Below are 487,587 nucleotides of genomic sequence, written 5' to 3' on the forward strand. Positions count from 1 at the left end.
GAGGAAATCAAAAAAAATCCAGAAACAAATGAAAATGAAAACATGAAGACCCAAAACCTACAGGATGCAGCAAAAGCAGTTTTAACAGGGAAGTTCATGGCAATACAATCCTCCCTCAAGAAACAAGAAACATCTCAAATAACCTAACCTTACACCTAAAGCAATTAGAGAAAGTACAAAAATAAACCAAAATTAGCAGAAGGAAAGAAATCATAAATATCAGATCAGAACTAAATGAAAAATTAATGAAGGAAATGACAGCAAAGATCAATAAAACTAAAAGTTGGTTCTTTGAGAAGATAAACAAAATGATAAATCACTAGCCAGACTCATCAAGAAAAACAGGGAGAAGACTCAAATCACCAGCATTAAAAATGAAAAAGAAGTAAAAACTGACACTGGAGAAATACAAAGAATCATGAGGGATTAGTGCGAGCAACTATATGCCAAGTAAATGGACAACCTGGAAGAAATGGACAAATTCTTAGAAATGCACAAACTTCCAAGACTGAATCAGGAAGAAATAGAAAATATAAACAGAACAATCACAAGTAATGAAATTGAAACTGTGATTAAAAGTCTTCCAACAAACAAAAGCCCAGTACCAGATCGCTTCACAGGTGAATTCTATCAAACATATAGAGAACAGCGAACACCTATCCTTCTCAAACTCTTCCAAAATAAAGCAGAGGGAGGAACACTCCCAAACTCATTCTACGAGGCCACCATCACCCTGATACCAAAACCAAACAAAGATGTCACAAAGAAAGAAAACTACAAGCCAATATCACTGATAAACGTAGATGCAAAAATCCTCAACAAAACTCTAGCAAACAGAATTCAACAGCACATTAAAAGGATCATATACCATGATCAAGTGGGGTTTATCCCAGGAATGCAAGGATTCTTCAATACATGCAAATCAATCAATGTGATAAACCATATTAACAAACTGAAGGAGAAAAACCATATGATCATCTCAATAGATGCAGAAAAAGCTTTCGACAAAATTCAACACCCATTTATGATAAAAACTCTCCAGGAAGTAGGCATAGAGGGAACTTACCTCAACATAATAAAGGCCATATATGACAAACCCACAGCCAACTTGATCTCAACGGTGAAAAACTGAAACCATTTCCACTAAGATCAGGAACAAGATAAGGTTGCCCACTCTTACAACTATTACTCAACATAGTTTTGGAAGTTCTACCCACAGCAATCAGAGAAGAGAAAGAAACAAAAGGAACTGAAGTTGTAAGAGAAGAAGTAAAGCTGTCACTCTTTGCAGATTACATGATACTATACATAGAGAATCCTAAAGATGCTACCAGAAAACTACCAGAGCTAATCAATGAATCGGGTAAAGTAGCAGGACACAAAATTAATGCACAGAAATCTCTTGCATTCCTATACACTAATGATGAAAAATCTGAAAGAGAAATTAAGGACACACTCCCATTTACCACTGCAACAAAAAGAATAAAATATCTAGGAATAAACCTACCTAAGGAGACAAAAGACCTGTATGCAGAAAACTATAAGACACTGATGAAAGAAATTAAAGATGATACAAACAGATGGAGAGATATACCATGTTCTTGGATTGGAAGAATCAACATTGTGAAAATGACTCTACTACCCAAAGCAATCTATAGCTTCAATGAAATATCTATCAAACTACCAATGGCATTTTTCACACAACTAGAACAAAAAATTTCACAATTTGTATGGAAACACAAAAGACCCCGAATAGCCAAAGCAATCTTGAGAACGAAAAACAGAGCTGGAGGAATCAAGCTCCCTGAATTCAGACTATACTACAAAGCTACAGTAATCAAGACAGTATGGTACTGGCACAAAAACAAAATAGAGATCAATCGAACAGGACAGAAAGCCCAGGGATAAACCCATGCACATATGGTCACCTTATTTTTGATAAAGGAGGCAATAATTTACAATGGAGAAAAGACAGCCTCTTCAATAAGTGGTGCTGGGAAAACTGGACAGGTACATGTGAAAGAATGAAATTAGAACACTTCCTAACACCATACACAAAAATAAACTCAAAATGTATTAAAGACCTAAATGTAAAGCCAGACACTATAAAACTCTTAGAGGAAAACATAGGCAGAACACTCCATGACATAAATCACAGCACGATCCTTTTTGACCCACCTCCTAGAGAAATGGAAATAAAACCAAAAATAAACAAATGGGACCTAATGAAACTTAAAGCCTTTTGCACAGCAAAGGAAACCATAAACAAGACGAAAGGACAACCCTCAGAATGGGACAAAATATTTGCAAATGAAACAACTGACAAAGGATTAACCTCCAAAATATACAAGTAGCTCATGCAGCTCAATATCACAAAAACAAACAACCCAATCCAAAAATGGGCAGAAGACCTAACCAGACATTTCTCCAAAGAAGATATACAGATTGCCAACAAACACATGGAGGGGTACTCAACATCACTAATCGTTAGAGAAATGCAAATCAAAACTACAATGAGGTATCACCTCACACCAGTCAGAATGGTCATCATCAAAAAATCTACAAACAATAAACGCTAGAGAGGGTGTGGAGAAAAGGGAATCCTCTTGCACTGTTGGTGGGAATGTCAATTGATACAGCCACTATGGAGAACAGTATGGAGATTCCTTAAAAAACTAAAAGTAGAACTACCATATGACCCAGCAATCCCACTATTGGGCATATATCCTGAGAAAACCATAATTCAAAAAGATTCATGTATCCCAATGTTCATTGCAGCACTATTTAAAATAGCCAGGACATGGAAACAACTTAAGTGTCCATCGCCAGATTAATGGATAAAGAAGATATGGCACATATATACAATGGATTATTATCCATAAAAAGGAACGAAATTGAGTTATTTGTAGTGAGGAGGATGGATCTAGAGTCTGTCATACAGAGTGAAGTCAGAAAGAGAAAAACAAATACCGTATTCTAACACATATATATGGCATCTAAAAAAATAATGGTCTGATGAACCTAGGGGCAGGACAGGAATAAAGACGTAGATGTAGAGAATGGACTTGAGGACACGGGGAGGGGGAAGGGTGAGCTGGGACGAAGTGAGAGAGTGGCACTGACATATATACACTACCAAATGTGAAATAGATAGCTAGTGGGAAGCAGCTGCATCACATGGGCAGATCAGCTCAGTGCTTTGTGACCACCTAGAGGGGTGGGAAAGAGAGGGTGGGAGGGAGATGCAAGAGGGAGGGTATATGGGGATATATGTATACATATAGCTGATTCACTCTGTTATAAAACAGCAGAAACTAACACAACATTGTAAAGCAACTATATGCCAACAAAGATGTTAAAAAATAAAATAAAATGTCGATTATTATAATATTCTTTAGATCGTGTTCTTTGTCAACTATTTACATTCATTATTTAAATTTTAAAAGATATTAACTTATTGATAACATTGTGCGAGGGGTATATAACTTTTCAAAGTCTTTTTAGGGTTACACAAGCAAAAATATTTAGAAGACCATACCTCTAAATACTACGTTACACTGCTTCCTCAATAAGAATCTTGCTTATTTTGTTTAAATGTGCACAGGGGTTCAGACACAAAATAAACATATGGATTGAGCAGATGAAAATGGAGATCGCAATTACTTCCCAATTGCTGAGCTCAATGGAATTTAAGTTATGAAGATCGTGATGCTATTTGGCATAATGAAGTCGCAATTTCAGAAGAGATTCAGACTTTGATGTGATAATTCTGAATCACGCATTAGTTTCAGTGGGTGGCAGAGAGTGTAGAGTTCAAACGCTAGGATATCTGAATTACCAGGAAATTGCCACATCACTGTAGCTCAATTTCAAGAAAAACTGATTAAGCTTAAGGAGTTATGCCCACCGAAAGGACATAGGTAGTATCCAATCTTGGGAATTTTTTGGAGACAAATATGAAGCAGAACTAAGGTAATATTTTTATTAGGTGAAAAAAAAACCCAACCAGTGTATTTAGTGCCGCTTAATGTATGTTACCAAAAATAAATATATCTACACCAGACTAGATGTGGTATGTTTTGTACAATTGGATTTCCGAATACTGATATTTGTCATCCCCACAGAAAGTGTATTGTTTTTTGTTTTTTTAAAACGAAAGCATATTTGAAAATAAAGTCAGATGGAAAATTCATTTTTTAAATTCCCGTTTTGTCAGTTTCTCTGACAAAAAATGGTCACGTCACCCCTTTTCGGCCCCACTTGTTCCAGTACCCCCTTGCCCAGAGCTGGGCTAAGTAAATAGGAGTTTGGTTTTATGCCTGAGGCACTTAGACACTTCAGAAGGTGGCATAACCTGTCTCACCTGGACGGCAGGGTCTGGCTCTAGTTCACAGTGCTCTTTCTTACTGTATCCAGGTTCCCTCCCAGAGGACTCACCAGACCTGGGTCGCCCTCGGTTTCCCTCTCCTCTCCAGGTGACTAAACTCTTTTTTTTGTACCAGTTAATTTTTCCAACTACTAATAGAATAAAGGCAGTTTTCTTAAAAAAAAACAAAACAAAACATGGGGCTTCCCTGGTGGCGCAGTGGTTGAGAATCTGCCTGCTAATGCAGGGGACACGGGTTCAGGCCCTGGTCTGGGAGGATCCCACATGCCGTGGAACAACTAGGCTCATAAGCCACAACTACTGAGCCTGAGTGCCTGGAGCCTGTGCTCCGCAACAACAGAGGCCGCGATAGTGAGAGGCCCGCGCACCGCGATGAAGAGTGGCCCCCGCTTGCCACAACTAGAGAAAGCCCTCGCACAGAAATGAAGACCCAACACAGCAAAAATAAATTAATAAACAACAACAACAACAAAAAAAAACCAACTACCTGGTTCTACAAAGATGTATCTGCTATGATTAACTTGACCACCATGGGGATATAAAGTCGAATATAGAATTAAAATAGATGATGTTTTGAATTGTTCAGGATGTGAATTACTGGCATTCTTGTTGGAGTGGTCAGACTGCTTTTTGACCAAAACAGGCCTAGAGCTATGAGTTTATAGTTACATAAATTGAAAAAATCAGACTTTTGCTTTGTTGCTAAAAATTCCTGCATTTTATTGTAATCAGTAAGACCACCAATGTAAATTTCTGATTGCAAGGCACAATGCTGAACAAAACGTGAATGTCCTTGGTCTCCAGCCGCTGAAAGAAATAATATTCTGTAAGATGCACAGGGATCAACCTGTGATGTTGGGTTTCTGAGTTCTCAACCTCTAAGCCATGCAGCTAACTTGAAAAGAGAGTAAGAATGAATGAATGCAGGTGAGGAAAGGACACCTCTATATTTCAGGTTTTTTTTTTTTTTTTTTTTTTGCGGTACAGGGGCCTCTCACTGTTGTGGCCTCTCCCGTTGCGGAGCACAGGCTCTGGACGCGCAGGCTCAGCGGCCATGGCTCATGGGCCCAGCCGCTCCGCGGCATGTGGGATCTTCCCGGACTGGGGCATGAACCCGTGTCCCCTGCATCGGCAGGCAGACTCTCAACCACTGCGCCACCAGGGAAGCCCTATATTTCAGTTTTAGGAACCACTGTGCCACCGCAACCAAAGCAGTATCTGGCAGAAAATAGAAACCTAATCTCAAATGATCTATAAACAAGAAACTACTGAGCCCAAAGAGAACAGGTAGTATTTAGGCTCCACAAGAAATCTGTTTTGTTTGGCGCTGCTACTTTATGCTAGGCATGTGGCAGAGCGAAGTGAAAACAAGGCTGTGGCTCTCACGGAAAAACACTGGAAATCCAGAAGATGAGCATTTCTCATGGTTCACAGATGGAAAGAAGTTATTAGGGACATTAAATGATTTTTAAAACCTTCAAGTGTCAATTCACAGCCAAATGAAATTCAAGTACCAGACAAGTTGATCACGCAGTTTATTAAGAATTCTTCCAAGTCTTCAGCTCTGTCACCGCCCAAATAACCACAACAATAATGATAACCATGACTCACACAGTGTCTCTTCCTTCCCTCCTCTTTGGCCACTGTCCCTAACATGCCCTATGTTACAGCCCAACAGACAGGTGCTTAAAAGAACTGAGAGGGGATCTCCGGGGGAAGAGCAAAGCAGGCAGAGTAGTGGGAGCCTTAAGAGCTAAAAGGCAAGTTATCAGAGAGAAGTCAGAGAGGTGATGGGGGCCAGATAATGTAGGGCAGTTGTCCAACTCCAGGAGGTTGTTCACCTTGAATTCTGTGTGACTGATGCTCCCCTGGAGTTGTGTGATGCAATGATACTGACTGAGGGCCCTGAAGGTTGTAAGGATGATGGTTTTTATACTGAGGGAGATGGGAAAACTTGGAGAGGAGAGATGTGAACATTTAAAAGATCCCTTTTGCTTCTCTATGGAGAATAGCCTGCCGGGGCATAGGAATGCAGCAAGGTTGCTAATAAGGAGCTGGAAGGATAATCCAGGCAGGAGTTGAGGTGACTTGAGCCAGGTAGTGGCTGTGGAGGTGGTGAGCACCGACTGGATTATGTGTATGTTTTGACAGTAGAGATGGTAAGATTTCTGACAGATCAGTTATGGTATGGAGGAGAGAAAGAAGAGTAAAGGACAACCCAAGGTCTTTGGCTGGAGCAACCGGAAGAATGAAGTTGTTATTTTCTAAGATGGGGAGGGCTGGGAGAGCAACAGGTGTGGGGCAATACCAGGGTAGTAACTGTTATGCTTGACACACCTTGTAGACACTCAAGTGGAAATAACTAGAAGGTGGTGTGTGTGCATGTGTGTACCACAAGCATATGTGTGTATGCAAGTCCAGAGTTCAGAGGCTGTGCAGGCTTGAGACGCACATTGGTAGATGTCAGTGCCTGGTGGTATCTCAAGTCATGAGCCTAAATTAGGTCACCAAAAAGAGGAGAGATCCAAGGACTGAGCCCTGGGACACACCACCTTTTAGAGAGATACGAGGAGGAAACATCAAACGAGGCTGAAAGTAAGTGGCCAAAGTAGAAGGAAGACCTACCTGGAAGCCTAGAGAGTTTATCTTGGGAGGAGGGAGTGATTAAATGTGGCAAATGCTGCAGGATGTACAGCCAGGGGAAAACTGAGAACTTCCCATGGAATTCAGCAACATTCATGACGATCCCTGGCGACCTGGAAAATAGTAGCTTTGCTTGAGAGTTTGGAGCAAGGACTTCGGAATATGAGTCAGAAGCTCGGGGAAGTGGAATAAAATTGGGGATGAAATACAGATTTAAGAGTCATCAGTACTAAAAAAAAAAAAAAAAAAAGAGTCATCAGTACTTACATGGCCACAATCAAGTATGAGGTTTCCCAGAGAAAATGTATAGTATGTTGAGGAAAGAGGGTTGAGACTAGAATCCTGTGGAATACCAATATTTAAGGGGTCAGTAGAAGAAAAGGATAGACGAGAGTGTGGCCAGAGTGGTAGAAAGCTGACCAAAACAGAGCAGTGTTTTAGAAACCAAAAGAAAAGAGAGTGCTATAGATGAAGGAGAAATCATCAAGGATGAAAGCCTTCCACTGCAGGGCACAGCCAAGTTTTGTATTTCCTCCTGCACAATCCCATGTCTCTGCTCCTATAGAACATAGTATTTATGGGCTATAGTAGATCCTATCAGTTTCAAAGGCTAAAGGAAGGAAGGGCATCCCCCAGCTACCTCACCCCTCCAGTGGGGTAGTTCTGAGTCATATGTTATGCACTGTTTCCCATATTTGCCTGTGAAATTAAGCTCCAGTAACCCACAATGGTAGCTGGATTCACTTTACCTTTAGTGGCCACCATCCTTTCCCTCAACCACCATCCCACTCCTCCACTCTTCCATGCCTTTCCCAAATATAAGATTTGTGCTCAAATCCTTGTCTCAGGCTCTGCCTCTGTGCTTATCTGTCTATCTCTCCACTGACCTATGAGCACTTTAAACATATGCATGCAGTCTTCCCTTTCCAGTTCCTGGTGAACTATGTGGTCCATAGAACATGCGTCTAAATGTTTGTTGGATGGAAGCACTTACATTTGCATAATGCATTATGGCTTCCAAAATTCTTTCAAATACATTACCTCATTTACCCCATAAAACTGTTCTACCCCTTCCCCCAGGTATTATTATTCCTATTGTAAAAGTGAGGAAAGAGAAGCAAAAAGGGTTTAAGAAACTTGCTGAAGACCACACAGTTATTAAATAAAATAGCCAGGGCTTGAAAAACAAGTCTTCAGATCTAAGTTTGGTGCCCTTAAAGAAGCATCTACATATGGAAGAAAGAAAATGTTTTTATAATTTAAATTTTAAATAATTTAAAATTATACATGTTGGGAAATTTGAAGTTCTAGGAAAACCTCATTATATTTGACTGTTCATTGGAATGAAAGGTGCATGGCTAGATTTTAGTAACTCCACCATGCTATCTATAATCATCTATCTCTGGCAAAATACTGATACTAAGTACCTCAAAGAAAGAGTACTGAATAATTTTCCCGAGTGAATTCACAATTCAATAGGAGAAATTCAGAGTATATATTTTACCAAGATCTTGAGACTACAATTTTGCTGCTAATACACTGAAGTGGTTGCTCTCAGCAACCAAAGCTAGGAAAGCAAATAAGATACTAGGAAAAGGAAGAGGAAAATGAAAGAATGAATAGCTGAAGTTTCTTTCATGGCAGCAGAGATCTCTTTAGACCCACAGAAAAACTATTTCTTAACGACTTTCCATATACGATTTCAGACAAGGTAAAGGATTAGTCAGAAAGCTCAGAATGACTGATGGACCTTGACTTTTAGCTCTCTGAGTTCTCACAACTCAACTATGGAAACCTGTACAAATGTTTATTTTAAAAACCTCTGAAGAATAGTTCCCACAGCACTATCACGTTAGCACATTATTTACTTTACAGGAGCTGGCATCAATATAAGATAGAAAGGATAAGACGACTGGGTATCCTTCTGTATGAAAACAAAATATCTTTGGAGTTATGACTGATTTAAAAGATGCTATGAGAAGATGAATTGAATTTACAGAGCTGTGAGCTGGGAAAAGCAGCTGTTACAAAGTTGTGAGTTTTGGCTTGACTCAGTCTGAAAAGACATTTTGAAAACTCTTGTGAGAAGGGGGCTGTAACAGAGGGTAGCATTCAAGGATTAAGAATTGAATCCCAGGATGGTCCCAGGATGAAGACAGAGCCAGGGGGACTGATTTAAAACAACTTTGGAATTATCTTCCTGAACCTCAGTTTCCTAATTTATAAAATGAAGATGATCATACCTCAGAGATTTACTCTGGAAGCAAAGTGAGCTAACAGCTGTGAAAGCACTTTGGAAAGGAGAATGGGGTCCATAATGTAAAAGGGGGTTACTGTTTTCTTGGGGCAAATGATTTGACAAGCTGGAAGGAGAAGACTAAGATGGGAGTCAACTTTTAATCATCATTTGTTTCACGGGCTAAGTTGGCACCTGTCACCCAACACAGGTTCACAGTGCTGAATGCCTACCCCAGAACACCTCTCCGCTTCCTCTGTGCCAAGTGGGACCCTTCCTCTGTGCCAAATGGGACCCTTCCTCTTTCACACATCCAGAACTCCTTTATGTGATTGACTCTACTTCTGCTCCATTGACATTTAACCTGTGTTTCTCTATAGTTTCTGTCTGACAGCGTGTTTGGATGGAGTCACTAATGTTCTTTTTACATTGTTTCTCACATATAGGTATACCAGATTAGGTTTAACACTCCTTAAAGGTAGGAAGCATGATAGGTATTACTATTATTATTATTACTACTACTACTAGAAAGTACCTTGCAAAGCATCAAGCCCAAACCAGGGTTTCTCAAAAGCAGCACTATTGACATTTGGGACCACATAGATTTTTGCTGTGGGAAGCTGCCCTGTGCATTGCAGGATGTTTAACAGCACAGTGGGTCTCTACCTGCTAAATACCAGTAGCAACTCCTTCTGTCCCCAGAGTTGTGACAACCAAAATGTTCATAGACATTGCCAAATGTTCCCAGGTGCAGGCTGCAAAGTCATCTCTGGTTGAGAACCACCACACTAGATGGATGTAGACCAATATTATGGTCACTGTAATTAATTTTTTCAGACTACCTGGAATAATGCTCAGAACTGAGTAGGTACTCAATGAATATTTACTGAATAAATGAAAAAATGAGAAAAGGACTTCATTAGTTATATTCATAACTGGCCCTACAGCATAAACCCTTATATGATTAAGATGATATTATAATATATATATATATATATATATATTTTTTTTTTTTTTTGGCTGTGCTGTGTGGCATGTAGGATCTTAGTTCCCCGACCAGGGATCGAACCCGTGCCCCCTGCAGTGGAAGCGCAGAGTCTTAGCCACTGGACTACCAGGGAAGTCCCTAGAAATTATATTCTTATGCTTACACAAAGATCACAGCTAACAGTAGCTTTCTCCCTAGCACATGACCTATGAATACATCTATGATGGTTAGCAGCCTGCTTATCCATCAAGCATGAGACAGAAAAATTATTTCAAATTCTAGGAAAATATTGCATCAAACACCAATTATCAGACCCATTTTCAGAGAATTAATTCTACATGGGAAAATATAGTACCATCAAGAATTATAAAAAAAGACTGACAAATAGAGAATCTCAGATGAGTGTACTTAGGAAATGTCTGTTCTCTTAAAACGTAAGTTTTTTAATATAAATGTTTCATCAATCTTCCAAGATCTTTTCCAAAGTCATCAATCTTTTCCAAGATCAGAAGATTTGTACTATCTTCTGATATTTGGGGAACCTTTGTGAGGTGGCATTTCATCTGGAGCTATTAAAGAATACTGATGTTACTTTGATCTTTAAGAAGTGATACTTTTGGACCATCGTGTTAAGGAATACTGATGATGTTTTTTATTTTCAAATTTTCTCAGTGGATTCTTAAATCCTGTATCAGCAGGCAACATTTTCCAAATGAGCACTAATAAAGTGTTCTTATCAAAACAGGGGCAAATGTAGCTGAAAAAGAAAAGAATCAAGGGGCTTCTCTTTCAGATACACTCACTCATCCTTCTGGTGGCTTAGTGCTATATACAACCTTTTGGAGGGAATCGTAATTTAGCAGCAGACCTCCACTAAACAGTGTGTAAACAAGAAATTAAACAAACTTCTACTTTTGGCTAGGAGGTAGTAACCTGTGATAAGTCAGTACAAAACCCCATCAAGTAAAAGTAGAAAAGCCAGATAAAGCACAAGAAACATCTGTTCAAAGGCCTCTGATAGCTGATGCGACCATCAGGAGGTAAGTGGCTGAGATCCCAGAGAGAAGACAAGGGTAGAACAAACAGTCTACATTCTATGGATGCTTTTTCCCCTTGGATCTTGCCAATTCTTGGCATGGTGCTAGAAACTGAGAACCTGGACACAGGGCCACTTCAAAGAGGGAGAGAAGCCAGTAGAGCTTTCGGCAATCCCAGGGGGGTGGAGAGACAAAAGTCAGAGTTTTGGTGCTGCCAGAGGAGCAGGGTATCAATGGGCCAAGGACGTAGTGGGGACGGAGACACAGAGAAGTGGGCCTGTCACACGGAAGGATTTCCCCTCAAGGCATTTACGGTAAAGAGCAAGAAACTAAAGGGTAGAAAACCTCTGCAAAGCCGAGTGGAAATCCAGCAATCTTATTCTGAGAAGGAAAACATTACCACTAGGGACCGCCAAGGAGGAGCAGAATGCAGTAAACACCCTGGTTTCGCAGTAAGGCTCACTGGAGAAGTGCACCCTCAGAATGGAAACAAACCAGAGAGAGATGGAGCCTTACCAACACTCCTTATAAACAACAAGCAAAACCAGCTCAGTCTCTGACTGGATCAAAGTGGTCTGTTCCCACTCTACGTGTCTGCCCTGTTGCCCCCTGCTGTCAGCCAACAGCCTTTAGATCCTTCAAGTTTAGCCTCAACTGCAGAGAGCTGCCTCACCCAAGGGCACACCCTTCCCAGGAAGGACCACAACCAGTGGCTGATTGTGGAGATATAAAGACCCGGCTGTCTGGACCCAACGTGGAACAACTCCCTCAGGCCACATGTGCCCCAGAGCTCCCCGTGGATTTAGCCAAGCTTCAGTGTGCCTGGATCACATTTCAACTTCTACCTCTACCCAATCCTGCTTTCTCTCCCTCCTTTACAAGTGCTGATACTTAATAAATACCCTGTACAACAAACCCCATCTCAGTGGCTGCTTCTGGAAGACCCAGCTTGTGACAGCTGCAGAAGTGGTCCAAGAAAGCAGGGGATACGATGGGGTTATTAATCTGGATTACTCACTGTTGGGATGACAGCGAAGTTGCCATCATTGATGGAAGGTAGAGATAGACAGGCCCTGGTATAAGGGGGTGGTCCAATTGCTAAAACCCTTAACAGAGGTGAATTGGAATAGTCCACCTATGGAAAGGAATGCACTGAATGGGGTAATTTACCAAGTGTTTGAGAAGTAACTATAAGGACAGTGACTTGGATGGCTTTCAGCTAAGCTCAATTTCCTAGAAAAAGATAACTCAAAGCTCCAGGCAACTGTAACTCATGTGTGAAAGCCAAAGGGCCTTCCTCATAATTTAGAAAGAGGTTCTTACATACTGTTCCAGGAGAGTCTAGAAAACTGAGTATCAGAAAATCTTGATAATGTAGACCCATTAAAATTAAAACCTTCTATTCCATAACAGACATAATAAAAGAAAGGAAAGGCAAGCCACACAGACAGTACATATATCCAACAGATGACTTATATCCAGAATGCCTAAAGAACCACAAGTCGAGAATAAAAAGACAGACTACCCAATCAAAAATGGGCAAGGGCTTCCCTGGTGGCGCAGTGGTTGAGAGTCCGCCTGCCGATGCAGAGGACGCGGGTTCGTGCCCTGGTCCGGGAAGATCCCATATGCCGCGGAGCGGCTGGGCCCGTGAGCCATGGCTGCTGAGCCTGCGCGTCCGGAGCCTGTGCTCCGCAACGGGAGAGGCCACAACAGTGAGAGGCCCGCGTACCGCAAAAAAAAAAAAAGGGCAAAATATTTTGACAGGCACTTCACAGAAAAGGATATTTAAGTAACCAAAACATTTTGAAAATTCAATCCAATTCATTAGGAAAATTCCACTTAAAATGCAAAGAGATACCACAATACTATCATCAGAATTGCTAAAATGAAAAAGACTGGCAATACCAAGTGTTGGGGAGGATCTGAAGCAACTGCAACTTTCACCCGCAGCTGGGAGAAGTATAAATTGAAACAACCACTTTAAAAAACTTTTTTGCTGAACAAATACATAACCATGTTCCATCAAAGACATGTACAAGAATAGTCACAGCATCACCATTCACAGTAGCTGGAAACAACTCAAATGTCTATCAACAGTAGAACAGAAAAATATACTGTGATGGAAAATATATTAGAATACCATAAAAATGAGAATGAATGAACCACAAGAAGATGAAAATACAGTGAACCTCTCAAACATAATGTTGAGCAAATGAAGTTCAACACAAAAGGCATGCATACTGTACGATTCGATTGATATCAAGTTCAGAAGTTGGCAGAATTACCTAAGCTGATAGAAGTCTGCATAGAGGTCTCTTTTGGGAGGATCAGGTCACTGGGAGGGGGCTTGTGTTTCTGGGATGCTGTTAATATTCTATTTCTTGATCTGGGTCCTGGTTACATGGGTTTGGTCACTTTGTTAAAATTTGTTGTACTGTACACATTATTTGTATAATTCCTTTCATGGATGGTATACTTCAATAAAAAACTTTTAAAAATGCAACAAAATGCAGACACCTACATTGCTTTTCTTTTTCCTGCTGTGGTGAGAAGCAAATCCTGCTGACATTGTTGTTTTCACTTTGGTTTCTAAACTGGGAGCATTTGAGGAATTCGGGCCAGGAGGCATTCACCATCCCCAGGACTGATTCACAGCCCTCTTTTGCAGACTCACAGAAGGACCTACAGGGCAGGAGTCCATGACTAGAAGAAAAGAGAAAGGTGAAAATTAATGTTTTTACAGACTATTTCTCAAAATAATAATTAAGCTAAAGAAAAGTTGTCCACCAGTGCTGCAATATTATCTTAATTTATATTTACTACAGTCAACAACTTGAACTTCTACCTTCAACACTATAACAAGGATTTCAGCCACCCTACTGTCATGATTCTAGAGGGAATAAGCTAGTTCCATAACACATCATCTAACTGTCTCTTGTGGAAGCATTTATCCCAAATGACTTTTTTTTTTGAGATTTCTTATGCTAAAGTAAATCTGTCAACCAAGACAGAGCTCTACTTACTATCAAAAGGAGTAAATTAACATGCAAATGAATGCCCCCAAAATGGAAAGGCAGAAGTAGGTCACAAAATAGGTTAATCTCATTTCTTTATCATCCCTTTGAGAAATTCAAAGTACCTCTGAGAGGCAGCCAGAGAGAAAGCTGTTCCTTAGCCTCCACTGCCTCCCTGGAAAGGAAAATATTATACAAACAAATGGCAACTCTGAAAACTTGTACAGTTATTTATCTTTTCATTTCTATGTTATCTTCTGCAAAATAGAAAAACACGAACAACTGTCCATTAGCAGTAAAGTAATGATGCCCTGGAGTTTGTCTTTATTCATCTGACATTCAGTCAAACACTCCTGGATCTGCAGCTCTGTGTCTGGGGACAGGGATGCTGCAATGTCAAGGCCACGGACTTGTTCTCTTGCAGACCCAGGCGGCTTTTTCTACTTTGCAGCTATAGACTGCATCTCTCACCCTGGCTGGTCATCTAGCAAAGGCATCTCAAATGATTTTAAGAAAACTGGGAAAGAAAATATACATGTCAGTCAAAGCAAAGCACACACTTCACAAATGTAGGGTCAATAAGCTATTGCAGAATCACACAGTATCAGACCTGTAAGAAACCTTAAACAACACCTCATTCAAATCCTCCATTTAAGATAACTTCAGGGAGATTCTGAGACACACATAGCTTCCTAGTGGAAGAAGCGGGAAGAGAATCCAGATGTTTTAACTTTCAATCCACGCTTTATCTACTGTTGCATATCATCTATTCTCATATAAGGATCTAATAATTAGGCTTTAAGAACTTTAAAGCGTAATTATAATTCCCCATGCAAATTTCTATAGATCACAGAAACATAATGGGATGCGTCGGTCACTGAGTTAAAATAAAAGTGATTGAGTCTGTGAAAGAATCTTGAGAGTGAGATCTTGTTATATGAAAATGTGAGAAAGGGGTACTCAACAGTTACATTCAGATACAAACACTTTTGACCTTCTCAGAAACTCGCCTTAAAACTGGGTATCTTTTAGAATCCTGATATTCACATGACTACATTAATATGTAGCTAAATTTGTTAGTGAAGGTGTAGAAAGATGTTTTGCATTTGAAAGAATTCGCTTTAGAACATAAAATATGAATTAGTCCAGGCAAGTGTTTCAGTGTAAAGAAGACACCTGACTGCCATTCAGGAAATATATTAGATATTCATAGGATGGAAAGTATCACTTAAATAACATTTTTTTAAAAGATTTCCTTTCCTAGATCTTATTCCAAAGACGTTAGAGACTATATTTTCTCAAATGAAACTGGGGATCATGGTTGAGGAATGTGGAGAACACAGAATTCCTATGCAGATACTTAAACTTCGCTAGGCTCTAAGTGCTACTACACATGCATTAACTCATTTCTTTCTCACTACAGCACTATAGTACTGTACTGTACCATAGATACCATTACTATCATCCCTAATACACGCAAAAGGAAACTGAAGCACAGGAAATATAAGAGACTTGTCCAAGATCACTGAGGTAGTGAGTATCACAGCCAGCATTTGAACCCAGGCAGACTGATTCAAGGACTATTAACTACTCTATTACACGTGAGTCCTCACTTCAGGAATGTATGCTCCAAAAGCATAGCTCAAGGTTAGTTCGAAACTTGATATGTACTTTCCCGTGGACCAACCATAGACACAGTGGTTGGGTTCTCCCTTCACTCTCCAAACTCCTAGTTAACCTTCAATGAGTCAGTATTTGCCTAAAGGGCTAAGGAACACTAGGAAAGGGTGAAGGCATTTCTCTTTCTTTTCCAGGTGTGAGACAGCCCACAACAAAGCTACAAGATAAGCTAGGCTTGGCTTCAGCATTCTTCCTTGCCACCTAGTCCCTGACCTGTGTACTGACACCATCCTGTCCAACGCCACTCCAGCACCCCACCTGGTCAGCCACATCCACAAGAGCATTACTTGCTCCTCAACCTTTGCTTCCCTTCCTACAATCAAAACTACGTTCCCCAAGTGAGCTGATCACAATGAGACTTTCAAAGAAAAGAGAGGAAGATAACACAGAGTAGTACCTAATAATAGATGGACACTTAACCCTCCCAGAGGTTTTTGGCATCATTAGAAGATTGCTTGCTGGATCTGTAAATCAAAATTCATTCCTTAACACAATGCTTCTCAGAGGAGGGGTGATAATCCCACCAGCTTTGCTAAATTTCAAAAGGTAACATTTTTTTTCTCGAGACTTGTTCTGGGAATATAGAGAGACATTAAAATACCATTAGGCTTTCCATTCTAAAAATAGGGCCTAAGAAAAATGTCTAGAGTGTTTCCAAATAGCTCTCTTAAAGAGGTGTAACCAACCAAGACCCATAGGCTTTAAGCTGCTGGACGAGGACATGTGAAATAGTGATAGAGTATTAATAACCAGCAGCCCTTTTAAACACTGAGCAGAATGAAGAGCCATTTGTTCTTGCTTTGCATGAAATTCAAGTGCCTACGAGGGATTGAAGCATTTTGCTTTTCATCACGTGGAACAGTGCCGTGAGACAGACCACACTATTTTGAAATATAAGTGCTGATATCCAAGCACCAAGCAGACTGACATCTTGAAAACAGTGCTCAGCACAGTGGAGGGGCCAGACTGGGCTACCAGGGTACTATTTTAGGAAAGATGGTTACTTTAAGTGATGTGTGAAGTGCATTTGGGGTTGTGCAAAAGTCCCTACAACATTTCAACTCAAGCTTAAGCCGAAAATTCTTTCCTCACCTCTATAATTATGTGTTGAAACAAATACATAGGAACAAATATAAAGAATTCTATTATTACAGTAATAGTGAGGTTTCTAGGGGATTTTCACTAGGAAGGCTACTCAAATTATTTATCTACAAAAAAATTGTAAATTTTACCTATATAATTTTTTTTTGTAGACAGAGATGTTTATTTTAAAATTATTTTTCTTCACATCTTTATTGGAGTATAATTGCTTTACAATGGTGTGTTAGTTTCTGCTGTATAACAAAGTGAATCAGCTATAGGTATACATACATCCCTATATCTCCTCCCTCTTGCATCTCCCTCCCACCCTCCCTATCCCACCCTTCTAGGTGGTCAAAGAGCACCAAACTGATCTCCATGTGCTATGCAGCTGCTTCCCACTAGCTATCTATTTTACATTTTTACGTATACAATTTTAAGCAAATTTATCTACTAAAATTTCTATATTTATTTACAAAAAATTAGATTTTTTTCCTTATTGTACCCTTTGACCAACATCTCCCCATTCCCCTCCCCCACAAATTTATAGATTTTTATCAGCAAAACGGTTCTGAAAAAGACATAAAGTTAAAATTATTGAATAAGTTACAGCCACACAGTAGGCTTATATAATAGCTAATGGATTTTTATGTTTTATAAATCACTTTTTTCTAACTTTTTACTTTTTTATTGAAGTACAGTAGATGTATAATTTTATGTAAGTTACAGGTATACAATATAGTGATTCACACTTTTAAAGGTTATACTCCATTTATAGTTATTATAAAATATTTGCTATATTTCCCATGTTGTGCAATATATCCCTGTAGCTAATTTTATCTAACTTTTTACTTTAAACTACTTTTAGAGACTTACAGAAAAGTTATAAAGACAATACAGAAAGTTTCCATATAGCCTTTATCCAGGCTCCCCCAAAGCAAACATCTTACATAACTACAGTGTAATTATCAGAACCAGGAAATTAACACTGGTACTAAAGTAAGGATCCTATTCAAACATCACCAAGATCTCCATTTAGGATCCCACACTGCATTTAGTTGTCACTTTTTATTTCTGACAAACTAACCTTTAAGTATATCAGAGAAGCTCAGGATTTAAAACTCTTCTTCCATGGGGCGGGGTGGGGGGAAGAATTTTTGTGACAGGCAGGCTTTAAGATGGCCCCCAATGACCCCACCTCCTGCTATTCATGCCCTGTGTAACCTCCTCCCCTTGAGTGTGAGTTGGCCTAGTGACTTGCTTACAACCAACAGAAGGTAATGGGATGTCACTTCCATCACTAGGGTACATAAGACTGTGACTCCTCTCTCACTAGCAGATGCTCTCCCTTACCAGTTCTCATGAAGCAAGTTGCCATGTTGGGTAGGTCTACATGGCAAGGACTTGAGCCTGGCCTCTGGCCAACAGCCAGCTAGGAACTGAGGCCCTCCACCCTTAAGGAACTGAAATTCTTCCAACAATCACATGAGGCTGGAAGCGGATCCTTTCCTAGGCAAGCCTTCAGATAAGACTCGAGACCTGGCCAACACCACGAATGCACCCATGTGACAGACCCTGAAACAGAGGACCCAGATAAGACACTCCCAGGTTCCAGGTCCACAGAAACTGAGAAAATAGTTGGGTGCTGTTTTAAGCTGCCACATCTGTGGAAATTTGTTACGTAGCAATAGGTAACTAATACACTCTTCTTTGATATATCACTTGGTAAGAGGCATGTTACTGAGTTAGATGTATTATTTATTGATGAGACTTACATAATCTTTTGTTTCAAAGAAAGTCGTAAATTTGTCTTTGTTAGGCCAAGCTGTTCAGTGAACAGTGCTCACAAAGTCATAGTCACCGGGAACACCCAGAGCTGCAGACCTCAGTCGTGAAGAGAATGTTAACAATGGAAGGGTCTTGCAAGATAATGTACTACTGTTTCCTCCTTTTACATGCAAGGAAATTGAAACTTAAAAAGATCTCATAGCCAGATGCTATGACGCCAGCCCAGTGCTCCAGAATGTCTCCCCTAGCTGACCTCTTCTCACAAACAGGAGTCACAGATAACACAGGAGCATAAATCCACAAATCCTACAGGAGCACAAATTCGTCACCACTGCTGGAAAACACAAAAAACAACAGATGACTTGTTTCCTCTGTGATGGGCCAACGGCATCAGCTTCCTATGTCTGCGCTCTCTGGTGGCCTCAAGAGACCTCACAAGAGGTATGGCTTAGGTGGGGTACGAGAGGAGTAGGGAAGAGATTACCTTGGTTCCCAGCTTCGTTAGACACGGGGATAGAAAACTGTGCTAGTGAACACTTACATGTGTCATTGTCTCACACCAGAAGAGAAATCATGGGAGAAGTCAAGTTATTTTTTGGTCACATTGGTCTGAAACTCTTTAAAAACCAGAGTTTTTCATCATCTTCATTTGTAATAGCCATGGTTCCAGCAGGAAAGAAATGACTCACTGAAGTAGGATTACTGCAGAGTATTTAATGAAAAGGTCACTTATGAAGGTACTGGCAAGGTTTAGAAAAACCAACCAGGGGTAGTGCAGCATGCGGGGACAGGTTGCCGTTAGCATCTCAGATTCAAGGGACAAGGGAAGGAGCAGTTCTTGGGACTCAGAAAGAGCTGTATGCAGAAGGCTGCCTGATAGGAGCCAGAGCCCCCCACAGTGGGATTCAGGCAACTCCAAACTGTGTAACCTGGTAAAGAAGAAACTAGGGGATCATGACCCAACCTGCCTCCCTTCCCACACTCTGATGTCCTGTTGGTGGCTCCCATTGGCTGAGCCCCACAGGAAGCTAGAAAGTAGCCACTGTTGAAACCAACCTGTGGGGAAGAGTGGGCTGGAGGAGGGTGGGAAGTGGATAAGGAGAAGTAAAGAAGAAAGAGCCAGCACATGACTGCATGCCTTACACCAACGAGAGCTCAACAAATACTTGTCAGGGGACAAAATGCAGGGCTGTGGGAGGAGACTGTTCAACTATTATTAGCTTGAAATCTGGTAGGAGTGTTTACACCGCAGAAATCAGCAAATGCTACAAATCATAGTTTTGTTTTGTTTTTCAGGGAGCCAGTTTACCAGCATACCACTGGATGAAAGTATAAATCATGTCATCTCCTCTAGAAGGAAAGCTGTTTTTACCTCCACTGGAAGGAAAATTACGGTCATGCACTTCTTGGACCAGATGAAGACATTATGTCAATATTAACCCCCTATCTCCCACTACCACCAGCCCTCCTTCTTGGTAGTAATACCATCTACCCAAGTCCGCAAGCCTAAAAATCTTTGTTTCACCCGCAACCTCACCATTCATATGCAATTAATTACTAAGTACTGTTAATTTTACTTCCCCAAAGTCCCTCAAATCATTTATTCTCTCCCCATTTTATGTTCTCATAAAATTAAACTAGTTGTAGTTCCCCTAATATACGACAGATTTAGGCTGTCTGCTTTCTCCACCTTGCCCACATGGCAAATTTCTATATATCCTCCAAAATCAAATTCAGCTGTTACTTCTTCGCTGGGAACAGCCTTCTTAATGTTGCCAAATGGAAAGAGTCCCTCCTGCTCGGCGTTTCCCCCCATACCTTTTAAACTGATCACATTGGACAGCAGTGTAATTGTTTTCATGTCGTGTCCCCTATTATGCTGAGTCCCTTGAAGGCAGAACTGTGTGTTATTCACCAAAGCATCCCTAGCATCAGACAATGCACCTGGTACATCGTAGGTGCCAATAAATGTTTGCTAAAGGAATACAGTGATCACTTTCCTAACACCTTTGCCGAATAAACTGATGTCAGAAGCTGAAAGGGAGCTCCCAAGCTGTACACATGCCTAGCAAGACCCTCCACGCCACCATATGTCTACCCCCCAACACTCACATCCTGCCAACAGTATCTGCTTGCAGGACTGATTCCATCATGCCCCCTTTCTCACTTCCTGCAGATATCACAAGACACTCGGTATGTCCGGGTCTCTCTCACTTCCTGGATTCCCATATGTTCGTGGATCAAATGTAACCTTCCCAGTGAGATTTTCCTGAACAACATTTTGCTTAAAACTGCATCCCTTGCCACCGTACCCATACTCTCCCAAAGCTCTTCAATTCTTTTTGGAATTTTTCCATTGCACTTATCACTATCTGATATACTATTATTATTATTAAAAAAATTTTTAATCTGTTTCTTTACTGCCTATCTCCCTCCAATATAATATATGGTTCATGAAGTAAAGGATTCTTGTCTATTTTGTTTGCTGTCCTATCCTCAGTGTATACAGTAGGCACTGCATAAACATTTGTTTGAGAAATAAAAGAATCACATGCAGAGGATAATTTGGTGGCCTGCTTGGAACAAAGCTGTCAGAAGCAAAGTTGGGAGCAGAACTCTCACTACCTAACTCCCAACTTAATGGTCTGTACAAGAGCTCGCTCCATCCCTGTTCACATGATCTCCTCCCTATCAGGTCAGCAAATTCTACACTGTTGAATCTTGAAATAATTCCCATATAAAGGCAAAATCTCGGCAAAACCGCTAGGGATGAAAACCCTACAGATTAAGTGTCTCGCTTATATGCCAACAGTAAGATGTCACCCTTAAAATAGAGAAACTTGAGGAAATAACAACAAATAAACACAGCTTGAATTAAGATGAGTGTGAATAATGTAAAACTACACAACCGCCCCTGAAAGAGAATATAAAATTCCATACCCTTCTATCCAACGTGATCCTGATTCTCATTAATACTTGGCATACTTACCAGGGCTCATGGAATAGAGGATTAAAAATCACAGGAAAATTTTCAATTGTTTAATTATTTTTTGCAGCTGTTTTGATTTTTTGCACATCATGAAATGATGCCTTAAATATGGATCTTTGAAGGCACTGAATCACTAGCATTAAATATAAATTCTAGTCACATCCACCTAATACCCATGAATTATTGAGGAGAAAAGTAAACAAACTCCACTGAGCTTGATGAAACATGTGTGCTTGAGACACTGTCAGTGATTTGACAAGGCGTTTTCGGGAAATTTGAGCTCCTGTGGCCTGACTCTCCAGCTTTACGTCTTTGTAAAATAAAAGGAATGTGACTTATCTGACTGTGTATTACCCACACTTGGAGCCATTCTGGCACATAAATGAAATCTTACTTTTCATTTTATGTCTGTATAATGCCAAAAAGCAGGCTAGATCACCCATGTTAAAAAAAAATTTAAAAAATAAAAAATAAAAATAAATAGATCACCCATGTTGCCTGAGACTGAAAAGGGAACTGTGATACAATTGACCACCTAAACAGCCAGGTAGTCAGCACAGGTGTAGCCCAAAAGACTGCTGTTTACAGGTTAGCAGATAAAATCAGGGAAGTAAGTGGCAGATGACTTTCCGAATATATGGTTGCTATTAGCAACAAAGACTCTTTTTGCTTTGACTACTGATCTATATAAATTCTTAAAAAATATAGATATGAAAAAATATTAATTCTGTAATGTTTCCATTATTCTCAAATGTGACACAATTAGAGTTCTTGGGACACAGACAAAATCTTCAATAAATAAATTAGCAGTATGTAATAATTCTTCATTTAGAAAAAAATAATAAAATAACCTTATGCTGGCTTGATGTAATTTACAAATTCTTCAAAAAATTGTTTTAAATCAAGTCATATTTCTCAGTTGGCTTTTAAGATTATTTCAGGGTTGCATTTCCACAGGAGAGCAGCACATGCTATCTTATAAAATAATGTCTTTAAAAATACAGTAAGCTTTCTGAAAACTACAGGCCAATATCAATGATGAACACAGATGCAAAAATCCTCAACAAAATACTAGCAAACAGAATCCAACAGCACACTGAAAGGATCATACACCATGATCAAGTGGGGTTTATCCCAGGAACGCAAGGATTCTTCAATATATGCAAATCAATCAATGTGATACACCATATTAACAAATTGAGGAAGAAAAACCATATGATCATCTCAGTAGATGCAGGAAAAGCTTTTGACAAAATTCAACACCCATTTATGATAAAAACCCTCCAGAAAGTAGGCATAGAGGGAACCTACCTCAACAAAATAAAGGCCATATATGACAAACCCACAGCCAACGACATTCTCAATGGTGGAAAACTGAAACCATTTCCACTAAGATAAGGAACAAGACAAGGTTGCCCACTCTCACCACTATTATTCAACATAGTTTTGGAAGTTCTACCCACAGAAATCAGAGAAGAGAAAGAAAGAAAAGGAATCCAAATCAGAAAAGAAGTAGTAAAGCTGTCACTGTTTGCAGATGACATGATACTATACATAGAGAATCCTAAAGATGCTACCAGAAAACTACAAGAGCTAATCAATGAATTGCGTAAAGTAGCAGGATACAAAATTAATGCACAGAAATCTCTTGCATTCCTATACACTAATGATGAAAAATCTGAAAGAGAAATTAAGGAAACACTCCCATTTACCATTGCAACAAAAAGAATAAAATACCTAGGAATAAACCTACGTAAGGAGACAAAAGACCTGTATGCAGAAAACTGTAAGACACTGATGAAAGAAATTAAGGATGATACAAACAGATGGAGGGATATACCATGTTTTCGGATTAAAAGAATCAACACTGTGAAAATGACAACTACCCAAAGCAATCTACAGATTCAATGCAATCCCTATCAAACTACCAATGGCATTTTTCACAGAATTAGAACAAAAAAATTTCACAATTTGTATGGAAACACAAAAGACCCCAAATAGCCAAAGCAATTCTTTTTTTTTTTTTAACATCTTTATTGGAGTATAATTGCTTTACAATGCTGTGTTAGTTTCTGCTTTATAACAAAGTGAATCAGTTATACATATACATATGCTCCCATATCTCTTCCCTCTTGCATCTCCCTCCCTCCCACCCTCCCTATCCCACCCCTCTAGGTGGTCACAAACCACTGAGCTGATCTCCCTGTGCTATGCAGCTGCTTCCCACTAGCTATCTATTTTACGTTTGGTAGTGCATATATGTCCATGCCACGCTCTCACTTTCTCCCAGCTTACCTTTCCCCCTCCCCATAACCTCAAGTACATTCTCTAGTAGGTCTGTGTCTTTATTCCCATCTTGCCCCAGGTTCTTCATGACCTTTTTTTTTTTGCTTAGATTCCATATATATGTGTTAGTGTACAGTATTTGTTTTTCTTTTTCTGACTTACTTCACTCTGTATGACAGACTCTAGGTCCATCCACCTCACTACAAATAACTCAGTTTCGTTTCTTTTATGGCTGAATAATATTCCATTGTATATATGTGCCACATCTTCTTTATCAATTCTTCTGCTGATGGACACCTAGGTGGCTTCCATGTCCTGGCTATTGTAAATAGAGCTGCAATGAACATTTTGGTACATGATTCTTTTTGAATTATGGTTTTCTCAAGGTATATGCCCAGTAGTGGGATTGCTGGGTCATATGGTAGTTCTATTTTTAGTTTTTTAAGGAACCTCCATACTGTTCTCCATAGTGGCTGTATCAATTTACATTCCCACCAACAGTGCAAGAGTGTTCCCTTTTCTCCACACCCTCTCCAGCATTTATTGTTTCTAGATTTTTTGATGACAGCAAGATCCTTTTTGACCCACCTCCTAGAGAAATGGAAATAAAAACAAAAATAAACAAATGGGACCTAATGAAACTTAAAAGGTTTTGCACAGCAAAGGAAACCATAAACAAGACCAAAAGACAACCCTCAGAATGGGAGAAAATATTTGCAAATGAAGCAACTGACAAAGGATTCATCTCCAAAATTTACAAGCAGCTCATGCAGCTCAATATCAAAAAAACAAACAACCCAATCCAAAAATGGGCAGAAATCTAAATGGACATTTCTCCAAAGAAGATAGACAGATTGCCAACAAACACATGAAAGAATGCTCAACATCATTAATCATTAGAGAAATACAAAGCAAAACTACAATGAGATATCATCTCACACCGGTCAGAATGGCCATCATGAAAGCAATCTTGAGAAAGAAAAATGGAGCTGGAGGAATCAGGCTCCCTGAATTCAGACTATACTATAAAGCTACAGTAGTCAAGACAGTATGGTACTGGCACAAAAAAACAAATATAGACCAATGGAACACGATAGAAAGCACAGGGATAAACCCACGTGCCTATGGTCACAGTATTTTTGATAAAGGAGGCAATAATATACAATGGAGAAAAAACAGCCTCTTCAATAAGTGGTGCAGGGAAAACTGGACAGCTACATGTAAAAGAATGAAATTAGAACACTTCCTAACACCATACACAAATATAAACTCAAAATGGATTAAAGACCTAAATGTAAGGCCAGACACTATAAAACTCTTAGAGGAAAACACAGGCAGAATACTCCATGACATAAATCAGAGCAAGATCCTTTTTGACTGACCTCCTAGCGAAATGGAAATAAAAACAAAAATAAACAAGTAGGACCTAATGAAACTTAAAAGCTTTTGCACAGCAAAGGAAACCATAAACAAGACGAAAAGACAACCCACAGAATGAGAGAAAATATTTGCAAATGAAGCAACTGACAGAGGATTAATCTCCAAAATTTACAAGCAGCTCATGCAGCTCAATAACAAAAAAACAAACAACCCAATCCAAAAAGGGGCAGAAGACCTAAATAGACATTTCTCCAAAGAAGATAAACAGATTGACAACAAACCCATGAAAGGATGATCAACATCACTAATCATCAGAGAAATGCAAATCAAAACTACAATGAGGTATCACCTCACACCAGTAAGAATAGCCATCATCAAAAAATCTACAAACAATTAATCCTGGAGAGGGTGTGGAGAAAAGGGATCCCTCTTGCAATGTTGGTGGGAATGTAAATTGGTACAGCCACTATGGAGAACAGTATGGAGATTCCTTAAAAAACTAAAAGTAGAGCTACCATATGACCCAGCAATCCCACTACTGGGCATATACCCTGAGAAAACCATAATTCAAAGAGTCATGTACCACAATGTTCATTGCAGCTCTGTTTACAATACCCAGGACATGAAAGCAACCTAAGTGTCCATCGACAGATGGCTGGATAAAAAAGATGTGACACATATATATAATGGAATATTACTTAGCCATAAAAAGAAACGAAACTGAGTTATTTGTAGTGAGGTGGATGGACCCAGAGTCTGTCATACAGAGTGAAGTAAATCAGAAAGACAAAAACAAATACCGTATGCTAACACATATATATGGAATCTAAAAAAAGAAAAAGAAAAAGGTCCTGAAGAACCTAGGGCCAGGACAAGAATAAAGACACAGACATAGAGAATGGACTTGAGGACACCGGGAAGGGGAAGTTGGGACGTAGTGAGAGAGTAGAATGGACATACATACACTACCAAATGTAAAATAGATAGCTAGTGGGAAGCAGCCACATAGCACAGGGAGATCAGCTCAGTGCTTTGTGACCACCTAGAGGGGTGGGATAGGGAGGGTGGGAGGGAGATGCAAGGAGATATGGGGATATATGTATATGCATAGCTGATTCACTCTGTTATAAAGCAGAAACTAACACATCATTGTAAAGCAATTACACTCCAATAAAGATGTTAAAATAAAAGAATACAGTAAATTTTATAAGCAGAAAAATTTGATACTTTTTACTAAAAGATTATCAGTAAAATTCAACTCAAAAGTGGTATAGTAATATAATGGTGTGCAGTAGTAGAAATATTGAAAATAAACTGGATGGTGGGGAAGAGGTTTTGTAATTCTGGTATAGCAAATATTTTTGAAAAAATCATTCCTGTGTCAACTTTGATGCCATCTTGATTGTTCACCTAGAGGCCATCTCAGTAATCTGGCCATCTTTAGTAATAGGATGGAGTTAGAACAGGAAAACCGTATCATCTGTATATTTGAAATGACAGGCAAATTTTACTCTAACTTTAAATAATGGTAACTAGATTATGGGGTCATTTTTCTAGGGAACTCTGCTGCTTCTAAAAAGGAAGCCTAGGACCTTGATAAGAAATGAACAAACTGTGCCTTCCAGAAAAAGGAATTTTAGATACCTCTTGTTTCTGTCAACATTCTTTTTCTTCCTCTCGAGTGGCTGAAACAAAAGTATGCCTAGAACTTTTATTTACCTAACAGGATTGTAGCAAAACCAAAAGCTTAAAAGGTGAACACAAGGTGAATAGAAGATAGCAACATGGCAGAATTCCAATCTTGATTTTAGGAGCAGAACACCGATTTCAGGCTGAAAAGCAAGCTGATCTTAATACCTAGAGTCAAAAATTCTATTTTCTACCGTGAACCTTTCAACTCTGAGCAAAAGCCAAGCCACCCAAGGCACACAGGTGTTCCCAGCAGATAATCTGACATTTCCCCAAGGTGACACACTGTAAATATTTGTTTAACATTTATTTAGCTGAGAACCTGACAGTTGCAACAGAGAAAAAGAGGGCTTTGTCTGGCAGGGTCCCAATCTGCAAGCCCCACTGGGCAAAACACAAGTCCTGCAGATAACGGGGCCCATCGTTTCTGAAGGCAGTTAGGTGACTCCTTGCTGCTACTGGATCCATGGGAGTGTCAACACAACCCTCCCCAAGGCCCCCAACTGGATTCTCTATTATTACCAAAGCAAATATAAAAGTGTCCCTGAGAAAAGTTATGGTAGATTTAATTTTCTTCTATTTTCATAAGTTTTTAGAGCTCCTTTAATCAGGGCCATGGGCCATGAGTGAACCTGCCCCTTAATCTATGGGAAACTAATTGACCATAAGATGCTGGACTCCTTGTCCCATTTTCTCCACTAAGCTCTCACCAGTCAGTTTAAATATCTCTAGTGATAACAACTCACCATTTCCTGAGACAACATTTCCATATATATACAACTTTAGTATCCATAAAGTTCTCACTTTAGTTAAGTTAGAATTTACTTCTTTATGACTTTCAGTCCCTGGTTCCATTTTTGCCCTGTGGAAGCATAGAGAAAAAGTGTGCTCCCTCTTCCAGTCGTGGCCCAGGAGATTGGAGGGTGGCCACTGTGCACCCTCAGGGCCTCACATCTCCAGGTCCCCCAACTATTCTTCACATGAACAGATTCTGAACCACTATCCTGGTCATTTTTCTTTAAACATGTTTATCACTGTTTTGTTTCTGCTCTGTACATGAACCTTACATCTAAGATTTTCAACTACAGTTGACCTAAAGTCTTTTTAACTGATGCATATGAGTCAGTATTAAAACAAAAGCACTGAACCACCAAGTCAATCCTCAAGAACAATCTAGTGTTTCCTCCTCTATTAGATCCAGGATTTTGACAGAAATGAACAAGAACAAGTTAATGTACTTTAGCTGGTTGTTCTGCCAACGGATGCTCACTCAGAAGGAAGTTAAATCATCTCTGGGAATACCATCCAACTCAATTTAAAGTTGTAATTATTTAACACACATACAGAATTTGATTTATGCATGAGTTTTCAGGAACGTATCAATTATACAAAGCAATGCACAACCATTATCAATGGAGTTTGAACTCCCATTTACCTAGACATTTAGGGGAGCTCCCTAATGGAAGAGTTTATTTATTGATCCATTTATTCCAACAAATATTTATTGAGCACCTACTATGTGTTGGGCACTGCTCTGAACACTGGGTATACAACAGTGTGCAAAGTCAGTAAGTTCTCTGCCATTGTGGTGCTTATAAAGTAAGACAGACAACATACAGACAAGCAAAAAGGGACACAGCCTTGCTGCAGTGTAAGATAACAGAACTACCGAGGGTGATCAGAGAATATTTCTCCACAGAGATGTCTTTTGAACAGAGGGCATAGATCAAGGGGATAGATCCATCCTGGCAAAGGGAACAGCATGTGAAAAGGAAGCTGGGGAAAGGTGGGCATTTTTGAGAAAGGTCAGTGCAGCTGTGGCAGGGTTGATGACACCAGAGAAGCAAGGAAGGCTTCAAAAGCCATGGCAAAAAGTTCAGCTTATAATCTAAGTCTAAGAGAAAGCCCTTGAATGGGTAGAGGCAGGGGAGTGACATCATCTAATTTGTGCTTTTATTTTTTTTCCCTTTCAGTTTTATTTAGACATAACTGACATACAGCACTGTGTAAGTTTAGGATGTACAGCTAACGATGACCACAATAGGTTTAGAAAATATCCATCATCTCATACAGATACAAAATTAAAGAAATAGAAAAAAATATTTTTCCTTGTGATGAGAATTCTTAGGATCTACTCTCTTTAACAACTTTCATGTAATAACGTACGGCAGTGCTAATTGTGTTTTTATATCATAATGTTGACAGCTAAGTGGAAAATGGATTAGAAGATGAAAAGAATGAGAAAAATATGCAAATCTTGCATCTCTGAAAGAGGTGATGAAGTTTATACCCTCCCAGAAACTCACACACCATCTCTGACTACCATATCAATAATAGTACTATTTATATTTAATAATAATTTACTTACTGTTTATAACAATACTTACGGAGAAGTTACTGTGTGCTAGAGAGTGCAGAGCATATATGAGCACTGTATAAATCATTCTGTTTAATACACACAAACCAACCCTATGAAGAGGGTATTATCACTTTAATTAAACAGATGAGGAAACTGAAGGTCAGGAAGGCCAACTGAAGTGCCCAAGGTCTTATAATTGGCAACTGGCAGAGCTGTGGTTTGAATCAGGTTTCATCTGCCCCCCAAACTTTCAAGTGCATTCTCTGCATTTACCAGATTAATTTCTCTAGGCTCCAGTGAACATAATTATTTGGGGAAAAGCATAGTGCTTTTGAAGAAGTTCATTTGAAGAACCTCACTCAACCTCTTCCACAATCCTACAGGGATTGAGTACATGACAGAAAACTGCCCGGTAAATCCCAGGTTTGAGATATAATCTTTAATCTCTAGTCATTTAGCTAGATAAAGAATTTTTTTCAGATAATTTATCTATTTTCTTGACTAAAAAGTGGATAGCAGAACGTGACATATCTCATCTTTTTTTTGGACAAGTTCAATTAGGTCCTGCATGAGAAATACGGACCCCAAAATAGATGTATTAGCTAAACTTTGATCAGGACGTGATGATCCAGGTATGGTGCTAAATGCTTTAATATGAGTTATCTTAGTCAAAAATCAAAAAATATGGAACACTTCACAAATCTGCATGTCATCCTTGCATTGGGACCACACTAATCTTCACTGTATTGTTCCAATTTAGTATACATGCTCCCAAAGCAAGCACTAGATAAGAATTTTTTATTTCATGTCTACAGATGTTAAGGATATCTGCTAAGCACCTAGGGTCAAATCAACACTCCAGAGGAAAAAAACCAATAGAAAACACATCCGTTTTTAAATGTTAACGCTTTATTTCATGAGCAAAGTTTCTCTGCAAAGTATTAGAGGATGTGAGTAGGGTGATGATGATCAGCAATATCTCCTGGGTGTCTTCCAGAAGCAAAGCCAAGGCGGGACCTCTCAGGCCAGTTAACCCCGCTTCAGCTTTGATAAATTCATAGACCTATTATTTCAACCCAGAGGGAAAGGGTGATAGCTACATATCAAAAGCATGTGGCTGCAATGTTTGCTTCCTCTTCCAAACACAGAGATTTTAAGTGTATCCAAAAGTCATCCAGGGGCTTCCCTGGTGGCGCAGCGGTTGAGAGTCCGCCTGCCAATACAGGGAACACGGGTTCGTGTCCCGGTCCGGGAAGATCCCACATGCCGCAGAGCGGCTGGGCCCGTGAGCCATGGCCGCTGAGCCTGCGCGTCCAGAGCCTGTGCTCCGCAACGGGAGAGGCCACAACAGTGAGAGGCCCGCGTACCGCAAAAAAAAAAAAAAAAAAAAAAAAAGTCATCCAGAAACATCTGTTATTCTCCTGGCCTAGGAATTGTTCATCTCTCTCTACCTACATGCTGATATTTTTAAGCTATTCATTCTAGCCCACATATTTTTAGGGCTACCTGAATTGTTTATCAGTCAAATCTCTATATTTTGAGTTATATTTCATTGAATCAATATAGTTACGGATTATCCTGTATTATAAGATATCCTTTAATTATCCTGTATTATAGTCCATGATACACACACTTATTTTTTAATAAATGAAACACTTAATGAAACTGTTTAATGAAACTGTTAAAGTTCATTGTTATATAATATAGTTGAGTACAGTTGAGGTCTCAAAGGGACAGGTTAAAAACCATACTACTTATACATCCCACTCTACCTTTTTTTTTTTTTTTTTTTTTTTTTTTTGTCGGTACGCGGGCCTCTCACTGTTGCGGCCTCTCCCGTTGCGGAGCACAGGCTCCGGAAGCGCAGGCTCAGCGGCCATGGCTCACGGGCCCAGCCGCTCCGCGGCATATGGGATCCTCCCGGACCGGGGCACGAACCCACGTCCCCTGCATCGGCAGGCGGACTCTCAACCACTGCGCCACCAGGGAAGCCCCACTCTACCTTTTTAGATTAAAGTCTAAATGTTATTAAGTACCTATTTTCTCTAGGATGGAATATAAGCAATTCTCTATTATTTGAATAGTAGAGTAGTAGAGAAAATGAGTAGAACAAATGATCCAAAATAGTGAAATATAAGAAAAAAATGTTTGATATATAAAAATATAAGAATTATTTTCTACAATACATTTTACCTTTCTGAACTTATTTTACTTATTAAATTTAGCTTGCAGATCTCATGCACATGCTAAATGAAAGCAGGAAGCACTGGTCTGAAAGTACAATCATAAAATTAAATATAATAATGAATGTAATAAAATGTAGGACAAGTCCCTGAATGATACCTGAAAATTGACTATAAATTATTACCCACTGTAACAGAAAATGGAAAACTCTCCTATGAGAGCATTTCTCAGGATGAACCAGGTCAGGAGAAAAACAAATTTTATCTAAAAGTACCCTGAAGACTCTGGGCAGCTTAACTAGAATTTTACAACTGATTTAGCTGAGAGTAGAGATTGAATTATCAGAAAAAGGATGATCAAAATGAGTTAAGAGTCCCCTGGAGGCTGAATGCACTCTCTTTCATTGTCTTATATGAAATTTATATCAGTATATATAAATTTCATGGTAAAGAGAGAACTTTCATGTTAAAGAGAGAAACTCTTTTATATAAGTATATAAATTTATATAAGTATATATACACACTACTGAGTCCATAGAGAAATTAAGGCAAAGAGATGTAAGTGAAATTGTTTGAAATTAGGGAGAAATGGAATCCAACTCCAGCAGCCTTAAGTATTCTACCTAATTTTCTTTTAATCCATGTAGTATCCTACATTTTTTCTAGAATCCTTCAATATTTAGCATATGTTAGAAATACTCTGTGCTCTCAATGTCATTAGTACTGCCCCTCCTTTCCAATTCACTGATAGCTATTGCTGACATTTACTGAGCTCTTCATAAAAACCCCTGCACTGTCATTTAATCCTCACGTGAACTTTGTAAAGCACAATGATTATCTCCATTTTACAGATGAGTGGGCTGAGACACGCAGCTCCAGAGCCTGTGTATTGAATGGCGACCCCCAAAAGGCACGTCCACGTCCTAACCTCGGGAACCTGTGAATGTGACCTTATTTGGAAAAATGGTCTTTGTGGCTGTAATTAAGTTAAAGACCTTGCGATGATGAGATCATCTTGGGTTATCTGGATGGGCCCTAAATCCACTGACAAGTGTCCTCACAAGAGCAGACGCACACAGACGAGAAGGCCATGTGAAGGTAGAGGCAGAGACTGGAGTGATGTGGCCACAAGTCAAGAGTGATTGAAACCACTGGAAGGAAACTGGCAAAGAAAGGAAGTGAGCCTCTCCCCGGGACCCTGGCACAGTCCACACCAGACTTTGGACTTCTAGCTTCTAGAACTGTGAGATAATAAATTTCTGTTTAAGCCACCCAGCTTGTAGTAATTTGTTATGGCCGCCCTAGAAAATTAAGACAATCACCACGCTATAATGCCACTGTTCTAGGAACATTAAGGGCCTCTCTACTACCATGCCGTAGTTTGACTCTTCGGAAAGATCTAACAGAGTTTCTCTCTTTACCGTGAAAGTACCCTCTGCAAATGATTCTTCCAGGGGAAACATTTTCCTGAATGTGGTGTCTGTTAACAGTGCTGCTATACTTACTTCTACAATTCAGAATCTATTGTTTCTTTTCTACTCAGTTTTTATTTTACGGCAGTGTAGGTTTTTTCCAGTTAAAATAATAAAAACCTTCTCTAGGTCCATCCACCTCACTACAAATAACTCAGTTTCATTTCTTTTTATGGCTGAGTAATAGTCCATTGTATATATGTGCCACATCTTCTTTATCCAGTCATCTGTTGATGGGCATTTAGGTTGCTTCTATGTCCTGGCTATTGTAAATAGAGCTGCAATGAACATTGTGGTACATGACTCTTTTTGAATTATGGTTTTCTCAGGGTATATGCCCAGTAGTGGGATTGCTGGGTCGTATGGTAGTTCTATTTGTAATTTTTTAAGGAACCTCCATACTGTTCTCCATAGTGGCTGTATCAATTTACATTCCCACCAACAGTGCAAGAGGGTTCCCTTTTCTCCCCACCCTCTCCAGCATTTATTGTTTGTAGATTTTTTGATGATGGCCATTCTGCATTCTGACCAGTGTGAGATGATAGTGAAGTAAGTCAGAAAGAGAAAAACAAATACTGTATGCTAACACATATATATGGAATCTAAAAAAAAATGGTCATGAAGAACCTAGAGGCAAGACGGGAATAAAGATGCAGACCTACTAGAGAATGGACGTGAGGATATGGGGAGGGCAAAGGGTAAGCTGGGACAAAGTGAGAGAGTGGCATGGACATATATACACTACCAAACGTAAAATAGATAGCTAGTGGGAAGCGGCCACATAGCACAGGGAGATCAGCTTGATGCTTTGTGACCACCTAGAGGGGTGGGATAGGGAGGGTGGGAGGGAGCGAGACGCAAGAGGGAAGAGATATGGGAACATATGTATATGTATAACTGATTCACTTTGTTGTAAAGCAGAAATGAACACACCATTGTAAAGCAATTATACTCCAATAAAGATGTTAACAATAATAATAATAATAAAAACCTTTGTCTATTTAAAACTTTCTTTGTACATTAAATTAGTACAAATAACATGTAACCTATCTGTACTTAAAAATGCAATTCATTTTCTCATTACTACTCTGAAAACTTTCTAACATTTTAATTCAGAAAATAATTGATGTTATATATGATTATGTACTTAACAGTGCTTTGAAATTTTAAAAAACTGTATACTTACTAATTCAGATATTCCATAACATACTTTTATTGATTTAGTCTCACTGAAAATTATTACTTCAATATAATATAATATCGAAATTACATTATTTCAATATAATATAATATTGAAATTGTATTACTTCAAAAAGGTGGGAATGCGTTCAAAGGTACAAACTTCTAGTTATAAAATAAATAAGTCATGGAGATGTAATGTACAGCATGGTGACTATGGTTAATAATACCATATTGTTGGGCTTCCCTGGTGGTGCAGTGGTTGAGAGTCCGCCTGCCGATGCAGGGGACATGGGTTCGTGCCCCAGTCCAGGAAGATCCCGCATGCCGCGGAGTGGCTAGGCCCGTGAGCCATGGCCGCTGAGCCTGCACGTCCGGAGCCTGTGCTCCGCAACGGGAGAGGCCACAACAGTGAGACGCCCGCGTACCGCAAAAAAAAAAACAAAAACATGTTGTATATTTGAAAGTTAAGAGAGATCTCAAAAGTTCTCATCACAAGAAAAAAAATTTGTAACTGTGTGGTGATGGATGTCAACTAGACCTATTGTAGTGATCACTTCACAATATACACATACATTGTATCTTTAGGTTGTACACCTGAGACTAATATAATGTTATATGTCAATTATACCTCAGTTTAAAAAAAAAAGAAATGAGCTTACAAGACACAAGTACACCGACTCACATGTTCTCCCCCACCCTCCCAAAAAAGAAAATTCTTTCTAATCCTATTCGATATTGTGCTGGACAGTCTCTGTTTGTCACTCTGCATCTACCCTTCACCCTCCTCACCCTGCTCTGGGCTCCAGGGTAGACCGTAAGAATCACCCAGCATCTCACCCGTACCTGATTTAGATGAGATTTGGGACTTCTGAACTGATGATATTGGGATGAGATTTTGGATCTCATCTATTGCACTCATATCAATTGCTCACCCTTGCCCAATTGTTGTGGGTGAGTTCAGTCGGTAGGAGGCCCTGGCAGAGGAGAGGGCAAGAGGAGAGTGAGGTCAGGGCATCTATTCCTTCTTCTCTCTCCCTGCAGGACTGAAGGGCTGGCAGTGGCTGTGCCCCTCTGTCTCGAGTCACAGAACTTGGCTTGTCGGGAGACCCCCTGCCCACAACTACAGCTTTTTCCAGGTCTGCCTGCTCTTTGCCTCTTTCAAGTCTTGAGTAGTGGAACTGCATCGCATTATCATGAGACCCTGGTGCCTCTCATCCTTACTTGTTCTCTTAACCCTGCCCACACCCCCATAAATCGTCTCTCCAAAAAAATCTTTTCCATCGCCCTTGGAGTGTGCTGTCTTCTACCAGACCCTCAGCGAAACAGCTACTGACTACCCCAGCTGATAACCTCCATCTAATAGCCTGAATGATTTCTTCCCATAAATCAAATTATCCCGGATTTCCCAAAAATGTCTACTTCAAAAGGATTACAACTGGTGTGGGATTTTTTTTTTCCTTTAACAACAACCAAAATAAAAGTGGGTAGCTCGGGATGATTTTGTTCTTCTCAGACACTTCTGCTACCACTGACTCTTATCACTGAATGCTTTTCATTCCAAAATACCTGTCATCACCATCACCGATGCACTCGGGGAAGGCAAGGCTGCAGCCAAAAAGCATGATATGTTGATAGCAACCAAGGCGATGGAGGTACATGAAGAACTTGAGGAACTTCTCCATTTCCATGTTTTTGACAATAGAGAGGAGAGGTGTCAGCGTGGTGTGGTAGGGCAGCATCTGACACTGGCTGTGAGTGATGTTCACGCAGGCACCTGAGAAGGCAAGACAATTATGTTTAGGAAAAGACACATCAGAATTATATGTTTATAAACTCATTTGATATGATAGACTAATGTGTTCATACAATAAAATATATTCTGTAAGTCAGAATGATTATAGATATACAGTAAGGCACATACATACATAGCAGCATTATAATTGCCAAGATATGGAAGCAACCTAAGTGTCCATCAACAGATGAATGAATAAAGATGTGGGGTATATATATATATATACCACGTCTGTATTGTATAATACGGGAAATATAACCAATATTTTATAGTAACTATAAATGGAATGTAACCTTTAAAAATTGTATAAAAATAAATTTTTTAAAAAGAAAGCAAGAAAAAAGTGTGTGTGTGTGTGTGTGTGTGTGTGTATGTGTGTGTGTGGTCAGGAAATCAAGCTGCCAATACTCACAAAAGGATAGCATCTGTGTGCTGGGAAAATGTGTGGAAAAATACACTCTCACACCTAGCCAATGGGCAATCACTATTCTGGATCACAGCTGGGAAGGGCAATATGTATCAAAAAAATATTTTAAACATGCATAGCCTTTGACACTGTAATATTTCTAAAAATTTATAGGGAATTAATCATGGTTGTGCACATGGATTTATCTACAGGGATCTTCATCTCTGCACAGTTTATACTTTTTAAAAGATAGCAATCACCTAAACATTCAACAAAGGGAACTGGTTTAAAATATTATGGAACAAACAACAGAATGCTCAGCTACATGAAAGATGCCTTAGAAGACTATTAATCACATAGAATGAGACTTATAATAAATAAAAATTGCAAATCACAAAACAATATGTATACCATGATCCTGTCTTTAAAAATACACGATTATTCAAGGATTTCCAAACCTGCCCATGTTTAGGGTCAGCTCAGAGACTCTGACCTCATTTTCTTCCAAGCTGGCTCTCCCGAGCATTATCACCTCCATGGCCTTTCCTTCTCCTTCATGCCATAAATTTGCATGGTTGGCCAAAAACTTAAGGGCATGACATTTTTTTGGACCTCATCAAACTCATAATACAAAATGGGAAATAAAAGAATCAGAAAAGAAGAAAAATCCAGATTAAAATCTGTATATAGAACACAGATAGACATAAACATGAATTCAGCTTTGCATGAGGGCCGAGGTGGGGAGTTCGGGGCAAGTTTCACAAGTATGACACTCAAATCTTTTAGGAGGGAAGTTAAAATGCATTTCAGTTTGGGGAGCATTAGAGGCTGGAAGAAGGTATAGAGAGTAGACTTCAAAATGACACAATTATATGTATTGTGCTATAAGCAGAAAAGCTTGCTTAGAGGAGCTAAGAGTAAATTTATCTCCAACAAAAATATGAAACCATTCATGAAGAATTCAGTATCAAGAAAACATTTATTACAAATCAAGCTTGTGCCAGGCACCACAACAGGTATTCAGATCTCCTAGTTCAGAATTATCTCATTTTCACAACCCAGTAAAGTGATATCATATCTATATTACACATGAGGAAATTCAATATCAGAAACCCTAAGACATCGGCCCAGGAGTGCACAGCTATTATGTGGAAATTCCAGATCTTCAAACCTATGGTTTCTGAGAAATTTCCATTTGGAGCCACCCTAAGCTAATGCAAAGGGGGTTATGATGTGAAAAACAGTTCTTTAAGAAGTTAATTCCTAATGGCCCATGAAAGGAAGAGGCTAAAAAGCACATAGTGATATATCACATAGTCTGTATTTAAATGCATAGATAATATACCATGTATTCTGATCACATTATCATTCATTTTACATTGCATTATTTTCTTTAGGGGTCATCAGCTTTGGGGTTTATACACTTGATTATAAACCATATTTGGTGAGATGACCAACAGGCTCATTTACCCCACCAAGGCAAAGAAAACACAACACCGAGAGAGCATTTGGAAAATACATGATAATGAGGAAAATCATATTTTGGTTGGCTATACTATGTTCATGGCAGTGTGAGTTGCACAAGAGAGATTTCCTAATAGCAAATTCCCTTGGGAAAAGAGAAAATGATAAAATAATAGTCTGAAACCTTAAAATATGTCTCAAAATAGTTGGTATGGACAAAAATAATAATGTCTTATATTTATAAAATGGTTTTCTAAAGTTTTCCAAACCACTCTTATTAGGATTATAATCTCTCATTATAAATGAAGAAACTAAGGCTCTCATAGGTATGTAGGTAGATAGAAAGGTGATGGATGGATGGACGGGATGGGTAGACAAATAGGTAGCCAGGGAGACAGACAAAAAGTGATTTGCAGGGACTACCCTGGTGGCACAGTGGTTAAGAATCCACCTGTCAATGCAGGGGACACGGGTTCAATCCCTGGTCCAGGAGCATACCACATGCCGCAGATCAACTAAGCCCGTGCACTACAACTACTCAGCCTGTGCTCTAGAGCCCGAGAGCCACAACTATTGAGCCCACGCACTGCAACTACTGAAGCCTGTGTGCCTAGAGCCCGTGCTCTGCAACAAGAGAAGCCACCACAATAAGCCCGTGCACCACAGTGAAGAGTAGCTGTGGTGTACCCGCTTGCAGCCACTAGAGAAAGCCTGTGCAGCCAAAGATAAATTAATTAATTAATTATTTTAAAAAGTGATTTGCAGACAGACACCCAGTCAGTAATAGAAGCAGGACTGATACATGTGTCCTCCACCTCTTAGGACAACATTCCTCCCACTATACCGCAGCTGTCGGTAGCAGAGCAAATGCCAAAGGAATTCAAGAGCAAGAATTCAATGTAGAGCGAACAATCAGGGAAGATTTAATGAAGAGGAAGAACTTGATTTGCTGGTTGAAAGGTATCTATGGTCTGGACTGGCAGAAGGGTTAAAAACTGAGAGAGAAGCATTGACATATATACACTACCAAATGTAAAATAGACAGCTAGTGGGAAGCAGCCGCATAGCACAGGGAGATCAGCTCGGTGCTTTGTGTCCACCTAGAGGGGTGGGATAGGGAGGGTGGGAGGGAGACGCAAGAGGGAGGGGATATAGGGACATATGTATACATATAGCTGATTCACTTTGTAATACAGCAGAAACTAACAACATTGTAAAGCAATTATACTCCAATAAAGATGTTAAAAAAAAAAAACAAAACAGGGTACTTAACGAGTGGTAGAGAAAAATTACTACAAAGACAGAATCATAATTGCATGTAACACAGAATGACCAAAACACTTGAATCTGGGCAGAAAGGTTCAACAAACTTAGCTGAGAATTTGCTAACAGCCAACAAATATAAAAGGGAATTACTCTTTAAGACTCTTGATTTCAGGCCTTTTATATTCAAGTAACTGTGTAAATTTCCTATCATTCCTACTGTCTCAACCTGTGTGTCAAATATTCTTTTTTCCCAGAATGTTCCATTGTCTTTGAAACATGTAACTCTAGTTTTGTATTTGTGCACATTCTCACGAGGGGCAAATGAGTTTTCATAAGTCAGTTACATGCTGGGCACCAGGCAGAGTCATTTCTCTGAGGTGAAAGGGAAGGGCACTTTTGGAAATGGACTCATTTGTTGCTGCTCCCTCTAATTTGGTTTTCATAGGGTAAAGAAAAGGGTGGAATGTTTGTTTTTCTTCCCTGAGAATTTACTACTGAGTCTAATAGAAATTAGAAGTCAGGGTTGCTACATAAGAATGTATAAAAAATACAATAGATGTAATTAACCATACCGTTCCTATAGACATCATAATGTGTCTTTTAAATAACAGTTACTTCAAATTGGGGAACTTGGGGAGGAGAAGTTAGAAACAGATCTGAAGAGCAAAATTGCTTCCAGATTCAATGGATTTCTGGTGAAGCAGAAATATTTATTCTAATTAGCTCTTAAGTTCTAAAACAGCACTACTAATAAGGCACGATTTAATAACAAATTTTCAGAGTATGCACTGATTACAAGATAGGTCCCAATTTCAGAAAAAAATTAAATATGAAAAATAAAATGCTGCTTGCATTTGAGAAGATGAGTTTTTGATTTTTTGTTTTCTTAATCTAAGTAGTTTCTAGATCAAACTGGGGCTTTCTCTACTTATATCACATTGCTAATACTTCTAGATGCAGTAATTAGGAAGGAAAGATGGGTCTGTTTTAAGAGCTTTCCTTATGTTCATTTGGAAATTATGATAAATTCTGTGTTGTCTACTTCTGGAATTAGGTAATGTGGAGTTAGAAATTAGTTTCTTATATGCTTTTTTTTAATGTAAAATTAACTTAAGAAACTTCTGACTTACACAGAATCTATTTCAACAATGGGTTCTTTTAAAAATCCATTAAAATCAAATAAAAATCATTTTTAAATAAAAGCAAAATAGTATCTAAACCATAATGATTATAACAGATAATAGTGTTATTAGACAGGAAAAATCTTCTTAAATTAAAAATCATGAAATATCAACTTTCTAAAGTACTTTGCTATCTTTTGTCTAATAACCTAACAGGAAAACTTGGTAACCTTTCTGACTTCCTATTTATGATTTCACACTTAATTGAAGGACTACTGGTAAAGATTCCACTGTAACAGGAGGCAATATTTTAACAGAGCATGGTTGGTTTGCCCTAACTTAGCTAAACTGACTTATTTTAACTCATGAATTTGCTTCACAGGATTTCCTCGTGGAGGCTTCTACATTTGTCTTACTTCCACATCCTGAGAATTCGATGGAGTTGTAAAGGAGAGTTCTCTGTACACAGCCCTTTTCAGTGGTTTGGGAAGAAAGTCATGGCAGGGTTGGCCTCTTCACACGTTTTCCTTTTCATTTCTGCCATCCGGTCTGTCAAATTTTGTTGTTGTTTTCCCAGATGATATCTTTTATTCCCACCTCTACAGTTTAAATCCCAGCCTTTTATGGTCATATCTCCCACTTTTATCTGAATATTTTTGCCCTCAATATTTACTGTAAAACTGTAACACTCCTGGCATTGTTCTTGGCCCTTCCACATACATTGGCTCATTTGCCCTCCTCGCAAGTTACTCAGTTTCACAGCTGAGGAAACAAGGTTAAGTAATTTCCCACAAGATGCACACAGCTAAACCTAAGTATCCAACAACAGAGGCATGGATAAAGAGGATGTAGTATAGATACAATGGAAAATTACTCAGCCATAAAAAAAGAATGAAATAATGCCATTTGCAGCAACATGGATGGATCTAGAGATTATCATGATAAGTGAAGTAAGTCAGACAGAGGAAAATAAATATATGATATCACTTACATGTGGAATCTAAAAAAAATTGATACAAATGAACTTATTTACAAAACAGAAATAGACTCACAGACACAGAAAAAAAAGACTTATGGTTACCAAAGGGGAAAAGGTGGGGAGGGACAAATTAGGAATTTGGGATTAACATATATACACTATTATACATAAAATAAACAATAAGGACCTACTGTATGGCACAGGGAACTATATTCAATATCTTGTAATAATCTGTAATGGAAAAGAATTTGAATATATATATATATAAAACACACACACACATACATAACTGAATCACTTTGTTGTACATCTGAAACTAACACAACATTGTAAATCAACTATACTTCAATAAAAAAAATTTTTAAGTTAAAGATTCACACAGCTAATAATGTCAAAGCTGAAATTCAACTCAAGTCATCCTAACCCAAATCCAAGTCTCTTTCCATCAACAGCTGTGTCCATAATCCAAACATTATAGTTGAAGACATTGTCTCCCCTGAATTTTTCTTTTTTTTTGTTAAAGTTATTGTGACACAGTACTGCTCATTTTATTTTTACTTATTTATTTTTAAATTTATTTATTTATTTTGGCTGCGTTGGGTCTTCACTGCTGTGCATGGGCTTTCTCTAGTTGCAGTGAGCAGGGGCTACTCTTTGTTGTGGTGCACGGGCTTCTCATTGCAGTGGCTTCTCTTGTTGAGGAGCACGGGCTCTAGGCACCGGACTTCAGCAGTTGTGGCACATGGGCTCACTAGTTGTAGTTTATGGGCTCTAGAGCGCAGGCTCAGTAGTTGTGGCTCATGGGCTTAGTTGCTCTGCAGCATGTGGGATCTTCCTGGACCAGGGCTCGAACCCGTGTCTCCTGCATTGGCAGGCTGATTCTTAACTACTGTGCCACCGGGGAAGCCCCTCCCCTGAATTTCTACCACCCTCAGTGGGGCCCAATGAGATCCATGGAGGCAGGTGGGGTCTTTTTTACTACTCATTCAACAAATACTTATTGAGCGCCTACTCTGTGTCAGGCACTGCTCTAGGTGCAGAGCAAATGACATGATACAAAACAAAGTCCCTGCCCTTATGGAGCTTATAGTCTAGTCAGGCGAGACAAAAAACAAACACAAATAAATATTGTCTGGCATTGATATACATAGTCATAGTCCTAATGCTCAGCAAGAAACAAAGAAGCAGATGTGCCTCTTTAAGGAGAGAATAATATCACAATAAATCTATTCTTACTAGGACAGGACAAAGGACTATTAGTTTTGAAAGTGAACTCCTTCCTTAAGAAATGTACCAGGGCTTCCCTGGTGGCGCAGTGGTTGAGGGTCCGCCTGCCGATGCAGGGGACGCGGGTTCGTGCCCCGGTCTGGGAAGATCCCACATGCCGCCAAGCGGCTGGGCCTGTGAGCCATGGCCACTGAGCCTGTGCGTCCGGAGCCTGTGCTCCGCAGCGGGAGAGGCCACAGCAGTGAGAGGCCCGCGTACCGCAAAAAAAAAAAAAAAAAAAAGAAATGTACCAGAATTAAATATTCAAGCAGCACCAATATGTATTATAAAATTCAGATGCCAGTCTTTTGATTTCCAATAATTCATATTCATGCTCAAGCATTTTGCTTGTTGCATCCTGTCTTCATTGTTCCTATTATAATATTTAAGTTGTCATCATTTCATATTTACTACAGATTCACAGCCATCAAATAAGAACATCAAAGGGAAGCAAGTGCCTTCCCTCCACTAGATTAATCATAGCAGCTCAGTTGCGGGGGTAAGAAGCCACAGTAAAGGCCTGCTTCAGAGAACCCGCCTTCTCGGGGGACAGCAAAAGTTCCCATAAGCATCCCATTCAAAGTACTCCTGGGCCTCACTATAACATGATCCTAATTTGTTTTCATTATAACAATAGGACTGCCTGTTAAGATCTTGTCTATTTATGTGTTTATTCTCAGTATCCTTCCACATCCAAGTAGACACCTTGTCTTGTGACTAGAAACCACTGGATACCAAAGAGTATACACCCAATAGTTATTCACTGAATGAATGAGATTAAATGGAACAATGTCTTCACTACAAGATTTCTTATTGAACAAGATGGAATTAGACATGAAAAAGGCCAGTATATATGAGACCCTAGGGCACTAATGTTGATGGCTAATATTGCTACAAATATTTTTAACAATCTGTTCCCTAGAACTTACCACGGCACAGGGAACCATCCCATACTGTTCCCTCCACCAGACTGATTCCTATCTTGGACTCCACTCTGGACTATAGTGCAGTAGTTGAAAGTGAAAGAGCAGGAATTACCCTTCGATCCTGTAAAAGGCAAATGTCCCATTATCCTTAGCCATACTCAATTCTTCTAGCATGAGACCTCACCATAGTAGAGAAAAAAAAGGAAGTTGTGCTTACAAGCTGTAAAGGCTGGAGAAAGATGAATAGCTGAGCACCTTTATGCCAGAGCTGCAAAGAGCTCTGAGGAAAGTGTCGGTAAAAATGATCGCTACGGCTGCCAAGACTAGGCTCAAACACTGTAAGCTATGAGAGTTAAGTAAAAGCCAGCTACTCCAAGACTGAGACACAGAAGCCAAAATCTACCTTGAGCCTCGGTCCCACCCACCAGGCTGTGTGACCTTGGGGAAATTACTTCACGTCTTAAAACCTCCTAATCTGTAAAGTAGCAATAATGATGTGAATGAGAGGTTGTGAGGATCAAATTTGTCAACTGAGATAAAAAGCTTATCAAAGTCCTCATACTGCTGATGTTCAACTGATATTTCAACAGCATTGGTGTCTCCAGCAAGAAAAAATAATACGATTCAGAGAGAGGATAGGATGAGATGAGCTTACTTTGCAGTAAAAGCCTAAATAAACCATTAGTATCTATTCAAGTTCCCTCTTAATAAAAAACACACCTTAAATTTCATTTCCACTTATTGTTTTATAGTAAAATAAAACAATTTAAAGCTAAGGAAATAGATGAAAAAAATCCTTGAGTACTTTCTAGGCTGAATGTTTGCTAAGTATTTTATATACAGCATTTTATCTAACCCTCCCACAAGCCTATGAAAAAGCTGGTTTTATTCACATTTTACGGATATTGAGACAGATTCAATGAGGGTGAGAAAGTATTCAAGGTTACATAGATGTTAAGTTGTAGAGTTGAAATTAAAATCAAGTCATGCTGATCCCATAATCTGTTCCTGTCTACTGTATCATTCTGTCAAGATACCATTAATTTTAAACATCGTAAACTTACTTCATTCATTGTAAAATATTTAGATGAATCTCTTTGAATTCAAGCAATAGAGCTGCTTCTCCATGATTAGTAAGCACTAAACCTTCTCAAAGAAAACACTGAATCTGCTATTAAAAACAGGTTACCTGTCCTCACTGAGGGACGAATTGGATTGGGAATGCTTAGTGTCTATTCCTGGCTGTATTATGAAGTCCACCCAGGTCAGGACTACATCAGCAGAGTGAAATAATGAAGGTCATTCTCTAGTCTAGATAACTCACATGAAAAGTAACATTTTGCGAGAAGGATTTATGGGACAAACCAATTTAAAAGGATATCGTGTACATTGGAAGATCCGCAAGGGGGTTACAGTAGGATAAGAAGGAACAGAAAGTTACAGACAGGACCTCTCTATGAAGATCCTGGCTTTTTAACTAACTCTAAACATCTGTGAATCTGAACATATTAACTATTTTGTTTCTCATAAGAGAAAATCAAAGAGACAAAAGGCACACTTTCTTAATGAGTCATCTGTGACATTTGTAAAAAGTCTTTATAGACATAATCAAGGCATAGGTAAGCCAATGTCTTGCTAACTTACACTCACACAAAAAAGTTGAGTACCAAGGATAATGCTGTGTAAATTATCAGACTTAAGTAAGAACTAGCTACTCTTGCCAGGAGAAACATGAGGTTTAGGGTTTAATGTTCTCTCCACAGTTACATTTATTCCAGACCTAACATTTTTAATGCAACCTCAAGCCTCTTGGTGAAGTCTTTTGCCAATCTTCAAGCTTTCACAGTCGATATATATATATAAATATATATCTCATTCTCTCCTGTCATTCATACACACATCCATACCACCTGATTCTAAGATGTTTAAATGGTAGCTAAATGCTCATAACTTGATGGAACTCATTCATTCAACAAATTCAATGCTTTGACACAGTGAGAGGCCTATATTTTATTGTAAATTGATTATTCACATCCCATAGAACTAAGTAAGATGTAACATTTCAGCTGTCACATCTCCATCTACCAGTCATTTTTCATTAATTTTAAAAGAACTAGATTGTGTCCCCATATAATTATCTATCTTAGGATTATGAATGATTGAATAATAAAAATAATTCAAATTTATATGGTGCTTTCAAGTTTGTAAAACACCTTTCCCATACTCAGTATGATGGTTCCACAGTCTGATTCAAATTCTCCTTTATTTGTCTCTATTTATGTGGCCTTTGACAAGTTACTGAAATTCTCTGTTTATCAGTTTCCTCATCTGTAAAATGAAGATAAAAATATCTGTGTTATGGGGTTAGTGTCAGGATTAAATGGTATTTACAAATGCCTATCATTAGCACATATGATAAACTATAAAAGTGTTTGCTATTATTATTATCTCATTTGTGATTCACCGAAACTGTGAACTAGACGGGAGAGAGATTTGTATCTATGTTATGTAAGTAGGAATACTGAGACAGAGACATTAAGCTTTCATTCTGTGCTCTTCCTATATATATAGGATCAAAATTCAAGGTTTCATCAATTGGTTTGGCTTAGTTGTAAAATAAAATAATGCTGAGTATTATTTTTTAAAACACTCATTGTTTAAAAACATTAGTTATTCATTGAGAAAATATTTAAGTCTCTATTAAATAAAGGCACTGGGCTTGGTGCTGTGAAATTAAAAAATCAGAACTTGAAATTAGACCACATTTTATTTATTTAGCCAAATTGTACTTTAATACAATTTATTTTATTTTATTTATTTAGCCAAATTGTACTTTAATACATATGAAAATTATTTGTTTTTTAATACCAAGAATGGTACAAATAAATTCTATAATGATGAGAGTATAAGAAATCACTTAGTGGTACATCATGTTCATTGATGTCAGAGTTTATTGTAAAAATCATTACCTCACTTGTGGGTAGTTTTAAACTTCGCTGTTCAAAAACATAATGAGATTTCAGTGGATTTCCCAGCCCTATGTAGTTTTATTGGGAATCACACTTCAGGTTTAGTAACAGTCAAAACTTAAGTAACAGAAGAATAAATGACAGGGCAAACCTGCATACTAAGGTCTGTATTCTACCAGCTAGGTATTGTGATTCTTAATAGATTTATAAAATGCTCACTCAGATAACCCTTTTTAACCCAGAATGCACTAAATTTAAAATCTGTAACAAGTCAGCCTCAAGTTGAGCTGACATTTACCTTTTTATTCTCTGAATTTACAAAGGAAGATTTTACAGGGTATAAGATCGTAAAGGACGGTGTGTTCTACATACTCAAAAGGAAATTTTTTTTTGGCCACACCCATGGCATGTGGGATCTTAGTTCCCCAACCAGGGATAGAACCCGTGCCCCTCGCAGTGGAAGTGCAGAGTCCTAACCACTGGACCGCCAGGGAATTCCCTCAAAAGGAAATGTTTACAATAAATTTCTAGTACTAATATTTTGGAATATGACATACTATTTCTTTTTAATAAATATACCTTTTATCTTATGACAAGGCAATGTAATATTAGAAAGCAAAACATAAGCAACCACTCAACAAAAAAGAGGGAAGGAGGAGTGGAATGGTTCTTATTAGTTATATCCTCAGCATTACCTCCCCATCCTTAACTAAATAGCAGCCATGAAGTTTGGGAGGCCTTTCCCTACCCCCAGCTCCAGGTATGGGTCCTGACTGGCCAATGACAATCAGCTCATGGCATTGCCTGGCACTGTGCTTAGTTCAAGGGCAGATAGGAGAATGAAGTTGGCCCCATCACAGTAAAAACCCAGGAGTACAACAGGCTGCATAATTTAAGCATACTCCGGATAAAATAAAAATGAGGGGTCCCTTGGTCAAACATTATTTTTATATTATTTTATTTATTTATCTCATTCATAACATTTATATTTCTATTATTGCTAATAATTTCAACAAGGTGACAGCATAACATTAAACAGAGTATGGAGTCCGTCTATGCTCAGGGCTCTGTGCAATGGCACAGGTCGGCATGCTTAGGAAGCCAGCTGATCATCAGAGAAGAGTCCTCCCTCCAGGAACCTCTACAGCTCTCCACATAGGGACATTTGAGCAGCAGGCCCAGGATCTCTCTATACCTTTTGGTAAGAATTAAAGGTGATCAGTTTACGAGTGTTGGGGCCTCTGATTCTGAGGACTTCTGTTTTTGTATATGACTTGAACATGTCAGAGGCAGAGATAAGCAAACACACAAGCAACCCTGGCTTTGTCCACACATTCAAGCACTGCATAAAAGGAGTGCCTCTTCCTGGGAAACCAGATGTGTCTGCACACTGCATTTCACCTCCAACTTGCAGAGTCACACATTTCTCCAGGGAAACTGCCCACACTCGCGACTGGTGAGGGGCCCATGCTCTGTCCTTCTAAGTAGCCGCTTCTCTCCCAAGGTTAGCAAGGACGGAAATCATGGTCTAGTGCCAGTGTTCCAACTACTGTGCTGAAATATTTGCTGCCTTATACCTGCTTCTAAATTATAGTGTACAGAGCAAGGCTAATCTATCACAAATCGGTCATTTTGAGTCCTTGATACATAAAGAGTTTCTCAAAAAAAACATTAATGACTATATTGTATCTTCACTATGGATCGATTAGGGGAATTTGGTCAGATTAAAGCTGAAGACATTTGTTGGGCATTAAAGATTTTCTTCTTTATCAAGAAGATATTAACAAGAACTTTGGACTAGTTTCTTCCGAAGTGTTACCAACTATAGTAGATAATATCAATACATTTGTCAGATGATAAAAAATAGGACTGTGTGTGAAACCTGGTCTTGAAAAATATAAATTGTGAAACATCTCCACTCCCTGCCTTTTTCATGTTAGGATGGAAATGAAAATAACTGGAATAGAGGGCTCTGGGATAATTAAGCCAAAAAAGAGAAACATGGGAAGTTTAAACATGGAAATGAATGTACAGAGTTGGAATAGCAAAGAAGCAGAGTCAAAATGAGTAAGGCTGCCCCAGATTCAAATGAGGCAGATATAATGTGAACCTAGAGAGGTGGAGATCTGAAAGGTGAAATGGAAGGCAAGAAATACCTGACACAAGGGGGCAATGTTGAATCAATTCTGTTTCTGGAGACACTATAATTTTTTCCTATAATTGAGAAATTTTTTATTATGAATTTTAATAATAATGAATTAAATATTTAATATAGGGTTTAACATATTGGTCTATAAAGACTTTGCTTTCTCTAGGTGATTTTCCTAAAACCATGAAGTACAGTATTTTAATTACAAACTAGTTAATATCAAAATTCCTTTGTGCAAACAGTACAGAGAGCAGCCCAACTCTCGATTATGGGAGCAAGTTTAAACTCTACTACAAATGGCACTAGAAAAAAAACACCTTATAAAAGATCCTGAGAAAATTGATATGTTGATAAGGTGAAAGAGGGCACATGTGCATTCACTGTACCAGTCTCTCTACTTTTGTGTGTGATTAAAAATTTCTGTGTAAAATGATTTTTTTTAAAGAAAAGATTCTGAAATATTGTTAAGTAAGTAATCTGAAAGCCCACCCATTATAAACCTCCACAAATTTTTGGTAAAATAAAACAAATGTTTTTACGTAAACAGCTGAACTCTCCATAAAGAAAGGGAAATCTCAAGATTGCAGAAATGCAACAGTGAACTGAAAACAAGAGCAGTGAGTATGTGAGATGACATCACAGGAATGAAGAGCACATGGGTGAACATTTCATGAGCAGATATTGTAGTGGCCCTGTCTTGGAGGAAGTCATCAGTCTCAACAAAGAGATGAGGCTTTGAATCCATAGGAAGTACAAATAGGAACCGAGGCCCCCCCCCCCAACACACACACAAAAAGCAGGAACTCAACTAGCTCAGCCATATGATGAGGGAGCTTGTCTGACTCTGCCTAGACTCTGATTTGACAAAAATCTTTCTCTGGACGCTTCTTACTACAGCTCTGGCGCTCCCATGGGTTTGAATTTACAACTACAAATGTGATCCAAGAATCCCCCAAGCCAAAAGTTAACATAAAAATTGGCCCTGGGACAGTGATATCTTGGGGTGACTGGTCAAACCAAACACAAAATTGTCCTAAGTGACATACCCTGAATCCAAAAAAGTTTATAATCTAAAGTCATAAAATAAACAGAAAACAATTCACTAGGGGAAGGAATAATAATAATCATTAGTCACAACCAGCAGCAATAATTGAAGTCTGAGAACTTCAGACAATTGAACAATCTGACAGAGGCTATAAAAACAAGTATGAATAAAATAACTAAAGACAAAAAGGTAGTAATTAAAACCATTTGAAAAAAATGACACACTATAAATGAAGAACTAGAAGATTCAAAAAGAAACCAAATAGAACCTCTAGAAATGAAAAATATGTATGAACATAATTTAATTAGCAATAATCATGCCTTGGATAAACCTCATTGGCTATGATACTGCCACTGCACAAAGCTGAACATTATAATTTAAAACTCAGTGAATAGATTAAAATAGAATATTAGATACTGCTGAAGAGAGAACTAGAGAATTAAAAAATAAATCTGAGAAAATACACCAGAATCCAGCACAGAGATTTATAGAGGATGGATGAGAATGTCCAACATAAGAGTAATTAGAGGTCCAGAAAGAGAGAATAGAAAATCAGGAGTGAGGATATATTCATAGGATTAATAGCTGAGAACTCTCCCAAACTGAAGAAAGATCTGAATCCTCAGATTCAAGAAGCACACCTTCTAGACAAGATATATAAAAAGATATCTACAATAATAAATGCTGGAGAGAGTGTGGAGAAAGGGGAACCCTTCTATACTGTTGGTGAGAATGTAAATTGGTATAGCCACTATGGAGAACAGTATGGATGTTCCTTTAAAAACTAAAAATAGAGTTGCCGTATGATCCAGCAATCCCACTCCTGGGCATATATCCAGAGAAAACTCTAATTCAAAAAGGTACATGCACCCCAATGTTCATAGCAGCACCATTTACAATAGCCAAGACATGGACACAACCTAAGTGTTTATCAAAAGATGAACGGTACAAGAAGATGTGGTATACATATATACAATGGACTATTACTCAGCCACTGAAAAGGATGAAATAATGCCATTTGCAGCAACATAGATGGACCTAGAGATTATCATATTAAGTGAAGTAAGTCAGACAGAGAAATCCAAACATCATATATCACTTCTATGTAGAATCTTTAAAAATTGATATAAATGAACTTATTTACAAAACAGAAATAGACTCACAGACATAGAAAACTTATGGCTACCAAAGGGGATAGCAGGGGTGGGAGGGAAAGAGATAAATTAAGAGTTTGAGATTAACATATACACACCACTATATATAAAACAGTTAAACAACAAGGACTACTGTATAGCACAGGGAACTATATTTAATATCTTATAATAACCTATAATGGAAAAGAATGTGAAAAAGAGTAAATATCATATGTGTGTGTGTATATATATATATATATATAGAGAGAGAGAGAGAGAGAGAGAGAGAACTGAATCACTCTGCTGTACACCTGAAACTAACATGTTATAAATTAACTATACTTCAATTAAAAAAAAAGAAATCTACAATATATCCCTTACAGTGAAACCAGAAAGGCAAAAAATAATAATTTTTAAAGCAGCCAAAGACAAAATCCAAGTTGTCTACAAGGAAACAAAAATTAAATTTGCATTAAAATTTCTGATAGCATCATGAGTACAGAAAAGTGTGAAATAAATTCTTTAAGTGGATGAGTGAAAAAAGATTGTCAGTCTAGAATTCTGTACCTAGTTAAACAATAGTATTGAGGGTGAAATAAGGATAATTTTAGACAAATAAAAACTGGAATAGCCTCCACTGAAAGAACTTCCAAGGAGTATATTTAATTAAGGAGAGAATTTAACCCAGAAGGAAGAAGCAGGATGCAAGAAATTATGGTGATTATTATATTATGTATACTTGAAATCTTTCGTAATATTTGAAAAGAGTGTAACAGCCTTCTTTGTTTAAACACTTCATTAAATTGCCTCAAAATTTTGGATGTTGAGAACCACTGGCTACAGTATCTATTTATTCTTATAGAAACCAGAAACCTAGGGCTTACTGCCTCACTTCCTCAAAAACTTAGAGAAAAATAAGAGTATCCTCCAAATTTTGAAATTTGAAAAAAGAAAGAAAGAAAGAAAGAAACCCTACATCTTGGATGCACAAAGGAAATAAGAGAGAAAATGATATAATTTAAGTTAAATTGTATTATTGAATTATTCTGATTTCAGAATTTTAAACTACATATTTGTTGCCTACATATCCTATGTAAATCATAATTAAGATTTTATATTATTATAAGATATGCAAAACTGACTATGTAATTTAGTTATGAAATGAGGTAAGCAGAAGTGGAAATTTATGTTAAAACAATTATAATGGTGATATCATTATTCAGTCTGTACATAGTACTGTTTAGAATCTTTAATAGCTATTTATATTATTACAAGGCCATAGGTGCTTGTGAAAGGTGAAAGACGTGGGAAATACAGAGTAGTGCAAAGAAGAATATAAAAAGTTACCTATAGTACTATGACTCAGAAATAACCACTGTAAACATTTGGATATATATCATTACTGAAGTCAAACGACCTAAACACAACTTCCAGCTTCCTTACTCACTGCCTTTACAGATGATATTTAAACTCTCTCAACATTAATTTCTTTACTGTACCATGCGGGTATTAACAGTATCTACTTAATGAGGTGTTCATGTAAGGTATATAGTACAATACTTGGCACACAATAAATTTGACTTATTTCACTAGGCTTTTTTTCTTTCATACTATATATCATATATACTTAACATAACATGAATATATTTAACATTACAATGCACTGTACATATTCAATGTACATATTATTTAGTAGCCTGCTTATTCACTCACTAATACGCCTTGAATATTTCTACATATCAGTATGTATTCTTCCACAACATCATTTTTAATGGTTGTACATTTTTCCAACATATGATGGATTAAGAGGAAGAGGGGGAAGAAGAACAAAAGACTGATTAGAAACCCATAGGAAAGAGTGGCATGGGCTTATAAATACTACCAAACGTAAACTAGATAGCTAGTGGGAAGCAGCCGCATAGCACAGGGAGATCAGCTCGGTGCTTTGTGACCACCTAGAGGGGTGGGATAGGGAGAGTGGGAGGGAGACGCAAGAGGGAGGAGATATGGGGATATATGTATAGCTGATTCACTTTGTTATAAAGCAGAAACTAACACACCTTTGTACAGCAATGATACTCCAATAAAGATGTTTTTTTTAAAAAAAACAACCCATAGGAAAGAAATTATAACCCAGAAACAAAAAACACAAACCTTTAAAAATTTTATATATTATAAGAAAGCAACAAGAAAATGAGTTTAACCAAACAAGAACTCAAAGACAAAAGAAAAAACATTGGAATAAAAGAAAATGAGGCTATAACACTAAAAATATTAACAGTAAAAGTATTTAGAAATAATAAAAATTAAAGAAACTTAGGATAATCATTATGAGCACAATTAAGAAGATGTATGTATAAGGAAGACAGCAAGTTAACAGAAAAATGTTCCTCTGAATCCAAGAACCCAAAAGTGGAAGAGAAAAACCTTGAAAGATGCTATAAATTTGTTTTCCTGAAATGAAGGAATAACTGAGTCTGCATATGAAAAGGGCAACCATATTTCATTATGACCTCAGAATGACAGACATCAAGATATAAACTATTTAAGTTAATAAGTTTAATAGAATTCTTCAAGAACTGGGCATCAAATGTGTTCTCTGCTCATGGGTTGTCACTTCTTCCAGGCTTTTTTGGTGAACAGAGACAAACTGGTATGTATTTTTAAAGGAGGAAAAAATACTGAGTTTATACCGATATTACCAATTCAAAATTAAGATTATAGGGTTTTAATTTATTTGTTTTTATATTTGTACCTTTTTTCTCTTATGTTGAAAATGTTGGTTCCTGAAAACATGAATATAAATACTTATTTGCTTTCCCCTATAATGTGCAAACAATAGCTTCAAAATAACAACCCCAATATAAGTCTACTTAATGGAAGCTTGAAATTGATTAAAGATTTAAATGGAAGACCTGAAACCATAAAACCCCTAGAAGAAAACATAGGAAAAAAGCTCCTCGACACTGGTCTTAGCAAAGATTTTTTGAATAAAATGCCAAAAGTACAGGCAACAACAGCCAAACAAACAAGTGGAACTATACCAAACTAAAAAGCTTGAAAAGACAACTTACGGAATAGGAGAACATATCTGCAAATCATGTATCTGATAAGGGGTTAATCGTCAAAATATATAAGGAACTCACACAACTCAGCAGCAAAAAACCCCTAAATAATCCAATTTTAAAATAGGCAGAGGATTTGAATAAACATTTTTCCAGAGAAGATATAAAAATGGACGACAGTATATTAAGGGCCAGGACTTCAACATATGAATATTTGAGGGATACAAACATTCAATTGATAATATTCTAACCCTGGCCCCCAAAATTCATTGTCCTTCTCACATGTAAAATATATTCACTCCATCCCAACGGCTCAGAAAGTCTTAAATCATTTCAGCATCAAAGTCTAAAGTCCAAAGTCTCATCTAAATGTCATCTAAACCGTATATGGCTGAGACTCAAGGTATGGTTCACCCTGAGGCAAAATTCCCCTTCAGCTGTGAACCTGTGAAACGAGACAAATTATGTGATTCTAAAACAAAACGGGGGACAGGCATGGGAGAGACATTCCCATTCCAAAAGGGAGAAATAAGAAAGAAGGAAGGGGTGACAGGGCCCTACTTGAACACTGATGGTGCTAGATGTGTCCCCACACATTACCTGCCTTACTGCCTCTCGTGATTGGCTGGAAAATGACCACTTGGCCAACCCCCAAACTCTAGAATAAGCAAAGACTCTTGATTTAAGGTCTTCATTTCTCTCCCAAGGCAACCCTCCCATATTATTTTTTCTATTTTTTGTTGACTTTCAAGGACACATAATATGGTAACATAGTTACTATGGCTTAATAGCCATCAGATCATCATAAATCAGTCTCCTGAAATGTATATCCTAAAGGCCTTTGTCCAGTGCACATCTGTAAACACAGAACCGCAGCAGAAACAAACTCTCTGCCTTTGATTACTTAATAAACAATGGAAGAATTGGAAAGTAATTTCAAGGAGGGAATTGTAGAATTCCAGAACTCCCACTTCCTGAGGTGATAAAATTCTCATTAGTACCTATAAAAGCATGGTGGGCCTTCCCATAAAATTGAAAACAAAAGGCTCTGCTCAGCTTATCTAAGATAATTATATTATGAATAAGTTTTTAAATCTAAGAATTAAACTATAATCTGATTAAAAATGGAAACTCTAAGACAGACCTTTAAAATAAAACTTTTATAACTGTAAATAAAACTTGATGATGTTTAGAAAAATGATATATTTATTATAGACTAGAAATAGTATGAATTAGCAATCCTGTCTTTTAAAGAATTAAGAATTGAAATGAATCATGTTTCCTTCGGGCTCTGCACCTCTCTTACAGAATTTCTCAAGTCATAAATAACACATTCAGGTCTCAAGGCAGTTACTAGACAACTGACTACTTGAGGACAGGACTTCTAACTGACCCACCATTAGAGTCTACAGAGCCAAACCCCAGAGCTTGGCACCCAATAAGTAGCTGCTTAGGAGCGAATGGTGCTTCTTAGAATATTAACCTAGCCTCTCAGAAATTGAGATGTCTCACAAAACTTGGAAGAGTACATATATGTCAGAGTGAGTTTACACCAATTAATATAATCATAAACAAGTACTGTGAATCTAATCAATTCAAACACCACATGTAGGTATTAGGTTAATGATGCAGAGCAGCAAAAAAGAAGAATAAAATAAGTTAACACTAAGAGACAAGGAATAGTTTGCATCAAATGTGAACTGTTGCAAAATTTTTGGCTTGGAAAAGTCATGACCATACTCATTCCAACTACAATACTCATTCCAACTACAAGTAAGTAAAAAGACATATTCTTCAAAGACACAAGTAACAGCAAACAGATTCCCGCTGATGGGTTTCTTGCTCTCAGCACAAAATTGTACAAAGACCAAAAGCCTGCGATAGCAAATTGAAAGATTCAGGCAAAAGAATATATACAGTGCCGGTTTTCTTTCAGAACCACAGAGTAGAGTAAATTACACATTTTAAAAAAATTTTATGTGAGAATCTGGCTTTTAAAAGATCATTTTAGGAGCTTCCCTGGTGGGGCAGTGGTTAAGAATCCACCTGCCAATGCAGGGGACAGGGTTCGAGCCCTGGTCCAGGAAGATCCCACATGCCGCGGAGCAGCAAAGCCCATGCGTCATAACTACTGAGCCTGCGCTCTAGGGCCCATGAGCCACAACTACTGAAGCCCGCACGTCTAGAGCCCATGCTCCGCAACAAGAGAGGCCACCAAATGAGGAGCCTGCGCACTGCAACGAAGAGTGGCCCCTGCTCGCCACAACAGAGAAAAGCCTGCGCACAGCAACAAAGACCCAACGCAGCCAAAAATAAAAATAAAATAATTTGTTTTAAAAAAGATCATCTTTGTCCTTGAATTTGATCAGGACTGTTTCTGCAATGCTGTTATCTGCTACCGTTTTTTTTTTCTTTTTTTTCTGTACATGGATCAAGTGTATGGGGCTGTTCTTCCTCAAGAGGAACCTGTGATAATGAATCTGGAGAAGAAAGTTTTGAGCCAAAAACCTTTTTGATGTGACAATTTAACTCTGACTCTTGTTTGCTATAATAATGTATTATAGGCACATTACCTTTGGGGGAAGATGTCACCTGGGGGGTACTGCGGGATTCATTTTGGAGAAGGGGTCTGGAAGTCTTGCCCAAAAATCTTTGCAATGGGAGGAATGGGACTGAAGCTAAAGGAGAGCAAACCAGGTACTGCTCCATTATCCCTTTCAAAAGCCTAGCTCTGCAAATGATTGAGTTCGCTCTCTCTGGGAGGAACCCAATACATCCCAGGGACAGAGTCATCTACAGATGCAATGAGGAAGAAGAAAAGGAGAGTGGGGAGAAGAAAAGAGAGACTCCATACCTACATTCAAATTTCCTTTCTCCCTCTCCCAAGAATTATGCAGATCCTTATTAGAATGCTACCATGCCAACCAGATAAGAAGGCAACAATTATTTAAATGCTTCACTTGTTCTTGCTTAGATATTGATATTAGCCAGAGCCCACGTCTGAATCTCATAACTGTTCTTTAAGCCGAAAGAATATGATTTAGCATATAGAGAGGGCAACCAACTATACTTGAACCTTGGAGTCTAACACTGGTGGCCAGCAGAGCACATAAGGGATGGTGTCCAGGGTCATGACTACAGTAAATTTTGGAGTAGCAAATTCCTAATGAAGTAGTTTAGGCAGTCCTCAGACTCTCCCAGTTACCAAAAAGAAAACAAAAGAAAAAAAAAAACCCACCCATTTCCTCTAAAGCATGTGTCCTTAATTATAATCCAAAGACCTCAATGGGCTTATACATAAAATTTTTGCTGTCAATCCCACTCCTGGGCATATATCCAGAAAAGATGAACACTCTAATTCAAAAAGATATATGCACCCCAATGTTCATAGCAGCATTATCTACAATAGCCAAGATATGGAAGCAACCTGTGTCCATTTACAGATGAGTGAATAAAGAAGATGTGGTGTATATATATATGTGTATATATACATATCTATAAGTATATATGTATATACATATACATACAATGGAATATTACTCAGACATGAAAAAGAATGAAATAATGTCATTTGCAGCAACATGGATGGACCTAGAGATTATCATACTAAGTGAAGTAAGTCAGAGAAAGACAACCGTATATGATATCACTTATATCTGGAATCTAAAAAATAGTACAAATGAACTTAATTACAAAACAGACTCACAGACATAGAAAAGAAGCTTATGGTTACCAAAGGAGAAGAGGTGGGGGGGATAAATTGGGAGTATAGGATTAACAGATGCACACTACCATACATAAAATAGATAAACAACAAGAATTTACTGTATAGCACAAGGAACTATATTCAATATCTTATAATAAATTATAGTGGAAAAGAATTAAAAATAATATATATATGCATATATATATATGTATATATAACCAAATCACTTTGCTGTATACCTGAAACTAACACAATATTGTAAATCAACTATACTTCAATTAAAAGAAAATTGCTGGGTTTCCCTGGTGGCGCAGCGGTTGAGAGTCCGCCTGCCGATGCAGGGGACGCGGGTTCGTGCCCCGGTCCGGGAAGATCCCACATGCCATGGAGCGGCTGGCCCGTGAGCCATGGACGCTGAGCATGCGCGTCTGGAGCCTGTGCTCCACAACGGGAGAGACCACAACAGTGAGAGGCCCGCGTACAGCAAAAAAAAAAAAAAAAAGAAAATTGCTGTCTATGAAGAAATTAGATTGGATGGGAGAAAAATAGCATCTCTATTTCCATTAACCTCCAGTTGAAATTTAGCACACTTAAATGCTTATCAATGTAGGCAACAATCAGAAAAACTATTTAGAAATCATAGCTATTTTCTTAACAGAGTTATTACAGACATTTCAAAATATTATGTATGCTCATCCATATTATAAAATTACAGGTATTGACCTAGGCTGATATCATTATTTAATATGTTAATAAATAAATACATGTATTACTGTATCATGAATTTATATTTCCAATATTTTGATAACTAGATTTTAATAAAATTGCCTTTCTTTTTGATTCTGTGCAATGTGTTTTAAGCACCAAAACGTTATTCTGAGAAGGCGCCTATAAGCTTTACCAGTTTGTCAAAGCAGTACTTGGCACAAAAAAGCTAAGAAGCTCTGCTATAGAGCATCACTGTTTTTCCTGAGGATGTGACAAAAACAGCTAGAACTCAGGTACCCTAAAGCAGTATTTCACAAGTTGAAGAATCAATCGTACAGGCTTTTTCACAGGAAGAAATTATGCAGGTATACATAAAATTAAACACAAACCCCTTTATACCTATAGGTCTAACACACAATGAAATCAATATGTATAAATTAAACATAAATGAAACTACAAAACTGATAAGATTTAAACTAATTACATTAATGAATTAATATTAACAGTGTTCTGCTAAGACACCATGAATATGGTGCTAACTCCTGAAGCACAAGTTCTCCTGTATTTAGGAAGCTTATGCTACCATGTATCCCCGCTGAGTAAGTCTGTTTTTCTCTATTTTAACTGCCACAAAGGCGTCCTTTGTACAACATGCCAGTACATACTTTAGTTCTGCAATTGAGAAGACTACCAAATCTGCCTCTGTTCCTTTCTCGATGGCTAGCAAATGTCTAAGAAATACAGCTTAGCAGCAACTTTATCAAAAATAGAAACACAAATACAGTCACCAAAATTTTATCTCAGTACTTGTTATAAGATGGTTATCCAGGTTATCAAGAGTAGGTGTGCATTATTTTTTATTACCATTGAAATGAAAGCATACATTTAAGAAGTTCTTATAAAGAATTCTTGGGTCCCCCAGAAAAAACTGAGGTCCCTCAGCCCCCAGATGAAGAAATACTGTCCAAAAAACAACAGAGGAATGATGTCATTCACACATATAAGCACAGATTCCCCCTCCAAACCGCACAATAATCTGCAGTCAGTAATGGAGAGAGGTGGGTACATGAATCTGAGAACAGCATAACTGACTTAAGAAGAATATAATTAAGACATCCAGGATTCCACTCTGGACAGGATTAGAAAATGTCAGGGAAAAAGGAGAAGGGATTTTATCTGATTTCAGATGTTGAATTAGAGCCCCTCTCCCCATATTCCATCCTTGGATAGTTTCCTGATAAATAGTAACCCAAGTAAAACTTCAGGACTTGCTCTGATCCTCTTAGCTTCGTATTCTCGCAGAACTCACTTACAAGCTAATAGAAATACTGTGTTAAAAGCAGAAAACTAGGAAGAAAGAATAATCTTAAGGTTTCTGATTGGTATACAAGCTTTCTACAGGCAGCAAATTCGGAGTATGTGTTCAGGGCATTTTGGTACCGAGTTATCAGTGCTAATAAATCACTGCTATTTAGACAGTTTCACTGTCAATCCAAGTCATTTTATCTTCAGGGACTGTATAATTCATTGAGGAAAAAAAATAAATACAAGGTGAAGAATTGTTAGAAGAGTGGTTGAAATAAATTATGGTATAATGAGAGTATGGAAGGCTATTTAATCACTGTAATAATGAATTAGAGCTAAATCATTGTCTTAGAGATATTTACATGAAGTGTCCTTGAGTGAGAAAAACATTATGTAGAAAACTGTACGTAATAAATGTGATCTCATTTTTTGAAAAACAAAAACACCTCTATGTGTATGTCATTCTGTATACAAGTTTGTGTACATATGTTTATATATAATTTATGAGCATGGAGAAAACTGTGAAATCATACACACCAGGTTGTTAAGATGGGCTAACTGTGGGCAGAAATAAGGTAATATGATGCAAAAGGAAGAAGAATTGAAGTGATTTATGCAAAAAAAAAAAGGAGATAAAGTCTTCCGTTTTAAAATAATATATATAATATGATCATATTTATTCATTACAGAAAGAAGAAAAACCAATTCCCAATGTTGGAGGAAATGAAAAAGAAGCAGTAGAGTAGATAAGGAAGGTAAAACTGATCGAGGGGTAGGAAATACTTCCAGAATGGCACGGTAAGACCCTCCAAAACTCTGTTCCTCCATAGAAATAGTAAAAACACTGGGAAAAAAATATCAAAATCAGATTTTTCAGAACTTTGGAATTTAACCAAAGGCTTGCAGCAGAGGAACATTTGTTCAAGAAAAATGGCTGAATCACAGTGAGAACTATGAGCTTTGTAGCGTTTTTTGTTTTCATTTTTGTTTTTTATTGGCTGCGTTGGGTCTTCGTTGCTGCGCGCAGGCTTTCTCTAGTTGTGGTGAGCGGGGGCTACTCTTCGTTGCGGTGCACGGGCTTCTCATTGCTGTGGCTTCTCTTGTTGCGGAGCACAGGCTCGAGGCACGCGGGCTTCAGTAGCTGTGGCACACGGGCTCAGCAGCTGTGGCTCGCGGGCTCTAGAGCGAAGGCTCAGTAGTTGTGGCGCACGGGGCTTAGCTGCTCCACAGCATGTGGGATCTTCCTGGACCAGGGATAGAACCCGTGTTCCCTGCATTGGCAGGCAGATTCTTAACCACTGCGCCAGCAGGGAAGTCCCACTTTGTAACATTTTAACTTGCCATAGTCCCATCACCCTCTCCTCAGTTCTACAGGAGCCTTGAAAACCAATGAGCTTGCAACCATGGTATCTATAAAAACCAGCAACCTAGGGGGAAGAATGGGTCTGAAGCTCCCCAAAAAGCCACCCCCAGAGAATTATCACCATTCAACTTGTCTAGAAGCTCCCCGGAAAGGATCCATTCTCAGTACTTGTCTTTACTTGATCTCAGAGCTTTCTCTTTGATCTCAGAGCTTTTCTATCCCCAGGGTACGTGTGGAAAACACTCTTTGCAAAAAGTTCTATCCCCAGGGTACGTGTGGAAAACAATCTGTAGCGATTGTTTAACATCACAGTTACCTGAGGCAAGGATACCTGTTGTAAATAAGAGGCTGACCAAAACACTTAAGAGGAAGAACTAGGGAATGAGATGTCTGAAGAGGCCTTTGAAAAGCTCTGACATATTCCCTGGGATACTAGAAGGCCAGGGCTGTGCCTATATCCAAGAAAAATAGGAAAAGCCAGTCACAAAAGCCACACATTTATTGTATGATGCCCTTTAGATGAAATGTTCAGAACAGGCAAATCTATAGAGACTGAAAGTAGATTAGTTTTGGACACAGGCTGAGGGAGAGGGGAAATGAGGAATAATGGATACAGCATTTCTTTTTGCAGTGATGAAAATGTTCTAAAATTAGATAGTGGTGATAGTTGCACAACTCTGTGAATACATTTTAAAAATACTGAATTATATGTATTAGAGATCAAATTTAATGGTACGTGGATTACACCTCAAAAAGCTTTCTGTAAGTGAATGAGAGGTATGATGTGTTTTCATCTGATATAGAAGGTTTAGGAGCTGGTCGTCAAAGAGCACAATGAGAGAACAAAACACTTTATGCTTCAGCACATTAGCCCACTCTCATGTCACTTTAATTCCTGATTAGAGTTTCTAGGCTATTTTATTTTGTGCCATATTATTTTTAACCCAAAAGCTCTTGGTTGGTCAAAGAGTTTTTCCCTCTCCTTAAAATTCAATTTATGCTTAAATATTTATAAAATATATAAGAAGAAAAGATGAAAATAAAAATCTAAACACAGAATGCAACCTAGGAAAATCCCTTGCTGAGATACAGCATGAAAGCTAGCTATGGGCCTTTTTCCTTTCCATATTACAACTGGTTTTCAAAATGTAACTAATGAAACTCTAGATGTAACAGATGTCACATAAAGCCTATTTCACATTTACAAAGCTCTGCCACACAGTGTAACCTAGGAGGCATCTGGCTAAAACTTTACAAACTGCAGTATTCTGTGCTTTGGCATGATATTAAGGACCCCCAAAAGGAAGCGTCTTAAGGAAAGGCTATTTCCTGGTACTTTTTGCCAGGAGTTCTCCTCTTCGTTTTCTACCCAGGATATTGAGAAGGACAGAATGTCTCGCCACTGTAGTTTTGGACTAGAGTGGACTCAAAAAGCTTTTACATATGCCAGAAATTTAGAATGACACTTTAATTAGAGAATAATATTTTTTTAAAAAAGGAATAAAAGTAAATTCTCTGCTAGGTGTTAGTAGAGAAATAAGCATTAAATTATACTTTAAGTAAAATTGGTTAAATAAATATCAAGTGAGAAGTGTGATTTGGCATCACCAATAAAAAAGAGGTCAGATATTAAATTTTTGAAATGACTGTAGTTCATTTATTTATTCATTCAACAAATATTTTGTTGAGCACTGGCTATAAAGCAGTAAACAAAATACATTACTCTCCTGGAGCTTAAAATTTGCTCAGAAATGCTCCTGCTACTGAAAAGAAAGCAATGAAATTAAATAAGGAAGCATGAAATACTTGAAAGAACGCTGGTCTAGGAGTCCCAAGACCTGAATCCCAATTCCATGGCTACCAATTAGTAAATAAGTGACACCGGATACATCAACTTAATTTCCCTAAGCCTCAATTTCAAACCTTGAAAAATGGTCTGTATACCTGTCCTGCATACCTTGTCAGCTAATTATAAGGGCCACAGAGAGATAAACAACAAGGTCTTACTGTGTAGCACAGGGAACTATATTCAATATCCTGTGATAAACCATAATGGAAAAGAATATGAAAAAGAATATATATATATGTATAACTGAATCACTTTGCTGTACAGAAGAAATTAACACTGCACTGTAAATCAACTATACTTCAATAAAATTTAAAAAATAATAATAAGGACCACAAAGAAAATATTCAAACTTGCCCTGAAAACTATCAAAAGCTCTATACTCACAGACTAGCAGTATTACTTAAGTGTATGAAAAACTATCAAATCCCTAACAATAGATAATTTTAGTTATTATAGACAGTCTATTGAGGGTCTATGTGGTGAGACAGTAAAGCCCAAGGCTAACTGTCAAGTACATTAACAAGACAGAATGACACATTTTCAAAGGTTTTGACCTTTCTACATTTAATCATTCTAATTTCACCTGGGTTTCCTTTACATGTCAAATTACGTTCATATTCTCAAGCAATGTTCCACCCATAGGAAGAGAAAATGAGTCAAACAGACTCCCATCAAACTTCCAAACTGAGCAGCAAGGACCATATGTTTCTTTACTCTTCAGGGTATGTGTTTGTCACCTCTATTTGAATCTTAACAAATGACAGAACTTTCAAAATAGAGACAAATCCACCTTGTAAAAGAAAATAACAATTGCTATAATTGCAACCACATTAATTGGACTGAGTTTTTGCTTAAATTACTTCTGCCCTTTTGTTGAAAAACACTGCCCTAAGAATAATGAAGTGCTTGTTATAAAGCAGAAACTAACACACCATTGTAAAGCAATTATACTCCAATAAAGATGTAAAAAAAAGAAAGAATAATGAAGTGCTTAAGACATGACTGAAATATTAAAAACTTCAAAATTAAACTCTTGAGGAAAACAGATTTTACTTAGCATAATTTGGGTTTGTAGTATTACCGTCAGGTAATGAATATGAATCCGTATAAATCGCTGGTGAACTCTTAAGCATAAGAAACAGATAATATCTATCAGTGCTCCATGAAACAACGGAAGCCAAACATTCTGACTCTTTGGGGCTAGAGAGAGAGAATAATCCTGCGTTTCTTCAGATACTAGCAAACATACTATGATAGCTTAAGAGTAAGCCTAATCCTTCCCTTCCTGGCTCAGAATGAAAATAAATATTCTGTCCTAGACCTAAGATGTGATTTCCCTTTGGAGGTTTTCAGGAAGGAGGGAGCAACAAACAAGAAAGTGATCAGGGATGAATGGGTTTTGGGTAATTTTCAATCACATAACCTTGTCTTAGGAAGTAGAAAGTAAGACTCAAGACAACTGCAGAGAAAGCTCTTAACAGTGACTGTGCTCTGATTATGATTTATCAGCACTGACTAGGTAACTTTCCACACTAATCCACTCCCACTAGCATTCTGGAAGGTTAGTAACTTTACTAAAAAAATTGGAGGGGTATTGAGGGATAGAGTCACATTCCGGAGCATATCATCTGTTGCCATCTAACTGGACCCATCTCCACCCTTTCTGTCTTCTCTCTCTCTCTGCAAGCACTTTTTCTGGAATAACTGACAAATATCTCCATGTGTCCTCAAATAGAAGTTTTGGCCATGCCATTTTCCTCAAGGTGTGTTTATTTGTCAGTCACCAACAAGTAAAATAAATTGCATAGCCAATAAAACCAGGAAATGAGAAAGAACACACAGACACCTCAAAAGCAAATGAAGGGATAGCTCCTGTCAAATCCCTTGGCATTCGATTATAGAACTGCGTGCCTGGTCTTCTCACTTCTCGCTGTAAGCATCTCACTGCAAACATTTTCACCACATAACTAATTGACTGTAAGGCAATTTTGCAATGAAAGTAAACCACCTGGTTGACAGTTTGGTTTCAACGGGTTGAAATGTGTTATCATTTCTTCCAGTTAGAGACGTTATTGATGGCTTTATTGAGCTGACAGAAGACGATTTGCTTTGTGTTGGTTTCTTATCTTGAAACACTGCACTGGAGGAGAAAGAGGCTGAGGGCCCCAGAGGTGCAGAGCTGAACCTACATTTCCCATAGAACTTTGGAAAGTCTATCAACGGACATGTGACAGTATGCGAGGAACAAACACCAGTGGAGAAGGCTTTCAGAGCGCAATACAGAACTCAGTTACAAATATGCATCCTAGTATTTGGAAACTGATACCTCTCTTAACAAAGGAACAAATTTTAGCAAAAAAGATAAAGTGCAATGCTGAACGAGGAGACAAATCAACAAGCAAAAAAAAGTGTATAAAAATACTATAAACAGAAGACTTGAAAGACAAGGTACAACTCACAAAATAAACTCAGTTATTTGTGCAGTGTCACCATGAATCTACACACATTTTAAACATATTCAAAAATTTTGTATTTAGCAATGTCTTTTTAATTGTTATTCATTTCCCACATTTCATTATGTCTTTTTAAATGTCCCTCTTTCATTTTATATCTTTCATGGTAAAATTGCCTTACAACCAATTAATTATGAGGCAGAAATGCTTACAGCAAAGATGTCTAAGGCAAAGATGCTTACAGCGAAATTACCTCGAAGAACCACAGAATTAGGATACCTGCCACAAGGCACCAATAACAAAATAAGTAACTTAGTTTACTTATTAATTTAACCATCTCAAAATAAGTAACTTAAAACTTAAAAAACAGAACCACCGTAAAATCAACACTGTCATACTGGGGCAAGCAGCATAAAATTTTATGTCTCAGAAACACTGAATGGCATTGGTACCTTTTTATTTCTTACTCCAGTCCCTATCTGGATGGCTGAGCTGAGGGCATTTCATGTTTAGTAACAGGGCACATGCTTGCTAGATAAGGGAGCAGAGCTTTTCCTGTGTGACCAGTAAGTGACTGTGATTAAGAGCATCAGCACACTTAAAAAGCTACCTGTGGGTTCCACAGACATTAAAGGGCCCAGCTATTTAGTACCTTCAGACTTACTTGTGCTCCTGTGATTTTGGTGCCCTGGGAGAGAAGCCTCCATAGTCCAGGCTGGAATGTGTTGGGTGGGATTGGCAGTAGATGTCCCGGTGCTCTCGTTATGAGTTGTACTTGGAAGAATAACATCATACACATCGACTTCACCATCAGTGACCAAAGGTTCACTCCCGTTTGATTTAAAATAGGCTTTTTTTAATGTTCCTGAAAGACCAAACAAAGATATTTTAAAACATTACTAGAAGTATTTATTTTACTTTATTTTATTTTAATTTTACTTTTTTTTTTAATTAATAAATTTATTTATTTATTTTTGGCTGAGTTGGGTCTTCGTTTCTGTGTGAGGGCTTTCTCTGAGGCAAGCGGGGTCCACTCTTCATCGCGGTGTGCGGGCCTCTCTTGTTGCGGAGCACAGGCTCCAGACGTGCAGGCTCAGTAGTTGTGGCTCGCGGGCTCTAGAGCGCAGGCTCAGTAGTTGTGGCTCACGGGCCCAGTTGCTCCGTGGCATGTGGGATCTTCCCGGACCAGGGCTCGAACCCGTGTCCCCTGCATTGGCAGGCGGATTCTCAACCACTGCACCACCAGTGAAGCCCCTTATTTTATTTTTATTTATTATTTTTGGCTGCACTGCGTGGCTTGCAGGATCTTAGTTTCCCCAACCAGGGATCAAACCCGTAACCCCTGTAGTAAGGGTGTGGAGTCCTAACCACTGGACTGCTAGAGAATTGTCTAGAAATATTTATTTTAAAAAACGTATTAGGGAAACTCTAGAGCTGCCTTCCCAGGCAAACGCAAAGAGAAAATGATGGCCAGCAAGACCACCCACTTCTCGAGACAACCAGTAGTTTCTCTTCTGTCGTAGATCACATAACCCTGTGAGGTGGCTATTGCTTCTCAGGAGCTAAAGGTTTAGAAATTGAGTCTCCCATCCAAGTTTCCTAGTGCCCAAAGAATTTAGGGCAATTCTCCCTCACCTGGGACTCACCACAAATAAAATGTGGCAAATCTTACAGTGTTTCCTTCCTGCTTTCTCAGTGTCTCAATTTCACACATCATTTTAGGCTCCTCAGTACCCAGGACACAAGCTCTCCCTATCTTTCTACCTTCCACAAAGGACAACAGTGCCAGCTTACCTGCGGCCTTCTATTTCTCCACACTTGGCACTAAATTTCAGTGAACTACACACAACAGATAATAAAAATAATAGGGCTCAAATATTTCCCAACACTCGTAGAAACCCCCCCCCAAAAAGTAAAACTCCAATTCCAGCAAAACTAAAAGAAGAAACTATATTATCTTCATCTTCGACCAGAAGCTATAAATTTGATTATAAGAAATACGCATTAAGCTAAGACTATCAACTGGTCACTTTCTCAAGGTATTTATTCATGGACAAAATAAAGAGTCCAACCTAAGACTATTGGGAATCCCCTAGCTTTAGCTTTAGGCAGAAAATCTGAAAACTCTGAAAGAGATCATGTATTTTTAACTCAGTCAAAATAGACAACAGAGTGTTTCCAGAATATAGCACTCTGGTTGAGTATGCCACTAAAATAAATGAATGTGATATTGATCCATTATAGAAATACCCAAGGGAGACTTTTTTTTCCTAAAAGCATTTACAGTGAATGCTCTACTTGGCTCTCACTTTTCCAAACAGCCCATGGACCATTAAAAAAAAAAAAAGAAATATAAATAAAATGTTTAATATCAGTCCACAGAAAAAATTTCTCTCCATGTGCTTGACACTTGGAAAACATTAACTACAGATCAAAATAGAAAAGCAGCTGTTTTCTAGCTAACTAAGGTCAACAGGATTCTAAGTAAAAAGGTGGAGTGTAGAAGCTATATCATGACCACGTGGTGCAGGTAACACACTGCCCAAACTGTGCGAGTATGAATACATATTAAATGCAGTAGGTGAAATGAAAGATTTCATTTAACTGTTTATGATGTTCAAAATGATTTAGAATTGATCCTAGATCAAGATAAATGTATGCGATAGATTTGTTCTCTATATAATGTGTATTTTATTCATACAGAAAAATTTACTAATTAGATATAATTTTATTTTTCACTTATTAGTTGCTCTCTTCTTTGCTAATTTTGGCATAGAGATTTTGCACATAACGTGTTATTTCCACTAACATGGCTATAATGAATGTATAAGACCCATAAAATCAATTGACTTATCACACTGACCCTATAAGTCAGCATCCAGCTCTATCAACACACTTTGAGCAAATGCCAACTCCTCAGTTATATCCCTGTGTAATTCACTTAAAGGGAGTTCCTTATCGTATGAAATATTTCAACAGTTGTTCTTAACATTTTGTTTGTAATGACTAGCCTTATTAATAATCTTTCCTTTAACTTTTTCACCTAACCATAGGGGTAAAAGTGCTAATAATATTTGTTTACTCTAAAATATTCTTTAAACACCAACTTTTTCAGGAAACACTGCCTTGAAAAACAACTTCCTTAAAAAAAAAAGCAGTTTCCTTGCTCTTAAACTCTCCATATCAAAGCAAGTTGGCAGAATAGAAAGATGACACATGATATACGGTAGTTGCTGCAGCTAATGTCCCTAAACTATATTTTTGAGAGAATGACAAAGACGACAAGCCTAAAGGACCTGTCTTTAAAAGCCTAAACTGACTAGACCATTTGTTTTCAAGTATCTCTGGAAACTAACCAACTCTCAGCTCACAGTTGGTCCTCTATTACGCATTCTTTAAAAGCACAAAAGACAGAATTCAGTAAGACTAAATACTGTTAAGCTACATCACGATGAGCTACAAAAATGCTGAGAGATATCAGCCCAAAGTAGAGTGTTCATTCTTTCAGTGTTGCCCCATCCTTTTCCACATTCCTATTTTGACAGTGCTGTGGTTAAAAGTACAGACTCTACAGCCTGACCACCTGGGTTTAAATCCCATCACTACTTACTAGCCCTGAAACTTTGGGCAAACTCTCAACTGCCATAAAATAAGGAAAATCAAAGTACCTCCCCTTATTGGGCCGGCCATTAGGATCAAATTAGTCAATACATACATAAACACTTGGAACAGTTCCTGGCATACAGTAAGTTCTCAATAAATGTTAGTCATCACTACGCAGTAATAGTAATGAAAGTAAAATTGTCTTCCTTAGGGCTACTAAGGTACTTTTATATTTTATTTTTATTTTCGGCTGCACTGGGTCTTCGTTGCTGCGCATGGGCTTTCTCTAGTTGCGGTGAGCGGGAGGCTACTCTTTGTTTCAACGCGCGGGCTTCTCACTGCGGGGGCTTCTCTTGTTGCGGAGCACGGGCTCTAGAGCGCAGGCTCAGTAGTTGTGGTACACAGGCTTATTTGTTCCGCAGCATGCGGGATCTTCCCGGACCAGGGCTCGAACCCGTATCCTCTGCATCGGCAGGCAGATTCTTAACCACTGCGCCACCAGGGAAGTCCTAAGGTACTTTTAAATAAATGCCAATTTCCTTTTACTCTAAGTGCATCCCAGCATAATAAAATGGCTAAGGTAATTTTCAAAAGTGAATCACTTAACCCACTTTTGGAGTAAAATAACTGTGACTCTTTCATGCTAAGTTATTAATAGAAGGCCACATTACCTCAAGGCTGTATGGCTCAAAAGTGTTTCAGCTATAACACAGCTCTATTTAACAATGTTTAAGAAACAGTCTGCATTTCCAACAATAATAGTCAAGTATTACTGATCATCTACAATGAGTGGATTGAGCACTGTGGCAGCAAAATAATGCTCCCCCCAGAGATGTCCACATCCCGAGTCCCAGAACCTGTGAATAGGTTACTTTACATACCTTACATGGCAAAAGGGATGTTGCAGATGTAAGTTAGGGAATCTGAGATGGGGAAATTATCCTGGATTATTCAGGTGAGCCCACGGTAGTCATGGAATCCTTGTAAGCAGAAGAGGGAGGTGAGAGAGTGTGTGTCAGAGCTATGCAGTGTGAGAAAGACTCAATGGGCCATTGCTCATTTTGAAGATGGCAAGGGGCCACAAGCCAAGGAACGCAGGAAGCCTCTAGAAGCTGGAAAAGGCAGAAAACAGACTGGCCCCTAGAGCCTCCAGAAGGAATACAGTACTACCGACACCTTAATTTTAGCCCAGTGAGACCAATTTTGGACTTCTGACCTCCATAACTCTAAGGTACTATATTTGTGTTATTTTAAGCTACCAAGTTGTTACAGCAGCAATAGGAAACTAACACAGGCACCTTACTAAGTATCCTTACTATGGGCATTTATTGAGTTAGCCTTCCAACAATCCCATGAAACAGATGCTATAATTAACTCTTCTTTATGAAGTCTCAGAGGGAAGGAAACCAAAGCTTACGGAAGTTATTTAACTTTATCCAAGAATTGAGTTGGGACATGCCACATACCCATACACACACACCCACACACCCTTCTCATTTTGGACAAGGTATACAAGTTAAAAAAATCAACCGTCATCTGCATGTTAAAAAACTTTATTTTCCTATGATATGAGTTTGAAATTAATTCCTTATCTTTATATCTCTAGCCATGTGGTAACATTTACTTTGCATTTTCTATGTGCCAGGAACTATGTATTTACTCTCTGCTGAAAGTAAATTACAAAATTTAGTAAGAGTTTCTTATCATCGAGATGTTTATAGATTAGTTGGCGGAGACAGGCATGTAGCCTAAAACTACAGACCATGATACAAATGCTTTGAGAATGATAGGCATAGGACAATCCGGTGACAATAATTAGAGAAGTTGTCATTCCATTTGAGAAAGTCAGGAAAGGTATCTTAGGGAAGAAGATCCTCCATGTGAATCTTAAAAGATGATTAGGGATTTTCTAGGTTTGAGCCTAGAGAATTTGTGGGGAAGAGGGAGTGGTAGTAATAGGGAACAGAGAACTTTCTAGATAGAGCAAAGGGGAAAGTATGCAAAAGCTGACTAGCAGGTAGTTAAACATGGCTGGCACACAGGGGACTGGCAAGAGAAAAGGTTTGAAAGGAAGTAGAAACCAGACTGGGAAGGGTATTCCTGTCATAGGTTTGGAATTTATCTTGTTGTGATAGAGAAATTTTGCAGAGTCTTAAATGGGGTAGAATGTTATAATGATCACTCTGGCAACAGGGTGATGCTTGAAAGGGGCTAAGTCTAGCAGACAGTTAGAAGGCTATTGCAAGAGTCCAAGTGAGAAAAGAAGGACTAAGTCAAGGCAAAAGCAGTGAGAACAAAGGGAACATTTGGGAGAGAGCTTTCAGAGGCAAAATTGTAAGAACATAATGGAAAGAGTCAGAGGTCCCTTCAAGGTTTCCGGTTTGAATTACTGGGTAAATGAAGATATTTACCAAGACGAGGTGGTTGCGTTAGTGTTATTCATCAAATATTTTCAATTCTCTCCCATTCTACTAGGGCACATGCTGGGGTTACATTCTTCTGCCTCATTCTGTCGCTTGATATCTTTGATGTTGGTCAAAGGGTACGAACTTCCAATTATAAGATGAGTAAGTTCTGGGGATCTAATGTACGGCATTGTGATTATAATTAGTGATGCTGCATTTATATACTTTTTTTAAAAGTATAAAAAAAGTATAGAAGTTACTCCAGGGCTCTCTTTCTTTCTTTCTGGCACAATAACCACAAAGGTTCAAGATGATGGCTGGTCCATCAATTTAGTCCTTTAATGACCTGAATAAGCATAGCCCTCCCTGCCATCCTGCAGAGCACATGTTGCAAATGAGAAACTGACCTTCGTTGTTGTTAAGCCACTAATATATTAGAATTATTTGTGTTACACAGCATAGCATAGCCTGCCCTGACTGATACAATAGATAATAGAGAATGAAAAATAAAAGTTGTAGAGGCTTCCTTTTGTTACTGTAATTATTATAAATACATTGAGTAAAAAATGCTATGAAACATTCAAGGGGAAAAAAGTCTAAATCCGGGGCAATCTAAACATTTCCTCCAGAAGGCCTTGCCAGACTTCCCCACAAATGTGCATCTTCTTTGTGTTCCCAGAGCACACTCTGCATATACCACATACACACTCAAGTGAAACTGTCTGTTTTCTTGTCTGCCTCCTCGAAGGTCGGAAGGTACATTATGCATGCCTGAATCTCAAGCACCCAGCAGAATGCTTGGCACCAGTGAAGGTCTCAATAAATACTTGTTGAATGCATGAATGATGAAGGAAGTCATGGGAGAAGATGATATTGTCTAGAGACGTATGGGTGCAAAGTGAGAAGAGAGCTTAGGACAGACACCCCCAAATTTACTGGATAGGTAGAGAAAGATGAGCTTATGGAGACAGAGAAAGAGCCGCCAGAAATAGAAGGAAAATTAGAAATGATAATATCCAGGCAAAGCAGAAGAGCATTTCGAGAAGAAGGGAATAGTCAAGACTGAGCAAGATGATATCTGGGCGTCACATCTGAGTGGAAGAAAGCATTGTTGGCACCAGAAATGAGCATGCTCATTGTGACCAGATGTAAACAAACACAGAGAGAAAGCACAGGCTCTCCGTTTCAAACTCTTGTTCAAACACACATCAGTTCCAAATTCTGCACATTCAAAAGAAGGACATTGGGGGCCTCAGAACAGACTTAGTAGTAGGAAAAGAAGACGAAGAGGAAAAGGTCAGATTGCAGTGGGTTAAGGACTGGATGAAGCATAGAAATCACCTGCGGATCTCATTAGAAGGCAAATTGGCAGGTCTGGAATGGGGCCCAAGATTCCAGATTCTGCGTTTCACACAAACTCCCAAGTGATGCTGATGCTGTATCCACGGACTACACTTTGAGTGCAAGGCTTTAGACTGCTCTTTCCAAAACTTTAGACATAATGCATAACCTCAGGCCTGAGGAATTAACGAAAAAATATCTTGCAGAGCACATGTTGCAAATGAGAAACTGACCTTCGTTGTTGTGAAGCCACTAATATATTAGAATTATTTGTGTTACACAGCATAGCATAGCCTGCCCTGACTGATACAATAGATAATAGAGAATGAAAAATAAAAGTTGTAGAAGGCCTAAGGAAGGCCTCAGGCCTAAGGAATTAACGAAAAAAAACTCTATGTTTTTGCATCTGCTCAGAAGACCAGCATTATTAAAGGAATTTGGAGAATTAAATAAGGAACGTGGAGTCAGGTCATAAAAGAGCATGGAAAATCTTAAGGTTTTGGTGAAAAGAAATCAGGATCTGGGAGGTTTTCCATTTTAAAATGATATTCAAAACACAACACTATAAGTTCGGAAGTTAAGATTCTTATCATTCCAAATTCTTGTAAAAGCCACAAGCTGCTAAGAAATTCGGTAAGAGAAAAACTATATTTAAGTTCAATGATCTCCAGCTCATCTAGCATTTTTGAAGAGTAAAGTCACTTTTATAGAGGAATATTTCTCTTGAGTTCAAGAAAAACAAACTATTTTACCATATTTCCTATACTCCCCACCACTATAATTTCTTTCTTCTTCAATGCGTGACAAAAAGAAAAAATTGATAGGTCCCACACAGACTTTACATAGAATTAAGAAAACTAGGAATAGTAACCTTAGGCCATTCTTAAGCTTAAGGCTAAAACAAAATTTATTTTAGATGTGGATGAGTGGACGAGACTTTGAAACCAAGTCTTCAACAACTGGGGAAAAAAAAGTTAAGAACATTCTAATGAGATGTGGGGGGACCATACCTTTGATGAAATGAAATTGAGATGAATAACAGTTTGCAAAAATCAGTGCAGACGTCTGGAGCCTGTGCTCCGCAACAAGAGAGGCCGCGGGAGTGAGAGGCCCGCGCACCACGATGAAGAGTGGCCCCCACTCACCGCAGCTAGAGAAAGCCCTCGCACAGAAACGAAGACCCAACACAGCCAAAAATAAATAAATAAATAAATTTAAATCATATGGGCTTCTAAGAAGACCTCTGCTTAAAAAAAAAAAAAAAATCAGTGCAGACCATACTCCAAAGCACATTTATAAGATACTTGAAATAACTTTCTATTTTTTCCGCTGCCACATTCTCTACCCACGTCAACCCTTTCTCTAGACAGGTGTCAAAAAAACCTTTTAACATCCCCAACCAGCTCAATCACGCCACTCCCCCACTCCAAAATTCTCATGGTGAAGGTCATGGTTAAAGCACCACCCCCTCAGGGAAGGCTTCCCAGACCACGTTCAGACCCTGTCAGACCTTGTCTCAAAGAAACTCTCTTCCTGCATAGGAGTTACCTCTGTGGTAACTAATCAACTGTGTGGTCATTTTTAGGTGTCCCTCCTTCACTGAACTAGGAAGCCCATGAGGATAGGCTGATTCAGGGCTGTGCCCAAGTCCCATAGGATACTGCCTCAAATTTCACAGGCATTCAATAAAGGAATAAACAGTATCAAATTATATCTACTATTTTATGTCTGTTCGATGTTGCTCAACATGTCAACATAATTTTACTTTAAGTGTTGCATATATAATGTTTCTATATTATTTATAAACAATTTAAGGCAGATATCAGTCCAAGGTCTGATCAAGTATTCCATGGTACTAGCTGACTCTTGCAGTCCTGTGATGGAAGCACAACATGTGATGGAAGAATTAAACTGCTAGTTTAGCTCTTATAAGAGAGGAATGAGTCTCTGAAAGTGGCTCTCAGGCCTGAGCCTAACAGTCAAGTGAAACTTGGCATCACACTGCAAATCCAACAGTCGGTCAACTTTACTTCTTCCTAGCTACTTTATTAGCAATTAAACTATACTATGGCAATGGCTTGGTTGTAGGGTTATGGGGTTATAAATTATGGGATTACTATGATGATGGGTCATAGTTCACAGATTTTAGTTCTTACAGATAGAGTTAAAATGAGATAAGGACATTTTTGGTTAATTTTTGAGTGTAAGAGAACTATTTATTAATAAGTTATCTAATATTAGTAATAATATTCATAAGCAAAAACCAATTTTTTACTCTCATAATGAATGTTGTCACCTATAAAAACACTTTCACAATATGATACCATTATATGCAGAATCTAAAAAAAATGATACAAAAGAACTTATTTACAAAGCAGAAACAGACTCACAGACTTAGAGAACAAACTTACGGTTACCGGGGGTGAAGGGATAGATTGGGAATTTGGGATTGACATGTACACGCTGCTATATTTAAAATGGATAACCAACAGGACTTCCCTGTGGTCCAGTGGATAAGACTTCACGTTTCCACTGCAGGGAGTGCGGGTTCGATCCGTGGTCGGGAAACTAAGATCCCACGTGCCACGCGGCATAGCCAAAAAAAAAAAAAAAAAGATAACCAACAAGGACCTATGTATAGCACAGGGAATTCTGCTCAATACTCGTATTAACTTAAATGGAAAAGGAATTTGAAAAAGAATAGAATGTATATGTATAACTGAATTACTTTGCTATACACCTGAAACTAACATGTTATTAATCAACTATACTCCAATAGAAAATAAAAAATTTTTTAAAACTAAAATAAATAAATAAAAACACTTTCACAGATATTTCATTTTACTTCCATAACAATTCTCTGAAATGAATAAGAATTATATTCCCCATCTTACAGAGAAGGTAAAGCATGTGACCAAAAGTCACCCACCTAGTAAATGGAAGAGTAAGATGCTAAACCCAGACCTCCTAGCGTTGAGCTTTAAATTCTTTCTTCTAGGTCACATGGCCCTTCAGTATTAGACTATAACTGAAAAATAAAAACCCAGGTATAATACTGTACCTTTCTTACTCTTCATTTTTCTCTTCAATTTCCTTCAAATACCTGAATCTTCATTTTAGAGTCCAAACTAAACTAAATTAAACTAAACGAAACCTTTGTAGCTCCAGCTTCAGTTTAAGGGGTTGAGGAGAGAAACGATTTGCTATTGCTCCTTTCTACAGCCTGCTGCTGAAATAATTATTCAGAAAGTCCAACTCTCTTATCTTCAGAAATCTCTGCCATCTTGACTTTACGCATGCCAGAAGCCCAAAGAGACAAAATTAGAAATGCGTAGTGCATCTGTGTTTATTAGCATAAGGTTTTATTATCTCTTCCTAATCAATAAACTTCTATTATCTCTTTGCCTTTTGAAGCTAGAGCTCCTGTTATGTGGCATTCCAACATCCCTTAGCAACCCTTACAGACCCAGAAATAACTACAAAACTTTGAAAGAGCACGGATTTTAAGCGCAAACCAAACAGAACATTCTTAAAAGCAAGCAGAATCTAACGAGGTTTTTTAAACAAAGGTATAAAATGATTTTATCGCTCATTAAAACAACAAACATCTCAGTTATAAAACAGGAAATGTTTATTTGGGCAGATATTACTTAATATATCTATATCAAATCATCTGGTGCAGAACCTATGAAAAGAATGCTTTTGAAGACTGTCTGGAAAACACCCACTTTCTAAAGGTTACCTACATATAAGCCAAAATAGCACTAAGAAATGGTTACAAATTGGTTCACTTCCTAATCTCATATAAGTGATACAAGAAAAATCTACCCCTAGGTATAAGCCCAAGATAAATGAAAACATATGTCCACACAAAAACTTGAACATGAAGGTTCAGAGCAACATTATTTGTAATAGCCGAAAGATGGAAACAACTAAAATGTCCATCAATTGATAAATGGATTTTTTTAACGTGGTAAATCCATACAATGGAGTATTATTTCACCATAAGGAATGAAGTACTGATAGATACTAAAACGTGGATGAACCTTGAAAATATTATGTGGAGTGAAAGAAGCCAGTCACAAAACCCACATATGGTCATATGAAATGTCCAGAATAGGGGAATCTATAGAGACACAAAGTACATTAGTGGTTGCTTAGGGCTGGAGCACAGGGAGACAGAAAGATGGGATGGTGACAGCTAAAAGGGAATAGAGTTTCTTCTTGAGGTAATGAAAATGTTCCAAAATTGACTGTGGTGATGGTTGAAATTACCTGTGAATATATTAAAAATTACTGAATTACACATTTTAAATGGGTGAATTGTATGGTGTGTAAATTAAATTTCAATAAAGTGATAAAAATGTTTAAATGAATATATAAATAAACCCCATTAAAGCACTGTTTTAATAGCACCCTGCCTCTTCTCAGAGGCCTCTAAGCTCTGAAGCACTTAAAAATGGGTTTTAAACTTATATTAGAATTCCACCCTGAGATTAAAAGGAAATATTCTTCACAGTGTGTGAGCCATTCCACACAGTGTTCTGAGAATGAGAATGTTAAAAATGACAGGGGGGCTTCCCTGGTGGCGCAGTGGTTGCGAGTCCGCCTGCCGATGCAGGGGACGCGGGTTCGTGCCCGGGTCCAGGAAGATCCCACATGCCGCGGAGCGGCTGGGCCCGTGAGCCATGGCCGCTGAGCCTGCGCGTCCGGAGCCTGTGCTCCGCAACAGGAGAGGCCACAACAGTGAGAGGCCCGTGTACCGCAAAAAAAAAAAAAAAAAAGACGACAGGGTTATGACTGAGGGAGCGTCTACCAGACAGACCCTCCCAGACATAACAACTATAAACTCTGGACAAAACACAAAAAAGCGGGCTTCCCTGGTGGCGCAGTGGTTGAAAGTCCGCCTGCCGATGCAGGGGACACGGGTTCGTGTCCCGGTCTGGGAAGATTCCACATGCCGCGGAGCGGCTGGGCCCGTGAGCCATGGCCACTGAGCCTGCGCATCCGGAGCCTGTGCTCCGCAACGGGAGAGGCCACAACAGTGAGAGGCCCGCGAACCGCAAAAAAAAAAAAAAAAAAAAAACACAAAAAAGCAACGACCCGACGGTACTGGAAAGGAAACAAAAGCAGGCCAAGTCTGGGGGGGAGGCGAGTCCTGGAAGAAGAGAGGGGCAGAGGCGAGTTTCAGGGTTTTGTCCTGCCTTTAGCCCGAGAGCAGGCCAGAGCTGGCACCACGTGGAGCAGGGCGATTAAAACCCCAATAGAAAACATGCAGACTTCCTGGGCCGAGGCATTTTCTGTCCTCTTCTTACTTGTCACCCTGTGACCTCTGACCATCTCTCTGCCTTTGGCTTCTGTGGAACCCAGCATTTCCCGGTTCCTTTCCTTCTTCTCCAACAACACTTCCGGTATCTCTTGATGCTTCCTCTTTCCTTGTCTCCCCTAAACACCGGCATCCTCCAGGGCTATGTCCAAAGATTTTTTTTTTTTTTTTTTTTTGCCGGTACGCAGGCCTCTCACTGTTGTGGCCTCTCCCGTTGCGGAGCACAGGCTCCGGACACGCAGGCTCAGCGGCCATGGCTCACGGGCCCAGCCGCTCCGCGGCATGTGGGATCTTCCCGGACCGGGGCACGAACCCGTGTCCCCTGCATCGGCAGGCGGGCTCTCAACCACTGCGCCACCAGGGAAACCCATATGCCCCCAGCTTTTAATCAGTGCCCTTTCTCCTAACAGTTCATCTACTCGCGCTGCTTCCACTGAGACTCCCACATTCATAACTGCACTCAGGCTCCCTTCTCAGCTTCCCTTCTGGATAGTTCCAGCGGGGTGAGAGTTAAATTCTAAAGTCAGCACAGAAGCCAGAAATCACACAGACTCACCATTTCCCTTGAAATTCCCTTAGGAAGGTAAGATGTTGGACTCTTACAGTCCTCCATTTCTTGGCCCAGCTTGCACTGCTGAACTTGCTCACCATAAATGCCCTTAAACTATGATTTCACTGTATTTCGTTGTTCCACAAGTCTCTCCAACTTAACATGTCCTAACTGAACTTCCAGCCTGCCCTCCATCTACCTGCATCCCTCTCCTCCGCCTTTACTTCCTACGTTAACAGGTGGCACCAAAATCAACCTTGGTTGCCCAAGCTAGAAATCGGAGAGTCAACCTTGACTTCTCTTTCTCCCTCATGCCAAAATCCAATCTGTCTTGATTTCCGTTGATTTTAGTGCACCAAATGCTTTAATCTAAGCCCTTATCATCTTTTACTTAGATAATCGCCAGTCTCCAAATTGTCTCCCTGCCTTCATTTCTTTATGCCTCCAGCGCCCTATAGTGTATCCAGGTCTTTTGTCTTTTGAAAATGCAAATACAATCAGATTTCTCCCCGCTGGGAAAGATCCTCCAATGGTAAACCACCACCCAGAGCAGTAGAAACAGCTCTTGGGCTTCCCTGGTGGCGCAGTGGTTGAGAGTCCGCCTGCCGATGCAGGGGACATAGGTTCGCGCCCACGTCTGGGAGGATCCCGCATGCCACAGAGCGGTTGGGCCCGTGAGCCATGGCCGCTGAGCCTGCGCGTCCGGAGCCTGTGCTCCGCAATGGGAGAGGCCACAGCAGTGAGAGGCCCGCGTACCGCAAAAAAAAAAAAAAAGAAACAGCTCTTATAAATCATGCTAATTTTAATTTTAACTTCATTTATCTTTAATAATGGCATCACTTACCAACAAAGGACAGCAGGATCACCAGCAGGACAATGAGAGCACAGATACATGGAATCAGGACCAGCAATAGGAAACGAAGAATATTCACAGTCGCCAGCTTCTGAGCGCAATCATCACCCATGGTATCACCATCTGCTCCCAAGACCTAAAGTAGGAGAGGAAAATGAAACATGGTTTTAATATTACAAAGCAACTCAGTACATGGTATGACATTTTAGAGTACAGCTATCCATTTAGAGAAGCAGCATTCCTAAGAGATTTTCCTCCGTGCATTTTAGGGCATGAAATGAGGTTAGTCACCAAATCACACTAATAAATGAACAAATAACTACAAATCACATTCAGGGAAGAGCAAATCATCTATTTCTGAAATGTTTTTCAGGAGTATATGAACTTATAACGATATTCCATCTTGATTTTTTTTTTAATGTATCTGCTAATTTGGTATTATTCCAAAGGGCTGTTCTTACCATGGCAAGAACTCACCTTGACCTAGAACTCTAAGCAAAGAGTGCCTAATACAGTGATAAAATACTGGTGAGTAGTTGTGGGCAGGGCATTATCCAGATTTCATTCTTGTTTTGCTCATTAGTCCTAACCCAAATCTGCATGAATCGAGATCAAATAAGTTTTTAACCATTAATAATTCAGCAAGATTGAATATTACTGACCATGTATTTAGTGGCAAGTTGAACAGTGAAAAAGAGCCTATTCTGTTGGCCACTGACAGGATGCCCTCCACTGTCCACACTGCCCCTGCAGCCCATCCATTTGTGAGAGAATGATGAGATGCAACGGAGTTGGTTCAACGAGACAAAGTTCTTGTCTTCAAATTCTTTAAATTTTGCTTAGGTCAATCTCTTGCCAGAAACAATGTCTGGATATTCATTTATTGCAACTGGCTTAGGGGAGTAATTTTTTCAACAGAGATGGAATTAAAAGTGATTTGAGTCACTATGAGCAACTCTTCTGATCCCATTAATGAAGATGTTTCTCATGGTTCTCTCTTGGACTTCTGACTCTCCTTGCCTTTCCTTCTCTGACAGTTTCAGAGCTTGAACTACAACCTTGGTGTACCCAGCTCTCGAATCTCTTGAGTCCTGAACTTCCTTTCAAGTTAGATCATATATTTCTGATGCCTAGTACATAGCATCATCTCTTCTCAACATGTCCAAAACCAAACTAATCTCCTTCTTTATCCATTACCTTCAAACTAGTTCTCCTGACTTCCATATTTGTGCTAAAACAAACTCCACTATTCCTATAACCTCGAGACTCCGGACTTTTCCATCATCCCCCCATGCTATTCATTACCAAGTTTTGTTGGTTCTTCCTCTGTAAGAAAAATCTAATTTTTTAAATTGAATGACCTTTGAGAAAGAGCTTTATCAAAATCAAGAAGTTGTCCTAACCGATGATCCTGCATTTGATCTTTTCTGGTATATAACCAGTACCTGATAATTTCCCACAGATAAAAAGGCAACTTTGATGAGTTCTTCTGAATTGCAAAGCATATGTGATTCTCCATTTCTGCTTTATTCCTCCTACATCAAAATGAGTTCTGGTTCACTAACACATATTGCAAGCAGTATTCACTACATACACTAATGTGATGACACCCTCCGTAATTTTAAGAATTCTCCGTGGGAGACATTATTTGAAAGAACGTATGCTGTTAGCTTAAGAATGGCTTGATTTCCTAGATTAATGTCTTTACTGACCCATTCCCTTTGAACCTGGTTTAATTGACCAGCCAACGTGAGTTGATTCAGAGTTAATTTACAATTAAGTGGCAGGAGGAGGTCATGGAAAGGACGTGACCTACCAGTTGAACCATGAGCTGGAGTCAGGAAATCAGAGGCTCCTCACCCCCTCTTCTGTCCTTAGAATGTATGTTACACCCACTGTTCCCACAGCCAAAGCTATTTTCAAGGACACAGCCTTGAGAGAGCAATGCGCTGTTGAGACCATCTGGATGGTATACATGACTGCATCCCGTTATGTCTTCTATATAAACTCTTAAGATTCTGGCAGGCATGGAGCTCTAATCACCTTGCAGCTGTCCAAGACAAACCTTGCATGTTAAACTGCCTTGCTTATTAAAACCCTTGCTTATTAAAACTGCCATCTACCAATCTGGAGTCATCTGCCTCTTTCTTCAGTCTCTCCTTGCCTTCCGTATATGAGGGTCAGTTTCAGATTTCACCCAATGTGATCTAACACACTGACACAATATAATATAAGATCTGCTATAGCACATTGATTATAACACCAGCATTGGGTGGGTGGTACCCTTTGAGGCTTGGATATAACATTTACCTGTAAAAAGCCAGTGTGGGGCTTTCCTGGTGGAGCAGTGGTTAAGAATCCTCCTGCCAATGCAGGAGACAGAGGTTCGAGCCCTGGCCTGGGAAGATCCCACGTGCCGTGGAGCAACCAAGCCAGTGAGCCACAACTACTGAGCCCGAGTGCCACAACTACTGAAGCCCGTGTGCCGCAGGGAAGAGTAGGCACTGCTCGCCACAACTCGAGAAAGCCTGCGTGCAGCAACGAGGACCCAATGCAGCCAAAAGTAAATAAAATAAATAAATTTAAGGCCACACATAGATAAGGAAGCAAGGGCCACAGACCAAACCACAGGTCTAATGGCGATCCAGGATAAACCACACAGAACCTGTGTGGAGTCCAACAGAGCCCCAGATGTAGTTCAGGAACCAAGAGGTCTTTCAAGATCAAACACAGCCCTAAAAAAAGTTTCAAAAAATAAATTAAAAAAGCCAGTGTGGAACTACAGCTCAACAGAAACAGTAGCAGAACTGACTTATTTACTTCATTTACTCAACAAGTAGTTATTGAACACCTACTAATTATAATAAGCATAGTGATGGATATAATAACGATTTAAGACCAACTGTCCCTCCAAAGCCCACAGTCTTGTAGGAGAGATAAGATATGTATGTAAATAACTACATTTCGAGGTAGCAAATGATAAGCACCATGAGATTTATAGGAATTCAAAAGACAGGAATACGATTTCTTGCTGGAGGATCAGTTAAGACATTGTAGGGAACCAGCACTTGAACTAGCCATGATTCTGAGAAAAGTATCCCTGAAAAGCCCTGTTACAGCTTAAAAGAGTGGTAAAATACATCCAGAGAGGTAAAGAGTTAGGAACTTTCTTTGGCTTCCACAACAATGGAAAAGCTTTCTTGGTTAAGGTGGGTGGTCACAGGAGCATTATAGCGATAATCTTCGTGGGTGGCAGATGCACAACGGCCTCAGTGCTATGTGGAATCCTGTGTCCAAATACATCTCATTTAGCATTCATAAGAGAAGAATCAGTAGGGAACGTGCTAGAGGCTCATTTTAATATCGTATATATCAACAAGTATTTGACCTCCAGAAACCATATTCACAATTAGTGCAAATGCTTTCTCCAATAACTAGGAAATTGATTCCTTTTATGAAGGGGAGAAGAGGAAGAAATACTTACAAGAAATTCAGAACTAAGAAATACTTAGAAGAAATCTCAGCACTTTCCTCAAGTGCGTAACTTTTCTCTTGCACTCATGGCCACTTAAGACTATTGCTATAAATCCTGCATTATTCAGAGGCCCTTTGAGGTTCCTCTGAATATAATGCAACTCTCAGACTTTACTGTTGGGTGAATAATGCCAGATGAGATAAACTGCTAGGACAATTCCTAAGCTTCATTTCAGTGGACTCAACAACCCTCTCTCCAGAAGGTACCCTCTTCCAGAATCTACCCTCCACATACTAGAAACCGTAAGCTAAGCACAGGCACAAGCATTCCATGGTGCAGGCAGGGAGCAATGCATCTTGTTGACCTGCACATATTTCAAATATGTAGTTCTCATGTTTTATTAATCCTGTTGGTGAAAGCTCATTTCTTGTGTCTTAAGAACTACATTGATTTTTAAAGGTGTCGTGTTGGCTTATGTAACATATATGGATACAATCTACCTGACTGGGACATCTCCTTGAGTCATTGGTTCCATTGGGAGACCTTCTCATCTGTCTCTTGTACATTCTTTATTGTGCTTGCCTCCTGGCTTAGTGATTCAACTTTTTTTCACAACAGCCATTCTCTCTCTCATTTTTAAATATACAGTTGGTTTACAATGTTGTATTAGGTTCAGATGTACAGCACAGTGACTCAGTTATACACACACACACACATATATATACACATATATATTCTTTTTCAGATTCTTTTCCATTATAGGCTATTATAGAATATTGAGTAGAGTTCCCAGTGCTATACGGTAGCTCCTTGTTGGTTATCTATTTTATATATAGTAGTGTGTATATAGTAGTGTATAATCCCAAACTCCTAATTTATCTCTCTATTTATCTATCTCTACGTTTGTTTTCTATGTCCGTGAGTCTATTTCTGTTTCGTAAATAAGTTCATCTGTATCATTTTTTTAGATTCCACATTTGAGCAATATCATATGCTATTTGTCTTTGTCTGACTTCACTTAGCATGATAACCTCTAGGTCCATCCATGTTGCTGCAAATGGCATTATTTCATTCTTTTTTATGGCCGAGTAATATTCCATTTTGTGTTTTTGTGTGTGTGTGTGTGTGTGTGTGTGTGTGTGTGTGTGTGTGTGTGTGTATCACATCTTCTTTATCCATTCATCATGACAGCCATTCTCTGAGTCTTTCAGGATCTACTGTCCATTGATCCCTCTATCTTCTCCCACTTGATCAACTCTCTCCTTTCTTCATTTCTCTATATATCTTTTTAAAAATCTTTGGACCATTATTTCAGTGATACTCTTGCTGATGTCCTGAACCCCCTTACCCCTCTGGATTTTCTTCTCACCTATCTCATAAAAGCCAACATGAGATGAATCCAACAATCTTCTCTCTCTGTATCTACACTTGGACAGTTGAATGTGGCTGTAAAAAGTCACGCAACAGGACTACTTGATTGCTAATTTAAAGTCTTTTCTATTCTCCTCAAACTATCTTTTCCCACTCTTCTGCCCTCACTTTCAGAAGAGGATTCACCCCTATTCCCACCCTACAGAGAGAATAAAAACCATCAAATGGGAATTGCCTCACCTACCTAAATTTCAGCACACACACCTGCTCATTTATAGACCCTTCTCTCCTGTAGAGATGCTATTTAAGACTCTTCCTATTCAAGACTAATCCTTCCACATTTGCTACAGACTTCATCTCCTCCTCTCTTCTCAGGAATTTGCCATCTTAATTCTCCATTGAATCATATATCCGATCTCGATTTACCTCTCTTTCCCCCTCTCCCCTCTCTTCCCCTCCCTCTATCTCCTATATCACTGCCGTCAGCTTTTTACTATGTTAAGGTCTCTCCTGGTTATTTTTTAAATCCCTTCTCAAGCCTATATTCCACTTCAGGCACAGTCCTATCTCTCTCCTTCTTTCTCATCCAGAATGATCTCACAGTTCTGAATACTTATTGTCCAAGTTTCCTCACTTACCGCCTACTCTTGTGACCACTACAGTTTGGCATCCACTTCTGTCACTGCACCAAAAGAGCCTTTGCTACGGTCACCATTGACCTCCATGTTGCTCTACTGAAATGATATTTTTCAATCATCCTTGTAATGACATCTCAGTATCATTTGACAGATCAAATTCTCAGTTAGCCACTCCCATCTTCCTCAAGCACTTTCTTCCTTTGACTTCTCTTTCTGCTCCCTCACTGGTCACTCCTTCTCTTTCTATAAACTTTTTTCTCCCATCCGCTTTCTCCAGGCAATGCCACCCACACAAATAGCATCAATTGACTTACATCTCTAAATAGCAAGCACAGAGTTTTCCTCTGTACTCCAGACCTTTGTATCCAACTGGCCATTTGACATCTCCCCAGTGGATGCTGCAAAAGTACCTCAAACCCCACATGTCTGGCCAAATAAACAATCTCCATCCCCACATCTAGTAATCTCCCATGGTTCCCTATCTCAGGAAGAGATAATTGAGCACCCACTGTGTGTCAGGCACTGTTTGGACACCTGGATACAACCCTCTGCAAAGCAAAACTCTCCAGCCTCATAGACTCTACATCCGACTAACAACGGCCATCACGTCTCACCTGGAATCCTGCAAATGCCTCCCCCTGTCTGGTTCACCTCCATCTATTCCTGCACTCCCTGATTTGTTCTCCACACTATAGCCAGAGTGAGAAAGAGGCTGTGTATCATGGAATTACAGAAAAAGGAAACATGAAAAATGATCCCCAAACTGAACTCATTCAGGAGATTCAGAGCCTGGAACCAGAGCTGATTATGAGAACCATGTACCCAGTGGATTGGCAGAGACCTGGGGAGGGCTTTGGACACCCACAGGGGTATAGTGGGTTTCAAGTCCATTTTATGAGGATTCCAAAGGTCAAGAAGACCATAGCTAATATTTCAGGTACATTTGTCTTTATCCTGTCCTACCTTCCTGCAGCTTTTTACTTCATTAACACTTGGTACATTCTTGGGAATACTTCCACAGCTGCAAATGGCAGAAACTGCTTGTGAACAAGGAGATACCTGCCCATGGATCCCTCAGATGGAAGATTCCCTCCCAAGGCTGGGGCCAGGACTCACCAAAGAGCCAATGAACCAGAAATATCTGACTGGGGATATTAGAGATGAAAAGAGCTGCTACCAACCAGGTTAGGACAAAGCAGACGTTCAGCCCAGAAGGAACTAAGTACCTTCTTAGGGACAACAGCCTTGCTGCCCTCCACAGCCCCCCTCATTCCGAGTGGGGTAAGTGACTGGGAACTATACACGTTGCTCTCACTCTGATTGCTGGGTTATGTAAGAACTATTTTCCAATCAATCAGGTGGACCTGCCTGCATGATAAATTGTGCATTTTAAATATAGAGAGCGGGGGTCAGCAAACTACAGCCCATGGGCCAAACCCAGCCACTGCCTGTTTTATCCCTAAAGTTTTATCGGCAGACAGCTCTGTTCATTCATGCAGATATTGTTATATCTGCTCTCCTGCTACAGCAACAGCACTGAGTAATTTCAACAGAGCCATGTGGCCCACAAGGCCTAAAATATTTACTATCTGGCCCTTTCCAGAAGAAGTTTGCCAACACCTGATAGAGAGTATCACTCTATACCTGCATGCATGGATATTTTAAATTCTACAAATGTAATATGATAACCAAATCAAATTATAAATTCTCCTAAGAATGTATCACGTTATCTCTTACTAGGGCCCTTAATGAAGCCTGATATAATTGTACAGGTGGCAAACTGACAGATAAAACTGCCTAATTATTGCTGTTAACCCAATACATGGTTACTCCAAAAAGGGTCAAAGATAAAATTAATCTTCAAAATCAAAAAAATTATCCAGACTTTTAATATATTACATTAGAAGAAGAAAGGAAAGCATGAGTTTTAGGGATATTCAAACTGAAATAGGACTGCAACATGCATTATAAACTATAAGAACCAACAAACACTCATAAGATTATAAAGCTAGAAAGTACAAATTTATTCCTGCTTCTGTAAAAACATAATCATAGCATAAGTAATACTAATTCAGTTGTATCTCTCTGTATGTGTGCAAATATTACCCTTTTCTCATCAGTGTATGCCCAGCACCTAGAACACCATCAGGAATGGATTAATATCTGTGAATAAATAAATGAATTCAATCACCTAAACAAAAATTTCTCTGTACATAACTATGTAAATAACTCGTTTTTTTTTTTTTAATGACACATGCCTTACAGAGTCTATTCTTGAATTTGCTAAAAATACTTGGAGGAGAAAATGTATTTGGTAAAATAGTAAAAATATTTCCTTTCAGGGAAAATATACTAAAAATTAATAACATCAGTTTTTACTGGAACTATTAGTGCAACTCCATGCTCAAATTTCCTATTATGAACTTTGAAGTCAGTTAGAAAATATTGTGTTTCAGAAAGAAAATTGTCATGAATTTTATTACTGAAAAATTTTTTCAACACTACCTATGTTAAGAACATGAAACTATATTAACCCCATAAATGAGAGATCCCCAGACATTCTGGGTTCACAGCACCATCAGTGTCTAGGTAATTTTTTCAGTGGTCCTAGGCCAAAAGAAATGCCTAACAGTTCCATTTATTTATTAGCCTGGTCCAACAATTTTATAAGTACTTATATCCTAAAGCTTAGTAGCCATTTGAAAACATACTACACATAAGTTAAAATTTTTAAATATTGGGTTGGTCAAAAAGTTCATTCTGGTTTTTCCATAACATCTTAAGGAAAAACCAGAACAAACTTTTTGGCCAATCCAATATTTTCATGTCATTCTTAAATAACCACAATTACTTAGACTAATGGGGTATGTGCATCTGTTGGGCACTGCACAACACCTCAAACCTCAGAATCAAACTAGAAACCACCACCACTCATTGCCTGTTCCACGTGGATTTTTGCCTGGTACGACTTTCTACACAGCAACCACCAAGAACGCAGCTTTATGAAGATAGGATGACATCAAAAGGAATATAGCGCGATCTAATGTTGAAACTGTGAACTACCTCAAGCTAGTATTTCATTCGGTAACCAACAGATGTCAAGTATCACTAGATTTCCCTCAAAAATTGAAAATAACCAGCAGCCTCTGTGAGTCACTGCAGTGTCTTGGGGTACTTCAGCACAGAGTTTGGAAATCATGGTTCTAGACTATCTATTTCTTCCACATCCATCTGCTTAAAACCAAATCCTTAAAGAAGTAACTCATATTTCTTCTCATTCAGGAAGCCTTCCTTGACTACCCAGACAGAAGTAATCTCTCTGAGGCAGACTCCCAGCACCTATTCTTTCCTTTGATCTTCGAAACAGAACCCTAAATTTTAGAATAAAGACAGCACTTAGAATTAAGACAGCATTTCCCAGTCTCTTTTGGAGATGTGTGAGGCCATGTGACCACGTTCTTGACCATGGGATGAACTTGGAAATGGCAAATACGACTTCCAGGAAATATTCTCCAAGACTGGAGTATTGTCCCTCCTCCCTGCTGGCTGGAATATAGATATAATAGCTGATGATCAAGCAACTACCTTGGACCCAGAGATGAAAGCTGTAGGCAGAGGATGGCTGGGTAGCAAGAAAGAATGAACCAGGATCCCTGATGGATTTGTGAAGTTGCCCCATCAGTCCTAAACTGCTTACTTTCAGGCTACATTTATAGGGGAAAAGAATAAATTATTTCTTGTTATATCACTTTCATTCTGAATATTCTATCACTTGCAGCTGAAGCATTTTAACTGGACTATGGCATTTATCACTCTCTACTTTGGATCATGGTTATTATGTACACACTAAAATTACTAAACTATAATCTCAGGAGGTAAAGGTCCATGTTTAATTCATTCAACAAATAGCCCAGACCATTATTTTTATCCCTTTTTATTTTAGTTCCTGGTATATAGTAGGATCAGAATAGATGTATATTGTCTCAATTAAATAAATGACTCACAACGAAAGGCCAGTAAAATTTCCCAAGAAAAGTTATAGGTTTTTGATATACTTACTTTTGATGGAAGGGAGGGAAAAAACTATTAAAAGTTCTCTTTAAACACCATACATACATCTAGGCTTTTCATGCTCAGTAATGTAACCATCAAGTTTGTTTACTCACTGCAGCTACAGTGGATGATCTCCTGTTAATAAGAAGCTCGGTGCCTTTTATATGTCGTCAATCAGGATAAGTTCAGAATAAAAATTTACAGCTTCATAAATTACAAATTAGCAATTTGCAAGTACAAATCACTAGTGTGACAGCCAAAATGTTTTCAAACAGGGATTAATAGGAAGTAAACAATACAAAGTAAAGTTGGTGGAAACATGGGCAATCGCTTCCCAGTCCCCTTAGAGACCCCACATTCTCCACCTACTTCAATAATCTCCTAACTGGTTTCCCCATATCCTCACTTGTCCCCTTTCAAACTCCACACTGTAGCCCAAGTGATCTTTTCAAGATGCTCATTGGGATGTGTCACCTCCCCGCTTAAAACCTTCCAGAGACTTGAGAGACAAAGACCAACTTCCCTAACATGGTGTTGAGGACAATGCTTCTCAAATTTCAATGTGCATGTGAATCATGTGGGGAGAATCTGATCCAATAGGTGTGGGATGGGGCTTGAGATTCTGCATTCCTTACCAGCTCCCAGCTGATGCTGACGCTGATGGTGTGAGGACCATACTTTGAGTAGCAGGATCTGGAGACCCTCTAGGTGTGCCCCATCTATACCAGGCTCATTGCACACCACTCATGCCCACCCTCCTCTCTCCACACCGGCCACCTGGCTCTTCCCAGTACCCCATAATCACTCTCTGCCTAGAATGGCCTCCACCCAGCCCCCACCTGCCGGAGTCACTCAGGATTCACCCTTAAACATCAACTCATGACCCATGACTAGTTCAGTCTCTCGGCCCTTTATCCCAGTTATGATTTACATGTGTTTGTATGATCATTAGATTATGTTGGTTATTCCTGCTAGGCTGTAGGCTCCATGAGCTCAGGGACCATGTTGGGTTTTGCTTCTCATCGTAACCCCAGTATTTTAAAAGGGCCTGGCTTGTAGTAGGCACTCTAGAAAAATATTAAAATAATAAATACACTCTTCTAATCTGCCCTCCCATCGTCAGAAGAGTCTTAGAAATACAAGGAATGGAATGCTTCTGAATAATTATTACAGTCATAATAATAATAGTAACAATAACAATATGGCCAAACACCCGTTGAGCACTTCCCATGAGCCAGGCACTCCTCTAAATGCATTATATATGGAAATGCTCACAACAGCTCTACTAAGTGGTTGCTATTACCATACCCATTTACAGAAGAGGAATTTGAGGCTCTTTGTGAGTAATTTAATTAAAATAATTCAAGTTAATGAAGAAAAAAGGCAGAATCTAAAGCGATTCCCTTTTCTGAAACTCAGCAGGTGACTAGAGAGCCCATGGTTTTTAATTTGGCTTGAATTCTAGACCATAGCTTTCAGAGCTTCCTGAAACACACCATCTCTTCTCCATCTCTGTCTACAAAGATAGACTAAGCTTTCCCCCACTGAGCCATGCAGGGCTGACCCCGGATGACCCCAAACCTATGAAGGACCAGATCTCATAGCATAGTCATTGTGGGGCTTTTGATCCTCCTTCCAAGTCAGACATGGCCTAATGGAGGATGACAACTCACTGTAGCTCGACAATGGGAACTACGTCTTAGAAATGGCCTCTCTGTGGTTTTTCTTAATTTCTTTCTAGAGCTCACTTTTCAACATTATCTTAAAAACCTTCACCTAATTATCTAATAAAACCTTAATTACCTGGAATCTTTAATTACAGAAGTTTTCTACTCTATCTTTCGGGGACGTGGAAAATGATAAGAAAATAAGCAAATTATCAAGAATTTATAAAATATTGCCAGAGAATGAAATGGAATTCCAGAAAATGTGGACTCTTCGACAACTTCTATAGCTTAGAATACTTTGCCCTGAGAATGACATGCAAGTATTGGCCCTAATCATCAGTTTTCAAAGATTTGCTTAGTACACTGTAAGACAGTGTAAGAAAAGTCATTTTCAATAGTAAAGATTGAAATAGAAAGGAGGTCCAAGTTTTTATTTAATAATATCAAAAATCTAGTTAACAACAACAAAAAAAACTCCTATTCCTTGAGCATCCCAAAGTTTTGGTACACATATGCCGTTTTGGCCTACAGGAGCTCTGGAAGTTACAATATTCACCTAATGATACCATCGACAAAGAGATTAACATCAGCTTACTACTTTTAAGGTACAGCATCAGTCATAAGAGATATATTGATATTTTCATTTCAAATAGGATAGGTTTAAATTACAACCAAAGATCAGGCAGACTTTAAGTAGTATATAAACTGGTTCTGATCAACAGAGTATTTCGAAATGTGAAGGGTAATCCTACCTTTATAATGTGACGCTATACTATCGATTTTCTGAAATACCAAAATGATTATATTCTTAAATACAATTATGAAATTATGTAGACTTGGGTAATACAGGATGGTTAGGTAACACTTAAGTCTGTGACCCTCAGGTGCACAAATATTACTACTACCCAAAGGTTGTCCAAATCCATGTGTTAGTAAAATTCTATTCATTGCTTTGAAGTTTATGATATGATCAAGTCAAAATACCAAAATATTCTTAATGAGAGTGCTTTTTTGTTTTTGCGGTATGCGGGCCTCTCACTGTTGTGGTCTCTCCCGTTGCGTGGCACGGGCTCCGGACGCACAGGCTCAGCGGCCATGGCTCACGGGCCCAGCTGCTCCGCGGCATGTGGGATCTTCCCGGACTGGGACACGAACCCGTGTCCCCTGCATCGGCAGGCGGACTCAACCACTGAGCCACCAGGGAAGCCCGAGAGTGCATATTTTAATGGATGGGATTGTATGCAAAATGATGGCAAAATTCAGTGACCATCTGTCTACCACAAAAGATTTGCTTACAGTGTTAAAAACAATTAAGAAAGATCCATCCAAAATCAACATTATGTATTGGCTTGAGGCTCACTGAGCACCCTAGCTCTTTAGGCAGGAAGGCAGTGAACTGCAAATGCCTTCGCACTTTGCTGTTTCCACAATGCAACAGCCTGCCTTGAGGACAAGGTCACTCCAGCTGGTGTGGCCTGAACAGGACACTGAAGCTCCCCCTAAGCTCTGCGGAGATGTTACACTGTCATGTATTAATATCCGTACATTCCAGAAGAAAGGCAGACACTAAGACTCTACTGGCTGATAGGTAATCAGCTTGGAACATTGTCCTGCACACAACACACAACCGTCAGTCCAAAATGTGATCTGAATTGCTGTTTCAGTATTAGAGATGGAGCTTCTCCAACCCACCTCCTCTCTCTGTCCACTGAGGAAAATCGATCAAATGTTACCCCCTTATTTAAGAAGGGGAAAACCTGCCATTGTTAGATGCTTTCCTCTCTGTTCTCAATAAACTGTGAAACCATCCCTTACATGGATTGAGAGTAGATTTATTAAGAGATCAGTGATTTAGCTACTTCTCAAACCAGGCATCTGTCAGTTCTCGCTCATACTAGCTCCCACTCTACCAAGAAGCAAAATGCCTCCATCAGTAAATTATGCCAATCCCAAATGTCTTTTGTTGTGATGTTTGTTTTTAATGTCCCAAGAGGCATGAAGAACAAGCATCTGGTTTTCAGTACGTCTTTTCATCCCATTTTCCGGCATTTAATTGAAACATACAAAGTCCAAATAACTCATGCACTCTTTCAAAATGAAATTACTCAATTCACAGCAGAACACGTCTCTGCAAGCCAATCTTGCCCACATTTTCTCCTTTGAAAATTAACGTAATAACAACAGCATCAGACAGTCCTCCCTCAAAATTCCTATTCACCTATCCCAGAATTGTTGTTCAATACAGAGACTAAATACCGACAAAATATTTTTCCTGTCAAGAAGACCTGGTAATAATAGTCCAATATCCAGGCAGAATATCAATTCGGCATTGGTTTTGAGGGTAGTATTGTTTACTCGCAGTCTGAAACATGAGAGAAAAGACTGGGATGTTTCAGAAGCAGTTTCTACAATATTGTCTGCACTACTGAAAATCCAGGGGACCTTATAAAGTTATCACCCGGTCCTGACCGTATCTTCATATCTGCAAATAAGGGATAAAAAATAAACGCCTTGCTCCAACCACAAATATTCCAACGATAAAATGAAATTGGCCAAGCAGAAGTAAGAAAAATATGATCATAACAATGCTTCTTTCAACTTCAGAAAGTTGTAAGAGTCGCTATCTCTCTTGAGCACACAGCGTGGAATTTGCTCAATTCAGTCTCCCTGGAGGAAAGTTATAATCTTTGTTCAAATGAGGCGACATCTTTAAAGGCAACAGGAGAACCTTTTAAGGTAAACCCCATTTTCTTCAGAGCCAGGTGGGAGGGTCACATTCCTGTGACAGTTACTGAAGATGATCTTGGAAAGAAACAGCAGGCAACTCCCCACCTAGACAAGGTAGATAAATAAGACCCTATGTCCTTTTCTGAGATGACTTTGCCCCCAATCTCAAATATGTCAATGTTATCATTTTACAGCAGACACAAATCTTGAAGCAATAAAAGATTCCTTCTAAGCAGATACAATAACAGAACTCTTTCTGCATATATTGGAGAGTCTTAAAGGTCCTTCTTTTCAGTATGTCTTTTGGGAAACAATGGAGACTACAGGGGGAAAAAAGAAGGGTTGGGTTCTCCATCCCCCAGGAAATTAAATATTTAACATTTACTCATTAAAATGTTTTGAATTTCACATCCTGATTATAAGTCGCCTCGTTGCTAAGGAAGCTGTAGCATAATCCAGAGGAGGCTCACAGATTTCCAAAGGAAGCTAAACCTATTTTTCATGTAGCACTAAGGAAGCTGTTGGATTTGTGCACATCAGAGACCTAATTGACTCACTGATCCAGTAATGATGGAAATGTTGTGACTTTTAAAAATTGAAACAGATTGGCAGAGTAGAGAACTGAAATACTGACTTTCTACAGCTGAAAACAATCAGGGAATGCATACAAGACAAAATGGATTTTATGCTCTACAACAATTCACTTCAGGCATTTCAATGCAAAGTAAAACATAAACAGATGTTGAAAACAGTTAACCTACTGAACCTACCTGCTTAAAGGAATCCTGCAGTAAAAAAAAAAAAAAAAGGTACAAGTAAGGATTTTATGTGTTAGACGGAACAGCAATTTCTTTCCAAATACCTGGAGCAAAAGGATAGATTCCAAACTTAACATTCATCACACGTTTTGCTGTATTTAATGAATATTCTAGTTGGAAAATACAGGGACAGTCTGTTGAGGTTTCCATTACAAAACATGTCTATGTTGCATGTTAGGAATCTCAGTAATTTGGTTTATTCCACTCATGCTTACTGAGCACCTATTCTGTGCACAGCTGGGCTATAGGGATAGAAAGATGAGAAAGACAGTCCTTGCCCACGGGGAGTTAACAGCTTACTTCCACCATATACAACCTCATGGGTAACTTCAAGACCCTGTGACAGGACAGTAACACAGGTATGCAGAAAGGACTACAAGTCAACCACGGGGCAGAGGGAACCAGGGCATGCTCAATCCACGTTGTTACATTCCAAATGAAACACAAATTTTGACTTTTGCACCAAGATAAAACAATAGTTATTTCTTGTGCATTCATTCCCATGGGTCTCAAAGTATGTGTATGTTGGTTGAAGGCAGAGGGAGGCCAAGGGGAAGCAACGTCACTGACGTTTGGAGCAGGACAGTTTTTCACTGATAGGACCCTCTCACATACTGCAGGACCTTTGCTACACCTAAGGCCAGCAGTAACTGTCCCCATGCCCAGGCACTCTGACCAACAATAGGTCCTCTGTTATTTCCACATGTCCCTGAGGGTAGGACCTTTTCTTGCTGAGAAGCACCCCGGCCGTTCAGCATCTATTGAACACAGACTGCACCGTCATCTCTAAGCTCTGGATGCAAGACACATTCCTAAGTCAGCAAACTATTCCTATGTTCTATAGGTATGAACTTACATTAGGTCTTTAAGTGAAGACTGAGAGTGTATGCCTTTTCTTCACAAAAAGATGGTACATTTTTTGAGATCAAACATTATGTCTTTTAAAAACTATAATTCAAAAAGATACATGCACCCCTATGTTCATAGCAGCACTATTCACAATAGCCAAGACATGGAAACAACCTAAATGTCAGATGAATAGATAAAGAAGATGTGGTACATATAGATAATGGAATACTACTCAGCCGTAAGAAAAGAATGAAATACTGCCATTTGTAGCAACATGGATGGATCTAGAGATCATCATACTAAGTGAAGTGAGTCAAAAAGAGAAAGACAAATATGATATCACTTATATGTGGAACCTAAAATATGGCACAAATGAACTTATCAATGAAACAGAAACAGACCCACACACATAAAGAAAAGACTTGTGGTTGCCAAGGGGGAGGGGGTGGGGGATGGATGGGTGGGAGTTTGGCAAACTATTACATATAGAATAGATAAACAACAAGGTCTTACTCTGTAGCACAGGGAACTATATTCGATATCCTGGGATAAACCATAATGGGAAAGAAAGAATGTATATATGTGTATAACTGAATCACTTTGCTGAACAGCAGAAATTAACGCAACACTGTAAATCAACTATACTTCAATAAAATAAATTTTTTAAAAAACTATGTCTTTTAATTGTGACTGTCACCCTACCTGGCACGTAAAAGAACCCAGAGTTTTAACATCAATATCAATCCATCAACATCAAAGAGGCATAATTTATTAGGTCTTTCAAAACCTAACACCTACTACATTGAACCAGGAATCTTGAGGAAGAGTAAGGAGTGGTATTTGGGGAGAAAAATATATACATGGAGTGATTATTTCCTGGGCAGGCAGGACATGGGCTTTAAGCTTTTGTGGACCTGTACCAAGCGTGGCCCATGTAGATTTTTGACTTTGGGCAATCTCTGTGGCCTCTGCCCCAAACTACACATGTGTTGCTTCGCCCAGTGATTCAGGTAAGGCTGAGGTACCAAACTTTTGTAGTTCCTGGAGGTGAGCAGAACAAAATGGGCTGCCTGGTAACTACAAAAGAGCTGAGATCCATGAGCTCTCCAGGAGTAGATGTGAACTAGTTTTGATTATTTGTGCCGTCTTAGAAAAGGTATTGAAGAAAGGCTGCCCCAAATTCCATGCCCTATTATGTTGTTATAAGTTACACTCAGGCCGACGGAAAGAAATCAGCAAGTGGAGGTACCAACACCTCAGATGCATGGGGCTTGTTCACAGGTGTTGGTGGTCCTCCATCACATGGTCCCAATTCCCTCTAAATTTGTTAATTAAATAACCTCTGATGCTGGTTCTAGATTTTAGAGACCTAATTCATGGATTCGGTCAGAGAAAGGTGGTTGGTTTTGCTACAAAACAAACAAAAAAGAATGCAAGCCTTTACCTTTGTGCACTCCATCTTCTTGGGGTGAAGTAAGAACACAACTCAACAAAACTTCTGCAAATGCAAAGCTAAAAAAGCAATTCAAAAGGCCTGTGCAATTGAGTGTTCTGTCTTTACAGAAGTGGTTTAACTCAGGAAGTCAAAGGCGATGTGGAATGGTTTGAAAAACACATCAGTCTTATCTTCAGACCAACAAATTGATGAATCTGAAGAAAGAGACAGAGTTCCTTAAGAGAAAGGCTGAACTTTGAGCTGATAGGCTGAGCAGATAGTAAGGAGAAAATGTGACTCTGAAGGTCTAGACAGATATAGAAAGGCGAAGAGTCATACCCAGGTCTAATACTTTTAGACCATTAGAAAGGGGAGATGTTCTTGGCAGTTACTAGATGATAATGTATGGGGGGAACCCAAAGAAACCAAAGAGGAAGGGCAAGCTCTCAAAGAATGAATTGACTGCGCCCAAGGGGGCAAGAACCAGTGAAATTACTGAAAGCTTCTTAAAGCTGCAGAATGATAGACAGTTCATTACAAGAATAAATAGGAAACCATGCCTTCAAGACTGGACAGCTATGTTAAGCAGCTATTGAAAATCTAGATATACTGGACAGGGTAAGATCGGAAAAAGATGAACTATGTTAAAAGGGAGCTGGGCAGTAACAGATTGAATCCAAGTCTAGGTTAGATGAAGACCTGATAGAAGAACACCTTTTAGATAGAAATTAACCAACTCAGGAGGATAAGGGTAGACAGGTTATTTGAACATAGAAGGTTTTGGTAGACCCAGGATCCACTGATTTCATATTTCTGGCTATGGGAGCCCTTGCAGAGGAAGATTATATGAGTCAGTTAGAAAAAAACTGATGGCCAGAATGCAAAGAGGGACTAAAAGCAAAGCTCAGCAAGGAGTACTGGACCTGCATGGAATCCAAATGGAAAATAACCAAACTCAGAAATGGGTTGAAGCCTTTCAAACTCAGCAAGGTGTCCCTAGAGGAGGAGGGAACAAACAGAGACAGAAACAGCCTAGAAAAGAAAATATCTTTATAATTAGTAATATAGACTCTAGTATGAGGAAACAACCATTCCTAGCGAGGGAGGGACGAGGAGGGAATCAGAGTCCTCAAAAAATGTGAAAGACGGTAGGAGAGGAGAAATGATTCCATCAACCTTACCCAGTGAAGGGTTTCACAAGGTCCTGATCCAGAAACACATTGTATGTTATCTGTGGACACTGAATACCCACAGTTGAGCATGTTCTCTTTCATCAGATCCCACCAGCCTCTAATTCATCATTCTGGCCTGCTTTCCTGCCCTTAGCATCTGTGAGACAGGAAGAAAACCTAAGATAACCCCACCCCCTTTGGTTTAGCCAGTTCTAGGTTTTCTATAACTTATAACCAATAGAGTCCTATTAAATATAGAATACCTCCCAATAATTTTATACACAGTCCAGGAGATTGCAACTGCCAATACCACCCCAAGGCCAGGAAGGTAGTCTCTCTCGCTTAGGATGCTTTCTGGGTATCTACAAAGTACAAAAGTGGAGCCAGGAGTGTGGGATCCTAGTAAGTGTCACTTCCCTCCCCTCCTGACATGTTCTCTTTTCCAAATCTAACCACATGTGGTTTCTTCAACTATTGTTTAGGTCAATTTAACTATATAGCTGCATTCACAAGAGAGAGAGAAATCTTTAAAGGCAGGAAAAGGCAGGGAAGCTGAAATCCAGAGCAGGAAGTGTGAAAATTGACACTGAGAGTCCTGGCAATTGGGGGTGAGGGGAGGAACGGGTTACTGGACCCCAAAATAGGCCCAATTAGCGTGGGTCTTGGGTTTCAATGCCGAGGAAGGAACCTGAGAAAAGCTCTAGGCTGGGAGTTGGAGCTGAGAGCCTTGAATCAAGCCAGGGTGCTCAGAGGATCACATTCTCAGTGACAGGGGGATTAGAAAATGTTCCTCTTAAATAGCCCAAGAAAAGGACTAAGAAATGCATCTGTAAAAGTGAAAAAAATTAAAAGCTCTTATGAAAAATAAAAAATTCCAAGCCTGTCTCATGAGCAGGCCTGGGCACCAAATTTATACTATAGTCAAGGTGTAGAATTCTCAAGCTGTGAAGCTAATATAAAAATAAATCCCAGACTGATGATTCCACTAGGTGCCCGTCAGAAGCAAACCAAAACCACTCTGCATATCCATATAACCCTTCCCCACCCCCCAAATGAGCTCACAATAAAAAAAATTAACAACACATGAGAAAGTGATCTGCCAAGTTGTGCTAAGAGGTGAAGGTAGAGAAATGGGCAAGTAAATAGTTCCCATCCTCATGGAACACACAATTTACCAGAGAAGAAACCTACTAAATAGCTATACAAATGTTCACTCAGTTCCAATTGCGATGAGTGCTATATAGAGTAAGCACCAGGTAAAGAATTGGGAGTAATGCAAAAAATGAACATCCAAAACCCACTTCTGCCTTTTTTTGTTAAAACTTAACATGTTCTTTGCAAATGACATGACCGATAAGGGGTTACTATCCAAAATATATAAACAGCTCATATAGCTCAACATCAAAAAACCAAACAACCCGATTAAAAAATGAGAAGACCTGAATAGACAAAGTTCCAAAGAGGACATGCAGATGGCCAAGAGGCACATGAAAAGATGCTCCACATCGTTGATCATCGGGGAAATGCAAATCAAAACTACAATGAGATATCATCTCACGCCTGTCAGAATGGCTGTCATCAAAAGTAACAAATGTTGGCAAGGATGTGGAGAAAAGAGGACCCTCCTACACTATTGATGGGAATATAAACTGGTGCAGCCACTGTGGAGAACAGTATGAAGGTTTCTCCAAAAACTAGAACTGGAACTGTGGTACATATATACAATGGAATACTACTCAGCCATAAAACAGAATGAAATAATGCCATTTGCAACAACATGGATGGAACTGGAGGGTATTATGCTACGTGAAATGAGTCGGAGAGAAAGACAAACGTCCTATGTTATCACTTATATGTGGAATCTAAAAGGTACAACAAATGAGTGAATATAACAAAAAAGAAGCAAACTTACAGATATGGAGCACAAATTAGTGATTACCAGTGGGGAGAGGGAAGAGAGAAGGGGCAGTATAGGGGTAGGGAATTAAGAGGTACAAACTATTATGTATAAAACAAGCTACAAGGATATACTGTACAACACAGGGAACGTAGCAAATATTGTAATAACTATAAGTGGAGTATAAACTTTAAAATCGTGAATCACTATATGGTACACTTGTAACCTATATAATATTGTACATCAATTATACCTCAGGAAAAAAAAAAAACCCAAAAAACTCAACATGCTCAACTTAACTACAAGAGGGAGCAGTCTAACATTGAAAATATTTCAATGACAAGAGATGTTAATGAATGTTTACACATAGGCACTCAAAACTGAATTACTAGAATTATGATTTCAGCCGTAATAATTTACCTTCCCAGCTTCTTTCCACTGATGGTTCCCAATGTTTTTAATATGTTAATACATACATTATAAACTGTGCTAGAAGTTTCATAGTCATGACGAGAGTCCCAAAGATGAAGAATTACTTAACATTTCCTAAAATTGCAAGATGATGAAAAAAAAGGCTTTGAGAGTACAGATCTCATTGGTCCATCCATCATATTTTTTTAATTTTGTTTTGACATCTTTCCACAGTTAGTATTCCCAACTAATAAAGCCTTTTAAAAGTCACAATGCAGTATTTCACAAAGAATAACATCTGTCAATTCTCTTGACTTTCTTTCCAGGGCTAAAGTTGTCTGCACTTTGAAACGAAAGCAAACATATAAATGATAAATGTTTTAAAATATGTACAATATTATGGATATATCTGATTTGCCTATGAAAAGGCAAACCTCTGGTTTGAATTAAAAAGGCTAAACTAATGAAAAGGTGTCGTTAAATGTTTAATAAAGTGCCTAATCTTGATGTATTGCCTTTTATCCTTTCCCAAGAAAATGCAATGAAGAATCACAGCTGTGAATTACATGATTATAAATAATCCTGTTTTCAGTTGTAGAAGTTAGAGAATTCTCCTTTTGGAAGTATAAGAATAAATTGTGTATTAACAGTATACTAATTGTTTACTGCTTTCAAAAAAAAAAGGTTGCCAAAAGATCGGCTATTACAAATAAACTTTGTTAGTGTAGATACAAAAACATAAAAAAAAATCTCCTGAAATTATCAGCATTTACTGTTTTTCCCTTTTCTCAAAATGTGAAGCAACCACATATTTACAGAAAAGTTGGAAGCACAGGAAATACAAAGAGCTTTTTTTCTGAACCATTTGACACTAAGTTGCTAACTGGTTGCCCTATCCCTCTAGGATATGTTACTCCTACAAGCAAGGACATTCTCCTACATAACCAGAGGAAATTCCATTGATACAATGCTACCATCTGATTCTCAGAACCCATTCCAGTCTTGCCAAGTGTCAATAATACCCCTTAAACCAAAAAGGTCTAACTCAGAATCACGTATTACACCTAATTTTCATGTCTCTTTAGTCTCCTTCAGTCTTCTTCCACTTCTATGACTTTGACACTTTTGTATATTACAGGCCAGTTATTGTGTAGAATGTTCCTTAGTAGTAGTTTAGGATTAAATTACATCTTTAGCAGAAATATCACAAAAGTGATACTACACTCTTCTCATTGCACCCTATCAATTTGTCCCTTTACTGATGATAATCCCATCAACCACATGATAAACATGGTGTCTGCCACACCTCCCATGTAATCAGTAAGTATTTTGTAGTGGAATATTGAAATAATATAAATATCCCAGCCCTTCAAACTTTCAGTTTATCTTTTATTGACATATGCCTGGGCTCTTGGTTTCCTATTTTATTCAATACTTTATTACGTGTACTATCATTATTATTATTTTTTTTTTTTTTTTGGCGGTATGCGGGCCTCTCACTGTTGTGGCCTCTCCCGTTGTGGAGCACAGGCTCCGGACGCGCAGGCTCAGCGGCCATGGCTCACGGGCCCATTTTTGATGCTCAAATTGCCCTCCATTTGGCCAGTGGGAGCCAATTCAAGCTGGTTTCTGTGTCCTTTGAACTTGCCCACATCCTTCTTTGAGCACTTTCTTGCTTTCTGGAACAAGATGTTTTGGACTCATCTTGTACTTTCCTTGTCTCGCCCTTGGAATTAGCCATTTCTCCAAGGAGCCTGGTGTCTTTTTGCAGAAAATGGTATCTGAAACCAAGATCTGGAGGCCCCTTGGAACTCACAGGGCGTGCTCATGGCTCTTAGCTTGCAGCTGATCCTAGCCTCTCTCAGAAGACAGAGCTGGAGGGGAAAATGTATTTATACAGTGTGTGCCCTCACGTGTGCACACACATACATATAGACACTCACATCTATATTTATTTCTACATCTACCTTTATGTTGAAACATATACATTTATACCTGCGTCTCTAATTCCAATCCCATTAGGGTTATAAATCTAGTTTTCTGCCTTTCTATAGTTTAACTCCTTTTTCCAACAACAGAAAACCTGGCTTGTTCTCAGCTTATTTGATCAGTCTCCCAGTCTGTAAGGACTCTCCCACTATCCGGACCACATCATCTGCGGAGGTGCCACGCTCACCCTGCCCAGAGCTCCAACATTCCCCGCTGGCTGCCCCGTGTCCACGCCTTCCTCATCCTGCTCAGCTCTGACCCTCCGCCTTAAGCCGAACTCCCTCCCACCTTCCTCATCCGACCTGGGCTCCTATACGTCCCACAGGCCACATCTCCACGGCGATGCTGTCCTCAACATTTGGGTTCTAAGCCACTGCACTACCCCTCAGGGCACCTCGGAGGCACCTTGCTCTGCTCCCCGACCAGACTCCGGGCTCAGTTGCTCAGCAAAGGGGGAGGAAAAGGAGAATCCACGCAAAGGTTTGAGGTCTATAGAAAGCAATCAATGTTATTCTTTTTTCACTCTTTTCTCACTTTTAACACGTATAAAAGAGGAATAAAATGACAAGATCTAGCTCTTTCAGCCTTCTCAGCTACTTTTAATTTTTTTCTTTTTTCTTTTTTTTTTTTTTTTGCGGTACGCCGGCCTCTCACTGGTGTGGCCTCTCCCGTTGCGGAGCACAGGCTCCGGATGCGCAGGCTCAGCGGCCATGGCTCACGGGCCCAGCCGCTCCGCGGCATGTGGGATCTTCCCGGACCGGGGCACGAACCCGTGTCCCCTGCATCGGCAGGCAGACTCTCAACCACTGCGCCACCAGGGAAGCCCTCAACTACTTTAAAGTCAGTAGCCTGTGAGAATGTGTGTCGTGTGTGTTTAATGTTTTATACTAAGGCAGCCAGACCATCGCAGAAGCTCTGCACTCATTACTTCCCATCAGAGTTGACCTATTTCCCCGCCTCACAACAGAGCATGCAGAAAAGGCCAAGTTGGATAATTTGTTACATTTTCCCTTTGTCTTGGGGAAACAAGGCCTATTAAGGGGAAAAGGCCAAGTTAATTTGTTATATTTTCCCTGGTTATTGGAGAAATGTGAGTGGAGAAACAAACATTTTAAAAGAAAAAAAGAAACACTTTTACAAATTAAAAAAATAATAAATTAAACGTTTGTTTTAATTATTTAAAAAAATTAAAATAGTTATCCTATGGGTTTTGTTTACTTCCCATAGGGAGAATAAATAATTTTCTGGAGAGAAGATATGTCTCACCTGTTGGGAAAGCTTTCTTTAAGGAAGTAGGGGAGAGAGTCGTCAGCTTGTAGGAATTTCTGACACAGAATGATTGGAGAATACTGCTAGTTAGGAGCATATATTTCTTATCCAGAGAGCATTTTTGTTCCTCTCATTGACATTCAGCTGACAGAGGTAAAGTTAAAACACTACAAACAAAACTGTTGGTGTTCAATGTCATTGCAGCACTATTCACAATAGCCAAGACACGGAAGCAGCCTAAATGCCCACTGAAAGATGAATGGATAAAGACTATATGGTACATATATACAATGGAATATTACTCAGCCATAAAAAGAATGAAATAATGCCATTTGCAACAACATGGATGGACCTTGATATCATCATACTAAGTGAAGTAAGCCAGACAGAGGAAAACAAATATCATATGATATCGTATTTGGAATCTAAAAAATGATGCAAATGAACTTATTTACAAAATAGAAATAGACTCACAAACATAGAAAACAAACATGGTTACTAAAGGAGTGGGGAGGGATAATTAGGAGTTTGTGATTAACATATACACACTACTATATATAAAACAGAAAACCAACAAGGACCTACTGTATAGCACAGGGAACTATACTCAATATTTTGTAATAACCTATAAGGGAAAAGAATCTGAAAAAATATATATGTATGTATGTAAAACTGAATCACTTTGCTGTACACCTGAAACTAACACAACATTGTAAATCAATTGTACTTCAATTTAAAAAGAAAAAGAAAACAAATCAAACAAAAAACACTGTTTGTGCCATGGGCAGGGAGTTATTAGGCAAGCTGGAGTTGTCCCCAGGAACCCAGACCTCGGAAATGGGCACATATACCAGTCCGCTCCTTCCAAGATGTCACCAAGGACACCTTCAGAAAGGCTCATCTCTGCTTTAATTTCGGGAAGGTTGGGGAGCTCAGCTGTAATGTTATTCAGAAAAAGGCAGAATAAAAATCAGGATAGGCCAGGTTTAGGACTAGAGTTACCAAGTCTAGAATTTACATTAAAAAACCATAAAGGGCTTCCCTGGTGGCGCAGTGGTTGAGAGTCCACCTGCAGATGCAGGGGACACGGGTTCGTGCCCCGGTCCGGGAGGATCCCACATACCGCGGAGCGGCTGGGCCCGTGAGCCATGGCCGCTGAGCCTGCGCGTCCGGAGCCTGTGCTCCGTAACGGGAGAGGTCACAACGGTGAGAGGCCCGCGTACCGCAAAAAAAAAAAAAACCATAAAGACCAGGGGGAGCGAGGGAGCTGGTGTCTAAAGTTTGGCAGAACTCTTCTACAGAATGAAACCGGACAAACACCGCCGCTCCCGGCGTGATTCTCCCAACTCTGCCCCCGTGGCCACAATTGGCCACCCCAAGTAGGCAGCTGGGTGTGAGAGCTTTCAGGGGCCTCCCCAGAGCTTTTTTTAACCTGGTATTTTCTGCTTATAGACTTTCCACAGGGCAACCCCAGGTCCGGGGGCGAGGGGGATTCTCTTCAGCTGGGAAATCTGAGAAGTCAACTGGCCTGTGGCAAAGGAGATATTTTTAGCCGAGACTTGGGTATCTCGGGAGTGCCATCTACTTTAGACGGCAGGGTGGGAGGCACAAAACAGAGCTAAGCAAGGGGACTGGGGCGACTCTGCATTTTCTTAGCAACGACTGCGGAGCTTACCTTGGAAGAAGATTCTGTGTGTGCTCTGGTGGGGTGGGGAAAGCCGGCCGGGCGTCTTCTTAGCAATGGGGCTACACCCTCCCCGTGGAGGCGAGGCCCGGAAGTCCCGCCTTCACGCCACGTATTCGCAGGGTCTCTCCCAATACCTATCTGCTCACGTGCCCACCTGCCTGCCTGCTGCATTGGCATCACCTGAAACTCCTTAGAAATGCAAATTTGGGGCCCCATCTACTAAGTTAGAAACTCTGGCAGTGGGACCTGGCCATCTGTGTTGCATCAGGCCCTGCAGGTGATTCTCAGGCATGCTAAACCTGGAGGATTACTGGCCTAATCACATGGTCACAAACATCCCTAGATAAAGGTACAAGAACAAAACTTGATCCCTATCAAACCCACACGGCAGTACATCGTTTTAAATTAATAGACATTATTTTCAGCACATTTTTAGATTGACAACATTGAGCAGATAGTAAAGAGAGCCAAAAATTCTTGGTAAACCTTTGTTTTTCTCCTGTGTACCTTACCCTTTCTCTCCCAGCTGAGTTTTGCTATCAAAGATTGCAACTGAGTCAGAGTAAGAAACAGCCCCCAGTGCTGGGGAGGATGGCAGTCCCACACAGCAACCCTAGAAATGGGTACACCGGGCAGGCTGCAGGGAAGCCAACTGAAATTGTCTAAGATGATGTAGCCAGGGGAACGTCTCCTCCAAAGAGCCTGGGAACTAACATTAGAGTATTCCTAATGAATTAGCTTCCTATGGCTGCTGTAACAAATGCGACCCGTGGCCTCCAACAACACAAATTTATTTCTCTTACATTTCTGGAGGTCAGACGTCTGAAATCAGTTCCACCTAAAGTCAAGGTGTCATCAGGGTTGCCTCCTTCTGACCTCTTTGAGGAGAGGATCTGTTTCCTTGCCTTTTTCAGCTGTTAGTGGCTGCCTGTCTGTATTCCTTGGCTGCTGGCCCTTCCTGCATCTTCAAAGCACATCTCTCTAGTCTCTACATCCATCCTCTCATTGCCTTCTCCTCTGACTGACCCTCCTGCCTCCCTCTAATAAGGACACTGTGGTCCCAACAGTTCCTCCCAGATAATCCAGGACGATCTCCCCATCTCAGAATCTTAGCACACAATCTAATCACAGCTGCACAACCCCTTTTGCCTTATAAGGTGCCATTCACAGGTCCTGAGGATTAGGATATGGATATATTTGCGGGTCCATTATCCAACTTACCACACTCCCTATGGCCCTGTACTATCTAATACGGTAGAGACACTGGCCACATGTGCTTATGGAGCACCTGAAATGTGATTCATCTGAATTGAGATGTGCTGTAAGAGTATTGAAATTTGAAGACTTAGTATGAAAAAAATAGGTAATGTATTTCATTCATAATTTTTATATTGATTCCATGTTAGAATTGCAAAATCTTGGATATAGTGAGTTAAATAAGACCTATTATTAAAATTAAATGAATCTGTTCTTTTTGCTTTTTCAAACGTAGATAATTTAAAATTACCCACGTGGCCGACATTACATGTCTATTGGACAGCGCTGCTATAGACCACAAAGGAAGCAGGGTGATATTAAATTTCCATAGTTTTATTTATGTGTTACTCATAGTTATAAGGGAGCCTAGACATTGAAAGCAATATGTCTTCTTTCAACCTTCTCTAGGGAGAGCAACTGACTGCACAGAATGGAGATTTCAAATCAAGAGGGGTGCTATATAGGCACATACACAACTAAATTCTCCACTAGATAACAGTAACCAAAAAAAATATACTAACCTAGCAGCTTGTGTTCTTACAAAGCACTTTCTTAAAGCATAATTTTGCTGAATCCTCAATCACAATCCTGTGAGAGGAATATTGTTCCCATTCTTCAGAGAAAGAAACTGAGCCTAAGGGAAATTTACCTGCTGGAGTGGCACCCGTCTAATAAGTGATGGATAAGAATCCAAGCCACGTGTGTGTGCCACAGTGCCCAGGGCTACCTTGAGCTTATCCTGGCTTGGGTTTAGTGATTTAATCAAGCTCACTCTACTTCCTGAATTATTTTATATCTAATCTTCCTAAATTTCAGAGATCCCAGAATTCTCCCTCTTCACCTGAAAATTTTGTTCCTTTGCCGATCTGAACACATTTTTGTGATTGTTTATTTATTAGCTGTGAACGCAGAGGGGTGTGTGTCCTACCCAGCTATTTAAGGAAGAGGACTTTATCCTGTGTCGAACTCCTCAGCTAGAGGCATACCTGATACTAAAACCAGACAAAGACACCACCAAAAGAGAAAATTACAGGCCAATATCTTGGATGAATATAGATGCAAAAATTCTCAACAAAATATTAGCAAAGTGAATCCAATGACACATAAAAAAGATCATACACCACAATCAAGTTGAATTCATCGCAGGGTCACAAGGATGGTTCAACATACACGAATCAATGCGATACACCTCATCAACAAAAGAAAAGACAAAAACCACAGGATCATCTCAATAGACACAGAAAAAGCATGTGACAAAATTCAACAGCCGTTCACGATAAAAACTCTTACGAAAGTGGGCATAAAGGGAACATACCTCAAGATAGCAAAAGCTATTTATGACAAACCCACAGCCAACATAGAGGCGTGCCTGGCCCCCAGCTTGATGTGGACCATCTGTTGGAAGGCCCCCAACACGAATGACTGTCTCTCCCCACCCTTTCCACCACCCACAAGCTGCATGCCTAGGTGAAAGGCTCAGATCTGACTTAGAGCCAGAGAAGATATCCCCAGACAAACCTGGCCTCTGGTGAGCAGATTTCCTCTGCTCAGTCTTCCTTGGAGTGGAACAGGCCATGTCGGACTTTGGCAGAGGTTGCTGTGAGAAGAACTGGCAAAGCCCCACAAAGAGGGAAGCAGATGTCAAGGTCAGCTAGGATGCCCCTTACCCAGCAGCACTTCTCGACTGTCGGAAAGGGAGGAGGGAAGTAGAAAGGAAAAGGGTACGATGTGCTGCTCATTTTCTCTGCAACATGAAAATCTCAGCCTTTAGATCTAGAAAGGCCCTTGGAGAGTGTCTAGTCTAACAACCTCATTTTACGCGTGAGGAAACCAGGATCAAACAGTTAACTGACTTCTTTCTGTAAAGTCTCCCAGCAACTTAGTATCAGGTAAAGACTGGAGCTCCCTTTTCTGATTGTTTTCAACTTGGACAAAATTGCTTTAAAGGATCACAGACAAGTATTAAGTAAAATCACACAGCTTCGACTTCCAAACCACGCTGCAGAGAAGAGGCACCTTGCTTGCAGGCTGAGACTCTGAAATAGGCACTCAGAGGTGAAAGTCATGTACAGTCAAAATAATCCTTGAAAATCCTTAGGAAAATGCCACATTGGAGACCAATATAACTTCTGTCAATCAACCCCACACAGTCAGTTTTTCCAGAGATGGAACAGGCTCCACAGTTGAGTACCAGATTAATTAATTGGCTTGAGGTTAGAGGACAAAAAGGCACAGATCTTTAAACACAGGACCACACGTAAGACTGCAAGCTGGATACATATAAAAGGCACCAGAGTTCTGAAATTAACAGCAGGTCCCCTTCTTTTATCCCCTGCTCTCACTCCAGGGCACTGAGCAGAACAACAGGCAAAGTGACTCATGCTACTTAAAGAGTTCCCTCTTCCCCACGCTCCTGATTTAGTGTTTACTGCTTAATTAGAAGCTAAGCTTCACATGCGCATGAATCTCTATTTTGTTCATTTGTGAATCCCAAGTGCCCAGTACTGTGCCTGGCACATAAATGTGTGTTGAATAAATGGATAGATCTACTCCTCCTTTTGTCCAGGCTACGTAGTTGAATTCTTGTAAGTTGATGTTATTTTGTTCTAGCACGTAGCTCTTAACCTCTCGGGGTGTTATGTTGCCCTAGCCAGAAAAGTTCACATTGAACTGTTCATAGAGATTGTTCAGTACTCATGGGGTTCATGGAGCCCAAGATTAAAACTTCCTGGTGCTATCAACCTTTAAGACGCTGCTGTGACACTTTAGCAGAATGACCTTCTTGGCTTTGGAGAGACTGACATCGTTTACTTTCATAACTGCACAAGGACTTTTCTTTACAGCTCTCCCAAATACTGGAAACAAAAGGTACTCTTTAGGGCTTTTCTGGTGGCGCAGTGGTTGAGAGTCCACCTGCCGATGCAGGGGATGCGGGTTCGTGCCCGGGTCCGGGAAGATCCCACATGCCACTGAGCCTGCGCGTCCGGAGCCTGTGCTCCGCAACGGGAGAGGCCACGGCGGTGAGAGGCCCGCGTACCGCAAAAAAAAAAAAAAAAAAAAAAAAGGTACTCTTTAAATGTTCAGCCCAGAAGCTCAAAGGGGACCTGGGCTAAGCTCAAACTCGTGGCGCCAAAATGATTTTCACAACCCTCCGCTGTATTTTCTGACCTACTCCTAAGCCGGCCTGTTGACTGACTGGCCCTTCTCCACAGATGTCCTCTTGAGATGCTTGCAGGTTCCAGCACTAATACTGAATGGCCAGATGGGTCACCTACAGGACCACCCTGGATCCCCAGCTAGCTCTATCAAGCATTGACACTACACCTGTCACCACCAGCTCTGATGGTTTGGACACAGAGAAATGTACGGCAGGACAATATTCAAACAGCTGTTGTAAGGTGAGCTGATGGGGGCAACTGCCAGCAGGCTGAGAGAAAAACATAATTTACGGGTATCCTTCAGCAGAGCTCAGAGCCAAGCAAACACCGCTGCAGAACCCCCAGGGATGCGGCAGACAGACACACTGATGCTCCAGGACAACAGCGGCTCTTTCTGAGCAAAGAGAAAGAAGGAGAGACCGGAGACAGGGCTGGGGACAGTGACGGGCTCAGGAAAGGGCAGCTGACTCAGTAATCCAAAAGCGAGCCAACCCATGTACTACACACCCACATGGAAAGCACATATAATCTCCCAACCTGCACGGTGATTGTCTGCCTATAAGAATAATAAATATTATAGACTATGCTCTAAAGCAGATTTAGCAAAGTCCCAGAAACAGAATAAACTCGAGGCAGGGAAAGGACTATCTATCTATGCATCTGTACTGGCTTGAACAGTGTCCCTCAAAAATTTATGTCCACCAGAACCACAGAATGGGACCTTACCTGGAAATAGGGTCTTTGCCTTTGGAATTAGTTATGGTGACATCATACTGGATTAGGGTGAGCCTTAATCCAACAAGACTGGTGCCCTTAGAATAAAAGGGGAGAACACAGAGACACAGGGAAGAAGACCATGTGACTACAGAGACAGAGATTAGAGGGATGCAGCTACAAGCCATATGCCAAAGAGTGCCACCAATCACCAGAAGTTAGGAAGAGGGGAGGAAGAATCCTTTCCTAGAGGCTTCAAGGGCCATAGCCCTGCAGACATCTTGATTTTGGACTTGTAGCCTCCAGAACTGTTAGCGAATAAATTTTCAGCATTTTTAAGTCACCAGGTTTGTGGTAACTTGTTACAGCAGCCCTAGGAAACTAATACAGCATCTCTCTATTTTAGCTACTTTCAAATACATTTCTGTATAGTCATTCATTCACAAATAGTTAATTTGCACGAGTTCTGTCCCAGGCACTCTTCTAGCAATGAACAAAAGCAAAGAAAAAATCTCTGCCCCCATGAAGCTTATATCTCAGAGTAGGAGGAGACAGAAGATAATCAAAATAAAGAAGTAAAATACATAGTCTGTCAAATGGTGATAAGTTCAGTAAGGGGTCCTATGGCATGAGGTGGAGTATTCGTTTTCAATTTGAATAAATTAACCATTCTCAGAGGATTCTGATCCAAACACTGAACCTAAGATTCTAGTACAGACAGCCCTCGACTTACGGTTTCTCTGCTCTATGATGGTGTGAAAGCGATACGCATTCAGTAGAAACCGTGCTTAAATTTTGGATTTTGGTGTTTCCCTGGGCTAGTGGTACGTGGTAAGCTACTCTCTTGTGATGCTGGGAGGGGTAGCAAGCCGCAGCTCCCAGTCAGGCACTCGATCGGGACGGCGAACAACTGATACACTTACAACAGTCCTGTACCCAGACGACCATTCCGTTTTTCACTTTCAGTAAATTACTGAAATTTACTGATTCAGTAAATTACCTGAGATATTCAACACTTTATTATAAAGCAGGCTTTGTGTTAGATGGTTTTGCCTAACTGTAGGCTAATGTAAGTTTCCTGAGCATATTTAAAGCAGGCTAGGCTAAGCTGTGATGTTTGGTAGGTAAAGGATATTAAATGCATTTCAACTTATGATGATATTTTCAACTTATGAAGGGTTATTGGGACATAACCCCATTGTAAGTCAAAGTAGATCTGTACTGTCATTCTTGGGGGAAAATGGTACAACACGTAAAGGTACGTAGGGGAGAGAAGAGCCTCACTCTATTATATCAGAGTTTCTGCTCTAAAACCAGGAAACCCATCAGCCATAAAGCTCACTGTGAAGGGAAAAGAACAATTCATTAGCAAAAATCATCAAGGCTAAGGGTAGAATCTCTAAGGATGTTGTGACTAATACACACTTGTTGGCTGATTTATAATAAATGTTAAATATAAAATTTATTATGTGATTATATAAATTATGTAAATCGTAAATAGTCATTTACCATTCAGCAAATGCCCTGGCAGTGATTCAGCTATGCAAAACCACTCTTAAGACAAAAAGAAGCAAAGGGAGTGCTGGACAGGAAAACTTTTATCATCCAAGAGTCTCATTAAATTATCACTCAAGTAAATTGAGCTATTTGTAACGAGGTGGATAGACCTAGAGTCTGTCATACAGAGTGAAGTAAGTCAGAAAGAGAAAGACAAATACCGTATGCTAACACATATATATGGAATTTCAGAAAAAAAAATGTCTGAAGAACCTAGGGGTAAGACGGGAATAAAGACACAGACCTACCAGAGAATGGACTTGAGGATATGGGGAGGTGGAAGGGTAAGCTGTGACAAAGCAAAAGAGAGGCATGGACATATATACACTACCAAACGTAAAGTAGACAGCTAGTGGGAAGCAGCCGCATAGTACAGGGAGATCAGCTCGGTGCTTTGTGACCACCTGGAGGGGTGGGATAGGGAGGGTGGGAGGGAGGGAGACACAAGAGGGAAGAGATATGGGGACATATGTATATGTATAACTGATTCACTTTGTTATAAAGCAGAAACTAACACACCATTGTAAAACAATTATACTCCAATAAAGATGTAAAAAATAATAAAAAATAAAGACACACACACACACAAAATTATTACTCAAGCAAAAGAAAGCTCTAGAGCTAAGAGAAGATGCCTCGGTGAAGGAGATGTTCTGTCCACACTGTCTAATACAGTAACCACTGGTCACATGTGATTATTGAGCACTTGAAATGTGGCTAGTGAGACTGAAAAACTGAAGTGTTCATTTAATTTTGATTAATTTAAGTAACCGTATTAATTAAATAACCACAGGTGGCCAGTAGCTACTCTATTGGAGAGAACAGCTGTAGAATCACAGAAGGCTGGCTGTGGAGACAAACCCTGAGAGAATGTGAGATGGGACCAGCTCCACAAATAAAAACAGGTAAGGGAGCCTTCACAGAATGTATAACTGTTATGTAGAGTTTTTCTAGGACATATTAATTTCCTTAATGCTCACCAGGCCCTTATAGATATTCAGTGGTATTACCCCGTTGGCTGGAAGAGGAAATCAAGGTTCAGCAAGATTTTTTGACTTGCCCAGGGCCTTGCAGCTTTTAACGGCTGGAGCCAGAGATTTGAATTTGGCTTTGCAACCAAAATACATACCTAGCCACCAAGGCACTCCATGTATAGCACCTTTCACTCTTGTGATGTCTTCCATTCAATCTACCCTCTCTGAACAGTCTGAAACACAAAACTGTGTGTGTCTGCATGTGTGTGTGTACACATATGTGTGTCTGAGTAGATTCTGCAGAAGAGGTTAAGTCTGAGAGCTACTTGAGTTCTTAGTGCGGATCAAGTATTCCGTACAAATCAATATCCTCTAGACTACCAGCCCCATTCTCCACTTAATCAGGCAAGAACAGGATGCGTGAATGCATGCTTGTTGACTAACTTATTAAGGCCAAAGTGGCACGTTAAATAAACCCTTCTTCCTTGGACACATTCAGCAAAAATTCTATAACCCAGCTTTTCTGGTCCTCAAGGAGCTCCCATTCCCCCCAGCCATAGACAAACTCAGACCACAATCACACCTGGTTGGTGGTGGAGGCACTGATGCCTGCTGTTCTCTTATTAGTAAGATTTCTGCAGCGTTGTGAAGAAGGTTTCTAATGGGACTAATTTTGCATCTTTTTAAAAAAGTTTCACTATGCCCAGAAATATACTTGATGAGATTAATAAAGCAATTCTTATTTGTCTCTTTAACCTCCTGGAACATTTAGCTGAGTCTTTCATCACCATACTATACGCCTATCCTGCAAGGAACGGTCTGGGAAGAGTCCTTTCCCCCAAATAAAGCTTTACAGCACTTCCACGTTTTGAGATTTATGTGATCCCATACCCAACTAACTCTGAAAAGAGTTCATCCCAGTGTGACTCTCGGTGTCCTGGGAAGAAGTCTATGGAAAGCCTGACTGCTCAGCCCAGCAATCACACATGTCTCTGCAGACAGCTAGTCTAACCTCTCAAGCCGCAGGAACCTGGTTCGAGGGACTGATTTCTAGCCTGATTTCCGCACAACAAAACTACTGACACCAAATAATACAAACAAGCTGGTGAATGTTGTGCTGTGACAAAAACTGATTTTATAATGGTTATTTCCAAAATTAATGTGTTGTGACATCTTTAATTTCAACACCTTCAGCCAAAATGTGTGTCTTTGGAAAATGATCACCAGTAAGTCCTGACTTCGCTCCCTTTCTGGTAGCAGTCGGCATTCCTTTGCAGAGTTTTGATTCCATCAGTAAATTATGGAATACTTTACCAATGGGGTGGGGGGCGAGGGGAGACTACAAACTACAGATGGACAACAGAGAAGTCCTCGCGGTCTTATTGAAGAGTGAGCTCGTCTTTGCAGCGCATTGTTCTCAGAAGTCTCCCGCGGAAGGAAAGCTCTACTTTACGAATTGCCGGGACAGCTTCCCTGGGAACGCCCAGCCGGGCCGCTTCCCTGATGAGCTCGCAGCTCTGAGCGCGCAGGGCTCGGTCCCGGGAATGACAAGCAGTGCAAAAAGTGCCTACACCGCCATCCACCGGCCCCGAACGGGTGGCAGCCGGAGTGGCGAGCTCGCCACGAGAGCTGGGGAAGAATCCCGGCAGGATCCGACCCAACACCACCTTCCTCCCACAAGCGCAGCCCTGCGTCCCTGCCCCGAGAGCGGTCTCTGATCCCCGGCTCCACGCAGCTGGGACCACGCCGCAGCGAATGGATTCCGGGACCCTCCTGACACCGAAGAAGGAAGGCAGCGCTCAAAAGAGACCCGGTTCCTGGGGGCTCAGGCCAGTGAGGACCTGCCGTGGTGCTCTTCCCTACCTTTCCTCTCTCGAACCAGGGGCAACGTTGTCCCTTCCCAGAACAGGATCGGAGCCCGCCAAACCCGGAGTAGCTCGAACCCGCAGCCCCTACCCCAGCCCCGCCCCCCCATGGCGGCCGGCGGCCGGTGTGCCCGGGCGGGTACTCGCCGCAGACGAAGTTTGCGCGCAGGGTACGCAGGAGTTCCCAGCACCCTGCAAGGGGCAGCGCTCAGATGGTCCAACGATAACCGACACTGCTGGTTGCAGGGGAACCGGACGCGAGTCCGGGCTCTAAGAGGGATGAAGACCCAGGCGCGCGCGACCGGGAAGGGAGGCTTACGTCTGGGGCAAGCGAGACTGCGCGGTCCTTCCAGGTGCCGGGCGTCGGCGCAGAAAAGAAGCCGCGGACCCCCGAGGGGCTGGTTCCGACGGCTCCTTCAGCAGCCTCCTCAGGCGCACTGGCGCCGCCGAGTCCACTTGATGCGTGGAGGGCGCCCCTGGCAAGGAGAGCGTGGTCTCCGGACCGACCCGACCCGAGCGTTAAAGGAAACACTACCCATGACGCTGGGAGGGTCCCGGACGCTGGGCGACCGGGATGGAGGGCCGTGCGCCCGAGGACTGGTTACAGGGCGCTTAGCGTGGCGCTGGGACAGCCGAAGCTCACCGACGGCAGGGCAAGAAGGTGGCACCCGAGGGCAGGAGGGGGCGGGACGGGAGGGATTGACCCTAAATTCATCCGGACCGAGAGGTCATGCGACCTGTTCGGCGGCAAAGCGCGGTTCGTGTATCTTACCTGCTCCGGGGCCCCGGCCGGGCGGTAGCGCTCTTCCGGAGCGCGGGCGGGGGACTGTTTCGTGGAAAACATGTCTCGCTTTTTCCTCCGTCCGCTCTTATCCTGGTCACTTTTCTCTCCTCTGCGTGCCCCTGGGAGAGGCACTACGGATGCCTTGCCTCTCGCTCAGGAAGAGACAAGTTGAACTTCAAGGGACAGGGGCTCCACATTTTGTCTGCTCGACAGATCCCACCTCCCTTCACTCCCGTCTCTGGGTCCCACCCATAAGAACCCTTAATGACAGATCCTCTACAACCCCACCTCTTTGCATTCAAATAAGTTATTCTTCAGGGGCAGAGGGGAAGCCAAGCGGACTGCGGGTCCCCCCACCCATGCCCACCCCCAAACTTACGCCCCGTGACGGCAGCACGAAGAGGACAAGACCTGAGCGTTTGGGCTGTGGGAGACCGAGTAATTGGGAGCAAAGGAGTAACTTGTCGGCTCTCCCAAATCTCATCACATCCTAGACCATTCTCTTTTGGCCAGAGCGTAGCCAAGTAAAAATCAGAGTAACTGCAGGCACTGGCAATTAAAGGGCAAGATTTTTATCACAACAAAGATTTACGTTTCTAGGGCGAGCATTATTTGCTTTAGGCAAATGGAAACTAGCTTCTCTGTTTAGGGAAGGAACTGCTTTGCAAGAGTGCCTGAGACTTTGCTGAGGCTGCAGGGACCCGGGAGGGAACCTGAGCCTGCTTCCATAAACCTAGCAGCGATTTCCCGCGGAGAGCAATCACAGGCTGAATCCTAGGGGCCAACAACTCTGTGCCTTTCTGTCACTCACCAGCAGCCCCTCTTCCTCGGGCAGCGTCAAGGAGGCACTGCAGGTATTTACAATGGTAGACTACCATTTGAAGCCCAAGTTGTCGTATGTTTGGCAGAAAATGACTACGCTTGAGTTTCTCTTAGAAATATATATTTTTTAATCCAACTTTAGTCAAGATCTAAGGAAAATTTTTAAAAATCACTCGAGGTTATTGAATAAATCCATCTCCATTATTCTGGCAGAGGCTATGCATAGTCAACAAAATATGTATCAAGCACTTGTTCCTTGGATATTATAGCTGGGGGAGGGGTGTATAACTTGTAAAATTGGGGGGAGGGGAAATCGGTATTTTGTTTCTGAAATGAAGTGAGAAAGAAAATATTGCAAGTGCATAGTACAATAGTTGAAATAGGGAGTTGAAGTAACCAGCCTAAGTTTTAAGTTTACACAGCTAGCAAGTGCTGAGCTGGGATTCCGCAGAGATGTAATTTCAGGACTGTGTTCTTCTAAGATACTGCTTCATCACACATCATTGTCATCACCACAGGGACACCAGTCTGAAAATCAAAAGCCTAGGCGATTTGTCTGCCAACTCTACCTTGAGCAAATCCCCTAGTCTTTCTGGGCCAGTTAACTCAGTCTGTAAAACAAGGGTTGGATTCAATCCTCAAGGTTTCTACAGGCATTCTGACGCCAAGTATGAATTGCTATTCACCTCCTTTCTCTTCCACTTTCTGCCCTCTAGTGGAGGTGTTAAAGGAACTGTGAAATTTAAGTAGCTAAGTCAGTGAATTTGAGATAGCTAGGGTAAATAAGTCTTCTCTTTCACTACTATACAGTACTGTTCTTCAGAGAGCTAAAGCTGATTGCACTGGTGAAAACAGCATTCTTTAAACTTCCTTTTAGCAAGAAAACCCAACCAGTTCTAGGCACCAATGGCATCAGAGTAAATATTTGAGGTAGTCTTTGCATGAGGGCAAACAGGTGTTTTTATATTCTTTGTAACAGACTTCTATAATGTAAGGAATCATAACAAATGTTAGAAATCTCATAACATATGTGAACTAATTTGAATATGCAGAGGGCTCACAGTAATCTTCAATGACCTATTTGAATTATTCCTTTTTAAAAAATTTGCCACATTTGCTTTTCAACTTAAAGTGACAACCATCATCTAGTTTCTTACATTTCATTTTACAAAAAGAAACATTGATGGCCTTTTGAAATTTTTATTGTCCAGTATTTCAAACATATATCTAACTAATTAGATGGTTTAAAAGAAAGAACATAAACCTTAATGAGATTTATGGGAAAATTCACTTAAAGGTAGTGAGTATACTTCTGGAAAGGGTGATTTTACAGATTAACTTTTAGTCACATTTCATGTACAGACCAATTTTAGTGCTTAGGACTACAAATAATGGCACTTTGAGAAAAAGAAAGAGATATCTTAGAGAAGCAGCCAGCATCCCAGGATAAGAAGAGGAAAGCAGTGGCTAAAATAGATATGCTATCCCACGGCTTAACACTCATCTAGGATTTATTAGCTGCCAGATGAACAAAATTGAGTTTCTGCCCTCACAGAACTTCCTGGCATAATGAACACATTAAACTGGGACTTCCCTGGTGGTCCAGTGGGTAAGACTCCTCACTCCCAATGCAGCAGACCCGGGTTCAAACCCTAGTCAGGGAACTAGATCCCACATGCATGCCGTAACTAAGAAGTCCCCATGCCGCAACAAAGACCCGGTGCAGACTAAATAAATAATTTAAAGATAAATAAATACATTAAACAAACGCAAATATGTAAACTATGGAAAAATACTTACAAGTAATATAGGACTATATTTCAGGGAGTCTGAATGTGATGTTTTTAGCTGAGATCTAAAGACACAAAGCCTTTAAAATTATATATATACATATATATATATTATATTAAAGAACAGAGCAAGAAACAGGCGAATTGGACAATTACCTATTGCAGGGAAGGAGAGTTTACTTAAACTAAGAAGGGAAAACAACATGCCCATATCTGAAGTAATATATTCCAGCACACTGAAACATTCTGTATATGATAAAAGTAGGCCGTGCAGACATTCTGTTTGCTGTATATAATATTTCTGGGTCATCAATCTCTTACTCTAATATACTAGTCACTGGGAGAAGTAATAAGAACCGGCCCATAAAAAGTTCCAAAGGAATTTTATTTCTAGCACCCTCACACACCTAGTGCTAGCTCCCCCCCACCTCCAGGGCTGTCATTTGACTGCCCACATCCAGCCTAGTGTTCCTAGGGATAGTACCCCCTCAATGACAATGACCACGTGAGCAAAAACCAAGATGCCTCAGTTTACAATTTGTTTTTCTGACCTGTGAATCAATTTGTAAGAAAAGTTATGATGTTAAGTCACATTTATCTGTATTATTATAGCTAAGAATTTCTAAGCACTATGTGCCAGGCACGTCACAAAGTGACGTGTATACTTTTTCAGTTTTTAATTCTTGAAACAAACCTAGTTTCCTTTGTTGTAAAATGAGAATAATAACAGCCCCGCTGCATAGGTTGTCATGGGGGTTTAGTAAATATAAAAAGTGCTTTAAAATAGTTGTAGACACATAATAATAGCTAACACTTACTGAACACTATTATTTCTCCTTGTTTCTATTTTACAGATGAGGAGGAAAGTACGTCTTACAAAAGTTAAATCTCACAACTAGAAAAGGGCAGAACCAGAATTGGAGCCCAAGCAATCTGGAACTAGACTGACCTCTTAACCCCTACCTCCTGTACAATTATTAAGACAGTAATGGAAAATGCCCCAAAAGTTTACGGCCTAGAATGACACTGTGAATTCACTCATTCATCCATCAAATAGTTATTGAGCACTGCAGTGGGTTGAATTGTGTCCCTCCCCAAAATTAATGTCCAACCGAAACTAAATATGTAACTTTCCTTATTTGGAAAGAGGGTCTTTGCAGGTGCAATTAGGTAAAATGAGATTATACTGGAGTAGGGTAGGCCTTAACTACAATGTGTGTTCTCCTCAGAGACAGAAAAGGACACACGCAGACACGGAGAAGGCGGCCAAGTGGAAATGGAGGCAACACTGGAGTGACGTATCTATGAACCAAGAAACGCCAAGGATTGACGCCCAAAACCAGAAGCTAAGAGAGAGGCATGGAACGGTTTCCTTCTCTGAGTCTCCAGAAGGAACCAACCCTGCTGACATTATGATTTTGGACACCTGGCCTCCTGAACTGTGACAGAATAAATTTCTGTTGCTTCAAGCCACTTTCTTTGTGATAATTTGTCATGGCAGCCCATGGAAACTAATACCAGCATCTGCTATGTGGCTCAGCATGGTTCCCCACTCTGGAGTTACAGCAGTAAACAAAACTGCACCCCTGCCCTCACGGAGCTTTCCTTCTAGTGAAGGAGACAGACAATAAACAAATATACAGTGTTAGGTCCTATGTAGCGCTATGAGGAAAAAATATTGTATGAAGATAGAGAACACCAGATGAGGGTGGTAATTAGGGAATGTCTCCCTAGAGGAGTTTTAACTCGAATGAATCTGGATTGTGGAATTTTAGGCTGTATATGGGTAATTCTTCACAGCACCACTGAAATACATGCCCTTGCATTAACTGCAAATAAAACTTAGCAAGAACAGCAGATCAACAAACAACAGACCTAAACTTGCTCAACAGGCCAAGATTCTGAAACACATGAAAAGGGTTTCCCAGAAAGGACACCCGTAAGAGTTTCTGGAAAGCAGAGGGGTTCCCAGCTCCACTCGCTCCTGCCAAATTGTCATCTCTTCTAGGACGTAGTAACCAGTACTCTGCTTTTCCCTCCTTCTATGAAGCTTGCTAACCTCAGAGGTAGACCCTAAGGTCTAAGGCTTAGACAGTGGTCTAATCACTGTCACTGAATAAAGAGGCACCTTCCACAGACCAAAGAGATACAGCTACCTTACATCAGCTCTAGCTCCAGAGCTCAGACTTCTGTCTCACTTCCCAGTACCCAGGGATGGACAAACCTAGCCGCCGGAGGAGTCCCCTGGGTCATCTGAAATAACACAAAGAGCCCAAATTTTTTATAGGTCATCTATAAACACTAACACAAATACTTATCTCTTTTTAAAAATTTTAACATTCATAGCCATGAAGCTCAAGCATCAGACTTCTTTGCAAAAAGCAAACATTTTTAATGTTTTGCTTCAGTAAAGTTCCTTTGGTAATTTCAGCAAAGATTACACCAATTTATTTGAAATTATTTGATTTTAATTTAGACTTGAATAATGAAATTAACTGAAATACAAGCACTTAGGTGTTGGTCAATCCCTAAAAGTGTTTAAACTGAAAAATACTAAAAGATTTCAATATAAATATTCCACAAATTTCAAACAGTAAGCTAATAAACTTTTATGATACATAGTAAATAGGAAAATAAGGCCATTCACATTTTTGTCTATGTCATTGTGAGTGGCTATTTGGAACTCTTCCATTCCTTCTCTAATTGGCTTAGACTGAAGCAAAAAGGTCAACATGTACCGCTTTATTTCCCTCAGAACAAATTAACGTTAAGTATTTAAACAAAATTTCATTTCATTTTGACCTTAAAGAAATTATTTATTTCCTCCCCACTCCACTCATTGTGCAGCAGTTTCCACAGCATCCTCAGGCCACTCCTTCAGGGCAGTGGGGAACCGAGGGAACTGCAGGCCCGAATCACTGAGTTGAAGCACCACCAGCACCTCCACCCTGGGCTGCCTCCCGCTCATCTCCCTCCCTGCTTTCACCTTTGATTCCTTAGAGTCTTCTCTCCACACAGCAGCCAGAAGACTGTTATCTTAAAAGAACAATGACCAACAACTATTCCCCACTTAAAACCTTCCAGTGCTGCCCACTGCAACCAGAAATAAACCCCCATTCCACAGCATGGTCTATCAAGCACACTGTGAACTGGCCCTGGGCACTCTCTCCCCGTCACTCACTCAGCTCCAGCCACACCAGCCCTTCTGTCTGCTCCTCAGCTCTGCCAAGCATCTCCCAACTTAGTGACTTTGTACTCACTGATTTCTCTCCCTCACAGACTTTTCCCTCAGATCTTCAAATGTCCCCATCTCAGAGGGACTTTCCCAATCTAAACTAGCCAGTGCCTTTTCAGCCCCCTCTTTCATCACTTTCTGTAACATTTCTCTCATTTTTTAACATCACTTATCATACATGAAATCACGTTCATTTTATTGTGTATCTATTTCCTGCCCGCTCTCTTCCACTCCTTAACAGGTCTCTGAGAGGATCACCATTATCTTCAGTACCTAGAAGGTTCCTGGCACGCAGTAAAGGCATATGTTGATTGAATAAATGAATGGTTGGGCAACTTTGGGTTAATTAATTAAGCTCTGAGCTACTAGCCAAGCAAATAAAAAACAGCAAACTGCTTCATTTATCATTCACTCAATCTCCCTCTTCCGCTCACTAGATTCTTCCGCACAAATCAGAAAGAAAACTTAGCAAGAACACAAGCCCAACAAAGAGGCATGAACCAGGCCTTTATTAGGTTTGTTTATTAGGCCAAGATTTTGAAATACATGAAAAGAGCTTACCACATGGACATCTAACATTCATTTTAGAGTACAGTAAGGTAATGACTTGAGTGTAACAGCTCTAGTTAAGAGCTTCTGAAACAGCAACCCAGTAACTCTAACATTGGGAAAGGTAAAAAAAGAAATCTAAAATTAAAACAAAAATACCATAAAGAAAGGAATGACTGCCCTTCCACTTTAGATACCAGCTAATACTTGATTAAGGAACATAACATTAAAGAAATTGAGTTAAAGAAAGCAAACTTTTAAAATCCTTCTTTGTACTTTTACCACTTCTACCACTTTTTAGTACCTATCAATTACTATGTTTTACATCAAGCATTAGAGTTTTATACCTTGATAAAATTATAGGTTCCTGAATATTTTAAATAGTAAATATTCTAGATTAAAAATTTGGTATGAAAAATTTTAATGAAAACATTAATTATACAAAAATTAAATAGCAAAACCATTTAAAATGACTTACAATTCAGACAGATTTGGCTTACTGATATTTCTCTATCAGCTTGTTTTCATAAGAACTTATTACTTCCAGCTGAAAAAAATCTACTTATACGATTGTGATAAGAAGAAATGAGAATAAAGTACATAAAGCTCGTAAGCCTGTGCTCAGCATATATTGCTCATAAATATTAGTTTTTCTTTTATTATTACTTTTTATTATTACTTTGAAAAAACACATACAAGTTTTACAAAACATGTCAACTTCAGTTAAAAGTTTCTTATATAAGACATAGCCACATGTGAGGAATCTAGCCTGGCATTTTTTGAAAACAATTATATTTTCCTCTGAGTGACACACTACATAAAATTTTACTTCAATAACTGATAAAAATTCCTCACTAATAAACCAATTTATGAAGTCTAATTATATAGTTTCATGTTATAATTTATGAGGTCTTTTAGAGGATATATATATTTTCAAAAGTACAAAGTTACATGATCAGGAAAAGTACCTTTTAATAAGTAACCAAAACATTGTGAAATATTCCTCTTACTACACATACGGCTCAGTTTCATCTTAATTTCGCCAAAAAAAAAAAAGATGGCTCTAAATAGTAAATGAAACAGTTATGTTAATAGAAGGAAGCACAATGAACAACTAACATGTTACCCTGCCACTGGCTATGCCTTATGAAATATTTTACAATTTCAGTCATGCTTTTACTATTGCCACTTCTAGTATGCTAATTAAGATAAAGATTAACATTCTGTCCTTCTAACAACCGCTGGAAGAGAGAGATGAATGTGAATATATATTATGTTCTACAACATTCACTTTCTAATATTCCAAATTTAACAACTTATCGAAATCTAATCTGAGGTATATTAAGAGATCAAACATTTTTTAATCCACACCATGGGCTATGTACCATGCAAACACTAAAACCACAACTGCACACACTGGAAAGAGATAATATTTATATTTTTGCCACAGCGTTAGCTCAACTGCCACTTCATCTCTCTTCCTGTTCTTCTTCCGACGACCCTTCAGTCTGTTTTCAAAAGCCTCCAGTTCGGCCTAAATCAAAACAGTATCATTTTTATTAAATTAAATTCAATACACACATTGATTTAAAATTTTCCACTTAGATAAAAATAAATTTGGGAAATGTTTTAATAATAATGGTATATAATAAACATATTGATTTGATTTTTTAAAAAAACATCTCTCCACTACTGATTGTATTCAACAAATTCAGAACTTAGGTAAGCAGAAAGGGAACTAGGGAGTAGTGAAAGGGATTATTTCAGATTGAAGGCCTGCCTTTGATACTAAATACAGAAACATCTGATTTAAAATATAGACATTAGTTTTATACATCAACACCATTAACCTATAATTAATGGGGCTCTATAATATAGAGCTTCTAGTAAGTGCTAACAGATGACCCATTAGAATAAAGATACCTATAATTCTAGTTTTATACAATGCTGGTATAATAAACATTACTGGCTTGTATGGAAGAAATTCAAGTGAGTGAAGAGAAAAAAGCTGCCGGAAATTGATTCCTCTCTGTCAAATACATTTCAAAACACAGAGTAAAAATTCTTCAGGGGAAAAATGCTTCATGCTTTAAATCAAAATGACTCTTCTAGAAAGTAGAATTATATAAAAAAGTCGTTCTAAAAAAGGATAACTAGGCCTTCCCTGGTGGCACAGTGGTTGAGAGTCCGCCTGCCGATGCAGGGGACGCAGGTTCGTGCCCCGGTCCGGGAAGATCCCACATGCCGCGGAGCAGCTGGGCCCGTGAGCCATGGCTGCTGAGCCTGCACGTCTGGAGCCTGTGCTCCGCAGCGGGAGAGGCCACAACAGTGAGAGGCCCGCGTACCGCCCAAAAAAAAAAAAAAAGGGATAACTAGATGACACTCATTATAAAGTATAGATTTTCAGTCTACTGTTAAGAACTTACTTATTAAACTTTAATGCATGATAATATAACACAATACACTATAGTGCATTGTTATTAACTAAAACCGGATACTTATTAACTAAAATATATATGTAATATTCATGCAAGATTCTGTAAATGTGTATTTAAAAGGAAATAGAAATTTCAGTTAACATATCCATGACTTTGCTCATAAACCACACTGGAAGAAGACTTAACATATACTTAATACAAAGTGGCATTCTTCAAAGAACCAAAATGTCAGAATATTCTCAAGTAGTTGTTGATATACAGCACAAGGTCAAAATATATTAAAAGCAGTCAAACTTGAGAACTACTGACACAGTAAAATAACTAATGCTTTAATGATGACTCACAGTCATCAAGCACGGTTTAAATTATTTTCTATACACTCTGTTTAAAAGGTGAGTAAATAGAGAATATGTTTAAGATTTCTATCCACAACTGTTTATGAAAAGGGGAGGAAGGGACACCCTGAACTATTCTTAATAATTTAATCTCCCAGGATTTTAGTCGATCCATGTTTTACTGTATTAGCTCTGATAACTTATTTTTTGGTATTAGGCAAACCAACTTTATAGAACCATAAAACACCAGAGGTCATTTTATCCCACGCTTGCTACATGAGTTGTTTTTTTTTTTTTTTTTTTAAACATCTTTATTGGGGTATAATTGCTTTACAATGGTGTGTTAGTTTCTGCTTTATAACAAAGTGAATCAGTTATACATATACATATGTTCCCATATCTCTTCCCTCTTGCGTCTCCCTCCGTCCCACCCTCCCTATCCCACCCCTCCAGGCTGTCACAAAGCACCGAGCCAATATCCCTGTGCCATGCGGCTGCTTCCCACTAGCTATCTACCTTACTACGTTTGTTAGTGTGTATATGTCCATGACTCTCTCCATGAGTTGTTTTTAATGCCCTCTCTCAAGTCATGCAAATTTCAATTTCTTCATTCATAAAGGCAACAGTTTGTATACAATATACACTGCTTGATAAGTATAAAGCATCTCAAAATGCAAACTGACAAAAAATTACATGTCACTATTACAAAGTTAAGACACTCTTTGGAGTGTATGATCAATAAATACAGTATTTGAGCAAACAGGGGATATCAGGAATGTACTTGTTATCTAGGTAATAGCAAAGAACAGATAAAAATCCTGCATTCAAGAATCTAATCGGTAAATAAGGGGATGTATTATTAAAACAAATGTATTGGTTAGTAAAACAGCACTTATTTGTCACAGATAACCTACAACTCAGTAAAACAGAACTCAAATAATTTTAGATGAGCGAAGACATGCACTGCAGAGGATGACTTAAAATGGATGCTGCCATGCCCTGACCCTCACCCCTCAACCAAAAGAGGAGTTATCTCTTGAGAATGGACGAAACTGGCAAGCAAGTAAATTGGGAATACACAAAGTATCTGTGAACATACAAGGTCCCGTGCTTCTTCAGAGGTTCAGTATAGCTGGACTGAAGTAAGTGAATGGCTAATTTTTGTTTTACAGGAACTGTATTTTCAGTCCAGAACTGAGCTCACCAGATCCTAATTTGTATGTTTCCACATATCTTGTATTTGCATAAAAACTAACGATGATGCAAAGAGACAGAAGTTTGGGTATTTTTTGTTTAGTTACCTGTTGTCTTCGTTTTTCCTCTTCAAGAGCAGCTTTGGCTTCTGCTTCTTTTATCTGTTTATAGACATTTAAAAGTAAATTAACATTGTAATCATCAAATTTTACATAGAATTTTAACATCTTTCCTCCCAGGCTCCACTAACCCATAACAACTTCTGGGAGCTTTAAATTGAAAATTATTTAAAGAAACGTAAATGTTATATACCGAGAAGTGTTACCAAGGTACTATCTAACAGATAGGGGGTGAGGGGAGGTAGGTTGTTATACCTTATATAAACATTTCAGCTTAACAACTATAAGAGATATTAGATCACAGTTCAAAGAGTTACAACACTGTAAACTGAAATACTTTAAAACTGGACTTTTTCTCTTAAGTTACCATACTAAGACTCTGTAATAAATTATTGAATACCACTCTTTGCCTAGAGTTGAAATTGACCATTTTCCTAAAATGCCCTCTCTGGAAGGGAATCCTTAGTTTCAAACAAAACCAAGAGCCTACTCCTTGATTGGGTTGATGGACAGAAACAGTGATGCTAGAAGTAACCCAAACAGCAAAGAATCCCAAAACCTTATTTTTGTATTATTTTAACATAATTTTCAGGAGGCTTACACTAACATTAAGATGAATAACTATGTTCCAGAGCACATACACTAACTGGTACAGAGGATGGAAAAATCTAGTACACACCAGACCATAAAAAGCACACCTGAGGGTTCAAAATAGGCCAACAAACTAGGCTTTTATCACAAAAACAAAAAAGGATGAGATTTCGAGTTGTTCATAATAAGCACATAAATTAATGCACAAAATAAGTAGGGAAAGGCTGCTAACACATTAAAAATGACATTTAACCTGACGTTACCTCAGATGCTTTCCGCTTCATTTCCTTGCATGTTATGTCACATTCTATGGAAATCTGATTTTCACGTACTTTGTTGCACTGCAATTCCTACAAATAAAGTTTTTAAAAATTTGATTTTAAAAGATTTTCCCTCAAAGTTGTAACTGTATGCCATAAAAAAGCAAAATTTCTCTAGCAGCTTAAGATTATGCATACTATTTAAGTCGTGTTAATATTTAATAATGACATGGTTGCATGCATTAAATGTCTTAGTTCAAACAGTGATTATTTTCTACCTCTTAACTGCAAAAAAAGTGAATACCATAAAATTAAAACCATCCATTTAATAATCATTTACTAAACACTACTACCAACTTAGCTTCAATTTCATTTTTATTCTTCATTTTTCTTTATCTTTTCTTGTTATTCTTCTAAAGCTTCCAGGGAGGTACTAGAGTAGTGCCATCCAACACAGCTTTCTGAAATGATGGAAATGTTCTAAACGTGCACTACTCACAAGGGTAGCACTTACCACACATGGTGCCTGAGCACTCAAAGCGTGGCTACTGAAATTGAGGAACTGAATGTCATATATTATTTAATGCTGATTCATTAAAATTCTAATTTAAATAGCCATATGTGGCTGGTGGCTACCAACTCAGTGCAGTTCTCGAGTTTTCTGGAGAGCTAAAAATTTTTCTCTCAACCATTTTATCTTTTTAAAAAATGTTTAGATGAAAATCATTCTAAAGCTTATATCTTCACTTCACTGCCTCCTTAATGGAATAGTAAAAAACTAATCTACTCTTTTATTGATGAGGTGACATCAATACTATGATCAATTTGTGTACTATTCTGTAATAAAATAAGTGGTCCTTATTTTAAATAGTCTTAGACTTTGCTTTTGGAGATCTTTTATCTGCCTTTTATTCGTTCCATATTTTTTGCTGCCAGATGTCACTTTTGCTCTAAGTGTACCTATTTGTACCAGTTGCTCCTTTCCCACCACACCCTCAGACACTAGTTTTTTAGTTCATATCTACCAGAGTTAGGAAATGAGATCATCAAATCCTGAGCAAAGTACATATACTTTAATGAAGCACTTTATAGCACAGAATTTTGGCTGAGGTTGGTGATAAACACAGTCTTGTCATCCAAGGACAGTCCAGACAAAGGAAAAATAACATGGACAAACATTAGAGACAAAAATAAATACTGCATGTTTGTGGACATGAAGTCTATCAGCCTGGAAGAAGGATCACCATATCTTTTCTCATTCAAAAGGTACTTATAGAGTACCTGTTACATGAAAAGCACTGTATTAGGGACAGGGGATACAAAAAGGAAAAAATATGGTAAATGCTAAATTAATAATAATAATAGCTGCTACTATTATTAAATATAGCAGTCATTGTGCTAAATGCTATATAAGCATTATCTCTTTCATTCCTTTCAATAAGCCTATGTATAAACTATTTTACAGATGAGGAAACAAGGTTACACATGTCCCTGGAATCACAAAGCTCTTAGTCATGAACGTAGCACAAAGTACAAAGAAAGCCAAGAGGAAGGAGCACCTAAGTCTTCCCAAAGGAGGCAGAGGAAGGAAAGCCTTCCTAAACAAGGAAATGCTTGCCCTGAGTATTAACAGGATTCTAGTAAGCAGAGCAGTAAAGGAAAAAAACAAATATATGGCCACAGATTAAAGGGGAAATAGCAGATGTGTTAGGGCACTTAAGTAATGGATTCACAGAGATGACTGCCAGGGGATGAGACTGGACAAGCAGGCAAAGGTAATATCATAGATCCCCCTTTATGCCAAGTCTCTCTATACGTACACCTTCCTTATAAAGTGCATATTTTTTCCCAAGTGATGAAGAACCATGACGAACTTACATTGGAAGTATTACAATTAGGAAGGTGTAAGGAAATCTGTTATGAAGCTCTTTTCAAAGTCCAAGCATAATCTGCTGCCAGAGTTCTAATGGGTGGCAAACTGCACTCAGACAGTAAGATGAGATTTCAGAGAAAACTTGAGAGACATTTCAGACTAAAAGTGATTTGACTGAGTACTGATTTTCATATAAAGGTGGTCCATTTAAATATCTAACACTTAGGGATCCAACTCCAGAAAAGCTCAGGCCTATAAATTTAAATTCAGAAGTTACCTGAATCCAGGAAATTACATAGTAGGAGCTATAAAAGTAAATGAAAAGTAAAGGTCCTCAATAAAAGCTACACATTTTCAATAAATATTTGCTGAATGGATGAATAAATGAGTGAATTGAAAGAGAAAGGAGAGTAGCTTTAGGGAACAACCATAAGAATATGAAGGCAAAAAAGGCGTTACAACTATAACTGAGAAAGGGAAAATCAGAAGTCAAGAAAGAAGAATCTTCAAAGGAGTCAACAGTGTCAACAGGGAAGTCAAGGAAAAGAACTGACCTTTAAGAGTTCAGTGAGATTCTTCAATCCTAAGTTTTGCTAAATGGTATGTAGTTTGCTTCCACTGAGCTTTCCAATCATTAGCTTTTGCCCTTTTACTCCTTCATTACCAGTATTTTATCTTAAAATTAACTCTCTCCAAATTTGAACGTTATTGTATAATTTTATAAGGCTACGTGTATGTGAGGTCTTTTTAAGGCAACATGTTCACAACATAATACTGACGGTAAAAAAATGTCATAAATAAGAGCAACAAAGGTTAATTCCAGACCATTTCTTAAATCATGAAACTTACTTTTTTATTACATTGTGCATCTTGTGCAAAGACCTCAAATCTAGAACACACTGATTCTATCCAAAAAAGGGCACTGAACTCAGTTCCAATGTAAAATAATCCTCTTTTACTATTAAATTGCAGAAAATTAAATTGCCAAACAAAGCTGATTTTTAAAATAAGCACTTGCAGAAATAGATATGCCAATAATAAAAAGATTCTAAGAAATAAGACCTTAAAATTCAGTCAAAAAAATAAAGTCAAAGAACTACCAAAATACAGACTCCCCGTCCCTGCCAAAAAACCCCCCACAAAACAACAAAACCAACAAAAATGCACACAGAAAAGAATTTTCAATAACTTAAAATATATACCTTTTTAATTCTTTTACAAGGACATCTAAGTTTCACCTTTTGGTTGCAATTAAAGGGACATTCACCAGGATGGCACATTTCTTTGCATCTATGACCACAAGGAAGCTAAAATAAAACCAAAATAAAACAATTATATATTTATATTTTAGTCATACTCTACCTCCCCTTTCCCCATCAACTATTTTAAGAAAAAGTCCATTCCAATAGGGTCAATAAATCCTGGATAATTGGCTGATTTTTCAACTTTTTTCTTTTGGATATAAATTACCTTAATTCCCAGAAATGCTCAATATTCTCCCTGGTTCCACTCTAACAGCACATCTTACATCACTCTTGAGGCTAGTTAGAGCCATGTGACCAAGTTCTGGCCAACGGAATGTAAGCGTAAGTGCTTTTGTGCCTTAAAGCTTCTCAAGAGCACACATCCATGTTTTTCCCTCCCAATGTGCTGGAAATGAGGATATCTAGAGCAACAGTGGGGCCCCTGACTCAAAGAGAGCAGAGCTGCCCTGCTAACCTGGGTCCCTGGTTCTATACGTGGAGCACTGTGACACATCCACCTTCCCTTGTAAAGGCAAAGTAATGCCATTAGTCCTGAAAAGGTATTCAAACTCATGAGTAATCATGGAAATGTAAACTAAAGTCATGAGATGCCATAAGACTGGCAAACATTTTTAAATTTTGACAATACCAAGTATTGGTAAGGATACGAAAGAAAAGGAGCTATAAAATCCTGACGGTAAATTGGAAAATTTACTGGTTACATATAATTATTTTGGAAATCAGTATGACTTTAAGTTGAATTTACACATTCCCTATGACCAACCAACTGCACTACAAAGAGAAATCTATACACATAATACCAGAATGTACAAACAAGAACATTCATAGCAGTATAACAACTCTACCTATCTACCTACAGTAAAATAAATAAACTACAGTATATTCACAATGGAGTAAATGGACTACAGCCACATGTAATAAAAATGACAAGCACAATGTAGAGCAAACAAAGCAAGTCACAAAAGCTCATACTTTTGAACTTTAAATATAAAATTATGCAATCAATATTGCTTCCAGATATACCTGTAGTAAAAACTTTAATTTACAGTAAAAATTATAAATTAAAGCAAGGAAATAATTATTATAAAAGGCAAATGGTGGTAACTAGAATAGAGGGTGGGAACTACACTAAGAAAGGAACTTTGGTAGACTTCTGAGATGCAGCAATGCTAAATTTTTTGACCTAGGTGGAGTTACATGGTGTTCACTTTTTAACCATTTGTTAAACTGTACATATATGTGTTATGTACTGTTGAGTATGTAATAATTTCATTATTTTAAAAAATCAAATCACATGACCATTTCCCTGTTAGATGTGCAAGTATGTATTATCTCAAAAGCCAGGTTATACTCTGAAAGAGCAGAAAAGTAGTCCCAAAGAAAGTTGATTAGAATGTATAATATATAGTGACTGTATCTTCATTATAGATTTCACAGCAAAAAACAGAGGTTTTTCTAAAACATTCAACCTTGATATTCACTTAAAGATGAGATATCCTACCCCTTCCACTCACAGTGAGATGGTTTTCTTCTACTCTACTCAGCCCTTAATATCATTCTGCTAGCACTTTGGTTAAGTCATACCAAATGGCTTACCAATAAGCAACACGGTCTAGTTCAAAATGTTTCATTTTAATACCAATAATTTAAAAATTTTAAAAGCTCTCTTTAAAAATAATTAAGGAAAGCTTGAAAATCAATATTATTTGTGGATAAATACCCATACCATAATTACCATAGCCAGCACATCTGTAGCACTTACCATACACTAAGACCTTTACATGTTATTAACTCACTTAATATTCAGCACTCTAAAGTGAGTATTACTATTGCCCCCATTTTACACATGAGCAATCTGAGATACAGAGACATTAAATAATTTGCCCAAGTAAAAAACAGAAAAGCTTGCATAGGAGTGATAAAACCAAATTCAGAAATAATTTTTAAAAGTAGAATTGTATATGTGGGGCACAATTTAAATAAAGGTGCAGTTCTTAATATCTTTACATTTCCTTTTAGTTTAATTCAAACCTAATTGAACAGTCCAATAGACACATAGAGTGTACATCAAAGAAGTAGTGGAGCTGGAAGGACATGCCTATGCCATTCCCACAGTTCACACTTACACTCACACTCAATATACATTTACCAACTACCTAATATGTACAACCAGGGAACCAGAGACTGGATATAAAGACAAACATGACACAGTTCCTGCCCACAAGAAATCTACAGTATGGAAAGGGGAGGAGAAAGCAAACAGGAATTTATCAATGGATCAGAATTTGTCATAATCTCATACCGTAACTCTGAGTCTAAGATATCTATGGCAGATTCAAAAAGACATAGTTCTTGGTTGATCCAGAGTATGAGTTGATACCATAGCCTACTGGTTCTCAAAGTGTGGTGCCAGACCAATAGTATCACCCTTATATAACAGCATATTAGAAATGCAAATTCCTGGGCCTCCACTCCAGGCCCACAAAATCAGAAACTCTGGGGTGGGGCCCAGTAAGCTGTTTTAACAAGCCCTTGAAGTGATTCTGATGCACACTAGAGTTTGAAAAACACTGCTGTAGTCTTATCAATGTCAAGAGAACATAAACTAGAATGAGTTCTATTAACCACAGTAATACTCACCTGTCCACCCCTAGACTGTTCTAAACCATAACAGCCATTTGGATTGTTCCCAACCTAAGAATACATTTTTCAAGAAAGTCCAAGGAGACACTAGCAATACCAGGGGCTCCAGAATGGCCTAGATCCCAAAAATGATGAGCATGAGAAAAAATTTTTTAAATAAATACTGCCCACTCATCTCCAGTCCCACCAAATGGCGTAACAGGATCACAAATGAATCACAGCCAAGGCAATGCAAATTTGCAAGGCAATGCAAATTAGCAATCCCTGAATTCAATTTTATTTCTAACTGCAACCTCATACCAAGTTACTGTGTCAGGTTAAAAATAAAACATTCTCAACTACTTATTACCTGGAATTTTAATCTGGACAGAAGAAAATTTATTTTAACAAGGGAAAACTTAGAATTTGAAGAATTCAGAAAATTAAACTTGAAATATCCCATGCCTCTAGTTTCACTCATATAACAAAGACAGGATTATTAAAATAATCATTTATTGCTTGAAATGTCTCCCTTTTTGTAATCTTACATAACTTTAAAAAATCGCAGGTTCAATTTCCAAGTTGTTAAACAGTAATCCATAAAAAGTGTCCAAAGTTTTAGTTAAAAGGAAATACTGTAAACAAAAAGGCATATCATGAATTGATTTCTCTTTTTATTTAATCAAAGAGACAATACTGTATTTAAGACTTCATTGTCATCTCTTCCGATTCTAAATAGGACGAGAAATACTTAGATAAGTATACAAAGACAAAGGATTAAAATAAAAGGGGTGCTATTAGTACATCTGTAAGTCAAAAGAATTCCTTTATAAATGTCCCCCCAAACGAAATAGCCGTCACTTCCCTACCCCCGACAACAGCAAAAAAGATACAGCCTAACTGTTAAGTTGGCCAAGGAGAGATAGACTACTTTCGTTTCTCAAATCATTGCTGGGCTAAATTACCAACCAGTGAGTTTTTACCTTTTTACTCTGAACAATTTTTCTGAACCACTTTCAATAAATTAGTTTAAATACAACGCATATACAAGTACCAGAATCTCTAAAAGCAATACTTTATATATGAATGCTTTATATTAATTCAAGATAATAATGAGCTTTAACGTTTACACACGCACATACGCACACACACACACGATCTGTTTTTTCTACTGTGGATTTACTGTCCAACTGCCCATGAGCCACATGGTTCTTGATCTACTTATATTTTAAGGTGGGTAAACATTAGGTCAATATTTATTGTGTAAAATACATAAGCTATCTTTAAAACTGCTTAAAAAAATCTTCAGAGTCATTCCTGGTCCTAATATCCCCAAATTTCATAAAGAGATGTGCTTCTACCCTAACCACACGTTTCTACAAACATCAATCACATTTCCCTTTCTGTACCCGCATTTCTAGGGGTCCAGAAAAGACCTGGAATAGGATGACCAAACAATAAAAGAGAAACAATGCCTAAGAAATACAATGTAAAAGATTCTATTAAATCTTACCTCTTTAGGACACTGATTTTTGCAACAACTAAGGAGGTTCTTTTCATTTACATCAGCTGTGGTTATTTTTCTAAAAAGATGAGAGGAAGTTTTGATGACATTCAAACAAAAGTCCACTTTATAGTATGGTTTTTCTAAAAAATAACTCAATTTCAAACATATCCATAAAATTATCTTACTTATTTACTTCATTTTTTAAAGAAATATTTTAATTGTATCTCATCTGTAACATCCTCAAATTACTTAACTGCTTTGATAATTCAAACCTTCTAGCCCTGTATCTTCCACCAACAAATCAAATGCCAAAAATGGCAACTGCTGCAAAAAGGAAGTACAAAACACACACAAAATATCATCTACGCCTGGCCTTTCTTTAACAGTTCCTGCTAGTTATCTCTCCCTGTAGATCAATCATTATTCATAATTATAATTCTTTGTAAAGCTTCTACATAAAAGATTTAAAACTAATGGTTCAATATGTTACTTAAAAATTGACGGAGGGCTTCCCTGGTGGCGCAGTGGTTAAGAATCTGCCTGCCAATGCAGGGGACACGGGTTCGAGCCCTGGTTTGGGAAGATCCCACATGCCGCAGAGCAACTAAACCTGTGCGCCACAACTACTGAGCCTGCGCTCTAGAGCTTGCGAGCTACAACTACTGAGCCCACGTGCCACAACTACTGAAGGCCCCACACCTAGAGCCTGTGCTCCGCATCAAGAGAAGCCACCGCAATGAGAAGCCTGCACACCGCAACGAAGAGTAGCCCCCGCTCACCGCAACTAGACAAAGCCCACATGCAGTAACAAAGACCCAACTCAGCCATAAATAAATAAATAAACAAATAAATAAATAAATTTATTAAAAAATTGACCGAGAGAAAATGCTCACTCAGATTTACTTCTAAAGAACAGGGAAAAAAATGTTACTTCAAATTGAGTTTAGGCTATTCAGTGGGAAGTGCAGTAAGCTTATTAGAAAAACTTTTTTTCAGTTGATTTTGGATTAAGCTATCTATTAATGTTAGAAATTGATTCAGATCATTTTAGATCAATCTGTGCTTTTATGTTTTCAGTGTGTAATTCAGAAAAAGTCACAAACACCAATGAATAATACTTCCTAACAGACAGCTCAACAGTAGACACTGCATGAGTCAGTAAACAGTGACAATCTAAAAATCCCCAACACCTGTGTCTCACTTTACTCTTCCCCATTACCTCCCTTCTCCTTTCCTTTATTTTCTTTTCCTGTTCCCTTCACTAGACATAATTGCCAAAATATACCATAAGTTTAGCCTCACTAATGTCAAAACTATTATCTTAAATATTTGTATCAAATTGGCTATAAATGTACTCTAAGATACCACATGCAATTTTCCCGGCAAAGTTGCACGTAATAATAACAAAGTTTTTACTCTGGCTCTATTAAAGTTGTATATTTTCATTCTTACAGGTAAGGTGCTTACCTCTTAAGAGCTAATATCACTTTGTTCCTGTTACTCTATCATTAGGAATAAGCTTTTCAAGGCCTGCATCTTTTATATCTAATTTCTATAGAAGAAATTACATGAAGCAGAAAAGGATCAAAAAGAAAAGATGACTTATGAAATTATTCACTGAACTGAAAGTAAATGAAATTATTGGGACAAATACTGAGACTGAAGAATTCTATATAAAAACATATACTTTAAACATGCATTCAAGAAACGGAAGAAGCAACTCTGGATAGCTATGGTAATGGAAACCACCTCAATCCAAATATATCCACACATTTCCCCCCAAAATCATTCAGTTCATTAATAACAAACAAAATCACTCAAATCCTATGACCTCAGCAAAGCCAGAAGACAGAAATTTCTACAAACTTCAAATTACCTGTAAGTAGAAAAATAAACACCAATTCCTAGCAGAGCTATTTCTCAAGCTCCCATATAGCAAGTCTTTTCAGAGAGCTTGGTAGAGTTCTGGAAAAACTGAGCAGAAAAGAGAAGAGGCGCACTGAGCTAACATCACACAAGAAAGACAAAGTCCACCATAAATGTAAAAATACTGAAAAAGTCTTGGTGGATCAGAGCACCAACTAAAGAGAAGAGACTTTAAAAACTGCACAAGAATCAAGGAGCCAATATTGGAAAGGCAACACTCTGCAGAACAAGACAGTAAAAAGGGAAGGTGCCCTTTGGAGATGACACGACAAAGGGAAAAAGAAGCAAGAGAGGGAAATTTAGGACCCTGAAAGACCAAAGAAAACAACGTCTTGGGACTTCCCTCGTGTACCAATGGTTAAGACTCCCATGCTTCCACTGCAGGGGACACGGGTTCAATTCTTGGTCAGGGAACAAAGATCCCTCATGCCTAGGGGCACGGCCAAACAAAAGAAAACAAAACAAACAAAAGAAAAGAAAACTACCTCTTCTCATCAGTCATCACCCATTAAGAAAGCAAAATTGTCCTCTTAACTCTCCCTACAAAACTTATAAAACTAAAAATTATAATTTTTTAAAATTTCAACAAAATAATTTTAATATTTAAAAAGAATAAAATTTGACTTTCCAATTTAAAGCATGAGTCCAGAGTATAAGAGACAAAAACAAATTTAAGATAATATTAACAGGCATTTTTCTGCAAGTATTTACGCTCAAAAAATCAGACATAAACTCATATTCTCAAATTTAATCTGAGGGCTTCCCTGGTGGCACAGTTGTTAAGAATCTGCCTGCCAGTGCAGGGGACACGGGTTTGAGCCCTGGTCCGGGAAGATCCCCACATGCTGTGGAGCAACTAAGCCTGTGCACCACAACTACTGAGCCTGCGCTCTAGAGCCCACAAGCCACAACTACTGAAGCCCATGCTCCTAGAGACTGTGCTCCGCAACAAGAGCAGCCACTGCAGTGAGAAGCCCATGCACGGCAATGAAGAGCAGCCCCCACTCGCTGCAACTAGAGAAAGCCCATGCGTAGCAACGAAGACCCAACGCAGCCAAAAATAAATAAATTTTAAAAATTTGTATATATAAAAAAATTTAATTCTGAGTAAAATATACTTACAAAAAACCCACTTTATAGACTTAAGTGAAATGGAGCTGAACAAGTTAGGTTAATTACATATTTGATCATGATAAACAGAAAAAAAATGTAATTTTTTTCTCCCTCTGCATAATCCACAAGCAAAAAATTTCATTTTTAAGTAAGGAACATATAGAGGTCATATCCTAGTATGATAAATGCTACAACAGCAACATTTGTAATAAACAAAAGCTACCTTTTAAATCTATGATTTAAAAACTGTGCCTAAGTAACTATGTGCAAGTCAACTTTTGATCCAACAAAGCTCTGGCTGACACTGTTATCTGAAAAATCTGCTATAGGAGTGCTTCTCCTGTTTTTTTTTAAAGCAAATTTTTTTTCTAACAAAATCTTATACAGAATCCCCAAGTGGAAAAAAGCAGAACTGTCCTGGTTGAAATCAAGGTAAAGTATCTAGAAGATGAAATAGTCTACATTTCTTTCTTCCAGATCTCTACTGGAAAATCTAGGTCTCCAGCCCCTAAGGACCATACTGAAAAATATTCCTTAAAGTATTCTATAAAGGGTTCTGAATTATGAAAATATACCAGTTAAAATGATTTTAGTAAAACAAGAATATTTCTTCAGTCCACTTACCTACATTCCACATAAAGACTTGTGATCTTGCAGTGACATTTTACTCTAAGCATCTGAACACAGGGAGGACACTCTCCAGGGTGACATGGCAAAACACACGGATGAGGACAACCTGGCGGCCGTGATTTAGAGCACCCTTCCTCACATTGAAGGCATTCTGGGCCAGCCTGATAAGTACCAAGGAAATAAGTCATCTAAATACAGAAGTCTAACATTTCTATATATGTTAAAGTTATAAAATTTATATATCCCGTTAAAAGAAAGTACTTCTGTAGCTCTTAGAAATACAGTTAATAAAATGGTGCCATGCTTTCACTCTTTTAAAAATATTCAAAATGAATAATAGCAAGATCATCAATAGGACCATTATTCACAAAGATTTTGATGTCTACAAACCTCATTTGATCAAACTGCCTCACCTTTAAAATGGACCTGTGATTACATGAAGCATCCCTATTAAAATGTAAATTACTTCTTAGTCAGTGGCAGAAAAAAAAAACAGAGTAAAAACATTTTCCACCCAAGAAGCATGATCATCACCTAACTAAAAAAGCAACACACAGGCTTCCCTGGTGGCGCACTGGTTAAGAATCCGCCTGCCGATGCAGGGGACATGGGTTCAAGCCCTGGTCCGGGAAGATCCCACATGCCGCGGAGCAACTAAACCCGTGCGCCACAACTACTGAAGCCCGTGCACCTACAGCCCGTGCTCCACAACAAGAGAAGCCACCACAGTGAGAAGCCTGCACACCACAGCGAAGAGTAGACCCCGCTCGCCACAACTAGAGAAAGCCTGCGCACAGCAACAAAGATCCAGTGCAGCCAAAATAAAATTAATTAAGTAATATAAAAAAGAAAATTAATTATCTCTTTTTCATAACCAATTTTAAAAAAGTCACTTGGGAATCTTGTTAAAATGCTGAGGCGGGGCCTGAGATTTTGCATTTTTAACAAGATTCCAGGTGATGCCAATGCCACTGGTCTGCAGACAACACTCTGTGTGGCAAGGGTCTGTAGCATACATAATATAGAAGAAATGCATGTGTATATCTATGTATGTGTGATTATGTACGTATACATATGTTTTCTTTTTTATTTCTTTTTGATGACAGACTTTCCTCAAAGAGAAAATATCCTCATTCTTCTTTCAATCAGTCAAAAAGTATTTCAGCCCATGTTTGCTTGTATAATTTGTAAACAAATTAAAAGGCATATTCTTATGAACTAGCACAAAGATACAGAGAGATATACACCAAGTTGTTAAAGTTGGTTGTCTGAGGAAAGGCAAGGAAGGAGATGGGATGAGGGCAAGAAAAAGGAAAGAGAAGTTATAGCAAAATGGAAAATATTTATGGCAAAATTATTGAAAAAAATGTTTCAAGCATACTGTAAGCATGTATACATTCAACTCAAGGACATTACCTTGTTTTTGTCAGTGCAGGAATCAATTTCAGTTACTTTGTGGCACTCTTTAATACATGTATGATTCTGACAATCTAAGGTTCGTCCACAAACTCTCCTACAAGAGTAGGGTCCTACGGTGTGGCATGGTAGTGGGCTCACCTTAAAATTTAAGAAAAAAAGGAAAATCAGCAACACACACACACACACACACAACCTATTGGAAGCATGTTTCAAAAATGACTCTGTTATCATTTGAGAACAAGTTTCATCTAATACATTTTCATTAATAATTGTTATTATCAAAATCAAAGTAACCTATCCAAAAAAATCCAAAGAATGAATCCCAAGGAGCAAAACATTCTATTCCTAAAAGGGAAATTCAATGTAATGATTCTGCAGTGAATGCATATACATAGGCTAATTCTCAAATAAAAGTACTGTGTATTTTTAAAATTAGTAGACAAACTCTTGTACTCTTTAGAGCACTAAAAAGACAATACATTGACTTTGTTATTTCTAATGACCATCATATAGAAGAGGTACATAGATTACAAGCTTTACTTAAAGTTTGTGCCTGTAACTCACCTCATGCTTTCCAAGACATTCCCTGCAAGACAAAAATAAAATGAAATGAAACATTATACAGTCTTCAAAAAGAATATTTTTAAAGCAAAGATGCTAACTCTACTAGTCTTTTTTTTAAGAATAAAAAATAAGCACGTAGGTTGCAGGATACAAAGTTAATATACAAAAGCCAATTGTTTTCCTACCTACCAGCAATGAATGAATTTGAAATTAAAAACACACCACCATTTATACTAGCACACACAAAAATGAAATACTTAGATATAAATCTAACAAAATAAATTCAAGATTTATATGAAGAAAACTACAAAACACTGATGAAAGAAATCAAAGATCTAAATACATGGAGAGATATTTCATGTTCATCTATAGAAAGGTACAATGCTGTTAAAATGTCACGTCTTCCCAACTTCATCTAGATTGAACACAATTCCAATCAAAATCCCAGCAAGTTATTTTGTGGATATCAACAAACTGATTCTAAGGTCTATATGGAAAGATAAAAAACCCAGGATAGCCAACACAGTACTGAAGAACAAAGGCAGAGGATTGACACTACCCAACTTCAGGCCTTACTATAAAGCTACAGTGATCAAGACAGTACAGTACTGGTGAAAGAATAGACAAATAGATCAATGGAACAAAACAGACAGCCCAGAAATAGACCCACACAAACATAGCCAACTGATCTCTGACAAAGGAGAAAGGCGATCAAATGGAGAAAGGGTAGTCTTTTCAACAAACGGTTGGTGCTGGAACAAAGGAACATCCACATGGAAAAAAAATACAAACAGACTTTATACATTTCACAGCAGTTAATTCAAAATGGGTCACAGACCTAAATGTGAAATGCAAGACTATAAAACATAGGAGAAAATCTAGGTGACCTCGAGTTTGGCGATGACTTTTTAAATACAACACAATCCATGAAAGAAAAATGGTTAAGTTGGATTTCATTAAACCAAAAACATCTGCTCTGCCAAAAACACTTAAATAAAAACAGGTTTTCATTAACACAAGCCACAGACTGGGAGAAAATATATGGAAAACACATATCCGGTAAAGAACTTGTATCTAAACTATAAAAGAACTCTTAAAAACTCAACAATAAGAAATTAAGCAGCCAATTAAATAATGGTCAAGATTTGAGCAGAGAACAGACACCTCACCAAAGAGGATATACAAATGGCAAATAAGCATATGAAAAGATGCTCAACATCATATGCCATTAAAGAACTGCCAATTAAAACGAGATACCACTGCACACCTATTAGAACGGCTAAAATCCAAAACACTGACAACAGCATTTGCTGGCAAAGATGTAGAGAAACAGGAACTCTCATTCATTGCTGGTGATAATGCAAAATGGTACAGCCACCGTGTTAGTCTGGCAGTGTCTTATATAGGTAAACATAGGCTTACCATATGATCCAGCAATAGCACTCCTAAATATTTACCCAAATGAGTTGAAAATATATGTCCACACAATAACATGGACATATGTTCTGTGAACATGAACGTTCACAGCAGCTTTCTTCATAACTGCTAAAACTTGGAAACAACCAAACTGCCCTTCAATAGGTGAATGAATAAACAAACTGTGGTATATACATACAATAGAATATTACTCAGCAATAAAAAGAAATGAGCTATCAAGCTGTAAAAAGACATGGAGGAAACCTAAATGCATATTATCAAGTGCAATATGCTAAAAAGGCTATATACTGTGGGATTCCAACTATAGGACATTTTGAAAAAGACAGAACTATAGAGAGAGTAAAAAGACCAACAGTTTCTAGAGGCTTGAGGGCTGGGGAGGTGAGGGATGAACAGGAGGTTCTTAGGGCAGTGAAACTATTCTGTATGGTACAGTAATGGTGGATACATGAGATTATGCATTTATCAAAACTCATGGACCGTACAACCGAAAAAGTAAACCTTTACCAAGGTAAACTATAGACTTTAGTTAATAATAATGTATCAATATCAGTTCCTCAACTGTAAAAAAATTCTACTCTAAGAAAGAAATTGTATTACCTGGACAGTTCATGTGACAAATAATATTTTTCAACATATACTTCATAATAATAATTTTGTTATACATGCCACTGAAAAATCATTATATCAGAGTTAGAAGGATCTTTATACATGTTTTTGGTTTTTAAACTGAGATAAAATTCACATACCATAAAGTTTATACTTTTAAAGAGTACAATTCCACACTAATATAAGATATTAAGGGAAACTGCGTGTGTGTGGCAGGACCATACGGGAACTCTTTGTATTTTCTGTGAAATTTTCCTGCAAACCTAAAAAATCACCTAAAAAAAACAGTCTATTTAAAGAAACAAAACAAATATTTCATTTCCCTTTAAAGAGACTGGTTTAGCAATTGTTTTGTGATCCTATTCTGGCCAGTGAAATGTGAAAAGAGTTTTACTATGGGGCTTCTGGGAAAGGTTTCCTCAGTCTTTAAATAAAGAAGAAAGTGATGGTTGAAGGCTTAAACAGTGTCCATTTCTCCCTTTGGAAACTTCACTAACTGGATGGGAAGTTTATCAGAAGGGCAAGTAGCCTGAGAGCAAAAAGGACACACTAAGGATAAAATGTAAAGACAGAATCCAGGCTCTTGACGATAAATCACTGAATCAACCAGATTAACCAACCATGAAGCAGCAGTTCTACCTCCAGTCTAACTGTGCAAGGCATAAATGTTACAATGTCGCTTTTTATTTAGGGTTTTTGTTACTTGAAACAAACGGCACCCTAAATGATACAGCACATATTATATGTGTTACATGCACATGTTCAGAATTCTTTTATCACATGGCCAAATTATTATTAAATGTAACGTTATTTTTAAAACAAGAGGGCAAGAAAACAGGAACACTGTACTCTAATAAGAAATTATATTAACTGGATAGTTCATGTGACAAGTAATATTTTTTAATATATCCTTTACAATAATAATTTTGTTAGACATGTCGCTGAAAAATCGTATCAGAATTAGAAGGATCTTCATATATGTTTTTCTCCTTTTTAAAACTGAGATGAAATTCACATACCATAAAATGTATACTTCTAAAGAGTACAATTCAGAGGAGTTTAGTATATTCATGAGGTTGTGTAACCACCGCCACTACTTAATTCTAGAATATTTTCATAACCCAAAGAGAAACCCTGAAACTATTAGAAGTCACTCCCCATAGTCTCCTATCCCCAGCCCCTGCAACCACTACTCTACCTTCTGTCTCTGTGGATTTGCCTACTCTGGACAGTTCATATAAATGGAATCAAACAGCATGTGGCCTTTTGTGTCTGGCTTCTTTCATTTAGAATAATGTTTTCAAGGTTCATCCACGTAATATGTAAATGTATCGGTAATTCATGGATTTTTATAGCTGAATAATATTCCATTGTATGGCTATACCACATTTTGTTTATCCATTCATCAGTTGATAAAAAAATTGTTTTCACTTTTTGGGCTATTAATAATAATGTTGCTATGGACATTCATGTACAAGTTTTTATGAATCTATATTTTCAGTTCTCTTGGGCATAGTCCTAAGAGCAAAACTGCTGGGTCATAGAGTAACTCTATGTTTAGTCTCCTGAGAAACTACCAAACCCTTTTCCAAAGTAGCTACACCACTTTACCTTCCCAACAGCAATGTATAATGGTTCCAACTTCTCCATATCTTCACCAACACATCATATGTCTTTTTTATTTTAGCCTTCCTAGTGGATGTAAAATGGTATCCCCTGGTGGCTTTGATTTACATTTTTCTAATTAATGATATTGAGCATCTTTTCACATGTTTACTAGCCATTTGTAGAACTTCTCTGGAGAAATATCTATTCTAAGCCTTTGACCATTTTTAAATTGGACTGTCTTTTGGTCTCTCAGTCTAAGAATTCTTTATATATTATGGATAATATACAAAATATATGATTTACAAACATTTTCTACCATTCTGTGGGTTATCTTTTCAACTTTTTGATAGTGTCCTTAAAGCACAATTTCTTGATAATGTCCTCTGACTTAATTTTCATAAAGTCCAATTTATTTATGTTTTCTCTTGTTGCTTATGCTCTAGGTGTCATATCTAATAACCAATGCCTAATCCAAGGACACAAAGATTTACACCTATGTTTTCTCCTAAGAGTTTAATAGTTTTAGTTCTTACTTTTAGGCCTCTGATCAATTTTGAGTTACTACTTATATATGTTGTGAGGTAGGGGTCTGAGTTCATTTTTTTCCATGTGAATATCCAGTTGTCCCAATACCATTTGTTGAGAAAAGCATTCTTTCCCCCATTTAATTATTCTGACAGTCTTGTCAAAAATTAATTGACCATAAGTGTATGGATTTATTTCTGGACTGTCAGTTCTATTCCCTTGATCCTTATGTCTATCTGAATGCCAGTATTACAGTCTTTGGTCTTCTTTAGTTTCTTACAACAATGTTTTATAGTTCTCAGTGTACAAGTCTTGGATTTCTTTTATTAAATTTGTTAAATAAACAAAACGTTTGTTCTTCTTAATGTTATTGCAAATGGAACTGTTTCCTTTGTTCAATTTTCAGATTGTTCATTGTTAGTGTATAGAAATAAAATTGACTTTTGTATATTCATCATGTTTCCTATAAACTTACTGAACTTATTTAATATCTCTAATAACTTTTGTGAAGATTCCTTAGGATTTTCTATATACATGATCATGTCATCTGAAAATACAAATAGTTTTACTTCTTCATTTTCTAGTCTAATTGCTCTAGCTAGCACCTCTAATATAGTATTGAATAGAAGTGGCAGAATAGACATCCTAGTCTTGTTCTTGATCTTAAGGGGGAAAGCTTTAAATCTTGCACCATTAAGTGTGATGATGTTAACTGTGGGTTTTCATAGATGCTCTTCATCAGGCTGAGGAAGTTCTCTTTTATCCCAAGATGGTTGAGTGTTCAAGAAAGCATGTCAGATTTTGTCAAATGTTTTTCTGCATCTATCAACTGTCCTTTATTCTACTGATAAAGTATTAACAGTGATTGATTTGAATCAATGATTGATGAAGAATGATTGATGTTGATTCAACTTCATATTTCTGGGATATACTCAACTTGGTCATGATGTATAAATCTTTTTACATGTTGCTGGATTCAGTTTGCTAGTATCTGGTTAAGAATTTTTGCATCTATATTCAAAAGGGATACTGGTCTGCAGTTTTCCTGTGATGTCTTTTTCTGGTTTATTATCAGGGAAATAGTAGCCTCACTGAATAAGTCAGGAAATGTGCCTGCTTAGTGAAGCATTGGTGTTAATTCTTTAAATGTTTGGTAGAATTCACTAGTGAAGTCACTGGTCCTGAGGTTATTTTTGTGGTAAGTTTTCGGTTACTAATTCAGTCTTTTTACTAGGTATATTCAGATTTTCTACTTCTTCTTGATTCAGTTTCAGTAGTTTGTGTGTTTCTAAGAATTTGTCCATTTATCCATGCAAACAATAACGAAAAGAGTAGGAATAGCTATACTGACCCATCAAACTCTAGTTGGGGAAAATGACTCAAAAGGACATAGAGGAGCATTTTAAGCAGTATGCAAAATATATTTGGAAAAGAATGAAACAGAAAGAGAGACTACTTTATAGGCGAGGCCTGAAATAATGATGAATTGAAGAAAGAAAAAGGAGATACACTTTGAACTATGTCAAAAGATTTTTTTTAAAAGCTAAAATTCTAATACTTACATAGGAATAGGCACTTGACATGGAGGACAAGGCAATGCAGTCTGAATAAACGCTGGTTCAGATGGCTGTTCCCAAGGGCCTGAAGGCTGGTGCTACAAGTAAAATAAATAACAATTTTTAAGTCAGAGGGGTTAAATCATATGGCCGATTTAAGGATCTAAGAAAAAACAGTTCCACGAATCCTCTGCTCAAGCCAGCTGAAATTTTTTCAAGTACTCAACAAATTGTGCTTATTGAAATATTTTATTCCATCCTTAAATTCTATCAGATTGTTCTCCTCTAACACGTTTATATTAAAAATTGAGCCAGATTCCAGGTTTTAAACGACAGAACAAAGGCAGTATAGACTCCTTCACTTCTCATAAGCCAAAAGAATAAAACACAGAATTGTAAAATCCAAATTCCACCAACAGAATTTAATCTCCATTATTTTGTTCACTGTTGTCTCCCCAGCACCTAGAAGAATGCTTAACACATAGTAAGAATTCAATAAATATTCACTGAATATGTGAATGAATCTTTGAGGAAACCAGGAGATATTTATAACCCTAAACTATAGTATATGAAGGAAGACTGACAAACTCATCTGTATGATAATTATAACATGACTATCACACTGTACTTGCAAACATTTTATTGATTTCTCCTTTTCTATATTGTGAATTTCTTAAGACAAAAACCAAGTATCATTTACCTTATACCCCAGCTCCTATCACAGTGTTTAATACCCAATAAGTACTTCATCATTGCTTGTTGAAATGACTAAGTAAAATTAAGAAAATATGACCCACAGCAATGCATTATGTCTTAATAGTACTGTTCCCTTACCCTGCCAGTTTGCTTTATTAATGCTTGATCATGACATGGAGCAGGACACAAGTGACCACATTTCTCCAAAACCTTTCGGCAAGGTTGATGACATGGAGGACAAGAGCCAAAGTGACAGCGATGTTTTTCTTGACTTGTATGATGGCAAGTTGGTGGTCGACTAAATCATAAAGTACAATTTTTAAAATTACTTTTGATCATTGAACGATTCTATCTAAAGTGCAATTATCTATTTATATACCTTCTAATTCCATACAGAATGAGCATACTGTGAATATTAATATTTTAGAACATTAAAGCAAAATTGAAAATACTAACAAAATGAAAAATCGGTATGAATTTAAATCTGTAAGACACCAGATGTAAGTCTGTACAGAGCTTTGTACTAACCTGCACTGCTCTTTGCACTTGGGGGGTCTTGTGGTACGTTCTCGGCCACAGGGTACTGTCACCTTTGTATTACCACAATTGCACTTCACATCTACAGTTTCTGGGCAGGGATAACAGCTACCTGAAAAAAAGGTCTGAAACTTAAAGAGAAATTTCCTTAACTACCCAAATTCCCATCAATAGTAGAATCAATAAGTTTAGTATATTCACACAATGGGATACGCTAGGATGAGAATAAATGAATGAACCTCACACACATAACACTGAGCAAAAGAAATCAGACACCATCAATATACAGTACATGATTCCATTTATATAAAATAAACAGGAAAAACTAATTTATGCTGTTCAAAATCAGGATGATGATTACAAAGGACACAAAAAGTTTGAGAAATGCTGGTAATGATCTGTTTAATAATCTGAGTTCTGGTTATATAGTTATGTTCAGTTTATAAAAAATCATCAAGCTGTACACCTGCAATTTGTATACTTTTCTACATCTACACTGGTACTTCAATAAAAAGTTTTAGAATTTTCTTTAAAATTTGCTAAAAGTTCTGTCCTAAATAACAAATTTAACACATTACTCATTCAAAACTACACCAGCAAAATGGAGCTCAGTCTTTGGAAAATCTAATTTAGCAATAATTTTTTGGCTTAGTTTCATACATACATCTACTCAAGTGCATTATTTTTAGATAAATTCTCCAATAAGAGTGACTTCTCTCATAAGGTTATTAACAAGTACAGTCAATTTTCCATTACTCATGCTTTGCGAAAGACTCTAAAATCTCATTTTAGGCTATAATTCCAAATACTTCTCTTCTAAACATTTCAAAAGGAAACATTTTTAGGGTTTCAGCTTTTTACCTTCTTTTGTTATGGGTAGAAATACACAAAGACCAATTGAAAAGAAATCTTTTTAAACAGGCTATAAAGTTCTCTCCAAGGCTTTGACATCATCCTAAGGGCTTTCTTCCCACTCTAGTTTTCCGAATAGGCTACCCCATTAGAAATGAAATAATAAGAGAGGAAGGGCTTCCCTGGTGGCGCAGTGGTTGAGAGTCCGCCTGCCGATGCAGGGGACACGGGTTCGTGCCCCGGTCCGGGAAGATCCCACATGCCACGGAGCGGCTGGGCCCGTGAGCCATGGCCTCTGAGCCTGCGTGTCCGGAGCCTGTGCTCCGCAACGGGAGCGACCACAACAGTGAGAGGCCCACGTACCGCAAAAAAAAAAAAAAAAAAAAAAAAAAAAAAAAAAAAAAAAAAAAAAGAAAGGAATGAAGAGTCTTCAACTAGGAAGTAAGTATCTCAAGAAATTGCTGCCTAGGTGTCAGGTCCAAGCAAAATACTGAATAGCAATTAACCTGATAAAAAACAGATTAATGATGAAAAATAGTCTGGTTAAAAGCCTCTATTAGTTCAAAACAGTTCCCTAAAACAGAAGAGGTTAAGAATTTTGATTCAAATAATGATCGCAGAAAAAGAAATAAAGTAAAAAGCACCACAGGGAAAAAACACATGTGTATTATACAAATTACCAAATTTATACTTCAGTGTTTTGATAAGTATAATCCAGTAAAGTATTATCTTGATGGTAATGCAAGCCAAGTTATCCTGACTCACATGATCAAACTTTATTTTGGTCTTACCAAAAGAAAATTTGATGTCACACTTTTTAAAAATTTAATAGTGACATTTATGTCAGTTCTTACTCAGTACATTATATTAATTTCCATACTTAACAATGATAATTTTCATTCACCTTCAGCAATCAAAGAGAAACTTATCAAACATAACCTTTTTGCTGCCCTAAACTACAGCATCACTTTTCCTTTTTTAAAATTAAATCTTGAGAACAATAAGGGATAATTTCCCTGAACAGTTTTCCTAATGAACTCATTACAGACACCTGTACAACATGACATAAATTCATGTAACTTCAGTGATAATATTTTTTAAATGAAAAAGCATACAGAGTATAAATACAGTGACTAATCGGTCAAAAGTCCAGTAATTCTAGAACCATAACCATAGAAGGCCTTAAGCTTTAAAGAACTATAAGCCAAGCTTTCATATATTCACAGCGCAAACATGCACATAGCACCCTCCCCCTATGAGTTACAGTACAACTTGATTATGAAGGTATCTAGAATAATGGAAAATGACATAAAATAATGATTCTATGTATCTTATGTAACTGAGTATGAAACAAATGGTAAGAGTTGCACAACGGTATCTTCATACACTTTCCATTAAGGTAAATTTTTTTTAGGGGCTACTAAGTTTCTTTTTTAAAAAATAAACATTCTGCCAAAAAATAATTAATAATAATTGAACCTGGATCTGATCAAACCTCTAGTCCCACTAACAGTTTATAGAAAATAGAGGAAAATGTCAAATAATACTACGGAGATGCAATCTGCAAAATCCAGACTCTGTGAAACTAAATAAAGCAACCTAATTTCTTAAACAAGTGACAAAGGACAATATATAAAAAGATGGAAAATTATAGAAGAAGAGGGAAATTACAGATTCATAGACTTTAGAGACATCAACCAACTACAATGTCAATCTTATTAAGGTTTCTCAGTCATACAAACTGAAGTAAAAAATGAAGGCATTTATGAGACAAAAAGATATGTGAACACCAGATATTTGCTGATATTAAGAAACATTAACTATTTTCAGTTTAAGAATCCATCTTTCAGAGATGCATACTGAAGTATTTATGGGATTTGCTTCAAAATAATACAAGAGGGAGATATGCTTTCAACATTTCTCCACTAAGGATGATGTGTGCTCTGCCCTTTTTGCAGATACTCTATATCAGGTTAAGGATGCTCTCTTCCATTTCTAGTTAAGTTTTCATCATATATGGATGCTGAATTTTATCAACTGTTTTTCAGACATTTACTAAAATGATCTCATTTCTCCTTTAATCTGTTAATGTGATGGAAACATGTTATTAGATTTACTAATCTTAAACCAACCATACATTACTGCAATAAACCCAACTTGGTTATGATACATTAAGGTTTTGGATAGCTAATACTGTAGTACCAGATAGCTGGATTTGAGTGGCAAAAACTTTAATATTTTACAAACATGTTCATCAGTTAAGATTGGCCTGTAATTTTCCCTTACTTTCCTTGAAAGATGATATAATGAGCTGGAACACATTACTTTTTTACATACACTATCAAATAGTTCACAAAGAGATTAAACTTATACATACTTTAAATGTTCATTTGTTAAAAATCATATGTAAAAATCAACTAGGCCTGGTGTTTTCTTGGTGAGAAAATTCTAAACTACTGATCCAATTTCTTTAATGGTCATACAACTAGTCAGGTTTTCAACTTAAAGTGAAGGCTATGTTTTAACAGTGGTCTCCAAGGCCCTATACATATTCTCCTTTCCCCAGCAATCATTTATTGCACCATCTCTCTGACCTCATCTCCTGACATGTGTCCCCCTGAGCAACCACTTCAGTCCTTCTTCAAATGTTCCTGTCTCAAGGCCTCTGTAATCAAACTACCCCATCCCCATTTCCCCAGGGCTTGATCCCTACTTCTCTCAGGATTCCCCACACATGTCATTCTCTCAGAGTCCTACCCTGACCACACTATATAAAACAGTATATACCATCCCAACTATCACAATTTTAATTGTACTCTAATTTTCTTTCTATACTTGTCACTATCTGATATTCTATATTAATGTGATTATTTACTTGTATTCTAATTGAGGGAAAATTAAAAAATAAGCTCCATAAAAGCAGGTACGTTGTCAAAATTGTTCACTCGTAATTCCAGTGCCTGGTGCTTAGTAAACACTCAAAAATACAAATTGAACGAATGACTAACTTTAGAATGTTAATGAAATTCAAATTTAATGGGTCAGTGATATACTATGACTACAAAAGGAAATAAAATCCTTTTACATGAGAACCAAAAAACCAGTTCTAAACTTTACAATTTAAAGACACTTGGGCTTCCCTGGTGGCGCAGTAGTTGAGAGTCCACCTGCCGATGCAGGGGACATGGGTTCGTGCCCCGGTGTGGGATGATCCCACATGCCGCAGAGTGGCTGGGCCCGTGAGCCATGGCCGCTGAGCCTGCGCGTCCAGAGCCTGTGCTCCGCAATGGGAGAGGCCACGGCAGTGAGAGGCCCGCGTACCGCAAAAATAAATAAATAAAGACACTGACATTTTTGGATTGGGTTGTTTGTTTCTTTGATATTGAGCTGCATGAGCTGCTTGTATATTTTGGAGATTAATCCTTTGTCAGTTGCTTCATTTGCAAGTATTTTCTCCCATTCTGAGGTTTGTCTTTTCGTCTTGTTTATGGTTTCCTTTGCTGTGCAAAAGCTTTAAAGTGTCATTAGGTCCTGTTTACTTTTGGTTTATTTCTATTTCTCTAGGAGGTGGGTCAAAAAGAATCTTGCTGTGATTTATGTCATAGTGTTCTGCCTATGTTTTCCTCTAAGAGTTCTATAGTGTCTGGCCTTACATTTAAGGCTTTAATCCATTTTGAGTTAATTTTTGTGTATGGTATTAGGGGGTGTTCTAATTTCATTCTTTTACATGTAGCTGTCCAGTTTTCCCAGCACCACTTATTGAAGAGGCTGTCTTTTCTCCACTGTATATTCTTGCTTCCTTGATCAAAAATAAGGTGACCATATGTGCGTGGGTTTACCCCTGGGCTTTCTATCCTGTTCCAATTATCTATATTTCTCTTTTTGTTCCAGTACCATACTGTCTTGATTACTGTAGCTCTGTAATATAGTCGGTAGTCAGGGAGCCTGATTCCTCCAGCTCCGTTTTTCTTTCTCAAGATTGCTTTGGCTATTTGGGGTCTTTTGTGTTTCCATACAAATTGTGAAATTTTTTGTTCTACTTCTGTGAAAAATGCCATTGAAAGTTTGATAGGGATTGCACTGAATCTGTAGATTGCTTTGGGTAGTATAGTCATTTTCACAATGTTGATTCTTCCAATCCAAGAACATGGTATATCTCTCCGTTTGTATCATTAATTTCTTTCATCAGTGTCTTATAGTTTTCTGCATACAGGTCTTTTGTCTCCCTAGGTAGGTTTATTCCTAGGTATTTTCTTCTTTTTATTGCAGTGGTAAATGGGAGTGTTTCCTTAATTTCTCTTTCAGATTTTTCATCATTAGTGTATAGGAATGCAAGAGATTTCTGTGCATTAATTTTGTATCCTGCTACTTTACCAAATTCATTGATTAGCTCTGGTAGTTTTCTGGTAGCATCTTTAGGATTCTCTATGTATAGTATCATGTCATCTGCAAACAGTCAGTTTTACTTCTTCTTTTCCGATTTGGATTCATTTTATTTCTTTTTCTTCTCTGACTGCTGTGGCTAAAACTTCCAAAACTATGTTGAATAATAGTGGTGAGAGTGGGCAACCTTGTCTTCTTCCTGATCTTAGTGGAAACAGTTTCAGCTTTTCACCATTGAGAACGATGCTGGCTGTGGCTCTGGCACATATGGCCTAAATAGACATTTCTCCAAAAAAGATATACAGATTGACAACAAACACATGAAAGGATGCTCAACATCACTAATTATTAGAGAAATGCAAATTAAAACCAAAATGAGGTATCACCTCACACCAGTCAGAACGGTCATCATCAAAAAATCTACAAACAATAAATGCTGGAGAGGGTGTGGAGAAAAGGGAATCTTCTTGGGTGGGAACTGTGGGTGGGAATGTAAACTGATACAGCCACTATGGAGAACAGTATGGAGGTTCCTTAAAAAACTAAAAATAGAACTACCATACGACCCAGCAATCCCACTACTGGGCATATACCCTGAGAAAACCATAATTCAAAGAGTCATGTACCACAATGTTCATTGCAGCACTATTTACAAGAGCCAGGACATGGAAGCAACCTAAGTGTCCATCGACAGATGAATGGATAAAGATGATGTGGCACATATATACAATGGAATATTACTCAGCTATAAAAAGAAACTAAGTTGAGCTATTTGCAGTGAGGTGGATGGACCTAGAGACTGTCATACAGAGTGAAGTAAGAAAGAGAAAAACAAATACTGTATGCTAACACATATATATGGAATCTAAAAAAAAATGCTTCTGAAGAACTTAAGGGCAGGACAGGAATAAAGATGCAGACATAGAGAATGAACTTGAGGACACGGGGAAGGGGAAGGGGAAGCTCAGACAAAGTGAGAGAGTGGCATGGACATATATACACTACCAAATGTAAAATAGATAGCTAGTGGGAAGCAGCTGCATGGCACAGGGAGATCAGCTTAGTGCTTTGTGTCCACCTAGAGGGGTGGGATAGGGAGGGTGGGAGGGAGATGAAGGAGGGAGGAGAAATGGGAATATATGTATATGTATGGCTGATTCACTTTGTTATACAGCAGAAACTAACACACCAGTGTAAAGCAATTATACTCCAATAAAGATGTTAAAAAATATATATAAATAAAAATAAAGACACTGACAAATCAGAGAACATCCACAGGGAAATGCCTATGGGGTTAATACATCTGCCATTTTTCCTAATGGGGAGGCAATATGGTATAACGGAAATATTACTAAACTTTGGGTTCACATCCTGACCCTGCAACTAGTTCTATGACCTTGGGCCAACAGTCTCTTTGCCTGCCTCCTCCTTTTACAAAACAACACTAATACCTTCCAAGATTCCTGAAAGGATTAAGACATTAAGGGAGATATCTAGTATCCACCTAATCCCAAAGGAAGACAACAAAAAACAGTACAGTAGTTTTTCCCAGGTCACAAAGCTGTTATTGGGTTGGCCAAATTCGTTCAGGTTTTTCCACAGATATGGAAACACCCAAACAAACTTTTTGGCCAACCCAACACTATGTTCACTTTTGACTCAGGACCTCTTAATTTAAACCCATGCTCTTTCCACTACCTTATACTATCTTTCAGTAGATTCTATTTCATACCAACATACTCCAAATGAGTAAAGTTAACTCAGTTTTCAATCTCTAATAACTTAGGCACCCCTGAGACCCTTTCAGGTGGTCTGAAAGAATTTATATACATAGATGAGAATTTTCCAGAAGCTATATGACAAGGGATTATCACAACAGATTGAATGCAGAAGCAGATATGTGAATCCAGCTATCTTCTATTAAGCTAGACATTAAAGACATTTGCAAAAATGTAAAACAGTATCATTCTTCTCACTAAACTTTTTTTTAGAAAGTAGCTATTTTTCACAAAAAAGTTACTGTATTAAGATGTAATGGGTACTATGGTACTATTTTTCAATAAAATAATAAATATTATTATATTTTAATTTAATTTCAAATACAGTAAATATCAGCAGATAAAATCCACATTAACTAAAGGTCTTTGGGTCCAAAAAGAGTGTAAAAGGTCCTTGAGACCAAAAATTTTGAGAACCACTGGACAGAATATATACAATCCTTTACTAGACTTAATTTCATATCAATGTCTAAAATTCAAAATACTACTGAAAAACCTATTAATTAACTTAAAATCTATGTGGGGAAGGTTGGGTAGAAGTAAGGAAACAACATGGTATTATTGAAAGAACAGAAGTTTATATTCAAAAGGTGTGGGTTCAAATCTTGGCTATAATGCCTTACTAGATATTTCCCTAAGTAAATCACTGAATCCTCTTCAGCTTAAATTTCCTCATCCATAAAATAAAGATAGTGGCAACTGCTCTAACTTCTCAAGATTGCTAAGAGTAAGATAATAAATGTGAAAGCTCTCTATCAACGAGAAAGCACTATGTAAATATAAACATAAAATTACAGCTGTTGTTAAATTTTACCTCTATGGCAGACAGATGGACACTTATGGTTTCTACATCCTAAAGTCCGTCCACAGTTTTGATCACAAGGTGGACAGTTTCCAGGGCAACACTGAAGGGAAAGCAATACATAAAGAACAGGTAATTTGAAAACCGTACGTAATATGAATGTCATTACTAGTTATTCACAGAACTTAGGGAAATCAAAAGATAGTTCTCTTCACTATAAGAATAAAAGTATTCAAGAATATCAACATTCTTGTGTAGAATACGTTGTACTAAGAACTTATAAGTTTAAGTAGACAATGACCTAATTTAGTGAAGTCAAGCTAAATTTTCTTGCCCTTTAGTTAATTATTCTATAACTTAAAATAGTTCCATAAGATAGTTTCTCTTCTACTTATCTACACAGAAATTGACAACATTAACCACAGGAATGGATCTGGTCAAACCCTATAGTCAATTCAGGCAAATAATCTGGCTATTTTTAAAATTTAATTACAATAAAACCCATTCAATATATAGATTAGTTTGGCAGTTATTTTCAAACCAAAGAGTCAGAGACTAACTAAAGGAAAGAAGGAGAGATAGGCTAATTGCTTCTAGCGCTGTTTTGTTACTCCCTGATTTCCAATCTGTGAGAAATTTGGCTGTCTATGACCTGTCCCAATTTTCATTCATGAACACAAGGTAACTACTTAAAGTTCCATCTTGCCATTCTAACTCCTTGACAAACTTTGGAAAGGAAATACAGACTACAATTTTCTTAAAGAAACTTGGGTTTGTAACCTACTTCAGAACAAGTTTCAGTATATAAAAATAGCTCAAAACAAAGTACACGTTATTGAAAAGCAATTAAAAGTTAAAATAGTTCATTCAATTAAGCAAATATTTACCAAGTAATACTATGTGCCTATCACTTTCCCAGTGGCAGTGGGAAAAAAGGAGGTTATGTGGTCCACAACTTGAATAAGCCTTTAGATGTTTGTTTCTCACCATGATGAGTAATAATGACCAGATTTACTCTCCTGCCTTAAACAACTAGAAGATCAGACAAAATATTTGAAACAGCAGTTTTTAGACATTAGACAACTAGGCAGCACAGGACAGAAACCCCTATGAGAACAGACACAAACAAGGTGAGTCCTATGATAGCACAAGCTTAGACCTGGACACAAGGAAAAAGATCACAAGCAGAGTCCAGTGGTCTTACCAAGTTAAGGAGACAAAATTCATAGTTCAGAGAGGCAAGTGTGGTTAGAATTTGTGGAGAAGTGGTAGCACAAAGCATAAAGTTTATAATGTCTGGAAACCAATCAAAAGTCACCTAGCAGTAAAGAATAACCCAAAAGGAAAAGAAAACTCAATCAACAAAAATAGACCCAGAAATGATAGATGACAGAATTGGTAGACAAGGACATTAAAATAGGCATTTGAAGTATAACCTATTCACTTATATTCAAGAAGACAGAAGAGAGCATGAGCATGAAAAGGACAGACATGGAAGATATAGAAAAAGTCACAACTCTAAGTCTCAGAGATGAAAAAATACTGTCTGAGACGAAGAAACACAGGATGGGATAAACAATGGGATTAGACAATGCAGAAGAAAATTAGAGAACTTGAAGACAAACAATATAAGATAACATTAAATATGAAAATTAAAAGGACTAAATAATAAATGTAGCATCAGTGACCTATGGGACTTCAAGCAGCATGACACACCTGTCACTGGAGTCTCAGTAGGCAATGGGTGGGGGAAATATTTGAAGAAATAAAGATTGAAAATTTCACAAATATGATGAAAACTATAAAGACATACAAGAAGCTCAACAAAAGTTGTACTAAAGAAACATGAAGAAAGCTATACAAAGGAACATCACAAATAAATTACTGAAAACTAATGATAAAGAGAAAAATCTTTAAAAATAGCCAAAGAAAAAAGATACATTACATACAGAGGAACCAAGATAACAGAGATAGTGGAGCAACGTGTTTAAAGAATGGGAAAAAAATTGTCAAACTAAAATTCTACAGTAAAAATATTTTTCACAAACAAAGGCTAAAGACAGTTCACAAAAGTTGCAAGAATTCATGATGAGCACTACAAGAAATGTTAAAGGAAGTCCTTCAGACAAAAGAAAATGAAATCAGATAGAAACCTGAATCTATATAAAAGGATGAAAAGCACCAAAAATCATGAGTTTGATGATAAATATAAAAGACTATTTACTTTTTCACACTCTTTAAAAGATACCTGTTTAAGCAAAAATAAAAACAACATATTTGAGGTTTATAAAATACATGGGTATAAAATGTGTAAGAATCGAATAAAGGAGGTAAAATGGAATTATTGAAAGACAACACTCAAACAGAAGACACAAAAAGAGGGAAAAGAAACAAAGAACAGATGAAAAAATAGAAAATTACAGACTTAAATCCAACCATTTTATTAAAGATCACAATAAGTGTAAATGATCTACACCCAAATTAAACGATAAAGATTTAAAATAAAATAATTATCTAAATAAAACAATTATCTAATTGCTGTCTATAAGAAATCCACTTCAAATATAAAGATTTGAATAAGTTCAAAGTAAAAGAATGGAAAATATATACTGTATGAACACTAAGCAAAACAAAGTTGAAATCACTATATTTAATAGATTTAAGAACAAAGTATCTTACCAGAGATAGAGGGATAATTCATAATAAAAGGGACTCAAAAAAACTTCAAATCTACAGACTCAATAAAATTTTCCAGTTGACCTTATACTGAACCAAGATTCTATAAATAAGATCTGAACAGCAGAAGTTAAGCCTCTAACATGGCAAACAAACTACCACTAACACTGCTATGATGTTTTAAAGTCAGGGAACAGGGACTTCCCTGGTGGTGCAGTGGTTAAGAATCCACCTGCCAAAGCAGGCGACACGGGTTCAAGCCCTGGTCTGGGAAGATCCCACATGCTGCGGAGCAACTAAGCCCATGTGCCACACTACTGAGCCTGTGCTCTACGGCCCGTGAGCCACAACTACTGAGCCCGCGTGCCACAACTACAGCAGCCCGTGTGCCTAGAGCCTGTGCTCTGCTGCAATGAGAAGCCCACACACTGAGACAAAGAGTAGTCCCCGGTCGCCGCAACTAGAGAGAGCCCATGCGCAGCAACGAAGACCCAATGCAGCCAATAAATAAATAAATAAATTTATTTAAAAAAAAAAATAATAAAGTCAGGGAACAGAAACAGCCAAAGAACCAAGTAGAAGGAATTATGCATAGGACAAAAAGAGACCCTTGTTATTTAAAAACCTTGTAAGATTTCCCACTAATACAAACAATAATGTAGAATATTTATTAATATTTCATATGGAAAGCAAAGAATATGCCTAAGTATTTGAGGAACAAGTCAAGATGGCACTTATCATGGGCCCAAAGATGAAAAATCCAAGAGAATTTTAAAATCAGTTTTCCAAGCTTATTACCTTTCTCCTACACTGATGCTTCTGACAGTCCCGCAACTTAACACACTTAGTTTCACAAAGATACGGTTTATGACACGGCATTCGTTTAGTATGCTTTCCACAACGACAATGCTTCTCCACTTCCTGGAAGAATCAAATAAATGCTATTAAAATTGACTTTCGTTGACATGATTTTTTTCACACTGTAATCTCTATAATTACTAAAAAATGAAAGAGAAAATTTTAAGACTGTTTTGTATGAAAGACTTTTAAAAAACTAAAGGAGAATTTCCTAAGACATTTGTTTGTTCCAAAAAGACTTCACAGAATTTCCATTATTAAATTTAGTAAAAATTTGATATTAAATAGTAAAACAACATCACACATTAAAATCCCTTATATCTAGTTACACAATAACATCTACACATCTAGCTTCAGGAAAACAAGAAAACTGGATTATCTAGTAGTATGTGAAAACCAGAATGACATCTAGGCATTTTTTCCCCTATCATCCCTAGGCCTAATTCATCATTGCTTTGAATATCTTCTGAGGATAAACAACCCCACACTAGTCTATAAAAATGATAACATTCAAACTTTTACCAAGCAAAACAAAAAAAAGGTAATTTCAGATTTAATTGCTGGCATACTCTCCTGCTTCATCATAAATATTAGATCATGACACAGATGTTTATGAAAACAATTACAAAACAATCCCATTTGACATATTATGACAGATAACTGTTAAAAGTAATCATTATAGGACATGACTAACTTGTCTACATGTTTCACAAGGACCTCGGTGACAACGCTGTGAACATCTGTGGATTCCACATTCAAGTACTTTGTCACAACTGTCTCCACAAGTTGGTACATCTTCTGTACAAGGCAAAGAAAACTCTAGAAGCAGACAAAAAAAATCAATATTAAAAATAACATACATTATTATAAAGTATTAATAACGTGCCATGTACTTCTGGATTCCTAGAAAATGACAGGTCTTTCAGACTATGAACTTTTGCATCTACATATTTATTGGAAAGTTAACTTTAAAGAAAATAACCCCTATATTTGTAAAGCTTATGCCTTTTAAAAAGAATTCGATACATGACAAGTTACCATTCTCAAGAAGCATATATATATATATATATATATATATATACATTTTTTTTTTTTTTCCTTTCTTTGAGGTACGCGGGCCTCTCACTGCTGTGGCCTCTCCCATTGCGGAGCACAGGCTCCGGACGCACAGGCTCAGCGGCCATGGCTCACGGGCCCAGCCTCTCGGCAGCATGCGGGATCCTCCCGGCCCGGGGCACGAACCCGTGTCCCCTGCATCAGCAGGCGGACTCTCAACCACCGCGCCACCAGGGAAGCCCCAAGAAGCATATTTTTATGAGCTAACTACTTCAGAAATACTTTTCTAAAGAAATGAGTAAGCCCTTGTAAACTACTATGAAGAATTCTACAATATATAGAACAATAAAAAAAATTTGCTCTAAACAACCTCATAGGATGGAGGAAAAAAATAGATCTAGACTTAAAAACTATGAAACTGACCTTTAACATAAACATATTATAACAAGTGTTTGCAATAATCTTATAAATATGTGTGCTGGTACTGGTGCTGAGTCAAGAAAGTGAACTCGAACTGTAACCCTTCTATGCCTTTATCTCAAAGTAGCCCAAACTAAATTCACCTACAATCTAATACCCAACAATAACAATAGCTTATAATTATTAGGTTTCCTTTATGTGCTGGCCACTATACTAAATACTTTACGTGCATTTTATCATTTAATTCTCACAATTATCTTATAAAGAAGGTACTATTACTGTCCCCATTTAACTTGAGAAAACTGCAGTTCATGAAGGTGAGATTTGAACCCACATATGCCTAGTCTTTTTTTTTTTTTTTTCAAATTTTAGCAGAGATTTATTCATGGATGGAAAAAAAGAAAGGGAGAAGGGGAGAGGAACTAAAAGGAACATATCTTGGAACACTTACATTCATCATAATCTTATTTAAACAGATTTACATGTGTCCGCACACTATTCAGCATGGTGACCCTTGGATAATCGAAAATAATGAATCTCGAAAAACAGCCTATTATTTTCACTCTACTTCACAGTTTTTTTCTGGGTTTTCTTGTCTGTTTGTTTGTTTCTTTCTTTATCAGCATGCAGAGCAGTTTATTGACATTTACTTCCCCAAATGACTTTTCCTCACTGGTTGAAAGAACTGGGGAGTTGGGAGGGGGTACAGATGGAAACCAAAGGTACACCTTCAATGTGCTTTGATGGACTGAAAAGCGGTTGGTCTGAGATTGACAAGCCCCCCATTTCAGAGGCTCAGGAAGTTTGGGCCCAAAATCTGAGTTCTTAATCCACTATGCTATATTGTCCTCTCATCCAAATGTACAGAAATCTAATATCAAATTTGTATTATTATTGAAACTACATTATGAGCTCCCAGAGAAATCTAATTTAATTAGGAAAGTACTCTAATTAGCATGATAAATAATTATAATCCCATTAAAGGTTTTTTAAAAAGTCTTACTTGACTTCTGACAGGGACAGAACCTTTTCCCAGATCGAGGACATTCTCCACAAGCACCTACATGGCAAACTTGCTCACACGTATGATTACCACATGGCAGTGTTTTCCCACATACCTAAAATAAAATGCAATAAGCACTAACGACTTAAAAGTTAACAAAAGACTTTGTACATGACATAATCGTTTCTCAGTCACAAATAAGCAACTTCTTTAGATTCCTCAAATTATGATGCTTTATATCTTACATAGGTATCACATGTATATATGCATAAGCATATACATACACATTGCTTATGCGCCAGGGAGTATATTTTTAAAATGTAATAAAGGAAAAAGAACATGCAGTTTCACATGGTCATCCACCAAAGATTTCCAAATGGTACTAAAACCATGCCAATTCTAAGACAATCTACAGAATCAATACTACTTCCAATTGGATTAACTCAAGAAGAGGGAAAAGAGGAAAGTACATACGTACTAAATCCAAAATTCAACAAATAGCTGTTAATTTGAAAAAAAATTAAAATGATATTAAATTGAAAAAGTTCCCTAAAACATGAATATAATGCATCTGAGTTGCTATTCTTCCTCTCCTTTTATCCAACTAAACCTCATTAGCATTTCTAATTGTTTATGCTTCTGTATACTTTAACACCCACTCCTCAAAATGCATATACACTTACTTGATCACAGTGCCACAGTGGACTTGCACAACTTCTTTCAGCTACTTGTTTGCCACAGACACACTTTTGCCTACTAACTCTTGGACAGGGTGGGCAACTTCCTAAAATCAAAATGATAAATTAGCATGGAATATTATAAAAGCAACACAGACTGCTTTGACTTCTGCTTAAGGCCGGAACACCTAACAGGTATGACCTTTTACCTGCATGACAAGGATTTTCACATTTATGTTGTCCACAAAGCAATTTCCGTCCACATGGCAGGTGACAGGACCATTCCTTAGCACTGCACCGACGAGGGATAGGTTTTGCTTTCTTACAATAACAAGTAGTTGTGACCATCTTAGGACAAGGAGGGCATGGACCTAGAATCCAATGAAAGGGGGAAAAATAATCAGAAGTCAAAAGTAAAAATTTTCAGTTCCTACACCTATCAGTAATTTCTAAAGCTTTCCATACTGATACTTTAAAAGGCAATCCCTTCCAATATTTTCTTATGTAAACTTAAGTTCTGAGTTCAACTCTCACAATTTTTTTTACTTCAACATGAGAAGAAATAACCACCCACAATTAGAAATATAATATATAACTCACCTGGATGGCAGAGAAGTAAACACTTATGGCCACAAGGAGGTTTAAAATCTCTCTCACATACTTGGCCGCATGAATGAGGCACAAGCCACGGATCTAAAGGTGGATCTTCCACTTTGCCACAATAGCAGTAGTACCTACTAGGTGTGTCAGATCGTTTGTATTCAAACCTACATTTTGGACTATGAAGAATGAAATTGCTGAAGTTAATTTCAATTATAAAAGTGACATGAGGCAGAAATATAAATATACTTAATAACAGAGTATACACAATCAGTTTTATGTTAATGTAACCTCTGCTCCATCTTTATATTAGTAAGAAACAAGATTTTACTAAAATCAATTTCAACCATCTAGAAGAGCTCTGTCCAATAATTTCCTGAGATGATGGAAGTGTTCTATACCTGTCACGTCTAACACAGTGGCCATTAGCCACACATGGCTAGTGAGCACTTGAAATGTGGCTATTGCGTACAACTGAGGAAGAAACAATTTTCTATTTCATAATTTTTAAGAATTTAAATAACCACGTGTGGATAGTTGCTACCATATTAAACAACACATATCTAAAATACAGCTACAAAAGAAAGCAACATTAGCTTTCTACTAACAACCTGAACTTTATTCTTGAGATATTCATTCCAATTTTATAAAGTTCAATGTTTTAAAAGTTTGGTTGGGTGGTCTACAAATAAGCAAAATGTATTAGTAATAGCAAGAAGAAGAGAGACATCGGTTATAGGTAGGTAATACAGCAGCAAGAAACATGACTTAAAATCTAGAATTACGGGGAAAAATGTGTGAAAATAAACAAAGAATTTCGTATTTCTCAACATCTAATACAAAATATATATATTTCAAATGCACCTAGGTCAAAGAAAAGTTGAAATACTGTTGCACATTCTCTGCTAAAGCAGATTTTTACCTATCAAGATTAAAATAAAGCAGTTTTAGTCCTAGAAGCCAAACTAACATAATAAATATAGAAAATTTAATAAGATTGGATAATATACACCTGTAGTTTTTTGTTTATTTGTTTGTTTTCATTAAAATTAAAAAGAAAGGAAGAGAGAAAAAATGAAAACACAGTTTGGGAAACTCTGCCTATCCATGGTTATCTTTTTAAATAGATGAAATTAATTGGAATTAATTAAAATTCTCTTCTTGTTTCTTAATAATATAATATGAAGCATATTCCAAGTTTCCTGTGGGGAGCTGATTAAGATCCTTCCATGTTTGTTAATATACAGAGTAAATGCTCAGACAAATTTTAGATTATTCATACTGAGAGAGGAAAAGAAATTGAAGGGGCTAAAGAAAATGGGAGGTGGGAGTGGAAAAGTAATTTTGTATATGTAAAAGTTTAATATAGATTATTAGAGAAAAATGTTATGTTTTAGTAGTAACTTATAGTAAAAGAAAATTCCGTCACTAGTCTGGCTTTCTGTCTTTGGAAAATTGAAACTTGAGAAGAGAGTCACATGAAAGAGAAGAATAGAGAAATTTTTGATGTTTTCTTTATAAAAAGACGTTTCTGCATTTTAAAATATTTAACTCTTTTTACCTAGCAAATCTTCTAAATTATGGTAAAAGTTTGGATCATTAATTCAAGCTGGAAGGAAGGAAAGTGACTTACAACCCAGCTAAGGCTACAGACCGTGACTTTAAAGTGATACCAATTTACTTAAGTGTGTTGTTTTCTGTATGAAGAAACAGAGAAGGCAAATTATAGTGGTCCTGAAAGAATGTGAGGCTATTGATTTACACCTGCAGTTTTGAGAGATTTTGAGGATAAAATCGGAAGTCATTGATCAAAATGTTAGAGGACAGTCTTGTACAATGTGATACCAATACATACTAAAAGGAGCTCCAGAGAGAAGTACCAGAATTTTGATGGATTCTATTTCTAAAGAAATGAAAGTTCTTTAAAAAGGATTACTAAGGAGTCGTTTTGCAGGGGAAAAACAGAGTCTGAATTATTTATTAGTTAGCAAAAGGAACTAGTAGTTATATAAACTGGGGTGGCGGGGGGAGCCATTAGCAGGTCTCATATCTTCACAAACCAAATGACTAATTGAAGGCCAAGCACGGATACTGAAGCTGCCAATAAAGCAACTGAGGAGCTACAATTTTCATTTATTTTACAACTAAACATTCCAACTAAATTAGAAAAAGTTACCAAGGCCAGGGATAATCTCTCTTTCCAAAATCATCATCCGTCAAAGGAGAAGATACCAGAAACTGGCTGTCTTTAGCCCACTTCTGGATACAGGGCATGTGAAATATACAGAAACATCCTGAACAACTCCAAACCTAAGACAAAGGTATCAGAAATTAACAAGTATGCAATGATTTTTCTTTGATAATTCCACAATACTTTAAAATAAGCACCACACTAAACTATTTAAGAGCTACATAAGGATTAAGGAAAAAACTTTCCTTCCGGCATAACAGAAGAAATGTTCTTTATAAAAACTAATGTACATGTAGGACACTTTAAAGAAAAATAGTATTAATCATGCTGATTCATTCAGCTAGAAACAACTACTGCTAACGTTCTGCAGTCTCCAATTTTTTTGTATATATTTCATACTTTTAAAAAATGAGGTCATACTGTACTGATATATAACTTTATAGCCTTTTCTTTTAACACAGTATAAGCATTTACCCTTATCAAGTAGGTTCATACAATATGATATTTATAGCTGTACAGTAGATATCATGTTGATTTGTCTACCATAATTTAACCAAGTTCAGGTTGTTGGAAATTTAAGATTTTTCCAATTATAAATAACACCACAAAAAAATCCTTAAACACAAATATGTACATACAATCTCTATGTTGCCCTACAGTTATATAAAACCTATTAGTCTAGCACTTAATGCTAAATTCTAAAAATTAGGTGAGCAAAAAACTTCAGTGTGTGTATATATATATACACACACACACAACAAACACACATATACGAAATTTAACAGCTTAAGGAATAACAGAAATTAATTTTTTTAACCAGCCAATACTTTGCTATAACTGACAAAAATCAGTTCACTTTTCATCATAACATTTTGCAGTTGTTCAATAAAATCAGACATGGAATATATTGCATAAGCCGGCAGGAGCACTGAAAAAAAGCCAACTTCTTAGATTGAGTTCCCCCCAAAGCAGTGCCTAAGAAAAGAACTGGGATGCATAAGTAAAAGGCCAAGATAGGGAAGAGGAAATACCAATAAACTGTATATTGCTGAGCTGACTATCACTAAGGGCCAAAGTTCAGTCCTGCTAGGGATGCTCTGAAAAACCACGTAAAACATGCCTAGGACACCCCCAGCCCCAACCACTAACAAACAGGAGGCTAGGGCAGTCATCCCCCAGCTCCCTATGGTGGAATGCTGCCCCAACGGACATTAACTCTGCTCTGCACTACACCCATTTCCTGGCTGAGTCAGTTCTCAAGGAGAAAGCACTGAGGTTGGAAAAAAAAAAATTCACACACATAGCAAGTGTTTACAGTGAAACTGCATCCGCATGCAGAGAGCCTATTCCTCCACTGCAGCTGAAATCAGAGTAAGACAACCAGATGTGACTCAGGGCACCAAAGGCACCTGCGTCTGCTACACTATCCTACCCGATATATTTTAAATTTCTGATTCACTCTACACGACCAATCCATTTCACATCTGACCTGTCTTTCTTTCTCTAGGCAATGCTGCTATAATAGTAGTGGATTAAGCTGAGGTCTAAATGGTGAGTCTATCATATTCAGTCATCACATCCCCTTAATTGCTTTATTAATGCCCTTTAAATGTATATATACATAACTTCACCGTTAGGCCATAGCGTCTCTACGTACATGAGTTTTCTCTGAATCCATCTCTCCCCATTAACCCTAGCCACTTTCCACACAAGAGAAGCTCACTAATAAACTCTAATTGTCATTGCTAGGTTTTACTTCCTTGAAGGCAGGGAGCATATCTATGTTATTTTAAACCTGCTGAAAGTAATGAAATATAGTTTACTTAATATTTCAGTATTTATGGGAATCTCTAAAGTACTGATACTAAAAATGCTTTATCAAATTGACATATGCATTGACACTGAAAATATTTGCTTCATTTATTTTAAGAGTGCTAAAAATATTGATTGCTCATTTAGAGCTATTTTTCTTTTAATTAAAGATTCCCAAAAATTGAGTATCAATTCATAAAGAGAATTCTCAAATGAAGTATTCTTAAACAAAAATAAGCAAAAAGAATAATAAATGGTTACAAATTATAAATGCAAAATAAGACATTTGGGGGAGATAACAATAATTTAGATAAGGAGAAAAACTTACTGCTTGGTTTCTCTTCACTGAAGCAATACAAATTAAGCATGTCATAGCCCCTGCTTGAAAAGCTTCATTTACATACTGTTTTGTTCGCTCTAACTCACGAACATCTCCATCTTGAAATTTAAAAATTGAAAACTTCAGGTTAAGCAACATCTGAAAATAACACAAACTCACTAACAGCACCACATTATGTGAGAACTGTCTAGTAATACCAATTGCTCAAAATATAGCTGAAAAAATGAGAAGTTTAAGAAAAAAGCAACCAGTGAACTGCCAAGAGGTCACAAAGTCCATGCATTACATCTTATGTACTTGATTCAAAAACAGTTACCTTGACCTTCTCTCAGAGTATACTTGCTGTTACAGTCCTTAACAAATCTGGTGGGGGCAGAGTCACAGGCAACAGCAGCAAGATGTCAAGTAACAAGGGAAAGCATATCAAAAAGCAAAGTGAAAGGAACTGCAAAGTCAAAGCTCAGCAAAGCCATTGAACCTAAATATAAGCATATGCGTATGAATGTGTAAGTGTGTAAAAGTCTGTGTGTGTGTGTGTGTCTGACGCATAGCAAATTCTTAGTAAAAATCTGTTGAATGAAAAGATCCTGAGATCAATACAGTATAATAACCTTGTTTCATTAAATTATGCTATTTCTGCTAAAAAAGGAAGCATGACTTCTTAGATAAAAATTACTAGACTGTATTTCCTTTAAGCAACTATTAAGCATTTACTTGCTAGGCACTGTACTATTCTTATTTCAGTAAGATTAAATAAGCTATTTTTACTTTCATTTTACAGATGAGAAAACTGAGGCACAGAACACTTAAGTAACTTCAGTATGACTCCAAAGTGAGCCCTCTTGACGACTATGCTATGCCACAGCAAGGGTTGAACACAGGAAGGTCCAAGAAATAACAGCACGATGAAAGGCAGAAAAGCTACCCAAAAGCACACACAACAACAAAAGGACAATAATCTGAGTCACTTTAGTGTAAGAGAAATAAACCTACAGGCCTTTAGTACAATAAAGATTGTTCAATAGAGGTTAACCGAGTCTCCAAGTACACTAATAATATAAACTATCGTAAGTACAGAACTTCCCATGGCAATAAAATGGTACAAACCAAAATTTAAGTTACCAAAAAGAAAAATTAAATAAATAGGACACTTAGATAATTCTTTACTTTCTAAGATCATCCAAGTAAACACAACACTCACAAAAACTTGCTCTACCATAATATAAATGCAAGTATAATTTATGATATTATACAAAATATACATAAAATTACTCCCCAACTATAAAATATTATAAACTTATTAAAGACAATTGCTTTATTTTAAACCAATATCGAAGTTTGAAGAGATTCTTAAAGGCAGACTTAATAATCATATTCTGTGTACTTATTCTGCTTTCTGACACAGCTGGCTCTAACAAATGTATAACATTTTAAAATTTCATCTAATTTAACAGCTAACATGTAAAATAGAATATGAAAACAAGATGAACACGCTGTAATAAAATAAAGTCTAATCTTATACTCATAAAATTTATGTAAGATTTCTTTGAAAAATGTGTTAAAATTTGGCTGCAACAATAAAGTATACTGCCCAAGATGTCACGACAGATAGCATGGCATTTGAAGTCATGCATAAAAAGATCACTCTGGCAACTGAAGAAAAATGAGTGTGAAGGAGGCCAAGACTGGAAACATGAAGTACCTGAAGTTAAGAGGCAGTTAACAGCAGATAAAGCAAAAAATGACCTCGAGCAAGTTAATGCGTCTGTCCCAGTTTTCTCATCTTTAAAATAGTAACAATAGTAATAGTAATATCTACCTCACAGAGTTAATATGTGGATTTAATCCACATATTAAACAGCTGTAGGGGCCTGAATTAAGGTGATGATAGCATGTGGGGAGTGGTGGGATGAATTTAAGAAATTGAGGAAGTAAAACTCAGCAGGACTCGGTGACAATTAGATTGTGTTGCTTTGAAAAGTCGATGTTCAGAAGGAAAGAGTGCTGTGTTAGACGAGCTGTCTGACGGGCAGAGGGGAGGAGTAGTAGCGAATAAAACACACTCATGCGTGTATATGCCAACCCTGCTCCCAGATTTCTGGCTTAGGTAGGTGACTGGGAAAATTATAGTATTAATAGAGATAAAGGGAACAAGAGAAGAAATAAGTTATCTTTCAACATATGTTTGTGTTTCCATAGGCCAGCAAGACAGCGATACCCATCAGGAAGCTGACCATTCAAGTTTGAAATCTGAGATATCACAAAAGTATAAAGGCTGTGCTCAGACAGAAAGAACGAACTTCTCTGGTAAAGTTTTGGTATTCAATTCACTAATATGAGATGGGAACCATCTCATGACCCTGGCATTTATCATTCTAAAGTTAAGTGATCAGATTTCCTTACTTTGGTAGAGGCAAAGTACAGAACACAAAGGAACGAAAATCAAAATATTTATGGATTTGACATAATACCGTATAAGAAAAATTGCCTTAACACTTTAAGATGAAAGCCATGTTAAAAATTAATAAAAGTGGGACTTCCCTGGTGGTGCAGTGGTTAAGAATCTGCTTGCCAATGCAGGGGACAAGGGTTCGAGCCCTGGTCCATGAAGATCCCACATGCCGCAGAGCAACTAAGCCCATGTGCCACAACTACTGAGCCTGCGCTCTAGAGCCCGCGAGCCACAACTACTGAAGTCCGCGTGCCACAATTACTGAAGCCCTTATGCCTAGAGCCCGTGCTCTGCAACAAGAGAAGCCACCACAATGAGAAGCCCGTGCACCGCAACAAAGAGTAGCCCCTGCTCACTGCAACCAGAGAAAGCCCGCACGCAGCAACAGAGACCCAACACAGCCAATAATAAATAAATAAATTTTTAAAAAAATTAATAAAACTTACAAATGATAAAAGTTTTCTAAACACTAGACAGAAATACTGAGTTATATCACTGAATTTCCTATTTAAAAATAAAATCTGTATCTAGAGTGGTTTCAGTGAGGTCTTCTTGAAGCAGGATACTTGAGGTTACTTTCTATGAAGTTCTCTAAAAGCAAGAAACCTCCTAACCTTAAGGTTCCTCTTTATCAATTTTTACGTGGCTCAACCAGACTTCTTAGTCAAGCTTCCTAATCTTAATTCCTTGGCAGATATGGTAAATTCCTTGGAAAGCTTTTTGATGATGTGTACCTATGTTCATGATGCCGTCAATATACTCAGGCAACTAATACGGATAATGCATGCAAGAATGTTTCCAATAATGACTATAAGCATAAAATGTGGAATGTGTAAGAGACTTACATTTAAAATAATCTACTTCTACACTTAGTCCCAAATCTTCACAGTGACATCACTTTGGCCGTCTCTCTCACAAACAAATGTGGCTTTGAGAGTAACCCGGATATATACAACATATAATGTGATTAAACACTTCAGACCTGAGGAGACTTAGATTTTTTTTACATATAAAAATCAGAAGTTGTAAGATATAAAATAAAGGAATTAAGTCAAGAAATGAAATTGACTTCAAGGTACATTTAACATGATGACAAAGAGAATAATGAAGAATAGATTTAAAGGAGTATTCAAAGTCCTCAAGTGCAATCAAATCATCATTAGGAACAACCTGACCCCACTCATTGCACAGGGACCTTTGGCATCCCCCTCCCAGCATTCTAATGAAATGCCAATTAAACACAAAAGAGAACTTCTAAGGCTGTAAGAGACATTGCCATCCTATTTGCTTTATAGAAAGATTAGCGTTATACAACGTATAACTCAAATAGTAAAAGGTACAAAAATTCAACTCTACAACACAAAAATGCTCATTCTTAAGATGCAAAACCTATTCCACATAGAGTAAAGGTGTCAGAAAAAGTCAGGAATGTATTTTCATTGATGTAAAAATGTCAAAATTGAAAAGCTCATACAGTACCTGTCTGAGTAGTGTAAGTTATAAACGTATTAGCAACTATTTTTCCTCTTTTTCCTTCAAAATCCTCATCTCCTTCTTCCTCAGATGAAGAGTTAAGGTGTTCTTCAACAAGTTTTTTGGCTGCAGCTTGATTAGCCTTCTTGATTTCCTCAAATTTCTTTTGAGACATCAGCTCTGCTTAAAAGAAAAAAAAATGAGTTTCATTTCTGCAAAACAATCTCTCAAAAAGCAAGGCATGATATACCAATACATTATTAAAATACAGATTTAAAAGTCATCTTTGGCGCATTCTATTTCACTATCATCCATGAAAAAAGTATTTTCAAATTTCTTGTCACACGAGTAAAGAGAATACCACAATACAAACTTACACTTTTGTTAAATATTCCGCTAAATGCCAACTAATTGTTCTCGAATGACTAACAAATCAATTTTTAAAATTATAAAGCTATGATAAAGTATCAAAAAACTGGTGATCAACCTCAAAACAGGATATTAACAAAACTGAAGTGAGATGTTTAAAAATTGAATGGTACACAGTGATTTTTAAAACAAGGGAAGCATACCCACTGGGAGCACATCAGAATCAGCAGAGTCAGGCGCTTTCTCAAACCATCCTCTTGCACACTATAACCCAGCCTGTCTTGGCCCACCAAAGACCTTGCACAAACAGTATTCACTGTCTACCCACTATGTTTACAATCTGCTTCTTAGAAAGCTCAAGGACTTTGTGTCTTTATTAAGATGTGGTCACAAATCATACTTATTTAACATTAATCCCATACAAAATATTGCTAACATGGAAAATATGTCTCTTACAACAACTTCATTCCAAAAAGAAATGTTAAGTAAGTTTTGGATTAGTTCTTCTGCTATTCTGTTTAGCACTGTCTGTACCTGTATTTTTTTTTTTTTTTTTTTTTTTGCGGTATGCGGGCCTCTCACTGTTGTGGCCTCTCCCGTTGCAGAGCACAGGCTCCGGACGCGCAGGCTCAGCGGCCATGGTTCACGGGCCTAGCCGCTCCGCGGCATGTGGGATCTTCCCGGACCGGGGCACGAACCCGTATCCCCTGCATCGGCAGAAGAACGCCCAACCACCGCGCCACCAGGGAAGCCCTGTCTGTACTTCTTGTTACTTGCTTAATAACACAAAAAGAATTAAATTACTTCACAGCACTTTCCCAATGAGACTTCAAACTCCTCAAGAGCAAGGACCATGAAAATTCTCTGCAAGCATTAAGTGTTAATAAACTCTTCTGGACAGCAACCATAGTTCAAGAAAGGAGTCACAACATACTAAACTGATCTTAATTCATTAGTGCCCATAATTAGTGCCACTTTACGCTTGAAACTGATGAGCCACTAAAAATACAAACTTTCTTATTTTAGGTGGTGTATTTGTACTTAATGATGTTTTATCTTTTATTTTCCTCATGAAATGTTTTCCTTCTCTTACTGCAGCCAGCTTGGCTGGGGACTACTCAGTGTTTCAAGTAAAACTGGAGGAAAATGTACAGTGCCCACATCGGAATCTTTGAGTACTAGGAGAAACGTAATTGCTATAAGATATATGACTCAAAACGTTATGTACAATAAGATGATAAATGTCATTATGAGAAATGAGCACTTAAAAGACATTTTTTAAAAGGCTGAATTAGACAGATATAATAAAAACATTCATAACCTGATCAATGGACCTACATAAGATCATCTCAAAGAAAGCTGACAAAGCAACCTTACCATATATTATTTCTTACGGTCAAATCTCAATTATCCAGTTAAAGGATGCTTGGTTTTCTACTATCCACAAAATCCAAGAAAGCTTACCAAAACTGTTCACAGTCCTCCCTCTCGCACACCTCACCACCACCACTATCATAAACTCAGTAACCAAGAGAATACCACTTATCTTTAAAATTAGCTTAGGAGACATTCAGGAGCTCAATTTGCTCCTCCCCGCAAAAAATATATTTTGAAAAATACATTCTAAATACAACAATAAAATGATTTTAGGGATTATTCTCTTAGCCCCCTGAATTCTTTCATTAGTATGGACAACTTAGAATTGCGTGTGTGCTCCCAGGCTCCACTAAAACACTGCCTTGGATGAAGGATTATTGAAAGCTGGAGAAGGCCACACCAGATACATCCCAGAAAGGACATGAAATTTGTAACTAGGAACCGCAGTTGAAAAAAGTACCACAAGCTCAAGTGTTTACAGAACATAGATAATTAAAGTTACTAAACTAAGGCAATCAAATAAAAATGGAAAATGACAACTGGCCCCAGAAGTAGGAAATAGGAAACACAATGTCAAGTGGAAAGCCTAAACCCAATCTAAATAAGATTTCTGCGCCTCAGCCCAGCCGACTGTTGCCACGCACAAAAGTACCAATGCCACAATACCTTATCTTACAAGAAAAGTTGTTAACCAGATTTTTATGAGATTTTAAAAAGAAAAACCAAAAAACTGCTGGCAACCAATTCAGATTTAATGCATTGTGTTAACCAAACCAAACTATAGGCTAAATCAGCCCCCCAGGCCACTGTCTGCAACTGGGGGGATTCAGTAGGCAAAAAAGAGTGAAGGGAAGAACATTGGACGGAGAAGTAACACTGATTAATATCAATTACAGTGATGATGAAAGAGGTGTGATGGGAATCGGCCTAGAATGAGTAGCTGCCTGAAAGGTTTGAGAAGTGAGACCAATAATAAACTCCCGAAGGAGAAGGAAAGAAATGGATGCGAAGGCAGTTCTGACTAGCAAGTGCCTTAGTAGGTAGGCATCCAGGTGAGCCCGAGGACGGGAGCCATTCTCACCACTGGCCACGGAAGTCTGCGGCGCTTCAGATCCCGCGGGGCTGCGCCGGGCTGAGCTACCTGCAGCCGCAGGGGTTGCAGCTCCACCGGGAATGGGGCCAAGGCCAGCAGCGCCCACCGACCCCTTCTCTCGCCCTCCTCCGGCGCCGCGAAGATGGACTCCATTTCCTGGGGAGGGGACCGCAGTGGCCCGTCCTCGGGCTCGGCCTCGGCCACTGGCCACCTGGCGCCAGGAAGCTTCCATCCCTGTAGAGGAAAAAAAAAAGAGTGGAAGGAGCGTGAGCGCGGTGGTACCAAGGCGGGGAAAAAGGACAGCGGGGGAAGCCGGTGTGAGAGGCGGAATGAGGACGGCCTCCGCGGGGTGGGGACCGGGTTTGAAAAGGTCGCGGCCCTGTCTCTCCCAGAGGGCGAGTCCCCGCTGAGCCCGGGCTTTGGAGATGTATCGAAGAGGAAGAGGACTAGGCAGAGAAATGGACCGCGAGTCAAGGGGCATCCAGCGCCAAAGAAGGAGAACCTGGGAGGAGGAAAGCGCCTCCTCGGACTCAGTTGGAGCGCCGTTACGGGAGAACTGCAGACTGACCCAGCGGCTGCCGCCGGGAACCAACTGCAGTAGCGTACCCAGAGGAAAGAAAGCTACGTCCCCTTACTGACGGCGCCCGCTTTCAACGACTACAGTTCCCAGAAGCCCCCGCCCACCGCTCGCAGAACGCGTGGCATCACTAGCCGCTTCCTCATCCGGAACCGTGTCTGTGGGGGGGGGGGGGGGGAAGGCCTCGGAACGCATGCGCTAACTGAAGCGGGCCTTCGGAAACTACAATTCCCGGCGTGCTTTGGAGCTCGGACAGGGTGGGCACACAGAGAGGGCGCAAGGTGGGGCGGAGGTGTTCAAAACCCAGAGGATGCCGCTTTTTCCGTGCGACTACCCTAAACCCAGCTCGGTATCGGGAGGCTATCTCAGGGGTCGTAATTGACTGCCCGCCATCTTTAGCCTCGCCTTCGGGCTTTCTGGTGGTAGGAAACTTTTCTCACAGAAGGGAGGAGGCACTTATAAAGAAGACGCTTCGGTGTTGGGGAAGAGGGAGGGAAAGCTGAGGGCGTGTTGCGGAAAAGTGGCTGGAGTGGAGAAAGTGCACTTCTGAATTGTAAAAGCAATGTAGAGGATAAATCTAACGGCATTATTATCATAGTCCTTTATAGTTAACAATATACTTTTCCTGAAGCAAGCCGATTTTTACCGTCACGACAGCTCTCTAAAGTAGCCTTTATTAAGGAAAGTAGGAAGGAGCCAGGTCTGGTCCTGATTCTTCTGACTTCGCTGTTTTCAATAAGAAATAAAGAAAGAGGAGGGAGTGGGAGAAATTTCAAAAATTCGGGGTTGTATCTGGGATTGAGAAATACACTGATTGCTGTTTGGGACTACACGGTCCTTTACAAGCCTTCAACCTAATTAATTCCTCTACATTAATAATAAGTACCGGGCTTCCCTGGTGGCGCAGTGGTTGAGAGTCTGCCTGCCGATGCTGGGGACACGGGTTCGTGACCCGGTCCGGGAAGATCCCACATGCCGCGGAGCGGCTGGGCCCGTGAGCCATGGCCGCTGAGCCTGCGCGTCCGGAGCCTGTGCTCCGCAACGGGAGAGGCCACAACAGCAAGAGGCCCGCGTACCGCAAAAATAATAATAATAATAATAATAATAATAAGTACCTAATATTTATATAGCATTTATTAAGTTCCAGGCATTATTCAAAGCGTTTTACATATATATGTATATTAACAATGTGGTACTCACAATAATCCTGTTATCCCCATTTTACAGCTGAGAACACTGAAGCACAGACAGGTTAAGTAAGTTGCCCTTGTTATAGCCAGGTATTATTACCGATTCCATTTTTTAAATTAGGAAACAGAGACACAGAAAACTTTCTTATTCAGCATCCTAGCAGAGCCAGGATTGCAACTGAGCTGTGTGAATCTTGGACTATGCTCTTAAAAACGCCATACTGTATTATTACTGTGAGAAGGTATTTAATGTTTACCTAGAAATTCCAGTTACTTTTAGAGGACCTAATCAGGCAAAAAGACTCACATAATCAGTTTTTCCCCTGCCATATTATACAATGATAATTGATAATCATAATAATTACTGTGGCATCAGAAAGAATGTTATGTGCTCTCTGAATGAGCAAACATTTATTATAGTATTATAGTAAAGTTTAGTAGTGGAGAGCTGATATATATCATAATGTGGAAGCATATGTAAATTGAGAATACAGTTCAAAAGCTACCATTGCTGTAATTTTTACTTTGAAACTTCAGATAACATTTGAGGAAAACAAGAGTTCTTTCTGTTTATCAAAAGGGAACATGAAAAATATATGAAGCTGATAAATATATAGTTAAGATTATAAACATTGAGAAATATAATTGTATAGTTCTAATTAATCTTAATTCTTAAAAATACTACCCTCAAGAATAGCTAAAAACAAAAGACTGGCTAACTGTTGGCAACTGGAACTCTCATACTTACTGTTGGGAGTGGAAATTGGTTCAAACACTTTCGAAAAATGTTCAGCAGTATCTATTAAAGCTAAACAGGACTTACCACTAAAGCATGGGACCAAGCAGTTACACTTCTGAATATATACTGAAAGACATGAGTGCATAGCTCCACAAAAACTCATGTTTATAGCAGCTTTAGTCATAATAGCCAAAAACTAGGAATAACCCTCATGTCTATCAACAGGAGAATTTAAAAATTAATTGTGGTATATGCATATAATGGAATGCTATGCCAAAAAAATATATATACGTGTAGCAAGATGGGTGAATCTCAAAAGATATCATGTTGAACAAAAGAGGCCAGATGCAACAGAGTACAGTAGGTCCCCTACTTACGAACCTTCAAGTTGCGAGCTTTCAAAGATGCAAACGTCTGTTCGCATGTCCGATCACATAAGTTAGTTCACGTGTCTGGTGTACACTGTCACATGTGTGCATTGTTTACAAGTGGTTGTGCTTTTGTGTACTTTACTATACAGTACTGTATAGAGTACAGTGGTACAGTATCTTTATTTCAAGCCCAGAATGTCCAGAAGCAAGAGTAAAAGCAGTGATGATGTAGCTTGTACTGCTAAGAAGCGCCAGGAATTGGAGGCCCAGAGAAAGGACGAAGAGAGACAAGAAGAAGAAGAAGTAACTGAAGAACCAAAGAGATTCACAACGCAGGAAATGGCAAGGGGATTTTCTTTATTTGAGGAGGCACTTAGTTTTTGAGGCACAGGAGAAGAACATAGAACGGTACACGAAGGTTGCAGCAACCCTTCAGAATGCAATCCCGTGTCATCTATGAAGAGAAAAAAAGAGCTACTACCCAGACATCACTGGATCATTTTTTCAAGAGGGTAGATAGAATGAATCCAGCAAGGGACCATCACCTGTGCCATCAACGTCAGGCGTGAGTGAAATTGCAGCTCGCCCTCCGTCTCTTATTGCTGATGATCCTTCAGCCCTACCATCTCCCACCTCCTCTCCCTCCTCCAGTCAGTAACTCTTCTTACCTGTTCACTCGATGTCACCCCCTGTATGCCAGCTGTTGTACTGCACTACTGTACTTTTCAAGGTACTGTACTGTAAGATTTAAAATGTTTTATTTTTTGTATTTTTTTATGTATTATTTGTGTGAAAAGTATTATAAACCTATTGCAGTACAGTACTGTATAGCGGACTGTGTTACTTGGGTACCTAGGTTAACTTTGCTGGGCTTACGAATAAATTGGACTTTGAACATGCTTTCAGGATGGAAGTTGTTCATATGTAGGGGACTTATTATACCTACTTGTGAATCCAATTTCATGAAGTTCCTGAACAAGTAACAGAAGCCAGATTAGTGCCTATTTCTTGTAGGGGTGGGAGGATTTTAACTGGGAAGAGCAATAAGGTATCCTCCTGAGTGGTGGAAAAATTCTATCTTGATCTAGGTAGTAGTTTCACTTATGTGTACACATGTAAAAACTCAAAAAATTATACATTTATTATTTGTGCAATTTACTATATGAATGATACACATCAATTTTTTTTTTTTTTTTTTTTTTTTTTGCGGTACGTGGGCCTCTCACTGTCGTGGCCTCTCCCGTTGCGGAGCACAGGCTCCGGACGCACAGGCTCAAGTGGCCATGGCTCACGGGCCCAGCTGCTCTGTGGCATGTGGGATCTTCCTGGACCGGGGCACAAACCCGTGTCCCCTGCATTGGCAGGCAGACTGTCAACCACTGTGCCACCAGGGAAGCCCCACATCAATTTTTTAAAAGAATTATGAAATTAAAGATGATAATACAAATAGATGGAGAGATATACCATGTTCTTGGATTGGAAGAATCAACATTGTGAAAATGACTCTACTACCCAAAGCAATCTATAGATTCAATGCAATCCCTATCAAACTACCACTGGCATTTTTCACAGAACTAGAACAAAAAATTTCGCAATTTGTATGGAAACACAAAAGACCCCGAATAGCCAAAGCAATCTTGAGAACGAAAAAAGGAGCTGGAGGAATCAGGCCCCCTGACTTCAGACTATACTACAAAGCTACAGTAATCAAGACAGTATGGTACTGGCACAAAAACAGAAAGATAGATCAATGGAACAGGGTAGAAAGCCCAGAGATAAACCCACGCACATATGGACACCTTATCTTTGATAAAGGTGGCAGGAATGTACAGTGGAGAAAGGACAGCCTCTTCAATAAGTGGTGCTGGGAAAACTGGACAGATACATGTGAAAGTATGAGATTAGATCACTCCCTAACACCATACACAAAAATAAGCTCAAAATGGATTAAAGACCTAAATGTAAGGCCAGAAACTATCAAACTCTCAGAGGAAAACATAGGCAGAACACTCTATGACATAAATCACAGCAAGATCCTTTCTGACCCACCTCCTAGAGTAATGGAAATAAAAACAAAAATAAACAAAAGTGACCTAATGAAACTTCAAAGCTTTTGCACAGCAAAGGAAACCATGAACAAGACCAAAAGACAACCCTCAGAATGAGAAAAAATATTTGCAAATGAAGCAACTGACAAAGGATTAATCTCCAGAGTTTACAAGCAGCTCATGCAGCTCAATAACAAAAAAACAAACAACCCAATCCAAAAATGGGCAGAAGACCTAAACAGACATTTCTCCAAAGAAGATATACAGACTGCCAACAAACACATGAAAGAATGCTCAACATCATTAATCATTAGATAAATTCAAATCAAAACTACAATGAGATATCATCTCACACCAGTCAGAATGGCCATCATCAAAAAATCTACAAACAATAAATGCTGGAGAGGGTGTGGAGAAAAGGGAACACTCTTGCACTGCTGGTGGGAATGTGAATTGGTTCAGCCACTATGGAGAACAGTATGGAGGTTCCTTAAAAAACTACAAATAGAACTACCATATGACCCAGCAATCCCACTACTGGGCATATACCCTGAGAAAACCAAAATTAAAAAAGAGTCATGTACCAAAATGTTCATTGCAGCTCTATTTACAGTAGCCTGGAGATGGAAACAACCTAAGTGCCCATCATCGGATGAATGGATAAAGAAGATGTGGCACATATATACAATGGAATATTATTCAGCCATAAAAAGAAACGAAATTGAGCTATTTGTAATGAGGTGGATAGACCTAGAGTCTGTTATACAGAGTGAAGTAAGTCAGAAAGAAAAAGACAAATACCGTCTGCTAACACATATATATGGAATTTAAAAAGAAAAAAAATGTCATGAAGAACCTAGGGGTAAGACAGGAATAAAGACACAGACCTACTGGAGAACGGACTTGAGGATATGGGGAGGGGGAAGGGTGAGCTGTGACAGGGCGAGAGAGAGTCATGGACATATACACACTAACAAACGTAAGGTAGACAGCTAGTGGGAAGCAGCTGCATGGCACAGGGATATCGGCTGGGTGCTTTGTGACCGCCTGGAGGGGTGGGATAGGGAGGGTGGGAGGGAGGGAGACGCAAGAGGGAAGAGATATGGGAACATATGTATATGTATAACTGATTCACTTTGTTATAAAGCAGAAACTAACACACCATTGTAAAGCAATTATACCCCAATAAAGATGTTAAAAAAAAGAATTATGAAATAAAACATAGAAAAAATAAGACATCTGAATACCTTTATTGTCCAGTGATTTAAATAACTGTGGTTTAATTGTATTTATTCGTCCATTACTGACATGTCTTCCTTTTTTTTTTTATTGGAGTAAAATTGCTTTACAATATTGTGTTAGTTTCTGTTGTACAATGAAGTGAATAAGCTATATGTATACCTATATCCCCTCCCTCTTGGACCTCCCTTCTCCCCTTCCGCCTGCCCATCTAGGTCATCACTGAGCATCAAGCTGAGCTCCCTGTGTTATACAGCAGGTTCCCACTAGCTATCTATTTTACACATGGTAGTGTATTTATGTCAAACCTGATCTCCCAGTTTGTCCCACCCTCCCCTTCCCCCCAGCCGTGTCCACATGACCATTCTCTACATCTACATCTCTATTCCTGCCTTACACCTCACACTGGTCAGAATGGCCATCATCAAAAAATCTACAAACAATAAATGCTGGAGAGGGTATGGAGAAAAGGGAACCCTCTTGCACTGTTGGTGGGAATGTAAATTGATACAGCCACTATGGAGAACAGTATGGAGGTTCCTTAAAAAGCTAAAAATAGAACTACCATACGACCCAGCAATCCCACTACTGGGCATATACCCTGAGAAAACCATAATTCAAAAGGACACAAGTACCCCAATATTTATTGTAGCACTATTTACGGAAACAACCTAAATGTCCAATGATAGATGAATGGATAAAGAAGATGTGGTACATATATACAATGGAATATTACTCAGCCATAAAAAGGAACAAAATTGGCTCATTTATAGAAATGTGGATGGACGTAGAGTCTGACATGTCTTCCTGATATGGATTCTTTCTGCCAGTGTATCCATACATGCCTCCCTAAAAACATTTACCTTTGACAGATACATCTATACTTAGGTAAACATGGTGCCAGTTATCAACATATTGCCCCTCAACTCCAATTCACCCTTCAATATATGCTCTGGGACAGAGGACAGAACTCCTTTAAACATCTCCACAGACAGCACAATGTTAAGTTTTCTCAGCAGAGAGCACTGGAGAGGCATTGGAGGAGGGAAGACAATCTCCTGTTATTTCCTGCTGCTATACAGTGGAGTCAGCAACCTTGCAGCCTTTGCCTGGCCTGGAGATAAACTTCCGAGCAGCCCTCTCAACATGGAAACTGACCCCAGGCTCTTCTGCTCACACTGGTACCCTGAGTCACTGCTCACTTTGCAGCTGACACCCCCTCCCAATAACTGCCACCCTCCCAGTGCAGACCCAGACACAGCACACCTGTGCCTTGGCTCCCATTCCCTCTGCAAGCTCACCTCCACTGGTTCCTGATCACCTGTACTCCAGAGGAGACTGCAGAACAGCTGTGGCCAGGACAAACCAGCAAGCTTCTCTGCTATCCAGTGGGCTGAATTACACCTTCTCCAATAATATCTGAACCAGCCTTGGGGAGGGGGACCCTTCTAAGTTTGTCCTTCTTTGGGTATTCTCCCTGAGCCCTAGAATACCATACACAGTTTCCTTCTAGTCATTCTTTTATCAGGACTCGATAATTCTTTATATTAAACTTAACCCACTGTGTGGTTCCTATTCTTGATTGGACCCAGACTGATACAAGCACTGTATACATTTTATATCAGTTTTACTTGACATACTGGATATGACCCAATCAAACTGACAGCAAAAAAAAAGAAAAAGAAAAAAATGTTAAGAAGGAAATAAAGGGAAAAAGTGTTAAGAAGGAAATAAAGGATACAACATAAAGTGCAAAATATACCAGCTAAAATAAGAAAGATGTTCTGCCACATGTGGGGCAGAAGAGAATTAGAAAAATTAAATAAGCGGGTTGATTTTTCTAGCCAGGTTAAATGCAAGTAACTTTAGAGGGCTGATTCTTTTTTGCTTTACTTATTAATACTCAGAATTGAGTGATAAAAATAGTATTGTATAATGTCAATTTCATGAAAATAAAATAATAATTTTTTAAACTGGGCTCTCACTTACTTTTCCTAGGAAAACCGTCAGAGACAAAAACCAACCAAACATTTATTCATATTTAATGTAAACTATTTTCAAATATTCAGCTAAATAATCTATCCGTCAATCAATAATTGAGTCTGGCAGTTATCCAATACTGTCAGGCATTGCATATTTGTACTCAGAGATGGAAGCGTTCACTATAAATAAAGAACCAGGATAGGAATGAAAAGGCTCACTGAGATGCTGAGAACTGAGAAAACTATTAAGGGCAGGGTAAGATTGGATGGGATGGAAAGAAGCACTCCACGTGGTAGGGGCAGCATGAGTCAAGGTTTAGAAGTGAAAATAAACATGGCACATGTTTGAACCAGAAAGGAGAAAATTCTATTGAATCCCCAGGCAAAGGTGACAAATAGGGCTGGAGAGCACCTTGAAAACAGAAGTAAAAAATTTTGGTTTCAATGTTGACACTAAGTAGCCACTATAAGGTTCAAGAGAAGGAAGATGACAGTATAAAAGGAAGATTTTTCAGGAAAACTAATGTAGAAATAATAGGAAAATTTGAGCTGGGAAGGGCCTTGTGAGAGAACGGTTGCATAGAATTAAATCATAGTTGATATGACTCTCAGTTTACAAACTCAGATGTGCAAATTATCACATTAATCATCATCTTTCAATTACCTTAATTTGAACTCTGAGTTTTATTTCCTCAGGATTGGTTGGAAAATGCACTTACTACTTCACTCAACAGACATGTATAAAGTCCCTTTTATGCCCCAGACATTTTCTACATACTGGAAATAGAGCAATAAATGAAATAAATTACCTGTCCACATGGAACTTACATTTGAGTGGAGGAGACAGATAACAAACAAGTAAACAAATTAAGATATAATATCAAATAGTGATCTGTGCAGGGAGATAAGGTGAAGAGGGTTTCAAGCTAGATTGGGTAAACAAGGTGACATTTGAGCAGAGACCTGAATAAAGGTCCAACATCCATTGGATACTGGTGAGCTTCCCAGGAAGAGGAAAAGGAAACTACAAGGACCCAGAAAAGGGAGCATACTTGGCATGTTTAAGGACAAGCAAGGAGGCCAACTGAATGAGATTGACCAGGCAGAGGAGCCGTAGGAAATCAAATCAGAGAGGTAATCAGGGGTCATTTAATATAGGGCTATGGTGAGGATTTGGGATTCAATTGTAAGCAAGCTGAGGCAAGGAAGTGACATGATCTGACATTGCTTTTAAAAGATCAGAGTAGTTGGGCTTCCCTGGTGGCGCAGTGGTTGAGAGTCCGCCTGCCGATGCAGGAGACACGGGTTCGTGCCCCGGTCCGGGAAGGTCCCACATGCCGCGGAGCAGCTGGGCCCGTGAGCCATGGCCACTGACCCTGCGCGTCCGGAGCCTGTGCTCCGCAACGGGAGAGGCCGCAACAGTGAGAGGCCCGCGTACCAAAAAAAAAAAAAAAAAAAAAAAAAAAAATCAGAGTGGTAGCTCTGTGGAAATGGACTACTGGGGTAAGGGGAGCAACAGTGGCGTTAGAGATCAGTTAACATGATGTGTCGCAGTCCAGATGAAAGATGGTGGTTTGAATGAGCATTGGATGTGGTGACTTATAGCCAGATGCAGGATATATTTTGAAGGTTGAGCTGACAACATTCACTGGCAAATTAGATAGCAGGTGTGAAATTCAGAGTCAAGAAAAGACTCGAAGTTTTTCACCTGAGGAACGGAGTCAATGGCAGTGCCCTTTTCTGAAATAGGGAATATTAGAGAAGGAACAGATTTGAGAAACAAGTCATGAATTCTGCTTAGCGCACATCAAGTCTTCACTAGAAGTCAACTGTCCTGTTTCTCTCTATGTACAACAACACTTCTGACACCAGATGTGTGGGGTTTTCCACACAAAATAATTATTCAATTCAGTGTGGATATCAACTGAGTGTCCTACACTTAACCCAGTTCTGACACTAGCTGCCTGGAGAGTGCAGACCCCACAGGTTAAGTGCTCAGTCCCACAAGACTGCCCTCCTCACTTCACATGGCAGTCACAAGTCCTACTGTTGCCACTTGTACTTCTGACCAACCAGCTATAAACCACAGGTCCCCATTACCCCCTCTTCATGTTCAATAATTTGCCAGAATGGCTTACAGAATCCAGGGACACACTTTACTATTACTGATTTATTATAAATGATACAATTCAGGAACAGCCTAGTGGAAGAGATATATAGGACAAGGTATGTGGGAAGAGGCACAGAGCTTCCATGCCTTCTCTGGGAGCACCACTCTCCCAGAACCTCAATGTGTTCACTAACCTGGAAGCTCTCTGAACCCCTTGGGTTAGGGTTTTTTGGTTGAGGCTTCATTACATAGACCCGTTGATTAAATCATTGGAATTAGTGATTAATTCAACCTTCAGCCCATTTTTCCCTTCCCAGAAAGTCAGGAGGTAGGGCTGAAAGTTCCAACTCTCTAATCTCACAGTTGATTCCCCTGGTAACCAGCCCCTCACCCTTAGGAACTTTCCAAAAGTCACCTCATTAACATGAACCCAGGCATGGCTGAATAACAAAAGATACTCCTTTCAAGTTTTTCACTCCAGAGCTGTTTCAGGAGTCTGTGACAGAAACCAAGTACAACAAAAGATGCTCCTAAAGTTCAAATCACTTAGGAAACTACAGGGGTTTTAGGAGTTCAGCCCAGCAGCCAGGGACAAATACCAAAATATATATTTCTTATTATATCACATTCGCCAAAGAGATATCAAGTCTCTAGTTGGATATGCAAGTCTGGAGTTTAGAGGAGAGGCTGGAGATTTGGGAGTCTTCAGCATACAGATGTTATAAAGTGCGAGAGGATATATGAGCTCACTTAGGGTGTGAATTTCGTGGGACACCTCAGCGTTTAAAGATTCAGTGAGGAGGGGAACAAAAAGAGATGGAAGTTCAGTCAGAAAAGTGACTGAGGGCTTCCCTGGTGGCGCAGTGGTTGAGAGTCCTCCTGCCGATGCAGGGGACACGGGTTCATGCCCCGGTCCGGGAAGATCCCACGTGCCGCGGAGCAGCTGGGCCCGTGAGCCATGGCCGCTGAGCCTGCGCATCCGGAGCCTGTGCTCCGCAACCGGAGAGGCCGCAACAGTGACAGGCCTGCGTACCGCAAAACAAACAAACAAACAAAAAAACCTAACTAAAAATAGAGTTACCATGGGAACTAGCAATCCCACTCCTGGGCATATATCCAGAGAAAACTCTTAATTTGAAAAGATACATGCACCTCAATGTTCTTAGCAGCACTATTTACATTAGCTAAGAAGCAACCTAAATGTCCATCAACAGATGAATGGATAAAGAAGCTATGGTATATATATACAATGGAATATTACTCAGTCATAAGAAAAGAATGAAATAATGCCATTTGTAGCAACATGGCTGGGCCTAAGATTATCATACTAAGTGAAGTAAATCAGGAAGACAAAGAAAAATACCATATCACTTATATGTGGAATCTAAAATACGATACAAGTGAACTTATTTGCCAAACAGAAAGACTCACAGACAGAAACAAGATTATGGTTACCAAAGCGGAAGTGGGGGGTGGTATCAGAAAACATGGTGAATTAGTTAATGGGAAGTCTTTCCATTCTCTTAATAATCATCTAGATTTCTTTGTTTGTTTAAGCATATTTCTCTCAGCCTTTGTCTTTCTGGACTGGAGTCCCATAATCTGCTCCCCCCACCTCTGGACCATTCATTCACATGTGGCAACTCTTAACTCCCCTTTGGTCATTCTCTAGACCCCATCCACCTCTGATAAAATATATTCAGTTCACTAAACAGAAGTGCATACCGTTTTCTAAGTTCAGATGCCCCATGATTTTCCACAAAGGCAAGAATATGTTTCTTCTTAAAACTTCCTAATTAAATCCAGGCTTTTTGGATCTTTTTATAATTCCCCACTGGGAACATTACTAGCTGCAAAAGTCCTTATGTAAGCCTTTATTGCATTTGATTGCTTAGAGCCAATCATTTTTAAATTATAATTTTAATTATTTTACCCCAAATGTACTCCTGTAGAACTTAACCCTACTGAAGCTCATCCACTGGTTTTAAGATTTTGTTTAATTAAACATATTAAATGTGACCAGTCCCATCAGAGTTAATACCCAGAGAATCTATTTATCCTCACCATTTATTGTATGATATCTGTTCCAAGTCTCACATACAACTCAAAAGATAATAATGCTAATCATTGTTATAACTTTTTTAAAGTTTAAATAAGTGATATTTACTGATTTCCTTTTGTTCACAAATCTATTTACAGCTGAAATAGATTATTCAGTTATGGCTTCCCATTTGAGAGGCTCAAATAATTTAAAAAGAGTGATTTTAATTGGGTTCAGGGAGCAAATTCTCAATCCGCATTGCCGGTATCCATGGCATACTATATTTGATTGCAAATAAGTGTTTGAAATATGGTTAATGTATATTATGTATTTCTGTGTGTGTGTGTGTGTGTGTGTGTCTGTGTGATTTATTTTTGGTCACACTCTCTGAGCTGCAAAAAAGCACTGGCTTTCTGGTTTGGTGTTCAGGCCAACAGAGCAGGCTACCTATCTCAAGGTAAAAAATAGAAACGAGACTAGGTCAGTGGTGTTAAATCAAGAGGTTTATATTAAAAGATTTAGCACTAAAATCTAAATAAAGAATTTCTTAAAAAAAAAAAAGACATCCATTATTTCAGTTCATTAGAAAACAACTCTCATTTTTCTACCACTGAAGAGTCTTGTCACTTTTTAACCAATGAATTTCAAATGCCCAGTTGTTTTAGACATGAAAATAAAAGGAATATAATCAAGGTAAATTTCATGTTACCTTACTGTAGTATGCTTCTTTGGTAATTTTATATATTTTGTGCTCTTTGGGCATTTTGAAATTATATCTGAATGGAGTAATGGAAATACCCGTAATGCATATCTATTAATTGTCAGTATTTTTAGCAAACTAAGGAACTAGGGAGAGTGACCTCTTACACTCAAAAATGAGTGGAAAAAAATTACATTCCTATCCTGGAGCCCCCCTGATAATGGTAGACAAATGTTGATCCTTCGAGTGCCTTGGGTGGTTATTCTGTCACTCTTTCTGCCAAGAGTGAGCAATGAGGCCACTGGGGGATATCAGAGAACACCATGGACTTTGGTGCCACCAGGATACCTGTGCTTCTCAGCATCATGGATCTTTGTGACAAACCCAGGAAGCAGGCTCCCTGCTCTCTGAAGAACTAACTCAAGTAGCTTCTTGGACCAAGTCCAAATGGCTGAAGCTCAGCCCAGATGAAACAAAAAGGCACCTAAGTGAAAAGAGGAGAAATTGGAAATCTGATAAGAAATCCAACATCAATTCTTTTTAAGGGCCAACATTGTCAGGCTGGTGAATGATTTTGTGGTAAATTGCTCTTTTCAGAATCTCAAAGGAATGCATTTGTGAAAAATGCATTCTTTCACCTCTAACTCATCAGGAAACCAAGAGCCAGACATGAAATATAATTCTAGAAAGTATTGTCTCAAAGTTACTTAATATGCACTCTGACCGAAAGTGGGAACATACAGATAACAAGCATGTTATCGCCAAGTAGAACCCCATAAAGCACTCAACTTGGTCTGTGTAGAAAGCAATCAAGTACAACCTCATAGTGAAGTAAACACCGAACCAAGGGTCAAAAGTCCAGGCTTTGCCACTAAACTAGCTGTGTGAATTTATACTTAACTCCTCTTTTTTTCTTCATGTGAAATAGTTCAAATATACCCCAAATTAAAGAGAGAATATATATACATATTTGTACATAGATTTGTCAAATCTCAACATTTGGACTTAATCTCCTTCAGATTATTTTGAAAGATATAAAACAGCACAGACAGATGAAGTCCTATGAATTTCTCACTCTCCCTCCCATCCCATTCAATCCATCCAACACAGAAGTAACCACTTTTCTGATTTCTACTCTCATTCCCATGCTTGTTATTAAACTGTTACGTCATAGGTGCAGGTCCATAAGCACTACTTAGTACTGTGCTGTGTGTTTGTAAGTTCTGTATAGATGATATTATGTGTACATACAAGAGTCTGCACAAATGAAAGTGTTAAGAGCAGGCACCCTGGAGCCTCACTGCCTGGATTCAAATAGTGGTTGTGCCTCTTCCTTCCTGTGTGCCTCAGGCTAATTAAACTCTCTGTGCCTCCACTTCCTCATCTGTTAAACAGGAAACATAATGGACCTACCTTATATGTTGTCATGAGGATTAAACGAATTGACATCTGTAAAGTACTGGGGACAGAGCCTGGCACAGACTAAACTACGTAAGTGTTATTTTGTTACTATTCGAACATTTTCTAGAATTCTTCCAATTTATATGTCTAGTCTCCATTTGATGAACATTTAAGTTGTTTACAATTTTTTACTATTATAAACATTCTTCAACATGTCTCACTGTTGAAGAATGTGGCCAATTTTTGTAGTGACTATACATACCGAAGAATGAAATTGCTGGGTTTTAGGTTAATCCAACTTTGGGCTCTAGCAGATATTAGCATATTCCTTTCCAACATATGGTAAAAATTCCCACTCTCACTCAAAATTCCTATTACTACATCCTCATCAATTTTAGTGTTCCCTGATCATCATTTCTGTATTTGTGAAATGAGGAGGGGTGAACTAGTTGATCCCTATAGAGTCTTTGTACATTTTCTACGTTCTCTGATTCCCTTTCCTTGAATTTCCCACTTTCTCCCTTCATCTAGAGATAAACTAGTCCAGCAAATAGCAAACAATTTCTTCTCAGTCTATAAGCCTCTTGTTTGGTACTTTATATTCTGAACAGTCTATAAACTAGGATATCCAATAATACAATTGCAGTACTCATAAGGAAGAATATCTCCTAAACTGACAGCGTCCAAGCCAGGAATACTTCCAACACTTTTAAAACAGATCTGTAGTTTTCAAACATTTTAAAGCAATGGACTTTTTAAAAAATAAAAATATAAACTGGAGTTCAATATAAATGCTGCTTGTTCCTTTTTTCCCCTTTTTGCTTACCTCTAATATATATCTTATACATTAGTAAAAGCTTCTTGTAATGGAATTATTATTAGTGCCTAGATGAACTTCCTGAAAATAATACTGAAAAGCTTTCATTTATCTTGTTATTTTACCCATTAAATTTGCATTTTATACTTTATTTGATCACGTTTTCATTTTAGACTAGTATATATCCTATATTAAAATCTTGTGGAAATATCCACGTTACAAAAGAATTGCCTACTATTACCAAAGAGCTCTGATTTTACCACCTATAATTTCTAGGGGGAAAAAAAATATACTGCTTCAGGCTCTGAAGGTTAATAATTATTGGCCAACATTGCCTCCTAATGGTAAGAAGCTTATTTACATCATATGTCAAGTTAGAAATTTTGGTTTCTTTTTTAAATATGTACAAAACTTTGAAGTGATCTCTTCCTATGAGAATATTACCTTATTTTGATAACAGAGTTGGGGAGGGAGATACAGTACTTATCAGACATACTGGCAAGACTAGGTCATGGGGTTTCTGCTCTGCCTCTGATGGGCCATCTACAAGTCCCAGAATTCTCTCTCTCATTTCCTCTCAGATACAGTTACTAAAGATCTTCAAACTTCAGCCAGCCCTCACTTGTCCTTATGTCAAGCTTGTCTTAGTCTTAACATGTTAAGATGCTAGCTCCAGACAGCCAACTGGAGTGTGGGATCAGCCTGGAAAACAGATGGTCTCTGGATTGCTAAAAGGTGAACTCCTGCTTTGACATCCACGTGTACCCAGGTCAGCACACTTACCATCAGTCTCACCAAAGCTGCATGTTCCCTGTCTTTTTTTTTTTTTTTTTTAATCTCCTCATGAAGCCAAAGCCCAGTTGTGAACCTCTGCTTTGCACTTCAGGTGTCTAAAACTGGAGCCTTCACCACCACCGGTCAGAGCCTCTACCTGGAACAGTCATGAAAAAGGAATTGGCTAAATCCTCCTTAGCCCAAACCTTTGAACCAAGGATCTGCTACCTATCTGATGTAAGTTCACAGAGCTCTGGATCAGAGGTCATCAAATCAGAACTCTTGGATATGTCTCTAGCCCAGGTCAGATTCAAAATCCCCCCCCACCTGGATGCTGTGACTGGGGCCGCTTCTACTTCGGGAGCCAGCCGTGAGCCAGGTGTGTAACCCTCACTCACTCCTATCTTACTGAATCCTCCTGCTATGAAGAGCCAACCAGGCTTTTTACAGTGTCTAGAGGTTTTTATAACAGGCAAGAAAGAACACAAAGACAAGAATAAAATGCAGATGGAGGAGAAGGAATAAGAATAAGAAAGAAAAGAGAGGAAAAGGAGCACTTGTTTCAGGCAGAAACCATATTATATATTACTTACGATCCACCCACTCCAGGACTAGCCACTTCCTCTGTAGTGAAGTACTTGCCTGCCGATATAAAAGAGACAGATAAAATGTAGAAGGGAAATGTAAGGCTGCAAAGACAATGTATAATTCAATAAATATTCTACGGCTTCCCTGGTGGCGCAGTGGTTGAGAGTCTGCCTGCCGATGCAGGGAACACGGGTTCGTGCCCCAGTCCGGGAGGATCCCACATGCCGCGGAGCGGCTGGGCCCGTGAGCCATGGCCGCTGAGCCTGCGTGTCCGGAGCCTGCGCGTCCGGAGCCTGTGCTCCGCAACGGGAGAGGCCGCGGTGGTGAGAGGCCCGCGTACCGCAAAAAATAAAAATAAATAAGTAAATAAATAAATATTCTATTGGTAGAGTAGGATAAATTCTACCATTGGCATGCACCGATTGAGGTCCACACAGATATCTGAAATGTCAAATTAACAAGAAGCCACGTTAAGTCATATTATTACAGGCACGTATAGAAATCTGATATCAATTCCAGTGATCTGTGTTAAGAATTTATTGAGCCACATCTGGGTTTAGCAGTAGAGTTGTATAATCGATTAGCAATGTCTTCCATGAGCACACACTTGTCATATAGTTCCCTTTTCTTTTCTAGAACCATCCTCCCTTTAACTCCTTCCTGGTTCTCTAGCTAAGTGCTTCTCAAGCTTTAATGTATGAATTACCTAGGGGTTTGCTAAAATTCAGATTCTGATACAGCAGGTCTGGGGTAGGGCCTGATATTTTGAATTTCTAAGAAGCTCCCATGATGCCCATGCTGGACCATAGAACTTTCAGGCCTCCTTTTCTAACAACAATTTCCTTTCTTCATCACCCAGCAAGAGTATTACCTTTATCTCTTTTTCTTATTGCTGGTCAGTCAGAGAAAGAAGATAGTAGCCACTGCTGTCAGGCCTTAATAATTTATTATAAAAGATTCCTATAACAACTTATGATTTTCAATTTCATATATATATATATATATATATATATATATATATATAATTTGTCATGCTTTTATCAGTAAGAAGTTTTTCTCAACCATTCTTCCCAAGTCCTAGAGTAAAATGATTAAGGTCCCTAAAATGTCCCAGAAGCTCTAAAATATCCTAAACTCTCTACTAAATTATCAAATAAATAATATCCACTACAGCTTTAGGTTTTATTTTACTTTATTGCATTCTAATTCTTTTTCAATGGTATCCTGAACATGATGTACACGGTAATTCCCAGTTGCTCCTTAACAATATAAATTGCCTGAAAGTGAGGGATACTTGTTCACTTTTATAAAGAGTGTTACATAAAAGAAGCATATGTGAAAAAATCAGAAGATATAAATACTGAGAAGTTAATTGGTTTATATCTTTGCACGTTATCCATTGTGAAAAATTCTAAGTGTGATGATGCTTTAGCCACAGTACCTCACAAGTGAGTGTACGGCCTTGTGCCCTGCAGCGAAGCATATTTTCCTTACGGAAAAATTCCCAGCTGAATCATTCTCTTCTTTCAACTTACAGGTGCCAGAAGGATCCTTCACATCACCAGAAGGATCCTGAGGCATGTCCTTATGAATAACCAGCTTTTCAGTCCTGTGTAGAGTCTGTGGGCCCGCTTTCAGCTCCAGATCCTTCAATAGCTGAAAATTCTGTGTCAATAAGTGGTTTCAGAAATTGCTCAACCTTGGTTAGTCTTTGCTTCAGTTTCTGCTGCATTGACTCATACTCAGCCAGGATCCGGGCAAACTTGGTTTGCAGGAGGTCTACTGACCCCTCCATTCGAGTGACCTTCTCTTCGAGATCTTTAGGATCACTTCCAGCATTTGCAATGTTTATGTCCAGTAGCCCATCTTTCATCAAGATTTGCTTCCCTTTCTCTTCTAGCATACACTTGGCATCTGGGTACTCGGTTAGAGCTTCCATGAGGTCATCTTTTGAGAGACAGAACAGATCTGAGTAGCCAATACTTTTAATGTTGGCCGTTCTTCGATTGCCAGCTTTGCTGCCTTTAATGTTAAGGATGCTGATCTCACCAAAGTAGCTGCCATCGCTCAATACTACAAACTGAGTGATTCCATCATCTGCCACCACGGCGAGTTTGCCTTCCTTGATGATGTACATCTCTCGTCCAATATCCCCTTTCTTGCAAATGTAATCTCCAGGACTGTAGACTTGGGGCTGTAACTTCAAGACCAACTCCACCAACAGACCAGCTTCACAGTCGGCAAAAATGCGCACCTTTTTTAACGTGTCTAAGTGAACGTTGATGGCAATCTCCGCTCTTAGTTTATCAGGTAGATACTTCAAGACTTCTTTCTCATCCACTGTTTTCTTGTTGGTCCACAGATAGTCAAACCATTTAATAACTCTCTTTTCCATATCTTTGCTTACATTTCGAAAATGCATGTATTGCTTGATCGCATCAATTCTTGCTTGAAATTCTGCTCTGGCTGCATTCATGTTGGAAATCATAGAACCTATGTTACCAACAATGGTGGCAAAAATTAACACTCCAATCAGGAAATCAGCCACCACAAAGATATACTCAGAATCCCTCACAGGAGGTGGTGTTTCACCAATGGTGGTCAAAGTCAGTGTAGACCAGTAAAGGCTGTATACATATTTTCTAGCCAAACGGCCAAATTCAGGATCGTTAACATCAGGATAGACCCATGTATCATTTCCAAATCCAACAGCTTTGGAAATAGAGAAGTACACGCACGCATTCCAATGGATGATAATGACAATATACATAACAAGGTTAGAAATCCTGAAGATGTTTGGGTAGTTTGTCCTTGTTTCTGTTCTCTGGAAGAACTCAAACATTCGAGAGATCCTTAACAGTCTGTTTAGTCTAATTTCTGGATAGTTCCAGCCCAGATTAAAATACAGCAGATCCGTTGGTATCACTGATACAACATCAAGTTTAAACTGAAAGTTTGATTTATATTTCTCTATGAGTTTAAGCTCTTCCTTCACCAGTAGTCCTTGTTCTAGGTAACCTAAAATAGAAAAAAAAAAAAGTAAATGTTTTTTCCTTTTCATGCCACTGTAAATTTTTCTAAAGTAACTCTCAACAAACGTCATTGAGTTCCAAACAAGAGTTCATTCCAATAAATATGCTTTTAGCAATGTAATAAGATATGAGTACTGATCAACACATGGCTGTGGAAAATGTTCTTTTGCAGAAATAAAAAGTAAAACTTTGTAAGCACAGAAGTGAGAGATTATATGCAATGTATATATACAAGGTATATATACAGACCTCTCTAGATTCAGCATCCTGTCCAGGTAAAGCTATGCCTTTTATGAACAGTGTTCCTGGAAAGTTTTCTTTTTCTAGCACTGTGCTTAATTCCTCATGCCACTCTTTTGTCAGAATCCCAGCCCCACCCTTGAAGCTTGGGTGCCTGCTTGCTGTTTGACTATTGTGCATATTCTTGCCTTGCCCCTTCAATGTGAAGCATATGTCCTTTGAGGCGTCACTTTCAGGCTTTCACTTCTCTTTCTTGCCCCTCCCAGGCTTCCTTAGACATCTGGGATTTTCCTTTCTACTAAGCTGCTACCATGCACCTTGTGCGTTAAACCCAGAATTTCGGTACCGTGATATATTTCACTAGGGAAAAATTTGTTTCTCTTCCTATCCTGGTTACCAGAGCTGTGCATAGAACTGAACTGAAGCATTGCTCCAGTGCACTGATACTAGAGAATGTCTTTATTTTACATAATGATTCTTAAAAGCAATACTCTGCGTACACAGGTTACCTTTGCATGTGGTAGTATAGAAAATGAGCTTATACCTACTCAACAAGAATACTTAAAGTCGGAAGCTATCAGATCCTGCCCAGATTATTGGTCAATAATGCCTCACCACGGACCACAAAGTTGAATTAAGGATGTACATCCTGTTTCTTATAAAATTTCTAGTACAGCTCTGCTGAGTACAATGACATTTTCCCCCATGCCTCTTCAAGGTATCTCTGTTAGGTAGCAATTACCCTTTCCCCACAGAACTGGCAGAATATTTCTGTTCTCTCTATTCCTCTCTCCTGGTATAAACCCAGTGAACAGAAAAATGGAGGAAAGCCATCAATCCACATCCAGAAGGTTGCCTAGTAACATCCTTCTGAATCAGCTGGAGTGGCCTAAGCCTGTGGGTGGGTATATGGTACTCTTGCTTTCAAGAGTGCTTTTTCCTCTAAAAAAAATTTTTGTGAGTCTTTTTTTTTTTTTTTTGAAGAATACTTGAATTAAGAATTTTCAAGTTGGGCTTCCCTGGTGGCGCAGTGGTTGAGAGTCCACCTGCCGATGCAGAGGACACGGGTTCGTGCCGCGGTCCGGGAAGATCCCACATGCTGCGGAGCAGCTAGGCCCGTGAGCCATGGCCTCTGAGCCTGTGCGTCTGGAGCCTGTGCTCCGCAACGGGAGAGGCCACAACAGTGAGAGGCCCGCATACCACAAAAAAAAAAAAGAAATTTCAAGTTATACATAGAGATAAAAGCATGAAATTGCAAAATATCCAAAACTGAACATATTTACCTGTCCTTGTTCGTACAAACATATCGAGAAGATAGACTATATCTGATAAGTAATCAAGAATGATCCAATATTCTAGGTAATCAGACTGAAGTTCATCAAAACATGCTCTGTAAAAGAAAACCTTGTATAAATAAAATGAAATGGGACCAATTTAAGTAAAAGTCCTCTTTGTATAATTTTTATCACGATGAGAAGTATAACACACTAAGGCGAGGAGGGGTCCTTGGAGTCCATTTAATCAACCATGGCTTTCCCAAATCTATTCCCACATCTGAGGGTTGGATTTAGTTTTCTCACACTTCTGAATTTCAACATTCTTTCCATTATGCTAGTCAGCTTTGTGAAAACATCAAATGAGAATAAATGACTTCAAGCTAACGTCAAAGTATTTTTGGATGATACACATTGATAGCCAGGTTCATGTTGACTATTTGTACCCAAAATGCCTTTGGGAAATCATGCTTTGTCCTGGATGGCTGAGATGTTTACTGTCTAAAAGACAAGGAACCATAGATATCCCTTGGGAAACACATCTTGCTCTATAAAACCTGGATCCTTGATCTTTTTCCCGTCCTGGCAAAATTATTTTCTTGCAGGCCAAAGAAAATAAAGTTTCTCCCAAAGTTCTAATTAAATGATTGAGCAATCAAAAGTTTAAAAGTATCCCCACCCCACCCCATCCCAGTACTGGATTTCCAAGGATATTGGGAACCAAAGCAGCTACTCTTGCTCTTAGGAAAACACATTGAGAATGATGTAACCTCTCTTCACAACCTGTGGTGGAGAAAGGAGGTACGTCCTAAAGAGCTCTAGGCCAAACTGTTAAGTCAGTTAACTTGGAAACTAGAAGTGGTTTGAGATCCACAAAAATATACAGACACCTTGCAATAATCATGGTCCAGTTGTACATGACAGGTAAGGTGATGCAAAACAGCCAGTTGTAATATGTGCTTCCTGAGGGATCAATAACCATGACTTCCTTCTTCTTCTCCCTAGCAGCAATTGGAAATAAAGGGGAAGGTTACCAAGAAACAAGAATCTTTTTATTTCAAATATCAAATATGGTGATGCCCGTCACCCACAACTGATGAATTAGAAATAAGCTGAAGAAGCTCACTCCACAGTGGGAAGACTAGCTTGGCATAAGTGCATTAGTCATAAGAAACTGGTTAGGGAGGGGTGGATAGATAGTTAAATTACTAGTCTTACATTAAACCATACTTTAGACTTTTATTGAAGCCCTTGTTTTACTGTGATGCTGCAGACACTTCTATCACTCCGGCTACTGAGAGAGAACAATGGCATAGATCATGCCGAACTCTGGATATCCCACAGACCCCTTGGGTAGGCAATGGTTGGTGAGACAATGATGATTTTCCCACTCCCCCTACCAGGTAACAAAACAACTGGGGACCACATTGTGAGGGGGAACTCATGGCTTCTTTCTCATCTGTATGGAGAGAAGAATATAACACAATCTAATAAAAAGTGCTTGTTCTTAAGTGTGTATGAGGAATTGAGAGGCAATAGAGGGCAAAAAAAAAAAAAGAAAGAAGGAAGGAACTATATGATCAAATGGACATTTTTTAAAACTTTCTGGTATCAAATTTATATTTTTAAGGATTTTTTCTTTTATACAACGTCAACACATTTCTAACAGGCACAAATAAGTAAAGAGTTTTCTTTGAGTAAGTTTAGAAGACAATATTTTCTTTAATAAAAAGCAAAAAGATAGCTCTGAAAATATCACTCAGCCTTATCCTTGTGAAACTCTAACTCTCAAATGTTTTAAAAAGTTTCTTTCCAATAGCTAATGCTATTCATACTGCTCTCAAAATTAGGCATGGCTTTTGCAATGAGACTACTTTACTTCAGATTATTTGCCATACAGTATTTATGACTCAAAAATGTTAATGAAATTATTAAATTTTTATTTCGGCCAAAAATATTGATGGTAAGATCCTAGAAACGCAATTTTCTTTGGATCCTAAATCTGTCCCAGTGGTAAGTTTATCTTCACCAGTGCTTAAGGAAGGAAATTAACCATGACGCCGAAAATTCTTGATGAGAAAAGTAAGGCTACCATTGCTAATGTTAAGGAAATTTGAAAAAAATTAAATTCACATTTGATAACAATTTATTTAGTCTTTACACCGGGCCTCTTTACTATAAACTTATACTAGAAATTATCCCTGTACCCTAAACCCATCACAAATTTATTCCTAATTTCAATGCCAGTAAAAATACTTACTCTTCTTTCTTGTCTTTGCCTTTCTCCTCTTTCTTTTTCTTGTCTTTGTCCTTTTCTTTCTTCTTTTCCTTTTCTGGGTCCTTTTTATTTTTACTTTTATCATCTGGCTTGCTGAAGAAGTGAGAGATGTAGTTGGTAAAATACAAAAATGTTATGGATAGAAAAATGTGGGGTTATTCATGCCAAAGTCTTACTTACCTCTTCTTTTCTTTTTTCTTTTTCTTTTTTTCTTTTGGTTCTCTATAGAAAAAAACCAATATATCACATAATCAAATTACATTCTCACCTCCATTCTTGTTTACCTTCCTCTCCACTGGGCAAGAATTCTGGGCTTTGTGTTCAAAGACCTGCCCCTGTGCTCAGAGACCAGAAATATGATCTCCTAATGGTGGGTTCAACAAGAAATAGACATGCACCCCAACAATAAACAAATAAAATTCCTGGGAATTAGTGCATGTGGAAAATTGGAGAAAATGGAGGTGGATAAAGGCATAAACCCAGGGAGGGAAATTTAAGAAACAAGAGCCCCCAAAAGTGTACTTTCAAAGTCTCAATGTATATCCAAAAAATGGGTACTTAAAATTTAAGCTTCTTGATGTCACTTGTATTTATACTTGAATAAGAGTTTTGAGAATTTCAAGAAAATGCCATCAGTTTTCTTTAGAGGGGTAATCCTGACTGAAGCAATGTTTTATGAGCAGACAAAAAGCTCTGTGGTGACAGAGTTACTTCTTGAGTTACAATTTCTTCTTGAGTGGAGAATATGGGATTAGCGGGCTCTTTCTGCAGTTGGCTTTCTCTATCAGCAGAAGAATGGATTCTGGAGTCAGACAGAGCTAAGGTCATAGTAGGCTGTCATTGTTGGCTCAGATATCTTGGGAAAATGTATTATTCAGACATGAGTGATCAGGCATCTCGTTACCACTGGGATAGTCAGAGAGGCTGTTAAAGGGAAGTAGCTCTAAACCTAGGCCTCAGAGTATGGGTAAGAGTTGGAGAGGTTAAGAAGAAGAGAAAGGATGTTAAAGGGAGGGAGATTTTCAGGTGCAAATATACAAATGAACTTAGTCTGGGTAGGAATGGCCCAGCATAAGTGGAAAGCTGCTACTAAGGAGAAATAGGAGATAAAATTGACAAGGAGATGGGGCTTGGCACCTAAGGTTGTCATGTACAAATAGAAACAGAACATAAAGTTAGATACGGTGGAGTTTTTTGCTATGGGAGTTACATTCCTATGATACAAGATTTAACACCCTAACATAGGCCCTGGGAGATGGTGCTGGCACACTTCTTGGATGGCTCTTAGAAGCTCAGAAAAGGTGACAGCTCAAACTAAGTGAAATATAATTTATAAAATGCCATGGCACATGGCGGAGGAAGGTATCAGAAAGATTCAGAGAAGTGGTAGGCTAAAATGGATATACTAAGTAAGAAAAATAGCCCACCAACTGATTATGTTCCCTAAGAGGGCTCAGAGGATATAAAAATGACAGGGAATGTGCTGGTGAGAGGGGCACCAGCATTACTGAGAAGCTCATTGGTGCTGTCCTCTGTAGACCAGGGCTGATAGTGAGAGATGCTGAACTGGGTACAGAACTAGACTTCCCTGAGAGCAATAGGGATGGCAGGATCTAGAAATCACAGAGACCAGTGGCAGTGCTTACCCATCAGAAGAGAAACAGGTCTGATAATTTTAATTATCAGTAAGGTGAGCATAGTAGCCAGGGTCTTAACCCACAGAGCGCTATGGAAGAGGTTAACAGAATACTGTATTCCTAGATAGATGGGCATCTTGTTGACTTGTTAGGGTACTGTTTTACATTTATAATAAAAAACAAATTGGGAATGGACGCTCAGGAGGTTAAGGGCAACGTACCCCAATAAAAAGTCACAACCACTTGAATAGTTTCTAAACCTGAGCTAGCTCTCAGAAATGAAACCACCAGTCAGAGGAGAAGCCCAGTCTCCATGAAGAAGGACTCTGCAACACCATGACAAGTATATTCAGTAATGATTTTCCCAGTCTTTCCTCCAAAGAAAACCAATGATCATTTACTTAAGTAACTGTACACTGGGGGTAAAAAAGAATACCTACATACATTAAAGGCCATTTTCGCACAGGACCCAAGTTGATATTGAGACCCAGGGACTAAAGCATCATCATGCCCCACCCCCATTAAAGTGAGGGACATATGGTGGTTTGGTAGTAATTTGTGGGGCCTCCACTGGGTCTAAGGATGCCCCCTTGTGGTCATTTGTCCAGTTCCTCCATGTAAACATGGAATGCATTTATTTGGTCATTGGCAGAATGACAATCATCTCCTCATCTCCACTAGTTCCTTGGCTTGTGGAATAAGAGCTAACACAGTGGGGAGGACCAAGTGGAAGCCCTGAAGCTGCCTCCTACCTGCTGGCAAAAAGCAATATTGCAACCTGGACAGGAAAGGAAATGCAATCCTTAAAGACCCAGTGCATGCAGGGGTGGTGCTTCTTCATCACAACCCGTTTAATTCAATGTCTGGCCCCTATAAAACCAAATGGAGGGCTTCCCTGGTGGCGCAGTGGTTGAGAGTCCGCCTACCGATGCAGGGGACACGGGTTCGTGCCCCGGTCCGGGAAGATCCCACAAGCCACGGAGCGGCTGGGCCCGTAAGCCATGGCCGCTGAGCCTGCGCGTCCGGAGCCTGTGCTCCGCAACGGGAGAGGCCACAACAGTGAGAGGCCCGTGTACCGCAAAAAAAAAAAAAAGAAAAACCAAATGGATCCTGGTGGATGGCAGCAGACTACTGCAAAATCAACCAAATAGTAGTTCCAATTGTAGTCACTGTGGCAGATGTGAAAAACAATACACTCACCCAATCAGTACCATATTCCTAAGGTTCCGGGTCAATCATGGTGAATGTGTTACTTTGAACCACTATCAGGGAAGAGGGTCAGAAACAGTTCATATTCACATGGGATGGAAAACAGTATGTATTTACACTATTTTCCAGGGCTATGTTAACTCTCCCTCCCACTGTCATGACATAATCTAGAGGGACCTGGACCATCTGGACATTCCTCAGAGTATCACATTGGTCCACTGTATCTATATCAATGACATCATGTTAATTGGGTCCTGAAAGAGGATTATCTAACCATGGGACAGAAGATGACTGCTGACCATGAGCTGGATCCTGCCAGAACTAACAAGTCATAAGGTTGTATGGCAACCTATCACATGATAAAATGATGTACTTGGGACTGAGCAGGTGGCTCGGCACCCTCGCCCCATGTCGTCTACCGCTGCTGCATCAAGGCTATGCCTCCCCCCCCGACCCATGGCCATACACTGGGCTTATAGGAACAACTGATGGAGCATGATCTGTGGGTGGGTCAGCTTAGCATCTGGATGCAAGCCAAAATGAGCTGTTGCCTACAATACAGCCTTACCTAGAGGTGGCCTTAAAAGATAGTGAAGTAAATGTTACCAATAGCACAGCTTTAAGCAGTGCACAATCATCTACTTTGTGGGGAAAAGGCAGTGGCCCAAATTAAGAATATACAAGGTGGACTTCCCTGGTGGCACAGTGGTGAAGAATCCACCTGCCCATTCAGGGGACACACGTTCGAGCCCTGGTCTGGGAAGATCCCACACACCGCGGAGCAACTAAGCCCATGAGCCACAGCTACTGAGCCTGCGCTCTAGAGCCTGCAAGCCGCAGCTACTGAAGCCCGCGTGCCTAGAGCCCGTGCTCTGCCACAAGAGAAGCCACCGCAATGAGAAGACCGTGCACTGCAACAAAGAGTAGCCCCCGCTCTCTGCAACTAGAGAAAGCCCGCAAGCAGCAACGAAGACCCAACGGCAGCCAAAAATAAATAAATAAATTTATTATTTTTTTTAAAAAAAAAGAATATACAAGGATTCATGGGCAGTCACAATGCATTGGGTGGTTGGTCAGAGACCTGATGAAAAAATATTGCAAGATCGGGAAAAATAATTCTGGAGAATAGGCAGGCTGAATGGACCTTATGGGCATGAGCACAAGGTTTTAAAACCTTTGTATCCCATATTAATGCCCTTCAGACAGCAGGTGCTATGGAAAAGAAAAGAACCACCAAGTAGACAGAATAAATCAGCCTGCTGACAAAGACAACCTCTGTCACTGGCATCCCCAGTGCTGGCACAATGTGGATGTGAATGGAGCAACCATGGTGGCAGAGATGGAGACTATACATGGGCCCAACACATGAGGTCCCGTTCACCCAGGCGATTTAACTGCTGCTATTGCTGAATGTCCAGTCTTCCAGGTACAAAGACTAATGCTATGACTCTAAAAGAGCACCACTACTTGAGGAAAGCAATCAGTCACTTGATGGCAAGTTAATTACACCATGGAAAGGGCATCAAATAATCTTGACTTGAATCAATATATATTATGGATACTAATTTGCTTTTTTGCCTCAGGGCTTTGACCAGTGCCACTATCCAGTTTGGGTTGCTGCCATCTCATAGTTTCCCTCTCCCTTGACTGGCCTTGGCTGAAGGAAGCCACCGTGCTCAAAATTATGCACCCCTTCCTAGAGGCAGTCCTCATACAATGACCGTGCATGGGTACAAAGCCCAGTCCTATTGCCTAACTATGGAAGAACTCTGAAGGGCCATCCCTTCTCCAGAGCTCCCCATAGCATCACATCGCACATCAACTCTATTCTCTGAAGTTCAACTTCTCCCTCTACCCAAACCTACTCCCCTAACTCCCTTCTAGGTATCACTTCTGAGAGCGCTCCCAATAAAGCTCTGTATACAAAGCTCCTTCTCAGAGACTGTCTCCTGGGAAACTTGACCTAAGACACACTGGCTCAGAATGGGAAGGATTAATGATGTTTTATTTATTTTGTCAGCCACTCTAACCCTAACCACATGGTGGGGCAATTTCATATATGCTATAGACATGGTTTTTCTACACGTATTCAAATACATACATACGTACATACACATTACTTGTAACATGAGTAGCTACATTTTTCAGGAGGAAATAACCAAACGACAAAATAATGGAAAAACTTTGCCATTGGATTAGCTAGAGTTTGCCTAATCAATATCTGCAGTATAACACATTCACATGTATTTCTACCTTTTTACTGTCTTTCTTTAAAAACAAAGGTTTGGTTTACTATTGTCAATGTACTTACTGCTCTTTATTGCTGCTGTTGTTAACATTGAAAAGTGCAATGGCTCCAGGCAAGTACTGCTCCCTGGGAAATGAAAAAGCACAGTGAAATCATAATAGACACCATGTGTGTAATGTCCATAGTAAATAAAAAGTCTTAAAGTACAAATTCTTTTCAGGTTCTACCCATTACTAACTAATGCCTAGATAATTTTTGAAAATATAGAGTCTCCACGAAGCATGAGTTTCTGAATATCAGGACCATGAACCAAAGTAATTAATAAATGTTTATTAATCAATGCTCACAATGCATCACATTACCATCCTCCACACCCTGAGTAAGCCAGTTTGGATGCTACTAACTCCCAGAAAACGATTAAGACGTAGATTGTCCGGGAAGATAGGAAGGGAAGACAAGACAAATGAAAACAGTATGAAAGCTGAAGGTGGTCAGTGAGAAAAGAAACAGGAGGGGGAAAAAAAAGAGGGAAAAAAGCAAAGTAGAAGTAAATATGTTTGACAGGATGGGAACCCCTGATCCACACCAATACCGCACTCCTTCCACACTCTCAGGGTCACACGTTTGAAGTTTCCACAAGTGCTTTCTTCCCTAAGGATTTTTTAGCTTTTCTCGTCTCGTTACTCACCCTAGTGCTCTGCTTCCCTGAAAGGAGGATTGAATGGGAGAGAGCATTTTAGAGAATGACAGCTAAACCCTCTCACATATAATTGCTTGGAAGAAGGATCAGAAAGAAGGAGGAAATCAGAAAGGACTCAGGCATGAGGTTTCCTAAGGGACAGACATGGGTCTCAGGGAAAATGATCAGCAAGAGCTTGCACGGAGCCCCATGCACGAATTATCATCAGGCAGTGGCAGTTTCCCAAGAGAAGAAGAGGGTAAGGAACAGAAGTAGCAATTTACTCCCGAGATCCTGCAGAGTAGCTGGGTAGCAGGAGTGTTGGCCAAGCCCACTGAGTGGAAGAGTAGAACACCTTTCTTTCATCTAAATAATAGTTTAAAAACTGATGGGGAGGGATAGATGATACTGCTCACCTCTGTGATGGCTGTCCCCTTCCATGTCTACTACTTCTAAAGGAATCCGTTGCATGAGTGTTTTCACTCTCTGATTCTTCAAATATAGAGGCACTGTCATCATCATCAGAAAAGGAGCTATGGTTCAATAGGAGGCAGAGATTAATTAGATCAGTGCTTTAAACCATTGTGGGGGAACAACATGTCTCATTTCTCATCTCTTCTCTTTCTCTCTCAAACGAACACAGACAACAGTTTTTAATAAGAGTGAGATGAGAACTGTTCAGAATACACAGAATTAGATAGAGTATATGCACAATCCAGTAAAATACATGTAATTAAGAAACTACTTTCTAGGCCTTCCATATTTGTATTGTTTGATGCATTGATTAGTTAATATCAAATCGAAAGTATGATATCTATACTTCAGGTCATGTTATACAGTTTTCTGAACCTGTAATAACATTTCCTTCCACTAAAAGTAAATTCGACCACATTTATACAAATTCTATTCATTTATAGGGTGGCCACTTTAAATTATACTTTTAAAACACGTTAGCATTTCACACTTTGTATTTTTTTCACATTTCTCTATGGTAATGTTATCTCTTTAGATGTGAAATGTCCCATGAGGAAAGGTCTTGCCAGTGACTAAGGAAATATTTGGCAAAGGTGCATCTAAAGAATCATCATTTGTTAGATAAGTAAGGCTGTCCTAAAGAATAAATAAATTCACTGAATTAAATAAAGTACAAAGTTCAAGGTTTCAAATTAAAAGTTAAACTGAAATTAAGCTTAGTTAAATTGAAGAACTTTGGCTAGTATTAAAAATACATAGGGACTTCCCTGGTGGTGCAGTGGTTAAGAATCCGCCTGCCAATGAAGGGGACACGGGTTCGATCCCTGGTCCAGGAAGATCCCACATGCTGCAGAGCAACTAAGCCCGTGCGCCACAACTACTGAGCCTGTGTGCCACAACTACTGAAGCCCATGCAACTAGAGCCTGTGCTCCACACAAAGAGAAGCCACCACAATGAAAAAGCCCGTGCACCACAACGAAGAGTAGCCCCTGCTCGCTGCAACTAGAGAAAGCCTGCATGCAGCAACGAAGACCCAACACAGCCAGAAAAAAAAAAAAAAAAAAACATAGAAAAAAGATGCACTTACCTGCATGCTCCATTTTCCATCCTTCTTATTTCCTTTTCAATATCTGGTACAATCACATTGGGAATGTTTACAAAAGAGCGCCGTGTATTGATGATAATTTTCTTCATGGTTAGCTTAATAGCTGGGGAGAAAAAAAGTCTTGTTAGTAGGAAGACTTTTTACATATTTACATATGTAATCAAAAGTTTCACTCTATCATTCTTCTAAGGCTGAAATAACAATCTTATTTCCAGTTATATGTAGGAATTATATTTTAATAGAATATAGTCATGATCCAAGCACTTAATGATCACTAGTCAGGTTTTTGTGTATTGTTTTAAATTCAAGGGTTTTGTGTAGTTTTTAAAATTCAGAGGTGTAGAACTCTTTTTTTTTTTTTTAATTTGGATTTACTCCAGCTTTGAAATATTTAGGCAATGTAGGTGTGGAACAAACCTATAGGGACCTCACAGGCACATCCAACAATTAAGTAACAATGAAAAGCAGTATAATAAAATACCAAAATGGGTGTAATCAACTGTGAATTTCTACAGGCATTCAGAAAAAAAAAAGGGTCTCAAGTGGTATTCAAATTTCGGAGTGAATAAAGATACAACTGATCCACATTTCAACAAGTCCCCCTAAATTATTCTGATACACATAGTGCTAAGCTTCCCGGGCAACCACTTCAGGCATCAGGAAAACGCCAAGAACAAAGTGATCCTGAACTCCAAATCTGTCCTGGCAGCAGGTTCCAGCCCAGCTTCAGGCAACATGAATGGCACGTGGGCACACTCGCACTTGCCTTCTTTCCTGAGGCTCTGCCGGCGTCCAATGACAACGTCCCTGCACTCATGACTGGCCCCAAGTGCTTCACCTGGTCTTCAGTGTGCTGCAGTGACGTGGCCTGGAACTTGGAGAAGTTCCTGGTGGGCCCCAACAATGTGCCTGTGCACAGGTACAGCCACTGCTTTCTAACCATGGACATGGAGCCCAACGTTGGAGCCCTGTCATCCCAAGGACCCAGCTGTGCCCAGGATGCTCCTCCAACCCCTGCTGCTTGGCAGTCACAGCGCTGTCCTCTGGGGATTTCATCTCTAAGGGTGTTTCCTCCAAACTTGCATGGAGATAACACCTGATGTCCAGGAAAATGGGCCTAGATAGGTGCTAGGTATCCATCCCAGCCTCCCCTCTCCCAGACCAAGGCTCCCCACTAATAAAGTGCTAGGTGTCAGCAGAAAAACAAAAGGACACTGTGGATTTTTAAAAATGCTGCTGTTTCAGTAAACAAAGAATGTTGTCCGCTATCCAGCCATCAGCCACTGCAGACGCCAGGGTAGGTGCGCCCTTGGGGGAATTCAGGATGGAGAAAACAGGATACTGGCCCTTGATAGTTAAGATGCATATCAAAGGAATAATTTCAATGAGCCCAGACTCTTGACTCTTCCCATACATAGAAAAGCACTAAAATCATTAACTTGAGAAGTCTGTCTTTTTGTGATTAGCAGTAATCTTTTGATGTTCGACTACATGATTTTTCTTTTTTCCCAGCAAAAACTCCTATATATTCTTGTTCCTCCCTTACCTCTTTGGATCAGTCCCTCAGAGTTATCTGAGAGGTTGCCTTCCTGGACTATAGTCCTCAGTAATGTCCCCGAATAAAATATAATTCTCAACTTTTAAGTTGTGCGTTTTTTCCAGTCAACAAAACAAAAACCCAGTATCTGTTCACGGGCTCCAGGAACACCAGCGCTTGTACTGAATGTCACTTGCTATGGTCCTGCTGATGAAGACCCACAGAAGGCCAACATGCTGAGAGGATGACGGGTGCTGGGCAACTTCAGCAGGTACCAAACCTCCACCTAATCCTCTGTGGCTGGTTATCCATCCATCCCTCCCCTCCTCCACAACACACACGCCCTAACCTGCACTCCCAGGTTTTTATTATACGGATTGGGGATTTTTCCTTTGTTATTTTTCTACCATCAATCTCTGGGTTTTGGAGGGAAACTTGCCTTTGTTATGAATAAAATAGAAAAGCAAAAACCAAAAAAAGAAAAAGAAAAAAATCATTTGATGTGGAAAAATGTAAAAAGCACACTTCATTTTTTAAAACATTACATCTTCCAGTGAGGATAGCGATAAATAATGCTCTTTATTTCACCCTAGTATTCGTACAACTAACGAAAACAACTAGCAGCCAGTAGTCAATAAATAGTAAACAGAGAATTTTTGTAATGTCTGTTAATAAAAGTGTGCACATATTTTAAAATGTAATTAAAGTAACTTTTAAAGAAACAACCACTTTAAGAAGAGAATTGTTTCATTGACTCCTTTTCAGCAACAGCATGGATATTCTGGTCATATTGATAGCATGCTGGCTTCCTATTGTCATCAATCACCACTTCTGGGAGACCCCGTGCCTTATGATTACGAAAAGGAGAATATATGATTATTTCATCCATCACAACATAGAAAAAACTATGTGAGTAAACAAGATTAAACAAGGACAACTAACATTATCCAATATGTCAGAATGAACCAAACCTGCGCTTTGCTTGGACCTGAAGAAAAAAGAATCACTTCCCTTGTCCCAAAATTTCTTGTTGGCCTAAGGAAAAAACTTTTTTTTATATCACACAATCACTTTTTAATATATATTCACTCTAGGAAGAAAGAAAATAGAAAATATAAATAGAAAAATAAAGATACTCAAAATTCCACACCAGACTGTATAATTATTTATCAACACATTTTCTCCACTGCTTTTATGGTTTCCTTTTTCACATTTAGATTTTAATTTATCAAATTTATTTTGGTGTAAGGTGTGAGGTAGGGATTCACCTTTATATTTTCTAAATGACTAGTCAATAGTATAAATAGCACTAAATCAATAACCAATAGTCCATCTTTTCCCTACTGGTTTGAAATGTCATCATTCTAAATTTGCCTTGTCAACCGTAAAGATTTTGATGGAGTTTGCATTAAAATTATAAAATAGGGCTTCCCTGGTGGCGCAGTGGTTGAGAGTCCGCCTGCCGATGCAGGGGACACGGGTTCGTGCCCCGGTCCGGGAAGATCCCACATGCCGCGGAGCGGCTGGGCCCGTGAGCCATGGCCACTGAGCCTGCGCATCCGGAGCCTGTGCTCCGCAACGAGAGAGGCCGCAACAGTGAGAGGCCCGCATACCGAAAAAAAAAAATTATAAAATAAGTTGGGAAATTATTTTCCTCTATGTTTTTGAAAAAGTTTCTACATATCAATCCTACATTTTTATTAATTTCTAGATGTTTTGTATTTTTGTTTCTATTAAGATAGTTAAGATAGTTTTCCCTTGATATATTTTAACTCATTGCTTTTGCTATATCATAAAAATACTTTATTTATTTATCTTGAAACCAGCCAACTTAACTGAGCTTTACAAAAATTATTTCTAATAGTTTTTCTCTTAAATAATTTCTGTTTTCAGCAATGCAATCATAGTACTTACACAAATTATTCTTTCCTCTTTTTCATGAGGTATTTAGCTTTGATGCCTAGTTACCTTGACTAAAAATTCCAGAACAGAACAAGTAACAATCCTTTTCTTTTTTTTTTTTTTTTTTTTTTTTGCGCACGCAGCATGCAGGATCCTAGTTCCCTAACCAGGGACCAAAACCATGCCCCCTGCAGTGGAAGCACAGAGTCTTAACAACTGGACAACTGTCTTAAGAGATACCTAGTATGGTTCTTGGCTTTATGAGAATGTTTTAGAGTTTCACTCTTAAGCATATTGCTGACTGTTAGATCATGAGAGATGTTTGATTCATGTTAGAGAAATCTCCATTTATTCACATTTTACCAATTTTTAAAAATTAGAAATTGGAATAAATGTTGATTTTTATTAAGGCTCTCTTCCTTTTATAGAAATAATCCTTTTTTTCCTTTTAATTTACCCTATTAACATGACGAGCTACTTTAATAAATTATTTTAATAGTTATGGAATAAACTCTTCTTGATTATGGTAAGTTCTTTTCATATGTATTGAATTCTAGCTTCTAATATTTTATTTTTAATTTTTACATTAAAATTTTTTTCATGTATTAAAGGTAAAATTTGTAGTTTGAGAAAGGATTTTTAATAGTAATTGTTGATTCTTTTCATATACTTTTCAACTCTTTTGGTCTCACAGGATTGTTAACAAGACATCTGAAAAGAACCAAAAAATTCTTCTTTTAGAGAATTCATTGCTTTGCTGGTTTTCAAACATAAATCTTTGAATAAAAATTTGCAAATCAAAAGGAAACAACTGCTTTTAGAAAGTAAGTTTCAGATTTCATTTTTAAATGAATCATAAAACTTTCTCCCTTATGTGAGGCTGTAAAAAAAACTTCACAAAGCTAAAGCAAAGCAAATGATTGGGAAAATCTTATGAACAATTCAGGCAAAATTAACTTGGAACATAAACTATGAATGCCCAGGAAGCAGTCAGGCTCTGACTTGGGTTCAAAACCTGCCTCTGCCACTTATTTGTTGAATGAATTCAAGTGAGCGTTTTAACCTTGCTGAGCCTTAGTTTTTCTTTTCTTTTTTTTTTCTTTTTTGCGGTACATGGGCCTCCCAATGCCGTGGCCTCTCCTGTTGCGGAGCACAGGCTCCGGACACGCAGGCTCAGTGACCATGACTCACGGGCCCAGCCGCTCCACAGCATGTGGGATCTTCCCAGATCAGGGCACGAACCCGTGTCCCCTGCACCGGCAGGCGGACTCTCAACCACTGCGCCACCAGGGAAGCCCTGAGCCTTAGTTTTTATGTTTCTCATATCAAATAGCAGAAAGATATGCTGTGCACCCACACACACACAAACCCACACATACAAACATCATTAATTATGAGGCAGAGGTTTTCTAAATTTAGTATGAATGATACCTGTGAAGCTTGTTTAAAATGCAGATTCCAGGGCCCTGCTCTCAGAGTATGAATGACGAATGACATGGGCCCCAGGAATCTACAGTTTTATCAAACACCGTTAAGTAATTCTATTTCAGTTCCTGTATCACACTTAAAAAAACATTACTCTATGCTATTGGCCCTTGGTGCACGACCCCAGTCATATCTGTATTTCTGAATACAGTAGTGGGAAAGATAAAATAATGGTCAAGAAAGGCTTCAAGGCAGGAGGAGGGGGGGGAGGGGAGGGGAAGGACAAGGAGGGAAGGAGGGAAGGAAGGAAGGAAGGAAAAATGGAAGAAGGGAAGAAGGAAAGGAAGAAAGAAAGAATGAGGGTCTATATTGGAAAAAAGTGAAACTATATTTTCAGATGAAAGGATAGTATATGTAAACAACACTAAAAAATCTATAGAAAAATATTAGAACAAATAAGTGAACTTAGCAAGGTCACATGACAAAAAGTCAATGTAAAAAAGTTCATTTTATTTCTGTATGTTAGCAATGAATAATTAGAAAATTGAAATTTAAATGAAACATCTACATTCCAAGAAATGAATGTCTGTGTCCAATTCAAGAAATAAATACTATGTACAAAGTTCTCTGCCAAGTGCTGTCAGAAAGAAGCCCAAATATGATTATGGCCCTAAAGAGCTCACAACTAGTATTGGGGAACAAGACAAGAGTACCACACTGAATAAAAGGTTTGGGACCCATAAAAGAAACTAAAATAAGTGTTGATAATTGTCAGTCACCTCTTCAATTTCGAAGATTATTTTTTCTTTGTTTCAAAATTAGTGAAATATTAAAATTATTATTTGAATAGCGTTATGAGAAAAATTTGATAGCTGAGAAAAGGGAAATTTGGACACAGAGGGAAGACTGTGGGGATACACAAAGAAAACACTATGTGGAGATGGAGGACTCGAGTGTTGCATCCACAAACCAAGGAATACCTGCGGCTACCAGAAGCTAGAAGAGAGACGTGGAACAGACTCTTCCCTCGTGCCTTCGGAGGGAGCATGGCCTCACCAGTTTCCTGATGTGGTGCTTCTGGCTTCTAGAACGGAGACAATAAAGCTCTGTCGTTTTAAGCCAATACAGGGTGAAAAGGGATCTGGAGGGTCAAACAGCTGCTCTCCAGCACACAGAGATGGCAGGCCAGGGGTGCTGTGGGACTCGTACTAAATCCTCTGCAGTGAGTTTGAGAGAGAGCTTCCTGAAAAGGCCAGGCTAGAGAGATCTCGGACAAAGGGCAGGTACCTGTCCAGCATACCACAATGTGGAGCGACATTCTAGGCAGAAGCAGTAGCAAGTACAGGAAAACAAACATGTGAGAGAGTAGGGTGCCTTCAGGAAACCACAGCAGATCAAGTCATGGAGAATACGGCTCTGTGAGTAAATGACAAGAAAAGAGGTGGAGAGGAAGGCAGGGGTTGATTCACTACCTGCATTGGATGCTCTGTTACCTTAACAAGGATGAGGAGTCCCTGGAGGATTCCAAGTGGGGCCAGGTCCAGTTTTCCAATTGCGTGAGGCAACAGAAAAGAGCTGGGGTAGGAATCTGTGGAAGGATTACAGGTATCCCTGGGTCCCAACTGATGCAACAGTGCACACGGTGCTGTGATCTCTCACCATGCCTAGTAGTTCAGGTAGGAAAAAGCCCAAAAGGCAGATACCTGGAATGATCTGAGATTGGGGTCAGCAGTTGGGGTGGACGGACAAAGGGGCAGAGGAGGTAAGGAGAGACTCATCTAAATAAAAAAAACACAGACCTTAAGCTGAAGGAGGGACAGGATGATAGGAAGGAAGGATTTTTTAGGAAGTTGAATATCAAGGGGACAAATATCTCAGTAAGGTTGAAGAACAGGTTTAGTGAGAAAGAGAGTAAGAGCTGGAAACAGAGGAAGCTGTGTTCAGGAAATAAGATGCTGTACTAGAGGTCACAGTTGTGGAGGTGAAGCACCTTGGAGTCAAGGACTCAGGTGACCACGGTGGAGAGGCTGAAGTAAAGGGAAGGACAGAACTTGTGAAGCTAGGGACTCAGATGTCTCGGATGCATCACATTTCATAGCTGCGGAGGCTGCCCCGAACGACAGTGAGACTCAGTAGGAAAGGGACGTCTGAACGGTAGGTGCCATTTTATTTGATGAATGTGGAGAAGCAATTGGCAGGTCAGCAGATGCCCAAGACCAGCTCCAGTGGGGAGACAGTGGAAAAAGAAAAGGGTGTAGTGAAGGATTTAGAAAAGGCAGTTGAGAGGCTGGAAAATGTCAGCTTCTTTCTAAGTGGATCAGGTGTGCCTAGTCTGTGCATCATCCGAATCTGTCCAAATTCTAAACAGTTCTTCACACTTGAAGTGAAATATTTCTGATTGCTTCGGGGAGAACGCCTCTGGGAAGTGTACGTGAGTCCTTCCCACCTGGGTATGACAGATTTAGGCAGGATGAGAACAGGCAAGTGAGAAAGAACTTCTATGTGTTGCCCGTTCTCTGCATCAGTCCACCTCTTTCAGCCTCTGTTACTCACTTGGAGACCACAGAAACAAAGAGACAAAGGTAAGAAATGTCTACGGAGAGCCTGCTCCAGGTCAGGCATTACGTCAGGTTAGCATATTTAATCACATAAGAATCTGCAGCATGGCTTTATCTTCTCCATTTCACAGGGGAAGATATGAAGCTCAGAGAGGGTAAAGGATTTGCCCAGGGTCATGTGACCACGCTGGTATGCACAAACAGGTTGCAAAGCTCAAGCTCTTTCCTGCACTGCTCAGAAAAGGCGTGATGTAGGAACTCAGTCACCAATGGCCCCAAGTGACACTTGTTTGTCCCTGCTTCATTCCTATCAGTGCGGGCTTCACACTCCACAGAAGTGTGCTTTTTGGATTCAGTTAATTATTTACAATGCAGTGATATAAACTCAAAGAGCATGTCTTAAAACATTGACTTAAACAAAAGGGTGGCCTTGGGGGTTTTAACTTCCAGTGATATCCTTGAGGAGCCCAAGCCACCCCCAAATAATACACTTAAAAAAAAACAAAAAGAAACAGTTGATTTGGTAAATAAATATAGGTTTAAAATAAGTTCCTAGTGCCCACCAGATGGCTGCCCTAAGCCCTTACTGTGAAGAAATTCTGAATCCACTATTAGCCTTAGGAAAAATACTGGAAAGGATTTTCCTGTAATTTCACTAGACTGACCACTTTAAGAGAAGGGCTACTTTTTGTTTTGTGTTTCATTCATATATATCCTTAGCTTTAAGAACAGTGCATTGAACCTAGCAAGTACCCAATTATGTTTGTGGAAAGAATGAATGAGTAAATGATTTAGTGCAGGTCAAAGGGAGCAGGGGTGGAAATGATGAGGAAATGAATCCAAATCATCTCTGATTTGCTTCTACTCCAACCTCTTTTTTAAAGTCTCCTTCCCCACTTCCTCTGTTTATCACTTTCTCCCAACCCATAAAACCCTGGTGCAGCGAGTCAGGACTGTAAGGACACTTGAGTCTGATGACCCTGCAGCCACTGGAAAGGTGGCATGGATACGGATCTCACTTTTTCACCAATCAGTAATAAGTTCCAGACTGCCAAAGCACCAGAGTGCCCCAGCAATTTTTTCCGCTGTGTCCCTCCATTTATAGTAGTAGGATCACATATTACACAGAAATTAGTAATACGCACAGTCCCACATTCAACATCCTGCACTGCTGAGAAACAAACAGGATCGTACTTTCACCCATTTTCTTCCATAAAGTTCTACCTTCACTTCGATGCAGGTATCTCCCAATTTCACATAAGCAGCCCTGACCACCTTCCTTGGCTCCTATACTGTATTTCATTCATTAATTCACTGCAAACATTTTGAATACCTCCTATTAGCCAAGCTCCTTTCAGTTACTTTCTGAAGCAGCCACTTCAGAGCCCTGTGTCCAGTGTGTCCGAAAATGGACTTTCACTTCTCTCCCTGTCAAACCAGCTCTTCTTCCTGACTTGGCCATTTCTGGTTGTAGAATCATTGTTCTTTCATGTACTTAATTCACTGAAAACTTGGAGCTCATTATCTTTAACTTTTTCCTTCCCACCCAGTCACTCTGTCGAGTCTTAACATACCCTATTTTGCAACTGCTTCACCTACACTCCCACTTTTTCATTTAATTATCACTAAGGTTTGTTAGGTGCTTGTTACCTCTTATCTTTGACTAAGTCTGTTACCTGATTTATTCATCCCCAGCCTCACCCACCCTCCAATTCAGCCTGCAAAGTACTCCCAAATTAATCTTCTTAAGGAGCATATACTATCATATTCTTGTTCTAGAACCTTCAAGATTTCCCCATTGTCTACTGAATTATTACCCTTTCTTCTGCAACAGAGGCCCGATCTTCCTTCCTCCCTCCCTCTCACTTTCTTCCTCCACATTTATTTCTTCCAAAAAGACAGGATGAAATACTATATAGTCATTAAAAATAACAAAATATTTCTAGATGAACGGGTATTAAAAGTTCTTAAAGATACAGTATATTACCATACATAGGAAAAAATATATATATATAAATAATATATATATATATATTCATGTGTGTTTGTGTGTGCAGAGAGAGAACAAGATGCAACAAGAAAGTGGTAACAGTGATTTCCTGCCTCTGAAGAAGGCAAAACATGGATGAGACTGGGCACTAAGCGTAGAAAGGGGTATACTGTATTTTCTGAATATTGTATGATGTAAATTAATGACTTAGTGGATACGCATAGTGACCCCCATTTCAAAATGCAAAACAGTACAAAAATTATATTATCCATACTTCTACCACCAGGAATTTATGTTAACTTTTGTCTTTTGTCAAATTTGCTTCCCCACCTTAAACAATAAAACTTTATATCTAAAGTTAAAGCCCTTTTATCAAGCTGCCACTTCCCAGTTCCAGCCTTGTCTTCCCTCTACCCTCTACCCAGAAGCAACCACTACTGTAAATTTGATGTGTATCCTTCCAGCCCATTCCACCCTTTTACATACTTACATAAGCATCCATGACCAATGCATAGCTTGGGACATGCTGTTTAAGTGTGTAAAGCAGTATCTTCCCCTGTGTATAATTCTGCAACTTGCTTTTCCACTCAAAATTATGTTTTGAAAATGATCTATGCTAATATACATAGAGCCATTTCATTTTATAATATTGTTTGTTAACATTGTAACATATATGTATCATATTTTGTTCCTTTTTTCTATTCGTCCTTCCTCTTTCTATTAATGAAAGATTGGTTCTTTCCAGTTTTTTTTGCTATCATGAGCAGTGCTGCAATAAAAATCCTTTGCATGTCTCCTTAGACACTTGTACAAGAGCGGTCCTTATGTCTACAACCAGAAGTGGAACTGCTAATTCTAGTTTCACTTTCAGAGCCAGCCAAATTGCTGCCCAAGGTTGTGTATCATTTTACATTCTGTGAGCTCTATACAGGTATATTATTTCCCCCACACCTTGACCGACCCTTAATATTGTCAGATTTTAGGGGTTTTTTCCCCAGTTTGATGAGACAAATTTCTTTGCACTATGGCTTTTGATTTGCATTTACTAATGAAGTTGGACAAACTCTCATGTGTTTATTAGTTATTTGGATTTCTTCCTTGTGAATTAGAAGTTTATATTCTCAGGCTTCCCTGGTGGCGCAGTGGTTAAGAATCCGCCTGCCATTGCAGGGGACACGGGTTCAATCCCTGGCTGGGGAAGATCCCACATGCTGTGGAGCAACTAAGCCCGTGAGCCACAACTACTGAGCTTGAGCTCTAGAGCCCGTGAGCCACAACTACTGAGTCTACGTGCCACAGCTACTGAAGCCTGCTCACCTATAGCCCATGCTCGGCAACAAGAGAAGCCACGACAATGAGAAGCCTGCACACCGCAATGAAGAGTAGCCCCCGCTCACCGCTACTAGAGAAAGCCCACGTGCAGCACAACACAGCCAAAAATAAATAAATTAATTAATTAATTTTAAAAAAAGAAGTGCATATTCTTGGTCCATTTTTTTTCAGTTGAGTTTTTTCATCCATTCAACACATATTTAATGCCTGCTATGTGTCAGGCATTATTATTATCCCTAAGGGAATACGTACCCCTGGCCTTCTATTAATTGCAATTTAATTTTACCTTTCTGAATTAAGCATAAGATTCTGCGATCTACTAATGCCATTCATGTACTTTACTAACATGTAAATCCCTTAAATCACTTAGCAACAAATATTTGTTTACCAGTGTATGGCGTACAAAGCAATCTAACGTCTATATTCTCATTTAATTATCATCACAACTATGTTGTGATTCATAATGGACTGTATTATGTCACCCACGCAGTGAACTACTTCTGGATAAAACTGATAACTGAACTGAGGAATTCAGTTGGCAAGGCTGGCAGAGTTCACAGACTTTAAAGCATCATCTTTAAACAAAGACAGTTGTGTATTACACAGCTCAGAGCACCCACACCACTTAATTATTTGAAGATAGACAAAGATGATTCGACATGTATGAGGATTCCTGTGTACTGGTGCTTTCTGGAGTAGAATTCTTTGTGAACGTCCCAAAAGATTGGATAAATGATATACTTGGTATTTATACATTATTTGTTATATTGACACTAATAGGTAAATATGTACTTTTTAAAGACAAATGATGCTCTCTTCTCCATTAGTGCAAAGCTTTTTTAAAGAAGGTACTCTAATCTGCCGACGCAACCAGTAAAATTCAGGCCTCATAAAAAAGTGCAGAACAATATGCAGTAAACTGTAAATAATAGTTACCTCTGAAGGCTAGATCTCTGTATTGTTTGAATTTTATACAATGAACACAAATTAATTTTATAATAAAAGGAAAAATTTTGTTATTTTTCTTCAAAAGAACATTATTTAACAACTTCTAGAAATCTTTGTAATATACTGTTAAGCAGAAAAAGCAGATTGTTAAGCACTATTTATAGCATCATATTGTTTTATTAAAAATTGTGCATATGTGCATGGAAAGGATACACACTTTAATGTTAAACGTTAAGTTTTTAGTGATGGGAATCATCATTTTTGCATTCTTCTTTGTATTCTTCTATATTTTCTCCTAATTTATTTTTTTTTTATTTTTATTTTTTTTCGGTACGCAGGCCTCTCACTGTTGTGGCCTCTCCCTTTGCGGAGCACAGGCTCCGGATGCGCAGGCTCAGCGACCATGGCTCACGGGCCCAGCCGCTCCGCGGCATGCGGGATCTTCCCAGACCGGGCCACGAACCCGTGTCCCCTGCATCGGCAGGTGGATTCTCAACCACTGCGCCACCAGGGAAGCTCCCTCCTAATTTATTTTTTAATGAGAAAGAAAAGGTAGTATTTTAAATGGGATTTTGTTTAGTAGCAAAAATAATTAATGTCTGCATTTTTGCTTTAAAATAAAGTTTTCCAGTCCTTGCCCAATCTCAGTATCCAACTGCAGAGCTAAGGTTATTTCTTACATTTCTTACAATGCTCCCAGAGCTGTGTAACCATCCAGAACAGGCTTTGCTGGCTCTGCAACAGAGAGGCGGCCAGTGCCTGAAAACAACCATCTCCTGTTTGGCAGACACGTAGGTTCTGGCCCCAGCTCTTCAGCAAAATGCCAGCGTGACCTTGACAGAGATCTTTCTGAGCTTCAGTTTCCTCTTCCGTAAGGTGGCGATGCTAATACCTGCCCTGCCTACTATAATGATTCTCTATGGGGAGCTAACGAAAACTATACACAAAGCAATATTGAAGGCTGTGAAGATTTATACAGATGCAAGTTGATGATGTTGTTATATAACCTCCAAGCTCAGAGAGAGAGAGAGACAACCGTCAACTTTCTTATGGAGACAAAGAGAGCTAACATGCTTAAAATCAGCTTTCTTTAACCCCTCCCTCCTTGAACTATCACTTTGAGAAGTCAAATCTGTCAAAGCAACTATTTAATTATTATCATTTAATTATTATTGTTAGACGATCATAAGCAAACTGTAATTCTCATGAAGACTAAAATAGAACTGACACAATACTGTTGCTATGTGTGCCCGTAGCAAACACAAGGATGGGTCTGGGCTGTTAAGCCAATTGTTATCAACTTACAGAGAAAACACAACACTTTCTCAGAAAGAACAATTTCACTAAGGAGGTCATTATTATCATAGCCATTATCATCACCTTTACAATCTACAGAAAATTTACAAAGCAGCCATCATTAAGCAAAATCTCAGTTCATCAAAAGGCGATGAACAAAACCAGCGAATAACCAAATATATGTTCCAGACTCCTTTCTTTAGCCAAAACATTTCACAAGAAAACACGGTGATAGAACAGAGTGATTTAAATGCCAGAAAAAGTAAGCATCATAAGAGCAAAAATTGCTACTCCATTCCTAGTGACCAGAACTAGGAAAATTTTTCAAATAAATTTAAACTATTGATTATAACAATAAAATCATATATATTATAACCCTGGGGCATTGCGAGACCCTACATCATCGAAGAAAGTTTTCTCTAGAATCAATATGTTATCAAGGGTAAGAATGAAGACTTTCCACAATGGGTGGAAGCCTTAATGCATCATCCTTCCCACTTTCCCCATTGAATCAGAAGTATTCTGAATTCGAAAAATTGACCATAAAAATTAATAAATTCTGATTACCTGAAGGTTTCCTTGCCTTTTATGTTAGGGTACCTCACTCAAATATTTGTTCCATAATGGAATTTCTCAGGAAATGCATGCTGATAAGAAGTCTTTGGGGAAAGTCTAACTTGGGGTCCCATCTTGACAAAATCTATTGTGATTTTACCATCCATCATATGTACTGACCATATTTGAAATCATTCCATTAGCCATAAGCATTTACTTCCTTGTACATACATCTATGTTTGCATATGAATGTCCCACTTTCCCAATTTTTCTCTAAGCTTCCTAAGGGCAGAGAACTTTCTTTTTCTCTTTATATCCCCTGGGACAAAGCAAATACAAACTTTTGATGGAAACAGTAAAGGTGAGTAAACATATAAAAACACAAATAAATACTTAGAACCCAGCACTGGAAGTCCCCTGGACTCTAATAACACAGAAATTTTGTCAGTCACAATGAGTATTTGAAAGTTAGGATAATTTTTTTCCTGCTTTTCTTACAAATCTATATCATACCCAAAAGAACATGTTAAAAGTGCTGATATTGTTACTTGAAACAATTTGAAGATAACATAATCCAATCCTTAATTAATATTTTTATGCACCCTCATGTGGGGCTGCTCACAAGTCAGTCTATCTTATATTATTCCTTTGCTACTCTAAAAAGGAAACAAAAAGGACTGTTCCTTTACTTCCATAATTCTGATGATGTGTGAGTACGGCACTGCATGGCTCCCAATCAAATTTATTTTGTCTCTTTTTTTTTTTTTTTTTGCGGTACGCGGGCCTCTCACTGTTGTGGCCTCTCCCGTTGCGGAGCACAGGCTCCGGACGCGCAGGCCCAGCAGCCATGGCTCACGGGCCCAGCCGCTCCGCGGCATGTGGGATCTTCCCGGACCGGGGCACGAACCTGCGTCCCCTGCATCGGCAGGCGGACTCTCAACCACTGCGCCACCAGGGAAGCCCTATTTTGTCTTTTGATGAGGAAACTGGCCCTTCCATGAATGCTGCCAGCAATAAAGTGACCTGTCCTAACCTATATGTTTGGATTGAGAACTTGAAAATGTAGAGTAGCTGTTATAATTATATGGATGTCATTTCTGTGACTTTGAAGTAAGAAGTAGAATAAATTGTATTCTCCATTAAAAAAATAATATTTTTGCTTCTCAATACTTGTTGAGCATGTGCTATGTGTCATGTAGCTTGCTGCAGTGTGAAGGCGAGAAAGAAAAGAGGAAGGATGGAATGCTAAGACAGGATTCCAGCCCTAAAGAAGTTAACAAGAGAACACTGTAAGTAATAAAAATTCAATATGACAATTTTATGTGTTCAAAGCCCAACTCTGTGGAGTTGGAAGATTCATGAAAAGCTTTCCAAAGCAGGGAATATGTAACTGGGTTTTGAAGGATGAGTACTACCTTTGCTAAGGTAGTAGAGGAAATGAGCATTCTTAGCAGAAGAAACAGCATGTGAGGAAGGTAATGGATGAAGAAAAAAGCAAATATTTCTAATGGCTGGGATTAGGATGCCTGGCTGCTTGTGGATTCCCCTCAGCACTCACACAATATGGAGCACTTATCATGAGTGCACCGACCCACTATTTTATCATGATCCAATTATCAGTGTCTTTCCCACCAGACTTGAGAGCAGGAACCAATGAGCTCTGATTTTTATGTTTCCAGCCCCTTACATAATGTCTGGCTCCTAAGAAACATCCAAAAATGTTTTGCTTTATTTATTTATTTTATTGCACAAACACTACTCTCAAAAAATAAACATCTACACTCCATCATGATTTTAATGATCACATTTAAGTTACTATTGCTACAACAGTACAATGTGTACATTTATTAGTCCCAGTTGCCTTTCGAATAATTTTATCAAGTTCCCAAGAAAACAATGTGCTTTAAAAGGAGATTTCATTAGATTTATGGATTAATTTGGGGAGAATCAACATACTTAGTATATTAAAATATTTAATCATCTGACAAGTGACGTCTCCTCATTTACTGATGGCTTTCAAAGTCTACTTTGTAAGTAGACTTTGTAAGTCTTTATAATTTTCATTAAATAAGCTATGTACATTTCTAGTTAAATGTATTCGATGTATTTAAATTTTGTATTTATAAATAAGATCTTTTTTATTATATTGTCTAACTAGTTGCTATTAATTTATAGGAGAGCTATTAATTTATATATTTATTTTGTAGCCTATCACCTTATTGAACTTTAGTTTTAATAGTTTTAAATTGATCCATTTGCGTTTTCTAGGTAAACAATAATATAGCCACAGGTAATGATAATTTTATCTCTTCAAATTGTATATCTTGTTTCTTTTTCTTATCTCATTGTGTTGAGTAGAAGTTACAGAACGCTGTTAAATAATAGATATTATATCCTTCGCTTTTTTCAGTCTCTAGAATTTCTCCTATTTTGCCCACTGATTTCAGATAAATTTTCTTTATTGTGTTAAGGAAGTTTTCTTTTATTACTAATTTGCTATTTTATCAAGAATATACGTTAAACTTCACCAGTTACCTTTCATCAGCTAAAGCTAAATGAATCGTTAAAGTTAAGTTGATTCGTACTTCAGAACGTTTGTAACATTTGAGAACTATTAGGTGTAATTATAAGCACTTGTTCCACACTATAGAGTATCTCTATATTACCATAGTTCAAGATCTTGGCACGGTGGTTGTCTGCTGATGGGAAGGTACATGCTGTTTTTCCTTTAAGGGAATGTAGGAATGTACCAGCTGTTTATTAGCGCCATAGCCAAAACTTAAAATATGATAGCCTAATTCCCACACACTCTTACCTTAGGTGAAAGCCTCTGGCATTATGTGGATTTATCCCTTTGACCTATTGATGGGGACACAGTAGGAAACAAAGTTTCTGTCCAAGACAATCACCGGCACAGAGTAGGTACTAAATAAAATCTTTGTTGAATAAATTAACGAGTAAAATATATTTAAGGTACAGTGGCTTTTTTTTTTTTTTTTTTTTTTTTTGCGGTACGCGGGCCTCTCACTGTTGTGGCCTCTCCCGTTGCGGAGCACAGGCTCCGCACGTGCAGGCTCAGCGGCCATGGCTCACGGGCCCAGCTGGTCCGCGGCATGTGGGATCTTCCCGGACCAGGGCACGAACCCGTGTCCCCTGCATCGGCAGGCGGACTCTCAACCACTGCGCCACCAGGGAAGCCCTACAGTGGCTTTTTGGAGGTAGTTTTTGGACCCCCTTTTAAAATGTCCATAATTTTTAATCGATTTAATTTTTAATTTAAACTTAGACATCTGTTTATGCAGAAAATAATCTATTTCATCCAAACTTTTAAGTTTTCAGCACTATTAAACTTCATAGCTTAAAAAATTACCTCCATGAAAAAGAGAAGGATTTGCAATAGCTGCTTTGCTATTATTTTCAGCTAAAGAGTTATTTGATATTTCTCCCCCCACCATTTTTTTTTTTTATTTCTAAGGGGTCAGGTCCTTAATTTAAACTTTGCTTATTAATTTCTAACTTTATTTGACTGTGACCAGAGAACGTAGCCTGTATACTTTTTTGCCTTATTGAGATTATTTTTGTGATCAATATTTATAAATTCTCCAAGAGTAGAGTAAAGAGGGTGCATTCTCTATGGGCTATAAAGTGCAGTCAACAACTATTAGGTTTTTTATTGACAGTTAACACCCTGATGCTTTACCACCACCCCCCATTCTCTTTTGTCTGCCTGCTTCATCTAACAAAGACATGAGTGAATAACGTTTATAGAAAGAATGCTAAGTGGAAGAATGAATATAGTAGAACAAATTGATTCAGGGATATATAAACAGAAAAGGTCAAAAAGTGAAAAGCCAATTATAAGATATGTCTTTATCAGTAGGAACATTCTAAAAGCTTGATTTAATAATGTCTAACCCTCTGATATAGAATAAAATCACAAATATTTAAAATCCTGTAATCCTGCCAACAGGATTACAACAAAGATGATAAAGAGTAGTTTTTGAATGTATAAAAATAAAACTGTCAAGTAATTGATAAGTTTTTAAAAATCTAATTAAAATATACATGCTTATCATGGGGAAATGAAGGAAGGCAAGGTGATCTAAATTCCGGCTCCATCACATAATATGAATATGTTGCCTTGAGGGAGCCATTAAACCTCCTTAGACCACTTATCTCTAAAAGGGGGTGTGCAGGTTGTTATAATAATGCTTATAAAGTACCTAACACTTGAGAAGTTCTTAAGTATCTCCAATGACTTGCAGCTCATATTTTCAGGAGTTAATTTTTTGTGAAGATTTATATGAATTTGACAGTGTTCTACCTTCAAATATTTTAAAGAGAAAGAAAACCTAGCATATGATACTTCCTTTGGGGAAAGACATCTGCCAAAGGTATTGTTTTGACTTCTAAAAATGAACGTGAAGATAAACAACAAGGACCTACTGTATAGTACAGGGAACTATATTCAATATCTTGTAATAGCCCTTAATGGAAAAGAATCTGAAAAAGAATACATATACATATATATATACATATATATATATATATACACACACACACATATGTAAATCAACAAAACATTGTAAATCAACTATACTTCAGTTTTTAAAAAATGAACTTGAAACTTGCAGAAAGGTAGTATTTACTATGTTGTGATATTCAGATTAGCAGAACCATATTGCCAGGCCTTATTTATTGTTATTTTTAACTAACATAGCGTCTTTAACTAAAACTGTATTTAGTAGAATATTCATTTATCTGTCAAAAATACAGAGAAATCAATAAAAATACAACCATCAGTTGTAACTAGAAAGCATGTAACATGAAAAACAAAGCAAATGCTGATGCTTTAATAAATCAAAACAGAGGTATAAACATATGTGAAAATACAATTGTAATTACCACTGAGTTCTTACCTTTGGTTGCTTAAGCAATGTATCTGTGTCTTCTAGAAATGCAAGTCAGTGGTGTATCCTAAACAAACAGGGATATAGTGTAAATCTGAACATTGTCAAAATCGAGGTCCTAATTTTTTTAAATAATAAATATGCTGATCTTTTTCCTTTCTTTAAAGATGTACAAACGGCTAGTTTTCTTAATCATTCCCAAGGAAAGAAACAGTTCTGTGGCACTGACAAAGGAGGATTTTCATGAGTCAGTATTGGATTTGCGGATTTATATACAGATGAAAATAACAGCAAATCACTATTATCCTTGGCTACAGCCCAAGCTTATTAATATGTATGAGAGTTAGGGATAAAAGGGGTTTTCTCAGAACTACACCTCTTAGAAAATTTGCAAATAAACTTAACCAAAGGTAATGTTGACCGATGAATTTTATTGAAGTTGTATTTTCAATTCACTCAGCGTTACAATCTGGAAAGAATTATCTAGGTTTTTACAAAGTGTGGCTAAATTTTTAAATACAGTGCCATCACAATAAAAACTACTGAAATATAAATAGGGTGCACTTATTTATTCATTGGTCTGTTTATTGTGTGTTTTGTGGAAGAACTGCATGTCTGAAACATATCTGGTCAGAAATAAAATAGGATGAGTCTGAGCTTCCCTGAAAGAATAAGTCATACTTTAGATGTGCAAAAAACATTAAGATATGCCAGTCCGTGTCTAAATGTTATTCTAATGACCTAAAAGTAAATTTCCCTCAGAATTTTTAATGAAATATTTGACAGTGTATATACTCACAAAACTTTTTTTTCTGATTTATTAGCCACCGAACAACCCAGTAACGTTTACTGCCTCAGTTAAACGGCTTCAGATTCCAGTGGGGCTAGTAAGCTCTTAAAAGAGGAGATACCCAAGACGCCTGGCAAAGAAAATTAGCAGAGTACTGAGTAATTTCAGAAAATTGGCTTTTGGTTCCAGAATTTTAAAAATAATATTTTATTTCTAGTTATAAAATAAAGCATGCTTCATAAAATTTGGACAATACAGAAAGGAAGAAAATAAAACATATATTCTTACCATTCTGAGATAATCAATATTAACATTTTGGTTTATACATGTATAAATACAACTGTACCCATATAATTTTTAAATAAAATAATTTTGATTTCATTTATTATCATTTTTATATTACTAAATATCTAAAGCATCCTTTTTAAGACTGCATAATATTCTATCATATTCCATTATTCCATGATTTATTGATTGATTTTCTTGTCATTGGATATTTCCTCTGGTTCATTTCAAAATGAATGTTCTTATTCTTAAATTGTTATGTACACCTGTGATTATTTACTATTTTCTTAGAAATGAGATTACTAGGTTAAAGTGCATTATCATTCTTATGACTTTAAATTTGTATTGCCAATATAATTTCCAGAAAATCTGTGTTAACCTGTTCAACTTTATAAAGTTAAATAAGTGTAATTCACTTGTAATTTGTTGACTTCTTTCAATTTTTCACTCATCAATCAATATTTTACCAAATACACTATTTTGACTTTTTTGCAATGTTGTAGTAAACACAACCCTTTAAGCTGCTAGTGTGTGTGTTTTTGATAAATCAACTCATTGTAAACTTCCTCCAAACTAACCAATGTGGCCACTTGTGTCACAATTTACCTTTATGCTAAAATCTTATTGTGTCAGTCTCATTATATTATGCTCCTCTTTAAGCAGAGTTACATAATCTGCTTAGGTAAATAAGCCACTTGCTCTGAGTAATATTGCTGGACCTTAAACCCATCTCTGTGAAATTACTTGTAAATATTTCAAAAAGCACAAAATGGTGATAAATGTTAAAATCACAGGTGTAAAGGAAAATAAGTGATGAATAGACAGACAAAGAGAAATTCTCAAGACAGGAAGGAATTTAATTTTGCTCAATGCTAAATAAATGATTTAAACCCCAAAACTGTGATACAGTATCTGTTTCATTTTATAGAGGAGGAAATGAAGGGTGGGACATGAAGTCACTTACTGAAGGTCACAGTGGCTAGTATAGCGTCAGTTAGCTGTGGTTCACACCCAGATAGGGTTGCCAGATTTAGCAAATAAAAATACAATATAAGTGCGTCCCAAATATTGCACAAGACAAGCTTATACTAAAAACTTATTTGACGTTCGTTTGAAATTCAAATCTAACTGGGTGTTCTGGTTTTTTATCCGGCAACCCTAAACCAAGGTCTATCTAACCCCAGAGCACCACACTGCCTTAGTGATCTGGAAGCTAAGAACATGAAAAATCAGGTCAAGCCACCCATTTTGGCAACATGTCTGTAACAGCAACAGCAAAGAGCACTATACATGAGAAACACTGCTGTTTCTCACCAACTGATTCAATTTCTCATCTATAAGTTGGTCACACCTGTAAACCCTTTAGCACATTACTTGCACATAAGTGCTCAAAACTGATAGTTTTTATAATTACCTTTCATATTATGTCTTTCACATCTAAGAACTTTTCTCCTTGAAATATTTTAAATGCTCCTTAATCACCTAATTGGTATCTATCATTCATGAAAGTACTCAGACCCTCTGTGGACCTCCTTAATATACTGAGTTAGATATTACTTCCTGGAAGTAAGGGTTTTCAGGAAATTATACTTGTTATCTAAAATGAAAGGCCCTTTTGTTCTTTTTTTCTGCGGTATGCGGGCCTCTCACTGTTGTGGCCTCTCCCGTTGCGGAGCCCAGGCTCCAGACGCGCAGACTCAGTGGCCATGGCTCACGAGCCCAGGAGCTCCGTGGCACGTGGGATCTTCCCAGACCAGGGCATGAACCCGTGTCCCTTGCGTCAGCAGGCGGACTCGTCAACCACTGCGCCACCAGGAAAGCCCAACCCTTTTGTTCTTAAACTCAATGTTCACTTTACCTCTGCCTCTCTTACACCAACTATGGCCACGTACCTTTCGGTGGAGTGGTTTCTGTGACACCATGCTAGGTTTATAGGAGGACGTTTTGGAGTCACAGGCCAGGTTTGAACCTCAGCCCCATCGTTCACTAGCTCTGGGACTTGGAGCGTGGTAGTGAACCTCCTGGGCCTCAGTTTCAGTCGCCATGGAATGGACATGATAATATCTTGCAGACTGTTCTGAGGATTAAAATGAGATATAGTAATATGAAGAATTTATTACACTTCCTAAAGCATGGTAAACACTTGAGAAGTGACTATTACCATAATTTTTAAAAGACAAATAGCAGCGTTAAGCTTTATTTTACAATAATTAGTTTACTGTCATAAATTTGCATGTTTTCTTTTAAAAGTTGAAAATACATTTTCTTGGAAATTTCCTGGTGGTCCAGTGGTGAAGACTCTGTGCTTTCACTGCCGAGGGCCCGGGTTCGATCCCTGGTTGGGGAACTAAGATCCCACAAGCCACGTGGTGCAGCAAAAAAAAAAAAGAAAAAGAAAGAAAATACATTTTATGGTTAGGAAGTATACTATCGTTATTTAGAGCAATCATTTTCTAGTCTCACCTCATACACGAAAGATGTAACTAAAACAAATATACCTAAAGATAAAACAAGATGACAAGATTAGGAACTTGCTCCCACATACAGCTATGGGATATTCATTTCATCATGGATTGCTTGTTATTTGAAACTCTCTTAAATGATTCAATGAATTAAATAAAAGAGTGGAAGCAATAATTCTAATAACCTTTCTTCCTCCTGCCAACTTAACTCCTGGTGACCTCATAAAACTTCATAGAACTGGCCATTATAAACTAGTTCTTCCCCCAATGAATCACACACAACACAAACACTTCACCTCTTTGGAATGACTCATTTATCTCGAATGCACCTTCTCTTACTAGCTCTCACACTTCCTTCATGCACTTTTCCCATTCCAAAACTGTAATTAAGGATGAACTGAATATTTTTGATTGTCGGGATGACACTTATTAGTTGTGTAGTCTTGGAAAAATGATTTAACCTTTCTGAGCCTCAATTTCCTTATCTGTAAAATGGAAATATAAAACCTCCCTCAGTAGGTTTTTGGGAGGCAAAACGGAGCAAAATTATAGCATATGATACAAGAGGACACAATAATGTGCTCTCTCTTCCTTTCACTTTCCTCTAAACTGGAGCTCTTCAGCATTTTGCTTAGGTCTTACCTGTATTCAACATGTTGCAACTGAACTTTTGATAGCCAGGTACATGTGGCCATTAAATAACTAACAGGTAAAGATACAGAGCCATTATTTATACCTTGTTTCTAAACAATTTATTATATAATTCTAGCAGAGTGACCAAATGAAATAATTCATTTCTGTTTTTTTTAAATGTTAGTCTGTGTTTTCTGTGTAGAGTACTTAACAATGTGAAATAATAATCCTTCATAAAGGCATAGAACTCATTCAACGTATAATTCCCAAGCACCGCACTGTGCTGGGCGCTGTTCTAAGGTCTGTGAGCACACGCAAGCCCTTCCTTAAAGATTATACACAGGAGGGAGACAGGCAAAGGAAGAGATGCTTACAACACAGCGTGATTAAGTGCTGAGGAAGCACATACAAGGAGCCCTAAGATTTGGGGAGGAAAGGAGCTGCGCGAGAAAACTTTTGGGGAAAAATTATCTCTTTGCTGAAATTGAAGGTAAGTAGAAATGTTGTTTTATATATACAACACACATATTAGGATATTTTTCTGATTTACCCAAGTTTAAGAGGGTAAGAGTATGTTTAATTGTGTTTTGTTTTCCCCTTCAAAGTATGATTAGCTTGACCCAGTCTATCTATCAATGGATTTCTTTTCCTGGGACCTGCAGTAACCTTGACTGATAGAAAGAACATAGCCACACTGGATTATCTGGTTAGTAGGCTACTTTTAGTCTGGTTCCCAGCCTTGCTTTGTCAGCTCCCTCTAAATCTTTATAATCCTATTTAAACTGCCTCTAACTATAGATGCTCATTTGCATGATATTGATTCTTTTGTATTTTCATTTCAAAAATTGTGTGATTCAAGGGATTCTGGCTCTTGGTCCTAAATTACTAAATATTTGATTGTTTTCCAGCACACCAAGACCTGCAGTCAGAGTGGTCAATGATGTCTCCTCAGCACTTATAACCATAATAATTAAATCTCATGTAAGTCATTGTTTAATGTCTGTCTCCTCTATAAGAACTGTAAACTCCACGAGGGCAGGGACTGTGTCTGTGTTGTTCATTACTGTATCTCCAGTGTCTAGCTCAATGCCATGCATAGTCATTCATTCAACAGATATTCACTGCCAGGCTCCCATCTAAGCACTGAGAAGTCAATAGTAGATGTAACTAAGTTCCTGTCCTTGTGAAATATACATTCTAATGGGGTAGGAAAGACAATAAACAAAGCAGTAAACACAGAAGAAGCCAGATGGTGAGTAGTAATATGATAAAGCAAGGCAGGGTGATAGAGAATGGTGTGGGGATGGGGCAGGACTGTTTTAGATGGGGTAGTCAGGGAAGATCTCATCTAGCAGAGATCTCAAGGTAGGCACAGAGCTGGTCATGCCCAGTCCTGGGGGGAAGATCCTGCCTGGTAAGAAAACATGTGCCAAGACCAAAGACAGGACTGTGCTTCCAGTATTTAAAGAACATCAAGGAGGCCAGGTGGCTAAGTTAGAGGAAGCAAGGGCAGGAGGGGTAGGAGTTAAGGTCTTAGAGGACAGGTCACGTGGAGAACAGTTAGGAGGCTATCAGAGCAATTCAGTGAGAGATGGCAGTGGTGCAGACCAGGATGGCAGATGTGGAGGTGATGAGAAGGGGATATACTTTTAAGATAGAGGCAATAAGATTTGCCGATTGATTGGATGTGGGCTGTGAGTGAAAGAGTGGAGTCAAGGTTGACTTTAGAGTTTTTTAGACCTAAGCAACTAAAGAAGAGGTTGCAATTTAATGAGATAGGAAGGACACCAAGAAGAACATGATGGGGATAGAGGGACATGGGGGGTTCTGTTTGGAAAATAAGGCATTAGTGCATGTCAGTGCCTCAGTAACACTGAAATGGATGGATGAAAAACTTATGTATTTTCTTGTACCTGTACTTACTTTATTAATCGGGATTCCAGCAAGAGGAAGTGGAGGCTGTATAGTTCTGAGAGCAGCAATATTGATAAAGAGATAAACAGTAGAACTGCCTTCCACTGCCCTTTGAACGCGAAGGTTCGCAAACAAATTCCATTGGCAGAACTTGGGGGTCCAGGACCCCATGATACTGTAACATGATTTGGTATATACAGGAAAATGTGTTCTTTTCTGAGATGATCCATGATTTCCATCAATTTGCCTCCCCCAAATAGCTAATATGTGTCAATATACTAATTTAATACACATTTATTAAGTACCTGTTAACTCTTCTTTGTTTAGTAAACTCAGAGTCCAAAATATGTAAAATGTGCAAGATTGAGAAAACGTTATTGTTCTTATTCAGTTAAGAAAAAAATAATGGGTAGTGTTACATGCCAGGCAGGGGGGTCGGGAGTGTCCATAAGATCACTCACTATGAGAGTCAGTCAGGAATATCAGCTTAGGATGTTAGACACACTTTGGTTCAAATTCCAGCTCTTCCACTTGCTAGCTGTGTTACCTATATGGCAAGTTATAAAACTTCTCTATTTCTTATCATGTGATATCACTTACGGGTGGGATCTGAAAACCTGATACAAATGAATTTATTTACAAAACAGAAATAGAAAATAAACTTCTGGTTACTAGAGGGGAAGCAGGGGAGGGATTAACTAGGAATTTAGGATTAACAGACACACACTACTATGTACAAAAGAGCTAAACAACAAGAATCTACTGTATAACACGAGGAATTATATTCAATATATTATAATAACCTATAATGGAAAAGCATCTGAAAAAGAAGATATATACACACATATATATAAAACAATCGCTTTGCTGTACACCTGAAACATTGTAAATCAACTATACTTCAATTTTCAAAAATGAAAAAAAAAGAACAAAAAAACTCTATTTCTTAGTTAAAAGATCTATCTAAAAACAAGGTCCTACTCTATAGTGCAGGGAACTATATTCAATATCCTGTGATAAACCATAATGGAAGAGAATATTTAAAAAAAAGAATGTCTATATGCGTATAACTGAGTCACTTTGCTGTATAGCAGAGATTGGAGCAACATTGTAAATCAAGTGTACTTCAATAAAAAGTAAACAAAAGCTTTGAAACACACAAATATATACATGTATATTACATTTTATATATATATATATTTACATATATATAAAATATAGTAAACTGTCTTCCAGAAATGCGGTGCTCAATGTATGGCTAGATTTCTGCTAATGAGCAAACTAACTCCTTAATTATAATTTAGCTTCTCAGGTAAATTTGTTTACAGGGAGAAAACACACTAATTACAGATTATAAGCATCCAATCTGTAAAACCAGACCCACTGAATGAATAAATAAAATAGAATTTTAGAACCTACATAGCCACAGTCCTACCCCTAAGAATTGCACATACCAAGTTATCATCTTGCTATTGTAACTGAAATTACAAGACTCTTCATAAATTATTATGCAATTTAAAATAAATAAAATATGTATTATTATGTCTGAATTTAACTGACCTTAAAAACTGACAGAATTTTGATTAATTCTCTTATATATCTAGAAGAAGCTGAGTAATGGAATTTTAGCACCTGACGTTAACAGCTGCTTGGAATATTGAAAAGTTAATAGACTTTGGAGTTAAGCTAATGTAGACTTGCACCCTGGCTCTGCCAATTAGCAACAGTATTGAGGTCTTGGGCCTCTGTTTTTTTCATGGGTATAATGGTAGGGATCCTTTTTATCAGTTTATGGTAATTAGAGATAATCTACATAAAACTCTTCCCAGAGGTCTAGCACAAATCAGGACCTCAACTATGATAACTATTAAGATATTATTTACTGAGAGATAGTTCCTGGAGTTCATTATCAATTAATTAATGATTGACTGTTAGAGTATCAAATTTCTAGTTAAGCAACATAATTAAATACAGAAGGGCTCAGAGGGATTCAGAGCAGGGCAGGAATCTATCACAGAGAGGGGGTTGTGCTCTACTGACAGTAATGCCAAGTTAGATAACACTTCTTCTTTTTTTTTTTTTTTTTTTTAATATTTATTTATTTATTTTTGGCTGTGTTGGGTCTTCGTTTCTGCGCGAGGGCTTTCTCCAGTTGCGGCAAGCGGGGGCCACTCTTCATCGCGTTGCGCGGGCCTCTCACTATCGCGGCCTCTCTTGTTGCGGAGCACAGGCTCCAGATGCGCAGGCTCAGTAGTTGTGGCTCACGAGCCCAGTCCCTCCGCGGCACGTGGGATCTTCCCAGACCAGGGCTCAAACCCGCGTCCCCCGCGTTGGCAGGCAGACTCTCAACCACTGCGCCACCAGGGAAGCCCCAGATAACACTTCTTAAGTCATCATAGATTTTTTATTAATTTCTATGTGGAGAAACTTTGTACTGTTTGTTTGTCAATACAACTCACAAAATGATGCTTAGGTTCAGAAATAAATCATGAATTTTAAATATCATGTTCGAACATTGCATTAGGCTCCCACAAATCACCTGAACTGTGGACTTAGCTTTTGCTCACGAAAAAGTAGCTTGACTCCAAAATGAGCAAAATATATGAAACAATTGTCTTCAAAATATTGGGCAACAGGCAGTACAGGAGTGTGATACTTGAGAAAGGGTGAAAAAATGAGTTGAACCCTGCTCAGAGGCAATGTATGAACTGTGGCATAAGAAACCAAGCAGAGCCCTACAGTCTTGTTCAGCTGAGGAGTCAGAAATTATCTTGGAGACCAAAGTAGCTAGAATTTGCAGAGCAGAGTACTAGAGAGGAGGAAGCTGTGTAGAGAAAGAGCTCCAAAAGTCTGCGGAGGGGTCTTTTCAAGTCTTTGGTGGAATACTGCACATGCCTAGGCTGGAACCCCATAGCCTGGGCAGTGAAAAACTGCCAGGGAACTAAATGTTAAGAGTCCAGAGTTCACACAGACCGTGGATATAATCAAGTTTCTACCTGTCAGCGTGGAGAGAGTTCACTGAACACCCAAGCATTAATAGAGTACACAGGAAAGCCACACTTTAGTAGTAGTGCTAAACTAGATCTAGAGTAAAGGATATTTTCATCTACCATAACAAATCTTCAAACAAACTTGTAAAGGATCCAGCTAATCTCCAAATAACTCATCTCCCTTTCTCTCTTTTAGGGAGGCAAGAAAAATCCAAAAACTTCACAATGTAACTTTATAATGTTTGGCACTCAGTCAGAAATTACTAGACACAGAAAGAAACAGAAAAATGTGATCTATAAGAAGGAGAAAAGTCATTCAATAGTTGCAGATCTAGAAATGACAGAGATGATGGAATTAGCAAACAAGGACCTTAAAATATGTATCATAAATATGCTCAGGAATTTAAAATAAAATGTACATAATGAATAAACAAATATGAAAGACATGAAAAATAACAAAGGGAACTTTCAGAAGTTAAAATTAGACTATCTGAAATGAAAAATTCATCAGATGTCTATTCAGTGGAATAAAGAATACAGAAGATAGGCTTAGTAAACTTGAAGACATAGCAATAAAAGCTGACCAAACTGAAGCAAGAGATAAAACATCAGAGACTATATTAAATGGCTCAAGATAACTGGTGTCCTAGAAGGAAGGTGGTAAAAACAAACATTTGAAGAACTAATGGCCAACAGTTTTCCAAATTTGATGAAAAGTATAAACCTACATATTCAAGAATCTCAAAGAACCCACACAGAATAAATACAAAGAAAATCACACCAAGTCAAATAAAAGCCCAATTACTGAAAATAAGTGGTAAAAATATATATTTTTAACAGCCAGAGGGGAAAAATAGGTACATTACATACAGTGGGGAAAAAAACAAATGAATAGTCACAGCCTTCTAATAGAAACAATGTAAGCTAGAATACAATGGAACAATATCTTTGAAGTGCTGTAAGAAAAGAAATACTATCAACTTATACTTCTGTACTAAGGAAAAAGAGCTTTCAAAAACAAAGACAAAATAAAGACTTTTTTTTCCCCAGACAAACAAACATGGAGAGAAACTACTGCAAGCAAATCTATACTATAAGAAATGTTAAAGGAACTTTTTGAGTCTTTAATCCAACCACATCAATAATTATAAAATATGTAATCAGACTATAAAGGCTAATTAAAAGCAAAGATTGTCAGTTTGGTTAGAAAAGTAAAATGTAACTATATTTCATTTCAAAGAAATAAGTTTTAACTACAAAGATAAGTTAGAAGTAAAGGGGCAGAAAAAGGTGTAACATAAATTCTAATAATAAAACAGTTGGTTTTAGCTAAATTAATATCAAAGTAAATTCAAATCAAAAAGTATTACTAAAAAATAAACAGGGACGTTTAATAATGATAAAAATGTAAATTCATTAAGAAGACACAATAATCCTACTTGTATATGCACCTAATGACAAAGCTGCAAAAATTCATGAAGCAAAAACTGACAGTACGAAATTTATAGTCAAAATCAAATTACAGGTGATCTTAATACTTCTTTCTTAGCAACTGGTAGAACAAATTTCAAAATTGGTAATAAACTGGATTTTGAGCTACCAGTTTAACCTAATTGACATTTATAAAACATTATACCCAACAACTACAGAATACACATTCTTTTCAATTTCACTTGGAACATTCACCAAGATAGAGCATATGCTGGGCCATGAACCAAATCACAATAAATTTCAAAGGACTGTTATTATACAGAATATATTCTGTGTGAAAAGCAGAATTAAATTATAAATCAATAACAGAAGGATATCTGGAAAATCACCAAATATTTGGAAATCAAGTAATATATTCCTAAATAACCCATGCACCAAAGAAAAAAAATCACAAGGAAAATTTTAAAATGTTTTTAACTAAATGATAATAACAACACATCAAAATTTGAACACCCAAAGTCATCTAGGAATAGGCAGTGAAAGAAAATACATTATAAAGGTTTTCAGGGCAACATTTAAAATGGGAGGACAATGACCTTAAATAGGCTTAAATACTTTTTCTGAGTGTTTTTCTCTTTATTTGCAGAACTAAAAGAGAAGAACTACATAAAAGTTCCTCCTACCTAAGACAGACCTTAATAAGAAACTAGAATTCGATTTTTATTAAAAAAAAAACCTCAAAGGTACATTTTTAGTTTTTTTTTAAATATCCAATTAGTAAATGGGTTAAGAGCACAGACTCTGAAGCCTTAGTTAACATCCCAGCTCCACCACTCACTAGCTATGTGTCCATAGGCAAGTTACTGAATCCCTCTGTGCCTCCCTTTCCTCATCTGTAAAGTGGGGATTAATGATAATATCTGTCAGTATGATAATTTTAAAAGCAAATATTTATAAAGTGCTTAGAATAATGTTTGCCCATATAAATGTTATATATGTGCCAGTTAAATAAATAAGTAATAAATAAATACTTTGGATCACTGTCTACAATCATCACCAATCTTTGATAAAGGTAAAATTTTCAAGTCTGATGTCTAAACCAAACGTTTAAACAGAAATCTAAGCTTTAAGGTTTGTTATCCAAATTGGGCATAAATCTCCCTCCCTTCCAACTTTCACCTATTCCCCTCCCCATGCTATTCCTTCTCCACCAAGCCAATCACCTGTGAAAGTGTGTGCCTTGTATTGCTTTGTTCACTGATCTTAACTCTTCACTCAGCCTAAGAACAAGAAAAGCAAGATTGAGGCCTCTGCTGTGAAACTAACTCCTAGGTAACAAAGTTAATAGCACTGCTCATGATTATCTAGAGCAAAGGCAAGATAAGCAGACAAGAGTTATTTCCTTCAGTGCTGAAGCCCCAGAGCACAGAGGCACCCCATTCCTGTGGTGAGGGTTTTAGCAGGAATTATACCGTGTTGCATAATAACCGGCTACCAAGTCTTCCACTGAATAGTAAGTTAAATCATTTAATCTCACTCTTTTCCTCTGATCCTTCATCTGTAAACTAGGGGTTAATAGACTATGTTGTGAGATATAATGAGTTAATACATATAAAGTGCCTACATATGCACGGTAAAGCAAGAACATCATAAACATTAGCTATTATTATTTGGTAGGAATTAGTCGTTTCAGTTTCAGCATTGCCTTTCCTTTAGGGTTTATTGCAATAACTATATGACTTAGGAAAGGGGTGTATGGAAGGCGGGAGTTTGAAACCGAGGGACCGCAGGAGAAGCTGATACTAGCACAAAACGGCAAGGTCTATTGTCAAGCCCTGAGAATAAACTTTAGCATGGTAATCAGAGCAGAATCCCAGTGGCCACAACTTCCCTACAAAGCCGCAAACACACAAAGCAGGGCGCTCAGAATCCAAAGGCAGGAGACATCCCGACCCGGAGAAGCCAGAAGGGGGCCTCAGCACAGACGTTTACGCCGCTAAATTCCCAAGGAGTTGGCTCGGTGGCCTCCACGCTCCGAGAGACGCCTTTACCCTGTAAAGTGTGTCTGTGCTTCTGTACTGCTTGGCTCCCGCAGTGGTCCCGGGTGGCGGTTGGCGTTCCCACCAGCCACACCAGTACCCCAGACCGCAGCCGCAGCCAGCGCGGCGAGAAAGAGCACCCAAGCTTCGGACCTCGGGGGCGGGGCTTGCGCGGAGGCCGCACCCCGCCGTCCCCATTGGCTGAGGCTGCCCGGGGCCGGGGTCAACGCGCACCAGTCCGAGACCCCCGCAGCTCCGCCCCAACGCTGATCCATGCGGAGGAGAAGCACAGGTGGGTGAGGATCGAGCTTCTGTGCCCGGGAAGCCTCGTCGGGGGCCATGGGAGGCCAGGTGAGGCTGCCACCCGGAGAGCCCTGCCGAGAAGGTGAGTGTCTGCCCAGAGCCGGAGGATCTGGCGTTCAGGTGGCGAAGAGAGCGGGCGGGCGGTCCCGGGTACTTGTGGAGACCAGAAAGGGATACGCCGACTCTTCACGGGCTCATTCATGCATTTATTCGTTCAGTCATTCCGCCAGTCAGCCGGTCAACAAGTATTTATTGGTGCCTACAATATGCCAGACTCTGTGGGGATGCTTGAGTCGAACAAGACATACGTGGCTCCCACCCTGGTCCGGAAGAGAGATCCATGTAAAATACGGAGAGCTGAGGGTCGTGACTGGGTAATCAGGGTGCTGTAGGAAGACTCTCAAGTCTCATCTGAAAAAGACGCTTCCACTAACTCGGACTCACTTCCAGAGTCCGTGGTCGACTTCACCCAGTGGGCAGAGGGCGTGCCCGCGGACCGGACAGGAGTCCAGTCTTGCGTCCGGCGCTGGCTTGGCGAGGGTCAAACACAGTGCAGGGTCAGGCGCCCAGGACCACCCCCCGCCCCACCCCCCGGGGGAGGGCTCTGAACAAACCTGGGCTGCCCACCTCTCTCTTCCTTTGTGATGAAAACGCCTCCAACCCCAGTACCCTCGCGTCTGACTCGCTGTGGCTGCTTAAGGCGAGAGCAGGACAGAGGAAGAGACCGGGAACTGGGTGCACTCATTTAGGTTTCCCACTGCTTTCTAGTCTGGGGTTTCAGCCGCTCCCTGCGTCGTGTAAACTCTTAGGGCGCCACCCCTTGCCCTGTGCCAGGTGTTTACAACACTCGCAGGCTTTCTACAATCTCAATACCAAAGGCGCGCGTGAGTCCGGATAAAAGTAGGGGCACGGCTGCGGCGGCGGGGAGTGGGCGCGGGCGGACAGTGTGTATCATATGAAATGACAGTTTTCAATTTTTACAGAGTCCAGAGAAAAGCAGATTTCTATTTTACCCGGTAAGGATGTAAAGAGGGAGGGGCCAGTGAGAGGCGTGGCAAGAACTATCTTTCCAAAATTGCTGGCAACTTCCCCGGGTTTTCTCTTCTCTTGGCTCTCCCAGTTTATTCCTTGACGCGGAGAGTTGTTGTTGTTTTAAGGGGGGAAAAGGCAGTGAACCAGTCAAAACTGTGCCACCAAGAGAAAGAAGGGACACAAAGAAAGAGAAAAATAACTGAACAATTCACAAACTATTCAGAAGTTGAGGTTTTGGAAGTGGTTACTAAGGCAGCTGGATCTAGAATTATTTCCTAGACAATCAGTCAGTCATTCTTGTCTAAAGAATTCCTAAACTGGTAAGTCAGACTGTTACTAACACGTCCACCCTTGTTTACCCAAGGATCTGTAAGTAAGGAGGATGTGTGAATTACATCCAATTGTTTGAATTTAGGGATGATTTTCCTGCTTTGCTCATGCATTAAGTTCCAACAAGAAATATTCAAGCTCCATGCTTAATACCTGGGGTTAATTAACTGTGGTAATTAATTAGGTGGGATGCTAGTGGGAAAGACTTGAGAGAAATCAGAATCCTTCTTATCAGTAGTGGGAAGAGATTAGGCTTTGGCACCAGTCTTCTCAGCTATGACGGCCTCCTTGTCTTTCTTCATCTGTAAATTGGGGATAATTCCTACAGTTTAGAGTTTGAGGAACAGATGCAGATGGGATTACACATGAAGCACACACTTCAGAGCCTGACATGGAGTAAAGGCTCCATTTTTCATTTGTTCATTTATTCAAATGACAAGAGTCCCATGTGCCAGACATTGGCCTAAGTTCTAGAATAGAGGGATTTGCAAGACAATCTGGTCCTAGACAGTCTGGGTCTAGAGGCCCAGATAATTGGTTTTCATAATTAGCAATCCAACCAAGCACAAAATTATTTGAGCCTTTGTTTTTTTCTGTAGGTGTCCATCCCCATTCTCTGGCCTCTTGGATGCAGTGGTATACATTAATAATTCTGAGATTTTACTCGTTAAAAAAAAATCCATATTATAAACATTTCTCAAAATTCCACCAAATGCACATAACTTTTATCAGCAGGACAAGTTGCATTTTCTACGTAAACTATAGCTTCTTTTATGTTACACTAAAAAAGATTTTCTCCAGATTTTTACAGGACGATTAAAAGCAGAAGTTGCTTTTTACAGGACGATTAAAAGCAGAAGTTGTTTTTTCAGCCTTCTGTAGATTTCCTAAGTGCTTTAAGGTATTAAAGTGCTTTAAGGTATTAAAAATTCTTCACTAAAGGTTGTTCAAAAAGCAATATGTTATTACTTGCAGCAGTTTATGTAGGAAATCTGATGGTCAACAGTCCTCATAGAGTATTTGACCTCCAAAAACACTGACAGTGGGACAATCTTGTTTAGAGATACAAATTTTTAACTTTATAAAAAATCAACAGTATCTGCTCAAATTTATTTGGGTTACTTGAAATAATGTGCTTCTTGCCCAGCCCTATCAGAGTTCATATGTAGATATATCTGCTAAATATATCTGCTTGATTTCCAAATTTACTCAAACTTATTTCTCATTCTTACCTGCTCCAAATTTGCTCTAAATTATTTCTCATTCCTATTCTACTCCCCTTATTCCTGTTTTTCTGTTCATTTTCTCACTAACATTGTCAGTTTCCATGAGAACAGAGACCTGTTTACCTGTCTTGTTGATCACTGTCTCACCAGTTCTTAGAACAAGACCCTGGCACACAGGAAGTGCTCAGTAAGAATTTGTTAAGTGTTGCATGAATGTATACTTAACATGGTGCCTTGCATGGTAGGTGTTCAACAACTGATTTGTTGGGTGAATAAATAAAATTGATATATGGATATACGATGTTGTTACAAAGCCATAATTAAGCTGTAAGAGGAAGTCTGTTTGGTTGGCAGTATTAAATTGTATGATGGAAAGTGAGAAATTCCTTTAGATTGGAAAGGCAGAGAAGGCCTTTCTAAGAAAGTGAGAGCTCAGTGAAGAGGAGTTAGGCATGCCAGCCGCTACTAGCACTAGTAACAAGTAAAGGCTACTTAAAAGCTTTAAGGTGAGAAGGAATTTAGCCTATGAAAGGAAGAGGGGAAAAAATTAGGGAATGAGGTTACAGAGAACGCTGGAGGCCAGGATTCTGGAGGCCCTTGTACACTGTGGTGCGGATTTTGGATTTTTTCTGAATGAAAAGGGAAGCCATTACAGAATTTTGCAAGGAGAAATGACAAGATTGGACCTACTTATCTAAAAGCTCATTTCACCTGAGCTTGTCCCCGCTACTCTTTGACCTCATCTCATACTATCTCCCTTCTCTCACCAGCCAGCCTGGCTGGTGCAGTTCCTCCCACCCCCTCAAGCAAATTCCCAAGTCTGGGTGTTTGCATTTACGCTTAGCAGAGAGGTTTTTCCATTCAATGCTGTTTTTTAAAAAAAATACTCCTTCATGCGGCTTTTACTGCTTTCCATGGCACTCAACATATTCTGTAGTTATTAGTTCACTTGTTTATTCCCCTCCCCGTTAGAATGAATGTAATAGAGCAGGAATTTTATTTTACTCACTGTTGTAACCCCAGCTTCTAAAAAATGCCTGACAGATAATAGATACTCAATAAATATATATTGAATCAAAGAATGAAAAAGACAACCAGTGTTTTTTCAGAGAATGAGAGAGAAAGAGTAATGCAATGTAATGTCAGAGATGAGCAAGCTTTAGAGCATGTAAAGCTTTTTTTTTTAAGTCCAGGATTAGGAATCTAGACTGTTATAACTGCCATGAAAATTCATGGGGAATTAAGCAGGGGAGTGATATAATCTGATTCACACTGGCTGATACTTGGAGAACAAACTGTAGGAGACATGAGAGATTTCATTCACTCTTTCCTTTGCTAATATAAATAGGCAGGTGTATCAGTCACCTATTGCTGTATAACACACAACCCAAAACCCAAAGGCTGAAAGCAACAATCATATATTCTTGCTTATGTGTCTGTAGGCCAGCTGATGGTTGACTAATCTAGACTGGGTACACCTGGGTGTCTCTGCATCAGGCTACATACCCACCTGGGTTTGGCTCCTTAATGTGGGATAAGCTTAGGTCTGCTCCATATGTTTTCATTCTGGGATCAAGCTGAAGGGGCAGCAGCTGCTCAGGGAAGCTCTATTCCTGAAAAGTACAGAGGTGCAAGAGAGTAAAGCCAACCATAATACCAGGTGGTAGACCCAACCATGTAAGTACATTTGAACCCTCTCCTTGTATCACCTCTGCTGATGTCCCATTGGCCACCAATTCACTCCCAGCTGACATCAAGGGAAGAATACTCTGCCCTTGTCGGGAGGGGTAAGGAAGTGACTAATTGCTGAATAATAATCCAAACTAACCAGTAGAATGGATGGTGAGACAATGATTTTCTCAAATTGGAAATATCTTGCAGTGATTAAAAATGTAGTTTTATATAGTCACTGATTTCTCAGAAACCAAGATACCGATACCCTATTCCATGTAATAATTGGACTATATATATTATTATTCTCTGTAGACAAATAGAACTTGGAAAAATTAAAGCATTTCATCTTTGTATAAACAATAATAAATTTTAACTGACTCTATTTGTACTTTATGTGTTTACTTTTCTGAAATAGAAAGAATAGTAGCCTGGGAATTGCGTTACCTGGCCCTGTTTGGGCAGTTACATGACTTTGGCAAGTCACTTAATATCTTGGCCTCAGTTTCTTTAAAATGTCTTCCAGCTACAAGTGCCTATGAATTTAGAGCTGGTCCATCAGCAATATTTATGAGCTACCAGGATTATAAGTAACTAACTCTGGGAACCAAGATAGCTTATGATGAAACCACAAAATTAAGGAAGGGGTCTTTAGAATCATCAAGTCCAACTCCTTCATTTTAGAGACGAAGAAACTGAAACCAAGAGTGATGACTCAACTTGCTCAAGATTATAGATAATTTGTAATGGAGCTAAAGGTGGGAAAAGGCATATAATCCTATAGAAAATTTCACTTTGTTTTAAAATTTTTAAGTTGTGTGTGTCTGTAAGGAAACATTCACACCCGTACATAGAAGATACATATTAAGTTGAATCATATGAAACTGCTATTTATGTAGGGTCAAAAATTGTCAAATATCATCAATTTCATTTGGTTTAACATAACTGAGAACATTAGCAGCACTGTTTGTAAAAGCAAAAACACTGTAAATTATCCAATGTCCACCAACTATAAAATAGAAAAATTAATGGTGAGATAGTCATGCAGTGGAATTCTATAGAACTGTGGGGAAAAAACCAAACCTTACAGCCAGAACATCAAGATTGATAAATCTCAAAAACAAGCAAGTCACCAAAGAATACATACTATATGATTACATTTTTAGAAGGTGCAAAAAGAGGCAAACGAAACACTTTATTATTTAAAGATATAATCTTATAGGGGAAATCATTTTTTTAAAGAAAAGGAGTATTAGACAGAAAATCAGGACAGTTGAAACCACACGGCTTGCGGAATCTTAGTTCCACCATCCGTGAAAGCGCTGAGCCCTAACCACTGGACCGCAAAGGAATTCCCAAGTTGTTATTTCTTAAAATGGGTGGTTGATACATTGGTGTGTATTGAATTATTTTTTTCTTTATAACTGACATATATTTCCTAAATCTTAATTATCCAATATTTAGAACAATATATAATAACATCAAAGAAGTTACAACATCATGCTGTTTGCTGACAGGAGTGTAAATTGGTACAGACACTTGAGAGGGTTATTGACAGTGTCTATTAAAATGAAAAATAAAGGGGAATTCCCTGGTGGTCTAGTGGTTAGGACTCCGAGCTTTCAGTGACGAGGGCTCGGGTTCAATCCCTGGGCGGGGAACTAAGATCCCACAAGCCCGGGCAATGCGGCCAAAAACAATAATAATAATAAAATAAAATAAAATGAAAAATGAGTAATGTAATAAATTTTCTGTGTTGAAGAAGGTTTGGATTAAACTCTGGAGGATTACTTTGCTTACTAGAATCATAAGCCACCTCTGATTTTGAGATATCTCTAATTCCTCTGAAACCTTCCAAAGTCCCTGCCCACACGTTCTGCTTCATCCATCTCTCCCCTCCTGCCCAGCACCACTCCACACCCACCAACCTGCCAGTCACTCCCTCCTTCAGTCATACCTGCTGTGGGCTCCCTCCTTAATATGCTCCCCAAACATAAAACAATTTAAGTTCTAAGGTCAGTAACTAGACAAGATTTTTATTACTTTTTCCTGCCATAAAACTTGCAGCATTGGGACTTCCCTGGTGGTTCAGTGGTTAAGAATCCGCCTGCCAATGCAGGGGACACAGGTTCGATCCCTGGTCCAGGAAGATCCCACATGCCGTGGAGCAACTAAGCCTGTGCACCACAACTACTGGGCCTGAGCTCTAGAGCCTGCGAGCCACAACTGCTGAGCCTGAGCACCATAAATACTGAAGTCCGTGCGCCTAGAATCCGTGCTCCACAACAAGAGAAGCCACCGCAATGAGAAGCCCGCGCACCGCAATTGAGAGTAGCCCCCGCTCGCCGCAACTAGAGAAAGCCTGTGTGCAGCAACAAAGACCCAATGCAGCCAAAAAAAAATAATTAAAAAAATTTTTAAGTTAAAAAAATTTTTTTTTAAGTTTTAAAAATTTTTAAACTTTTTAAGTTAAAAAAAATACCTTGCAACATTAATGTCCGCTTACAATGAGAACTTATAAAAGGCAACAAAACTTATTTGCACTCCCTTATCACCTTCTGCCTCCACACCCCCTAAAATGTTGGAAACATTTTGCTGTGTCAACAGCTCAGAAAGAATATTGTTTGATTGGAATGAGGTCCACCCACACTGTTTCCAGAGATAAAGTTTTGGAATGGTTATGTTAACTACATAGTAAGTGACACTAATGCAGCCATGGAGTTTACTGGACAGTCGAGTCAGATGTTTTCCCAAGAATTCACGTAATCAAACTCTTACTACCAAATATTACTTTGCACTCTTAGGGGTTGGATGAGATGAACAGTGCCTGGGACAGATTGCTAGATGCTAGCTTATGTGAAAATTTGCAGCAATTCTTACTAAAACACCCAGCCTGAACAATTCCTCAGTTACCATAGAATATCCCTGAAGTAATATAATTCTCTTTGGAATATTTAGAAGTTTTGTCCCAGAATTTATCCTGTATCACAGGATCAAAGTTGGTTCATTTTCAAATTACAGAGATAAATGAAATAGTAATCACGAAAAGACTGAATTCAATTATTTTACCTTTTGCTAGCCCTGAACTTTACGGTTGTTTCTCAACTGTGTATGTGGTAAGATTCACATAACTTCATAATGCTTTGCCCAGGAGGCATAGATCCTGTTTTTAAAGTTTTGTTTCTAAGACATCATTTAGTTGTTCATGTGCCCTCTTAAGATTTTTGAGATGTAAAACTGATTTTCTTTTTTCACTTAATTCTAAAATTGTAGTTGATTAATTTTTCTTTGCCCATTTTTGTTTAAGGTAAGTCATGCTAGGGAAATATGCCTTTTAAATGGAACAAAAAAAGTTGAGAAGATGGTCAGAAAACCTAGTCACGGTGTCACCTTGTTTGCAGCTTTTTGAGTGGAGAATAGATTATAAAAAGTTTCTTAGTGTAAAATGTTTTTATTCTGTGTTTTAGTATTTAGCCTCAAAAAAAAAAAGAAAGGCCCTTAATAATGGGTCTGGTTCAGTGGATTTAAATGCTCATTTGAATCCTATTCAGGAAAAAAAAAAAAACCTCCTGATATTTAATTCATTTGTCTATTAGATTCTTTTTTTTTTTTTAAGGAGGAAGTGAGTTAGTAGACCTGCAAAATTATTCTTTTTAGGAAAGTGGTCCAGAAAACTAAACCCGCTTTTAAACATGTTTTCTGAAATGAACAATTCGTACCCCACCAAGTGGGATAGCTCAGTTTCCTGTAACATGGTGATTTCTAGACCCACAGGGTTGCTCTGCCCTTTTCCACCTTCAGTCGCCACATATGCTGCTGCTTTCCTGGAGACACACTGATGGCATGAAGGAGAGAAGTGGACATTGTAGGGCTGTGATGAACCGCTGAGCCCAAGCCGGGTCTGAACAGCTCCAGGCTGCTCCAGCAGGCTGCTGCTGGCTGGAGCAGAGAACCGAGTACTGCTAGATCTTCCATTTTATGAGAGGAATCCAGACTTTCACGTGAAGTCTCGCATATTTGCATGATAACAGCTCAACAACTTTGCAGACATTTTGAAGAACCTGTGTGAGCCCAGCTGAACCTGTGAGCCCGTGGACCACGTGCTGGAGACCGCCCATCGGGCAGTAAAAAAACAGTGTGTCAGTACCGCCCACTCAAGTTTCTCTTTCTTGGAGAAAGAAAATAAAGATTAGTGTGTCTCCCTTTCGTCGGTTGACATTTCCCTCTTTCCCTTTTCCAGGCTACGTGCTGTCTCTGATCTGTCCGAATGCCTCCCAGGCTTGGTGTGAGATCACACGTGTGTCACAGCTGCTGGCTTCTCCTGTCCTCTACAGGGACCTGAATTCCAGCATAACCAACTGCAGCATTTCTGCAAATGCAGAGAACAAATACAGTCTTTATGTGGGCCTGGTACTGGCAATAAGTTCCAGTATTTTTATTGGCTCCAGTTTCATCTTGAAAAAAAAGGGCCTCTTACAACTGGCCAACAGGGGCGTTACTAGAGCTGGTAAGAAATGGATGCAGCTAACGAATTCAAGTTTCTAATTGCAGAAATCATCCTACTGTAAGACCACGGTGCTACAGGAATAACATTTCACTGTCTCTGTCTTCACCCCTATTCCTGTTCTTAGCAACTGTCCTCAGCAGTTTCCAGGATTGAGCCAGTTGTGTCTCCTTTAGGGTGAGACTAAAATGCAAGAGGTTGGGGTGTGGGATGAGCTCTTCTTTCATAGCCTTAGTCTGAGATTCCAGGATTTAGTCAGATCAGGCGACTCCCCTGATTAAAACACATCAGTGGCTTTTCTTTGCACTCAGAGTAAAATCCAAACATCCTTGCACAGTCTCTGACCTCACCTGCTGCCTAAAATGGCCTGTGCTACCTCTCTAGCTTCATCTTCAGCCTCCTTCACTATCGTGTGCTTTTCTCTGGCTCCTGGAATGTACGGAATTCTCTCCCACCTCGAGGTCTTTTCCTTTGTCTGCAGCTCTCTTCTGCCTGACTGTCATTTAGCTGACTCATCCTTCAGACTTCAGCTAAACTATCACCCCTGCAGAAAGGCCTTCCTCGACCATCCTCTCTGGGGAGGTTTCACTCACCTCTACCCCTGCTATTCTCTATCACTGCACTAAGGGTTTCCTTCGTTGTACTTGGAATAACTTGTCATTGTACATTAATTGTCTATTTACTTGTTGTCAACAGGCTTACTTGTTTGACAGTAGATTCACAAGAGCAGGAACGTACCCTAGCATAGGGGTTGGCACCCAATAAGTATTGTCAAATCAGTAAATGGATTGCAGTAGAGTTAGGTTACTATTTGTAGTGACATTTCAGAAGCTGTGTAGCTCTGCTTGGCTATCCTTCATTAACCATGAGTTTTCTATTCATTCTTATCAAGAATAATGTCCTAAAAGAGTTAAATATCGTTCTAAGGTTCATAGGGGAAAATAAATGGCTATGAATTGTGCAAACAAGTTTATAAAAGAGTACTATTGAGGGGACATAGATAAAACAGTTTGGCATTAACAAAGATAGACAAAATAATAAAAGATAATTGAAAACTTATATAAGTACATACAGCAATTTAATATACAATTTTTAAAACTGGCATTTCAATCCACTGGAGAAAGGATTAATTATTCAATCAAAAGTACTGAGACAACTGGCAAAAACTAGAGGAGACAAATGTGAGAGCTTTACTTTATACCATTTGGTAAAATAGATTCCTCATAGTTTAGAGTTAAATTTAAAATGAAATATTTTTTTAAAAAAAAACCTAAAAGAAAGTCTTCCTAAGCATAAAGATAAAGGAAGAAACAATTCTATATAAAGGAAGAGATTATCTGGATTGACCCCCCACAAAAAAAAAAAAATCCTACATGAAAACACCTTTAACTGAAACTAAAAAGGAAATGACATGTGGAGAAAATTTTCAAACTATATGACAAAGGGTAGTTAAGTCACAATATACAAAGAGTGATTATAGTCGATAAGAAAAAGATAGGTACATAACAGAAAAAAGGCAAAACACATAAACAAGGAACTCACAGAATAAGAATTGTAAGTGGCCAATAAACATACCTAAGTAAATGTTACTTCACTAATACCCAAAGATATACCAACTATATAACATTGAACTCCTGGGTTTTACCTACTATTTTAACAATATTTGGTTTTTCTTTAAAAAATAATGCCCTATGTTGGTAAGGGAATTTGGGAAATAGATAGCCCTCTCAAACATTGGTGGAAGCAATATAAATGGGTACAAACTTTCCTGAGAGCAATTTGGGAAAGCTTAAAAATGTTAATATCTTAAAATCTAATAATTCTACCTCTAGGAATTTGTCTTAAGAAGCGAACGAAGCTACAGTACTATAATCAAAACAGTGTCGTATTGGCACAAAACAGACATATAGATCAGTGGAACAGAATAGAGAGTCCAGAAGTAAACCCACACACCTACGGTCAATTAATCTACAACAGAGGAAGCAAGAATATACAATGGAGAAAAGACAGTGTCTTCAACAAGTGGCGCTGGGAAAGCTGGACAGCTACACGTAAATCAGTGAAATTAGAATATTTCCTCATACCATATACAAAAATAAACTCAAAATGGTTGAAAGAGCTAAATATAAGATGTGACACCATAAAACTCCTAGAAGAGAACATAGACAAAACATGCTTGGACATAAATCGTGGCAATATTTTTAGATCAGTCTCCCAAAGCAAAAGAAATAAAAGCAAAAATAAACAAACAGGACCTAATCAAACTGAAAGCTTTTGCACAGCAAAGGAAACCACCAAAAAACTAAAAAGACAACCTATGTAATGGGAGAAAATATTTGCAAACAATGTAACCAATGAGGGGTTAATATCCAAAATATACAAATAGCTAGTACAACTCAATATCAAAAAAACAACCCAATCAAAAAATGGACAGAAGATCTAAATAGACATTTCTTAAAAGAAGACATACAGATGGCCAATAGGCACATGAAAAGATGCTCAGCATTGCTAATTATTAGAGAAATGCAAAGCAAAACTACAATGAGGTATCATCTCACACTGGTCAGAATGGCTATCATCAAAAAAGTCTACGAATAAGAAATGCTGGAGAGGGTGCGGAGAAAAGGGAACCCTCCTCCACTGCTGGTGGGAATGTAAATTGGTACAGCCACTGTGGAAAACAGTATAGAGTTTCCTTAAATAAAAATAGAGCTACTATATGATCCAGCAATCCCACTCCTGGGCATATTTTCAAAAAAGACGAAAACTCTAATTTGAAAAGATACATGCACCCCAATGTTCAAAGCAGCGCTATTGACAATAGCCAAGACATGGAAACAACCCAGGTGCCCATCAACAGATGACTGGATTAAAAAGATGGGGTATATAAATACAATGGAATATTACTCAGCCATAAAAGTAAATGAAATCTTAACATTTACAGCAACATGGATGAACCTAGAGAATATTATACTAAGTGAAGTAAGTCAGACAAATATATGAAATCACTTAGATGTGGAATCTATAAAATAATACAAATGAATATATATACAAAAGAGAAACAGACTCACAGACACAGAAAACAAACACATATATATTATATATACATATATATATATATATATATATATATATATGGTCTCATACAGGTTAAATTAATAATAATAATATATAATAGACCAGATTTTAGACTATTCAATCATTAAGGGCTGAGAAAGTATTTGTGATATTAAGTTTTTTAAAAACAGCATATGAAATCATATTTTAATTTTCCAATTTGGTTATTTGCAAATTTTGTAAGGAGAAAGTCATAAATAAACATGGTTAACTGCTTTGCAACATAATCCTCACAGCTAACATATCCTTTTTAGCTTAACTATAACAAAATCAGATAGGTCAAGTTCACAGCGTTAAGTATATTAAAATTGGTGAGAAAATTGCAATTTCTAAAACAATCATAACAATGACTTAAGCTCACAAATTACAGAGTGGGAAGATAACTCTCTGAATATCTTAGGAAAGGTTTTTGTCCTTTTCAGTAGACTAGACAAATTCAATTTCATGGTGCCAAGGTAGAGAATAAGTAGAATCCAGCTGGCCAATGCTGGCTATTCTCTCATTGACTATCCAAAATCTCAAAAGCTCTTATGTCAACCATCTTCATCCCTTTGAGGTCCTCCTTAGGTACCAACCTAATTTATGATTTATGGTTTTCTGTCTTTAATTTTTTAACTGTGGCTGAAACAAAGTATTTAGGGCTTATAATACTCTATGTCCATATCTGAATGGCATAAATATAGTGTGGATGAAAAATATAACCTGCCATATCAGTAAACAAAGGGTGTTGCCAACATCAGGCCATTAGCCACTGCAGCCCCTAGCAGACAGTGCATCCTGAGGCCGTTCAGGATGGAGAAAACAGGATACTGGCCCTAGATAGTTAAAGTGCATATCAAAGGAATGATTTCAATGAGCCCAGACTCTTGCATCTTCCCATACATAGAAAAGTGCTAAATTCATTTTCTTGAATTAATGGTAATCTTTTGATGTTCCAACTACCTGTTTTGTTTGTTTGTTGTTTTTGCAAAAACTCCTATATATCCTGACTCCTCCCTTACTTATTCAGGGCAGTTGCTCAGAGCTGTCTGAGAGGCTGCCTCCTGGGCTGAAGTCCTCAGCAAGTCCACCGAATAAAGCATAATTCTCAACTTTCAGGTTGTGCATTTCTTTTCAGTAGACAGTAGTAAACCTGATGACTAAATAAAATTTTCCTGCAAATGAAAAAACTGACTTTGTGTGAAATCAAAGACAATATAAAAAAAGATTTAGAAGATTTCTAAATGGAAGATTTACTGGAAATGACCAAGTAAATAAGCTAAAGATGAGATATACTGACTAGGCCTTAAGCCTTGTGTTTTCCAACCATACTCTGGTACCTTTTGTAGAAGTTAATTCCTCAAACCCTCTTCCTCCACTTTAGAACTTAATTTCTATTTGTATCATTTTCCTAGGACAAGGTGGATATTCTTACCTCAAGGAATGGCTCTGGTGGGCAGGATTACTCTCAAGTAAGTCCTTAATGCCGAGAATAGTGTTTGCTTGTAAAATGATAAAGTACATGCAATTGTTCAAATTGATTAATTTAGCTAAGTGTTAAGGATGGCATTTAAGTCTAGAAATTTTTGTGTGGGCATAATGTCTTACATATAAAATAAATCACATGTATTTAGAATTAAGTTTTACTCTTTCTCCCCGCCACCTGCACATTCTCAATACTGTTTTGGAATGCAAGTAAAAAAGTTATTGTCTGGAATCTTATATTTTATCACAAACTTCTCCTTCTCTTGTATTTTATTCCCCATAACAATTGAGGAAAATGCTTCCCTACCACATTTTCCCAGCTCCTAATTCAATATGTGACTGTTCTCGCTGCATAGAGTAGGTACACTTTCCTGGCCAGGACCAAAATATGGATAAATGAAAGTCCCCTTGGACTGCTTAGCTCTGAACAAATGGAGAGAAGATGAAGGTTGCCAGCACTCTCCTTCCTCCTAGACTTGCCCTGAGGATTAAATGAGACTCTGTATGAGGTGAAAGCACTTTCTAAACGCTAATGTGATGTCCAGTAAGAAGGCAGTGTATCGCCCTCAGGCACTTTTGCAGATTTATATCTCCCTCCTAACTCCTCTGAACTTTCTCAAATTCCAAGCCTGAAACTTCCAGGGAAAGGACTTCATAAATTGTAGTTTCACACTACTTCCAGCCATCTCTGCAGCCAAAAGCCTTAAAACTTCCATTGATTTTCTTGTACTAAGTAAGACATTTCAGTATTTTTGAGATCCTGTTACAAGAAAGAATTGGATAACTTTTCTTTAATAAATGGTGGTATCTAAAAGGCTTGTTACCTGAAAACTGGGTTTATCTCTTGATGGGTGTCAAAAGACACAACCAAGTCAGAGATTGGGAGAAGGAAGGATTTATTACTTGCAGCAAGTAAGGGGAACACTGGGGATCTTTCCCAAAGCAGTGTCTTCCCAAACAGCAAAATTAGGAAAGTTTTAAGCTAAAAGTACATGCATATTCATGAAGGGGCTTGAGCAGAGGAGAATTCAGCATAGAATTGGGGCAGAGGCTGACAAAATCCAAGCATTAACTGATGGAAGTCACGAGGGTCAGAAAAGGTCAACATCAGGACTTCCCTGTGGTGCAGTGGTTAAGAATCCGCCGGCCAATGCAGGGGACATGGGTTCGAGCCCTGGTCCAGGAAGATCCCACATGCCGTGGAGCAACTAAGCTCGTCCGCCACAACTACTGAACCTGCACTCTAGAGCCCTCAAGCCACAACTACTGAAGCCCACGCACCCTAGAGCCCGCACACCGCAACTACTGAGCCCACACGCTGCATCTACTGAAGCCCGTGGGCTCTAGGGCCCGTGTGCCGCAACTACTGAGCCCACATGCTGCAACTACTGAAGCCTGCGCACCTAGAGCCCATGCTCCGCAACAAGAGAAGCCACCAAGAAGCCCGTGCACTGCAACGAAGAGTAGCACCCGCTCGCTGCAATGAGAGAAAGCCCGCACACAGCAACGAAGACCCCACACGGCCAAAAATAAATTTTAAAAAATTTAAAAATAATAATTATAATACCTTAAAAAAAACAACTTCTAAAAAATAAGTGTTATATATGCTGGGGAAGCACCATGGTTCAATTAAGAAAAAAGAAAAAGAAAAGGTCAGCATCATCGTCCCTCGGGTTCAAGTTGATCTGGTGGTTGAGGGGACTTAAATTCTGCAAAATAGCTCAAGGAAGTACTTCAGGCTAATCTTTACCATTGACACAGAACTGGGAGTCTTTACAACTGATTTATCATCTTTGCTGCTGTTACTTCTCTCGCCTGATAACAGTTTGTTCTTTTGTTCCCTTAAGATCATTAATTACTGAGACCTGTTTGAGGGCAAGCATTGTGGCTTAGGGCAAGCAAAAAGGCTTAGTCCTAAAACGGCTTCTCTTATGTCAAAAAGCTATATCTGGTTCTTTTCTCCGGGGATCCCATACCCTATCTGCTTACAGGATGGTGAATAAAAATAATTTAAATTTGTATAGCTTTTTCAGCTTTTAAGGTGTTTTTCACATCTGTTTTCTTACTTCATTTGAGTAAATGTTGTCAGGGACTGTGCTGGGAAGATTCCAAATAAATATTTGGATCATTCTTTCTCTTTTTTTCTCTCTCTCTGTCTGTCGTACCTCTCCACCCTCTACCCACACAATAGAATGAAAGTAGAAGGAGAATATTATATGGCTATGTTTGTAATTTTAGTCTCACCATGCACAAAGTTTCTGCCAGTATTGAAGAGTGAAAAGCACAAGTCTTCAACATCAGAGATTTTATCTAGTGACAAACATACAGTACTTTAATTATGAAATCAGTATTTTCCTGGAAAGCTGTCTGTAATGATAAAAATATAAATAATGAAGTATTCAAGAAAACATGTCGATCTAAGAAAACAATGGAAAGTTTTATTCACACCGAACTGAGGATTATAAGCCGGGAACAGCCTCTCAGAAACAGAACTGCTCCGCCTGTTAGAGATCAAAGCACAGTTATAAGTTCTTGAGACAGGGGGCATTAAATGCCATCTAATGGACAGTTTACGCAATCCAGAGCTGCACTTACAAAGAGAGTAGTGGGCCCTTATGAGATTAAGAAGGAAGGTCATCTCCTAAGGAGGTCTGGTTAATGCAGACGCACAACACACACTAAAGGGGAGGGAGGAGGCCCAGATGGGCCAAAAAAGAAAATTATGTTTCCATTTTTCTCATCTTGCCATAAAGTATGAATTTCATTTCATTACTTACTATTCTGAGAAAACTACCACTGTTGCTCTGAAGAGAGCAGTCTCCTACCGTTCTGTATGTTTCTATTTGTTTTATGATATTTTAAAGCTGATTACTCCTGTAGATTTGGCAGGGGCTGGGGTCGGGCTTGGGGGGTGGAGTGGATAGCAGCCAGAGGGAAAAAGAAAATGGGTGCTGGTGTCTTTTATCTGTTCCAGGAGCTCTCTCTACAGTGCGTCTGCTTGGCACGGTTGACAGCGTGAAATGCTACATTCTGTGGGCAAGCATTCAGTTGTGACCCATGAGAATAATTTGGCCCCAATTCAAGGGCCCAACTCTTAGAAAGATGTTCCCTCACTCTAGAAGTTAATTGCATCACACTATCTTATGGAAGCCTGGAGTTCCTCAGATAAGGATTCCAGGAGCATGTTGTCAGGACTTTCAAAGAGCTGCTTGGATATCCTTGAGCTACTGAGATACTGTCACTTACTTGTAGATCGTCTGCAATCCAGAGGTGCCTGACTACACAGGCCCGTGGTAGGCATCTCTGCCTATCCCCTGCCTAGACTATACATCTCTAGAAAGCGTTCTAATTTTACAAGCTGCTTTATTGTTAATTTGCACAGCAGTAGGTATTCTTGAGCAAACAATCATTCTTACTTACTCCAAAGCTACCTCTTCTAGATTTCATCTGAGTGACCACATATGTTTCTGGTTCTAAAGTAACTAAAAACTTTATTGAAGGTCATTGAAAATAGATATTCCTCTGTCGCCACTTTTTGCATTAATTGAGTTTGTATCACCAGGTAATTACAGTTTATCCTTTTAATATCAAACCTTCCCCACCTTCCCTAAAAGAAGTTAAATTATTCCTTTTCATTAGACATATGAGTGTCTGTGGGATAAGAGACGACTGCTTTGCATGTATCAGTTGTTTTTCTCATAGGAGCAATAAGCCTGTCTTTTATATTAATGCTGCTGCTTGCTTTCCAGTGGGAGCAGGCGAGGCTGCGAATTTTGCAGCTTATGCTTTTGCACCTGCCACCTTGGTCACCCCACTGGGCGCGCTGAGTGTTCTCATAAGGTACGTAAGCAATAAGGAACTTGGCTTCTGTGGGATTTTAATACCATGATAAACTTAACCCACAAGAAACAGATGACGAAGCATACCTCAAAACAGAATTTTGAACATTACAAAACTAATGTGAGAAGACTATACAATAAAGAGCAGGAGAAACAGGAAATAGATGGTCTTCCCACAAAACACAGAGTAATTGTGCGTTTTCTTTGTGACGATGCAGTGGAGCCAAGCAGATTTTTTTTCCCTCTCACCTGAACAAATTGCTGCAGCCCTTTTAATGCTTTCTGTTGTCATAGTGGCTAATGACCGTAGTTGTCAGAGGACTTTACAAAGCATGGTGTTCGGGTTAAATTTCAACTTTCACTAAAACTCTTGCATTGTCTGCTGGATACTTGTGTTTGGAGATATCTTAGTTTCTTTTAGTACTGGAAACAGGAGTCATTTTCCTGTCAATAAAAAGTGGATCTAACATTTCTGAGTTGGTCTTTATTATGATTCCAAATGAATGTGTTCCATGAACTCTTTTATTTTGTAACTAAGCAACTGTTTTGTTTGTTGTCTTTTTCTTTTCCTTTTATCTCCATTCATTACCAACCTCTAGAAGAAAGCTTATGACTAAGGCTACCCACTTCTTTTCACCGTCTTTGTAGGATTGTTGTGAGAAGTAAGTGAGTCCATACAGAAAGCACTAGAACACTGGCTACTAGTGAATGGTAGATATCGGTAGTAGCACTTTTTGCTGAGGCTGCCGTCCTCATCAGTGGCCACGTGAGAGTGACTCGCAGAAAGCACCTGGTAATTGACCATAGTCTTGGGTGCAAATGGATACTGATAATGCCCTGGTGGGAGTGCCAGGGCATCAGGAGAAGGGGCCACAGTGGCCCTACTGGTTGAGCCGCAGGATGGCATCTGTGTCCGTGGTGGTGCCAACCTAGAACTTCCTGAGGCCATGGCAACAAGGTAGTGGGAGCAGTGAATAGGTGAAAGTATCAGAGCAATAGCAGCCGGTCAGGAAATATTTTAATATTTTGACAACCCATACGGTTGTACTTGTGTGTACCAGGTAACTATTGGCCCTGAGCAGAGTAATTCTTCTTTAGGTATATATCGTTCTTTGAAGCTTTCATGAGCACACATGTTCTAAATGTGTCATGCCAGTAAGATGTAAAAGTTCTTCCATTTTGTTTGGCTTTACCGGAGAAAATGGGGAAATTCAAAATGAATTGAGTGGGACCTCTTAGAAGGTCATGGGAAGATTACAGGTGTATAGAATGCCTGTTATAACTTTTTAACTATAAAAGCAATTAAGCAGACTTGATTACTTGTATTTTTCTAGATACAAATTTAGTAATATATAACGAACTTCACACACAGAAAGGAAGGAAGGGAGGGAGGGAGGGAGGGAGGGAAGGAAGGAAGGAAGGAAGCCAGCCAACCAGGGTTTTCAGTGTCACGTAGCATATTCCAATCAGTTGATTGGGATACAGATTGGTGCGCACTGCAGTGCGACGTCTGAGCTGCCATGGAATCCAAAGGTAACTGAACAAGAGTGATTTTTTTTTTCTTCTTCCAACAGTGCACTGTTGTCTTCCTATTTTTTAAATGAGCACTTGAACATTCATGGGAAAATAGGCTGCACATTAAGTATATTGGGGTCAACTGTGATGGTTATCCATGCCCCACAAGAAGAGGAAGTTGCTTCTCTGCATGAAATGGAAATGAAATTGAGAGACCCAGGTCTGTGATTCAACCAAAAGAAACACTTACTCAAATTCTGCTCCACTTTCTCTTCTCATCAAATGAATTGGTAATAATATTGTAATAGGCTTCCTAGAAGCCTAGTTGTGGGTTGAGATGCAGTACAGTTTGACCGAGTGATACCAGTCTTCTGAAAATGTGGCACAACTTATTTTTGTGTCCATGCTTCCCCTCCACAAAATGAAAGGAAGAGATGGGGATAGAAAAGGGAAAAGACTTATACTCCAACCCAAACTTTCACATCTTTCTCCCTCTGAAAATAAAAAGTCAATCAGACAATACCCGCTGTACCTCATAGTGTTGTCTGTGAGGTTCAAATGATATGTCTGTGAAAGTCCACTGTGAAATATTGAGACATGCAGTAAAATGTTGTTGTTCCTGTTTTTTAATTTAGTCTCATGTCTCTTTCTAAAACACCTAGGCTCCTAAACTCATGACTAACAAGATTTCAAAAAGATTTGATCCTATTAGCATTTTCTGAAGTCTAATTCTTTTCTCCTCCTAACAGGATTTATCTCCTTTGCTGTGATCATAACTGTGATCTCCTTGGTGCTGATTCTGATTGTAGCTCCCAAGAAAGGACAGACCAATATATTGGTCTACATTTCAATCTGTTCATTGATTGGAGCATTTTCAGTTTCTTCTGTCAAGGGCCTGGGAATTGCCATTAAGGAACTACTGGAATGGAAGCCCATTTATAAGCATCCCCTGGTCTTTGTTTTGCTGGCTGTACTCGTGCTTTCAGTGACAACACAGATTAACTATCTCAACAAGGCACTGGACACCTTTAACACATCTCTTGTGACTCCCATTTATTATGTGTTCTTCACTTCCATGGTAGTAACTTGCTCCGCCATCTTATTCCAAGAATGGTATGGCATGAATGCTGGAGATATCATCGGGACTTTGAGTGGGTTCTTCACCATTATCAATGGCATCTTCCTTCTGCATGCTTTTAAAAACACTGACATTACCTGGAGTGATCTGACATCCACTACTCAGAAAGAAGTCCTCTCTCTGAATGGCAATGAAGACAAATACGTCTTACTAGAGAATGTAGAATGTTCAGCCCCAGGATTTGACGATGACATTACCTTGTTTAGCAGGACTGATGATCAAAGTCCCTAGAAACCCTGAACTTTAACCGCTAAGAGACACTTGGAGAGGAGAAGGAATACCTGATTCTTGGAACAACTATTAGGAAAGCTGGCATTTTTAAAGTTCTAACTAATAATTTAGACATGAGGCCAAATAAAAATGCCTTTATTTTTGGCCATCAAATTTGAAAATCAGGGCTTCCCTGGTGGCGCAGTGGTTGAGAGTCCGCCTGCCAATGCAGGGGACACGGTTCGTGCCCCGGTCCGGGAAGATCCCACATGCCGCGGAGCGGCTGGGCCCGTGAGCCATGGCCGCTGAGCCTGCGCGTCCGGAGCCGCAACGGAAGAAGCTGCAACAGTGAGAGTCCCGCGTACCGCAAAAAAAAAAAAAAAAAAAAAAAAAAAAAAATTTGAAAATCAAAGTTTTGATCCTCCTCCAGAAGGCTTCTGCTGTTTTTCATTTCTGCAAACTTGAAATATCCCCTAAGCATGAACGAAGTCAAAGAGTTAGATAACTCTCAGAATAATAATCTCTTTCTTCTGGTCACAATATGTTTGGTTCTGCCTGGTGGCTCTTCATTTCTTTGGCCGCTATTCTTAGTCTCTCAGTAATTCACAGGTAAACACAACTGTGTGCTGATAAGCAGAATATCAGTCACCATTCTCTAATGAGTCATAGTTTCAAATTATTAAAACTGAGAAGCGAGATCACTGATGCCTCCCACCTTCTACAACTTCCTTCTTTCTAAACTAGGTAGCTAACGGGTAGAGTGTTAAAGAAAAAAATAGACATGTTGGAAATCTGCTGCTTGGTGGGCTAGAGTGTGTAACACACACATGCCCATGAAGGGCTTATAAATTGTAACTTATTGAGGAGTTTGAGGAGAATAGGAAGGCAAGTTAACTTCTTAGAAAACTCAGGGAATACTACAGGAAAATACCTTTTCCTATTAAAGCCTACATAAAATTTTCCTATCTCACTCCAGGTGCATGGCAGGAGTAACATTTTTGGTGGTCTCTACCGTTTATGGATAGATTAATCCATTAATCTTTTCTCATTGATTTAATGGAAAAGAAATTAGCTATCTTATTTCTAGACTAACTTATTTCTCTCAAAAAAAATCCTAACCAAAAAATTATGACATTAAAAACGAACAAAAACTCTTCAGGTTGACTGGATTATTCTCTTCTAATGTCAAATGTTATTAGTTTTGTTTGTTTGTAATCTACCTCAAGTCTATTCTGGGTAATAATAGTAGATTCTTTTCTTCAGAATTCTATTAAAGTGACTTTAGCATTTCCCCAGTTCGGTTGAACTGTGATTGATTTTCACGGTGATGACCTGAGATGACTGCAAAGCCCTAAAGTGCTGGCATAGTCTCTTCAGCATAGTTTAGTGTTGAGTGCAATTCAGTGCATTCTAAACTTTTGAAAATTGATAATCTGTGGAAGATTCACGGGTTGATACCTTAGGTCAAATATATGTTTACTGTGTTGATTGCTGTTTCACCTTAATTGTATATCAGATATATAAGCTATGAACACAAGTTTGTACAAAAAGTATTCTCTCAAAAAGCAGTGTCTGAAAGTTGTAGAAATTCTTTTAAGTTTCTCTTTTTCTGTTGAAAACTCTGTTGATTTCTCCAGGACACCTTCTTGGTGAGGAAATTAATAGCACCCAACCTGAGGTTGGGGTAGTCCTCCACTCGACTGTATCTTAGTGTCAGATATTTCTTCAACGTCACCTGTTGACAAAGCTTTGCCCTTGGTATATTGTGCCCAGGTTAAAGGTTCTTGTAACACAAGAACCCATGTGTACACTGGGTTGGAAAATGAACTAGTGTTGACACATACACCCAGGAGAAAGTCTGAGAAAGAGCTAATGAGCTGAAATCTGTTGAGAAACAATGAAACATTTGAAAAACTCTAAAAATCTCTGGTGGGCATATGCATTGAAAAACTAAAATGTTGCAAATCCGAAACCCAGAGTACTTTTTCCCAAATAGGAAGATGTTGTCTAAGGAGGAATAAAATGCTGGATCCCTGTATTGAGACTAACTGTGTTAGTCTTAACTGGTAGTCTCATATGTATATATTTTACTATGTATACTTTATCTCACATAGATACCTTAAGATTTATTATGTGAATATCTGTACACATGTCATTAAGGATCACAAAGCTGTCCTCACACAGCCAAATAGAAAGCTTTTCCTAATTCTATAAACATAATAGTTTCATTTTATTTTTCAACTTACAATTTTATTCTTAGGTCAGTGGTTAATGATTTTATTTCTAGTTCAGATTTCAGAATGTTCATAAAACCCTCGATTTGGCAACATGCAATTAAATTAACATTTTTGTTTTAAGAGTACGAAATCAAATACATATATGTGGAAAGCACCCGCATCATGCCTGATATTGAGGCATTTAATACAATTTAGTTCTCTTTGAATCAACATTTTAATTCTCATAGTCTCAGTACTATATAGGTAAGGACCATTAGTTGCTAGTTTTCATATATTCTTTTTCTTTTTTCAATTTGTGTTACCTTAGTTCATTTTTAATAATCCGAGTGAAAATGAATTCCATTAGTATACTATCTCAACAATGCAAAATGATTCTGACAAAAATATTTTATTTTTCCTAATAAAACCAAACTAAATGCGATCTTCACATTCCAACAAAACTTCGTGGAAAAGTACTTTATATGAATATATATGAAATATTTTCAAATGTTTCAAAAAACTATGATCATGAAATTTTCTATTTTCAAATGTTTATAAATACTGTTCATTTTAGAAAGTTTACAACTTTTAAACTAATGTTTCTGTATGTTTTTCATTTGCAATCAAATAATGTGGTTTAATTATGCTTGTTGGAGTTCAGTTTTGAGTTTCTTGAAGTTAAGCTTACGTAAAGGCAAAAATACCCCTTGAAATTAAAAAGAAAATTCTGAGGTTTAAAAAAAAATCTGCACTTGTTTAATGTTTTGTCATTTTCCTTGAAATTAAAATCTGTTTTAGAAAAAGGCTCTCCACAAAACCATCTCCTGAACAAAAGGTAGGAGACACTATCTTATCTTTTGATAATTTTATTGAACAGTCAGTGTAATGAAATCTCCCCTCAGTTCAGAAATTTAAAAGAAAAAGGAGGAGGAGGAGAAAAAAGCATTATAACAATATTTGGTAGCATTGCATTACATGAAAATTTACATTTGCAAACCCTCAGCAAATTTCCTTCTAGCCCCATTAGAACTTCAGTATTGAGCACATCACCATGACTTTATCAGTTTTCCCTGTTCTGACTTGAATTCATGTTTGAGAATAACTCCCTCAGTTGTTTCTATGGAAATGAATTGTCTAGGGTACAGAAGGCCTCTTTCTTACCTGTGTCTGTTTTGTAAATGAACAGAAATAATTTGCAATTCCCTAAATCGCACAGTTACTTAGGATCAGAATGAGGACCCAAATCCAAGTCCCTCAAACCTCCCAGACTACCCACTCCACGGAATGTAGGCACATCTAAGGAGGCCTTGGTGGAGCACATCTCAGCAGAGTTAGAATGAATGACAGCTTCCCCCAGCAAGCTGTGTTAGTGTATACCAAACATTTCAGTACCCTAGCTGCGGTGTATAGGAAGCCTCCAAGAGGTAAGCTTAGGTTACAAAGAGTCTTAACTTTTATCTATAACAATGAACAACATATGTTTCCCAATGAAAGCTTTGCTTGAAAAAAACAAACAAAAAAAGTTTTTTGAGAGAGCCGACTACCTGAGATACCTTTTCCTACTTTGGTCACAAATCACAAAAAAACCTTTCTTCCTGAGGGAAAACTGAATCTCCATTAATGCCATTAGTATGGGAGAAAGCCTTTGAGTTAGAAGCCACTTTCATTTTTATATGTAGAACTTCCCCTGTGGCTGGGGACAGAGGGGGCAGAATCTCTTCAGGCCAAGCCCTACCAGCCTCAAGCTTGTCCAGCCCTCAGGAGACAAGGCCTCACACCAGTTTTCTGCACTCGCACCCAGCCACATGTAGGCCCCAGCAACTACTTGACTGGGGGGAAGCACATGGAGGGGGTTGGTAGTGGAGATAAGAGCCATGTTCTGAGCACCATGTTCCCAGAATCCCTTCCCACCCCCTGCCTTCTGTGATCCAGCCAGTAACTCCTGACTGCCAGCATGCAACTCAATCTGGCCCCAAAGCCTGTGGCACTATTTACAATAGCCAAGACATAGAAGCAACCTAAATGTCCATCAGCAGATGAATGGATAAAGAAGATGTGGTATATGGGCTTCCCTGGTGGCACAGTGGTTGAGAATCTGCCTGCTAATGCAGGGGACACGGGTTCGAGCCCTGGTCTGGGAAGATCCCACATGCCGCGGAGCAACTAGGCCCGTGAGCCACAACTACTGAGCCTGTGCGTCTGGAGCCTGTGCTCCACAACAAGAGAGGCCACGACAGTGAGAAGCCCGCACACCATGATGAAGAGTGGCCCCCGCTTGCCACAACTAGAGAAAGCCCTCGCACAGAAATGAAGACCCAACACAGCCAAAAATAAATAAATAAATAAAAAAGAAGATGTGGTATATCTATACACAATGGAATATTACTCAGCCATAAAAAAGAATGAAATAACGCCATTTGCAGCAACATGGATGGACCCAGAGATTATCATACTGTCAGAGAAAGACAGACATCATATGATATCACTTATACAAGAAATCTAAAAAAAATAATAATAATACAAATGAACTTATTTACAAAAAAGAACTAGACTCAGACATAGAAACTTATAATTACCAAAGGGTGGTGGAGCGGATTCCTTCTGAGTAATCTTGCATGCACAGAAAAAAGGGCAAGGCTTTGAGAGTAGGGATCATAGGAGCGCAGGGTGTAAACTTAAGGAAGGCAGTGATTCAGCCTTTCAGCAAGTACTGAGACAGACAGACACTCAGCAAAGGGAGGCTGCTGGATTGAGTCCACATGGGCAAAAAAGAGGATCAACATCAGTGGCATCACAATGTGGTTTCACTGTGAGAACCAATGTGGTTTAGAATCAGGCAGACTGAAGGAATTCAGTGCAATTCAGGTTACACGCAGCAGTTCCACTTCTTATGGGGACGTGCCTGCTGATGGGAGATTAGCCCGCAGCCAGAGGAAAAATAAAAAGCGTGGAGGAACTGGTCAAACAAGATCAAGTGTTATATTACTTGTTTTGCTGCACAGTGTGGAGTAGCTGGGGCTGGATGAAGCAGGTCCCCACGACACGAGCACATGATGTACCTTTACAACATCAGGATAACTTACAGTCCAACAGACTGAAGACTGAACACTTCTACCAAACACATGTGTGTGTGTAGTGTCTCTGAAAGTCCACGACTTCAGGATCGTCAATGAGACATAAAGGCTGAGATCTAAAACATGCAGCTGAACAGAAACACGCCCAGTTTGGTTCCCAAGCAGACAAGAAAACGAGGCTTACTTTCAGAGTCAGAAGTCAATTCACCTGACTTTCATTTTCCCCAATCAACCAGCAGATTTCACAAAACAACAAACCCCCTTCCTAAAATATTTGAACTTTTGGCTCTTTCCTGAGGTTTCATGGAATTCTGCATGTAGTGTGTGCCGCTACCCACCTCTCCCCTCGTGCCCCCACGAGATATACAGAGTAGAATCCTCTATTGGCTCCTTTAATATCTTCTCCAGAGACCTGGTAGGACTGCTATCAAGTGGGGAGAAGCTGCAGACTTCCTGCCTCTGGATTTCTGGCTCCTTGTAAAAAGCCATTGTATTCCCTCTGCTCTCCTTGGCTTTGATTCCCTGGCCATGCTGGTGTCTTAAGGCAGGCTGGCTAAAGCATCCAATGCTTTCCTGTTGAATAGCTGTTAGTCATCAGGCATCAATGAGACGTCTTTCTCCCTTAGTTCAACCTTTTAAAAAACTTCACAAGAAGCCTTGACCCAGAGGAAACACATCTATACATACATAAAGTATTTTATCTCGTGCAATGATGTTTGGCCCTAACTGCACATTACTTCCACCTGAGAAGGCTTTTGTACATTCCTGTGCCTGCGCCCCACCCTGGACCAGTTAAAGAGATCATTTGAGGGTGGGGTACAGCAACACTATTTGTTAGAAGCGCTCCAGATGGTTTTTCACATGCAGCCAGGGTTGAGAACAGATTTAATCTAAGACCCCACCTATACAAGTTACATCCCAATTGCAAAGTTGTTTTTTTAAAAGTGCTGAAATATAATATATGCACATTCTGTGGTTGTGGTTATTTTCAATTTCTTAGACAGATTTCAACAATCTTTGAAGTGAGGTACATAATCTGTACCTGCGTAGAAGCGTATAGTAGCTTTCAACGGAAGAGCTCTAGATAACTGGCAACAGAAGAGTCAGTAGAGATGTATCATTTAGGAACAGGTTTGGCTTCAGGTAATTCAACGTCTAACGTCTATACTGCTGTAAAGAAATGGGGATTCATTTGTCTCATAAACAAGAAGTCTGGAAGTGGGCAGTTCAGGGTTGGCGCAACGGCTCCACAACGACAGGAGAGACTCATGCCCTTTGTATCTTTTCTGCTCTATAAATAAGGCTCCCAGATTTAACAACAACAACAAACACCACCCAGCTGAATTTGAATTTCAGACACACAACGCATCAATTCAGTCTAAGTATGTCCATACAATCTTTGGAACACACTTACTGTAACAAAGAGTCTGACTCCATTTTTGATGTTTGACTAATGAATGACAGTTTTCAAGCCCTATCAATGTCTCCTTCTCTTCTGCCCACGCCTGAGCGAGCTGATAAGAACGGCTGCTCCCTCCTTCGGTACCAGCTAGAAGGTCAAACAACGCAAGCTCAGCCCCTTCCCCTCAGCTCCAGCCCTCCTCACCACAAAACCCCAAGGTGGCTGCCCCTCCCTGCTCTCTCAAGTCATTTTTGGGTCTGCTGGGGAACCTGTCCCCTGATGTCCCCAGAAACCCTCATTATGTGAGTCGGAAATCTTTCCTACTCTCTTGGTATGTGTATGATGTCAACAGTCACAACATTGGAATCAAACTTGTGACAGGGGTTCGTCCATTTCTGGGGGTGACCACAACAGGAGAAAAGGCTACAACACTTTCACTAAAAAACTGTTTGTTGGGACTTCCCTGGCAGTCCAGTGGTTAGGACCCGGTGCTTTCACTGCTGAGGGCACAGGTATGATCCCTGGTTGGGCCGCGCGGCGGCCAAAAAAAAAAAGATTGTTGATTATCTGAAATTCAAATATAACTGGGCTGCCTATATTTTATCTGGCAACTCCATCCATGGGCCTTCGTCTTCATGCTTATTTCCTCAGAGTCCCAGATAGACATTATACCTTCAGGTCTCAAAGCCATGTTCCAAGCAGGAAGAAGCAACTTCCTTTGGGTGAGACTTGTTTTTTCCTGCAGGAAGGGAAGCTCTCATCAGGTGCTTGTGGCTGCATCTCGTTATGTGGAACTTTCTCATGTGGGTATGTTTGCCACACGACAGCCTAGAAAATTGAGTATTTCAACCTTTCATAAAAGGAAGAATCAAGGGTTATACCTGACTTTTGGAAGGTAAACCCCCAACTCCTACAAGGACGTATGGAACAGGTATACTATCTTCGAAATACCTTCACGTACCCAATACCTTCTCCTGACCAATTCAGGAGAGGCCAACCTATACCAGCCACCAACATGGTCTGCAAATGCCAGCAGAGCAACCAGGCTGATAAGGAATGTTGCTGAGCCCAGAGGTGCCAGGGGACACTGCTCCAATCCAAGCAGCCCTCCCATTCACGTCACCACCTCGAGGTCACCTTGCCAGGGCGGACAGTCGCCATCTGCATCGGGGGCGGGGGGGGGCTGGACGGATTATTGGCACCAGCATCCATTCTGATTGGTCTGTACCTGTACCAACTCAGTTGGTAAATATTTTGAATGTCACCCCCGGATAAAGCCACCCCTCTCTCTTCTATGCCCAGATGCTACCTTGGCAGAAACAGAGGGAAAGGCAAAATCTGAGAGACAACCCACTTCACCCACAGAGAATATTTTTGGTTTTGCCCTGGACTAAAGTTACAAGATTGAGCTAACTTGAGTTTTCCCAGCAAGTAGGGGCACCCGAGGAAAATAGGAAAATTACAGACAAAATAAAGTATCTGCAGGTTGCTTGTATATCTGGCAGTCGTGTGAGGAAATTTCCATCCTTGCTGCAGACATAAGGATTATCCACTTCCTCTACTAAATATTGATGTGTCTATATGGATTTATATTTCTCTGTAGATTTATTCAGGTATCTTTTTTTTTCTATTAATCTGATATCAATCCCTAACATAATGTATTTTTCTCTACGTAAATAGGGAAAGGGAGATATAGAAAATGTACATGTAAGTCAAATTGTTCTGAAAAAAATAAGATTTCTACCAAAAAGAAGAATGGATGACCACCTGAGGTTATACACTACAACCAGAAGGAAAAGTGATCCACCATTGTGTGGAAAAGCAATGGATTGGCCCAGAATCCCAAGAGGAGAGCTGCTTATAAGACTGGTCCCCCACCTCTGGAAGATGAAGCCTCTGGATAATTCTGCTGCTTTTATTTCATTGGGTCATTCCATGAGTCTTTATTTAGCTTAACTCTGTGTCAGGCCCTGTTCGAGGACCTGGGGATACAGCAGTGAACAACAGACAAAAATGCCTGAACTCACACATGTTAGAGTTTCAAGGGTAGGGAGACAGAAAATACACAGAATAAATAAGAATAAATGTATTATATTGTTATATAGTGTTAAGAGCTATAGAGAAAAATTATACAGAAAAGGGAGACAGGGAAAGTCCATGGTGGGATAATCATTTTAAATAGGGTGATTCAAGAAAGCCTCACAGGGCTTCCCTGGTGGCGCAGTGGTTGAGAGTCCGCCTGCCGATGCAGGGGACATGGGTTTGTGCCCCGGTCCGGGAGGATCCCGTATGCCGCGGAGCGGCTGGGCCCGTGAGCCATGGCCGCTGAGCCTGCGCATCCGGAGCCTGTGCTCCACAACGGGAGAGGCCCCAACAGTGAGAGGCCCGCGTACCGCAGAAAAACAAAAACACAAAAAAACAAAACAGGGGTTCTTCACATATATATGAAATCTAAGAAAACAAAACAAAACAAAAAAGTCATTAAGTACCTAGGGGTAAGACGGGAATAAAGACACAGACCTACTAGAGTATGGACTTGAGGATATGGGGAGGGGGAAGGGTAAGCTGGGACAAAGTGAGAGAGTGGCATGGACATATATACACTATCAAATGTAAAACAGATAGCTAGTGGGAAGCAGCCGCATAGCACAGGGAGATCAGCTCGGTGCTTTGTGACCACCTAGAGGGGTGGGATAGGGAGGGTGGGAGGGAGGGAGACGCAAGAGGGAAGAGATATGGGAACATATGTATAACTGATTTACTTTGTTATAAAGCAGAAACTAACACACCACTGTAAAGCAATTATACTCCAATAAAGATGTTAAAAAAAAAACAGGGGTTCTTAATTTTTTTAATGGTACGAATCACTTTGGAAGTCCAGTGAAAACTTTATGCCCCTTCTCAGCATAATGTTTTTAAATGAATAAAATAAAAATACACACAACTAATAAGGTAACCAATTATACTGAATGAAAGTTATCAAAATATTTTAAAAACATGTGTGCCTTAGTAACATGTCTTGTTTACTGAGTTAAGTGACAAGATCTAGTGGCAGTCCTAAAAGCTGAGACTTTGAAGTAGTGATGAATGCAAATTCTTTCTCAAGAAAGCTGAAACAACTCCCACATGATATGAAAATAACAGTTCTTTGCATTAAGACAAAGTCACAGACATTGCTAATATAATGTACTGGGGTTTTGGAGGTGCGGGGAGTTGGTTGTTTTGGGGTTTTGTTTTGTTTTGTTTGCCTACATTTAGAATGACAGGAAATGCTAAATTTTAGTTAAAGGCTAGTAAAAACAAAGACGTGATTTTTTTTTTTTTTTTCCTTTCAAGTTCATGGATCTCTTTAATCTCAGGTCAAGATCCTTTTGTAACTAGATCAGTGGTTCCTGAGCAAGGGTGACTTTACCCGCCCGGGAACATTCGGCAATGTTCTAGAGACATTTTTGGTTGTCACCACTAGGGGGAGTGGGGTGTGTTATTGGCATCTAGTGAGTAGAGGCCAGGGATACTGCTAAATATCCTACAATACACAGCACATCCTTCCACAGCAAAGAATTATCCAGCCCGAAATGTCAATAGCACGGAGACTGAGAAGCCCTGAACTGGAGGAAGATTTTCTAAAGGGAGTTGGAAAGTCGGCCCCTGGCCCAAACCACATACCCAGTCCTTTGGAAGCCCCAAAAGAATATAACCCTCTGCCCTCACTCTAAGTGCTGCTGGGTTTGGAAGGTGCTTCCAAGGGAACACAATTTGGGGCAGATACAAGGAAAGAGCAGAGGACAATAAAGGCAAGGGAATAGGGTGAGTTATTAAAAGAACAGCAACCAACTGGTAAAAAGGCATTTGGGCTTTGGCACTATTTACAAAAAATGAACATAAACATATGTTTTAGCTCTGAATTCCACCCCTAGGCATATACTTAACAGAAATACATACATATTTTCACCAAAAGACATGTAGAACAATGTTGATAGCAGCATTCATCTTAATAGCCAAAAATTGGAAACCCAAATATCCATCAAGAGTAAAATAGATAAATAATTTGTGACATAAACAGTAGAAGACTATATGCAAATGAGAACGAATGAATACAACTATATGCAACACGGACAGATCAAACAAACGTACTAAGTAAAAGAAGCCAGGCGCATAGAGTCAATACCATAGGATTCCATTTATAGAAAGTTCAAGAATACCTCATACTAATTCATGGTGTTAGAAATGAGGATACTGATTACTATTAGTTTAATGACTTAAATAGAAATGAGAATGGATTCTGAAATTCTAGAATGTAACCATTTCTTGATATGAGTGCGAGTTACACAGACATATTCACTGTGAAAATTAAGCCATATACATATGATGTGTGTACTTTTGTTTATGTACATGTGAGCAAAGGGTTAACAGCAGGCCTGTGCTCTTTTTCTCCCAGACCTAGACCTTCCTGGGAGGATTTTAGGTCTGTCTTCTCCCAGCATCAGTACCCTAGATATGTCCCCAAGTTAAGACAGATTTGGAATGTTGGGTACCAAGGCCAGACGTGTATTTTACGCACTGTGAAATCTCTGATCTGTGAAACAGCACATGGGCTGGGAGACCCATCAACTGTAGGCCTACGTGACGGGTGATAAACCCAGGGAGAAGCTTCTTTGTATGAAGATGAACCCCACACCCCATGGCCTCATCACCAGCAACTGTATACAAGTCTCTAGGCAAGAGAGGAGGGGCCCAAGCATCGATGCACATGGAGAATTGTTGGCTTCCACTGAGACTGAAGGGCTGTGCATGCTCCTTCCTGTCCTGAATCCTTCTAAAAAGCTAAGCAAACTAAGTGCTGGATCAAATGCTACTGCGTCTTATGAGTTTGATTGACAGTCAGACCTGTTACCAATACAATAGTGGGACAGTGTATTGTACTTCAATAAAAAGTTTACTAAAGAAAAAAATTCCTTTGGCTATTCTTGCCAACCTATTATTCACACTGATCACCTCTTCTGCTTGGCCTCCAAATTCCTTCCATTTTTCTGAGCTTCTCCTCTCTCCTCTGACCTCCTGTCTTCTCCTTTTAGGACTCTCACCCACAACCAACCCTTAAACTTCCTGTTCATTTCTAACGCAGAGCTGATTAAGTATTGCACTATCTCACCCCAAACTAGTTAAGCTACCCACAGAGAGCCCATATCAATAACTAATATTGAGATTCATTGCAAAACATAGTTCTCTTCCAGGGGAAGTCATGTGACTACTTCTTTTTTTTTTTTTTTTTTGCGGTACGCGTGCCTCTCACCGTTGTGGCCTCTCCCGTTGCGGAGCACAGGCTCCGGACGCGCAGGCTCAGCGGCCATGGCTCACGGGCCCAGCCGCTCTGCGGCATGTGGGATCTTCCCGGACTGGGGCACGAACCCGTGTCCCCTGCATCGGCAGGCGGACTCTCAACCACTGCGCCACCAGGGAAGCCCATGTGACTACTTCTTAAAGAATTTTTTTCTTTTGCTAGACAGAAAATGCTGAATCTCTGTCCATAGACATTCCGAATTCACACATTATCTGGAGTCTCAGTTACCTATGTGACAATCCAGTTGTTCCTTTCCTAATTTGGTGTCTCAAACTTTCCTGACTTGTTAAAATGAATAGAATTTGCTTGCCAACACCAATATATGCTCTTAGAAGTGCTGGCTGCTGCCACATGATCCCCAGGCATAAGTCTACTCTGTACTGCCTCCCTGTATTGCATCTATAGGGATGGCAGATGCTCTATGTTTTCAGTGTTTGGGTTTGGGTTTTTTTTTTTTTTTTTTTGGAGGGGGGAGTGGGGACTTCTAAGCTTAGCAAAGCCTGAGAAAGACATCTTCCTGCATATATTGATACTTCTTTATTTCCTATGTCATAATATTAACCTTGCCTCCCTTGGCTTTTGCTGTTAAACAGTCTCAGGTCTTCTGGAGCTAGGCTTTCACATATCTCACTTGAACTAAGGTGTCAGTAGTAGGAGCCCTCTGTCTCACCTCCCCATAGTAGGAATCATTAGGAGAAGGGAGATGATAGTTTCAGAAACAGCACAGTATCACAAAGATTTCTGAGACCACCACTTGCATGATCAAGATTGACAATTCTTGTGTCTGATGCTCACTGTTTCAATGCACACCGATTGAGTACCACTGATAGTCAAAGATGTCATTCCTGGAGTGGGGAAATATGATTTAAAGGTCACAGCTACTGACAGCCAGCATCTTAGAATCTCATGAGAATCATAAAACACGTTCCCCCAGAACCATGATGCAGGGTGGGACAATCCACAAATAATAGACTCCCATTGTTAAACCTAATGGTAATGACTCCAGCTTTCTGCAGCACCCTTTTCCCTATGTACTTCCAAAGCACTCAGGATGACAAAGATCAATTTCCAATCATTCCTACAAATGGTACATGAAAAATTAAGATTTAATTGTGATTCCTGGTTCTTTCATCTGGAATCCAATACCCTGGACTTCAGAAATAATGGAACTTGGTGTAATATTTGAATATCTTGTTTTTGCCTCCTCTTGTTCTTTTTTTAATTTTTTTAAAATTTTATCTATTTTTGGCTGTGTTGGGTCTTCGTTGCTGCGCGCGGGCTTTCTCTAGTTGCAGTGCGCGGGGGCTACTCTTCATTGCGGTGCACGGGCTTCTCATTGTGGTGGCTTCTCTTGTTGTGGAGCACGGGCTCTAGGTATGCGGGCTTCAGTAGTTGTGGCACGCAGACTTCAGTAGTTGTGGCTCACAGGCTCCAGAGCGCAGGCTCAGTAGTTGTGGTACACAGGCTTAGTTGCTCTGCGGCATGTGGGATCTTCCCGGACCAGGGCTCGAACCCGTCTGTGTCCCCTGCATTGGCAGGTGGATTGTTTTTTTGTTTTTTTTTTTTGCAGTACGCAGGCCTCTCACTGCTGTGGCCTCTCCTGCTGCGGAGCACAGGCTCCGGACGCGCAGGCCCAGCGGCCATGGCCCACGGGCCCAGCCGCTCCACGGCATGCGGGATCCTCCCAGACCGGGGCACGAACCCATGTCCCCTGCATCGGCAGGCGGACTCTCAACCACTGCGCCACCAGGGAAGCCCTTGGCAGGTGGATTCTTAACCACTGCGCCACCAGGGAAGCCCTCCTCTTGTTCTTGTGCAAAAAGAAAGTCCTCTTCTAGAAAAGGTACTGGAGGTACTTCCTATGACAAAATGAGGCTTCTTCAATCAGCCAAGTTCACATGTACAGAGTGTGAAATCTCAGAATTGAGATTCAGGTTCTGAATTGTCCTGGACAATGGATCTCACTAGAAATAGAATCATCACCAGGACCTGTTCAAAGAAGAACTTTCTCCTCTAACAGTATTCAATACTGGAACACAGGAAGCTGTCTCCAAAATAATCAGATCTGTGCAAAAATAATTTGTTAAATAACATAGGGAAGATTATGAAAGACAGTTTCCAGAATGCCCACATTCATGTGGTTTGTAGAAGTGCGTTTTTCATAAAGATCTGTACAGTTCAAAAGCATGAGACTCTGCATGGGTGGCTCCTTTATTCCAGGAGCGGGCAGAATTTATTTTCATCTTCCATGCATGGGCCACCAGAATAAAGAATGTTCCTCCTCTCCAGTCTTTTCCTCAGTGAAGAATCAGGTTTTCAGGTGTGCTCAGGGGCTCTGCTGCTCTCAGAGCAGCCACCATAATGACCACTATGGAGCACTTTTCCCTTCTTCACATATGGGACATGAAGAATAGTACAGAAAAATCAGAGTTTAGAAGTCACTCTCAAACACACATAGAAAAATTATTGTCAGAATATTCTTAAGCTTTAAAAAGTTGGAAAAGCCTGTGATCTTTGAACTGTTTCCAGGAGTCAGTGACTCTAAAGGAAGATATTCACCATCAGTGACCCCACCCAGGGCTTCCTTTTGTGACAGTCTTGCCCCATGATGCTCTGGGTTGGCATTCTCTCCAGGTCACCAGGTTTCTGCAATCTCTGTGAGAACCTGCAGCAGCTCAGCAAACGTCGGGCGGCCTTTAGGTTTCTGGAAAAGGGAAGTAGAGGTGGTCAGCTCAGCTTAAGACTCACTCAGACACCAGCTCTAGAACTTGCTGGCAGGACCCGGATCCAGGCTGGCTCATCACAAATGGAAGAGAAAGATATCTTGGCTGGTAGGCAGGACATGAATGGCAGATGAGCGAGGCATGAGTGTGAAAATGTAACGGTAGAGGGCGCTCCAAAAGTAGAATAGCTACAGCTGCAAACACTAGCCACATGTGGCTATTTAAATTTAAATTACTTAAAAGAAGATACATTTTAAAATTCAGTTCTCAGTCACACTAGCCACTTCTCAATTCTTCAATAGCCAGGTGTGGCTACCATATTGGATAGTGCAGACATAGCACATTTCCATCATCTCAGAAAGTTCCATTGGACAGTGCTGCCCTAGAGATCGATTTGGATGACTTGATACACAGGGTAAAGGAAGAGCTGGGAGAGAGGGGCCTCTAGAGCCCCAAGCCCCCAGGCTCAGCCCCAATTATTCACTACACCTGACCCCCTGTAGAAAGATGGATTTTAGTCAAAAAGCAAAAGGCACGTTTTCATGAGGGACTTTGCAGGTCTTAGAGCACAGACTGTGCTGTCTTAAGGCTCAGTCAACAAAATCTCCAACCATGAAACCCAGGATTGGAGCCTTTTTCCTACTTCACAGTGGGATGCGGTGTGACTTTGGCTCCAAGAGGAAGCTCCACGGCATCTCTGAAATCCATAGGAAATAGAACTACTCGTGGTAGCCACATGCTCACAGAGGTCCCTGGCAGCAGGGTTAGTGGGGAGACACCACCCTTTGTGGCTTGTAAACAGAAGGCATCAATAAAAGGAGAGAGCAAGAAACAACCTAAATGTCCATCGACAGACGAATGGATAAAGAGGATGTGGTCCATATATACAATGGAATACTACTCAGCCATAACAAAGATGAAATAATGTCTAGTTATTTCAGAATGAAATAATGTCTAGTTCCATGGATGGAACTAGAGATTATCATACTAAGTGAAGTAAGTCAGAAAAAGAAAGACAAATACCATATGATATCACTTATATGTGGGATCTAAAATATGACACAAATGAGCTTATTTATGAAACAGAAACAGACTCACAGGCATAGAGAACAGACTTGTGGTTGCCAACGGGGAAGGGGGCGGCAGAGGGATGGAGTGGGAGTTTGGCAGATGCAAACTATTATATACAGAATGGATAAACAACAAGGTCCTACTGTATAGCACAGGGAATTATATTCAATATCCTGTGATAAGCCATAATGGAAAAGAACACGAAAAAGAATGTATATATATGTATAACGGAATCACTTTGCTGTACAGCAGAAATTAACACAACATTGTACATCAACTATACTTCAATAAAATAAATTTTTAAAAAATAAAATAAATAAAAATTAAAGGACAGAGCAGAAGGATATGTGAGCACACATAAAGCCCTCCTTGAGACTTCAAGAATAAATAGTGGCGCTTTTTGCTGGTGCTGAGGTTGTGCAGGTAGTAAAGCCTATGAAACAAGTGTTATCACTGCTAACATAATCACATTTGAATCTAGAGGTGCATAAGCGCCTCGTTTACTTCGTCCTCTTGTCAGCATCTTACTTACTCCTTTCTCTGTCTCCTCTCCACAGATATGTAAAATCTCAAAAAGTGTTATATTGTATGTGCATGTACAAGTATATTGCTTAATATACAATATATATTCCTAAGCTATTTACATTGTTATTGCAAAGATGCTCTTAAGACATCTGTTTGCTACTAACAGCTCACTTAATATTTTTTATGTCTTTCAAGATTCCTTGCAGAACAGTTAATCATATGCAAAGTATTTTCATACACTGGGGATCTTTATAAAATTAATACTTCTCTGGAATGGAAACAACCACGTCGCTCTTGAAATATTGAATTTTTTTAGTGTTTGTGAATTGGGAGTCAAGTGATTTCTTTTTCAGCCAGGAGGAAATCCTCATCCAGCTGTAGTTTTTTCTGGGCTGAAAGAGTCAGCTAGAAAGAGAGAACTATCAAAATCACAGAGGAGTCTGATGAAGCGGAGTGGTGTGTTGAGTCAGCGCCCAGAAAAGACAGAGGTGGGATATAAACCCTCTGGCTTTATTTTCAAGCTTGGCATTTCAAGTAAAAGAGAAACTGGCCTCCCAGGAGATAATTTTCCCAGTAGAAGTTCCTGGCACACTTTCTGCCTTCATTCCTATTCTCGTTTAATCTCTCTATCAGGAGTCTTGAGTGCCATAGGAGAGATGAAACCCATTACTTTTAGCCTTGGAAAAGCAAGACAAATTAGAGTGAAGTAAATAAAAACACCATCCTTCTCTTTCAATGTGGAAATTGAACAAGCCTGATTCTACCCTTAGTTTCCACCCAAGCAGTTCTTAAAAGGAGTAAAACGTCTCATCACTGAGGCTTTAGTAACATCGAGAGTTTCTGCAGGAACCAACTTCAGCAAGGTAAGACTTGGAAAATGCACTGAATTCCTCATATGAAAGGCCATTGTTAAAAACAAAATGGATTAATGATTTTGTAGTGGAAGTACTTCTGGCTCTCAGGGGTCATTACCGAGAAATAGACACCTTTTCCTGCCATGACGAAGTGCTGGAGTAATGTGGGTGATAAACAGATCTACTCTCAGATGCTGGAACTGCCAACCTTTGCAGGAAAGTAAGGGACACTCACCTCATGCCAGCAGCTGTACATGACTTCATATATGGAAATCGGTGCCAGGTGAGGTCGGTACAGCCTGAAGCCTTTAGAAATCGCTTCCACAACTTGCAAATTTGACTTATTTTCAAAAGGCATTTTTCCTTCTGTAAAAACTTCCCACATCAAAACTCCTGCAAATAAAATGCATGAAAATAAGAGGTTAGAGAAATGGTTACTTGGAACTGAAACAGCTGTTTCAAATTACAACCCATTATTTTCCTCCTGCAGTCACTGAGTTACAATCATCCAGAATGACAGCAGTTCTATCTAGGAAGCAGACCCTGTGCATCTTACTTTTTGAAGAGGCCTATGAACTGAATATATTCCAAGTGAAAACAATGCCTTTCCTTTTCCATTGGTCATGACTGCCTCCTTATTGGAAGAAAAATGCCTGCAGCATCTTCATTTCAAAGTACTGCTCATGTCTCCACACCCTGAAATCAATGAAACTTTGCCATTCCACAGAAAATGACAGAATTGTGTGATCCCCTGCTGCCTGCTAAAGCCAAGAGTTTACCAGCCAGTAGATGGCATGCGTTCCCATCTTCCCACTGAAAGACTGCTGGGTAGAGTCCCAGAAAATCTGGCAGGGGCTCTGTTTATAAGTAGGTGTTCAAAACTCATTGATTGAGTGATGAAACTCCTTCAAGCCTCCCAATTTGAGTTCATTTAATTATTCACTTATTCTACAAATATGTATCAGGTATTGATCAGAGGCCAGGCCTGTGCTAGAGCCAGAGGATTCTTAAGACTGAAACCGGTCTATGTGCTCAAGAAGCTCACTGTACAGTGAGGAAGAAAGACAAGTGGTCAGGGAAAACTCAAGGAGCTCTAAATGTTCTACAACCACCAGGTGAGATCCTTGTGTTGCTATCCACTGGTCTCACAACTTAACTGCTCTCCCGTAGAGCTTATAATGTCACCTGCCGAGACTACCACATGTCAGTGGAGCGTTAATGAGATCAATACAAGCTTAACCTTATTGTGGGTAATAATATTCACACCTTTTGAGGGTGCAGATGTCTCTCCAAAGCCAAGAAGCCATCCAGAAAGGTACAGGTGAAAGAGAATAGATAGATTATTATACATTTGTTGCCATTTTTTGAAAGTCAACTCAAAGAACAAACTCCATGGACAGAGGTCCACAGTATCTCTTTTTCAATGAAGAACGTTACCCAATATAAACAACAATGGATAGATCCCAAGGAAGCCTATGTCTAATTTCACAAAATAAGAAGGTGATAATGTAAGTGAGACGGCATCACTCAAAGTCAGACAATGAAGTTTATTAATTACACACTCAAGATTTAACGATGGTGTAAGATCAGTTTTTCTTGCAAGTCTCTGTGGTGTGGGAAAGTTGGCTGAGTTTGTTTTCTAGATCAGTAGACTCTGTTATGGTTTTACAGCAAGTGCTCAGTGGGAAGGGAAAAGATCCAAGAGGCAAACTTCATGTAAGAAGGTGTATGACACCAGTTGCCAAAGACAACTGGTGTGTTTAGAACACCTAAGACAGAAACACAGTTATAAGAAGACCTTTAGCTACGTCATATTAAGAAATCAAAGTTAAAACAGCGATCCCTATTTTATGAGAACCTACTGTATAGCACAGGGAACTCAGTGCTCTCTGGTGACCTAAATGAGAAGGAAATCCAAAAAAGAGGGGACATATGTATACATATAGCTGATTCACTTTGCTGTACAGTATAAACTAACACAATACGGTAAAGCAAATATACTCCAATAAAAAAATTAATATTTTTTTTTAAAAAGAGCAATCTCTATTTTATTAAATCAAGCTCCAACAAATGAACATCGAATTCACTCACCAAATGACCAGACATCAGATTTGCTGCTATACTTATTGAAATGGAAAACTTCAGGAGGGGACCACTTGACTGGGAACTTGGCTCCAGAAGAACTGATATATTCATCATCCAAAACGTACCTAGGGCCATCAGATTTCAGAGCACATTGTGTTAATTACCTCTAAGTTCAGTTTACTTCAAATCCTTTTAGTTAACTCTGATTTCTAAAATACAAAGTATTTTCCACAGAAAGGTTCAGTATACCTTCTCTTCTCGCTATCAAAGTGAGAAAGTAGCCCTTATAGAGTTTCCTCCTTAAACCAAGCCTCAATTGCATTTATTGTATTTGGATCTCAGAAAACCACAGCAATTCTTCAGTCTGAAACATGCTCCACTGATTAGTTATGATAAATTCTTAATTCTGCAAAGAAGCATGCTGAATGCGCTAACAACCAAGGTTATTTTTTTAAAAAGATAAATAGATGTGAAAGAATAAACTCGAAGTTTGATGCCTTATTTTCTTTCTATATACATATAATTTTTGCAGAACAGAGAAGGGGAAAAATAAAAGTATTTGAACGTAATACATTTGGTGTGTAAAATCTCTAATGCCTTTATTCAAATGGAAATAAATCAGGAACAACTATCATCTCCTTTAAAAAAAATAACAACAACAATAAAATTAAACCCTCTCTCTTTTTTGAAAATCATACACAGTAACATCCAAGTGTGGGAATCTGGAGAAAAGAGAGGATAGCTAACGTGTGCTGTGTAGCTCCTTGAGTATGCAATATAGTATTTTTGAAATACTATATATATATATATTATACTATATATACTATATATATTAAATATAAAATTAATATATTTATTAATGCTTCCCCACACACCCACTTGTTTCGCACATACCTTACCTCACCGCACCTTTAAGTCCTTTATTGAGCCAGAGGTCATTCTACTAGAGGAAAGAATGAATAACAGAAAACAAAAGGAAAAGAGCCATTTTTTTTTATAGCTTTCGAGTTTCAAAAGTCTAGACTTTCCAGAGAAGGAGAAGGACTGAGTTATGAACAAAATATCTGGGAGAATGGCTCATGAATATGAATGATATCTCACTACCACCACCATCCATTCTGCTACAAAAATATCCCTTGTGCTGGGGGTGTGGGAGAGATTCAAAAGGAAAGGGAAGGAGTATTAGACACTAGGGGGTGGCTGAGGTAGGGTCCTGTACCCTGCACCCTATGAGGGCTGCCCTAGTCACACTGCAGCGAAAGAAGACCCCACTGCCCTACAGTCGGTTGGTGGGATTCAAGAACAAAACAGAACCTGTGTCCTCTTTCCCAGGCCAAGCCCTGGGAAACACAGAAAGATTCCAGAGGACAAATGGCTATGGGTGTGCCAAGGCAGACGGGGCCTTAGCCACGTGGAGAGCTCTAGACATGGCGAATGTCAGAAATGAAGGAATCTTACAGGCAGAAATTCAAGATGAGTCAGCGGCCACCTGTGTGGATGGCCAGCCAAAGACAAAAGAGGAGGATGGTGGCTGTAAGGAAGCCAATGTCAATGGATAACAACAGGGACCAGACAGGCCATCTCCAGTATGTGGCCCCATGAGACACACAGAATTCGGACTGTGACCCTGAAGAGTGTCAAGGAGAAACCCTGAAATCACTGGGATGAAATTTCTAGCAACCTGAAGGAAAGGAGATAAAAAATGTAAACTGCACTGAGTTGCTGAAAATCAGGTCAGATGATTCACACTCTTGTGCTGTAGGCTTAGAGTCAGCTACTACACTTGATAAGAGAAATGCATGATGAGGACAGAAAAATCAGAGCTGAGAAAATAAATTTATTCTTTCTCTATTTCAGAAACATACATATATAAGGAAAGCTTTTTTCTTAACCTTATATATATGACAAGTAGACTGAGAAATTCTTTTGAATTTTAAGACATGACATAGTTTTATTAATAACCGCCTGAAAGAAGATCAGAAGAATAGCCCACAGCCTCCGTTTCCCTCACAGCTAACACTGGTGCATGTCTTAAAGTTCAAAGTGGGTCAGCAGGCCATACAATCACATCAACACTGCCCTCAGAGAAAAAAAAAAACAAAGCCAAAAACATCTTCGATTTGTCTGTAGACTAATGTAAGATTCCCTCCTGTGAGTAAACAAACAAAAAAGAATATCACATACCTTGTCATTCCAAAGTCCGAAATTTTTACTATACTTGTAGAACTGACCAAACAATTCCTCGCAGCCTATAGGGAGAAGAAAAGAACCCACGTGTGAATACAAAGTTTCTCTTTCCAGAGTTTCTACTCTCCTTTTCCTTAGTTTCTTTGGGCCCCAGCACTACCTCTCTGTGTGAACAGCCATGTTATTTCATGGTGATACCTATCGATGCTACATATGATTTAATGTATCTGCCCTCGTGTGATGGATTTTAATGACTTTTCAAAGAAATGACAAAAAATGAAAAGAAATTTTAACATTTTTCCTTTTTAAAATGTGTAATCTTTCTCAAGAAGTATCCTTGATAAGTGCATCTTGGTATAAAAAATAGTGTGTATTTAAAACTTTCTCTTCATAAATAAAAAGAGGAAAGTCCAATATGCATGAAAAATAACAGATCGTCACTATATATCTTTGGCAGAGTCGTTATATATAATTGCTAATAAAAACAAAGAAACTGTATCTTAAAACTTACATGTCATTGAACATAACTCTTTACAATATTTTCATATTTATTAAATTACCACAGTGAGCTAAATATAGTACTATATAATTCAGAAACAATCTATTTGATGCCAAAACAATCCATTTTCAGTCAGCTTAGTCAGGAGAATCATTGACTTGGTTATTTAGCCTCATGTGGGCCAGTGGTTTGATAGAATTTTTCTCTTTTGAGCTAATTTGTGGTTCAGTTAGTTCAAAAACAAAAGCAAAAAACTTGAAATGGAGAGCCAGAAGGAGCCAGTTTGGAAGATGTTGACAAGCGCCAGCAAATGATCTCAAAGCTAAACCACAAGGCAAACCCTCGACCGAGAAAAGACTCATAGGTGGCTAATATATTTTAAGTGGCATGTAGGTGGAGAAAACAGAACTCAAAGGAAAGCAATCAAGGAAGGAACCAAGACTAGGGGGGTCTGCAGGAAGCCACCTGGAGCAAATAGAATGACCAGAACTGTCACCTGACTGAATTTTGAATTCTAATCCTTATCAGGAAGGACAAACTGCAGAGACCAGGAAAGTGAGTTAGGTGGAACTGATACCAGATCCATACATTCAAAAATGTGCTCAATGGCTACTATGGGCTGGACCCTGGGGAATGTGCCACGAGGCACGCAAAACAATGGTCGAGCATTGCTGAGCTTTTCTATGTGCCGGACACTGTTCTAAATGCTTACGCATATTAATTCATGTAATCCTCCCAACAAGTCCATATGTGGGAGGTGCTATAATTAACACCACTTTACTAGTTAACTAGCTTACTCAAGGTCACATGGCTAGTAAGAAACAAAAGCGAGATTTCAACTAGCTCTTGAGCAGGGCTCTCAATCTTGACTGCACAGTGGACTCACCAGGGAAATTTTCCAAAAATGCTGATGACTAGATTCTACCCGCAGAGATTATGATTTCATTGGTCAGGGGTATGGGCTGGGTACTGTGATGTTTTTAAACCTCCCAGGTGATTCTAATGCACAGCTGAGTTTGACAGCCATTGCTTGGCAACTTGTATTCTCATAATGCTGAACTGCAGCTCAGAAGTCTATGCCTTGATGTCAAGGAGTTTAGAGTCTAATATTTGTGTAAACAACTATTATAGGAAGTAGTAAATAATAAATGCTCTGACAGTTCTAAGTCATGTGTAGGGCAAGCAGTGGTGTTCTAGGGCCAATGAAATTATGCCTCCTTTCTCTCCCCAAAATATTCCAGCCTGAATGATAAATAATACGGTCACTCGTGATGGCTGATGGAAGTTCAGGATTACCTCTAGATGACAGTATCAGGGACCTCTCAGAAATTCTCAAATTCTCATTGGATTTAATTTGGGAACTTAGAAATGAGGCATGGAAGGACATAGAAGGAATAGTATGAACATCATGAATAAATATGGAGCAGATAGAAAATGTTTTTCAAGGGGAGGTAGCAAGGCAGGAAAGCAGAGCTATCTGCTTTTGGGGCAAGTCAAACTTCAATCTTCTTTGTTTGGAGAGCTGTTCTGAGCACTATGCAACAGAATGGTTTAGCATTTTGACTCCTTCCCAATAATGCCAGTAGTGCTGCTGTGATACTGCAAGAACCTAACTACCTCCACCTGAGGCAGTTTCACCCCTGGGTGAGACCCACTGGGGTTCTTCAGCATTGTATCCAGCACCTGGCAGAGTGCGTGGCATATATAGGCACTCAATACATATTTGATTATTGGTTGAAAGAAAGAAAGATAGGAGGAAGGAAGAAGGGGGGGGGGAAGAGGAAAGAAAAGTAAATTAGTTTTAGTTAGTTGATTAGTGTGGTGATTAATTACTTCAAGGCGTATTTAGAGTAACACCTTACTTGGCTCCAGCATCAATGAGCAATTAAAAATAAAGCTACATGTCGCAACAGGTTACACAAATAGGAAAATGTTTAAAAATTAAGTCAAAGAATGCATTATTCAAAGTATTGAAAGTCCTAACCGATCATGTCCTTCTGAATACAAGTATAATATATACATAATCAGCAAATTTGCACCGTACTTACTAAATCCCTGTGGATAAAGCAGTTTCTCTCCAGATACTCCATTCCTTCACAGATATCTTGACATGCACTCAATAGCATCTCCTTCCTAAGTTTTCCTTTCCTCTCTCTGAGATAGTTAAGCAGGCAACCATTTTCCATAAACTCCGTCACAATATAAAGGGGCTTCTGCTGTATACACACTCCATAAAGCTGAACGAGCCTTGAATGAGATAACTTCCTGGTGAAAAAAACACAGACCTGAATCGTTTTTGCATTCTGAAGTGTTTGAAATCAACTGGTGATATTTACCAGCTCCATGTAATGTTCATCATCAAACTATGATTAAAATTAACCCAACCACAGAGAAAGTAGAACAGTTTCCTTTCTACTTTATGTGCTGAGAAAGTGGGGTTGAGAGTTTACGCAGTACTTCCTAAGTCACTGTACATACAGAATAGTACATGCCCATGTTCTGCTTTTCTCTTTTCCATTTTGTAAGCCTTTTGCTTCCTCAGTACTGCTGCTCCTTGCCCAGTTCCTGTTCCCTGAGTTTCAACCTCCCCAACTGCAGCTGCTTAGACAAAAAATTCTGGACAGACAGGAGGGAGGAAAGAGTGATTGATGCGCATTAAATTCTAAAGAATAAAGGCATTTAAAGGAAATTTTTAGATTAAGTTGAAGACTGAAAAACATTTACCAACGTGAAACCCTTCTCTGTATTTAGTAATTACACACACACACACACACACACACACACACACAAGTCCTCAAATACTGCCTGTTAAAGTACACACACTAAAATAATCTTTTTTTTTTTTTTTTAATTTATTTTTGGCTATGTTGGGTCTTCGTTGCTGCGCGCGGGCTTTCTCTAGTTGTGGTGAGCAGGGGCTACTCTTCGTTGTGCTGCGTGGGCTCCTCATTGCGGTGGCTTCTCTTGTTGCAGAGCAGGGGCTCTAGGCGCCCTGGCTTCAGTAGTTGTGGCTCGCGGGCTCTAGAGCGCAGGCTCAGTAGTTGTGGCGCATGGGCTTAGATGCTCCACAGCATGTGGGATCTTCCCGGCCAGGGCTCGAACCTGTGTCCCCTGCATTGGCAGGCAGATTCTTAACCACTGAGCCACCAAGGAAGCCCCCTAAAATAATCTTTTTAGTCATTTATACTTCAAAAGTTTATTGTTTCTTCTCGACTATAGTATTCAGGTTTTAGAGAAATTAGAATTACTTATATATTTTTACTATTATAAATGTAATTAATTCACATATTTTCCTATATGCACTGCTACTTATAAGCTACATCCAGAGATACAAACCCACAGTTGATCAACTAAAATAAAGGATCCTTTAAAAGCAATGCAGTGTTATAATAATTTAAAGAAAATGTCATGCTCTCAAACAAAAGAGCTGAATTCAAGTTGTTTTATCTCCTATTGATGCATGACCAGGAGCAACTTATTTAAAATTTCTAAGCCTCAGTTTCTTCACATGTAAAATAAGGATAATAAAACCTGTCCTTCTTTCTTCCAATGAATATTAAATGAGATAATGTATGTGAATGTATTATAAAAAGTATAAACCATGGTAAAAATATAAAGATAAAATTTTTAATTTTAGTAGAAATTTATGGGCTGAAAAAAAGACTGGTTTTCTTTCATCTTCCTAAATAATCTTTTAGCAGGTACTCTGGAAACACCATGAGTACAGGCCCCCAATTTAGGCTATATTCTAAAATATGGTAATTAAGAACACAGTAGAGATTTGAAGTTACTCTGCTAGTGCACTGGAAAAACTACACGGGATGACAATTTTGGTTAACAATTATGGCCCCTACTATAAGATCTGGCATATAGTAGTTGCTCAATAAATATTTGTTGATTACTACGTTAGCTAAGACTATGGACTTTGTACCCAGACAGTTCACAGTTTTGATTACAATTAGACACTACCAACGTTTTGTTGAGGAACTGTGGGCAAATTACATAAGTTTTCAAAATTTCCTTTTTATCATGTATAAAATTGGGGTCATTTTTTTTCTTTTTTTTAATTAATTTTTTTATACAGCAGGTTCTTATTAGTCATCCATTTTATACATATTAGTGTATACATGTTAATCCCAGTCTCCCAATTCATCACACCACCACCACCACCCCCACCTGCCACTTTCCCCCCTTGGTGTCCATACGTTTGTCCTCTACATCTGTATCTCTACTTCTGCCCTGCAAACTGGTCATCTGTACCATTTTTCTAGGTTCCACATATATGTGTTAATATACAATATTTTTTTTAAAAATATTTTGTTAAAAAACAATATTTGTTTTTCTCTTCCTCACTTACTTCACTCTCTATGACAGTCTCTAGATTCATCCACATCTCTACAAATGACCCAATTTCATTCCTTTTTATGGCTGAGTAATATTCCATTGTATATATGTACCACATCTTCTTTACCATTCGTCTGTCAAAGGGCATTTAGGTTGCTTCCATGACCTGGCTATTGTAAATAGTGCTGCAATGAACATTAGGGTGTATGTGTCTTTTTGAATTACGGTTTTCTCTGGGTATATGCCAAGTAGTGGGATTGCTGGGTCATGTGGTAATTCTATTTTTAGTTTTTAAGCAACCTCCATACTGTTCTCCATAGTGCCTGTATCAATTTACATTCCCACCAACAGGGCAAGAGGGTTCCCTTTTCTCCACACCCTCTCTAGCATTTGTTGTTTGTAGATTTTCTGATGATGCCCATTCTAACTGCTGTGAGGTTATTACCTCATTGTAGTTTTGATTTGCATTTCTCTAATAATTAGTAATGTTGAGCAGCTTTTCATGTGCTTCTTGGCCATCTGTATGCCTTCTTTGGAGAAATGTCTATTTAGGTCTTCTGCCCATTTTTGGATTGGTTTGTTTGTTTTTTTAATATTGAGCTGCATGAGCTGTTTATATATTTGGGAGATTAATCCTTTGTCCGTTGATTCATTTGCAAATATTTTCTCCCATTTTAAGGGTTGTCTTTTCGTCTTGCTTGTAGTTTCCTTTGCTGTGCAAAAGCTTTAAAGTTTCATGAGGTCCATTTGTTTATTTTTGTTTTTATTTCCACTACTCTAGGAGGTGGATCAAAAAAGATCTTGCTGTGATTTATGTCAAAGAGTGTTCTTCCTATGTTTTCCTCGAAGAGTTTTACAGTGTCTGGTCCTACACTTAGGTCTCTAGCCATTTTGAGTTTATTTTTCTGTATGGTGTTAGGGAGTGTTCTAATTTCATTCTTTTACATGGAGCTGTCCAGTTTCCCAGCACCACTTATTGAAAGGACTGTCTTTTCTCCATTGTATATCCTTGCCTCCTATGTCATAGATTAGTTGACCCTAGGTGCGTGGGTTTATCTCTGGGCTTTCTATCCTATTCCATTGATCTATGTTTCTGTTTTTGTGCCAGTACCATATTGTCTTGATTACTGTAGCTTTGTAGTATAATCTGAAGCCAGGGAGTCTGATTCCTCCAGCTCTGTTTTTTTCCCTCAAGACTGCTTTGGCTATTCGGCGTCTTTTGTGTCTCCATAAAAATTTTAAGATTTTTTGTTCTAGTTCTGTAAAAAATGCCATGGGTAATTTGATAGGGATTGCATTGAATCTGTGGGTTGCTATGGATAGTATAGTCATTTTCACAATACTGATTCTTCCAATCCGAGATCATGGTATATCTCTCCATCTGTTGGTAACATCTTTAATTTCTTTCATCCGTGTCTTATAGTTTTCTGCATACAGGTCTTCTGTCTCCCTAGGTAGGTTTATTCCTTGGTATTTTCTTCTTTTTATTGCAGTGGTAAATGGGAGTGTTTCCTTAATTTCTTTCAGATTTTTCATCATTAGTGTATAGGAATGCAAGAGATTTCTGTGCATTAATTTTGTATCCTGCAACTTTACCAAATTCATTGATTAGCTCTAGTAGTTTTCTGGTGGCATCTTTAGGATTCTCTATGTATAGTATCATGTCATCTGCAAACAGTGACAGTTTCACTTCTTCTTTTCCAATTTGTATTCCCTTTATTTCTTTTTCTTCTCTGATTGCCATGGCTAGGACTTCCAAAACTGTGTTGAATAATAGTGGCAAGAGTGGACATCTTTGTCTTGTTCCTGATTTTAGAGGAAATGCTTTCAGCTTTTCACCATTGAGAATGATGTTTTCTGTGGGTTTGTCATATATAGCCTTTATTATGTTGAGGTACGTTTCCTCTATGCCCACTTTCTGGAGACTTTTTATCATAAATTGGTGTTGAATTTTGTCAAAAGCTTTTTCTGCATGTATTGAGATGATCATATGATTTTTCTTTTTCAATTTGTTAATATGGTGTATCACATGGATTGATTTGCATATATTGAAGAATCCTTGCATCCCTGGAATAAATACCACTTGATCATGGTGTATGATCCTTTTAATGTGTTGCTGGATTTGGTTTGCTAGTATTTTGTTGAGGATTTTTGCATCTATATTCAACAGTGATATTGGTCTGTAATTTTCTTTTTTGGGAGTATCTTTGTCTGGTTTTGGTATCAGGGTGATGGTGGCCTCATAGAATGAGTTTGGGAGTATTCCTTCCTGTGTAATTTTTTGGAAGAGTTTAGAAGGATGGGTGTTAGCTCTTCTCTAAACGTTTTATAGAATTACCTGTGAAGCCATCTGATCCTGGACTTTTGTTTCTTGGAAGATTTTCAATCACAGCTTCAATTTCATTACTTGTGATTGGTCTGTTCATATTTTCTATTTCTTCCTGGTTCAGTCGTGGAAGTTTAAACCTTTCTAAGAATTTGTCCATTTCTTCAAGGTTGTCCATTTTATTGGCATAGAGTTGCTTGTAGTAGTCTCTTAGGATGCTTTATATTTCTGCGGTGTCTGTTGTAACTTCTCCTTTTACATTTCTAATTTTACTGATTTGACTCCTCTATCTCTTTCTCTTGATGAGTCTGGCTAATGGTTTATCAATCTATTTATCTTCTCAAAGAACCAGCTTTTAGCTTTATTGATCTTTGCTATTGTTTTCTTTTTTTCTATTTCATTTATTTCTGCTCTGATCTTTATGACTTCTTTCCTTCTACTAACTTTGGGTTTTGTTTGTTCTTCTTCCTCTAGTTCCTTTAGGTGTAAGTTTACATTGTTTTGAGATTTTTCTTCTTTCTGAGATAGGCTTGTATTGCTATAAACTTCCCTCTTAGAACTGCTTTTGCTGCATCCCATACATTTTGGATCATTGTGTTTTCATTGTCATTTGTCTCTAAGTATTTTTTATTCCCTCTTTGATTTCTTCAGTAATTTCTTGGTTATTTAGTAAAGAATTGTTTAGCCTCCACGTGTTTGTGTTTTTTTACGTTTTTTCCCCCATAACTGATTTCTAATCTCATAGCATTGTGGTCAGAAAAGATGCTTGATATGATTTCAATTTTCTTAAATTTACTGAGGCTTGATTTGTGACCCAAGATGTGATCTATCCTGGAGAATGTTCCATGTGCACTTGAGAAGAAAGTGTAATCTGCTGGTTTTGGATGGAATGTCCTATAAATATCAATGAAATCTATCTGGTCTATAGTGTCATTTAAAGCTTGTGTTTCCTTATTAATTTTCTGTTTGGATGATCTGTCCATTGGTGAAAGTGAGGTGTTAAAGTCCCCCAATATTATTGTGTTACTGTTGATTTCTTCTTTTATAACTGTTAGCAGTTGCCTTATGTATTGAGGCACTCCTATGTTGGGTGCATATATATTTATAATTGTTATATCTTCTTCTTGGATTGATCCCTTGATCATTATGTAGTGTCCTTCCTTGTCTCTTGTAACATTCTTTATTTTAAAGTCTATTTTATCTAATACGAGGATTGCTACTCCAGCTTTCTTTTGATTTCCATTTGCATGGAATAGCTTTTTCCATCCCCTCACTTTCAGTCTGTATGTGTCCCTAGGTCTGAAGTGGGTCTCTTGTAGACAGCATATAGATGGGTCTTGTTTTTGTATCCATTCAGCAAGCCTGTCTTTTGGTTGGTGCATTTAATCCATTCACGTTTAAGGTAATTATCAATATGTATGTTCCTATAACAATATTCTTAATTGTTTTGAGTTTGTTTTTGTAGGTTCTTTTCTTCTCTTGTGTTTCCCACTTAGAGAAGTTCCTTTAGCATTTGTTGTAGACCTGGTTTGGTGGTGCTGAATTCTCTTAGCTTTTGCTTGTCTGTAAAGCTTTTGATTTCTCCGTCGAATCTGAATGAGATCCTTGCCAGGTAGAGTAATCTTGGTTGTAGGTTCTTCTCTTTCACCACTTTAAATATATCATGCCACTCCCTCTGGCTTGTAGAGTTTCTGCTGAGAAATCAGCTGTTAACCTTATGGGAGTTCCCTTGTATGTCGTCATTTTTCCCTTGTTGCTTTCAATAATTTTTCTTGCTTTCTTAATTTTTGCCAATTTGATTACTATGTGTCTCAGTCTGTTTCTCCTTGGGTTTATCCTGCCTGGGACTCCCTGCACTTCCTGGACTTGGGTGGCTATTTCCTTTCCCATGTTAGGAAAGTTGTTGACTATAATCTCTTCAAATATTTTCTCGGGTCCTTTCTCTCTCTCTTCTCCTTCTGGAACCCCTATAATGAGAATGTTGTAGTGTTTAATGTTGTCCCAGAGGTCTCTTAGGCTGTCTTCATTTCTTTTCATTCTTTTTTCTTTATTCTGTTCTGTGGCAGTGAATTCCACCATTCTGTCTTCCAGGTCACTTATCCGTTCTTCTGCCTCAGTTATTCTGCTATTGATTCCTTCTAGTGTATTTTTCATTTCAGTTATTGTATTGGTCATCTCTGTTTGTTTGTTCTTTAATTCTTCTAGGTGTTTGTTCTTTAATTCTTCTAGGTCTCTGTTAAACATTTCTTGGATCTTCTCAATCTTTGCCTCCATTCTTTTCCCGAGGTCCTTGATCATCTTCACTATCATTATTCTGAATCCTTTTTCTAGAAGGTTTCCTATCTCTACTTCATTTAGTTGTTTTTCTGGGGATTTATCTTGTTCCTTCATCTGGCACATAGCCCTCTGCCTTTTCATCTTGTCTATCTTTCTGTAAATGTGGTTTTTGTTCCACAGCCTGCAGGATTGTAGTTTTTCTTGCTTCTGCTGTCTGCCCTCTGGTGGATGAGGCTATCTAAGAGGCTTGTGCAAGTTTCCTGATGGGAGGCACTAGTGGTGGGTAGAGCTGGGTGTTGCTCTGGTGGGCAGAGCTCAGTAAAACTTTAATCTGCTTGTCTGCTGATGGGTGGGGCTGGGTTCCCTCCTTGTTGGTTGTCTGGCCTGAGGCGACCCAACACTGGAGCCTACCCAGCTCTTTTGTGGGGCTAATGGCGGACTCTGGGAAGGCTCACGCCAAGAAGTACTTCCCAGAACTTCTGCTGCCAGTGTCCTTGTCCTCATGGTGAGACACAGCCATCCCCCACCTCTGCAGGAGACCCTCCAACACTAGCAGGTAGGTCTGGTTCAGTCTCCTATGGGGTCACTGCTCCTTCCCCTGGGTTCCGATGCACACACTACTTTGTGTGTGCCCTCCAAGAGTGGAGTCTCTGTTTCCTCGAGTCCTGTCAAAGTCCTGCAATCAAATTCCTTCAAAATCTGATTCTCTAGGAATTCCTCCTCCTGTTGCCGGACCCCCAGGTTGGAAGCCTGACGTGGGGCTCAGAACCTTCTCTCCAGTGGGTGAACTTCTGTGGTATAAGTGCTCTCCAATTTGTGAGACACTCACCCAGCAGTTATGGGATTTGATTTTATTGTGATTGCGCCCTCCTACTGTCTCATTGTGGTTTCTCCTTTGCCTTTGGATGTGTGGTATCTTTTTCGGTGAGTTCCAGTGTCTTCCTGTAGACGACTGTTCAGCAGTCAGCAGTGATTCTGAGGCTCTCGCAAGAGGGAGTAAGCACACGTCCTTCTACTCCACTATCTTGGACCAATCTCTAAAATTGGGGTCTTAATAGAACCTACCTCATAGAAATGTGAGGATTCATTAACTCATTCAATAATCCACAAATATTTGTTGAACACCAACTACATGCTAGCTATTATTTTAAGCACTCACCCGGTTGTAGAAGAGAGATAAATAAGGTCCCATTATCATGGAGCTTACATTCTACTGGGGGAGAAACAAAACAAATACACGTGAAGCTTGGGAGTAGTGACAAGTGCTTTGATGGAACTAATACAAGGTGATACAACAGAAAGCATTTGGGGGTGGGACTGCCAATTAAACAGGGTAGACAGGGGAGATCTCCTGGTAGAGGTGACATTTAAGCTGTATGCTTACAAAAAGGAAGGTAATATGCCAAGCTGTATATTCTTGGCAGATAGAGCACAATGTATGTCAGCTATTTAACTTTTTAAAGATGAATGTATTTGCAAAAGGACATTAGAATGGGACTTTTCCTGCCTCGCTATCAAAAAATCAGGAAAAGGGCTTCCCTGGTGGCTCAGTGGTTGAGAGTCCGCCTGCCAATGCAGGGGACACGGGTTCGTGCCCCGGTCCGGGAAGATCCCACATGCCGCAGAGCGGCTGGGCCCGTGAGCCATGGCCGCTGAGCCTGTGCGTCTGGAGCCTGTGCTCCGCAACGGGAGACGCCACAACAGTGAGAGGCCTGCGTACTGAAAAAAAAAAAAAAAAAAATCAGGAGAAAAAAATCAACTGTGTTCAAACCCAAGAACACATTATGTCCATCTGAAATGACTTAAAAATAAGCATGTAGCCTCATTCCTGCCTCCATAAACTGCCAGGAACTATTTCTCTTCTCCACACTCCACTCAGACACTCAAGTAACCAGAGAGCAACAACCCAAACATTCAAATAAAAAGAACTGTACTTTATCAAAAGGGATCCTAACAATGTATTATGATATTTGAAGTAAAAGTGATACCTTTTCCCCAAAAGTTTAAATTGCCTTTACGAGATGCATATATTTATTTATTTGTTTGTTTATTTATTTATTTTAATTTTTGGCCGCGGCATGCGGGATCTTAGTTCCCCGACCAGGGATCAAACCTGTGCTCCCTGCCTTGGGCGTGTGGAATCTTAACCACTGGACTGCCAGGGAAGTCCCTAGATGCATATATTTAAACATCTCAGAAGGGGGATTTAAATTCTGATTCTTTCTTTTTGATAGGGATTCTAATATGACTTCAACTTTCCCTGAATCATATGTCTCCCCTTCGTTCTTTTCTTCTTGTACCTATTTAATCCAATACACAGGAATATAATTTTTGTCTATCCTTTAGATGTAGGAAAACCATGGTCTTATGCAGGCAGTATCAGGGAGCAAAGGCCAGTAGGGTAACCAAGGGGCACAAAAACATCTTTGAGAAACTGATACCACTGGTAAGTTGTGTTTATCATTAACTTCTCTCAGAATTCATTTTATTCTAAGTGGATGGAAAGAATATTTTGATAGTACTTGGAGTATGGGTTGAGAGCCCCAAGAGACACATTGCTCTGCCTTCAAATAATGGATCAAGTTAATCACCACTGGTTTTGGGGGGTTTGCTTTTGTTTTTGTCAACTGGGGTCTGCAAATTTGGAAGAGAACTAAATCGCTTTGGATAATAAAACAGAATCTAGGTAATGCCACCTGCGGTCTTCCTTTTTTACCACATTGCTCTTCCTCTAAGTAAATGTTCAATAAGTACTTAAAGAATATTGATTTGAATTGTGCCAAATTATTGGCCTATCCTGGTCCAGCCCAGGTTACTGACATAAACCATAGCCACAGGTTCGACTGAGGCAAAAGGCTGAATCTGGGAAATTCCAGAAGCTAAGAGCAGCGTCCAATGATCTGCAAAGAGCCACTTCTGTTAGACCTCATGATTCTTGAATTCTCTGAAAGCAAATAGTATATCCTTATATTACTATTTAGACAAAATCAAGATTTTTGCTTCTGGGAAAAGGAAAAAAAATGTAGTCATTAAGCACCTATTATTGAGCTGAAAAGAACACATCTACTTGTCATTTTCATACATTATCTCATTCAATTCACACACTGATCCAGTGAGTGAGGTATTGTTATCCCCATTTTACAGGTGAGGAAATTGAGGCTTAGAAAAGTGAAATAACTCACCCAGGTCACACAGAGGTCAAATAATTTGCCCAGGTCCCACAACTAGTTTGGGCAGAGTTGTGACACAAATCCAGATGTGACTGACTCCAAAATCTGTGTTCTTTCCATGACACCAGGATGTTGCACGATACTTATCTGGGTATTGTATGTACTTACATCATCACTTTAGCCTCTTCAATGAAATCCTCTTCAGACATGGAGCCTTCATTGATGGCCTTGATAGCTACCTGGACATGTGCTCGCCATTGGCCTAAATAGACCACCCCAAACTGGCCGCTTCCAATCTCCTTTACAAAAGCCAACTCAGATGGATCTATCTCCCACTTTTCTGGAAAAGTAAAACATGCACATTACAAATAAGGAAAAACATGTTAAATTTTTAGAGCTAGAAAAGATTTAGGAATTTTCTTGACCTATTCTCTTCTTTTTCAGAGAGGTTTAAAAAATTTATAAATGAGTGGAAAGGACCTGTAACCATTTTTAATACTCTTATTGTGGCTTAAAAGTATAATTCCAGAATTCAAGTATAAAAATACAAACCTCACTTACTTGGAGAGGAATTATGGATATCAAAACATGCTTTCTCTTTCCAGAGAGACCCAGGATGAAACAGTTCTGTGCCTTTCTAAACTAAACCTGCCAAAACCAGACCTGGAGCCTAAATATTTATGTCCCCAGTCTGTTTTTATCCTGGTGAGTAAACTTGTGAGATTAGATAAAATTTGGGGTCCCCCATCTCAGTTTCTATTATTGTTTCTTTGCCCACTTCCACCCCTAAAGGGCTTTCCTGCCCTTTCTCCTTTGCGAAAAGTCTAATCAATTCACCTGATAAATATTTTCAATATTAAGATTCTAACCCATATCTAAGTGTACGTTTGAAATGATGCTTGCATTACTGAATATTTCTCACTCCACAGAAGTAAATCAAGAAAAAAAGAACTGTTTTTAAAATAACCCTTTGGAAAACTGAGAATTAAATCTTAACTTTTTAGTAACCACTTTTATACAGCAACACCACCATCTGCTGGAACTTTAAAATAATGCATTTAAAAGAATTGTAATGGCCAGTGACCCCTTGTACCACCAGGCTTTGCAAGGGACTCCCCTTCCCAATAGTAGGTGTGTTTTTAAAATAACATGGGAGAATATATTCATGACCTTGGGACTGACATAGATTTATTCAACAGAATATAACTACAAAGGAGAATACTGATAGATTAAATTTCATAAAAATCCTATTTATCAAATACACCCCATTAAGAAAATGAAAAAGTAAGTCACAGACGGGGAGAAAATATTTCTTAAAACATATAACCAACAAAGAATTCCTATTCAAAGTAAGAATAAATCGATTAGGAAAAGGCAGATAATCCTATTCTCTAAGGGTTAAAAATAACTTGAATAGTATATTCTGTCACAAAAGAGAATGTCCAAATGGTCACTGAACCTATGAGAAGTTGATCAACATAATTAGTCATCAGGGAAATGCATATTTAAACCAAAATGAGATACCACTACACATGCACCAGATTGGCTAAAATGAAAACAGAAACCAAACCAAACAAAAACCACAAGAATACCAAATACTGGCAAGGGCAAAGATGTGGAACAGCTGAGACGTCCATACACTCTTCATTAAAGTATAATCTGGTATAAATTCTTTAGAAAACTGACTAAATCTGAGTATGTTCATACTCTACGACCCAGCAATGCTACTTTTAAGTATATATCCATCATTGTCGGGGCATATGTGTGTGTTAAACGTTATCAAAAGGCATACAAGAATGTTCCTAATAATATTATTTAGAAAAGCCAAAAACTGGTTAGAACCCAAAAGGCTATCTGAAGAAGGATGGGCAAATCCATTGCGGTGTAGTCATGCAACGTAGCAGTTCACCGCAATGCAGGTGGACCAACCACACCCAGCATGGTGGGTGAATTCACATGTGGAAGGATGGAAGAAAGAAGCCAGACGTGGATGCCCGGTGTCCAATTTCATTTATATAAGGTAGTCAAAACCAGACAACATTACTCAGGCTCTAGACTTACGAACTGTGCACTCTTCTGGATATTGAAAAATTGAAAAGTTTATTTTTTAATTAAAAACGACCATGTTTGGGCTTCCCTGGTGGCGCAGTGGTTGAGAGTCCGCCTGCCGATGCAGGGGACATGGGTTCGTGCCCCGGTCCGGGAAGATCCTACATGCCATGGAGCGGCTGGGCCCGTGAGCCATGGCCGCTGAGCCTGCGCGTCCGGAGCCTGTGCTCCGCAGCGGGAGGGACCACAACAGTGAGAGGCCCGCATACCACAAAAAAAACAAAAAAAAAACGACCATGTTTAACTTAGATAAATGGCTAATGATAGAATTTTTTAAACATATAGTATTTATGGGGCAGAGGAATAATCTAGGCACCCATAACACCCTGAAATCACCTTTCCAGCCCAATTCACAGCGACCCTGAGTCCTGCTTATCTGCTACACAATAATTGTGTTATCTTTTTTTTTCAGTATATTCTGAGTCCCCCTAATGAGATAAATTTAAGGAAATAAAGTATCAACAAATTAGAAAGCGGGATTCTTTGGCTCTTATTTATTCTCACAGATTTGCAACTATCACATTCACTAGAAAATAGTTCAAATCAAACTTGGTCCAAGTTCTATTCGAAAAAGGTGACAAGGACACTTTTAGCAACTCATTTTAGCAGGTTCTCTTGGGGAGAAGTCATTTCCCAGCCACCCACATAACCAGAGAGCAACAACCCAAACGTTCAAATAAAAAGAACTGGAATTTATCAAAAGGGTTCCAAATAATGTATAATGAAATTTGAAGTAAAAGTGAAACATTTTCCCCCAAAGTTTAAATGCCCTTAGGAGCTGCATATATTTAAACATCTCAGAAGGGAGATTTAAACTTTGAGGAGAAATGTAGCTAGACAGGCTCTACCTCAAAAGAGCTGAGAATTTAAAGAACACAGAGGGAACTTGGGATAGGCTCTTCACTGGATTTGATTTTTACTTGAGCACATGTGCATACTTTACCATAGCTAAAACCAGCTGTGGCCGGCAAGCAACTGCCCATCAGCCCAACTGGGTGGCGGAGACGGGACATGAGCCCTGGGGAGAAAAAAAGTCAGCATTTCAGTCCTAGTTACTAGCACAAAAGAAAAAGCCAAATATACTAGAATATAGTGCTATTCCTTAAATAGATCAGGCAAAAAAGCATTCTACAGTTAGTCTGTTTGCTTATTTTTCCCATTAGAAAAACACCTTTCGCAAAATAATATATGCTCATTGAACAGAAACTAAAGAATCCAAGAAAACACAAAGATGAAATAAAGGTCCCTTACAAAATCTTAGTATCCAGAGATACACTGTTATCACTTTGGTGAACATTTTCTCAAAAATTTCCTTATGCGTGTTTGAAACATCTGATATGTTTCACAGCAATGTAAATGTTTTGCTCCAAGATTTTTACACTCAAAATGTAATTGACATGTGTCAATGACTATAAATAGACGTTAATATTATTTCCAAGATTTCACTATTGTAAAATATGCTGTATATTTTTGAACATATATCTGTATGTACCTCTCAAATTATTGCCTCAGGCATAAATTTCTTAAAATGTGACTTCATGATCAAAGAGTGTCTAGAAAGTTTGTACTAATTCATTCAACCACCAACAGTGTCTAAGTGTACCCATTTCCCCATCCTCCTCTTGAGAGTAGTTTATTATTATTTTTTAATAGCATGGTAGAGTAATGAGACTTCTTTTGATTGGGTCCACATGTAGTATTCCATAGAGTCAATTTCAGTTTTTGTTCAACAAACATTTATTATTTATTTCTTCAACTCACATTTCTTGAAAGACTGCTTTGTGCCAAGCATTATCTACATGGTGGGAGACAGCAGTGAGTAAGACAGCGATGGTCCCTACTCTCATGAAGCTTACATTCAAGTGGGAACAGAGAAGATAAAGAAGTACATGCACACACAAGAAGAAGCAGATGATGAGTCGATGAAGCAGATGAAGTAGAGTGGATGAAATACAGCTTCTTTAGAATGAGTGCCCACAGAAGGCCTTTCTGACAAGATGACAGCTATGCTGACATTCATGGATGAGTAGCCATCCTACAAGGATCAGAAGGAACAGCATTCCAGGCAGATGGAACAGCATGTGCAAAGGCTGGAAGACAGGAACAAACTTGGTCAACATAAGAACAGAAAGCAGCATTATTAAGTGCCCAATGTGTGTAAGACACTTCTCTAAGTAGATCCCAAAGATTCCAGAGGACCAAAGATGAAGAAAATGAGGACTCTACACACAGGGGCTCCATCTCAGTGAGGGAAGACAGGCAGAGAGAGGCAATTTCAATGTAAAAGGAGTAAGTTCTGTGATGAAGATACGCAAGGTGCTCTGGGACACAGAGGAAGAGCACCTCGCACATTGTTGGATTCAAAGAAGTCTTCTGTCAGGAGATGATACCTGAGATGGATCTGACAAAAGGAGTCCACATTGTAGGCAGAGGTAGTAGCATAAGATGATATTGATACTTAGAGGTATGATGCAGGAAGAGCTATTTGAGCAAAGAGTGAGAGGTAGAAGGGGCAAGAAATTATACATGAGAGGTAGGTTATATTCTGGTTGTGGTCAAGGCCTTGTATGCTTTGCAAAGGAGCATTACATCTTCCTGCAGGTGGGAGGGAGCCATTGAAAGATCCTAAATAAGGGAGTGGTGTAGTCAGATTTACATTTTGATACATCCTTCTGGCACCAGTATAGAGGATGGATGAGGGGAAGTCAACCTTGAAGGCGACAAGACCAGTGAAGAGGCCACTGTAATTATCTAAGTGAACAATGATTAGGGCAGTACACAGGGAGAGGCAGGGACCTACATGAGACATATATAGGATATGAAATTCATCGCACTTGATAATTAATCAGAAGTGCAAGGAGAATGGATGTATCTATTCTGACTTCCATGTTTCCAGCCCCTGTAATTGGCAAGATGATGATACAATTATCTGATGATGATACACCAGGAAGAGTAAATTTGGAAGGAAAGTAGTAGTATAAGATGAAGAGTTCCATTTCCTCATTGAAGTTCAGGGCATGTGGGATTGCAGGTATCTGTGTCTACCAGGCAGGAGAATCATGCAACTGAAGTATAGTTGATGTACAATATTATGTAAGTTACAGGTGTAGTGTAGTGTTTCGTAATTTTTAAAGATTGTACTCCATTCATAGTTATTATAAAATATTGGCTATATTCTCTGTGTTGTACAATATATCCTTGTAACTTATTTTATACATAATAGTTTGTACCCCTTAGACTTCAATTTTCTTAATGAAGTAGATGGTTAGGCAATTTACTCATGGGCAGTGGATAATACTAGAAAGGGGGTCTTGAGGAGAATGGTAGAAGTTTGAACAGAAAACAGGAAAGGATGCTTACCAGTGACTCTGAAGACCTAGTTGGGGTTAGAGCCCTCATGAAGTTGGGACTCTAAACACATGATCAAAATAAAGAACATAATAGGAATTTCCTTAAGACCCTAACACCTTCCTCTAACTTCAAAGTTTTTGTTTGCCAAATGTTTTTATTCTGTGAATTACTACCAGTGGTTTAGTGATGGTTTGTCTCTCTGATAGAAAAAAAAAAGTCTGTCACTCTCTTTGCATTGTCCTTACTTCTGGTAAAGAGATGGACTGTCATGAGCTAGATTGATCAGAAGTCAAAAACTAGACGGGATAGTCATGGGTTTCAATTCACAGCCTCATCTGGATCCTCCAATGATCTAAGTTGCCTCTTTCTGGAGGAGATGACAGTCATTAAACGCAGACCCTGGAGTCAGTAGGTTCTACGGCTCCAATGGTTTCAAAGATTTCTGTGAATTCAAATCTCAGTGCAAATACTTATTAACTGTGTGCCTTGAGCACAACTCATGCCTCAGTTTCCTCTTCTGTAAGATAGAGACATCAACAGCATCTACCTCATGGATTTCTCTGAAGATTAAATAAATAAATATACATAAAATAGGGTCTGGTCCAAAGTAAGTCTTCAGTAAATATCAACTATTTCTGAGTCCCATGCCTTTCCTCTTATCATCCTTCTTTCTCTTTGTCTTATCTCTTTTCTACTTTCTTTTCTCCCTAATAAACAGCCACCGTAGTTAGAAGTTCTCAAACCCTGTTTTTCTTTCTTTTATTGTTTGATCTAGCTTTAATTTTAAAAGTTATCTGTGTGGTATTTCTCACATTATAAGAATAATTTATATACATTGTAATTTTTTAAAACCCTAGCATAATCTACAAAGCAGAAAATAAGTTTCCCTTACCCCCAGTCTCATTCCCCAGAGGTAAACATTAACAGCTTGTAGTCTGTTATGATCTTATTAGTTTAAAAATTATTACCTAAACTGTAACAGGATTTTTCTATGTATGCACGTATTTCTATATATTTACTTTTCAAAAGTAAGACTATAAATATACTGTTTTGCACCTTTTTTTCTTTACTAAGCAACTTATCGCTAACATCTTTTCAGGTCAGCACATCCTGATCTGTCTCGGTATTTTTTTTTAACGTCACCACCACCACCACTCTGTTTCTTAAATTTTTTCTTTGAAGGAAGGGGAAAGAAGAGCGTGACGAAGAAAACTCCTGATTCTAAGGGTTTCTATCTCTAGCCACAAATATGTCCTCACTGGCCCCACTCAGACATGTTGCCACTTCCTCTCTAACCAAACGCCCAGTGACCATCAGGAATACCCAGGTGGACTCACTCCATAAGAGAATAAAAACTTCCTTGGATTTATTCCTGATATTTAGAACCAGTGTAATGGAAAAGTGGCCGCTTTCCAAAAGGGATTTGTTTGGGCATCACAACTTTTCATGAGAAAAATCTAAAAAAAGTACTGCATGTCAAGAAGTCAAAAGAATATGGAAGTTACAGTGGGTTCCGAATTCTATAACACTGAGGTAAGGAGATTCCCCCCATAGGCTCAGAGTAGTCCAGTACAGGTTGGACGAGGGCTGAAGACCAGAGCTGTGGTTGTAATCGTGGTGGAACTTTCTGGAATTCTATATCTTTCCATAGATGATAGGTTTGCAAAAATAGCCATTATTGCAAATTACAGCTGGGAGGGAAAGGGGGTTAAATATGCCTCTGGTATATTCAAGTCAAATTGTAACTGTGTAAGGCTGTGTCCTGTGTAAAACATTTTCTGTTTTCCATACAAGAAAGAACAGACAATGAGACATTTAAGGGTAATTTTCTATTGCAACTTTCTAAAGTTAAGAGCAAATTTAGAGGGGTAAAGAGAAAGAAGAATGAGCCTTTAGGACATTTGAAATTTTATTACATTTAGCTCCATGTAAATTTCAAGAACAGATGCGTAATGACTAAATGGCCTTTTGCTTCCTTGTCATCTATCATTTTTCTAACCTGGCAGAAATGTAAAAAAAAATCAACCTACCTCTTGCCATCTGACTAGAAAAAACAAAAACGCATCAATGAGGAGGAGAATTGCACAGAAGACAGGTTGTATTTCGACTCTTAAACATTTCTACAGGGATATTTGGTCCTGTTAAGTGTCTGACCAGAGATACATTGCCTCTCTGGGGCCTGGCTCCCCGACTCTCCCAGCCTGAAGTTTCTGACTTACCAGCTGCGTTGTGCTGGTGATACCAGATCAACTCGGGGATTGATTGAAAGAGGTGTCTTTCAGTCACGTACCACTGTCCTGAGTCCTTCCTTTTAATCTGATAATGTTTGATGGTAGCCTCCATACTTCTACAATCAGTAAAATGTGAGTTCATAAACAAGCAAAAGACCACGATGGAACCAAGTCAATCATTAAGCAACAGGACTCCACCTCTAAAACTCATATCCTAGTAACACTACACACTGAAGAGCAGATAGGATTAAATTCAACAGGTGCAACCCCAGCCCAGGAAAATTCCTCAGCTATGGTACTGGGGTCTTAGATTCAAACATAACTTCAGCGAAAGTTGTCTAGGTGACAAGTCTAGTGTCCAAAAATGTACAGCTCGTAATGGACACTTATGAGCATTTATTGAATCAAGTATCAGTTCAATGAATGAATAAATGCACTTGAGAGATGTGAGACAAAGGAGGGAGGAAAACCAGTATCGGGCGTATTGATGAGCAGGTTTGCTATGGGCAGCTGGGGCTTAATCCCTCTAGGAAGAGATGAGAGTCTGTGGAACATACCTCAGAGTCTTCCCACTAAAGTGCAAAGGAGCTGAAGGGCTTATCCTCCACTCCTCATGGTTGGAGGGTCACCTAGGAAGCTAACTCTCAGGTATTTCCAGTCCACCCCTGGGGACCACAAGAACCCGCAGCCAGAGAACATCCTCAGGCAGAAAGAAACAGGAAGCTTTCTGAGTACAAGAGAGCTCTCTGCAGGGTAACCCAGGGGTAAACCAAGGTGAGGAGAGAATCGCACCAGCAGTGTCTTCTACAACTAATCAAATCTCCTTACTTGATGCTTGAGAAAAGGAGATGAGAGAGTTTAAGTAACTTATCCAATGTCACATGCAGAGCTCGTTAGGGGATAAAATTTGAACCAATTAGTTGTCCCAAGTTCCAGGCCAGCAATTTTCTATGTTAGGCTCTCACTTACATTCTCTATGTGATGGTATCTCCATAACAATGACTGTCCCAGGGATTGCTATTTCTAGAGAGATCAAAATCACAACTGCTTACCTCCCAGCTCTTATAAACACAGAAATGGTGTAGCATCCCAAATGTCTTGAATCTCTGACAATAAATGCACCTTCTTTAGACTGCAAAACAATTCATTCATTGTACAAGTTTATTCCTTATTAGGAAGAAAGACAAACATCTCAATAATGAAAACCAAAGCTATACTGACTTACTATAAAAGGATGATACTGTTTTTACAAGTACACACAATGTTATCTCTTAAACCCTTTATAGACTTAAATGTCATAACTATAAAATAAAATATAATTGGGACAAGAATTTGCAATGCATGAGTATTTTAAAACTTTGCTCCTGATTTTTCTAAGAATTCTGCATTTGACAGCCTTGTGCCCCACCATTTAGTTATTTTTCTTCTACTGATCAAGATAATAGATAAAAATAGCTGATGAATAAGAAGAACTCTGAGACAGACTGACAGGATTGTTCTTTAGAGGAAAAGAAACAACATGGTAAGTGGGGGTGAAGGAGGCAGAGAGGAATACATCTGGGAAGATGAGGAATGGAAAGAGAGACCAGAGCTCATGATATGGTTGGAAGGAGAATAGACTTGGGAGAGTCTGGAGAGAAGAGCGAGGACAGCCATTCTGCTTGCTCTAGGGGTACAGGAGAGGCAGAAGGAGAAATGGCAGGAGGGAAGAATATTATAGTAAGTTTGATGGTACATTATCAATTGGAGCCCCATGGACATTCTTTGGGAAACTCCACTAAAGCTGAAAATTGCTTTCAAATAAGCTTAAAGTTGACTGTTTGGTTTAGTTTGATACCGTAAAAAAAGTTTTCCCCTTATTAAGTGTGCTTACACTCATGAAGAGGAAAATATCTCAGAATCTTGGCAGACCTGTGAAAGCTTACACTTATCAAGTGCTAGTGGGTTGCTTGAGAACTGCACAATCCAAACAGCATGATGTGACTCCTCAAGATGAACATAATACATCTTCTCCTTCTCTTTCCAGACGCTTACCAAGAAACAAGCCTCATTTTCTGGTCAAATTTTTTAACCAATAGAAAAGAATAGAGAGCCCAGAAATAAACCCACGCTTATATGGTCAAATAGTCTGTGACAAAAAAAGACAAGAATATACAATGGGAAAAAGACAGCCTTTTCAATAAATTGCAATGGGAAAACTGGACAGCTACATGCAAAAGAATCAAACTGGGTTACTTTCTCACACCATATACCAGAATAAACTCAAAATGGATTAAAGACTTAAATGTAAGACCTGAAACCATAAAAGTCCTAGAAGAAAACACAGGCAGTATGCTCTCTGACATCGGTCTTAACAACATTTTTTTGGATTTGTCTCCTCGGGCAAGGGGAACAAAAGCAAAAATAAACAAATAGGACTACATTAAACTACAAAGCTTCTGCACAGTGAAGGAAACTATCAACAAAATGAAAAGGCAGCCTACTGAATGGGAGTAGATGTTTACAAAAGATATATCTGAAGAGGGGTTAGTGTCTAAAATACACAAAGAACTCATACAACTCAACATCAAAAAACAAACAATTCTATTTAAAAATGGGCAGAGGACCTGAATAGACATTTTTCCACAGAAGATATACAACAGACCCATGAAAAGATGCTCAACATCACTAATCATCAGGAAAATGCAAATCAAAACCACAATGAGATATCACCTCACACCTGTAAGAATGGCTGTCATCAAAAAGACAACAAATAACAAGTGTTGGCAAGGATGTGGAGAAAAGAGAACACTTGTGTACTATTGGCGGAATTATAAATTGGTGCAACCACTATGGAAAATAGTATGTAGATTCCTCAAAAAATTTAAAATAGAACTACCATATGATTCAGCAATTCTACTTCTGGATATTTACCTAAAGAAAACGAAAGCACTAGTTTGAAAGGATATATGCACCCCAATGTTCATAGCAGCACTATTTGCAATAGCCAAGATATGGAAGCAACCTAAGTGTCCATCAACAGACGAATGGATAAAGAAGATGTGGTACATATATATACAATGGAATATTACTTAGCCATAAAAAAAGAACGAGATCTTGCGATTTGTGACATGGGTGGACCTAGAGGGTGTTATGCTAAGTGAAATAAGCCAGACAGAGAAGGACAAATACCATATGATGTCACCTATATGTGGAATCTAAAAAGCAAAGCAAACAAGCCAACAAAAGAAAAACAGACTCAGATACAGAGAACAAAAGGGTGGTTGCCAGATGGGAGGGGGTTGGGAGGGGGCAGGAAATAGGTGAAGGGGACTGCATTACAAACCTCCAGTTATAAAATAAATAAGCCACAGGGATGTAATATACAACATAAGAAATACGGTCAATAATACTGTAATAACTTTGTAAAGGGACAGATGGTGACTTAACAGTGATCATTTCATAATGTATGCAAATATCATATCACTATGCAGTACACCTGAAACTAATACAATATTGTGTGTCAACCATATTTCAATTAAGAAAGGAAATTCAAATTCAAATGAAAAAATCTAGAAATTAATAAGGAAACACTACATATCAGGACCTCTGTTATATCGGTCAGGCAATACTCAGAAATAAATTCACAGTCTCATTATTTATATCAATAAATGAAAGGAATACAAAATAAACAGATCCAACTCAAGAAGTTAGGTTAAGAATTATAAAATAAACCCAAGTAAAGTAGAAGAAAAGATCTAGAGACTGTCATATAGAATGAAGTAAGTCAGAAAGAGAAAAACAAATATCATATATTAACGCATGTATGTGGAACCTAGAAAAATGGTACAGATGAACCAGTTTGCAGGGAAGAAGTTGAGACACAGATGTAGAGAACAAACGTATGGACACCAAGAGGGGAAAACCACAGTGGGGTGGGAGTGGTGGTGTGCTGAATTGGGCGATTGGGATTGACATGTATACACTGCTGTGTATAAAATTGATGACTGATAAGAACCTGCAATACAAAAAAAAAAAAAAAAAAACTAATACTAATCTTTCTTTGGGTTATTTGTATGGAAATATGTTAATATAAATGTTTCAGACATTACATGAAATTTCTAAAAATCTTATATGTTCTGACATAACGATATAAGTCATAATTCTAGTTATTACTTTAAAATGTATATCTCAGAAATAACTAAATTTCCTTATCAATTGCATTATTATAAAAAAAATAAAGACAAAAGCAGAAAATAATAAATTATAAAAACAAAAATATAATACAGCAAGTAATTAAATTCAAAGTCTGGTTGCCTAGGGAAAAAAAATAAAATAGATAAACTACTACTTAACCTAATCAATAAATAATGGGGTGAATCTATTAAAAAATAAGTCACAAGCATCCAGAAAAAAATTAAAGAATCTTCTTGACTCTATAAAGTACATTTGAAAACTTGAATAAAATGGGTAATTAGCTAGCAAAACATAAAATTTATCAAAATTGATTCCAGAAAAGCTAGAAATCTTACTGGACCAATTGAATTGAAACACGGATAAGGTTTTAAAAGAGCTACGACATTAAAAAGCACCATAGTTACACATTGTGATGTTACTAAATCTTAAAGAAATGATAGATCAATTAAATAATTCCAGAGCATATGAAAGAAGAAAAACTTCTAAATTATACAAAGTGGTTTAACATCCATACCAACAACACAGCAAAGATTGTGTATAAAAGGGAAAACAACTAACCAGTCCTCACTTATATCAATGCAAAACTCCTAACTAGGGGCTACCCTGGTGGCGCAGTGGTTGAGAGTCCACCTGCCAATGCAGGGGACGCAGGTTCGTGCCCCGGTCCGGGAGGATCCCACATGCCGCAGAGCGGCTGGGCCCGTGAGCCATGGCCGCTGGGCCTGCGCATCCGGAGCCTGTGCTCCACAACGGGAGAGGCCACAACAGTGAGAGGCCCACGTACCGCAAAAAAAAAAAAAAAAAATCCTAACTAAATGTTAACAAACTGAATCCAGTAGCACAATAAAAGAATAATACACCATGACCAAGAGGGATTACATACAAGAATGCACGAGTAATTTAATATTAGGGATTTTATTAATATGATTCATCATTTAATAGATCTGAGGAGAAAAATCTCATCCAACAACTCCATAGATGTTGAAGAAGCATTTGACAATTTCAACTTATATTATCAGGATTTTCTTATTTTTTATAAAATGGTAATATATGTGTACTTCTTTAACACAATAGCCCTTATTTACTTTAGTCCCAAGTCCAGCATCATGTTTTATGTAGAAATCATTCTAACTAAAACCAGGAAAAAAGAAATACTCACTGTCAGCCCTGGTACTTAATTTTGTTCTGAGATACTAGCCAGTGCAATTAAATGAGGCAGAAATTAGCAACACTGATTTAAAATTATAAAAGAGGGTTGAAATAATCACTGTTTGTTGCTGATAAGATTACATACCTGAAACCCAAGAGAACTGCCTGAAAAATTTTTTGAATTCATCTAAGTCATCAGTTACAAACTAATTCACAGAAATCAAGAGCTTTCAAAAGTAAAAAATAACAAGATAAGCCCATTTATAATAGCAACAAGAAGATAAAATACCTTAAAATAAACTTAAAAATCCATGTGCAAGGGCTAAATGAAGAAAACCTTAAAATGCTCCTGAAAAATACAAAAGTATTTGCTTTTTCTTATTAGGTCTTAACTCCATCTAAGATCTGTTTTTGCTTGATGTAGGGATCTAATTTTAATTTTTTCTATATGAGTAATTAATATATGGGTCCTGGAACAAATTGGTCCCTAAACCCCACTGATCTGTAATGCATGAACAATTTTCTCTAAATTAATCTGTAAATTTAATGCAACCAACAGGAAAGTTTTTTAAATGAGGCAAAGTAATTCTGAAGTTCATATGGACAAAATATGTGTCTCCAGAATGTTTCTAAAAAAGAAGAAAGGAGGCTAGCCACACCAGAGAAAGCTTCAGTGGTTAAAACATTATAAGGGCAGAACATGAATAGACAGGCTGATCAATGAAACCATGCAGTAAGTCCAGACACAGTTTTTTGTGTTTATGATGAAAGTGGCATCTCAAATCAATACAGACAAGAAGGACACTTGGTAAAGAAAAAAATTAACTTGGATCCAAACCTCATGATAACAGGAAAAATTATAAATGGATCAAACATGTATACATAAAAAATAAAGTCACTAAAGTAGTCAAGAAACATGGGAATTTTTTTTTATAACCTTGGAGTGGACAAGGCAATTCTAACCTGACACAAACCCTGAAGTCTTACAAAAATTTGTCTTAAAAATTCAAATACTATTCATGGCAAGAAAAAAAACACAAAGCAAAAATTGGAGAAAATATTGCCACATATCACAAAGAGCTAATTTCCTCAATATAGCTACCTAGGTCCTACAAATTGTGAGGGAAGCATCAAAAAAACCCACAGAAAATCTTGCAAAGGATATGGACAGCTACAGAAAAGGAAATACAAATATATAGACTTTAATATAGAAAAAACTACTTAACATTCCCAGAATAAGAGAAAAGCAAATTAAATCACACTGAGATGAGATGTCAGAGAGCAAAGTTCCAAATGTTTAATTAAAACGCTTGCTGAAGATGCTGTGGGAAAATAAGCACTCTCTTACATGTCTAAATGTAAGACAGATATATAAATTGATACACCTCTTATAGAGGGCATTGTGATATCTAACAAAATTGGAAATGTGCATTCTCTTTGACCCAGAATTTCCTCCTTTGGTGATTTATCCTGCAAATATTCTCACATAAATGGAAAGAAGACAAACGTGTTGGTTACCTACGGCAGGACTGTTTTAATAGTAAAGAAGTATATACTACTTAAATTTCTATGATGAAGGATCGGTTAAATAAATTGTGACAGGGACTTCCCTGGTGGCGCAGTGGTTAAGAATCCACCTGCCAATGCAGGGGACACGGGTTCGAGCCCTGGTCTGGGAAGATCGCACATGCCGCGGAGTAACTAAGCCTGAGTGCCACGACTGCTGAGCGTAGGCTCTAGAGCTCGCGAGCCACAACTGTTGAAGCCCGCACACCTAGAGCCCGTGCTCCGCAACAAGAGAAGCCACTGCAATGAGAAGCCCGCGCACCGCAACGAAGACCCAACGCAGCCAAAAAATAATTAATTAATTAATTAATTAAAAAAATAAATTGTGACACATTCATGCTAAGAAATACTATGCAGGTGTAAAATGAATGAGGACACTTTACATACTGATGTGGAAAGATTCCTAAAATATATTATTAAGTGAAAAAAAGTAACGTACAGAAAAGTATAATAATTATCTTACCATTTGCATAAAAATAACACAAGAAAATATTGATATATTGTACTTGCTTGCATATATAGTAAATATCTGTGAAAGGACACAAAACAAACTAATAATAGTAGTTTGGAGGGAAATTGATGGGTTGGAGACAAGGATGAAAGAAAATTCAAAGTCCTTCCTTTTGATTTTTGAAGTATAAAAATTTTTTGACTATTGAAATATGAAATTAATAAAATTATAAGATACTTCCATAAATAATTTATGCAATAAATTTGAAAATAAATATAAAATAGGCAATTCCTTAGGTAAATATAAATTAAATCCCCCCAAAAAACGCAAACAGGGGCTTCCCTGGTGGCGCAGTGGTTGAGGGTCCGCCTGCCGATGCAGGGGATGCGGGTTCGTGCCCCAGTCCGGGAGGATCCCATGTGCCGCAGAGCGGCTGGGCCCGTGGGCCATGGCCGCTGGGCCTGCGCGTCCGGAGCCTGTGCTCCGCAACAGGAGAGGCCACAGCGGTGAGAGACCCGCGTACCGCAAAAAAAAAACAAAAAACAAAAAACAAAAAAAAAAAAAACACAAACAGAAAAGGAAATTAAATTGTAATCAAATATCTATCTGTTTGAAAATGCAGCTTGCCAGACTATTTTACAAAAGATATATCTAACCTTCAAGAAACAAATAACTTCTATCTAATATAACAATTCCAGAGATTGGAAAAAGAGATAAAAACCCCACATGCCAACTCATTTTATGATGCTAGTATAACTTTTATGCTAAAACCAGACAAAGAGGACAGAAAATTAGAAGCCAGGCTAACTTTGAACTTGACAGGACAAATGCTAAATAAAATATTAGGAAACCCAAACAAGCAATATATTTTAAATGCCTCATAACCAAATAGGATGTAAACCAGGCATATTTTAAAAAATAAAAATTAGAAAATATGTAAATTACAAAAAATATTTTAAGATATAGAGGAAAAATATGTATATATTTAAAATATCATACACAGGACTTCCCTGGTGGCGCAGTGGTTGAGAGTCCGCCTGCCGATGCAGGGGACACGGGTTCGTGCCCCGGTCCGGGAAGATCCCACATGCCGCAGAGTGGCTGGGCCCGTGAGCCATGGCCGCTGAGCCTGCACGTGCGGAGCCTGTGCTCCGCAACGGGAGTGGCCACAACAGTGAGAGGCCCGCGCACCGAAGAAAAAAAAATAAAATAAAATATCATACACACTCTTCAGACAGATTAAAGATCTAAATGTGAAAAGCACATCTTTAAAACATTTAGGGCTTCCCTGGTGGCGCAGTGGTTGAGAGTCTGCCTGCTGATGCAGGGGACATGGGTTCGTGCCCCGGTCCGGGAAGATCCCACATGCCACGGAGCGGCTGGGCCCGTGAGCCATGGCCGCTGAGCCTGCGCGTCCGGAGCCTGTGCTCCGCAACGGGAGAGGCCACAACAGTGAGAGGCCGCGTACCGCAAAAAAAAAAAAAATTAAACACATCGACAAAATGGGAACACACCCTTCTACTGTGGTTGCCTCTGCCGAGTGAGTGAGGACCAGAAAGATGAGGGAGGGGGTGGGCTTTAACTGTATCTGTAATGTCTTATTTTGTTAAAGAATGTTATGCCCCAATGTTACTATTGATATTTACGATATCTGGGTTGTGGGTATGGGAAGGTTTGCTACCAAATTCCCCATTCTAGCCTTTGTAGGGAGGTCAGACACTTGCCCCATTCTGGTTTCCTCTCAGATGTAGGACCTCACGTAGGACCTGCCCAGCCCAGAGATTCAGGCCATATTACCTGTGACCAGCTTGCTTACTGTGGACCTACTTTTCGACTTCCCTTCTCCACTTCTGCCTGCCTGTCATCACACCTTCTTTGTCCATTCTGCACCCACTAATGTATAATGTCACCATGCCAGGCAGATATTGCATTTGCCGCCATGCTCCATTTCCTCGCGGCCAGTGAGGCCAGGCCAGACCTCCAGCCTCTGTCCCCACCACCACCTGAGGCTGGTCTGTGTCCCTCGTGCTCAGCCTGTCCCCCAGCTACTAACTGGACCATCCCCGTGTCCTAAGCCATTACTGGCACTGAGTTTTGAGATACAGACCTGATTCTCGCTCATATTTCTAGATTTCCTCAACATCCGACACCAGGTCATAATGACACAAATACTTCTCACTTACTTTCTAGTTCTGACTGTACATTTACCCACAGTTGATATTTACCGTCAGTTGGAAATTTAAACTATACACAGTTTTGTTTTGTTTTGACCTAGATGAGCAGTTTTGATCTGAGTTTGATATTTTGGCTACTCCACTCTTCCTTTTGTTCCCAAGAACGAAAGTGCAGCCCCGTGTATTTTTCTATATCTGTGTTTTTCATGAGTCTAAGCTAAGCTCAGGAGGGCAGACTATATATTGGATTGTCATTGATGCAAAGGTACACAGGCAATCCAAACAGAGACCCTTCTGGCAGAATGCACTTCAGAGTGAATGAAGGAGTTTTAGTATGTTAGAGTCGGAATCATTTCAGGAGAAAGACATTTCTGAAATTATGGTGAAAATCAATGAAAAACATGATTTGATACAAAGATATCTAGTTTACGACTTAAAAAATGTATAGTAGAGATGAAGCTGTAACAATATTTTAAAACTAAAAAAACAAAACCAGTGAGTAATACAACTCTTTAGTTGGGTAAAGTCTTTATAATGTGCCTCTCTCAGAAATTTTGAAAATATTCACAAATTTATTCACAAATAAATTGAATTACCTCTTGTCTCAAAAGACGTTCTGTCTGATTTCTGGTGATATTTCTATGGTACCACCTGTAAAAGTAATAAAAATAATTTTTAAATGTTATGTTTCATTTCTTTCCAGAAAAAAAAAAAACAAAAAACCCCAAGCTGCTCCATTTCCTTCATTTTTAAAAACTTTCTCCAGAACTGATTTTAGAAAACGGAGTGATTTTTAACTCAGATAAACAATAACGTACTGTAATGTGTCCGTTAGTTTAATACAGTTTTATTGATTGCAAGCCAAGATCTCACTTATTCTATCACATCTCCATTCAACTTTCTGACACACACTTAGTATATAATTTTGAATGATATAACCTCCTGAAAATTCCATAAAAGGTACGTGGTTAGGAAGTCATCATCTTCAATAAACACCTTACAGAGCTTTGGTTAAACAAACTAAAAAATAACCATTTCTTTCCCCTCAGGAACATCTTGTTTACACGCTTATATATGTGTTATGTTATCTTTCTGAACTTAAAACTCACACCAACTTATCTGACTCTCCTGAGTTTGTTACCTTGTGGTAAAGTCAGTGGTTTGATAGCGTAAACAACCAATATACAAATCACCCTGCCCCAATCCCTCACGGGCCTCATGGTGGTCCTCTTTTTCCCCTCGCTTACTAAGCTTGGGCCACATTGGGAATCTTTCCTGGCTCAAACTCACGAAGCCCTTTTCTGCCTCCGACCTTGCTGTTATCTCTGCATGAAGCCATCATTAAATGACTTTAAAATACCAGAGCTACACACAGTGATCGTAATTAAGTAACACTGTAATTTAAACATATGGTTTGGTATAACAACACAATCAGTAGGCAAATCACAGGAAAGAGAGAGGAAACGGTAGAACAAAGGCGAGAGACAGAAAAATGGAAAAGCTTTCATTTCAAAACAAGATTTTAAAAAGGAGTTAATCTAATTTTACCAGAAATAATATTTTTGTGGACAGTGGAAGGAAGAGTGCATATATAACCATGCAGTAAGTCAAGTGGGGGGAGCGCAAAGGTGGCTGATTGAAACTCAGACCTGCCTTGGAGGATGGAACCTATCTCATCATGTGGACTTCCCCTAACCTTCAATAGTAGAAAGTTGCCACTAAATTAGAATGGTCAGGTTCTTTAAATACTAATGCCCTCAAATTGAAAACAGTCTTTTAAAAAGATGAACCACAGAGAATAGGGGATGATTACAGATGATTCTAATCAAAGTAATATGACTATATGACTACTTACTGCTAGTGGAAACAAGAGTAACTGTGATGTTAAACTGTGCATATCATTCAGTACTTTTTAATGACTATTCATATTGTGGAAGGGAATTTCAAGATGAGTCTGAGACCTCTTGCTGTAGAAAGAAGAAATTCTTTCAAAATAAATGAGACAGAGTTAAAGACACAGGGAACCAGTTTAATGGGGCCCCCCACTGGCTAAGTTCTGAAATATGGGTGCTAAAAGGAGAATGATGACTATAGCTCACTGAAATAACTGAAGCTGTAAAAAGCCAAGACTGCATAATGTACTCGAAAGGGGAGAGATTAACATAAATTGATTTTTTTCTAAATAGTGTTTTTTACCTGCTATTGTGTTGGTGTTAATTTTGTTGCTTTGTACTTATTTATTATAGTGATAAATAAAATAAATATATTAATTTTGACTAAATATAAATTAAAAATCCATCCACGTGGAAGTCACACTTAGAATGACTTCAAAGTAGTAACAAAAGAGCCAGATAGAAGTATATGATGAATTTAAGACCCTTGAAAATAATGCAGAATTCCATCTGCATTATTATAATGATATATGTAAGGCAGGAAAAGATAGGATGAATGCAATTTAGAGGAGGTGGGAGCATGGTATTTCAGAATTTCATCTCTTTAAATCAGTTGGTAAAAGTTAGAAGAGTTTTTGTTCTGTTTTGTTTTTTTCAAATAGGTAAGGCTGTAACTCCTTTACTGAGACAACACTGATTATAAAACTAATATTGAGGGGCTTCCCTGGTGGCGCAGTGGTTAAGAATCCACCTGCCAATGCAGGGGACACGGGTTTGAGCGCTGGTCTGGGAAGATCCCACATGCTGTGGAGCAACTAAGCCCCTGTGCCACAACTACTGAGCCTGTGCTCTACAGCCTGTGAGCCACAACTGCTGAAGCCCACGCACCTAGAGCCCATGGTCCGCAACAAGAGAAAACACCGCAATGAGAGGCCTGCACACGGCAACGAAGAGCAGCCCCGGCTCGCCGCAACTAGAGAAAGCCCGCGCACAGCAACGAAGACCCAACGCAGCCAAAAATAAATAAATAAATAGTAAATAAATGTTTAAAAAATTTAAAAAAAAAACTAACATTGAATGATTTCAATAGAAGCCCCAATACACAGGATTGTGGTGGGCCTTCCACTGACATATTAAAAAAAATCCTGGCTCAAACTCACCAGGATTGGACTCACAGTACGTCCAACTGTGGTTGAGTACAACCATCTTATATATATGTAAGCCTCCCATGTGCCATTCTTAGATTTCTGATCAATAAGTAACAGTATTGTGGTCTTGAGTTTTAGCCCTAGAAACCCTATTAGGTCTGAGAAGGTTAATCTGCTTCACTGAGTGACTTTCTAACCCTGAGAAGGTTAAGCACTCAGTGTAGAGACAATTAGATAAATCAGACTCATATTTCCATAGCTCAGGGTAATCAATGTTTGCTATTTAAAATATCTATAATTTTAAGAGAATCTGGCATATCAGGTTTTTGTCTTTGATTTAAAATTAATCTTAAACTTGTTATTTGAAGTTTGAGGGAATTGAACCAATTTTTAAAATGACATTCATATGGATAAGAGAACTCGATTTACCACATATATCTGTTTAACTTATTACACTTCCAGGATCATGTAAGGACTTACAAAGGGCTATTACAATTGCAAATTTGCCGTCAGGCATGTGATGTACAATACTTAAAAAGAAAACTGAATTTATTCAGTTTATCAATGCAAGTTAGATGTTTCCAGAAATTTAATTAACTGAGCTTATAAATAGGATGGATTGTTTAAAGACATTTCGTATGTTGAGTATGAATTAAGGTGATTGTTCTTAACCTTTTTAGATTTATGCGTAGTATATCAAGACTTACAAGTTAAATCTGAAGGCTTACTGAAAACCAGGGTTTTACGTTGTAATGTTGATAATTTAATTTCAAACCAAAGTAGCCATAAATATTTCTCTGAATAAAGGTGCCCCTGAAATGTCAGAAGCCCATGTGGACACAGCATTCCTTCCCCCCTCGGCCCCTAACTCCCTCCTGCCCCCTTTAGCCCTCAAGTCACTTCCTCAGAAAGGTCTTCCCCACCCAACACGCTCATTTAAATTATATCCCCTTCCCTCTCCCTGTGCCCCATACTGTTCCTTCATAATACCACAATTTAAAATGATATATTTATTTGTGAATTTGGGGTTGTTTAATGTCTATTTTCCCATGAAGCTGTCAGTTGCACGAAGGCAGGGACTGCTTCTGTGTATTCCGTATTGTGTTTCCAAGGCCTGGAACAGCTAACATCTGGTACATCCTAAGTGCACGATAAAAAAGACTGAACAAATAAATTGACTGGAGGACTGAAGTATCTATGAATGTAGTACACCTGTAATACTAGGCAAGGTGGACCAAACTGTAAATGCCTTACCTGTTCATTTCACAGTTCAAGACGGGTTCCAGCCCTGGTCCAGGAAGGTCTCACATGCCACGGAGCAACTGGGCCCCTGCGCCACAGCTAGTGAGCCTGCTCTCTAGAGCCCGCGAGCCACAACTACTGAAGCCTGCGTGCCTAGAGCCCGTGCTCCACAACAAGAGAAGCCACCACAGTGAGAAGCCCGTGCACTGCAACGAAGAGTAGCCCCCGCTCGCCACTATTGGAGAAAGCCCGCACGCAGCAACAAAGACCCAATGCAGCCAAAAATAAATAAATTTAATATCTCAACCATAGTTTCTGATCTGCAGAATGAGGGGCAGAATGATCTGCAGAGTGACTGCTAAGATTTCCGTCTTCTAAATCTATAAGGGTAGCAAGAATGTATTTCTAAGCAGAACTTTAGTAACATACCAAATGTTCTTCCAAACTACATTAGCCTACTTCTCAACTTCATTGATTTCTAAAAGATTTCAAAACATGAGCTAAATATAGTAATGTGTCTATATATTAAGTCTAATTTCATTTATGCACAATTAATGCCATTTTTAATTTTTTTAAATGTTTTGACCACGCTGCATGGCATGAGGGATCTTAGTACCCTGACCAGGGATCGAACCCATGCCCCTTGCAGTGTAAGTGCAGAGTCTTAACCACTGGACCACCAGGGAAGTCCCCATTTTTTAAATAATAACTTTTCCATTTAGGACATGTATTAAAATAAGTGCAAGATGAGTGTTTGGTTTCACATTGTCACTGTCAAAAATTTTTTTAATTGCCCGTACAAAACAAAAGTGATTTTAAGAAAAAGAAGTTTCTGAATCAACCGTTAGAAGGATCAAAGACCTCTTAGGCTAAAGCTGCCAACCGTGTTACCTTCTTTTCCTTACTTTGGTCTTACAGACCAAAACCGCTATGTATACTTATAAGCTGCCCAAATGTACCTAATTTTCATAGATTAACCGTAGGACATATTTTGGAGGACACTTACTCGTATATTTCTAAGTTGGTTGGTTTGTTTTCAGTCACATAGTTGCTTGGAATTAAGCCTTCATTCCTACAAAGACAAAGCAAAAATCAAAACGCTTGGCACATTTGTGGCATTATTGTGGCAAAAATCCTTTTAAAAACCTCAAGGATGCAGGGGAAAATCAAATTCATTTGACTACTTAAATTGTTGAAAGAAGAAAGAAAAGTTTTTTCATTTCAACTAAAACCTCTGCATGATAAATACTAAGTTTCTGACTTATAATGTGAATAGTTTAAGACGTTTTCTGACAAAAATCTTTGCAAAGAGGAAAAGGTGTACTTACGTGATCACTGGGACATCATAGTGACTAGATTAAAAGCATACCAATTACAAAGATATTGACTTAATTCTTTTTAATTGCCACAGAGTATTCCACAGAATAGATATTCTAGTTTAGCCACACCCCTATTACAGCAAAGCTGGAAAGAAATACTTGAACATGCCTTCTTGTGTACAAGTAAAAGTACTTCTCTAAGACAGATACCAAGCAGGGAGACTGCTGGGTCACGGAGTATGTACATCTTTCAGTAGATACAGTAAATTGCTGTTGAAGGGAAATGTACCAATTTATACACTCATCAGCAGGGGAGGGGTTTCTCTTTTCCTATACCTTCGCCAATGAAATCTGAAATTTAAAATGATGGAAAGATCTCCAAGACATTTTATTGAGGAATACAAGCAAGTTGCAGAGCAATGCATAAAGTATGGTCAGACTTAGCTAAATTATATCTGCAAACAATACCATATGTTTCAATGAGTGCATTGAGAATGATCTGGACAAGTACTCACTAAATGAATAATGGTGCTTCCTTTTGGGAAAGAGACTGGGTTTGGAGGTGTGGCAAAGCAGAATTTGGGTACTATTTATCATGTTTGAATCCAAAAAAAAAAAAAACTATATTCAGTTATTAACTTTGAAGTTAAAAATTGCTGTTGTTTCTCTTTAAGTCTGAGTCATGCCAATAGGCCACCTGCAGCAGTAGCTAATTACACAGCCCTGAACCTACTAACTTACTGTGGTCACTGGGACATCATACCTCTTTTCCCACTGAAAAGTCTCCATCACATGTTGAGACTCAATCAAAAACTGGTAACACAGCCAAATCATCAGGAAAATATAAATAAAGAGGTATGTATGTACTTCTGATGCTTAGACACTTACAATCTCCAAATCCTGACAAGGATCAGAAATCAATGCCAGCATTCTTTCCCAGAAAGCTCACCTACTCCTCAGAATTCTTCTCTACCCAGGACTCCAGTCTGGCATTAGCAATCTATTGCAACGGACACAAAGAAGTCTTATTGCATCCCAGGGTCTTTTTTCTTTCCAATTTAATTCAGAAACTATTGCAATGTTTACTTCTAAAACTAGTCATTGTAGAAATATGAAAATGAATAAGATACTGTTTCTGTTTCTATCTCAGAGCTTAACAGGAAAAAAATTCAAATTGCCAAAGAAAGCATAAATTAGAATAAGAACTTGTATGGTAGGAACGATCATTCCCATTTTACAACTAAAGAAACAAAAATTCATTAAAAATAGAACTACCATATGATCCAGCAATTCTGCTTCTAGGTATTTATCTGAAGAAAATGAAAACACTAACTCAAAAAGATATATGCACCCCCATGTTCATTGCAGCGCTATTTACAATAGCCAAGACGTGGAAACAACCTAAGTATCCACTGACGGATGAGTGGATAAAGAAAATGTGGTATATATCTCTACAATGGAATATTATTCAGCCATAAAAAGAAGAACATCTTTTCCTTTACAGCAACATAGATGGACCTGGAGAGCACTATATTAAGTGAAGTAAGTCAGACAAAGACAAATACTATATGGTCTCACTTACCTGTGAAATCTTTTAAAAAATGAAAAATTGAAGAAACAAACAAACAAGCTCATAGATAGAAAGAACAGATTGGCGGTTGCCAGAAGCAGGGGTGGGTGGGGCTGAAGTGGGTGAAGGGGATCAGAAGGTATAAAACTCCCGCTACAGAATAAATATGTCTTGGGGATATAATGTATAGAATGGTAACTGCAGTTAATAGTACCGTATCACATGCTTGAAAGTTGCTAAGAGAATAAATAAAAGTTCGTAAAAGTTCCCGTCACAAGAAAAAAAACTTGTAACTATGTATGGTGATGAATGTTAACTAGACTTGTAGTGAGTATTTGACAATATATATAAATATTGAATCATTATGTTGTATACTTAAAACTAATATAATGTTATATGTCAATTATAACTGAGAAGGAAGAGAGAAAGGAAGGAAAGGAGGGAAGGAGGGAGGGAGGGAGGGAAACAGAGAGGGTAAGTGACTTGCCCAAGGACACACAACAGTACGCGGCAGCATCAGGATATAAAGCCACGTGTACCTAGTTTGGAGAGTCTGCCTGAAATCACGGTGCTATAATGCTCTTTCATACAGATGGGGAGGTGTGGGAACAGCTTCTGTTTCATTTACGAGGAAGAGTTATGAACCTGGATTAAATGAGCCACTACACGGAGTCTATGTCATGCTTCAGAAGTCTTCAGAGAATGAGAGATGAGAGATTTGGTAAAGACTAAGCCATCAGTCTTACCCCAAGCGGTCTCTTGCCTTCCACCAGTGAGGATTACACTTCTCCAAGATCAGGTATTCCTCTGCTCTCTTTAAGGCTAAGTCACAGGGCTCTCTGGGCAGGAAATCATACAGTGCTTTGACTTGGATCTTCTCTTCAGCAAACTCAGAGGGTGGGAGGGGAGGCAGCGGCTTGCGTTTTGATGGCTGCACTCGGCCCCTGTTGGACTGTAAAAACTAAAGAGTGAGTCGTTGTGCTATTGTTTTAGTGATCTGTACTAAAAAAGAATCGGGATAGAGCCTATTTGCCTGCCCCCTCACTTCTCCCAGCCAGCTGCACCAAAGCAGAAGCCCAGGTGGGATAAAGGTAGGAAATGACTAACTATAGAACAACTTCCAGATCCAGCAACACACTCATCATTTTGTAAATTCTCAAGATCACCAGTTCTCTTGCCAGCATTGCACTGAATTGTTCTCATGTCACAATTCTTAAAATTTTATTTCCTCCTTAATAGTTTCACTTCAAGGATTTTTCTCTCTTGGAAAAAGAAAAACAGCTCTTCCCTTTCGCGTGCTGTAAGCTTGTGTTTGGGTTTAACACACTTCCCAAGAAAACTGATTCTCCGCCACTGAACTGAAAATTAATCCTGGCCTCAAAATGGCAGTAGCCAGGATACATTTTTTCCCAATTTCAAGTTCTGCCAAAATATAGCAGAGTAGTCTATTTTAACTGTTTTTGTTGGTTGGTTGGTTGGTTGGTTTCTGTCTTTCACTTTCTTCTAGGACATCGATTCACTAAATGTTTACTGAGAACTCATTATGTGCCAACCATGATACTAGGTTCTGGGCATGGCAGCAAACGGTACCTCATGAGGCCCAGACCCTAAAAATGCCACCGTCCTTTACCCCTTCACCCCCATCAAAACGATACTCACTTGCTTCTTACTTGGCAATTCACTGAACCATGGTCTGCGACGCTGCGTGTATTTTTCTGAAAGTTCTTCATCTTTGCTAAGGCTTATTTGTGTCCTCACTTGTCTGACATTGAAAAATAATCATGTTACAAATGATTATTTGTACTCAAGTTATCTATGAATCTACTAGATTATCACAAACTAGTAGAAAAATCTCCTTCCTATTGTTTTTTTTTTAAGAAGACTTCCAAACTCCATTTCCTTGAACAAGGTACTACCTCTCAGAACTTCATTTTTTTTAATCTGGAAACTAGAGATGCTAAGAGCGTATAGAGTTGTTATGAAATAAAATTGAGAAAACATCTCATGTGCCCAATACAGAGTCTGGTGCATATTAAGGGTGTACAATTATAATCATGATAATGAAGATCTTACTCTGTGTCAGGCACAGTGTTTATCATTTTACATGCATCACCTGATTCGATGGTATCTATTGTTATAAGTAGACATGGTGTAGCAATAAGAACATGAGTTCAGATCCCAGGTCTACCATTTTCATAGTGTGGCCTTGGGTAAGCAATGTAACCTCTCTAAGCCTCAATTTCCTCATCTGTATAATGGAGATTGTAAAAAAAAATGGGTGGTTTTGAGAGTCACTTGAGCTAAAATATGCAAACTTCTTAGCACAGTCTGACATATAGAACACTCCCATTAAATGTTGGCTCTTATTATTATCATGATGCGCTGGATTTTACCCTTATACGTCATTTGCTGGGCACCAAAGTGTAAAACGCACTGATAGTTTGGGGGAGATACTCAAATAAACAAGACAGGATTCTTACCCTTAAAAGGTAAAAATTACAGAGTGAAACACAGACATATAAATAGCATACATGAAATAAGTATTAAATAAAGAACCAAGCCGCGTGCTCTGGGAACACAATGGAAGGAGCAATTAAATCCAGGAGGATCAAGGAAGCATCACAGACCTGACACCTGACCTACAGCTAGCTTTAAATGAATGGCCATTCAACAGGAAGAAAATGGGGAGTAGGGTTTCCCAGGCAGAGGCAACAGCAGATACAAAGAGATGTGGAGACTCGACAGGCAATAGAGAAAAGGAATGAATTAATTTCCGAGAAGTTGCCCTCGGAAGAAGACTTACCGCTTCTGCACGGAACAGCAACAGCAGAAAATCGACTGGACGGTATTATCTGAAAAGCAGATCATTCTCAACTGTTAGAAAGCCGTGAGTCCGTGATATTGGATAGAGGAGGCTGCTGGTGCTGGTCCAAAGGAGGAAATCCCTGAGGGTACGGGTGACAGAAAGTATTGCAAAGCATATGCAAAGTCTCGACCGTGCCCTTCTTCACTAGTAGAAGATGAAAAACTGTCACTAACACAAAAAGAAGTTACTGGCACCCCGGCCACTGTGGTTTCCCTTCTCAGGCTCTTGTTCCTGGGTCTGGTTTCATGCATTTCCTCAGTCTGTGAATGATAAATGACCACTGTATTCCTCTTTACCTTGATCAGGGCTAATGTCAGTTGACAAGTATACACAAGAATATGATTCCAGAAACAATGTTCTCCTAGGAAATCTGTTAGCAGGGATTTTGAATTAGGTCCATTGCATTTCTTCAAAAATATTTTAATATATATTTTATATATTTACATAAAGTAATATAAATATATTTAATATATTATATAATAATGTAATTTAACATATTTATTTTATTTTCATATATTATGTATCAAAATACATTTATACCTTTTTGGCTCTCAAATTTTCTATGGATTAGGTCCAAACATAAACTGAATATTTAAAGAAAGCACTAGCTATCTAGTAAATCTGGGTCATGCTTACACTTCTACTGTCAAGTTTAATGTTTATTTAAGTTAGACCATTTGCCTTTTTCAAACCATAAATTTTGAATTTATCAAAAGCTGTTTTATGTTCATAGAATCTGCATTTCACAGCGGCACTTTTCTCATACTGACCCCTGAAAATGAAGCACTGTTAAGGAAGCAGAGTACATTAGACATGAGCATTACCTTTGAGGTTAGAAAGACCTAACGATGAATTCTAGCTGGGGGCGGGGAGGGGGGAGGGCGCTGACTATATCTGGGATAAGTCCCTTTACTTCTCTATCTCTTTATTTTCCTATCTGTGAAAACAAGATAATCATACCTACCTGCTTTGAGAAGCCTTAGGGGGCAGAGGTTAATCTCCAACTTTGTGGATTTGGGCAAGTTACTTAACTGTTCTGTGCTTAAGTTTCCTCATCTGTAAAATGGGAATAATAGGACACTAGGCATGTAAGGCTACTATGAGGATTAATTGAATGAATTCATATAAAGCATGCAGAACAATGCCAGGTATATATCAATAGTAAGAGGGTAATCAAGAAGACCTATTATCATTATAGGGTTGTTGAGATTAAATTAGATATTTTCTCTAAAGTCCTGGAACATGGAAGAGGGGTACAAGCAGAAAACACCCGGTACGAGCAATCTACCCCTCAGCATCCACTCTATGCCTCCAGAACCAGGGATGAAATAGAGCTAACATATTATCGCCAGGTGATGTCAATTTGATCATATTCCTACCGGAAACCTAGTACATTAACCACCATCAGGATTCTTAAGTCAGGTAGGGAAGGAAACGAGGAGAAAAGAAGAGTAACATAGGACATAGCTGCTACAATTCCCACCTCTTAAGCTGTCCTGAGTCCTAAGCTGATCACAGATACCTTCTGTCACCATTCATTCCTTGTGCCCCCTTGCCTCTGCCGACACTTTGGCCAAAGGAGGTACTTTATCTAATGGAATTGCCCAAATGTTCATTCCTGTGGGATTTGGGTCCTTAGTTGGTATTGTCTTAATGGGGTTGTTACAGTTTTCTACTGACCAGGACTATTACGAATTTTAAGAAACGAAGCTAGTGAATTCCCTGAGTTTCAAAGTCCTCATTGTACTCATTGTGAAGAATGAACCAATTCCTGGTAATCAGGATATTCATCCCAGCTACTCTGACACTTTCCTGTGCCTATCAGTTCGCTGATACAAGGAATCCCAAAATGGTTAGAGGGCAATCTCAACTTCCAATGTTCCCTAACAAAAGGATTCTTCTCTCGGGCACTAGAATCTCCAAACTCACCAAACCCAAAGTCACAGGGAAAGAGAATAACAATATCCAGTGGGTTATTAGGTGGTGATAGGGGCCACTCCAATCTCTACTCCTTAGTTCCCAGACTCAGACATCCTGGCTATACGGAAACAACACCACATTTGCTGTTGGCTTAAGGCATTTACTGTATATGATAGGACACCACTCCAACTTTGCAAGATGCTGTCTCCCAGGTGTCATAGCAATTGAGCCTTTAGCAGGCCATTCCTCTGTACTATTAAGCCAGCTGCTTCTGAATTACGGGACACATGGTAAGAGTATTCAGAGAACCACTGTACCAGCACCAATGAAACTAAGAAAAGGCTGACTCCACAAAATGTATCATCTTGTAGACCTCTGGTTACATCTTCTCATTTTGTCCCCATTCCAAGAGTTTCAAACACATTCCTCCCCAGATCTTTCACCAACCTCCCAATCTTGTTCTTTCCACGTTCCTGAACTAGCAGGGCAACTTTTTTGCCGTTGCATATGAGTCAATGTAGATCGATGCCTCAGACTAACTGTCCCTAATGAAGTGAATAAACTGATGTACTTCTTGAAGTTCAAGGAGAATGTTATTTCAACACCATCTTTCAGGCTACCTCTGAATAGGGCTGTAGCATGATGGCTGTTCATTTCCTGCTCATGTGGGTTTGGGATGCAGATCTATCTGTAAATCAGGCCTGATGGGAAATTCCTCTTGAGGTCTTGGGTGTGAGGTGAAGGAGAAGCAGAAAGAACAGGTACTATGTGAATGTCACCTGCTCATGAAGGTTTCTTGAGCCTTCTGGATCTACGGGGGCCCACTTTCACATATACCATTTCCATGTTATTATGGATTACTCCTACACATGCCCAATTTCTTGGTTCAGTGAGTCAGATAACACTCAGCTCATGACAGGCTCACTCAGTTTGGATCGCATAAGCATTTCATGGCATGGTTGGAGCATTCAGTCTTCACCAGAAGGAAGCCAGGAGCTACTTTTCAAATCAAAAATAGTGGGGACTTCCCTGGCGGTCCAGTGGTTAAGTCTCCTCACTTCCACTGCAGGGGGCACAGGTTTGATCCCTGGTTGGGGAACTAAGATCCCGCGTGTCACGCAGTGCGGCCAAAAAAAAAAAAAAAAAAAAATCAAAAATAGTTATCAGCACAGGGTCAAGTCATTACTCCCAGTTTCTGAGGGTTTGTGCTGTGATTCTCATAATGGGACTTTCAGAGGCTCCATATAGCCAACATTTTGCCCTTCATCCCAGGCTACCACCAATGATAACTGGAGTAATGGAAAATTGAGTTATTTCTCCCAGCAATAAGGCTATGCCTGGACCTCTAACTATATGACCAAATAAATCCCAGATCCAATTTTGACTCTGTTTCCTAGAGCCACTTATGATGCCAATTATGGTATCAATCAGGCCTATAATATAAAACAAGACATACTTAAATTAGAATACTTTTAGAAGGGTTTATTTACAAAGAGACTAATTACAAAGGTGCAGAAGGGGGTAAGGTAACGATAAAGAATGTGCAGACGCCTGGGTCCAGCAATAGTGGAACTGTCACCATCCCCATGTCCAAAAGGCCCAGGAAAGTGAGAGAGTTAAGTAGAGCAGAGACCATTTTACAGGAGCAATGATCTGCTGTAGAGGGACACAGCCAGTGCAAGGTAACCTCACCACAGCTTCCTTCCAGGGCTCCCCATGGGTGTAGTGTAAGCAGAAGCCAGAGAGCTCAGAAGCATGCCGAACAGCCCTACAGATTCCTTTTCCAGGATAGAGTGCAAGGTGGAGAAGAATGAATACCAAGAGGCCGGGCTCACTGAGCCACGATGGAGGCTGGCTTCCACGTTTAATCCCCACAGGTCATCCTTCCAGGGTAGAATAGGGTGGATAAGAATAAAGATATCCAACATAGTAATCAATATATACTGGTTCCTTTGCCTTTCACCTTCAAAACCTAGAGTCATGCATTAGTTCCTTGCCTTTCTCCGGTTTGGATACTGCCGTTATTCAATGTTTGGGCTACAGACACTCTGGTGGTGTCCAGGGGTAAACATCTCATTTCTACTCTGGAGATACAATTCCAGTCCAAGCCCAGGCAAAGATTCACTTTTGCTCCCACTGCTGTGAGATCACTCACCCCTGATTTAATAACTTTCTTCCTTAGCCTGCACCAAGAAACACAAATTTGATTTCCAGGGACCAAAACAGAGTTCCGCAAACCTTCACTACATGGTGTATTATTAGGCTTTTGGATCTCAACTGCTTCTGACTGTCAGTTTTCATCTGGTGGCCTCTGCATGAGCCAATTGCCAAAAACACGCCCCCCAAACAGGGTACGTTAGCACTTGGGGGCTCTGTCTACCTTGGCAGGAGTGGTTCTAATTTGCATCCTTACCGATTTATTCCAGTGTTGCCTTAGAGCCCCGTACAGATATGCATCCATCCAGGCCAAGAAATGTGAAGTCCAGTGTAGGTTATACAAGTGAGAGAAGCAAGCAGAGTATGGTATGGACTGTGGCAAAATGCTGTGTCAAAGTCCCATGTAGAGGTATTTAGATTCAAAAATTTTTAAATACTCCTTCCCTCTTCTACATCACCATTTTCCCCCTCTCTACTGGATCCTTCCCAATAGCATAGAAGTATACGGCTACTTCACCCCTTAAAAACAAAACAACAAATTACCCTTGATCTTATTTCTTCCATCAGCTTTGCTCCCCATTTATAGTAATTAGCAGTCTTTATTTGCTGCCTCCAATTCTTTCCCTCCCGCTTTCTCTTAACCCATCCCAGTCAAGCTTTTGATCCTACTACTTCCCCAAACTGCTCTTGTTAGGGTCACCAGGGTCCTATGCACTGCTATAAACAATGGTCAATTCTAAGGCCTCATCTTACCTGTGCTCTCAGCAGCATTTGACACTATGTCCTACTGGTCTTCCTTCTTCTCACTCTCCTTTACTGCTTTCTTCTCCTCCCTGCTAACTTCTTAGACTGGATCTAATGCTAGGCTGCCCCAAAGCTTTTGATTTCTTCTTTACTCTGCCTTATTCACTCGCTTGATTATCTCATTCCTTCCTGTGTCTTAAAAGCCATCTATCTGCTGATGACACCCAAATGTACACCTCTACCCCAGTTCCCATGAATTTCAGACTTGCATAGCCAAAGGCACTCTCAAATTCTCCACTTGGATGTCTAGTGGACACCTCGAATTCACAGGAAGAAATCTGAACTCCTCTCTTCTTCCTCCCCAAACTCGTCTATCTACTCTTCTCCATCTTGTCAAGAGCAACTCCATTTTTCCAGTTGCTCAGGCCAATGATCTTGGAGTTATCTTTGACTCCTCTCTTTCTCTCACACCCAGTCCAATCCATCAGGAGAGCATGCTGACTCTTCCTTAAAAATGTATCCAAGGGCTTCCCTGGTGGCGCAGTGGTTGAGAGTCTGCCTGCCGATGCAGGGGACACAGGTTCGTGCCCCGGTCCGGGAAGATCCCACGTGCCGCGAAGCGGCTGGGCCCGTGAGCCATGGCCGCTAAGCCTGCATGTCTGGAGCCTGTGCTCCGCAACGGGAGAGGCCACAGCAGTGAGAGGCCCACGTACCACACACACAAAAAACGTATCCAAGAGTTTCTGCTTGAGAAGACGAAAAAGTTCTGGAGATGAGTAATGGTGATGACTGTACAATAATGTGCTTGGACTTCATGCTCCTGGACTCTCCATTTACAAATGGTTAAAATGGTAAATTTTATGTTAATTACATTTCACCACAAAACTCACACACACACAGAATGTTACTGCTTTTCCCCACCCTTCTGTGACTACCAAGGTCTAAGTCTCCATTATCTGGTACCAATAGCCTCCTAACTTCTTTCTGCTTCTACACTTAATCCCATCCCCCCCACCCTTTATGGCTTATTTTTCAGCTGCCACAGTAATTAATTTAGAACCTAGGTCAGATCATGCTACTCTTTGTCTCACAAACCCACAATGGCTCTCCATTTCACTGTGCGTTACAGCCAATTTTCTCACAATCGTCCTTAAACCGTCCACGACCTGGCCTCCTGGTACCTCTCACCTTCTCTCCAATGTGCTTGTGCTCATTTCACCCCATCCACACTGCCCGCGCAGTGCTTCTGGACCAGGACTGCTCTCACCCAAGGCTCTTCGCTTTTGTTCTGCCTGGACCATTCTTCCCCCAGCTGTCAGCCCTCCCTACTCTCTCCACTCCTTCACTCCTTTAATTAAATTAATAAAATAAAATAGACTCTCAATTACATATGGCAACAAGATTATATCTTTCCTTATTTCCGAGGCCTTCCGTAATCTGGCCAGCCCCACCCTGACGCTTAGTGTTCACCAATTCCTATTACACCAGCTTCTATTCTTCTGTTCACTGTTCTCACAGACACCTTGCACATTTCTGTCCCCAGCTTAAAAATGGCTTCCACTGCAATCCACTCCCACCTAATCTTCCTTCGGCTCCCAAAGCACTGTTATCTGTCTTGCTCTGTGGCTCATAATTAGGTACCATCTTCAATGGTTATTTACTTTTCCTTGTGTAGCCTTCATCTCTCACAGGGCTTCTCAATCTCACCACTACTGACACCTTAGAGTGATGAGTGCTTTGCTGCGGGAGCTGTCCTGTGTATTACAGTATGTTGAGCAACATCCCTGGCCCCTGTGCACTAGATGTCAGTACCAACAGCACCTCACTCCTCTGATACCCACCTCCCACACCCAGGTGTGAAGACCAAAATGTTTCCAGGAATTGTCAGATGTCCCCTGTGGGCAAAAATCACCCCTTGTTAAGAACCACTGAGCTAGATTGTGAACTCTTCAATTTCACGGTCTGAGTCTCATGGTTTTTTGTCTTGTCCATAGCATCCAGCATGAGAGCCTGGTACAGAGCAAGAACTCAATAGATAGCTGTTAAATAACGCCTCCCCAATATCTACACCATCACATTACACTTAGGCTCTATTTGTCAGTAACTCATTCTGCCACATGCAATCTCACAGCTCGACGCTGGCCGGCCGCAGAGCAAGCTAGGTTGACCACGTCCTTTTGACTAAGTAGAACAGTAAAGTTGAAGAAGACAGCTTCCGGAGCTTGTAGTAGGTCATAAGTCTAACCTTTTGTTCCAGGTATAGTAAAAAAGAAGAAGGGGGCTTCGCTGGTGGCGCAGTGGCTGAGAGTCTGCGTGCCGATGCAGGGGATGCGGGTTTGTGCCCCGGTCCGGAAAGATCCCACATGCCACGGAGCGGCTGGGCCCGTGAGCCATGGCCGCTGAGCCTGCGCGTCCAGAGCCTGTGCTCCGCAACGGGAGAGGCCACAACAGTGAGAGGCCCGTGTACCGCAAAAAAAAAAAAAAAAAAGAAGGAAGAGAGGGAGGAGGAGGAGGAGGTGGGAAGGAGAAAAAGCAGTGGCAGCTTATCCAAAATAAAGCATCAATCCACGAGATGCTAAATGAAATGGTTAAAACCCGGTGTTCAAATGTTCTTTTTTCTGTATAAGGACAGCATGTGGGGTTGAGCAGTCACTAGGGTCAGGGTAACCTGAAGTCAAATCACGACTCCATTTTCTTGTAGCGACAATATGATTTGGGGCAATTACTCAGGAGCCTCATCTGGAAAATGATAGAAATAAAACCTACCTTCTAGGAAAGGCAGTTCCCCACTGCTACGAACAAAGCATTTACCATATGGCGGGACTACAGGAAGATCTTACTATCCTATACTAACTCACTCCCTACACACTGAAATAGGTCCTGTAATTATCCCCATTTCACAGATGAAGAAATTGAGTAACAGACAGGTTCAGTCATTTGTCCAAAGCTACATACCTAAAAAAGCAGCTGAGATTGAATTTAAGTCCACAGAGCTTGGCTGAGTCCACGAGCATAATAATGAGACAGTCCTTGTGGATGAGAAGATTGCGTAAGACAGCAGAGATGAAATGTCTAGGACAGAGCAGTTGCTCATTTAATGTCCAACCTTTTCCCTCACTCAGTTCCCTAGAATTCATTCAGCAAGTATGTATTGTGTATTCAAAGAGCAGATTTGAGGTAAACAGATAGAAGCACACTATGGTCCTCCCTCTGAAGACAAAATGGGAAGAAGGTCAAGTAAACCAAAGCTGACCTTCAACCCCACAACTCCTGTGTTCCGAGCCCATTCTCTACCCCTGTTCACCCCGCTCAGGACTCTAAGGGATCCTCTCTCCACTATCAACACAGCTCTCCGGAGGTGCTCTGAAGCTTAGTCTTGGCAAGGTGAAAATGATATGATAGTAAACTGATATAACAGTAAACATGTACGGCAGTGCTTCTTTTAAAGGCGTTTTCATATCTGTAAGCATGACAACTGTATTTGTCAGCGTGATCAGAGAGAGAGCAAGATAAACTGACTTAAGGAATTGGCTCACACAATTGTGAGGGCTGGTGAGTCCAAACTCTGACGGGGTGGGCTGGCGACTCAGGGAAGAGCTGCAGTTTGAGTCCAAAGGCAGTCTGCTGGCCGAATGTTTTCTTGCTTAGTGGAGGTCAGTCTTTGGTTTATTAAGGCCTTCAACTGATTAGATGAGGCCCACCCACATTATGTCTTGGTAATCTGCTTTCCTAAAGATCCACTGATTTAAGTGTTAATCTCACACAAAAAATATCTTCACTGAAACATCCACAGGAACATTTAACCCACTACCTAGGCATCATGGCCCAGCCAAGTTGACCCATAAAATTAACCATTATTATACCTTAAATTAAACATATAGAACTTTCAAAGAGAAACTGCTGGTATTTGCCAGCAGGAATGATATCTGGAGACTAGGAAAAGGCTCCCCCCCGCCTTCGCTGAATTTACCATCCATGACTACACACCAACAGAGTGGACTACAAATCCAACAGCAATCTCTCGGTTATCTTTACTCTCTTCTGCAGCCTGGAATGTAGGAGGAAGTTTTTTCAGAAGTATTTATTTGTCCTCACTCAGTAGCAAAGACAGCTGCCTTCAAATAAGGGTACTAATCTGCCACAGCTTCAATTATGACACGGTTTTGTTCTATCTCCCCTGAAGACCAAGAATAGCTGTGAGCAGCGAGGACAACCTCTGCCTTGTTTATGGTTCAGTTCTGCCCAGCACAGTTGCTAGCAACTAGTCGCTGCCCAATAAATAATTGATGAGTGAGTGAAAAACAAGTTGGGAAAGCCAAACAGCTTCCTGGTGTTCCTTGCTTGGCTTGACTCTTCAAGACACTAGGCCTCTTTATTTACAGACTGAAGTAATGATTCATGCCAAAGCAGATAGCAATGATTATTAGATTTGTGGTCATTTTCTATTTACAGCATCACAGGTCTTCCAGGTGAGTGGGTAAATGGAGAGTCACTGCCACACGCCTGCTGTGGTTACAGAAGCCATTCTTTGAATTGCTTTTCTCAGTAACCTGCAGAGAGAAAGCCCTTTTTCGCCTTTATAAAATCCCCAATGAAGGCAGAAACTCATGCATATCTGGTCTTTGCCAGAGACAATCTAAAATGCCCCAGAGACGGGCAATGACTATTTGCCTGCTAGAAGGTTATATTCGGTGTTGAGGATTAACGCAGGAAGAAGCCAGAGCTTCCCCTCCCAGGCTTACATCTGCGCTATTCTTTTCATCTGCTTCTTATTCCCCAGCAAATACCTTTAATTATCTATCTTGTACCAGCAAATCAGGAAAAGGGCATCACATCCCGGCGTAATCTCCGTGACCTTTAGGAACTGGCACGTCCCTCATGGGTAAGGGAGTCGAACCTCTTATTTTATTTAGTGTTCGCTTACTCTCCTGGGAAGGCTTGCTTCCCCCTTCTCCCACCCATGCAGGTCTCCTAACAGCCTTCTGCTTGTGTGCGTGGCTGCAGCAGGGCTCGGCTTGGGGACGGGTTTCCACCAGGGGGCGCTGGAAGGGAGCGAGTGGGAGAAGCACCACTTCGAACAGCTCCCCGCCGCTCACAGTCCAGCAGATGAACGGTAGCTGAAGGGCTGCTGGGTCACCGCCGTCTGGGAAGCGAAGCTGGTGGCGTTCCCTCCGTTTCGAATGTCTTCAGATTTATATCTATGTAACCTCACGTATTTACGATGGCAGAGTTTCGTTACGAATCAGTGCTTCAGGCGAAATTCAGTCCTCCTGAATTTGCTTAGAATAACTGGCAGAAGGCTGGCGATTTTTATTTGAAAACATGAATAACTGGCTCGTTTCAAGAAGTGCCTTGAGCCAAAGACTAGGCTAGTGGCCCAACGCACACAATCCAGGTTGCGGTTTTAGGACGAGGAATTCCAGGGCAGCTGCGCTCACAGCTGAAGGGCTCGGGGAACTGGGAAGTGTGGAAAACCTGTGGCTTTGGATAAATAGCTCTGGGCAATTGGAACTGATCCTCTAAGTTCACTACAGGAAGCGCCTTATTTTTTTTCCAGAAATTTACAGAAAGGTCAAACCTCCTCATGACTGTAATAAATTCCCACCACTAGATCTATCTAAGGGACTTCTGAAGACCAAATACATGTTAATGGACTTAACCCTTATCATCTGGGAGGTGTGACACATAGCTAGCTTTTTTTTTAACCTGAATTTCTGCCTCTAAGCAGGCACCAGAAAAGACTTTCTGAAAAGACACCAAACCAAGAATCCACGCCAATGAGGGAAAGAAAGAAAAGAAAATAGAAACAGAGGGAGAGGGGGAGAGAGGGAAGGACGGGGAGGGCAAGACAGAGAGAGAGAGAGAAATACACTGAGTTTTTCACGGAAACATTTATTCAATTTAAGAAGTTATCCTTGATACAAACTTATGGTTACCAAAGGGGAAAGGTGGGAGGGGGATAAATTAGGAGCTTGGGATTAACATATACACACTACTATATATAAAACAGATCATCAACAAGGACCTACTGTATAGCACAGGGAACTCTACTCAATATTCTGTAATAACCTACAGGGGAAAAGAATCTGAAGAAGAGTTGATATATGTATATGTATAACTGAATCACTTTGCTGTACACCTGAAACTAACACAACATTATAAATCAACTATACTCCAATATAAAATAAAATTTAAATTAAAAAAATGTTTAAAGATATCCTTGATTCTGAATTTATGCTCTTTATATATTTGAAGCATTAAATTATCCCTGCTTTGTGTGTGTGCCTCCTTTGATATTAAAAGGGCACTCCTTTCAACAGAATTACTGAAAGAACAGTTTCCTTTTGATACTAAAATGTCCGTTCTTCTAAGAGATGATAGTCACCAGAGATGTTAGCGTTTTTGAATGTATTGACAAAATAAGTTAGCAACCCATTATTAGATCACGAACTGGTTTCTGGACATTATCCTGTCTGTGAAACCTTCAAGTAAGGGGAACAACTCCATTAGGGATTTGTTGGTTCCTAACAGAAAACAGGCAGCTAGCTCATGGGACAGTAACTGATAATCTGGGTGGAGGAGAAGAACGGTGCTGGCCTGGCTGAGCCTGAGGGGTGCTGTGTGTGGGGAAGGGGTGCAGAGACTCTGGAAGCCTGGGGAGCTGCATGGGGCGCTGGGCACTAGGGGAGACAGGGTCCCAGGGGCAAAGATGCTGAAGGGAAAGGCAGAGTTTCCCTGAAGACTGATCGCTCCTCTGTTCACAGCTTCAGCCAGCAAAGCCCCAGGCACCAAACATTCCAGCACCAGAAGCCCTTGTTTGTTCCACACAGGAATTTTATTCTTTCCCAGTCCTGAGCTGGCGTGAGGCGGACTTTGCAGGCATCTTGCCCACATCTCCTCCATCCCCTGGTCTCAGAGCAGTGTTTCCTAGGAGACTGTGGCCCGTGAGCTCCAAGTTCATGAGCAGCTCACAGACATCACAACCAAGACACCTGGCCAGCTTGGGATGTAGGTGCTTGGCCACCAGGCCCGCTGGCAGCCAGCACTGGGCAGCACCCCGCCCCCCGAGGGCAGGAAGGGGACAGATGCCAGCCAGTGGGCTTCACTACACAGAAAGGGCATCTGCCGGTCATACACAAGAAGGCGTGGAAACCTCACAGACGCAGTTCCAGATGGTGACTGCTGTTAGCATTATTGCTACAGGTTTCAGGCAGTTGCAGGAGGATAGAAGTGAAGTGGTTTAGAAACAAAAGGAAAGACACATATACTAGTGTCCATATTAACATTGAACCTATTTTTGAGAAAGGGGACCAACTCCAGCCTGAGGCAAAGTGGCAGTAAAAGTGGCCAAGTCTTTTTTTGGTCCATGGCTCTCCTAGCTTTTGCCACTGAATTAGGTATCTATTGTTGGAAACAAATTAGCTCCAAACCTAGAGGCAGAAACTGTTTACTATCTCACAGTTTCTGTGGGTCTGGGGTCCAGGCACTGCTTAACTGGGCGCCTCTGAATCAAATTGAGAAGTTCATGAAGCTCATGAAATTGTAGTAAAGGGGAGTTGGGATTTGCTGGAGAATCTACTTTCCAGTTCAGTCACATGGCTGTCGCTGGCCTTGGTGGCACGGCTCCTGGTGATGGGGATTCTCCACAGGCTGCCTGAGAATGCTCACAGCATGGCAGCAGGTCACCCAAGAGACAGGGAGCCCAAGAGCACTAAGAAGCCACAGTCTGCCGTAACCTAACCTCCCAGTAACACTCCATCCACCCCTGTTACCATACTCCATCTTTCCCCAAGGAGAAGGATCGTGTGAACAGCTGGAGGGGGGACATCACTGGGGCCACCTTAGAGATGCCTGTGCAGCCACCCTCGTTATCTCTGTATTAATTGTAAAAGAAATAACAGAAGATACTAACTTAAATGGGTTGGCGTGGGACTCAAACACAACGAGGAATAAGAGAGGGCTTTGAAAGCGGAGACCCAAGAAAAGCGGAGTGACCAAGAGGTCCTTACCTCACCCTCCAGATCAAATTATGCGTCCAGAAAACTGCATTTTAACAGTATCCTAAAGCACACTTCAGGCACACCAACACTTAAGAACCACCCAATTATTATTTTTCCTTCTACTTTATAAATTGGGAAGAAAAGACAGAGAAATTAGGTGATGATGAGATGGAGGGAAGGGAGGTGGTTAGCTTTTCGAACCCCCAGCACATCTCCCTGGTCCCCGTCCCCTAAACGATTCTCCTGGGCTGGGTCTGTCCTCAGAGCAGGGGTTAGTTGGGAGAAACGACCACTTGTGTTTCACAAACTAACCCTCATAGGAGCAGTGCCCAGGTACCACTCCCAGGCTCTGCCCACCAGTCACTAAGATCAATATCGCACCTTCCACAAGGATCTCCTCCTGCCCTACAGCAGCCTATGAGGCCAGACTTCTATGACAGCCCTTAAAACAACCAATGTATTTCCCAAATGACTCTGGCCCAAAAAACACCTATAAACATTTTTTTGATTAGTAGTAACACACCCTGGGGCACCTCTTAAGCTTTCTCTGGTCAACAGTAAACACTCATTGTTTTACCCAGAAGAAAATGGAGCCACGGCTTCCCTGGTGGCGCAGTGGTTAAGAATCTGCCTGCCAATGCAAGGGACATGGGTTCGAGCCCTGGTCCAGGAAGATCCCACATGCCGTGGAGCAACTAAGCCTGTGCACCACAACTACTGAGCCTGTGCTCTACAGCCTGTGAGCCACAACTACTGAAGCCTGCACACCTAAAGCCCGTGCTCTGCAACAAGAGAAGCCAACGCAATGAGAAGCCCATGCACCACAATGAAGAGTAGCGCCCGCTCACTGCAACTAGAGACAGCCCGTGTGCAACAACAAAGACCCAAACGCAGCCAAAAATAAAAAATAAATTAAATTAATTAATTAATTTAAAAAGAAAGAAAGAAAATGGAGCCACATCTAAGTGCAATCTGTGGAAGAAATAAACGGGTGAGTCTTACCGTTGAATCAAATGATCAGAAGCTGGAAAGGACAGTGATAGTTCATCAAACCCATGCCCTCCCAGGCCAGATAGAATGATCCTCAAAATATCCCCACTAATAGGTGGTCTCTTATTCAATCCTTTGGGCAATCTAATCCTTGTCTCAACCCTCACTGTTTATTTTATATATAACTGAATCCTGCCTGTTATCATTTACAGCCTTCTCTCGAGTTCTGACCTCAGGAGAAACGAAGAACAGATGCCCACATGGCTTTTAATGAAAAGGTTCTTACTAAGTCACTGCTCACCTTTGTCCTGCCATTGGGGGAAGTGGGGACATGGGTTACTGCTTCTTAGCTCTTTCTGCTTCGCTCTGCTTGGCCTGTGTTTCTGATCATGGGCACCCCGTCTTGATCTATGCGTGGACCCAGACTGTAAGTTATAATTCAGGTAGGTACAAGTGGAGTAGCCTGGTTTATTTTTTACGAATCCTACCCACAAGTGTTGGGTCCTAATGAGGTGATTTGGTTTAAACACATGACATTTAAAAATGGCAAAAAATGTTTCCTAATGCCACTTAAAACTCAGAAGTGCAAAAAATGTTGTCAGCAGCCTTGACTGCTTTATTCTGAGGTGACTGAGCTTCGTTGAAGCTTGTTTCCATAGTCATCCAGGATTAAAATCAGTCTTTTTCTTCCAGATTTTTAATTATTTGCATGATAAGGCTCTCTGAGTCTTCGAGGTAAATCAACGAGCATTTCCAAAACTTGTACATGGGACTGAACAGTCTTCCAAAGCAACTCCAAAATTAAGTTCATGAAGAACCTGTCATTTTAATCGACTGTTTCCCTCTAGTATCTTGTTGGGAGGCAGGCAAAAAGAGAGTGCCCATTGTACAGACGGGGACCTAATCTAAAGAACTTACCAAAGGTGACCCACTAGTGTTGCAGCAAATCCTGAAGTGGAACTTGGTCTCCTAGACTTTTGCTCTCAGTTCTTTACACTAAATATTCTAAATACAAACACTGTTCAAACGGATTGCATTTCTACACACACAGGTAGACTTAAGGACACTATTTTGGTTTTTTTTGTGTGCTTAATGCTAAACATTTTCTAAAATTACATCACCACCATGGGTATTTAAATAACAAACAAAACCCTGTCACGACATCTGGGGAAATTATCTTCCACACTTCACAATTTCTGGCATTCAAGACTAACCACCATGCCCAGAACAAGCCCTGAAGATAAAGGACAAAGCCATCTTACTTACAGGTGGAAAGAATCATGGCTGCACTTGTGCGGGGAGCAAACAAAACAGCCTTCAGGTCTTCAGCGATGCTCCTGTCACAAAAACACATCTTTTAACTGAAATCATAGCTCACCCAAGACGTTTCTCACAGGCGAAGTTAACCCCACCTATTTTCCTGTTCTAAAAACCTCAGAGAAGTGTGTGAATGACAACCCAATGGCCTATATAAGAGAAAGCTTGATAATCTACATCCAGATCTCTGAGGGTAGCTGCTATCAGTTCTTCATTCCCGAGTGTGTGGGTGAGTCCAGCAAACACCATTTTCAAGAAATCACAAGATTTGGGTAAAAGGGACCTTAAAAAGGGCATGAATTCAAATTGCTCTCTCTGGACAGAGAAAGAATTGGAGGCACAGATAGGATAAGGGACACCGTTAGGGGTAGAAACAGAATTAGATTGTAAGTTGTGAAGTACCACGTCTAGAATATTCTGTCCTCCTACTCAGTACTAACGCTTTAGGCACCGTACGAGGAGAGTTTATTTTGCGGGGCAGGAGGGAAAACACTAACCCATCCCCAGGTGACTGGGGCATGGCCGAGAACTACAAACACAACAACATCAACAATAAAAACGCACTTAGGAGTTGCACTTCATCCCACGGAAAAATAACCAAAAAGTAACTAAAACCAAAGGGAACCACTGCACTGAAGACATAGCAGATTCACGTTGCCCTTCCTATTCCCTGCTTTCTAGATTAAGATCTCTTTACACATTCTGGGTGGATTCTTCTATTTTTACTTCTCCTTTAGCCATAGCTATGGTTTTATATAAAAACTTTTTTTAAGTTCTAGTGAAATATTTAAAGATTTTTGAAGAAAATATTCCCAAATGTTGCCAAATCTTGTTTTCCCATCAAAAATATACATAACTATTAGGTTAAGGGCTATACTTTCTCCTCTCTCTTCAAAGCGACCTAGCGCTCTAAACACAGTTCCTCAAGGTCAAAAGGGAAGTATGGGATGGGGCTGGGAGGGACGAGAGGACTCCAGGTGAGAGACGAAGGAAGGAGGGAGGAGGAAGGTATGACAATGACAGTAGGGCACGGCGCGCATACAGCCAACCTCTTGAATGAGCTACAATTCAGTTAACAGGTGTGTATATTTTTGTGATGGGGGTACAGGTAAATAGGAAGATGAGAAGGAAGGTGGCAAACAGACTGTGACAAGACTTGGGATAAATATTTTATTTTTTTCCATTATAAGGGGGACAGGGAAGGATAGAAGACAGCCTTCAGGGGATGAACTGACCAGAATGGAAAGATGATTCTCCATGGTCATATGAAGGTGCTACTCAGAGTAGCCAGCCACAGCCTGTGTTCCTTAAAAGGTCTTGATTTTCCATAAACGCAGCCATGTATAATAATTTTTTTAACCATTAAAGCACTTAGTGAGTTAAATGGGTCTAGTACCACTGCTATAATATTCAAGCCAGTGCAATCAACAGAAGAGGGTAGATGGGTCATTCACCTCGACTGCTTGCTCTTGCCTCTAGATCCTTAGTGGAAACACAGGGAAATGAGAAGTCACACGCAGAGGACATGCTATCCGGGTCCCAACGACCTGGCCATGTGACAAAAGAAGCCACTCCCTTGTCAATGAGACTTGAAGATGGTAGAGGAAGTGGGCCTTGAGTATGTAGCTTAAAGAAAATCAAATGTAGAGGCCTCAGCTCATTCTTGGAAGCAAGAGCCATAATAAATCCTCTGGGATCCTGAGTCCGGCCGTACACAGGTTCCTTCGGGCCCCACGTGAATGGATAAGGCTTCTTAGTGCTTCAAACACAAACCACAGAGATGCCTTTTTCATGTCCCAAGGTCTACAGGGAGTCCTGGAGGAAACAGGCAGCCAGAGAATAGTATTTGTGTTATTCTGAGGCCATGGGCACAACTTCTGGCCCATCACTTGCTTGGGAAGCCAGGGGGGTAAACTCCTGAACCCAGCATGGCCCACCTGTGAGCTGTTTCCTTGGCAACACTGTGGTTGAACCTCGTCAGCTGTTCCTGGAGAATGTCCTGTGGGATGCTGTTGACTGAGACAACTCGTCGCTGGGCATTAAGTAGCTTCTTCACATAAGAACTACTTATGTGAACGCTACGTAAAGAGTGTTCACACAATGCTCCACAGCGTGGGGGGAGACCACGGCCCCCCAGAGCAGACGAACTCCTGAAGAAAGGCCCTGTGCCTCGCTGGGCTTTCAATGCCCACAAAACCAACAATACAGTGTGGGGCAACACATGGCCTTGCTTTCATCATGATGGAGACTGTCGTTCTCTACCCTGGGCTCATGAGTAAATGAGGCTCTAACTCAGATGGTGTCCTGGTCAGAAATTATAAGGGTCAGAAACCCACTCAAGTAAACTCAATTGCAGGGTCTACTATGAAGCTATAACAGACAATCTCTCTGATGCAGGAACCCAAGTCCAGCCTGGCCTCCTGAAGCCCATCTGGGAGAGAGCTCAGACGCCACGCTCTCCATTTTTCCTGGCTGCTTCCTGAATTCTGCCAGAACTCGGCCTGCTCCTGGGTCTTGCGTGCAGTTGGGACACAGCCTTTGTGGTGAACATCATCTGTTCCTTCTGCTCCAGAGCTCACTTTCACATTTATGTCCAGGGACAGATTCTTAAGACACAGAAACTGATGGATTGCCCCTAGGCTCAATTTTCCATCCAACTCCAATTAGCTGTGGATACCGTGGGCAGGTCCACTTAGCCCAAACACAGCCCCTGCTGGGGGCTTAAGCTGGATAGGCACCTCAAACATGGCTACCCAAGTGAGGAGGGGGCATTAGCTATAGAAGGGTCCAGACATTTTTCTCTTCAGTAGGGAATGTTAGATCCTCAGGGGAAAAGGAACTGACAGCTGTAAGGTAAAATCCCTAGTCCTAAGAGGGTTGGCTCATATATTACAGAATTAAACATTTCAATTAAAAGACAACTCATAAAATCAACTATACCCCAGTAAAAATCAAATTACAAAAGAGACGACTCATGTTTCTTATAAATATATAACTTTATATATTGTATATATTTACAATATGTACAGCATACAAATATGTTCTAATGTAATACTAATGGCGGTCTTGAATACAGATGTTTCAAAACAAACGATGGGTACTTAGCCAAGGTGGGTTCCTGATCCATCCGGAACCCATATTCTAGACAATGCCCCAGCCCAGATTTCTGCAGAAGTCACAGAGAAGAGAGGGGTGGCTGCAACGTGGCTCGGATACCCTTCCCCCTCCCAATTACCCTGGCCTTCCACCGGCACCGGCTAACGCGACCCCACATGCACCCCTAAAATGGGCAGACCCTGGGGCCTGGGCACAGTGCCTGGCACGTAGTGGGCACTCCAGTACTTGTGGAATGAATAAAAGCGGGTGCTTTTAACCATCGTGTCTAAGGCAGCATTTCCATAATCCAGAAGATTCGGTCACAGAGCTACGGCTGGTGGAGAAGCAAATGTTTTAGGTGTTTCCCCTTTATAAGTAAAACAATCTACACGTCCAAGTGCTAAATAAATTAAAAGTTTGCCACAAAGTGCCATTTCTTCCTCGTGCTTTGGAATCTGGAAGCCATCGCATCATCCGGTCACAGCACTCATCTTCCAAAAGTTTCTGTACATTCGACTAGTTCATCTATCGTGCGCAGCAAATCTTCAAAGGAAGGCCTTCCCTCTGGTTTCTACAATTCAAAATCAAGTAGAAGCTGTGGGTTCCAGAATCCATCCCCAGAATGATTTTTCACCGCTCCAACTCAGATAGCAATGCATACCAGAGTAAGGGACTCCTTGCTTCGGGGCCGGAACACACATGCATCTCCAGACAGGTCTCATCGATCCTGCACGTGCTGCTGCTACACTAACCTTTCTGCCACATGGCTTTGGCATCCCATTCCAGAACCTAACAGAGATCCTAACTGCCTGCAAAATCAAGTCCTGCTAACTCACAGGGCCCTCTATAACCTGCCCCTCCCACAGGCCCTTGCTACCCAGTTTTATTTCCCACAAAAACCCTCACATGGGCCCTATGCTCAATGAGAACACTCTCTACCCTTGTATACACACACCAAGTTCACTACCACCACCCTACCTTTGCTCACATTGTCCGCACTCCCCCTAGCACCACTTCTTGGCCAGAAGGCCTCCGTCCATCCCAATCAGTGCTCTTGGGAGGCATGATAGCAAGTGACCAGGGCATGGGCTTTGGAGTCAGACAGGACTCTGCTTCTCTGTAGTTAAGTGGCCTGAGGCAAGCGACAACGTGATATCCTCATCCACAGAGTGGTCACAGTAAAAGTAGGCACACTTTGAAGGGTTATTTCGAGAACTAAATTGAAAGCACTTAGCACAGTGCCTAGCACATCATACCTCTGAGCTAATGTTACTGGTATCTTTCAAAAGTCATTTTGGTGTCTAATCTCTTCTATGAGGTGACATTTTAACATGGGGCGAAGGAAAACTTCCGAAGACTGAGAGTAAATGACCTGAGGAAGCTGAGGCTTGGAGAAAAAAAACTTCTCTGGTGAAAGAGTAATATTTCGACAACACTAGAGATCCACTGAAAGAAGAGCTACTTCTCTGGGCTTATCCCCAGAGCCCCCAGCTCAGGCGACTGTGGCGGGAGCCCCACTTGGGAAGGGAGCGGCAGCCTGAATTTACTATCTTAATTATTAGTGTTTTCCACTTCTTCACATCTTCTTCCCATTATTCAGACTGAGTTGAGAAGACCGGCTTCCTACTTGGGAGTTTGAAATCATATAAAACATGCACTCATTCACTAGGCTATAAAGACCACACAGTTTGAATCTACCAAGCCCGGATCCCTGAATGCTTTAGAGATTGAAGAAAAAAGCACCCGAAAAATGTTATACCTCCTGCCAGCATCTCAGCATCACCTCGTATACATATCTGGACGCCAACTTCGGCTGATGGAGTCGGTGGCCGTGAGTAACCATGGTTACCACTTCATAGTTGGTGTTTTTCTCAAAGGGCATTCTGCCTTCAGTGAATATTTCCCACATTAAGACACCTGGAAGAGGAGAAGGATTGCCAAACGATGCACCCAGTGCCTCTTCAGGGCAGAGTTGAGGGGAAGTGGAGCGTGACTCTTACCAAATGACCAGACATCTGATTTGCTACTAAAGCGGCTGTAATTAAACACCTCAGGTGGACACCACTTCACGGGAAATTTAGCACCGGAAGAACTCGTGTACTGATCGTCCAGAACATACCTAGAGGAAGACACTGAGTTACGGTCTGTATTTTGTACATGTTCTTTAATTTTCTTTCCCCCTTAAAATCAAAAGCACAGTTGACTGAAGTCCAACAGGCATCCGGTTGAAGCTGGCTGTTTGCCTCTGCAGCCACGCCTCTGCAATTGCCCTCTTCCTCTAAGAGCTAGAGATGCGTGCACTGTAACATTCTAACTGCGCTTTCACTTTTCTGTTTTTCTTTTTTATAAGGCATTGGAGGCAGCATACAAGAAAAGAGTTTGCAAACTTTCTTTTTAAGAAGCAGTTCTGTTCTTTAAACAAAAAGTTTACCCGAAGGCCCCACATGTAAAACATCTAAAGCAGAGCTGCTCTAAAGGAAGTGGTGCAAAGCGCTTGGAGCACATGTGCTTTTGCCCCCGTGATTCCACAGAGCACAACTTAAAACTATAGCAAATAAAAAGGGCAAACTGCAAAATGATGTACGCACATGGTGGTGTATATATGTATATACCATGACGTTCATCCTCTACACACACACACTCAGAACAACACTATGTAGTTTCTCTATGGGAGCATACTTAGGTCCTTCTGGAAGGACACACACCAACTGGTAACACTGGTTACCCCTGGGGAGGATCTTAATTGGGGTGCTAAATACGGGTTCTTCAGCCCTTTCTGTAATGTGTTCAGTATGTATTTACAAGAGGAAGGTGTTCATGTATTATAGGAACATACCAGGTTAATTTCTGCAAGCTCCATGGGAAAATATTCAAATGACTTTTTGCACAAACTTCCTTCGCTGTACAGACAAAGATGGTGACAATGCCACCACGGGCGTTTGTCAGTCAGGGGAGTCTGAACTGAGTGTAGAATGAGTGTTTCAAAGGAGCTGATGCAAAAGCACAGGCTTCTTGAAAGCCAAACATATGAAAATCAAACCTGAAATTGGAGGCCTGCCTGTTAGATACAGAATACCTTCACAGAAAACAAACAAAGAGCACTGGGTCCTTACTGCCCTGACAGCCAGCAGCTCTGGTCCCATTTCGGACAGTAATGGCTTTCTAACCTCCCTCGGCCCGAGTTTCTCAGGACGGAGGCCTGGCCTGCCTTTATAACCGCCCTCATGCTGGCCACGGGCTGACCACCCTGACCCCCTTTCGATTCTTGAGCAGGCCAAGCTCATCCCAAATTTCAAGCTTTTGGACTCGGTGTTCTGCCACCTGGAATATTTTATCCTCAGACTTTCACCTAATTGACTACTTCCTGCCTTTTGGGTCTCTTTTCAGATATCCTGGTCTCAAAGAGGCCTTCGAGAGGCACCAGATTTGAAGTCGCTACCGTCACCCCTGCCCCGCGCCATCACTCAGTACCCGCCCGCCCCACCAACCCCAAGTTATCGCTATCACAGGGGTCGGCAAACTTTTTCTGTAAAAGGCCAGACAATGAGTGTTTTAGATTTTGCAGGCCTTTGTAGAGTGAAAGCAGCCAGACAACACATCTGTGAATGAGTCTATGTCCTATTAACACTTCATTTATGGACACTGGCTTTTGACTTTCAGATAATTTTCACACGTCATAATATTTTTAAAGTTTTTTTTTTCCCCAACCATTAAACAATGTGAACACCGTGGTTGGCTCACGGGCCATACAAACGTAAGTGTTGGGTCAGATGTGGTCCAGAAGCCGAGGTTGGCAGACCCCTGCTCTGTCACCTCACTCTGTGCTCTCCCCTCTTAGTGGTTCTAAGGTCTTATGTTTCTCTCTCCTCCTGAATTTAAGCTGCACGTGGGCAGGGACTCACATGGATAATGTCATCCTCTTCTAGGGTTCAATCTCTACTGTTGTGCCTGGCACAGAGCAGGCACCTAATTTTGTATGGCTGGGTGTACAGATAAATGAATGGATGAAGGAAGGAGGGAAAGAAAGGACAAATGAAATACTCTTTAAAGGACTTTTCTAACACCCTATTAAGATTACAAAAATTAAGAGAATAAAAACATTACAGATTTGCGTATTCTAAAAACTTACCCCAAACACATTTCTATCAAAACAAAAGATTCTAGAAATTTAATCCACACCAGGGAGAAAAGAAAGTAGTGTATTTAACGGGCTATACTACCACCTAGTGGAGAGAATGATTAACAATAATTAACACAATGTATACTGTGTTATTTTAATATATTTATTTTATCTCAGGACACCTAATAGGGTTCCCTTTTTGCTTTATCAATGCAGATTATTTCCATGCTTATCAATCCTATAAGCTAATGTGAATATCAACTAAAGCCACATAATGAAGTATTAAGTAATCATAACTTCTCAACAGTTTACCTGAGAAAAAGCCAAAGCTAACAGTAAAAAGACAAATTCAGCAAAGAAATCTTTCAAAATATAGATAATCTATTTTCTAACCTTATACAAAAAACAATAAGAAGCAGAAAAATCAATCGGTACAAAAATGATGGGGACTTAAAAAAAAATGATGGGTACTTCTAATGTTTTGTTAAAGGAACAAAAGATGTTTCAAAGTAGCTCTTAAACAGGCATCAGAGGAAGAAGCTGACACAAACTGCAAAGGAAAAGTCAAGTACTTTCAAGGGAAAGGCCACAGTCTTACATTAATTTAATCCAAAATGTATAGAAAATGTTCACATATACTCAGCCTTACCTAGCCATTCCAAAATCAGAAACTTTCACAATCCCTGCCTCATTTACTAGACAATTTCTGGCAGCCTGGAAAACAACATTATAAAGGTATATTAGTTGCAAAGTTCCACAATAAAAGTAGAAAAATATAAGTTCTGTTTATATTAAATTTAGTGTAACCCAGTCAACATTTGCAGAGGTGGTGTCTCTTATAAATTTTTTTTTTACCCCTATGGAAACGTCTTCAACATTTATATGAAAGAATGGATAGAAAGACAGGTCAAAAGTCTCACGTGAAAAAAGGCATTATTACATAATCTTTGCCAACTGTCATATCTATATGAGGACTAAGAGGAGGGTCAATCAGCTTCTTGCCCACCCATTTCTATTCTTATTAAACTATCTGATTTTCTTATTGATAGTGACAACATCTCTTAAAGTCCTTAATTCAGGTTCTTACTAGGCAAGCTTTATAACACACAAGCATCAGAGTGATGGGTGAACAATCTTTTACCCAGTGGCTTTGCTCAATGATTGGTCTTCTCTAACCCAAAGAGTCAAAACAGCAGCCATATGTAACATAGTTTGCTTTGTCATTTATGACAAACACAATTCTAGATTACTTATACTTTCTTCCCCATTCTTTAAGGTTACAAGGTTCAAGAAAATAGTTTGGAAAAAGACATAGTATTTCTCAGAAGGAAGACATGATGACAATCTTTTCACATGCTATAACCCATAGACTAAGAATGTATTTTTCTTCCTTATGCTTCAGAATTTTATTCTCTGTACGACGCAAATTCCATTTACACGAGGTTATTTCCTGTTGAATGCGTTTTAAGACTCTCTTTTAAAGAATGAGTTAATACCCGTTCCCTGGATTATCTCCGCCTTCCTATAAAGATACCTTATCATGCCTTTACTTGATAGTCACCAGGATTCTTCACCCAGGAGACAGAAGCATCAAAATCTTCCCTTAAGGGATGACAAAAACCTACCCTAATGATGTCAGTATCATAGGCACAGACATATCAAAATTGCCTTCACCACAGTGAGGTATGTGTAGAGAGGTGTAACCTGTCATACTCACGTAGACAACAGATTTCCATCAGTTTTAAAAGTCAAAAAAGAGGAAGATGCTAAATTCACAAGTTTCAATATGACAAAGAGATGTTCTTTATCATCACTGAGCATAATAATAACTAACGTTACACATATCACATCATCTTCTATTTTGCAAAGTCCTTTGCCCCAATCATAAAATGTGATCTTTATAAGTTTTGTGAAAGAAAAGCCCAGGACTGGATGGCTTCACTGGTGAATTCTACCAAATATTTAAAGAAGAATTAACACCAATCCTAAGTTCTCAAACTCTTCCAAAAAATTTTAAAAGGTTCACTTCCAATCTCATTTTATAAGGTCAATGTTACCCTAACTCCAAAGCAAGATAAGGACACGACAAGAAAATAAAAATATAGGCCAATATGCCTGATGAACATAGATGAAAAAATCCTCAACAAAATATTAGCAAACAGAATTCAACAGCACATTAAAAGGATCATACGGGCGTCCCTGGTGGCGCAGTGGTTGAGAGTCCGCCTGCCAATGCAGGGGACACGGGTTCATGCCCCGGTCTGGGAAGATTCCACATGCCACGGAGCGGCTGGGCCCATGAGCCACGGCTGCTGAGCCTGCACGTCCGGAGCCTGTGCTCCGCAAGGGGAGAGGCCACAACAGTGAGAGGCCCACATACCACAAAAAAAAAGGATCATACACCATGATCCAATGGTATTTATCCCTGGGATACAAGGATGGTTTGACATATGCAAATCAAAAACATGATACACCACACTAACAGAAGGAAGGATAAAAATCACATGATCATCTCAACAGATACAGAAAAAGCATTTGACAAAATTCAAAATCCTTTCATTTCATGATTAAAAACTCTCAACAAGTTAGGTATAGAAGGAATGTACCTCAACATAATACAAGTCATATATTACAAGCCCACAGCTAACAACATACTCAATGGTGAAAAGCTAAAAGTTTTTCCTCCAAGGTCAGGAACAAGACAAGGATGCCCACTCTTGTCACTTCTATTGAACATAGTACTGAAAGTCCTAGCCAGAGCAACTAGGTGAGAAAAAGAAATAAAAGGCATCCAAATTGGAATAGAAAAGTAAGATTGTCTCTGTTTGCAGATGACATGATCTTATATATGTAAAACTCTAAAGACTCCACTAAAAAACTGTTAGAAGTAATAAAAGAACTCAGTAAAATTGAAGGATACAAAATAAACATAGAAAAATCAGTTTTGTTTCTATACACTAACAATGAACTGAGAGAAATTAAGAAAGCAAGTGAATTTCAATGGCATCAAAAACATTAACATATGTAGGCATAAATTTCACCAAGGAGGTGAAAGACCTGTACACTTAAAACTATAAGACACTGATGAAAAAAACTGAAGAAGACACAAATAAACAGCAAGATATCCTGTGTTCACAGAGTGGAAGAATTAATATTGCTAAAATGTCCATACTACCCAAAAGGATCTACACATTTAACGCAACCATAACAAAATTCCACTGCATTTTTCAGAGAAATATAAAACACAATCTAAATTTCATATGAAACTAAAAAGACCTTGAATAGCCAAAACAATCTTGAAAATGAATAAAGCTGGAGGCATCACACTTCCTGATTTTGAACTAGATTACAGAAATATAGTAATCAAAACTGTATGGTACTGGCACAGAAACAGAGACATAGACCAATGGAACAGAACAGAGAATCCAGAAATAAACCCATGTATATATGGTCAACTAATCTTTAACATGGGCACCAAGAACACACAAAGGGAAGGGATAATCTCTTCCATAAATGGTGCTGGCAAATTCAAAAATCCATATGTAAAATAATGAAATTGGACCCTACTCTTACACCATGCAAAAAATTAACTTGAAATAGATTAAAGACTTAAATGTAACACCTGAAACCATACAACTCCTAGAAGAAAACATAGGGGAAAAACTCTTTGACATGGTCTTGGCAATGATTTTTTGGATCTGACAACAAAACACGGGCAAAAAAAGCAAAAATAAATAACTAGGGCTACAACAAAGTAAAAAGTTTTTTCACAGCAAAGGAAACAATCAACAAAATGAAAAGGCTAACTATAGAATGGGAAAAAAAATATTTGTAAAACATATATCTGATAAAGGGTTAATATCTAAAATATATAAGGAACTCATTCAACTCAACAGCAAAAAAGCAAATATTCGATTGAAAAATGAGCAGAGGATTGAATACACACTTGATCAAAAAAGACACACAAGGGAATTACCTGGCGGTCCAGTGGTTAGGACTCCACACTTCCACTGCAGGGGGCAGGGGTTCAATCCTGGTTGGGGAACTAAGATCCCGCAAGCCGTGTGGCAGGGCCAAAAAAAAAAAGAAGACACACAAATGGCCAATAGGTACGTGAAAAGGGGCTCAACACCACTAATCATCAGGGAAATGCAAATAAAAACCACAATGAGATATCACCTCTCACTTCTCAGAACGACTATCAACAAAAACACGAGATGACAACAGCTGGCAAAAAAGAAAAGGCAGAGAGCAGAAGCAAGAAGAACTACAATCCTGCAGCCTGTGGAACAAAAACCACATTCACAGAAAGATAGACAAGATGAAAAGGCAGAGGGCTATGTACAAGATGAAGGAACAAGATAAAACCCCAGAAAAACAACCAAATGAAGTGGAGATAGGCAACCTTCCAGAAAAAGAATTCAAAATAATGATAGTGAAGATGATCCAGGACCTCGAAAAAAGAATGGAGGCAAAGATCGAGAAGATGCAAGAAATGTTTAACAAAGACCTAGAAGAATTAAAGAACAAACAAACAGAGATGAACAATAAAATAAATGAAATGAAAACTACACTAGAAGGGATCAACAGCAGAATAACTGAGGCAGAAGAATGGATAAGTGACCTGGAAGACAGAATGGTGGAATTCACTGCTGCAGAACAGAATAAAGAAAAAAGAATGAAAAGAAATGAAGACAGCCTAAGAGACCTCTGCAACAACATTAAATGCAACAACATTTGCATTATAGGGGTCCCAGAAGGAGAAGAGAGAGAGAAAGGACCCGAGAAAATATCTGAAGAGATTATAGTTGAAAACTTCCGTAACGTGGGAAAGGAAACAGCCACCCAAGTCCAGGAAGCACAGAGAGCCCCATACAGGACAAATCCAAGGAGAAACACGCCTAGAAACACAGTAATCAAATTGAAAAAATTAAAAACAAAGAAAAATTATTGAAAGCAGCAAGGGAAAAATGACAAATAATATACAAGGGAACTCCCATAAGGTTAACAGCTGATTTCTCAGCAGAAACTCTACAAGCCAGAAGGGAGTGGCATGATATAGTTAAAGTGATGAAAGGGAAGAACCTACAACCAAGATTACTCTACCTGGCAAGGATCTCATTCAGATTCAATGGAGAAATCAAAAGCGTTACACACAAGCAAAAGCTGAGAGAATTCAGCCCCACCAAACCAGCTCTACAACAAATGCTAAAGGAACTTCTCTAAGTGGGAAACACAACAGAAGAAAAGGACTTACAAAAACAAACCCAAAACAATTAAGAAAATGATCACAGGAATATACATATCGATAATCACCTTAAATGTGAATGGATTAAATGCTACAACCAAAAGACACAGGCTTGCTGAATGGATACAAAAACAAGACCCATATATATGCTGTCTACAAGAGACCCACATCAGACCTAGAGACACATACAGACTGAAAGTGAGGGGATGGAAAAAGATATTCTGTGCAAATGGAAATCAAAAGAAAGCTGGAGTAGCAATCCTCATATCAGATATAATAGACTCTAAAAGAAAGAATGTTACAAGAGACAAGGAAGGACACTACATAATGATCAAGGGATCAATCCAAGAAGCTATAACAATTATATAAATATATATGCACCCAATGTAGAAGCAACTCAATACATAAGGCAACTGCTAACAGCTATAAAAGAGGAAATGGACAGTAACACAATAATAGTGGGGGACTTTAACACCTCACTTACACCAATGGACAGATCACCCAGAATGAAAATAACTAAGCAAACAGAAGCTTTAAATGACACGACAGAGCAGATAGATTTAATTGATATTTATAGGACATTCCATCTTAAAACAGCAGATTACACTTTCTTCTCAAGTGCACATGGAACACTCTCCAGGATAGGTCACATCTTGGGTCACAAATCAAGCCTCAGTAAATTTAAGAAAATTGAAATCATATCAAGCATCTTTTCTGACCACAATGCTATAAGATTAGAAATGAATTACAGGGAAAAAAATGTAAAAAGCACAAACACATGGAGGCTAAACAATACATTACTGAATAACCAAGAGATCACAGAAGAAATCAAAGAGAAAATCAAAAAATACCTAGAGACAAATGACAATGAAAACACGACGATCCAAAACCTATGGGATGCAGCAAAAGTGGTGCTAAGAGGGAAGTTTATAGCAATACAAGCCTACTTCAAGAAACAAGAAAAATCTCAAATAAACAATCTAACCTTACACCTAAAGGAACTAGAGAAAGAAGAACAAACAAAACCCAAAGTTAGCAGAAGGAAAGAAATCATAAAGATGAGAGCAGAAATAAATGAAACAGAAACAAAGAAAACAATAGCAAAGATCAATAAGACTAAAACCTGGTTCTTTGAGAAGATAAACGAAATTGATAAACCACTAGCCAGACTCATCAAGAAAAAGAGGGAGAGGACTCAAATCAATAAAATTAGAAATGAAACAGGAGAAGTTACAATAGACACCGCAGAAACACAAAGCATCCTAAGAGACTACTACAAGTAAAATGGACAACCTGGAAGAAATGGACAAATTCTTAGAAAGGTATAACCTTCCAAGCCTGAACCAGGAAGAAATAGAAAATATGAACAGATCAATCACAAGTAATGAAATTGAAACTGTGATTAAAAATCTTCCAACAAACAAAAGTCCAGGACCAGAAGGCTTCACAGGTGAATTCTATCAAACATTTAGAGAAGAGGTAAGACCCATCCTTCTCAAACTCTTCCAAAAAATTGCAGAGGAAGGACCACTCCCAAACTCATTCTATGAGGCCACCATCACCCAGATACCAAAACCAGACAAGGATGTCACAAAGAAAGAAAACTACAGACCGATATCACTGATGACTATAGATGCAAAAATCCTCAACAAAATACTGGCAAACAGAATCCAGCAACACATTAAAAGGATCATACACCATGATCAAGTGGGATTTATCCCAGGGATGCAAGGATTCTTCAATATATGCAAATCAATCCATGTGATACACCAAATTAACAAACTGAAGAATAAAAGCCTTATGATCATCTCAATAGATGCAGAAAAAGCTTTTGACAAAATTCAACACCCACTTATGATAAAAAAAGTCTCCAGAAAAAAAAAAAAGTCTCCAGTGGGCATAGAGGGAACCTATCTCAACATAATAAAGGCCATATATGACAAACCCAGAGCAAACATCATTCTCAATGGCGAAAAAACTGAAAGCATTTCCTCTAAGATCAGGAACAAGACAAGGATGTCCACTCTCACCTCTATTATTCAACATAGTTTTGGAAGTCCTAGCCACAGCAATCAGAGAAGAAAAAGAAATAAAAGGAATACAAATTGGAAAAGAAGAAGTAAAACTGTCACTGTTTGCAGATGACATGATACTATACACAGAGAATCCTAAAAATGCCGCCAGAAAACTACTAGAGCTAATCGATGAATTTGGTAAAGTTGCACAGGATACAAAATTAATGCACAGAAATCTCTTGCATTCCTATACACTAATGATGAAAAATCTGAAAGAGAAATTAAGGAAACACTCCCACTTACCATTGCAACAAAAGACCTGTATGCAGAAAACTATAAGACACTGATGAAAGAAATTAAAGATGATACCAACAGATGGAGAGATATACCATGTTCTTGGATTGGAAGAATCAATATTGTGAAAATGACTATACTACCCAAAGCAATCTACAGATTCAATGCAATCTCTATCAAATTACCAATGGCATTTTTTATGGAACTAGAACAAAAAATCTTAAGATTTGTATGGAGACACAAAAGACCCCTAATAGCCAAAGCAGTCTTGAGGGGAAAACAACGGAGCTGGAGGAATCAGACTTCCTGACTTCAGACTATACTACAAAGCTACAGTAATCAAGACAATATGGTACTGGCAAAAAAACAGAAATATAGATCAATGGAACAGGATAGAAAGCCCAGAGATAAACCCACGCACCTGTGGTCAACTAATCTATGACAGAGGAGGCAAGGATATACAATGGAGAAAAGACAGTCTCTTCAATAAGTGGTGCTGGGAAAACTGGACAGCTACATGTAAAAGAATGAAATTAGAACATTCCCTAACACCATACACAAAAATAAACTCAAAATGGATTTGAGACCTAAATGTAAGACTGGACACTATAAAACTCATCGAGGAAAACATAGGAAGAACACTCTTTGACATAAATCCCAGCAAGATCTTTTTTGATCCACCTCCTAGAGTAATGGAAATCAAGCCAAAAATAAACAAATGGGACCTAATGAAACTTAAAAGGTTTTGCACAGCAAAGCAAACCATAAACAAGACGAAACACAATCCTCAGAATGGGAGAAAATATTTTCAAACAAATCAACAAAGGATTAATCTCCAAAATATATAAACAGCTCATGCAGCTCAATACTAGAGAAACAAACCACCCAATCCAAAAATGGGCAGAAGACCTAAATAGACATTTCTCCAAAGAAGACATACAGATGGCCAAGAAGCACATGAAAAGCTGCTCAACATCACTAATTATTAGAGAAATGCAAATCAAAACTACAATGAGGTATCACCTCACACTAGTTAGAATGGGCATCATCAGAAAATCTACAAACAACAAATGCTAGAGAGGGTGTGGAGAAAAGGGAACCCTCTTGCACTGTTGGTGGGAATGTAAATTGATACAGCCACTATGGAGAACAGTATGGAGGTTCCTTAAAAAACTAAAAATCGAATTACCACATGACCCAGCAATGCCACTACTGGGCATATACCCAGAGAAAACCATAATTCAAAAAGACACATGCACCCCAATATTCATTGCAGCACTATTTACAATAGCCAGGTCATGGAAGCACCCTAAATGCCCATTGACAGACGAATGGACAAAGAAGTTTAGTACATATATGCAATGGAATATTACTCAGCCATAAAAAGGAACGAAATTGAGTCATTTGTTGAGACGTGGATGGATCTAGAGACTGTCATACAGAGTGAAGTAAGTCAGAAAGAGAAAAACAAATATCATATATTAATGCATGTATGTGGAACCTAGAAAAATGGTACAGATGAACCAGTTTGCAGGGAAGAAGTTGAGACACAGATGTAGAGAACAAACGTATGGACACCAATGGGGGAAAGCCACGGGGTGGTGGTATGCTGAATTGGGCGATTGGGATTGACATGTATACACTGATGTGTATAAAATTGATGACTAATAACCTGCTGAATAAAAAAATAAAATTCAGAAATTAAAAAAATAAACAACTAATACTAAACTTTCTTTGGGTTATTTGTATGGAAATATGTTAATATGTTTCCGACATTACATGAAATTCCTAAAAATCTTACATGTTCTGGTATAATGTTATAAGTCATAATTCTAGTTATTACTTTAAAATGTGTATCTCAGAAATAACCAAAAAAGAAAAGGTGGAGAAAGAGGAACCCTTGTATACTGTTGGTGGGAATGCAAATTGGTATAGCCACTATGGAAAGCAGTGTGGAGGGTCCTCAAGAAATTAAAAACAGAACTACCATATATATGATCCAGCAGTCCCACTTCCTAGTATGTAGCTGAAGGAAACAAAATCAGTACCTTAAAGAAATATCTGCACTCCCATATTCATAGCAGCATTATTCACAATAGCCAAGATATGGAAACAACCCAAGTGTCCATCAATGGGTGAATGAATAAAGACAATGTGGTGTGTATATATATACACAGACAGAATGGAACATTATTCAACCATAAAAAGAAGAAGGAAATCTCATCAGTTGCAACAAAATGGATGAACCTGGAGGACACTATGTTAAGTGAAACAGACCAGACAGAGAAAGACAAATACTGTATGCTATCACTTATATATGGAATCTAAGGGGGAAAAAAAATGGAACTCACAGAAAGGAAGACTATACTGGTGATTGCCAGGGGTTGGGGGGTTAGGGGAAATGGAGATGTTGGTCAAAGGGTACAAACTTTCAGTTACAAGATAAGTTCTGAGGATCTAAGATATAGCATGATGACTATAGTTAATAATAGAGTATTGTATACTTTAACAGGGACTAAGGGTTCTACCAACATACTGAAAATAGACACATTTGGGAAGAATAGGCAGAGAAGAAAAAGAGAAAGAATAAATGAGTGGAGAAGAGAGGGAGACAGAGTAAGGGAGAGGAAAAATTAAGAAGCGTCTCCAGCACAATAATTTAGAACCAGTAACAGATTACTTTTACTGGTATTTTCTGGAGTTAACGTCGACTCCATCTCTTTCCAGTGAAGAAAATGAACGAAAGGATTTCTGTTATAATTTCAGCTTCTAGTGTGTGAGATGGAAAACAGCTTAGGACTTAGTCAAAGGATGAGTCAACCCTTAACTTCCCATTTATCACCATATGCATGTCATTTCACTTCTCTGATGCTAATTTTCTTATCTATAAGACAATGGTGGTCAGAAAAGCTGTTATGATTAGCTATCTCATGGGATTCTTATGAAGACCAAATGTAATGCATGGTAACTAACCTGGAAATATTACCTATGTAATTATGTATGATTTAATAAGCAGGTACCTATGTAATTATATACTACATGTATTAGATTTAATAAAGATCTTTCTGTTAAAACTATGGGGCAAGTTAAATTTACCACATTTAAAAGTAACAGTGATATATTGTTGAGAACAAAACTTGGGTATGAACACGTCATTCCTCATTTGTTGACCCAGATTACAAAGGAATTTGGCTGGCGATGGGAAGGCAGGTGGTTTGCGATTACCAGGTCTCTGTGGATGAAGCTGTTTCTCTCCAGGTACTCCATCGCTTCACACACATCTTGACACATGCTCAGCAGCACATCTCTACTAAAATGGCCTTGTCTCTGTCGGAGGAAATTCAGAAGGCATCCCCTTTCCATGAACTCGGTAACGATGTAAATGGGTTTCTGCTGGGTGCATACACCATAAAGCTGTACTAACTTCGGGTGTGTCAGTTTCCTGAGAGGGAAGTCATGCATACACAGAGTTACTGCAGGGAAAGAAACCACCAGGGGTGTTAGCTGGCAAGGGGCCACTTTTTAATACAAAAAGAGGAACCAGAAAAAATGTAGAAACTTACATCATTACTTTAGCTTCTTCTATGAAATCTTCCTCACACATGGCACCTTCCCTAATAGCTTTGATGGCTACTTTGTACTGAGCTCGCCACTTGCCAAGCCTTACTACTCCAAAGAGTCCACTCCCCAACTCCCTCATAAAGGTCAGCTCTGAAGGGTTAATCTCCCATTTTTCTGTGAGACAGAGGGGGAAAGTGATAAAATTTAATCAGGAGAATACAGTAGGAATCAGTGGAAAACAAAGAAACTATAACCAAGGTCAATCTAAAACTTACAAGGTAATACAATTACCAACACAGAGCAGACTTGCAACCTGCCCATAAGCGACAGAAGGTGGCTTTCCTCCCTCTGGGGAGGATGGATCCCTTCTCAGCTGTCACAGTAAAAGCAAAGTGAACTGAAGAAGGCAAGAAGATGCTACACAATAGGCTAATAATAATGGAGCTTGAAACTTAAAGGTACTTTTTTCTTTTTTAAACAAATACTTCCTCCTTTACCATTCCTCCCCCTGAAGTTTTTTTTTTTTCTGTTTCAATTCCATCAAGTTGGAAAGAGTTTAACCTGTTTAAAAGGCTTTCACCAGTAGCACAAAGACAATCAAGTTGCATGTCTTCTCTATTACCTCCATCTTTACTTTCCTGTGAGTAGCCAACCAAGCCCAGTGAGAAGCAGGAAAGGCTTTGATTTATTTTAGAAGTAACATGGTAATGCTTATTTTTCACTGACGGACAGTTTTCTACCAAATAATAATGAATAATGATGAAAACAGAAAACCTAGGGTTACTACAGCTATAAGTGTAATCATCTAACATCTCACACGGTAAACTTATATAAAAACAGTTCCGCTATGTGGAATTCTACACATCTAAACTGGTCTTGTCATAACGGGTTCAAGAAAAATTTGCCATGCAACTAAAAAAGGAGTTACCGTAGCTGAATCCTGCAGTGGTTGGTGCATTCTTTGTGCTAACTGGGTACCGCAGCCTTGTGACAAGTCCTAGAAATCAAAAAGAGTATTACAGTTGAATTCACTCACTCATTCTGCATGGTAAAGCACTAAACTAGAAACTCACTTACAAAATTCATTCATTTATTCACTTAGTGCTCATCGTCCTTGTGTATATATAGCCCTCTGCTATATGCTAGCAAAAACTAAAGGAAGGCAGGAAGGACGATGATCCTACTGTTGTCAAAACCAAGCCTGTGTGCCTGATGCACAGTGAGGCCAAACAAACCAAAATGTCGGAGTCTGGAGCAGAAAAAGGTTTATTGCAGGGCCAAGCAAGAAGAACGGGGGGCTTGTACTCAAAAGACCCCAACTCCCCAGTGGCCTTCGACAAGGGTTTTTAAAGACATTGTTAGGGGAGAGGGTAGTAAGACAAGTGATCAGCTCCTGGACCTTCTTCTGATTGGCTGACGGTAGGTAACAGGGTGATGTTTCAGGAATCTCAATCATCAACCTTCTGGTTCCAACCAGCCTGGGGTCTACTTGCTTGTGGTCAGCATGTAGTCACCCTCCTCCACCTGGATGGGGGTCTTAGCTTCTGCAGAGCGACTCAAAGATACGCATCAGATCATTATCTACATCCCTTCAGGAGGAACTAGGAGTCCTGTGACTAATCGTTAACTGCTTCAGCCTGCTCTTTGGAGCTTGCGGAAGGCTTAGGAGACTAAGCCTTTTTTTTTTTTTTTTTCCAAACAAGAAACGGGAAACACAGAGGAGCTTTTTTACCCAGGAAGGCCCCCACAGGGTCCTGCTTGGTTTCACTACTCTCTGAGCCGACAATTCCATATTTTTAAAATATACGTTTTTATTCATTCAACATTTTTTTTTTAAATGCAGTGTTTGTCAGGCACTATGCTAGCATGGTGTCTTGCAAACACTTTAAAGGATGTTCAAAGGTTTCCAACAATTATTATCAAGTATTATTTCATGTTCTTTTCCAGTATGAGATTTGAATTATGAAATGGAATTACAGTAGTCTGCTAAAATTAAAGTGATGCACCTGACATAACTCAGCATTTGTAATCTTAGCATAAAAACTGGACTCTACAATATTAACGACTGGGAATAACACAACTACTGGAAATAGGTGAGGTACCTTAAATCCTTTAACTTAAGTTGCTTACAATACTAAATAAGAAATCCCAGGTATTTCTCCTATAAACACGTGTAGCCCTATGTATTTCTTCTAATACAGCGTATCTCATAGTAATCTAATATTGTTATGTACTTCTCTGTCTCCCCTACCAGATGGTAAGATCTGGGAGAGACAAGATCAATAGCCATCTAGTTTCCCCATAGTATCCCTACCGTCCGGCACCGTTCCTGGCATGCAGTAGGCACTTAATACATGTTTCTGAAATGAGTGACTTGAGATAACGGTGAAGCGTAACAATTCACACAAGAACAAGAAGAAAGGAATAGGGGAATGTGAATGCTGAAAAAGACTAGAATAAAAGATAAGCAAAAGTTCTTCAGGGGATAAATTGATATGAAATCAGTTCCTCAAATGTTAAACACAGAGTTATTACATGATCCAGCAAATCCATTCCTAGGTTAGTACCCAAAAGAAATGAAACATGGTTCATGCAAAAACTTGTACACAGATGTTTCCAGCAGCATTACTCATAATGGCCAAAAGGTGGAAACAGACCAAATGTCCATCAACTGAGGAATGATACAAAACGGATAAACAAAATCCACATGATGGATTATTATTCATCGCTAAAAAGGAGTGGAGTACTTATATAGGCTACGACATGGAGGAATGGCAAAAATATTGCGCTCAAAGAAGCTAGTCAGAACAGACTGCATATGGTATGATTCCATTTACATGAAATGTCCAGAATAGGCAAATCTATAGAGATAGAAAGTAGATTAGTGGGTGCCTAGGGCAGGACTGGTGGAAGGGGTTAAGGGGTGACTGCTAATGCACGGGGGATGCTGAAAATGACCTCAGATTATGGTGACAGTTGGCACAAGTCTGCAAATATACTAATTTACAGACCACTGAGTTGTACACATCATGTGGGTGAACTTTATGGTGTGTAAATTATATCTCAATAACCATTCCTATCATTATCTGAGAGACGTGAAGAGAGTCACAAATAGCAACAGACTTGGCAAAGGCCTTCGATAAAATTTCAGAAGTTAATTTTCCATAGATTGGGCTGGACACTTGGCTGACCCCTGCTCAGTTACATCTTTGAAGTCAAAGGCTAGAAATCTTTCTATCTCATCCTCTGGAGCTTCCAAGGGCACAAATGTGGTTTCTGGTTTTGTTTTTGATGTTTGGTTTATTCCCATTCTGGTGGTTAAGTGTAGCAAAGATTTGGGAAGATGGAAGACGTGTCTGGGACATTCTTACGCTAGTCTTTGGAAGCCTCTAACACAGGCCTAAACCTAAGCTGCTCATCTAGCAGCTTCTGTGACAGCTGCGACATAGACATACATTGGAGTTTAGTTTGGTACTAAATGAAATATTCAATGACGCCTTTAAAGATGGTCCAGCAGGCTTTATTCAGGACCACTGTGATAGGTATAAGGACCACTGCAATGGGATTTTAAAGTGGGGGAAAGAGATGGGCCCGACTCTGAACACAACCTGGACAAATGAGAACTCACAGCCAGGGAGAAGGGTGGGGAATCAGTGGATGGAAAATTACTAAACGAAACATCAATGCAGGGAGGGCTTAGAGTGGTTCTGGCCAAACTAATCGAACAAGATTCTTGCTGAAATAAGCCAGGGTACCCAGACATTACCCGGGGGGATGGTGGAAGGTGAGGAACCCGACCAGTTATTGAGGGTGATTAGACATCAAATCTCAAGGGTAAGGGGTTCTGGTTAAAGTGACTTAGCAGGGTTATTGCCAAAACTGGATTTTATAAGAAAGTGTACAGATGGGCCCAGGAGATGGTCCAGGAGCCTGACTAAAGTTGCGTCAAGCAAAGAACCTTTGTCAGTACCAAGGATGTAGACCTTGTATTGTATGTGGCAGATGTGAACGTTTGCCACACACGATAAGGATAACTTGTGTTTTAAGGTCGAGACGGGGCTTCTTTTGAGTTATTATTTCTGATTTCTCTTTGTATATATCATTTCCTTAATAGGCAGTAATTTTAAATCAATCACTTTCTACAATTAACTGCAACATAAACCTGCTCAAGGTTTATGAATTAACCTTTATGAATTAGAATTCATCACCATGTCTAATCATTTTAATCACTACTTTATATTTGAAATAGGTTTTAACAGCTCACTTACCTGCTGCATTGTGCTTATGATATTCAATAATCTCAGGAATTGAACCAAAAGCATGTTTTTCTGCCAGATAATACTTCTTTGGAGATGTCATTGTCTCCTTTATGTGATAATGCCTGAAACCTGATGAACCTTCTCTGTAACAAAAATCAGAATGTGTTAGAACCAAGTTGGAATAATGTAACTTCACCCTTAAGGTGTTTTCTACCAGGGTCCCTACATATGGCCCCCTCTATTCTCTACACAAATTTTATTTTCCCCCATGTTCTTCTTAGCTTCACCTTTCAAATTAACGGATGGAAGTTATAAAGTGGGACTGATAACTGATACTTGGTCCCTTGCATGAGATCGTGAAAGAGAACATTTACCAAAACTCCATTTACCAACAATTAAAAGTCTTAAAATAGCTATTAGCTGGATACTGCTTTTTGTCCCTGCTGTTGGTGTTGCAAATGTCCAGAAGACCTCTAAAAGTTAATAAACTAGACGTACAAATCATGTACACATTCTATTTTAGGTATCTTAGATCTTCCTGAGTCATCTCTTGCTGAAAATCCTTTCCAGAGAACTCTTGCCGCTGTGAAGATAAAGTTCAAACTCCTTGACATGGACGTGATGTGTCTTCCACTTCTACCTCTCTGGCTTCTCTCTCCTCCCTTCCCCCTGCCCCTCCCATTCTACAATCCAGCTACAATACACTGTTGTCAGCTCACCAAGTGCTCGCTCACTTCCAGGTCCAGGCAATTTCCTGTGTCAGAAACACATTTCCCTCTCTCCAACTTTTGCCTGCCTCACCCGTCAGGTCTCACATTGGATGTCAGTAGACAACGTTAATGCCTAACTCAGATGTGTCTGGGCTAAGTCCCACCCACCCCCACCCCAACACACAAACACACACACACACACACGTTGCCCTCCCTGCATAGCAGTCACTCACATATACCATCACTGCCTGTTTGCCTGTCTGAAAGAAGCCCTCGCTAAGCTACTGGAGGGCTGGGTCTGTGTCTACTTGGCTCAGTGTGGTATCCTTAGTACCTAGCACAGTGCAAAGTAATTATCTGCGGAATGCTGCTACAGTTTCTGTAGTCATTCAGAACAAATATATATATGGAAAATGAGGAAAATTACTAGATATGAATATAAAAATGGTACAGACTTTAGAAATCAAGTTCAGATTTTTTTAATGCTCAATTGTAGCTTATTTTCTGAAAATTAGGAATCCATATACACTATATAAGAACTTCATATAAAAACTCTGATTTTAAGCAGAGAGAGAGAGAGAGAGAGAGAGAGATTACTTACCCTCCGAACTTTGTATAAAGGGAGACTGTGTACATGCCTGGTTGACTGGAATCTCTTACCATAAAACCACCTTCTTTATCCTAAAATCCAAGAAGAAAATTTTTTTCAATCCAATAATACCAATGCCACAGAGAAGATCCAAGAGCCCAATCTTATAATTTTATGATTATTATCCTCTGCCGAGAAAATCTGCTTTGGAGAAGCGCAACTTACCAACAGGTAAGTCATCCACGTGACCGTCTCCCATCCATGTGACCTTCCACTTCACATTACTGAACCGTGAGATTCGTTAAAGAAAGCACACTCCTAATTCCCCACAATCACAACTCCTCACACACACTAGTACTAGACATCTCAACAAGACAACCTCTCAGGGCCCTTCCAGAACTAACAGACAAAATTTTGCAATTCCCTTATGTCCTGGACATGTGGGGAAACAGTTACTGAAAAATGTATTTCTTAATGACTGGGTTTCATTTCATACATTTTTCATATTTGCTATAAGGCTTGAATCCCGACTCAATATCATCTTCTATCCACAGAGCATTTTGCCTGTAAATACCTCAGTGCTCTTTACAGGAAGATTTTTTTTTAAATCCTCAATTCCCCTGGAAATCGATGTTAAATATCACTCTTTATGAAAGGAGAGACAGAGGCACAAGCAACTTAAGCAGAGAAACCCAAAAGGCAGCAACATGCTGAATGACCAAAAGCTAAATCCTCATCAGGTTCTTAGCCTAAGAGCAAGAAACAGAAGCTAAGAACCTCAAATACCTCTCCACCATTAATGTCACAGTCAATCTCTAGCACTGAAATTGCTTTAAAATGAAAGTGTGTTTAACAGAACAAAATAAATTTTCTTCTTATTCCTAGGAAAGACAATGGAATGAAATAAAGGCCCACAAATAAATCTGATAAGAACAATTAGGGACAGTGATAACAGTTAATCGATCAATAAAACATGGTTATTGAACACTTACTCTGTTTTAACATGTTCTAATATGTGGATCTACTCAGTCCTCAAAACAGTCCTATTAGCAGGTACTATTGTTACCTCCTTGCCTGTTTACTTTACAGGTAAGGAAATGGGGCACAGAAAAGTTGGACATTTGCCCCAACTCAAACAGCTAGTAAGTAGCAGAGCCAGGATTTGGACCCCAGGCCTTCTAGCTACCCACTTCCCTAGAGCTGCCTCTCATTGTGAGGTCACCAGGGAGGCGTGTAAAAATCCTGTAGAGGGAGAGGGGCAGGGAGGGGCAGTGACGTGTCATCTGAAGCAAGCAAAGTCACCTGCTATTGCTCTCGTAACATAAACTACAGAAAGAAGTTATACCCTGAGAAAACTGGGCATATACTGGGCATATACCCTGAGAAAACCATAATTCAAAAAGAGTCATGTACCAAAATGTTCATTGCAGCTCTATTTACAATAGCCAGGACACGGAAGCAACCTAAGTGTCCATCACCGGATGAATGGATAAAGAAGATGTGGCACATATATACAATGGAATATTACTCAGCCATAAAAAGAAACGAAATTGAGTTATTTGTAGTGAGGTGGATGGACCTAGAGTCTGTCATACAGAGTGAAGTAAGTCAGAAAGAGAAAGACAAATACCGTATGCTAACACATATATATGGAATCTAAGAAAAAAAAATATCATGAAGAACCTAGGGGTAAGACGGGAATAAAGACACAGACCTACTAGAGAATGGACTTGAGGATATGGGGAGGGGGAAGGGTAAGCTGTGACAAAGCGAGAGAGAGAGGCATGGACATATATACACTACCAAACGTAATGTAGATAGCTAGTGGGAAGCAGCCACATAGCACAGGGAGATCAGCTCGGTGCTTTGTGACCACCTAGAGGGGTGGGATAGGGAGGGTGGGAGGGAGACGCAAGAGGGAAGAGATATGGAACCCTCAGAATGGGAGAAAATATTTGCAAATGAAGCAACTGACAAAGGATTAATCTCCAAAATTTATAAGCAGCTCATGCAGCTCAATAACAAAAAAACAAACAACCCAATCCAAAAATGGGCAGAAGACCTAAATAGACATTTCTCCAAAGAAGATATACAGACTGCCAACAAACACATGAAAGAATGCTCAACATCATTAATCATTAGAGAAATGCAAATCAAAACTACAATGAGATATCATCTCACACCGGTCAGAATGGCCATCATCAAAAAATCTACAAACAATGAATGCTGGAGCGGGTTTGTAGAAAAGGGAACCCTCTTGCACTGCTGGTGGAAATGTGAATTGGTACAGCCACTATGGAGAACAGTATGGAGGTTCCTTAAACAACTACAAATAGAACTACCATATGACCCAGAAATCCCACTACTGGGCATAGACCCTGTGAAAATCATAATTCAAAAAGAGTCATGTACCAAAATGTTCATTGCAGTTCTATTTACAATAGCCTGGAGATGGAAACAACCTAAGTGTCCATCATCAGACGAATGGATAAAGAAGATGTGGCACATATATACAATGGAATATTACTCAGCCATAAAAAGAAACGAGGTTGAGCTATTTGTAGTGAGGTCGATGGACCTAGAGTCTGTCATACAGAGTGAAGTAAGTCAGAAAGAGAAAGACAAATACCATATGCTGACACATATATATGGAATTTAAGAAAAAATATGTCATGAAGAACCTAGGGGTAAGACAGGAATAAGGGGCTTCCCTGGTGGCGCAGTGGTTGAGAGTCCACCTGCCGATGTAGGGGACACGGGTTCGTGCCCCGGTCCGGGAAGATCCCACATGCCGCAGAGTGGCTGGGCCCGTGGGCCATGGCCGCTGGGCCTGCGTGTCCGGAGCCTGTGCTCCACAACGGGAGAGGCCACAACAGTGAGAGGCCCGCGTACCGCAAAAAAAAAAAAAAAAAAAGAAAGGAATAAGGACGCAGACCTGCTGGAGAATGGACTTGAGGATGTGGGGAGGGGGAAGGGTAAGCTGTGACAAAGCGAGAGAGTGGCATGGACATATATACACTACCAAGCGTAAGGTAAATAGCTAGTGGAAAGCAGCCGCATAGCACAGAGAGATCAGCTCGGTGCTTTGTGACCGCCTGGAGGGGTGGGCTGGGGAGGGTGGGAGGGAGGGAGACGCAAGAGGGAAGAGATATGGGAACATATGTATATGTATAACTGATTCACTTTGTTGTAAAGCGGAAACTAACACACCATTGTAAAGCAATTATACTCCAATAAAGACATAAAAAAAAAAAGACTGGGAGCAATTACTAAATAGAATAACTAGATCATAAATGCAGAGAACTGCAGAGGTCATCTTCTAATCCAACCTCTCTGTCTTACAGATGCAAAAAACACTAGAAAAGTCACAGCTAGACTCAGGTTGTCTCCTCATTAAGTCCACTTAGTTTCCTCTATAGTAGATTTCATCCTTCCACTTTATTTCTTTGTAAAGTGTAAGAATTTTAGCACATTTCTTAAGGCAACTATATATTGTATTAAAACTTAATTTATAAAAGATAGCACGTAACACTGATGTAAACTATTTTAAAACAAAGAACTTCAAGCAAAAAGGAAAAACACATGTCAAGTACTAATATCAAGGTAGCAAATGATAAATCAGTAAGAAACAGTAAAGAAATGTTGCCCATGTATAGCTATTACCTATTGTTATCAGTTTAATTCTTTCCCCCTCAAAAAACATACTCTGGAGTTCTAACCCCTGGTACTTCAGAATGTGACCTTCTGTGGAGATTTACAGAGGGAATCAAGTGAAAACGAGGTCATGGGGTGGGGTGGGGGGCTCATCCTATATGACTGGAGTCCTTATAAAAGGGAAATTTGGACACAGAGCCAGGCATGCATAGAGGGAAGAACCATGGGGAGAAAAGGAGAGGGGCCTGGGACAGATCCCTCCCTCACAGCCCCCAGAAGGAGCCACGCCCACTGACATCTGGACTGCAGGCTTCTAACCTCTAGGTCCATGAAACAACAAACTTGAGCTGTTTAAGCCACTCAGTCTGTGGTACCTTGTTACAGCAGCCCCAGGAAACTAATAGAGCAGTTTTCACTTTTAAATGATTTCAAAAAACCAAAACTTGTACTTACACCATAGTATTTTTTGGGCTTTAGAAACAGAGGTAGGTGGAATTACTCATCAGGGATTCGTTACCATTGATTTTGTGCTGAAACCAAACCCACAAGACAAGTACAAACACTTACTTCACTTCTAAGGAGTTGCTCTGCTTTGCTTCTATTCATATTTCTGCAATACCATCTGAAGAGAAAAAGGTATGTTTAGGGCCTCAGGTTTTTAAAAGTGTTCTTTTTTCTTTTTAGGATTAGCAAGGTATTGATAATATTACTCATCAATAACAAACAATAAATAAGAACAAGGCCTCATTCATAATCTCAATAATATAGACAACCACTAGTAACATTTGGATACACATACATGCAGACTTTTTCTACCTATATTTTTATGAAGACACATAGGTATGCCAACATTCTTATTTGCTGTATTAAAGTGAGGTCAAGCTACACTTGCTCTATCAGAACCTGAATCTTTCATATAACGGTACACGATACACATCTTTGCAAAGCAATGTAGTCCTGTGCATCACGGTCTGGATGCACCATCATTTATTTAAGCGACTCTTCATTATTTAACATAAAAATCATTTCCAAGTTTTAACTATTATAATAATAGCAAGAATGAATTTTACCCCACTGACTCAAATACGCAGGAAATGTCACCACGTTATTGTCTTGGATTCCAATTAAATCTAATCCCAAGCCCCCAACAGGCAGGAGATTTCATCTCCAATCATCATGAAGCCTCCCCCGCAAATTTCACGAAGGTCCCAAGTATTGAAAGAAACAGAGCAAAACAGAAGAGCAGGCCTCCTGGGTCTTCCAGACTTTCTGGTTCCAGCACAGCCCCGACCCCTGGCAGCCCTCCGAAGGTCTACTGTAGGAATCCCACCAGGGCCAAGCAGTGGCACCTGCCCTGCCACCACTCTGTGCCAAGCCCCTGCATATCAGTGCCCCTGCTTAACCTTTGAGAAATCTTTCCTAAGGAAAGATGGATACTGCCATCTCCCACCTCATCCTCAGAGGTACTCCCCTCTCCCTGCTTCCCCTAGCCCATGCTCTCCAGGGGATTATGAGCAAGTTGGCCAAAGAAGATGAACGCAGACTGTCAGCTTTAAACTTGGATTTTTGTGTTGTGTTGTGTTGTTTGTTCTAGATGGACTTTAGTGGGCAGAGAATCCTCCATCCAGTCCTATTTCCCAAGGATTCCAATGTTATGAAATCAGCTTGGCCCCTCTAAACCCGTGAAGTTTCCACCACTGCCTCAGCCTTTTATAAAAGAAACAGCACCTGCTTTTGGCCCAGCAAACACCCCGAGACAAGCGAATACAAAGGCCTTCCCTGACTGAGGAAGGGAAAAATACAAAGAAAAAAATACAAGATCATTTTTGGTCTGGATTCTTTCATGCAGTTGGAGGGGACAAACACAAATTATAATCTCAACACAAGCCAAAAACTGTTATTTTATTTGGAGCCTGAAGTGATTAACCAGGCCTCAGAATTGTGGGTATTAAGATCTCATTGTTGTGGACCCCACTTTATGAACTGAGACCAAGTTCAACAAAATTACAAATTTAAATTCTGATCAATTTCTGAACGCAACTGAGGGATAAAATAAATGAGGAGAACAGAATGGATTCTGTCCCTAAAGCTTTCCCACTGATAGGAGAAATATTTGTCAGGATCCCAAAAACAACCATAAAAGTTAATTAGAAAAGGTAGCTGCAGCTCTCATTATGCATTATAAACCAGCAGGACCTGAAAGATTGAAAACAAAAAATTCTCTTTATTAATCACAGGAGATCCAAGCCCACATCTTCACAGTGAGAGTAAGTGATGGAGGCTCAGGCTCACGTTCAGATGCAAGAAATCAGTAAAGCTAGATTGTGGCTCTCAAGAGAAATTCGATATAAGATACTCAGAGAAAGAAAAAGGTCCTTTCCTCACTTGGTATATTCAAGCTCCTGGGAAGGGATAAAAGAAATAAGGAAAGAAAAAAAAATCCACAGCACAAATCCTATTCTAAGTGGTCATTTGTATGGTATTTGCAGTTTCCCCAGAAAGGATGTTTTCCTCCCTAGGATATAAACTCAGACCCTGAAGGGTACGTTGAAGGAAGGAAAGGAGGAAGGAGTGATGTACAAATCAAAAGATGAGTCATCGGGCTTCCCTGGTGGTGCAGTGGCTGAGAGTCCGCCTGCCGATGCAGGGGACACATGTTCGTGCCCCGGTCTGGGAAGATCCCACATGCCGCGGAGCGGCTGCGCCCGTGAGCCATGGCTGCTGAGCCTGCGCGTCCGGAGCCTGTGCTCCGCAACGGGAGAGGCCACGACAGTGAGAGGCCCGCGTACCGCAAAAAAAAAAAAAAAAAAAAAATGACTCATCTCGTGGTGAGTATTTCCTAACGGTTCTTTGTGGCTTCTCTTCCTCTTCCATGATACCTATCACCAGGCAAGGAGGGAAAGACAAGAGTGGCTCTGCTGAACGCATCCTGTCGGGAAGAACGATGCACACGTGGTGAGCCGGAGAGCTGCCGCCGAGATGCCAGCCCGCGTGCGTCGCCCACGAGCCCGGCCCAGAAATGCCTGTTGGAGGTTAGTTAGCGTCCCCTGACGAAGGAACTATATACTTCTAGAAAGAATACCCAGGATTTGTAAGTAACTTGTCATTCCATTCTTAGATATCAAAACCCTAATGGGAATGAGGGTTTCAGATTGGCTAGTCACTTCAAACACTCCAGAGGGACAGGACTTCATAGTGCTGTCTGAATAGAGGGGAAAGCAGCTTTGGGGACAACCTTCTGGAAAGGATGGATCCTGGCCAAGCTTCTTGGAGAGGGTGGGTTGGGTAAATTAGAAAATGGAGGCAACAGGTATAAACTAACAAAAAATTGAAAACAACCAACCAACGAGCTATATAATCTTTGCCGGTTCTCACTTTGGCCCTTGCCTCCTGGATCACCCACGCAAAGCCTTGTCCTAGACTTTTCCTGTTCTAAGGGTCCTTGCATTCCTGTCACCTTCCTCCTCTAGCATACTTCCATCAAGAACATCTTACTGACCACAACGAGCCCAGTTTCTTTCCTGCAGCACTTCCGATGGTCCTGTCTTCCCCCCGCCGGGACCTGGGTGAGGGGGTGGGAACTAGGGTACTGATGGCCCTGGGAGCTGCAGGCTGCCAGTCCTGAGCCCAGCCCAGTGGACAGTTATTGCCCGGACGCCTCCTGCCCACAAACAAACAGCAGAAGGGCTCTTGATTCAGCAGCTGGCAAAAGGCTTTTTAACCCTGGAGACATTTAAGACGTGTTACAGGATGGGCTTTAGCAAAATCTAACACAAACAGTGGAGTGGAAAGACAGCAGGAGTGACTGTCAGCACCGAGAACAGGTTTTTCCTTTCTCATCCAGTCAGGGCTGGCACCTCGCCACATGGAATCCCCAGTCCCTGGGCAGCTGGCTGAGGGGACTCCCACGGCAAGTTCACTCGGTCATGCCGAGGTGGAGTCAGGCACCCAAAAATGGCATGGCAGTGAATCATAAACTTCCTAAAACCCTTATTTGTAATCCCATGAGTCATAAGGGGAGTTCTCCCATTTAGATAAGGATTATCTGGTTTCCAAGCACATCCCTCCTGAAATCACCAGTTACTTCTTGGTCAGATCCCTTTAAAATCAGGTCCAAGTTTTTACCTTTTAGCATCTTCCCTAATTCTAAGGATTTACTCTATTTTCCTAAAATTTCTTCAAGAACAAAACCACTATTTTAGGTACATGCTTTTTATACCCTTACCTACTTCTAAAACAACTTTTTTTTTTTTTTTTAGTTACATGCTTTTCATACCCTTACCTACTTCTAAAACAACTTTGAGGGGTCACACCACCGAGTGCTAGGACTTTTGAATCTGTTAATCCTTTTCTAGACTTTTAAGGTACACTCACATTACAGGAAGTAACATGGACAGAGGAAACAGCTTGGTGGTGGTGGTGGTGGTGGTGACAGTGTTTTTTTTTTTTTTTTGACAGTGTTGTTTTTAAACAAGTGAATGAAGCATCAGTATACCACCTCAGAATGACCACAAAAGGCTCATATATATTTGGTATATATGAGCCTCTCACTAAAACCTGGCCATGCACTGCTAGTGAGCATATAAACAGCAGCCCATTGTTTCTCTGAAAAGTAATCTGACAGCATGATTAGGAGTCTTAAGACGTTCATAACTAGCTTTTAGCTCAGTATGTAGATTTTTAGAGATCTAGTTTAAGACAATAAGCAGGAAGAGGTATCCCAGTATTTTTACATAGTAAAGATGCCTAAACAACATAATGCCACACAAATAAGGAAATGATTATATAAATTATTGCACATCCATGTGCTGTATGTCTGGTTGTACTCCTTAAGGCCTCACACAGTGCCTGATACACACTAAGGTCTCAGTAAACATTTGAAGAATTCACGACTGAATGAAATATAATGCAATTATTAAAATGTTTTCGAAGTACATTTAATGGCATGAGGAAATACTCACACTCATACTATTAAGTGAATTAAACAGGATGTAAAACAGTATATACAGCATGATTCTAAAGATTGAAAGGAAATATATGAATGTTGACAGAGGTCAACTTTAGTTGATTTCTGAATAATTTCTCTTACTAACATTTTTCATATTTTCAAAGAATTTTAAAACAATAATCACATATTGTTATTATAATTAGAAAAAAGAAACAATCAAATGTTTTTTTAAAGGCCACTCGGGGAAACTGTATTTTGATTTCTTGAATGAATGAACAATGAGCTGTATTTCAAAGTCAGCTAAAGCTATGATTCGTTTAAAATCAATTCAATTATATTCACTTCTGTAATTCTATTCACACATAGTACCTTCAGGTAAAGTGTATTATAGAAACTAATTCTCACAACGTCTATTTACCATCCTAGACAACTGAGTTAAGTTAGTGCGTCCTTCTAAAGATAATGAAAGATAACCATTAATCTCCAAAATGTCTTACATAAGTAGGAAAATAAAAACATTTTCTAGTCCTCCACATTCACAAAATAATCTTTTACTTACTCATACTGATCTAAGTTGTTTGATTTCTTTCCTGTCACGTAATTACTTGGGATATATCCTTCACTCCTAGAAATAAGAAAAATACTTTAGACAAACTGAAATTATTTTACTGAGAGAGTACTAAAAGAAAAATTACTGCCTTTCCGGAATAAAGTATAAAACTGCCTAAAGCTTATAAGAAAGACTAGCTGACCCCCAGTAAGTAAATATAGCTACAGTATTTGATGCTTTACAAAGGACTTCCTCATTTGATCCTTACAAAAATTCTGAGGTAGGCAGGCATTATTGTACCCACTTTTTGGCGGGGAAACTAAAACTAAGGCTTAGAAAGGTTGAGAGACTTTCTCAGGTCTCAAAGCTAGCCAGCAACAGGGCCATACGTTGAATTCTGAACTTGTGACTAGTTTCAGAGCCCTTCCTAATATTCCATGATGCTTCTTTTGAATTCACAATTTCTTGGGATGTTTTAACGAAACCACTACTTCAGAAAAGTTGAAGTGTTGGATAAAAACACCCATCACTCCAATACCTCAACAGTCTGTGTAGTGCATTGTTTCACAGAGGGTCATGCCTGACATCTACATCAGTATCATCAGGTCACTTGTTAAAAAGGCAAATTCTGGGACTTCCCTGGCGATCCAGTGGTTAAGGCTCTGTGCTTCCAATGCACTGGGTGCGGGTTCGATCCCTGGTCAGGGAACTGAGATCCTGCGAGCCGCGTGGTGCACAACCAAAAACAACAAAAAAAAAGCAAATTCCTGGGTCATACCCCAAGAGATCTGAACTGAGAAGGCCTATGTGGGCCTACGGAATCTATGATTTTACCCCAGATGACTCCTATCTCCTATGCACATTACAGTTTAAGGAGCGATCATATCAGGTAAAATCTTGGTTAGAGCCAAGAATTTCAGCATAAAAGAGATACATGTATAAAATTTCTAAGTTGAGTAAAAACCTCGTAATCTTAAATTTGAACTATTAGTAAGAACTCATAACACACACACACACACACACACACACACGTACCAGTGCATACATGTAGCTCTGTTGCACTGAGAAAGACCTAGAAGCAACACCAGTCCAGGAGCCATTAGAATCCAAGCACCCCAACTGTTGTCTCTAAATATTGCTTCTTACTACAAGGAGCCAGAACTCCTTGGGGAAATGGCAAACTGCAGGTTTGGCCAGGAAAAATACAAGATGAACTTGAGCTATTTTATTTTATTCAGAAAGCAGGGTAGCTGAGAAAGACTAAAAGCGTCCCCAATCAAAAATAGCTACCACTGACCCATGATGGGACAATTCAAGTAAAAAGAATAATGACTGCAATAGACTGAAACCAAATATATAAGCATCTATAATAACACAAAACATTATTGGTTACCATTGCTATCAACAGAGGAAGCTTGGTCATCAACTCATTATTTCTGAAAAGTTGGTAAAAGATAAGAATCCAAAATGTATCTTGCCTTTCCTGCATGAACTAAATGAACTGGTTCATGAGGCCGTTCTTCTTTAGAGATTTAATAAATGCAGATGGAATGACAGAATTAGAAAAATCACCATTTTGCTATCCCTAATGGATCTAAGCAATAATCATCAATGGATGCCAAAATCATTAGGTGAAACACTGATAAAGAACTTTGTGATAGAGGAATAATGTTGACACCTGAACCAATGAGTAATCCTGGCATCATCAGAAGCGGAACAACCAGATATACAGGACAGAGATGCATATTAAATGACACCATATGGAAGCAAACAGCTTAATCTAGATTGTGGCTCATTTCATAGAGAAATAAGCTGGTTTTATCAATAAATCAAAAATGAGAAAAAAAAAGGCTAGGGATTGTTACAGAATAAAAGAAAGACGTGAGACCTATCAGCCAAAATGCAATGTGTGGACCTTGTTTTAACCTTGATTAAACTGTAAAATACAGATTAGAGCTAATCAAGGGAAACCAGAATTACAGAGTTGGTACTATCCTTAGACCTGGGCCAGAGGGCCCTTGCTCTGACCTCACACTTTCGAGAGGATGCTAAAGCCCATGATCCCTCAGCCCTCCTCTGGACCATCATCTGTGTAACTAGGGTCCCAGAATTCTCTGCCCACTACCAAGCCCTACATGGGCCTTCCCAATGGGTTTCATCCTTTGAAAAGCAAATGATGCTGATTGTGTGCACCCACTCCAGCCCAGGTCCAAGGAGTGACCAAGTTGGGGGGTGGCTTTTGCAAACCATGTGGACAGAGTTTGGATGTACGGCTGGGAGATTTACATGGTACACGTGAGATGGAGCCCAGGGCAGAAGGGAAGAGAGAAGGGAGACACCTCAGGGAGCTGGCTCTCTGTGCACTAACACATTCTGGCATGGAACTCCAATCCAAACCTTGCCTTCCTTGTCATTTTGAAGGTATGTTTGTCAAGCTGGAGGATAAGTTATATCTTATTTACCAGTTTGTTAGCTTGACTTATAACTTCTAAATATTTAAACATATGATATCTGGGCTTTTATTTGTACTCTTCTTCTAGTCCTGAAAATGTTGCAGGAAAGCCTACAGATGATGTTTTTTAACTTATTATTAAGTATGATAATGACACAGCAGTTGTTTAAAAAAATCTTTAGCAGTTAGACTTAGGGGTGAAATGACATGATGATTTGAATTTAGTTTTAAATACTTGAGAAAAAACAGTTGGGAAGATTTTAAAATCAAGACTGGCCAAATGTTGGTAATTTCTGAAGTCAAGTGACAAGAGGCTCCATTATACTATGATGTACTTTTTGGATATCTGAAAATGTCTATAATAAAAAATAAAACTCAATATTCTACAGTGTTTGGCAAAAAAAATCAGTGATGACCTTCTTGTAAACTTGGATTAAAAGGTTTCCAAAAAGGTAATAATGCACAGCAAACCAGCACTCAGGAGATCTACCACTGCTGAGAAGTGAGCAGAAGACACGGACCCTGCCCAACCCAGAGGCTTCCACTGCTTCTCCAGAAGTGACCTGAGGAACACAGAACTAGAACTGGGGGTGGGACAGGAGGTGAGAAAGCAGACTTGGAGGGAGGACATGCTCTAACCAGGACAAAAAGGTCCTCCTCTTCCTATCCACAGGAACTCAGAATATAAACAGGATTATATTTCAGAGGTAAGCTCAGGATGCAGAGCTTTCTTAATGAAGCCGAAGGCTCATCCCCTACGTTTATCCACATTTACCCATTATTTACCAATAATAAGATTGAAAGGACTATTCTCTTTAAATCCTAAATTATTTTGTATAAATAATGTTTGTTTTTAAATTTCTTGAATGTATGTATTTTAGACATAGACGCATATGCACATACATATAGACAGAAAGACACACACACACACACACACGCACGCACGCGCACACACACACACACACACACACACACACATTCTCTCTCTCTTAGACAAATCTAAGATTACTTTACCTTGGGGGTGGGGTGCGGGGGGAAGGGACCTAAAATGTAATTTCCCCCAAGAGCAAACAATCCAATTAGACATATAATGGATGAGAAAGAGACCCGTGTAATGGATTCTAATTTCTGGAAAGGAGTGGTTGATTCATTTATATTTATGGAGTCACTACTAAGAATACATTGTGTTACTGCAAAGTAATAACATATATTTTCATTTATGGCCGCTGAACTAGCCTCATTACATGACAGTTACAGGTTATCCTCTTCTCACTCAGTATTTCACTCCCAGCCACCCACTGTGTATCATCCACAGAGAGGGAATACCTACCCATATTTATCTCTTGCTTTCCACCAATGAACATCATTCTTTTCCAATATGATATACTCCTGGCCTCTCTCTAATCTGAGATCATGTGCTTCTGTCGCTTGGAAATCATACATGGCTACAACTATTTCTTCACTATTACCTTCTTCTTCAGGTGGAATTGGTGGGGGAGGCCTTCGCTAAGAAAAGAAGGTAACATATAAAAGTTTAGTCTTCTGTTTGAAACTGGGTGTGCAGTAAAACACCAAGCAATGCGCACGTCCCCACAGTATAAAGTCTGCTTTAGATAACCTGGTGAACCCGCACCATGAGTTCGATGATATTGATGCTACTGGACCTCTCATGGGCTTCAGAATTTAGGACAAGAGCAAAAGCTGTCTTTAAACATCAAACGGCTTCTGCTCAGTGTCAGGACTAGCTTTCCAGGGAGAGGCAAGGGTAACGTGAGTAGAAACCAGGAGGACTAAAGGCAGACCCACCATTTAACGGCCTGCAGGGGGGAAAAGCAGAACTACTTCTGTCAGGTCTCCTCCCACTCAAAGGAATCTGCACTGCTTTGTGCCTGCTGTGTGCAAGGCACACTCTTAGTACCTAGCTAGCATACGGTTTCTCATTTCTTTTTAATTGAAGTATAGTTGATTTACAATGTGTGAGTTTCTCATGTACGGCCAAGTGATTCAGTATATATTCTTTTACATATTGTTTTTCATTAGGGTGTATCACAGGATATTGAATATAGTTCCCTGTGCTATACAGTAGGACCTTGTTGTTTATCTGTTTTATATATAGTAGTTTGTAGCTGCTCATCCCAAACTCCTAATTTATCCCCCTCCCCCTCTGGTAACCATACGTTTGTTTTCTACATCTGTGAGTCTGTTTCTGTTTTGTAAATAAGTTCACCTGCATTCTCATTTATTCTTAATCCTAATCCCATGACGTAGAGTATATAACTTCCATTTTACAGCTGAGGAAGCAATGGCTGAAGTATCCCACCCAAAGTCACTCATATCAGATTCATGCTGGATCAAGGCTCCTCGGGAGTCCAAAGTGCATGTGTTTTCTACCATACTCCACTATTCACAGTCACTCCTTCGTCATAATACTGTGGTCTTAAGACTGAAATATTCCTTTAAAGTCCCATGCCTCTTGTATAATTCTCGAAGCCAAAATACAGGCAGAATGCCAGATGGTAATATCTGATACAATTAAATTGACATTATTTGACACCAAAAAAAAAAAAAAAAATCAAGTGAGCCATAGTCTATCCATTTCCGATGTGATCCTTGCAGGGAGCAGCATCACAGGAATGAACATAAACATACTTAATAAACTGCAAATGTTTCCGAACGTTAAAGACCAGCTTACCTTCTTTGTTTCTGGTGCTGGTGCTTGAGGTAGTGCTTTTCTTATACCTGAAAATGACAACGACAAAAACAGGTCAAAATGCCATCTACCAATGATTGATAGTTTTAAGTAAAAATGAACCCCTAACAAGAAGTCGACTCAGACTCTCTCACTCTGGTGCATTTTGCTTGTAATACTATTTTAGAACAGATTTTTTTAAATGCTGTTAAAGCCGGTTTGTATTTCTGCCTTCTTGAACAGACTGTAAATGCCACAGGGATTGGGGCCATGCCTTGTTCACTGTAAACAAATGGGACTACATCAGAACCAAAAAGCTTCTGCTCAGCAAAGGAAACCATCAACAAAATGAAAAGGCAGCCAACAGAAGGGGAGAAAATATTTTCATCCCACATATCTGAGAAGGGGTTAACATCCAAAATATACAAGGAATGCACACAACTCAATAGTTAAAACAAATAATAATAATAACTCATTTAAAAGTGGACAAAGGACCTAAACAGACACTTTTAAAATTTTTTTTATTATTATTATTATTTTTTTTTTGCGGTATGCGGGCCTCTCACTGTTGTGGCCTCTCCCGTTGCGGAGCACAGGCTCCGGAAGCGCAGGCTCAGCAGTCATGGCTCACGGGCCCAGCCGCTTCACAGCATGTGGGATCTTCCCAGACCGGGGCACGAACCCATGTCCCCTGCATCGGCAGGCGGACTCTCAACCACTGCGCCACCAGGGAAGCCCCAGACACTTTTTTTTAAAGAAGACATACAAATGGCCAACAGGTACCTTAAAAGGTGCTCGACATAACTAATCATTAGGGAAATGCAAGTCAAACCACAATAAGATACCACCTTATACATATTAGGATAGCAATTATAAAAACCACACATGATAACAAATGCTGGTAAGGATGTAGAGAAAAGGGGATGCTTGTGCACTGCTGGTGGGAATGTAAACTGATGCAGCCACTATGGAAAATAATATAGAGGTTCCCCCCAAAATTAAAAATACAACTACCATATGATCCAGCCATCCCACTTCTGGGTATATACACAAAAGAAACAAAATCAATACCTTAAAGAGATATCTGCACTCTCATGTTCACAGTAGCATTATTCACGATAGCCAAGATATAGAAACAACCTAAGCACCCATCAACAGATGACTAGATAAAGAAAATGTGGCATACAGAGAGAGAGAATGGAATATTATTCAGCCTTGGAAAGAGAAGGAAATCCTATCATTTGTGACAACATGGATAAAGTTGGAGGGCATTATGGTAAGTGAAATAAGCCAGACCAAGAAGGACAAATGCCACATGGTATCACTTACATGGGGAAGCTTAAAAAAAAAAAAAAAAGTCAAACTCATAGAAATAGAGAGTAGAAAAATGGTTGCCAGGGGATGGGGGGTGGAGGAAATAGAGATGCTAGTAAAAGGGTACAAGCTTTCAGTTATAAGATGAATAAGGTATGTTAATTACAACTCAATTAAAATATATAGAGAGCAAGAAAAAAAGATAAATAAGATCTGAGGATCTAACATATAACATGATGACTACAGCTGACAGCACTGTAGTGTATAACTGAAGTTTACCAAGAGAGTAGAACTTAAATGTTTTCACACACACACACACACACACACACACACGTAAACATGCAAGGTGATGGATGTGTTTATTAACTCAATGGGAGGAACCCTTTCCAATGGATAGATAAGTATATCCAGTCACCTCATTGTAAAATTTAAGTATGTTACAATTTTGTTAATTATATCTCAGTAAAGCTTAAAAAAAAGAGAAGAGAAAAGCTGCTGATGGTGCTACATTAGGCTCACAGTTTTAACAGAGTCATTTTTAGTAGGCTTTCATATTGTGATAGAAATTCCCAAAACAGGGCTTCCCTGGTGGCGCAGTGGTTGAGAGTCCGCCTGCCGATGCAGGGGACGTGGGTTCGTGCCCCGGTCCGGGAAGATCCTGCATGCCACGGAGCGGCTGGGCCCGTGAGCCATGGCCACTAAGCCTGTGCATCCTGAGCCTGTGCTCTGCAACGGGAGAGGCCACAACACTGAGAGGCCCACATACCGCCAAAAAAAAAAAAAAAAAAAAAAAAAAAAAAACAAAACTCCCAAAAACAGACCTTCTGATTCCATGAGATGGTCCTACTGCTCACTAAATAAAAGTATTCTTACAAAAATACACCTACACTATGTTTACACCATGCTAGAAAGTGTGAAGGCCATATTTAACCAACATCAAAATCAAAATCATGTCACTTTCTCCCAATAATACCAACAGTATGTACATCCTGAGCACAATATAACTACAGAATAAAATTAATACTTACTACTTTCAAACAGATTATATCTTTCACATCCAGGCGCTAGTTTTTCAGTTTGTCTGCAACACTGATAACTTCCGTCTGCCCAAAATTTAGGATGATATTTAATCATAATATTATTGTTGTTCTGTATTTCTGTAATTCATAGACACATTAAATGATGAGTGAAATGTACAGAGATAACAGAATGTTTCCGGTTGATCATTCTTTCTCAAATACTACGTTTATTATGAGGAAACCTTCATAACATATAATCCAGCATTCAGAAAATCCATAGAGTTCTCTTTCACAAGGTGAAAGGGTGAGGCACCCTTGGTAACAGAAGTGACCTCTGCTACACCGTGATGGATAAACACAAAAGTCAGCCCACCACCATTTTGTTCTGCAGAAAAAGCAATGAGGATTATGCAGGTCAAATCACTGATTAATATACTTTACATACAAGTCAATTCATCCGCATCAAATGTTGACTACATAGGCAATTTCTTAGAAAATACCAAATCCTGTTACCATAAAAGCCCAGTGCTTAGTCACCTCCAAATGTATTACACATTAAATGAAAGCATGTTCTTCTTAAAAACTATGTATATGCCACTAGAAGGAACCAGATTATAAAAAAGGAAGTTAACTTCAACATGTGTCACTTACAGTAACAGAGAACGTTCTTGGAGAAACACTTATTGTAGATTAAAAGATTATAAATGCAAGATACACTAGCCGTATCTCTTTCTTAGTGACAACAATGTTATATTCTGAAATTATGTACAGATTAATATTTCATTATATGAGTTTTACCTTCTTTTAACTTCTTCACCCACCGGTCCCTGCTTTGTGCACTGGGTGCAAAAATGTAAAGTGTGTTGGCATCATGCACAACCTGAAATAAGACAAAAGATGGAACAGGTGAGAAAAGCTTAGACACAGCATCTTGCCTAGCACAGAGCCCTTGGCACCACAGGCATCAATAAAGGATTCTGAAATGACTGACCAAAAGTCAATTACTTCTGATCCAAAGAACCTAGATTCCCTTCTTACAAAAACACATCTATTTCTTCATGTCTCCATCCAGTGGGATACACATTTTACAAAGGACTGTGCTTCTACAGAAAAAATATATATACACAGGCCAGGATGCCTTGCCAGTCTTGTTATTTCTTGCGATCTAATAAACTAAAGTTCCTTAAGTAAACTTGGTATAACAGGGACTACTCCAATCGAATATTTTTCTGAATAATATTTGAGATGAATGGACTACTGTTTCAACATCACTCCTATACCTTCCTTTTGCCACTATAAATAACTGCAGTAGGTAGCTTAATTAAGCACTGACCACCCCAACTCTATACTTTGTGCTTTACAGACATTAACTCAACTAATCCTACCATCAAGGTATCAGTATTTCCATTTTACAGAGGAGGAGACTAAGGTCTATGCAAGACACCCCAATTCTAGATCACTCCCAGAGGCAGTATTCACATAGAATGCACTGCAAATGGTGTCCCTTAAGTTACCTGTCCATCAGCATTTGGCTGGTCATCCAGAAAGCCAGGATTCTGGCTCCAGAGCCCAAACTTTTAACCACAGTACCTCTTTCAGAGGTACCTCCAGGTAAGCAATTAAACAGTCTTATTCTTAATATTCAGAATAAAATTAAGCATGGGAAACCAATCCAAGAATTTTGTCTTTGGTCTATCACTTTATCCTTGATGGTCAGTCACAAGGCAGAAACACCCCAATTGACTAAAAAAATATCTGGGGACTTCCCTGGTGGTCCAGTGGTTAGGACTCCATGCTTCCACTGCTGGGGGTGCTGGGTTGGATCCCTGGCCAGGGAACTAAGGTCCTGTAAGATCCCACAAGCTGCTTGCGGCCAAAAACAAAAACAAAACAAAACACAAATCTGGCTAGAAACCTCCTTTTACCATGTCACTGGATTGAACACACATAGCTCTTTCATCAATAATTGGCTGTTCCTGACCATATTCAATAGATAATCCTGTGGAATAAAAGTCATATTTTTATGGCAAGACAAGAGAAATTTAAACAAAAAATTCTTCTCTGCCCTTTGGCCTCCTCTCTCCCTGCACTGTGCATTGTATAACTCTATTATGCATCACCAAACCCCCCCCATCAGCAGAAATACCTGCTCAACCCTAAAGAGCAACATTCTCCTAGCAGCAACAAGACAACTCCTTAAAGATAGCATTCCTGGGGCTTCCCTGGTGGCGCAGTGGTTGAGAGTCTGCCTGCCGATGCAGGGGACACGGGTTCGTGCCCCGGTCCGGGAAGATCCCACATGCCGCGGAGCGGCTGGGCCCGTGAGCCATGGCTGCTGAACCTGTGCGTCCGGAGCCTGTGCTCCGCAATGCGAGAGGCCACAACAGTGAGAGGCCCGCGTACCGCAAAAAAAAAAAAAAAAAAAAAAGATAGCATTCCTTCCTGATCTTGTAAGGGGTCACGTGACCCACTGTGATGCCACTTAGATCTGGAATATGTAAACTGTCAATAATACGTCATACGATGTCCAGCCCTCTGCCTCAAGAAACTTACATAACTGTGTCTTGACTTCTAATGGGCAGAATAGTTCTCAGAGCTTTCTGAGATTCTCTCCCCAGGTTATAATCCTCAAATTTGGCTTGAATAGAATTTTCCATTTCTTTCTTAGATCAACTGATTAATTTTTTGTTGACAATCCCTTCTCATTCACTTTAATCAAATAAGTGCGGTCAAACAGCAATGGGAACACCATAGAACAAATACTGCTATATTCTGCTCAGTGATTAACTCATCCAACTAGCACTTTGCTGGGACTACATGAGATACAAAAATAAATCAAATACCTTGCTACAAGACAGAAAATGAGATGTGATAAAGAAGTAAAGATAAAGCTCTAAGAGGGACGTGGGGCTGTAGTTGCCTCATTTGGCCCATGACTTTCATACCTGTGATACTGTGATTCACAATAAGAAATATATATTTGGTCTCTCCCCTGGTTCCCAGCACAGAGCTCCTAGAAAACTCTTGGAATTTCCTGTGCTGAGAATGATACGGGTGTCTTTTGTTATACTAATAAAGTGACTACTGGAGAGCCCCTAGGGATGGGAGCTGGTTGCCAGTGAAGCCAACCCCATGATTAGAGGGTTGGAACTTTCAGTCCCACTACCCCCCACCTCTGAGGAGGGGAGAGGAGCTGGAGATTGAGTTCAATCATCAATGGCCGATGATGTGAACCATCATGCCCATGTAATGAAGCCTCTATGAAAACCCAAAAGGGAGCGGGTTCTGAGAGCCTCAGGTGGGCAAACATGAGGAGATGTCCGCGGACAGATGAATAAATAAAGACAATTGATACACACGCACATACACACACACACACAGTGGAATATTATTCAGCTTTAAAAAAGAAAATCCATCCACTTGCAACAACATGGTAAACCTGGAGGACATTATGCTAAGCAAAATAAACCAGAAAGAGAAATATTACATGACCTCAGATGTAGAATTTTAAACAAACTCTTAGAAATAGAGAGCAAAAAAGTGGTTGCCAGGGGCAGGTGAAGGGGGGCAATGGGGAGATGTTGGTCAAAGGGTACAAAGTTTCAGTTATGCAAGATGAATGAGTTCTGGAGATCTAAAGTACAGCATAGGGACTACAGTTAACAACACTGCATATATGAAATTTGCTAAGAAGGTAGCTAAGTATTCTCACCACCAAAAAAAGAAAACAAAAAAAGAAGGGAAGAAAAGAAAATGGCAACTATGTGAAGTGATGGATATGTCAATTGGCTTGATTGTAGCAATCATTTCACAATGTTTACATATACCAAAACATCAAATCATACACCTTAAATATATATAATTCTTATGTGTCAATTATACTTCAACAAAGCTGAAAGAAATCAATCAACAAAGCAATGACAGGAAACACTAACGTCAAATAGTAAGCATGACTAAAAGCCCAGAATTTCACTGTCACAAAAATATGCCAGCTCACCTGAAATGGATATTTATTTTGACAGGGAATGACACCATCATCATTCTTCACTATTTCCACACATCTGATTTTTGACACATCAATAAATCCCTTTCTGTACTTTTTCTGTTAAAAGAAAAAAAAAAGGAGAACCATTCCAATCATAAGTTAAGGAAAAAATGTTATTAATAATAATATTTGTTTTAAAAAAATCACTGATTCAAAATATTACGATTTCCTTAATAATTATCTAAATCATGTCTCCCTATATTGTTAAAATTATTCAAAATACTAACACTGAGGATTGTAATCAAAATAATTAAGTTCTTTAATTTCCAAAGATGAAATTGCTGTCCTTGCCCTCCTCCAAAAGCTCTAGATCTGTTTAGAAAGAGAGTCCCTTTGATTGTGCCTTCCTCTCAGACACACACTGCAACTTCTTCAACTTCTTGATGACAGCCACCCCCTCTCCCCCGAAAATGAAAGCATCAGAGACCAAACCAAACACTCAATCACAAATGCAAACTCCACCAGTTACATCTTCCACTCCAGCACACAGAACTCAGGAGGATGTGAGATGGACACAGGGCGCTCACACAAAGCCTCCATTCAGAGTCTATATTTGAATTTTCTTTTTCTTTTTCTTTTTTTTTTTTCCTTCCCTATTGCCCTTCCTCCCTGCTCAATGCAAATCTCCCTACAGCAAGTAACTAATGACATACCAAGACTCCCTCCTCTGAATCATTCAGTCTTGAGCACAGTAATCTCACATCTGAGAATTTATCCCAGGGAAAAATCCGGAAGATACAAAGTAGTATGTGCAAAGATAACTTGATATACCGTATCCGTGAAAAATTATTACAAATACAATGAAGAAATAAAAAATGTTTACTGAATTATATTAACTGATACATCCCACACAAAAAGCTGTATAAAGACTAAGGTTATTTTAGGAGGGGGTGTAGATAGTCATATGACAAAGAACAGAAGAAAAGTAGAGAAATGAAGATGAAGAACACTGGATTATTTTGGGTGACCCAGCCCTCCCCTGGCCCTAGTCATTCAAAATTGCTTCATCTAATACTCTGAAACTCCCCTCTGGCCACAATCTTTGGGGTCCCTATCCTGCTCCCAGTAACCAGCGCTGCATCCTCACTGTGACCATGTGACCTTCAGACCTGCCAACCCTCCCAGGCCATCAGCTCCCATGTGACGTCTGGCTGTCATTTCACCAGTGTATCCTCCCACCCTCCCTCTCTCCCCCTGCCACCCACCCCCCAGCACACGAATCCCCGTACCCCGGCATTTCCGTCAGCCCCCAGTTCTACGCACACCTTTTTCGACTCATGCGTGCCTGGCTGCAGAAGGTCACAAAACAATCCTAACTGTCCTCTTTGTGCTTAGCCAGGCCTTCGCTGCTGTCCTCAGGTCTTCTGTGTATCTCTAGTGGAGAGAACCTGGTGGCCTCTATGGAGCCCACCAGTCTGATCAGAGCTACAAACCCTTCCCATTCCCCTACTTCATGGAGAAGAGAACAGCTGTCCCAGGAGCACACCCCCAACTTCTTCCTTCTGCAGGTCTAAAGCACCCTAAGATTTACCCTTTTTTCTTCTCTGTCATCCTGCCTCTATGAGAAGGTTAAAAGGACACAACAGCTAAGGACGCTGTAGTAGCACTTAACAGATGTCATTTCCTTTCATGCTCACAAAATTCTCATTTTACAGATGATGAAACTGCAGCTCAGACAGGTTAAACACATTACCCAAGGATCCCAACTGAAAGCTGGGGTCCTAAAGCTCCCCAGACCTTGGATGTCCCAGCTGCAAACAGGTGACAAAATTAATGGAGCCAAGTCCCTGAGGGGGCAACCTGGATTCTGAGCATGGCCTGAGATTTTACTTCTCCTGCTTATAGACACCTTCAGGCCTCTGCCATCCATACCAAGAACCTTCTTCTGGCCCTGCTACTGCCCTAACTCTGTTCTTCCCTTGCTGAAAGAGAGATTATTACACCACCAGTCTTCATTTCCTTCCCACCCACTCCTCCTTAACCACTTGCGATCTGCCTCCCCTCTCGTCACACCTGCTAAAGCTGTTCTCAAAAACACCACCTATGACCAAACCCAAGAGCCTTCGCTCAGCTGTCTTCCGCTCAAGCTGTTAACGAGGCATTTGGGGGTGCTCCGCTCTCTTCTCCTGCAGTGGCCTTGACTTTGGGTCACCCAGGCTTTCCTTCTGCCCCTTCCACTCAGTTTCCCACAGGACAACACCTGTTCTGTGCCAGCAACTGTGTCAAGGAATATATCAAGTCCCTATAGGAAAAGCTCATTTCCTGAGCATACGGTCCAAATATGGAGCCATTTAATCCTCAGATCCTCTGTGAGATAAGTGTTATTAGACACATCTGACAGACGGAAGAAACAAAAATTAAGTCACTTGCCCAAGTTTACCTGTGGGAGAGACATACACAGCAACTTTATCATCCAACGTAGTAAGTACTGAATATTAAAAAGATGCTAAGAGAACATAGAGGAACCAAGACTTACACGATAATTTCAGAAAAGAAATTCCGATAATATCATAGGGAGGGAATGAACAGCACAGCACGTGGGATGAAACACATATTCCAGAATGACCTAGGTTGCCTCATCTATAAAACAGAAATAATAATAGTATCCACTTCATGGATACTATTAGATAGTTATGAGAGTTAAATGAGTTAGTATTTGCAAAGTGCTTAGAAGAGTGACCTGTAGTATCATATCTATGAGTGTTTGCCACATAAAATAAATAAGTGGAAAAAAAAGGTCAGTGTGGCTGAAGGACAGGGTACATGAGGCAGGATGGAAAGGTGAGCAGGGACCAGCTTGTAAAGAACCTGCTGCACAGTACCAAAGGGTCTGGTCAGACAGGGCCACCTACCCTGCTCCTGGGCCTATGCCAGTTAGTGTGCAAAAGAAACTTCCAGAGCGCCATCCTCCTATTAATAAGTCACACGGGTTCACCGTAGAAACCTTAGAAAATACTAACAGCACAAAGAAAATCAAATGACCCTGAATCCCCCAACTCTGGAGAAAATCCCTGTGGATATCATGGAGTTTTTCCAGACACTGCTCTGGGGTCATTTATCACCTACCGGCTCTCTTTCTTGAGCAGCAGACTGTGGTCGGCTTCTGAGATGCCTGTCTCCACTCACCACTTGCCCCTGTGACTAAAAGCAGCTGTCAGATGTCAGTCAATCCACACAGGAAAATTTGAGATGACTGGTATGCTGGGCTGGCTTATGCCCCCTAAATACATGTTCCATGATATATCATATATTGTATTATGCTAATATTTTGGCTTATTATTCCAAATACTTTGCTATGAAGTTTGCAGATAAAGGTTCACGCTTAAGTTGGCCATTCATTATTTTACCTATCCTGCCAGCAAACACTGATCAGACACGAAGCACAGCACTGTGTGCTGCAGCTTCAACGTTATGCAAGGGGGCTGAGGGTTTCCTCAAGAGGAATTCACAACCATATGGTAGGTGGAAGGGGAAGAGGGGAGTGATTCATCATCCAATAAAGACGAAGTCATGCGCTCATGGTATACTACGGAGTGAGACAGTGATTGGGCCAGGAAAAGCTGGGGAAGCTTTTGGGAGGAAAACTGATATTTTGGTTTTGAAAGGATAAGTAGGAGTTTTTCTTTAGAGAAAGTGGAGAAGAGAATTCAGGCAGCAAAAACAACAAAGCACTGATTTAGGGAACAGGAAGAAATGCATTATGGCTGAAGTCCAGGGTGGTTCAGGGGAAGTGTAGGAAAGGACACCAAAATGGTTATTTGAGACCAAATTAGGAAGAGGTAAGTAATGGCCATTTCACCCATTTGTAAACCAGCTTAAATGGGGAAACTAGACAAAGAGATGAAATATGACTTGCTTAAAACCACACATCAACTGAACGGCAGAACTGGGATTTAGGTGAAAGAGATCCTGCCCCTGGGCAAGTCTTACAAGATACACAGTTTTCCTTTAATTTCCAGAATTAAAATACGTTTTAAAATATCAATAACAATCCTAAATTAAACTAATTTTTTATAATTGTATACAAATATCCAGGGCTGGCCCCAGGTGTATCTACAGAACACCCAGACTCAGGTCCTCCTTTCTACACCCCTCTCCCAAGGCATCCTGAGACCCATTACACGCAGTAAGCGTTTCCCTCCAGTATTACAAGGATCCCTCCCTTTCCCTTATATCACAACTTTTGTTCCTAATGTGGCTATTCCCAGCTGCCTGTCACAGAAGGAATCTACTGGATGAATCACCTGTGCATTGCAAAGGGACCTCAGGTCAGGCGCATGGGCTTTGGAGGCAGGCAGATCCTGAGCCCAGCCACGCTCTGCCTTCTCTCAGTTCCTCTGTCTTCAGGAATAGGATAATACTCCTCACTTCATTAAGCTATAAGCAGGAATAAAGATAAGGTACGTAGGTGCTCAGTACAGTGTCTGGCACAGGGAAGTCACTCCCTAAATGGCAGCATTTACTATTAATTAGTCTTCACAACAACCCTGGGAAATTGTTAGGAAACTGAGCGTCTGAGAGGTAACAAGACTGGCTAAGAGGCTGAGCCAGAACTGAACCCAGATCTCTCAAAATCGCAAAAGCTTTTACCTGACTCCCGGTCTCTCAAGCCTGAATATTTCTGGACTCTTATTTTAGAAAAAGAAAATTATTTTATGTCAAAACCTAACAACTACAGAGCATTCACTCTGAGCCAGGCATTATATGCACCTCTCACATGGTAACTCAATGAATCTTCACATAATTATGGGAACTCTTGTCACCCCATTTTACAGATGAAGAAATCAAGACTTAAAGGGTATAATTAACTGGCTGAAAGTCATACAACAAACCAGGACCTGAACTCTTAATTCCAACCCTGAATTCTTAAGTGCCACGTACACTTTAGTAACTTGATACCACTTAACTAAGTACAAACATAAACTCAGTGGAAATTTCTCATGCTTATAACTCTTAACAACTATAAGAATGTTAAGAGTTCACAAGTTAAGTGCAAACAAACTGGACAATAAATAAGATTTAAACTAACAGCTTACTTGATTGAATGTGATGGCTGGGGTGTTTGCTGGAATTGAATCCCTCTCCCCAAACCAGTTCGTCTGGCGTCCTCAGGCTTGCAATACTGTGTGCCATGTGACGGCCTCTTCCTCCCCTCTCTTACTTCCAACTATCGAAGTACGCACATCTGTTTGCACACACGCTGTCAGCCTATCATTAGGCCTCCATTTGGTCCCACTAAATTGTTTAGTCAGCCTCTGTTCTTTCTCCATAGGACACAACAATTGAAACAGACCATAGGGCTTCCCTGGTGGCGCAGTGGTTGAGAGTCCGCCTGCTGATGCAGGGGACACAGGTTCGTGCCCCGGTCTGGGAAGATCCCACATGCCGCGGGGCGGCTGGTCCCGTGAGCCATGGCCGCTGAGCCTGCGCGTCCAGAGCCTGTGCCCCGCAACGGGAGAGGCCACAGCAGTGAGAGGCCCGCGTATCGCAAAAAAAAAAAAAAAAAAAAACAGACCATAAATACAAACACAAATATGGCTGCTGACGTGGCATGTTTAGTGACAAGGGACCATCCAGAGAATACAGACAAAAGATATGTTATATACAATAAAATATAAAATAGAATTCCTAGATCTTGCAGTCCTCAGCAGACGGACAGCACCAAAGCTTACTACTGTCATTCACTGTATTCCATCATGATCATTTCTTCACTCAGCCACATTGATTAAAGATTGATTCTGGCTTCCTTTCTTCTACCATCAGCGAGGCACAGAGGTACCAAAGAACCATGATACAGACTTAAAAGAGTTCTAGTCAACCCTTGAAAAAAGAAAGAAAATGATGTATTCTACCAAAAATCTCCAATGAGCCAAAGGTCTATTTTATACACGAAGGTTCTTTTCCCTTTCTACTCAGAACGGAGTTAAAAGAAAGAGTTAAAAGAATAGGCCTCAAGGGCAGCAGGACACATTAATCATGAGAAAGAAAGAAAACCTCAAGATGGATATGACTTTTTTTTTTTTTTGAGGATACTGGGAATAATTTTGATGTAGATCTTTCTGGTATCAGGAGAAGTAGAATAAATAAAATAAAGGCATTTCCAACTTGGTGATTCTATGATGAAACATCCCCTCTTTGCTAAGTACGAAATTCTAGTGAAAAGTGGAAGAAAGCAAAACCAAAAACGTGGCATCCTAGTATTGTTTTCCTCCCTTTTAATCAGCTCATAATAATAACTGACATAGTGGCTTTACATTTTATAAAGTGATTTTACACTAAACAAACACATAAAAAGGGTACTTTAACATTAAGAAGCCAGTAGTTACATACATAAGCATGGCTTAATTATGAAGATTATGGTTTCTAAGATAACATCCAGAATAAAAACAGGATAAATTATAAGGAATCTGAAGGCAAAAAATTTCATTTTCAAAATCACACAATAATCTTCATATAAGATTGTGCTGATATAGGTAATTATAAGGTTTCTGGAGATAGTTTTTCACTGTATTCAAAGTTAGAGTTTTTATTCCCCCCTGAGTGATCACTTACTCTTATGATTTTTCTATACTTCTGGCAACCCTCATGCCAACTCCCTTCTGCGACCCAAGGGAACTTTTAAAAACTAATACCAGGTATGTTTTATTATAGTTGAAAGCAAAACTTACTAATGTAAGTATTTTCAAATAAGTCTAAAACTGATTTACCTAGCTTAGTTCTTTTTTTTTTAAATAGAGTCACAGATTTATTTATTTATTTATTTTTGGCCACGTTGGGTCTTCGTTGCTGCGTGCGGGCTTTCTCTAGTTGCGGCGAGTGGGGGCTACTCTTCGCTGTGGTGTGTGGCCTTCTCATTGCAGTGGCTTTTATTGTTGCGGAGCACGGGCTCTAGGCACGTGGGCTTCAGTAGTTGTGGCACATGGGCTCAGCAGTTGTCGCTCGCAGGCTCTAGAGCGCAGGCTCAGTAGTTGTGGCACATGGGCTTAGCTGCTCCGTGGCATGTGGGATCTTCCCGGACCAGGGCTCGAACCCGTGTCCCCTGCATTGGCAGGTGGATTCTGAACCACTGCGCCACCAGGGAAGTCCCAAAAGTGACTTTAAATACAAAGTCAGAAGTTATTAGGAAAGAAACTTGTCAAGTCAATTAACTTTTAGAAATATTTATGTGAATAATACGTACAACAATTGACTTTATTGCTAGACTCAAGGCTCTCTTTACTTACCTACATGGACTTTTTTTTAACTTACTGAACATGCCAAAATATTTTGAGTATTGTTTAATATTTTAACACAGCAGAGTCAATGTGTCATAATGGTTGAGAGCACACCTTCATTATCAGGCAGACCTGCATTTAAATGCCAGCTTTGTGGCCCAATGCAAATTAATTGACCTCATTTAGTCTCTATTTCCTCATTTGTAAAATGGGGTTATTAAAATAACTTATCTCCTAGATTATTGTGAGGATTAATTGTGATACACTCATAAAGCACTCGACACAATATCTAGCCCATCGCAATCACTAATATGTTATTAGTATAATTTTTTTGCCTTTAGATAAAAGATTTCTAAAATTTTTCAGCACTTAAACCCTTTTTTCCCACAAATATATCAGAGGATTTAATGGAGATATTTTAAATACTTTACTGGCTTTTACATTGTGTCTTTAGGTAACATAGCAATGCTTCTCTACTCTCTCCTCAGAGGAATTCAACAAACACTCCAAGAACTCAAAAAATCTAGGAGTAGACAATTAAGCTATAATGCATAAAATACTGCAGAGCAAACTAGGGAACTAGGATCATAGCAGAAGCGCTCTTTCTCTTGAAATAAAACAATATTTTAAGAAGCTATTTTTTAAGAGTCATGTACCACAATGTTCATTGCAGCTCTATTTACAATAGCCAGGACATGGAAGCAACCTAAGTGTCCATCAACAGATGAATGGATAAAGAAGATGTGGCACATATATACAATGGAATATTACTCAGCCATAAAAAGAAACGAAATTGAGTTATTTGTAGTGAGGTGGATGGACCTAGAGTCTGTCATACAGAGTGAAGTAAGTCAGAAAGAGAAAAACAAATACCATATGCTAACATATATATATATATATATATATATATATATATACATATATATATATATATATATGGAATCTAAAGAAAAAAAATGTTTATGAAGAACCTAGGGGCAGGACAGGAATAAAGATGCAGACGTAGAGAATGGACTTGAGGACACAGGGAGGGGGAAGGGTAAGCTGGGACAAAGTGAGAGAGCGGTATGGACTTACATATACTAACAAATGTAAAATAGATAGCTAGTGGGAAGCAGCCGCATAGCACAGGGAAATCAGTTCAGTGCTCCGTGACCACCTAGAGGGGTGGGATAGGGAGGGTGGGAGGGAGACACAAGAGGGAGGAGATATGGGGATATATGTATATGTATAGCTGACTCACTTTGTTATAAAGCAGAAAGTAACACACCATTGTAAAGCAATTATACTCCAATAAAGGTGTTAAAAAAAAGAGAGAGAAAGAAGCTATTTTTTAAAGTAATTAGGCCCTATCTATTGATTACCACAGAAATGCAGGAAAAGTCCAGCAACTACTTAGGACAATATTTTCTGAGCATCTAATAATTGCTAGAAAATGTGCTAAGCACAAGAGACATGGAGATTAAAAAATATGGCCACTGTATTTACCCGAGAGAAATGAAGGCATCTGACCACACAAAGACTTGTACAAGAATATTCACAGAAGCTTTATTTGTATTAATTGAAAACTGGAAACAACCCAAATGTCCATCAACAGGTGACTGGACAAACAATGAAATACTTCACAGTAATAAAAAGAAATGCAATATTGATACAAAAGATGAATGTATTTCAAAATAATATGCTAGGTGAAAGAAGTTAGCTTTTTAAAAAGAGTACATGCTAGGGCTCCCCTGGTGGCACAGTGGTTGAGAGTCCACCTGCCGATACAGGGGACACGGGTTTGTGCCCTGGTCCGGGAAGATCCCACACGCCGCGGAGCGGCTGGGCCCGTGAGCCACGGCCGCTGAGCCTGCGCGTCCGGAGCCTGTGCTCCGCAACGGGAGAGGCTACAACAGTGAGAGGCCCACGTACCGCAAAAAAAAAAAAGAGTACATGCTATATGAGTTTATTCTAAAATTCTCATACATGCAAACTAATCTATAGTGTCAAAAATCAGATCAATGATTACCTAGGGATAGTGGGAATGAAAGAGGAGGTATGAATTACAAAAAGCATGGGGAAATTTTGGGGGGTAATGGATATGTTCATTATTTTATTGTAGTGATAGATTCACAAGTGTATACATATATCAAAACTCCTTAAATACTAAAAATAGCATTTCCTTTGCTGCTTGTGTTACAAACTACACAATGAAGTTAGTGAGTTTCAAATGTTATATTAGTCATATTGATGCTTATATACATGTTTAGGCACAGGTAGCTATACCGTGAAAATGATAGTAGTTCAGTAATATAAAATAATAAAAGTCACATAAGTGTCATAGGCAGATTTGTATCTGGTTTTTTCCCCCCAGAAAATATTTACTGTAAATTATTTTCTACTTTGGGATAAAAAAAATTTTGTAATTATATTCAAACTATAAATATGTGTGTGTGTGTGTGTGTGTGTGTGTGTGTGTGTGTGTGTATATACGCCAAAAATTTCTAGTGCTGGGCACAATACTCATTGTTCCAGCAGGAGGAATAATTCGATACTCTAAACTGCTGAAAATCTTATAAGTCTCCTTACATGATCTGTCTCTGGTGCAATTCCTATTACAGTATAAACAGTAGAAATTTGATGGATATTTTTCTTATTTCAGTAAGAAACAGGAATGATTAAGGGAAAAGTTACTTTTTCTTATGTCCTATAAAAGGACAAAAATTCTACAATTTTGATAAAATTTGTTAAATACCTGGGAATAAACTTTATAAGAAATAAGTAGAACATATATGAAGAAAAATAGAAAACCTCACTGAGAGATATAAAGGAGAATTCTAGGTAGGCAATCTAAACAACCATAAAAAAACCTCCTCAAATAATATAATTTAAATACATGCAGTTAACTATATATTGATTATAACCTCAATAGAGCTGAAAAAAATATGGCTGCGGCCATCAGGGACCTTGACATCTGGGAACATTTGGAAACTAAGAAATTCTTTGCTAATAATTTAGTGTTACAAATCATAGACTTAAAAAAGGAAAACCGCAATGACAAAAGAAAAAAATAGGTATAAAAATTAAGCAACATAACTTCATAATGGGCCAGAAGTAGGCAATCAATCAGCTCTCAATTAAATAAAGGCTCTGCCTTAGTATTTATTCTGATTTAGAAACAACTTATCCATTCACCTGATTCATCTAGTACTAAATGAATTTCTGGTTAAAAAATAAAATTAATTTAATACCTTCCCCCAAAGCTGGTGCCCGGTTCTACACTCCTCTTTCTTCCTTTCTCATCATCTGCTTCTTCGAGGCAGGCGTGGTAAAGGTCACCAACTGGAAGGTCAATGAAGACACACCCACCTCCTCCTCAGCACCTGGCACGTGCCCAACAACTTTTTGCATAAGTGCATGAATGAATGAGGACATAAACGAACAGGAGGCGATTCAGCTAAGTGGACAGGAGGCCTTCCTTAGGTCTGATTTCACAATATCCAGTCACAGCCACCACTTTTCTGTGACTATGCTGTTTCAGAGAATAATTTCGGCTAGCTTTATTTCTGCCCCTGCTCTCTCAGACATATGCCATCCCAGGGGGGCATAGGCATGCCACAAATCACCAGGACCTAAGAGACCCTTCCTCTGCCCCTCTGTTCAATCAAAGCACACTGCTGCACGTGTGAATACCAATTAACAGAGTAACTGTCACGTTACAATCCTGAGACACAACTCTATCAAGGGACCCCTCCTCAACCACAGAGATGGTAATCCCTGGATATGTCTCTGCAAATCTCTGCCTTTTTTGTTTGTCTGTTTGTTTAAGTAGGAAAAGAGAAGAAACAGAGAAAAAAGAGAGAAGGAAGGTCCTTTAACCTAGGTTTCAGTTCTCAAGTTTCTACGGTTAACAGTGACTAGTAGAACTTTGCTTCTGTACTAGGGATTCTGTGTGCCTGTGTGTGTGTGTGTGTGTGTGTGTGTGTGTGTGTGTGCACGCATGCATTCTGAGGCTCTCCAGTAGACACTTCGTGTGTTCAGGGTTTTTTTTTAATGACATTTTATATCTTTATGAAAGTGGAAATAACTAGAATCACACGAAAGTGATCTCTTATCAAGAGGAACTTGGGAGACAGAAGCTTTGTGAGTTTCTGGTGGGTGAGAATTACAGACAGCAAACAGGGCAAAATAGAAAATTCCATTTCCAGGATGGGTGGTAGGTGGCAGAGGCAATTAGTAATGCCAACACACGAGGCAAACTCTGTGGCTTTTGCATGTGGTATGAACCCACAGCTGCAGCACGAGTAGGGGTACGATTCTCATCCCCACTCCCAGTATCCCCATCATGACCAAAGGGATTGATGAATCCAGAGAAATCAGAGCCCCAGGAGTGGGAAACCCCTGTGGCAATTGCCCCACACAGCCTCACACTAGGAGGCTGACCCGTGATATATACGCAGGACTGAGTTTCTGGGCAGGGAAAAGGCTGGGAGGCTCATAGCCTCTTGGGAAATTGACCTCCACACTGTCCACACCGGACCAGTTCCGCCACTAAGAAAAATCTGTCTGCTTGTCTGATGTGAGTGGACCACAAAGGTGTTTCCAGACAAGTATGAACTGGAGATGTGATTTCTTTAACACTGAACCGAGCTCTGCTAGGGTCCTGCAAGACCAGAGCATTAGCTTGGTCTTTAAATAAGCTTCCACTGGACCATATACAATATTTCTCTAGTTTTCTCCAGTGTTAAAGGGATCACCCTGGAGTTTGTTTTCTAAATACCTTTAAAATATTCAACGGGCTATAACAGTAGCTTCCCTAGACTGCTTGCTGCCCCTGAGAAAGCGACATCCCTCCTTTTTTTCCTATAAAGATAATCGGTCGTCCTAGGAAAAGTTCCTTCCTTTTGCTTCTACTGGGGCCTAGGGGCTGGGGGTGAATGGGAGGAGGGTGAGCAGGTGGGCATGGGGAGAAGGAATCACCAGGAGAACAGCAGCAACAAAGAGAAAATGTGTATCTTGGATTGAGGTCTCTCATAAGGAAAGATGAACTGCCCATCAATTCTCCCCAGTAAGATATCCAGAGAGAAATATACAAAATTGCCTAGTTCCACAGGTTTCTGGAGGCCTAACAGGTGCCAATCACTGCTTTTACTATGGTTTTTATAGGGATATTCACTTTGTGTTACAAAACTTTGGTTTTTTTGTAACACACAAAACAAAACTTTGGTAAAACTTTGGTAAAACGACCTCTTAATTGCAAACATTCTACAGATAAAATTATTTTTAAAACAATTTCTTCCACTAACTGGGTATGCTTTATGACATCAAGGAAGTTCTGTTGATATGTTTTGAGGTGTAATGATAGTATAAAGGTTAAGATGCTTTATGACATCAAGGAAGTTCTGTTGATATGTTTTGAGGTGTAATGATAGTATAAAGGTTAAGATGCTTTATGACATCAAAGAAGTTCTGTTGATATGTTTTGAGGTGTAATGATAGTATAAAAGTTAAGATGCTTTATGACATCAAGGAAGTTCTGTTGATATGTTTTGAGGTGTAATGATAGTATAAAGGTTAAGATGCTTTATGACATCAAGGAAGTTCTGTTGATATGTTTTGAGGTGTAATGATAGTATAAAGGTTAAGGTGGAGACTCTGTCTTCTGGAGGTAGATACTGAAGCATCTGTAGAAGAAATGGTATGATTTCTATATGATAATGAGAGTGGGAAGGATTTGCTACAAGATAATGGAAGTGGGGGGAGGGAGGATGACTGGGGGTTATTTGGCTGAGTGCTGGATACATGGGGGGTCACTGCACTATTCTGTCTACTCTTGAGTATGTTTGAAAAGTCTAAAAAATACTTCTTCCCATCACATTTTAAAAAATCCTGATCAAAGCAGTAGTTGGATCTACTTACAAAAATTTTTTGTGAGAATATAGAAAGGGTCCATTATAAACGGGTAGAAAGTACAGATGGGCAAATTGCTTAACTACGACTACTAAAGCTTTAGCTATCCTTGTGGTATGGTGTTACTCTGGATTCAGAAGAAGAATCAACACAATCCCTGATGTTCACACAGTGCTCTCAGAGGTCATGTTTATACAGCTCCCTGCATCCATCAATCTCTAAGTGCTCCAATTTTAATTATAGATCTACTGATCCTGATCAAGTAACGAGTTATTTAGCATCTGCATTTTACAATTAGGTAAATGGGGCACTGAGGTTAAACCAATTGATCAAGGGCAAATGGAGAAGATACAGAACTCTAGGCTGCACTGCTCTACTCTTCATTGACTATCACAGCTGGGGGCCATAATTAAACTATTCATCCCTCTTAGTTTGCTACTGCTAATACAATTAACCCTCAAATAATCTAGTAAAAATTAATCCATGTTGCAGAATACATGGCCATTCCAAGAGATGCTCCCCAATGCCAAATACAAGATCCTCACAGCCTAGCAGCCAGGCTATACTCACCGTGAGCCCACCAGCACCTGTGATGGGGCATTATCTGGTTGATTTTCTCTGAGGGACCACATCACACCACCTAGACGGCAACCAGCCTCGCAAGGCTTTCAAGGAACTTGTAGGAGTTACTGTAGCAACTCCAGTGAGTATATCTGAAACCACCATATTACCAAGCACAGGCTTTTAAGTGGATTCAGAAAGAAAGGTGGCTTTTCTCATCAATTCACTAAGGTAATATTAGGTCAAACCAGAAGAAACTGCTATTTTTGTTGTCAAAAATGATCAAATATTAGTAATTTCAGATGGTTCCATTTAATAGATTTGTACCCTTAGAACATTTTGGTCCTACTCACATACCTCACACTCTGAAATAAAAGCAGCCTGTACTTTTTCTAACTTCTGCATATCATAAATGCAGTTATCATTTGTGAAACTCTTGTTGGGTACCTGATGTCCATAATAGATGGGTAGGGGAACAGCACCCACCTGGTGTGCTCACCACCAGCACCCAGCACAGCCAGAACTCAATCAATATTTGGTGTGGACAACCCAGGAAAATGTTGGAATTATAATTAGATTTAACTTAACCAAATTAAAGCATCAGACAGTTAATCTAGAGTAAGCTCAATTCTTTTAAATCACACACTATTTCAATTGCCAAATTGATAGTTATTTCATTGTTGCATGTTTCATGGATATCACAATTGTGCACTTTGTAAACTTTTCATTCCTAGTTATGAAAGGAAGTAGGTCACAATGAATCGTTTATGTCCCCAAATCAAGTCTTACATTCCATACACAGGATATTAAACAAAGTCTGGAATTAACCCACATATCCTCAGACCTTTCTATTATCTCCCCTACACCTCCTTACCCTTCCAGCTCTCACAGTCAACATTTACGTAGTATCTGCTCCTGTTCCCAGGAATTTCCAACTGATTGGGAAGAGATGATTATTCATAAAGCAGTGTGAAAAGTTCTTTCCCGAACAAAATGCAGTGGGACACAAAGGAAGAAGAGGTTAATTCTTCCAGAAGAATGGTCAGAGAAGGCTGCACGGAGAAGGTGTCTCTTTGAGCTGACTGAGCCTTGAATCATGAACAAGAGTTTTCCAAGCAAAGAAAGGAGAAAAAGTATCACCAACAGCTAGAACATCATAAGCAAAGGTGTGTGGTTACAAAAGAGCACGGCAGATCTAGGGATGTCAGTGTACCTGTATGTTCAGATGTACTGAGGAGGAAAAGTGGAAGAGGCAGGACAGGAGGCTGGGAGGGTGAGAAGGGACCACATTATGAAGGGCTCTGTATATAGGGCTAAGGGGTTGCACTTAATCTTCAAGGCAATGAGGAACCATGGCCTGGAATGATTATATTTTGGCATGCAAGGACCCAGGCGGTTAAAGACACAAAACTAAGCCTGGCTCTGTTACTTGGTGTGCTATTCGTCTTTGGAGGAAGAAACCTGGGTAGCTTCTGAAAAACAAAAATGAAAGGACAAACCATTTTTACTTTGTTTTACATATCTTATACCTCTTCAGACTAAGAACCAGCAGGACTCTAACAAGAGCTTACTGCTTAAGAGCAAAGACTGGAGCCAGAATGCCTGAGTTTGAATCTCAGCTCTGTCACTTACTTGCTGTGTCTCGTCAGACAAGCTACTTAACCTCTCTGTGCTTTAGTTCCTTTCGCTATACCATGGGGTGACTAATAGCACCACAACTTCATAAGTTTGTTGTAAGAATTAAAGAGTCAATTCATGTTAAGCTCTCAAAACAAAGCTGACAAATGGTAAATGCCTGATAAAATTAGCTATTAATATTATTTGAAAAAAATATTAGTCCTTAGGGAAAACAAAGGAAAAGTCACTAGTTCTGTTAAAGGAAAGACCCTCACACCTACCTTCTAGACCCTAGGAAAGATCTTCTGAGAACTGATGTCAAATTTGATTGTATCTTAGAAAATAAAATGGCATGAATGAGATCCTTCCCTGGGTCATGACAAATATCAATTCCCTAAAACGACAGGAGGATATACTAGAAATGACCAGTATCCACCAACATCCACTCTTTTCATCCAGAAAAAGAGATTAACCTTTACTTCATAGGTCTGATAATTCTGTTTTTAAAAAGGACGGTTGATGCTTCATGTGACTGTGCTATTTTTGCCTTTTGAGGCTATTTTAGCTGTCTTACAGTATGAAACCAATAATGAATCAGCAACTGACTATATACGCACTTCCTTTTTACGTTAGAAACAGTTGATCTCTGGTAACGCACAGCCTTTACACACAGCAGCAGAGAACACCTTTGGCCAAAAATTTCTCTTCCTTCAAAGTATAATAGTAGTATTACAAAGAAATACTTCTACCAGTTTCTTAGGCTTTCTTGAGGGCTAATTCTTTTTCTGTTGAATATAAAGACTAATGTAAGTATGACTCAGACAGTCTCAGCTGGATTCCTGGCTCTGCCACGTTCTGGCTCTACAACCTTGGGTAAGGTACTCAACCTCCCTGTCCTTCAGTTTCCTCATTTGTAAAATGGGAATGATAACTGCATCTACCTTATAAAGTTCAGAGGATTAAAGTTAATACTTGCAAAGCACATAAGACCATGACATATGGTAAGCACTCTGGAAGTATTTGGTAAATTGAAAAAAAAAAAGCTTACAAGAAAGTCCCAAAGCCCTCTGCCCCTAAACCGAGAAGGCAATCTTGATTTTCACTGTGCAAAAGGATGTGCACTCAGCAGGTCATCAGAGTACTGACTAAATTTTAAAAACCATTGCACTTACATTGCTGTCTTCCTCAATCATTCTGTAATCTAAATACTTGGGTTTATGCTTCCATGGACCTTTCGGCTCTTGAGATTTTATTTAGGTTACCTTAAAGACAGTGCAGAACATAGAGATTAATCATAGTAAACATGAATACTAAATTGAAGAACGCTTAATGACCAGACAGCTGTTTGGCAAATAGTTCGTTGACCCAGCAGACTTAATTCTGCTCCTGTTGGAAAAAGACTCTGTCTTGATTCTTCTGACTTTATACTGGTTGTAAAAGAAACAGAATAATAGAATAACATGTTTTTCTTGTTTAACTGGTAGTTGAATATAGAATTTAGGTAGAATGGTTTTTCTCTTTTCGGAATGTTTTGTATTTGAACCTTAATAAAACTTAACATGCAAAAAAAAAAAAAAAGGATGTGCATTCAGGAACCAGGAAATGATAAAAAGGATAATGCTTTCCATTGCCTCTGTTTTTAAAGTAGAAATATCTTCCCTCTTAAATTTTTTTTTGGCCCAAACAGACAGAATAGTTTGAAATATTCTGTTTGCATACAAATGGCCTTGCAGGGTAGGTATTTTCTCCATTTACAGATAAAGAAACTGAGACTCAGAGAGTTTTATCAACTGACCAATGTCACAGCTGGTAAATGAAAGATCCAGGATTCAGAGCAAATCTGTCTGGCTTTAAAGCCTGCTGCACATCCCCTTGGGAAGCTAACTCCTTCTGGGATAAAGAGAATTAAATGGATTAGATCTGATGATTTCAAATTCACTTCTCTAGTCCCAACTTCTCACTTGGGCCTGATTCAGTATCTCTGACTACGTAGCAAGACACTTCTCTTTATGTCTTTCATTTATATCTCTTTAACATGATACAGAATAAATTCGCCATACCCATCCTTGAACCTAAATCCCATTCAATCATTCAACAATCATTTATTATCTACCCCAGGTCAAGTACTGGGCTAAGCAATGCTTTCACCTGCCTTGTGATTAGTTAAGAGTCAGAGACTGAAAAAACAATTGTACTAATAATTTATTGAACAGAGATACGTGGTAAAAAGCACAAGATGATATTATACATGGAAAACGAATCTAACCTGGAAGATCAGAGAGGCTGCACTGAGCAAGTGATATTCAAGCTGAAACCTGAAGAAGCTAGTCAGTCAAGGGAGGGGATGCATGGATGCTGGACAGAGGACACAGCTAAAGTACATGCTGTAATGTGGAAAGGAGCCTCTAAGGAGCACAAAGACTGGTGAGCTGGAAGGTTACAAGTGAGGAAGAGAAGGAATTGCAGATGAATGTAGGCGGATGGGCAGGCTACTGGACCAAAGGCCTGCTGAGGTCTTGTGAGGTTTAAATAAGGGATAATGAGAAGTTTCTGAAGGGTTTTAAGCAGGAGAAGAACATGATTGTATTTGTGTTTTTAAAAGATCACTGTGGCCATTATGGACCACAGACTGGAGAGGACAAGAGTAGAAAGAGGAACCTATTAGGATGTGACAGAGATCCCTAGTTGTCTAGCCACAATCCACTTCTCAGCAGTAACAGAACCCTAACTTTTAGTTGTGTATATTAATATTCAGAATAAAAGACTATTTCTTGGCTCCCTTTGCAGCGAAGTACGGCCATGTGGCCAAGTTCTAGTCAATGAGATACAGGCAGAAGTCTGTATGGAACGTAAGGGAAGGCTGTTAAGGAAAATCGACTCAGGTGGGAGAAGTACCCTCTTGCTTTTCTTTCTTCCTTCTTCCAACCTGCAATTCAGAGAAGACGGCTGCAGCACCAGCAAAAGTCTTGGGCCAAAATAAAAGATATAAACTAGGATGATAGAAGGGAAAGACAGGCTCCAAGATCCCTGGGTTGCATCTACCATACCAGTTTAGGACAGCCTGCCTCCAGTCTTTGTCTTTTTTCCACCTTGACAGAGAAAAAAAATTCTGTTTTATTTAAGCTATTGTACTATTATTTAGGGGGTTTGTGTGATATATAGCCTAACTCCATCCTAACTGGTACAGAGGCTACTGTATTCATCCAAGAAGAGGCAGGGGTGGTTTGGATCATGGTGGTGGTAGACATGGGAAAAAGTGGCAGGACTGAGATTATATTTAGAAGATAGAATCAGCAAAATCTGTTGAGAGTCCAGACATGAGAGAGGGTGAAGGAGAGGGGTAAGGTCAGACTGACTTCCAGGTATCTGGCACAAGCAGCTGGGTAGACCACGGTACAGTTATTGAGGTAGAGATGGTAGGGACATCCTGAGTTTCTTTTCAGACATTCTGAATTTGAGATGCCTATGGAAACTCTGAGGCCTCAGAATAGACATCAGGCTGGGAAACATAGTGGAGACGTCATTCGCACATAGATGCCAACCCAAAGCCACTGGAATGGATGGTGTCTCCTAAGGCAAGTGCAGAGTGAGAAAAGCGGCCTGAGAACAGACCCTTGAGGAACGCTGATTCTTGAAGGAGACAAGAACCAGTAGCCAGAAAGGAAGCAGGAAGACCGTGGAGTTCACCCCAGGAGATAAACGCCATTACTCATTATATGAACCAGAAGGGCTAGGGGCCATCAAAGAGGCAGGGAGATCACTTCCATGTGGCATTGTAAGAACACGGAAGCAGGGTCTAACAGACAAAGACGGGCCAGGCAGAGGATAAGGAGAGAGGAGCAAGGAACAGGAGAAGCAGAATGTTCTGAGAGTCTGGTGTGGTGGGAGCGAGCTCCGAGACTGGAGAGGGACTTTGGAGGGGCTACATTCTGGGCAGATGGGAGAGGCGGAATCATCCCCTTCCCCCGACACCCCGAGAATCAAGAGCCCGGTAGGTGTTCCTCCTCTCACAGCCAGAGTCATAGGTGGACCCCAGGCTGCCTGGCTCCAGCCCACCATGGCTTGTTTGAAGGTAGGCAGGCTTCATCCACTATACTGGAACTCCTTTCAATTATCCTAAATTTTCTGCTGTCAGTTAAAAGTTTTAAAGGAGTGTGGGGCTGAGGGTCAGGAATCTTATGGACTCAGAGCAACAAGAGAAGTCAAAAAGAAGGATTTCTCTATACCGAGGGTTAACACTAACAGCAAGGTTACTAACTTTACTTCAAGACTCACTATATGGCAGATCGTGTTTTAAACTCATTTAGTGCATGTTTTAGAGGCGTTCTCTCAACTGATTCCCACAACAACCCTGTGAGGTAATAACTATTATTGTGCCCATTTCACAGATGAGGAAACTGCGGCACAGAGCAGTTAAGTTCACTTGTCCAGCTTCATATGAGCTACTGAGTGACAGAGCCCGGAACGGGAACACTGGCCATCTAACATCAGAATCAGTGCTTCTTGTTTTAGTTAGAAAGCTTGCTTTCCTTAACTCCAGAAAAGAATATTTCCAGCCATAACATTAATTAGTGGAAACATAATGATGTAAAGCCATAAGCAGGATAATAACTACTTCACTTGAGAGCTGAGGGAAATGGCCAAAGAAAGGTAAGTTGTTTTCTTTCTTTGACTGGTCTGTCTGGTGACTCAGAATGAAAGGAACCGGGTTTTAGTCAGCCTGGCCTGCTCTCTTCCAGTACTGTTCTTCTAGAGCAGAGCCCCTGGGAATGTGCTTATAACAACTGGACACAATGTAGACAATTCAGTCAGTCTGTGCACATAAGAACAAAAGAAGGTGTGACCCCAACATGTAACCATGACACAGAGGAAGTCAGATGGAGGAAGCTGTTCCACTTTTAGTCAAAGTTCACAGAAGTAAAAGTGAGTTGGAGGCAAGGTGTCTGGGGCACTGGAAGAAAAGAACCAATATTTCCACTGGAGATACAAATAGCAGACCTCAGTACTTCAAATGAAGGCCTTTCAAGAGAGAACAGTCACTGAGAAGTCAGAGTTGGGGTTGTGAAGCTACACAGAGATGTCTGGGCTAAGCAGTTATAATGAATCATGATTTGGAGGTTCTGGCTGAACCCAGAGAGCCCTTCCAGCACAGAGGCCTTACAGATGGTACACACACACACACACACACACACACACACACACAGGGGCTGAGTATCACTGAGGATTTGCACAACTCAGCGCATCATTATTAGAAACCCAGCTCACATCAACTTTGACGCAGGCGCTGGGAAGGGAAGCTGGATATACTGATAAGCAGACATGGTCTCTGCCCTTTCTCAACTTTCTTTCCTATTTTTGCATTTGGTTAGCATACAGAAAAGAGTTAACACAGCAGGCTCGAGACTGCTACTCTTAGAAAGGCCTACTTGCCGGTTCTGCAGTTGGCCTGGGCTGGCATCTAGGAACTCTGACTTTGGGAAGGTCCCATCATTCCCAGCACTGATAAGAACTGCTCACTGGGCCTAAACTGTTTGTACAGACAATTTGGTTTATGCTGAACACCTGCTTTTCCTTCTGGAGTCCGGAATTTTGGTTCATGCTAGGGAAATGGTGCCTATTTAACCAACCGGTCCCCTAATGAGCTTCCTGGTAGGCACTATTTCATATGTGCTGTCAGCTCACTGTTGGAGGTTTAAGCACATTCAAGGTGACTCCGCTGAGAAAGGACTCTTGCAAGCTCATGCCTGGTTTCCTCAGGATTTCGCCTCATGTGCCTTTTCCCTTTGCTGATTTTACTTTGTATCCTTTTGCTGTAATAAATGAGTCATGAGTACGATAATATGCTGAGTCCAATGAGTCCCCCCAGCAATTAATCAAACCTGGGGGGTGGCCTTAGAGATCCCTCCATCTCTCCAAAACAGCTGGTAAACTGAAATGAACTTTGAAGTAAGAAAGACCTGACTTAAACCCCAACGATGATACTTATTAGCTGTGAATCACTGAGGTAGTTAATAAAGTTCCCTAAGCCTTGGATTTCTCTGAAAATAAGATAGTAAAACCTGCCTCAGAAGACTGTTGTGAAGATTAAGTATGTGGTAGACACTCAATGAACATTATATGCTTTTCTCTTTAGACTAACATGTGAATGGCACCCCTACGGATGTGCAGGGCCCAGCCTGTACACACCAGGCAGCCCTAATGAGTTTCACTTCACCCACTCCTCCCTCCACTAATGTGCTGGAGTCAGCTTGTGCCAGCTCACGAGAGCCTACTGTGCACACCATTTCCGTGCTCCACTTTCAATGTCATGTTGGTGGCTGGAAATCTGCCACAGTAGGAGTACGTAAACCATGGAAAGTAGCAAACACTAAAAATATGGGCTTCCCCCTTGACCCCCAGTTGCTAAACATTTACTATCACACCACTGTCCCCTTCATTAAAAAATCAAGTAAAAATGAAGTTCCTGCCAGACAAGCTTTATTGCCTAACCAAAGGCGGCAAGCATATATGCATTTTAAAAAGCAATAGGCTGGGCTTCCCTGGTGGCGCAGTAGTTGAGAGTCCACCTGCTGATGCAGGGGACGTGGGTTCGTGCCCCGGTCCGGGAAGATCCCACATGCCGCGGAGCGGCTGGGCCTGTGAGCCATGGCCACTGAGCCTGCGCGTCCAGAGCCTGTGCTCTGCAACGGGAGAGGCCACAACAGTGAGAGGCCCGCGTACCACAAAAAAAAAAAAACAAAAAACCAATAGGCTACATGAAATGATGCTCAACATTATTAGCCATAAGGGAAATGCAAATCAAAACCACAATAAGATGCCACTTCACACCAACTAGGAGGACTTCAATCAACAAGAGAGATTTTAACAAGTGTCTTAAGGAGGATGTGGAGAAACTGGAACCCTCAATCATTCCTGGTAGGAAGGTAAAATGTCACAGCCCCTTTGGAAAACAGTCTAGCAGTCCCTCAAAACGTTAAACATAGTTACCCAATGACCCAGCAAGAAAAATGAAAACATATGTCTACACAAAAACTTGTACTTGGATATTCACAGCAGCTCCATTCAAAATAGCCAGAAGGTGGAAACCACCCAAATAGCCATCAACAGAGAAGTGAATAAACAAAATGTGGTATATCCTTATAATGTAACATTATGTAGTTCTAAAAAGGAACGAGGCCTGGGTATATATCTGAAAAAGAAAAACCAACACAAACACTAATTCGAAAAGATACATGCACATAGTAGCAGTATTTACAATAGCCAAGACATGGAAACAACCTAAGTATCCATCAACAGATGAATGGATAAAGAAGATGTGGTCTATATATAAAATGGAATACTATTCAGACACACAAAAAATGAAATTTTGCCATTTGCAGCTACATGGTTAGATTTGTATGGCATGATGCTGAAATTAAGTCAGACAGAGAAAGATAAATACTGTATGGTATCACTTATACGTGGAATCTAAAAAATACAACAAACTAGTGGATATAACATAAAAGAATCAGCCTCACAGTTACAGAGAACAAACTACTGGTTACCAGTGACGAGACAGGGAGGGGCAGTACAGGGGTGGGGAAGTGGGAGGTACAAACTACTGGATGTAAGATAGGCTTAAGGATGTACAACACAGGGAATATAGCCAATATTTTGCAATAACTGTAAATGGAAAGTAACCTTTAAAAATTGTATTAAAATAAAAAATTTTTAAAGGAATGAGGTACTGATACACGTTACAACATGAATGAACCTTGAAAACATTATGCTAAATGAAAGCAATATACAAAAAAAAGGTAACATAGTGTATGACTCTGTTTATATGGAATATCCAGAACAGGCAAATCCATGGAGACAGGAAGCAAATTAGTGGTTGCCAGGGGCTGGGAGGAGGGGGGAAGGGGGACTGCTTAATGAGCACAAGGGTTGTTCGTTGGTTCATTTGTTTGTTTGTTTCAAAGACCCATTGCTTTCCCTTGTTGGCTTTCCTCCTATCAGTCTTTAGGATTCTATCGTGTTTAGTCTACTCCTTTACACTGGAAGTCCTTCCGGCTGAACATTTTAATGACCCATCTTGATAGTTTCCAGCTAGTTTCCAGTTTTTTTGTCTTGAGGAATGACCAAAACTATATGCAGTTTTTCAGATGTTAATTACGTAATTTTGTGCCATCTGGATTTATACGACCTAATATATTATACCTTATGACTTTTCAGATGACTTATAATGACAATCAATTCAGAATCACAATAATAATGATAGCTAATTTTTTAAAAGATACAAATTGTTTTCAACACCAATTTTTAAGTAGATGTTCACAACTGCATGAAATAGGTAAGGCAGATGCTACACCTCCCACCACACCCTCACCTTTTTACGCATAAGATCACTGAAGTTCAGAGTAATTATGTGACTCCCTGTTTCCACAGACCAAATAAACACTAGACCTTGGGTTTACTGACTCCCCATTCTTATATTTGACAGTCTTAGAGACTATCAAAAGTTAGAGGTAGAAGTGCAGGATGTTATCTGTAGAGTTAATTTAAATTCATAGACTAGAAACTATTAGCAAAGAATGTAATTAAACTTCCTTCTAAATAAAAACAGATCAAAAAATATTTCTAGTGGTATGTCAGTGTCCTCATAGAGGAAATGAAAGCTACAAGCTGACATACTAAGTCAGCTTCATTTAGGCTTCTTTTGTATAATGTTCATGAACCTTAGTGCCGAAAAAATTTAATTGCAATTTAGGAACCAATGGGTTATCTCAGAATGTATGGAAAGTAGCTCACTTGTACTTTCAAAAACTGCCTTAATGGATTTACTTTTGTTTTTTTTTTTGCAGTACGCAGGCCTCTCGCTGTTGTGGCCTCTCCCGTTGTGGAGCACAGGCTCCAGACACGCAGGCTCAGCAGCCATGGCTCACGGGCGTAGCCGCTCCACAGCATGTGGGATTTTCCCGGACCAGGGCACGAACCCATGTCCCCTGCATCGGCAGGCGGACTCTCAACCACTGTGCCACCAGGGAAGCCCTGGATTTACTTTTTTATGTAAAATAAGGGAAACTATGTATCCTAAGTTTTATTGTAATTCCTTTTTTTTTTTGCCCCTATCACTTTATGTTATTATTTTTTAAATATTTAAATACCTCTGCACCCATTTCTCCCACCCTCCACCCCCTATCTCCGGCAACCACCAATCTGTTCCCCGTATCTATAAACTTGTTTTTTTTACTTTTATTTTTTGATTCCACATATTTTAAAAATCACTCTATATGTCTTTCTCTGACTTTCACTCAGCAATGCCTTTGAGGTCTATCTATGTTGTTGCAAATGGCAAGATTTCCTTTTTATGGCTGAGTAATATTCCAGTGTGTGTGTGTGTGTGTGTGTGTGTGTGTGTGTGTGTGTGTGTGTGTGTGTGTGTCTCTGTGTGTATCACAATCTCTTTATCCATTCACTCATTTATGGACATTTAGGTTGCTTCTATATCTTGGCTATTGTAAATAATGCTGCAATGAACCCTGAGGGGTGTACATCTTTTCGAGTTAGTGTTTTCGTTTTCTTCAGATAAATATCCGTAAGTGGAATTGCTGGATCATATGGTAACTCTATTTTTAATTTTTTGAGGAACCTCCATATAGTTTTCTATACTTGCTGCACGAATTTACATTCCCACCAACATGCACAAGGGTTCCCTTTTCTCCACACCCTCACCAATACTTGTTATTTCTTGTCTTTTTTAATAGCCTTTCAGACAGGTGTGAGATGATATCTCATTGCAGTTTTGATTTGCATGTCTCTGATGATTAGTGATGCTGAATGCCTTTTCATGTACCAGCTGGCCATCTGTATGTCTTCTTTGGAAAAATGTCTATTCAGACCTTCTGCCCATTTTTTAACCGGATTTTTCTTTTTTGCTATTGAGTTGTATGAGTTCTTTATATATTTTAGATATTAACTCCTTATCGGATATATGATTTGCAAATATTTTCTCCCATTTAGTATGTTGCCTTTTCATTATGTTGATGATTTCCTTTGCTATACAGAAGGTTTTTGGGTTTTTTTTTTTTTAAGTAACTTAGGTACTTTTTAAAAAATATATTTATTTATTTATTTGGCTGCACTGGGTTTTAGTTGCAGCACATGGGATCTTTCGTTGCGGCATGTGGGCTCTTCGTTGCGGTGCATGGGCTCTTCATTGTGGTGTGGGGGCTCCTCTAGTTGTGGCGTGCTGGCTCAGTAGTTGCAGCACTTGGGCTCTCTAGTTGTGGTGCACAGGCTCCAGAGCATGCAGGTTCTAGAGCGTGTGGGCTCAGTAGCTGTGACACGTGGGCTTAGTTGCCCCACAGCATGTGGGATCTTAGTTCCCTGACTGGGGATGGAACCCATATCTCCTGCACTGGAAGATGGACTCTTAACCATTGAATCACCAGGGAAGTCCTGCTATACAGAAGCTTTTTGGTTTGATGAAGACCCATTTGTTTATTTTTGCTTTTGTTGCCTTTTCTTTTGGTGTCAGATTTAAAAAATCATCACCAAGACCTATGTCAATGAGCTTACAGCCTAAGGATTTTTGCCTCTGTAGTTATCAGGGATATTGGCCTGTAACTTTCTTTTCTTCTGACATCCTTGTCTGGTTTTGATATTGGGGTAATGCTGGCCTTGTAAAATTAGTTTGGAAGAATTCCTTCCTCTTCTATTTTTTGGAAGAGTTTGAGAAGGTTTAGCATTAATTCTTCTATTAATGTTTGGTAGAATTTTCCAGTGAAGCCATCTGGTCCTGGATTTTTGTTTGTTGGGAGGTATTTGATTAATGATTCAATCTCCTTCTTAATAATCTGTTCAGGTTTTCTATTTCTTCATAATTCAGTCTTGGTAGGGTATATGTTTCTAGGAATTTATCCATTTTTTCTAGATTGTCCAATTCGTTGGTCTGTAATTGTTTGTAGTAGTCTCTATGTTTCTATGTATTTCTGTGGTATCAGTTGTAAGATCTCCTCTCTCTTCTTTCCTTGATGAGTCTAACTAAGGTTTTGTCAATTTTGTTTATATATTCTTTTTATATAAATTTTTTTTTTTTTTTAATTTTTGGCTGCGTTGGGTCTTTGTTTCTGCGTGCGGGCTTTCTCTGGTTGCGGTAAGTGGGGGCCACTCTTAGTTGTGGTGCGCGGGCTTCTCACTGCAGTGGATTCTTTTATTGTGGAGCACGGGCTCTAGGCACGCAGGCCTCAGTAGTTGTGGCACATGGGCTTAGTTGCTCCGCAGCATGTGGGATCTTCCCAGGCCAGGGCTCGAACCCATGTCCCCTGCATTGGCAGGCGGATTTCAAAGATCTGGCTTTAATTTCATCAATCTTTCCTATTATCATTTTAGTCTCTATTTCATTTATTTTTGCTCAAATCTTTACTTCCTTCCTTCTACTAACTTTGGGCTTTATTTGTTCTTCTTTTTCTAGTTCCTAGAGGTATAAAATAAGGTTATTTATTTCAGGCTTTTCTTGCTTATTAAGGTAGCCATTTATTGCTGAACTTCCTTCTTAGAACTGCTTTTGCTTTTGCATTCCATAAATTTTGGTATATTATATTGCCATTTTCATTTGTCTCAATACATTTTTCAATTTCTCTTTTGATTTCTTTTTTGACCCACTGGTTGTTCAGTAGCATGTTGTTTAATCTCCACATATTTGTGAATTTTCCAGCTTTCTTTGTGTAACTGTTTTCTAGGTTCACACTACTGTGATTGGAAAAGATGCGTGATATGATTTCATTCGTCTTAAATTTATTAAGACTTGTTTTGTGGCCTAACAGAGGATCTATCCCAGAAAAAGGCTTCCTCCAGAAAATAGCTTATATACTCATCTGGAGCCCCAATTTTTGCAACTTCCACCCAGGGGACACCTTCAGTCCACCTGGCTCTGATGGCCAGCAGGTCTTACACTTGCAGTCCATAGAACTGTATATATTTGCATAGTTTTAAAACCTGCTACCTGTGAGTCTGGCTTCCAGTTAGCCTGAATCTAAGTGCTGAATATCCTCCCCTTTGGGACACTGACAGGTCTCAGCATATCCTCAAATACTGGCACCATTAAAAATATGATAGGCTGCTTGGACAAGCACAAAGGTTTGAGAAACAACCAAGAGCTGGGGCAAAGTTGAATGACAAGGTTCATCTCCTACACGAGGCCACTCTTTCAAGACTGGAAGAGGTGGTTGTTTTAGCTACTACACAGAAATCCATACAGAGAGTCAAGCAAAATGAAGAAACACAGGAATATGTTCCAAATGAAAGAATAAGATAAAATCTCAGAAAAAGAAACCTTAATGAAATGGAGATAAGTAATTTACCTGATAAAGAGTTCAAAGTAACAGTGATAAAGATGTTCACCAAATTGAGAATGGATGAATACAGTGTGAACTTCAACAAAGAGATGGAAAATATATGAAAGTACCAAATAGATATCACAGAGCTAAAGAATACAATAACTGAACTGAAAATTACACTAAAGGGATTCAACAGCAAATTAGATGAAGCAGAAGAAAGAATTAGTCAACTCAAAGGCAAAACAGTGAAACTCACCCAGAGCAGCAAAAAAAAAAAGAAAAGAAAAGAAAAAATGTGATGACGATAACTTAAGGATGAATGGAACAATAGCAGAAAGTCTAACATTCACATTATATGGCTCCCAGAAGGAAAAGAGAGAGAGAAAGGGGCAGAAATCTTATTTGAAGAAATAATGGCTAAAAACTTCCCTAACCTGGGGAAGGAAACAGACATCCAGATCCAGAAAGTTCAGAGAGTTCCAAATAAGATGAATTCAAAGAGACCTACACCAAGGCACACTATAATTAAAATGCTAAAAGTTAAAGACGGGCTTCCCTGGTGGTGCAGTGGTTGAGAGCCCGCCTGCCGATGCAGGGGACACGGGCTCATGCCCCAGTCCAGAAGGATCCCACATGCCGCGGAGCGGCTGGGCCCATGAGCTGTGGACGCTGAGCCTGCGCGTCCGGAGCCTGTGCTCCACAACGGGAGAGGCCACAGCAGTGAGAGGTCCACGTACCGCAAAAAAAAAAAGTTAAAGACAAGGAAAGAATCTCAAAAGCAACAAGAGGAAAGCAAGTTGTTATGTATAAGAGAACCCTCACATAAGACTATCAGCAGATTTTTCAGTAGAAACTTTGCAGCCCTCAAGGGAGTGACACAATACAGCCAAAGTGCTTAAAGAAAAAAAACTTCCGACCAAGAATACTTCACCCAACAGTTATTCAGAATTGAAGGAGAGATAAAGAGTTTTCCAGACAAACAAAAGCTAAAGGAGTCACCACCACTAAATCAGATGTATAAGAATTCTACAGGGACTTGTTTAAGCTGAAAGAAAGGGCACTAATGAGCAACAAGAAAATACTCGAAAGAATAAATCTCATGGGAGAGGTAAATATATAGTAAAGGTAGTGGATTAATCACTTATAAAGTTAGTATGAAGGTTAAAAGACAAAAGTAGTAAAAATAACTATGACTGCAATTACTAGTTAAGAGGTACACAAGATAAAAAAATGTAAAATGTAACATCAACAAACAAAAAGTCTGGGGTAGAGAGTAAAAACCTTCAGCTTTAGAATGCAATTAAACTTAAGTTGTTATTAACTTAAAATAGACTGTTATAGATATAAGTTGTCATATGTAAGCCTCATGGTAACCACAAAGCAAAAACCTATAGTAAATACACAGAAGATAATGAGAAAGGAATCTAGGCATACCACTAAAGAAAGTCATAAAATCACAAAGGAAGAGAGCAAGAGAAGAAAGGAACACAGACGAATTAAAAAAACAGCCAGAAAACAATTAACAAAATGGTAATAAGTACATACCTAACAATAATTACTTTAAATGTAAATGGACTAAATTCACCAATCAAAAGACACACAGTGGTTGAATGGATTTTTTAAAAAGACCCATCTATTGGGTTGGCCAAAAAGTTCGTTTGGGTTTTCCTGTAAGATGTTACAGAAAAACCCAAATGAACTTTTTGGCCAACCCAATATATGCTACTTACAAGAGACTCACTTTAGATGTAAGGATACACACAGACTGAAAGTGAACAGATTGAAAAAGGTATTCCATGCAAATGGAAACTAAAGGAAAACTTGGGCAGCTTTACTTGTATCATACAAAATAGACTTTAAAATAAAGATTTGTATAAGAGATGGAGAATCATAAACAATTATGCACCCAACGTAGGAGGAACTAAAAATATAAAGCAAATATTAACCAACTTAAAAGGAAAACAATGCAATAACAGTAGGGGACTTTAACACCCCACTTACATCAATGGATAGATCATCGAGACAGAAAATCAATAAGGAACAATCTGCCTTAAATGATACTTTATACAAGATGTACTTAACAGATATATACAAAACATTCCATCCAAAAAGCAACAGAATACACATTCTCCTCCAGTGCACGTGGAACATTCTCAGTTTCTGTTTAGAGTAATAAAAAAAGTTCTGGAATTAAACAGTGTGGTTTTTGCACATTATTAATATACGTAATGCCACTGAATTGTACACTTTAAAATGGTTACAATGGTAACTTTTATTTTATGTGTATTTAACACAGTAAGAAAAAAAGATATCATTAAGAGAGTTAAGGCAAGCCACAAAGTACAAACAAGTATTTGCAAATCATATACAGATAATGAGTTTGATTCAGAATATATATATCTTTTAGAAATAAATTTTAAAAGGAAGAAAACCTAATTTTTAAAAAAGGAGGGGGCTTCCCTGGTGGCTCAGTGGTTAAGAATACGCCTGCCAATGCAGGGGACATGGGTTCAAGCCCTGGTCTGGGAAGATCCCACATGCCGCAGAGCAACTAAGCCCGTGTGCCACTACTACTGAGCCTGCACTCTAAAGCCCATGAGCCACAACTACTGAGCCCACGTGCTACAACTATTGAAGCTCACATGCCTAGAGCCCGTGGTCCAAAACAAGAGAAGTCATCTCAATGAGAAGACCATGCACCACAAGCAAGAGTAGCCCCGCTTGGTGCAACTAGAGAAAGCCTGTGAACAGCAACGAAGACCCAATGCAGCCAAAAATAAAAATAAATTAAATTAAATTTAAAAAACAACGGAGGAAAAATATCTAAATGGGTTCTCAACAGAGAGTAAATGCCAATAGACAATGAAAATAGGTAGATGTGCTCATCCTCTTTAGTAATCAGGGAAATGCATGTTGAAAAAAACACTGTGACACCACTACACACACACAGAAACCTGGCCGCCCAGAGACAGAGGTGAAGCTCAGGACTGAGCAGAAGGTGGGGGAGGTGGGGGGGGGGTGGGTAGGTCTCCTATTCCACACAGCCAACAACCACTGCTAATACATGTTGAATATTTATAATTATTTGAAGACTTGAGAATCATATTTAGCCATGAAGGGGATTCTATTGATCACATAATCCAATTTCCTCATTTTAGGGTAGAAACTGGATAACTGACCTCCTCAAGATCACACTGGGGGAGACCTTCAAGGTGGCAGAGGAGTGAGACGTGGAGATCACCTTCATCCCCACAAATACATCAGAAATACATCTACATGTGAAACAACTCCTACAGAACACCTACCGAACGCTGGCAGAAGACCTCAGACTTGCTAAAAGGCTAGAAACTCCCCACGTACCTGGGTAGGGCAAAAGAAAAAAAAAAACACAGACTAAAGAATAGGGACGGGACCTGCACCTCTGGGAGGGAGCTGTGAAGGAGGAAAAGTTTCCACACACTGGGAAGCCCCTTCACTGGTGGAGACTGCGGGTGGCGGAGGGGGGAAGCTTCAGAGCCACCGAGGAGAGCGCAGCAACAGGGGTGCGGAGGGCAAAGCAGAGAGATTCCCGCACAGAGGATCGGTGCCGACCAGCACTCACCAGCCCAAGAGGCTTGTCTGCTCACCCGCTGGGGCGGGCGGGGCTGGGAGCTGAGGTTCGGGCTTTGGTCGGATCCCAGGAAGAGGACTGGAGTTGGCTGCGTGAACACAACCTGAAGGGGGCTAGTGCGCCACAGCCAGCCGGGAGGGACTCCAGGAGAAAGTCTGGACCTGCCGAAGAGGCAAGAGACCATTGTTTGGGGGTGCGGGAGGAGAGGGAATTCAGAGCACCGCCTAAACGAGCTCCAGAGATGGGTGCAAGCTGCGGCGATCAGCGCGGACCCCAGAGACGGGCATGAGACGCTAAGGCTGCTCCTGCAGCCACCAAGAAGCCTGTGTGAAAGCACAGGTCACTCTCCACACCTGCCCTCCCAGGAGCCTGTGCAGCCCGCCACTGCCAGGGTCCCATGATCCAGGGATAACTTCCCTGGGAGAACACACAGCGCACATCAGGCTGGTGCAACGTCACACCAGCCTCTGCCACCACAGGCTCGCCCCACATCCATACCACTCCCTCCTCCCGGCCTGAGTGAGGCCCCTAATCAGCTGTTCCTTTAACCCTGTCCTGTCTGAGGGGGGAATAGACGCCCTCAGGCGACCTACACGCAGAGACGGGGCCAAATCCAAAGCTGAACCCCAGAAGCTGTGCAAACAAAGAAAGGGAAATCTCTCCCACCAGCCTCAGGAGCAGTGGATTAAATCTCCACAATCAACTTGATGTACCCTGCATCTCTGGAATACCTGAATAGACAACGAATCATCCCAAAATTGAGGCAGTGGACTTTGGGAGCATCGATATATTTTTTTTTCCCTTTTCTCTTTTTCTGAGTGTGTATGTGTATGCTTCTTTGTGTGATTTTGTCTGTATAGTTTCCCTTTTACAGTTTGTCCTAGGGTTCTGTCTGTCCGTTTTTCTTTTTTTTAGTATACTTTTTAGTGCTTGTTATCACTGGTAGGGTATTTTTTGGTTTGGTTGCTCTCTTCTTTTTTTATTACCTTTTTTAATTTTTAATAATTATTTTTTATTTTAATAACTTTATTTTATTTTTTCTTTCTTTCTTTTCTTCCTCCCTTTTCTTCTGAGCCATGTGGCTGACACAGTCCTGGTGCTCTGATTGGGTGTCAGGCCTGTGCCTCTGAGGTGGGAGAGCTGAGTTTAGGGCATTGGTCCACCAGAGACCTCCTGGCTCCATGTAATATCAAATGGCGAAAGCTCTCCCAGAGATCTCCATCTCAGCGCTAAGACCCAGCTCCACTCAATGACCAGCAAGCTACAGTGCTGGACACCCTTTGCCAGACAACTAGCAAGACAGGAACACAAACCCACCCATTAGCACAGAGGCTGCCTAAAATCATAATAAGGTCACAGACACCCCAAAACATACCACTGGACGCCGTCCTGCCCACCAAGATCCAGCCTCATCCACCAGAATAAAGGCACTAGTCCCCTCCACCAGGAAGCCTACACAACCCACTGAACCAGCCTTAGCCACTGGGGGCAGACCCCAAAAACAACAGGAACTACAAACCTGCGGCCTGCAAAAAGGAGACCCCAAACACAGTAAGTTAACTGAAATGAGAAGACAGAGAAATACACAGCAGATGAAGGAGCAAGGTAAAAACTCACCAGACCAAAAAAATGAAGAGGAATTGGCAGTCTACCTGAAAAAGAATTCAGAGTAATGATAGTACAGATGATCCAAAATCTTGGAAATAGAACAGAGAAAATGCAAGAATCATTTAACAAGGACCTAGAAGAACTAAAGAGCAAACAAACAATGATGTACAACACAATAAATAAAATTAAAAATTCCATAGAAGGAATCAATAGTAGAATAACTGAGGCACAAGACGGATAAGTGACCTGGAAGATAAAGTAGTGGAAATAACTACTACAGTGCAAAGTAAAGAAAAAAGAATGAAAAGAATTGAGGACATTCTCAGAGACCTCTGGGACAACATTAAATGTACCAACATTCGAATTATAGGGGTCCCAGAAGAAGAAGAGAGAAAGAAAGGGACTGAGAAAATATCTGAAGAGATTATAGTTGAAAACTTCCCTAATATGGGAAAGGAAATAGTTAATCAAGTCCAGGAAGCACAGAGAGTCCCATACAGGATAAATCCATGGAGAGACATGTCAAGACACATATTAATCAAGCTATCAAAAATTAAATACAAAGAAAAAATATTAAAAGCAGCAAGGGAAAAACAACAAATAACACAAAAGGGAGTCCCCATAAGGTTAAGAGCTGATCATTCAGCAGAAACTCTGCAAGGCAGAAGGGAGTGGCAGGACATATTTAAAGTGATGAAAGGGAAAAAGCTACAACCAAGATTACTCTACCCAGCAAGGATCTCATTCAGATTTGACAGAGAAATTAAAACTTTTACAGACAAGCAAAAGCTAAGAGAATTCAGCACCACCAAACCAGCTTTACAACAAATGCTAAATGAACTTCTCTAGGCAGGAAACACAGGAGAAGGAAAAGACCTACAATAACAAACCCAAAACATTTAAGAAAATGGGAATAGGAACATACATATCAATAATTACCTTAAATGTAAATGGATTAAATGCTCCCACCAAAAGACACAGACTGGCTGCATGGATACAAAAACAAGATGCATATATATACTGTCTACAAGACACCCACTTCAGACCTAGAGACACATACAGACTGAAAGTGAGGGGATGGAAAAAGATTTTCCATGCAAATGGAAATCAAAAGAAAGCTAGAGTAGCAATTCTCATATCAGACAAAATAGACTTTAAAATAAAGACTATTACAAGACACAAAGGACACTACATAATGACCAAGGGATTGATCCAAGAAGAAGATATAACAACTGTAAATATTTATGCACCCAACATAGGAGCACTTCAATATATAAGGCAAAAGCTAACAGCCATAAAAGGGGAAATCAACAGTAACACAATCATACTAGGGGACTTTTTTTTTTTGGTGGTATGTGGGCCTCTCACTGTTGTGGCCTCTCCCGTTGCGAAGCACAGGCTCCGGACGCACAGGCTCAGCGGCCGTGGCTCACGGGCCTAGCTGCTCCACGGCATGTGGGATCTTCCTGAACCGGGGCACAAACTTGTGTCCCCTGCATCGGCAGGCGGACTCTCAACCACTGCGCCACCAGGGAAGCCCCATAGTCCCCATAGGGGACTTTAACACCCACTTTCACCAATGGACAGATCATCCAAAATGAAAATAAATAAGGAAACACAACCTTTAAATGATTCATTAAACAAGATGGACTTAACTGATATTTATATGACATTCCATTCAAAAACAACAGAATATACTTTCTTCTCAAGTGCTCACGAAATATTCTCCAGCATAGATCATATATCGGGTCACAAATCAACCCTTGGCAAATTTAAGAAAATTGAAATCGTATCAAGTATCTTTTCTGACCACAACGCTATGACACTAGATATCAATTACAGGAAAAAAATCTGTAAAAAATACAAACACATGGAGGCTAAACAATACACTATTTAATAACCAAGAGATCACTGAAGAAATCAAAGAGGAAATCAAAAAATACCTAGAAACAAATGACAATGAAAATACGACAATCCAAAACCTACAGGATGCAGCAAAAGCAGTTCTAAGAGAGAAGTTTACAGCAATACAATCCTACCTCAAGAAACATCTCCAATAAACAACCTAACGTAACCTAGAGCAATTAGAGACAGAAGAACAAAAAACCCCCAAAGTTAGCAGAAGGAAAGAAATCATAAAGATCAGATCAGAAAGAAATGAAAAAGAAATGAAGAAAACAATAGCAAAGATCAATAAAACTGAAAGCTGGTTCTTTGAGAAGATAAACAAAATTGATAAACCATTAGCCAGACTCATCAAGAAAAAAAGGGAGAAGACTCAAATCAATAGAATTAGAAATGAAAAAGGAGAAGTAACAATCAACACTGTAAAAATACAAAGGATCATGAGATTACTACAAGCAACTATATGCCAAAAAATGGACAACCTGGAAGAAATGGACAATTTCTTAGAAAAGCACAACCTTCCAAGGCTGAACAAGGAAGAAATAGAAAATATAAACAGACCAATCAAAAGCACTGAAATTGAGACTGTGATTAAAAATCTTCCAACAAAAAAAACCCCACGACCAGATGGCTTCATAGGCAAATTCTATCAAACATTTAGAGAAGCACTAACACCCATCCTTCTCAAACTCTTCCAAAATATATCAGAGGGAGGGACACTCCCAGACTCATTGTCTGAAACCACCATCACCCTGATACCAAAACCAGACAAAGATGTCACAAAGAAAGAAAACTACAGGCCAATATCACTGATGAACAAAGATGCAAAAATCCTCAACAAAAACTAGCAAACAGAAGGGCTTCCCTGCTGGCACAGCGGTTGAGAGTCCAACTACCAATGCAGGGGACACGGGTTCATGCCCCGGTCCGGGAAGATCCCACATGCCGTGAAGCAGCTGGGCCCATGAGCCATGGCCACTGAGCCTGTGCGCCCGGAGCCTGTGCTCCGCAAGGGGAGAGGCCACAACAGTGAGAGGCCCGCGTACCGCAGAAAAAAAAAAACAAAAAACTAGCAAACAGAATCCAACAGCACATTAAAAGGATCATACACCATGATCAAGTAGGGTTTATCCCAGGAATGCAAGGACTCTTCAATACACGCAAATCTGTCAGTGTGATACACCATATAAGCAAATTGAAGGAAAAAAACCATATGATCATCTCAATAGATGCAGAAAAAGCTTTTGACAAAAGTCAATACCCATTTATGATTGAAAAAAACCCTCCCGAAAGTAGGCATAGAGGGAACTTACCTAAACATAGCAAAGGCCATATATGACAAACCCACAGCCAACATCATTCTCAATGGTGAAAAACTGAAATTATCTCCACTAAGATGAGGAACAAGACAAGGTTGCCCATTCTCACCACTATTATTCAACATAGTTTTGGAAGTTTTAGCCACAGCAATCAGAGAAGAAAAAGAAATAAAAGGAAACCAAATCGGAAAAGAAGTTAAAGCTGTCACTGTTGGCAGATGACATGATACTATAGATAGAGAATCCTAAAGATGCTACCAGAAAACTAATAGAGCTAATCAATGAATTTGGTAAAGTAGCAGGATACAAAATTAATGCACAGAAATCTCTTGCATTCCTATTGCATTGCTATACACTAATGATGAAAAATTTGAAAGAGAAATTAACAAAACACTCCCATGTACCACTGCAACAAAAAGAATAAAATACCTAGGAATAAACCTACCTAAGGAGACAAAAGACCTGTATGCAGAAAACTGTAAGACACTGATGAAGGAAATTAAAGATGATACCAACAGATGGAGAGATATACCATGTTCTTGGATTGGAAGAATCAACATTGTGAAAATGACTATACTACTCAAAGCAATCTACAGATTCAATGCAATCCTTATCAAACTACCAATGGCATTTTTCACAGAACTAGAACAAAAAATTTCAATTTGTATGGAAACACAAAAGACCCTGAATAGCCAAAGCAATCTTGAGAAAGAAAAATGGAGCTGGAGGAATCAGGCTCCTGGACTTCAGACAATACTACAAAGCTACAGTGATGAAGACAGTATGGTACTGGCACAAAAACAGAAATACAGATCAATGGAACATGATAGAAAGCCTGGAGATATGGTCAGCCACGCACATATGGTCACCTTATCTTTGATAAAGGAGGCAAGAATATACAGTGGAGAAAAGACAGCCTCTTCAATAAGTGGTGCTGGGAAAACTGGACAGCTACATGTAAAAGAATGAAATTAGAACACCCCCTAACACCATACACAAAAATAAACTCAAAATGGATTAAAGACCTAAATGGAAGGCCAGACACTATAAAACTCTTAGAGGGAAACATAGGCAGAACATTCTATGACATAAATCACAGCAAGATCCTTTTTGACCCACCTCCTAGAGAAATGGAAATAAAAACAAAAACAAACAAATGGGACCTAAAGAAACTTAAAAGCTTTTGCACAACAAAGGAAACCATAAAGAAGACAAAAAGACAACCCTCAGAATGGGAGAAAATATTTGCAAGTGAAATAACTGACAAGGATTAATATCCAAAATACACAAACAGCTCATGTAGCTCAGTATCAAAAAAAAACAAACAACCCAATCCAAAAATGGGCAGAAGACCTAACTAGACATTTCTCCAAAGAAGATATACAGATTTACAACAAACACATGAAAGGATGCTCAACATCACTAATCATTAGAGAAATGCAAATCAAAACCACAATGAGGTATCACCTCACACCGGTCAGATGGCCATCATCAAAAAATCTACAAACAATAAGTGCTGGAAAGGGTGTGGAGAAAAGGGAACCCTCCTGCACTGTTGGTGGGAATGTAAATGGATACAGCCACTATGGAGAACAGTATGGAGGTTCCTTAAAAAACTACAAATAGAACTACCATATGACCCAGCAATCCCAGTACTGGGCATATATCCTGAGGAAACCATAATTCAAAAAGAGTCATGTACCACAATGTTCATCGCAGCACTATTTACAGTAGCCTGGACATGGAAGCAACCTAAGTGTCCATCAACAGATGAATGGATAAAGAAGATGTGGCTCATATATACAATGGAATATTACTCAGCCATAAAAAGAAACGAAATTGAGTTATTTGTAGTGAGATGGATGGACCTAGAGTCTGTCATACAGAGTGAAGTAAGTCAGAAAGAGAAAAGCAAATACTGTATGCTAACACATATATATGGAATATTAAAAGAAAAAAATGTTTAAGAAGAACCTAGGGGCAGGACAGGAATAAAGATGCAGATGTAGAGAATGGACTTGAGGACACAGGGAGGGGGAAGGGTAGGCTGGGACGAAGTGAGAGAGTGGCATGGACATATATACACCACCAAATGTAAAATAGGTAGCTAGTAGGAAGCAGCCGCATAGCACAGGGAGATCAGCTCAGTACTTTGTGACCACCTAGAGGGGTGGGATAGGGAGGGTGGGAAGGAGATGCAAGAGGAAGGAGATATGGGGATATATGTATATGTATAGCTGATTCACTTTGTTATACAGCAGAAACTAACACACCATTGTAAAGCAATTATACTCCAATAAAGTTGTTAAAAAAAAAAAAAAAAAGATTACACTGCCTAGCAGAGCCAGAACTTAAACCTCACACCTTCTAACGGCCAATTCATGCTCTACTGTGCCCCAGCATCTTAATGTGCATGAATGTAAGAGCCACACTTTGTCACTCCCCACTCCCAACCCTCCAAAATCTTCGCATCACATTTTTTAAAAATTTTTTTAATAGAAATTTTTTTAAAAAAATCCAACGTCTTTTCCATGGTCCGCAGTGATACATGCAGGATCTTGCCCAGGTCTCCAGCCACATCCTCCCTACGCCCCATCCCACTCCACTTCAGCCCCTCAGCCTCTTTGCTGCTCCTGTCTCCCTTGGGGTGTTACATTCCTGGATTCCCCTGCTGGAACGCCCTCCCCCAGGCCTCCACATGGCCTTTCGACTATTCCCATTTAGAATTTAAAATGCTTTTATCTTTCTTTATATTTTTTTAATTATTTTATTCTCATAATTTGGGTTAAATTTAATAGAAAACAACCCTTTTACAGCAAAGTTGGTAATAGAAAATTGTAATACTTAGAAAATACATAATACTTAGAAATAGCATAGTATACTGGTTGGTTACAAAATAGATTTATAAAAATCTAGAGCTTGATTATATATCAACTATATCTAATTACAACATATCATGAAAATTCACCTGTTCACAAGAGTAACTACAACCATAATATACGCAGGAATACATTTAACAAGAAAAGTATTGGAGTTTTAAAAACAACACTGAGGACCTCCCTGGTGGCCCAGTGGTTAGGATTCCACCTGCCAATGCAGGGAACACAGGTTTGATCCCTGGTCCGGGAAGATCCCACATGACAGAGCAACTAAGCCCGTGCGCCGCAACTACTGAAGCCCACATGCTGCAACTAGTGAAGCCCGCGCACCTAGAGCCCCTGCTCTGCAACAGAAAAGGCACCGCAAATGAGAAGCCCGTGCACCACAGTGAAGAGTAGCCCCCGCTTGCAGCAATGGGAGAAAGCTCGCGTGAAGCAATGAAGACCCAACACAGCCAAAAAATAAAATAAAATAAAATAATTAATTAATAAATAAAAAATAACAACAATGCTGAAACTTTTATTAAAGGAAAATAAATTTGACAGATTAAAGTAGATACACCACTTTGTTCTAGAAAAAAGCTTTTAAGAACATAAACTATAAATATGCTTATATTTTAGATGTTTTACAGTGAAGATGTCTGGGGGTATTTCACTGGCAGAATTTGTAGATATTATCAGATACTAGAACAAATAGAGTCTCACATGCTCTGCAGAGACAGATCCAGGTTTTGAGTGGCCTGAGGCTTACACACTTTGGGGAGAAGACTCTCTTTTTTTCAGTGCAAAATTATGAACGTGAAAGCGCTAGGGCCCTTCCAGGGGCATTAGAAAGGGCTACGGAACTGAAAGGCTCTAATGCTTACCAGTAGATCCACCTCTGACGTTACAAAATGTAAAACTGAACAGCACACATTTATCGCAATCAGCACCCTGTCATGTGCCCACGGACAAACAACCAGAGAGAAACATCCAGAGCAGACCCGATGAGAGTTCCACCAACACAGGCTCAGAGGTGCCAAGAATGAGAACTAGCCCTACCCCAAGGTATGCATTTCCACCAGTAACCAGAGCTCCACAATGTAACTGGACCACAAGCAGCAAAGATCAATTTAAAGAATGAATCACCTGTGATTAGTGACTTACTAGGAGAATGAAATGGTTATGCTTATTGCAAAAAATGTCTATATCTGGGAAAAGCCAGATGCAAGAGCAGAAACTCTGAAACACGTTATACAAAAAAGACAAAAGTGGGTGACAATGGAAACTACTTATACTAATAACCACTGATACTTACAATGGCACTTACTGTACGCCAGAAACTGTCCTAACTACTTCATATATAGGTATCCATTTACTCCAGACAAAAACCTGTGAGGAAGTACTATTATTTGCCCCAGTTTAAAGATGAGGAAAATAAGGCACAGAGAGATCAAGTAATTTGACCAAGGTCACACAGCTAATAAGTAACAAATTTAGGATTTGAACCCAGACGATCTGGCTCCAAAGTCCACAGTCTACTCTCTAACTCACAGGAATTCGATTAACTCAGAGATGGACCTCAGACCACAACATAAGTTCCCTATAATGAAGAAGGAACAGAAAACTGCTGGTAAGCTCACTCTAGAACCTCAAGAAACACATTATCTGATCCAATGGAAATTGGTCTTGTTTCCTACACATATTTTAGTCATAACACCTATCCTTAGAAAGTGATTAAGTGTGACGTCTGAAAATAAAAGAATGACCCTGTTTAAAAACAAGTTCTGGGGCTTCCCTGATGGCACAGTGGTTAAGAATCCACCTGCCAATGCAGGGGACACAGGTTCGAGCCCTGGTCCAGGAAGATCCCACGTGCCGCGGAGCAACTAAGCCCGTGCGCCACAACTACTGAGCCTGCACTCTAGAGCCCGCGAGCCACAACTACTGAGCCCCTGTGCCACAACTACTGAAGCATGCGTGCCTAGACCCCATGCTCCACAACAAGAGAAGCCACCGCAATGAGAAGCCCGCACACCGCAATAAAGAGTAGCTCCCACTAGCCACAACTAGAGAAAGCCCACGTGGAGCAACGAAGACCCAATGCAGCCAAAAAATAAATAAATAAAATTTTTAAATATATATTAAAAAAGTAATTTCTGAATTACATATTTGATCTTCAGCATCAAGCTACTCATTTTTTTCCAAGAAAATTCAAGTCTCTACCCTTTTTTTGATATTGTACTGTAATCAATCCTAGTCAGAACTGAGTTAACCTAAAAATCAGCTTACTTTACTATTTTATTAAGTGTTTAACTTACTTATTTATTATTTTAAAAAGTGTTGAACTAATTACTGCAGTAGATTTTAGGAATTCTCTTCAACTGTGACACTGTTCTCTACTTGCTGGGATAGACTATGAATGTGAATCAATTCATCTTTAATTAAGTTACCTGTGAGTTTTCTCTGCAAAGAATCATTTAAAGTATTTATGAAATGAACTATTTAACCAAACCCATTTTAAAGTTTTTAAGAGTTACAACTTCAGTTTAACCCTTTCAATTTCTTTCATCTAAGCATTCACAGTAATATGTTCTTTTCGTGGGTCTCTTTTCTGTACAACTCTGATTTACTGAAATGCATAGAATTCCCACCACCTCACAGGGGTGCAGTGAGGAAAAAACAAACACAAATCAACAAGCGCTAAAAAACACCCTTTCTAAGGTCTTCTATATAAAGCTAAAGAATGGAAGGAGGAAGGAAACGTATATATAGAGGTGGTCAGTGAACACACTGTTTAAGGCAGTCCCCCTTCCTTAAACTAGCACAGTGTGGTTTAACAGCACGCTAGCCAGAAAGATAAGACATCTTGGTTCAGCTAGTCAGATGGGATGTCACTTCAGAGAAGGTACCTGACTTGGTTGTTTGTTCCCCAGTGTCTTCACCTGTGAAGTAGATGGTGGGCAAATGTGTTGGTTATCTACAGATACACTTTATGGAGATGCTATGGAGAACAGAGCATTGCAAGTAGGTGTGCAAAACCCCTGTACTTTTGTGAACTCTATGCTATGTAAAGTCTAAGAACAGAGGGAAACACAAGGGCCAGGAAAGTTAAGACTCCCAGGTAATCCAGAAAAACATGGGTGAGTGCAAACAACAGTGGCACACAAGGATAACTCCAGGTCTCAAGAGGCCCCCTTCAAAACAGACTGGATGCAGTATAGGAAAGTTTGCCATTTTGAATCCAGAAAGGCAGAAGTATAACTTAATCAGACTGTAAGCTTAACAAAACCAGAATCATTCATCTTTTAATTCCTCCATCCCTACCATACTGTACATACTCACTAAATCTTTTCTGTACAAATGATGAATGAATGAAAACAAATGAGCTGAGTCCCATGAAACAGGTAAGTGCACAGACTCTCTTTTGCCAGGAAATATATATACATGAAATAAATATATTTTACATATATATATATATTCCCCTAAAAGGAGAAAAATTCACATGTTACAATCTAATGAGCAGGGAATTGCACCTATCCATGTTACTTTTTGCAGTGGCAAATAAAATTAAGGAACAGCTATACCTATGTGATTACTTGGAATAAAGACAGAACTTTTCCAAAAGTCTTCACATACAACTAAGATGATGCGGGCGGGGGCGGGGGGGAACTCCTTTCTCGCAGTCTATTAAAAATCACTAGAGATTTCATTTAAGTCTCTTACTTACTCATTTAATTTTATTTAACAACTATATTGCACATATTTTGTGCAATTTTTCAATTCAGGTGTTTACCAATGTGGTATCATGCAAATATTATAGGCAGTTGACTATGATTAAAAATAAAAGGTAAATGAAGAGCTTTGGTAAGAAGACTATAACAATGTTTTTAATTATCTGAAGTAGCAATCATCAAGCCATCATGAGATAATACTTATCTCAGAAGTACAGTATATTCACAAAACCCAAAGGCTAATAACATCAAGAGTTCTCTTAAGAGAGTCATGGAATTACTGAATAACCCAGGTGTTTCTAAGTGCCCTTCTATAGGTGATTCTCTACGTGTACCTGACCAGTGGCTAAACCATGTTCTAAATGGATTTAGAAACAACTCAAAATGTAGTTTCACTTTCTCAAATGGCCATGTGATTTCTTCTGACAGTTCATACTCTGGCTGTTTACAATAATGTCCACATTTTAGTTTGGGGGAGAGCTTAATACTAATAAATACTAAATAAAAACACAGTTTTGATTCAAAATTTAAATAAGGCATCTTCTCAACAACTAAAATGGAACAAAACTGCATGGGAAATAACTATCACAATGTCGCTAAAGATCTTTTTGCTTACTTGAAATACTAACTGATCATCACTATTGTAATTTTTACCAACAAAAACTTTTTTGAGCAGGCAATGGGTGCAAGATATTGTGTGATATGTTGAAATTAGGAGGCAACAACCTCTGCCTTCAAGGAGATTATTATGTAGTTGGTGACTTTAAAGAGGCAATAACAATAATAATGCATATAAATTTAACAGTAATTCTGAAGGGGCTGGCATTTACAACTGGGGGGTGGGAAGGTGAACAAGGTCTCTCACTTAAGAGTAAGTCAGACAGAGAAAAACAAGCATCATATGATATCACCTCTATATGGAATCTAAAAGAATGATACAAATGAACTTATTTACAAAACAGAAACAGCTTGGGATTAACAGATACACATTACTTTACATAAAACAGATAAACAACAAGGTCCTACTGTATAGCACAGGGAAGTATATTCATATCTTATAATAACCTATAATGAAAAAGAATTTCAAAAAGGATACATATATACACACATGACTGAATCACTCTGCTATACACCAGCAACTAACACAACATTGTAAATCTATACTTCAATTTTTTTAAAAAATAAAGTTTTTTCAAATTTAAAGAAAAAAGAGGACTTGAAATGGGAATTGGATGAACAGAAGGACAACTGTTAAGCACAGCAAGAGCAAAAAAGGCAAAAAAGTGACAAGTATTTCAAGCAAAGGGGTCTGAATAGTCACTAGATGGAGTCCATTCTGTGAACAACCATATTATTTAAGCTGTGTAAGTGCCCTCACCTACCTGGGCAACCCAAACTCATCTTTGCCAAAACAAAGGCAGTGCAATCAGAGAGGCTGATCTGAGTTTTGATCCAGGCTTAACAACCAGCTTACTGGGTGACCTGGAGCAAATCATTTCCTTACCTTCAGTTTCCACAAGTGGAAGACTTGAAGATTACTCTTTAAAGTTCCTTCCAGCTCTAAAATTGTACGACTTCTTCATTACTAACAAATAATCATCCCCATGAATGGGTAATTATCAGCATATAAATCTATGGAGGTCTAGAACAGAACAGTTTCACAGACACACCAAGCCCTCTTCCACCCCAGGGCCTCTGCACATGATGTTCCCACGGCATGAATGGGCTCCTTCTGCCCAACACTGCTCATACTCCAACCCACAGTCAAATGGAGACCTTTCCCAATCCCTCCCCAACCCCACCCCTCACCAAAAATCTATATAGTCTGCACTTTTACCACCAATGCTTCCTCTACTCATATAATTTGGTCTCTTTTTTAACTGTTCCTCAGGGTAAGTGCTATCATACCTATCCTCATCAACAAACACTTAATAGAAGCTACTAATTACAGAACTAGCTTCAAAGATTTCTAAGAATCCCCAGCCCAGCAGTTCACGATGCAGAGAAAAACAAAACTCAGCTTACGAAAATCATGATGTCAGATACAGTGCTTTTTTTTTAAAATCAACAAGTGACACGTACTTCTGTTTAAGACAAGTTTCCTTCAAGAGAGGCAGGTGGGAAAAGGGGGTGGGGAGGAAATGCTGTTTATTTCAGCTATACGGCCATTTCCCAAACATTCTAGGAATTGTTCTTTTCATAATTGCCTTCAGTGCCTACAGCACAGCTTTTTGAATATATTCAGTCCTAAAATAGCTATATAAAACTCTGATGGAAATTTGCCTTTTTGGTAACACTAAAAATTGCCGAGAGCTAAGTCTTCTGAATAAAATAAACTAGGTAATGTCATGTATGAACAGAAATGCTGATTTTTCTTAAGGCCTTTGTCTCTCTCATCATGATACAAATCATCACTGAATAAACCACAACTATCACAGCCAGATCCAAGAGTATTTTTTGAGATCTAGAATCCTTTTATTATTTCTACTTTTAAGTAGCATGAGGACCAAACCTTTGATTAAATTCCCTCTTCATTTACTAGAAATTACTCATACTGTACTGTTCTCCAAAAAATGCTTTACATGACTCATAATTATTTAACACAGAAGAATAAAAAGTTAAAATTGAGGTGGGGGAGAGAGAAAGTGATTAATATTCATCTCAGTGGACCAGGCTAAAATAACTTATTTCGCAGGAAGGTGATCTTCAGCCCCTAATGATGACCATGAGAATGAGAGTAGGAGAACAACTCTAATGATTTTTAAATCCAATTTCATGTTTGCAGACTCTGACATACAATCACTGAGTATTCATGATGTAGTTGGCATTTTACAACAAACGACAAAGGACAGTATTTCCTCCATGCATTTCTCTTCCTTGCACCATGGACATTTACAAACTTTATGTCTTGACCTACTAAATGCAATGTGTGATCAGGGATTAGATCCTGGATTTGGGCAAGGAGGGGAGGTTGAGAAACAGCTATGAAGACATCAGTGGAATGATGAATGAAATCTGACTATGGACTCTGGACCACTTAATACTACTGTATCAGCGTTACATGTCTTGATTTTGATCATTGTACTGTAGTTCTAAAAGAGAATGTCCTTATTTTTAGACAATACACAATGAATTATTTAACAGCAAAAGGGGACTGTCTACAGCTTACTTTCCAATGGTTCGGAAAACATGCATATGAAGAGGAAGAGACCAAGAGAATGACAGAGCAAATGGGGCAACCATAGGTAATTTGTGAATCTGAGTAAAGGTTACTTGAGAGTTCCTTGTACTATTCTTGCAACTTTTCTGTGAGGCTGGAACTATAGCAAAATTAAAAGTTACAAAAATATTTTTGGAGTGTGGATGGAACAAATGGTATTCTCCCCCTTTTCTATCTTAAATAGGTTTCTGCTTCCTAGAGGAAAAAAACAGTGAACATTATTAAATGAAAATGGATAATTTGTCAAATTAAGAAGGTAAATCAGACCCTAGGACTTCAGACCTGCATCTTGGCTCTTTTAAGTGATGAGGAAGGTCAGGTCAGTAAAATAAGAAAACAGATATGAATCAAAAGTGGGGAAAGAGACACCAGAGAGGAAACTGAGACGCAAGACAGGAAGTTGATACAACCTTATTTCGGAAACAAGGAAACTCAACTGCCAAAAAGAAAATGAGTTTTCATCAGATAATAGAGTAGAGAATTTTCAGAGCCCTAGTACACTAACCACTGTACCGTCTACAGAGCATCTAGAGCTGTCCCACTTTTTACAAGCTAGTGAATTGTCTGATAACCTCTAAAGTCTGATGCAAACACTTCCAATTGTCCTATAGTAAAAGAAACTATTTTGTCCACCCCACACTCGCCCCCCAGAATCCTAGAAAGTGCCAGAAGATATAAATCTTCAGGCAGCAATTAGAAAGGTCTTGTAAACCTATGTTCCCCACTGGGAGTCCACCTAGTCTAGGGATACAACTAAGGGAGAAATATCTGATCATTTCAGAACCTTAATAAGCTCTTACGCCTATATCACTAGAGTCTCCAGGTTCCAGGGGTGGTAAAGAAAACAACTCTATACGCCCCAGAAGGCCTTATAGAAATATGAGAGGTTGCCCAGGATATTCAAGAGACTCGTGCCATCATCTTATAACTACCTCCACTATCCCGACAGTTAACCTGGGTAAAAGGTTAAATTTTCAAACAACTCATCACATAGAATGTTTGATTTCAGTACAACTGGAATAAAACAATAAGGGAGGCATTATAGGAAGAGCACTGAACTTAGAGTCAGAATACCAAGGCTCAAATCCTGACCCTTCTACTTATTAGCAGCATGACAACCTTTCTGGTTGTTCATGATGTTTGCATAGGATAAATCTGCCCTGCCTGCTTCTAAGGGTTGAGGTCTCCCCATGTCTCCTTTGGACCCATCCAGCCATCCAACGTGTATTGAGCACTCAACTCTGCACTAAACTCTCAGAAATACAAAGATAGAAAAGCTATGAACCCTGCCCTCAAAGAGCTTAAAGTCCAATGGGGGACACAGATATGTAGATAGAGTCAAGCAACCAAGATGTCATGATAAAAATATGAACAGGGCACAAAGGGCTGAGGTGGGCTGGGGATTCTACCACTGGTGGGAGGGATACAGGAAAGGCTTCAGAGAAGATGGGGATTGAGCTGAGTCAGAAAAGATGAGTAAGTGATTATTTGGGCACTCAACACATTTCTGATGGATAAAATAGATATGGATAGATAGACAGATCCTGGTAGGCAGGTAGAGGAATATATCACTTCAAGTTGATTGAACAATAGTAACAAAGGCACAATGTGAAAGAGTAACTGCAGGTAGAAGACAGCTGGGGATGGAGGAAGGAGAGAGGGAAGACAAGGAAAAAGGCCATCAAGTACCTTGTATTCCAAGCTAAGGAGTTTTAACTTGATCGTAGAGCAGATGCAAATCTACAAGTTTTAAAAATCCCTTTTATGGTTTTATAGTTGAAAGATGAAGATCCAAAAGTAAAATCAACTAGGGCAGTAATCCACCAAGAGAATGGAGTTGGGAGCTGCAATAAGGTTGTAATGAAGGGAAGGAGAATTCACAGGACTTCGAAATAGATCGGATGTGTGCTGGGTTGAAACAGTGATGGCAAGGGAGTTAAGGGTGTAAAGAGACAATATATTTATATGAAAGCAATTTCTAAACTATAAAAACAATTGAAGAACACTGTTTTCTAAAGTCCAATTAGATAGTGGCAGAATCAGACAAAAATCCCCGTTTTGTCTGACGTTAATTTTCTTCTACCACAAAGAAATTTTTTTAAAAAATCATAGCTGAAAGTAATAAAAATATCCTCAAAAGTTTTAAAATAAAACTTCATCTGTATTATGGAGAGATTTAATAGATTTTTTTCCTAAGTTTCCCCAGAGTATCAAGGTTGTTTCAAAGATAGGCTCTGAAGAAACAGCCCTGCAACTCATTAGTATTTGACCTTGTGTAAGTTTTTAAACTTTCTGAGCCTCGTATCACTCATTTTTGAAATGGGGGTACTAATAAGACTTCATACAGTATTGTTTTGAGGAATAAAGAAAATAATGCATGTACTTATTTAGCACAGTGCCTGGCCTGTATTGGGTACTCAATAATTTGTATAATTACTACTAATGTGCACGAAAGAGTTAACATGACAGGCCTATGATGCTGCCTACAAGGTTGGTCCTTGGCTGGGTTCTGGGAACTCGCACTTTGAGAGGGGAGGGCTCTCCCATTCCCAGCACTGATAAGAATGGCTCACTGTGCCTAACCTGTTTGTACAAACAACCTGGCTTATGCTGAACCCCTGCTTTCCTTCTGGAGTCTGGAATTTTGGTACATGCTTAGACAGAGGGTGCCTATGTGACCAGCCTCCAATGAAAACCTTGGCCACTGAGTCTCTAACGAGGTTCCCGGTTAGAAAACATTTCACAATTGTCACAATCCGGTAATGGAGAAATTATATACCCCCTTTGTGGCTCTGCTGAGAAAGGACTCTTGTGAGCTTGTGACTGGTTTCCTCCAGACTTGCCCCAGGCACCTTTTCCCTTGCTAATTTTGCTTTTTCTTCTTTCACTGAAATAAATCATAGCAGTGAGTTAAACTCAGCGCTCAGTCCCCTGAGTCCTCCTAGTGAATTACTGAACCTGGGGGTAGCCTTGGGGATCCCTGACACAACTAGTCTCCCTATTCCTCAACCTTATAAACTATTGTCAGTTTTCATAACAGAGGAGTGTTACAGACAAGAAACCAACAAAATTGGTAATACCAAAGTCCAATTATAAAAATGTCCTGATTTCTTAGCTAACAATAGTTGCAGATTTACAAGCTACTCGAAATTTTTGTATTCAAATATCTAAACATATAAAAATCTCTCCATTCCTTGTTTTCTCACCATTATTTAACAGGCCTTTTTTCTTTCTTTTTTTTTTTTTTTTTCTTTTTTATTTTGCGGTACGCGGGCCTCTCACTGTTGTGGCGGAGCACAGGCTCCGGAGGCGCACGCTCAGCGGCCACAGCTCACAGGCCCAGACGCTCCATGGCATGTGGACTGGGACACGAACCCGTGTCCCCTGCATCGGCAGGCGGACTCCCAACCACTGCGCCACCAGGGAAGCCCCAAAAGGCCTTTTTTCTGATTAAACTCCAGTCCTGTTCGTCCCTGGATTCCATCTCAAAACCATGTGGAGGCCCCAGCAGAACATCGAGTGGTCTAACCCCTGTGTCATTTAGTTCCCTGACCAGAAAGCAAGAGCGCAGTTTCCTTTGTTCTGTGTTATTATAAGAAGAGCAAACAATATAAATCGTCAGTAAGATCTTTTATTGGTTCACTAGAAGATGCAGAAACATAAGCTAGTTGAGAAAGAGCAAGGAGGACAAACCAAAGAATGGCCCACAGCAGAAACGGAAACACAAGTTTTACATGAGACTTGGAAGAAACAGCTTGACTGAATTTCTCATCGTCTAGAACAGAATTTCTTAGCATACTTTGAAAAGTACGATAAACTGTACTTAATAGGAAAATTTTCAGTAAAAGCTTATTGCCATCCTATCGAAGGAGCTGGGGTCCAGAGAACCAGGAAAAGATTGATGTCTGACTCTGTGATTAACTGAGAGTTTTAATAAAGGATGAATGTCACTGAATTGCTACAAAGAAACTAGGAATCATAGCTACTAGATCAATCAGTAGCCTACCCAGTATTTCTTTTAAAAACAGAACTATGAACAACTAAAATAAATATCTCTGGGGCTACCGCAGAATGGCCCCCATGGTTTTTCTAATCCACTTAGAGTCTTACAAGTCTTACACTTTTAACAAAATATTTTCTTTTAATACCTGTTGATTCTGGGCACTGGGCTGGCAGGGCCCAGCCCAGGGCTCCCTGGCTGAGGCTCCTGCCCCCTGCTTCCACACGTAGGCATCTCTCGGGACAATTGGCACAAGAGCCGCAAGACCGGGGACAAGAGAAAGCCTCACCACAGGAAGTGGAGGTATGAGCTGGAACGCCCTGCTGCCAACACCAAGATTGGACCCCGCCGCATACACACAGTCCATGTGCAAGGAGGGGCAACAAGAATTACCGGGCTTTGAGGCTAGACGTGGGGAACTTCTCCTGGGGCTCGGAGTGTTGTACACGCAAGACAAGGATCATTGATGTTGTCTACAATGCATCCAACAACAAACTGGTCCGTACCAAGACCCTGCTGAAGAACTGCATCATGCTCACTGACAGCACACCGTACCGGTAGTGGTACAAGTCCCACTGTGCACTGCCCCTGGGCCACAAGAAGGGGGCCAAGCTGACTCCTGAGAAGGAAGAGATTTTAAACAAAAAACGATCAAAGAATATTCAGAAGAAATATGATAAAAGGGGGCTTCCCTGATGGCGCAGTGGTTAAGACTCCACCTGCCAATGCAGGGGACACGGGTTCGAGCCCTGGTCCAGGAAGATCCCACATGCCACAAAGCAACTAAGCCCCTGCACCACAACTACTGAGCCTGCACTCTAGAGCCCGCAAGCAACAACTACTGAGCCCATGTGCCACAACTACTGAAGCCCACGCGCCCTAGAGCCCATGCTCCACAACAAGAGAAGACACCGCAGTGAGAAGCCCACGCACCACAACAAAGAGTAGCCCCCACTCACCGCAACTAGAGAAAGCCCGCGCACAGCAACAAAGACCCAAAGCAACCAAAAAGTAATTAATTAATTAATTAAAAAAAACTTTCAACATAAAATACACTGCTATAAATAAATTTTTTAAAAAACAGAAAGAAATATGACGAAAGGAAAAAGAATGTCAGGACTTCCCTGGTGGTACAGTGGTTAAGAATCCGCTTGCCAGTGGAGGGGGCACTGGTTCAAGCCTTGGTCCGGGAAGATCCCACATGCCGCAGAGGAACTAAGCCTGTGCACCGCAACTACTGAGCCTGCACTCTAGAGCCCACAAGCCACAACTACTGAGCCCCCATGCCACAACTACTGGAGCCCGCATGTCTACAGCCCATGCTCCACAACGAGAGAAGCCACCGCAATGAGAAGCCCGTGCACTGCAGCGAAGAGTAGCCCCTGCTTGCTGCAACTAGAAAAGCCCTCAGGCAGCAACGAAGACCCAACGCAGGCAAAAATAAATGAATGAATGAAGGAAAAAAGAAAAAGAATGCCAAAATCAGCAGTCTTCTATAGGAGCAGTTCCAGCAGGACAAGCTTCTTGCATGCATCACTTCAAGAGCAGGCCAGTGTGGCTGAGCAGATCACTATATGCTAGAGGGAAAGGAGCTGGAGTTCTATCTGAGGAAAATCAAGGCCCAGAAAGGCAAATAAATCCTCTTCCCTCCTATCTTAGCTCATATAATAAAGGTGTTTATTGTTCTAAAAAATGTGGGTTACCCACATTACAGCCCTTTCCAGATCACAGCTTCTAGGGCGAGGGAGATGAAAACAAGAACATTTACCCAAGGAAAACAGAGAACTGGGCAGATTAACCCAAACAGGGAAGAAACATAACAGCGAAGTGCTACTGGGCTTACCTAGGAGCTAGGCTGAGAGCTGTCAAGAAGGAATTCTGCCTAGTACTATCAGAACTTTTATTGTCTCAAGAATTCAGATTCTTATCTTAAAATTCCTGACTTTTTAATATAGTTAACTATTTCTTTTTAACTGTGGGAGGCAAACAAATCTGCAACCATATTTTCAACTGAAGGTCATAAGTTTGCCACTGAACATCAGTCCCCAAGAAAAGAATCCAGGAGGGATCAGAATGCCCAGCTCATGGGAGGAGGGGGGTTCAGGCAGGACTAGCTAACGGGACTAGGCTCCCTGGGCCAGTCAGCAGTAGCCAGAAAGGAGATGGATTCTTCTTGTTTCTTCTTGTTTTTTTTAATTGAAGTATAGTTGATTTACAATATTGTATAAGTTTCAGATGTACAGCACAGTGATTCAGGTTTCTTGCAGATTATATTCCATTACACGTTATTACAAGATATCAGGTATAATTCCCTGTGCTACACAGTGAATCAATGCTAAGTGTCAGAGGCTGGGCTGTTACATGTTGCGACAACCTCTTCATTCTGTCCTTTCTGGTTCTCATGGTGGCGGAGGCTGCTGCCAGGAAAGACAGTGGGTCAGGTTCTGAAATACGAGGGTTTCCACTGTTCTCTTTATTCTGCTTAAGCTAAAGCAATTAGGGCACTTTTAACTTTGTATCATCTTTGTATTATCATTTACCATCTTCAAAGTGACTTAACAATTGCAATGTATTTCAATTGTATGGGTCCATGTTTCTAAGCAGGTAATATAGGATTCTGAGGGTTTTTTTGGTTAGTAAAGGACCACACTTTCCCATGTTTACTGTTACATTCCTATTCTTTTCTCATGATATTATTCAAATTATGACAAATCATTATTATACAGCAAAAAATTATTAATGTTTCCCCTTAAAATTTATTTTAGATTTTAAAATAATTCATATTTCTAGTCTTATCTGAAACCCTTTTGGAATCCTGAATTTTTCAGATTTCATAAATGTAATACAGCACATACACCATATACACTCCCAGCAAGAACTGGACAGCCCCACATAATTAAACACATACTAATTCTGCACACACGCGCACGCGCACACACACACACACACACACACACACATCACACTAAGATAAAGACTAAAAATAGCTTCATCTAAGGTCAGGTTTTGCAACTGAAAGAGTTTTTGAAGTTTGGGTCTTCAGCATTTTGGGGTTTAGGAAGGTGGATAAAGGACTATAGTCCTAAATTACGTGAACAGGCAAAATTCCACAATGACTAGGTCACAATGACAAGCCAGAGCAGAAATGACAGAGTTAAGGACTCTGTTGAGGACCACCAGCGAGAAGCAATGCCATTCTGTCTGTATTGGGGGAACCAAAATACAGAGAAATCAGTGGGAGAAATTAGTGGAAGTAAAACAAAACAAAAACAAGAGTAAATCCATTTCTGAGGAAGGTGCTCTAGGAAAATAGCAGAATAAAATAAACTAAAATCAAACATCAAGATCACCAACAATCTACTGTAACCAAGTAGACAATGGCATGTGGTCAAAAAGGGCAACACAGTCTCCCAGCCATTCCCTAGAACCCAAGAAAATTTCTAAAAGGGAGGAACGTGGCTGGGCCTGCAGTACTAGATGAGGCACTCCCAAGATGGCAGGAGAAAAAAAGATGGGTCGGAGGCCACTCTATATGCATGCACCTCATCTAGTGGTAGAACCAGAGGCTAAAACAACTGAAAAGCCAGGAGCTGGCTGACAACATGGCCCCCCTCTGCCACCTGCTCATTGGCCAGGTTCTTAGGGAGCCACTGCCCTCTGCTCCCATCAAAGGAACTTTGCACTAGCTGCTTATCACAAAAAAAAGTTGAACAGTTCTGTTGTCAGTCAACTCCACCCAATCACTAAGCAGTTTTAAGTAACTTTCACTTAATAATGAAGAAATATTCATATAAAGTGATGAACATAGACAGTTTATATGTGCTAAAGAAGGCTTTTATACATAATATGATAGTTTATGGAAAAGAGCCATGTACACAAAATACTTAATGAATTCCACAAGGATCTAAAACTGATGTAGGGATCTGTTTTCTCTAATACATTAATTCACTAGGCCGATATAAAATTGTATACGCATGTATATACTAACCCCATAATTACCAGACTTGTGAAAAATGTCTATCCATATCCTTAACTTTATCTTTCCAATCCAAATGATAATAAATCATTACCTTAACTTCATTAACCTAAAGCTTACTCCATAAGATTTGGAGGGTATGCGGAATGTCAGTATTATAAAACAGTATCAACATGGAAAGCAACAAAGTAAACTCTGATTGTCTCCTACCTCTGCCCGACCCTCATAGTAGGTTAACATGGACTCTGTTAGCACAAAAAGTCTCTCTTTGTAGTTTAAGGGTGATGTCTTCTTTTTCTGCTGTGACCTTTTAATAAGAATCTCTTCCAGAAGAGTGTTAAAATTCATCTCGGTCTTCTGATCACTGTTTCTCCTGCCATTGAAGATCCCAGGGTTCTGAAGGAAGAAAATAAACAGTTGCAATAAAATGCGACATGTTAATTATCCAAGAAGGCTGTCATTCCAAATTTACCAAAACAGATTTTACTCTGACCACAGCTAGAGCCGAGGAATGTTACTCCATGCACCTGGACTAAAAATGCCCAGGGCATGAAAGCTCAACCTCCTCTTCTTCCCCAGCCCCATCCTGTTCCTCCATGTCCCTGGATTTCATAAGAAAACCTAATCAAGGTTTGCCATGATGATGATGATTCACTCCTTTGTCCCTCCCTGCCATCCCTTAGCTTGCTGGCACACTCTTCTGCTATCTGATTGCAGGGAAACAAATATCTCAGCAGGAAAAGTACATTTCATCGCCTGCATGGCTGGTTTAGGCTGATATTTAAATTGCCTCAGGATCTTGGTACACAAAACAGACAAGCACACAGGCACGGTAGACTGTGAACAAAGCGCATTACCATAGTGGTGGATAGCATTCAATCTCCAGCTCTAATAAGGATGTAATCTTGATCAAGCATCCTCGCCACCAGAGCCACGAGGATGTTCTCTGATACCTACACTACCATGCTCCACATTTCTCTTCCCTATGGCTCCTGTCTCAACCACAAGAGGAAGGAAACCCACCCAGTTACAGCTAATCCTACTCAGCTAACCTACCCTACACAGCTGCCCCTCAGGGCAGAGCTCACCTGTATAAGGTTCTCAGCCCTATATTTGGAGCCCCACGTCTAGACTATCCATGCCTAGACTAATAAGCCTTCTAAAATCCAACAAAATTTAACTCTCTGAAAACCAAAGATACTCAGAAAAGGCCTGAACATTCTTACCTGAGACAAGTTGAATGGACAACAGCCCTTTCTTCCCTGCCCTCCACCACACCCTGACAAGAAGTCATTGTGTATCAAACCACAGAGGCAACAGGAGTCATGTGAAGAGCACAGCCGGGAACTTGATACTGCCAGTGAGGAAGTCTACCATCTTCACGCCCAACCCGACACCTCGGAAACACCCTTGCAACTCCCTATGACTGAACTCCCGTCATCCAATCAGGCCCTCCATTTTCTGGAAAGTTACTTTACAACAGCTTAACCTGTGAATATCATCAGTTTCCTTCATTCATAAAATATGGAGGTAAATACCACAAGGTTACTGAGATGTGGGAGAGAACTTATTAAGAAAACACCACACAATCATTAATCATTAGAGAAATGCAAATCAAAACTACAATGAGATATCATCTCACACCGGTCAGAATGGCCATCATCAAAAAAATCTAGAAACAATAAATGCTGGAGAAGGTGTGGAGAAAAGGCAACCCTCTTGCACTGTTGGTGGGAATGTAAATTGATACAGCCACTATGGAGAACAGTATGGAGGTTCCTTAAAAAACTACAAATAGGGGCTTCCCTGGTGGTGCAGTGGTTGAGAGTCTGCCTGCCGATGCAGGGGATGCGGGTTCGTGCCCCGGTCCGGAAGGATCCCACATGCCGCGGAGTGGCTGGGCCTGTGAGCCATGGCCGCTGAGCCTGCGCGTCCGGAGCCTGTGCTCCACAACGGGAGAGGCCACAACAGTGACAGGCCCGCGTACAGGAAAAAAAACAAACAAACAACTACAAATAGAACTACCATACGACCCAGCAATCCCACTACTGGGCATATACCCAGAGAAAACCGTAATTCAAAAAGACACATGCACCCCAATGTTCATTGCAGCACTATTTCCAATAGCCAGGACATGGAAGCAACCTAAGTGTCCATCAACAGATGAATGGATAAAGAAGATGTGGCACATAGATACAATGGAATATTACTCAGCCATAAAAAGAAACGAAATTGAGTTATTTGTAGTGAGTGAAGTTAAGTCATACAGAATGAAGTCAGAAAGAGAAAAACAAATACCATATGCTAACACATATATATGGAATATAAGGGAAAAAAAAAAAGGTCATGAAGAACCTAGGGGTAAGACGGGAATAAAGACACAGACCTGCTAGAGGATGGACTTGAGGATATGGGGAGGGGGAAGGGTAAGCTGGGATGAAGTGAGAGAGTGGCATGGACATATATACACTACCAATTGTAAAATAGATAGCTAGTGGGAAGCAGCCGCATAGCACAGGGAGATCAGCTTGGTGCTTTGTGACCACCTAGAGGGGTGGGATAGGGAGGGTGTGAGGGAGGGAGACGCAAGAGGGAAGAGATATGGGAACATATGTATATGTATAACTGATTCACTTTGTTATAAAGCAGAAACTAACACACCATTGTAAAGCAATTATATTCCAATAAAGATGTTAAAAAAAAAAAAAAAGACGGACACCAACCTCTCAATACCAAAAACTGAAGAGAGCAAATGAATTTATATTCAAACAGAAATAGACCCATAGACATAGAAAACAAACTTATGGTTACCAAAGGGGAAAGGTGGTGGGGATAAATTAGGAGTTTGGGATTAACATATACACACTGCTATAAATAAAATACATAACTAACAAGGATGTACGGTACAGCACAGGGAACTAGACTCAATATTTTGTAATAACCTATAAGAGAAAAGAATCTGAAAAAATACATATATATAAGTATGTATAACTGAATCATTGTGCTGTACATCTGAAACTAACACAACATTGTAAATCAACAATACTTCAATAAAAATACATACATACATAATTAATTAATTTTTTTAAAAAACTGGAGAAATAATAGGCTTGATGCTCTAAAGTAGAAAACGAAGATGAAACAAAATTTCAGAGTCCTCCAGCTCACTCTCCCAGCCATTTTCCACACCGAAAAGAACTGACCCATTCAGAAATAAGAATCACAAAGGAACCAACTCTGGGTTAAAAATATCTTTTTAAAATAAAACTCGTAGCTGCAAGTTAAGCCCCTTTTCTCTGTGTCTCCTTGAAGGTGAACACAAGAACCCTCTCTTCTTGGGACTTCCCTGGTGGCGCAGTGGTTAAGAATCCGCCTGTCAATGCAGGGGACACAGGTTCAAGCCCTGGTCCGGGAAGATCCCACATGCTGCGGAGCAACTAAGCCTGTGCGCCACAACTACTGAGCCTGCGCTCTAAAGCCTGTGAGCCACAACTACCGAAGACTGTGCACCTAGAGCCTGTGCTCCACCACAAAGAGAAGCCACCACAATGAGAAGCCCGCGCACCGCAATGAAGAGTAGCCCCGCCCGCCACAACTAGAGAAGGCCCAAACGCAGCAACGAAGACCCAACACAGCCAAAAATAAATAAATTTATTTAAAAAAAAAAAAAAACACTCTTTTCTTTACTCTGACTGCTAATTGTCAAAAGTTTGAAAAACTTAACACAGTCTTTGAACACCAACATTCTTTTTTTTTATTGAAGTATAGTTGATTTACAATATTGTGTTAGTTTCAGGTACATAGCAATGTAATTCAGGTATATTTTTTCAGATTATTTTCCACTGTAGATTATTACCAGAGATTGAATATAGTTCCCTGTGCTACACAGCAAATTCTTGTTGCTTATCTTGAACACCAATATTCTGAAGTAGGTAACGGACACTGTTCAGGTAATGAACACTGTTTTACCAATGAGAAACCCAAACTACCAAGAAGTTACATTCTCTGCCCAGGGTTGCAAATCAGAGTACCAGACTCATGGATCTCAGTTTCATGGTCTAGCAATTTTAGCCAAAAGATCTAAAAACTCTTTTTCATCATAAAAAATTCTGCCTGAAAAAATATATATTTTATATATATATATATAAAATGGCTGCTAAGGCTACCCAGCCTACTCTATACACCCTTTCATAACATTTTTAATCAAGGGAACAGAGGTGACTGTGAGTTACCAAATGATAGGATGGTAAGCGGTATAGTAAATAAGAAACAAACAGCCTAGTTATCAGGGTAGAAAAAGGATGAACTCCTTACAGGAAGGAGCAAAGAGTGATTTAAGGTTGTTGAAATTCTCACCTTACTAGGTTAAGCCATATGAAATTGCCAATGTTCAGCAATATTTTACCTACAAAATCAGCAAAACTATCTAATTCAATCTAATACTTGTTAATGCCCTAAGATTAGTAAACTTTAGTTAAAGCCCTCAATTTTGGAATTTATACATCAGAACGCATTGCCTATTACACATCTTGTCATAGGTTTACGACAAAGTTAGTGCCTGTTTGCAATTTTAAGAAATCTAGCATGAATAAACATCAGACTGACATTTACTTGAGAAATCAAATGTGTGCCTGACAACAGTACCTGTAGATTATATTTCAATTCAAAAGTACCTAAAATGGGTAGCTACTATATAGGAACAAATCTTACCATGCTCTCTTCTGCAACGTATACTCTCAGCTTAAGCCCCAATTTTATTTTGTAAAACGGGAATTGAGTAGCAGAAACACAAGCAAAGAAGAAAAAAATGCTAGGCTGACTTCAATCAGAATAAAGGGTACATTCTAGGCTCCCCACTTATCATGAATTGGAGCTATTCCAGGATCAGGCAGCTTTGTAGCTCTAGAAGAAAGTAACACTTTAGCCCTCAGGTCTTCCTTGCCTATGAAACAAAGGCACCCAGGGATAACCTGTATTAAAGTCTTGACTGTGTCTTCTTTCAACCAACTGATATTGTAGCAGGCTACAAAGTTTTGAGTAGCCTTGTCTGGTGACCTATTGAACCTAGGTCTAGATAAGAGAAGACTCAAAAGGTCAAAAGGCAAAAGTTACAGAGGCCAGCTGACTTATCTCATCTTTCCTGGTCCCCATCCAGCCCACTGCCAAATGGTGGGTGATTACAGTGCTGTACTGGGGGCCAAGTGAACCTGGAAATGGACTGAGCAGTGCTGCACTAAGGATAGTTGTTTCTTATTGTCCATATAATACAGGTACATGCATTGATTTAACATGTGCTCTTTAAGACAAGTTTGCGTTTCACAATGAAGGTCCCCACTGTGGTCCTTGGCTATGACTGTGGTTGAGGGCCTCCTGGCTGATAAAGAGGAAGAGAAAAGAAAGAGAGAAAAAGAACAATGGATGGAGAAAAGAAACCATGGGTAATACTGTTACCCGAAAACTGGACTTGCCTCTTGGTGGGTATTGAGCCAAAAGACAGAACCAAACCAAAGAGCAGAAGGAAGGATTTATTTCTCGCAGCAAGTAAAGAGGACAACAGGGATATTTCCCAAAGCGGTGTCTCCCCAAACAGCAAGATTGGGGCCGGAGCAAAGAGAATTCAGCATAGAATTGGGGAAAGGTTGACAGAGTCCAGGCACTAGTTGACTGAAGTCAGAAGGGTCAGCAAAGGTTGAAATCATCATTCCTTAGGTTCCAGTTGATCTGGTGGTTGAACCCTCAAGAGGGTGTGCATTCTGCAGAACAGCTCAAGAATGTGCTTCAGGCTAATCCTTACCTTTGAAATCGTAAACTGATATATTATGGTTAAGTTATCTCCCTGGCCTGGTAACAGCTGTTTGTTTTTACCCTCTTTTGCTCCCTTAAAATCATTAACTACTGAGACCTATTCTTCTGCAAGGGCAAGCATTGTGGCCGGGCTTAGATCACAAAACGGCTTAGGCCTAAAAGGGCCAGGTTCTCTTCCTCTGGGGACCCCCACCCTATATGCTTACAATACCTCAAAGCATCAACAAATATATTTACTCTATAGGTGATTCATAGTTAAGTGATTCTAGAGAGAAGCAAGAGTTGTCATAAAAATTACTCACTGATCAATTAACCACATAGGTCCCAATCAAATATTCCTTCCGCATTACTAGGTTTTGCTTCTCTCACTGAATAAGGGAATGCAACAGTCATCAACTTCAAATACTCAAAAGATAAGGGTTTTCAAAAAGTCAATGAGAATAATGTTGGAGAATTGCTCCCATCACACTCAATGCCACTGGCAAATGAGGATCTTGCAGTAAGTTAGCTAGCTAGTAAAAATAAAATAAAATAACACAAGTGTCAAGAATGACTTACACTTAAATTACTAAAGTACACTGAAGCAGACTGCTTTCTGCCCCCTGCCCTCATCCATTCTTCCTTTCTTCCTGGACGTATGGGCTAGAGATACTTCCCGGCCTTCTTGGCAGTGACATGTGGCCATCGAAGGTCAAGCCAAGCGGATGTGTGCAGAAGTGATGCGTGGGCCAACTTCAACTTAAAGACAAGCTACTCTCCCCAGATTTAGGGCATTTTTCACCTCCCCACCAGCCAGAAAGTACACATGGCAGACTCAACTTTATACATTCAAGACATCACTGTAGACAAGAGCAAGGGAGGAACAAGATGGAACCTAGTTGTTTTTTTTTTTTTTTAACATCTTTATTGGAGTATAATTGCTTTACGTGGTGTGTTAGTCTCTTGGAACCTAGTCCTTGAATGACTTCATGGAGCAGAGCTGCCCTATCAGCCTAAACTTGGTACCCTACTTTGACAGGTTAACACACTTCTATCTTATTTTAGAAATGACATATGATGGTTTCTTTGTTACAGTGACTTAATCTTTATTCTACCGCATGGATACACCCTTGCAAAAACTGATAAAGCTTTCTAATGCTTTCGAAAAAAATGGCCCTCTTTAGATCTGTGCTAATTTAAACGTAAAGGCTGTCACAACTTTCTATCACGCAGTTTCATCAGAAAAATAATCTCAAGAAAACAACTAATATTTGATTGTGTCTTTGTTCTAAGAGTTAACAATTATAATCTAAATTGTACCATATATGAGATAAAATAAACATTTTCACTTTATTTTTCATGATAAAGTCTGAATCATAAGGGTTTGTGTTCTTTTGTTTTTTGGTTTTTTTTTGGTTTTTGTTTTGTTTTGTTTTTTACTACTTACTATGAAACATAAGTGGATTCACTTTGACAACATTCTGGCATTAATTCTCCTCCCATGAAGGAATTTCTGATACACAGCAAATATTTCTCTTTCTGCTTCTTGCTAATTCAGAAGGAAACAACTAGTGAAAACAAGACATGAATAACAAGTTTCTCAAGTAGGTAAAGTGATTTTCAGCAACTATACTAGAAAAAAACATAAAAGTAACTTGGAAATTATATATAAAATAACACCAAAATGTGTTCCTTTACTATATTAATCTAAATTGTTTTTAATATGAAACATTCATCTATGTCAACATATTATTTTCCTATTGTTTTCAAAATAGGAATAAAGAACCCAAGTCATTATCGCATTCGGTTTTTTTACAGAATGAGCAAGCTTCTTTAACAAAAATTTCAAGAACAAAAACAGTGAGATTGAGGAGGAATCAACAGACTTTAAAAGTCTTATGAGACAGTTGAAATGTGTGAGACAACTGTGGCAACTTGAATACTAACTGTATACTGGTGATATTTAAGTTTGTGATAAGATTTTGATGATAACAAAATAGTGTTAGGTTGTTCTGGAGTTTTTTGGTGCGATGACGGTATTGTGGTTGTACTTTTAAGAGTTCTTATCTTTTAGAGATACATACTGAAAAATTTACAGATAAAATAATGTCTGTGATTTGCTTTATAACCTGGTAAGGGGGATATGGGAGCACAGACAAAACAAAATTATTCATGAGTTGATAACTGTTGAAGCTGAGTGAGGCACACAGGAAGAGTTCATTATACTTCATTTTTGCCTGTGTTTGAAATTTTCCATAATAAAAACTTTTGAAATATGTTTAAGGGAATAGCATGGTTTTCCATGTCCCTGTCATCCAACCCTTTGGAACTGGTAAGAAAGAGAATAGAAAAAGATGAAAGGAGGAAGAGAAGGGAGAGAGGGGGAAAAAAAGAACCAAGGCAGCCAAATAAAAGTAGAAAAAGGTGGGTGGGCTCTCCTTCCTCCAGGATATTATTACCACACTACCCAGCTCATCACGGAAGCTCTTCCAATGATCCCAATGATTCCCTGAGTCAGCAGAACTTCATGGTAAGGTAATGTGATACCATTTCTTCCCCAACAGACAGGAATATGTGGTTTCTGGGTTATTTTTATGGTTATTTTATGGTTATGTGGTTATTTTTATTTTCCAAAAATAAAACCACAGTCTATGCAACATTTGTCCTTGTTATAACTCCTCTTCTTCCCTCTATTTCCTTTCCTTTCCCCTGTTCAAATTTCATGAAAGCAGAAGTTAGCTTTTCAAGCCTAAAGCACAATAAAAAGAAAATTCGGTACAGGCTAACAAAGTACCAAAGAATAGTGGGCAGTCAGGTAAAGTGAGTATAACCAAATTGCAGCCTTTTTATAAAAGAATCATTAGAAAGCTCACCAAAGGTAAGCATCACAACTGAAACTACAGAGCATACTAAAACAAGATGGCAAATTAGACCAGAGAATTATTTACCCTTACTTCTAAGGCTTGTGAGGCTCAGTTAATGAAAAGTTTCCAAAACTGAAATGCCAGCTGTTACATACCTGACCTCTAAAAGAATAAAAATACACTGATAAAAATACTAAACATTCTCATACATCACTTGTAACAAATGAAAATTGTAAACTACATTCAAAAAGTATCAAGGGGGCTTCCCTGGTGGCACAGTGGTTAAGAATCCGCCTGCCAATGCAGGGGACACAGATTTGAGCTCTGGTCCGGGAAGATCCCACATGCCGCAGAGCAGCTAAGCCCGTGCGCCACAACTACTGAACCTGAGCTCTAAAGCCTGCAGGCCACAGCTACTGAGCCCGTGCACCACAAGTACTGAAGCCTGCATGCCTAGAGCCCATGCTCCGCAGCAAGAGAAAACACCACAATGAGAAGCCCGCGCACCGCAACGAAGAGTAGCCCCTGCTCACCACAACTAAAGAAAGCCCACACGCAGCAACGAGGACCCAACGTGGCAAAAAATAAATAAATTTACTTTTAAAAAGTATGAATATAAGCCATGATCTAATTACTGTGGAAGATGTCCAGTGACCTTTTTTTATGGGATTATAATTAGCACACAATATATTAGTTTCAGGTGTACAACACAGTGATCCAATATTTTTATACATTATGAAATGATTATCACAAAATTCTAGTTACTATCTGTCAGCAAAGTTATTACAGTATTACTAACTATATTCCTTACACTGTATGTTACTTCCCCATGTCTTATTTGCTTTATAGCTGGAAGACTGTACCTCTTAATCCTCTTCATCTATTTTATCCATCCTCCTACCCACCTCCCCTCTGGCAACCACCAGTTTGTTCTCTGTACCTATGAGTCTATTTCTGTTTTGTTTTTGTTTGTCTATTTGTTTTGCTGTGTAGATTCCACAAATAAGTTACATCATATAGTATTTGTTTTTCCCTGTCTGATTTATTTCACTTATTTTTCTCTGTCTACTTATTTCATAATACCCTCCAGGTCCATCCCTGTTGCTGCAAATGGCAAGGTTTCATTCTTTTTTATGGCCAAGTAGTATTCCGTTGCACATATATACCACACCTTCTTTATCCACTCATCTATCAAAGAACACTTAAGTTGCTTGCATATCTTGGCTATTGTAAATAATGCTGCAATGAACACTGAGGGGTATATATCTTTTCGAGTTAGTGTTTTCATTCTCTTCAGATAAATATCCATAAGTTGAATTGCTGGATCATATGGTAGTTCTATTTTTAATTTTTTGAGGAACCTCCATATAGTTTTCTATACTGCACCAATTTACATTTCCACCAACAGGGCACAAGGGCTCCCTTTCCTCCACATCCTTGACAACATTTGTTGTTTCTTGTCTTTTTGGTAATAGCCAATCTAACAGGTGTGAGGTGATACCTCATTGTATACAATTTGATTTGCATTTCCCTGGTGATTAGTGGTATCAAGCATCTTTTCCTATGTCTGTTTTATGTCTTCTTTGGAAAAATATTTATTCAGATCCTCCGCCCATATTTTAATCAGGCTGTTTGTTTTTTTGATATTGAGTTGTAGGAGTTCTTTGGATACTAACCCCTTATCAAATATATCATTTGCAAATATCTTCTCCCATTCAGTGGGCTGTCTTTTTGTTTTGTTGGTTGTTTCTTTTGCTGTGCAAAGGCTTAGTTTGATGTAGTCCCATTTGTTTATTTTTGCTTTTGTTGCCCTAGCAACATATCCAAAAAGATATTACTAAGACTGATGTCAAAGAGATTACTGCCTATATGTTCTAGGAGTTTTATGGTTTCAGGTTTTACATTCAAGTCTTTAATCCATTTTGAGTTTATTTTTGAATATGGTATAAGAAAAGTAATATAAATAAATCTGCTGCATTTCTATATACTAATAACAAACCATCAGAAAGAGAAATGAAGCAAATAATCCCATTTACAACTGGAATAAATTTAACCAATGAGACGAAAGACCTACACTCTGAAAACTATAAGACAGTGAGGAAAGAAACTGAAGACAACACAAATAAATGGAAAGATATACCATGCTCATGGATTGGAAGGATCAATACCATTTAGATGTCCATACTACCCAAAGCAATCTAGAGATTCAATGTAATCCCTATTGAAATATCAATGGCATTTTTCACAGAACTAAAACAAATAATCCTAAAATTTGTATGGAACCACAAATGACCCCAAATAGCCAAAACAATTTTAAGAGAGAATAACAAAGCTGGAGGCATAACACTCTCTGATTTCAAACTATACTACAAACTTATGGTAATCAAAACTGTATGGCACTGGAATCAGTGGAACAGAATAGAGAGTCCCCAGATAAACCTATGCTCATACAGTCAATTAAGCTACAACAAAAGAGGCAAGAATATACAATGGGGGAAAAGACAGTCTCTTCAATAAATGGTGTTGGGAAAACTGGACAGCTACACGCCAAAGAATGGAACTGGGCCTTTTTCATATACCCTATCCCTAATGAAGTAAAGTGACAATGTACTTCCCTGTTCTTTGCTCTACCCATCATCATCATCTGGACCATCTATGATACGTAATGCTGCTCTTTTTTAAAACAGATGCAAATTCACTGACACTCCTCCCCTTGAATCTGAGTGGGATTTTGATTCCTTCAACTAATATAGTACAGCAGAAGGGATACTATGTAATCTCTGAGGCTAAGCCCAAAAAGGCCAAGTACCTCCTCCCTTGTTCTTTTGGACTTCTCATTCTTGGAACAGTCCTTCTTGGAACCTAGCCACCATACTGAGAGAAGCTTCTGCCAAATGCAGAAGCCACATATAGGTGTTCTAGTGCAGAATACCTGCTGGGCCCAGCCTTCAAATCATCCCAGCCCAGAAGACAGATATATGACTGAGAAAAACTCTCAGATGATTCCAGCCCTTAATTGTCCAAGTTGCTCCCAGGTAGCAAGTTTTCCAAGAGCACAGATATTGTGGAGTAGACATTCCCACTGTGCCCTGTCCAATTCTTAGCCTACAGAATAGACGAGTGTGATAAAATGGTTGTTGTTGTGTGCCTGTAAGTTTAAGGTAGTTTGTCACACAACAGTAGATAACTGGGGCATATAATTAATATACTACATCATTCTTGACCACCTCATTCTCATTTCATTCATCTCTAATCCCTGTCAACTCTCTTCCTTCCCTTAAATGTTTCCTCATTCATTTCTTCACTCATCCATCTTTTCACCATGTTCAGTTCACGAACCAATCTGTTCACAGGAGTAGTTTCAGACATTCATATATAATCATTCATTCTGGCATTTATTGCATAGCCATGATGTATGAGGAACTATGCATGAGGCATTGAGGTGGTTACAAAAATGAGCAAGGCATGATCTTTGCGCTAGAGTGGCATAGGGAAAAGTGACTTAAAAACAAAGAGCTACAATACAAGCTGTTGAGGGCTATAAAAGTGATATGTACAAAGTGTTCTGGAACACTAATAGCCCCTAAAAATCACTAACATGTAATCACTAAAGAGGTAGCAATTACCCCTCTTCGAAGTATGGTGGACCACTTCAATGTGGATATGACATATAAAGAGAATTTTGACAGATGGCTAGAGATACACCAACACATGAATAAAAGTAGATGTTAATATTCTGGTCTGTATAATCACTTCCATGTATAATACATATGAAAATTTTCTTTCTTAAAAGTTGCTTGATTTTAATCTGAATCATAAAAAGGAAATAAAAGTTTTTAAATGGCATGTGTTCACTCTGTCATTCTGAGAATTTTTTTTTATTGGAGTATAGTTGCTTTACAATATTGTGTTACTTTATACTGTATAATAAAGTGAATCAGCTATACGTATACATATAACCCCTCTTTTTTGGATTTCCTTCTTATTTAGGTCACCACAGAGCATGGAGTAGAATTCCCTGTGCTATATAGTAGGTTCTCATTAGTTATCTATTTTATACATAGTATCAATAGTGTATATATGTCAATCCCATTCTCCCAATTCATCCCACTCCCCTTTCCCCCTTGGTATCCATACGTTTGTTCTCTACGTCCGTGTCTCTATTTCTGCTTTGTAAATAAGATCGTCTATACCATTTCTTTCAGACTCCACATATATGCGTTAATATATGATATTCGTTTTTCTCTTTCTGACTTACTTCACTCTGTATGGCAGTCTCTAAGTCCATGCATGTCTCTACAAATGACCCAATTTCATTCCTTTTTATAGCTGAGTAATATTCCATTGTATATATGTACCACATCTGTATCTATTCCTCTGTTAATGGACATTTAGGTTGCTTCCATGTCCTGCCTATTGTAAATAGTGCTGCATGAACATTGGGGTGCATGTGTCTTTTTGAATTATGGTTTTCTCAGGGTATATGCCCAGTGGTGGGATTGCTGGGTCATACGGTAGTTCTATTTTTAGTTTTTTAAGGACTCTCCATACTGTTCTCCTCAGTGGCTGCATCAATTTACATTCCCACCAACAATGCATGAGGGTTCCCTTTTCTCCACACCCTCTCCAGTATTTACTGTTTGTAGATTTTTTGATGATGGCCATTCTGACTGGTGTGAGGTGATACTTCATTGTAGTTTTGATTTGCACTTCTCTAATAATTAGTGATGTTGAGCATCTTTGAAATTCAAGCTGTTGACAAATGTGTTTGTTGGCCATCTGTATGTTCAGAAGTTTTATACTGGCTCTCCACTATGAGTTTTAATTTTGCATATTTTGTTAGTGTAGAAAAGAAGTTAAACAGAAAAGCAGTAGCCTTAGTTACAGAAGAATGACTCTTTTAACTATATATATATATTCTTCACTTTACATACGAAATGCATTCCAAGTACGTGGCTGAAATTAAAATAAATTTTAACTAGAATAATGTGCCAATATGGATTCAATTATAGAATTAAAAATACATTTGCATGGGGAAAAACGTTTATTCGATACACATGGTACAAATCTTTGGAAAGAAACAAGGCCATTCTAGGTGTTAAAAATTGAGAAATGGTTTCATGAAACTTCCAGAATTTGTCAACAGCTTGAATTCAAATCTAGTATTTTTTTTATTCTTTTTTTTTAACATGTTTATTGGGGTATAATTGCTTTACAATGGTGTGTTACTTTCTGCTTTATAACAAAGTGAATCAGTTATACGTATACATATGTTCCCATATCTCTTCCCTCTTGCGTCTCCCTCCCTCCCACCCTCCCTATCCCACCCCTCCAGGCGGTCACAAAGCACCGAGCTGATATCCCTGTGCTATGCGGCTGCTTCCCACTAGCTATCTACCTTAAGTTTGGTAGTGAACTTTCATTTCACCATCATCCTATTACTTTCAACTACCTTCTCCAAAACAAATGTTTCCCACACATAAGCATCCCCTAACCATACAAAGATTTTGACTCTAGACAGTTCTCCTTTGGGGGTGATATCCAAGCATAAACTCTTTTTTTAAATTTATTCATTTATTTATTCATTTTTGGCTGCGTTGGGTCTTTGTTGCTGTGCACGGGCTTTCTCTAGTCGCAGAGAGCGGGGGCTACTCTTCGCTGCGGTGCGCAGGCTTCTCATTGCAGTGGCTTACCTTGTTGCAGAGCACAGGCTCTAGGTGCGCGGGCTTCAGTAGTTCTGGCACACGGACTCAATAGTTGTGGCTCGTGGGCTCTAGAGCGCAGGCTCAGTAGTTGCTGCGCACGGGCTTAGTTGCCCCGCAGCACGTGGGATCTTCCCAGACCAGGGCTCAAACCCGTGTCCCCTGCATTGGCAGGCAGATTCTTAACCACTGTGCCACCAGAGAAGTCCCCCAAGCATTAAATCTTAATATCATGTTTTGCCAACAGATGATTGCATATTTCAGTGTGTCTGAAAATTCCATTTGAAAAATTATATTCTATAAAATAGATGTCCAATTTTTTCCAGTGCTGTGTGAAATTGTAAAAAATCAACTTTACGTAAATAAGAATACTGATATTTAGATAGCCACACAGAATAAATTAGTTAATATCTATGTGTGTGTATACATGTTATACAGACATATAAATATCCATTCTGTTCCACAGCAATTTCTCAAAAGCATATTTCCAAGTATTTTTCCCCCTCTGAATACTCTGTCTTAACACAAACCAAGCAAAAGAAAGTATAATATTTGGCATGATCTAGCAACTGGTACATTGCCTGAAACGCAATATGTATGCAATAAGTATTAGATGGCTTAATGATTTCCCTTTATTTAAGCCTCAATGGTATTTACTTCAGAAACCAAACCTCAAAGGTAACGGAAGCATCTACTTCAGCCCTCTCACCATATTTAGTTTCTCTTATTGTCACTGGACAGACTTGCAGGAAAAATCTTTTTCAAAAGTACATCCATCTGCATTTCAAATCAGCATGGTCTTTGTCTTTGAACCATAAATCAACAAAAAACTAACAGGATCTTCTTCTCCTCTGAAATGTTCCTGAGGATTAATTCTGCCCTATGCATGAGGTTCTTTCTTCTGACGGGGCTGGCAGCTCAGAGTTTACTCAACCCAGCGTCCCACACATCTCTGATGTTGAGAACTGACGGTGTTTCCTCCAAGCTCTCCTGTGCTATCTCTTCAATGTGACAGGTCTTTGTCCGCCACTATTCCGAATCTCTTGTTAACATGTAAAAGTGAGCCTCAGGGTATAGAAGAACCTTCTCTGCCCTTAGCTGACAATTCAACGGAAAGAAAAACTCACAAACTCTGAGACCCTATAATTTCATCTCTAAGATTAATGCACTGAAGCTGATGAGCTCTAACCTAGTCTTTAGCCCTAAAATTCTATGTAGCTCAACATTTTAGAAACCCACCTGTTCCCTATACTACTACGGTATTAAACACAGAAAATTCAACCATCTAGAAGGCAGGCCTATACCTTTGACATGTTAACTCTCAAAATTTTAATATGTTCCCTGACAGAGCTGCAAATGACATAAACAATGGTTCTTTAAACATTATACTAAAGATTCCTTTCCCTATGTCACCCTCCGTTACCTTATTTCACCAACTGCTTACGTTAGAACTTCTGGCTAAGCAGCATGATTTAGTAGAAGGAACCTGAACTTTTTTTTTTTTAATTGAAGTATAGTTGATTTACAATGTTGTGTTAGTTTCATGTGTGGAAGAAAGTGATTCAGTTATACATATACAGATTCTTTTCCATTATAGGTTATTACAAGATATTGAATATAGTTCCCTGTACTATACAGTAGGATCTTGTTGCTTATCTATTGTATACATAGTAGTTTGTATCTGCTAATCCCAAACTCCTAATTTATCCCTCCCCCACCCCCTTTCCCCTTTGGTAACCATAAGCTTGTCTTCTATGTCTGTGAGTCTCTTTTTGTTTTATAAATAAGATCACGTGTATCATATTTTAGATTCCACATATAAGTCATATCATATGATATTTGTCTTTCTCTGTCTGATTTATTTCACTTAGTATGATAATCTCTAGGTCCATCATGTTGCTTCAAATGACATTATTTCATTCTTTTTTATAGCTGAGTAATATTCCATTGTATATATGTGCCACATCTTCTTTATCCATTCATCTGTCAATGGACATTTAGGTTGCTTCCATGTCTTGGCTATTGTGAATAATGCTGCTATGAACATTGGGGTGCATGTATCTTTTCGAATTACGCTTTTCTCCAGATACATGCCCAGGAGTGGGATTGCTGCATCATATGGTAACTCTCTTTTTAGTTTTTCAAGAAACCTCCATGCCGTTTTCCATAGTGGCTTCACCAATTTACATTCCCACCAACAGTGTAGGAGGGTTCCCTTTTCTCCACACCCTCTCCAGCACTTATCGTTTGTGGACTTTTTAATGATGGCCATTATGAACAGTGTGAGGTAATATCTCATTGTAGTTTTGATTTGCATTTCCCTGATAATTAGTGATATTGAGCATCTTTTCATGTGCCTATGGGCCATCTGAATGTCTTCTCTGGAGAAATGTCTAGGTCTTCTGCCCATTTTTTGATTGGGTTGTTTGGTTTTTGTTACTGAATTGTATAAGCTGTTTGTGTATTTTGGAAATTAAACCCTTGTTGGTCACATTGTTTCCAAATATTTTCTCCCAGTCCATAGGTTGTCTTTTCATTTTGTTTACAGTTTCTTTTGCTGTGCAAAAGCTTATAAGTTTGATTAGGTCTCATTTGTTTATTTTTGCTTTTATTTCTATTGCCTTGGGAGAACAACCTAAGAAAACATTTCTACGATTTATGTCAGAGAATGTTTTGCCTACAGGAATCTGAACTTTTGAGTCTGACTGACCTGGCTCTAAATCTTAGCTCTGCCATTTATTAGCTGTATAACTTCATGTAAGTTACTTAACTCCTCTGAGACTATTTCCTTACCTATAAAATGAGGATAATGATACCAACCTTAAAGGAGTATCATGAGGTGTAAATCAGAAAAATGCATGTAAAGTTTCTTAAAAACAGCAAACAGGAAAGCATAGTCAGTTGGTTTTGCCATACCTTTGTTCTGAACTGATACCCATCTACACATTCAACAACTGTTAACTGAGCATCTGCTAAGTGCCAGATATGTTATCAGGTTCTGGGACACAAAATAAAGCATAAGACACATCCAGTAAGGTGTCCACAGCCTAGGAGAAAGGACATATATGACAGAAGCTAATGATGTCATTAACCACATGATAAGTGCTACACCACAGATGTATACAAGCTTCGGTTCTGCCCAGAGGTAGGAGGTGGAAAGATAATCAGAGAAGATGATGTCTGAGCTGGGTAAAGGCTGAGTTAGTTGTCACCCAAGGAAGATAGTGGAGCAAGGGCTCAGTCTCATGAAATGCAAGGTGAGTTTGAAGAAAAACAAACAGTAAAAACAGCTTCTATTCATTTAAATATATTCTATTTCAGTAATCCTTCCTCTCCCCCATTCCCATCCAAATACGCACACATACTCTCAAAGGAGAGAATGCTATTTCCACTATCAAAAAGAAATCAAAATCCAAAATGATTCCTTTCCAGCCTTGTGTTTGTTTGTTCATTCGTTTTTCAACCAAATAAGGTTGTTTAAAATCTACTGTATACCAAGCACTGTGACAGAGGTACAACAGTGCAAGGGAAAACACAGGCCCTGCCTTTTTGGAGCTTACACTCCAGTGGGCTTTCTCTCTAATGCCTTAAAGAGCCCTCCCCTGAAACATCCTTCTCAAATGCCACACAGAGGACAGGGGTGTACCCAGGTTATTCATATTCAGGTTATTTGATTACAGAAAATGAGAGCTGGGCACTCCAATAATTAGAAATCACTAGGTCCAAACCTCTCTACTGATAATATAAATATCAGAGTCCAAAAAAGCTGAGTTGACAAATACTACCTCTCTTTCTTTGTTCATTAATACTGTTATCAGCATCTTAATTTTTAAAAACTAACTACTCACCATAGCAATTTTTTAAGAACTCTAGGCTAAAATTATGGGTTGCTTTTTTTCTCAATGTCATTCAGAAGGTAAGGTTTCACACACACAAACACACAATCACACAGTCCTTTAACTTTTAAAACTGCACCCCCGGGCTTCCCTGGAGGTGCAGCAGTTGAGAAGAATCCGCCTGCCAACACAGCGGATATGGGTTCGAGCCCTGGCCCGGGAAGATCCCACATGCTGCAGAGCAACTAAGCCTGTGCACCACAACTACTTGAGCCTGCGCTCTAGAGCCTGCGAGTCACAACTACTGAGCCTGTGTGCCTAGAGCCCATGCTCCGCAACAAGAGAAGCCACCGCAATGAGAAGTCCGCACACCGCCATGAAGAGTAGCCCCTGCTGGCTGCAACTAGAGAAAGCCCGCACACAGCAACAAAGACCCAACGTAGCCAAAAATAAGTAAATAAATTTATTTAAAAAAAAAAAAAAAACCTGCACCCCCACTCAGTATTTCATTTCATTAAATGAGTTCGTACACATAAAGCACTCAGAAGAGTACGTGGCACTTAAGAGTCATGTAAGTGTTTCCTCCTAGTGTTATCATTTTAACTTATTTTTTGTAGTGTTACTATTAATCACTAAGAAATTAAAATGTGCAATAGTCCCGTAGCAAGTACCACTCTATAAATAAATAAATAAAAGCAAAGAGAATGTAACCGATTTAACAACAACAACAATAATAATACCTTTGAGACTAGAAATCTAGTGTCCTTACTCCCAGACTTCTATAGTAAAAGTCTGGCTACATTAGATAGCTGACAAGCTACATTAAAATTTTTATTTTTTTTATTGATTTATAATTTATACCGTGTGTACATCCAGTGAGAAATTGAGACACCTTACAATAAAAATACATGAACAACAGCAGCACTATTTATCATAGGTAAGACACGGAAACAACCTAAATGTCCATCAACAGATGAATGGATAAAGAAGATGTGGTACATATATACAATGGAACAGTACTCAGCCATTAGAAAAAGAATGAAATAATGCCATTTGCAGCAACATGTATGGACCTAGAGATTATCATAATAAGTGAAGTAAGTCAGAAAAAGAAAGACAAATACCATATGATATCACTTATATGTGGAATCTAAAATATGACACAAATGAACTTATCTATGAAACAGACTCACAGACATAGAGAACAGACTTGTGGTTGTCAAGGCGGAGGGGAGTGGGGGAGATGGATTGGGAGTTTGGGATTAGCAGATGCAAACTATTACATATAGAATGGATAAACAACAAAGTTCTATTGTACAGCACAGGGAACTATATCCAATATCCTGTAATAAAACGTAATGGAAAAGAATATGAAAAAGAATATATATTTATATAACTAAATCACTCTGCTGTATAGCAGAAATTAACACAACATTGTAAATCAACTACACTTCAATAAATTTTAAAAAAATACATGAACAAAATTTAACCAAGGATGTGTGAGACTTATGCACTGAAAACCAAAAAATGTTGTTGAAAGAAATTAAAGAAGACCTAAATAAAGGGAAAGTCATCCATGTTCATGGATTGAAATTCCTAATATTGCTAAAATGACAAACTTTCCAAATGGCTCTACAGATTCAAGGCAACTCTATCAAAATTCCAACTGCCTTTTTTTTTCCTTTTTTTGTACAAATGGACAAGCTGATCCTAAAACTCATACAGTAATGCTGAATAGCCAAGTTAATCTTGGGGGAAAAAAAAAAAGGTTGGAGGACTCACATTCCCAATTTCAAAACTTATTACAATATTACAGTAATCCAAATAGTGTGGTATTACATAAAGATAGATACACAGATCAACGACATAGAATTGGGAGTCCAGAGAGAAACCCATATATCTATGGTCAACTGATTTTTGATGAGCATGCCAAGACCATTCCATGAGGAAAGAGCAGTCTTTTCAATAAATGGTGCTGGGACAACTGGATATGCATGAATTTAGACCCCTACTTCACATCACAAACAAAAATGATTTCTAAATAGATCAAAGACTTAACGTAAGAACTCAATCAAAAAACTCTCAGAAGGAAACATAGCTGTAAATTTTCATAATTTTAGATTAGATAATGGTTTCTTAAACATGACACCAAGAGCACAAGCAACAAAAGAAAAATAGATAAATTGGACTTCAACTTAAAAACTTTTGTATGTCTAAGGACACTACCGAGGAAGTGGAAAGACAGTGCACAGAATGGGAGAAAATATTTGCAAATGATATACTCAATAAGAGTCTAGTATCCAGAATATATAAAGAACACTTACAACTGAACAACAACAACAAAATTTTAACAGGTAATGGACTTAAATAGGCATTTCTCCAAAGATGTACAAAAAGCTAATAAACATATGAAAAGATGCTAAGCATCACTAGTTATTAGAAAAATATAAATCAAAAGCACAATGAGGGGGCTTCCCTAGTGGCGCAGTGGTTGGGATTCTGCCTGCCGATGTAGGGGGCGCGGGTTCGCGCCCCGGTCCGGGAGGATCCCGCGTGCTGTGGAGCGGCTGGGCCCGTGGGCCATGGCTACTGGGCCTGTGCGTCCGGAGCCTGTGCTCCGCAGCGGGAGAGGCCGCAACGGTGAGAGGCCCACGTACCGGGGAAAAAAAAAAAAAAAAGCACAATGAGATCCTACTACACACACACTAGGCTATAATCAAAAAAAAAAAAGAAAGGAAAATAAGGATTGACAAGAATATGGAAAGACTGGAACCCTCAAATACTACTAGTGTAAAGTGGTGCAGCCACTGTGAAAAACATTTCAGCAGTTCCTCAAAAGTTAAACACAGAGTTAAGCTATGACCCAGCATTTCCACTCTTAAGTATATACCCAAGAGAACTGAAAACATATATTCACACAAAAGCTTGTATACCAATGCTCATGGTGGTATTAGTCATAAGAGCCAAAAACTGGAAATGATCCAAATGCTCATACACTGATGAATGGTGATAGTTGTATATAGATATTTACTTATTCTCTCTCTCTCTCTCTCTCTCTCTCTCTCTCTCTCTATATATATATATATATCTCCATACAATGCAATGTTATTCCACCATAAAAAAGAATGAAGTACTGATATGTAGTACAACATGACTGAACTTTGAAAACATTATACTAAGGAAAAGAAGCCAGGCACAAAAGGCCACATGTTGCATTGATTCCATTTATATGAAATGTCCAGAATAGGCAAATCAATAGAGAAAAAAAGTAGATTACTGTTTGGATAGGATGAAGGAAGAATGGGGGTGGGCAGGGGAGAGAGTATAGGGTTCTTTTTTGAGTGATATAAATCTTCTGGAATTAGATAGTGGTGGTGGTTATACAACATTGTAAATATACTGATACTAAACCCCACAGTATCGTGCTCTTTAAAATGGTTCAAATGGTGGTTTTTATGTTACCTGAATTTATTCTCAATAAAAGAAATTTAAGAGAAAATACAGTCACAACATGTAAACAACATACAGATGAGAATTAAAAGCAAAAGGAGAAATTAGAAACCAAAAGGAAGGAATAAAACAGAGTGGAACCAAAGCTTATGTGGAGGTTGGCTCTCACATCAGCATGTACAGCAGAAACTGAATATAATCAAAATTGGCCTTGAACATTCCACAGAAGAAATGGCCATACTATCTCTGGATAAGTCCAACATAGCATCAGCAAAAATGTCCACTAGCACTGGAAGTTATATTAGTTAGCTTTTGATGAGAATGACCATCACCAAAAAACCCCACTCCATAACTACTAGCATAAGAACAATAAAAATGTATTATTGCTTCTGATTCTGTTGGGTGCGCAATTCGGGCCTGCATGTCTAGGACGGCCTCACTCACATTTCAAGAACTTGCAGGCTATCAGCCAGGACACCTCACTTGCCTTCCATGTGGTCTCTTCAACAGGACAACCTGGATTTATACATGTAGTTCTCAAGGTTCCAAGAGCAGTAAGAGAGACCAAGCCCCAATACACAACACATTTCACGTCTCTGAATGATTTACCTTTGTTATTATCTCATTGGCCAAAGCAAGTCACATGGCCAAGCCCAGATTCAGAATTGGAGGTGATTCTTCAAGGTGGAGTGCGTACGGGGAAAGGAATTATGGAGGACTTTTTGCAAACAATCTAACAATCTAGCAGAGAGAAAAACAGATTTTTGGTTATTTGATTTAGTATCAGATAAAGTATCAATAGTTGGTTTGGACTCAAGGGACAGTTTGTGTGAAAAACTTATCTTTGACCACTAAAATCACACTTGGCACTATGAGATGCTCATGGAAAAACCTTGGCAGACTAAGACAAGGGAGCGGGAGGTTCCTGCATCTCCCAGTGCACACACCCTCTGGGGCATATGTTCCCAGAGTAAAATGGTAAATAGAAGCACGGACACTCTTTAAATTGTTGTTTTTCTAAAAATAGCGCTACCATATGATTCAGCAATTCCACTCCTGGGCATATATCTGGAGAAATCTTAATTCGAAAAGACACATGCACCCCAATGCTCACTGCAGCACTATTTACAATAGCCAAGACACAGAAGCAACCTAAATGTCCATCGACAGAGGATTGGATAAAGAAGATATGGTAAGGGGCTTCCCTGGTGGCGCAGTAATTAAGAATCCATGTGCCAATGCAGGGGACACGGGTTTGAGCCCTGGTCTGGGAAGATCCCACATGACGCAGAGCAACTGAGCCCGTGCGCCGCAACTACTGAGCCTGCTCTCTAGAGCCTGTGAGCCACAACTTTTGAGCCCGTGTGTCACAACTACTGAAGCCCACGCGCCTAGGGCCCGTGCTCCGCAACAAGAGAAGCCACCGCAATGAGAAGACCATGCACCGCAAGGAAAAGTAGCCCCCGCTCGCCACAACTAGAGAAAGCCCGCACGCAGCAACAAAGACCCAATGCAGCCAAAAATAAATTAATTAATTAAATGAATAAATTTATTTTAAAAAACAGAAGACGTGGTACATATATACAATGGAATAGTACTCAGCCATTAAAAAAAGAAAAATAATGCCATTTGCAGCAACATGGATGGACATAGAGATTATCATACTAAGTGAAGTAAGTCAGAAGAAGAAAGACAAATACCATATGATATCACTTATATGCAGAATCTAAAATATGACACAAATGAACTTATCTATGAAACAGAAACAGACTCACAGACTTTGAAAACAAACTTATGGTTACCAGGGGCTTCCCTGGTGGCGCAGTGGTTGAGAGTCCGCCTGCCGATGCAGGGGACATGGGTTCGTGCCCCGGTCCAGGAAGATCCTACATGCCGTGGAGCAGCTAGGCCCGTGAGCCATGGCCGCTGAGCCTGCGTGTCCGGAGCCTGTGCTCCGCAATGCGAGAGGCCACAACACTGAGAGGCCCGCGTACCGCAAAAAAAAACCACAAAACTTATAGTTACCAAGGGGAAAGGTGGGGGGGGTAGATAAATTAGGAGGTTGGGATTAACACATACACACTACTATATATAAAACATAATCAACAAGGACCTATAGCACAGGGAACTCTACTCAATATTCTGTAATAACCTATATGGGAAAAGAATATGAAAAGAATGGATATATGAATATGTATAACTGAATCACTCTGCTGTACACCTGAAACTAGCACAACATTGTAAATCAACTATACTCCAAAATAAAACAATAATTAAATTTTAAAAAGTGGTCCAAGCTTTTAAAACAATGTTGTTTCTTTCTCTCTTTTCTTTGTTAACTCATAGAGTTTAATTCCCCTAAGTTGAACGCACAGATGCTACAATGCTACTACACACTGATAATCAGAGCATTAAATTTTGAGCTTCTCAAAATCCAAGGAACAAAGGATAACATAATGCTTCACAGAATAATAATTTTTTATCATAAGATACACACCAGTTGATCAAAAGAAAAACTTTCCCTGTCATTAAATTCTAAGGACAAACTAGTTTATAGGATCATAAAGGACAATGAAAGATGTTACATGATACATCTTCAACAGAAATTTGGGCAGAAATTATAAAAACATTCCTCACCTGGCTATTTCTTATATTAACACTTGATAACAGCTTAGTAAATAAAGCCTGATAAAAGCATTTCTCTCTGGGCTGAGCTAGACAGGTTTTCTTGTTAACTCAAGAAACAAGAGTACAGTACAGAATTAGGTAAATAGGTATGATCCTTGGGCTACATCTGCTAAACACTATCTTCTATTTTTTTCCCCCAAATCAAAAGAGCTTTTATTGCATCTTTAAAATATCACAAACGAGGGGCTTCCCTGGTGGCACAGTGGCTGGGAGTCCGCCTGCCGATGCAGGGGACGCGGGTTCGTGCCCCGGTCCAGGAGGATCCCACGTGCCGCGGAGCAGCTGGGCCCGTGAGCCATGGCCGCTGAGGCTGCGCGTCTGGAGCCTGTGCTCCGCGGCAGGAGGGGCCACAGCAGTGAGAGGCCCACGTACCGCAGGAAAAATATATATATATATATCACAAACGAGTCCGAAAATCATTTGGCATCTTGCTGTTTCTATAGCCTGACCACTCAGATCTTATTCATCAGCCTGCTGAACTGTTCCTTTTTCAGAAACATAGATACCATCCAAAAATTTTCTGATATTCTTGTTTTTAACTGTTTTGCCTTGCTGAATCAAAGCAGCTGAATTTGACACAAGTTCAATGTCGTTTCCTTCAATAATCAACTCATCTTTCTGGGCTTGAGATACTGAGCAAGCAACGCCGGGCTTCATCCAAACCCTGCAGATGTATTTTTCACCCAAAAAATTTTGGATTTCAACAAGAGAACCATTCTCCTGAATAACAACATCGATGGGGAAGTGAGGAAGCACAGACCTCATCCAGTAACAGAAGCCCAGTGTAACACCGTTGATCATGTTCTGTACGTGACTACACGTCGTGCGAACAGTCGCCAGTTCCATTCTATTTCCCCACCATTTGTCAACCTGGAGCCTCTTCTTTTTCTTTCCAAGGAGACTGAGTTCTACACTAATGTGATTGAAGTTCCTCCACAGGGTGTCTCTAGGGCCCTTCACAAACTGTGCATCCCTTCAAAGTAATGACATTTCATGGAATGTCAACAGTCTGATGGCTGCGAATGGTCTTCATTCTCGCAGTAGATGCGGCAAAGAGTGTTAAACACTATCTTAAGTTCATTTTCAACAAAAGTTGAATGAAATTCAGTTTAAGACTTACTCTCCAATACGTGACAGAAATGTGAATATTACATTAATGATAAAATAATATATTTGTTGTAAAAATGTTTGAAGGCTAATAGGTACCACCTTTCTGACAGGCCAAGTATTTTCAGATATACCCTCCTGAAAGACCTAATGTAACAAAAAACAGCAACAGTTCCAAAGATCTACAGCTTCACATTAGAAACATTTAAATTTTGAGATTCTGACTTCATCTGATTTACGTCTTGCTTCTTGACTTCATGAAAGTTCTGCTAACTTTGAATTAACAGTCCTCAGACTGCTATATATAAGAATTACTAAGACCCTAGCAGATGTCCTTTTCAGTATTATTTCCACCAAATCAGAATGCTGTAAAAGGCAGAGTGGCGGCAGATGTGGCTCTCAATTCACAATATGAATTGGATGAGTAGACACCAATAATTTAAACGAGTGAAATAGCAAAGCAGATTCAAAGCAAGTGGACAAAAAATCTTCCAAGGCTGTAAAGGCACTCTATGACAGGGTACTGCGTTTCTTCACACCGCCATCCTCATCCACCACACACAAAGCACAGACCCCAGGAAGGCTGATGAAAACAGTTGCTTCAATACCACCAAATGTACACTTGAACTTAAACAAAATACATTTAAAATTACCATTTATTAAATCTAGTTGCTTTACATTATACTTTCAAATTGAAGTAACAGTGGCTTAAAAAGCATAAAGGGCAAAACTTCTACCTCTCAGCTGGAATTCCAGAACACGTGCCTGATCTAGGATCTACTGAATTGATCAAAACATCAAGTCATACTGGTATAGGAACCCGGATGAGGAAGTGGCACGTTCATTCACATTCCCTTCTTAGCTCTGCCCAGGGCCTGCCAAACTTGCTACCCATGTCAAAATCTAAGAAACTGAATTTATCAGCTTTTCTATCATTATAAGAAAAATTGAACACCACCAACAGAAAGAGAGTGGTTCCAAAGAGGTCTCTCCTCTACAACAGAAGCTGAATGAGCCCAATACAGAGGCATTCAGTCTGCCCAGTGTCACAACAGAATTCATATTCTTCCCTACCCTGGAGATGGCTGAAACTGTTCCAGTGGTAAATATACCTCTTCATTCCAAAATGAGAAATAAAACACAGCACCCAAGTACCCCTGAAGAAGGTAACGCACTGACTAAGTTTATTCTAAATTCTCAATCCCATCCTCTCTTGCCATTTCAAACATTTCTGGTCTACAGTTTCCCCCTCTTCGGTGCACCTGTTCCTTCTCCACTAGATCATCCCCTTTGGTACAGCAGTGTCACTTACGTTCCCAAACATAAATCTTTGCCATGACCCACATTCACCTCCAGCTACCATATCACTTCTGAGTCCCTTTACAGCAAAAGCTCTTGAAAGACAGGATTAGGGTTGCTGTCCCTGCTTCTCAATTCATGTGCTTTCCTCAAACTGCTCCAGTTGGGCTTCTGTCTCCATCATTCTACTAAGACTGCGTTTGTCAAAGTCACCAAGAACAGCCTTGTTGCCAGACCCAATGGTCACTTCCCAGTTCTTGTCTCTCCCAACAGTGTTAAACACAGCTGACCATTCTCTCCTTGAAATGCTTAGATTCTCTTGGTTCTCTGGGACACCAGAGTTTCCTGGATTTTTCTCCAGTCTTAGAGTCTGCACCTTCTCGGTCTCCTTTGCCGGTTTCTATTTTCCTGCTTTACTTCTAAACACTGGTGCGCACCAGGGCTCTATCCTGGGCTTGCTTTGCCTCTTCATCTATACCTCCTCCTCAGGGGCTGCCTCATCCTGTTGGATGGCTTGAAATACCATCTATAGGTTGATAACACTGAAAGCTACATCTTTAGCCCTGTCCCCAAGAACCTCAGATTTATATATTCAACTGCAAACCTGACATCTTTATTGGACTATCTAACAAGTATCTCAAACGTAACATGGCCAAAACAGAGTGCTAGATAGTCCTCTAAAATTTGTTCTTTACCTAGTCTTTGCTATCTGAGTAAATGGCCTCACCATCTGCCCAGCTGCCCAGCCAAAAATCTAAGGGTTATCTTTGATTCATTCCTCTCTCTCATACCTCAATTCTAATCTATCAGCATGGTCTTCAGACTGTACCTCCAAAATATTCTAAACTTGAATATTCAAGTCTCTACTTCGCTTCTCTCCCATTAATGCAGTAGATTGGTTGCACTAATGGCCCTGATTTTTCACGCCTCTCTGCATCTTTTCACACCTCTCTGTATCCTTGCTCTTTGGCAATGCCCTCCTATACTAACTGTGGATGTACTCTTGCAACTTGCCTTGACCAATGGGACAGTAGCAAATTTGACACAAGCTAAGGATTAAAACGCTGCTTACTCATTTCTACTTCCTTTTTGCTTCTTTGTGATCACCATGAGACTATGACTGGGCCAGCCTGAGAATAAGCCCAGGCTAGCCTACTAGAGGGATGTAACATAAACACACAGAGGAGAGCAAAGCTGTCCCAGCCATCTCAGCCGAGGCCATCCTAGATGGCTGACAGCCAGCTGGTCCTGCCAAACACATCAGGAAAACCAGGCAATATGGCAGAGCTACTACCTGACCGACAGCTGATCACAGACATGGGGAGGCTCAGTCAAGATCAGCTGAGCCTGGCCCAGAACGGCAGGACTACCCAACCATCCCACTGACTCGAGCAAAACTAAATCCTTATTCCTCTATGCCACTAAGTTTATGGGGATGTTTGTTGCATGGCATTACTGTGGCAATAACTGATACAGCCACCATCATCCCTTGTCAGGACTACTGTAGCATCCTCCTACTAGGTCTCACTATTTCCTTCCTTACCTTCTTATAATCCTTTCTCCATTCATCAGTCAACACAAACTTTTAAAAACATAAATCAGCTTATGTCCTCAGTCCTACTTAAACCCCCTAATGGCCTCCCTGCACTCAGACTAAACATCTCTTAACTTAGTACATCACCTACTTGTCCAACCTCATCTAGTACCACTCCCTCCCTGACCCACTATGCATCCACACCAGCCTTCTTCCTGTCCTTCACGCACAGCAAACTCACAGCATGGGGAGGCCTTTGCAAATCATGTTCCCTCTACCTAGAAAATCACTCCACCTGTTCCCTCTTGCTCACTCTCTAACCAATAACTTCTTAAAACTCATATTTCAGCCTAAATGTCACAAAAAGGTCTTCCCTTGACCACACAATCTAAAATAGATAACCAGTCACTCTGGTTAAATTAAAACAGGGATTTTAATTTTCTGCATGATACTTATCACTATGTGACACTTTTATTGATTGTTTTTAATTGTGTGATCTCCCCACTGATTGTGAGTTCCACACGAGCAGGAACCTAGTCTGTGTATTCACCGCTGGATCCTCAGCTCCTAAAATAGTTCCTTCACATAGTAAGTACTCACTAAATACTTGAAGAATGCTACCTGACATGGAATAAATAAAAGATCCGATCCTTTCTGAGATCAGAGGGGTTTTTTTTCATATTTATTTTATTTATTTTGTTGCGTCGGGTCTTGGTTGCAGCATGTGTGCTCCTTAGTTGCGGCCGGTGGACTCCTTAGTTGCAGCCTGCAGGCTCCTTAGTTGTGGCATGGGAACTCTTAGTTGCAGCATGCATGTGGGATCCAGTTCCCTGACCAGGGATCAAACCCGGGCCCCCTGCATTGGGAGCGTGGAGTCTTAACCACTGTGCCACCAGGGAAGTCCCTGAGATCAGCTTTTTACAAAGAGAAAGAGCCAGGCAAGCTGAAATGGCAAGAGAAAAAAGACAGACTGATCCTGAGAGGAAATTTTAGAAGCAAAGAAACAAATAAACTCACCTAATATAAAATGAAGTTAAGCGTGTGGACTCTAAAAACAGCCTAGAATGGAAGCCTGGCTCTGTTCCTTCCTAGCTGTGTAAACATGGATACACCACTCACCTCTCTGAGCTTGTCTCCTCATCTATAAAATGGGGTAATAATTACTACTTCACAGAGTTGTTGTAGAAATTAAATATATATAAGGTGCTTAGCACAGTACATGAATCCCAGTAATTACTCAACATTAGTGATGGCAATGATGGTGGTGCTGGTGGTGATATCTACATCAGCCCTGCTATTACTGATGAAATTGGCCTAATCCATGGTATCTCACTCAACCTGTTAGTCTACCTAATTTTTCTTCAGTTTTCAGGCATTCCAAATTGTCCCTTCCCACCAAGAATGGAATGAGCGTAGGACCCAGAATCCGAAGAGCTGGGTTCTGGCTCTGGTTCTGCCACTAACTAGCTGGGTGACCTTGGGCAAGTCACCAACTTCCCAGACCTGAAAGTTACCTTGTCATCAGCTCTGTCCATCCCCAAAGCAGAAGGTGCAGGAAACATTCTGAGAAGGAGTGGAGGTACTGGCGTAATGCAGAGACAGGGATGCAGAGAGACAGGCTGGCAGATAATCTGCTCTGCTCCACTGCAGACCATAAAAAAGAGTATCTAAACACCTTACCTCAAAGCTTCCCAAGCTGTTCCAGAACCCTCGAAACCTGTTAGATTACACCAGACTATAACCTCACAAGGGAAGGGACGTGGGCTGATTTTATTCTCTACTGCAGGACCAGTGGCCAAATTATACTATCATAGTCTGTGTTTACTTCATGCTTGCTGAATAAACAAATATATTTGGGAAAATCTGGGTTAAACAATGTCACACTGGTTCCTTGTGCGCATTTCTCAAAACCTTTAATACGTGAATAGGCTCTATGAATCATACAGAATGCAGTATTTCCCACCCTTATTTGATCATAGAACTCATTCTACTTCCCTTGAACCTGATTAACCTGATTAACATCTCCCAGAGTTGTAGTGTTCTATAGAACAGTTTGAGAAACATCTTTAGCTTATTTATTTATACTTTTTTTAGCCATGGCTTGCAGGATCTTAGTTCCCCAACCAGGGACTGAACCTGGGCCCTTGGCAGTGAAAGTGCAGAATCCTAACCACTGAACCACCAGGGAATTCCCAAGCTTACATAATTTAAGTCATTTTTACCATCATGAAATAAACATCTTACTCTTTATACATAAGGTAATTGAAAGGCCAACTACTTTGATTCACATCTAGTATGCAGCTGTTTTCCCCCAGCATCCTACACTTTCAAATCACCTGTCACCAGGCAGGGCCTCAATCTCTCCCATCTCCTAAGCAGCAGACGTTCTGCCTCGTTTCTCTGCCCTGCTCCCTGCACCCTCACAACCAGTCTGCTCTGCAAATCCTCCCACCTTTTCTTCCACTATCCCTTCTCTCTTCATCCTCAGTCTTATTATGGACTTCCTTCAACTGCTTTAATTACTCCTCTTCTCCTTTTTATAATCAACCCGACAGAGTTTCAGTCTTGTACAATATTGTCCTATGCCTGAAAACTTCAAAGTACTCCTCCCTTTAGTAATAAAGGCTGGGCCTTCCCTGGTGGCGCAGTGGTTGAGAGTCCGCCTGCCGATGCAGGGGACACGGGTTCGTGCCCCGGTCCAGGAAGATCCCACATGCCGCGGAGCAGCTAGGCCCGTGAGCCACGGCCGCTGAGCCTGCGCGTCCGGAGCCTGTGCTCCGCAACGGGAGAGGCCGCAACAGTGAGAGGTCCGCGTACCGAAAAAATAAATAAATAAATAAGTAAATAAATAATAATAATAAAGGCTGGTGGGGACCTCCCTGGTGGCGTGGTGGTTAAGAATCCGTCTGCCAATGCAGGGGACACAGGTTTGAGCCCTGGTCCGGGAAGATCCCACATGCCGTGGAGCAACTAAGCCTGTGCGCTACAACTACTGAGCCTGCGCTCTAGAGCCTGTGAGCCACGACTACTGAAGCCTGCATGCCACAACTACTGAGCCCACGCACCTAGAGCCCATGCTCCGCAACAAGAGAAGCCACTGCAATGAGAAGCCCGCGCACCACAACGAAGAGTAACCCCTACTCGCTGCAACTAGAGAAAGCCTGCGTGCAGCAATAAAGACCCAGCACACCCAAAAATAAAATAATTAATTTTTTAAAAAAATATAAATAAAAAATAATAAAGGCTGGTCCTTCGCCTGCATTCTCCACACTGGATCCTCCTCAGGGTTATTCCTTAATCTTAAGTGCATATAATCATGTCAAATCCCATCTGGGTTCCCTCTTCCCATCCTACCATTTATTTCTAAGAGCTCAAGCAACTAAATGTTTTCACATCCCCATGCCTTTGTCTGAGTTGTTCTCTCTGTCTAGAAGAGCACCTGTTGAAATCCTACTCATTTTCTAAGGTCCTGATCATAGGTAATCTCTTTTATGAAGTCTCCCTTATATCCCACTCTGGCCACAATTAGCTACTCCTTTTAACTACCTCAAGGCTACTGCACAACTTACCACAGACACAGGAAGTTAGTTGTACATATGAATGCAGAGATGGCAGAGCTGGAAGAGAAGACCATGAACCAGGTGAGTCTATCAAGCAGAATGACCAAGAGGTTGGTGACAAAAGGAGAAACCAGAAGGGTATTTGCATGAATGGCTTGAACGCTAAAGGAGAAGGGGTTTTGGTAAGACCTGGAAGCAGCAAAGGGAAGCCACGAGAAGGCTACAGCAGAGAGAGCTGCAGAAACGGGAGTGTTTTCACTCTGTGAGACGGCTGGGGTGTGGGAATGTTGACTCACAATGGAACAATGCCCTCAGAGGGCCACCGGAAAGATTTGGGAAGGAAGCCAGTAGAAGGATGGAAGCTCAGAATCACAGGGCAGTTGAGAGTACATAAGTAGACAGCTGATCAGAAAGGCTGGGAGCCAAGGAAACTGGGGATAAGAGGCAATGCCTTAGCCTAAACTGGCTGAGATCCCAGACAGTGTCAGGGGTCAGATGAGTTAAGAAGTCAACAGTCTTTGATCAACATTCAAAAGTACGTTGATGAGTAATTTTTCTAATGTCTGCAAAGAACAGATTTCCCTAGTGTTCCACTCATGGCACAATCCTTACCCCTGTGGGTTGGCTGTGCCAATGGGGGTAGCGGGTTGGGGGGAGTATCAGGGAGGGATTCGGTTGGGTGTGGTATCTCCCTTCACTAGGACAGGGCTCACAGACCAGAAAGGGAAGAAGCAAGCTGAACACGTAAAGAGTTTACAGGGATCAAAGATCTCCAGGCACGGGACAGACAACAGTAGGCACCAAGGCCCAAGATGTAGTGAGCTCATCCAAAGGGTAGACAGAGAATGGCAATGGGGAATGCAAGACAAAAATATCTTCTGAAAAGTCTGTCTATTAGGCAGGGTTTTCAATTGCAAATAACTAGATTTAGGCACACAACAGCAGCAAAAGGAATGTATTAGCTCACATAACCAAGAAGTCCCGGAAGCTTCAGAAACATCTGAATCCTGGGGTTCAAATGATGCTGTCTGTGCTCTCACCACCACTCAGTGCTACTTCTCACTGCATGCCAGCCTCATTCATTCTGTCCTACTTCATATAACTTCCTCCATGTAGTGGAAAGATAGCCACGAGGAGGTCTAGGCTATATCACTCCAGCAGCCAAAAACTCCCGGAGGAAAAGAATGACTCCTCTCCTAAACTGGAGCAGAAAAGAATCTTGACTGAGTAAGCCTGGGTCATGTGCTCACCCCTGAACCAATCACTTGGTCAGATGGACAAGGCACTTCTCAGATTGGCCAAAGCTGAGTCACATGACCATCCCTGGCATTGGTGTCAACCCCACCCAAACCACATGGATTGCAGACAGAGATGTTCTCCAGAGGAAGGAAGTCTGGGCAAACAAATAAGTCTACCATAGACAGTGCGGTCACTTGTCAGTCAGGCACCAGATACCAAAAAAGAAGCCCAGTCTTGCTGCTTAAGCACAGAAGGGCTTTGAAGTCAGACAGAACTGGTTTTAAACTTTAGCTTTGACACTTACTAGCTGGGTGACCTCAGGTAAATTACTTAATTTCTCAGCGCCTCAGTTTCCTCCTTATAAAATAGAATAGTACCTACCTTCTAGAGCTGTTTGGAAAGATTAAATGATATAATGCACATAAACTGCTAAGCACAATGCTTGACATAAAGTGATCAGTAAATGGTAGCTGTTATTACTAATAATAACAATCATGACAATTATTATTTAGAACAAGGGTGAGCTTGAAGAGTGAGCTGTGACTGAAAGAGAGAGCCAAGTCAGCACTTGGATAAATCATCCCTGGGTCAAGATTCATTAAGGGCAACTCAGGATACAATACAGGGGCCCTGAATGAACTCTAAGATGACAATTAAAATCAATAAATGTGTTGACCACCTACTACATGCCAGGCACTGAGGATACAATTATGAATAAGACACATGGCTCCAAGGTAACCTACCATGAAAAATGACTATGGCTTCATGACGTTATTTTGCGGGGAGGAGAAGTTGGCTGAAGCTGCTTCCTTACTTTCAGCCATAGGCTGTGGGCACTGGAAAAGTGCTGAGCGTACATAAGAATGATGCCTGGGGCCAACTGCTGGAATGCTAGGAAGGTATAAAAGGACTACAGTCACAGCCTCCCCCCCTCAAAAAAAAATGCCTTTGCATGAACTAGGAAAAAGTGTCTCTTCCTTTAGAAAGTTTACTTCCATCTTCCAAAAAACTGTCACAGTAAACAAATCTAGATCTTCCATGTGAATGACATATCCCAGAGTTTTGCAGTGTATAACCTGCACAACTGTACATGGTAGGCAGGGAATATGACATGGGGGCTGAGAGGGGTCAAGGGATAGGGTGGGGATGGAGAATCTGGGAGTCCCCAGGCCTTTGGAGACAGAGAATAACTTTTGCTATGGAGCTGCTCCATTCAATATGGTAGCCACTCACCACAAATAGCTATTAAGCATTTGATATGTGGCTAGTACAACTGAGGACTAATTTTTTTAAATTTTATTTCATTTTAATTAATTTTAATTTAAAATTTAAAACTGAAGTGGTGTAAATATGTTTCCATTAACTTTGTTTGGTCCGACTACATTTTACTTTATCCACTGCAGTGCATAAGATATTCTATTGAATTGCATTGTATTGCATTGTATTGTACTATATTGTATTGCGCATATCAAGCTCCTGAGTTGTTTCTGGTATCTCATTAATAATTTTTATATGATTACATGGTGAAATTATAATATTTTTTAAATATTGAGCTACAGGACTTCCCTGGTGGCGCAGTGGTTGAGAGTCCGCCTGCCGATGCAGGGGACACGGGTTCGTGCCCCGGTCCGGGAAGATCCCACATGCCGCGGAGCGGCTGGGCCCATGAGCCATGGCCGCTGAGCCTGCATGTCCAGAGCCTGTGCTCCGCAATGGGAGAGGCCACAACAGTGAGAGGCCCGTGTACCGCAAAAAAAAAAAATATTGGGCTACACAAAAAATACTATTACGATTAATTTCACTTGTTGCGTTTTGCTTTTTTTTAATGTGGCAACTAGAAACTTTTAAATTACATGTCTGGCTCACAGACTATTTCTATTCACCAGTGCTGCTCTAAAGACACCTTAGGATCTATAGTACTAAGAAGCATGGAATGATACCCAGAAGAACTGGTTGGTTTTGGTTTTGTTTGAAGCAGACCTTTATGTTTTCTTCTAGGTTGTCCAACTCTGTTGACCAGGAAGGAAAATAACAGAAGGAGAGGGGAAGAGGGTAGTTCAGTGTGGATAGCTCAGGAGAGCTATCAGAGTACGCTCTGGAGTCGGACTGTATTGTTCTGAACTCTGGCTCCACCATCTAACCAAATTCCCCTCAATCTCCCTGGGCTTCAGGCTCCTCATCTGTAAAGTGCTTAAAATAATCTTGCCCACTTTATAGGGTTGTTGGGAGGATTAAATGAGATAAGCCAATGTAAAGAGTTTAGCATGGAGCCTAGCATATTTATGTGCTCAACTAACTATTGGGGGCCACTGGGGCATTATTTGGGAATAAAGAAGGTGCAAATGAATGGTCTCCTTGTACCATGGATCTCAGGTTGCCATGGTATAAGAGGGCACACCCTGTCCACATGTCTCCTCAGCATTTATCTTTCTAGACCAAAGAGTTGGACAGGAGTCTACTTTACTCAATCCTCTATGCTTTGATTAATATGTTGGCTTTTTTCTAAGTGCATTATGTTTTTAAGGTACATTGATGAACTATCTCAGATGCTGAAGGATTATGAAAATGGGTAAGGTGGTGTTTCTGAATTGTGTGTAACAACAGCTAAGAGTTAACTAGCTTTTTTGTTCCAAATCCTACACTGAATCAATGTCTTCAGTTAAGAGTTTAAAGTAATATATGAATCTCTTTCTTGAGTAAAAACCAGAACGTCCATCTGCATGTACAGATGGACTCATTTTACCTAAATGCATTCTTTACCTCTTCCCTGCCATTTTGCATAAACTTGAGACCAGCAATTTGGCTTTTTAATGTCCCAAAAGGTTCCTGTTGACTGTAAACTTGGAGTTTACACTGTGTACTCCCTCTTCTACATGTTTTATTTTTAAAATACTAATAAATAGTTTACTCACGTTTGTAACCTGAGAAATGTCCATCTATGCTTAACCTTTGTTCTGTCTTCCAGTCCCCTCCCTATTCCTGACTTTTTTTTTTTTTGCGGTACGCGGGCCTCTCGCGTTGTGGCCTCTCCCGTTGCGGAGCACAGGGTCCAGACGCGCAGGCCCAGCAGCCATGGCTCACAGGCCTAGCCGCTCCGCGGCATGTGGGATCTTCCCGGACCGGGGCACGAACCCGTGTCCCCTGCATTGGCAGGCGGACTCTCAACCACTGCGCCACCAGGGAAGCCCCTATTCCTGACTCTTAAAAACATTTCTCCCAGCCTCCCACTGACTCAATTTATTTCATAGTCTTTGTGTGGAGTCTTTTCAAAAACACTTGGAAAATCACAGTTTATCCCTAGCTTCCTTAATCATTTAAAGTTCTTCAAGAACTCTAGTGAATTTGTCAAACATGATTCCTCCTTACAAAGGAGTAACCTATCCCCCCAAAAGGTTTTATCTGTTTAAAAACTGTAAAATCCACTTTCCCAACACATACACTTGTGCAGAATTTATTTTAGATTCCACTTGTTCCACAAAGTCCAAGAAAAATTCCACAGACATTACATTAAATCTACCGTCTGATTCTCAACAAGCCATTATCCTCTGTGAGGCTCACTTTTCTCATCTATAAAATGGGCATAATATAGATGCCCTTTGCTAAATAGAGCAAGCCATCCCATTACTCATGAATGTATATAAAACACTCTAGGAAAAGCTCAAAGTCCTTTACAAGCATTAGGCCATGAATCGTTCTGAAGTGGACTGTTAATTAGGTGTGTCATTATGCTTTGTTTAATAGATGGAAAACCTAAGGCATGGGAACACAATACCATTTAATAGCTAACTTAAAAATCCAGCCCAGGCTTTAAACATTAGTCAGAAAGATGGCAGGGGAAAAACCTGAATAGGAATTTCACTCTGCTCTAGTTCTTTATCAAGAACTACTACATTACTGCAAAATTCTCTCCAGTTACTGGTTGCCCTGCCCCTGCTACTTCCTCACGCAGTCCAGGAATGGGGAAATGGTGGGAGAGTTGGAATTCCCTACTGAACATATAATGCCTTCCCCCGCTTACAGAAATGGTCATGAACCCTGGACCAGGTACTAAGGGTAAATGTAGTTTCACAGATACCATAACAATTTTTCCATGTTTTGTTACTGACCCCTGGAAACTTTTCCTATCACACATCCAACAAAATAAAATGAGGCTATAGACATTTATCAAAAGAACACAGCCTCTGCAAATGAACCTGTCAGGTTACTCGGGCTTTATTATCTGAACTACAACTGGTCAGATACATGGCATGGCCTCAGTAACTCCAAATAAACCTTATGTCTTCACATAAAGGAGATACTGTGGATCCAAAAGGTCGAAAAAGAGGTAATGGAAACTTTATGTAACTTTATATAGCCAGTGAGTTTTTTCAAATTATTATTTTGTGTCCTTCTGACATTGATTAACAGAAACAAGAAATCCTTTAATCCCCGAGTGGTATTTTGAAAAATATTTCCCAAGGAAACAATCCCCAAAAGGGAAAAACATATAGCAACACTACTTACTTAAAAACAAAAACAAACAAACAAAAAAACATATGTCCAACAACTGGGGAGTGGTTCAAAATACCATTGTATATTAACATGAAAGACTGTCACCAAGCTATTAAAAATGGCAATTTTTCTTATAAGAAAATGTCTATTTGGAATATTGTTACCAAAGAACATTATGCCTGAGCTAATTATAACCTCAAAAAGTGTGTGTGTGTATATATGTGTGTGTGTATATATATACATATATACATATACACATATATATATATTTATATAAAGATTATAGAATTTGGAGTTACATAAACGGTTGCACACAATGCTCCTTAGGTTAATTATCTTCTAGAAAGGTGCTAAAGATTTGTAGAAAGTCAAATGATGATAAAGATGATGGAAAGGGGGTTCACGAAGAGTCTCTCTGGAATAGTTCTGGGGTCATTTTTAATCTCTTTTTTATAAGCTTCAATATTGTTTCAATTTTTTAACAATGAATAAATTTCTATAAAATGACTTTTTTTTTTTTTAATGATGGCAGGGAGAGTCCAAAGAGCACACTGAGAGCTGGGGAATCGCAGTGGCAGGCAGAGTTCTATCCTTTGTCTGGGGGAGGAAAGGGGGTTGCATCACCACCTCTGAGCCCCAAAAACCTTCAGCTATGATTCCAGAACCCATGAACAAGAATTCTTTAATGCAGTGCTTCTATAACTGGTTTAAATATGTGACAAATAAGTTGACAGTACTTAAAAAAGAAAAAAAGTAAAAAGCATTCATAAATTTACATATATAACAGCATTCATAACTCAGTTAACGTGTATTTCTGTTTCTCTACATGGTTAAAGGATCAAGCATTTTTAGCACTCAAAGCAGGAAAATAAAAAAGAAAGCCAACTGCCTTCTGTGAAACAAAAATAACCCCAATGGTAAAAACTAACTTTACTGCATGCTTAAATTATATTTGCAGAAAAATAAACTTTGAAATCACTACTTTGCAGGGAAAAAAACCCACGATTTATTTTTGGGGGTAGTCATGTGGAGCTCTCACAAGTTGTGGTTGAAACCTAATACTGGGAGATACATGAGGACATCAGAGTTTCTAAGGAAATACCTAACAGAAAGACACTGCTGGAACTCTTTTCAGGATAAAGAGAAGACATGAAAAGTTTTCCCCGTTAAATCAGGCTAGAACTTCAAAAAAATTAAAGGTACAGGGAGTAGGATATTTGAGGAGGAGTTCTACTTTATAAGCATTTCATGTAGTATATGACAATTTAAAGTCTTTCATTTTTATACTCTATAGCTAAGCATTTCCAAAGCTCTCAACCTTAAAAAATAAATGGCATGTAGTTACGAAAGGAAAAATATATCTAATATTGATGAAATCCAAAGACATCTTCCTCTTTTAGAAACGTAACACTTAGCAGACTAGAAAACTAATCCGCACATACCTCCCTCCCTCTTCCAAACCCACTCTTCTTTGCCATAAAAATCAAGACAATCAGGGCTTCCTCCCTGGTGGCGCAGCTGTTGGGAGTCTGCCTGCCGATGCAGGAGACGCGAGTTCATGCCCCGGTCTGGGAGGATCCCACATGCCGCAGAGCGGCTGGGCCTATGAGCCATGGCCGCTGGGCCTGTGCGTCCAGAGCCTGTGCTCCGCAACAGGGGGGGCCGCAACAGTGAGAGGCCCGCGTACCGCAAAAAAAAAACCGAAAAAACTCAAGACAATCACAAGACTATGCTAAGAAGAAATATATGGGTGAAAAATAACAATAATAATAGGTACAATTAATGTTGTCTTTTCAAGGATGTTTTAAATGAGGATTATTTCTAAATAATATGAAAAACAATACACTTGGGAACACTTAAATTGAATAATACTCTATGGCTTCAGTCTATACAGCCAAAGAGAAGTGAAAGTCTAATCAAGAATTTAGTGAATTTAGGGCTTCCCTGGTGGCACAGTGGTTAAGAATCCACCTGCCAATGCAGGGGACATGGGTTCGAGCCCTGGTCTGGGAAGATCCCACATGCCACGGAGCAACTAAGCCCTGGCACCACAACTACTGAGACTGCGCTCTGGAGCCCGCGAGCCACAACTACTGAGCCTGCACATCTAGAGCCCGTGCTCCGCAACAAGAGAAGCCACCGCAGTGGGAAGCCCGCGCACCACAACGAAGAGTAGCCCCTGCTCGCCGCAACTAGAGAAAACCTGTGTGCAACAACGAAGACCTAATGCAGCCAAAAATAAATTAATTAAAAATAATAATAATAAACAAAATTTAAAAAAAGAATTTAGTGAATTTAGACTACTGGTTACAACTTGGATAATTATGACCGAATATATATATTTTTTTCTTTTTTTTTTTTAACTGCCAACTGTCCACAACTATCTGGAAAATTCATCTGGTACAATGATCTAGTATTTACTAGGCATGTGCTCTTCCCTGGAAGAGTTCACAATTCAGCTGAGAAGACAAAAAGAACTTACATGAATTACTTAGCACATTAGAGAAAAACGACACTGCTTGGGAAAAGAGGTTGCGATGACTTCAAAGGTTCTGTTTAGAAAAGGGAAGGAGGCCTGTGGAAGCACAGACGGAGGAATGAGCATTGCAGATATTCCCACTGGCCAAACTTTTGTTCTTAAAGGTACCCAGTAGGTCCAGCTGAATAAGTGTTTTCTAACCATCTATCGTTCTCTGTCCTCCTTCAGAATGACTCCTGTACCTGCTCCACTGTAGCAAGTGCCAGCACTGGTATTTTCTGGATTCCCAATGCATAGCTGCCATCATGAGAGTATAGAGCTTTGCTTTTTCCGGGCAGATAAGATGGTGTGGAAACAACACTCTTCCTACTTCAGCGGAAGCTGACTCTTGTCACCATTCCTCTGTGTATAAGCAGAAAGTCATGCTGATGTTGTCAGGCTACTGAGATAGAAAGCTGGAAGGTCACACTGCATTAAGGAAGCCTGAAGAATGACTCAACTGGTTAAACAGGGCTGGAAAGTTGTGATCGTCCATGAGGAGCAGGGTAGGTCAGTCATCTCTGCTCAGCCCAGCCAGAAACAGGAACTTGGTGCACACTCCAAGAAAGGCATGAGCTTTGAAATGGGAAGAGAGGATGCTGCTGGAAAGGCAACTGCGTGATAAACGCCTCCAGAAGGAAATAACAATAATTTCCACTGGGGCCACATGGCCACCAATGACACCAGGCCCACCGTTCAGCCTAAAACATTAGACTTACAGAAGCTGAGCTTCACGGAAGAGTAAAACGTTCAGAGGCCAAGGTGACAGAATGAGTCCTCCCAGACAAGGTGAATTTGAGAAGTGGGAACCAGGGCTCTACGACCAGCAAGCTATATAGCATCAGGCTAGGGCTGGAGAGAGGTTCTGCCTCCCAAGACCACTGTAATGAATTGGTAGTGGATGCTTAGAGTGGTATAGGAAGGAATCGGGAGCCCCAACTCCACTGGGTAAAGGCAGGGAAAATGGCAGCAAACTGCCATGGCTGAACCACACTAGTCTCTCAGCAGAGGTTGGTTAAGAAAGCTATACTCCAGGCACTAAGGAGTAGTAATGAACAAAATGAAACAAAACTCTCTACTTTCTCTCCCTCCTGAAAGCCCAATAAAATGACAGTAAAGGGATAAACCCACAAGGATGGGGAGAATGAAAGAAGAGACAACAGTAAAAACATTTAGGTGGGGTGAGGGGAAGCCAAGAAACAACCTGATTTATACCATGGAATCTCAAAATGCTAAATAATTAAAGGCAATTGGACCCTCTGTGGGGAGTGGGGGGACGGGGGCTGATCTAAAATAAAATAAAAATGGAAAGCCTCCTTGGAAAGCACCTGGATCTCCCAGGTCCCTCCAGCCACTCTGAGCAGTTAGGTGATGGCCCCTTCTCTACCCCAGCAAAAACACCTGGAGTTTCTTCCCTACCCCCTCCCCGAGAGGAATTACATGAACATATAACTACCCCAGAGAGGGTGAAAAAGAGAAAGTCTCTGGATTGGAGTATGTCAGGCACAGCCCTGGTGTCTTACTGGAAATACCGTGGAGAGGTTATACGAACATGCAGATGCTGAGACATTCAGACTTCTTCTCCACCTCATTCCCAGATCACTGGCAGCCAGGCTCTTCCCACCACCCAGGAAAAAGACTAGAAGAGCTTTTTCTGAGGACTCTCACCAGCCCAAGAGGTACTAACATCAAAATTTCCCCAAATAAAGACTCAGCCAAATCACCCAACAGTTAAGTTCCCAGCCAACAAGCTTTTTAATCCCCCCACTCAGATGTGAGTAGACAGCCTAGGGTATCAGAAATACAAGGAAAGCCTCTAACATGAAATGTAGAGACCTAAACAAATAAACAGACAATAGCAACTTGGGGAAACTGAGTCTATGCAGGAAGGAAAAAACTTTCCAGGTAAGAAAATATCTAGTATCCAGCCCAAAATATCTAGAATCTGAACAATAAGTTTCTGAAAGAGACATCACAAAATAGAGAGGAAGAAATTATCAATGAGATAACTCAAGAAAATTTCCCAAACTGAAAGATGTAGATTTCTGGATTGAAAGAACCCAGCACAATTGATGAAAAGAAATCCATACCACAGCACACATCATGAAAACTCCAAGATTGTGGAGGCCAAGAGAAAATTCTACAAACTTCCACAAAGGACACAGCAGGTTTGTAACCTGTAGACAGGTTACAGGCAATCAGAACAATTCTGAATTTCTCAACAGCAACACCACAAGCTAGAAGGTGATGGAACAACGCCTTCAAATTTTCCATCCTGGAAGTCTACACTCAGACGAACGATCAATTGTTGTGGAAAAAAGATATTTTCAGGCACTTACTGAAAAATGAGGGACTTCCCTGGTGGTCCAGTGGTTAAGAATCCATCTTCCAATTCAGAGGACGCAGGTTTGATCCTTGGTCGGGGAACTAAGGTCCCACATGCCACAGGGCAACTAAGCCCACAAGACACAGCTAGAGAGCCCACGTGCTGCAAACTACAGAGCCTACACACTCTGGAGCCCACGCATCACAACTAGAGAAGCCCAAGCTCCACAACTAGAGAGAAACCCGTGTGCCGCAACGAAAAGGATGATTTTTTTAAAAAAGAAAAATGAATAGACAAAATATGAATAGATAAAATAAATAGGAAGGAAAGCAGACATCCTGTGCATCCTTTACCAGAAAATTCCTTCAGAATGGGACTATACCAAAAAAAAAAAAAGGAGTCTACAAGAAAGAGAAAGGCATGTACTACAGGTAACAGGAGATCCAATACAGAGAGAAATGATGGGGATCCCCCCCCCAGGATGACAAAGGGAAGTCCTCAGGGTGACATCTGTGCACCATGTGTAGAGGGCAACCAGTCCAGACTAGAGCAAGCCAGGAGGCTCAGGGACAGTTTCTTTGGGGAAAATGGAATTGACAGAATACCTGACTCATCTGAGGTAAGAATTAGAAAACTGGTCAAAAGGTTTGGGTTGAATTAATGATGAGTACATAAAAAACTAAGCCAGTGAACAAACAAAGCAATTACTGACTCCGAGAAAAAGAAAAAGTTGTGCTTGGCTTGACTATGAATGTTAATCTAACCAAAATTACTGTTTAACTATTGCAAGGATGGGAAAATAGGGAAGCTGTGGCTAGGCTGGGGGTTAGAAGAAGAAAGAGAGCCAAGTCATCATCTTCCACAGCAGGAAGTCAACAGATAATGCTTCAAACTGAAAAATTACAAGTATCACTTACAAGCAATAAATACCAAAATAACCAACTCGAAGGATCACAAGTGTTTGTTTCTGGAGAGGGAAAATGCAACTTGGATGAAAGGTTTAAAACTAAAAAAAGAAAAAAGAAGAAAAGAAGAAAACAAAAATCATATTGACTTCTATGCCTTTTTTTTTTTTTTTTTTTTTTTTGCTTTTGCTTTGTTTCCCTAATAACAATTTGGGAAAATTCCATCCTTGTTTTCCCTAAACAAACAAACAAAAAAAAGTCAGGGACTTCCCAGGTGGTCCAGTGGTAAAGAATCCGCCTTCCAATGCAGGGGACTGGAGGTCGATCCCTGGTCAGGGAACTAAGATCCCACATGCCGCGGGACAACTAAGCCCACATGCCACAACTACTGAGCTCGTGTGCCGCAAGCTACACAGCCCACGTGCTCTGGAACCCGCATGCCACAACTACAGAGCCCAAGCGCCCTGGAGCTTGCACACAACTAGAGAGAAGCCCACACGCCGCAAGGAAGATCCCGCATGCCACAACTAAGACCCGATGCAACCAAAACTAAATAAATAATAATATAAAAAGAAAAGAAAATGTCATTTTCTACATCTACACCATGTAGCTGTGATCATCTGAGCTCTGAGCTGTCAAATATAGTGGGAAAGTTAATAGTTATAATCCAATCCAAGGAAGGACAGGTTGAGCTAGGGTAGAGATGCAAAGGCAAGCCCAGGTGGAGGCAAGTTTGGAGGTGAAGCCAACTACTAAGCTTCTCTCTTCTGGGGTTCTTTTTAACAAAGCTATTCTCACGGCATAATCACCTGGGACAGGGTAATTTTAGAACTGGCAGTGACCATGGACCAATTTCACTCCTTTCTAACAGACTCCAATGCCCAATTTATGACCCTAATACAACCAAGGCAGCTAGCCTCCACAGCGGTTGATCTGGGTTCAACTTCAGTTACTCCACTTTGCCTGTGTAGACTGGACAATAGGAGAGCACAGTAAGGGCTCTGAAGCAAGTGACACTGTCATCAACAGATACTTAGCTGAGCATCTGTGCACCAGGCTGAGGATCAACAGCCCTATCAACTCTGTGGACCAAGTCTCCCTGCCCTGAACAATAAGATGATTCTCCCTAGGAGGGGGATCCCATGAAAGGGTGGAGTGGGGTGAAAACCAAGGGGCTGGAAGAGCTGGGCTGGGGAAGGGAGGCACCAACCAGGTCAACCTGGAGGAACCTGTAGACAGAGGTGTGCCTGGAGGCCCAAGGCCTAGGATGCCAGCACTCTGCATACACAGAGGAAGGCAGAGAGACCAGCAATTCTTCCCCAAAAGCAAAAAGTGGCCAGACACTACCCACAACCCCAGCAGCCATGCTGTCGAGGGTCAACTTAGGGAGCAAAGGCTGCCATTCTCTGAGCTTCACTCTGACTTGATAAAACACAGCCCCTGCCCTTGAGTAACCAGCCGCTGAGAAAACAAGATGATTTTTTTTTAATTTTTTATTTATTTTTATTTATTTTTGGCTGTGTTGGGTCTTCGTTGCTGCGCGCGGGCTTTCTCTAGTTGCGGCAAGCGGGGCTACTCTTTGTTGCGGTGCGCAGGCTTCTCATTGCGGTGGTTTCTCTAGTTGCAGTGCACGGGCTCTAGGCACACGGGCTTCAGTAGATGCAGCACGTGGGCTCAGTAGTTGTGGCTCACAGGCTCTAGAGCGCAGGCTCAGTAGTTGTGGCGCACAGGTTTGGTTGCTCCGCAGCATGTGGGATCTTCCCAGACCAGCGCTCGAACCCGTGTCCCCTGCATTGGCAGGTGGATTCTTAACCACTGCACCACCAGGGAAGTCCCAAGATGACTATCTTCATACAGAATAAGTAGGTAAACAGGTTGACAGTGCTAAAGCATATATTAATATTCTATATTTTTTCCTATCTGTAAAGGTGTGAAAATTCTAGTTCAAGGACCCACGTGTGGTGGAGCACTGCACTGATCCGCATGTGTTTGCAACACTTGCCCTATACAGTTCTACAAACCAAAATGTACACAACCTCCAGGAAGAATCCAGATCATTAACATAAACACAATGCAGTAAGCGCCTAGAGCTGACAAGAGAATATATGGAGCAGATTAATTGGAGTATTGGGAAAGTATAAGTTTTTCCTAAACAATGAAAATGTACCTAAACCAAAAAAATATTTTCAAATACATAATGAGAATATTATACACACTTTTCTTTTCTCCATATAAATCATGACACTCCAGACTACATGTGATTCTCGCCAGCTGAGCTACCAGCATCACAAACCAACCTGCTAAATCCTAAACTTATTTGGGAAACCCACTGGTTTGTTGGGGCTGTTTTCTCCTCTCCAGCTCTTCAGGGGAGAATCATCTAGAAGCAAGTAAATTCTCAGAATTTCCTAAGAGGAAAAAATGGGCCCTCACTGAAAAAACACAGGGTATATGCTCAAAACACTTAACTATTTTGGATAAGCTTCAAACCCACTTGGCCACCAGTCACCCTGTTGTTCCAACTTAACATTGAGATCTACCCTTCGAATCAAATCTTCCTGTTTCCAAAGAATGGCAATAGATGAAATTGTTTCCGAACCTGATACACAGCAACGTGTTATTCTTCCATGAAAACAAAACAAAAAAATCAAATCAAAAGGAAATTTAGGATCCAAGGGAAAGTGCACACCCCCAAGGCAAGGCCCTAGTTTTCCCAACACATGTATTCACCGAATCCCTGTTATCAAGATTCAAACACAATTTCCTAGATTAAAAATGTGAGGCTGGTGGGGCGAGACGCTCACACACGTGCAACTGTGGAAAATCTCTGTAGATGCTGCCAACTTTCAATCAAGACTGCGCCGCCGCCCAAGCAGAGAGGAGGAATCAACTTCCCGCGGGGCAGCTGGGAAGTGAGCCCAACGCTTAACTTGCTGCGGGGCGGCCCGCGTCCAGGGACCCAAGAGGAAAAGGGACGGGTGCTCCTCGGGAGAGGCCGGCGTCGGAGCCCGGGAGGCGGAGAGGCGGCGGCGGCCGCCGGAAGGCGCGGCTACGGCGGGACGCGCACCTGTCCCTTCGTGGTCCGCAGAGGACAGGTCCTCACCTGGCGTGGCGCGCCCTCACTCACGGCGGCGCGGAAAGAAAATCCTTCCTGGTTCCACGAGGGTCCGTCTCTGGGCTTGTGGAAGCCTCCTCTCGCCGCGCGCATCCTCGTCCCCACCCGTCCCCTCCCAGAGTGACGCAGTCCCGGGGCCGCCCCGCCGGCCCGCGGCGCCCTTACCTGGCTGGAGCGCGCCGGATGCGCCGAGTCCGGGAGACGCCGAAACCGGCCGGCGCCGCTGAGTCCCGAGCCTGGCGTCCCGGCCCCGCCCCCACTCGTCCCGCCCCGCGCGGCCCAGAGATCGCCAGGCCCCCGATGGCTCCGCCCACACACACCGAGGCCGGCGGCTACAGGTTCGCACGTGTTTGCTGCGGTTCTGAGACTGGAGGCCCGAGTGGGCCGGATGGGCCTCCCGGCTACCCCGACCCAGTCGAGGTTTCGGGCAAGTCGCGGGAACGTCCCTGGTGTTCCTGGACGCCGTGCTGGGCCTCCTCCTTCACCCCTCACCCCAGAGAACTGACCCGCGACGTCACGGACACCCCCAGCCCGTGAGAACCCGAGCAGTGCCACCTGTGGGTGACCGGGGACTCTTGTCGCAATTAGGGACCGCACCTCCCCTTCCGCTAAATGGTGGCGAACCAGGTGGGTGACGCGGTGCGGTGGAGCGAAGCAACGAGTTTTACCAAAAGAGTAAGTCTTTTTACTGCCAAACCTGAAGCAGCAGAGCGTATCTGATACACTTACGGGTCACGTGGCCTCCCTAGTCCTGTAGTAACATTTTCTTCATTCACTGTAGGGTAGAAAATTGCCCTTAGGTAACTTACTGTATCCCAGGAACTCTTTCAAGTACATTACCCGTATGAACATTTCTATGAAGTATATGTTATCAGAATTTCCCATTTTTATGGAGGGTGAAAGTGAGGCACAGAGAAAAACACCCTGCCTAGTGTCACCCAACTAATAAATATAAAAGCTAGAATTCAAATCCCCGTAGTCAGCCTCCTGATTTTGAGCTCTAAACCAGGGGTCCCCCACCCCCGGCTGCAGACTAGTACCGGCCTGTGGCTGTTAGGAACCGGGCTGCACAGCAGAAGGTGAGCGGCGGGCCAGCTAGCAAAGCTTCAAATGCCGCTCCCCTTCGCCCACTGCCTGAACCATCGCTGGCTTTGCCGCCTGAACCGTTCCCCCCATGGTTACTGCCTGAACCATCCCTCCTCACCCCTCCATCTCTCTACGCCCACCCTCCACCCCCCGAAAAACTGTCTTCCATGAAACCGGCCCCTGGTGCCAAAAAGGTTGGGGACCAGTGCTCTAAACTACTGCTCTCCTGACTTACAAAATTTGAGTGTCCACCATGTCCCATGAACTGTTAAAAGCCCGGGCTCTGCCCTCAAGGAGTTCTTAGTCTAGTTCAGGGAGAAGGACAATCAGTCATCACTAAGCAAGTAAAAAATGAAGCCATTACACATGTGAGAAGTGTCCTGACTAAAATCAAGTAGGTGATGGTGTTGCGAATAATGCGGATGGGGAGGCCACAGATCTAGTTGTCCTGGAGGCTTCTCGGAGGAGGTGACAGTGGAGCTGGGAACTGAATGGTAGGCCAGGCAGTCAGCCTGAAGATGAAGCAAAGGGAAAGGCACGTGAAATAATCATCATCCTACTTCATGCTTGTTGGAGACCTAAAAACATGCCTTCCTATATTATCTCTCTTTTGATCATACAATAACACTGAGAAGTCTGACAAGATTCCATTTTACAGGAAAAAAAAAATCTAATGATTAATGATTTGCCTTAAGTCATACTACTCCTTAGGAAAAGGGTTGGGAGGGGAGGGGAAGGATGGGAAGAGCACACAGGTGTGAACCAGGGCTTTCTGATTCCAAATCCTCTTTCACCCAGGTGATGATGATGGCCTGTCTCAGGAAGAATCTAGTAAAGTTTTTCTTTTGTGATCTTGCCTCCTCCCAGCCCCAGTCTCTTCTGCCTCTTGTTGACTAATTAACATAATTTCCCCCAGGGCAGGTGTTCTTTGAGGGAGCAGATGTCAGGAACCTTCTGAAAGGATGCAAAACGTGTGTGTAGAGAAAAAGTTATAGTTAAATAATTATGGTAATAAAGTTGGCTTTCTCCCAAGAAAAATGCTCACATATATATATATGCATAATGGAGAGGACTTATAATTTTCATCAAATGGTCTGACCCAAAAAGCGTAAAAGTCACTGAAGATTTTAACTGACACTGTGGTGATTAAAAGAACTAGTTTCCAACTCACTTTGCCTGGGCTAGCTAGGCAACTGCGGAGGCTCATATTTCTGACTTAATGGAAATGAGGGTCTCAAAGTTTATGAAGGTTGATTGAAAGGGAAGCAAATCCAGATCCTCATGTAAGTCCTTCATAAAGTTTAAAATTAAAAGAGAAGAGAATGTCTTTATTGTCACTCTTAGTTCTCAAGAAAACCAGAGACTGATCTGTAAACAAAACATCTAGATCAACGTAACTCTTTCTTTTTCTTATTGGAGTATAATTGCTATACAATGGTGTGTTAGTTTCTGCTTCACAACAAAATGAATCAGTTATATATATACATATGTTCCCATATTTCTTCCCGCTTGCGTCTCCCTCCCTCCCACCCTCCCTATCCCACCCCTCTAGGCGGTCACAAAGCACCGAGCTGATCTCCCTGTGCTATGTGGCTGCTTCCCACTAGCTATCTACATTACGTTTGGTAGTGTATATATGTCCATGCCTCTCTCTCTCTCGCTTTGTCACAGCTTACCCTTCCCCCTCCCCATATCCTCAAGTCCATTCTCTAGTAAGTCTGTGTCTTTATTCCTGTTTTACCCCTAGGTTCTTCATGACATTTTTTTCCCTTAAATTTCATATATATGTGTTAGCATACGGTATTTGTCTCTCTCTTTCTGACTTACTTCACTGTGTATGACAGACTCTAAGTCTATCCACCTCATTACAAATAGCTCAATTTCGTTTCTTTTTATGGCTGAGTAATATTCCATTGTATATATGTGCCACATCTTCTTTATAACTCTTTATCGGTGATAATTGAGGTCGTTTCCATAACGTTATACTGTTTTCTGAAGAAAGCATTCTTTATATTACCAATCAAACAGTGTAAGTAGGTGGTTAACGCCTGTATATGATCCCCAGAGCATGTAGTAAAGAGTACTTGTATTGGTTTTCAGCAGAGTGTTGTTAGAGACAGTGTCAGAGAGAGAGACTGTAAGAGAGCTTCAGCTACATGGATGAAAAGGTGTAAAACTGAACTTAGGATGTGGTAGGCTAAAAAAAAATTAATATGTACTGTTTCTTATGTGAAACGGACAATAGCTTTACTAGAAAACAGAATACAAAGTTAGGCTTATGTAACTCGAACTTTTAGGTTGAGCCTCTTCAAAAGAAGGAATGTGATCGTGGAACTAAAAAGATTTCTCCCTCTTCCTCCAAGAAGATGATTCAAACAATACTATTACTGCCTTCTTTATTTTAATAAAATTGAGATACAGAAAAAAGGCATTTGTGACTTCTTAAAGACAGGGATTCCCTTCTTACCGAATATCCACACGGTTTCTATAAAATTTGTATGTTTAGGTGAGCAATGTCAGGTTGACATAATTTTAGTTCCTTGAGAAAAGAAAATGCCTTTTTTTTTTTTAACTTGGAAATAGATTCCACGTTGTGCCTAAGAAGACATACAGCATCAACATGGAAAGTTTGTAAATAATGTGGTGTTTTGTATTTGGAGCTTCTCCCACTCTTTTTTGTACATCTCTGGCTCCCTTTTGTAACTTTCTTCCTACCTATAGACAGGCACATCCTAGGTGAATAGTAATTGTCTGTTGAATGAATGAGTGATGACAACAATGATGTAAACAATGCAGACCTTATCTGTCTTGTATAGAGAGTCTATTGCTACATGAAGATTACTTCGTTGTGGTGGTATGATATGTCTGCCTTTCCTTCCATGATGTACTGAAAGTAGTTGCTTCCTTGGAACTAAATAGAGGAAGGAAAGAGTTTTAAATGTGGGACACAAAATCAAAAATTATACTCCTGGGAATTGTTGCTAGGTAAATCATTCAAAAGAAAGAACTAGCATCATATACAAAGTATGTGTATAAGATCATGACTCATAATAATAAAATAATTAAATGTCCAATGCTAGAGAAATGTTTAAGCAAAATACATCAATGGTATGAAATGTCAGGCTGTCATTAAAAATAGTATCTGTGGGGCTTCCCTGGTGGCGCAGTGGTTGAGAGTCCACCTGCCGATGCAGGGGACACAGGTTCGTGCCCTGGTCCGGGAAGATCCCACATGCGGCGGAGCGCCCAGGCCCGTGAGCCATGGCCGCTGAGCCTGCGCATCCGGAGCCTGTGCTCCGCAATGGGAGAGGCCGCAACAGTGAGAGGCCCACGTACCGCAAAAAAAAAAAAAAAAAAAAAATAGTATCTATGTTAATAAATAGAAATGTGGAGGAAAACTTATGAACATTAAATGAAAACAAATAGAACACAGTGCTTTACATATCCTGTGATTGCAACTAAATACAAATTATGTGGGAAGAAAATTGCTGGGTTGAAAATAAGAATTATGGACAGTTATTCAGGGGGTTCCTATGTGCCAGACTGTTTTAAGTGCATTGGATTAATTCACCTAATTCTCACAACAACTGCATGAGGTACAATAGCTTTAATAGAAAACTGCGTGCAGTTCTTCTTCTCATTTTACAGATGAGAGAACTGAGGCAGAGGTCTAAGTAATTTACCCAAAGTCACATGGCCAGGATGTGAATATAAAGTAGTATGGCTCTAGAGTTTGCAGCCTTAGCCATGCAAAGCTGCCAGGGAAAATAACATTTGAATCGTGGATCATTTTTTTTTAACTTCCTTGTATAATGTTTTAATGTTAATTTAACAGTGAGTAAAAACGTATTAAATTACAGAGTCAGAAAAAAAGGCACAGAAGTAAAACCAGATTATACTTAGAAGAGACAGATAAAAAGGTAAGATGAAGAAAATACTGAGTGAAACCATCTGGGTTTGGCCAGTTTATGTTTTGGATTAGAATCCAAATAGTGTTTCAAATGGGTCCAACATATCAACAAATTTATAGTTTATAAGGATTGAGATAAAATGAGCTATGTCACATAGAATGTTATATTCAGTATTATTAGTATGACTGAAAGTATATTCTGGCCTGGTGCCTTTTACTTACTGTTTCTTCTACCTAGAATGATCTATCCCTAGAACTTTTTGAAGCTGCCTTCTTCTCAGTGGTGGCAGTTATGGAAATGTGACCATCACTGCATTAGCAGGAAGCTGAGAAAACATTGGTGAGCAATCCCAACAAAACTCCCTGTTATGGTGGAACTTACATTCTGGTGGAAAAGTCAGTCATTTAAAAATGGATTGAGTAAAGTATAAAAACATTTTAAACAAGAGATTTTCATCATAAGTCACTATTTATGACAATTATAAATGGGGGAGAGTAAGATATGGAAAGGGAGCTAAATTTTCTATGCTTCCCTCAAACTGGTAAAATGATGACATCAGTAGAAATTATGTAGATGTAATGTAAAACCTAGAGCAACCACTTAAAAAAGCTATAAAAAAAAAGATACACACAAAAACACCCTATATAAACTGAAGTAGAATTCTAAAAAATATCCCTCAACTGTTCATGGAGAATGTACTGAGATAATCATATCCTAGGCCTTAAAACAAACCACAACAAATTTAAAATAATTGAAATCACACAGTGTATGTTCTCAGATCACAATAAAATCAAACCAGAAATCAGTAAGAAAGATTTCCAGCAAAACTCTCAAACCCCTGGAAAACAAACAACTTACTTGTAAATAATCCATAGATCAAAGAGGAAGTCTTAAGGGAACACAAAAAATATTCTGAATGGAATAAAAACAAAAATACAACATATCAAAATTTGTGCACACAGCCAAATAGTGTTGAGAGAAAATTTTATAGCAGTAAATGCACACATTGGAAAAGAGGAAAAGTCTCAAATCAAAAATCTAAGCTCCCACTGCCAAGAACCTAGAAAAAGAGCAATATAAATCCAAACAGAAGGAAGGAAATAAAGATAAAAGCAGAAATCAATGTAATTCAAAACAGAAAAACAATGGAGAAAATCAATGAAAGATCTGGTTCTTTGAAAAGGTCAATAAAATTGTCAAACACCTAGCAAGGCTGTCAAAGATAAAAAGAGAGAAAACCCAAGTTACCAGTAACAAGAATGAACAGGGGACTATAATTAAAGACCATTCAGACATCAAAAAGGTAATAAAGGAGTACTACAAACAACTCTGCACACAAAAATTTGACAATTCAGATGAGATAGACCAATTCCTTAAAAAGTACTGATTGGGAATTCCCTGGCAGTCCAGGGGTTAGGACTTGGTGCTTTCCCTGCTGGGGCCCAGGTTCCATTCCTGGTTGGGGAACTAAGATCCCATGAGGCAAAAAAAAAAAAAAAATTAGCAAAAAGAATTTAGTAATACAAAAAAGGAATTATACACTATGATCAAGTGAAATTTATTCCAGGAATGCAAGACTGGTTTGACATTTTAAAAAGAAAAACAAGAACTTTTGCATTGTGGAAAATATTTGGCAGTTCCTCAGAAGTTAAACATAGAATTACTATATGACCCAGCAATTCCACTTCTATGTGTATACCCAAAAGAACTGAGAACAGGTACTAAAACAAATACTTGTCCACAAATGTTCATAGCACCATTATTTGAATAGCTATAAAGTGGAAACCACCCAAATGTCCTTTAGCTGATGAATGGATTATCAAAATGTATTATATCCATACAATGGAATACTATACTGTTAAAAGGAATGAATTACTGATACATGTTACAACATGGATGAACTTTGAAAACATTACACTAAGTGAAAGAAGCCAGACACAAAAGGCTACATGTTGTATTCATTTCATTTATATGAAATGTCCAGCATAGGAAAATCCATAGGGATAGAAAAGTAGATTACTGGTTGCCAAAGGTTGGAGATGGGGAGGAAATTTAGGACTAACTGCTAATATGTATAGGGTTTCTTTTGGAGGGGATGGAAATGTTGTGGAATTAGGTAGTAATGATGGTTACACAACATAGTGAATACAATAAAAAAAATCACTGAAGTATGCACTTTACAATGGAGAATTTTATGTGATATGAATATATATCTCAATTAAATAAAACTTTTTTCTTTCTGAAAGACCCTGTTAAGAGGATGAAAAGACAAGTTACAGACTGGAAGTAAATATCTGCAAACTGCATATCTAACAGAGACTAGTATTTAGACTATATAAAGAGCCCTCATAACTCAACAGTAAATAAACAATGCAATTAGAAAATGGGCAAGAGACATAAAAAGACATTTCACCAAAGAGCATATACAAATAGAAAATAAGCTCATGAAAAAATCTTCAAGATTATTAAATATTTGATAAATGCAAATTCAGATCACAATGAGATATCAGAATGACTAAAATAAAACAGCGATATCAAATGTAGGTGAGAATGTGGAGAAATTTGATCACTCTTACATTGCTGGTGGGAATGTAAAATGGTACAGCTACTCAGGAAAATGGTTGAGCACGTTCTTAAAAAAACTAAACATGTAACTATCATATGACCCAGAAATTGCACTTAGGCATTTGTGCCAGAGAAATGAAAACTTAAGTTCACACAAAAACCTGTCCCCAAAGTTTATAGTAGCTTTCTTCATAATATTCAAAATGGGGGAAGACCCATATGTCCTTCAACAGGTGAATAGTTAAACAAACTGTAGTGTAACATACTAAGGAATACTACTCAGCAACAAAAAATAAATAAAACAGTTGATTGAATGGCTGAACGAATCTCCAGCAAATTATGCTAAGTGAAAAAAAGCCAATAAAAATGGTTATGTACCATATGATTCCATTTATGTAATATTCTAGAAATAAAATTATAGAAACAGAGAACAGATTAATGGTTACTGGGTGTTCATACAGGGGTGGTGGCAGAACAAAGTGGGTACACCTGTAAGAGGGCAATGTGAGGGAGCCTTATGGAGATGTAAATGTGTGTCTTGACCGTATCAATATCAGTATCCTAGCTGTGATACTGTACTATAATTTTGCAAGATGTTACCTTTGGGGGAAACTAGGAAATATGAGAACTCTCTGTATTTTTTTCTTCCACTTGCATTTGAATCTATAATTATCTCAAAGTTGAAAGTTTAACTAAAATTTTAATTAACAGCTGATAATGACAATAGCCCCCAATTTTTGAATACTTAATGCTAAATATGAAATCTAAGCACATGATTCTTTTAATCCTCCCAACAACCCTATGATACAGGCACAGTCTGAGGATCAGAGAACAGATAAGTAACTTGCCTAAGGTTACGTAGTTAATTGGTAGGGCTATGATTCAAATTCAGGAGGCCTGGCTCCAGAGCCTACAATCTTAACTTCGGTGCTGAAAACCAGTCAATTCCACATACTCAGGCTTCTCAGCTTTATAAATCTGTATCAATGTTCCTGCTCTGCAACAGTTGCCTGAGAATCAGTAGCTGCTGCCCCTCTAGGCAGGGCATTGTTATACATTTGTCAAAGTGTCCACTACTCTGTCTTTAGTGGAGTCTATTTTATTATTCCCAGTTCACTTCATCCATTGATGTTACCCACCAGGTCCCGTAGACATTAACGTTTTTAGACCCTGGCATACATTACCTTGTGTGTCAAGCTGCGCAGCATGACCAAAAAGAACAAAAAACATAAAACATTACCTTGTGCCTGCAAAATGAAAAACTCATGGAGAAAAAAATTATTAAGACTACATTGATCGGAGATTGGCTCAAGACGGCAGAGTAGAAGGACGTGCGCTCACTCCCTCTTGCAAGAGCACCGGAATCACAACTAACTGCTGAACAATCATCGACAGGAAGACACTGGAACTCACCAAAAAAGATACCCCACATCCAAAGACAAAGGAGAAGCCACAGTGAGATGGTAGGAGGGGAGCAATCACAATAAAAGCAAATCCCATAACTGCTGGGTGGGTGAGTCACAAACTGGAGAAGACTTATACCACAGAAGTTCACCCACTGGAGTGAAGGTTCTGAGCCACAAATCAGGCTTCCCAACCTGGGGGTCTGGCAATGGGAGGAGGAATTCCTAGAGAATCAGACTTTAAAGGCTAGCAGGATTTGATTGCAGGACTTCAGCAGGACTGGGGGAAACAGAGACTCCACTTTTGGAGGGCACACACAAAGTAGTGTGTGCATCCGGAACCAGGGGAAGGAGGAGTGACCCCATAGGATACTGAACCAGACCTACCTGCTGGTGTTGGAGGGTCTCCTGCAGAGGTGGGGGTTGGCTGTGGCTCACCATGGGGACAAGGACACTGGCAGCAGAAGCTCTAGGAAGTACTCCTTGGCGTCCGCCCTCACAGAGTCCACCATTAGCCCCACCAAAGAGCTGGGTAGGCTCCAGTGTTGGGTTGCCTCAGGCCAGACAACCAACAGGGAGGGAACCCAGCCCTACCCATCAGCAGACAAGCTGACTAACGTTTTACTGAGCTCTGCCCACCAGAGCAACACCCAGCTCTATCTACCACCAGTCTCTCCCATCAGGAAACTTGCACAAGCCTCTTAGATAGCCTCATCTACCAGAAAGCAGACAGCAGAAACAAGAAGAACTACAATTCTGCAGGCTGTGGAACAAAAACCACATTCGCAGAAAGATAGACAAGATGAAAAGGCAGAGGGCTATGTACCAGATGAAGGAACAAGATAAAACCCCAGAAAAACAACTAAATGAAGTGGAGGTAGGCAACCTTCCAGATAAAGAATTCAGAATAATGATAGTGAAGATGATCAAGGACCTTGGAAAAAGAATGGAGGCAAAGATCGAGAAGATGCAAGAAATGTTTAACAAAGACCTAGAAGAATTAAGGAACAAACAAACAGAGATGAACAAATACAATAGCTGAAATGAAAAATACACTAGAAGGAATCAATAGCAGAATAACTGAGGCAGAAGAACAGATAAGTGACCTGGAAGACACAATGGTGGAATTCACTGCCGTAGAACAGAATAAAGAAAAAAGAATGAAAAGAATGAAGACAGCCTAAGAGACCTCTGGGACTACATTAAATGCAACAACATTCACATTATAGGGGTCCCAGAAGGAGAAAACAGAGAGAAAGGACCCAAGAAAATATTTGAAGCGATTATAGTCGAAAACGTCCCTAACATGGGAAAGGAAATAGCCACCCAAGACCAGGAAGTGCAGAGAGTCCCAGGCAGGATAAACCCAAGGAGAATCACGCTGAGACATATAGTAATCAAATTGACAAAAATTAAAGACAAAAATTATTGAAAGCAGCAAGGGAAAAATGACAAATAACATACAAGGTAACTCCCATAAGGTTAACAGCTGATTTCTCAGCAGAAAGTCTACAAGCCAGAAAGGAGTGGCATGATATATTTAAAGTGATGAAAGGGAAGAACCTACAACCAAGATTACTCTACACAGCAAGGATCTCATTCAGATTTGACAGAGAAATCAAAAGCTTATAGACAAGCAAAAGTTAAGAGAATTCAGCACCACCAAACCAGCTGTACAACAAATGCTAAAGGAACTTCTCTAAGTGGGAAACACAAGAGAAGAAAAGAACCTACAAAAACAAACCCATAACAGTTAAGAAAATGGTCATAGGAACATACATATCGATAATTACCTGAAACATGAATGGATTAAATGCTGCAACTAAAAGAAAGACACAGGCTCACTGAATGGATACAAAAACAAGACCCATATATATGCTGTCTACAAGAGACCCACTTCAGACCTAGGGACACATACAGGCTAAAAGTGAGAGGATGGAAAAATATATTCCATGCAAATGGAAATCAAAAGAAAGCTGGAGTAGCAATCCTCATATCAGATAAAATAGACTTTAAAATAAAGAATGTTACAAGAGACAAGGAAGGATACTACATAACGATCAAGGGATCAATCCAAGAAGAAGATACAACAATTATAAATATATATGCACCCAGCATAGGAGCACCTCAATACATCAGGCAACTGCTAACAGCTATAAAAGAGGAAATCAACAGTAACACAATAATATGGGGGGGAGGGGCTTTAACACCTCACACCAATGGACAGATCATCCAAACAAAATTAATAAGGAAACACAAGCTTTAAATGACACAATAGAACAGATAGATTTAATTGATATTTATAAGACATTCCATCCAAAAACAGCAGATTACACTTTCTTCTCAAGTGCGCACGGAACATTCTCCAGGATACATCTCAGGTCACAATCAAGCCTCAGTGTATTGAAATCATATCAAGCATCTTTTCCAACCACAATGCTATGAGATTAGAAATCAACTACAGGGGAAAAAAACATAAGAAACACAAACACATGGAGGCTAAACAATACATTACTAAATAACCAAGAGATCACTGAAGAAATCAAAGAGGAAATCAAAAAATACCTAGAGACAAATGCCAACGAAAACACAACGATCCAAAA

The 487,587-nt window shown here is 39.5% G+C and overlaps 6 protein-coding genes, 1 long non-coding RNA gene, 1 other non-coding gene and 3 pseudogenes across 20 annotated transcripts in view; 2 read left to right on the forward strand and 9 right to left on the reverse strand.

Annotated features, from left to right (window-relative positions):
* CORIN (corin, serine peptidase) overlaps positions 1–80,197 on the reverse strand; it is a 217,293-nt gene extending 137,096 nt beyond the window's left edge. Inside the window, exons 1-5 of the mRNA XM_033856407.1 lie at positions 80,102–80,197; positions 79,431–79,575; positions 66,026–66,226; positions 35,963–36,170; positions 13,816–13,997 (exon numbers count right to left, since the gene is read on the reverse strand). Coding sequence (XP_033712298.1) covers positions 13,816–13,997; positions 35,963–36,170; positions 66,026–66,226; positions 79,431–79,575; positions 80,102–80,197 — 832 coding nt within the window. The remainder of the gene's footprint in view (positions 1–13,815; positions 13,998–35,962; positions 36,171–66,025; positions 66,227–79,430; positions 79,576–80,101) is intronic.
* LOC117312525 (U6 spliceosomal RNA) lies at positions 30,238–30,343 on the reverse strand. Its single transcript, XR_004526849.1, has one exon. It is a non-coding gene; the product is annotated as a U6 spliceosomal RNA (small nuclear RNA).
* Positions 50,035–50,144, reverse strand: LOC117312498 (U4 spliceosomal RNA; annotated as a pseudogene).
* A 41,346-nt stretch (positions 80,198–121,543) lies between the features above and the next one.
* Positions 121,544–173,323, reverse strand: NFXL1 (nuclear transcription factor, X-box binding like 1). 7 transcript variants are annotated; one of them, XM_073805225.1, is made up of 23 exons: positions 173,207–173,323; positions 172,627–172,872; positions 169,806–169,982; positions 165,863–165,972; positions 163,708–163,841; positions 161,532–161,710; positions 161,141–161,302; positions 160,938–161,038; positions 160,255–160,369; positions 158,470–158,594; positions 157,716–157,838; positions 154,254–154,344; positions 146,418–146,538; positions 146,028–146,187; positions 145,200–145,291; positions 139,459–139,480; positions 138,892–139,032; positions 137,470–137,636; positions 133,813–133,882; positions 129,615–129,719; positions 126,543–126,629; positions 125,677–125,730; positions 121,544–123,136 (listed from the first exon to the last, which is right to left on the reverse strand). In XM_073805225.1, the coding sequence occupies exons 2-23, from the start codon at positions 172,868–172,870 to the stop codon at positions 122,963–122,965; spliced, it is 2,754 nt and encodes a 917-aa protein (XP_073661326.1). In that variant the 5' UTR covers positions 172,871–172,872; positions 173,207–173,323; the 3' UTR covers positions 121,544–122,962. The 7 variants fall into 7 exon arrangements, with proteins under 7 accessions (XP_073661326.1, XP_073661325.1, XP_073661327.1 ...); XM_073805224.1 differs by having other exon boundaries at positions 173,141–173,286; XM_073805226.1 differs by having other exon boundaries at positions 173,245–173,260.
* A 17,095-nt stretch (positions 173,324–190,418) lies between these two features.
* Positions 190,419–203,481, reverse strand: CNGA1 (cyclic nucleotide gated channel subunit alpha 1). The gene is made up of 8 exons (XM_073804687.1): positions 203,375–203,481; positions 202,229–202,345; positions 201,197–201,259; positions 196,220–196,261; positions 196,022–196,132; positions 194,652–194,762; positions 193,771–193,877; positions 190,419–192,233 (listed from the first exon to the last, which is right to left on the reverse strand). Exons 1-8 carry the CDS (start codon positions 203,479–203,481, stop codon positions 190,819–190,821), a joined length of 2,073 nt encoding a protein of 690 aa, XP_073660788.1. The 3' UTR covers positions 190,419–190,818.
* An 11,807-nt stretch (positions 203,482–215,288) lies between these two features.
* On the reverse strand, positions 215,289–225,801 carry LOC141278692 (uncharacterized). The gene is made up of 3 exons (XR_012331737.1): positions 224,813–225,801; positions 221,855–221,912; positions 215,289–215,607 (listed from the first exon to the last, which is right to left on the reverse strand). It is a non-coding gene; the product is annotated as an uncharacterized lncRNA (long non-coding RNA).
* Positions 225,802–234,650: 8,849 nt separating this feature from the next.
* Positions 234,651–257,699, forward strand: NIPAL1 (NIPA like domain containing 1). Its single transcript, XM_004316327.4, has 6 exons — positions 234,651–234,774; positions 243,192–243,458; positions 247,967–248,023; positions 251,786–251,876; positions 253,450–253,610; positions 254,140–257,699. Exons 1-6 carry the CDS (start codon positions 234,729–234,731, stop codon positions 254,757–254,759), a joined length of 1,242 nt encoding a protein of 413 aa, XP_004316375.2. The 5' UTR covers positions 234,651–234,728; the 3' UTR covers positions 254,760–257,699.
* TXK (TXK tyrosine kinase) lies at positions 257,240–331,824 on the reverse strand. Of its 2 annotated transcripts, XM_073805230.1 has the most exons (15): positions 331,154–331,824; positions 316,014–316,062; positions 314,870–314,972; positions 313,957–314,162; positions 311,328–311,393; positions 306,636–306,690; positions 297,576–297,655; positions 296,512–296,639; positions 291,885–291,959; positions 289,001–289,172; positions 278,764–278,980; positions 276,214–276,278; positions 274,036–274,154; positions 272,180–272,337; positions 257,240–269,475 (listed from the first exon to the last, which is right to left on the reverse strand). In XM_073805230.1, exons 1-15 carry the CDS (start codon positions 331,239–331,241, stop codon positions 269,407–269,409), a joined length of 1,650 nt encoding a protein of 549 aa, XP_073661331.1. In that variant the 5' UTR covers positions 331,242–331,824; the 3' UTR covers positions 257,240–269,406. The 2 variants fall into 2 exon arrangements, with proteins under 2 accessions (XP_073661331.1, XP_004316374.3); XM_004316326.4 differs by lacking the exon at positions 331,154–331,824 and having other exon boundaries at positions 316,014–316,394.
* Positions 331,825–334,181: 2,357 nt separating this feature from the next.
* On the reverse strand, positions 334,182–485,526 carry TEC (tec protein tyrosine kinase). 6 transcript variants are annotated; one of them, XM_073805227.1, is made up of 18 exons: positions 485,372–485,526; positions 429,812–429,997; positions 375,720–375,824; positions 372,521–372,602; positions 371,732–371,860; positions 369,393–369,439; positions 368,031–368,206; positions 364,258–364,323; positions 359,318–359,372; positions 355,109–355,188; positions 353,807–353,940; positions 350,467–350,535; positions 349,541–349,712; positions 349,203–349,419; positions 339,070–339,134; positions 336,301–336,419; positions 336,060–336,217; positions 334,182–334,871 (listed from the first exon to the last, which is right to left on the reverse strand). In XM_073805227.1, exons 1-18 carry the CDS (start codon positions 485,423–485,425, stop codon positions 334,788–334,790), a joined length of 1,998 nt encoding a protein of 665 aa, XP_073661328.1. In that variant the 5' UTR covers positions 485,426–485,526; the 3' UTR covers positions 334,182–334,787. The 6 variants fall into 6 exon arrangements, with proteins under 6 accessions (XP_073661328.1, XP_019783774.1, XP_019783768.1 ...); XM_019928215.3 differs by lacking the exon at positions 485,372–485,526 and adding an exon at positions 476,185–476,281; XM_019928209.3 differs by lacking the exon at positions 485,372–485,526 and adding an exon at positions 476,008–476,126.
* On the forward strand, positions 424,388–426,321 carry LOC101337015 (small ribosomal subunit protein eS8 pseudogene; annotated as a pseudogene).
* LOC117312399 (large ribosomal subunit protein uL6 pseudogene) lies at positions 451,988–462,383 on the reverse strand (annotated as a pseudogene).
* Positions 485,527–487,587: the final 2,061 nt, after the last annotated feature.

This window comes from Tursiops truncatus, chromosome 5 (assembly GCF_011762595.2).
Source record: "Tursiops truncatus isolate mTurTru1 chromosome 5, mTurTru1.mat.Y, whole genome shotgun sequence".
Taxonomy (NCBI): Eukaryota; Metazoa; Chordata; class Mammalia; order Artiodactyla; family Delphinidae; genus Tursiops; species Tursiops truncatus.

What these genes read in the sequence shown, in the direction of transcription:
- NFXL1 (XM_073805221.1), bottom strand. Translation starts at nt 173,119, where the DNA reads ATGCCCCTTGACTCGCGGTCCATTTCTCTGCCTAGTCCTCTTCCTCTT. An exon ending in AGAGATTATCCCTGGCCTTG is followed by an intron (nt 161,711 to 163,707) that starts GTAACTTTTTCT and finishes CATTCTTCATAG; the next exon opens with TCCAAAATGTAGGTTTGAAT. An exon ending in CTTGTAAAAGAATTAAAAAG is followed by an intron (nt 126,630 to 129,614) that starts GTATATATTTTA and finishes CTTTATTTGTAG; the next exon opens with GAATTGCAGTGCAACAAAGT.
- CNGA1 (XM_073804687.1), bottom strand. Translation starts at nt 203,481, where the DNA reads ATGAAGAAAATTATCATCAATACACGGCGCTCTTTTGTAAACATTCCC. An exon ending in ATGGAAAATGGAGCATGCAG is followed by an intron (nt 202,346 to 203,374) that starts GTAAGTGCATCT and finishes ATTGAACCATAG; the next exon opens with CTCCTTTTCTGATGATGATG. An exon ending in GGCAAAGACAAGAAAGAAGA is followed by an intron (nt 194,763 to 196,021) that starts GTAAGTATTTTT and finishes AATTGCTGCTAG; the next exon opens with GGAGAAGAAGAAGGAAGTCA.
- NIPAL1 (XM_004316327.4), top strand. Translation starts at nt 234,729, where the DNA reads ATGGGAGGCCAGGTGAGGCTGCCACCCGGAGAGCCCTGCCGAGAAG. An exon ending in CAGGGGCGTTACTAGAGCTG is followed by an intron (nt 243,459 to 247,966) that starts GTAAGAAATGGA and finishes TCATTTTCCTAG; the next exon opens with GACAAGGTGGATATTCTTAC. An exon ending in GCGCTGAGTGTTCTCATAAG is followed by an intron (nt 251,877 to 253,449) that starts GTACGTAAGCAA and finishes TTCTTCCAACAG; the next exon opens with TGCACTGTTGTCTTCCTATT.
- TXK (XM_073805230.1), bottom strand. Translation starts at nt 331,241, where the DNA reads ATGTGTTTTTGTGACAGGAGCATCGCTGAAGACCTGAAGGCTGTTTTG. An exon ending in AGCCATGATTCTTTCCACCT is followed by an intron (nt 316,063 to 331,153) that starts GTAAGTAAGATG and finishes TCTGCTTTTCAG; the next exon opens with ATAATACCGTCCAGTCGATT. An exon ending in TGCTGTTCCGTGCAGAAGCG is followed by an intron (nt 314,973 to 316,013) that starts GTAAGTCTTCTT and finishes TTTCAATGTCAG; the next exon opens with ACAAGTGAGGACACAAATAA.
- TEC (XM_019928209.3), bottom strand. Translation starts at nt 476,112, where the DNA reads ATGCGCGCGGCGAGAGGAGGCTTCCACAAGCCCAGAGACGGACCCTCG. An exon ending in ATATAATCTGTTTGAAAGTA is followed by an intron (nt 369,440 to 371,731) that starts GTAAGTATTAAT and finishes TGTCATTTTCAG; the next exon opens with GTATAAGAAAAGCACTACCT. An exon ending in AAAGCAAGAGATAAATATGG is followed by an intron (nt 364,324 to 368,030) that starts GTAGGTATTCCC and finishes TCTTATTTCTAG; the next exon opens with GAGTGAAGGATATATCCCAA.